Source organism: Thalassophryne amazonica, chromosome 4 (assembly GCF_902500255.1).
Source record: "Thalassophryne amazonica chromosome 4, fThaAma1.1, whole genome shotgun sequence".
NCBI classification, from domain to species: domain Eukaryota; kingdom Metazoa; phylum Chordata; class Actinopteri; order Batrachoidiformes; family Batrachoididae; genus Thalassophryne; species Thalassophryne amazonica.
In genome coordinates this window covers 115,191,261-115,747,428 of record NC_047106.1, presented here as the reverse complement: position 1 = coordinate 115,747,428, position 556,168 = coordinate 115,191,261, and the positions used below count along the sequence as shown (strand labels likewise).

The window sequence follows — 556,168 nt, the reverse complement described above, 5'->3', positions numbered from 1 at the left end:
CCGATGTTGAGCTGCTGACCCTGTCTCTACGGCCGTTTTATCTCCCGAAGGAATTCCCGTGTGTGGTAGTCAGCTGTGTCTACATTCCCCCCAGTGCTAACACCAGGGTAGCAGCGGAACTATTAGCTGAGGATGCTAGCTCTATGATGGCTAGGTACCCTGATGCTCCACTGTTCATTATGGGTGATTTTAACAGCTGTAGACTGGACACTGTTATGCCATCATTACATCAGTACGTGGATATTCCCACGAGAAAGCACAACACTCTGGATTTATGTTACGGGAACATTTCTGATGCGTTTACTGTACAGGCACATCCTCCACTCGGCTTCTCCGACCACAATGTTGTTGTTTTGCTTCCGCATTACAGGACAGTACTAAAACGGGCTAAGCCTTCCACCTACAGCGCCTCCATTTGGTCGGAGGATGCAATTGCACAGCTGCAGGGCTCCATTGCGTGCACGGACTGGGAGATTTTTGAAGGAGATTTGGAGCACAGAGTTTCAGTAATCACAGATTACATTAAATTCTGTATATCATCCACTATACCAATAAGAACATTTAGAAATACCCAAATTCTAATCCTTGGATTACATCTCACATTAAGAGCAGTATGAGAGACAGATTCAAAGCCTTCCAGCGTGGGGATTGGAACACAGTTAATACACTGAACAGACAGGTAAAAATGACATAACTACTGTAAGGCTAAACTCAGATACAAGGACAAGATTGAACAAGAGTTCAGCAGCATGGACACTAGGGAGGCCTACAAGAAAATCAAGGTCCTCTCTGGTCAAACATCTGGTCACAATATAATACCTGACCCTACCATTTCTGCTGATACTCTCAATACATTCTATACATGTTTTGATAGTACTGATAACTCTGCCCTCTGTGAGGTACTTCTTGGTGCCCTGCCCCTGGACATTCCATCCCACCCGCCATTTACGGAGGATGATGTACGTTTGCAGTTAAGTAGATGTAAGGTGGCGAAGGCATCAGGGCCAGAGGTGCTGAAACTATGTGCTATGGAGTTGTCCCCAGTTCTGTACTCCATCTTCTGGGACTCCATCAGATCAGCATACATTCCCACAGTCTGGAAACCTCCACAATCATCCCAGTTCCCAAAAAGCCACGTCCATCCGAGCCAAATCATTACAGGCCAATTGCTCTTACCTCCGTTATCATGAAATGCTTGGAAAAACTTATTCTTCACACCATTCTCCCAGCTGTCAGACCACTGCTGGACCCATACCAGTTTGCTTACAGGGCCAGGCGGGGAACCGAGGATGCTGTGGCATGCCTCCTCCACCCCTTGTTGCAACATCTCGAGTCACCTCGTACCTTTGCATCCATACTATTCATTGATTTTAGCTCGGCATTTAATACAATACAACAGCCCCAAATGATTAAGAAGCTCCAAACTCTCAATCTGTCTCCACTCTTCATTCATTGGATTCACAACTTCCTCAGCAACAAACCACAGTCTGTCAGATTTGGCTCAGACACTTCATCAACCATTATCACCAATACTGGTGCCTCCCAGGGGTGTGTACTCAGCCCTTTCTTGTACACCCTCTACACCAACGAATGCACCAGCCCCTCACCCACAACTACATATTTTACATACTCTGATGACACTGCCATTCTTGCTCTTCTCAAGGACAGTAACTCCATAATCGCCTTCCATCAGTCTGTTACCAATTTCACTAAGTGGTGCTCGGATAACTTCTTGGAGCTTAATGTGGACAAGACTAAGGAGCTACTGATTCATACTCAATCACACACCCCGGACTTGGCCCCCATTAACATTCATAACAAAACAGTTGAGCGTGTCAATCATTTCAAATATCTCAGACTCATATTGGACAATAAGCTCACCTTTGATCAACATGTCATTGACATCCATAAATGTTCCCAGCAAAGACTCCATATCCTTCGTAAGCTCCGTGCCCTCTCTGTCACCCCAAAACTCCTGTTATTGTTATAGTCCAGTATCATTCAACCCATACTTCTGTACTGCTCACCTTGTTACTTCAATATGCTCTCCATCACATTGGGGCAACTGTTTGTTGTGATTTGGCGCTATACAAGAAAAAAGTTGATTGATTGATTGATCACCAACAGAAATAAACTTATTAAGGTCACTCACACAGCATCCAGAATCATCAGCTTGCCCACCACGGACCTCTCACAACTCAACAATAAGGCAGTCATATGCATGGCCCGGACAACCAGCACAGACTGTAATCATCCTCTCCACTGTTACTTCTGCCTACTGCCCTCTGGTTGCAGGTACAGAACTCTGTGGAGTTCTGTACCTGTACCTGAGTGGAAGCGGGCACGCTTTAATAAAAGCTTTGTCCCTTCTGCCATAGCAGTTTTAAACAGTTTATAACATGTCCTGATCACTTGTCATTTGTATGTGTGTTCTGTGTCTATATGTGTTTTTATGTGACAGTTGCTGTGAAAATAAATCTCCCCCTGGGAACAATAAAGGTCTATTTATCTATCCTTATTTTGCCTCTTCCTTTGGCTCACCCCCTGCCCCAGCTTTGATGTATTAGTTGCTTATTTACATCATGTGTTTATTCTCGGTTCTAGTGTTGCTTTGTTACTCGGCTTGCCTCTACTGGTGGTTGGCTCTCACTGCGGTATTGTATCACTTCCTGTTCCGGAGCACAGCGGTGTTTTGCTGTATCTGTTAGCTGTTTAATCTGCGCAGTTAGATTGATCTAGATAACGATTTGTTTCAGCGTGTAATCTTCATGTGCCTTAACTAAAGCACTCCGTCTGCTGAATCACCTCTAAATTATTTACACATTATTCACTTTGTGGTCTTTAGGAATCCGCTAGCTTAGCGCAGCTACTAGCTCTTAGCCGGTTTAGCATGGTGGCTTCTCCTGTCTCTCCCGCACTTTTCTGCTCTGGGTGTGAAATGTTTAGTTATTCCTCGGCCTCCTTTAGCAGTAATGATACTTGTAATAAGTGTAGCTTATTTGTAGCTTTGGAGGCCAGGCTGGGCGAATTGGAGACTCGGCTCCGCACTGTGGAAAATTCTACAGCTAGCCAGGCCCCTGTAGTCGGTGCGGACCAAGGTAGCTTAGCCGCCGTTAGTGCCCTTCCAGCAGATCCCGAGCAGCTGGGAAAGCAGGCCGACTGGGTGACTGTGAGGAGGAAGCGTAGCCCTAAACAGAAGCCCCATGTACACCACCAACCCGTTCACATTTCTAACCGTTTTTCCCCACTCGGCGACACACCCGCCAAGGATCAAACTCTGGTTATTGGCGACTCTGTTTTGAGAAATGTGAAGTTAGCGACACCAGCAACCATAGTCAATTGTCTTCCGGGGGCCAGAGCAGGTGACATTGAAGGAAATTTGAAACTGCTGGCTAAGGCTAAGCGTAAATTTGGTAAGATTGTAATTCACGTCGGCAGTAATGACACCCGGTTACGCCAATCGGAGGTCACTAAAATTAACATTGAATCGGTGTGTAACTTTGCAAAAACAATGTCAGACTCTGTAGTTTTCTCTGGGCCCCTCCCCAATCGGACCGGGAGTGACATGTTTAGCCGCATGTTCTCCCTGAATTGCTGACTGTCTGAGTGGTGTCCAAAAAATGAGGTGGGCTTCATAGATAATTGGCAAAGCTTCTGGGGAAAACCTGGTCTTGTTAGGAGAGACGGTATCCATCCCACTTTGGATGGAGCAGCTCTCATTTCTAGAAATCTGGCCAATTTTCTTAAATCCTCCAAACCGTGACTATCCAGGGTTGGGACCAGGAAGCAGAGTTGTAGTCTTACACACCTCTCTGCAGCTTCTCTACCCTGCCATCCCCTCATTACCCCATCCCCGTAGAGACGGTGCCTGCTCCCAGACCACCAATAACCAGCAAAAATCTATTTAAGCATAAAAATTCAAAAAGAAAAAATAATATAGCACCTTCAACTGCACCACAGACTAAAACAGTTAAATGTGGTCTATTAAACATTAGGTCTCTCTCTTCTAAGTCCCTGTTAGTAAATTATATAATAATTGATCAACATATTGATTTATTCTGCCTTACAGAAACCTGGTTACAGCAGGATGAATATGTTAGTTTAAATGAGTCAACACCCCCGAGTCACACTAACTGCCAGAACGCTCGTAGCACGGGCCGAGGCGGAGGATTAGCAGCAATCTTCCATTCCAGCTTATTAATTAATCCAAAACCCAGACAGAGCTTTAATTCATTTGAAAGCTTGACTCTTAGTCTTGTCCATCCAAATTGGAAGTCGCAAAAAACAGTTTTATTTGTTATTATCTATCGTCCACCTGGTCGTTACTGTGAGTTTCTCTGTGAATTTTCAGACCTTTTGTCTGACTTAGTGCTTAGCTCAGATAAGATAATTATAGTGGGTGATTTTAACATCCACACAGATGCTGAGAATGACAGCCTCAACACTGCATTTAATCTATTATTAGACTCAACTGGCTTTGCTCAAAATGTAAATGAGTCCACCCACCACTTTAATCATATCTTAGATCTTGTTCTGACTTATGGTATGGAAATTGAAGACTTAACAGTATTCCCTGAAAACTCCCTTCTGTCTGATCATTTCTTAATAACATTTACATTTACTCTGATGGACTACCCAGCAGTGGGGAATAAGTTTTCATTACACTAGAAGTCTTTCAGAAAGCGCTGTAACTAGGTTTAAGGATATGATTCCTTCTTTATGTTCTCTAATGCCATATACCAACACAGTGCAGAGTAGCTACCTAAATTCTGTGAGTGAGATAGAGTATCTCATCAATAGTTTTACATCCTTATTGAAGACAACTTTGAAAGCTGTAGCTCCTCTGAAAAAGAGAGCCTTAAATCAGAAGTGCCTGACTCCGTGGTATAACTCACAAACTCGCAGCTTAAAGCAGATAACCTGTAAGTTGGAGAGGAAATGGCGTCTCACTAATTTAGAAGATCTTCACTTAGCCTGGAAAAAGAGTCTGTTGCTCTATAAAAAACCCCTCCGTAAAGCTAGGACATCTTACTACTCATCACTAATTGAAGAAAATAAGAACAACCCGAGGTTTCTTTTCAGCACTGTAGCCAGGCTGACAAAGAGTCAGAGCTCTGAGCCGAGTATTCCTTTAACTTTAACTAGTAATGACTTCATGACTTTCTTTGCTAATAAAATTCTATTAGAGAAAAAATTACTCATAACCATCCCAAAGACATATCGTATCTTTGGCTGCTTTCAGTGATGCCGGTATTTGGTTAGACTCTTTCTCTCTGATTGTTCTGTCTGAGTTATTTTCATTAGTTACTTCCTCCAAACCATCAACATGTCTATTAGACCCCATTCCTACCAGGCTGCTCAAGGAAGCCCTACCATTAATTAATACTTCAATCTTAAATATGATCAATCTGTCTTTATTATTTGGCTATGTACCACAGGCTTTTAAGGTGGCAGTAATTAAACCGTTACTTAAAAAGCCATCACTTGACCCAGCTATCTTAGCTAATTATAGGCCAATCTCCAACCTTCCTTTTCTCTCAGAAATTCTTGAAAGGGTAGTTGTAAAACAGCTAACTGATCATCTGCAGAGGAATGGTCTATTTGAAGAGTTTCAGTCAGGTTTTAGAATCCATCATAATACAGAAACAGCATTAGTGAAGGTTACAAATGATCTTCTTATGGCCTCAGACAGTGGACTTATCTCTGTGCTTGTTCTGTTAGACCTCAGTGCTGCTTTTGATACTGTTGACCATAAAATTTTATAACAGAGATTAGAGCATGCCATAGGTATTAAAGGCACTGCACTGCGGTGGTTTGAATCATATTTATCTAATAGATTACAATTTGTTCATGTAAATGGGGAATCTTCTTCACAGACTAAGGTTAATTATGGAGTTCCACAAGGTTCTGTGATAGGACCAATTTTATTCACTTTATACATGTTTCCCTTAGGCAGTATTATTAGAAAGCATTGCTTAAATTTTCATTGTTACGCAGATGATACCCAGCTTTATCTATCCATGAAGCCAGAGGACACACACCAATTAGCTAAACTGCAGGATTGTCTTACAGACATAAAGACATGGATGACCTCTAATTTCCTGCTTTTAAACTCAGATAAAACTGAAGTTATTGTACTTGGCCCCACAAATCTTAGAAACATGGTGTCTAACCAGATCCTTACTTTGGATGGCATTACCCTGACCTCTAGTAATACTGTGAGAAATCTTGGAGTCATTTTTGATCAGGATATGTCATTCAATGCGCATATTAAACAAATATGTAGGACTGCTTTTTTGCATTTGCGCAATATCTCTAAAATTTGAAAGGTCTTGTCTCAGAGTGATGCTTAAAAACTAATTCATGCATTTATTTCCTCTAGGCTGGACTATTGTAATTCATTATTATCAGGCTGTCCTAAAAGTTCCCTGAAAAGCCTTCAGTTAATTCAAAATGCTGCAGCTAGAGTACTGACAGGGACTAGAAGGAGAGAGCATATCTCACCCATATTGGCCTCTCTTCATTGGCTTCCTGTTAATTCTAGAATAGAATTTAAAATTCTTCTTCTTACTTATAAGGTTTGGAATAATCAGGTTCCATCTTATCTTAGGGACCTCATAGTACCATATCACCCCAATAGAGCGCTTCACTCTCAGACTGTTCCTAGGGTTTGTAAGAGTAGAATGGGAGGCAGAGCCTTCAGCTTTCAGGCTCCTCTCCTCTGGAACCAGCTCCCAATTCAGATCATGGAGACAGACACCCTCTCTACTTTTAAGATTAGGCTTAAAACTTTCCTTTTTGCTAAAGCTTATAGTTAGGGCTGGATCAGGTGACCCTGAACCATCCCTTAGTTATGCTGCTATAGACTTAGACTGCTGGGGGGTTCCCATGATGCACTGAGTGTTTCTGTCTCTTTTTGCTCTGTATGCACCACTCTGCATTTAATCATTAGTGATTGATCTCTGCTCTCTTCCACAGCATGTCTTTTTCCTGGTTCTCTCCCTCAGCCCCAACCAGTCCCAGCAGAAGACTGCCCCTCCCTGAGCCTGGTTCTGCTGGAGGTTTCTTCCTGTTAAAAGGGAGTTTTTCCTTCCCACTGTCGCCAAGTGCTTGCTCACAGGGGGTCGTTTTGACCGTTGGGGTTTTTCCGTAATTATTGTATGGCCTTGCCTTACAACATAAAGCGCCTTGGGGCAGCTGTTTGTTGTGATTTGGCGCTATATAAATAAAGTTGATTTGATTTGATTTTACTTTGTTTTTTTGTGACTTTTCATACTTCTGCCATTGTCAGTTCCATTCTAGTTTGTTGTTTATGTTTGCATTTTTATCACTTGTTTATTTTGCTTTTCTCTTTGGTGTTATCAGTTGTGCTTAATGTCGGGTTTTGTTTTCTATCATCATGTGGGTTCTGTTTTATTCATAGTTTGTTTAACCTCTTTGTTTTCTTTATCAGTGCCAGTTCAGTTTTGCTTCAGTATTTATTTTCCATGTATTCTCTAATCAGTTCTCATGCACTTTTCTTTGTGCTTATTATTCTCTGGTCCAATTTTAGTTCTCATGTTCATGACCAATTCTATGTTCTTATTCATTGTTTATATTTTATTCTGTCTCAGTCTCTATTCATCATTTACTGTTTTCCTCACGCCCCTCTGATTATGTTCTCTCTGCATCTGCCATGTGTCCCTGTCTCTCACTTTGATTCTGTCTGCTATGTGTTTCCATTCACTCGTGCTCTTTGCACCTGCTCATGCATCTTTGTGTCTTACATCACTTCCGTTTGTGCACTCCCTTCCTCACTATCTTGCACAGTGCTTAATCTTTGTCCACTAACCACGCCCCTTCTAGATCTTTCCTCATGTGCACCTCTTTAACACCACCTGTTCCTCATCTCACACCCTGATTAGTCCACCAGCATTTAAGCCCTCACATTCTCACAGTCCCCTGCCAATTATTTGTTGCTCTCTGCACACATTCCAGCCTTTTGTTCACACTCCTGCTTTGTTTAGCTGTGTACCATCTTCTGCTCTGTATTCTTCGACCATGCCTTTTGCCTCATCCCTGACAACTGTGTTTGATCGTGCCTCTGACCCCTGCTGAAGCATGACTGCATTTTTGTCTGATCTTGTTTGTACCTCTGCTCTGCTGCTTGATTGCCTGTACACTGAACCTAAGCCTAGAGTAAAGATGATGATTTCTTATACACCAAAGCTTTGTTTGGGAGTATGCATTGCGGGTCCAGCCACTATGGTTGTTGAGCAGCCGCCCGACCTGACAGTAATAGGAATGGGCTTAGGCTGAGCACAGACAGACAGACAGATGTATGGACGCAAAGTCTTCGCAATACCCGAAGGCCATATTCTGGCCTCAGAAAAACTAAGAAATCACCTGTATATAAGTATTCACAGGCCTTTGCCATAAAGCTCAAAATTGAGCTCAGGTGCACCCTGTTTTCATTGATCATCCTTGAGATGTTTCTACAGCTTATTTGGAATCCACCTGGGGTAAATTCAGTTGATTAGACATGATTTGGAAAGGCCCACACCTGTCTACATATAAGGTGCCACCGATGACAGTTTATGTCAGAGCACAAACCAAGCATGAAGTCAAAGGAATTGTCTCTTGACCTCCAAGACAGGATTGTCTCGAGGCACAAATCTGGGAAAGGATACAGAAACACTTCTGCTGCTTTGAAGGTCCCAATGAGCACAGTGGCCTCCATCATCTTTAAGTGGAAGAGGTTTGGATCCATCAGGACTCCTAGAGCTGGCTGCCCATCTAAGATAAGAGATTGAGGGGAGGAGGGCCTTAATCAGAGGTGAGATTGAACTTTTTGGCTTGAATGCAAGGTGTCATGTTTGGAGGAAACCAGGCACCATCCATACAGTGAAGCATGGTGGTGGCTGCATCATGCTGTGGGGATGTTTTTCAGTGACAGCACCTGGTAGACCAGTCAGGATTGATGGAAAGATGAATGTAGCAATGTACAGAGACATCCTGGATGAAAATCTGCTCCAGAGCACTCTTGACCTCAGACTGGGGCGACTGTTCATCTTTCAGCAGGACAATGACCCTGAGCCAAGATATCAAAGGAGTGGCTTCAGGCCAACAATGTGAACATCCTTGAGTGGTCCAGCCAGAGCCCAGATCTGAATTTGATTGAACATCTCTGGAGAGATATGAAAATGGCTGTGCACTGACACTCCCCATCCAACCCGATGAAGCTTGAGAGGTGCTGCAAAGAGGAATGAGCAAAACTGGCCAAAACTCCTGGCGGCGCAGGTCCGGGGGTGCAGAGTGGTGAAGTGTGGTAGGGCTTGAGGCGTGACACATGGAAAACAGGATGAATCCGCAGTGAAGCTGGCAGCTTCAGCTTCACTGCGGCCGGACTGAAGACTTTCAGGATAGGAAATGGTCCAATAAACCTGTCCTTGAGTTTTTGGGACTCAACCTGAAGAGGGATGTCCTTGGTCGACAGCCAAACCTCCTGACTGGGCTTGTATGCAGGGGCCGGGGAACGCAGAAGGTCTGCATGGGCCTTGGCCCTTGTCCGGGCTTTGAGCAGGGCAGAACGGGTGGTACGCCACACGTGGTACAGCAGATGAGACTTGGCTATTGTGGGCGTACTCGATCCAGGCCAGATGGTGGCTCCAGGCCGTCGGGTGAGCGGAGATCATGCAGCGGAGGGCCTGCTCCAAGTCCTGGTTCGCCCGCTCTGCCTGTCCGTTCGTCTGAGGATGGTACCTGGACGAGAGACTCACGGTGGCCCCCAGTTCCCTGCAGAAACTCCTCCAGACTTGAGAGGAGAACTGAGGACCACGATTAGAGACGATGTCGTTTGGGATCCCATGCAGATGCATGACGTGGTGGACCAGGAGGTCTGCAGTCTCCTGGGCCGTCGGGAGCTTCGGGAGGGCCACGAAGTGGGCCGCCTTGGAGAACCGGTCCACTATCATGAGGATGGTGGTCATGCCCTGGGATGGCGGGAGGCCCGTGATGAAGTCCAGGCCGATGTGGGACCAGGGGCGATGAGGCACCGGTAAAGGCTGGAGGAGACCTTGGGTCTTATGATGGTCCGCCATGAAGCTCAAGTGCAGGTGGTACAGGCCTGGACGTAGTCCTGGACGTCGGCTTCCATAGACGCCCACCAGAAGCGCTGCCGGACCACTGCCACGGTTCTTCGCACCCCCGGGTGGCAGGAGAGCTTGGAACCGTGACAGAAGTCCAAAACCGCAGCTCTGGCCTCTGGTGGGATGTACAATCTGTCCTTCAGGCCGGTCTTCGGGTCCGGGTTCCGTGCCAGGGCCTCCCGGACGGTCTTCTCCACGTCCCAGGTGAGGGTGGCCATGACAGTGGATTCGGGGATGATGGTTTCCATTGGGTCTGACAACTCGGCCTTGGCTTCCTCTTTGTGCACCCGGGACAGGGCGTCGGATCGTTGATTCTTAGTCCCGGGGCGGTATGTGATCTGGAAGTCAAAACGCCCGAAGAACAGTGACCAGCGGGCTTGCCTGGGGTTCAGACGCTTGGCGGTCCAGATGTACTCCAGGTTCCGATGGTCCGTGAAAACCGTGAACGGTACCGTCGCTCCCTCCAACAGGTGTCTCCACTCCTCCAGAGCCTCCTTCACCGCCAGAAGTTCCCGATTGCCGACGTCATAGTTCCTTTCAGCCGGGGTCAACCTGCGGGAAAAATAGGCACAAGGGTGGAGAACCTTATCGGACTCCCTGCTCTGGGACAGCACGGCTCCTATCCCTGAGTCAGAGGCATCCACTTCAACTATAAACTGGTGATTTGGATCAGGCTGCACCAGGACTGGTGCAGTCGAGAACCGGCGTTTCAACTCCCTAAACGCGGCTTCGCACCGATCCGACCAGGTGAAGGGAACTTTAGTGGAGGTCAGGGCTGTCAGGGGGCTAACTACCTGACTGTAGCCCTTAATGAACCTCCTGTAGAAATTTGCAAAGCCGAGGAACTGTTGCAGTTTCCTACGGCTTGTTGGTTGGGGCCAATCTCTCACCGCCGCAACCTTGGCTGGATCAGGGGCGACGGAGTTGGAGGAGATAATAAACCCCAGGAAGGACAAAGAAGTACGGTGGAATTCGCACTTCTCGCCCTTCACAAACAGCCGGTTCTCCAACAACCACTGCAGGACCTGACGTACATGCTGAACATGAGTCTCAGGATCTGGGGAAAAGATGAGTATATCGTCCAGATATATGAAGACAAACCGATGCAGGAAGTCCCGCAAGACGTCATTAACCAATGCTTGGAACGTCGCGCACGCATTGGTGAGGCCGAACGGCATGACCAGGTACTCAAAGTGACCTAACGGGGTGTTAAATGCCGTCTTCCACTCGTCTCCTTCCCGGATCCGAACCAGGTGATAAGCATTCCTAAGATCCAGTTTAGTGAAAATTTGGGCTCCATGCAAGGGCGTGAACACTGAATCCAACAGAGGTAACGGGTATCGGTTGCGAACCGTGATCTCGTTCAGCCCTCTGTAGTCAATGTATGGACGGAGTCCGCCGTCTTTTTTGCCCACAAAAAAGAAACCAGCACCCATCGGGGAGGTGGAGTTCCGGATCAACCCGGCAGCTAACGAGTCCCGGATGTAGGTCTCCATTGATTCGCGTTCCGGACGTGAGAGGTTGTACAGCCTGCTGGACGGGTACTCAGCGCCCGGTATCAAATCAATGGCACAATCGTACGGACGGTGCGGGGGCAGCGTGAGTGCCAGATCTTTGCTGAAGACGTCAGCAAGGTCATGGTACTCCGCTGGCACCGCCGCCAGATTGTGGGGGACTAAAACCTCCTCCTTAGCTGTCACACCGGGTGGAACCAAGGATCCTAAACACTCCCGGTGGCAGGTTTCGCTCCACTGCGTCACAACCCCAGACAGCCAATCAATCCGGGGATTATGTTTTAACACCCATGGAAAAACCAAAATCACTCGGGAGGTAGAAGGTGTTACATAAAACACAATCTCCTCCCTGTGATTTCCAGACACAACCAATGTCACTGGCTGTGTCTGATGTGTGATTAGTGGAAGAAGGGTGCCATCTAGGGCCCGTACCAACAATGGTGACGGTAAGGCCACTAGAGGGAGCCCAACCTCCTTTGCCCATCTGCTATCCAGCAGATTCCCCTCCGACCCCGTGTCCACCAGTGCTGGGGCGTGAAGGGTTAGATCCCCACTCAGGATCGTAACTGGGATGCGTGCAGATCATCAGGGTTTCCCCGCGTGAGTATTATGACCCACCCTTAGCCCAGTCTCTAAGGACGAGTGCTGCTGTTTTGACCGTTTGGGGCAGTTTTTCTGCGTGTGCTCGGTTGAGCTGCAGAGAAAACACTCCCCACGGACCAGCCTCCTTTGTCTCTGATCTGATCTCATTTTGGCCCTGCTCGTTTCCCTAACAACAGCAGCAGGGGGAGCTGTCGTCACGTGGAGTACCCTGGCTGTGGAGCGTGGGGAAGACGGCTCCCTTTCGGACCCGGGAGGAAGAGGGATGGCTTGTGCCTGACCACGCCCTTCGTCTCGCTCCCGTCCTGTTGTGAAAGTGTAGTGACACGGACCCACAACAGGGGGCGGTAATGAACGGACAATGGATTAAGCCAAAAAGTAACAATGTAATGTTGTGAATTGCACAACGGAATACAGACAATTGCAGTTGAGGAGTACAGTCAATCATACCCAAGGTGACGTGTGGGCAGGCTCGAGGATAGAAGACGTCTGTCCAGAGAAGAGCCAGATCCCACACGGCTTCCACCGCCAACGGATCTGAAGAACACCGGAGCCGCCAAGTCCTGGGTCCCAGGTGGCCACCGTCTCCAACTGTCAGACCTGGTACTGCTAGCAGAAACAGAAACAGAAGAAACAGAAAACTTAATGGTGGGTGTGTGGATACACACCCAGTAATCTCTCCGTACTCAGTTCCTCCGGGAGGGAGAACCTCCACCTCCAGAAACCGAATCACCCGTGCAGCTCCTGTCAGTCACTTCCCTGGAAGGAGTGGGAGGCGAAGACGTCGCAACTCACACTATCCGCCAATCCAGCTACAGACTGTATCCACAGGATGAACGGCTGCACACAGAACAATATTTAGTCTTGGAAATTTACAGCAGAGAATGTTACCTGAGTGGTAGCTGATTTCTCGGCGGGGAGGTGGAGTTGCAGTCCGGCTTTTATGGTGATGGTAGAATGAGTGACAGCTGGTGCTGTTGACGAGTGACAGCTGTCACTCTCTGTTGCTTCGACGCCCTCTCGTGCTTGCCCACACTTCAAGCACGGCGCCCTCTGGTGGTGGTGGGCCAGCAGTACCTCCTCTTCAGCGGCCCACACAACATGCACAATAAGGAGACACTTGAAGAAAAATGGGCTGCATGGCCAAGCCCCAGAAGAAAGCCATCACTATGCAAATGCCACAAAATATCCCACTTCAAATACGCCAAACAGCACAGAGTAGAAAGTCATTTGAAGTGATTAGACCAAAATTGAACTTTTTGGCCATATCCATAAATGTTACATTTGGAGAGGAGTCAACAAGGCCTATGATGAAAGGTACACCCTTCCTGCTGTGAAACACGGAGGTAGATTGCTGATGTTTTGGGGATGTGGGACCTACAAAGGCACAGGAAACTTGGTCACAATTGATGGCAGGATGAATGCAGCATGTTATCAGAAAATACTGGAGGAAATTTGGACTCATCAGCCCGGAAGCTGCACATGGAATGTACTTGGACGTTCCAACATGACAACGATCCAAAACACAAGTCCAAGTCCACCTGTCATTGGCTACAGCAGAATAAAGTGAAGGTTCTGGAGTGGCCATCTCAGTCTCCTGACCTCAATATCAGTGAGCCACTCTGGGGAGATCTCAAATGTGCAGCTCATGCAAGAAAGCCCCGGAATTTACAGGAATTGGAGGCTTTTTGCCAAGAAGAATGGACAGCTTTACTGTCAGAAAAAATAAAGAGCCTTGTCCACAACTACCACAAAAGACTCCAAGTTGTCATTAATGTTAAAGTGGGCAATGGTATTAAGAACTGGGGTATGTAAACCTTTGATCAGGGTCATACGGGTAATTTCTGTTGTTATGATTTGAAAAGAGTAAACACAGTTGTTTGACAACAAATGGCTTCACATAACCACTAACCAAGAGTGAAAAAAAAACATTTTGTGTTAGCAATCATAGTCTGAAAAATGGACAAAACTTTGTTATGTGTCGGACGCGGGCGGAGAACCGACCCAGCGTTTGAAGGACCCAGCATAAAATAAGCAGAGCACGGTTCAAAGGATAACAGAATTTAATAAACATAACAGTGAGTGATGATAAACAACTAAACAGTCCGCGGTCTGGTGAGGTGAAAACACGGCGCGCTCTCAGCAGCGCAAACGGTCCGGAGCCACAGCAGTTCGGACCCAGGGACCCCGCCGACACCCCCCAGGTGGCCGCGACAACCGAGTCTGTGAAGAAAGAAAACATGAGGTGAGTCCAACTCCACACAGAGAGACACAACTCAAAGGTGCACGCAATCAGCAAACACTTCCTGGCTTAAATCTATACATCAGCTTCTTACCCTGCAGGCACGGAACAACTCAGTTCAAATCTCCACTGCAACAGAAGCTGATTAGACAATTAGCATAACGTGACAGCTCACTAACACAAGGTGTGAGGGACACCAAATCCATTGTCATTACTTCATAAAAGTCATCAAAACCTAATTACCTCAGGAAGTGTGCTGAAGAGCGTGAGACCTCACCCAATCCTCCTTCACAGACTGTGGCGTCAAACCTGGAGCGGTCTCTGCGTCCGTGATGGTGAGATTGTTCTCCTGACATCGATCTCACACGTCTGCTCACAAGGTCGAGTCTCTGGCAATCACACACTGTGCATTCAAGGTTTAAATGCAGCAATATCTGATTAAGACAAAATACACCACAGCTGTGAGCCCTGATGACCTGCACGTGATAACAAGCCTCAGGTGTTCAGGGTGAGGTCCTGATGCTCAGCCACTCAGTCCTGAATGCATACCACCTGGTGGGAGAAACAGAAAACAAAAACCAAGCCAGCCAAACACCCCAGCCCACAACAGTACCTCACCCTCACGGGAAGCCTCCCGGCGACCACACGGACCTGGACCAGGAAAAACAAAGCCCCCCTCCAGGGACCATGGCTGGAATGGTGGCTGGGAACAAAAAACGCCTCCTGCAGCTTCAGCTCCTTGTGCTGACGATCCAGCTGGGAAAGGCCCATCTCCAGGAGCTGTGCGTTACTGTGCTCTGATGACAGCTCCATCATCAGCTGCTCCACCTGCAACGTTAATCTCTTCATGCAGTCATTGATCATCTCAATGTTGAGCCTCTCCAGCTCTTCCCTCAGCTGGATAACGCACGCTCCCAGCCGCCTCTTCTCTCTTCTCTGTCAACAGGGAACTCCGTGCCGAGACCATCACTCTCATCCTGGAGCCCATCCTTTCCCATCCTGAGCCTGTCTGCAGCAGACTGCTCCGCAGCTGACACTCCAGTGCAGAGACATCCCTTGTTGACTTGAATGGTCTTGCCCTCTGTTTCGTCTAGCAAACCTGTTAGAGTCTCCACCTTTGCATTCATTCCTGTCGAATCTTGCTTTAGTTCACTTTGCATAAGTTTGGCCAGGAGTTCTTAAACCTGTGCACTCAGCCTTCTTCAGACTATGTGTTAAAGTCTGCCTAGTCATAAACAAAAAAAAAACAAACACAAACAACCATACCAACCCCCCCTCCCCAGAGGACCGTTCCATCAAACCCCGGGAAGAGGAGAAAAGAAACACAAATCAAACTTAAGCTTGCAAACAAAAAAAAACGCTAACACCCCCCGGATGACATGTAGGGACCAACACCCCCCAGAGGACATCCCGCCAGCTCCAGGAGTAATAACCACAGCCGAGGTCCCTCTGGGATCCAAAGTCACCCACGGGGACTCCCACCACCTCCCAGAGGACCGTTCCATCAAACCCCAGGAGACGCCCCCCCTCATGACTAACAGACCCAGCCCCGGCCGTCTACGGCTAGATGGACCCACAGTCCTTTCCCCCCCAGAGGACACCACAGTCACACCCTTAGGGCGGAAACTGGGGGAAAAAAAAACAAAAAAAAATACATAAAAACAAAACAACAACCCCAACCCCACCCCCTCAGCGCAGTGGAAACTGGAAGTACATCCAGTGTCACCAACCACGACTATACCCCAAAAGTCAACCGGAGCAGTGGAACAGCGGTAATGGCATACGGCACAAGGCGACGCCACCCCTCTGACTTTTAAACCAGCCACGGGTATAATCCACTGCCCCAAACCTCAGCTACGCCGATGGCGTACGGCTCAAAGGCGCGCTGAAGCCGGAGGTGGAACAGGGAAGTAACAAAAAAAACAATAACGGTGGGAATGCCACCTCCACCTCTCACTCAAAAATTGCAGAGTACTGTAGATTCCTCAGGGGAAAAGAGTGCCTTCAGCGCTCTCACAGCTTTCACTGACGGAGGTACTGGTACTCCTGCAAACACTCACAATATACAAATATTGCAATCACAAAAACGGCTGAGGATATTACCTCCAATGAAGTATGATATCTCGGCAACGAGGTGGAGATGACGTCTGGTCTTTATGGAGTGAGATGATGTTGAGTAGATGACAGCTGTCAAGAGGTAATGAGCGACAGCTGTCACCCCCGGCTGTGTCCATGGCGGCAGCGCCCTCTCGTGCCTGAAGCCCGCACTTCAGGCAGGGCGCCCTCTGGTGGTGGGCCAGCAGTACCTCCTCTTCTGGCGGCCCACACAACAGGACCCCCCCCCTCAACGGGCGCCACCTGGCGCCCGACCAGGTTTGTCGGGGTGTCGGCGGTAGAAGTCGGCCAGGAGGGCCGGATCCAGGATGAAGCTCCTCTTCACCCAGGAGCGTTCTTCGGGTCCATACCCCTCCCAGTCCACCAAGTACTGGAACCCCCGACCCATCCGACGGACGTCCAGGAGCCGGCGCACCGTCCAAGCCGGCCCCCCGTCGATGATCCGAGCAGGAGGGGGCGCCGGTCCGGGAGCACAGAGGGGTGAGGTGTGATGAGGTTTGACACGTGACACGTGGAAAACCGGATGGACCCGCAGTGAAGCCAGGAGTTGGAGCTTCACTTGGATCTTGAAGGGGCCAATGTACCTGTCCTGGAGTTTCGGGGAGTCCACCTGGAGGGGGTTGTCCTTCGTGGAAAGCCACACCTCCTGCCCGGGCCTTCAACAAGGCAGAGCGGGCGGAGCGCCACACCCGACGGCACTTCCGCAGGTGGGCCTGGACCGAGGGCACACCGACCTCTCCCTCCACCACGGGAAACAACGGGGGCTGATACCCCAAACACACCTCAAATGGGGAGAGGCCGGTGGCCGAAGACACCTGGCTGTTATGCGCATACTCGATACAGGCCAGATGTTTACTCCAGGCTGTCGGGTGCGCGGATGTGACGCAGCGGAGGGTCTGTTCCAGTTCCTGGTTGACCCGCTCTGCCTGTCCGTTCGTCTGTGGATGGTACCCGGACGAGAGGCTCACGGTGGCCCCCAGTTCCCTGCAGAAGCTCCTCCAGACGTGTGAGGAGAACTGGGGACCACGATCTGAGACGATGTCGGAGGGTATCCCATGCAGACAGACAACGTGGTGGACCAGGAGGTCTGCTGTCTCCTGGGCTGTTGGGAGCTTCGGGAGGGCCACGAAGTGGGCCGCCTTGGAGAAACGGTCCACTATCGTGAAGATGGTGGTGTTTCCCTGGGACGGCGGGAGGCCCGTGACGAAATCCAGGCCGATGTGGGACCAGGGGCGATGTGGGACCAGGGGCGATGAGGCACCGGCAGCGGCTGGAGGAGTCCTTGGGCCTTTGTGTGTACTGCCTTGCCCCTGGCACAGGTGGTGCAGGCCTGGATATATTGCCATGGTCCTTCGCACCCCTGCAGGAGAGCTTGGAACCGTGACAGAAGTCCAAGACTGCAGCTCTGGCCTCTGGTGGGATGTACAGACGGTTCTTCGGACCTGTTCCTGGGTCCGGGCTCCGTGCCAGGGCCTCCCGGACGGTCTTCTCCACGTCCCAGGTGAGGGTGGCCACGATAGTGGACTCAGGCAGGATGGGCTCCGGTGGATCCGACAGTGCAGTTTTGACCTCCTCTTCGTGTACCCGGGACAAGGCATCCGACCTCTGGTTCTTGGTCCCGGGGCGATAGGTGATCCGGAAGTCAAAACGCCCGAAGAACAGTGACCAGCGAGCTTGCCTGGGGTTCAGCCGCTTGGCGGTCCTGATATACTCCAGGTTCCGATGGTCAGTGAAAACCGTGAATGGCACAGACGCTCCCTCCAACAGGTGTCTCCACTCCTCAAGAGCCTCTTTCACCGCAAGGAGTTCTCGATTGCCGACGTCATAGTTCTGTTCAGCCGGGGTCAACCTGCGTGAAAAGTAGGAACACGGATGAAGAACCTTATCGGTCTCTCCGCTCTGGGACAGCACGGCTCCTATCCCTGAGTCAGAGGCGTCCACTTCAACCATGAACTGGCGGCTAGGGTCGGGCTGCACCAAAACTGGCGCAGTAGAGAACCGTCGTTTCAACTCCTTGAACGCGGCTTCGCACCGATCCGACCAGGTGAAGGGGACTTTTGGAGAGGTCAGGGCTGTCAGGGGGCTAACTACCTGACTGTAGCCCTTAATGAACCTCCTATAGAAATTAGCGAAGCAGAGGAACTGTTGCAGCTTCCTACGGCTTGTTGGTTGGGGCCAATCTCTCACCGCCGCAACCTTGGCCGGATCAGGGGCGACGGAGTTAGAGGAGATGATAAACCCCAAGAAGGACAAAGACGTGCGGTGAAACTCGCACTTCTCGCCCTTCACAAACAGTCGGTTCTCTAACAACCGCTGCAGGACCTGACGTACATGCTGGACATGGGTCTCAGGATCCGGAGAAAAGATGAGAATATCGTCCAGATATACGAAGACGAATCGGTGCAGGAAGTCCCGCAAGACGTCGTTAACCAAGGCTTGGAACGTCGCGGGGGCGTTGGTGAGGCCGAACGGCATGACCAGGTACTCAAAGTGACCTAATGGGGTGTTAAATGCCGTCTTCCATTCGTCTCCCTTCCGGATCCGAACCAGGTGATACGCATTTCTAAAATCCAGCTTAGTAAAGATTTTGGCTCCATGCAGGGGGGTGAACACGGAATCTAACAATGGCAACGGGTATCGGTTGCGAACTGTAATCTCATTCAGCCCCCTGTAATCAATACTTGGACGAAGTCCGCCATCTTTCTTGCCCACAAAAAAGAAACCTGCCCCCATCGGGGAGGTGGAGTTCCGGATCAGCCCTGCAGCTAATGAGTCCCGGATGTAGGTCTCCATTGATTCGCGCTCAGGTCGTGAGAGGTTGTACAGCCTGCTGGACGGGAACTCAGCGCCTGGAACCAAATCAATGGCACAATCGTACGGACGGTGCGGGGGAAGGGTGAGTGCCAGATCCTTACTGAAGACGTCAGCAAGATCGTGGTACTCAACTGGCACTGCCGTCAGATTGGGAGGGACTTTGACCTCCTCCTTAGCCTGTGAACCGAGAGGAACCGAGGATTCTAAACACCCCCAATGGCAGGTTTCGCTCCACTGAACCACCACCCCAGACGGCCAATCAATCCGGGGATTATGCTTCAACATCCATGGGATGCCCAAAATCACGCGGGAGGTAGAAGGAGTTACAAAAAACTCAATCTCCTCCCGGTGGTTTCCAGACACCACCAGAGTTACTGGTTGTGTCTTGTGTGTGAGTAAAGGGAGGAGGGTGCCATCTAGTGCCCGCACCTGCAACGGCGAAGGAAGCGCCACCAGAGGGAGCCCTACCTCCCTTGCCCATCTGCTGTCTAGCAGATTCCCTTCTGACCCCGTGTCCACCAGTGCTCGGGCTTGAAGGGTTAAATCCCCGCTCAGGATTGTGACTGGGAGTAGTGTGGCAATTTGTGTGTGTCTCACTTGAATGTTTTGACCCCCCTTAGCCCAGTCTCTAAGGGCGAGTGTTGTCGTTTTGGCCGTTTGGGGCAGTTTCTCTGTGTGTGCTCAGTTGAGCTGCAGAGAAAACACTCTCCACGGATCAGCCTCCCCATTTTGGCCCTGTGCGTTTCCCTAACAACGTCAGCAGGGGGAGCTGTTGCCCCACAAAGCGCTGCGGCTGTGGAGCGTGGGGAGGGCGGCCCCTTTTCGAACCCGGAAGGGAGAGGGGCGGCGCGTATCCGGTCCACGTCCTTCGCCTCGCTCCCGACGGCGTTCCTCCAACCGATTGTCTAACCATATAACGAGATCGATAAGCCCATCTAAATCCCGCGGTTCCTCCTTAGCTACCAGCTGCTCCTTCAGAACCAACGACAGTCCATTTATGAAGGCGGCGCGGAGCGCAATGTTATTCCAGCCGGACCTCGCAGCCGCGATGCGGAAGTTGACTGCATAAGCGGCTGCACTCTCGCGTCCCTGTCTCATTGACAGCAGCACGGTTGAAGCGGTCTCTCCTCTGTTAGGGTGATCAAACACTGTTCTGAACTCCCCCGCAAACCCAGTGTATGCTGATAACAACCGTGAGTTCTGTTCCCAGAGCGCCGTAGCCCAGGCGCGTGCTTTACCCCGAAGCAGAGCAATCACATAAGCTATTTTACTAGCATCTGACGCGTACATGACGGGACGTTGTGCGAAGACGAGCGAACGCTGCATAAGAAAATCTGCGCACGTCTCCACACAACCTCCGTACGGCTCAGGAGGGCTTATGTATGCTTCAGGGGATGGTGGGAGGGGTTGTTGAACCACCACTGGAACGTTTATATCCTGCACAGGGTCGGCAGGAGGACGAGCTGCAGCAGCGCCCTGAGCGCTCGCCGCCATCTGTGCGGAGAGAGCCTCCACCCTGCGGTGGTGTGCCAGCAGTACCTCCTCTTCTGGCGGCCCACACAACACTGGGTCAAACTATGCTCCAGACAGCCTGCATTTTCAACTCCACCAGACCACAGATAGTGCTTAAAAACCCACAAAACAACAAATTAACCCCTGATAAAAACACCTCCTACTAAAACAAGAAACAGATAATAGACCAATAAAAAAAAACTACCATTGGCCTACATCGTCAAGTGCAAAGAATGGAAAAACGTATTTTCCATCCTTTGAACCTAGACGGTAATGTGACTCTGTTACCAACAGAGGGAGCCAAAGTGCCAAATAAGAAAATCCCTGTGGTAACAGAGTAAAAACCAATACACACTGCTGCAAACGACAGCAGGATGTTGTGTGGGCCGCCAGAAGAGGAGGTACTGCTGGCCCACCACCAGAGGGCGCCCTGCCTGAAGTGCGGGCTTCAGGCACGAGAGGGCGCTGCCACCATGGACACAGCCGGGGGTGACAGCTGTCGCTCATTACCTCTTGACAGCTGTCACCCATCTACTCAACATCATCTCACTCCATAAAGACCAGACGTCATCTCCACCTCGTTGCCGAGATATCATACTTCATAGGAGGTAACACTCTCAGCCTTTTTGTGAGATTTGTAAGTCTGTTATTTTGAGAATTTGCAGGAGAACCGGTCGTTTGTGAGGAGGCTGTGCAAGACGGCGCTCCTTTTCAGCTGAGACCGCTGCAACATATTGAATGAGAGGTGGAGGTGGCATTCCCACCGTAGTTGTTACTGGGTGTACACACACCCACACTTGACTGTCTTTGTTCTTCGCCAGCAGTACCAGATCCGACAGTCGGGGACGGTGATCACCTGGGAATTTGGGACTTGGCGGCTCCAGTATTCACCAGGTTCTGAGGCGGCGGAAATCGTGTGGTTCCGGCTCTTCTCAGGACAGACGTCTTCTATCCTCGAGCCTGCCCACACGTCACCTCTGTGTATTGACTGTTATGATATTTTGTGATTGTCTGTATGTTCATTGTGCACATTCACAACATTAAATTGTTACTTTTTGGCTCATCTATTGACCGTTCATTTGCGCCGCCTGTTGTGGGTCCGTGTCACTACACTTTCCCAACAGGATATCTCGGCCAGCGTCATGGACTCCGAGGGGCGTCACCCGGCTGTTGAACGACCAATGGGAGAGCAGGGAGCGGAAGCGTCTGCAGGAGACGTGATTGGTGAGCTGCAGCACATTCTCACCGCCTTTACGGCTCGGTTGGATCAAATGACTGAGCAAAACATCCTCCTGAACCGCAGGGTGGAGGCTCTCTCCGCACAGATGGCGGCGAGCGCTCAGGGCGCTGCTGCGGCTCGTCCTCCTGCCGACCCTGTGCAGGATATAAATGTTCCAGTGGTGGTTCAACAACCCCTCCCACCATCCCCTGAAGCATACATAAGCCCTCCTGAGCCGTACGGAGGTTGTGTGGAGATGTGCGCGGACTTTCTTATGCAGTGTTCGCTCGTCTTCGCACAACGTCCCGTCATGTACGCGGCAGATGCTAGTAAAATAGCTTATGTGATTGCTCTGCTTCGGGGTAAAGCACGCGCCTGGGCTACGGCGCTCTGGGAACAGAACTCACGGTTGTTATCAGCATACACTGGGATTGTGGGGGAGTTCAGAACAGTGTTTGATCACCCTAACAGAGGAGAGACGCTTCAACTGTGCTGCTGTCAATGAGACAGGGACGCGAGAGCGCAGCCGCTTATGCAGTCAACTTCCGCATCGCGGCTGTGAGGTCCGGCTGGAATAACGTTGCGCTCCGCGCCGCCTTCGTAAACGGACTGTCGTTGGTTCTGAAGGAGCAGCTGGTAGCTAAGGAGGAACTGCGGGATTTAGATGGGCTTATCGATCTCGTTATACGGTTAGACAATCGGTTGGAGGAACGCCGTCGGGAGCTAGGCGAAGGACGTGACCGGATACGCGCCGCCCCTCTCCCTTCCGGGTTCGATAAGGCGCCGCCCTCCCCACGCTCCACAGCCGCAGCGCTTTGTGGGGCAACAGCTCCCCCTGCTGACGTTGTTAGGGAAACGCACAGGGCCAAAATGGGGAGGCTGATCCGTGGAGAGTGTTTTCTCTGCAGCTCAACTGAGCACACACAGAGAAACTGCCCCAAACGGCCAAAACGACAACAACCGCCCTTAGAGACTGGGCTAAGGAGGGGTCAAACCATTCAAGTGAGACACACACAAATTGCCACACGACTCCCAGTCACAATCCTGAGTGGGGATTTAACCCTTCAAGCCCGAGCACTGGTGGACACGGGGTCAGAAGGGAATCTGCTAGACAGCAGATGGGCAAGGGAGGTAGGGCTCCCTCTGGTGGCGCTTCCTTCGCCATTGCAGGTGCGGGCACTAGATGGCACCCTCCTCCCTTTACTCACACACAAGACACAACCAGTAACTCTGGTAGTGTCTGGAAACCATCGGGAGGAGATTGTTTTTTGTAACTCCTTCTACCTCCCTCGTGATTTTGGGCATCCCATGGATGTTGAAGCACAATCTCCGGATTGATTGGCCGTCTGGGGTGGTGGTTCAGTGGAGCGAAACCTGCCATCGGGGGTGTTTAGGATCCTCGGTTCCTCCCGGTTCACAGGCTAAGGAGGAGGTCAAAGTCCCTCCCAATCTGACGGCAGTGCCGGTTGGTACCACGATCTTGCTGACGTCTTCAGCAAGGATCTGGCACTCACCCTTCCCCCGCACCGTCCGTACGATTGTGCCATTGATTTGGTTCCAGGCGCTGAGTTCCCATCCAGCAGGCTGTACAACCTCTCATGACCTGAGCGCGAATCAATGGAGACCTACATCCGGGACTAATTAGCTGCCGGGCTGATCCGGAACTCACCTCCCCGATGGGGGCAGGTTCTTTTTTGTGGGCAAGAAAGATGGCGGACTTCGTCCATGTATGATTACAGGGGGCTGAATGAGATTACGGTTCGCAACCGATACCCGTTGCCATTGTTAGATTCCGTGTTCACCCCCTGCATGGAGCCAAAATCTTTACTAAGCTGGATCTTAGAAATGCGTATCACCTGGTTCGGATCCGGAAGGGAGACGAATGGAAGACGGCATTCAACGCCCCATTAGGTCACTTTGAGTACCTGGTCATGCCGTTCGGACTCACCAACGCCCCCGCGACGTTCCAAGCCTTGGTTAACGACGTCTTGCGGGACTTCCTGCACCGATTCGTCTTCGCATATCTGGACGATATTCTCATCTTTTCTCCGGATCCTGAGACCCATGTCCAGCATGTACGTCAGGTCCTGCAGCGGTTGTTAGAGAACCTGACTGTTTGTGAAGGGCGAGTTTCACCGCGCGTCTTTGTCCTTCCTGGGGTTTATAATCTCCTCCAACTCCGTTCGCCCCTGATCCGGCCAAGGTTGCGGCGGTGAGAGATTGGCCCCAACCAACAAGCCGTAGGAAGCTGCAACAGTTCCTCGGCTTTGCTAATTTCTATAGGAGGTTCATTAAGGGCTACAGTCAGGTAGTTAGCCCCCCTGACAGCCCTGACCTCTCCAAAAGTCCCCTTCACCTGGTCGGATCGGTACGAAGCCGTGTTCAAGGAGTTGAAACGACGGTTCTCTACTGCGCCAGTTTTGGTGCAGCCCGACCCTAGCCGCCAGTTCATGGTTGAAGTGGACGCCCTCTGACTCAGGGATAGGAGCCGTGCTGTCCCAGAGCGGAAGAGACCGATAAGGTTCTTCACCCGTGTGCCTACTTTTCCCGCAGGTTGACCCCGGCTGGAACGGAACTATGACGTCGGCAATCGAGAACTCCTTGCGGTGAAAGAGGCTCTTGAGGAGTGGAGACACCTGTTGGAGGGAGACGTCTGTGCCATTCACGGTTTTCACTGACCATCGGAACTGGAGTATATCAGGCCCGCCAAGCGGCATGAACCCCAGGCAAGCCCGCTGGTCACTGTTCTTCGGGCGTTTTGACTTCCGGATCACCTATCGCCCCGGGACCAAGAACCAGAGAACGGATGCCTTGTCACGGGTACACGAAGACGAAGTCAAAACAGAGCTGTCGGATCCACCGGAGCCCATCATCCCGGAGTCCACTATCATGGCCACCCTCACCTGGGACGTGGAGAAGACCGTCCGGGAGGCCCTGGCACGGAGCCCGGACCCCGGAACCGGTCCGAAGAACCGTCAGTACGTCCCACCAGAGGCCAGAGCTGCAGTCTTGGACTTCTGTCACGGTTCCAAGCTCTCCTGTCATCCAGGGGTGCGAAGGACTGTGGCAGTTGTCCGGCAGCGCTTCTGGTGGGTGTCTATGGAGGCCGACGTCCGGGAATATATCCAGGCCTGCACCACCTGTGCCAGGGGCAAGGCAGAGTACATAAGAAGGCCCAAGGACTCCTCCAGCCGCTGCCGGTGCCTCATCGCCCCTGGTCCCACATCGGCCTGGATTTCGTCACGGGCCTCCCGCCGTCCCAGGGCAACACCACCATCTTCACAATAGTGGACCGATTCTCCAAGGCAGCCCACTTTGTGGCCCTCCCGAAGCTCCCAACAGCCCAGGAGACAGCAGACCTCCTGGTCCACCACATCGTCCGTCTGCATGGGATACCCTCCGACATCGTCTCTGATCGTGGTCCCCAGTTCTCCTCACACATCTGGAGGAGCTTCTGCAGGGAACTGGGGGGCCACCGTGAGCCTCTCGTCCGGGTACCATCCACAGACGAACGGACAGGCAGAGCGGGCCAACCAGGAATTGGAACAGACCCTCCGCTGCGTCACATCCCGCGCACCCGACGGCCTGGAGTAACCATCTGGCCTGGATCGAGTATGCGCATAACAGCCAGGTGTCTTCTGCCACCGGCCTCTCCCCATTTGAGGTGTGTTTGGGGTATCAGCCCCCGTTGTTTCCCGTGGTGGAGGGAGAGGTCGGTGTGCCCTCGTTCCAGGCCCACCTGCGGAAGTGCCGTCGGGTGTGGCGCTCCGCCGTTCTGCCTGTTGAAAGCCCGGACGAGGGCGGAAAACCCATGCAGACCACCGGCGATCCCTGGCCCTGCTTACCGGCCCCGGGCAGGAGGTGTGGCTTTCCACAAAGGACATCCCCCTCCAGGTGGACTCCCCGAAACTCCAGGACAGGTACATTGGCCCCTTCCGGATCCTCAAAGTCCTCAGTCCTGCCGCAGTGAAGCTCCAACTCCCGGCTTCACTGCGGATCCATCCGGTTTTCCACGTGTCCCGCATCAAACCTCACCACACCTCACCCCTCTCTGCTCCCGGACCGGCGCCGCCTCCTGCTCGGATCATCGACGGGGAGCCGGCTTGGACGGTGCGTCGGCTCCTGGACGTCCGTCGGATGGGCCGGGGGTTCCAATACTTGGTGGACGGGAGGGGTCATGGACCCGAAGAACGCTCCTGGGTGAAGAGGAGCTTCATCCTGGATCCGGCCCTCTGGCCGACTTCTACCGCCGACACCCCGACAAACCTGGTCGGGCGCCAGGAGGCGCCCGTTGAGGGGGGGGTCCTGTTGTGTGGACTGCCAGAAGAGGAGGTACTGCTGGCCCACCACCAGAGGGCGCCCTGCCTGAAGTGCGGGCTTCAGGCACGAGAGGGCGCTGCCGCCATGGACACAGCCGGGGGTGACAGCTGTCGCTCATTACCTCTTGACAGCTGTCACCCATCTACTCAACATCATCTCACTCCATGAAGACCAGACGTCATCTCCACCTCGTTGCCGAGATATCATACTTCATAGGAGGTAACACTCTCAGCCTTTTTGTGAGATTTGTAACTCTGTTATTTTTAGAATTTGCAGGAGAACCGGTCGTTTGTGAGGAGGCTGTGCAAGACGGCGCTCCTTTTCAGCTGAGACCGCTGCAACATATTGAATGAGAGGTGGAGGTGGCATTCCCACCGTAGTTGTTACTGGGTGTACACACACCCACACTTGAATGTCTTTGTTCTTCGCCAGCAGTACCAGATCCGACAGTCGGGGACGGTGATCACCTGGAATTCAGGACTTGGCGGGCTCCAGTATTCACCAGGTTCTGGGTCGGCAGAAATCATGTGGTTCCGGCTCTTTCTCAGGACAGACGTCTTCTATCCTCGAGCCTGCCCACACGTCACCTCTGTGTATTGACTGTTATGATATTCTGTGATTGTCTGTATGTTCGTTGTGCACATTCACAACATTAAATTGTTACTTTTTGGCTCATCTATTGACCGTTCATTTGCGCCCCCTGTTGTGGGTCCATGTCACTACACTTTCCCAACACAGGTTATACCAAAAGCTTAACGTGCAAACTAAATACCACCGGGGCTGCTACAACAGGCGTCGGAGCCCACTGCACGGGAGGAGACGGGGCTACAGCCGTAACAGCAGGGTGCGACACGACCCAAGCTGTAAACTCCGCCATGCGCGTACCAACGCGCACAACCCGGGCGGAGCGCACCCGCAACTGATCCCGGATCAGCTCAACATCTGCTGCAGCCCTCCCGGCAAAAATACGTCTCTGCTTCCGCTGGTCCATTGTTAAATGGCCAGAGACTACTGTTATGTGTCGGACGCGGGCGGAGAACCGACCCAGCGTTTGAAGGACCCAGCATAAAATAAGCAGAGCATGGTTCAAAGGATAACAGAATTTAATAAACATAAATACAGTCCGCGGTCTGGTGAGGTGAAAACACGGCGCGCTCTCAGCAGCGCAAACGGTCCGGAGCCACAGCAGTTCGGACCCAGGGACCCCGCCGACACCCCCCAGGTGGCCGCGACAAACCGAGTCTGTGAAGAAAGAAAACATGAGGTGAGTCCAACTCCACACAGAGAGACACAACTCAAAGGTGCACGCAATCAGCAAACACTTCCTGGCCTAAATCTATACATCAGCTTCTTACCCTGCAGGCACGGAACAACTCAGTCAAATCTCCACTGCAGCAGAAGCTGATTAGACAATTAGCATAACGTGACAGCTCACTCAACACAAGGTGTGAGGGACACCAAATCCACTGTCATTACTCATAAAAGTCATCAAAACCTAATTACCTCAGGAAGTGTGCTGAAGAGCGTGTTAGACCTCACCCAATCCTCCTTTCACAGGACTGTGGCGTCAACCTGGAGCGGTCTCTGCGTCCGTGATGGTGAGATGTTCTCCTGACGTCGATCTCACCAGTCTGCTCACAAGGTCGAGTCTCTGGCAATCACCACACTGTGCATTCAAGGTTTAAATGCAGCAATCTCTGATTAAGACAAATACACCACAGCTGTGAGTCCTGATGACCCTGCATGTGATAACAAGCCTCAGGTGTTCAGGGTGAGGTCCTGATGCTCAGCCACTCAGTCCTGAATGCATACCACCTGGTGGGAGAAACAGAAAACAAAAACCAAGCCAGCCAAACACCCCAGCCCACAACAAACTTAATGTCACTTTGATATTTCCTATATGTTTGCAGATTGAATGAACTTATATGATCTTGTTGGCTGTGGTGGAAGCTCATGAATCATTTGTGTAGTGTGTGTGTTTATATACCCGTTTCTTAGAAACACATGTTTCACACTGTGATGTAAACTTTGCAATTAATCTGCAGTTCATATGGGTGCTGAACCGTGAGGGCGGTCCACACAATTCATGGATCCTGCAGGGTCCATTACACCACTGGTTCCCAACCCTAGAGTCCAAGCTCTCCTTGGGGGTGCCAACAACTACACAGGGTGCCTGTGGCTTTGTTTGCTCTGGGGTTATCAAAATTAAAAGTTCATTTTTTAAATAGTCAGTACAACACATTTATTGACAATCAAAACCAATTCAAAAGATATTTTTCTTTGGATGAACCAAAGAGAAAAGTATGTGTGTTGTGGGACACCTTCCTGTCAATTTTTTTCTCAAAAAACAAACAAACAAAAACAAAAAAAAAAGTATGAATCACTTTTTTGGGGAGTGAGGGTTGGGGGAGCAGGCAAGCTGAAGGGCTCAGCTTTTCTTAGGTCCATGTAGGGGGCGCCAAGAAAAATTCTGCATTACACCACTACTGTTTAATTTATTCATTCATTTGTGATCAAAATGCTCAAGCTCAGATACTGGCAGTAACAGCCAGCAATGTTTGCTCAACAACAGTATCTGCTAATTTTCGAAGCATGGGGTGTTGGATTGTCTGCCAGCACCTTATAAATTGTATATTATTAGTTATTACAGCATTTAAACAACAGCACTTTAACAACAATGTTAAATCACTGCATTTGTTTACTTGTGTCCTTATTAGCAACAAACATTCAAATAAATGACACCTACACTGTTGGCACTTTTTGAACCTCTTTCCTGGCACAGTCGTGTTTGTAAGAATTGTGTATCTCTGCCTACAGAGCCGAGAGTGTCAGCTGCTAGGAAATGCAACAGGTAGCATCATTGCTTGGTGAATGAAATTTTAATTATGCAGTCATTATCTTTTCTACATTCCATGTCAATTAGCCTTTCAAACTTACTAGGTTACAAGCAGCAGTCTCAGAGCCATCAGGTGTGGAGGAATCATCCATCAGCCATAAATAAGCCTGTGTGAATGTGTTCTTATTGCAGAATGCAGATTCAAATTCAGACAACTTTATTGATCCCCAAAAGGGCAATTAAGTTCACATTCAATTACCTCAGACAAATATGCAGCAATCAATCCACAATTATTACTAGTTGAACGTAATAATGGCACACATCAGAATTAAAACAACCACACATATACATTTGATTGTTTATGAACGTTTCTATGAAGGCTCTCAGTTGTTCAGGTGGTTTCCATAGTAGAGAAGCTTAAATCTTCTACTGGACTGGGTTGCTTGACACGAGGATGTTACGCTTCTGCTAAATTTCTTGCTCTGGTAGTCTGACTTCTGTCTTGACTCTTGTAGAGAAGAATAATAGAAGCCAGCAAAAGCTGGAGTCATAAACCTAACCAGACCCCTCCTACCGAGAGGCAGACAGCAGGAAAGTGGGACCGGAGTCATTTCTGTGATTAAAAGTCTGACCGTATAGTTTTTTCAAACCATGTTCAGACTGGGTCCTGAACCCTGACATGCACCTGTTAAATCAGACACAAAAGGCTGTGTTTTAACACGTTTCTGCTTTTACTCTTTCATCTCCCATCATAATAGTTTTTTGCAGTGCGCACGCTGATAAATGGATCAGAAAAGTCTGCAACTTTACAACACAAAGTCGGTAAAAGAGGAAAATGTACAGCTTACCTTTGATTTGGAGGTGAAGATTGTAGAGAGAAAAGCTTTTGAGGATCAAATTAGTCCATAATAAAGCATAAACCAGAGACGGAGAACTTTAAAACTGTCACGCACATCATAGCATGACACGTTACAGCTGTGCAGCTGCATAAATCAGGCTTTAAATTAATTAAATAAATCATCATAAATTGTAAACTTATGTACATTTGATAGCTTAACTATTTTTATATTTATTTTGACAGCACCTGTACCTTGATGTGTTGCTGTATGTGGTTAAATGATTTAAAAAATATTGAAAACATTAAAGGTTCCTTCAGTGGTTTAGCACAGTTGGAACCAAAATGGTGACATTCTGTTCTGAGTTGATGCGTCTCTCCAATCAAGGCACTCTAACAGAAACTGAACCACCCCAAGCCAGTCCTGATGGCTTGAGCACACCATGGCTCTAGTGCTCCCTAGAGTCCAGGAGGAATCTTGCACCATGTCCATAGTGTCCCATTGAGGCTTGGAGGATTCATCAGAGACATACCACCTGTCTGTTGTGATTAACTGGCTCCTGATGAGCAAGTGGATTGCTGCAGTCAATAAACACCCTGTTACCTGCAAGGTGTTCATGTAGCAATGACCCGATCTTTCAGTGGACCGCCTTCAGAGGTGGAAGAAGTACTGAAGTTTTGTACTTAAGTAAAAGTAGAAGTACCCTGTGAAATATTTATTCAAGTAAAAGTAGAAGTAGTACACCAAAAATGTACTTAAATAAAAGTACTAAGTACTAACTTTTAAATTTACTTTTGAGTACAAAAGTACAAGATTCAAGTACAAAAGAACAGATTCTACCTTTGCAAAATCACATCTTAATGCTATTTTAAAATATTGGGCTACTCGACCGCACCTGCTGAGCCTGTCAAGTCATAATCTGCACATAGCATTTGACATAACGGCGAAGCATACAGTTACCTTTACCTCAAGATGCTTTTTCAAATTTAATGGCGAATTTTTAAACGCCATCACTTCCTTGATCTTCGGCCTGCATGGAACACACCTAAAGACAACAGAGTTGTCTTTATAATGTTGGAACTGAAATATTTTCTCTAGGTATGGCCACGGACTTGTGTCACCTGTCTTCGAGTCCATTGTTGTTCTTCTGAATTCTGAATATTCATGCAATGCTTTGCATCCTTGGATGCTTTGAGTGAGCGGGTTCAACCAATCAGGTAAGTATCTGATGGGTCAGAACCCGTCAGATACTTACCTGATTGGTTGAAATGTACAGTAGCAATGACAGTAGCAAATATCCACGCAGCACAACAGGAAAACTTTTTAATGCAATATTTTCAGACTAAATGTAACGTGTAACGACGTCAATTCCAGAAATGTAAGGAGTAGAAAGTACAGATAATTGTCACAAAAATGTAACGAAGTAAAAGTATGCATTTTTATTTTTACTTAAGTAAAGTACAAATTCCAGAAAAACTACTTAAGTACAGTAACGAAGTAAAAATACTTCATTACATTCCACCTCTGACCGCCTTAAACTTCCATCTCCAGTTTGACACCTCCTGCAGCACTTCCTAGAACACTGAATAAACATTGGCTAAACTGCCCAGATACAATTTCAATTTATTTTCATTTATATAGTGCCAGATCACAACAGAGTTGCCTCAAGGCACTTCACACAAGTAAGGTCTAATCTTACTAACCCCCAGAGCAGCAGAGGTAAGGAAAAACTCCCTCTGGGGAAGAAACCTCAAGCAGACCAGACTCAAAGGGGTGACCCCCTGCTTGGGTCATGCTACAGACATAAATCAGAGAACAATTCACAAAACAAATATACAAGAAATGCGGTTGGTGCACAGGACAGGAGGGTCTCCAGCACAAATACACACCCAGAAAAAACAGAATCAGGCATCAGAAAGACAAGAAATAAAGTATAATTTGTCAGCATTAAACAACAAGAAAAACAGAGAAATACTAAGGTGATCGCCGGCCACTAGCCCTAAGCTTCACTAAAAGACCCAGGATTTAGGTAAAGTTGAGGCCGCGGCACGCTCCATTTCCTAATAAAATTAATTAAAAGAGTAAAATGCGCAGAACTATACTATGCCAGTATGCTCACCATACGAAAGGGAAAATAAGTGCATTTTAAGTCTGGACTTGAAATTCTCTACAGAATCTGACTTTTATTGACACAGAGAGATCATTCCACAGAACAGGGGCACGACAAGAGAAAGCTCTATGACCCGCAGATTTCTTATTCACCCTAGGGACACAAAGTAGTCCTGCACCCTGAGAATGCAAAGCCCGGGCTGGTACGTAAGGTTTAATTAGGTCAGCTTGGTAGGGAGGTGCCAGTCCGTGAACAATTTTATAGACTAGTAGCAGAAACTTAAAATCTGATCTCAATGGGACAGGAACAAGTGAAGGGATGCCAAAATGGTGTAATGTGGTCGAGGTTTCTGCTTCATGTCAAAAGTCTGGCTGCAGCATTTTGAACTAATTGGAGAGCCCTAATGCTGGACTGCGGTAAACCAGAAAATAGAACATTGCAGTAATACAGTCTAGAAGAGATAATCAGGATCTCAGCATCAGCCATAGACAGGATGGGACGAATCTTCGCTATATTTCGCAGGTAAAAGCAGTCCTCGTAATACGTATTCTAATGTGGAGGTCAAAGGACAATGTAGGATCAAAAATTACCCCAAGGTTCCTCACATTGTCCGTGTGATGTATGACACACGAGCCTAGACAAAGCGTTAACTGGTCAAATTGATGCCGATGTCTCACTGGACCAAGAACCATCATTTCAGTCTTATCAGAGTTTAAAAGTAGGAAGTTTCTAGACATCCAACTTCTCAATGATGCAAGGCAATCTTCTAAGGATTTTATGTGAATGAGATTACCAGCAGTTATCAGCATGTATAACTGAGTATCATCAGCATAGCAGTGAAAGGTAATCCCAAATCGCTGCAATATGTGTCCAAGGGGTGCTATATAAAGGGAGAAAAGCAGGGGGCCTAAGAAAGACCCCTGTGGAACCCCAAATTTCATGTCAGTAAGGTTAGCGGTAGTGTTACTGTACAAAACACAGTGAGAACGACTGGTCAAATATAACATCAACCATGAAAGGGCACTCCCAGTAATCCCAAAATGATTTTCCAGCCTATCAAGTAGAATATGATGATCCACGGTATCAAATGCAGCACAGATCATTCACCACTTTAGTGAGAGCTGTCTCTGTGGAATGATATTTTCTAAAAGCAGACTGCAGTGGCTCAAAGAGATTATTCTCAGTAAAATAGTCCACGAGCTGCCGTGAAACCACTTCTTCCAGAATTTTAGAGCAAAATGATAGATTTGATATTGGCCAATAGTTTTTCAATACATTAGGGTCAAGATTTGGTTTCTTAAGTAATGGTTTAATCACTGCACTGCACTGAAACATTTAGGAACAACAAGGCAATAGTGGTCGAGTCACACCTCAGTCAGTTTCACCGAACAGCCCGACACAGCAGTTGCCTCCTCATCATGAGAATACTAGAGGAAATACAACACAGAGGTCAAAGAGGGATGTCACCTGCCAAGAACTGATTTTTAGATCAGTAAGCATCTTGTGAGGGAGTGTCAGCTACGAACTTTTGGCCATGTGGCGCATTTCTCTGTACATGATCCAGCACGCATGTGCCGGAGTGTTGAGGACCACAGTAGCTTGAGAAGGCCGAGGGGGTGCCCATGTTTCGCCCGGCTGCTTCAGACAGATACTTATTTTAGAGATGTGAGAATGGACCTGTTGTCTGCCTGGATGGTTGCCATCCAGAACCCAAGGTGGTCCCGTGGTGGTGTGGATGCAACAAAGTGCAGCACCAGCACATGCTGCCAAAGTTGACTTGTTAACTTTTCCTGGCAATATGGTACTTCCACCCGTATGTCCACAGCTATGGTTTCCTGATCTGGCTGTTGAATTTTAACACCCAAAAAGCAGCTTAGTGGATAAATTCAGTCCAGAGGATACAACGTCAAGATCCAGCAGAGGGCAGTACTGATGTGTTCTGTTGGTGGCCCTGGCATGTCACTACTGTCGGGAGCAAGTGTAGCAGAGGACCAAGAGACGCACACGTAGTGCCCACCTTTTCAAATGACATGAAAGAGGGGGTGTGGTCTCCATGGAAACCACAACAGCTAAAGCAGCATCAAGCGGTCAACAGATCTCAGGCACTGGTGAGAGACTGATTGGAAACACTGCACTGACCTGACTGGATTGAGGTGTCACCTAAAGATGTTGAAGTGAAGGATGTCTACTCCCAGTCGGGCATCTGCAGGTGCTCCAGATGGCTCAGGACTCAGAGGTGTCAGGCATTTTCAAAACACAAAATTGCTCCATTATCTTCAGAGATACTTTTACAGGCCCAGACCTCTGGAGTGATTTACAAGACATCTCACAGATGTCAGCGTGTATGCACATCACACATGGAGGAATCCGCTCACTGAGTTTCTCTGTAACTCTAACATCTTTCTCATATATTATGTAAAAGCTACCGAGAAATAAACACTTCTAAAACTGAAAACGCTGTTTTTGCAACCAGATAACACCTCTGGAGTGATTTACAAGACATCTCACGGACGTCAGCGTGCACACGCATCACACATGCCCAAGGGTCATTTCCGCTCTTTTTTAAAAGCTCAGTAATTAAAATGTAATTAAAATATTGTTTATGATTGATTGATTGATTGATTGTTTTTTTCTGCAACATCAATACAAAGATACAGAGGTTAATATATCAATGATACACAGATAACACAATAAAGCATAATCACTTATTTCCATTGTGGTCCTTGTGAAATTATCACACGACAAAATAGAAGGGCTTGATTGAAGAGGTACAAATTGTACATAAGACAATAAGATCTTAATAATTAATGTAAATAACAATAAATGCATAATTATATACACTGAACAAAAATGTAAATGCAACACTTTTGTTTTTTAGAGTGGCCTTTTATTGTGGCCAGCCTAAGGCACACCTGTGCAGTAATCATCCTGTCTAATCAGCATCTTGATATGCCACACCTGTGAGGTGAGATGGACCTGGATGGTGAGATGGACCCTGAACCATCCCTTAGTTATGCTGCTATAGACTGAGTGTTTCTTTCTCTTTTTGCTCTGTATGCACCACTCTGCATTTAATCATTAGTGATTGATCTCTGCTCTCTTCCACTGCATGTCTTTTTCCTGATTCTCTCCCCTCAGCCCCAACCAGTCCCAGCAGAAGACTGCCCTCCCTGAGCCTGGTTCTGTTGGAGGTTTCTTCCTGTTAAAAGGGAGTTTTTCCTTCCCACTGTCACCAAGTGCTTGCTCACAGGGGGTCGTTTTGACCGTTGGGGTTTTTCTGTAATTATTGTATGGCTTTTGCATTACAATATAAAGTGCCTTGGGGCAACTGTTTGTTGTGATTTGGTGCTATATAAATAAAATTGATTTGATTTGATTTGATTATCTCCACAAAGGAGAAGTGCTCAAAATACCACAAAAAAAACTTTGATGCATGAACTAAATACAGTACATGCTCCAGACATGTGATCACATCTAATTTAGCTTATGAAATGCCACTGCTAACAGGACTTTGACCTTGAAAATTTTTTCCAAGGTAAAACTTTGTGGAATTGGAAACTAGTGTTGGTGGAAGGTTGCGCTCTACAGGCACGGTGCTCTAGGTTGGTTGAGTAATGATGCATACAAAACATGTTGTAGGTGAAACATAAATTTTAGACACATGATCTTAAACCTTGATCCCAACTTATAGCCAGAAGTGGGATCTCGAGCAGCATGACCTATTTAACATGTTTGGTATTTATGATGTCACAGTGCGAACACACGCTGACTTCCACTGCTTGTAAGGTCTTTGAAGGGCATGATGGTCTGTGATTCGTTCCTCTCTATCCTCATCTCCTCGCAGCGTCTTTGTGAAAATAGTCACGAGAATGAGTCAGCTCACTGCAACTTTCTCTTTGAGTGAGTGCAAACCAAGGCCTGATGATTCAGAGGTAAAATGAAAGAACATAATGTACAGCAGACAGGAGGAGCGAGAGAACACTGAGTTATTTTGGCTTAGATTCAAGAGCGTTAACATTTCCTTCCGTGCCATTTTACGTAAGGCTCAGAACTGTGTGGTTCCTAATCCAAAACGTAACATCAAAGAAGGACTGTGCCGGGGTGTCAACATTATGCAAGTGAAAGATGTCGCGGTGAAAAGCAGCGCCTGTGCTGACAGCCTGACATATTTTTTCCTCTTTGAAATGCACTTTGAGGAGCCATTACTGTGAATACGGTGATGCAGATGGACTTTGTCTGCCCGCGTAAATCAAACTCAGAGCTCACGTAATGTAATATTGGTGTCAGACTGCGCGTGACGGTTGGCACGTACGCACCCCCAAACCTCAGGACTCAGGTGGCTTCAGAGCCTCACAAAAACAAAACAGTCATCCCATTTTCATGCTAATCTGCTCTTAACACATTTATGTTCCATTTACGGCTCCATGGCACAAAACACACACATGCACACACACACACACACCAGAACACCCGATTTAAAAATCAGCACAACTAATGTACCAAAGCTAATCCGTTTACTTGTTTGTTTGTTTTTTTCTTTATTGATGTGAACATCGAATAGGACGCTACACAATGTTCACTTTACATGAAACAAAGCCAATCAAATCCAACGAGACAACAGAATGCAGCAGAGCGCACAACGAAACATTACCGACAATCCACAGACAGCACAGCACGCAGCCTTAAACATAGTGCACGTGCTTCATCACCATAGCGGTCACGTCCTGGAAAATACATTAAGACGGGTTTGACATTAGAAACAGGAAAATGTAAATGACACGACATAGAATTTATTCTCCTGAAAGCACTTCTTGCTCTGAATGTACTAAATTAAAGGAAACATTCTTCATAATTGCCCAAAACCAATCTTCAGTCTTTATGCAGTTAGGTTCATAAGTAATTGGACTGTGATACCCATATTAGCATTTGGTCTCTGTGTTCCATCATAGTGGATTAAAAGAAAAAATAATCAGGATTAAGTTGAAGCTTTTTGAAAACTCTTTTTCTTATCTTAAGGTTTCCAGTCAACTGCATCTTGTAGTAAAGCCCTCTTTATTGTCTCTGCTGAAGCCTTCTCTTGGTTGTTGAACTTGACACAGACATTGCCACTTCTTGCAGGGTGTTCTTGATCTGACCATTTGGACAATTCTGTCATCCACCACAGTTGTCATGTTGACTTCCAGGCATTCTGATGTTCTTGTTCTCACCCATTACTTGTGGGTTTACTTCTATGTTGTACAATACACGCAGTAACACACCAGACCACAGAACAGGTTAACAGCCAAATACATGGGACTGCATACAATTAAGGTTTTATTTAAAAATAAAATCAGTGACAATTTTTTACACCTTTACTCCAGTTTGATGTACAGTTGTGGAAGGAAGTTTACCTACACTCATCATGGGCATTTCATGGTAATTTGGGGCTTTTAATGATGTATTTGAACTGTTTTTTTTGTTGTTGTTGTTTTGCCAGAGGTGATTGCACAACATACACCATTTAATGACTTTAAGAAGCAATAACTGGGTGCACAAGTTTGACTTTATGTTGGATAGTGTCTCATCCAAATGGTCAAAATTATACATACAGGCTGAAATATATACTTGCATTCACTTAAATATTTGAATAAGTAGTGCTGAAGGTTCTGCAATGTCTTTTAATGTGACAAGACCAAGGCCTATCAACTCCTCATTCGTGATCATGACTGACTACACCTACAGCACTCATTTGACTGACCAATACTCAGAAAAATGAGAAATTCCAAGGAACTCAGTGAAGCTCCAAGATAGATAATTGTAGATTTACACAAGTTGGAATAAACTCTTGGGGCCATTTCTAAACAACTATTCCAAGATCATCAGTTCAAACTTTTGAACTGTGAGATCAGATTTTAAGGTTCTGTTACTGACGTATAAAATTATTCACAGACGAGCACCTCCTTACTTAGCTGACCTAATTCAACCCTACGTACTGTCCCGGGCTCTGCGTTCTCTGGGTGCAGAACTACTTTGTGTCCCTAGGGTGAATAAAAAGTCTGCGGGTCACAGAGCGTTCTCTATCGTGCCCCTGTTCTGTGAAATGATCTCCCTGCGCCAATAAAACAGATTCTGTAAAGACTTTCAAGTCCAGACTTAAGACGCATTTATTCTCACTTTTGTATGGCTAGCATACTGGCATAGTATGGAACTATATGCTTCCTACCCTTTTAAATTAATGTTATTAGTAAACTGAGCGGGTCGCAGCCTCAACTTTATCTGAAGTCTGGGTCTATTAGTGAAGCTCGGGGCTAGTGGCTGGTGATCACCTTAGTTTTTCTTCTGCTTCCCTGTTGCTTAATGCTGATAAATTATACCATAAGTGTAGTTTTATGGCCAATTATTTTGTTTTCTTTTTCTCTCTGTCTAAGATGCGGCTGGATCCACGTGCTGGATTGGATGATTCCTGTGGCAGGTACAGGATGGACTCTGCTGTAGGAACAGCTCCAATGAGTGGCTCGATGACGACAACCCCCACCCACCCTACCCCCCACGATGATGGACTGGACGCCTGCATAGACTCTTATCAATTGTTGTTGTGTTCTGTTTGTAAACCTTTTTGCTAGCATGGCCTAAGCAGAGGGTCACCACTTTGTGTCTGGTCTGCTTGAGGTTTCTTCCTCAATATCATCAGGGGGAGTTTTTCCCTTACCACTGTTACCGGTGTGCTTGCTCTAGGGATTGGTAAGGTTAGACCTTACTTGTGTGAAGCACCTTGAGGCAGCTTTGTTGTGACTTGGTGCGATATAAACTAAATAAATTGAATTGAATTCAAACAATTGTGTGTAAGTACAAGTTTTTCAGATGTGTTACCATTTTGTCAGTGTCTGGAAGAAGACCCAAACTGTGAACCTCAGATAAGAAGAAACTGGTTATGATGTTCAGGAACAACTCAGGAACCACCAAGGCTCAAGCCTGCCATGAACTGAAAACTGCTGTAATGGCAGGGTCACTGTGCACAGTGAAGACAGTTTTACATCACCATGGACAGAGAGGGTCCTGATCAAGAAAGAAGCCTCTGCTCCAAAATCGACACCTTCAAGCCAGACTGAAATTTGCACCTGCCCACATGGACAAGCCAAATGCCTTCTGGATAAATGTTTTACAATCAGGCAAGAAAAAAATAAGCTATTTGGCCACAAAGAATGTTTGGGGGAGTAAAGGTGAGGCTTTCAAACCTATAAACACTGTCCCGTGTTGGTGGTAGCCAGACATGGGGCCAAATACAAAAGTATTTGTATTTGAAAATACTTAAATACATTTTTCGGAGTATTTGTGTTTGTATTTTCTGATTTTGAATTCAAAGTATTTGTATTTTTATTTCAAATACATTGCCGTATTTGTATTTGAAATACTCAAAATATAAAGTATTTGTATTTGAAAAAGTACAAAGTATTTGTATTTGGAATTCGAAAATCTAAAGTATTTGTATTTGTATTTAAATACAATGGAAAGTATTTGACCCCATGTCTGGTGGTAGCCAGTGGTGCTGGTGCATTGCACAAAGGGAATGGAATAATGAAGAAAGATGACTACCTCCAAATTCTTCAACATCACCCCAAGTCAACAGTTAGATGGTTGAAACTTGGACACACTTGGGTGTTCCAACAGGATAATGACCCCAAAACACATCAAAATGGTTTGTGGGTTGGATAAAGCAGGCTAACATTAAGCTTCGGAAGTGGCCTTCTCAAAGTCCCAACTTCAACCCTGTTGAAAATTTGTGGATTACGCTAATTGTGCGCACGTGACAGAAAACTGATTCGCCGTGGCGCGCAGTGAAATGTGACGCCGCGTTACAAGTCGTGTCAAAACTTGACAGTTTCTGTGTCACTTCATAATAACGCGTGACAGTTTGGGCTCCAAGAACCATCACAGGAACCACTACGAACGTTTTCACGTTCTATTAAGGATCAATACTCATCAAGACGGATCAGTACGCTCAGTTGCGACCTCCACGACGTGAGACGAAATGAGGGTGGTGTGTGACATTCGTGGAAGATTTTTTGACAGGCAAAAACATGCTCCACGAATATCAAGAATATCACGCACCAACACGCACTATTAAGAAACCTATTCAGATGCGTTAAGTCACATTAAGAATGTCAGGAATGTGTCACGAATGACAGAAAAAATGACATTCATAACGCGTCTTGCTTATGTGTAAACGCACCTTAAAAGCCAGAATTATGCCACAAGCTTGTTGATGGCTACCAAAAGTGTCTGGTTGAGGTGCAGCTTGCTAAAGGACATTTAACCAAATATCATTTGGGGTGTATGTATATATTTGAGCCTGTATGCATAATTTAGTCCCCTGACTCAAAATAAATTCAAGCTTGTGATCCCAATTCTTGTTTTTTTTTTACAGCCATTATTTATGTATGCTATACAATCATTTCACCCTGGCAAAAGAACAGTTCAAAGACATCATTAAAAACCCCAAAATTATAATGACATTCATCTCCATGATGAGTGTGTGTAAACATCAAAGCACAACTGTATAATATCCTCAAAGTAAAGCTCAGTCTTCACTCAGACTATGTCCTGAATTGATCACACTGGTCATGGTGGCACACACACAGAACCACAGTGTTAATTGTGTCAGTGTCCACTTAGTTATGAACCGAACTGCACATGCACAAAAGGTGACAAGGCCTATCCAGTAATCTAGCCACACTTCACATCCAACTAGGATTTTTCTTTTTGTAAAATATGTCCTGCCGCTTTAATGAGACTTCCTATTGACAAAACTCAAACATTGTTGGAACTCATCATCAAGCCTCAACTTAAGACATGAGTGATGGAATGAATTCACACTAAACTGCAGTGAAGCTTTCTGCCCTGATATCTGAAATAATAGTCCTCCTAAAACATGTGTGGATCCTGTTTCATTGTGACTTCTGATCTGTAAAGAAGACCTCCAGTGATGTAAACTGTCTGGTTGGCAGCTCAGAGTGCTGTCGGGCATTAGACTCGAGTCAGGCTTTTGTTCAGGGTGGACATGTGGTCGATGACGCTGAGATCTCTCTGGCTGCAGTGCGTCTGTCTGCTGTGCAGCAGGAAGAGTCGTTTGGCTGCGGCTCTGTATTTACGGGACATGAGATTGTAGACTACCGGGTTGATGGAGGCGTTGAGGTAGCAGAGAACCATGGAGGCCATGTTGAAGTTCTGGCTCAGCATGGCTGTGTCGTAGTCATCCACCTGGGCAAAGATGTTCCTGCCAATGTGGTATGGCAGCCAGCAGACGATGAAGGCCAGCACGACCACCACTGAAAAGACAAACGGAGCAAGAAATGGCATTCATTTAAAAAACTGCTGAAGACTTACATACTAACACCTAATAATACTTTTTCAATGACCCAGACACATCAGTTAATTGGTCTTCAAAAAATTAGAAGATTTATTGTCATTAGAACACATCAACATAAAGGAATGAAATACATGTTACTCATGCCCTACTGCAGAGAAAATACCAAAAAAAAAGCTACAGAGTATTACTGTATCAAGTACAACCCCAATTCCAATGAAGATGGGATGTTGTGTGAAATGTAAATAAAACAGAATACAATGATTTGCAATCCTCTTCAACCTATATTCAATTGAATACACCACAAAGACAAGATATTAATGTTCAAACTAATGAACTTTATTGTTTTTGTGCAAATATTTGCTCATTTTGAAATGGATGCCTTCAACACATTTCAAAAAATTTGGGACAGTGGTATGTTTACCACTGTGTTACATCACCTTTCCTTCTAACAACACTCAATAAGTGTTTGGGAACTGAGGACACTAATTGTAAGTGTCATGATTGGGTATAAAATGAGCATCCCCAAAAGGCTCAGCCATTCACAAGCAAAGATGGGACGAGGATCACCACTTTGTGAACAACTGCGTGAAAAAATAACAGTTTAAGAACAATGTTTCTCAATGGTCAATTGCAAGGAATTTAGGGATTCCATCATCTACAGTCCATAATATAATCAGAAGATGCAGAGAATCTGGAGAATTTTCTACATGTAAGCGGCAAGGCTGAAAACCACCATTGAATGACCGTGACCTTTGATCCCTCAGGTGGCACTGCATTGAAAACCGACACCATTGTGTAAAGGATCTTACCGCGTGGGCTCAGGAACACTTCAGAAAACCATTATCCGTTAACACAGTTTGTTGCTACATCTACAAGTGCAAATTAAAACTCTACCATGCAAAGCAAAAGCCATACATCAACAACATCCAGAAATGCCGCCGCCTTCTCTGAGCCCGAGCTCATTTGAAATGGACAGACGCAAAGTGGAAAAGTGTGCTGTGGTCTGATGAGTCCACATTTCAAATTGTTTTTGGAAATCATGGAAGTCATGTCCTCCGGACAGAAGAGGAAAAAAACCATCCAGATTGTTATCAGCGCAAAGTTCAAAAGCCAGCATCTGTGATGGTATGGGGGTGTATTAGTGCCCATGGCATGGGCAACTTACACATCTGTGATGGCACCATCAATGCTGAAAGGTACATCCATGTTTTGGAGCAACACATGCTGCCATCCAAGCATCTTTTTCAGGAACATCCCTGCTTATTTCGGCAAGACAATGCCAAGCCACATGTTACAACAGTGTGGCTTCATAGTAAAAGTGTGTGAGTACTAGACTGGCCTGCCTGCAGTCCAGACCTGTCACCCGTTGAAAATGTGTGGAGCATTATGAAGCGCAAAATACGACAACAGAGACCCTGGACTGTTGAACAACTGAAGTCGTACATCAAGCAAGAATGGGAAAGAATTCCACCTACAAAGCTTCAACAATTAGTGTCCTCAGTTCCCAAACGCTTATTGAGTGTTGTTGGAAGGAAAGGTAATGTAGCACAGCGGTAAACATACCACTGTCCCAGCTTTTTTGAAACGTGTTGCAGGCATCCATTTCAAAATGAGCAAATATTTGCACAAAACAATAAAGTTTATCAGTTGGAAACATTACATATCTTGTCTTTGTGGTGTATTCAATTGAATATTGGTTGAAGAGGATTTGCAAATCATTGTATTCTGTTTTTATTTACATTCTACACAATGTCCCAACTTCATTGGAATTGGGGTTGTATATATTAGTATTACTGTATCAAGTATTTAAGTACTTAAGAAAGAGGTAGTAGGAAATATACAACAGTCACAAATTGTGTGTGACATTTGTTGTTGCTGTTTATAGATATTTTTGGTTTCTTCTTGCCATATAGATGTGAGTAATATGTTTATGTTTTGCTAAAATGTTTCTATAGGATTGCCATTAAAATTACAAGAAATATAGAATGTTTTAAAACAGGTGCCTAACTGATTGATTTGTAAGGCCCCAGAATGTACAAGAACATGACAGAAACACAGAGAATTTCCTGTAAAAATAGAGTGCCAGGGCCCAAGAATTCTAAAGCATGAATGCTCACCGAATTTTGTGGACGGTAAAAAAATGACATGGATAGTTATTTCAAAGGGGTCGCTGTCATTACTGTTTGGATGAGAGATGGATGTGCAACAAAACTGAGTTCTCTTTTGACCGTGAAGGCATTGGGGCCCCTTAACATAGTGCAAAGTTTGGATGGCGCTTGGACGAAAACGGCGAAATATCACGCCAACGGGCAGGCATGCACTAACCCGGTGCGAGAGTTCGTGCATGCGCCGGTGTCTTTCGGCATGAACACAGCAGTGCCAACTGCGGGACATCACGCCGCTTATTGTGGAGAAAATATAAAAAAACAGCCGGTACCTGTTGGACCACATGCGCCACTTATGTAGGAAAAAAAAAAAACAACATACGACCCACTGGACGTTAACTGGCGCTGTCCAAAAGCCCTGATTACCAGTCAAAGACTTTCCCACTGAGCTACAGAGCTGGTTCTTTGAAAGCTGTGGGAATCTACCTCATATCAGAAAAAAATGAAAGATCACACAATATATAAAAACACTGCATTTATCAAGTGACAATACAAATAGATCCACCTGTTTCTCTGTTAATGACCCATGGTCACAGTCATACAGTCATGAATGACATGAATGAGAAGCAGTTCGCAGTCGTCTCATTCATGTCCACATCTGCTGGTGCATCTCCAACCGGCCGCAACATGTGTGGTCTGGTGGGCAATGCCCGCAGGACAGACCGCTTTATGTGGAACAGAGCTCATGTTGGGTGACGTGACAGTGAGATTGCCTGCTGCGTGTTCTAATCTGACGGCCCGTTTCAACCTGGGAGCAGCCTGTCCATGTGCGCACCATGCGCGCGTTCACTCACTGCAGCACGTCACTACAGTTATATATCTTTTTATTCATGTCCACTTGATAACAGCAAACAAACACACGAGCATCACAGTGGGCAGTTGTTTGTCCATGTCCATCCAAACACAGTATGTGGTATCCAGCTGGAATGTCTAGATCCACAGATCTCCACAGCCGCTTCAGTGGGAAGACACACCTCATGTCATCTCAGGCACACACCAAAGCCACACTCGTGTGGGACTTAGACAAATTCTCTGAGAGTATGAAAAGTGGTTCTCTGCAGTCTGTTATCGGCCAAAAGTGCCGACTAGCCACACGGTGTTAGATGTTCCTGCATGTTACCTGGAATTTGGCCAGCACCTGCCCCAAGAGGGTACACACAGCGCACACTTTGTCTTTCAGGCGCTTGTGTGTGCAGATAGTTATAGCAACTGGTGTATATGTTGGAGGCAGGGACGACATTACAACGGTTTGCAAATGATTACCTGCATCAATGCACACTAACTGGTGCACTTTGTTGGGAAGGTGTAGTGACACGGACCCCACAACAGGGGCATTATGAACGGACAAGTGGATGAGCCAAAAGTAACAATTTAATGTTGTGAATTGCACAATGGAATACAGACAATAACAATAGAGGAGTACAGTCAATCGTTACAAGGTGACGTGTGGGCAGGCTTCGAGGATAAAAGACGTCTGTCCAGAGAAGAGCCGGATCCCACACGGCTTCCACCGCCAGCAGATCTGAAGAACACCGGAGCCGCAAGTCCCAGTCCAGGTGGCCACCGTCTCCAGCTGTCAGACCAGGTACTGCTGGCAGAAACAGAAACAGTTAATGGTGGGTGTGTGAAGACACACCCAATAATCGTCCCTTGATTAGTTCCTCCGGGAGGTAGAACCTCCACCTCCAGAAACAATTTCACCCGTGCAGCTCCTGTTAGTCTCTTCCCTGGATGGAGTGAGAGGCGAAAAGCCGGATGGATCCGCAGTGAAGCTGAAGCTGCCAGCTTCACTGCGGCTGGGCTGAGGACTTTGGTGATGGTGAAGGGTCCAATGAATCTGTCCTTCAGTTTCTGGGATTCCACTTGCAGGGGGATGTCCTTTGTAGATAGCCAAACCACCTGCCCGGGCTGATACGTAGGGGCCGGGGCACGCCGGCGGTCTGCATGGGCCTTAGCCCTCGTCCGGGCTTTGAGCAGGGCAGAGTGGGCGGTACGTCACACCCGACGGCACCTCCTCAACTGGCCTGGACCGAGGGCACCCCGACCTCTCCCTTCACTAGCGGAAACAATGGGGGCTGGTACCCCAAACATACCTCAAACGGGGAGAGGCCGGTGGCAGATGAAACTTGGCTATTATGAGCGTACTCGATTCAGGCCAGATGGTTGCTCCGGGCCGTCGGGTTGCGCGGAGGTCACGCAGCGGAGGGCCTGCTCCAGTTCCTGGTTCATCCGCTCTGCCTGCCCGTTCGTCTGGGGGTGGTACCCAGATGAGAGATTTATGGTGGCCCCCAGTTCCCTGCAGAAACTCCGCCAGACCTGGGAGGAGAACTGAGGACCACGATCTGAGACAATGTCCGATGGAATCCCATGCAGACGCACAACGTGGTGGACCAGGACGTCTGCAGTCTCCTGGGCCGTCGGGAGCTTCGGGAGGGCCACGAAGTGGGCCGCCTTGGAGAACCGGTCCACTATCGTGAGGATGGCAGTCATGTCCTGGGACAGCAGGAGGGCCATGATGATGTCCAAGCCGATGTGAGACCAGGGGCGATGAGGCACGGGCAGAGGCTGGAGGAGGCCTTGGATCTTGTGGTGGTCGGCTTTGCCCCTGGCGCAGGTGGTGCAGGCCTGGACGTACTCCCAGACGTCGGCTTCCAGAGACGCCCACCAGAAGCACTGCCGGACCACTGCCACGGTTCTTCGCACCCCGAGGGGCAGGAGAGCTTGGAACCGTGACAGAAGTCAAGGACTGCAGCCCTGGCCTCTGGTGGGACGTACATCTTGTCCTTCGGTCCAGTCCCCGGGTCCGGGTTCCATGTCAGGGCCTCCCGGACGGTCTTCTCCACGTCCCAGGTGAAGGTGGCCATGACAGTGGACTCGGGGATGATGGTTTCTGTAGGGTCTGACAGCTCGGTCCTGACTTCCTCCTCGTGCACCCGGGACAGTGCGTCAGACCGTTGGTTCTTCGTCCCGGGGCGGTATGTGATCTGAAAGTCAAAACGCCCGAAGAACAGTGACCAGCGGGCTTGCCTGGGGTTCAGACGCTTGGCGGTCCGGATGTACTCCAGGTTCCTATGGTCTATGAAAACCGTGAATGGTACCAAAGCTCACTCCAACAGGTGTCTCCACTCCTCCAGAGCCTCCTTCACCGCAAGAAGTTCCCGATTGCCGACGTCATAGTTCCTTTCAGCCGGGGTCAACCTGCGGGAAAAGTAAGCACATGGGTGGAGAACCTTGTCGGACTCCCCGCTCTGGGATAGCACGACTCCTATCCCTGAGTCACAGGCATCCACTTCAACTATAAACTGGCGTTTTGGATCGGGCTGCACCAGGACTGGCGCAGTCGAGAACCGGCGTTTCAACTCCCTAAACGCGGCTTCGCACTGATCCGACCAGGTGAAGGGGACTTTTGTGGAGGTCAGGGCTGTCAGGGGGCTAACTACCTGACTGTAGCCTTTGATGAACCTCCGGTAAAAATTAGCAAAACCGAGGAACTGCTGTAGTTTCCTACAGTTTGTTGGTTGGGGCCAATCTCTCACCGCCACAACCTTGGCCGGATCAGGGGCGACGGAGTTGGAGGAGATAATAAACCCCAGCAAGGACAAAGAAGTACGGTGGAATTCGCACTTCTCGCCCTTCACAAACAACCGGTGTAACAACCGCTGCAGGACCTGACGTAAATGCTGAACATGAGTCTCAGGATCCGGGGAAAAGATGAGTATATCGTCCACATATACAAAGACAAACTGATGCAGGAAGTCCCGCAAGACATCATTAACCGACGCTTGGAACGTCGCGGGCGCATTGGTGAGGCTGAACAGCATGACCAGGTACTCAAAGTGACCTAACGGGGTGTTAAATGCCGTCTTCCACTCGTCTCCCTCCTGGATCCGAACCAGGTGATAAGCGTTCCTAAGATCCAGTTTAGTGAAAATTTGGGCTCCATGCAAGGGCGTGAACACTGAATCCAACAGAGGTAACGGGTATCGGTTGCGAACCGAGATCTCGTTCAACCCTCTGTAGTCAATGCATGGACGGAGTCCGCCGACTTTTTTGCCCACAAAAAAGAAACCAGTACCCATCGGGGAGGTGGAGTTCCGGATCAACCCGGCAGCTAACGAGTCCCGGATGTAGGTCTCCATTGATTTGCGTTCCGGACGTGAGAGGTTATACAGCCTGCTGGACGGGTACTCAGCGCCCGGTATCAAATCAATGGCACCGCCGTCAGATTGGGGGGGACTTTAACCTCCTCCTTAGCTGTCACACCGGGTGGAACCGAGGATCCTAAACACTCCCGGTGGCAGGTTTCGCTCCACTGCGTCACAACCCCAGACGGCCACCCATGGAAAACCCAAAATCACTCGGGAGGTAGAAGGTGTTACATAAAACACAATCTCCTCCCTGTGATTTCCAGACACAACCATTGTCACTGGCTGTGTCTGATGTGTGATTAGTGGAAGAAGGGTGCCATCTAGTGCCCGTACCGACAATGGTGATGGTAAGGCCACTAGAGGGAGCCCAACCTCCTTTGCCCATCTGCTATCCAGCAGATAACCCTCTGACCCCGTGTCCACCAGTGCTGGGGCGTGAAGGGTTAGATCCCCACTCAGGATCGTAACTGGGATGCGTGCAGATTGTCGGGGTTTCCCCGCGTGAGTATTATGACCCACCCTTAGCCCAGTCTCTAAGGACGAGTGCTGCTGTTTTGACCGTTTGGGGCAGTTTTTCTGCGTGTGCTCGGTTGAGCTGCAGAGAAAACACTCCCCACGGACCGGCCTCCTTTGTCTCTGATCTGATCTCATTTTGGCCCTGCTCGTTTCCCTAACAACGGCAGCAGGGGGAGCTGTCGTCACGTGGAGTACCCTGGCTGTGGAGCGTGGGGAAGACGGCTCCCTTTCGGACCCGGGAGGAAGAGGGACAGCTTGTGCCTGACCACGCCCTTCGTCTCGCTCCCGTTGGTGTTCTGTTAATCGGTTATATAAGGTTGATAAGCCCGTCTAAATCCCGCAGCTCATCCTTCGCCACCAGGTGCTCCTTAAGGACCAGAGACAGTCTGTTTACGAAGGCGGCGTGGAGCGCAACAGCATTCCAGCCGGCTCGCGCTGCCGCGATGCGTAAGTCGACTGCATGCTTAGCTGTGCGCCGACACCCCTGTCTTATCGACAGCAGCACGCTTGAAGCGGTCTCGCCTCTATGAGGGTGGTCGAACACCTGTCTGAACTCCCTCACAAACCCAGTATATGTCATTAGGAGCCATGAATTCTGCTCCCAGAGCGCCGTAGCCCAGGCGCATGCCTCTCCTCGAAGCAGATTTATAACGTAAGCCACCCGGCTAGCGTCTGACGTGTACGTGACAGGACACTGTGAAAAGACGAGCGAAAACTGCATTAAGAAGTCTGCACACGTCTCGACACAACCTCCGTACGGCTCCGGAGGGCTTATGTATGCTTCAGGGGAAGGATGGGGGGTTCGTTGAATGACCACTGGAATGTCTGTGTCTGGCATTCGGTCAGCAGGAGGAGGTGCTGCAGCAGCGCCCTGAGCACGCGGTTCCACCTGGGCGGTGAGAGCCTCCATCCTCCGATTGAGAATAACATTCTGCTCAGTGACTAAGTCCAACCGAGCAGTGAAAGCGGTTAAGATTTGCTGCAGCTCACCTAACACGCCTCCTGCTGACGCCTGTTCACCTCGCTCTTCCATTGGCTGTTCAAGCGATGGTTGACGCCCCTCGGGATCCATGACGCTGGCCAAGAAATCCTGTTGGGAAGGTGTAGTGACACGGACCCACAACAGGGGGCGTTAATGAACAGACAATGGATGAGCCAAAAAGTAACAATTTAATGTTGTGAATTGCACAACGTAATACAGACAATAACAATAGAGGAGTACAGTCAATCGTATACAAGGTGACGTGTGGCCAGGCTCGAGGATAGAAGACGTCTGTCCAGAGAAGAGCCGGATCCCACACGGCTTCCACCGCCAGCGAATCTGAAGAACACCGGAGCCGCCAAGTCCCGAGTCCCAGGTGGCCACCGTCTCCAGCTGTCAGACCAGGTAGTGTTGGCAGAAACAGAAACAGTTAATGGTGGGTGTGTGAAGACACACCCAGTAATCGTCCCTTGATTAGTTCCTCCGGGAAGTAGAACCTCCACCTCCAGAAACAATTTCACCCGTGCAGCTCCTGTTAGTCTCTTCCCTGGATGGAGTGAGAGGCGAAGACCGTCGCACTCCCACTATCCGCCAATCCAGCTTCAGACAGAGCCCGCAGGAACACGGCTGCACACAGAACAATGTTTAGTTACAATATCAATCGCAGAGAAGGTTACCTCGAGTGGTAGCTGATTTCTCGGCGAGGAGGTGGAGTTGTAGTCCGGCCTTTATAGTGATGGTGATGACTGACAGCTGGTGCTGATAAGTGACAGCTGTCACTCCCAGCGGCTCTGACGCCCTCTCGTGCTTGGAGCCCGCACTCCAAGCAGGGCGCCATCTGGTGGTGGTGGGCAAGCAGTACCTCCTCTTCAGCGGCCCACACAACACACTTCATCCAAACTTCGCACTATGTGTGAAGCGGCCTTTAGAAGTGTATTCAAGCCTCCTTGAAGAGGCTCCTACTTATTATGACAAAGAAAGAGTCCTGAGCACTGTATTGTGAGGTATTGTGTGGGAAGTACTTATTCAAGTGTAGAGCTGAAACAACTAATCAAGTTAATCGATTAAAATCAATTATTAAAATAGTTGTCAACTAATTTAGCCATCGAATAGTTGCTAAATAACTTTGTTTTACTGCAAATGTTCGCTTCTTCCATATAATCAACCGTGCTTTGCTTTGAATCTTGAACCAATGAAGGAGTGCTTTATTTCGCTTTATCTTAATTTTTCCCCACTAAAACCCTAAAGAGCATATGTCCATGAGGAATATTTACCTTTTTTGTTAAATTGACCTGTTATGGTCTTCTGAAACAGTTGATAGATGTATTTTATGCTAACGCTGATGCTAACATGTTAGCATGTCTATGGCGTTTCAATGTTAAAGTTAGCATTAAGCTGCTGCATTTCAGCATGTTTGTGCATTTGTTTTCTGTATAATAATTAAGGCTCAGCGTTTGTTGTCGTAAAGAGTCAAATGTATTACAAATTATAATATTTTTAAATTTATTTTTATTTATATATTAATAATAATAGCAACAATAATAATAGTAATAATAACTAATATGCTACAGTACAATTTTAGAGAAAGAGACATGAGTCACATGCGTCGTTGTGAAATGACACATAGTTTACCAATTATACAGAGAATGTTGCACATATAATGAGTCAGGCTACAGTTTTTGATTTAGGTTTATGGTTAACTGTTATGCTAATTGCTCATTTGCAGCAACAAAAATACCTCTTTTTCACCATATACTTATAACATTTATATGTTTCAATGTTGTTTTATGGCAACTCAGCCCTTTGATAAAGCAGTGCCATTTGAAATAATTATTTTTGTTCTTTATTATAAACTGTTTTATTCTTTATTATTTTATATTTCAACAGCCAAGGGACATTTGATGATTTGTTGATTTCAAGTATTTTAAGTTTTCAAATAATGTTCTGTTGTTAAATAAAGTGATGGAAGGAGATGAAAAATTGTTTCCCTGGCACATTTTTAAAAGATTCCCCGCTAATCCGATTAATCGTGTCGAAACCCCATCAGATTCATCGATGATCCAAATAATCGTTTGTTGCAGCCCTATTCAAGTGGACTGAACTCTTAAAGACTGAGCAGATTTTTGAGGGATTGTGAAAGAGCCATTCCTTACTTCAGAAAAAACTAGCAATGGGTGTATTCATCAGAGAAGAAGATGACACTATATGATGGCACATATTGGTGTTGCAGACTGCCAACATTGTTTTGTCTATATACTATATATACTAGCTCGTTGCCCGTGGGATCCACGGGCTCTAGATTGGTAGTGTTTATAAAATAGGTAGCTGACATTTTTCAAAGGTGGTAGTAAAGTTTCTAAAATGATTTGGAATTGCGTCTGAATCCAGAATGTAATAATTATCAACATCAATTGTTCACTGTTGTTACGTAATCCAAAAACATTAGTCCTATCAACATTCCGTCTGGCGGCTTTCATCCTTGACCCAAAATCCAAAAACATACCAAACAGCAAATGTCAGCTCTCCCGGGTTTCTCCGTGTTCGAAGGTACGCACGCACCCATTCATGTACACAGAAGCCACTTCGCTTTTAATATAGAGATGATTTACTGCCCCCTGCTGGAGTCGAGCATGAGTCCAGAATGTAATTATCAATGTCCATTGTTCACTGTTGTTATGAAATACCTGTAATTTTTCCAAAAAATATTAGTCCTATCAACGTTACCTTTGGTGGCATTCATCCTTGACCCAAAATACATAAGCATACTAAACAGCAAATGTCAGCTCTCCACAGTTTCTCTGTGTTCAAAGGTACACACACGCACGCACACATACACGTACACAGAGGCCACTTCGCTTTTAATATATAGATGATTTACCGGCCCCTTCTGGAATGGTGTGTAAGTCCAGAATGTAATTATCAACGTCCACTGTTCACTGCTGTCAGATAATATCACTAATTTCTCCAAAAATATTTGTCCTATCACCTTTCTGTTTTTGTGGCATTCATCCTTGAACCAAAATACATAAGCATAGGGCCCCTTCACACATAGTGCCATTTGCAGTATGTGTGAAGGAGCGAATTGTACATGAAGTACGTGTGAAGCAGGAATCGTATGCAAAACTTTTAAAATTGTAGCTGCCTCCAACGCCTCATACACCTGTTGCTACAACTATTTGCACACAACAGCGGCTGAAAGACAGAGAGTGCGCTGTGAGAGCCCATCGAACCCTCTCGTGGCAGGTGTCACACAACTTCCAGCTGACACACACGACATCTAACACCACTCGCTTGGCACTTAGAAAATGTGTGGCCATTCTCACTGTTAACACGACAACAGTCAGCAGATGATCACTGTCGAGCTGGATGTGAAATTTGTCTAAGTGCCCCATGACTGTGGAGTTGCAGAAAGCCAGATGAGTTGGCATGCTCCCCCTGGCACGCAAACATATCTGGCGTGCCGGGGGGGAGGGCAAACCATCCGGCAAACCATCCGAAACCTCAGGAGGTGGAAGCAGCTCTCCTCCAACACTGTCTATAGTGCGGGTGGGGAGCTGTTGAACCTGACTGGGGATGTTGTTGGGCGGTGGAAGGAATACTTCGATGATCTCCTCAATCCCATTGTCACGTCTTCCGAAGAGGAAGCAGAGACTGGGGACTCAGAGGCGGACTCGTTCATCACCCAGGCCGAAGTCACCGAGGTGGTCAGAAAGCTCCTTGGTGCAAGGCTCCTGGGGTGGACGAAATCGGTCCTGAGTACCTTAAGTCTCTGGATGTTGTGGGACTGTCCTGGTTGACACGTCTCTGCAACATCGCGTGGCGGTCGGGGACAGTACCCCTGGATTGGCAGACCGGGGTGGTGGTCCCTCTGTTTAAGAAGGGGGACCGGAGGGAGTGTTCCAACTACATGGGGATCACACTCCTCAACCTCGCCGGTAAGGTCTATTCCAGGGTGCTGGAGAGGAGAATTCGACCGATAGTCAAACCTCGGATTCAGGAGGAGCAGTGTGGTTTTCGTCCTGGTCGCGGCACACTGGACCAGCTCTACACCCTCCATCGGGTGCTCGAGGGTTCATGGGAGTTCGTCCAACCACGCCACATGTGCTTTGTGGATCTGGAGAAGGTGTTTGACCGTGTCCCTCGAGGCGCCCTGTGGGGGGTGCTCTGGGAGTACAGGGTCCGGGGTCCTTTGCTAAGGGCTATCCGGTCCCTGTACAACCGCAGTAGGAACTTGGTTCGCATTGCCGGTAGTAAGTCAAACCGGTTTCCAGTGCACGTTGGCCTCCGCCAGGGCTGCCCTTTGTCACCGGTTCTGATGATTACCTTTATGGACAGAATTTCTAGGAGCAGCCAGGGTGTAGAGGGGGTCCGGTTTGGAAACCACAGAATCTCATCTCTGCTGTTTGCGGATGATGTGGTCCTGTTGGCTTCGTCAAACCAGGACCTTTAGCGTGCACTGGGGTGATTTGCAGCTGAGTGTGAAGCATCCGGGATGAAGATCAGCACCTCCAAATTCGAGGCCATGGTTCTTGACCGGAAAAAGGTGTCTTGCCCTCTTCAGGTCGGTGGGGTGTCCTTGCCTCAGGTGGAGGAGTTTAAGTATCTCGGGGTCTTGTTCACGAGTGAGGGATGGATGGAGCGTGAGATTGATAGACGGATCGGTGCAGCATCTGCACCGATCCATGACGAATGAGATTGATAGTCGGATCAGTGCAGCATCTGCACTGATCCGTCTATCAATCTCACGCTCCATCCATCCCTCACTCGTGAGATTGACAGACGGATCGGTGCAATCTCCCTCGGTCTGGGATTCCATGCAAGATCTCACTTTGTGGTGTAAGGATGATTCTGAGAAAGCTCAGAACTACACAGGAGGACCTGGTCAATGACCTGAAGAGAGCTGGGACCACAGTCACAAAGATTACATTAGTAACACATGATGCTGTCATGGTTTAAAATCCTGCAGGGCAGCAAGGTCCCCCTGCTCAAGCCAGCACATGTCCAGGCCCGTTTGAAGTTCACCAGTGGCCATCTGGTTGATCCAGAGGAGGCATGGGAGAAGGTCATGTGGTCAGATGAGACCAGAATAGAGCTTTTTGGAATCACCTCCACTTACCATGTTTAGAGGATAAGAACAACCCCAAGAAAACCATCCCAACCGTGAAGCATGGGGGTGGAAACATCATACTCTGCAGGCGCTCTTCTGCAAAGGGGACAAGACGACTGCACCATATTGAAGGGAGGATAGACAGGGTCATGTATTGTGAGATTTTGGCAAACAACCTCCTTCCCTCAGTGAGAGCATTGAGATGGGTCATGGCTGGGTCTTCCAGCATGACAATGACCCCAAACACACAGCCAGGGCAACTAAGGGGGGCTCAGTAAGAAGCATTCCAAGGTCCTGGAGTGTCCTGGACAGTCTCCAGACCTGAACTCAATAGAAAATCTTTGGACGGAGCTGAAACTCCAAACCTGAAAGATCTAGAGAAGATCTGTATGGAGGAGTGGCCAAAATCCCTGCTTGCAGTGTGTGCAAACCTGGTGAAAAACTACAGGAAACGCTTGACCTCTGTAATTGCAAACAAAGGCTACTGTACCAAAATATTAACATTGATTTTCACTGGTGTTCAAGTACACTCAACAAAAATATAAACCCAACCTTTTGGTTTTGCTCCCATTTTGTATGAGATTGAACTCAAACATCTAAAACTTTTTCCACATACACAATATCACCATTTCCCTCAAATATTGTTCACAAAACCAGTCTAAATCTGTGATAGTGAGCACTTCTCCTTTGCTGAGATAATCCATCCCACCTCACAGGTGTGCCATATCAAGATGCTGATTAGACACCATGATTAGTGCACAGGTGTGCCTTAGACTGTCCACAATAAAAGGCCACTCTGAAAGGTGCAGTTTTATCACACAGCACAATGCCACAGAGGTTGCAAGATTGAGGGGAGCGTGCAATTGGCATGCTGACAGCAGGAATGTCAACCAGAGCTGTTACTTGTGTATTGAATGTTCATTTCTCTACCATAAGCCGTCTCCAAAGGCGTTTCAGAGAATTTGGCAGTACATCCAACCAGCCTCACAACCGCAGACCACGTGTAACCACACCAGCCCAGGACCTCCACATCCAGCATGTTCACCTCCAAGATCATCTGAGACCAGCCACTCGGACAGCTGCTGAAACAATCAGTTTGCATAACCAAAGAATTTCTGCACAAACTGTCAGAAACGTCTCAGGGAAGCTCATCTGCATGCTCGTCGTCCTCATCGGGGTCTCGACCTGACTCCAGTTCGTCGTCGTATCCAACTTGAGTGGGCAAATGCTCACATTCGCTGGCGTTTGGCACGTTGGAGAGGTGTTCTTTTCACGGATGAATCCCGGTTCACACTGTTCAGGGCAGATGGCAGACAGCGTGTGTGGCGTCGTGTCAATGTTGTGGATCGAGTGGCCCATGGTGGCGATGGGGTTATGGTATGGGCAGGTGTCTGTTATGGATGAAGAACACAGGTGCATTTTATTGATGGCATTTTGAATGCACAGAGATACCGTGACAAGATCCTGAGGCCCATTGTTGTGCCATACATCCAAGAACATCACCTCATGTTGCAGCAGGATAATGCACGGCCCCATGTTGCAAGGATCTATACACAATTCTTGGAAGCTGAAAATGTCCCAGTTCTTGCATGGCCGGCATACTCACCGGACATGTCACCCATTGAGCATGTTTGGGATGCTCTGGACCGGCGTATACGACAGCGTGTACCAGTTCCTGCCAATATCCAGCAACTTCGGACAGCCATTGAAGAGGAGTGGACCAACATTCCACAGGCCACAATTGACAACCTGATCAACTCTATGCGAAGGAGATGTGTTGCACTGCATGAGGCAAATGGTGGTCACACCAGATACTGACTGATATCCCCCCCAATAAAACAAAACTGCACCTTTCAGAGTGGCCTTTTATTGTGGACAGTCTAAGGCACACCTGTGCACTAATCATGGTGTCTAATCAGCATCTTGATATGGCACACCTGTGAGGTGGGATGGATTATCTCAGCAAAGGAGAAGTGCTCACTATCACATATTTAGACTGGTTTGTGAACATTATTTGAGGGAAATAGTGATATTGTGTATGTGGAAAAAGTTTTAGATCTTTGAGTTCATCTCATACAAAATGGGAGCAAAACCAAAAGTGTTGCATTTATATTTTTGTTGAGTGTACTTATTTGTAGTAGCAACATACAAATAAATTGTTTTAAGTTTTTCATGATTTCTTCACATCTGCGAGGCATTACTTTTGTTGGTTTGGAACCAAGATTTGCTCGTTTACTAGTGTGCTTGGGGTCATTGTCTTGTTGAAACACCCATTTCAAGGGCATGTCCTCTTCAGCATAAGGCAACATGACCTCTTCAAATATTTTGACATATCCAAACTGATCCATGATACCTGGTATGCGATATATAGGCCCAACACCATAGTAGGAGAAATATGCCCATATCATGATGCTTGCACCACCATGCTTCACTGTCTTCACTGTGAACTGTGGCTTGAATTCAGAGTTTAGGGTCGTCTCACAAACTGTCTGCGGCCCTTGGACCCAAAAAGAAATAATTTTACTCTCATCAGTCCACAAAATATTCCTCCATTTCTCTTTAGGCCAGTTGATGTTCTTTGGCAAATTGTAACCTCTTCTGCACATGTCTTTTATTTAACAGAGGGACTTTGCAGGGGATTCTTGCAAATAAATTAGCATCACACAGGCGTCTTCTAACTGTCACAGCACTTACAGGTAACTCCAGACTGTCTTTGATCATCTTGGAGCTGATCAGTGGGTGAGCCTTTGCCATTCTGGTTATTCTTCTATCCATTTTGATGGTTGTTTTCCATTTTCTTCCACGCGTCTCTGGTTTTTTGTCCATTTTAAAGCATTGGAGATCATTGTAGATGAACAGCCTATAATTTTGTGCACTTGCGTATAAGTTTTCCCCTCTCCAGTCAACTTTTTAATCAAACTACGCTGTTCTTCTGAACAATGTCTTGAACGTCCCATTTTCCTCAGGCTTTCAAAGAGAAAAGCATGTTCAACAGGTGCTGGCTTCATCCTTAAATAGGGGACACCTGATTCACACCTGTTTGTTCCACAAAATTGACGAACTCACTGACTGAATGCCACACTACTATTATTGTGAACACCTCCTTTTCTACTTTTTTTTACTAATAGCCCAAATTTCATAGCCTTAAGAGTGTGCATATCATGAATGCTTGGTCTTGTTGGATTTGTGAGAATCTACTGAATCTACTGGTACCTTGTTTCCCATCTAACAATAAGAAATATACTCAAAACCTGGATTAATCTTTTTAGTCACATAGCACTACTATTATTCTGCGCCGCGCTGCGAGCTGTGACGATGCGGCACAAACCACTGCATCAGGACTTTTTTTCCATCAGAATTTTTTCAGAAGCTGTTAGAGTCCAGCTCTCCACAAGTTCTTTTATACTCACTCGACTGGTAAGCACTGAAAGCCGAGATAGACATGTCCCAACTTGTCCTTTAACACTCCGAAACGGAGGTGTTCCTTTGTCTCGCTTCATCGGCGAATCGGTCGTGACGCGCGAAGCCTCCGCGCGGCTTTCCATGACAAAATCTCTTGTTAAAAGTGAAATCTGCCGGAAAATGGCTGATGTCCAGGTCTTGTGATAACCAGAGAAAGAGCACACGATGGTCTCGGATCCACAGAGCCATCAGCTTAGAAATGATGCAGTGGTTTGTGCCACGTTGTCGCAGCTCGCAGCTCGGCGCACCGACCGTCCTTAAAGGGGTCCTTAAACCTGTAGTTAAAGTCCTTATTCTCTGTGAAGCCCGTAAAATTTTCACTGAAAGCCAGATAAATTTTTCAAATGGTTTCTAGGTGCCAGTCTCTAACAGCTTCTGAAAAAATTCTGATGGAAAAAAAGTCCTTTTCATTCCGCCATTTCCAGACAATGAAAATCCGACGAGGGGGCGGGACCACTCCTTCCACAAGGCGTGCTCACAGGCGAATGACGTCACCGACATGCGTGGAAAAACTCACGCATGCGCACGAGGGTTCAAGCATGTCTGACGTAAAAACATATGAATGAAATCCATATAGTTTTTGAAAAAAATAAAAAGGTATGATACTTTATGGACAGACCTCGTATGTTGATAGGCATTTTAGGGATTATAACAAAAAATATAGCCGACTTTAAGCAAACAAATAAATAAATAATAAGCATTTGCTTCATGTTCATTTCAGGACTCTCCTGCATCATGCAGAGAGAAATTTTTAAGATATACTAATTATCAGAGGCTGTGTGTCCTTGGAAGCTGGAAACATTGTCTGATATTAATATTGCAAACTGTACACTGGTGGTGAATAAGTGGTTAGTGCACTTGGTCTCAATGCAGAAGGTTCCTGGTTCAAACCCCACCCTTGCCACATTTGTCCACGTAATGTGGAGTTGCGTCAGGAAGGGCATCCAGTGTAAAACTTGTGCCAAATCAACATGCAGATCCACTTTGGATCTGCATGTCGATTTGGCACAAGATCTGCTGTGGCGACTCATTGAAAACAAGGGAGCAGCTGAAGGAACTTAATGTACATGCAAGACATTACAATTACAGTCAGTAATTGGTGATGATGACAGTTGACGTGTATGTTTGAGCTGAGCAACTCAAACATGGAGAACTATAAAGTTTCTGTGGTAATGGTTTCATATAGGTTGCCTGCAGCAATTTTTTAAAATAGGTTTTATTCCAGTTCAGTGTATGCCAATATATACAGTACACACAATAAACATAAAATAAATGAACTGATACTGCAAACATGTGAAACACATAATGCAAAACACAGAAACACAAAACCCACAGTTCTGACTGGACCATGGTTTTTAAGTCACACAGATTTAAATATATAAATACTACATATGCTTATTATGGGGACCTTACAGCACAGAAAAATACTTTCTTACAGATTCCAAAAACCTTTTAACTGTTAGCATGGCCTAAGCAGTGGGTCACCCCTCTGAGTCTGGTCTGCTTGAGGTTTCTTCCTCAAATCATCAGAGGGAGTTTTTCCTTACCACTGTTGCCTGTGTGCTTGCTCTGGGGGTTGGTAAGGTTCGACGTTACTTGTGTGAAGTGCCTCGATGCAGCTTTGTTATGATTTGGTGCTGCCTAAAATGTAATAAATTGAAATTGAAGTCACGGACTGGTTCATTTGCAGATCAGCAGGTACAAATATAATGCAATGCTAAAATACCCAAGGCCGTATGAGCATAACAATGGGAAAGAGAATGTGACCTTTTGACTTCTTAAAATAGGTCAAGGTCTGTGTCCCTGTGAATTTGAAGACTCTGGCAGTAATAGGACTGGACTTATGCTGAGCACAGACAGATGGACAGACACAAAGTCTTTGCAATACCCGGTGGCCATATTTTGGCAATCGGGTAAAAATGAGAACAAGGTATTCAATGTTTTAAAAAATATTTTTAAATAAAATACTTGCTATATTAAATTGCAATATGAACAATATAAGTGAATTAAAGAAATAGCCTTTGTCAAAATAACGAGAAAGAAAGAAAGAAAGAAAAAGAAATGGAGCAAAACTGATCTAAGTCTACTTATAACTTCAAATTCTTTTTCAAAATTATTAGGATGTCTGCACTGTCTGGTGAGAGGGTAACAATAATCATTTAATTCATAACCTTTTTGGGATAAATACATTAGTCCTACCAAGGACATGCTTGGAAATCATTGGGAATACTCATTATTTTCTGGACCACTGGATTTTCAGACACGTTTTGGACTACAAGCACAGCACTTGGGCATGACTGCACAGGGAAGAGACAATGAACCATTTGTTCTCAACTCCTGAAGTTTTTGAGAGATTCTTTCCGTGTTTAGATCCAGAAGTGCACTGAGCCTGCAGCAAACTGTCTCCATTGGAACATGAAGCTGTTTGTACTACTTCACTGGAGCCTGCATTCCCCCCCCACTTACACCGTGATTGGACGTGAATGGTCAATTATCACTTTAAAAACAACTCAGCATAACACAAAATCACAGAGTTATACAAACATTGTAATTAATCTCAAGTTCATATGCAATGTAGCCTCGGTTACTTTGAAAAGTTACTTTATTAGTTACATTTTTAGTTACTTTACACAGTTACTTCATTAGGAGCTTTATGCAGTTACTTTATTAGGAACTGCTGACAACTTGCAACTAATCAGTAATGTAACTAATAAGATAATTAGTAATCTAACATGGTTACTCTTAAGACTGAGTACTCAGAAAAGTAACTATCAATCAATCAATCAATCAATTTTATTTATATAGCGCCAAATCACAACAAACAGTTGCCCCAAGGCGCTTTATATTGTAAGGCAAGGCCATACAATAATTACGTAAAAACCACAACGGTCAAAACGACCCCCTGTGAGCAAGCACTTGGCGACAGTGGGAAGGAAAAACTCCCTTTTTGTTGTGTGGGCCACTGAAGAGGAGGTACTGCTGGCCCACCACCACAAGATGGCGCCCTGCTTGAAGTGCGGGCTTTAAGCACGAGAGGGCGTCGGCTTTGCTGGAGGTGACAGCTGTCATCAATCAACACAAGCTGTCACCCATCACCACCACTACAAAGACCGGACTGCAACTCCACCTCCTCGTCGAGAAATCAACTACCATTCAGGTAATTTCTCTGCTGCCTGACACTGTGTGTGTTTAACCTGAACTTCTATTTGCAGCCGTTTTCCTGGAGTGTTTCCTTATCTGGAGGATTGGCGTTTGGTGTGACAGCGACGGCTTTGCCTCACACCCCAACTCAGATAAGTGGTTGACCAGGAGCTGCACGAGTGTGTGTGATTGGAGGTGGAGGTTTTCCCTCCTTTACTTAATACAGACTGTGGGATTACTGAGTGTGCGAACTCACACTCATCTTGACTGTCTCTGTTCTCTGCCAGCAGTACTGGGTATAACTGCTGAAGACAGCGGCCACCTGGGGCGCAGGGCTTGGCGGCTCCGGTGTTCTTCAGCTCCGTTGGTGGTGGAAGCTGTGTGGGGATCCAGCTCTTCTCTCTCCAGGCGTCTTCTATCGTCGAGCCTGCCCACACGTCACCTGGTGTATGATTGACAGTCACCATATTGTTATTGTCTGTACGTTGTTGTGCGATTCACAACATTAAATTGTTACTTTTTGGCTTATCCACTGTCCGTTCATTAATGCCCCCTGTTGTGGGTCCGTGTCACGTCACTTTCACAACAGGATTTCTCGGCCAGCGTCATGGATCCCGAGGGGCGTCAACCATCGCTTGAACAGCCAATGGGAGAGCGAGGTGCACAGGCAGGAGGCGTGTTGGGTGAGCTGCAGCACATCTTAACCGCCTTTGCCGCTCGGTTGGACTTAGTTACCGAGCAGAGCAGTGTTCTCAATCGCAGGATAGAGGCTCTCACCGCCCAGGTGGAAGCGCATGCTCAGGGCGCTGCTGCAGCACCTCCTCCTGCTGACCGTGTGCCAGAAACAGACATTCCGCTGGTCATTCAACGACCCCCCCCACCTTCCCCTGAAGCATACATAAGCCCTCCGGAGCCGTACGGAGGCTGTGTGGAGACGTGCGCGGACTTCTTGATGCAGTGCTCGCTCGTCTTTTCACAGCGTCCCGTCATGTACGCGTCAGACGCCAGCCGGGTGGCTTACGTTATAAACTTGCTTCGAGGAGAGGCACGCGCCTGGGCTACGGCGCTTTGGGAGCAGAATTCACAGCTCCTAACGGTTTATACTGAGTTTGTGAGGGAGTTCCGACAGGTGTTCGACCACCCTCATAGAGGCGAGACCGCTTCAAGTGTGCTGCTGTCAAAAAGACAGGGGCGTCGGAGTGCAGCAAAGTATGCAGTCGACTTCCGCATCGCGGCAGCGCGAGCCGGCTGGAATGCTGTTGCGCTCCGCGCCGCCTTTGTAAACGGACTGTCTCTGGTCCTCAAGGAGCACCTGGTGGCGAAGGATGAGCCGCGGGATTTAGATGGGCTTATCGACCTGGTTATACGGTTAGACAACCGATTAACAGAACACCGACGGGAGCGAGACGAAAGGCGTGGTCAGGCACAAGCCGTCCCTCTTCCTCCTGGGTCTGAAAGGGAGCCGACTTCCCCACGCTCCACTGCCAGGGCTCTCCACGTGACAACAGCTCCCCCTGCTGACGTTGCTATGGAAACGAGCAGGGCCAAAAAACAATCAGATCAGAGACAAAGGAGGCTGATCCGTGGAGAGTGTTTTCTCTGCAGCTCTACTGAGCACACACAGAGAGAATGCCCCAAACGATCAAAACAGCAGCACTCGTCCTTAGAGACTGGGCTAAGGGTGGGTCACAATACCCACGCGGGGAGACCCCGTAAATCTGCACGAATCCCAGTCACGATCCTGAGTGAGGATTTAACCCTTCACGCCCCAGCACTGGTGGACACGGGGTCGGAGGGAAATCTGCTGGATAGCAGATGGACAAAGGAGGTTGGGCTCCCTCTAGTGGCCTTACCGTCACCATTGTCGGTGCGGGCACTAGATGGCACCCTTCTTCCACTAATCACACACCAGACTCAGCCAGTGACATTGGTGGTGTCTGGGAATCACAGGGAGGAGATGGTGTTTTATGTAACACCTTCTACCTCCCGAGTGATTTTGGGTTTTCCATGGGTGTTAAAACACAATCCCCGGATTGATTGGCCGTCTGGGGTTGTGGTTCAGTGGAGCGAAACCTGCCACCGGGAGTGTTTAGGATCCTCGGTTCCACCCGGTGTGACAGCTAAGGAGGAGGTTTTAGTCCCCCCCCAATCTGGCGGCGGTGCCAGCCGAGTACCACAACCTTGCTGACGTCTTCAGCAAGGATCTGGCACTCACGCTGCCCCCGCACCGTCCGTACGATTGTGCCATTGATTTGATACCGGGCGCTGAGTACCCGTCCAGCAGGCTGTACAACCTCTCACGTCCGGAATGCGAATCAATGGAGACCTACATCCGGGACTCATTAGCTGCCGGGTTGATCCGGAACTCCACCTCCCCGATGGGTGCTGGTTTCTTTTTTGTGGGCAAGAAGGACGGCGGACTCCATCCATGCATTGATTACAGAGGGCTGAACGAGATCACGGTTCGAAACCGATACCCGTTACCTCTGTTGGATTCAGTGTTCACGCCCCTGCATGGAGCCCAAATTTTCACGAAATTGGATCTTAGGAATGCTTATCACCTGGTTCGGATCCGGGAGGGAGACGAGTGGAAGACGGCATTTAACACCCCGTTAGGTCACTTTGAGTACCTGGTCATGCCGTTCGGCCTCACCAATGCGCCCGCGACATTCCAAGCATTGGTTAATGACGTCTTGCGGGACTTCCTGCATCGGTTTGTCTTCGTATATCTAGACGATATACTCATTTTTTCTCTGGATCCTGAGACCCATGTTAAGCATGTACGTCAGGTCCTACAGCGGTTGTTGGAGAACCGGCTGTTTGTGAAGGGCGAGAAGTGTGAGTTCCACCGCACTTCTTTGTCCTTCTTGGGGTTCATAATCTCCTCCAACTCCGTCGCCCCTGATCCGCCAAGGTTGCGGCGGTGAGAGATTGGCCCCAACCAACGAACCGTAGGAAAACTACAACAGTTCCTCGGTTTTGCAAATTTCTACCGGAGGTTCATCAAGGGCTACAGTCAGGTAGTTAGCCCCCTGACAGCCCTGACCTCCACAAAAGTCCCCTTCACCTGGTCGGATCGGTGCGAAGCCGCGTTTAGGGAGTTGAAACGCCGGTTCTCAACTGCACCAGTTCTGGTGCAGCCCGATCCCAAGCGCCAGTTTGTTGTTGAAGTTGATGCCTCTGACTCAGGGATAGGAGCCGTGCTATCCCAGAGCGGGGAGTCCGACAAGGTTCTCCATCCATGTGCCTACGTTTCCCGCAGGTTGACCCCAGCTGAACGGAACTATGACGTCGGCAATCGGGAACTTCTTGCGGTGAAGGAGGCTCTTGAAGAGTGGAGACACCTGTTGGAGGGAGCATCGGTACCATTTACAGTTTTCACGGACCATCGGAACCTGGAGTACATCCGGACCGCGAAGCGTCTGAACCCCAGGCAAGCCCGCTGGTCGCTGTTCTTCGGGCGTTTGACTTCCGGATCACCTACCGCCCCGGGACAAAGAACCAACGATCTGATGCCCTGTCCTGGGTGCACGAAGAGGAGGTCAAGACCGAGCTGTCAGACCCCCCTGACACCATCATCCCCGAGTCCACTGTCGTGGCCGCCCTTACCTGGGACGTGGAGAAGACCGTCTGGGAGGCCCTGACACGGAGCCCGGACCCGGGGACCGGTCCGAAGAACAAACTGTAAGTCCCACCAGGGTCCTTGACTTCTGTCACGGTTCCAAGCTCTCCTGTCACCCAGGGGTGCGAAGAACCATGGCAGTGGTCCGGCAGCGCTTCTGGTGGGCGTCTATGGAAGCCGACATCCGGGAGTATGTCCAGGCCTGCACCACCTGTGCCAGGGGCAAAGCTGACCATCACAAGGCCCAAGGCCTCCTCCAGCCTCTGCCAGTGCCTCGTCGCCCCTGGTCTCATATCGGTCTGGACTTTGTCACGGGCCTCCCACCGTCCCAGGGAAACACCACCATCCTAATGATAGTGGACCGGTTTTCCAAGGCGGCCCACTTCGTGGCCCTCCCGAAGCTCCCGACGGCCCAGGAGACTGCAGACCTCCTGATCCACCACGTCGTGCGTCTGCATGGGATTCCATCAGACATTGTCTCGGATCGTGGTCCTCAGTTCTCCTCCCAGGTCTGGAGGAGTTTCTGTAGGGAACTGGGGGCCACCGTCAGTCTCTCGTCTGGGTACCACCCCAGACGAACGGGCAGGCAGAGCGGACAAACCAGGAACTGGAGCAGGCCCTCCGTTGCGTGACCTCCGCGCACCCGACGGCCTGGAGTGACCATCTGGCCTGGATCGAGTACGCTCATAACAGCCAAGTCTCGTCTGCCACCGGCCTCTCCCCATTTGAAGTGTGTTTGGGGTACCAGCCCCCATTGTTCCCGGCTAGTGGAGGGAGAGGTCGGGGTGCCCTCGGTCCAGGCCCATCTGAGAAGGTGCCGTCGGGTGTGGCGTACCGCCCGCTCTGCCCTGCTCAAAGCCCGGACGAGGGCCAAGAACCATGCAGACCGCCGGCGTGCCCCGGCCCCTGCGTACCAGCCTGGGCAGGAGGTTTGGCTTTCTACAAAGGACATTCCCCTGCAAGTGGAATCCCAAAAGTTGAAGGACAGATACATCGGACCTTTCCCTATCCTCAAGGTCCTCAGTCCAGCCGCAGTGAAGCTGAAGCTGCCAGCTTCACTGCGGATCCATCCGGTTTTCCATGTGTCCCACATCAAACCTCACCACGTGTCACCCCTCTGTACCCCCGGACCGGCGCCGCCTCCTGCCCGGATCATCGACGGGGAGCCGGCTTGGACCATGCGCCGGCTCCTGGACGTCCGTCGGAAGGGCCGGGGGTTCCAGTATTTGGTGGACTGGGAGGGGTATGGACCCGAAGAACGCTCCTGGGTGAAGAGGAGCTTCATCCTGGACCCGGCCCTCCTGGCCGACTTCTACCGGCGGCACCCGGACAAGCCTGGTCGGGCGCCAGGAGGCGCCCGTTGAGGGGGGGGTCCTGTTGTGTGGGCCGCTGAAGAAGAGGTACTGCTGGCCCACCACCACAAGATGGCGCCCTGCTTGAAGTGCGGGCTTCAAGCACGAGAGGGCGTCGGCTTTGCTGGAGGTGACAGCTGTCATCAATCAACACAAGCTGTCACCCATCACCACCACTACAAAGACCGGACTGCAACTCCACCTCCTCGCCGAGAAATCAACTACCATTCAGGTAATTTCTCTGCTGCCTGACACTGTGTGTGTTTAACCTGAACTTCTATTTGCAGCCGTTTTCCTGGAGTGTTTCCTTATCTGGAGGATTGGCGTTTGGTGTGACAGCAACGGCTTCGCCTCACACCCCAACTCAGATAAGTGGTTGACCAGGAGCTGCACGAGTGTGTGTGATTGGAGGTGGAGGTTTTCCCTCCTTACTTAATACAGACTGTGGGATTACTGAGTGTGCAAACTCACACTCATCTGGACTGTCTCTGTTCTCTGCCAGCAGTACCGGGTCTGACTGCTGAAGACAGCGGCCACCTGGGGCGCAGGGCTTGGCGGCTCCGGTGTTCTTCAGCTCCGTTGGTGGTGGAAGCTGTGTGGGGATCCAGCTCTTCTCTCTCCAGGCGTCTTCTATCGTCGAGCCTGCCCACACGTCACCTGGTGTATGATTGATAGTTCACCATATTGTTATTGTCTGTACGTTGTTGTGCGATTCACAACATTAAATTGTTACTTTTTGGCTTATCCATTGTCCGTTCATTAACGCCCCCTGTTGTGGGTCCGTGTCACGTCACTTTCACAACACTTTTAACAGGAAGAAACCTCCAGCAGAACCAGGCTCAGGGAGGGGCAGTCTTCTGCTGGGACTGGTTGGGGCTGAGGGAGAGAACCAGGAAAAAGACATGCTGTGGAGGGGAGCAGAGATCAATCACTAATGATTAAATGCAGAGTGGTGCATAAAGAGCAAAAAGAGAAAGAAACACTCAGTGCATCATGGGAACCCCCCAGCAGTCTAAGTCTATAGCAGCATAACTAAGGTATGCTTCAGGGTCACCTGATCCAGCCCTAACTATAAGCTTTAGCAAAAAGGAAAGTTAACTAATAGTTACTTTTCTGAGTAACTAATAGTTACTCCACAAAGTAACTTTTTAAAAAAACTAACTTTTTAAACTTTTTTAAAGTAACTTTTTTAAGTTACTGTGGCAACACTGTTCATATGTACGCCAAACCTTGTGGGACAGTCCGTATGGATCATGGACCAACGATGGTCCGTTATATATACCACTACCATGTGCTGATCTCAAACTGACGCCATCATCATGGCGTCAGATAGGTTACCGGGGTTACCAGGGTTACCGTCAGATAGGTTGCAGGGTTACCACAGTCCAGCATTAGGGGTCTTCAGCTGGTTCACAACGCTGCTGCGAGACTTTTGACATGAAGCAGAAGGTTTGAAGATATCACACCCATTTTGGCGTCTTTACACTGGCTCCCTGTGCAGCTGATCTGCTCTGTGTCAGCTTGATCCCGTCAGATCTTAGAAGCTAAGCAGTGCACGATCTGGTTAGTACTTGGATGGAAGACCTCTTCGGAACACCAATGGTTGTGTGTTTCTCCAGGTAAAACTGGAGTTGCATCAGGAAGGGTATCCGGTGTAAAACCTGTGCCAAATGCCAATGCAGCTCTGGCTGTATCCACTGTGGCAACCCTGAACAATACGAGAGCAGCCGAATGAACAACAACAACAACAACAACACTGGCTCCCTGTCTCTGTGAGAGCAGATTTTAAGGTTTTATTATTGACTTATAATGTTGTTCATGGACTGGTGCTGTCTTATCTGGCCGATGTGGTGGAACCCTACGTACTGGCCCAGGCATTGTGGTCGCAGGATACGGGACTTCTCTTTGTTCCCAAGGTGAAGAAGAAGTCAGCAGGTCAAAGAGCTTTTTTTTAATCATGCACCCGCTCTGTGGAACGGTCTTCCTGCGACCGTGAGGCAGTCGGAGTCCATGGACATTAAGTCAAGACTTAAACCTAGTTTTATTCTCTTTCTTATGAATAGTTGTTATTTTTTATCTGTTTTATTCTTTTACTTCTGTTTGTAATTATGTATTTGAATTTTTATAATTTTATTTATTTTAATTTTTTATGTTGAACTGTTCTGTGTGAGGCGCCTTGAGACAGCTTTTGTTGTGACTTGGCGATTCATAAGCTGATTAAATTGAAATAACACAATTCTGAAATACCCTTGGTCGTATGAGCATAAAGATAGGAAACATGATGTGACCTTTTGACCTCTTAAAATAGGTCAAGGTTAGCCATCTCTGAACTTGTCCAAGGACTGTGCCTCAAGAATGTTCCCTGTAAATTTGAAGACTCTGGCAGTAATAGGACTGGACTTATGCTGAGGACGAACGGACGGATGGACGCAAGGCCTTCGCAATACCCAATGGCTATATTTTGGCCTTGGGTAATAAAGTTAAACAAACCAAATCAATAATAGAGCAGGTCGCTAAGTGGGATAACTCTTTGGGGTATGAATATGTAGATCTGGGATCGATTCCCAGTCACACTACTTGTCTGGGTCCTTGGATGAGACTCTTTATCTGCATTGTTCCAGTGCACTCAGCTGTAAATGGGTACTTGTCTTGGCTGGGGATGTGCGTCCTATCAAAGTGGAGCTGTTGACTCTTATCTACTTCATGATACAAAATGAAGGCATTAGCATTGGAACACATAGAACATCTTCTTACAGGTTCAATCAGATAGCGTTACAAGTAAACATCACCGAGTAGTTTTCTTCTAAATCCATCAAGCTTCTACATTCATAAAAATCCCGGCTTCATTGGCTGACAGGCGTCGGCTGTTCGGTCGCGGGGCGTCTCAGCTGACTCACAACGTCTGATCATATTCACTCAGAGGTAGAGAAACATTTCAACTAAATCTAACTGAATAACCATTTTCTGTAAATGATCAGTTACTTGACGTAAGTGTCTCTGATTGAATTATGATTCATCAGGGCTGCATGGATTTGGTTCAATTTCATTTTACTGACAGTCCTGTTGTCTTGGCAACAGTTACGCAACAATTGTCAACAGATGCACTTTTTTACTGCCACTATGTGATGGCTGAAAAAAATACAGCGACATAAAAGTAGTTAATTAAAAATATTATAAATCACACTTAGCTTATTATAGTTTATAGTTAATACTGTTTAAGTGAAACTTTCACTTATGTGTCACTGATGGCACAAGATGATAAGAATTCACAGTTTAAAGTGAATAGGACACACAACATGCAAATACTGAAAAATAAATAAAAATATTACATAGTTTTTAATCCTTCAGCCCCATGCCTGTTTTACCTGTGCAGTGTGTGTCGACCCCCCACCTCCATTACATTTAGACTTTTTTCAAGATTTGATTTGATTTTAATATATTTCTTCTTACTTTTATTGTGCTAATGTTATATTTATGGTCATTTTTGTGTTCTTTTTGCTTCTTTATATTTTCTTTTGTTTTTTATTTATGTATTTTAATTTCTTGTCAGTTACTGTGTTTTAAATTGAAAAGCACCTTTAATGTTTCTCTTGGAAGTACTTGAAATGAATCTGTTCTTAAATATATTTCAATGAATCAATAGTATCAGCAAGGTATCAGCAAGGTTGGATTACTGAACGGACCGACCGGGCCCAGGGGCTCCAGGGCTCGGCAGGTCCCAGAACCCAAGCCTCCACACCATTTTGTTATCCACCCTGATATGTTAATGAGCCCCTGAAACCAAATAACGCTAGTTATGTTATGTGACATACCTTATTAGGGCCCCTCAATCATACAGTTTACCACAGTTTATAATATTCACCCCTGATAGCTGAATGGGGCCCCACAATGGAATAACATGCGGTATGTAAATTTCATTTGTGTCAATAGGGCCCCTCAATGTTACGCTACGGCTGTTTCTCGCTCTGTCCAGCCATAATTGTGAAGGAGAGTGGTTGTTCTCTTTACCTAAATGAGATGGTGAGGACTTTCCAAGCATGTGAGACGCAAATGAAGAAAAATGCTTAAATTTCTGGGGTTAAGAGGGCTGTAGTTGGGGGACCTACATGACATGGTGAAACGCTGAAGAGCTTCGCTCATTCATGTCTGTGACATATATACGTATATTAAAGGAATGGACCTGGTTTGTGATATGAGTGTGTGTATGAATGAAACTTTTAATGCAGCTGATGTCGAACAGTTCCTGTTGTGGTCACACGTTTACATACAGCCATCATGGGTGTAAATGTCATGGTAATTGTGGGCCTTTTTGCCATGGTACAGTGATTATACACAAGGTTGGGTAGGATTACTTTGAAATGTAATCCAAAAGTAATCAGATTACAAGTAATCCAAATGTATGTACATGCATACATGTAATCCACATGTATTCTTTCAAAGTAATCCTACCCAACCTTGATTATACAGCATACATCATTACTACTATAACAACAAGAATATTAGGTACACAAGTTTGAACTTATTTAGGATTTTCTCCAATCCACATCTCTTATCCCCCTTCTCATGTTACCGGTAGGAAAAAAAATGGTTGTAAGTAAATTATGAAAGAAAGAAATTCTAAATTATGATCAATGGGTGTAGGATAATTACAGTAATAATTTCTTTAATGATAACAAATCCCAGTGTAAGAACTGCACGACGGTGCTGTAGTCTGTTCTTCATAAATGGAGCACTCACATCGTGACTAATAAACCAACAGCAGCCACTGTTATGTCTATGATCAATCATTTGTTGCCGCGCGGGAACAGTGATCACTAAGTAACTCCTGATGTGTGTGTGGGTGACACTGCCAAATTAACAATGACAGCAGGAGCATGTAAATTTCCATTAAGGCTGATTTATGGAGGCCTCTGATGACAATCCAATTTGGAATTCAACAAATGTGGACGCAAATGTCTGACAGCATGAGCTCTGTGCAGCATATGCTCCACTAATGAGCAGCATTAATACTGTAATGAATGCATCATGATTAAATATTTGGAAAGTACAAATAGTCACAGTATTCATAAAAAACAAGGTTTTTCTGCACAAGATGCCAGAGCTGAAAATGAAGCTTATCAGGATGAACACAGACACGACATTAGATGCTTTAGACATAGAACACACATCTTAGGTGCATGTCCACTGTGAGAGACATAATCTAAAAAAAAAAATCCGGAAATCACAATGTATGATTTTTTTTTTATAATTTATTTGTATGTTACTGCTGCAAATAAGAATTCTGGCTCTCACAGACCTGTTAATTTTTCTTTAAGAAGCTCTCTTATTCTGCACTCTTTACCTGTATTAATTGCACCTGTTTGAACTTGTTACCTGTATCAAAGACACCTGTTCACACACTCAATCAATCACACTCCAACCTGTCCACCATAGCCCAGACCAAAGAGCTGTCTAAGGACACCGGGGACAAAACTGTAGACCTGCACAAGGCTGGGATGGACTACAGGACAACAGACAAGCAGCTTGGTAGAAGACAACAACTGTTATGATTATTTATTAGAACGTGGAAGAAACAAATCAAAATCAAATCAATTTTATTTATATAGCGCCAAATCACAACAAACAGTTGCCCCAAGGCACTTTATATTGTAAGGCAAAAGCCATACAATAATCACAGAAAAACCCCAAAGGTCAAACGACCCCCTATGAGCAAGCACTTGGCGACAGTGGGAAGGAAAACTCCCTTTTAACAGGAAGGAACCTCCAGCAGAACCAGGCTCAGGGAGGGGCAGTCTTCTGCTGGGACTGGTTGGGGCTGAGGGGAGAGAATCAGGGAAAAGACAGGCTGTGGAAGAGAGCACAGATCAATCACTAATGATTAAATGCAGAGTGGCGCATACAGAGCAAAAAGAGAAAGAAACACTGGGTGCATCATGGGAACCCCCCAGCAGTCTAAGTCTATAGCAGCATAACTAAGGGATGGTTCAGTGTTGGGGAAAGTGTAGTGACACGGACCCACAACAGGGGGCGCAAATGAACGGTCAATAGATAAGCCAAAAGGTAACAATTTAATGTTGTGAATGTGCACAACGACTATACAGACAATCTCAGAATATGATAGCAGTCAATACACAAAGGTGACGTGTGGGCAGGCTCGAGGATAGAAGACGTCTGTCCTGAGAAGAGCCGGAACCACACGATTTCCGCCGCCACCGAACCTGGTGAATACTGGAGCCGCTAAGTCCCGAATTCCCAGGTGATCACCGTCCCCGACTGTCGGATCTGGTACTGCTGGTGAGGAGCACAAACAGTGAGATGTGGGTGTGTGCACACCCAGTAACAAAAACAGTCAGAAGGTGGAAAGTCACCTCCACCTCTAATCACACACTCGTGCAGCTCCTGTTAAACCACTTATCTGGTTTGGGTGTGAAGCGAAGCCGTCGCTCTTCACACCAAATGCCAATCCAGCAGATACGGCACACCACAGAAAAACAGCTGCAAAAGAGTTCAGACTATTATTTAGTTTTAAGTCAGCAGAGAAATTACCTTCACAGGTAGATGATATCTCGGCAATGAGGTGGAGATGACGTTCGGGTTTTATGGAGTAGTATGATGAAGCGTAGATGGGTGACAGCTGTCATGAGATAATGAGTGACAGCTGTCACCCCCGGCTGTGTCCGTGGCGGCAGCGCCCTCTCGTGCCTGAAGCCCGCACTTCAGGCAGGGCGCCCTCTGGTGGTGGGCCAGCAGTAACTCCTCTTCTGGCGGCCCACACAACAGGACCCCCCCCCTCAACGGGCACCTCCTGGCCCGACCAGGTTTATCCGGGTGTCGGCGGTAGAAATCGGCCAGGAGGGCCGGGTCCAGGATGAAGCTCCTCTTCACCCAGGAGCATTCTTCGGGTCCATACCCCTCCCAGTCCACCAAATACTGGAACCCCCGGCCCATTCGACGGACGTCCAGGAGCCGGCGCACTGTCCAAGCCGGCTCCCTGTCAATGATCCGGGCAGGAGGGGGCGCCGGACCGGGAGCACAGAGGGAGCTTCACTGCAGCAGGACTGAGGATTTTGATGATCTTGAATGGTCCAATGAACCTGTCCATCAGTTTGGGGGAGTCCACCTGCAGGGGAATGTCCTTGGTTGATAACCACACCTCCTGCCCGGGCTGGTATGCAGGGGCCGGGGACCGCCGGCGGTCTGCATGGGCCTTAGCCCTCGTCCGGGCCTTTAACAATGCAGAACGGGCGGTGCGCCACACCCGACGGCACCTCCGCAGGTGGGCCTGGACCGAGGGCACACCGGCCTCTCCCTCCACCACGGGAAACAATGGGGGCTGGTACCCCAGACACACCTCAAATGGGGAGAGGCCGGTGGCAGAAGACAGCTGGCTGTTATGTGCATACTCGATCCAGGCCAGATGGTTACTCCAGGTCGTCGGGTGCGCGGATGTCACACAGCGGAGGGTCTGTTCCAACTCTTGGTTGGCCCGTTCTGCCTGTCCGTTTGTCTGTGGGTGGTACCCGGACGAGAGGCTCATGGTGGCCCCCAGTTCTCTGCAGAAACTCCTCCAGACTTGAGAGGAAAACTGGGGACCACGATCCGAGACTACGTCAGTTGGTATCCCATGCAGACGGACAACGTGGTGGACCAGGAGATCTGCTGTCTCCTGGGCCGTTGGGATCTTCGGGAGGGCCACGAAGTGGGCCGCCTTGGAGAATCGGTCCACTATCGTGAGGATGGTGGTGTTGCCCTGGACGGCGGGAGGCCCGTGACGAAATCCAGGCCGATATGGGACCAGGGGCGATGAGGCACAGGAAGCGGCTGGAGAAGTCCTTGGGACCTTTTGTGGTCTGCCTTGCCCCTGGCACAGGTGGTGCAGGCCTGGATATACTCCCGGACGTCGGCCTCCATAGACGCCCACCAGAAGCGCTGCCGGACAACTGCCACAGTCCTTCGCACCCCTGGATGACAGGAGAGCTTGGAACCGTGACAGAAATCCAAGACTGCAGCTCTGGCTTCTGGTGGGACGTACATACGATTCTTCGGACCAGTTCCGGGGTCCGGGCTCCGTGCCAGGGCCTCCCGGACGGTCTTCTCCACGTCCCAGGTGAGGGTGGCCACGATAGTGGACTCCGGAATGATGGGCTCCGGTGGATCCGACAGCACAGTTTTGACTTCGTCTTCGTGTACCCGGGACAAGGAATCCGATCTCTGGTTCTTGGTCCCAGGGCGATAGGTGATCCGGAAGTCAAAACGTCCGAAGAACAGTGACCAGCGAGCTTGCCTGGGGTTCAGCCGCTTGGCGGTCCTGATATACTCCAAGTTCCGATGGTCAGTGAAAACCGTGAACGGCACAGACGCTCCCTCCAACAGGTGTCTCCACTCCTCAAGAGCCTCTTTCACCGCAAGGAGTTCTCGATTGCCGACGTCATAGTTCCGTTCAGCGGGGGTCAACCTGCGAGAAAAGTAGGCACACGGGTGAAGAACCTTATCGGTCTCCCCACTCTGGGATAGCACGGCTCCTATCCCTGAGTCAGACGCGTCCACTTCAACCACAAACTGGCGGCTACGGTCGGGCTACACCAGAACTCGTGCAGACGAGAACCGGCGTTTCAACTCCTTGAACGCGGCTTCGCACCGATCCGACCAGGTGAAGGGGACTTTTGGAGAGGTCAGGGCTGTCAGGGGGCTAACTACCTGACTGTAGCCCTTAATGAACCTCCTGTAGAAATTTGCAAAGCCAAGGAACTGTTGCAGCTTCCTACGGCTTGTTGGTTTTGGCCAATCTCTCACCGCCGCAACCTTGGCCGGATCAGGGGCGACGGAGTTGGAGGAGATGATGAACCCCAGGAAGGACAAAGAGGTGCAGTGAAACTCACACTTCTCACCCTTCACAAACAGCCGGTTCTCCAACAACCGCTGCAGGACCTGACGTACATGCTGGACATGAGTCTCAGGATCCGGGGAAAAGATGAGTATGTCATCCAGATATACGAAGACGAATCGGTGCAGGAAGTCCCGCAAGACGTCATTTACCAAAGGTTGGAACGTCGCGGGGGCGTTGGTGAGGCCGAACGGCATGACCAGGTACTCAAAATGACCTAATGGGGTGTTAAATGCCGTCTTCCATTCGTCTCCCTTCCGGATCCGAACCAGGTGATACGCATTCCTAAGGTCCAGTTTGGTGAAAGTTTGGGCTCCATGCAGGGGCGTGAACACTGAATCCAACAGGGGTAAAGGGTATCGATTGCGAACCGTTATGTCGTTCAGCCCCCTGTAATCAATACATGGACGGAGTCCGCCATCTTTCTTGCCCACAAAAAAGAAACCTGCACCCATCGGGGAGGTGGAATTCCGGATCAGCCCGGCAGCTAATGAGTCCCGGATGTAGGTCTCCATTGATTCGCGCTAAGGACGTGAGAGGTTGTACAGCCTGCTGGGACCAAATCAATGGCACAATCGTACGGACGGTGCGGGGGAAGGGTGAGCGCCAGATCCTTGCTGAAGACGTCAGCAAGGTCGTGGTACTCAACCGGCACCGCCGTCAGATTGGGAGGGACTTTAACTTCCTCATTGGCATTTACACCGGGAGGAATCGAGGATCCTAAACAATTCCGGTGGCAGGTTTCGCTCCACTGAGTCACAACCTCAGACGGCCAATCAATCCGGGGATTGTGTTTAATCATCCATGGGAAGCCCAAAATCACGCGGGAGGTAGAAGGAGTTACAAAAAACTCAATCTCCTCCCGGTGATTCCCAGACACTACCACAAGAAAGCGCCACCAGAGGGAGCCCTACCTCCCTTCTGACCCCGTGTCCACCAGTGCTGGGGCTTGAAGGGTTAAATCCCCGCTCAGGATTTTAACTGGGAGTCGTGTAGACAGATGTGTATGACCCACATGAATGTTTGACCCCCCCTCAGCCCAGTCTCTAAGAGCGGGCGTTTGTGTTTTGACCGTTTGGGGCAGTCTCTCTGCTGATGCTCACTCGAGCCACAGACAAAGCACTCCCCACGGACCAGCCTCCTCTGTCTGAATGTGGCCCTGCTCGTGTCCCTAGCACCGTCAGCAGGGGGAGCTGTAGCCACACGGAGCGCTGTGGCTGTGGAGCGTGGGGAAGACGGCTCCCTTTCGGACCCGGGAGGAAGAGGGACGGCTTGTGCCTGACCACGCCCTTCGCCTCGCTCCCGTCGGCGTTCTTCTAACCGGTTGTCCAACCGTATAACCAAATCGATAAGCTCAGCCAAATCCCGCGGTTCCTCCTTAGCCGCCAGGTGCTCCTTCAGGACTGACGACAGTCTGTTTATGAAGGCGGCGCGGAGCGCAGTCATATTCCAGCCGGACCTCGCAGCCGTGATGCGGAAGTCGACTGCATATTCGGCTGCGCTCCGACGCCCCTGTCTCATTGACAGCAGCACGGTAGACACGGTTTCGCCTCTGTTAGGGTGATCAAAAACGGTCCTGAGCTCCCTCACAAACCCAGTATAAGTGGTAAGGAGCCGTGAACCTTGCTCCCAAAGTGCTGTAGCCCAAGCGCGTGCCTCACCCCGAAGTAAATTAATCACGTAAGCCACCTTGCTGGAGTCAGACGTGTACATCATGGGACGTTGTGCAAAGACGAGCGAACACTGCATAAGAAAGTCCGCGCACGTCTCCACACAACCTCCGTACGGCTCTGGGGGGCTTATGTATGCTTCAGGGGATGGTGGGGGGGGGGGTCGTTGAATGACCAGTGGAATGTCTGTATTCGGCACCGGGTCGGCAGGAGGAGGAGCTGCAGCAGCGCCCTGAGCGCGCGCTTCCACCTGCGTGGTGAGAGCCTCCATCCTGCGATTAAGGATGACGTTTTGCTCGGTCATCAGGTCCATCCGAGCGGTAAAGGCGGTGAGGATATGCTGCAACTCACCAATCACGCCTCCAGCCGACGCCTGTGCACCCTGCTCTTCCATTGGCTGTCCAACAGATGTTTGATGCCCCTCGGGATCCATGACATTGGCCAAGATATCCTGTTGGGGAAAGTGTAGTGACACGGACCCACAACAGGGGGCGCAAATGAACGGTCAATAGATGAGCCAAAAGGTAACAATTTAATGTTGTGAATGTGCACAACGACTATACAGACAATCTCAGAATATGATAGCAGTCAATACACAAAGGTGACGTGTGGCAGGCTCGAGGATAGAAGACGTCTGTCCTGAGAAGATCCGGAACCACACGATTTCTGCCGCCACCGAACCTGGTGAATACTGGAGCAGCCAAGTCCCGAATTCCCAGGTGATCACCGTCCCCGACTGTCGGATCTGGTACTGCTGGTGAGGAGCACAAACAGTGAGATGTGGGTGTGTGCACACCCAGTAACAAAAACAGTCAGAAGGTGGAAAGTCACCTCCACCTGTAATCACACACTTGTGCAGCTCCTGTTAACCACTTATCTGGTTTGGGTGTGAAGCGAAGCTGTCGCTGTTCACACCAAACGCCAATCCAGCAGATAAGGCACACCACAGGAAAACGGCTGCAAAAGAGTTCAGACTATTATTTAGTTTAAGTCAGCAGAGAAATTACCTTCACAGGTAGATGATATCTCGGCAATGAGGTGGAGATGACGCTCGGGTTTTATGGAGTAGTATGATGATCACCCCCGGCTGTGTCCGTGGCGGCAGCGCCCTCTCGTGCCTGTAGCCCGCACTTCAGGCAGGGCGCCCTCTGGTGGTGGGCCAGCAGTACCTCCTCTTCTGGCGGCCCACACAACAGTTCAGGGTCACCAACAAAAAGCACGTCCGTGTTGGAAGTCTCACAGGACAAGTTGTGACATGCCCAACTGTTACACAATTTCTCAGATACTCAACTGAAAAGCCACCGAAAGCCGTCTGAATCTTCCTAATGGTTTCCAACACGGACGTGCTTTTTGTTGTGCGCCATTGCGGCTTCCGTCCCGACGCGCGAATTCCTCCGCACGTCTTTCATTACAAAATCTCCTGTAACAGTGGAATGTGCCGCAAAAGTGCTATGTCCACCTCTTCTTTATTTCTATGGTAGTCAGATGACGGTCCCACATCACCAGAGCGTTCACTTTGGAAATGATCTGGTTGTTTCAGCCTGTCGATGGCCGCTCGGAGCGCGGCGTGCCCTCCGCCGCTGTGGGCCGTCTTTAATCCGGTTGTAATGCTCCTTAATCTGTGTGACGCCCAGAGTATCCTCACCGAAAGCCGTCGGAATCTTCCGAATGGTTTCCACCTGGCTGTCTCTCACAGTTTCTGGAAAAACTTGATTCAGCGCTGCTCCAATCGCTCAGCCCTAACAATGAAAATCCGACAAGGGAGGTGGACCAGTGCTCACTCAAAGCCTACCCACAGGCGAATGACGCAACCGACAGGCGTGAAAAAACTCACGCATGCGCACGAAGGTTCAAGCTTGGACCGCGCCAGGGTTTGACACATCGTGCCTGTGAAGGAGGACGGGTGAGGGACACATGCTGTCAGCACACATCAGAGGTGATTATTGTCTGAATAAGTGTTAACAGTAATTTGGCATTCTGTTACGCAGTATATTTGAACATTGATGAGAATTGTGCAGTTTGCTTCTCACTGCCGTGGCGTACGGACTGATGATCCTCCACCTGTTGTGAGAAGCTGCTCATTTACATAAAGCTTAATTCAGACCTGAATGTGTTGCTGATAGTGTGTGCCTCTGAAGGATATTTGCTGTAGCTCTGTTGACTTACCTCACCTTTTTCCATCCTTCACAGAGTCAGTTTGTCGTGTCCACCTGGGGGGTGTTTGGCGGTGAATCTGAGTCCAGAAGCGCCGAGGCTTCGATCCTTTTGGGCGCTGGAGAGCGCGCCGTCCTTCACTCCGCCAGACAAACCACATATTTATGTTGTACACTAATTATTGCACTGGAGGGGAAATAAAACCGTTTTGTTTGTGGAACCGCTTCTGGTTATTAGCGCTGGGTTCGGTCAGACGTTGGTCCGCTCCTCAACCTGCGTCTGCACATAACACCTTCTTTAAATTTCCTGAGTATAGTGCTTATTTTGGCCTTTTTATTGCATGTTGGCCCTAACTTTCTCACCAGGCTTTGTGAAATTTTGTTTGTTTGTTTTTTTTTTTGAGTAATTCTACAAAGCAAAAGGTAAACACAGGTTGAAACCAGCACTACATCCTCAGTATTAGAGTACCATGTCCAGTCGTGCAGGACATAGATCTCTGCTAGAATCAGGGTCCAGCAGAGATCTGCAAAGTAGATTTAAAAAAAAAAATACTCACCGAGTATCTTGACAGTTTGCTTGTGTGATCTTTCTCGGGCCAAAGCACAGGAGGCCTGCAGGTTGTTCTTCTCATAAGCCTTGCAGGGTCTCTAATCACGCTTTGGGTGGATTAGATTCATCAGGCTGTGATGATGAATCGGACTGAAACAAACAGATAAGACTTTATATTTGATACTCACCAGTATCTTGACAGTTTGCTTGTGTGATCTTTCTCGGGCGAAAGCACAGAGGCCGGGCAGGTCGTTCTTGCTTTTCCACAGCTTGCACCAATGGAACCATAGAGGAAGATGAGCAGAGCATGGGGCAGAAGAAGTAGGTATGGGACACCCACAGCATGATGTGCAGCTGCCCGGAGCTGATGGCGTAGGTGGTGTGCTTGCACTGGCCTGTGTTGTAGTCTGCGTGAGTGTCGTTGTCATACTCTACCCCAACCAGGAAGAGAATGGGTGCTGCAGATGCCAAGGCGAAAATCCAAAGGGCGAGGATGATGTACTGCACCCTGCGCTTGTCACCACCACCTTGCTCCTGAGAGGAAAGCTGATGGCCAGGTAGCGTTCAATGCTGAGGGCCGTGATGTGGAGGATGGTGGCAAGATGTGCAGCACTCAAAGATGTAGTGGTAGAAACGGCACACTACGTCCCCAAACAGCCAGGGCACATACTTCCACAGGCGGTAAAGGTCAAAGGGCAGGCAGAGGAAGATGACCAGGTCAGATATGGCCATGCTGGACAGGTAGAGATTAGTGGTGGTCTTCATGTCCTTGAAGTGCTGGATGATGAGTATCGTCAAGGTGTTACCCACCACAGCTATGATGAAGATGAGGATGCAGATAGCAGTGACTGGGATGAGGGTGGACGTGGGGAACAGGGAGCCCACATAATGGTGGTCGTCATTGTTGTATTGATCTTTGACCTCCGCTCCACTACCATGAAGCTCCACTAGGGGTCTGGTCCACGGCATGCCAACCTAATCACATTAAAATCAAAGGGATAGGATCAGGATATGCAGATTAACAACAACAACAAATGACTGTTCCTCAGCTAAAATGAAATAAAATAATAAGTTTGGGTGTAAAGTCACAAAATCTTATTGATCCATTCAGTCTTGTATCCTTTGCTACAAATTTTATATATATTTATGCGTTTAAACAAAATATGTGTGAATAAAATTTAATGGACAAAATTTGAAAGGAACACAATTGACTATACATAACTTCACTTTTTAAGTGATTGTTGTGGTCTGTCTCCTGTCTGTGATCCTTAGTTGTGGTCTGTCCTTTGTCTCTGTGCTTTTTGTCATTGTGTTCTGTCTGTGTCATCTTGTTAGTATTCTCTATGTTCTGTCCCCATGTTTGTGTCTGTCCTCATCTGGGTCGTCCATGTGATCTGTCTTCAGTCCATGTCTCTATGTTTTTGTCATCATGTGTCAGTACTGTGTTCATGTCCATTAGTGTAGTGTTCCCCTGTTTTGCACTCTTGTTCACTTTTGAGTTCCTTGTTAGTTTTGCGCTGGTGTTTCCTTGGTTTGGTATTTGGTGATTTCAATTTCAATTTATTTCATTTATATAGCACCAAATCACAACAAAGTTGCCTCAAGGGCGCTTCACACAAGTAAGGTCTAACCTTACCAACCCCCAGAGCAAGCACACAGGTGACAGTGGTAAGAAAAAACTCCCTCTGATGATTTGAGGAAGAAACATCAATCAGACCAGACTAAAAGGGGTAACCCTCTGCTTGGGCCATGCTACCGACACAATAGACAATACAGGAATTTGGGGAGATTTTGGAGTCCATGCCGGTGCACAGGACAGAAGGCCTGCAGAAGAAGACACCACACCCATCTCTGGATGGAGCCGCACCTTAAACAGAGAGAAAAACAGAATCAGGCATCAGAAAGACAAGAAATACAGTATAAGTTATCAGCATTTAGCAACAAGAAAAACAGAAGAAACACTAAGGTGATCACCAGCCACTAGCCCTAAGCTTCACTTAGCGCCCCTTGACACAGTGCGAAGATTGGACGAAGTGCACACTTAGCGTTCATGATGTAGGAATCGTGTGCAAACCGTGTAATGTCGTCCCTGCCTCCAACGACTCGTACACCTGTTGCTACAACAATTTGCGCACACAAGCGCCTCAAAGACAAAGTACACTGTGTTAACCCTTAGCACCCTCTCGTGGCAGGTGCCAGCCAAATTCCAGGTGACACACACACAAACATCTACATATACATATAGTGATTATTTTGCGATTCTCTTTTTAGGTTGATTATTGTTATCTGTATGTTTTTGGTTCGACACATCCCGGGTTTCTCCTGAGTTCTTGCTGAATCACGTTGTATGTTGTATGTTCAGCACATGTTCCATCCCGGTCTCCCCTCATTCCCACACCTGCCACTCCTTGTCCTCTTTGTTCCTTTGTGTATTTAAGCCTGCACTATTTCCTCTCGTTCTCCATTTCTTCTCTTGGTTTCGCCCATGATCTCTGTGAGTATTCTGAAAATCTTTGTCTCCTCCTGTTCTTGTACCATGGGATTTTGGATTATCTTTGTCACCTCCTGTGTGCAGCTGTACCTTGTTTGTTAAGTTTAGTTTATGACTTGATACATCCATTTGTGGTGCCACTGTTTTTGGATTATATTGTGTTTGATTGGGAGTCGGGGGCGGACTTAGCCTATTTTTAGTGCTCAAGCACCCCTAAATATATTTTAAGCACCCCTAATATATATATATATATATATATATATATATATATATGCTACTATAGTACTATTTTTTTAAACAACCTATTTCAAGCATTATGCCAAAATATGTATTAGATGAACACAGTAATTTGATCATCTCCCCTTCTTGGGCAAATGGTTCAATCCACGAAGAGCGCCTACATCCATCTCTCTCTCTCTCTGTCTGCAACTGCGTCTGCTCTGGCGTGTGTTTGTGTCGTGTGGTGCTGCTGCGGGTGGTGCTCATTTAGCAGAGGCACTGTCCTGTGAGCGCTGGTGGTAACCTCGCCCAGCCGCGCTGTCAGGTGATTGCCAGGCGACTGTCACATTTGCGAGGTATTTTTTCATAGTTTGTCTCTGAATGTGAAGAGCAAGTGCAACTTTCTGAAAAGTGCTTATTTTACTCACCTAGCTACCAAGGTTGGGTAGGATTACTTTGAAAGAATACATGTGGATTACATGTATGTATATACATACATTTGGATTACTTATAATCTGATTACTTTTGAATTACATTTCAAAGTAATCCTACCCAACCCTGCTAGCTACCTATCACTAAACATAGTATATTGCTCTACAAATTAGTGTGCGCTGTGCGTGGTCAAATGTAAGATTGATTCGGTGTTGTCTTTTTTTCAACTAAATCCTCTTGTCAGCTAATAAATGGTGCTGCCCTTCAATCTGTGTAGCTTCCATTAACAAATCCCTCTCCTACATCAAATACCATGTACACAGATCTGACCTGAAATGCTTAGTGAAGGTCCTTAACTAAGCATTTCAGAATTAAGACAGTAAACTTTACCACAAAGTTTAATGCACAGCATGATAATAAGTGAATAATTTAAATTCCTGATAAAAAGGCTTGTACAAGCGAGTATAAGCGGCTGAGATGTGTTTCCTCCGCAGGGTGGCTGGGCGCTCCCTTAGAGATAGGGTGAGGAGCTTGGTCACTCGGGAGGAGCTCCACGTCGAAAGGACTCAGTTGAGGTGGCTCGGGCATCTTTTCCGGATGCCCCTGGACGCTTCGCTAGAGAGGTGTTCTGGGCACGTCCCATTGGGAGGAGGCCCCAGGGAAGGCCCAGGACATGCGGGAGGGACTACGTCTCTCGGCTGGCTTGGGAACACCTTGGGGTTCCCCCGGAGGAGCTGGGGAGGTGTGTGTGTATCGGGAGGTCTGGGCGGCTTTGCTTGAGCTGCTGCCCCCCAGCGACCCGACTCTGGATAAAGCGAAGAAAATGGATGGATGGATGATGGATAAAAAAAGCATAAATCATAAACTCATTTGTGTTTTATTTGTTGCGGTAGATGGCAAACCAAGCCTGCAGTGCAGTGATGGATATCAAAGCATTTTTTTCAAAAGCAAAAAAGCTTCAGGTGAGGTTTGTGCACTCTATAGACCTTATGTGAGAGTAGATATGGACATTGAGAATACCAAAGGATGGAAAGTGAAGCTAAGGGTAAATTGAATATGTGTATCAGACTGTGGAGGTGTCTTACTTGTGTTACTTGTGTTTTGGTATGAATTCTGACTTTTAAGTCAAACATTTTTTTTTTCTTACTTTGAAGGACTTCATTAGATCTTGTCTGTCCTTTCTATGCTTTGCTGTTAATTCAATAATTCATATTCACACATTTCTTATCCTGAACCCATTTATGTGCAGTATAACATCTGTGTTCTCCATCCAGCCTCATAGTGGAGTGCTGCTGTCGCTGTGCTAAACCAGGTCCTCCTGCACGCGGCACTAAACCTCACTGATCATAACAATTGCAACTACTGTATTTTTATGACTTACAGTGGATGTGCGTGCTGCCAGAAAACCGAGACATTAACCAGTTTGTAGAATAATAAATGATAGCCAAACTAAAACACAATCTAAGTAATGCCTAAACTGTCTAAATGTAATTGAAAAGTGATACCAGGGTGAGTGTTCTGTACTAAGTACTATGACATAATAATGTTAAGATGAAATAAAAAATCTTCAATAACTATAGGCTCATAAGACTAATATAAAAACAAGGATAATATACTTTACTCACCTCTGAATTTCAGACCTGCTCCTAAGTTGCAATTACTATTTGCCCTCACCACATTAGGAGATTAATTATTTGTTATATAAACTGCACCAGAATGCAGGAATTTTATGTATGGGCCGTTATCCATTGCATTTTTTTTTTTTTTTTTTTTTTGTATTTCTGACAATGAATGCAGCTTTTACAAGCAATGTTTTCACTTTGAAATCATGGGAAATTGTATTTCGGGACATCTAGATTTTAAACATTTTAAAAATGTGCAACCACCCCTAAACTGGAAGCCTAAAATCGCCTCTGTTGGGAGTCCTGTTAACCCCTTTTATTTGTTTGACTTGATTCCCTTGGTTTAAGGACATTGAATCACCTTTGTCATCACCGTACCTCCTGTTTTTTGCTGCCTGCATTTTTGGGTTCATTTAGACACTGTAAAACATAACAGTGATGGCTTAACTGGTTTATATAATTAATACATTCATTGTCTATACCTGCTCATTCCAATTTAGAGTCACAGGGCACACGGAGGGCACCCACATAAAAACAGGGAGAACATGCATGCAAACTCCACACAGAAAGGACCAGGTCGGAAGTGAACCCAGGACTCACTGTGCTGACCTGTAAAATTCAGGTTATAACAAATTAATATAATAACAATGATAATAATAACTCAGGCAGCACGGTGGCTGAGTGGTTAGCACTGTTATCTCACAGGAAGAAGGTCATGAGCTCGCTTCACACCTGTGGACTTTCTGTGTGGCGTTTACATGTTCTCCCCATGTTTGCATGGGTTTCCTCCGGGTGCTCCAGTGTTGCTGACTGATCAGTCCGCCATGCCTTCACTGCGCATGCATCATTTCGGCGCATTGGCAGCAATTCACCAATTATCACCTAATTTCTGCTTCAAACTGCCCTCCAGTCATCATCTATCTCAGCAACAAATATGTGAAGTTTTTGAACAACAATCATTTCCACATAAATTCAGCATTATTTCATAATAAAAGACAGGAGAGTGTCACAGCAGCATGTCTGAGTCTGACTCTCTGAGTCTGACTCTCTACACCCAAAGCAATCAATGGGAATAATGTGATTATTAACCATCAGATGACAAAGTAAAACCTCTTAAATCATTCTGAAGTCAGTTTTAAGCAGAAATGAGACAATAATCAGTGAGTCGCTGCTGACGCTCCGAAATGACGTCAGCAGAGCAGCAGCACGTCAGACTCAGACGTGCTGCTGCGGAACTCTGATCACTCTCCCATCTTTTATTATGAAATAATGATGAATTTGTGTGTAAATGATTGTTGTAAAAAAGCTTCAGATACCTGTCGCTGAGAGTGATGATAACTGGAGTGCAGTTTTATGCCCCACCAGAAGCACTGCCGGACCTCTGCCACGGTTCTTCGCACCCCGAGGGGCAGGATCTTGGAACCGTGACGAAGTCAGGACTGCAGCCCTGGCCTCGGTGGTGGGACGTACATCTTGTCCTTCGCGGTCCAGTCCCCCGGGTCCGGGTTCCATGTCAGGGCCTCCCGGACGTCTTCTCCACGTCCCAGGTGAAGGTGGCCATGACAGTGGACTCGGGGATGATTGTTTCGTAGGGTCTGACAGCTCGGTCCTGACTTCCTCCTCGTGCACCCGGACAGTGCGTCAGACCGTTTGGTTCTTCGTCCCGGGCGGTATGTGATCTGAAAGTCAAACGCCCGAAGAACAGTGACCAGCGGGCTTGCCTGGGGTTCAGACGCTTGGCGGTCCGGATGTACTCCAGGTTCCTATGGTCTATGAAAACCGTGAATGGTACCAAATCACTCCAACAGGTGTCTCCACTCCTCCAGAGCCTCCGCACCGCAAGAAGTTCCCGATTGCCGACGTCATAGTTCCTTTCAGCCGGGTCAACCTGCGGAAAAGTAAGCACATGGGTGGAGAACCTTGTCGGACTCCCCGCTCTGGGATAGCACGACTCCTATCCCTTAGTACAGGCATCCACTTCAACTATAAACTGGCGTTTTGGATCGGCTGCACCAGGACTGGCGCAGTCGAGAACCGGCGTTTCAACTCCCTAAACGCGGCTTCGCACTGATCCGACCAGGTGAAGGGGACTTTTGTGGAGGTCAGGGCTGTCAGGGGGCTAACTACTGACTGTAGCCTTGATGAACCTCCGGTAAAAATTAGCAAAACCGAGGAACTGCTGTAGTTTCCTACAGTTTGTTGGTTGGGGCCAATCTCTCACACCGCACAACCTTGGCCGGATCAGGGCGACGGAGTTGAGGAGATAAAAACCCCAGCAAGGACAAAGAAGTCGGTGGAATTCGCACTTCTCGCCCTTCACAAACAACCGGTGTAACAACCGCTGCAGGACCTGACGTAAATGCTGAACATGAGTCTCAGGATCCGGGAAAAGATGAGTATATCGTCCACATATACAAAGACAAACTGATGCAGGAAGTCCCGCACAGACATCATTAACCGACGCTTGGAACGTCCGGGCCATTGGTGAGGCTGAACAGCATGACCAGGTACTCAAAGTGACCTAACGGTGTTTAAATGCCGTCTTCACACTCGTCTCCCTCCTGATCCGAACCAGGTGATAAGCGTTCCTAAGATCCAGTTTAGTGAAATTTGGGCTCCATGCAAGGGCGTGAACATGAATCCAACAGAGGTAACGGGTATCGGTGCGAACCGAGATTCGTCAACCCCTGTAGTCAATGCATGGACGAGTCCGCCGACTTTTTGCCCACAAAAAAGAAACCAGTACCCATCGGGGAGGTGGTTCCGGATCAACCCGGCAGCTAACGAGTCCCGGATGTAGGTCTCCATTGATTTGCGTTCCGGACGTGAGAGGTTATACAGCCTGCTGGACGGGTACTCAGCGCCCGGTATCAAATCAATGGCACCGCCGTCAGATTGGGGGGGACTTTAACCTCCTCCTTAGCTGTCGCACACCGGGTGGAACCGAGGATCCTAAACACTCCCGTGGCAGGTTTCGCTCCACTGCGTCACAAACCCCAGACGGCCACCCATGGAAAACCCAAAATCACTCGGGAGGTAGAAGGTGTTACATAAACACAATCTCCTCCCTGTGATTTCCAGACACAACCATTGTCACTGGCTGTGTCTGATGTGTGATTAGTGGAAGAAGGGTGCCATCTAGTGCCCGTACCGACAATGGTGATGGTAGGCCACTAGAGGGACCCAACCTCCTTTGCCCATCTGCTATCCAGCATATAACCCTCTGACCCCGTGTCCACCAGTGCTGGGCGTGAAGGTTAGATCCCCACTCAGGATCGTAACTGGGATGCGTGCAGATTGTCGGGTTTCCCCGCGTGAGTATTATGACCCCCCTTAGCCCAGTCTAAGGACGAGTGCTGCTGTTTTGACCGTTTGGGCAGTTTTTCTGCGTGTGCTCGGTTGAGCGCAGAGAAACACTCCCCACGGACCGGCCTCCTTTGTCTCTGATCTGATCTCATTTTGGCCCTGCTCGTTTCCCTAACAACGGCAGCAGGGGGAGCTGTCGTCACGTGGAGTACCCTGGCTGTGGAGCGTGGGGAAGACGGCTCCCTTTCGGACCCGGGAGGAAGAGGGACAGCTTGTGCCTGACCACGCCTTCGTCTCGCTCCCGTTGGTGTTCTGTTATCGGTTATATAAGGTTGATAAGCCCGTCTAAATCCCGCAGCTCATCCTTCGCCACCAGTGCTCCTTAAGGACCAGAGACAGTCTGTTTACGAAGGCGGCGTGGAGCGCAACAGCATTCCAGCCGGCTCGCGCTGCCGCGATGCGTAAGTCGACTGCATGCTTAGCTGTGCGCCGACACCCCTGTCTTATCGACAGCAGCACGCTTGAAGCGGTCTCGCCTCTATGAGGGTGGTCGAACACCTTCTGAACTCCCTCACAAACCCAGTATATGTCATAGGAGCCATGAATTCGCTCCCAGAGCGCCGTAGCCCAGGCGCATGCCTCTCCTCGAAGCAGATTTATACGTAAGCCACCCGGCTAGCGTCTGACGTGTACGTGACAGGACACTGTGAAAAGACGAGCGAAAACTGCATTAAGAAGTCTGCACACGTCTCGACACAACCTCCGTACGGCTCCGGAGGGCTTATTATGCTTCAGGGGAAGGATGGGGGGTTCGTTGAATGACCACTGGAATGTCTGTGTCTGGCATTCGGTCAGCAGGAGGAGGTGCTGCAGCAGCGCCCTGAGCACGCGGTTCCACCTGGGCGGTGAGAGCCTCCATCCTCCGATTGAGAATAACATTCTGCTCAGTGACTAAGTCCAACCGAGCAGTGAAAGCGGTTAAGATTTGCTGCAGCTCACCTAACACGCCTCCTGCTGACGCCTGTTCACCTCGCTCTTCCATTGGCTGTTCAAGCGATGGTTGACGCCCCTCGGGATCCATGACGCTGGCCAAGAAATCCTGTTGGGAAGGTGTAGTGACACGGACCCACAACAGGGGGCGTTAATGAACAGACAATGGATGAGCCAAAAAGTAACAATTTAATGTTGTGAATTGCACAACGTAATACAGACAATAACAATAGAGGAGTACAGTCAATCGTATACAAGGTGACGTGTGGCCAGGCTCGAGGATAGAAGACGTCTGTCCAGAGAAGAGCCGGATCCCACACGGCTTCCACCGCCAGCGAATCTGAAGAACACCGGAGCCGCCAAGTCCCGAGTCCCAGGTGGCCACCGTCTCCAGCTGTCAGACCAGGTAGTGTTGGCAGAAACAGAAACAGTTAATGGTGGGTGTGTGAAGACCACCCAGTAATCGTCTTGATTAGTTCCTCCGGGAAGTAGAACCTCCACCTCCAGAAACAATTTCACCCGTGCAGCTCCTGTTAGTCTCGTCCCTGGATGGAGTGAGAGGCGAAGACTGTCGCACTCCCACTATCCGCCAATCCAGCTTCAGACAGAGCCCGCAGGAACACGGCTGCACACAGAACAATGTTTAGTTACAATATCAATCGCAGAGAAGGTTACCTCGAGTGGTAGCTGATTTCTCGGCAAGGAGGTGGAGTTGTAGTCCGGCCTTTATAGTGATGGTGATGACTGACAGCTGGTGCTGATAAGTGACAGCTGTCACTCCCAGCGGCTCTGACGCCCTCTCGTGCTTGGAGCCCGCACTCCAAGCAGGGCGCCATCTGGTGGTGGTGGGCAAGCAGTACCTCCTCTTCAGCGGCCCACACAACACACTTCATCCAACTTCGCACTATGTGTGAAGCGGCCTTTAGAAGTGTATTCAAGCCTCCTTGAAGAGGCTCCTACTTATTATGACAAAGAAAGAGTCCTGAGCACTGTATTGTGAGGTATTGTGTGGGAAGTACTTATTCAAGTGTAGAGCTGAAACAACTAATCAAGTTAATCGATTAAAATCAATTATTAAAATAGTTGTCAACTAATTTAGCCATCGAATAGTTGCTAATAACTTTGTTTTACTGCAAATGTTCGCTTCTTCCATATAATCAACCGTGCTTTGCTTTGAATCTTGAACCAATGAAGGAGTGCTTTATTTCGCTTTATCTTAATTTTTCCCCACTAAAACCCTAAAGAGCATATGTCCATGAGGAATATTTACCTTTTTTGTTAAATTGACCTGTTATGGTCTTCTGAAACAGTTGATAGATGTATTTTATGCTAACGCTGATGCTAACATGTTAGCATGTCTATGGCGTTTTCAATGTTAAAGTTAGCATTAAGCTGCTGGCATTTCAGCATGTTTGTGCATTTGTTTTCTGTATAATAATTAAAGGCTCAGCGTTTGTTGTCGTAAAAGAGTCAAATGTATTACAAATTATAATATTTTTAAATTTATTTTTATTTATATATTAATAATAATAGCAACAATAATAATAGTAATAATAACTAATAATGCTACAGTACAATTTTAGAGAAAGAGACATGAGTCACATGCGTCGTTGTGAAATGACCACATAGTTTACCAATTATACAGAGAATGTTGCACATATAATGAGTCAGGCTACAGTTTTTGATTTAGGTTTATGGTTAACTGGTTATGCTAATTGCTCATTTGCAGCAACAAAAATACCTCTTTTTTCACCATATACTTTATAACATTTATATGTTTCAATGTTGTTTTATGGCAACTCAGCACTTTGATAAAGCAGTGCCATTTGAAATAATTATTTTTGTTCTTTATTATAAACTGTTTTATTCTTTATTATTTTATATTTCAACAGCCAAGGGACATTTGATGATTTGTTGATTTTCAAGTATTTAAGTTTTCAAATAATGTTCTGTTGTTAAATAAAGTGATGGAAGGAGAGAAAAATTGTTTCCCTGGCACATTTTTAAAAAGATTCCCCGCTAATCCGATTAATCGTGTCGAAACCCCATCAGATTCATCGATGATCCAAATAATCATTTGTTGCAGCCCTATTCAAGTGGACTGAACTCTTAAAGACTGAGCAGATTTTTGAGGGATTGTGAAAGAGCCATTCCTTACTTCAGAAAAACTAGCAATGGGTGTATTCATCAGAGAAGAAGATGACACTATATGATGGCACATATTGGTGTTGCAGACTGCCAACATTGTTTTGTCTATATACTATATATACTAGCTCGTTGCCCGTGGGGATCCACGGGCTCTAGATTGGGTAGTGTTTATAAAATAGGTAGCTGACATTTTTCAAAGGTGGTAGTAAAGTTTCTAAAATGATTTGGAATTGCGTCTGAATCCAGAATGTAATAATTATCAACATCAATTGTTCACTGTTGTTACGTAATCCAAAAACATTAGTCCTATCAACATTCCGTCTGGCGGCTTTCATCCTTGACCCAAAATCCAAAAACATACCAAACAGCAATGTCAGCTCTCCCGTGGTTTCTCCGTGTTCGAAGGTACGCACGCACCCATTCATGTACACAGAAGCCACTTCGCTTTTAATATAGAGATGATTTACTGCCCCCTGCTGGAGTCGAGCATGAGTCCAGAATGTAATTATCAATGTCCATTGTTCACTGTTGTTATGAATACCTGTAATTTTTCCAAAAAATTAGTCCTATCAACGTTACCTTTGGTGGCATTCATCCTGACCCAAAATACATAAGCATACTAAACAGCAAATGTCAGCTCTCCACAGTTTCTCTGTGTTCAAAGGTACACACACGCACGCACACATACACGTACACAGAGGCCACTTCGCTTTTAATATATAGATGATTTACCGGCCCCTTCTGGAATGGTGTGTAAGTCCAGAATGTAATTATCAACGTCCACTGTTCACTGCTTTCAGATAATATCACTAATTTCTCCAAAATATTTGTCCTATCACCTTTCTGTTTTTGTGGCATTCATCCTTGAACCAAAATACATAAGCATAGGGCCCCTTCACACATAGTGCCATTTGCAGTATGTGTGAAGGAGCGAATTGTACATGAAGTACGTGTGAAGCAGGAATCGTATGCAAAACTTTTAAAATTGTAGCTGCCTCCAACGCCTCATACACCTGTTGCTACAACTATTTGCACACAACAGCGGCTGAAAGACAGAGAGTGCGCTGTGAGAGCCCATCGAACCCTCTCGTGGCAGGTGTCACACAACTTCCAGCTGACACACACGACATCTAACACCACTCGCTTGGCACTTAGAAAATGTGTGGCCATTCTCACTGTTAACACGACAACAGTCAGCAGATGATCACTGTCGAGCTGGATGTGAAATTTGTCTAAGTGCCCCATGACTGTGGAGTTGCAGAAAGCCAGATGAGTTGGCATGCTCCCCCTGGCACGCAAACATATCTGGCGTGCCGGGGGGGAGGGCAAACCATCCGGCAAACCATCCGAAACCTCAGGAGGTGGAAGCAGCTCTCCTCCAACACTGTCTATAGTGCGGGTGGGGAGCTGTTGAACCTGACTGGGTGTGTTGGGCGGTGGAAGGAATACTTCGATGATCTCCTCAATCCCATTGTCACGTCTTCCGAAGAGGAAGCAGAGACTGGGGACTCAGAGGCGGACTCGTTCATCACCCAGGCCGAAGTCACCGAGGTGGTCAGAAAGCTCCTTGGTGGCAAGGCTCCTGGGGTGGACGAAATCGGTCCTGAGTACCTTAAGTCTCTGGATGTTGTGGGACTGTCCTGGTTGACACGTCTCTGCAACATCGCGTGGCGGTCGGGGACAGTACCCCTGGATTGGCAGACCGGGGTGGTGGTCCCTCTGTTTAAGAAGGGGGACCGGAGGGAGTGTTCCAACTACATGGGGATCACACTCCTCAACCTCGCCGGTAAGGTCTATTCCAGGGTGCTGGAGGAGAATTCGACCGATAGTCAAACCTCGGATTCAGGAGGAGCAGTGTGGTTTTCGTCCTGGTCGCGGCACACTGGACCAGCTCTACACCCTCCATCGGGTGCTCGAGGGTTCATGGGAGTTCGTCCAACCACGCCACATGTGCTTTGTGGATCTGGAGAAGGTGTTTGACCGTGTCCCTCGAGGCGCCCTGTGGGGGGTGCTCTGGGAGTACGGGGTCCGGGGTCCTTTGCTAAGGGCTATCCGGTCCCTGTACAACCGCAGTAGGAACTTGGTTCGCATTGCCGGTAGTAAGTCAAACCGGTTTCCAGTGCACGTTGGCCTCCGCCAGGGCTGCCCTTTGTCACCGGTTCTGATGATTACCTTTATGGACAGAATTTCTAGGAGCAGCCAGGGTGTAGAGGGGGTCCGGTTTGGAAACCACAGAATCTCATCTCTGCTGTTTGCGGATGATGTGGTCCTGTTGGCTTCGTCAAACCAGGACCTTTAGCGTGCACTGGGGTGATTTGCAGCTGAGTGTGAAGCATCCGGGATGAAGATCAGCACCTCCAAATTCGAGGCCATGGTTCTTGACCGGAAAAAGGTGTCTTGCCCTCTTCAGGTCGGTGGGGTGTCCTTGCCTCAGGTGGAGGAGTTTAAGTATCTCGGGGTCTTGTTCACGAGTGAGGGATGGATGGAGCGTGAGATTGATAGACGGATCGTGCAGCATCTGCACCGATCCATGACGAATGAGATTGATAGTCGGATCAGTGCAGCATCTGCACCGATCCGTCTATCAATCTCACGCTCCATCCATCCCTCACTCGTGAGATTGACAGACGGATCGGTGCAATCTCCCTCGGTCTGGGATTCCATGCAAGATCTCACTTTGTGGTGTAAGGATGATTCTGAGAAAGCTCAGAACTACACAGGAGGACCTGGTCAATGACCTGAAGAGAGCTGGGACCACAGTCACAAAGATTACATTAGTAACACATGATGCTGTCATGGTTTAAAATCCTGCAGGGCAGCAAGGTCCCCCTGCTCAAGCCAGCACATGTCCAGGCCCGTTTGAAGTTCACCAGTGGCCATCTGGTTGATCCAGAGGAGGCATGGGAGAAGGTCATGTGGTCAGATGAGACCAGAATAGAGCTTTTTGGAATCACCTCCACTTACCATGTTTAGAGGATAAGAACAACCCCAAGAAAACCATCCCAACCGTGAAGCATGGGGGTGGAAACATCATACTCTGCAGGCGCTCTTCTGCAAAGGGGACAAGACGACTGCACCATATTGAAGGGAGGATAGACAGGGTCATGTATTGTGAGATTTTGGCAAACAACCTCCTTCCCTCAGTGAGAGCATTGAAGATGGGTCATGGCTGGGTCTTCCAGCATGACAATGACCCCAAACACACAGCCAGGGCAACTAAAGGGGGGCTCAGTAAGAAGCATTCCAAGGTCCTGGAGTGTCCTGGACAGTCTCCAGACCTGAACTCAATAGAAAATCTTTGGACGGAGCTGAAACTCCAAACCTGAAAGATCTAGAGAAGATCTGTATGGAGGAGTGGACCAAAATCCCTGCTGCAGTGTGTGCAAACCTGGTGAAAAACTACAGGAAACGCTTGACCTCTGTAATTGCAAACAAAGGCTACTGTACCAAATATTAACATTGATTTTCACTGGTGTTCAAGTACACTCAACAAAAATATAAACCCAACACTTTTGGTTTTGCTCCCATTTTGTATGAGATGAACTCAAACATCTAAAACTTTTTCCACATACACAATATCACCATTTCCCTCAAATATTGTTCACAAACCAGTCTAAATCTGTGATAGTGAGCACTTCTCCTTTGCTGAGATAATCCATCCCACCTCACAGGTGTGCCATATCAAGATGCTGATTAGACACCATGATTAGTGCACAGGTGTGCCTTAGACTGTCCACAATAAAAGGCCACTCTGAAAGGTGCAGTTTTATCACACAGCACAATGCCACAGATGTTGCAAGATTTGAGGGAGCGTGCAATTGGCATGCTGACAGCAGGAATGTCAACCAGAGCTGTTACTTGTGTATTGAATGTTCATTTCTCTACCATAAGCCGTCTCCAAAGGCGTTTCAGAGAATTTGGCAGTACATCCAACCAGCCTCACAACCAGACCACGTGTAACCACACCAGCCCAGGACCTCCACATCCAGCATGTTCACCTCCAAGATCATCTGAGACCAGCCACTCGGACAGCTGCTGAAACAATCAGTTTGCATAACCAAAGAATTTCTGCACAAACTGTCAGAAACGTCTCAGGGAAGCTCATCTGCATGCTCGTCGTCCTCATCGGGGTCTCGACCTGACTCCAGTTTCGTCGTATCCAACTTGAGTGGGCAAATGCTCACATTCGCTGGCGTTTGGCACGTTGGAGAGGTGTTCTTTTCACGGATGAATCCCGGTTCACACTGTTCAGGGCAGATGGCAGACAGCGTGTGTGCGTCGTGTCAATGTTGTGGATCGAGTGGCCCATGGTGGCGATGGGGTTATGGTATGGGCAGGTCTGTTATGGATGAAGAACACAGGTGCATTTTATTGATGGCATTTTGAATGCACAGAGATACCGTGACAAGATCCTGAGGCCCATTGTTGTGCCATACATCCAAGAACATCACCTCATGTTGCAGCAGGATAATGCACGGCCCCATGTTGCAAGGATCTATACACAATTCTTGGAAGCTGAAAATGTCCCAGTTCTTGCATGGCCGGCATACTCACCGGACATGTCACCCATTGAGCATGTTTGGGATGCTCTGGACCGGCGTATACGACAGCGTGTACCAGTTCCTGCCAATATCCAGCAACTTCGGACAGCCATTGAAGAGGAGTGGACCAACATTCCACAGGCCACAATTGACAACTGATCAACTCTATGCGAAGGAGATGTGTTGCACTGCATGAGGCAAATGGTGGTCACACCAGATACTGACTGATATCCCCCCAATAAAACAAAACTGCACCTTTCAGAGTGGCCTTTTATTGTGGACAGTCTAAGGCACACCTGTGCACTAATCATGGTGTCTAATCAGCATCTTGATATGGCACACCTGTGAGGTGGGATGGATTATCTCAGCAAAGGAGAAGTGCTCACTATCACATATTTAGACTGGTTTGTGAACATTATTTGAGGGAAATAGTGATATTGTGTATGTGGAAAAAGTTTTAGATCTTTGAGTTCATCTCATACAAAATGGGAGCAAAACCAAAAGTGTTGCATTTATATTTTGTTGAGTGTACTTTTTGTAGTAGCAACATACAAATAATTGTTTAAGTTTTTCATGATTTCTTCACACATCTGCGAGGCATTACTTTTGTTGGTTTGGAACCAAGATTTTGCTCGTTTACTAGTTGCTTGGGGTCATTGTCTTGTTGAAACACCCTTTCAAGGGCATGTCCTCTTCAGCATAAGGCAACATGACCTCTTCAAATATTTTGACATATCCAAACTGATCCATGATACCTGGTATGCGATATATAGGCCCAACACCATAGTAGGAGAAATATGCCCATATCATGATGCTTGCACCACCATGCTTCACTGTCTTCACTGTGAACTGTGGCTTGAATTCAGAGTTTAGGGTCGTCACAAACTGTCTGCGGCCCTTGGACCCAAAAAGAAATAATTTTACTCTCATCAGTCCACAAAATATTCCTCCATTTCTCTTTAGGCCAGTTGATGTTCTTTGGCAATTGTAACCTCTTCTGCACATGTCTTTATTTAACAGAGGGACTTTGCAGGGGATTCTTGCAAATAAATTAGCATCACACAGGCGTCTTCTAACTGTCACAGCACTTACAGGTAACTCCAGACTGTCTTTGATCATCTTGGAGCTGATCAGTGGGTGAGCCTTTGCCATTCTGGTTATTCTTCTATCCATTTTGATGGTTGTTTTCCATTTTCTTCCACGCGTCTCTGGTTTTTTGTCCATTTAAAGCATTGGAGATCATTAGTAGATGAACAGCCTATAATTTTGTGCACTTGCGATAAGTTTTCCCCTCTCCAGTCAACTTTTAATCAACTACGCTGTTCTTCTGAACATGTCTTGAACGTCCCATTTTCCTCAGGCTTTCAAAGAGAAAAGGCATGTTCAACAGGTGCTGGCTTCATCCTTAAATAGGGGACACCTGATTCACACCTGTTTGTTCCACAAATTGACGAACTCACTGACTTGAATGCCACACTACTATATTGTGAACACCTCCTTTTCTACTTTTTTTTACTAATAGCCCAAATTTCATGCCTTAAGAGTGTGCATATCATGAATGCTTGGTCTTGTTGGATTGTGAGAATCTACTGAATCTACTGGGTACTTTTTTCCCATCTAACAATAAGAATATACTCAAAACCTGGATTAATCTTTAGTCACATAGCACTACTATATTCTGCGCCCGCGCTGGCGAGCTGTGACGATGCGGCACAACCACTCGCATCAGGGACTTTTTTTTTCCATCAGAATTTTTTCAGAAGCTGTTAGAGTCCAGCTCTCCACAAGTTCTTTTATACTCACCTCGACTGGTAAGCACTGAAAGCCGAGATAGACAGTGTCCCAACTTGTCCTTTAACACTCCGAAAACGAGGGTGTTCCTTTGTCTCGCTTCATCGGCGAATCGGTCTAGACGCGCGAAGCCTCCGCGCGGCTTTCCATGACAAAATCTCGTGTTAAAAGTGAAATCTGCCGGAAAATGGCTGATTGTCCAGGTCTTGTGATACCAGAGAAGAGCACACGATGGTCTCGGATCCACAGAGCCATCAGCTTAGAAATGATGCAGGTGGTTTGTGCCACGTTGTCGCAGCTCGCAGCTCGGCGCAGCCGACCGTTCCTAAGGGGTCCTTAAACCTGTAGTTAAAGTCCTTATTCTCTGTGAAGCCCGTAAAATTTTCACTGAAAGCCAGATAAATTTTTCAAATGGTTGCTCTAGGTGCCAGTCTCTAACAGCTTCTGAAAAAATTCTGATGGAAAAAAAGTCCTTTTCATTCCGCCATTTCCAGACATGAAAATCCGACGAGGGGGCGGGACCACTCCTTCCACAAGGCGTGCTCACAGGCGAATGACGTCACCGACATGCGTGGAAAACACTCACGCATGCGCACGAGGGTTCAAGCATGTCTGACGTAAAAACATATGAATGAAATCCATATAGTTTTTGAAAAAAATAAAAAAGTATGATACTTTATGGACAGACCTCGTATGTTGATAGGCATTTTAGGGATTATAAGCAAAAAATATAGCCGACTTAAGCAAACAAATAAATAAAATAAGCATTTGCTTCATGTTCATGTTCAGGACTCTCCTGCATCATGCAGAGAGAAATTTTAAGATATACTAATTATCAGAGGCTGTGTGTCCTTGGAAGCTGGAAACATTGTCTGATAGTAATATTGCAAACTGTACACTGGTGGTGAATAAGTGGTTAGTGCACTTGGTCTCAATGCAGAAGGTTCCTGGTTCAAACCCCACCCTTGCCACATTTGTCCACGTAATGTGGAGTTGCGTCAGGAAGGGCATCCAGTGTAAAACTTGTGCCAAATCAACATGCAGATCCACTTTGGATCTGCATGTCGATTTGGCACAAGATCTGCTGTGGCGACTCATTGAAAACAAGGGAGCAGCTGAAGGAACTTAATGTACATGCAAGACATTACAATTACAGTCAGTAATTGGTGATGATGACAGTTGACGTGTATGTTTGAGCTGAGCAACTCAACATGGAGAACTATAAGTTTCTGTGGTAATGGTTTCATATAGGTTGCCTGCAGCAATTTTTAAAATAGGTTTTATTCCAGTTCAGTGTATGCCAATATATACAGTACACACAATAAACATAAATAAATGAACTGATACTGCAAACATGTGAAACACATAATGCAAAACACAGAAACCACAAAACCCACAGTTCTGACTGGACCATGGTTTTTAAGTTCACACAGATTTAAATATATAAATACTACATATGCTTATTATGGGGACCTTACAGCACAGAAAAATACTTTCGTTACAGATTCCAAAACCTTTTAACTGTTAGCATGGCCTAAGAAGTGGGTCACCCCTCTGAGTCTGGTCTGCTTGAGGTTTCTTCCTCAAATCATCAGAGGGAGTTTTTCCTTACCACGTGTTGCCTGTGTGCTTGCTCTGGGGGTTGGTAGGTTCGACGTTACTTGTGTGAAGTGCCTCGATGCAGCTTTGTTATGATTTGGTGGCTGCCTAAAATGTAATAAATTGAAATTGAAGTCACGGACTGGTTCATTGCAGATCAGCAGGTACACATATAATGCAATGTCTAAAATACCCAAGGCCGTAATGAGCATACAATGGGAAAGAGAATGGACCTTTTGACTTCTTAAAATAGGTCAAGGTCTGTGTCCCTGTGAATTTGAAGACTCTGGCAGTAATAGACTGGACTATGCTGAGCACAGACAGATGGACAGACACAAAGTCTTTGCAATACCCGGTGGCGCATATTTTGGCAAATCGGGTAAAAATGAGAACAAGGTATTTCAATGTTTTAAAAAATATTTTAAATAAAATACTTGCTATATTAAATTGCAATATGAACAATATAAGTGAATTAAAGAAATAGCCTTTGTCAAATAACGAGAAAGAAAGAAAGAAAGAAAAAGAAATGGAGCAAAACTGATCTAAGTCTACTTATAACTTCAATTCTTTTTCAAATTATTAGGATGTCTGCACTGTCCTGGTGAGAGGGTAACAATAACATTAATTCATAACCTTTTTGGGATAAATACATTAGTCCTACCAAGGACATGCTTGGAAATCATTGGGAATACTCAGTTATTTTCTGGACCGACTGGATTTTCAAGACACGTTTTGGACTACAAGCACAGCACTTGGGCAGACTGCACAGGTGGAAGAGACAATGAACCATTTGTTCTCAACTCCTGAAGTTTTGAGAGATTCTTTCCGTGTTTAGATCCAGAAGTGCACTGGAGCCTGCAGCAAACTGTCCTCCATTGGAACATGAAGCTGTTTGTACTACTTCAGCTGGAGCCTGCATTCCCCCCCACTTACACCGTGATTGGACGTGAATGGTCCAATTATCACTTTAAAACAACTCAGCATAACACAAATCCCAGAGTTATACAAACATTTTAATTAATCTCAGTTCATAGTGCAATGTAGCCTCGGGTTACTTTGAAAAGTTACTTTATTAGTTACATTTTAGTTACTTTAACACAGTTAATTCATTAGGGAGGGGGCTTTATGCAGTTACTTTATTAGGGAACTGCTGACAACTTCAACTATCAGTAATGTAACTAATAAGATAATTAGTAATCTAACATGGTTACTCCTTAGACTGAGTACTCAGAAAAGTAACTATCAATCAATCAATCAATCAATTTTATTTATATAGCGCCAAATCACAACAAACAGTTGCCCCAAGGCGCTTTATATTGTAAGGCAAGGCATACAATAATTACGTAAAAACCACAACGGTCAAAACGACCCCCTGTGAGCAAGCACTTGGCGACAGTGGGAAGGAAAAACTCCCTTTTTGTTGTGTGGGCCACTGAAGAGGAGGTACTGCTGGCCCACCACCACAAGATGGCGCCCTGCTTGAAGTGCGGGCTTTAAGCACGAGAGGGCGTCCGGCTTTGCTGGAGGTGACAGCTGTCATCAATCAACACAAGCTGTCACCCATCACCACCACTACAAAGACCGACTGCAACTCCACCTCCTCGTCGAGAAATCAACTACCATTCAGGTAATTTCTCTGCTGCCTGACACTGTGTGTGTTTAACCTGAACTTCTATTTGCAAGCCGTTTTCCTGGAGTGTTTCCTTATCTGGAGGATGGCGTTTGGTGTGACAGCGACGGCTTTGCCTCACACCCCAACTCAGATAAGTGGTTGACCAGGAGCTGCACGAGTGTGTGTGATTGGAGGTGGAGGTTTTCCCTCCTTTACTTAATACAGACTGTGGGATTACTGAGTGTGCGAACTCACACTCATCTTGACTGTCTCTGTTCTCTGCCAGCAGTACTGGGTATAACTGCTGAAGGACAGCGGCCACCTGGGGCGCAGGGCTTGGCGGCTCCGGTGTTCTTCAGCTCCGTTGGTGGTGGAAGCTGTGGGGGATCCAGCTCTTCTCTCTCCAGGCGTCTTCTATCGTCGAGCCTGCCCACACGTCACCTGGTGTATGATTGACAGTCACCATATTGTTATTGTCTGTACGTTGTTGTGCGATTCACAACATTAAATTGTTACTTTTTGGCTTATCCACTGTCCGTTCATTAATGCCCCCTGTTGTGGGTCCGTGTCACGTCACTTTCACAACAGGATTTCTCGGCCAGCGTCATGGATCCCGAGGGGCGTCAACCATCGCTTGAACAGCCAATGGGAGAGCGAGGTGCACAGGCAGGAGGCGTGTTGGGTGAGCTGCAGCACATCTTAACCGCCTTTGCCGCTCGGTTGGACTTAGTTACCGAGCAGAGCAGTGTTCTCAATCGCAGGATAGAGGCTCTCACCGCCCAGGTGGAAGCGCATGCTCAGGGCGCTGCTGCAGCACCTCCTCCTGCTGACCGTGTGCCAGAAACAGACATTCCGCTGGTCATTCAACGACCCCCCCCACCTTCCCCTGAAGCATACATAAGCCCTCCGGAGCCGTACGGAGGCTGTGTGGAGACGTGCGCGGACTTCTTGATGCAGTGCTCGCTCGTCTTTCACAGCGTCCCGTCATGTACGCGTCAGACGCCAGCCGGGTGGCTTACGTTATAAACTTGCTTCGAGGAGAGGCACGCGCCTGGGCTAACGGCGCTTTGGGAGCAGAATTCACAGCTCCTAACGGTTTATACTGAGTTTGTGAGGGAGTTCCGACAGGTGTTCGACCACCCTCATAGAGGCGAGACCCGCTTCAAGTGTGCTGCTGTCAAAAAGACAGGGGCGTCGGAGTGCAGCAAAGTATGCAGTCGACTTCCGCATCGCGGCAGCGCGAGCCGGCTGGAATGCTGTTGCGCTCCGCGCCGCCTTTGTAAACGGACTGTCTCTGGTCCTCAAGGAGCACCTGTGGCGAGGATGAGCCGCGGGATTTAGATGGGCTTATCGACCTGGTTATAACGGTTAGACAACCGATTAACAGAACACCGACGGGAGCGAGACGAAAGGCGTGGTCAGGCACAAGCCGTCCCTCTTCCTCCTGGGTCTGAAAGGGAGCCGACTTCCCACGCTCCACTGCCAGGGCTCTCCACGTGACAACAGCTCCCCCTGCTGACGTTGCTATGGAAACGAGCAGGGCCAAAAAACGATCAGATCAGAGACAAAGGAGGCTGATCCGTGGAGAGTGTTTCTCTGCAGCTCTACTGAGCACACACAGAGAGAATGCCCCAAACGATCAAAACAGCAGCACTCGTCCTTAGAGACTGGGCTAAGGGTGGGTCACAATACCCACGCGGGGAGACCCCATAAATCTGCACGAATCCCAGTCACGATCCTGAGTGAGGATTTAACCCTTCACGCCCCAGCACTGGTGGACACGGGGTCGGAGGGAAATCTGCTGGATAGCAGATGGACAAAGGAGGTTGGGCTCCCTCTAGTGGCCTTACCGTCACCATTGTCGGTGCGGGCACTAGATGGCACCCTTCTTCCACTAATCACACACCAGACTCAGCCAGTGACATTGGTGGGGTCTGGGAATCACAGGGAGGAGATGGTGTTTTATGTAACACCTTCTACCTCCCGAGTGATTTTGGGTTTTCCATGGTGTTAAAACACAATCCCCGATTGATTGGCCGTCTGGGGTTGTGGTTCAGTGGAGCGAAACCTGCCACCGGGAGTGTTTAGGATCCGCGGTTTCCACCCGTGTGACAGCTAAGGAGGAGGTTTTAGTCCCCCCCCAATCTGGCGGCGGTGCCACCGAGTACCACAACCTTGCCTGACGTCTTCAGCAAGGATCTGGCACTCACGCTGCCCCCGCACCGTCCGTACGATTGTGCCATTGATTTGATACCGGGCGCTGAGTACCCGTCCAGCAGGCTGTACAACCTCTCACGTCCGGAATGCGAATCAATGGAGACCTACATCCGGGACTCATTAGCTGCCGGGTTGATCCGGAACTCCACCTCCCCGATGGGTGCTGGTTCTTTTTGTGGGCAAGAAGGACGGCGGACTCATCCATGCATTGATTACAGAGGGCTGAACGAGATCACGGTTCGAAACCGATACCCGTTACCTCTGTTGGATTCAGTGTTCACGCCCGGCATGGAGCCCAAATTTTCACGAAATTGGATCTTAGGATGCTTATCACCTGTTTCGGATCCGGGAGGGAGACGAGTGGAAGACGGCATTTAACACCCCGTTAGGTCACTTTGAGTACCTGGTCATGCCGTTCGGCCTCACCAATGCGCCCGCGACATTCAAGCAGTGGTTAAGTGACGTCTTGCGGGACTTCCTGCATCGGTTTGTCTTCGTATATCTAGACGATATACTCATTTTTTCTCTGGATCCTGAGACCCATGTTAAGCATGGACAGGCATGTCCTAAACGCGGTTGTTGGAGAACCGGCTGTTTGTGAAGGGCGAGAAGTGTGAGGTTCCAACCGCACCTTCCTTTGTCCTTCTTGGGGTTCATAATCTCCTCCAACATCCGTCGCCCCCTGAATACCGGCCAAGGTGGCGGCGGTGAGAGATTGGCCCCAACCAACGAACCGTAGGAAAACTAACAACAGTTCCTCGGTTTTGTCAAATTTCCCGACCCGGAGGTTCAATCAAGGGCTAACAGTCAGGTAGTTAGCCCCCTGACAGCCCTGAACCTCCACAAAAGTCACCCTTTCACCTGGTCGGATCGGTGCGAAGAGCAAAAGAAGACCGCGTTTAGGGAGTTGAAAACGCCGGTTCTCAACTGCACCAGTTCTGGTGCAGGCCCGATCCGCAAGCGCCAGTTTGTTGTTGAAGTTGATGCCGTCTGACTCAGGGATAGAGCCGTGCTATCCCAAGCGGGGAGTCCGACAAGGTTCTCATCCATGTGCCTACGTTTCCCCCGCGGGTTGACCCCAGCTGAACGGAACTATGACGTCGGCAATCGGGAACTTCTTGCGGTGAAGGAGGCTCTTGAAGAGTGGAGACACCTGTTGGAGGGAGCATCGGTACCATTTACAGTTTTCACGGACCATCGGAACCTGGAGTACATCCGGACCGCGAAGCGTCTGAACCCCAGGCAAGCCCGCTGGTCGCTGTTCTTCGGGCGTTTTGACTTCCGGATCACCTACCGCCCCGGGACAAGAACCAACGATCTGATGCCCTGTCCTGGGTGCACGAAGAGGAGGTCAAGACCGAGCTGTCAGACCCCCCTGACACCATCATCCCCGAGTCCACTGTCGTGGCCGCCCTTACCTGGACGGGAGAGACCGTCTGGGAGGCCCTGACACGGCCCGGACCCGGGGACCGGTCCGAAGAACAAACTGTAAGTCCCACCAGGGTCCTTGACTTCTGTCACGGTTCCAAGCTCTCCTGTCACCCAGGGGTGCGAAGAACCATGGCAGTGGTCCGGCAGCGCTTCTGGTGGGCGTCTATGGAACCGACATCCGGGAGTATGTCCAGGCCTGCACCACCTGTGCCAGGGGCAAAGCTGACCATCACAAGGCCCAAGGCCTCCTCCAGCCTCTGCCAGTGCCCTCGTCGCCCCTGGTCTCATATCGGTCTGGACTTTGTCACGGGCCTCCCACCGTCCCAGGGAAACACCACCATCCTATGATAGTGGACCGGTTTTCCAAGGCGGCCCACTTCGTGGCCCTCCCGAAGCTCCCGACGGCCCAGGAGACTGCAGACCTCCTGGTCCACCACGTCGCGCGTCTGCATGGGATTCCATCAGACATTGTCTCGGATCGTGGTCCGCAGTTCTCCTCCCAGGTCTGGAGGAGTTTCTGTAGGGAACTGGGGGCCACCGTCAGTCTCTCTCTGGGTACCACCCCCAGACGAACGGGGCAGGCAGAGCGGACAAACCAGGAACTGGAGCAGGCCCTCCGTTGCGTGACCTCCGCGCACTCCCGACGGCCTGGAGTGACCATCTGGCCTGGATCGAGTACGCTCATAACAGCCAAGTCTCGTCTGCCACCGGCCTCTCCCCATTTGAAGTGTGTTTGGGGTACCAGCCCCCATTGTCCCGCTAGTGGAGGGAGAGGTCGGGTGCCCTCGGTCCAGGCCCATCTGAGAAGGTGCCGTCGGGTGTGGCGTACCGCCCGCTCTGCCCTGCTCAAAGCCCGGACGAGGGCCAAGAACCATGCAGACCGCCGGCGTGACCCCGGCCCCTGCGTACCAGCCTGGGCAGGAGGTTTGGCTTTCTACAAAGGACATTCCCCTGCAAGTGGAATCCCCAAAAGTTGAAGGACAGATACATCGGACCTTTCCCTATCCTCAAGGTCCTCAGTCCAAGCCGCAGTGAAGGCTGAAGCTGCCAGCTTCACTGCGGATCCATCCGGTTTTCCATGTGTCCCACATCAAACCGCACCACGTGTCACCCCCTCTGTACCCCCGGACCGGCGCCGCCTCCTGCCCGGATCATCGACGGGAGCCGGCTTGGACGCGCGCGGCTCCTGGACGTCCGTCGGAAGGGCCGGGGGTTCCAGTATTTGGTGGACTGGGAGGGGTATGGACCCGAAGAACGCTCCTGGGTGAAGAGGCTTCATCCTGGACCCGGCCCTCCTGGCCGACTTCTACCGGCGGCACCCGGACAAGCCTGGTCGGCGCCAGGAGGCGCCCGTTGAGGGGGGGTCCTGTTGTGTGGGCCGCTGAAGAAGAGGTACTGCTGGCCCACCACCACAAGATGGCGCCCTGCTTGAAGTGCGGGCTTCAAGCACGAGAGGGCGTCGGCTTTGCTGGAGGTGACAGCTGTCATCAATCAACACAAGCTGTCACCCATCACCACCACTACAAGACCGGACTGCAACTCCACCTCCTCGCCGAGAAATCAACTACCATTCAGGTAATTTCTCTGCTGCCTGACACTGTGTGTGTTTAACCTGAACTTCTATTTGCAGCCGTTTTCCTGGAGTGTTTCCTTATCTGGAGGATTGGCGTTTGGTGTGACAGCAACGGCTTCGCCTCACACCCCAACTCAGATAAGTGGTTGACCAGGAGCTGCACGAGTGTGTGTGATTGGAGGTGGAGGTTTTCCCTCCTTTACTTAATACAGACTGTGGGATTACTGAGTGTGCAAACTCACACTCATCTGGACTGTCTCTGTTCTCTGCCAGCAGTACCGGGTCTGACTGCTGAAGACAGCGGCCACCTGGGGCGCAGGGCTTGGCGGCTCCGGTGTTCTTCAGCTCCGTTGGTGGTGGAAGCTGTGTGGGGATCCAGCTCTTCTCTCTCCAGGCGTCTCTATCGTCGAGCCTGCCCACACGTCACCTGGTGTATGATTGATAGTTCACCATATTGTTATTGTCTGTACGTTGTTGTGCGATTCACAACATTAAATTGTTACTTTTTGGCTTATCCATTGTCCGTTCATTAACGCCCCCTGTTGTGGTCCGTGTCACGTCACTTTCACAACACTTTTAACAGGAAGAACCTCCAGCAGAACCAGGCTCAGGGAGGGGCAGTCTTCTGCTGGGACTGGTTGGGGCTGAGGGAGAGAACCAGGAAAAAGACATGCTGTGGAGGGGAGCAGAGATCAATCACTAATGATTAAATGCAGAGTGGTGCATAAGAGCAAAAGAGAAAGAAACACTCAGTGCATCATGGGAACCCCCAGCAGTCTAAGTCTATAGCAGCATAACTAAGGTATGCTTCAGGGTCACCTGATCCAGCCCTAACTATAAGCTTTAGCAAAAAGGAAAGTTAACTAATAGTTACTTTTCTGAGTAACTAATAGTTACTCCACAAAGTAACTTTTTAAAAAACTAACTTTTTAAACTTTTTTAAAGTAACTTTTTTAAGTTACTGTGGCAACACTGTTCATATGTACGCCAAACCTTGTGGGACAGTCCGTATGGATCATGGACCAACGATGGTCCGTTATATATACCACTACCATGTGCTGATCTCAAACTGACGCCATCATCATGGCGTCAGATAGGTTACCGGGGTTACCAGGGTTACCGTCAGATAGGTTGCAGGGTTACCACAGTCCAGCATTAGGGGTCTTCAGCTGGTTCACAACGCTGCTGCGAGACTTTTGACATGAAGCAGAAGGTTTGAAGATATCACACCCATTTTGGCGTCTTTACACTGGCTCCCTGTGCAGCTGATCTGCTCTGTGTCAGCTTGATCCCGTCAGATCTTAGAAGCTAAGCAGTGCACGATCTGGTTAGTACTTGGATGGAAGACCTCTTCGGAACACCAATGGTTGTGTGTTTCTCCAGGTAAAACTGGAGTTGCATCAGGAAGGGTATCCGGTGTAAAACCTGTGCCAAATGCCAATGCAGCTCTGGCTGTATCCACTGTGGCAACCCTGAACAATACGAGAGCAGCCGAATGAACAACAACAACAACAACAACACTGGCTCCCTGTCTCTGTGAGAGCAGATTTTAAGGTTTTATTATTGACTTATAATGTTGTTCATGGACTGGTGCTGTCTTATCTGGCCGATGTGGTGGAACCCTACGTACTGGCCCAGGCATTGTGGTCGCAGGATACGGGACTTCTCTGTTCCCAAGGTGAAGAAGAAGTCAGCAGGTCAAAGAGCTTTTTTTAATCATGCACCCGCTCTGTGGAACGGTCTTCCTGCGACCGTGAGGCAGTCGGAGTCCATGGACATTAAGTCAAGACTTAAAACCTAGTTTTATTCTCTTTCTTATGAATAGTTGTTATTTTTTATCTGTTTTATTCTTTTACTTCTGTTTGTAATTATGTATTTGAATTTTTATAATTTTATTTATTTTAATTTTTTATGTTGAACTGTTCTGTGTGAGGCGCCTTGAGACAGCTTTTGTTGTGACTTGGCGATTCATAAGCTGATTAAATTGAAATAACACAATTCTGAAATACCCTTGGTCGTATGAGCATAAAGATAGGAAACATGATGTGACCTTTTGACCTCTTAAAATAGGTCAAGGTTAGCCATCTCTGAACTTGTCCAAGGACTGTGCCTCAAGAATGTTCCCTGTAAATTTGAAGACTCTGGCAGTAATAGGACTGGACTTATGCTGAGGACGAACGGACGGATGGACGCAAGGCCTTCGCAATACCCAATGGCTATATTTTGGCCTTGGGTAATAAAGTTAAACAAACCAAATCATAATAGAGCAGGTCGCTAAGTGGGATAACTCTTTGGGGTATGAATATGTAGATCTGGGATCGATTCCCAGTCACACTACTTGTCTGGGTCCTTGGATGAGACTCTTTATCTGCATTGTTCCAGTGCACTCAGCTGTAAATGGGTACTTGTCTTGGCTGGGGATGTGCGTCCTATCAAAGTGGAGCTGTTGACTCTTATCTACTTCATGATACAAAATGAAGGCATTAGCATTGGAACACATAGAACATCTTCTTACAGGTTCAATCAGATAGCGTTACAAGTAAACATCACCGAGTAGTTTTCTTCTAAATCCATCAAGCTTCTACATTCATAAAAATCCCGGCTTCATTGGCTGACAGGCGTCGGCTGTTCGGTCGCGGGGCGTCTCAGCTGACTCACAACGTCTGATCATATTCACTCAGAGGTAGAGAAACATTTCAACTAAATCTAACTGAATAACCATTTTCTGTAAATGATCAGTTACTTGACGTAAGTGTCTCTGATTGAATTATGATTCATCAGGGCTGCATGGATTTGGTTCAATTTCATTTTACTGACAGTCCTGTTGTCTTGGCAACAGTTACGCAACAATTGTCAACAGATGCACTTTTTTACTGCCACTATGTGATGGCTGAAAAAAATACAGCGACATAAAAGTAGTTAATTAAAAATATTATAAATCACACTTAGCTTATTAGTTTATAGTTAATACTGTTTAAGTGAAACTTTCACTTATGTGTCACTGATGGCACAAGATGATAAGAATTCACAGTTTAAAGTGAATAGGACACAACATGCAAATACTGAAAAATAATAAAAATTACATAGTTTTAATCCTTCAGCCCCATGCCTGTTTTACCTGTGCAGTGTGTGTCGACCCCCCACCTCCATTACATTTAGACTTTTTTCAAGATTTGATTTGATTTTAATATATTTCTTCTTACTTTTTGTGCTAATGTTATATTTATGGTCATTTTTGTGTTCTTTTTGCTTCTTTATATTTTCTTTTGTTTTTTATTTATGTATTTTAATTTCTTGTCAGTTACTGTGTTTTAAATTGAAAGCACCTTTAATGTTTCTCTTGGAAGTACTTGAAATGAATCTGTTCTTAAATATATTTCAATGAATCAATAGTATCAGCAAGGTATCAGCAAGGTTGGATTACTGAACGGACCGACCGGCCCAGGGGCTCCAGGGCTCGGCAGGTCCCAGAACCCAAGCCTCCACACCATTTTGTTATCCACCCTGATATTTAATGAGCCCTGAAACCAAATAACGCTAGTTATGTTATGTGACATACCTTATTAGGGCCCCCTCAATCATACAGTTACCACAGTTTATAATATTCACCCCTGATAGCTGAATGGGGCCCCACAATGGAATAACATGCGGTATGTAATTTCATTTGTGTCAATAGGGCCCCTCAATGTTACGCTACGGCTGTTTCTCGCTCTGTCCAGCCATAATTGTGAAGGAGAGTGGTTGTTCTCTTTACCTAAATGAGATGGTGAGGACTTTCCAAGCATGTGAGACGCAAATGAAGAAAAATGCTTAATTTCTGGGGTTAAGAGGCTGTAGTTGGGGGACCTACATGACATGGTGAAACCTGAAGAGCTTCGCTCATTCATGTCTGTGACATATATACGTATATTAAAGGAATGGACCTGGTTTGTGATATGAGTGTGTGTATGAATGAAACTTTAATGCAGCTGATGTCGAACAGTTCCTGTTGTGGGTCACACGTTTACATACAGCCATCATGGGTGTAAATGTCATGGTAATTGTGGGCCTTTTGGCCATGGTACAGTGATTATACACAAGGTTGGGTAGGATTACTTTGAAATGTAATCCAAAAGTAATCAGATTACAAGTAATCCAAATGTATGTACATGCAATCATGTATCCACATGTATTCTTTCAAAGTAATCCTACCCAACCTTGATTATACAGCATACATCATTACTACTATAACAACAAGAATATTAGGGTACACAAGTTTGAACTTATTTAGGATTTTCTCCAATCCACATCTCTTATCCCCCTTCTCATGTTACCGTAGGAAAAAAAATGGTTGTAAGTAAATTATGAAAGAAAGAATTCTAAATTATGATCAATGGGTGTAGGATAATTACAGTAATAATTTCTTTAATGATAACAAATCCCAGTGTAAGAACTGCACGACGGTGCTGTAGTCTGTTCTTCATAAATGGAGCACTCACATCGTGACTAATAAACCAACAGCAGCCACTGTTATGTCTATGATCAATCATTTGTTGCCGCGCGGGAACAGTGATCACTAAGTAACTCCTGATGTGTGTGTGGGTGACACTGGCCAAATTAACATGACAGCAGGAGCATGTAAATTTCCATTAAGGCTGATTTATGGGAGGCCCTCTGATGACAATCCAATTTGGAATTCAACAAATGTGGACGCAAATGTCTGACAGCATGAGCTCTGTGCAGCATATGCTCCACTAATGAGCACATTAATACTGTAATGAATGCATCATGATAAATATTTGGAAAGTACAAATAGTCACAGTATTCATAAAAAACAAGGTTTGTTCTGCACAAGAGTGCCAGAGCTGAAAATGAAGCTTATCAGGATGAACACAGACACGACATTAGATGCTTTAGGACATAGAACACACATCTTAGGTGCATGTCCACTGTGAGAGACATAATCTAAAAAAAAAAAATTCCGGAAATCACAATGTATGATTTTTTTTTATAATTTATTTGTATGTTACTGCTGCAATAAGAATTCTGGCTCTCACAGACCTGTTAATTTTTCTTAAGAAGCTCTCTTATTCTGCCCTCTTTACCTGTAGTAATTGCAACCTGTTTGAACTTGTTACCTGTATCAAAGACACCTGTTCACACACTCAATCAATCACACTCCAACCTGTCCACCATAGCCCAGACCAAAGAGCTGTCTAAGGACAACCGGGACAAAACTGTAGACCTGCACAAGGCTGGGATGGACTACAGGACAACAGACAAGCAGCTTGGTAGAAGACAACAACTGTTATGATTATTTATTAGAACGTGGAAGAAACAAATCAAAATCAAATCAATTTATTTATAGCGCCAAATCACAACAACAGTTGCCCCAAGGCACTTATATTGGTAAGGCAAAAGCCATACAATAATCACAGAAAAACCCCAAAGGTCAAACGACCCCCTATGAGCAAGCACTTGGCGACAGTGGGAAGGAAAACTCCCTTTTAACAGGAAGGAACCTCCAGCAGAACCAGGCTCAGGGAGGGGCAGTCTTCTGCTGGGACTGGTTGGGGCTGAGGGGAGAGAATCAGGGAAAAGACAGGCTGTGGAAGAGAGCACAGATCAATCACTAATGATTAAATGCAGAGTGGCGCATACAGAGCAAAAAGAGAAAGAAACACTGGTGCATCATGGAACCCCCCAGCAGTCTAAGTCTATAGCAGCATAACTAAGGGATGGTTCAGTGTTGGGGAAAGTGTAGTGACACGGACCCACAACAGGGGGCGCAAATGAACGGTCAATAGATAAGCCAAAAGGTAACAATTTAATGTTGTGAATGTGCACAACGACTATACAGACAATCTCAGAATATGATAGCAGTCATACACAAAGGTGACGTGGGGCAGGCTCGAGGATAGAAGACGTCTGTCCCTGAGAAGAGCCGGAACCACACGATTTCCGCCGCCACCGAACCTGTGAATACTGGAGCCGCTAAGTCCCGAATTCCCAGGTGATCACCGTCCCCGACTGTCGGATCTGGTACTGCTGGTGAGGAGCACAAACAGTGAGATGTGGGTGTGTGCACACCCAGTAACAAAAACAGTCAGAAGGTGGAAAGTCACCTCCACCTCTAATCACACACTCGTGCAGCTCCTGTTAAACCACTTATCTGGTTTGGGTGTGAAAGCGAAGCCGTCGCTCTTCACACCAAATGCCAATCCAGCAGATACGGCACACCACAGAAAAACAGCTGCAAAAGAGTTCAGACATTATTTAGTTTTAAGTCAGCAGAGAAATTACCTTCACAGGTAGATGATAGCTCGGCAATGAGGTGGAGATGACGTTCGGGTTTTATGGAGTAGTATGATGAAGCGTAGATGGGTGACAGCTGTCATGAGATAATGAGTGACAGCTGTCACCCCCCCGGCTGTGTCCGTGGCGGCAGCGCCCTCTCGTGCCTGAAGCCCGCACTTCAGGCAGGGCGCCCTCTGGTGGTGGGCCAGCATAACTCCTCTTCTGGCGGCCCACACAACAGGACCCCCCCCTCACGGGCACCCTCCTGGCCCGACCAGGTTTATCCGGGTGTCGGCCGGTAGAAATCGGCCAGGAGGGCCGGGTCCAGGATGAAGCTCCTCTTCACCCAGGAGCATTCTTCGGGTCCATACCCCTCCCAGTCCACCAAATACTGGAACCCCACGGCCCATTCGACGGACGTCCAGGAGCCGGCGCACTGTCCAAGCCGCTCCCTGTCAATGATCCGGGCAGAGGGGGCGCCGGACCGGGAGCACAGAGGGAGCTTCACTGCAGCAGGACTGAGGATTTTGATGATCTTGAATGGTCCAATGAACCTGTCCATCAGTTTGGGGAGTCCACCTGCAGGGAATGTCCTTGGTTGATAACCACAGACCTCCTGCCCGGGCTGGTATGCAGGGGCCGGGGACCGCCGGCGGTCTGCATGGGCCTTAGCCCTCGTCCGGCCTTTAACATGCAGAACGGGCGGTGCGCCACACCCGACGGCACCTCCGCAGGTGGGCCTGGACCGAGGCACACCGCCTCTCCCTCCACCACGGAAACAATGGGGGCCTGGTACCCCAGACACACCATCAAATGGGGAGAGGCCGGTGGCAGAAGACAGCTGGCTGTTATGTGCATACTCGATCCAGGCCAGATGGTTACTCCAGGTCGTCGGGTGCGCGGATGTCACACAGCGGAGGGTCTGTTCCAACTCTTGGTTGGCCCGTTCTGCCTGTCCGTTTGTCTGTGGGTGGTACCCGGACGAGAGGCTCATGGTGGCCCCCAGTTCTCTGCAGAAACTCCTCCAGACTTGAGAGGAAAACTGGGGACCACGATCCGAGACTACGTCAGTTGGTATCCCATGCAGACGGACAACGTGGTGGACCAGGAGATCTGCTGTCTCCTGGGCCGTTGGGATCTTCGGGAGGGCCACGAAGTGGGCCGCCTTGGAGAATCGGTCCACTATCGTGAGGATGGTGGTGTTGCCCTGGGACGGCGGGAGGCCCGTGACGAAATCCAGGCCGATATGGGACCAGGGGCGATGAGGCACAGGAAGCGGCTGGAGAAGTCCTTGGGACCTTTTGTGGTCTGCCTTGCCCCTGGCACAGGTGGTGCAGGCCTGGATATACTCCCGGACGTCGGCCTCCATAGACGCCCACCAGAAGCGCTGCCGGACAACTGCCACAGTCCTTCGCACCCCTGGATGACAGGAGAGCTTGGAACCGTGACAGAAATCCAAGACTGCAGCTCTGGCTTCTGGTGGGACGTACATACGATTCTTCGGACCAGTTCCGGGGTCCGGGCTCCGTGCCAGGGCCTCCCGGACGGTCTTCTCCACGTCCCAGGTGAGGGTGGCCACGATAGTGGACTCCGGAATGATGGGCTTCCGGTGGATCCGACAGCACAGTTTGACTTCGTCTTCGGTACCCGGGACAAGGAATCCGATCTCTGGTTCTTGGTCCCAGGGCGATAGGTGATCCGGAAGTCAAAACGTCCGAAGAAACAGTGACCAGCGAGCTTGCCTGGGGTTTCAGCCAGCTTGGCGGTCCTGATATACTCCAAGTTCCGATGGTCAGTGAAAACCGTGAACGGCACAGACGCTCCCTCCAACAGGTGTCTCCACTCCTCAAGAGCCTCTTTCACCGCAAGGAGTTCTCGATTGCCGACGTCATAGTTCCGTTCAGCGGGGGTCAACCTGCGAGAAAAGTAGGCACACGGGTGAAGAACCTTATCGGTCTCCCCACTCTGGGATAGCACGGCTCCTATCCCTGAGTCAGACGCGTCCACTTCAACCACAAACTGGGCGGCTACGGTCGGGCTACACCAGAACTCGTGCAGACGAGAACCGGCGTTTCAACTCCTTGAACGCGGCTTCGCACCGATCCGACCAGGTGAAGGGGACTTTTGGAGAGGTCAGGGCTGTCAGGGGGGCTAACTACCTGACTGTAGCCCTTAATGAACCTCCTGTAGAAATTTGCAAAGCCAAGGAACTGTTGCAGCTTCCTACGGCTTGTTGGTTTTGGCCAATCTCTCACCGCCGCAACCTTGGCCGGATCAGGGGCGACGGAGTTGGAGGAGATGATGAACCCCAGGAAGGACAAAGAGGTGCAGTGAAACTCACACTTCTCACCCTTCACAAACAGCCGGTTCTCCAACAACCGCTGCAGGACCTGACGTACATGCTGGACATGAGTCTCAGGATCCGGGAAAAGATGAGTATGTCATCCAGATATACGAAGACGAATCGGTGCAGGAAGTCCCGCAAGACGTCATTTACCAAAGTTGGAACGTCGCGGGGGGCGTTGGTGAGGCCGAACGGCATGACCAGGTACTCAAAATGACCTAATGGGGTGTTAAATGCCGTCTTCCATTCGTCTCCCTTCCGGATCCGAACCAGGTGATACCATTCCTAAGGTCCAGTTTGGTGAAAGTTTGGGCTCCATGCAGGGGCGTGAACACGGAATCCAACAGGGGTAAGGGTATCGATTGCGAACCGTTATGTCGTTCAGCCCCCTGTAATCAATACATGGACGGAGTCCGCCATCTTTCTTGCCCACAAAAAAGAAACCTGCACCCATCGGGGAGGTGGAATTCCGGATCAGCCCGGCAGCTAATGAGTCCGGATGTAGGTCTCCATTGATTCGCGCTAAGGACGTGAGAGGTTGTACAGCCTGCTGGGACCAAATCAATGGCACAATCGTACGGACGGTGCGGGGGAAGGGTGAGCGCCAGATCCTTGCTGAAGACGTCAGCAAGGTCGTGGTACTCAACCGGCACCGCCGTCAGATTGGGAGGGACTTTAACTTCCTCATTGGCATTTACACCGGGAGGAATCGAGGATCCTAAACAATTCCGGTGGCAGGTTTCGCTCCCACTGAGTCACAACCTCAGACGGCCAATCAATCCGGGGATTGTGTTTAATCATCCATGGGAAGCCCAAAATCACGCGGGAGGTAGAAGGAGTTACAAAAAAACTCAATCTCCTCCCGGTGATTCCCAGACACTACCACAAGAAAAGCGCCACCAGAGGGAGCCCTACCTCCCTTCTGACCCCGTGTCCACCAGTGCTGGGGCTTGAAGGGTTAAATCCCCGCTCAGGATTTTAACTGGGAGTCGTGTAGACAGATGTGTATGACCCACATGAATGTTTTGACCCCCCCTCAGCCCAGTCTCTAAGAGCGGGCGTTTGTGTTTTGACCGTTTGGGGCAGTCTCTCTGCTGATGCTCACTCGAGCCACAGACAAAGCACTCCCCACGGACCAGCCTCCTCTGTCTGAATGTGGCCCTGCTCGTGTCCCTAGCACCGTCAGCAGGGGGAGCTGTAGCCACACGGAGCGCTGTGGCTGTGGAGCGTGGGGAAGACGGCTCCCTTTCGGACCCGGGAGGAAGAGGGACGGCTTGTGCCTGACCACGCCCTTCGCCTCGCTCCCGTCGGCGTTCTTCTAAACCGGTTGTCCAACCGTATAACCAAATCGATAAGCTCAGCCAAATCCCGCGGTTCCTCCTTAGCCGCCAGGGTGCTCCTTCAGGACTGACGACAGTCTGTTTATGAAGGCGGCGCGGAGCGCAGTCATATTCCAGCCGGACCTCGCAGCCGTGATGCGGAAGTCGACTGCATATTCGGCTGCGCTCCGACGCCCCTGTCTCATTGACAGCAGCACGGTAGACACGGTTTCGCCTCTGTTAGGGTGATCAAAAACGGTCCTGAGCTCCCTCACAAACCCAGTATAAGTGGTAAGGAGCCGTGAACCTTGCTCCCAAAGTGCTGTAGCCCAAGCGCGTGCCTCACCCCGAAGTAAATTAATCACGTAAGCCACCTTGCTGGAGTCAGACGTGTACATCATGGGACGTTGTGCAAAGACGAGCGAACACTGCATAAGAAAGTCCGCGCACTTCTCCACACAACCTCCGTACGGCTCTGGGGGGCTTATGTATGCTTCAGGGGATGGTGGGGGGGGGGGGTCGTTGAATGACCAGTGGAATGTCTGTATTCGGCACCGGGTCGGCAGGAGGAGGAGCTGCAGCAGCGCCCTGAGCGCGCGCTTCCACCTGCGTGGTGAGAGCCTCCATCCTGCGATTAAGGATGACGTTTTGCTCGGTCATCAGGTCCATTCCGAGCGGTAAAGGCGGTGAGGATATGCTGCAACTCACCAATCACGCCTCCAGCCGACGCCTGTGCACCCTGCTCTTCCATTGGCTGTCCAACAGATGTTGATGCCCCTCGGGATCCATGACATTGGCCAAGATATCCTGTTGGGGAAAGTGTAGTGACACGGACCCACAACAGGGGGCGCAAATGAACGGTCAATAGATGAGCCAAAAGGTAACAATTTAATGTTGTGAATGTGCACAACGACTATACAGACAATCTCAGAATATGATAGCAGTCAATACACAAAGGTGACGTGTGGGCAGGCTCGAGGATAGAAGACGTCTGTCCTGAGAAGATCCGGAACCACACGATTTCTGCCGCCACCGAACCTGGTGAATACTGGAGCAGCCAAGTCCCGAATTCCCAGGTGATCACCGTCCCCGACTGTCGGATCTGGTACTGCTGGTGAGGAGCACAAACAGTGAGATGTGGTGTGTGCACACCCAGTAACAAAAACAGTCAGAAGGTGGAAAGTCACCTCCACCTGTAATCACACACTTGTGCAGCTCCTGTTAAACCACTTATCTGGTTTGGGTGTGAAGCGAAGCTGTCGCTGTTCACACCAAACGCCAATCCAGCAGATAAGGCACACCACAGGAAAACGGCTGCAAAAGAGTTCAGACTATTATTTAGTTTTAAGTCAGCAGAGAAATTACCTTCACAGGTAGATGATATCTCGGCAATGAGGTGGAGATGACGCTCGGGTTTTATGGAGTAGTATGATGATCACCCCCGGCTGTGTCCGTGGCGGCAGCGCCCTCTCGTGCCTGTAGCCCGCACTTCAGGCAGGGCGCCCTCTGGTGGTGGGCCAGCAGTACCTCCTCTTCTGGCGGCCCACACAACAGTTCAGGGTCACCAACAAAAAGCACGTCCGTGTTGGAAGTCTCACAGGACAAGTTGTGACATGCCCAACTGTTACACAATTTCTCAGATACTCAACTGAAAAGCCACCGAAAGCCGTCTGAATCTTCCTAATGGTTTCCAACACGGACGTGCTTTTTGTTGTGCGCCATTGCGGCTCCGTCCCGACGCGCGAATTCCTCCGCACGTCTTTCATTACAAAATCTCCTGTAACAGTGGAATGTGCCGCAAAAGTGCTATGTCCACCTCTTCTTTATTTCTATGGTAGTCAGATGACGGTCCCACATCACCAGAGCGTTCACTTTGGAAATGATCTGGTTGTTTCAGCCTGTCGATGGCCGCTCGGAGCGCGGCGTGCCCTCCGCCGCTGTGGGCCGTCTTAATCCGGTTGTAATGCTCCTTAATCTGTGTGACGCCCAGAGTATCCTCACCGAAAGCCGTCGGAATCTTCCGAATGGTTTCCACCTGGCTGTCTCTCACAGTTTCTGGAAAAACTTGATTCAGCGCTGCTCCAATCGCTCAGCCCTAACAATGAAAATCCGACAAGGGAGGTGGACCAGTGCTCACTCAAAGCCTACCCACAGGCGAATGACGCAACCGACAGGCGTGAAAAAACTCACGCATGCGCACGAAGGTTCAAGCTTGGACCGCGCCAGGGTTTGACACATCGTGCCTGTGAAGGAGGACGGGTGAGGGACACATGCTGTCAGCACACATCAGAGGTGATTATTGTCTGAATAAGTGTTAACAGTAATTTGGCATTCTGTTACGCAGTATATTTGAACATTGATGAGAATTGTGCAGTTTGCTTCTCACTGCCGTGCGTACGGACTGATGATCCTCCACCTGTTGTGAGAAGCTGCTCATTTACATAAAGCTTAAATTCAGACCTGAATGTGTTGCTGATAGTGTGTGCCTCTGAAGGATATTTGCTGTAGCTCTGTTGACTTACCTCACCTTTTTCCATCCTTCACAGAGTCAGTTTGTCGTGTCCACCTGGGGGGTGTTTGGCGGTGAATCTGAGTCCAGAAGCGCCGAGGCTTCGATCCTTTTGGGCGCTGGAGAGCGCGCCGTCCTTCACTCCGCCAGACAAACCACATATTTATGTTGTACACTAATTATTGCACTGGAGGGGAAATAAAACCGTTTTGTTTGTGGAACCGCTTTCTGGTTATTTAGCGCTGGGTTCGGTCAGACGTTGGTCCGCTCCTCAACCTGCGTCTGCACATAACACCTTCTTTAAAATTTCCTGAGTATAGTGCTTATTTTGGCCTTTTTAATTGCATGTTGGCCCTAACTTTCTCACCAGGCTTTGTGAAATTTGTTTGTTTGTTTTTTTTTTTGAGTAATTCTACAAAGCAAAAGGTAAACACAGGTTGAAACCAGCACTACATCCTCAGTATTAGAGTACCATGTCCAGTCGTGCAGGACATAGATCTCTGCTAGAATCAGGGTCCAGCAGAGATCTGCAAAGTAGATTTAAAAAAAAAAATACTCACCGAGTATCTTGACAGTTTGCTTGTGTGATCTTTCTCGGGCCAAAGCACAGAGGCCCTGCAGGTTGTTCTTCTCATAAGCCTTGCAGGGTCTCTAATCACGCTTTGGGTGGATTAGATTTCATCAGGCTGTGATGATGAATCGGACTGAAACAAACAGATAAGACTTTATATTTGATACTCACCAAGTATCTTGACAGTTTGCTTGTGTGATCTTTCTCGGGCGAAAGCACAGAGGCCGGGCAGGTCGTTCTTGCTTTTCCACAGCTTGCACCCAATGGAACCATAGAGGAAGATGAGGCAGAGCATGGGGCAGAAGAAGTAGGTATGGGACACCCACAGCATGATGTGCAGCTGCCCGGAGCTGATGGCGTAGGTGGTGTGCTTGCACTGGCCTGTGTTGTAGTCTGCGTGAGTGTCGTTGTCATACTCTACCCCAACCAGGAAGAGAATGGGTGCTGCAGATGCCAAGGCGAAAATCCAAAGGGCGAGGATGATGTACTGCACCCTGCGCTTGGTCACCACCACCTTGCTCCTGAGAGGAAAGCTGATGGCCAGGTAGCGTTCAATGCTGAGGGCCGTGATGTGGAGGATGGTGGCAGATGTGCAGCACTCAAAGATGTAGTGGTAGAAACGGCACACTACGTCCCCAAACAGCCAGGGCACATACTTCCACAGGCGGTAAAGGTCAAAGGGCAGGCAGAGGAAGATGACCAGGTCAGATATGGCCATGCTGGACAGGTAGAGATTAGTGGTGGTCTTCATGTCCTTGAAGTGCTGGATGATGAGTATCGTCAAGGTGTTACCCACCACAGCTATGATGAAGATGAGGATGCAGATAGCAGTGACTGGGATGAGGGTGGACGTGGGGAACAGGGAGCCCACATAATGGTGGTCGTCATTGTTGTATTGATCTTTGACCTCCGCTCCACTACCATGAAGCTCCACTAGGGGTCTGGTCCACGGCATGCCAACCTAATCACATTAAAAATCAAAGGGATAGGATCAGGATATGCAGATTAACAACAACAACAAATGACTGTTCCTCAGCTAAAATGAAATAAAATAATAAGTTTGGGTGTAAATGTCACAAAATCTTATTGATCCATTCAGTCTTGTATCCTTTGCTACAAATTTTATATATATTTATGCGTTTAAACAAAATATGTGTGAATAAAATTTAAATGGACAAAATTTGAAAGGAACACAATTGACTATACATAACTTCACTTTTTTAAGTGATTGTTGTGGTCTGTCTCCTGTCTGTGATCCTTATTTGTGGTCTGTCCTTTGTCTCTGTGCTTTTTGTCATTGTGTTCTGTCTGTGTCATCTTGTTAGTATTCTCTATGTTCTGTCCCCTGTTTGTGTCTGTCCTCCATCTGGGTCGTCCATGTGATCTGTCTTCAGTCCATGTCTCTATGTTTTTGTCATCATGTGTCAGTACTGTGTTCATGTCCATTAGTGTAGTTGTTCCCCTGTTTTGCACTCTTGTTCACTTTTGAGTTCCTTGTTAGTTTTGCGCTGGTGTTTCCTTGGTTTGGTATTTGGTGATTTCAATTTCAATTTATTTCATTTATATAGCACCAAATCACAACAAAGTTGCCTCAAGGCGCTTCACACAAGTAAGGTCTAACCTTACCAACCCCCAGAGCAAGCACACAGGTGACAGTGGTAAGAAAAAACTCCCTCTGATGATTTGAGGAAGAAACATCAATCAGACCAGACTAAAAGGGGTAACCCTCTGCTTGGGCCATGCTACCGACACAATAGACAATACAGGAAATTTGGGGAGATTTTGGGAGTCCATGCCGGTGCACAGGACAGAAGGCCTGCAGAAGAAGACACCACACCCATCTCTGGATGGAGCCGCACCTTAAACAGAGAGAAAAAACAGAATCAGGCATCAGAAAGACAAGAAATACAGTATAATTTATCAGCATTTAGCAACAAGAAAAACAGAAGAAACACTAAGGTGATCACCAGCCACTAGCCCTAAGCTTCACTTAGCGCCCCTTGACACAGTGCGAAGATTGGACGAAGTGCACACTTAGCGTTCATGATGTAGGAATCGTGTGCAACCGTGTAATGTCGTCCCTGCCTCCAACGACTCGTACACCTGTTGCTACAACAATTTGCGCACACAAGCGCCTCAAAGACAAAGTACACTGTGTTAACCCTTAGCACCCTCTCGTGGCAGGTGCCAGCCAAATTCCAGGTGACACACACACAAACATCTACATATACATATAGTGATTATTTTGCGATTCTCTTTTTAGGTTGATTATTGTTATCTGTATGTTTTTGGTTCGACACATCCCGGGTTTCTCCTGAGTTCTTGCTGAATCACGTTGTATGTTGTATGTTCAGCACATGTTCCATCCCGGTCTCCCCTCATTCCCACACCTGCCACTCCTTGTCCTCTTTGTTCCTTTGTGTATTTAAGCCTGCACTATTTCCTCTCGTTCTCCATTTCTTCTCTTTGGTTTCGCCCATGATCTCTGTGAGTATTCTGAAAATCTTTGTCTCCTCCTGTTCTTGTACCATGGGATTTTGGATTATCTTTGTCACCTCCTGTGTGCAGCTGTACCTTGTTTGTTAAGTTTAGTTTATGAACTTGATACATCCATTTGTGGTGCCACTGTTTTTGGATTATATTGTGTTTGATTGGGAGTCGGGGGCGGACTTAGCCTATTTTTAGTGCTCAAGCACCCCTAAATATATTTTAAGCACCCCTAATATATATATATATATATATATATATATATATATGCTACTATAGTACTATTTTTTAAACAACCTATTTCAAGCATTATGCCAAAATATGTATTAGATGAACACAGTAATTTGATCATCTCCCCTTCTTGGGCAAATGGTTCAATCCACGAAGAGCGCCTACATCCATCTCTCTCTCTCTCTGTCTGCAACTGCGTCTGCTCTGGCGTGTGTTTGTGTCGTGTGGTGCTGCTGCGGGTGGTGCTCATTTAGCAGAGGCACTGTCCTGTGAGCGCTGGTGGTAACCTCGCCCAGCCGCGCTGTCAGGTGATTGCCAGGCGACTGTCACATTTGCGAGGTATTTTTTCATAGTTTGTCTCTGAATGTGAAGAGCAAGTGCAACTTTCTGAAAAGTGCTTATTTTACTCACCTAGCTACCAAGGTTGGGTAGGATTACTTTGAAAGAATACATGTGGATTACATGTATGTATATACATACATTTGGATTACTTATAATCTGATTACTTTTGAATTACATTTCAAAGTAATCCTACCCAACCCTGCTAGCTACCTATCACTAAACATAGTATATTGCTCTACAAATTAGTGTGCGCTGTGCGTGGTCAAATGTAAGATTGATTCGGTGTTGTCTTTTTTTCAACTAAATCCTCTTGTCAGCTAATAAATGGTGCTGCCCTTCAATCTGTGTAGCTTCCATTAACAAATCCCTCTCCTACATCAAATACCATGTACACAGATCTGACCTGAAATGCTTAGTGAAGGTCCTTAACTAAGCATTTCAGAATTAAGACAGTAAACTTTACCACAAAGTTTAATGCACAGCATGATAATAAGTGAATAATTTAAATTCCTGATAAAAAGGCTTGTACAAGCGAGTATAAGCGGCTGAGATGTGTTTCCTCCGCAGGGTGGCTGGGCGCTCCCTTAGAGATAGGGTGAGGAGCTTGGTCACTCGGGAGGAGCTCCACGTCGAAAGGACTCAGTTGAGGTGGCTCGGGCATCTTTTCCGGATGCCCCCTGGACGCTTCGCTAGAGAGGTGTTCTGGGCACGTCCCATTGGGAGGAGGCCCCAGGGAAGGCCCAGGACATGCTGGAGGGACTACGTCTCTCGGCTGGCTTGGGAACACCTTGGGGTTCCCCCGGAGGAGCTGGGGGAGGTGTGTGTGTATCGGGAGGTCTGGGCGGCTTTGCTTGAGCTGCTGCCCCCGCGACCCGACTCTGGATAAAGCGGAAGAAAATGGATGGATGGATGGATGGATAAAAAAGCATAAATCATAAAACTCATTTTGTGTTTTTATTTGTTGGCGGTAAGTGGCAAACCAAGCCTGCAGTGCAGTGATGGATATCAAAGCATTTTTTTCAAAAGCAAAAAAGCTTCAGGTGAGGTTTGTGCACTCTATAGACCTTATGTGAGAGTAGATATGGACATTGAGAATACCAAAGGATGGAAAGTGAAGCTAAGGGTAAATTGAATATGTGTATCAGACTGTGGAGGTGTCTTACTTGTGTTACTTGTGTTTTGGTATGAATTCTGACTTTTAAGTCAAACATTTTTATTTTTCTTACTTTGAAGGACTTCATTAGATCTTGTCTGTCCTTTCTATGCTTTGCTGTTAATTCAAGAAATAATTCATATTCACACATTTCTTATCCTGAACCCATTTATGTGCAGTATAACATCTGTGTTCTCCATCCAGCCTCATAGTGGAGTGCTGCTGTCGCTGTGCTAAACCAGGTCCTCCTGCACGCGGCACTAAACCTCACTGATCATAACAATTGCAACTACTGTATTTTTATGACTTACAACGTGGATGTGCGTGCTGCCAGAAAAACCGAGACATTAACCAGTTTGTAGAATAAATAAATGAATAGCCAAAACTAAAACACAATCTAAGTAATGCCTAAAACTGTCTAAATGTAATTGAAAAGTGATACCAGGGTGAGTGTTCTGTACTAAGTATTATGACATAATAATGTTAAGATGAAATAAAAAATCTTCAATAACTATAGGCTCATAAGACTAATATAAAAACAAGGATAATATACTTTACACAACGTCTGAACATTTCAACCTGCTCCTAAGTTGCAATTACTATTTGCCCTCACCACATTAGGAGATTGAATTATTTGTTATATAAACTGCACCAGAATGCAGGAATTTTATGTATGGGCCGTTATCCATTGCATTTTTTTTTTTTTTTTTTTTTTTGTATCATTCTGACAATGAATGCAGCTTTTACAAGCAATGTTTTCACTTTGAAATCATGGGAAATTGTATTTCGGGACATCTAGATTTTAAACATTTTAAAAAATGTGCAACCACCCCTAAACTGGAAGCCTAAAATCGCCTCTGTTGGGAGTCCTGTTAACCCCTTTTATTTGTTTGACTTGATTCCCTTGGTTTAAGGACATTGAATCACCTTTGTCATCACCGTACCTCCTGTTTTTTGCTGCCTGCATTTTTGGGTTCATTTAGACACTGTAAAACATAACAGTGATGGCTTAACTGGTTTATATAATTAATACATTCATTGTCTATACCTGCTCATTCCAATTTAGAGTCACAGGGGCACACGGAGGGCACCCACATAAAAACAGGGAGAACATGCATGCAAACTCCACACAGAAAGGACCAGGTCGGAAGTGAACCCAGGACTCACTGTGCTGACCTGTAAAATTCAGGTTATAACAAATTAATAATAATAACAATGATAATAATAACTCAGGCAGCACGGTGGCTGAGTGGTTAGCACTGTTATCTCACAGGAAGAAGGTCATGAGCTCGCTTCACACCTGTGGACTTTCTGTGTGGCGTTTACATGTTCTCCCCATGTTTGCATGGGTTTCCTCCGGGTGCTCCAGTGTTGCTGACTGATCAGTCCGCCATGCCTTCACTGCGCATGCATCATTTCGGCGCATTGGCAGCAATTCACCAATTATCACCTAATTTCTGCTTCAAACTGCCCTCCAGTCATCATCTATCTCAGCAACAAATATGTGAAGTTTTTGAACAACAATCATTTCCACATAAATTCAGCATTATTTCATAATAAAAGACAGGAGAGTGTCACAGCAGCATGTCTGAGTCTGACTCTCTGAGTCTGACTCTCTACACCCAAAGCAATCAATGGGAATAATGTGATTATTAACCATCAGATGACAAAGTAAAACCTCTTAAATCATTCTGAAGTCAGTTTTAAGCAGAAATGAGACAATAATCAGTGAGTCGCTGCTGACGCTCCGAAATGACGTCAGCAGAGCAGCAGCACGTCAGACTCAGACGTGCTGCTGCGGAACTCTGATCACTCTCCCATCTTTTATTATGAAATAATGATGAATTTGTGTGTAAATGATTGTTGTAAAAAAGCTTCAGATACCTGTCGCTGAGAGTGATGATAACTGGAGTGCAGTTTTATGCAGAAACGAGGTGATAATCGGTGAACTGCTGGCATACGCAGTGAAGGCAGGGGGGGATCAAGTTTTAGGGTGGACCATTCGGTCGGTGACACCTGCTTCCTCCCACATCCAAAGACAGGCAGGTTAGGTGGATTGGAAACTTTAAATTGTCTGTAGGTGTGTGTGAATGTGTTTGTTTGTCTGTATGTGGCCCTGCGACAGACTGGCATCCTGTCCAGGGTGTACCCCTCCTCTTATCCTCTGACTTTTGGGGAGGTGGGACGAAGTCACCAAGAAGTCACTCTCAAGTCATGAATCGGCAAGTCACAAGTCTCAACTCCAGTCTCAAGTCAGGTCTCAAGTCATAATGACCACCAATTAAATTGTTTGCAAGCTGACTTGAGACTTGCCAATTCATGATTGGAGAATGACTTGACAGTGACTTCGTCCCACCTCTGTCTAGGCTCTAGCACCCACATGACCCTTAATGGGAGTAAGTGGGTATAGAAAATGAATTAATACAATCTCAGTTTCTTTAACTGAACCTGTTTTTCACCTTTTTTTCACTGAATATTACTAATATGAATATTTTTTTCAGAATTTTTGTTCTTTTTTTTTTTTTTTACCAGAATTTCAACAAATTGAGCAACCTGAATATTGCATTTTGAATGCACACAGAAATTGAATTTGTAGTTTTAAATCAAAGATGATTTACATTCACAGGTTTTTACTGATTTTCTTTCACATCATTTCCAAATATTCTGCGGTAACCAATACATAGGTTTTAGTAAAGGAAGTTAAATTAAATAGCGTGATTATTGTTTAATTTAAACATTGTTTATATAACAGCTTAGTGGATCCTTGTCATTTGACTGGCGCTTTGTATGTCATGGATTATTCATTCCATTTACCGTGCAAATTTGGTTCCATATGTTTTGTACCATTGCCAGTGGTGGGCACACTTCCGATAATCCGATAACAGATAATTATCGAAGATAATGTTTTCATTATCGGATATCTTTTTAGATAACTTTAAAAACCATTATTGGACTAATTATCTTCCGATGAATTGTCGTAACTTTTAGACTGATAATGCAGCAAACAAAGCTGAACAGCAAAAAGTATTTTTAAAATCAGTTGAGACCTACCTGTTGAAAGCTTCTTAAGAGATGTATTGTTCTATCCGCTGCAAGCTAGTTTCAGGAGAAACCACTCTACCCCCTGCAGACAAAGGAGAACTGGTGACCAAAAAGAAAAAAAAAATCAGTTCCTTTAACACCATACTGATACCCTGACAATATCACCCAAGTTATCCAGAGGCATACATTTTAAACTTATGGTTCAAATTTTAACCAAACTACTTTTGGACAAATTATTTAAAATTACTGTCATGCCTGAAGTTTTATAAAGTGAAAACATCAGATATATGTTTTAGTTTTAAAGTAATGTGCTAATTTTTAAGGTTTTGTGAGCACATGCTGTGCCCAGCCGTGCATTATGGGTAATCTCAGTACGTTCACGACAGGACAAATGCATTTCAGACACTCTGTTCAGGCTCCATGGACAGCAGCATTAAACTCTAGTGCCTAAAACTCTTGAGAATATATTCTTTGGGTTTATAGACGTTATTGTATTTGCGTTTGTTAAATTCCATGCATCTTAAATGTAGCAGAAACAGATTATCTGGAATTTTGTTTTAGCAAGTTTCAAGGCCTCTACTGCCATCTACTGGCCAGTAGTGTTCATGGCAATATTTGCCGTAAGTACTAAGCATCTGGGCACCAGTAGATGGCAGTGTTCTATTTATTTTGACCCCAGTTATATCAGAAGGTTGTCAAATCAACTTTTTGGCTTTACAAATGCCTTTTCTTTTTTTTTTTTAACAAATTAAGTTTAAAAACAAAACAACAACAAAAAACATTACAAGACAGCTCTGTGGTGTTTGCACAGGCACAGTGTGAGAGGTTGGATGCTTGTAGCTCTTCAGCAGCCAGACAAGAATAATATCAAACAGGTTTGATTTTCACTCTACCACACGATCGGCGATCAGGAGGTGCTCATGAGATGTTGAACGCAGCTTGTTACTCCATGTACACTACACGAAGGAGGACGTGCAATTAACCTGAAACTCGGTCCAAATATTTCTCACACAAATGAAAAATCATCTGAAAAAGTGCCAGAACTCGCACAGTGTAAAGCCAACATTTATGTGTCAAGACAATATTGACAAGACAATACATCATAAAACGTGCGCACAGCACTAATAAGAGCGCACATTCTCTCCACATGCAAAACATTTTGCGATGACACTTCCAGGGCTCCGTAAAAATGCCTGTTTTTACAAATAAAAAATGGAATATTTTACAAAACCACATTTATCTGTAAACATCATCACATGACACACGTCACGTTAACGTGTTGGTTTACATAATGAATGACTGAACCAATCAGTGTTTAGCAGAGGCACATTTACCCAGAATCCTTTGCGATCTGTCTGTTTTTGTTGCAAAACCTCAGAATTAGTGCATTATTCAACATTAAAAGATATATGTTATATTTTAACTTTGTACAAATGACAGAATTGACATTAATGGAGTTATTCTATCAGTATTCACACAAAACCATAAGTCAGGATGCCTTTATTTTTCAAGACCTCTGCCTGACCGGAGCATCGCGATTGGTAGAGAGCTAGGCTTTGTGGCTGCTCTCAGGGTGCTGTAGCTGGGTAGCTTCCAAAAAGGGGGCAGCATGTTCAAAAATAGAAGTGCTGACTCATTATTTGGGTCTTATGTCGCTTTTTATGCTTTCAAAAGCGATCGTGGCGTTAAAACTCAAATTCAGCTTGTTAGCAGTTGCAAACGTATCAGAGACAATACTGGAATTTATTGGTTATCTGTAACTTCCGATACATTTTTGGGTGGTTCATCGGTTTATCTTTATCAAAGATAACTTTTCAGTTGTCTGATTATCTGTTATCAAAGTTAATTTTTTGGTTAAGAGTGTGCATATCATGAATGCTTGGTCTTGTTGGATTTGTGAGAATCTACTGAATCTACTGGTACCTTGTTTCCCATGTAACAATAAGAAATATACTCAAAACCTGGATTAATATTTAGAGTCACATAGCTACTATTATTCTGAACATTACTGTAGGTAAATTCCAGCTGACACAGTTTTCATTTTCATGCCCAGCGCCCCATGTATAACTACCAAACGTATTTATCTGTGCACCCACTGGAGTGAGGTGTGACTAGGTGCAGGGCAGGTGTACTGCAGGTAGCAGCAAGTGACTGAACCATAGAACCAACAGGAATCTGGTCTAAAGTGGGCACAGTGTTTCTGTTATTTATACTCCTGACACAGGCATGTTCACAGCACGCACAGTCACAGCTTAAACTACAGCAAAGTGAATTAACAACAAAACTTTATATAAAATAAAGTAAGAACTCTTGAAAAATACAAATTATTATTGTTATTATTATTATTATTATTGCCTCAAGTGGAGGAGTTTAAGTATCTCGGGGTCTTGTTCACGAGTGAGGGACGGATGGAGCGTGAGATCGATAGACGGATCGGTGCAGCATCTGCAGTGATGCAGTCGCTGTATCGGACCGTCGTGGTGAAGAGAGAGCTGAGTAGGGGGGCAAAGCTCTCGATTTACCGATCGATCTACGTTCCGATCCTCACCTATGGTCATGAGATTTGGCTCATGACCGAAAGAACGAGATCGCGAGTACAAGCGGCCGAGATGAGTTTCCTCCACAGGGTGGCTGGGCGCTCCCTTAGAGATAGGGTGAGGAGCTCGGTCACTTGGGAGGAGCTCAGAGTCGAGCCGCTGCTCCTCCACGTCGAAAGGAGCTGGAGAGGTGTTCCGGGCACGTCCCATCGGGAGGAGGCCCCAGGGAAGACCCAGGACATGCTGGAGGGACTACATCTCTCGGCTGGCTTGGGAACATCTTGGGGTTCCCCTGGAGGAGCTGGGGGAAGTTTGTGTGGATTGGGAGGTCTGGGCGGCTTTACTTGAGCTGCTGCTCCCGCAACCCGACTCCGGATAAAACGGAAGAAAATGGATGGATGGCTGGATGGATTATTATTATTATTATTATTATTATTATTATTATTATTATTATTATTATTATTATAGTCACTTATTTATCTCTTTCAGCTCATATACACTTACATAATTGAAATACAATAAAAAGCAAACCACAGAAAACACAATGATTAAAAACAAGTTAAAAACTGAAATTAAAATTTCTCTACCATAAGTTGTAAACAGTTGTCAACAGTTTAAATTCTACTTTTAAAAGCTTCAGTAGATCCCAAATTGACTGTATGATTATTATTATTAGAATAATTATAATTATAATTATTATTATTGTAACAGACTTTCTGATGTCTTTGCTTTATTTATTTCCTTTATTTACTGTGAAGCTGCACAGGGTTAATGTTGGCACTGTTGTGTTGCCGTAGGCGGAAGGGGAGGAGCGAAGGGCTCCCGCTTTTGGTGTGTGTACGAGAACGTGCAATAAAGAGGAGCCACGTTATGGCGCTCGAACGGTCCACAGTGGTCCCGTCTCCCTCTTTCTTTTAATACTGTCAAGAGCCCACAAAGGAGCCGCTACATTGGTGGCAGCGGTGGCCGCTTGTGCAGGTTGTTGCATGTGTTGGCGTTCGTGCTGAACAGTTATTTTGAGTTTTGACCCTGTTAGCTAGTGCCTCAGTTTAGCTAGCCTGCTAACGAGCTCAGTGCTTCTGCGACATGTGGTTTGGGGACGAGGACCCGTCGAAGCCTTATACGGTGTGGACCACCAGGAGCTCACTTGGTGGTGAAGTTAGAGTGGACCTGCCTGCTCCTTTCGCTGGTGATGGGAGCCAGAGCTTTCACAGCTGGGTGCGGCAGTTGGAGGTAGCCATCGGGGCGACATCTGTCAGCAGAGACTGTAATGATGAATTGGCGCGCATTCTGCCTACTCGCCTCTGCAAGTCGGCCTTTCTGCTGTGGGACAGTTTTCCTGACGCGGTGAAGAGAGATTATTCTGCTGTTAAAGATAAGCTCGGGTCAGCATTTGGGCAGAGACAGCTCTTGGACCGCTTCAGAGACAGCCTTTCTGCTCAAGTGCGTGTTCCGGGGGAGAGCCTGGAGGTATACGCAGCGGACGTGAGCCGCCTGGTAGCGGAAGCATTCCCAGACTACGGCAGCAACGCACGGCGAGAAGAGAAATTTCGGCGTTTCTTAGCCGGCCTGGATCCAGCGTTGAAAGCTAAGTGCCTGGAGCAAGGCGCAACAGACGTTGATGAGGCTCTGACTGTGGCCGAGCGCTGTGAGAATGCCAGGGCGGCACTAGAGAGAGACAGTGGGAGTTCAAGCACAGGTGTTTACCTGGGTCAGAGTGCAACTGTCCAGTCTGTGTCTGTGACGGATGGCCTTCAGAGGGCCGTGGAGAAGTTAAATGAGGACATGTGTGCAATGAGAATGGAAATGAGGGAGTTGTACGGGGAGAATCAGAGACTGAGAGCCAGAGATGCCAACAGGACAGATCGTGGTCCTCGCTCTTCATCTGGGGGGCGCTGTAGCTGTGCCTGTGGGGAGTCCGGATGTCAATCCAGAGGGTCTGACGACAGATGCGTGGGACGCTCTCCCAACCGCCCGCCTCACGATTATCCTCGCGACAGAGTTTTTTCTCCAACAGCCAGGCCATCCTGGGGCAGGAGTCCCAGTCCTGGTTGGAGGTTTCGCAGAGAAGAGGAGCCGAGGAGACGCGGTGTGCGTTTCTTTCCAGAACAAGCATCTGTGAAAGGCGGTCACCAGGGAAACGGACAGTAGCTGGGGTTGAGGCCCGGACGCCAGCCGCTCAGACCGAGGGCCCTGTACGGCATGACATGACTGAGGACGTGACTGAGAGCACCACTACTGTAGACAGTTGTGATCATCCCACATCCTACGTCAGGGGTGTGGTGGAGAGCTGCGAGATCCCTATTTTAGTCGACTCGGGAGCTAATGTCTCATTGATCAGTGCAGATTTTCGAATGTCGGTCCCCGCTTTGAGGAACCGGCCTTTGAAAAAGAACTATGTTAGTTCTCGGGCAGTTAATGGGCAAATGTTGGATACGCTGGGGTTTATTGAAGTGACATTCCGATTGGGTCCGACCTACTGGCAGCATAACTTTTATGTACTGAGGGAGTCGACTCAGAGTGTTCTACTGGGGCTTGATTTTTTGACTAGGAACCGTGCATTGCTGGACCTGGGGCAAGGGGTACTGCAATTAGGGGATGTCGTGGTGCCACTGCTGCGAGGGGGGGAGCTCACCCCCAACTGTTGTAACGTGACAGTGGCGAATGTTGTGACTATACCCCCCTTAAGTGAGGCCCTAGTGCCAGTAACGATTGGTTCTCTTGGTGGCGCTATGTTGCCTACTAAGGATTTTGAAGGGTATCTGGAACCCAATGCCCCAGAGTCGACAGGGCTTGTGGTAGCTCACTCTGTGAATAGTGTGAAAGATGGGGTCACGGTAGCACATGTTCTCAATCCATCTGGGGGAGCTGTGGAAGTGAAGCGGGGGCTGCACCTGGGTCAGTTCCACTCGGTGGAGAGAGATGACCTGGTAACCCTCCCCGATATTGCTAATGTTGGGGGCACCTCATCTCCGCTAATGGGCAGCACCTTCATCTTAGATGAGTCACCCATTACCATGCAGCAGAAGGAGGAGCTCTCAGGGCTCCTTCTGAGGTTTTCAGATGTTTTCAACCTGTCGGACAGGAACACAAGCAAGTGCAGATTGGTATCGCATCACATTAGAACCGGTGACCATCCCCCCATTAAACAGCGGCCCTATCGCACATCTCCCGAGAAAAGGGCTGAGATCGAGCGTCAAGTAGCTAGCCTGCTGGCAGACGGAGTGGTAGAGGAGAGTGGCAGTCCCTGGGCATCCCCGGTGGTGTTAGTGAGGAAGAAAGGGGGACAGTGGAGATTTTGTATCGATTACCGTCGCCTTAATGCGGTGACGATTAAAGATTCACACCCTCTACCACGTGTAGATGACAGCCTTGATTTGTTAGCAGGCTCGGCCTGGTTCAGCACACTTGACTTTTCTAATGGTTACTGGCAGGTTGAGGTAGCTGAGGAGGACCGGGAGAAGACAGCCTTTACAACCGGTAGGGGCCTCTACCAGTGGCGGGCCATGCCGATGGGTTTGTCAAACTCTCCGGCCACCTTCCAGCGGATGATGGAGCTTGTTCTGAGGGGTTTGCCCTGGCACATTTGCATAGTATATCTGGACGATATACTGATTTACAGCCGCTCCTTTGGTGATCATCTCCTCCACATCAAGGAGGTTCTGTCCAGGATACAGGAGGCCGGGCTGAAATTGAATCCAAGCAAATGCCATTTCGCGAGGGATCATGTGTTTTTTTTGGGCCACGTGGTTTCTCGGCAGGGGCTCCAACCGGATCCCCGTAACACGGACAAGGTGAGGGCCTGGCCCACTCCACGTACCTCGGCGGAGGTGAGAGCATTTGTGGGCCTATGTTCGTATTACAGGAGGTTTGTGAAGGACTTCTCAAAACATGCGGCCCCACTGAATTACCTGGTGGGTAAGAATGTGCCTTTTGAATGGACAACTGAGTGTGAGGAGGCCTTTTCCTACTTTAAGCGGGTCCTGACCTCCTCTCCTGTGGTAACACTGCCAAATTTCGCACTCCCCTTTAAAGTCTACACCGATGCCTCCAGTGAGGCAGTGGGTGCGGTGTTGGCACAGGATGAGGGGGGGGTCGAGAGAGTAGTGGCATATGCCAGTCAGTCCCTCACAAAAATGCAGAGGAGGTGGTCCACTTTTGATAGAGAACTGTGGGCAGTCGTGTGGGCCGTGCGTGAGTTCAAACACTATGTGGGGCTTTCCACTTTATCATAACTGACCATCGTCCGCTGTTGGGCATCAGGAACATGGCTATGGACAGTGACCCAACGGGTCGTAGGAGTAGGTGGATTTTAGAGCTGGACCCGTTTAACTGGGTCATGATTCACAAGGCTGGTGTCCAGCACAACAACGCGGATGCACTGTCGCGCCGACCGGCTTCTCCCCCCTGAGGGCACCCAGATGGGCCGGCTGGGGAGCTCGCGGTCGCCTCTGTGGCAGAGTCGGGCTGCTCATCGTCTCTCGGGATGTCCAATGCAGGTCCGGAGGCTGCCTACTCCCTGTTGGGGAGCGACTCTGAGCTCCGGGCCCGGCAACAGGAGGACCCAGATATTAGCACTATAGTGGGGTTGTTGGAACGGAACGCGGCTAAACTGTCTCGTCGGCTAATCAAGGGGTCCTCTGCCAAACTGAGGAAACTTGGAACAGATTTCAGCCGCCTAGCAATGGTAGGTGGACTGCTGTGTCGGACTGTGCGGCCGACAGCATCTGGGGAGGACCAAATTCAGGTGGTGGTCCCCTCATCTATGGTGCCGGAGCTCCTGCGACAATTACATGGGGAGCCTACGGCGGCCCATTTCTCGGCGGAGCGAGTGTGGGAGACGGCCCGACGGTCTTACTATTGGCCCTTCATGTTGAGAGACATCAGACGCTGGTGCGAGCAGTGTGAGGCCTGCCAGACCCGCCGGTGCCCCGTTCCCAGACTGAGAGCACCTATGGGGGGGTCTCAGGCGGCCCGTCCACTACAGAGGGTGGCGGCGGACATTTTGGAGTTACCTTTGACCTCCAGGGGGAACAGATACGTTCTAGTGGTGGAGGATTACTTCTCCAAATTTGTCAATCTGTACGCCCTGCCAAATCAGACAGCGCAGACGGTGGCTCACTGCCTGTTTGAGGATTATGTGTTGGTGCATGGGGTCCCCGAAGTCCTTCACAGTGATCAGGGCCGCCGGTTTGAGCCAGAAGTGATTCAGAGCCTGTGTCAGCGGTTGGGCATGAAGAAAACACGCACCACAGCATACAACCCAAATCTGATGGCATGGTGGAACGTCATAACAGGACTCTGATTGATCAACTGGCTAAAATGCTGCTGTCGCATGGGGGTGAATGGGACTCGTATGTGAAGCAAGTGGCTTTTGCCTACAACACTTCTAAGCATTCCAGTACCCAGTTCACCCCCTACTTTCTCATGCACGGGCGTGAAGCGCGGGTTCCAGCTGACATGCATGTACCATCAGGTATTCGGGACCGCGGGGGTGCGGGGACGCAGGCGGAGTGTGTGTCGTCTATGGCAGAGAGGTTGAAGTCCGCATTTGGCTTGGCTCGGCAGAAACTGTACTACGACGAAAGTGGCTGTCACCGCGCCTATGGTGTGGGTGCACTGGTGTGGCTGAATAATCCCACTGAAAACCGCACCAAGTTGGCGCCACACTGGAAAGGCTCCTATCAGATTGCTCAGGTGTTAGCTTCAGGTGGGGAAGATGCCCTGACATATCGCATTGTTAACCCTCTGGACTCGATGGAACGAGCCCAGGTTGTTCACCATGACAGACTCAAGCCATACACTCTGCCGCTGCCGACGCATACGCCTCCTGCTGCTCCTCTGGCCTGCAGTCCCATCCGGCCAATCGTCAAGGCCCTGGAGGTGGGGGGTCAGTCTCAGGCTGCGAGTGGAGATTACGGACTCTGGGGGGATTTGGGGGCATCGGTGCCCACTCGATCTCGTGGGGGAAGAGAGGTACGACCTCCGGCGCACCTCAAAGACTTTATTAGGTTTTAAGTCCAGTGCAGCACATTTGTTATGATTTTACGGTGATTGGTGGATGCTAATTACATCCAATTATTCAGGAGTCTGTTATACTGTTTTTTTTTTGTTGTTGTTGAGGTTATTGTTTATTATGATGTATGTGCTTTGTTTACAGTGGTACCAGAAACGAGGATGTTTCGTGTTGAGGGGGGGACGTGTGTAACAGACTTTCTGATGTCTTTGCTTTATTTATTTCCTTTATTTACTGTGAAGCTGCGCAGGGTTAATGTTGGCACTGTTGTGTTGCCGTAGGCGGAAGGCGAGGAGCGAAGGGCTCCCGCTTTTGGTGTGTGTCCGAGAACGCGCAATAAAGAGGAGCCACGTTATGGCGCTCGAACGGTCCACAGTGGTCCCGTCTCCCTCTTTCTTTTAATACTGTCAAGAGCCCACAAAGGAGCCGCTACATTATTGTTGTTATTATCAGAACTACAGCAGAGTGGGTCCTGGCTGGTCCTTGGCTGGAAGACACTTGGAAGCATCAGGAGCAGTGAGCATGCGTTTCTGTGTAGAATTGGAGTTGAGGCACGAAGGGCATCCTGTGAAAATTTTGTGACAAATCCCACTGCAAATCTGATCTGCTATGGCAACTGGGGGCAGCCAAAAGCAAAACAATATGGACCCTGAAATAACATTTTTGACAATACAAACCAAGCTGTTCCCCCTCAGCTATTTATGTTGATTTCAATACGCTTTCTCTTCCATGTGCCTTTTTTTAATTTGATGATTTGCATTGAATTTTCCAGCTATTGATACAATCTGTGAAATTTCCATTAATTTTCATACAACATGCAAGCAGAATGAAGTACACTGCAAAAAAGGGGCGTCTAAAACAAGATAAAAGCACTAAATCTGAGGGAAAAGGTACTCAAAACAACCAAAATTATCTGTCCATGCAGCAAGATCATTTCACTTGGCAAAATGTCTTAAATTAAGATTGTTGTGCTTGATTTAAGATTATAGTGTAAAGTTGAACACTTAAAATAATAAATTAACCCTAAAACAAGATAATAACACTTCAAAATCTAAGTTTTTATTTTTTATCTTGGTAAGAACCAAATAATTTGCAGTGCAATTTACAGGTATTTATTTTACAATTGTGGTACTTTCTGAAATGGAAACAAAGGTTTTGTCAAATTAATTCAAACATATCTACAGTACCGTGCAAATGCTTTTAATAAATGAAAAGCTGCTTAATATCTATTATTTATAAATTAATATAAATAAGTTCAATTAGTGACCACTTTTCACATTTATAGAATTTCTTTAGGTAATCAGGTTCTATGTAATCAGATTTTATTAATGATTGATCACCGACAACTGCTTTGTGTTATGTGGTGGGCAGTTTATCTACATTTTAATGTTTCTTTAATGAAATAAAACATTCTTGCATTTGATTTTTGTTGTAACAGTTTTGAATTCTCCAATTAGATTTGTTGTTTTCTGGTTCCTACAACTTTTGCGCAGCACTGAACTTAATCTGATAATGAACCACAATATGTCACAGTCAACAGAAAATGTGCAAAACGTCTATGTTGCAGTAATTCTATAAGTGCATACTGATGTGTGAAATACTTGTTCTGCATCGTCTTGCAGAAGTTATGTAAATTTATTAAATAAAAGTTCCAAGTGTTATTTATCGTTGAATGGAATCAACATATATAGTCGTAAAAATATAACATACTGAAATATAATTTATTAAATGCTTTGCTGAAATGTAAAAAAAGTTCTAAGAAAGAAGATACAACATGCACAAGTAACTGGCACGCCCCTTTAAAAACTCAGAAGAAGCAGACTGTACCTTTGGGTCAGATCCCAGAATATGTGAGGTGTTGTGTGGACGTGGAGTCGGCAGCAGCAGCGGCACAGTCACACAGAGCAGCAGAGCCGATGTTGGGTTTGATGCTGAGTACACGTCCAAGCTGCGGTGAGACGAGAAGGAAGGAGGAGAGGCACGCACCGCCTCCTCCGCTGCAGGAGGATGTCAACCATCCTCTTTGTGATTACATTACGGCACAGCAGCTGCCAGGAACATGGCAAAAGATGGGAGGGAAGAAATCTACATCAAGATCATTTTGAGCTGTTAAGTGATGCAGGCTGACTGAGAATCTGACGTGTTTGCTGAGTTGTGGTGAAGCCGTCACTGACCCCTCAAGTTTGTTCCAGCAAAATCAACGTGAACAAATCCAGAGATTCACATCATGTCTTCACCGTTTGGTCAACGCGCACGTTCAATTGGAACCTGACAAAGGTCAAATTCTACTCTGCATTTATTCAATGACAGCATGAGATTGGTTTAATCCCAGCACTTAATTCCATTTCATATCAAATTTCTGATTGTCAGATAACTGTCCAAGCATGAAAACGGGTTCACGTTTGCCATCAGTATGAGTGGAAATAGACTGTCAATGTGTCAGGGAAATAAGGTGAAGTTATAAATTGTACACAGGTACAACCCCAATTCCAGTGAAGTTGGGATGTTGTGTAAAATGTAAAAAACAGAATACAATGATTTGAAAATCCTCTTCAACCTATATTCAACTGAATACACCACAAAGACAAGATATTTAATGTATAAACTGATAAACTTTATTGTTTTTGTTTAGATATATGCTCATTTGCAAATGTGCAAATATTTGCTCATTTTGAAATGGATGACTGCAACACATTTCAAAAAAGCTGGGACAGTGGTATGTTTACCACTGTGTTACATCATCTTTCCTTCTAACAACACTCAATAAGCGTCAATGGGCAACAGGTCTGGACTGCAGGCAGGCCAGTCTAGTACCCGCACTCTTTTACTATGAAGCCACGCTGTTCTAACACGTGCAGAATGTGGCTTGGCATTGTCTTGCTGAAATAAACAGGGACGTCCCTGAAAAAGACGTTCCTTGGATGCCAGCATGTGTTGCTTCAAAACCTGGAACTTTGCGCTGGTAACAATCTGGATGGTCTTTTTCCTCTTTTGTCTGGAGGACATGACGTCCATGATTTCCAAAAACAATTTGAAATGTGGACTCATCAGACCACAGCACTTTTCCACTTTGCATCTGTCCATTTCAAATGAGCTCGGGCCCAGAGAAGGCGGCGGTGTTTCTGGATTTTGTTGATGTATGACTTTAGCTTTGCATGGTCAAGTTTTAACTTGCACTTGTAGATGTAGTGACGAACTGTGTTAACTGACAATGGTTTTCTGAAGTGTTCCTGAGCCCACGTGGTAAGATCCTTTACACAATGTTGGTTTTTAATGCAGTGCCGCCTGAGGGATCGAAGGTCACGAGCATTCAATGTTGGTTTTCGGCCTTGCCGCTTACGTGTAGCAAGTTCTCTGAATCTTCTTATTATGACTGTAGATGATGGAATCCCTAAATTCCTTGCATTGTTCTTAAACTGTTGGACTATTTTTTCATGCAGTTGTTCACAAAGTGGTGATCCTCGCCACATCTTTGCTTGTGAATGGCTGAGCCTTTTGGGGATGCTCCTTTTATACCCAGTTATGACACTCACCTGTTTCCAATTAGGTGTTCTTTGAGCGTTCATCACCTTTCTCAGTCTTTTGCTGCCCCGTCCCAACTTTTTTGAAACGTGTTGCAAGCATCCATTTCAAAATGAGCAAATATTTGCACAAAAACAGGTTTTTCAGTTTGAACATTAAATATCTTGTCTTTGTGGTATATTCAGTTGAATATAGGTTGAAGAGGATTTTCAAATCATTGTATTATTTTTATTTACATTTTACACAACGTCCCAACTTCATTGGAATTGGGGTTGTATAAAATCTCTGCACTTTTCCTGCTGAGTGTTGCTCCTCCGAGCAGCAGCAGTGGGGTTCGTCATTGTGGATGTACACTGATCTTTGTGACAAAGGTCAAAGTGACATCAGAGTGTATTTGTACGCTGACAGGGAGCCACGGAAGGACACGGCACTCAGATGATCACCGTTTACTCCTGTCAGAGAAACAAAGAGCTATGACAATTACATCCACTTTCAACCTCACATGAAACAGCTTCATAGTGGAGTAGAGCTGAAAAGGATTTTCTTTGAGTGAAAAAAACATTTCTGTCATCATTCATATTCTCTGGAAAATGACCAAAAATCAAAAAGTCTGCCAGGGTATGTAAACGTTTGACAACAACTGTAGATATTAGGCCGTGGAAGACTCAATTAAATTTTCGAGGTGACCCAGATCCAGATTCTGGATCATGTTTCACTTTGTATAGGCTTTGAAGGATTACACAGATTCTCACCAAATTTGCACCACATAAACATAAAATCACTCTGTAAATTTGGTTGGCTTTAAAAGGCTCAACAAAAATTATTTGATTACTTGCTATAGTATGATGAATTAGGTTTATTGATTTTTTGTTTGTTTGTTTTTGGTGCACTGCTGTTTGCATGTTTGTGTTTTTGAAATTTTAGTTCAGGGATTAAGTCATACTTTGTATTAGTTATCATGTATATATGTATAATTTTTATTTTTTGGTTAAAGGGGTAGGCCTTTACAAGCTTTACTGCCTACACCCTTTCAGGCGCATGGGTGCATTGTTGGATTTTTTTTTTTTTTTCTTGTTCATGTTTCTTGTTTTGGATGTGTGTGTGCTGAATAAATTCATTCATTCATTCATTCATCCACAGATACATATTACACCATGGAAGACTCCACTGAATTTTGGAGCTGATTTGGATCCAAATCCGGATTCTGGATCAAGATTTCACTTTACAGGCTTTTAAAGATTACATCAAAACTGCTTCATGGATTCTCACCAAATTTGCACCACAAATAGATATTAGGGCATGGAATAACAGAGGAGTAAAGGTGCCCTGACACTTGCACGACTTTGATCCGCGCACTTCCATGCACATTGACATGGTGATCCACCCGCTGTGTTCCCAGCTGGACGCTGTGCTTTGTTCCACTGGCTGCCATGCGTTGTGCACTGCGTATACAAAATAAGTATTTTGTAGCAGATAAATCATTTTCTGTCCATTAACTGTTGGAAATGCCTCTAATTGCTTCCAGAATCACAGAGGAGCACTCCAGCTGCTGCTTTTCTTGCTTGTGTGTGCTGAACAAGGTGGAGAAAGCATTTGGAGCCGTCTAAAACGGTAATTATTTGTCATGTTTATTTTGTAATGGCTTGAAAAAACAGTTGGATGTTCTTTCCTTCTTGTGTGCAGCTGTAAAAGTATGTTTGTGATAGATTTAACATCTCGTTATAATCATTCAGACGAGCTGCCCACTGATGCGGTGCGCTGATGCAACCACTCACACTGTTCACTTCTTTACTCGACTTGACGAGCTGCACGTAGTGATGGCGAGTAGATAGCGCAACATTCATTAATACTTCACATTTATTGCACGGCATTTATGTGTGAAAGTTTTTTTTTGAACATTTCAAAATTTTCGTAGCGCAATTGCATGCCGGCACCCCCTCATGTTCAGTCTACGAACGAGTTTACACTCGAGTTTACACTCCTGCACGACACAGTGCGTGCATCAAAATCATGCAAGTGTCAGGGGGCCTTAAGAAGAGGGGACTGGGGACTGGGGGGGGGGGGGAGGACAAAGGACAGTGGGAAGTTCACTCATTGTCAGATGAAAGCAAAAGTTAATAGATTTCATGTAAGTGCTTATAAACTCAATAAACTCTTAACTGTTTACAAAAGATCACATGATCATTTGTGTGAACAGCATACTTTAGTACTAAACGCTCGTTAAAGCGGCAACTTAATGATCTTAAACGACCATCTTCAGCTCACAGCCTCACTCAAGCCCCTTTCACACCAGGCCTGCTTCAAGTTGCATATGGTACATATCTGTCATTCTTTTGTTAGGCTGCTTAGTTTAGTTTTGATTTGTTTTTCTGTGTTTTCGCTTGATGGGTTTTTCCTGCTTGGTCTTTGTTGTTCCCTATCTCTCTTGTCTGTTTCTATTGGTGTTAGGTGGTGCACACTGTTTGGGCCACACCCTGTTTCCAGTCTGTAGCTCCTCACCAGGGTGTATATAAGCATCACTCGTTACACTAGTTCCTCACCAGATCATTGTGCCTTATGCCTTCGCTTCCAGCTCTGTTCATGCCTTTTACCTGCTTGTCACGTCGTTTGTGGTTACCTGCCTGTTTTTTTGACCACACCTTATCGCCTGATGTTGATTTGTTTGCTGATGTTGGACTGCCTTTTTGGGTCCCGTACCCTGCTTTATCAACCAGTAAACCATCTTAAACTATAGGGTTGTGAGTTTGAGTCCTGCATTTGTGTCCAGACGTCTCTGTCCACTCAACCCAATAGTATCTAATACTGCAGCAATGTCTGCATCAGTTGCGCACAGCAGGGGGGAGAGCAGACTGCCTGGACACGCAGATAATGATACACTGGAAAAAGTCAGAATACATTATTTCCAGGACTTAATGGACTTTATTACTGATTTCTCTTCTGGTTTATCGTTTGTCCTGTGCAGTATTGCAGGTTTGCGCTCTGATGTGTGTTCTAGGTTTTTCTTTCTTCTTGTGCAGCATTACAGGTGTGCACTCTGCTTTCTCTTCTAGTTATCTTTCTTTTGTGCAGCACTGCAGGTGGGGCACTCTGATTTCTGTTATAGTCATTCTTCCTGTGATCGCGGAGATGCAGCCGGCGATCACGTACACGCTTGCGCGAACTGTCCGTGAGTAGACATGGAGATGTTATACTGGATGTGAACATTTTTGCGATCGGTCTGTGAGCAGGAGTGAATGGACTTTAACACAATCGTGAAAGAACTTGAGGAGGTGAGTGTGGAGGAGCTGCAGCCAGGCTGTAATGAGCATTTTTTTCTTTTAATTCACATGTGCTCTTTGAGCGGTATAGTCACTGCATTGTGTTACGGTATAAAAAGTTCAATCCTGTGTGATTTATAGCTCGGCAACAATGGAGCACAACAGGAATCATAAATTGGCATCAGGTAGCGTGGTATTGCGTGAGTGTGGCATCCAGTCTAAGTACCGTAATGTTGCCTCAACTTGCATGAAAACTTCCTTTCTGCATTCAGTGCTCTATGCCGAAAAGCCACGAAAAAAATATTCATAGTAGGTGTTTGGGTATCATCCGCTTCCTTAACACTACTCTATATAGTGTAGGGTCTTATAACATCCAAATTGCTCAGTATCATTTCCATTGTGTTGTAGCCTCTGGATCTTCAGTTTCTATAGTAAAATTCTTCTATCCATAGTTCCCACATGCGGTACATATAACCTGTCTGATTGGGTTTGCTGTCACAGTAGCATTCCACCAGTTCCATGTCAGCAGCCTTTGTCCTTTTAAGTCTTGTTCCAGTCGCTCATTACATATGCCAAGGACATAATAAAATCATCTGCATTTATTTGTTTGTCTGTTAGCAGGATTATGTCAAAAGTACTGCATGGATTTTGACAAAATTTTCAACACAGATACATATTAGGCCATGAAAGAATCCATTAAGTTTTGGAGGTGATCTGGATTTGGATTCTGGATCAAGTTTCAGTTAATATAGGCTTTGAAGGATTATGTCAAAAGTACTTCATGGATTCTCACCAAATTTTAACCACAGATACATATTGGTCCATGGAAGACTAAATTTTGGAGGTGAACTGCATCTGGATTGGGGGATGTCATAAATCTGATTGCTTGTTTCTCATTAGTATGTCCGCATTCTCCAACAACTGTCATGGACCTTGTTATTCTGAGTGACGTCCGAGCCGGTATAGCCTTAGTTAAATGCCTCTCGCTTATACAACCCCTGGCAATAATTATGGAATCACCGGCCTTGGAGGATGTTCATTCAGTTGTTTAATTTTGTAGAAAAAAAGCAGATCACAGACATGACACAAAACTAAAGTCATTTCAAATGGCAACTTTCTGGCTTTAAGAAACACTATAAGAAATCAAGAAAAAAATTGTGGCAGTCAGTAATGGTTACTTTTTAGACCAAGCAGAGGGAAAAAAAATATGGAATCACTCAATTCTGAGGAATAAATTATGTAATCACCCTGTAAATTTTCATCCCCAAAACTAACACCTGCATCAAATCAGATCTGCTCGTTAGTCTGCATCTAAAAAGGAGTGATCACACCTTGGAGAGCTGTTGCACCAAGTGGACTGACATGAATCATGGCTCTAACACGAGAGATGTCAATTGAAACAAAGGAGAGGATTATCAAACTCTTAAGAGGGTAAATCATCACGCAATGTTGCAAAAGATGTTGGTTGTTCACAGTCAGATGTGTCTAAACTCTGGACCAAATACAAACAACATGGGAAGGTTGTTAAAGGCAAACATACTGGTAGACAAAGGAAGACATCAAAGCGTCAAGACAGAAAACAAAGCAATATGTCTCAAAAATCGAAAATGCACAACAAAACAAATGAGGAACTAATGGGAGGAAAGTGGAGTCAACGTCTGTGACCGAACTGTAAGAAACCACCTAAAGGAAATGGGATTTACATACAGAAAAGCTAAACGAAAGCCATTATTAACACCTAAACAGAAAAAAACAAGGTTACAATGGGCTAAGGAAAAGCAATCGTGGACTGTGGATGACTGGATGAAAGTCATATTCAGTGATGAATCTCAAATCTGCATTGGGCAAGGTGATGATGCTGGAACTTTGTTTGGTGCCGTTCCAATGAGATTTATAAAGATGACTGCCTGAAGAGAACATGTAAATTTCCACAGTCATTGATGATATGGGGCTGCATGTCAGGTAAAGGCACTGGGGAGATGGCTGTCATTACATCATCAATAAATGCACAAGTTTATGTTGATATTTTGGACACTTTTCTTATCCCATCAATTGAAAGGATGTTTGGGGATGATGAAATAATTTTTCAAGATGATAATGCATCTTGCCATAGAGCAAAAACTGTGAAACATTCCTTGCAAAAGACACATAGGGTCAATGTCATGGCCTGCAAATAGTCCGGATCTTAATCCAACTGAAAATCTTTGGTGGAAGTTGAAGAAAATGGTCCATGACAAGGCTCCAACCTGCAAAGCTGATCTGGCAACAGCAATCAGAGAACGTTGGAGCCAGATTGATGAAGAGTACTGTTTGTCACTCATTAAGTCCATGCCTCAGAGACTGCAAGCTGTTATAAAAGCCAGAGGTGGTGCAACAAAATACTAGTGATGTGTTGGAGCGTTCTTTTGTTTTTCATGATTCCATAATTTTTTCCTCAGAATTGAGTGATTCCATATTTTTTTTCCCTCTGCTTGGTCTAAAAAAGTAACCGTTACTGACTGCCACAATTTTTTTTTCATGATTTCTTGTAGTGTTTCCTAAAGCCAGAAAGTTGTCATTTGAAATTAAACAACTGAATGAACATCCTCCGAGGCCGGTGATTCCATAATTTTTGCCAGGGGTTGTATGAGGTAGGCTGAGGTGCAGCATGAGGTGGTCTAGCCTGGGGACCCTTACTGGATGTATGCCCCCCGATCTGTTGTTTAAAGATGGTAATTAAAGTTGGTGTGTAGGATTTAGTGTCATCTTGTGGTAAGGTTGCAAATTACATTTTGCTGTCAGTGGCCAAAATTTTGTTTACCTTCATGTTTCAGCTTCTTTTAATGCAGCAGATGACAGAATACTTACAGAGGAATCGTGCAAATAGTGATAGAAGCACCAAATTCGGCACAAATAGACCTTAGACATTACTCTTTTGAAAAAAACAATTGTCCATTTGCATTTCCAGTAGGCAGCCAGGTAGGGGTCAATTAAAAGATGCCCCAATCATGAAACCTATACCACATTACTTGTCTGATCACAAAGATTCCAAAAAGGTATAGTTTGGAGTATCTGTGACTGAATATTATGGAGCTATGGGATAAAAACAACCCACTTGACCCCTACCTAGCCATAGGAGTGAATCAGTTCTTTCAAGAGCAATGTCTAAGGAGTATTTGTCCCAAATTCATTGCTTTTATCGCCATTTGCAGGATTGTTTCAGTTATCTGATGCACTATTTGGTGATTGGGATTCATGCTTCCTTGCCTTGCTGCTATAAACAATATGTATTGTACCCCCGTTCAAAAGAATTAAGGTTCTCAAGCTTGTTAGCCAGCACTAGCAACTAATAATGTATAAGGGAGCAATCACTAATTCCTATTCTTTTTTGATTATGCACCTTTTTTCTTCTGCTGTATTAACAGAGCAGTGTAAAATAGTGACCTCCATGAGCGGGGCCAGCTCCCATGTAGATATGAAGAATGTACTTACTGTTCAGTGACATACTAAACTAACACATTGGTCCAAGCAAAAATTGAGTTTAACAGAGTTTATATGGAAACATTCACTGACTGACTTTCTCCGTCAAGACTCAGTTTTAACTGAAGACTCTCCAAAGATGAACAAATGGCTACAAACTGTAAGAATTATAAATCATTTATTGTGCATGGATCCTTTGTAGATATCATGGCTATACAGATACACATCTATGATTATACATTTTCCCATAAACATTTTAAAGTGATATGTCTGGTACTATGTATAGTATAACAAATTTTCATTTTGGAATGTACGGTGTATGAGGTAACTGCAAACATTAAAATTAGATAAAAAATGGTCTGGTTTTGTGCATATTTTACTCATTTTTGTAGTATTTTGTTACTCTCCCCAGCCAAAGGCAGTAAGCCCAGGGTGAAGAGACATTAAAATGGCACACGCTGCAATTCACTATCAAAAATAGGAATTTGAATTCTTTCAATGACAAGACGTTCGCCGGAAAGACCAAATCATGAAATTATCTAAGATGTTTTGCAAGATACCTGTATTTCATTTTTCAGGTTGCAGCAGTTAGCTGCCTGAAGCCAAACAACACTAGACCCTACAGCCAGATTACTAGTCACTGTTAGTAATCAGTTACAATACGCAACACAGAGAAAAGGCAAATTTAAATTCACAGGAGGTACGTAACAATTTGTATGTCATTTGCGTTCCATGATTCATGCGTTCTAAGGATGTGTCTCTGGAGAGTATTAACTTACAGTGCATCCAGAAAATATTCATGGCGCTTCCCTTTTTCCACATTTTATGTGTTACAGCCTTATCTCAATTCTACACAATACCCCATAATGACAATGCGAAAAATAATTTTTTGTTTTAGATTTTAAAAAACCCCTAAGAAATCACATGAACAAAAGTATTTACAGCCTTTGCCGTGAAGCTCAAAATTGAGCTCAGATGCATCTTGTTTCCACTGATCATCATTGAGATGTTTTTACAGCTTAACTGTAGTCCACCTGGGGTAAATTCAGTTGATTGGACATGATTTGAAAAGGCACACACCTGTTTACATACAAGGTCCCACAGTTGACAGGACATGTCAGAGAAAAAAACCAAGCATGATATATGAGACAGGATTGTCTCGAGGCACTTATCTGGGGAAGAGTACCGAAATATTTCTTCTGCTTTGAAGGTCCCAATGAGCACAGTGGCCTCCACCATTTGCCAAAGGGCACCCGAAGGACTCTCAGACCATGAGAAACAAAACTTTCTGGTCTGATGAGACAAAGATTGAACTCTTCGGCGTGGGTGTCATGTTTGGAGGAAATCAGCCACCATCCCTACAGTGAAGCATGGTGGTGGCAGCATCATGCTGTGGGGATGTTTTTCAGAGGCAGAAACTGGGAGACTAGTCAGGATTGAGGGAAAAGATGAATGCAGCAATGTACACAGACATCCTGGATGAAAACCTGCTCCAGAGCGCTCTTGACCTCAGACTGGGATGACAGTTTATCTTTCAGCAGGACAATGACCCTAAACACACAGCCAATATATTAAAGGAGTGGCTTCAGGACAACTCTGTGAATGTCTTCGAGAGGCCCAGCCAGAGCCCAGACCTGAATCCAATTGAACATCTCGGAAGAAATGTGAAAATGGCTGTGCACCGACGCTCCCCATCCAACCTGATCGAGCTTGAGAGGTGCTGCAAAGAGGAATGGACAAAACTGTCCAAAGATAGGTGTACCAAGCTTGTGGCATCATATTCAAGAAGGCTTGAGGCTGTATTTGCTGCCAAAGGTGCATCAACAAAGTACTGAGCAACGAGTGTGAATACTTATGTACATGTGATTTCTTTTTTTATTATTATTATTATTTTTAATAAATTTGCGCCAAAAAAAAAAAAAAAAATTTCATGTCATTATGGTATGTTGTGAGTAGAATTTTCTTTTTTGGGGGGAGGGGGAAGAAGAATAAATTTATTCCTTTTTGGTATAAGGCAGTAACGTAACAAAATGTGGAAGAAGTGAAGCGCTGTAAATACTTTCTGGCTGTACTGTATATTACTTCATTATAATAAAAAAATATATACTTCACATGTATGACTTGACAACAGAAATCACAAGTCTTAACTATTTTTAATGATCTCATGATTACGTTTACTGATGTCAAATAAATGTTGCAAAATAAAAGAAAATAAAACACATTTTAGTGTTTGACAACACTAAACTCAAAAGATAAGAGAAATTAAGAAAATTATCCAGAGAACCCCCCCGCACCACCCCAATTAAGGCCTCTGAAACAACTGGTACGTAGCTTTAATGTTTTCTCTTTTTCCTCTCGCTGAGACAATTCAGCTGTTTCAGTGACAACATGTAGTACTACAACTTTTAAAACACCCAAAACACAAGTAGGCTCGCACAATCAGAATGTGGTCTATAAAATGCATCACGAAACCAAGACGCAGTGAGTCAAGGATTTCTGTCACGAAGGTGCAAAATCAATTACCATTGGGGAGGGAGGCAAGAACAAAAAACCATCATACAGGTAAGCATACATTTTTTGTGCTGAAAAACGATATCTCAGAGTAATGCAGCTGCATGATTGTAAAAACAAGCTACAGTATAACTATATGATAGTAAAATAATTAGAATTCATTGTTAGTTTGGTTTTTATTTTCTAATTTTATATTGAGCTTTCTTTTTTTTTCTTCAAACTTACAGGTCCTTGTGTCTAAACTGTACAAAAATATACTAACATTTCTCCAGTCATTTTTGCATCCTTAAACATTCTGAACACCAAAAAGGTTGGAAAGTGCTAAATGAATGTTCTATAATGTGAACATGAATTTCCACCTCACTAGACCCGTTAATCTCCAGGGGGGTTTTAGTCCCTTCATTGTGGGCCTGGAGCCTGCCCTGCTGTGTACCACCTGTGGCACAAACTACGGGCACCATACCCCACCTCACTGTGCAAACACTGGGCCCCACAGGGTCCCAGGATCAACAGCACACAGGCTACAACACACCTACCAAAAACAGGGTCACTACTGGACAAACAAATGTAAATATAAATAATGTCTATTTCTATACATTATATATCTATACATATATATATATATATATATATATATATATATATATATATATATATAATATATATACACTGTAATCAACAAATACACGAATTAAAGCAGACCCTTTTCCACCCGACTACACCACATTAAACCTTTCTGAGTTTCTTTTGCACAGGAATTTGACGTGAACAGGAACAGCAACAATTATCACAGTGGGCACAGTGACAAAGGCGGAACAGGCAGGAAGGTATCACAGGTGCCAAATAAACGTGTCATTTACTTAATTTCATAACATCATTCATCCCACCTGGCCCCATGATCCTAAAGTGATTACTGTGTGGACGACAGAAAACAACAAGAACAAGATGAAGAATAGAAAACAATGAAGAGGAAAGAATAAAGCTATAACCCTGCAGTTGGGTGCTGCAAACTTCTCATTTGATGACAAAGTACTGGATGACAAAAGCAATGAGGATGGCGATGACGGCGAAAATCATCAGGAGGAGGAACGCGCACTGCTCGTCGGTCAGGCTCCGCCTGGCCCGGCTGGACTCTGTTACAGCTCTGGAGCCCGAGGCGGCGGCACTGCTGCTTGTGGCTAGGTCATTCCGCTGGAGGGAGAGGGTCACCTGTCGGGCTGTAGGGACCGCTGAGCTCTGGGGCGTCCTGACACTGCCTGATAGCGCACACCCGGAAACGGTAATCGCTGTTGGGCTGCAGGCTCTGGGCGTGAAAGGAAGTGGCTGAGCCTTTATAGACCTGAGAACGGGAAGGGAAAACATGAGGCATGCTAATTACTGAATACTGAGTCAGGTTAGTTTGGAAAACATGGCTCCAACGTTGACTGAAAGAAATAGAAAGCTTTTTTGCCATGTAGGATCAGGAGCGCATGCCTGCTGCAGAGCACGAAGCCCCAGCAGACATCCACAGTCCAACTCAATACATTCTGTGTACACATGCTCAATAAGCCTCAACATTTTCCACGCTTTTTTGTCATGTTGTCATTTCATTTGAAACATGTGGCCATCTGTCTTTGCAATCTGACACTGTGCGCATGATCTGTTTGGCAAACACAAACATACTCCTCTTAAACCAGTGAAAGTTTGCCTTAAACTGTGAGAATAAAAGGCAACAGTGCACTTTATCTGAGCTTGCACGAGGAAAGAAAAGATCTCACAGGGCCGACATTTGACATAACTCCGAAGACATACAAACAGATCAAGTCCAAAGCAGCTGTCCATTTAAGTCTCTTTGACACTCAAGTCCCATTGCTTCCGGGGGTTTCTTCCACTTGTCTATGAATAACGGAGTTTTGCCATCAATAAAATGCCCAAGTTTGATCATTGTTATGAGGTCCACAATTAGTGACTTCCATAGAGACAAAGAAGAAGGGTCCTCTCTTACCAACTTCACCATAATACTTTTCCTAGCTATCATTAAAAGTGATTGAACCACTCTCTCGTTTTGTTTAAATGAAACAGGGATGTGACCAAGCAAGCACATCATTGGGTTTCCAATTACCTGCTGACCAACAGCTTTACTGATCTTGACACAGACCTCCTTCCAAAACTGTTGGATTTGAACAGATTTGAAGAGATCGAAAAATCTATGAATCCCAGCCATATGCCAATTTGTAAAACTTGTTCCTATAGTTTGTGGAGAAAGATCTGGATTACCCGCTAGTGTGGACAATATTTGAAATGGTTGACTGCATTTGAAAAGTTTTCCAAGTCTATTCTTGGCCCATATAACATAATTTAGTAAGGCATTATTTTTAACTCCGCTTGATACTCCACTCATCTTGATCCCAAGTAAGTTGACAGGTGATGATGGTTTACACAGAACACATTCAATATTAAACCATGGTAAGTCTGAATTTTCATGTATCCACACACTGAGAATCCTAGGTTTTACTGAAAGAATGTAATATTCTATATTGGGTAAGCTCCATCCGCCCTGTTCTTTGGGCAACTGAAGTGTCTCTACTTTGATTTTTGGCACTTTCTTCCTGCCCATATGAAGTCCACCATGGCTTTATTAATGATTTTAATGTCTTCAGAATTTAAAATGATAAAAAGCATATTTATAGGATACAATATTTTGGGTAGGATAACCATTTTTATAAGATTAATTCCGCCCAGAAAAGATATGGGAAGAGCATTCCACCTTGTCATTGTTTCATATGACATTTCCTGAGTCACCTAAAGTCATAATAACTGACGTGTCAAAATTCACTTTGTAGCCCGATATAAGACCGAAATCTCTAATGCATCTAGTCAGGACTGGTAGAGCATTAGAAGGGTCTGTCATTGTCAGAAGTATATTGTCTGCATATAGCAGAATCTTATGTTCTACCTCCCCAAACCTAACGCCATGAATATGTGGATTTTGTCTAACAGCCATCGCTAAAGGCTCGATGGCCAAAGCAAACAGCAACGGCGAAAGGGGGCTACCCTGAGCCGTGCCTCTGCTCAAGTCAAAAGGAGAGGAAAGCAGACCATTAGTTAAGACCGACGCTATTGGGGCTTTATATACCAATTTAATCCAATCGACAAAGTTAGGGCCAAAGCCGAATCTTCTCAGTATTTCAAACATATACTCCCATTCGACTATCAAATTTTCCTATTTTTATTTATTTTTGTATGCACCCCCACTCCTTTTCACATATTGAAATAAGGATGTTTTATGTCAACCAGGCTGTCAAAACACATGTATGAACTGTGTATCTTCCTGCTTTTCCTCACACATTTGCAATCAGTTGAAAGAATCCTAGGAGAGTGCTTTCAGCTTGGTTTCAACCTTATAGACATGAATAACCTGCCTCCATCATAAAGTTATGTCCTCAGAAAATGTATTGTTCCTCTAGCCCAGACATTTGGGGGGGGTGGTGATACACTGTGTATATCACAGTGTATTTCGTGATACACGAAATACACTCCCGCAGACTGCAAACCACATATTTCAAATCCCCAATTGAATTGGGATGCCCGATGCCTGATGTGAGATTAGCATAAGGGAGGGATGAATGTGCTGGCAGGGGTGAGACACCTGGGACACTTCATGGATCAATGACCCCTGCATAATGGCCAATTTAAAACCAGCGGTGACCAATACAGAATTCTGCAATGCTGTACTGAAAACATTACAGCTGCAGATCCATCTGAATACTGATTTGCACCAAAAGAGCGCTGTGATGAATGGCAGGTAGAAAGTGAACATAAATATGAAGCAGGAGAAGTACACAACAACAAAACATTGTACCTGTTTAAACTCTGAATTTCCCATCATGCACTGTAAGGTGTAGATGACTGGATCACCCTTCATGGGCAGCAGAGCTTCCCATGTGACTTCGCATGAGCTGTCGTCCAGTCGCTCCACTTTAGGGGCTGCAGGAACGGACAGAATCAGAGGAAGGGAGCTGGTCACATATGTCGAAAACCAGAACATTTGCCATCAAAAAAGTGATGAACTCATCGGATCCACTTAAGTTTCACTTCCAGCAGGGAGTATTGTGAGCTACTTTGGACACACAGACCGACTGTGTGTACTGGTGTAATAAGTAAGTAAGTAAGTAATTGTGGAAAAAGTGAAGCACTGTGAACGCTTTCCAGATATATGCAGGCAATGTATACCACATCCTTGTTGGGGGCTAAGCCCCCGTTGAGATCTGATCCTTGATCCACCACTGGTTGTAAGTCTGAAATTCTGAGTTACCACTTTAAATTCAGCATGTGCTTTGTCCTCTATGATTTCTACAAAAAATGTAAAGGAGCAACTCACTATATTTACCATGCAATTCCCAAAAAAACTTTACCAGCAATAAGAATGATAACATTAGCAGCTATAAATATTAGTTAATAAGGTTAGATAGGAAAGGATAGTAAAGTTAGTTTAGAAATGGCTGTTCACTTTGGGTCAGGTTAGTTTAGAAGCCGGCATAGTGGCTGTTCAATTTGGGTCAGGTTAGTTTAGAAGCCGGCATAGTGGCTGTTCAATTTGGGTCAGGTTAGTTTAGAAGCCGGCCTAGTGGCTCTTCACTTTGGGTCAGGTTAGTTTAGAAGCCGGCCTAGTGGCTCTTCACTTTGGGTCAGGTTAGTTATGAAGCCGGTATAGTGGCTGTTCAATTTGAGTCAGGTTAGTTTAGAAGCCGGCATAGTGGCTGTTCACTTTGGGTCAGGTTAGTTTTGAAGCCGGTATAGTGGCTGTTCACTTTGGGTCAGGTTAGTTTAGAATCTGGTATAGTGGCTGTTCAATTTGGGTCAGGTTAGTTTGGAAATTGGTATAGTGGCTGCCTGCATGTCAGCATAGAGCAAGTGAAGGTAATAAGAGCCGAGATTAAGAGCTGCCACTGTACCTTTCACAGGAGCTGGAGGAGAGCGAGGGGTGGTGAATGTGTAAACATTGGAGAAGGGCCCTTCGCCCGCTTCATTAAAGGCCTGGATGCGGAAGGTATAAGAGGTAGACTCATTAAGCCTCTGGACTTTGTGTGTGTGGCATGGTCCTTTATACAAGGATATAAATCTGCAAAGACAGGAACATGAAAGAGAAGGGGGAGGGATTAATGAGGAAAAGGGCAAAGATGACAAAAAGCAAATGAGACACACGATTCCTCTGTGAAGAAATAAAGAGTGGAGCAAATCATCACTTCATGTCTCCAAATAAGGCAGTCTCAGGCTCATACGCTTCTTTTCAAATCTCTCATATCCATTTTTAAGTAGTAGGTCACATTCTTACCTGCCGTTCTTGTCCTCCATCTGCAGCTGATACTGGAGGATGTCTGAAGCAAGGGCTTTGGTTGGGCCATCACCCCACTTGAGCCTGAGGGTCTGGTGGCTGAAGGCAGTGCACTCCAGGCGGGGTGGCAGTGGCGGAAGTGGCTTTGTCTTCAGCTTAAAGGTGTGACTAAAAGGACCTGCTCCCAAACTGTTCAGAGCCTGGATCCGGATCCTGAAGAATGAGGAGATTGATATCAACATCAGCACTCTGCATGGACTTAAATGATCTCAATTACTGATGCACCCCCACAAAATACATGGATACAACTTCGAGGCAGCATCAGGGAGTAATTAATGATTAGCTAGGCGAAATCAGAAGCCGCACATATTCCTATAAATTGGAATACTTACGATAATCTTTTGGACACTCTCACTCTTAAGGACACACAGTGGTTTTATGTTTTGAATATGACTGTGCCAATTATCATGGGCAATGACATTTTGTTGAACAGACTTTCATCAGACTGAGAATCTCAAGCTTTTTTTCAACAAATTGGACACGTCTTGACTCATGGTGAGTTCTCAACTTAATAATATTTTTGATGAAACTAGAAAGAGTGAATAAGGTCCTGATCACAATTTGCACAAGTCACAAGATCTTTATGGATAAATGAAAAGAGAACAATTCTGTATAATGCACTGGCTTTGAAGATTTTAAGATTTAAGTCAGTTTTTTCATTTGTCACACTATTATTTAGTTTCATAGTCTTCAAATTAAGGATTTACGATCTTATGCTGCAAAAATGATAAAAAAAATTGTCTTTCGAAAAATAAGAGTGGTTAACATTGAAAATCACCGTGCATATCACTTTTTTTTTTACAGCTAAAATTAAAAAGCGGCTTAAAGTGGATATGACACTTAGAGACAACATAGTCTTATTACATGTAACAAAGGTTATATAATTCGGTCAACCTAAGCGTTTTGGGAAAATGGACGCAGTTCTCCCGTTATATATAACATCTGAATGTCCCGCCACTGAAAAATGTGCACGCCGTCTGAACAGCTTCCGGCTGAGCACCAAGCCGAAAATACGTCACAGACTGTAGACCGTATCGGCTCGCGCGCCTGGCAGCCGTTGTTTACACTTTTTTTTAGCGGCAGAAACTTTGATTAAACACAGCTCTCAGGGACTTGTTTGTCGATATGCCTGACCAGTGTGTAGCAGCATATTGCACAAACACAAGGGCGAAAGGTTTTAGCCTTTTCAAGTCCAGGCAGACTGATCGAAAGCTGGGGTGTTGTGTGATGCACGAAATGTCTGGCTGCTGCTCCCTCCGCTCGCACACACGCATTTGCTCCAGACAGCAGACACTTTCCTGTACCGTCTCCATGTTCTCACTGCTCACAGGAACACATAAAATGTCAACCCCAAAAAATATGTTCACAATAATCTTGCAGCATGAAAACACGGCAGCGTAAACACAGCGGCGGCATGTAAACACGACGGTGGCATGAAAACACAGGGGCGTAAACACAGCGGCGGCATGTAAACACGACGGCGGCATGAAAACACGGCGGCATGTAAACATGGCGGCAGCATGAAAACACGGCGGCGTAAACACAGCGGCGGCATGTAAACACGGCAGCGGCATGAAAACACGGCAGCAGCATGTAAACACGGCAACGACATGAAAACATGGCGGCGTAAACACGGCAGCGGCATGTAAACACAGCAGCAACATGAAAACATGGCGGCGTAAACACGGCAGCGGCATGTAAACACAGCAGCAACATGAAAACACGGCGGCGTAAACACGGCAGCGGCATGTAAACACAGCAGCAACATGAAAACATGGCGGGGTAAACACGGCTGCGGCATGAAAACACGACGGCAGCAACAAGGCGGCGGCATGAAAATACGGCGGCGTAAACACGGCGGCGTCATGAAAACACGACGGCGGAGGGTAAACACGACGGTGGCATGAAAACACGACGGCGGCGTAAATACGGCGGCGGCATGTAAACATGACATAATTTGAGTAATTAGAGTGTTAGAAACAGCAGCAACAAAAATCAAAGCCCCCCTTACCATTCCATATTCTGCAGCCTTTCAAAATCCATCGGAATTGGCACGTCTCTTACCTCTGCTTCGGCTCCGCCATAAACACCGTCGGCATTATTTTTGCTGCCAGAATACTCCTGGTTTGAATGTTCGTCCAAAAGATACGGCTCCAATCTATAGGGTCTAATCACTGCTGCAACATCCTCAGGATCCGAGTCAGAAATAATCCACACTTGAAGAGGAGTCAGAAAAGTTCTTGATCTCGTCACAGTCTGAGGTCCATCTGTTCCTGTTGTCGATCGAACAGACAAAGACGGGACTCTCCAGCCTGTGTCGTCACGGCATCATGTGACCGCTGAAGGCGCACTGAAAGCGCGCTGTCCAATTAACATACTTTTAAGAAGCTGTACAAACTTTATTTTTCAGTGATAATGAGTATAATTACTTTCAACTTACTATAAAATATGTATATTTTGCTACTTATATCAGTTTTCCCTATTTTTTTGAGGTGTCATCTCCTCTTTAAGCGCCAGACATCAGCTGACAAAGAACACATTTAATTAATGACAAAAGGATGGGAGAAAAACAGACAGCTGATTTATTCTTTATTTTTGAGAAAATCAGACTTTTTATTGAACTGGGCAGTCCAACAAATACAATATTTGGTCACGTTTGTGCAAATGCCCACCATCCCTTGAAGCACAACTTTGTGTTGAATGCTCAGGGCACTCAGATGCGTGAATACAGTATAACTTTGAGTCTGTATGTATAATTTTGACCCTGTATGGCTTACTGAAGATCCAAATGAAATTCAAATTTGTACACCCAATTCTAGTTTTTTAAAAAGTCATTAATGCTGTGCAATCATTCCACCCTGGCAAAAGGACCGTTCAAAGACATGATTAAAAGCCCATAATGACCATGACATTCATGCCCATGATATCTGTATGTAAACCTCTGGCCACAACTGCACGACTGTGCTGTACCAAACCACCAAGTGTGCACAGACTTGAGACAGAAAATGACACTGTGTGATATGATGCAATATGGGGAAAAACAGCAACAGCTGCACTGCATAAATTTTGAAAATGCATGAACTGTTGCACTGTGGTCTAATATCACCAAGACACACACATATTTAGATATACCTTAGTATACACTAGTATAGTTCTACTTCAGAACTGGAATATATTATAGAAGACATAGCTTACTGAATTTTCATGCCATGCAATGCAATGGCTCCTTACACATTGCAATGGCTCTGGAGTTTCTCTACAATTCCTATTAAATCATAAAGTAGTAAGTGGTTGGCTGAACTTCACTTAACACTCCTCTTTGATATGAGCACGGACATGCATGTTGCAGCCAGAGATGGCTGCAACGTAAATGCGTAAATAGTTAAAGTCGTTGATAAAACATTCTTGCTGCTATCGTTTCTGTAGGACAATGTTGCTTTTTGTCCCACACATGGACGAGTCACGTTCAGCTCGTCGGATCTTTAGTTGTTGATCTGTTCAGATATCGTCAATGTTTGTGCAAGACATTGGACTTGGGAAGTTGAACGAAGCTGGACGACAATCAAACAGAACACTGACAGTACGGGAATTACGCCAACGATAAGTAATGGTCAAGACAGAAAGCACAAACAGAATACAGATGAATTGGGGTTGTTGTCAGGATTCGTTCACATTTTTCAACAGTTTGAAAATTCTGAGGAAGCGCCAGCTACAGGAACGAAGCTGGACAACGGTTAAACGAAGTTTCCGAAAGTCAAAGTAAGTCCAGATTTCTTGTTTCATTTTGGCTTCGGTGTCCGTCAGTGCCATGTGACCAGGGCTTTAAATCATGCAAAAAGTTGTGGGTTGTTATGCTTGATTCAATTAACATGACATCACCTTACATGACATGACTCATCCTGTGAAGTGACTATTACACATGTACATCCCTATAACAATACTCAAATGAGTATTGTCATAGGGATGTACACCATGAGTAGGCCCTAGTCATATGTTCATGAGTAATAATATATGTTTACTTCTGAGTATATAATTGGGGCACAATTGCTCAATAACACCCATAGGTCATAAACGGTTAAATGTTTTTACAGTAAAGCACACCTAGAAAATGCAGAGGAGGTGGCTCAGTGGGATATGAATTAGATGTTTACTGTATAGACCTGGGTTTGATTCCTGGTCATGCTACCAGTCTGTGTCCTTGGACAAGACACTTCATCTACACTGTCCAAGTCCACCTATCCTGTAACAGAATGGGCACCAGCCTTGACTGGGAAAGTATAAACTGTGATAAACTGGTGTCCCAACCCAAGGAAATAACACACTCATCCGCTTCATGCTACAGAATCCGGGGATAAGCACCTCCACCAATTGGCCTCAGGACCTACACAGGGCTTATTTTCTTAAACTTTACACTCAGGAAAACACACAGTCAGCAGAAGCATTACGTTTCTCACTTCATGCCATCTGCAGCACAGAAACTGAAAGTGGCACAGCTGTTGTGTTGTTGTTTTACAATTCTTAAAAGGGTAGTTGTAAAACAGCTAACTGATCATCTGAAGAGGAATGGTCTATTTGAAGAGTTTCAGTCAGGTTTTAGAATTCATCATAGTACAGAAACAGCATTAGTGAAGGTTACAAATGATCTTATTGCCTCGGACAGTGGACTCATCTCTGTGCTTGTTCTGTTAGACCTCAGTGCTGCTTTTGATACTGTTGACCATAAAATTTTATTACAGAGATCAGAGCATGCCGTAGGTATTAAAGGCACTGCGCTGCGGTGGTTTGAATCATATTTGTCTAATAGATTACAATTTGTTCATGTAAATGGGAATCTTCTTCACAGACTAAAGTTAATTATGGAGTTCCACAAGGTTCTGTGCTAGGACCAATTTATTCACTTTATACATGCTTCCCTTAGGCAGTATTATTAGACGGTATTGCTTAAATTTTCATTGTTACGCAGATGATACCCAGCTTTATCTATCCATGAAGCCAGAGGACACACACCAATTAGCTAAACTGCAGGATTGTCTTACAGACATAAAGACATGGATGACCTCTAATTTCCTGCTTTTAAACTCAGATAAACTGAAGTTATTGTACTTGGCCCCACAAACCTTAGAAACATGGTGTCTAACCAGATCCTTACTCTGGATGGCATTACCCTGACCTCTAGTAATACTGTGAGAAATCTTGGAGTCATTTTTGATCAGGATATGTCATTCAAAGCGCATATTAAACAAATATGTAGGACTGCTTTTTTGCATTTACGCAATATCTCTAAAATGAGAAAGGTCTTGTCTCAGAGTGATGCTGAAAAACTAATTCATGCATTTATTTCCTCTAGGCTGGACTATTGTCATTCATTATTATCAGGTTGTCCTAAAAGTTCCCTAAAAAGCCTTCAGTTAATTCAAAATGCTGCAGCTAGAGTACTAACGGGGACTAGAAGGAGAGAGCATATCTCACCCATATTGGCCTCTCTTCATTGGCTTCCTGTTAATTCTAGAATAGAATTTAAAATTCTTCTTCTTACTTATAAGGTTTTGAATAATCAGCTCCCATCTTATCTTAGGGACCTCGTAGTACCATATCACCCCAATAGAGTGCTTCGCTCTCAGACTGCAGGCTTACTTGTAGTTCCTAGGGTTTGTAAGAGTAGAATGGGAGGCAGAGCCTTCAGCTTTCAGGCTCCTCTCCTGTGGAACCAGCTCCCAATTCAGATCAGGGAGACAGACACCCTCTCTACTTTTAAGATTAGGCTTAAAACTTTCCTTTTGCTAAAGCTTATAGTTAGGGCTGGATCAGGTGACCCTGAACCATCCCTTAGTTATGCTGCTATAGACGTAGACTGCCTGGGGGTTCCCATGATGCACTGTTTCTTTCTCTTTTTGCTCTGTATGCACCACTCTGCATTTAATCATTAGTGATCGATCTCTGCTCCCCTCCACAGCATGTCTTTTTCCTGGTTCTCTCCCTCAGCCCCAACCAGTCCCAGCAGAAGACTGCCCTCCCTGAGCCTGGTTCTGCTGGAGGTTTCTTCCTGTTAAAAGGGGAGTTTTTTCCTTCCCACTGTAGCCAAGTGCTTGCTCACAGGGGGTCGTTTTGACCGTTGGGGTTTTACCTAATTATTGTATGGCCTTGCCTTACATATAAGGCGCCTTGGGCAACTGTTTGTTGTGATTTGGCGCTATATAAAAAAAAATTGATTGATTGATTGTGCATCAGTTTGCCAAGTACCACCATTCCTCCATTTTGGAACTTCAGTAACAGTCGATGTGTCAAATGATTTTCTGATATGCAAAATTCGAAACAGTTGGTATAACTATTAATTTATGAACAATGAAGATCCAACAGTTTTAACCATGGATGTGCCGAAGCAACTAATTGTGCTTTTCATCACGTTTCTATCAACAGATCAGTGACAGCACATCACAGAAACTTAATTTGCTCACTTCGTGAAACTATAAATTCTCATCTGCAAAATGGCTTTTGCCTTCTGACAATCTTTGAGTCACAGCCAATGCTAGAGACTGGAGAATGTCACACGGTCTGTCTCCCCCTCTTGACTGCTGTCAGAATGCTGCCTCTGACTGCAGCTTCTGTTAGCAGCAGATCCTCACTGAAACGCACCAATGAAGACTCAAAAAAAAAAAAAAAAAAAAATGGTTCTGTTGATCTGATATCACTTTTTAAATTTAGTGGTACAGACAAACAAAATTATCATGGAAAGACTTGGTAAAAATCAAGAAAATGCCCTTGGACTCCAGATGGTTAAAGAGCCATCTTGGCATCATCTGAAAGGTTGTGAACTACAACTGCTTTCACTTTTGTTTTGTGAGAGTTCATAACATACTTACCTGTAGCTGGTGTCAGGCTGTAGATGCTGGATGATGTGTTTGGTGACCGGGCCAACAATAACTGGTTGACGTTCTCCGAGGTCAATCAGGTAGGAAGTGATCTCAGAGCCATGGTTGCACGGGGGATCCCAGCAAATACCCAGGCAGGTGGACGGAGAGTAGAGAGGTGATAGCCGGGAAATGTTGTCATCTGTCTCCTCCTCTTCGTCTTCTTGGTATGTGAAAGACTCAAATCTCTGCAGCTCAGCCTCCTTCAGAGTGTAGATGTTGCTGACAGCTGCAGGCACAGAGCAGGGCGTCTGGCACAACACTGCCTCACTGAACGGCCCCATGCCAGCAACATTTGCAGCCTGCAGAGAAAAACACGAACATTCACCGGTGACGTACCCCTCTAATTAGTGCTTCAATAGATATACACATCTGTGGTTATTTATACCCACAAGGTGGCATTGCAATGTAATCCCCTCCTGTATTCAAGGTACAAGCCATTCTTAGTATGCCACATCATCATGCAAAAAAATGTAATAAATACAAATCAGAAGATCCCTTAAGTGACTCAATTTTGACCTGCAAACACGAGAAGATTCTTCGTGTATGAGGGGTGCCAAAATTGTAAACATAGAAGAAATACATGAGAATGAAAACATTCTCTCACCCACCCCAAAAAAAGCTAATTTGCATGGGAGAACAACACGGGTAATGATTTCAGAAGGAAAATTCAATTTAAAATGCCATGAAAGTCTGAAACTGTTCAGAATCCAATTGATATGACATTTTTTGTTATGTTGCAATACATATATGTATTATTTGAATTAGCAATATTTTTTAATGCATACACAAAGTTTTCAATGTTAAGGCCCAGTCACACGGCACTTAACGATGGGCAATGAAGCCCAAACAAAACAATAAATCTGGACTTTCATTGACTTTTGTTGGCATTGTTTAACCTTCGTTCCTGCAGCTGGCGCTTTGTCTGGATATTTAAACTGTCGAAAAATTTGAACGAATGCCGCAGAAAACCTCAATTCGCTTGTATTTCGTTTTGGTGTCATTCTTGACGGTTTTGTTTACTTAGTTGTTGTAACGTTAGCGTTTAGTTTGACTTCGTTCAAACAGCTGAATGTTTTCACACAGTACAAAAGCTGGTTTGTGAGCAATGTTGTGGAGGAGAGATGCAGCTGTTTCCTCCGGGGTGGAGCTGATATGTGGTGTGGGGCTTCTGCCGCTGCGTATGCAGCTGCTGTCACACCGTGGTGCTGGCCGGCCAGGAAGAATTTGTCGGCCTCCTCCGCCAGCGCACGGCAGTCTATGATCATGGTGTTGTTCCAGCACTGCGCGCACCCAAGGAGAGAGATGCTGCACAAAAATTCTGGCTGGAGCTGCAGCATTCTGTCCATGAACTCTGAAGGGCTTGCTGTCCTCCAGCCCGTGCAGTGAGAAGAGCCTGCTGGCCCTTTTGGCATCTGACAGTTCAAAAGTTTTGAGGAAGTGATCCTTGATGGCTGTGAATTTGTTGCAGCAGGAGAGGTTTGCAGGAGTGATCAGCTTTGCGTAATAATATTTTGTGTCGTCTGTGGTGATCTCACAAAGCGAACTGTGCCTTGGTTTGTGCAAACCAGGTGGCAGTTTACAGAAACGTGACTTTGAGCATCAAGTGTGAAAAAGTTCTAGCAGTAGCGGACATTCGCGTGTGAACAGCTTTGATCCACAGAGGTGTGCCATAAAAACATAAAACCCAGTGTGCGCTACAACACATCCAAACACTGAATGCATTCATCCAGAGTGAATCAGCTGGAGAGAAGGTAAAGCGTGCATGATCCATGTACACAGCGCCTGTGAAATATTTGGCGTGTTTGCAGTGTGTATTATTTTTGTGAAGTATTTCACATGTGTGGTTAGTGTGGTGGTGTTTTTGTTTTGTATAAATGAGGCATCTTATGAATGTTGAGCAAGTGCGTCAGTTTATTTATTTATTTATTTATTTTTAAATTGGAGCAGCATGTCATCACTCTGAACCTTTCACAGACAAGAGCCACAAGGTGCTTCACAACATAAAAAGCACAATACACCACACAGTGGCCAAGACATTTAAAAACATAGCATAGCAGCCCAAAACCTAAGCAAAAGCTTGTGTAAAAAAGAAGGTCTTAAGTTGGCTTTTAAGTGTCAACAGAGTCCAGTGAGCGCAGAGAGAGCGGGAGACCATTCCAAAGCCTAGGAGCAACAGCCTGGAAGGATTGCTCTCCTCTGGTTGAAAAACAGGTGCGTAGAACCATCAACAAATTTTGATCCACAAACCTCAACGCCCTGGCAGGGGCATAAGGCTGGATGAGGTCACAGATATAGGAAGGCGCCTGACTATGTAGAGTTCTAAAGGTTAAAACCAAAATTTTAAAATTGATCCTGTAGGACACTGGCAGCCAATGAAGCTCCTTTAAAATTGGGGAAATGTGAGTCCTCCTGTTGGCTTGTGTCAGAATTCTCGCTGCAGAGTTCTGTACCAACTGCAGTCGACGCAACTCCTTGTTTACACATGAAAACAAACTGTTACAATAGTCTAAACGTGTTGACACGAAAAGCATGAGGATTCTGATGATTATGGAGATGATTCCTCTTTTGTTCTGGATGAGGAACCAGAGCAGGTGGATCCACTGACATGTGCACAGATCTCCACAGTGGGTCGGATTGTGCGCTTCTGTTTGCAGCTTCTCCAGGACTCCACCTCAGTGCCGAATCCTGGAACACAGAGCACACACTACTCCAGCAGTGGCTCCAGGCGCTTCGTTTAAAGGGTGGAGATCAACGTTAGCTTCGGTTTTGTTTTGTTCCTCTTTCGTTCCTTTTGTGCTCCTGATTCGCAGGCTATTCGGTGATGGGAAAAGTCAAAAGCTCATTCGGCCACCTTTTCTCGACAATTTGTGACTTTTCCCCTTTGTTCAGGATTCGTATGTCGTGTGACTGGGCCTTTAAATGTATCCTGTTGGTGAGCATTTCTTTTGAAATTAAATGACAGGAAGTTTAACTGTGGCTGTGCAGTTGTTGAGCATCTCTGTACATTTAAAAAAGAACACTGTGGTCCCATGAGTAGAGTTGTTTCATACTGACAGAAAAATATTTTTGTTCTATTTGTCACACAGCAACATCTGTCAGGTCGTGATAACCTGGAAGCACGAGCCCCTGGTGCATCCACCACACTGAGTCCTGACTGGCAACTAGAAGGACACACAGCTGGTCCCTTCCCTACCACCTAAACCTTACCTAGACATCCAATCGCCACAGTCAAGTGATACATAAGTATCCCCTTGGTGTTTTCCAGTTGCTGTGACCTTCAGTGCTGAGGCACCTGCACAGTGGATCATGCTCGGAGAAGTGTGCCACTTGCCCAATCTAATCTCATCTCTTTGGTATTCTCCCACAAGGCAGACAGTATGCCTCATCAGGGACTTCCTGAGTAATTGGTCATCTGACACAAAGTAATTTCAACAGTACCCAAGAACTTTCAGATGCAAACTAGCATAAGATGCATCAAGTGATTGCCTTTGGTCACCAGCTAATGTCCAAGTGTCAGAGCTATACAGGAAGACAGAAGTACCAGGATCAAGAAGTCTTGGACCTTCATTCTCCTGCAGTGATATTGGCATTACCATGCACCTATGTCCAGTGACAATCGGAGCTGCGTCAGTCACAGTCAGTCAGAGCTGCGTGTCGTCAGAGCGAGCTGCAAAAAGTTTGTACCTGAGTTTTCAGAGGTGGTGTTTGTGGTTGCCATCTGCCACGCCGGTGTTTGCCAACCCGGACAGTGGGAATACCACCTCAACCGGCAACTTAGCCCCGCGACTGGACAGCAACAACGTCCGAGGCCCGCCCAACGTGGTGAATTCACTGAGGCCGCGCGCTGCGTCATTAGAGCCGCGCGTCACGAGTGCCGCTTCCCCGAGGCCTCGTGCAGCCACCACGGATCCATCAGCGCGGAAACACCGAGGTCGCGCGGCACCAGCGCAGTGCAGATCCATCCCGGTGACAAACAACGCAGGCTGTTAACATCGGCGATCGACAAGCTGCTCATAAGCCGACCATGGGGCCTAAGAAGGTTCTGACAGCGGAGGAAGGTGACGATATTAAAAAATCTCTGGACTTTCTATCAGAGGAGATTTCTGTTGTGAAGCAGCAACAGAAATCAATCATGGATCTGGTGGAGGAGGTGAAGGCATTACGGCTCCAGAACGCCGAGAAAGACCGGCATCTGGTGCAGCTGGAAAATAGAGTGGCTGAATTGGAGCAGTACACCAGAATTAACGACGTCATCATCACAGGTCTTCACATCAAACCACGGTCCTACGCACGGGCGGTAACAGATGAGAGCGGAGGGGAGCCCAGTGAACAGGAGGTCAGCTCTGTGGAAAAACAGGTTGCTGATTTCCTCCTATCTAAAGGTATAGAAATGGATTTAAATAACATTGAAGCGTGCCACCCTCTGCCCCCGGAGAAATGACGGTGATAAACGAACCGTCATCATGAGATTCATCAACAGAAAACACAAAACAGCACTGTTAAAACAAGGAAGAAAACTGAAAGGGACAAACGTATTCATCAATGAACATCTCACCAAACGGAATGCCGACATCGCCAGGAAAGCACGCTTCTTAAAGAAACAGGGAAAAATCCAGCACACATGGACTTCAAACTGTAAAATATTCATCAAACTGAACGGATCACCAGAACAAGCAAAAGTCATGGCAATAAGGAACATCGAGGAGCTGGACAAATATGAACAATAGGTATGAGGACTCAAACACATCACAGCACCATGATGCAGACTGGAGCAACCCACTCATCCATATCATCTACACCCGGAGACAAGAGAGACATAATGACTAAGGATAATGATCCGTTTATTTCTGCCCAGGAGCTCTGTCTAGATACATTTAATTATAATAACTCTGCTAACCACCCCTTCGAATCTGAAAATGATCCTGATACCTTTTTCAGTGAGAATATTGTGAGACAGTGCAAATATTTTACAGAAGAACAATTCAAAAATTATAAAATCAATGATGAAAATTTTTCAATTATACATTTCAACAGCAGAAGTCTTTCTCGGAATCTGTCCACTATTAATGATTGTTTGAAAACATCCAAAAAACGTTTTTCAGTTATTGCAATTTCAGAAACATGGTTAAATGAGGATAATAAAGATCTGGTATATCTTGATGGTTATGAATTGTTCCTGGTTAATAGGCAGACGAGAAGGGGCGGAGGCGTTGCATTGTTTGTAAGGTCAGATTATAAGTGTAAACTCATTAACAACATGTCATTTATAGTGGACAACATCATGGAATGTGTTACCATAGAAATGACATCTATAAACTCCAAAAACATAGTTGTTAGTTGCATTTACAGAGCTCCTGGGACAAATATTGACACCTTTGAAGACATTATCTTAGGAATGTACAACAAAATCAACAGAAATAAGCATTTATTTGTCTGTGGAGATTTCAATATAGATTTTTTAAACCCTCACAATCATCCACAAATTACCTCATTTATAAACACCTTGTACTGTTTAGGGCTGTTTCCAACCATCATTCATCCTAGCAGAATAACTATGGACTCAACAACTCTCATTGACAATATTTTAACTAACGTTATATCCGGTAATCTTAGTGGGGGACTACTGGTCAGTGATATCAGTGATCACTTGCCAGTTTTCTCAGTCTTTGCATTGGAGGGTTGTTGTATGTATCGAAGCAATATCAAATTCATGAGTAGAAAAGTAACACCTGAAACAATTGATAATTTAAGGGAGGATTTATCAAGTCAGAATTGGTCAGATGTTTTTGTTGATGATGTGACAGGTCATATGATGCTTTCATTTCCATTTTTTCCAGTTTGTATAATAAACACTGTCCATTTGTTGACAAAATATATAGAAATCAATATAGCAACAAACCATGGATAACTAAGGGACTTCAGAGGGCATGTAAAAAGAAAAACGTACTATATAAACAATTCATAAAACTACGAACTAAGGAAGCTGAAAGTAAGTATAAAACATATAAGAATAAGTTAATCAATATCATGAGACTCAGTAAAAAAACACATTATAATGAGTTACTTGTCAAAATAGAAATAACATCAAAACACATGGAACATATTAAATGAAATAGTAAAAAAAGAATAGAGTAACTAGAGATTATCCTTCATTTTTTCAGAGTAACAACTACATCACAATTGATAACGACGAGTCTATTGCTGAACACTTTAATGAATACTTCGTTAATGTGGGTAAAAATCTTGCCAGTAAGATTGACTCATCAACTAATAACTTCTGGGTAAATAATTCAACGTTTAACAAATCTGTTTCAATGTTCATTGGTGGTACTCATGAAAGGGAAATACTTGATCTGGTTCATGGTTCAAAAAGTAAGAAATCGACTGATTTTAATAATTTGGATATGGCTTTATTAAAAAAAGTTATTGATTGTATAGTAAAACCGTTCAATTATATTTGCAATATGTCACTAAGTACTGGTAAATTTCCTTCTCAAATGAAAATAGCCAAAGTAATTCCTCTGTTTAAAACTGGTGACAAACACACATTTTGTAATTATAGACCTATATCACTCCTGCCACAATTTTCCAAAATTTTGGAAAAAATATTTGCTAAAAGATTAAATGATTATTTACTGAAGCATAACATCATTTGTGAAGAACAATATGGATTCAGAAGGTCTCGAACTACATCACATACTTTGATGGACTTTGTGGAAAGTATTGCAACTGCAATTGATAATAAACAATACACAATAGGTGTTTTTTTTTTATTTACAGAAAGCGTTTGACACAATTAACCATGGAATACTATTAAGTAAACTGCAGAAATATGGAATCAGAGGTCTGGCATATGAATGGATAGCTAGTTATTTACAAGGCAGATTTCAGTATGTTCAATTCAATAATACAAATTCTGAACTCAGGGATGTCACATGTGGGGTGCCGCAGGGCTCAGTGCTGGGTCCTTTGTTGTTTATAATCTATATAAATGATATAAGTTGGGTGTCGAGTTCACTGAGATGTGTCCTTTTTGCGGATGATACAACTGTGTTCTGTAGCGGTGAAAATCTTGAACAGCTTCTGGACATAGTGGAGAAAGAACTGGAAAAATTTAAGGTTTGGTTTGACGCTAATAAGTTGTCACTCAACCTTGGGAAAACTAAATGTATTATATTTGGAAATAAACAGGCACCCAAATGTAAAAATTTAACTATAAACAATAAGGAAATTGAGTTAGTAACAGAGAATAAATTTTTAGGTGTTATAATTGATAATAAACTTAGCTGGAAACCACATATAAATTATGTGAAATCCAAATTGTCAAAAACTATAGCCATTTTGTATAAAGCCAAAGACCTACTGCCGCAAGAAGGGTTACTTACATTATATCATTCTCTGATGGTATCATATATGACATATTGTGTTGAGTCATGGGGAAACAAATCAAATACCAATCCAATATTCCTTTTGCAAAAACGAGCCATACGAATCATCTGCAATAAACAATATCGTGAACCAACTCATTCTCTATTTGTGTCTTTAAATTTATTAAAATTCATTGATTTGGTTGATTACATTACAATTCAAACTTTATTTCGAGCGAAAAACCAAGCCTTACCGAGACATGTCCAGAGTCTGTTCCGATTGAGGGAATCCAGATATAGTTTAAGAGGTTGTGCAATTTTTATGAAACCACCAGTAAGAACAAATGTAAAGGGTTTTTGTGTGTCTGTGGTTGGGGTGAGGAAATGGAACAAATGTTCAACAGAGGTTAGAATGAGTAGTACCTTAGTGAGATTTAAGAAACTACTCAAAAAGAACATTATGTCTAAGTATCATAAAGAAGCAAATATAATTTGATTTATATGGAATGTTCAATTTATAAGTGGGACTTTGAATGTGTGGGTATGTATATGCGTATGTAGATATATAGATATGGGTAGGTGTATATGTATATAAGTGACTGTGTATATGTATGTATATATTTATGTTTGTAAAGTATATACGTATGTATATAGGTATATGTGGCACAGCCCAAGCAGAGGGTCACCCCCAAGAGCCTGGTCTGCTTGAGGTTTCTTCCTTATAGGGAGTTTTTCCTCACCACAGTTGCCTAGTGCTTGCTCTGGGGGTTGGTAAGGTTAGTCCTTACTGGTGTAAAGTGCCTTGATTTGACTTTCTTATGATCTGGTACTATATAAATATAATTATAAGTGAATAGTATATTGATGTGTATGTCTGTGTGTCGACATGTTGTAGTGAATTTATATTTATGTAAATATGACTGATTAGAATTGTTGGACTTGTACTAGCAGGGGTGGGCGCTAATAAGCTTTGCTTCAGCCCACACCCTTTCGGACTCACTAGTTTTGTCTGTTTGTTTGTGGAATTGTTCATTTTTTTCTATTTGAATATTTTGTGTGCCGAATTAAAAAACTTTGTCACTTTGTCACATAGCATTACAGTTGCATGTCCCAAGCTAGGGGGTGGGACAAGGGCTAGAGAATGTGCATACATTAATTGTGTCAAAACAATTAGTGGAGTTAAAAGGAATTTGCCTAAATGCGTTATTATGGCATTAACTTTGGCAGCCTCCAATATATTGTTTTCATGGTGTTGCAGTACTCAAGTCCGGTCATGGTCTCAACTTTGTGTCCCCACCTCCAAAGACTCTGCCTTCACTCATCTCGACCACTCCAAAGTGAAAGCATGATAACTTCTATATGTTGCAAAGCAAAGTGGCATCCACCTTCCAGTGTCAGACACTGTCCACTTTCAATCACTCAGATGGAATTTCATGGAAAAAAACTCTTCACATAAAAATATATCATATCTGAGGCAAAAGGTGCTTTATGGCGCATTTCCATAAATCTTTAAAGCTCACCTGCACCCGGCAGAAGTAATTTGTAGCAGGCAGCAGCCCCTTCATCTCATGGCTGAGCCCAGGCCCACTGTAACACACCTGCATACTGCCTTCAGCAGCACCCCACTCTAGACGATATTCTGACACAGGGGCTCCGTTGCAATGAGGGGTCTCAAGAAAAAAAAAAAACAACACACACACACACACACACACACACACACACACACACACACACACACACACACACACACACACACACACACACACACACACACACACACACACACACACACACACACACACACACACACACACACACACACACACACACACACACACACACACACAGAAGGGAGGGAGAGAGAGACAGCAGGAAGAAAACTGTTGAAACTTTAAAATAACACAAGGTTATACTTAATATGTTAAGATTGTTCATCATATATCCAGAATGATACATGTAAATATCTGAGTACATCAGTAACAGAGTGGAAACGGAGTCAGTCTTACCTCCCAGCTCACCACGACACAGCTGGGGGATTTGAAGACTGTGGAAGGAGCCTTGCAAGGCTCTGGAGCCCCAGGACCAGTGGTGACCTCACAATGCTCCGAAAGAGGTCCAAACTGTTGGCACAAAACAAGTACAATGAAATACAACTAAATATATTTCTGATTCAATGAGTTTTAAAGTCATATTACACACAAGTAACCCTTTTGTTGTTACAAACAAATCAGTCATGACATTCCAGCTTACCCCTGCTTTGTTTGCCGCTTTGAGCCGGAAGCTGTAGGTTTTTCCGGGCAGTAAACATCCCACAGTGCAGTCCAGTTCTAGACCTTGGTACACCTCTCTGCTCTCCTCAGAGTGTGGCCCACTCACCTCAATACTATAGCAGGATACCAGACTTCCGCCGTCTACCTGAGGTGGACCTAGGAAATACGTACAGTCAATGTTTATAAGTCAATGCCCTGTAAAGCACATTCTAAGAAAACCTTTATATATGATGATTTACCACCCACATGCAGAAAGTTGCTTTAATTTGAGATATGAGTTTTCTTGATAAATGCATCAACATAAGCTGGAAAACAACCCACACAGACTGGCACTGGAGAGGAATGACTCACCCCAGCGCAGCTGCACCTCCCTGGCTTTGGGTTTACCCACCAGCCGAGGGGGCTGGCAGATTCCTGGCGGCACTGCGGGTGTCTGGACCTGCAGGGTCTCCGACAGCTTGCAGAAAGAATTAACAAAAACACCCACCCCAATTAAGACCCAAAGAAAATAAATTGTCGTCTCAACGCGTTTGTTCGGTGTCACACACACCAATCATCTGCGGATGGTCATTTTCACTATCAGACTGTTTCTGGCTAAAACAAATTCAAATGCTTCATACAGAAAGACAGCACAGAAACACATATTACTTGCAGAACATGAAGACACTTCAATGGATTGTCTGGCAACTAGTGGTGGGGGCATCTTTAAAACTCAATGTCTCTGACAAAACATGTGACTGTTGTGTCACATTGTGCTGTATGGAGAGAGAGGCTCTTGCCACCATGGCTCAAGTTTCTTTACAAGCCCCATGAAGAATAAATGCATGCACAAACAGCTGATGAAGAAATTAATGAAGGGCGCCTCTGAACTGTAGTAATTAAGAAAAACATCCTCTGACACATACAAGGAGGGTTAATCGATTAGCGGGGTTTTTGTCTTGTACTTACACAACAGGAAGCACAGTCTAATCTGCCAACAGAGGAGACTTGCTGAATGACAATTTCCTATTAAAACCCACCATAAGTAGAACGCACATCTAGAATTATTCATGTAAAATTTATCAGATCAACCAAAGGACGGAGGTTTGCAGCTGCCTGCTTCAACGTGTGTCTCACAGAAACCATTTGGTCAGTGTAACTAATACACACGTATGTGAGAAAAGAGCAAGAAAGACTATCAGCAATTATAATATTTTATGTAGCTATAATGTGTAAACTGAATGAGGCAACACAAAACGTCAGCAGGTGTACACAGGGCGTATGCTGGGCTTTGCCGTTTTAAGATGTAGAGTGGCAATTTTACAAGAACGTCACAGAAATGTGTAACTCTTAATTCATGTGCTGGAATACAGGTGCAGTGTACAGATGTGTGCTGGTGCTGAATGACTCACTGGGCTCTGCCCCCCCTCGCTCATGCAGTAAACTCGGGTCTGGTACGAGCAGCCTGGCTTCAAGCCTTCACACACGTGTTCCAGAGCTGGCCCAGAGTATACCAGCTCCCATGACAGACCTAAACACAAATGTCAAAGTTAAAGTATTTTTGCTTTTGGTGCTCAAAATGTCCATTTGTATGGAATTTAAATGTGTGAAAAATTTCCTCCAGCTTTACTTCAGACTTACCACTTAAACCTTCAGAAAGCTCAACAACATACTTTGTGGCTTCTGCACCGCCGCTATCTTTTGGGGGCTCTAAACCACAAAACAAAATAAGTGTCAATCTATAGCAATTACAAGTGTCAAAAATGAATAAAAGGATACCCCATCAACACACATGCTGCACATTGTCATCACTTGTCAGAAATAATTCCAAACAAATGATGACTGTTATTCTAATCATATATTCTATGTTAGTGTTTTGTGAGATCTACAAACTTAAGCACTACATGTTGCTGTGCCATTGGCCTCCTGCTACACCGGACAACCTATACTACCTTTGAGAAGTGAAGGTATCAAACATTCTAAATACCCACCCCAGGCCATCCTGACTGTCTGCAATGTATATGATTTTGAGCCAATGCACCTCTGTGGCATATATGTTCTCTTCTTGATCTTTCTCTCTCTATACATATGTGTATATATACATACATACATACATACATATATATTTGATGGTCGCAACTCTGGATGTATGTTTAGTTTCCATTCATGTATTTAATATGGCAATAAATCTGGATGCATACTGTGACATTTCTTTCATATTGCACTGATAGATAATGACTTGGATTCAAACTATAAAAATGATGAAAGGGAATCAGAATTTTTTAATTTCAATGCTTTTTCAAAATTTTTTTCTTTTTTTTTTTACTGTTTGGAAGGGGGGCAGCACGATGGATTAGTGGTTACCACTGTTGCCTCACAGCAAGAAGGTCATGAGATCGATTTCCACCTGTGGCCTTTGTGTGGAGTTGCATGTTCTGCCCGTGTTTGCATGAATTCTCTCTGGGTGCTCCGACTTCCTCTCACATGCAAAGACATGCAGGTTAGGTGGATTGAAAACTTTGCATTGTCTGTAGGTTAGACCTGTTCAAAATGTGAAATGTTACAAAATCTTTTGGGCCACGTTGTTCTTGTTCCACTAATAAATAAAAGCTCTGTGCCAAATTTGATCGTAATCGGACATCGTTTAGGGGTCCCCCACAAAGCAACAATTTTTCCCAAACAAGAAACGTAGTAATCCAGTAATTCCAGTAATGTTCTCCTCTGGGTGACCAATCAACCACCACTTTTTGCGATTAGAAGCCATCACATGTACCTGTAAATGAAAAATAATGGTATCAGAGTCTTCTCCTGTTAGGGTGATGTTGCCTTTCCAGCGGAGGGAGAGGAAAATGTGTCACTGTGGGGGACCTCTAAATCTTATCTGATTGAGTTCAAATTTGGTGTGCACCTATAAAACCCCAAGTGGAACAAAAACATGTGGCCCGAAGTCTCTCACAACTTTTATTTTTTCACTATATAACAAACAGCCCTACTGTAGATGTGTGTGTGAATGTGTTTGTTAGTCTATATGTGTCCTTGTGACTGACTGGTGTCCTGTCCAGGGTCTACCCCGCCTCACGCCCTATGACTGCTGGGACAGGCTCCAGCCTCCCCCTGACCCTTAATTGGAGTGAGTGGGTATAGAAAAAGGATGGACGGATAGTTTGGAAGGTCCTGTGAATTGTAATCCAGTGCGACTTGTATATGTAAAAATGCTGCCATTTATGGTCACAGGATGGCACCGCCTGCATGTGTGACAAACTGCTCCTGAGCAGAATAAGGTATTGATTCACACTCCAGAAATGAAGACGTAGAAGAAGCAGAAAAAGAAGGTTTAATGCTTTGTAACTGAAAGACCAAACTCTGGAATAAAAAGAGAGAATATAACTTTTATCCTAGTCCACACAACACGTGCTTGGACTATGTGAGACAACACGAAAAGCTCCTTTAACAGTCATGTGTTCAACCTGGGAAATAGTAGAAGCTGAGCTAAACTACGTGCTAAGTCGATTATCGAGTTTCGAGTGTTTAACCTTCTGGGGCCGACGCCGTCGTATACGACGGCTAACACCAAGCTTTACTAAATTATGAATACCTTTTTAATGACATGAGATAGAAACTTACTTTTTTTTGCTGAAAAGTTAACTCCGCTGACTTTCGAGCCAGCCATGAGCCATCTTTGTACTCCTCATAGAAGCTGTGTGATGACGTGCGCAATGTGAGTGTCCAATCGGAATTGGTTCACCGTCACATGGTTTTCCAAAATCCAATCGTAGGGCAGACTTACCTCACGTGAAAAGCCAAAGATCATTTTCAGGAGTGATATGTTACTAGTTGGCCCATTTGAATAGCCTCCTGGGTGCTCCAATGAGTACATACTATTGGGCTACTATTATACACAGCGATCAGTGAAAGCAGACGGAGCAGACGGAGAGCCTCTGATGACAATCTCACGTGCTCAAACAAAGAGTGTGCAACTATGAGGATTGCTCCACTAGTTTGCATGTGAATGTTACTGGATAACTGTGTTGCTTTCTCGGCGTAAAGCACTGTTTACCATGTCAATGGAGCGAGGGGGAGGGCCGCTCCTCAGAGTGTAAGGAGTCAAAGTGGGCCAAAGTGCAGACAGAAATTGCTTTGAGATGAAGACAAACAAAAACACATAGACCATTTTGTATATATTGTTCAAAATGTGCATTTGTGTTTATTGTTTGAACCTTTTTGTTGTACAGTCTTTCACACAAGACCTCAAATTACCTTTATAAAGTGACAAAACAGTTGTTTATTATAGTTTGCTGTGTGTTTTGAATAAATGTATGTGGAAAATTATTTTCCGCCTTTTTCCTTTATTTCTGAATGTAAACCTTTATTACACTTAGAAAACACAACAAAAGCATATATGTTATGAAAGCACAGGTTGTCCTGAAAAAAAGAGACATGAAACTTGATTGTGGGATGCAGGGAGAGCTGTTAACAGCAATAATAAAACATTTATGCCAGGCGAGTGAACTGGCCAAAAAATGCCCTCGGACCCCAGAGGGTTAATTACTTTGTACATTTACCTCAAATATGACTGTCTGATCAGTGGCCTAAATAAGTAGTTTACTTGTGTTCTGTGACTGGTACAAGAACAGTAATTAGCGTATTAGCTTCTGATGGCTAAAGCAGTGTTTGCTTTCAAAATAAATAATGCACAGTTTTCAAATGCTTAAATAAACTGCACATTTACCTCACATATTTGTTCAGATGCCAAAAGAAGCAGTTTATTCATGGTTTGTGCCTCATACAATCACAATTAACTCATTAACTTGTGCTCTCTAACAGTGTTTGCATTATGAATAATTAAATTCATTAAATTCATATAGCTTGTTGCTGCATAAAGTGGTAGCACCACATAAAAAAAATAAATGCAACCTACAGTATACTCTTTTCTGACATGTCTTTTTCACTTCATGGCACACTTTTGGAAAGGTGGGACTTATTCTCAAGAAAATATGACAGTCCCGTACCTACAATAATTCCAATTTAATGGACCGTAATTGTTTTCCTTCAAGTACATCTTCATATAGTGTGCTCTCATTGTTTGAGGTTTCACTGAAATCCACCAACTGTTTTAAGAGAAGGTGCAAGACTCAGACAGGGTGATTCTCCTCCTCACACACACACACTTTTGATTACAGGGGTATACTGAAACATGACCGTCCATTTGTGCAGTCATTTGATCAATATAAACCGAACTTCCAGGTAAGTTTCTGGATTAATCAGGCAATAAAGTGGATTGAAACTGACTAACCTTTGAGAAGTGAAGGTATCAAACATTCTGAATACCTACCCCAGGCCATCCTGAAGCTGTTGGGCAGGATTCTTCCTTTAATGACAGGCCTGCAGGGACTGCTGGGTTTGTCTGGGTTTGTGATGAACTCGACCACTGGGCTCGGGTTACTCTTACCCTCTGTGTTATATGCTGCCACCTGAAGGAAATGGACAAAAGCAGCAGTCACATTTTCCCTGTCAAAAACACTTGCTGATTGCATAGTTAGTGAATGTACATGTATAAAGGTCATTATGTTGCTGATAACGAGCACTGACTGTGCCCACAGAAGGGTAATGAAGGGATCTGAGACAGAGAGAGAGAGAGAGAGAAGAGCACTCCCTGATGCCAATAACCTCAGACAAAAAAAGCATTATCTAAATATTAACTTTACATTTCAACAAAACTGTTTAGACAATAAGAACACTGCAATAAAAAGTGAGGCAATATGACCAAAGTACTTCAGATACATTTGCACTTCAGTGTGGAACAGCTGCAAAAATATGGCAATATCTTAAGATTGTCATTCACAAACCAAACTGCACAGCACCCAGTGGAGCTGAATAACTGAGGGTAAGTGAGCAGGCTCCAACAGCATGTGATGACCATTTCTGTCATCTGGGCATAAAGTGTTTCGTTTAATGCAAGTTTTGTGTTTTGGAAAGCTCGAACATAGATTTTTATGGCCAGGCAGATCACAATCTTATGTAAAGTGAGGCTTACTGGCCAATTACGCAATATGTAAGAAAGGAAGTGATTTCTGTAATGTATGCAAAATGCCAAAAACGAACAATGCACACCGTCACTTCATTAGTCAAGTGTTTTGATGACATGAAAGCCTGGATGGCTTTGCTTTTAAAATTTTAATGATAAAAAATCTGAAGTGATGTATTCTGGTGGCTCCAATGGGACCCCCCTGCTACATCTGGTATCATTGACCTAGTATATGAAGTAAACCATCAGTGGACACAGATTTGAAATTTGACAGTCATATCAGGGCAGTTGTTAAATTGAGCTTTTTCCACTTGAGACAGCTGGCCAAAATAAAGCCAATTCTTTCGAGGCAACATTTTGAGACAGTAATCCACGCTTTTGTTTCTACTTGGCTGGATGACTGTAATGCACTGTATGTGGGGGTTAGTGCGTCTGCCATCGCCCATCTTCATATGGTACAGGACGCTGTTTCACACCTTTAAACCGGCACACATAAATATGAGCACATTTCCCCCATTATAGCCTCACTCCACTGGCTGCCCATACATTTTAGGATTTATTTTAAAATTCTTTTGTGTTTAAATCCCTGAATGCGCTTGCCCCGTACTGCCTCTCTGTGCTAATACACCCTTATAAACCCACCCACTCTCTCAGGTCAGCTGATCAGCTGCTCCTGGTATAACTAGGTGACATGGTTTTCTATATATTAGCAATATTATTATCAAATATGAATGGCTTTACTTTGGTATACTGCCTTTGATCTTGTTTTTTGATTCTGTTCTCTATTTTCCATATATACATATATGCATGTGTGAGAGTTCATGCACCATTATTCTTCTAAAGAATCACTCATTGTCAAAGCAGAAATATACACTGAACTGTTGAAGTAATCATTACAACTGCTCCCATGAGAAAAGTAACATTTGTCCTTTTGCTTAATGAATGTGCAGACTGTTTTGCTAGAGCTACGTTTTTGTCAAGCACAGATTAATATTTCGGCCTTGAGCAAAGAATAACACAGCCTGTACACTAGTTCGAGGCTGGCGCTGTAATGTTTCAATTTGAAGAACAATTATTATCTGTATGAGCAAGACCACAGGGGCCTTCCAGGTGCAAAGTGATACAAATATGAATTGACTGAAGAAACGCAGCTGTGCCTTGTATATTGTTTTGTAATATGTCTGTGTGTAAATAAATTCAGGAGCAGAGTGGGCGGGCCCTTCAGAGCTGACTGATGGACACTGACGAGGGATCATGCTGGCTCTCCCTGATCAGGAAATGAAATTCAGTCTCTAGTATGATCATTCTTTGTGTTAGTTAACTGAGTTGCTTTTTTTACAGATTACAACTCTGACATCTTGGTCCTTCGAAAGCCGGGTGCCAATAGACCGGTTGGTCGGCCCATGATGGAGAACCCCGTTGGAAGACTGTGGCCACGGCCGGGACTAGTTCCCGCAGACCCTTTTCCGGGGTACGGGTCTCCTCCCTAACGGGTCGACGCTTACTGGGGTGAAGGCATACAGACTTCAGCGGTGGTGACGGAGTGTGATCACGGGTGACACTGCTTTTCTTTGTGTGTGGCCGGGACCACCGCGAGGAAAAACCCCGTAATGTCTTTTTTGGTTTGTCTCTTTGCTTAAACACTAAGGTGTGAGGCAAACGCCTGGCTGTAAAGCGCTACATTTTACTCTCTGAGAGAGAAAGTGAAAAGTCAGGTGGCGCAGCGGTTAAAGACCATCTGTTACGGAGCCGTGTGCTCGTGCTGCATTTCCCGTTGTGTCAGACACCTGATGTGACTGTTGGCTCCAGATTGAGCCGGCAGTGGTTACAATTGGCAATTAAAAGAAGCAAGAGACAACTGAAAGACCACTTTCGGGTCCGGAACAGCGCGTAAAAAGTAAAAAACTGTACAGTGTTAGGTCGGTGAAACCTTCGGTGGGCGAGCCGTAAAATTCTGATATAAAAACCGGTTGGAGCAGAAGCGTGATAACAGCGGAGCTAAAACGTAATAACAGCTAAAGCGCAGTGGTGTGAATGTGTGTGTTTTTATGACTGAGGGCATGCGCAACTGAATCGCAGGGGGCCTGTCACCAGTTTTAACCCAGTGGCAGAAACGAAGCCCTGTCTGTGAAGTAGGTTGTAAGCATTCTATACGCACCACACCTGTTTGTGAACCTACGAGTCTGGAAAGAAGCCCTAAGCAAGGTCACCCACCTCTCAGAGGTCGAAGTGGTGACACTTTTCAGACTGATCGGTGACCAAACAGTGAAAAAAGAACAGCCTGTTCGTTTAGATCTCCCTATGAGATAACCCCATGAACAGCTAAAATGGGTAATTGCTGTCCTCACAGTAAACATGACACACAACCACAGTCTAATGATTTCAGGTATATGGTGGAAAAGTGAAGCCTACAAGCAACGTGAGGCTGAGAATAAAGCAAAAAATAAACTGAAGCAGGGACATGATGATAATGATGTGTGAGGAAGAAGTGTATTTTGTATGAAAGGGCAAAGGTCAGCGCCGCAGAGCGGCCAGAGGCAAAGCCCATGGGCGTGAGATAAAGAGGAAATTGACATGTTGGAAGTGTGGGAAGAATGGACACACTGCACGTGAATGTACACACTCGCAAAGATAAGGAGTTCTCCGTTTTCAACATGAATTTTGCTTATGTACATATAAGGTTGCAGTTCTTTCTTTTCTAGAAGATTATAGATATCAATTTTTTTCCTTACTTTTATTCTGCTGTCGCTAAATAGATTGTGTGTAATTATTGAGAATTGTTTTAGATAAAACTGTCAAGGTCACAGTCGCTGGCACATTTTAAAGTGTGGAGTTAAGATACTGAGAAATAAGTGCACATTAATCAATTTTATACGTGTATATGAGTGTGAGTTGGTGTCCAGGGTAAAAGAGAGTATTTTGAGGGAGAATTCTGAAATAGATCTGTTGATGAAATAAAACTTTTCAGCTTGTTAAGATGATAACTCAGACAATAAATACTATCATCTTCCTACTTTCCATATTGAATCATCATGTAACTGGGATGAAGTGGTTAAAATATGGTTGATTTTTCTACACTGGATAAGGTGTAAAAGTTGGTTAGTTTCGCCTACTTAACAGATTTTAGGAAAAGCTGATCAAGATTATATTTCAGTAGAGTGATTAATAATTGGATTTATTGTTGTGTGATATATTTTTGTGTGGTGTTGGTTTGATATTTGTGAGGGTTGATTCTTTTCTGTCTGGGGGAAAGAAGAAAATTCAGATTGACTGCTTCAATTGAACATTGCAGTATTTGGCCAGTCTTGCCTCAGTAATCATGAATGAGCTACTGTGGAACTGACCACTTAGATCAATGAGTTCCAGCGGGTATTCATGAACTTGCTGGAAACAGGCTCATTTAGGCAATGAAGACTTTGGGTTATAAAACATTTCTATGAATCAGTTCCCCAGTATACATATTAAATACTGCTAAAAGATTGAAAAATTGTCGACTGACTGATCCACTAATTATTTTTGATGACATAACAGACAGAAGGGAGCAGTGGTTGTGGTAGATTCTCTGAGGACTATTAAAAAAAAAGTCTATCAGTCCACTGTAATTAATAGTTCCGTTGAGTTCTACGTGTCTACATGTGTGTATAATATGTTGCGTGAAATGTAACAGATCTTCTTTTGGACCTGTGGATGTTTTTTTTTTGGGGGGGGGGGGGGGCAGTTGTGGGATTCTGCTCCTGGTCTGGGGTATTGGAGGAGGAGCGTGTATACACACAGCTGCTGAGGGAAGCTCTAAATGCTCACTTCCCACCTCCTCCTCGTCCTCTCCCTGCCGCTCCACACCCCCACCGCTTGAGAAATTGAGAAACACTGCAGCGATGTTTTGTTGTGCTTTAACACATGAAACACAGGGGTTTTACATGTAATTGCTTACATGTAATTGATACTAGTGTTTTAAAAGTGTTTGTTACTGTTAAATTTAGAGAGATGTTTATTTGATGTAATCAATTCCAGCTTTAATGTTGTTTTGCATTACGTTGCATTGACTTTACCAAATACATTCAGTGTTCTATTTTTTTGAAGCGTGGTTTGTTTTGGAAACAAAGTGTAATTTATCACTCCAGCCGAAGAGCAGAGCAGAAGGTTGTACAGTGTGTGAACAGTAGAACTGGACTGATTATTGTAACATGTTTATAGTGCTCCTGTTAGACGCATTAATGTTGGTGAGGGTGAACTGACAGCAATGTAGAAGCAACAAATAATAATAACTCAATACTTTGATCATCCTGTGTTCCGAATGAAATAATGTGAACTCTCATGAGATGCAACTAACCCCTGCTGCAAATCAAACAAGAAGCTGCAGGCTTTCATAAAGCATTGATGACCAATGAAGTGCTTATTAATTATTAGTTGATGTATGCAGATTAAGTTAGGCCTTAAAGGATAGAGATTGTTGGACAAATTTTCACATGATTATTGTCCATCCTGACCCATAGTTATTCCTGCAAACCAAACATTGTTTAGGTATCTGATTCTGTCATTATTTCTATTTATTATTAGTGTTTAAGCATTGATCAATCCAACAGATCTATTCTGGGATAAACTGCTAAAAGATACTTCAATTCACTTTCAATGAACCTGCATGTTTGATGTTCTGTGCAATCAAAACTGTTTTGACATGACACCTCTTAATGGGTGTTCCCCCACCCCTTGGAACCCCTGCCCAGTATGGAAGGCTGCGAGTCCATGACGGGTAAGATCCCATCTTAAACCCTGGTACAACCTAAGGCAGGCCCAGTCACGATTACTCGACCTTGTCTCTGTGATGCTCTGACTCACTAGGACATGAGGATATGGCACTGGGGTACTGTGGCGGGGTCAAATTTGACCGTATGCCTATATGGTAGGCAGTGTATTGATCTAATTGGAGTATTGGATCATTGACGAATTGATTTGTCATATTAAGATTGGCCTGCACGTAATAATCGATATTAATCAATGTTTATCATTCATCCAATCAATCGATTTTTGCGTCACAATGTCCACCAAACCGCTGACGGTGTGTATGTCTAATCCTCAAACAAACCGGTCCTACCCCGAAGTCTTTTCAAGTGAGCAGCTGTCTTAAGTCATGGACCATGTCCCGTTTCTACGGCTGGGATGGTTGGACTGGTTAATACTCATTTTGTGACGTTTGGATTTCAGGCATATGCAAAACATTACTGCAGAGCATGTTTAATTTATGCAAAGCATAACTCACAGGGGAATGAGTGGCTATAGCCCCGTTTACACAGACGGTAAGAGCTCCTGGAAGCGTCCCGGAAGAGTTTTTGGCCGTCTTAAGGATCAAACGCCGTTGTTAACACCGGTACTAGGGGGCGTGGCTTAGTTCCGGCTTTACCGGGAATCATCAAAAAAGTTATTCAACATGTCGAATAATTCCGGGAGCGCTCCCGGAGAAGTTCCTGGAGTAACGCAGGATTTGCCTGGATAAATCCAGTGGTACACAGGGCATTATCAGCGGCAGCAGAACACCGCCGTAAAGGATAGAACTGGGTATTAACCCCCGTTGCCTGACGTGTGCCGGATGCTACGGCGTCAAAACGCCGCTTTATTTGGCGGATTTAGCGGCGTTTTATGCACGTATTTGCGGCTAGTACGGCGCTCAAAATGCCGGCGAAATGCTCCGCCCCTTTCCACCGTGAAAACAGCCAGAACTACCGCGAACTTCGGTCTACGTACTACCCGCCGACAAAACCGTCTATGTGTAACCTGGGCTTAATACGAGGAAAATTTCCAACACCTCAATACCTGTTCCAAATAATCCATATGGATTTTATTGAATTGAACCAATGTGAAGGGAAAAAAAAATATTGCCTAGGATTGATTGATGCATATAGCAAATGGGTAGAGGTGTTCCCTGTTAAACATGCAGATGCTCTGACAGTTGCAAAGATACTTTGTAGAGACATAATCCCAAGACATGGGATACCTGAAACAATGTACAGTGATAATGGTACACATTTTGTAAATACAATCATCCAACATTTGACAGAACATTTGAAAATAAATGCAAAAACACATTGTGCTTATCATCCTCAAAGTGCAGGTTTAGTGGAAAGAACAAATGGGACAATTAAAAGTAAGCTCAGAAAATGTATGGAGGAAACAGGAAAAAACTGGGTTTATTGTTTGGATTTGGTGAAACTGTACATGCATATAACACCCAACTCAGACTGGCCTTACGCCATTCGAAATTTTGTATGGCAGGCCCTACAGAATACCAGATTTACAGAAAATAGCTGGGCCTGATAGTGAGGATGAGGGATTAGTTGATTATATGAGACGTGTGTTATCCCGTAAGAATGTCATACACGCTAACAAGATACCAGACTCTCCTATTTCTGTGCAGGGCCCTGAGAATCAGATCCAGATTGGCGACTGGGTGCTGATAAAGACTATTAAGAGAAAGAACTGGTCATCTCCGAGGTGGGAAGGTCCATTCCAAGTGCTGCTAATCACAACCATTGCAGTGAAAATCGCAGAGGTCATCTTGGGTGCATTTATCCCACTGCAAAAGACAAAGATACCTGAAAGATCCCGAATTAGACAAGGGAAGCGACGTGTAACAGTGTCGGCTGATGGCCTATAGGCGCAGCAACAGCTGGAAGCGCGTCATAACAGAGACAGAGAGTGACCAGGAGTGAACAAAGACAAAGACCAGAGGTTGAAGCAGATACCAGGGTTCTGAAGCAGATGAGTAACCAGCTGTGACCAAGGAGAGGCCTGTCAACTTGAACCAGGATCAGAAGCAGACGTACTACAAGCTTGAAATACAGCACTGACGTGACCAGACCAGGAGACAGAAGCAGACAAAACTGCATCTTTGAGAACGGGAGATAAGAGAATCCTGTTCTATTCCTGTGCACCTGTGTTTGAAGAAAACGTCAAGAACAGAGCACAGGACAGAGTACATGACACATTATTTTAATTCCACTTGCAGCATGCCTTACACATACTGATGATAGTACAGATTTATGCACTACAGCTGAAGGGAAATAACATAAAAAAAGTTCCAGATTCCCTCAGTCCCTTGCTGAACTGAACTGAGACTGAACTGTCACCTTCAGTCCCTAAGCCCAGACAAACTGCACCTTTTGAACTGTCACCAAAGAAAGAAGACATCTTTAAGATCAGAACTGTAGTTTCTCTCTGTCCCTTGAAAGACAAAAAAAAAGAAAAAAAAAAGAAAAAAGAAAAACACGGACAGAAGGAGAGAAATATCAACAGGTTGTTCAAAACACTGTATTAGCTATGGAGAGCTTTGCTGCCAGAGCAGGATGCAAACTTCGCACCCTGATGATGATTTTGACAATTATTGCTGTGATTGTGGCATTTACTGTGTGGTGGTATAAAAAAAAAAATAATATATGAACCATGTTACAATTCAGACCAGAAGAAAGTGATACCTTTATTCAAATCTGGTGAAAAGCATCTTTTTACTAACCATAGGACAGTGTCTTTCTAGTGTCACAATTTTCAAAGATATTGGAAAAAACTTTACAATAACAGATTGGATAAATTTATCACAACTTGCTTAATGATTGTCCATATGGGTTTAGATGCAATAGAAGAGATTAATAAACATGTGGACCAAAGGAAAATAGTGATAGGATTATTTGCTGACATAATGAAAAGAAAAAAAAAAAAAAAAAAAAAAGGCTTTTGACACAATCAATCACATCTTATTTCAAAAGATGGAGCTTTATGGGATCACAGAAGTGGCTTTGAATTGGATTAAAAGCTATTTACAAAACCGGAAACAGTTTGTTAAACTTGGGGACTGCTGTTCTTCATATCTGGACATCGTTTGTGGAGTTCCTCAGGGTTATGTGTTGGCACCAAAGTTATTCATATTGTACGTATATCAATGATTTATGTAAAGTCTTGGATCTGTTTGGAACAGTCCTCTTTGCAAATGTTACAAACTTATTTTGTACAGGGCATAATTTGCAACAATTACTAGATGATCTGGGATCAGAAATGATAAAGTCGAAGAGATGGTTCGATATGAACAAACTGCCACTAAATTGGTCTAAAAACTAAAATAATGTTATTTGGAAACCATAAAAAACATGGACGAATACAGTTAAACATATAGGGGGTAAATATGGAACCTGTCAAAGAGAACAAGTCGTCAGGTGTGGTCATCGATGACAGAATCAACTGGAAAGCACATATTTAACATAGTCAAAAGAAAGTATCAAAAAGTACGGCAATATTAAGCATGGCAAAGCACATTCTTGATGGTAAATCATTACATACTCTGTATTGCACATTGATTGCACCTTACTTGACTTATGGTGCAAGTATGGGGCAAAAACTACAAAACTACAGTACAACATTATTCAACCTTCAAAAAAGAGCATTAAGAATAATTTATAATGCAGGTTATCAGGATCATACCAATCCACTGTTTATTACATCACAGATTTTAAAAACTCCATGACATGATTTCATTTAAGACTGTTTGATGTATAAAGTAAAAAAAAAAAAAAAAAAAAAGCAAGTACCTCTCAGAATTCAAGGATATTTTATGCAATGAGACGGAATATATAATTTAAGGGGTTTGTATCGTTTTAAAAATTGCAGGCGCAAGGATGACCAGGAAATGCTTCTGTGTCTCTATTTATGGCCAAAAAATTGGAATAAGCTACCTGAGAAACTCCAATGATGTCCAAATAATCAGTTTAAATATTTATACAAATAAATGGTGTTCAACGGATGTGTATCTGATGTAAAACATTGAATTGTGTTGTATGATGAATGTGCTTCCTTTAAATTCTTGCTATTGAATGTTCTGGGGTAACTAGCTTACTAAGTATTGTGATTTGTCCTCTTGCTTGATCAATGGCTCAACGGATGATTTCCACCACAGTTAATGGTTTATTACTGGCCCGTTACTATATTGCGTAATTGCTATTGGATGCTGAATCATGTCACTCCATCCAAATGGGGCAAAATGATGGTTAGGTACACTGTAAGTTTATTGACGGTTCTACAGTGATGATGTTGAGAATGTAGACATTAAATTCGATAAACAGGGGGGAATAATGACAGGGTTTTCTATATATTAGCAATATTATCATCAAATATTAATGTCTTTACTTTGATGTACTGCCATTGATCTTGTTTTTGATTCAGTTCTCTATTTTCCATATATACATATATGCATGTGTGAGAGTTCATGCACCATTCTTCTAAATAATCACTCATTGTCAAAGCAGAAATATACACTGAACTGTTGAAGTAATCATTACAACTGCTCCCATGAGAAAAGTAACATTTGTCCTTTTGCTTAATGAATGCGCAGACTGTTTTGCTAGAGCTATGTTTTTGTCGGCCTTGTATTTCGGCCTTGAGCAAAGAATAACACAGCCTGTACACTAGTTCGAGGCTGGCACTGTAATGTTTCAATTTGAAGAACAATTACTATCTGTCTGAGCAAGACCACAGGATGTCTTCCAGGTGTGAAGTGATACAAATATGAATTGACGGAAGAAACGCAGCTGTGCCTTGTATATTGTTTTGTAATATGTCTGTGTGTAAATAAATTCAGGAGCAGAGTGGGCGGGCCCTTCAGAGCTGACTGACGGACAGTGACGAGGGGTCATGCTGGCTCTCGCTGATCAGGAAATGAAATTCAGTCTCTAGCGTGATCATTAATTTGTGTTAGTTAACTGAGTTGCTTTTTTTTTTTTTTTTTTACAGATTACAACTCTGACACTAGGCATCATTCACACTCCCATCCAGTAGATGGCAGTGCTCTATGCATTTTGACCCATCTATGGAATGGCAGTGTGAATGAGGCCCTGTTATATCACTCGGTTGTTGCTGAATCACAACTTAAATAGAATTTTCAGTTTTGCAAATGCTTTTTTTTAACAAATTAAAAAATGACATATTTTACAAATACACATTTATTTGTAAAACATATTTTTAGCTTTATTATTTTTATTTTACATATAATAAATCAACCAATCAGTGATTGGATGGAGGCTCAGTTTACCCATAATGCATTTCGGCATATGTGTGTGTTAATGTTCAAAACCTCAGAATTAGTGCATTATTTTAAAATTAAAAGATGTGTTATATTTTCACTTTGTACAAATGACAGACTTGACATTAATATAGTTAAACTATCCTGATTAATTTGATTTATAAATCGAAACCAAAAGTCAAACCTGCTTTCCTTTTGAGAACTTCGGCCTCATGGCTGGACCGCTGTATGCTGTGAATGGAAAATGTCTCTTTCTTACAGCTGTGGGCAGAGCGCACAAAGACTGAAGCACTGGCTCGTTGGTTGTATTGGGTTTGTGATCGTCTTTGATTCTAATTAGAAGTGTTGTGGGTGCTTATACTCAAAACTGGCTTGTCAGTAGCTGAGAGTGAACTGGAGACAATATATTGAAAGCTAGTGGTTAGCTGTAGCTTCCCCTAAATTTTTTGGTGGTTTATCGGTTTAGCATTATAAAAGCTAACTTTTCAGTAAGCTGATTAGCGCTTATCGAAGCTAACGTTTTGGTTAGCTGTGCCCACCGCTGCTCTACATGGTCTCATTACTATAAAAGCAAAGGATCAAATATTACCAGGGGTAGAGAAATCCACTGGTCTGAGGTCGTGGACCAGTTATTTTTGGTCTATGTCTCGTACAGGGGCGGGCAATCGTGCCATGAACGGGCGAAGCACTGCAGGTTTTCCTTGCTTCCAATCACCTCAGCAGGTGATTTCATTGACGACCAGGTGTTTTTGTTCAAGGGAGAAGCTCATCAGCAACCCACCTGCTGAGGTGATTTCGAGTTATTTCTGAATGATTGATGTAAATGAAGTCTAAGAACTAGTCAATGGCTATGTTTACATGCCGTTAATATTTGGGATAAGGTCTATATTACGGTTTCTGAATCATTAGGAATAACCCGTTTACATGCTTAAGCAGACAGAGTTACTCCTGTATAAATGGTCATTGGTATAATTTGGAATATCCCCATCTAAACAGAGATGCACGTCTTCCACCGGTGCTTGATTTGGTCTGGCGTTCGTGCAAATCTTGCTTCGTGTAACTTTTCGGCCACCTTCTTGTAAATGTCACTATCTCGGTACTTTCTACCATCAATAAAAGACATTATATTCATGTCTTTCACGGTACTAATGAAGTACTCTGTTTCCTCCTCGCTCCAAAAGTGTGGTGCTGTGCTGCCACGTCTGGATTTCCCCATGCTTGTTTACTTCTGCTTGTGGTGTCCGGTGGGTTGTGTGCGCCACATACAAGTAGTTGCAGTACTCAAAAGACCAAGATTCCTTGCGGATATTCTGGTTAGAAAAGGAGTAACCCAGGGGTCTTATTCGGGTTTTTAAAAACCGGAATATGAGCATATTCGGGTTTATGCGGGTGTTTACATGGCCGTGCGCAACCGGGTTATTGCTAATATTCTGGTTCTGAAAGGGTTATTGGCTGCATGTAAACGTAGTCATTGAGTTGGAAATATTCATGTTTTCATCCCCTGACATTTCTCAAGAAAACTGGCTGTAATAATGATGAATTCATTTTTACATTAGGAATAAACTGCCCTGTCCCAACCTTTTTTTTCTTGGTAAATGCTGCAGGCCTTAAATGTAGGAAAGGATATATATTAACAAATAAAATAAAGCTGACCACACAAAACATGAAATGTGTAGGTTTCATACAGTCTGCAGTAAATAGAAGTCAAAGAAAATGTCAGGATCATTACCCCCCCATCCCCACCACATATTTCATATGATCCCAACCTTTCTGCTTTGGAGATATAAGAAACAAAGCCAAAAGAACAATTAAAAAACATATAGTTGAACTGTATATAGAAAAACACTATAAGCTGTGTTATTATTCATTCATTTTAAAGATCAAATATGTTTTGTGGCTCTTGCAAATTTTATTTGTGGAAGACAGGTCAAAAATGGTTCTTTTGACAGTGGAGGTTGCAGACCCCTGACCCATTCATAAAACTTTCATCATACTAGTTTGATTAGCAATAGGTATAATTGTTGCCCCCCCCCAAAAAAAAATCAGAGATATTATAGAGCTCACGTAGCAAGACAACAGACAAGTGGATTAAGTAAGAGTAAAGGCTGTTTTGGCTGCATAAGACAAGCACAAGGCCAGAAATGACAGGAAAGCAAAGAATGAGGTGCACAGTACATTCACATGAAAGCAGAGGATCATGTAAAAAATAATAAAAAAAAAAAAAGTTGATAACTTTACACACATTCAACACAAAACGGAAACGTTCTATTATGCTATAGATTCACAAATACAATACTGACTGAATACATGATGTGATGATTAATGCTACACCGAGATTCACTGTCCAAGGCTCTGAGCTTCCAAATACCCGGGGCCACTACCTCGGACCAGGAGGTCCAGTAACAACATTGTTGCTATTGGTCCTGTCCAGTAGGCTCATAAAATATTTCTCTAACCCTGATTATTATCACAAGAATAACTCCAAAATCGACAAAATTCTAACTACAGAGCACTCAAATTCTACTTTAAATCATCTTTCTCACAGAACTAACTGATTGTTAATGACAGACTTGGAATCCACCTTAGAATATCATCAGCTTACAATGGATAAAAGATATAACCTATTATTCTTCAGTGCCTTGTAGCAGTCAGACAAGAGAGCAAACATTCAGCAGAGAGAATGTGACAAAGAGTGAAATTAATCAGGGAAAGGTTGCAAGGCAGTGACACAGAGACAGACTCTTACGAACTGCGGCCAAAAAGGCACCAAGCTGCAAACACTGCTTGACTCACTTCTGACTGGGGCCCTGCCTGTACCTAATAGCGGTGTAAAATGTATATGGACTTCATTTCTACAGCATTTTTCCATCTGCTGCAGACACTCAAAGGGTCTTTCATGATCATGCCTCATATTCACACACTCACACTGATGACAAGGTGCTGCCAGCAGAAGCAACTTGGGGAATAAGTATGTTGTGTTTATTTATGCTGTCAGTTGCACACCGCCCTGCTGCCAGAATCCTGCAAACGGATGAGTCATAGGGCTACTGCGGGCCTCAGCACCCTCCCTGTACTACGAAACCTGTCCCCTTTGCACACACTGAAGTCTAAATTAAACCCGTACATCATCATGTCTGCTCTGACTGCACACAACACAGGCTTGCTTACTCGAAACTTGTACTTGGTGCTCCTGTGAAGGTTCCTAACCGTGCAGGAGAGCTCCTCTCCATCGTAACTGGTCTGGAAACCATATCCCTGTGACAGAGAAAAATTAAATAAAACAACTAGGTGAGCACCGACTTACAGGACAGCAGCAGCAGCCAAGAAAACAAGGTGCTTTGTAACAGACATCTGCTATGGGGAATAGTCAACTCTAAAAAAAAAAAAAAAAAAAAACAATGAATGAATGAATAAATAAATCATGTTATTAATGGAAAGTACAGTAACTGCAGGCAGTCTGCTTGAGGCAGTACCAGCAGTAGTGGCACACAGAAAATATTCTGTGTGCCACTACTGAAACATCAAAAAAAATTTACATTTACCCTTTAGTTGATGCAACGAATGCCAACAATCAAATAAGAATGTACATCAATTAGGAAAATTAGGTCGCATAGTGCAGCAGATAAACAATCCTTCAAATGCTACCAAAGTTGGCATAAATACTCCGTAGACATTACTCTTTTGAAAAAAAAACAAAAAAAACAAAAACAAATGGCCACTTGAATTTTCAAGAGGCAACCAGGAAGGAGTCAACTGAAGAATTAAAGAGATAAAAATATAAAAACTTAATTTTAACTTTTGACTCCTGTACAAACTGAAATTAACCTTTGTCACCATTCTTGCCATTTTTACCCCATAACCTCCCCATAAATTCAGTCACATAGTCCAAACTATACCATTTTGTAATCTTTATGATCGGACAAATAACGTGGTGCTTGGTGCGATTTGGTGGTTGCATTAACATTTCCACGATTCTGGAATCTGTTGCACTAGCACCAGAGCATAAGTCACACCTGTCACAAAATGCCTCTTAAAGAAGATAAACCCAAATATAAGTCACACATTTTTCTGCATTATCAGATTGTAATTTGAGATTTTTGTGCACTGTTTGACATCTGCATTGTATGAGGGTAGATTGAGAAGTTTTGAGCATGACCCTGTAAAAGCAGGGCATGATGCTTCATCTTTTGCATTCGGAGAAACCGACATTTCTCGAGAATGCCTTAAGTTTTGACTTACTGGGTGCAATGTTGAGAAATGTTGGTTTCTCAGAATGCAAATGATGGAGAACCACACCATTATTGTAGTGTGCTTTCTGATACTGGCATTTAGTCTTTTATTATTAGAGTTAATTTGCTTAGTGCTTTCATTCCCTGAAAAGTCTGATATAAATAATGATTACAATATAATAATGATGATGATTTGGCTGGGCTTTCAGGAGTGGTTTTAGAAGGATTCTCCTCATACCTCTCTGGCAGAGGTTTTAGTATTAATATATCAGTTTCAGTCTGCATCGAGACAATTTACCTGCGGTACCTTGGACCCAATGCTCTGTTTTATATTTGCTTTCTTTAAGACAGATAATTAGCAGTGTCATTCCTCAAATAAAACAGCACATAGGTCCTTTAGCTTCTTCTGTCCCACCCTATGTGTGGAACCTCGCGTTATTTTTGACTCAGCAGTGTCCTTGGAACATCATTCAAGACACTTAATAGAAAAAAACCTGTTTCTTCAATCTCCACAATATTTCTAAATTGAAACCCAAGGTTGAATTGGAGATGATTATTCACGCTTTTATATCCTTAGTTAGGGAGGTGACCAAGAACCTGATAGTCACTCTGTCAGAGCTCCAACATTCCCCCTGTGGAGAGGAGAACTTTCCAGAAGGACAACCATCTCTGCAGCAATCCACCAATCAGGCCTGTATGGTAGAGTAGCCAGACAGAAGCCACTCCTTTGTAAAAGGCACATGGCAGCCTACCTGGAGTTTGCCAAAAGGTATCCGAAGAACTCTCAGACCATGAGAAACAAAATTCTCTGGTTGAAAGATTGAACTCTTTGGCATGAATGCCAGGCGTCAATTTTTTTTAAATTTTTAATAAATTGGCAAAAATTTCACCAAAAAAAAAAAACAACAACTTTTTTCATTTCATGTCATCAGTTTGGACTGTTGTAAGTAGAATTTTAAGGTGAAAAATGAATTTACTCCATTCTGAAATAAGGCCAAAGTGAAGTGCTGTGAATACTTTCTGAATGCACTGCATATTGGCATTCAGCCTAAAAATACCGGGATATGACGTTTGGTCTGTGTAGCCCAACCCTAGCTATAAGTAACTGAGCAAACTAAATACAAATATGGGCTGTTAATACAAATCAAACAATTCAGAATACAGACAGGAACATTTCCAAGTGGATACAATTTCACATCATATTTTAGAGAAAATCCTTCTCTGTTCTACTCCACTATGAAGCTCTATAAATGGTGATGCAACAGACAAAAATTGCACTTTCCCCAGTTTCTACAATCATAAGCCACAGGTTTAGAGAACTCTGTACTTCAGAAAGATTCACCATACTGTATCATATTGTTTATAGTTCTTAATCACTGATGTAAATAAAGTTCAAGACATATTCAGTGACTTGGAATTGTTCAAGTTTCCATTGCCTGACTTGTCAAAAAAAACAAAAAAAAAAAACACTGGCTGTCCAAGTGACAGATTTATAAGTGATAATGATAACCCTTACATTGTGTTTCACCAATTACTGGCGGCCTCTGAAAATGGAGGGACTACGAGGTCTGTGAGAAAAGTAACGGACCTTTATATTTTTTTCAAAACTATATGAATTTGATTCATATGTTTTTACATCAGCCAAGCTTGAACCTTCGTGCGCATGCTTGAGTTTTTCCACGCCTGTCGGTTGCGTCATTCCCCTGTGGGCAGGCTTTGAGTGAGCACTGCTCCACCCCTCTCGTCGTCGTTTCATTGCGAGGAAATGGCGGAATGATTTGGGCTTTTTTTCCATCAGAATTTTTTCAGAAACTGTTAGAGACAGGCAGCTGGAAACCATTCGAAAAATTTATCTGGCTTTCGGTGAAAATTTTACGGGCTTCACAGAGAATAAGGAGTGTTACTACAGCTTTAAGGACGGCCCACAATGGCGCACGGCGCGCCGCGCTCCGAGCCGCCACCGAAAGGCAGAAACCACCACATCATTTCTAAATGGATGGCTGTGTGGAGCCGGGACCATCGTGTGCTCTTTCTCTGGTTATCACAAGAGCTGGACATCAGCCATTTTCCGGCAGATTTCACTTTTAACAAGAGATTTTGTCATGGAAAGCCGCGCGGAGACTTCGCGCGTCACGACCGATTCGCTGATGAAGCGAGACAAAGGAACACCTCCGTTTTGGAGTGCCAGGGGACAAGTTGGGACATGCCTATCTCAGCTTTCAGTGCTTACCACTCGAGTGAGTATAAGAGAAATTGTGGAGAGCTGGGCATGTCCCAACTTGTCCTCTAACACTCCAAAACGGAGGTGTTCCTTTGTCTCGCTTTATCAGCGAATCGGTCGTGACACGCGAAGCCTCCGCGCGGCTTTCCATGACAAAATCTCTTGTTAAAAGTGAAATCTGCCAGAAAATGGCTGATGTCCAGCTCTTGTGATAACCAGAGAAATTGCACACGACAGTCCCGGCTCCACATAGCCATCCGTTTAGAAATGATGTGGTGGTTTCTGCCTCTTGATGGCGGCTCGGAGCGCGGTGCGCCGTGCGCCATTGTGGGCCGTCCTTAAAGCTGTAGTAACACTCCCTAAAATTTTCACCGAAAGCCAGATAAATTTTTCGAATGGTTTCCAGCTGCCTGTCTCTAACAGTTTCTGAAAAAATTCTGATGGAAAAAAAGTCCAAATCATTCCGCCATTTCCTCGCAATGAAACAACGACGAGAGGGGTGGACCAGTGCTCACTCAAAGCCTGCCCACAGGTGAATGAAGCAAACGACAGGGGTGGAAAAACTCACGCATGCGCACGAAGGTTCAAGCTTGGCTGACGTAAAAACATATGAATCAAATCCATATAGTTTTTGAAAAAAATAAAAAGGTCCGTTACTTTTCTCAAAGACCTCGTAGATATAAAAATGTCTCTAATTCCTAAAAGCATAATGCAATATTTGAGTTAAATCCCTTGAATTAAAGCTGGAAGGCCACACTCATTTGATTTCAAATCCATTTTGGTGGTGTACGGAGGTAAAATTTGAAAAATGGTCACTGTCAAAATACTTTATGTAACTGACTATAGATTAGGTCAGATCTAGGAGCACAAGCCTGTGCTGTGTGTTGCCACATTCACCATCTCATGGAACACCCCGCGTCTAGACTGGAAATCACCAAGGTCATCTATCCTCATCCTGAACATAGGCATTCCATTTGGTGTTGTTATGGATTGATCTCAGGAGACCCAACAACTGACTCAAGTACCATAATTGATGCTCCCTGACAACTGTCAATTTTTAATAAAACTAGAGCAAACAACTTTTGCCTTAGATTTTTTCTGTCGTCATTATGAGTTTTGACTGATCTGAAAAACTATATTTGAGATAGGCCCTTGATTAAAAAGACAAGCGGTTAAGAATGAGGCTGATGTACCAAGCATTCTTCATCCATTTCCAAAACATAGTAGATGTCATCCTCTTTCGGGGAACCAGTGGGCCTCTGCCACTGCAGACACAGCCAGGTCACTCCTGCCTTCACCAGCTCTGGAGGGAGGGGTGTTAATGGCACACTGCATGATGTGAACAGGTCCACCACTTCACTAAACTCACTGGAGGGGAGACAACAGAGGGTGGGGGTAAAAAGACAGGAAAGCATGAAAAACATGCCCAGGCATACAGATGGAGACAGTGAATGGAAATCACACCAACATGAGAAGTGACAATAGAGATGAAGATCAGAACCCAACTTCAGGTTCTTACCTTACACCCATGTCATTTTTGGCTGCAAGGCGGAAGGAGTATCTTGAAGCTGGTGAAAGCTTTGTCACTCTGTACTGCTTCTGAGGTCCATAATAGCACTGTTCGTACATCCCAGTACTTTTTCCCTATGATGAATAAAATCTTTAGTTTTGAAAATATACAAAACCATATTATCAATTGAAGTCAAAACATAAGAATACCTCATCCCATTGCAGAATGTAGTTTTGGATTTTGGAACCGTTGTCACAAGGAGCCTGCAGATATATCACACATTGTAATGAGACTGAATAATACTTTCAGAATATGCACCCTATGCAAGATATACAGTACTATACAAACATTTTAGGCACCACTGAAAGAAACATTCTGATACGGTACAGTTCGATGCTTTTCCCCGCAGTGGACCAACAAAAATCTAATTTCAAATAGAACATAAGAAACTAGAAGGCAGAGGTGGGACGTCACCATCAAGTCACTCAAGTCATGAATCAGCAAGTCCCAAGTCAAGTCATAATGACCACTAACTGCTTGCAAGCTGACTTGAGACTTGACACGAGACTTGCAGATTGATAACTTGACAGTGACTTCGTCCCACCTCTGCTAGAAAGTAACAGAAGCCAAGGAGACACTAAACCCCATTTTGTGGACAAATAATATGACAATTTCATTTACAATGGGACAGTTGTCAAATACTGTGGCAACAAATTTATGACATTGACAGAAAAAAGTTGTATTCTAATATATATATATATATATATACATATACATATACATATACATATATATATACATATACATATATATATATATATATATATATATATATATATATATATATATATACATACACACACACACACACACACACATAATTCCAATGAAGTTGGGACGTTGTGTGAAATGTAAATAAAAACAGAATGCTATGATTTGCAAATCCTCTTCAACCTATATTCAATTGAATACACCACAAAGACAAGATATTTAATGTTCAAACTGATAAACTTTATTGTTTTTTGCAACATGTTTCAAAAAAGCTGGCACAGTGGTATGTTTACCACTGTGTTGCATCACCTTTCCTTCTAACAACACTCAATAAGTGTTTGGGAACTTGAGTGTCATGATTGGGTATACGAGGTCTATTAGAAAAGTATCCGACCTTATTTTTTATAAAAAAAAACATATGGATTTGAATCACGTGTGCTTGTGTGAGCCAACCTTGAACCTTCATGCGCATGCGTGATTTTTTTCACGCCTGTTGGTTGCGTCATTCGCCTGTGAGCAGGCATTGAGTGAGGAGTGGTCCACCCCCTCGGCGGATTTTCATTGTCAGGGAAATGGCTGAGAGATTGCTGATTTGCTTGATCAAATTTTTTTTAGAAACTGTGAGGCACATCCATGTGGACACCATTCGAGAAATTCAGGTGGTTTTTGGTGAAAATTTTATGGGCTTCAAAGACATTAAGGGATGTTACTGTCGCTTTAAGGACGCCCACAGCAGCTGTGGGGCGCGCCGCGCTCCAGCTGCCATCGACAGGCTGAACGACCATTTCGTTTCTAAACGGATCACTCTGTGGATCTGTGACCATCGTGTGCACTTTCTCTGGCTATCACAAGAGCTGGACATCACCCATTTTCCTGCAGATTTCACTTTTAACAAGAGATTTTGTCATGGAAAGCCGAGCGGACTCTTCGCGCGTCATGATGGATTCGCTGCTGGACCTACATAAAACCACCTCCGTTTTGGTCTCACAGGACGGCTTTGAGATAGCGTTCGGACAGCTGTTGGTGGTTTTTCAGTCGAGTGATTATCCAAGAAATTGTGGATGTGCTTGAACATGCCAGAACATGTTCTGTGACGCTTCATCACGGCGTTGCTTTGCGGAATTCCTCCGCACGTCTGTCTCAATTTGCCGAAAAAGTGCTGATGTCCACGTCTTTTCACAATTCCTGTGCTAGTCCAGACGATGCCCCGGATAAAACAAAGCGCCCAGTTTGGAAATGAACGGCACATTCCACTGTTACGAGGAGATTTTGTCATGGAAACAAGCATCCACTCCACAATTCGTCCACAATTGTGGACATCAGCACTTTTTCGGCAAATTGAGACAGACGTGCGGAGGAATTCGCGGCAGTACCGTGATGCGCAAAGCAACGCCGTGATGAAGCGTCACAGAACATGTTCTGGCATGTCCAGGCACATTCACAATTTCTTGGATAATAGACAGCTGTCTGAACGCCATCTCAAAGCCGTCCTGTGAGACCAAAACGGAGGTGGTTTTGTGTCGGTCCAGCAGCGAATCCATCATGGCGCGCGAAGCGTCCGCTCGGCTTTCCACGACAAAATCTCTTGTTAAAAGTGAAATCTGCAGGAAAATGGGTGATGTCCAGCTCTTGTGATAACCAGATAAAGTGCACACGATGGTCACGGATACACAGAGCGATCCGTTTAGAAATTAAATGGTCGTTCAGCCTGTCGATGGCAGCTGGAGCGCGGCGCGCCCCACAGCTGCTGTGGGCGTCCTTAAAGTGACAGTAACATCCCTTAATGTCTTTGAAGCCCATAAAATTTTCACCAAAAACCACCTGAATTTCTCGAATGGTGTCCACATGGATGTGCCTCACAGTTTCTAAAAAAAAAATTTATCAAGCAAAGCAGCAGTCTCTCAGCCATTTCCCTGACAATGAAAATCCGCCGAGGGGGGTGGACCACTCCTCACTCAAAGCCTGCTCACAGGCGAATGACGCAACCGACAGGCATGAAAAAAATCACGCATGCGCATGAAGGTTCAAGGTTGGCTCACGCAAGCACACGTGATTCAAATCCATATGTTTTTTGTTTTTTTTAAAAAAAAGGTCGGATACTTTTCTAATAGACCTCGTAAAAGAAGTATCCCCAAAAGGCTCAGCTGTTCACAACCAAAGATGGGGCGAGGATCACCACTTTGTGAAAACTGCATGAAAAAAATAGTCCAACAGTTTAAGAACAATGTTTCTCAAAGTTCATTTGCAAGGAATTTAGGTATTCCATCATCTACAGTCCATAATATAATCAGAAGATTCAGAGAATCTGGACATCTTTCTACACGTAAGATGTAAGGCCGAAAACCAACATTGAATGCCCGTGACCTTTGATCCCTCAGGTGGCACTGCATTAAAAACCGACATCATTGTGTAAAGGATCTTACTGTGTGGGCTCAGGAACTGTCAGGAAAGATGACTTTAAGCTTGCTTTCAGCTTGTTTTCATCTTGGAATATAGTACGTGCCATGGGATTAATATACATGCTGTTGGATTAAACTGGACAGTGTTTGGTACTTTCCCGGAGTAAGTGAGGTCATACCGGACTTTTCCATTACAAATGGGGAGGCCCACGGAATGAACTCAGTGGTGAAGATGATGGAATATGTCTAAGAATGATTCTAACATGACAAGTATGATCAAATGAAGTATTAATGTGATAAAATTAAGAGTTGATTAGAAAAAGTATGCTACAAATAAGTGAAATGAATGATTATATGAGTTGTTTTTCATAAAGAGTGCAGAGTCAGAGGAAAAGAGGAAGTGATGTTGCAACGAGGCAAGAAAAGCTGATGATAAACAACTGATCAAATGATTAAGATGTGGTAAAATATGAAATGAAAAATAAGGAATGAAAATGTTTGTATATGATCATATGAATTGTTTTTATGTGAAAGAGAGTTGTAATGAAATGATTGAATATGATTGATGTGATTCTAAAGAAATGATTTAAAAGAATGAATTCTCAGAAAAGCTGAAGTGTTAACAGAAAAGAGGAACTTGAGAAATAAGTTACTGGCAAGGGGCCGCAGATGACTTCCAGTAAGCGAAGGAGAAGGGAGGAGGTTTTGAGTCACCACCGTCCCCATGGTAACCAAGATCATCTGAAGACAACAAGAGTCCAGCACATATATAAACTGTGAAACACCAGGAAACGGGATTATTCTTCCAGGGAGCGGTGCTGTTGCCACTTCTCCCCTGCTACGAGGAGATCACAAGACTTGACCATCTTGTGAGCAGCAATTGGAATCGTGGAGTGAGAGGATTGGAGCCATAAGAGATCATTTGAGAGAGTTTTTAACTGCCACTCAGGCCGTCCAGTCACGGAGTAGCAGAGCATTGGAGAATAATCACTGGCCTTAAATCTGAGTGAGGAATGTTCAACGTTTTCTCTCTCAAGAAACATCACAGCATACCAGAATGGATTAGATCAACTTTTGGTTGATTGAAGAAGGAATAAACTCTTATGTGGATTAATTTCCTGAAGGATTACAACATCACACAAGGATCGTGGTCAGCTAACGACTAATAGCTGATGAAAAGGAAATCAAGTTCATCGAGCTGGGGACTTTAACCTCAAAAACCTCCTTCCCTCACTCCTAGAAAAATTGTTAAGAAGTCAATCCAGTCCAGTCAAAGTAAGATCAGACAGTATTATTGAATCAAAAACAAAAATCTCTGCCAATCATTATTCTAATTATACTTGAATTATTGTTGTGAAATTATCATCATATAACCTATTTTGATTATGTTGTCGGCACTTGCAAAACCTGCAATAAATTTCCAAGCATGCAGTTAAAGTGTTAAGGCTCGGACATTGGATTTATTGATGCTTCTTAAGGTGTAAAAGTTAAAGTTTATTGGGTGTATAACATCAAAAAGTGCTCTAAAAGGTTAGTCTGGTTTTTAATGAAAATAACATCCTGGAGACTCGCTGTACGAGTCACTAAATTCAAAATCTAGCAACATTCCAAGAGCCCTGATCCATAAGAGGAGAGCTGCCGTTAACGGGCGTGGCCGGTTCGTATCCTGGTTCCAGAGAAGGCTATTCGACCGGGGTGCGAGATCAGCGTCAGCGGGGTGGACGTCCGGATGGAGGCAGTGAGCGGCTAGATGAATCTCCTCGCCACCAGCTTGAGCAGCCTTTGTGCAGCCCTGCCGGGTAATACCCGTGGAGACACGAAGGTCGGACCCCAGAGACGGAGAGCTAGTTTTGTACACAAATACATTCATCGGAGGGTGAGCGTGTGCCGTGTGTCCAAAAAAGCAGGATCTGACAGAACACTTCAGAAAACCATTGTCAGTTAACATAGTTTGTCGCCACATCTACAAATGCAAGTTAAAACTCAGCAATACAAAGTGAAAGCCATATGTCAACAACATCCAGAAATGCCGCCGCCTTCTCTGGGCCCGAGCTCATTTGAAACGGACAGACGCAAAGTGGAAAGGTGTGCTGTGGTCTGATGAGTCCACATTTCAAAATATTTTTGGAAATCATGGACGTCGTGTCCTCCGGACAAAAGAGGAAAAAGACCATCCAGATTGTTACCAGCGCAAAGTTCAGAAGCCAACATCTGTGATGGTATGGGGGTGTGTTACTGCACATGGCATGGGCAACTTACAAATCTGTGATGGCACCATCAGTGCTGAAAGGTACATCCATGTTTTGGACCAACACATGCTGCCATCCAAGTAACTTATTTTTCAGGGACGTTCCTGCTTATTTCAGCAAGACAATGCCAAGCCACATTCTGCACGTGTTACAACAGTGTGGCTTCGTAGTAAAAGAGTGTGGGTACTAGACTGGCCTGCCTGCAGTCCAGACCTGTCGCCCATTGAAAATGTGTGGCACATTATGAAGCGCAAAATACTTGACTGTTGAACAACTGAAGTCGTACATTAAGCAAGAACGGGAAAGAATTCTACCTACAAAGCTTCAACAGTTAGTGTCTTCAGTTCCCAAACGCTTATTGAGTGTTAGAAGGAAAGGTGATGCAACACAGTGGTAAACATACCACTGTCCCAGCTTTTTTAAAACGTGTTGCAGGCATCCATTTCAAAATGAGCAAATATCTAAACAAAAACAATAAAGTCTATCAGTTTGAACATTAAATATCTTGTCTTTGTGGTGTATTCAATTGAATATAGGTTGAAGAGGATTTGCAAATCATTGTATTCTGTTTTTATTTACATTTCACACAACGTCCCAACTTCAATGGAATTGGGGTTGTAGTTATTGCTCTCAAATACACTATTTACAGTAGAGACCAAGTCACTGACATCAAAACAAAACAGATAAAAGTGAGATTAATCGCAATTTAAAAAAAAAACAAAACACATTATAGGTGCTGTTAAAAAATAATTAAAATTAACATGTTATTTTGACACACAGACTTACTGATCACTATATTATGTATACCTGTTTAATTGCTTGTTAACACAAACAGCTAACCGACCAATCACATAGCAACAACTCAATGCATTTAGGCATTTAGACGTGGTGAAGACAAGTTGATGAAATTCAAACTGAGCATCAGAATTGGGATGAAAGGGAATTTAAGTGATTTTGAATGTGGCATGGTTTCTGGGGCCAGATGTGCTGGTCTGAGTATTTCAGAAAGAATTGATTTTAAGATTTTAATGTTTGTTTTTAAAGCTATTAATTGCCTTGCACCTCCTTACCTGTCTGAAATTTTAACTCTCTGCACTTACAGTAGAATATTACGGGCATCTGGCCAGCTTTACTTCGATGTTCCGAGATCAAAATACAAACTCCGGGGTGATCATGCTTTTGCTGTAGCTGGCCTCAGACTGTGGAACAAGCTACTTCTTGAGTTACGCACTATTCCTGACCTAGCACTTTTTAAATCTAAGTTAAATACTTATTTATTCAAGCTGGCTTTTAACACCTAGTATGTGTGTTTTATTTTTATGAATGTGTTTTTATTGAAAAGCACTTTGGACACCATCTGGCTGCTGTAAAGCGCTTTATAACTAAATGTTGATTGATTGAATGACTGACTGATTGATCTAAAGAGACAGATGATTTCATTAATACCTTGTACAGCTTAAATTTATATCCAAAATTTACTAGGCCTTGAAGAATATCTTCTCAGTCAGCTACTCTCATTGATAATATACTTACAAATGATACTGATACTAAAACAAGAAGTGGTTTATTGTACAATGATATTAGTGACCACTTACCAATTTTTATAGTAACTGATCTAAATTAAAATAAAAAAATGTAATGAGAAAAACATCTGCAATCTGAAAAAGCTATTATTGCCTTAAAAATGATTTACATCTGCAGGAATGGAATTCCATTTATATTGAGAATGACGCTAATTTAGCATATGCCAAATTTGAAAACATATTTCTCGATATATACAACAAAAATTGTCCAATTCTACATTGCAGTGCAAATAATAAATATAAGGCTCACCCATGGATAACAAAAGGGCTGCAAAAGGCATGCAAGATGAGAAATGTTATATAGAGAGTTTATTCAAAGTAAATCAAGAGAGGCAGAGATGAAATATACGCACTATAAAAATAAATTAACAAGTATTATGCAAAACTGTAAAAAAAAAAAAAAAAAATCATACTTTGGAAATATACTACATGATAATAAAATAAAGGAAACATGGAAAATATTGCATAGTATTTTAACAAATAAACCCAAAGCAAAGAACTACCCAACATACTTTACTTATAATATTAAAGATGAATATGACATGAACCAAGTGGTGAACAATTTTAATAAATCTTTTGCTAATGTTGGGCCAAATTTGGCAGCTGACATTCCACACACTACATGGGTGAATCAGCAATTAATTGATAGAAATCCATATACAATGTTTCTTTGCCCAGTTGATGAGAGGGAAATTATTATGGTAGTCAGCACATGTAAAAGCAAAAAGTCAACTGATCATAATGATGTACATATGGCCTTAGTAAAGCAAATAATTACAGAAATTGCTAAACCATTAATTTATATATTTAATAAATCATTTCAAACTGAAATTGTCCGAAATGGTATGAAAGTGGCAAAGGTGATATCTTTATTCAAATCTGGTGACAAACATCTTTTTACTAACTACAGACCTGTGTCTTTATTGTCACAATTTTCTAAGATATTGGAAAAACTTTACAATAACAGATTGAATAAATTTACTTAACAACAACCTGCTTGATGACAGTCAATATGGGTTCAGAGCGAAAAGGTCCACTGCACTGGATTTGTTCGGTGCAATAGAAGAGATCAATAAACGTGGACAAAAGGGAATTAGTTATTGGTTGGTTTATTTATCAAAGAAAGGCTTTCAACACAGTTTATCACAACATATTTCAAAAGATGGAACTTTATGGGATCAGAGGAGTGGCTCTGAATTGGATTAAAGGCCATTTACAAAACCGTAAGCAGGTTGTTGAATTCAGAAACTGTCATTTTAAAATTGCTACTGCAAGGACGACCAGGAAATGTTTCTGTGTCTCCATTTGTTGTCCTAAAAAAATGGAATAACCTACCTGAGAAACTCAAGCGATGTCCAAATATCAACCGGTTCAAATATTTATACAAAGAAATGGTATTCTCCAGATATGTATTAGATGAAAGTGGTTGAGCTGTGTTGTATGAAGGTCTTGTTATACTTGAACCTTTTCTACTGAAATATGTAAGTGGTAACTAGCTTGTATTGGGAGCTGTTTGGGAAATATTTGTTTTCTTTTAATTGTAATTATGAGCTGCTTTTGTTCAGATTTTGTTTAGAAATAAAGCTTTATGAACAGGCACATATGCCTGGTTTGATTCAACTTCATGGATAGGTGTAGGCATTGATAAGCTTTGCTTCTGCCTACACCTTTATGCACCATGTATATTGTTTACTTTTTTCTTACTGTCTTTTTGTTCTTTAACTACTTTCATTATGAGTTTTGTTGTATATGAGTGAAATTTTGTTGCATGGGTGTCTAATAAATTCAATTCAATCTACTGGGATTTTCACGCACAACCATCTCACAAAGAATGGCCCAAGAAGAGCAGATGTCCGTTAGCGGAGTTGTGTGGACAAAAAAAGATGTTAACGTTAGAGGTCAGATGGAGAATGAGCAGAATGGTTGGATGGGTGACTGTGTGATGTTTTCATGTCAGTGTGGACCAACATTTCAGGAATAGTTCCAACACCTTGGTCAATCTATGTCATGATGAATTAAGGCAGTTCTGAAGGCAAAATGGGGTCCAGCCCATTTGCATTTAACAACAAAGATGTCTGGTGGGCAATTCTATGGTAACGGAATTACAACAGCAGCAAAATCTGGACATGTGGCATCTAACCACGACAGATTAGCTCAGATTGTAATTCCGTTACTGTAGAATTGCCCTGGTGTGAAACCAAAGTTGCTGAAAAGGACTTAACAGTGATGGACTGCCCAAACAATAAGAGTGTTTCATGAAAAAGAGTCCAGTGCAAAAATACATATGAAGGTGGAGGCTAATGTCTGACTTTTTTTTATAACTATACTAGTGAAAAACTGTGGCGTAGATGTCACATTCTGATATTTTCTGTTGAAAACTCTGACGCTAATATTAATTAAAGCAGACGGCAGGATTTTTTAATGCTGCACTGCTATCAGGTAACTAAGATACTTAATATTGGCATCCAAATGAAGAATGAGTATTTGGCTATATTTTTGATGACATTATTAACAAAATATTTCTGGCCTGGTGGGGGTTCTCCCTGCATATTAGAGAGACAAATGCAAAGCCACAAGGCCAGCTGTAATGTGTGCCTTCAAGTGGCAATACGTTTGCAGCATATGCAGAGGAAATACAGGCAAGATAAGTTGCAACCATGGTGCCAAAACTGCAGAAACCAATGGCACATTTTCTCTTTCAATGCGGCAGTCGTGCAAGTTGTCTGCTTTTCCCGATTTGTCAGGTATTGCATGTTCAACTGACAGTTGGCGTCTCTGAGCCCTTAACTCAATAAATAAATTTTACATCTTTTTCAGCAAAGTCAGAAATGATTAGTCAATTATAAACATAGCCCACAGAATACTCAGTTGAGCAAGCTAGTTATATCTGTCATTAAAAAAACAAGTTTTTGAAAGCTTAAATTCCATCATTTAGCACTACCAGAAGCCATGTTCATCCAGGTGTATACTCCCTTTATGTGGAGTTCTTCAAGCAAAGTTTTACTGTCTGTGCAAAGTCATAATTGATATGGTTCTGGAAACTCAGTTTTCTTACACTCTCTCACTCCTGGAATCACAAAACTACTGCCAGCAGATGAATAACTTTAATAAAGCCACAGATAATAAAATACCTCACTGAAGTAAATAGCAGCAACAGAAGTAATTTATCAGTTAACTTAAAGATCATTTCTGAATAAAAGCCTGCAGTAAAGGCAACTATTACACTCAACACAACAGACTGCCAAATATATTTATAGTGATTTTTTGAATGCTAAATTTTTTTCTGTCACCAACAGCCATTTTTTAGTTTTGTATTTATCATAGGAAATATAAACAAAGTAAACAGTTCAAATTATTTGCTTTTATTTTCACCCCAAAGCAGTCATATTTGTGGAAATTTAAATTTCCTCCATCTGCTCATTGTTTTTACCTTCCACTGAAGAACAAGTGTGTTCTTGGTCCCGCTGGCCTTTCTGGGAGGATTTGGTGGATCTGGCTCACAGCTTAGAGTGGTGAAGCTCACTGCCTCTGAAGGGCTTCCTTGTAAACAGTTACACATGGCCTGGACCCTGGGGAAAGGAGAACACAGTCATCACAGAATGTTCCTTTAGTACAAATTATGTGCTGTTGGTAACAACAGCAGATGGAAATAGTCCAACCTGACATGATAATCTGTTGCTGGTCGAAGGTCTTCTAAAGTTGCACTTAGTTCTTCCCCACTGTGTGAAAGGAAAAAGACAAACAAATCTTTAGTGCCATTTTAAATAACTGTCTACATGACTGTAACTAGCTGGTGGTGGGACATGTGATAAGTGCTTACCAGTACATGCTTTTGTACTTCCCTTCTTTACCATTAAAAGAAATGGAGACCTCGTAGCTCAGGGACTCTGGTGGGCTGCACTCATCCTCTATACTGCCATTCTCACGCTTTGGCCCTGCTGGTGCACTCCAACTCAACACTGCTCCTCTAGCCTGGATGTCTGACACCTAGATCACATGTCAGTTTAACACATTACTCTATGTAGAGTGTACTTACAGTAGTGGTCAAAATTATTATCACCCCTGATTTTCAAGAATCTAATTCAGCATATCTTCAGAAATAAATGCAAAATAACCAATTCTATGTCCTCAGTACATGGAATAAAATGTCCAAAGTTACTGTACAACAACAAAAAAATATTTCACTTAATGAATTAAAAAAAAAAAAAAGAAAATGTACAGCATGCTGGTCACAAATTCTGGCACCTGTTTAATGATTTTAAATAAGTTCCTCAAACAAAATATAAAACAAATTAAGGTCACCTGTGTTCGACTGTGTCCACATGACCTGACTTAACTAGTGGGTTTGCAGCAGATAAAGAGGCCAAGCATTTCCATTTTATTCTTCATAATGGTGAAAAAAAAAAGTGAGCTGACAGTATCAGAAATCCTATTACCAAAACCAAAACCAAACTAATTCCAAAGGCTTCTAGGGATTACCAAGGATCCCGAAAGCCAGTTACAATAGCTGCAATATTACATTTGAGGCCAAGGTCTTGAATTTTTCCAATGTGACAATGTCTCTGAGCACAAGTACAACATCACAAAATAATGTTTCAAAAGGCAAGCATGAACTGCTTTAAAATGGCAAGCAATGACTGTCCCCGGGGCCCAGTCTTATACGAGGTCTGTTAGAAAAGTATCGGACCTTTTTATTTTTTTCAAAAACCTGATGGATTTGAATCACGTGTGCTTGCATGAGCCAACCTTGAACCTTCGTGCGCATGTGTGAATTTTTTCACGCCTGTCAATAATTATTATATATATATATATATATATATATATATATATATATAATTATTATTATATAATCAATCAGACGAGCTGCACTCTGATGCGGCACTCTCACTGCGCTTGTGCACAGTTTACAACGGTTTATGAGATTGAGACAAGTTTACTCTCGTGCACGGCAGAGTGCGTGCAAGTGCATGGATCAAAGTCATGCAAGTGTCAGGACTCTTTTTGTATAGCCCCTTTCACATTGGCGTATTCGTAGAGCTGCTCACTGCAGCGTATCGTCTACGCTGCAATGAGCAGCTCTCCATCCACCTTACGTGGAGTTTTTTCTCAATATGCAGCAATATGTTGAGGGCTACGCGCATAGGGCGGAAGAAATTAAACATGTTTAATTTTCTTCGGCATACAGCCTTCACGAGAGTACACGCAGCGTCGTGCTACTGTGAGCCCGCCCACGCTTCAACACGGTACTGTACGCCATTTCACACCTCCCACTGGGCTCCATTGTTCTTCTGGAGCTATAAATACTGCAAGATCGCTGCATCACTTTATCATACAGGACTCATTATATGCGGACTGTTCACCATGTCGCAAAGCTGTTGTCATTATATAAACTCTCTCTCTCTCTCTCTCCCTCTCTCTCTCCCTCTCCCTCCCTCCCTCCCTCCCAAGGTTTCATACTGCAACCAATCTAACTGCCTGTAACTGCAAACTCCAAAAGGTTAACAGTAAACCCAAGGGGCTTTTGTCCTCTTGGAAAGACAAGTAAACTTTCTGGAAAAGCTTGTTGAAACAATAGTTGAATTTGTGTTGTCATCAGCTCAAATTGGGTTGTTAACATAGGTACCTATCAGAGTCTATTTTACAGTCACTGGACCCAACAAAATAATCTCAAGTGGATAAGAAGCCAATTCATCAAAAGTCACAGGTCACCAGGTGAACTGGTTTGATTGCTATTCTTGAATTATTTTATCAGCAACTGTGTCCGCTCACAGTGCCAGAACACTGATGTCTTTAATTTATACAAAAATATTCAAGTTTAAAAAGAATGTCTGGATAAATACCTTATTGATGAATGTGAATTGTTGTCAGTGAGCAAAACCACAAAATTCTTCCTCCTCATTTGTTGCCTCATTAAAAATCTTGTCATGCTGCATGATTGATCATGCTAGACAACTGAGAGGGTGCCAAGGATGAAAAATGACTTATCTGCAGATAAGTTTTCTTTGTTGAAGGTTTTTGGTAATTCTTGGTATTTGTGTTCTGCTTGGAGTTGCTAATTTGTTAGTGTTAGCTAAATACATTTCGTTATCTGTACAAACTTCACTGGCTCTGTCATACAGATATATTTCAGGAGACCACAAAAATACATCTCTTATACAAATAGGCGATCTTTCAACAAGCTATCGGATGGGCTGCAGCATGAAACATTACTACGAAAGTCTCCTTAAATAAAATGTTGAGTGTAAAACTGGGCAGTGGCTTCGTGGTTAACACTGCTGCCTCACAACGAGAAGGTCGTTGGTCTCCTCCAGTGTTCGTGTGGGTTACCTCCAGGTGCTCAGGCTTCCTCTCACTTCCAAAGACATGCAACTTAAGTGAACTGGCAACTCGAAATTGACCATAGGTGTGCGTGCGTGTGTGAATATGTTTATCTGCCTATATGTGGACCTGCGAAAGACTGGCATCCTGTCCATGGTGTATCGCAGTTCATGCTAGCCCCACCCCCCACCTCACCCACTGACTCTTGACTGAAGCAAGCGGGTTTAGAAAATGAATGAATGAGTGTAAACCCCCCTCAGCATTCGTTGAAAATGGCATTGGGAGGTCAAGCTGAAACATTCAGGCAATTGAGGTGGAAATCTCATTTGCATTATAATAGCCAAGTGGCCCCAGTGTGCGGGTATACGTGTATATGACTTTGATCACAGAGAAACTGGGAAGAGCTGACATTTTCCATTTAGTATGCGTATGTACTTTGGGTCATGGATGAATGCTACGAAAACAGAAATTTGATAAAACTATTATTTTTTGGAGAAATTAGAGATACTAGTTAAGAACAATGAACAATGGATGTTTTGCTGCAATGCAAAAAGAGTCAGACACACAGGCACACCCATCCACCTCAGACAGTTAATGATGCAGCACAAGACCTTTGCATTCCTGAGTCTTAATGTTGACACAGTCATATAAACGTATGCTACCATTGATAAGTGTGTAAATACCCAAGATTTAACTTATTTGTGCAACTGCTATGACATTTTAAAATCACAGTGACACCATGGCAATTATAACAAGAGTACTCTGAGAGAACCATGTCCCCCGCTGGAAAATCCTGGTTTGGTACAAGTACTTGCTATATTCTGATGATATTTCAAGGTAGGTGATAGTTGATTTCAGAACTGGCAGTGTTTTGCTTTGTTAATCAAGGCCATAACTCTGCAAAACTGTGTCAATCTTGTACAGTATTACAATGTGCATATTATCAACCAACAACAAGGAGTTGTACCATGTTTCATGAAATTGCTCATGAAACTGACAGTCTATAATTGTTAATCAAGGGCCATCACTAGTAAAATGGGCCCAACACGAACATTATGATAATATGTGCATTTCCAAACCGACAACCCCAGTTCCAATGAAGTTGGGATGTTGTGTGAAATGTAAATAAAAACAGAATACAATGATTTGCAAATCCTCTTCAACCTATATTCAATTGAATACACCACAAAGACAAGATATTTAATGTTCAAACTGATAAACGTCATTGTTTCCTGCTCATTTTGAAAAGGATGCCTGCAACACATTTCACAAAAGCTGGGGCAGTGTCAACAAAAGACTGGGAAAGTTGATGAATGCTCAAAGAACACTTGTTTGGAACACTGCACAGGTGAACAGGTTAATTGGAAACAGGTGAGTGTCATGATTGAGTATGAAAGGATCATCCCCAGAAGGCTCAGCCGTTCACAAGCAAAGATGTGGTGAGGATCACCACTTTGTGAACAACTGGATGAAAAAATAGTCAAACAGTTTAAGAACAATGTTTCTCAACGTTCAATTGCAAGGAATTTAGGGATTCCATCATCTACAGTCCATAATATAATCAGAAGATTCAGAGAATCTGGAGAACTTTCTATACATAAGCGGCAAGGCCGAAAACCAATGTCCGTGACCTTCAATCCCTCAGGTGGCACTGCATTAAAAACCGACATCATTGTGTAAAGGATCTTACTGCATGGGCTCAGGAACACTTCAGAAAACCATTGTCAGTTAACACAGTTTGCCGTTACATCTTCAAGTGCAAGTTAAAACTCATTTCAGCAAGAAACAAACTTATTTCAGCAAGACAATGCCAAGCCACATTCTGCACATGTTACAACAGTGTGGCTTCGTAGTAAACGAGTGCGGGTACTAGACTGGCCTGCATGCAGTCCAGACCTGTCGCCCATTGAAAATGTGTGACGCATTATGAAGCGTAAAATACGACAACGGTGACCTCGGTCTGTTGAACAACTGAAGTCGTACAGTAGTGTTCAGAATAATAGTAGTGCAATGTGACTAAAAAGATTAATCCAGGTTTTGAGTATATTTCTTATTGTTACATGGGAAACAAGGTACCAGTAGATTCAGTAGATTCTCACAAATCCAACAAGACCAAGCATTCATGATAGGCACACTCTTAAGGCTATGAAATTGGGCTATTAGTAAAAAAAAAAAGTAGAAAAGGGGGTGTTCACAATAATAGTAGTGTGGCATTCAGTCAGTGAGTTCGTCAATTTTGTGGAACAAACAGGTGTGAATCAGGTGTCCCCTATTTAAGGATGAAACCAACACCTGTTGAACATGCTTTTCTCTTTGAAAGCCTGAGGAAAATGGGACGTCCAAGACATTGTTCAGATGAACAGCGTAGTTTGATTAAAACGTTGATTGAAGAGGGGAAAACTTATACGCAGGTGCAAAAAATTATAGGCTGTTCATCTACAATGATCTCCAATGCTTTAAAATGGACAAAAAACCAGAGACGCGTGGAAGAAAATGGAAAACAAACATCAAAATGGATAGAAGAATAACCAGAATAGCAAAGGTTCACCCACTGATCAGCTCCAGGATGATCAAAGACAGTTTGGAGTTACCTGTAAGTGCTGTGACAGTTAGAAGACACCTGTGTGAAGCTAATTTATTTGCAAGAATCCCCAGCAAAGTCCCTCTGTTAAATAAAAGACATGTGCAGAAGAGGTTACAATTTACCAAAGAACATATCAACTGGCCTAAAGAGAAATGGAGGAATATTTTGTGGACTGATGAGAGTAAAATTGTTCTTTTTGGGTCCAAGGGCCGCAGACAGTTTGTGAGACGACCCCCAAACTCTGAATTCAAGACACAGTTCATAGTGAAGACAGTGAAGCATGGTGGTGCAAGCATCATGATATGGGCATGTTTCTCCTACTATGGTGTTGGGCCTATATATCGCATACCAGGTATCATGGATCAGTTTGGATATGTCAAAATACTTGAAGAGGTCATGTTGCCTTATGCTGAAGAGGACATTCCCTTAAAATGGGTGTTTCAACAAGACAATGACCCCAAGCACACTAGTAACCGAGCAAAATCTTGGTTCCAAACCAACAAAATTAATGCCTCACAGATGTGAAGAAATCATGGAAAACTGTGGTTATACAACTAAATACGAGTTTAGTGATTCACTGGATTGCTAAAAAAAGCAGTTTGAACATAATAGTTTTGAGTTTGTAGCGTCAACAGCAGATGCTACTATTATTGTGAACACCCCCTTTTCTACTTTTTTTTTTTTTTTACTAATAGCCCAATTTCATAACCTTAAGAGTGTGCATATCATGAATGCTTGGTCTTGTTGGATTTTTGCACAAAAACAATAAAATTTATCAGTTTGAACATTAAATATCTTGTCTTTGTGGTGTATTCAATTGAATATAGGTTGAAGAGGATTTGCACATCATTGTATTGTGTTTTTATTTACATTTTACACAACTTCCCAACTTCATTGGAATTGGGGTTGTATAACAAGGACTTGTACCAAGTTTCACGAAATTCCTCCTAAAAATGTGAGGAGCAGATTTCAGAATGCTTATACCCTTTCTGAGAGGGGAGATAGACACACATGGCTACAGCCAGCAGGGGATAAAAAGCATTCAAACAAAAGTCACATGTGTAAAACTAAAGGTGCCCTGACACTTGCACGACTTTCGCACTGAATGAAGTGGAGAAAGCATTTGGAACAGTCTAAAAAGGTAATTGTCATGTTTATGTTTTAATAGCTTGGTAAAACAGTTGCATGTTCTTTCCTTCTTATGTGCAGCTGTAAAAGTATGTTTATTATAGATTTAACATCTTGTTATAATCATTCAGACAAGCTGCGCTGTGATGCGGTGGACTGATGCAATCACATGTAGTGTTTTTTAACTGTTTGCGTAATGTTCACGTGAACTTCACGTAATTAATGCGTGATGGAGATTTTGAATATTTCAAAACTTTCTTTGCGCACTTGCACAAAGCTGCGCACAGTTTACAATGGTTTACAACAAGTTTAAGATGAATTTACTCTCGTGCACGGCAGACTGCATGCAAGTGTGTGGATCAAAGTTGTGCAAGTGTCAGGGGGCCTTAACTAACAATCTCATTGTTTTGTAAAATAAAGTTTTTATATTGAAATTTAAATTGTGGAAAGAGTTCAAATTATAAATAAACAATATATGTGTTGAGTCATTTAATTAGCAGGTATAAAGAAGAACTAAGCAAAACAGTGTATTATGGACTTTAATAAGTGAATACAGACCACTGGTTTACTGATAGTACTCAACAGTGCTTGAAGGGCCACAGCTTCCTCATCCAGCTCTGAAAAGAGAAAGAAAAGTACATAAACACCTCACAAAGTACTTTTATAATTACATTAGCAATACATTTGAACTAGAGCTAAAATGTAGAGTTGTGGTCTATTGTTTGACTCAGATTTTGTCAGAGATACAAGAAAAATAGGACTGATAAATGATACACATTTCCTAACAATTTTACTGTCCTGGAAACTGTGGCAATAAAATCAGGGTGATACGAATCTTAAAACAGGGAGATACAAAAAAAAAAGACATTGAAAATTCCAGGCTTTGTATCACCTCGCTTTTCATCCAATCAGCAGCCCCCATTTCTCTGCACCCACCAATGACATACCCCCATTTTGTGTTACCATGGTGACAAGTGCAGGATCATGATACAGGATCCAGATCATTTCATTCAACCAAGACGTCTGATCAAGGTGAAAGCGTTTTATCCTCCCTAGCAGGGAGAATTTGACAACTTGAGTCTCATACTGAAGTTGTGAGACGTCAGTGAAGAGGAGGACACTCATGGCTTTATAGAGACAAAACATTCCATAATTTACATGATTTACCTGTGCTGTTCGTTCTACATGATTCATTTGTATGATTGTTCATTTCTGTAGTAACGTGATAAATAACATCACGTCTGTTTATGCATCACACCACACACACATATAAAACACATTGCAGTCAATACACCCCAATGTGACTGACAAGAGATGTAATCAATTCATAAATGTTTAATGAAAAAAGAAAATTTACATTTACACTTTGTCTCACAGCATTAAAGTGGCTGACAGCAGCTCTCTGTGGCTCACAGACTGAAGATAACGTACTGAACTTGTACAGAACCGTGACATCTAAACACAAATATGAACCGAACCATGACTTCTGTGTACTGTGACACCCTCAATATACAGTTGTGTTCAAAGTAATAGCAGTGTGTTTAAAAAGTGAGTAAAGCTCAAAATGCTGAAAATAGTTTTTATTTTCATACATGGAAATACATTGGGAACACTGCACATTTACTGTATAAACTGAAAATGCTTCAAGATTTAGCTTTGCGGTGAATCAGTCAACTAATATTTAGTTGTATAATCACCGTTTCTGAGAACTGCTTCACATCTGTGTTGCATGGAGTCGACCAACTTCTGGCACCTGTGAACACGTATGCCAGCCCAGGACAGTTGGCCTACATTCCACCATTTCTCTGCATTTCTTGGTTTTGCCTCAGAAACATTTTTGATGTTACCCTACAGGTTTTCTATTGGATTAAGGTCTTTGGATTGGGCTGGCCACCCCAGCCACCTCTTGTTGGCCTGGAACAAAGATGCTGCTCGCTTGTTGGTGTGTTAGGGGCTGTTGTCTTGTTGAAACACCCATTTCCAGGGCATTTCCTCTTAGGCAAAAAGGCAACATGACCTCTTCAAGTATTTAAACTAATCCATGATCCATGGTATGCGATAAATAGGCCCAACACCATAGTATGAGAACCATTACCATGTCATGATGCTTGCTCCACCATACTTCACAGTGTACTGAAGCTTGAATTCAGTTTTTGGGGGGGGTCGTCTGTTAAACTGTCTGTGGCCACTAGATCCCAAAAGAACAATCTTGCTTTCATCAGTCCACAAAACATTGCGCTATTTCCTTCCTTCCTACCTCTTCAGCACAGGCCATTTTTTCAAGAATAGAACATTGAGGGGCTTCTAGCTTGGATTCACATATGTGTCTTCTAATTGTTACAGTACTCACAAGTAACTTTTGACTTTCTTTGATCACCCTAGAGCTGATCACTGGCTGACTCGATGCCATTCTGGTTATTCTCTGATCCATCTGAAAAATGGTTTTCTATTTTCTTCCACATCTTTCTGGTTTTGGTAGCCATTTGAAACCATTTGAGATCATTTTAGCTGAGTGGTCTATCATTTTCTGCACTTTTTTTAATACGTTTTCACTTGTGCAATCAGCTTGTTAATCAAAGCATGCTGTTCTTTTGAAAAATGTCTCGAACAACCCATTTTACTCAGATTTTCAGAGAGAAATGCACAACAACCAGCATGGACAACATTTGCTGCCTTTGTCCTGAAATAAGGGTCACGTGCAAGTGTGTAATAAGGGTCACAGAAAGAAAAATGCAGACACTGCTATTTTTATGAATAGCCTAATACTCCTTTTTCTTCACTTTCTGGAAAGTAACAACTAATTTGACAATAACATTGGAAGAGAATGTGCAGAGTTCCCAATCAATTTGTGTGTATGGAAATCAAAGCTATTATAAGGAGCTTCACTCACTGCTATTATTTTAAACACAAATGTATTTAAATGCACATGCACGCACACACACACACACACACGTGAGACCTGCAAGGTTGGTTCCACAAAATTGAACCATGCGTTAGCTCAAACCGCAAATTAATTAAATTGACCAAAAATAAAAACCCTTAAAGTCAGCTTACCTTGCCATATTATAATAGTTTTGACCATTTTAAGTGTTATTCCTTCCTGAATGGTGATGATTTCTTCATTTGGAGTGGATTTGGGATCTTTTTCTTCCTCCTCCAGCTACTGTATGTCAGCAATGAGGGCTTTGTCAGTGTGAAAGATTCCTGACAATTCAAAGTTTTTGGATGCGAATCTCAAGACCCTTACTGCCGGTTCAGATTGTGAAAAACGTGTGGCAGGCGCGTGTGTGGCAGGTGCGTGTATAAATTCTAGTCCAATCTGAACGGGCAGTAAGGATCTAGAGAGTTGCATCCAAAAACTTCGAATTGTCAGGAATATTCCACGCAGAATTGTCCACCCTCATCTCTGTCACAACTTGACAGAGTAAAGCCGAATCGTGACTTACGCATTCGCAAGTTAACTAACGGTGCTCACCTGTACACACATACACATACATAGAAACATAAATACTACATATACGTATGTATGTATGTATGTATGTATGAATACAAGCAGGCAGCCCGGAAAGTATTCACAGTGCTTCATTTTTTCCACATTTTATGTTTCCTCAAAAGTCGACCCCATAATGACAATGTGAAAAAAGGTTACTTTTTTGTAATTCATGCATATTTGTTAAAAATGGGAAAAAAAAAAACAACCTAAGAAATCACATGTAAATAAGTATTCACAGCCTTTGCCATGAAACTCAAAGGTGAGTTCAAGTGTATCCTGTTTCCACTGATAATCCTTGAGATGTTTCTACAGCTTAACTGAAGTCCACCTGGGGTAAATTCAGTTGATGGGACATGATTTGGAAAGACACACCTGTCTACATATAAGGTCTCACAGTTGACAGCACACGTCAGAGCACAAACCAAGCATGAAGTCAAAGGATCTGTCTGAAGACCTCCGAGACAGGATTGTCTCAAGGCACAAATCTGGGGAAGGGTACAGAAACATTTCTGCTGCTTTGAAGGTCCCAATGAGCACAGTGGCCTCCATCATCTGAAAATGGAATATGTTCAGATCGACCAGGACTCTTCCTTGAGCTGGCCGCCTGTCTAAACTAAGCAATCTGGGGATAAGGGCCTTAGTCACGGAGGGATAGTTACTCTGTCAGAGCTCCAGCGTTCCTCTGTGGAAAGGAGAACCTTTCAGAAGGACAACCATCTCTGCAGCAATCCACCAATCAGACCTGTATGGTAGAGTGGCCAGACGGAAGCCACTCCTTAGTAAAAGGCACATGGCAGCCCACCTGGACTTTGCCCAAAACAGCACCTGAAGGACTCTCAGACCATGAGAAATAAAATTCTCTGGTCAGATGAGACAAAGACTGAACTCTTTGGTGTGAAGGCCAGGTGTCATGTTTGGAGCAAACCAGACACCATCCCTACAGTGAAGCATGGTGTGGGGATGTTTTTCAGCAGCAGGAACTGGGAGACTAGTCAGGATTGAGGGAAAGAGACATCCTGGATGAAAACCTGCTCTAGAGCACTGTTGACCTCAGACTGGGATGACGGTTCATCTTTCAGCAGGACAATCACCCTAAGCACACAGCCAAGATATCAAAGGAGTAGCTTCAGGACAACTCTGTGAATATCCTTGAGTGGCCCAGCCAGAGCCCAGACCTGAACCCAACTGAACATCTCTGGAGAGATTTGAAAATGGCTGTGCACCAATGCTCCCTATTCAATCTGATGGAGCTTGAGAGGTGCTGCAAAGAGGAGTGAGCAAAACTGCCCAAAGATAGGTGCACCAAGCTTGTGACATCATATTCAAGAAGACTTGAGGCTGTAGTTGTTACCAAAGGTGCATCTAGAAAGTACTGTGCAATTGAGTAGATACTTACGCACGTGATTTCTTTTTTTTTTTTTTTTCAAATAAATTTGCAAAAAAAAAAAAAAAAATATTTCATGTGGTCATTATGGGGTGTTGTGAGTAGAATTTTCAGGGGAATTTTTTTTTTAATTTACTCCATCTGGGAATAAGGCTGTAAAATAAAATGTGGAAAAAGTGAAGTCCACACAAACGTCTCTGCCACACCAGACTTCCTCATACAATATCACAAATCTTCTCTTGGCACCCTGTCATAAACTTTCTCTCAAACAGAAAAGGTAACTCATTTTGGCCTTTACTATACTTCTCAATGAGCACTCTCACCGCAAATACTGCAACTGTAGTGCTCTCAGCATGAAACTATATTGCTGCTCACAAACCTTCACTTATTTTCTAAGACAAGCTTCTGCTACTATTTCACACAACTGTGGCTAATCAACTTTATGCCTCTGTAGTTACTGTAGCTCTGCACATCACCTTTGTACTAAAACGGAGCCAGCACACATCTTGTGTGTCCCTTACGCATTAGAAACTCCCCTGCCACCTCTCCAAAACATTTCCATGCCTCCACTGGATTGCCATCTGCACTGATTCATTGCTGCTCTACAAAGTGTACTTTAACATTTTATTATTCAATCAACTAAGGTGTTGTGTGTGATGCAGCATTTTTCACTTTGCGTATCAGGTTTCGTGTATGAATTTTGGACTGGTAATGCTGGGCCACTGAGCAAGTGTGTTTGGGGGGAGGGGTGCTAAGAATCTGAGGTAAAATTAGACTATTTAGTGAAGGATTTTGGTGAAGGTGTTTTGGTGAACTATTTTCTTTCACCAAAACATCAAATCCAGGCTTGCATCTCAAATGTACCTTCTGGCAAATTGTAGCTTTACTTTCATAATTTTTTTTTTTTTTTTAAGAAAATCCTTCTCTATACCACTTCATCATGAAGCTGTATAACTGAGGATACAAAATGCAAAACATGCACTATACACAATATCTCCAATCACAGCCAGAGCAGCCTATGACTTCTTCTGGGTTGTCTGGGTGTTTTGGTGTCTTTTCTCACTCTTCTCCTTCTTGCACAGCCACTCAGTTTTTGAGAACTATCTAGTCCACACAGGTTTACCATAGAGCGCCATACTGTTTGTATTTCTTCATAATAATTGATGTAAAAAAAAGCCCAAGACATGTTTAATGACTTGGAAATGTTCATGTATCCATCCCGACTTGCCAGAAGAAAACTGGCAATAAAACTGATTATTTACAAGTGTTATACCAAAGAGGCCCATTACTTATGCAACCTATGATCTTGGCTTTTATATTTTTAATTAACTGATATCATGTTGTAGAGATTTGAGTTTAAGGAAGATAATTTTGGAAATTTTTATACCGAGAAGCCAGATTAACTTTTTGTAATTGAAATGGCATAAACAAATTAAAATATGTGAAATACCAAGGGGCCCAGTCATTTTGGAGGTCACGGTATGTACATGTGATTTCTTAGGGTTTTTTTTTTTTTAATAAATTTGGGAAAAAAAATTTAAAAAGCTTTTGGAGGGGAGTATATGTGATGAATATTCATACTGTAATAATGGCACAAGATAAAGTTGCACAGCATGTTGAAATCGTAATGATTAAAATGAAATCATAATGGATGGCACCTCTGCAGTACTGCTGACAATATACTCCTACTGTCTCTGCTTAAGAAAAAAATGAACTCTGTAGCTGAAAAATACCGTAGTACTCAAACCCAGATGAGTATGCAATTACATCGGTCTGACTCATATCATCAGACTACATGTTCACTGGCTGTGACACAGTAGCTCATTTGACAGTACTGAAAAGCTGAATGCAGTAAAGCAACTCTAAGCAAGTGAGAACCACCAACAAGCCTTCATATGTCTAGGTGAAGCATGGGAAGTATGTCAGGAATTATCTGAGAAACTGGAGGAGTTTATCACAGATATACATACAGTTGTATGTTAAAGTTTGGGCACTCCTGATGATTTCCATGATTTTCCTTTATAAATCATTGGTTGTTTGGATCAGCAATTTCAGTTAAATATATCATATAGCAGACAAACACATATTTGACAAGTGAAATGAAGTTTATAGGATTTACAGAAAGTGTGCAATAATTCTTTAAACAAAATTAGGCAGGCGCATAAATTTGGGCACCCCAACAGAAAAAAATACATCAATTTTTAGTAGATCCTCCTTTTGCAGAAATAACAACCTCTAAACGCTTCCTATAGCTTCCAATGAAAGTCTGGATTCTGTATGAAAGGTATTTTTGACCATTCTTCTTTACAAAACATCTCCAGTTCAGTCGGGTTTGTTGGTTTCCGAGCATGGACAGCCTGCTTAAAAATCACACCACAGATTTTCAATAATATTCAGGTCTGGGGACTGAGATGGCCATTCCAGAACGTTGTACTTGTTCCTCTGCATGAATGTCTTAGTAGATTTTGAGCAGTGTTTAGGGTCGTCTTGTTGAAAGATCCAGCCCAGGCGCAACTTCAAATTTGTCACTGATTCTTGAACATTGTTCTCAAGAATCTGCTGATATTGACTGGAATCCATGTAACCCTCAACTTTAACAAGATTCCCAGGCCCTGCACTGGCCACACAGCCACACAGCATGATGGCACCACCTACCAATTTTACTGTAGGTAGCAAATGTTTTTCTTGGAATCCTGTGTTCTTTTTCAGCCATGCATACTGCCCCTTGTTAAGTCCAAATAACTCAATTTTAGTTTCATCAGTCCACAACACCTCATTCCAAAATGAAGCTTACTTGTCCAAATGTGCTTTAGCATACCTCAAGCGACTGTTTGTGGCGTTTACACAGAAAAGGCTTCCTCTGCATTACAGCATCTCCTTGTGCAAAGTGCGCTGTACAGCTGAACGATGCACAGAGACACTATCTGCAACAAGATCATGTTGTAGGTCTTAGGAGCAGGTCTGTGGGTTGACTATGATTGTTCTCACCATCCTTCGCTTCAACGTATCTGAGATTTTTCTTGGCCTGCCTCTTCTGGCTTTAACTAGTCCTGTTCCTGCGGCCTGCCATTTCCTCAATATGTTCCTCACAGTGGAAAACAACAGCTGAAATCTCTGAGATAGCTTTTTGTATCCTTCCCCTAAACCATGACGTTGAACAATCTTTGTTTTCAGATCATTTGAGGTGAATTTAGAGGCACCCGTGTTCCACTCACTAGAAGAGATGCAAAGAGGACAAACATTTGCAAATGGCCACCTTAAATACCCTCTCATGATTGGATTCACCCGAGTAAGGAGGTCAAGGGTCAATGAGCTTACCAAACCAATTTTGTGCTCCAATAATGTGCTAAATGAATTCAAATCAATACATTGACAAGGGTGCCCAAATTTATGCACCTGCCCAATTTTGTTTAAATAATTATTGCACACTTTCTGTAAATACTAGAAACTTCATTTCACTTCTCAAATATTAGCGTGTTCGTCTGCTATATGACATATTTAACTGAAATTTCTGATCCTGACAAACAATGATTTATAAAGGAAAATCAGGAAAATTATCAGGGTGCCTAAAATTTTACATATAACTGTATTCTTCCACCATATAGCATGTCAATGAGCCATGCCACCAGCTGTTTTCTGCAAAAAAGGGAGAGATCCTCAAGTCATTTTACACCCTGCAAAGACAGCATTAAAATGTACATTCTGAGCAAAAAATCAGTTTGGAATCAACACCAGACCTTTGCTCTGCTTATTCTGCTATGTAATAATGAGGGAGCCACATCTGCCACACAAGCCACACCTGACCGTGAAACTATGTGTCAGTCAACTGTTGAATAATTTATGGCCTCTGAAAGTGGAGGGACTGTGTAAAAAAAATGTCTAATTCCTAAGTGTGGCCATTTTGTTAAACCTCTTGAATTAAAGATGTAGTCTACACTACAAGCATGTCTTGATTGGGGTATTGTTGTGTTTTGTGGTAAAAGTATAAAAGTGGTCAATGTCCAAATATTTAGGCACAACAAAAGAAAAACCATAAGAATAATAAGATTTTCTCAAATTGCTATGTTCCAAGATTTAAGAAATTGTCAAATTATTTTTCTCTACACTTAGAAAATTAATGTTAATTCTGTAATTATGCACTGGTGTTGCCAAGTAACAGTTTTAAACTCAAAGATTAATGAGCAGTCGGAGTTCACGTAATCAAGAATAGTGTTGGCTGTGGCACTAATCTCACACTGCCACCAGCTGCTGCACTTAATGAGACAGTATTTGCAGCGATGGACTCCCAGCCTCTGGAGATTGCTGTGTCAGCCCAACACAAAAACCCGATAAACTGCAACCCATCCACCTTCTTACCTCTTGACGCTCCATTTTTCCCTCTGCCTGTCTGCTTGTCAGGGCTGGCCCTCACAATACTGGGCTGTCCCTGTTCCGCCTCCAGCCCTTTACCGCCAACGCCGTTGTGAATGTCCATTGTCGAAGGGCTGCTGCAGGTTTTCTGTGGTGAAGGGGGAGGGCTGTCCTTCACCTGCCCACCAACTCCACCTCCCTGACGCTCTTTAAGTTTTTTCTGCAGGCGCTCATATGTTTTGCTAGTTCTGTCATCTCTCTGAACAAAAGGTGGACGTCCATGTTGGGAATGGGAATCTGCAGAGACTAAAACAAAACCAAAAAATTTAGCTGATGTATACCCAACAACCTTCTGGCAGTCACAATGGAAAAAACAGTTACCAATTAGCAGCTACAAGGCCATCATAAGAAGACAGCACAAATAAAAACAGACATTCAACATGACAGCACAACACAAAGAAGACTATGCAACTCAACTCCTCCAGTGATTCTACAGGTCAGGTATGAGTTTGGCAAAAAAAAAAAAAAAAAAAAAAAAAAAGACAATGTATTTGTAGTCTGACTTCTGTCTTGAGAGTCAAGACAGAAGTCAGACTACCAGAGCAAGAATTTTAGCAGAGGAAGCTTCTGCGACTAGAAGTGGAGCGTCAAGCAACCCAGTCCAGTCGAAGATTCAAGCTTATCTACTATGGAAACCACCTGGACAACTGACAGCCTTCACAGAAACATTTGTCCCAGAGATTTTTTTTCAAAATTGAACATCAAAATTTTGGTTGATTGTGCCATGGCATCACATTAAAATTCAAACAAATGAATATTGTAAAACTAAACCCTAATAGGCTTGGAAAGTTGGGAATGGAAAATCAAGTTATATAGTTAATCAGAAATATATAACTAGCTTACTTTTGATTAAGATGGAAAATATATCTTCTTAAATCTTTTCAACCCACATTTTCTCAGTTTTTAGTAAACCTTAGTAAAATATTGACAGGCAGATTCATTGGTTTAGAATTGACACTCAATTGAGATGGATAGCACCGCCTGGGGAAAGAAGGGTCATGTTTGTGTTTATGTCGTTCTAGTTTTCTTCAGATAAGATTTGTTTTTTACTTCTCCCGTTTTTGGTCAGCTCAGTGTTGAAGCGATATACTTTCACTATGTTAAGCCCTGGTCCCACCAAATAATGAAGGATGACTAACGAGCCACGCAGCACTTTTTTTTTTTTTGCTATGAGAGGGTTTATTCAACTATCGTGGGAGAATCGTGAGTCTGAGTGGCTCTTAGAGGCATTATCTTTGGTTAACGAGGCTCATCTCCAAGCATGGTGCTACTTTCAAGATGTCCAAAATTTAGCAACAACAGCGTGGGGCAGTTTGTGTATTAGTTACTATGATGACTAAGGAGGACTTTAGAGGCATGTGCGTGGAGCTTACGAGGCTGATAAAAGCCCATTATCCCAGCACCTGGCAGCTACGCAGGACCTGAGAGGCTATTTTTGGAGCAGCTGCATGTCTTGCGCACACAATTCCAACTGTTCCGTGCTCCGGATGCTGTATACAAAATATTTATTTTGTAGTGGATCAATCGTTTTCTGGAAAACCTTGGATGCTGAAAACACCGCTAAGACTTTCACCTGGATGCTTTTTTCCTCTCTTTCCTGCTCCATGAGGAAACAAGTGTGGGGGGGCGGAGGGTAGGACCAAAAGTGCATTTGTGCACCAATGTCACGCTACACGGTGGCTGTCAAGTTACATACGTGGCTTAGGGTGACTGATACGAACCATTCGAAGCTCGAATGACCGGTTGGTCGTGGCTCACTAGAGGCTGCTAAGTGGCACATGTGGGGTACAGAGAGGCACAGAGAGGCCGAAACGATTAATCGAGTAACTCATATAATTCAATTAAAAAAATGTTTGAGGCAAGAGTTGCAGAGTTGTAGTCTTACACACCTCTCTGCAGCTTCTCTCCCCCTGCCATCCCCTCATTACCCCATCCCCGTAGAGACGGTGTCTGCTCCCAGACTACCAATAACCAGCAAAAATCTATTTAAGCATAAAAATTCAAAAAGAAAAAATAATATAGCACCTTCAACTGCACCACAGACTAAAACAGTTAAATGTGGTCTATTAAACATTAGGTCTCTCTCTTCTAAGTCCCTGTTGGTAAATGATATAATAATTGATCAACATATTGATTTATTCTGCCTAACAGAAACCTGGTTACAGCAGGATGAATATGTTAGTTTAAATGAGTCAACACCCCCGAGTCACACTAACTGTCAGAATGCTCGTAGCACGGGCCGGGGTGGAGGATTAGCAGCAATCTTCCATTCCAGCTTATTAATTAATCCAAAACCCAGACAGAGCTTTAATTCATTTGAAAGCTTGTCTCTTAGTCTTGTCCATCCAAATTGGAAGTCCCAAAAACCAGTTTTATTTGTTATTATCTATCGTCCACCTGGTCGTTACTGTGAGTTTCTCTGTGAATTTTCAGACCTTTTGTCTGACTTAGTGCTTAGCTCAGATAAGATAATTATAGTGGGCGATTTTAACATCCACACAGATGCTGAGAATGACAGCCTCAACACTGCATTTAATCTATTATTAGACTCTATTGGCTTTGCTCAAAAAGTAAATGAGTCCACCCACCACTTTAATCATATCTTAGATCTTGTTCTGACTTATGGTATGGAAATAGAAGACTTAACAGTATTCCCTGATAACTCCCTTCTGTCTGATCATTTCTTAATAACATTTACATTTACTCTGATGGACTACCCAGCAGTGGGGAATAAGTTTCATTACACTAGAAGTCTTTCAGAAAGCGCTGTAACTAGGTTTAAGGATATGATTCCTTCTTTATGTTCTCTAATGCCATATACCAACACAGTGCAGAGTAGCTACCTAAACTCTGTAAGGGAGATAGAGTATCTCGTCAATAGTTTTACATCCTCATTGAAGACAACTTTGGATGCTGTAGCTCCTCTGAAAAAGAGAGCTTTAAATCAGAAGTGTCTGACTCCGTGGTATAACTCACAAACTCGTAGCTTAAAGCAGATAACCCGTAAGTTGGAGAGGAAATGGCGTCTCACTAATTTAGAAGATCTTCACTTAGCCTGGAAAAAGAGTCTGTTGCTCTATAAAAAAGCCCTTCGTAAAGCTAGGACATCTTTCTACTCATCACTAATTGAAGAAAATAAGAACAACCCCAGGTTTCTTTTCAGCACTGTAGCCAGGCTGACAAAGAGTCAGAGCTCTATTGAGCTGAGTATTCCATTAACTTTAACTAGTAATGACTTCATGACTTTCTTTGCTAACAAAATTTTAACTATTAGAGAAAAAATTACTCATAACCATCCCAAAGACGTATCGTTATCTTTGGCTGCTTTCAGTGATGCCGGTATTTGGTTAGACTCTTTCTCTCCGATTGTTCTGTCTGAGTTATTCTCATTAGTTACTTCATCCAAACCATCAACATGTTTATTAGACCCCATTCCTACCAGGCTGCTCAAGGAAGCCCTACCATTATTTAATGCTTCGATCTTAAATATGATCAATCTATCTTTGTTAGTTGGCTATGTACCACAGGCTTTTAAGGTGGCAGTAATTAAACCATTACTTAAAAAGCCATCACTTGACCCAGCTATCTTAGCTAATTATAGGCCAATCTCCAACCTTCCTTTTCTCTCAAAAATTCTTGAAAGGGTAGTTGTAAAACAGCTAACTGATCATCTGCAGAGGAATGGTCTATTTGAAGAGTTTCAGTCAGGTTTTAGAATTCATCATAGTACAGAAACAGCATTAGTGAAGGTTACAAATGATCTTCTTATGGCCTCGGACAGTGGACTCATCTCTGTGCTTGTTCTGTTAGATCTCAGTGCTGCTTTTGATACTGTTGACCATAAAATTTTATTACAGAGATTAGAGCATGCCATAGGTATTAAAGGCACTGCGCTGCGGTGGTTTGAATCATATTTGTCTAATAGATTACAATTTGTTCATGTAAATGGGGAATCTTCTTCACAGACTAAAGTTAATTATGGAGTTCCACAAGGTTCTGTGCTAGGACCAATTTTATTCACTTTATACATGCTTCCCTTAGGCAGTATTATTAGACGGTATTGCTTAAATTTTCATTGTTACGCAGATGATACCCAGCTTTATCTATCCATGAAGCCAGAGGACACACACCAATTAGCTAAACTGCAGGATTGTCTTACAGACATAAAGACATGGATGACCTCTAATTTCCTGCTTTTAAACTCAGATAAAACTGAAGTTATTGTACTTGGCCCCACAAATCTTAGAAACATGGTGTCTAACCAGATCCTTACTCTGGATGGCATTACCCTGACCTCTAGTAATACTGTGAGAAATCTTGGAGTCATTTTTGATCAGGATATGTCATTCAAAGTGCATATTAAACAAATATGTAGGACTGCTTTTTTGCATTTACGCAATATCTCTAAAATCAGAAAGGTCTTGTCTCAGAGTGATGCTGAAAAACTAATTCATGCATTTATTTCCTCTAGGCTGGACTATTGTAATTCATTATTATCAGGTTGTCCTAAAAGTTCCCTAAAAAGCCTTCAGTTAATTCAAAATGCTGCAGCTAGAGTACTGACGGGGACTAGAAGGAGAGAGCATATCTCACCCATATTGGCCTCTCTTCATTGGCTTCCTGTTAATTCTAGAATAGAATTTAAAATTCTTCTTCTTACTTATAAGGTTTTGAATAATCAGGTCCCATCTTATCTTAGGGACCTCGTAGTACCATATTACCCCAATAGAGCGCTTCGCTCTCAGACTGCAGGCTTACTTGTAGTTCCTAGGGTTTGTAAGAGTAGAATGGGAGGCAGAGCCTTCAGCTTTCAGGCTCCTCTCCTGTGGAACCAGCTCCCAATTCAGATCAGGGAGACAGACACCCTCTCTACTTTTAAGATTAGGCTTAAAACTTTCCTTTTTGCTAAAGCTTATAGTTAGGGCTGGATCAGGTGACCCTGAACCATCCCTTAGTTATGCTGCTATAGACGTAGACTGCTGGGGGGTTCCCATGATGCACTGTTTCTTTTTCTTTTTGCTCTGTATGCACCACTCTGCATTTAATCATTAGTGATCGATCTCTGCTCCCCTCCACAGCATGTCTTTTTCCTGGTTCTCTCCCTCAGCCCCAACCAGTCCCAGCAGAAGACTGCCCCTCCCTGAGCCTGGTTCTGCTGGAGGTTTCTTCCTGTTAAAAGGGAGTTTTTCCTTCCCACTGTAGCCAAGTGCTTGCTCACAGGGGGTCGTTTTGACCGTTGGGGTTTTACATAATTATTGTATGGCCTTGCCTTACAATATAAAGCGCCTTGGGGCAACTGTTTGTTGTGATTTGGCGCTATATAAAAAAAATTGATTGATTGATTGATTGAAATTCTGTGCCAGGCCTGCGTGTGGCACTGTAACATCCCCAGAAAAACAAACAGAAGAAGAATAAAGCATGTGCAGATGCGCATACAGGCCATGTAAGCGCTAATGAAATTAGCACAAAAGCTACCGCTTTCCAATGCGACACAGAGTGAAATAAAGCCTTTTAGGAGAAAAACATTCCACGATGATCATCTGAAATAGCTTACTGCGCATTTAAAGTGAAGCAGTGTGTTTGTCTTTTTTTTTTTTTTTAAAACACTGTTTCGTCCGCTGCCAGCTCTCCACTCTAAACAGTTTCTGAAAGCAGAAGTCCACTCTTTCCTGTGTATTTTGCTCATACTCACACTGAGTGTTTCGCTCTTTAATTTTTTGCTTTTTTGGGCACCAGACAGCACTTCACAAACACGGTAACTTAAATAAAATAATAATAATAATAAAAAAAAATAAATAACTGCAAGGCTCACATGCTAACCTCCAGCTGAAATGCAATCGCTGAATCACAGAGAAAGAGGAATTAAAAAAACTTTTTTTTTTTTTTTTTTTTTTAAACACTGTTTCGTCCGCTGCCGGCTCTCAACTCTAAACAGTTTCTGAAAGCAGAAGTCCACTCTTTCTTGTGTATTTTGCTCATACTCACACTGAGTGTTTCGCTTTTTAATTTTTGCTTTTTTGGGCACCAGACAGCACTTCACAAACACGGTAACTTAAATAAAATAATAATAATAATAATAAAAAAACTGCGAGGCTCACATGCTAACCTCCAGCTGAAATGCAATCGCTGAATCAAAGAGAAAGAGGAATTTAAAAAAAAAAAAAAAAAATCACGCAGGGACCCAGTCCACCAACCTTTAAAAAAAAAAAAAAAAAAAAAAAAAAAAAAAAAAAAAAACCTTAACCTTAACAATGGTTAAATGTTACAAGTTGGGGAAAATAAAAAACAGAAAGCCACATCATTTCCGAATTTCAGCAAAATGTCAAGACTTTGGCCCGAAATTTGTCTGAGCTCATGATACCAGGGAAGATCCAAAACTTGTAAAGATGTGAAAAAATAATGATTACCCAGAAAAACAGAAAGGGATACACTAAGTTTGATAATCTCCGTGATGACGCAGCGACCTTGTGCCATTGCTTAGGGAGAGCCCTGGGCTGTTGATGTTTTAAAACGCAAAAGTACTTTTTATCCGATTACTCAATTAATCGGCAGAATAATTAATGAATGAATTTATTCAGCACACACAGTCCAACACAACAACAAAAACTTACAACAAAGAAAGCAAATAGATTAACAACGCATCTGTGTGCCTGAAAGGGTACAGGCAAAAGCAAAGCTTATTAACGCCTACCCCTTTAACCAAAAATAAAATTATCTTGTCCAAAAGGAGTGTGTGTGTGTGCGTGTAATATTTGAGATTTAATGAACAATGGCTTGGTGTGGTAATGATAACCTGCATTATGAATAGTCCTTAATGCTCTTTTTTGAAGAATGAGTAATGGTTGCAATGTAGTTTTACAATTGTTGTCCCAAACTTCAGCACAGTAAGTCAGGTAGGGTGCAACCTATGAACAATACAAAGTATGTAGTGCTCTGCAATCAAGAACATGCTTTCCTTTATTTATTATTGCAACAGTCTTTGATACCTTCTTTTGAACATGTGGAATATGAGCTTTCCAATTAATTCTTTCATCAATAGACACATAAACACTTATTTTCTTTGATACGTTCTATGTCTACCCCTTGTGTATTTAATTGAATTTGTGTCTTTTTTATAATTTCCAAATAACACTATTTTTTGACAAATTTAATGATAATTTGTTAATATCAAACCATCTCTTTAACTTTATCATTTCAGTTCCTAAATCAGATAACTGTTGCAGATTTTCTCCAAAGCAAAACAGGTTTGTGTCATCTGCAAAGATAACTGCTATAAACAGATCTGAAACTTTACATAACTGGATGTATAAAATAAATAATTTTGGTCCCAACACAGAAACCCGTGGAAGCCCACAAATGATGTCCAGACATGAACAACAGTAGCCCCCGAGTTTAACAAACTGCTTCCGGTTTTGTAAGTAACTTTTAATCCAACTCAGAGTCACCACTCTGATCCCATACAGTTCCATCTTTTGAAATAATATATTGTGATCAAATGTGTCAAAAGCGGGTGCAGAGAGGATTGGGTGGCGGTTGAGGGCGGGTGGCCCGGCGGCCCGGTCCATGCTCACAGCCCCTGGCTGTTGGGACGTGGAATGTCACCTCGCTGGGGGGCAAGGAGCCTGAGCTTGTGCGGGAGGTTGAGAGATACCGACTAGAGATAGTCGGACTCACCTCCACGCACAGCTTGGGCTCTGCTACCCAACTCCTGGAGAGGGGCTGGACTCTTCATTTTTCTGGCGTTGCCCACGGGGAGAGGCGGAGAGCTGGGGTTGCACTGCTTATTGCTCCCCAGCTCAGTCGGCATGTGTTGGAGTTCACTCCGGTGAACGAGAGGGTCGCGTCCCTATGCCTTCGGGTCGGGGACAAGTCTTTCACTGTTGTCTCGGCCTATGGGCTGAGCGACAGTGCAGAGTACCCGACCTTCCTGGAGTCCCTGGGAGGGGTACTAGATAGCGCTCCGACTGGGGACACCATTGTTCTCCTGGGGGATTTCAACACCCACGTGGGTGGCGACAGTGAGACCTGGAGGGGGGTGATCGGAAAGCACGGTCTCCCCGATCTGAACCCGGGTGGTGTTCAGTTGTTGGACGTCTGTGCTAGTCACAGTTTGTCCATCACGAACACCATGTTCGAGCACAAGGGTGTCCATAAGTGTACGTGGCACCAGGACACCCTGAGCCGGAGGTCGATGATCGACTTTGTAGTCATATCTTCTGACCTTCGGCCACGTGTCTCGGACACTCGGGTAAAGAGAGGGGCAGAGCTGTCGACCGATCACCACCTGGTGGTGAGTTGGATCCGCTGGGAGGGGAGGAAGCCAGTCAGACCTGGCAGGCCCAAACGTATCGTGAGGGTCTGCTGGGAACAACTGGCGGAACTCTCTGTCAGGGAGGTCTTCAACTCCCACCTCCGGGAGAGCTTCTCCCAGATCCCGGGGGAGGTTGGAGACATGGAGTTCGAGTGGACCATTTTCTCCACCTCCATTGTTGATGCAGCCGCTCGTAGCTGTGGTCGCAAGGTCTCAGTTGCCTGTTGCGGCGGCAATCCACCAACCCGGTGGTGGACACCGGAAGTAAGGGATGCCGTCAAGCTGAAGAAGGAGTCCTACTTATCTTTGTTGGTAGGTGGGACCCCAGAGGCAGCTGACAGGTACCGGCAGGCCAAGCGTGCGCAGCCCGTGCGGTCGCAGATGCAAAAACTCGGGTCTGGGAGGAGTTCGGGGAGGCTATGGAGGAGGACTATCGGTCGGCCTCGAAGAGATTCTGGCACACCGTCCGACGCCTCGGGAGGCGGAAGCAGCTCTCCACCGTCACTGTTTACGGTGCGGGTGGGGAGCTGTTGACCCTGACTGGGGATGTTGTTGGCCGGTCGTCACGTCTTCCGAAGAGGAAGCAGAGACTGGGGACCCAGATGCGGACACATCCATTACCCAGGCAGAAGTCACCAAGGTGGTTAGAAAGCTCCTCGGTGGCAAGGCTCCTGGGGTGGATGAAATCCGTCCTGAGTACCTTAAGTCTCTGGATGTTGTGGGACTGTCTTGGCTGACACGCCTCTGCAACATAGCGTGGCGATCGGGGACAGTGCCTCTGGTCCCTCTGTTTAAGAAGGGGGACCGGAGGGTGTGTTCCAACTATAGGGGGATCACACTCCTCAGCCTCCCCGGTAAGGTCTATTCCAAAGTACTGGAGAGGAGAATTCGACCGATGGTCGAACCTCGGATTCAGGAGGAGCAGTGTGGTTTTCGTCCTGGTTGCAGCACACTGGACCAGCTCTACATGCTCCATCGGGTGCTCGAGGGTTCATGGGAGTTCGCCCAACCAGTCCACATGTGTTTTGTGGATCTGGAGAAGGCATTCGACTGTGTCCCTCAGGGCACCCTGTGGGTAGTGCTCTGGGAGTACGGGGTCCGGGGTCCTTTGCTAAGAGCTATCCGGTCACTGTACGACCGCAGCAGGAGCTTGGTTCGCATTGCCGGTAGTAAGTCAAACCTGTTTCCAGTGCACGTTGGCCTCCGCCAGGGCTGCCCTTTGTCACGGGTTCTGTTCATTATTTTTATGGACAGAATTCATAGGCGCAGCCAGGGTGTAGAGGGGATCTAGTTTGGGAACCACAGAATCTCGTCTCTGCTGTTTGCGGACGATGTGGTTCTGTTGGCTTCGTCAAATCAGGACCTTCAGCGTGCACTGAGGCGGTTTGCAGCCGAGTGTGAGGCGTCCGGGATGAAAATCAGCACCTCCAAATCTGAGGCCATGGTTCTCGACCGGAAAAAGGTGCTTTGCCCTCTTCAGGTCGGTGGAGTGTCCTTGCCTCAAGTGGAGGAGTTTAAGTATCTCGGGATCTTGTTCACGAGTGAGGGACGGATGGAGCGTGAGATCGATAGACGGATCGGTGCAGCGTCTGCAGTGATGCGGTCGCTGTATCAGACCATCGTGGTGAAGAGAGAGCTGAGTAGGGGGGCAAAGCTCTCGATTTACCGATCGATCTACATTCCGATCCTCACCTATGGTCATGAGATTTGGCTCATGACCGAAAGAACGAGATTGCGGGTACAAGCGGCCGAGATTAGTTTCCTCCGCAGGGTGGCTGGGCGCTCCCTTAGAGATAGGGTGAGGAGCTCGGTCACTCGGGAGGAGCTCGGAGTCAAGCCGCTGCTCCTCCACATCGAAAGGAGTCAGTTGAGGTGGCTCGGGCATCTTTTCTGGATGCCCCCTGGATGCCTCGCTGGAGAGGTGTTCCGGGCACGTCCCATTGGGAGGAGGCCCTGGGGAAGACCCAGGACACGCTGGAAGGATTACATCTCTCGGCTGGCTTGGGAACGCCTTGGGGTTCCCCCGGAGGAGCTGGGGGAGGTGTGTGTGGATCGGGAGGTCTGGGCGGCTTTGCTTGAGCTGCTGCCCCCGCGACCCGACTCCGGATAAAGCGGAAGAAAATGGATGGATGGATGGATGGATGTGTCAAAAGCCTTTCTTAGGTCAATAAATAAACCTAATACAATTTACCTTTGGTCCACATGTTTATTGATCTCTTCTACTGAATAGAGCAATAACAGTGCAGTGGATCTTTTTGCTCTAAAACCATATTGCTTTTCATCAAGCAAGTTGTGTCGTTCTATAAATTAATTCAGTCTGCTGTTGTAAAGTTTTTCCAGTATCTTAGAAAATTGTGACAATACAGACACAGGCCTGTATTTAATAGAAAGATGCTTGCTACAAGATTTGAATAAAGTTATCACTTTTTGCCACTTTCATCCCGTTAGGAACAATTCCAGTTTGAAATGATTTATTAAAAATATGATAATAGTTTTGCGATTTCAGTTATTTTTACTGAGGACATATGTACCTCATTATGAGCCGTTGACTTTTTACTTTTACATGTACTAACTACATTAAAAGGGAGAAACCGAGCTGTGTTGGATTTGAAGAGGATAAGCAGCTGATCAGAGAGCTGCAAATATGGTTACTGGTGGAAAAAATTTTTTGTTTTGTTTTGTTGTTTTTGGGGGGGGGGGGGGGGTTGGTCAAGCATTTCAGTGGACAACTTGGAGTGGATGGGTGAGCATGGACGTGAAGCATCCATATGAGAGCAGATAGCTCAAGGGGAGAGAGGGGTTTGGAGAGCCTCCCTTGTGAAATTTTGAAAAATTAAATGCTTTAAATTGCATTTCGGAGTACTTTGAGATATAAATTTTAGTTTGACAAGGATGCTTTTACACAAGCACCATCAAGACAAAGATTATGTGAGAATCGACATTTTAAAGAAACTGTTACACTGTAATGTACACTTTCACAGACTAAACTGTGCTGAAAATGATCATGCAAAACATTAAATACAGGAACTGAAACTAAAAAAAAGAAAAAACGATATATGTATGTATGTGTAAAGGTAGAAACTATAAAGTTTACAGTGACATTTCTTTCATTTCACACTGAACTGATAATGATTTGGATTCAAACAATGCACCATACAGTATTTACTTGATTAAACGCCCCGGGGCCTGCAATTTCTGTGGAGGGGGGCATTTATTGATGTTTGCGTGCGCATGTTTGCATGCATGCTGTACACAGTACAGCCTTACGGTATGTATGGACGTGTACTGCATGCAAGAGAAGCACTGCAGATATGAAACAAATGTTTTCCTGGATGCAGTAGCTGCTACACAATTACATAAAACTAGCGTGTTGCCCATGGGAATCCACGTTCTCCAGACTGGGCAGTGTTGAGGAAAATAGGTAGCTGACATTTTTCAAGGGCGGCAATAACTTGTGCAACGTTTCTATAATGAGTGGGAATGGCATGTGATTCCAGAATGTTTTTAGAACCGTAGACCTCAACAATTTTTAGAAGACAAACTCATCCCTTGTATTTCCTGTTAATTTGATCATTTAAATGTTAATTTGCTGTCTTGAGATATACTTTATTGATCTCACAGTGGAGAAATTATGTTTACACTCCAGTTACCTCAGACAGCAATTAGTCCACAATTATTACTTGTTTACCGTAATAATGGCACACATCTTGAATTAAAGACAGCACATACACATTTGACATTGTTTATGTGCACTAAGTTTGAAGAAGTCTGTTATCTGAATTGAGGCAAGTGGGTGAAAGCCATGCAGCAACCCTGAGATGCGCCGCCGTCAGCTTGGGGGGAAGAACGTGGACTTCAGCTAAAACTGCACCGCCCTCACCAAAGGGGGTAAGGAGTGACGTTAGCAGGCGCTGGAAAGGGGAGTGTTGCTGGGGGATAGGAGGCAGGTGGGGGGAGGGAATGGAGCATGCCTCAGTCCTGTGAAAAGCAGTTTATTGTCTTTGTGAGTTGAGATAAGAAACAGCCAATGTTCCCCAGGTCGAAAAAAATTCCTCTGGAGGAAAACAGTCGGGCAATTTGACCTTCAGGCTTGATAAGCCTGTAACGTTATGGTTTGAGCAGTGAAAAACACATTTTAACAGTTACACTTGCACAACCAAATCCCAATTATGAATTAAGAATATTCACCGGTCTCTGAAATCCTCAATTTCAACTGCAAGGCACACATCTGCTCCAAGATGTTATCCAATTTGCGTCTGAGTTCAAGAGTCATCGCAGTCTGAGAATGCACTGCCTTGCCAACCTGGTTAATCATGACAGACAAGCGAGGGGACATGGCTCTTGATGCTGCCATCTTGCCAATTTTCCGGTAGATCAGGGCAGCACATAAGCCAAAAAGTACCACACACCACACCACACACACCAGGAACTCCAGGAGTCGCGAACATAGCCCACAGGATACGTTCTATCTGGGCAGGTAGGATCCCCCGGTCTTAATGTATTTATAAACTGTTTAGGTTCTTGTTATCATATACACTATTATTATTTTTACTTCTATTTTGTCATTTGATTTTTAAATGGACCACAATGAAAATAACTGTTTTCACTTTGTTGTGTCATCCATGTATTTTCACGTATGCACAATTATATTATGCACTTACACTGAACTACTAAATTAAATCACGCATTCACACACACTTTTAATATGTAGATGACTTACTGCCCCCTGCTGGATTGGCATGTGAGAACAGAATGTAAATATCAATGTCCAATTTTCATTATTGTTAGCCAATATATGTAGCTTCTCCAAAAATATTAGTCCTATCAATGTTTGGTTTTGGCGCCATTCATCCTTGACCCAAAATACATAAACATACCAAAACGGGAAATGTCAGCTCTCCCCAGTTTGTGCGTGATGAAAATGGCATGTATGCACGCAAGCTTTTTGTCTTTTCTTCATTCTGCTGGAAGCAGGTGCTTTTAATTCAACAAACAGAGACTGTGGCAGAAGACATTAAAAGCACTACACTTTTCACTTATGGTACTGGGAGCATGACACTTAACTCACTCACGGTAACGGCAACATAACACTTAACTGACTAAACCAATTGAACTACAAAAGCACAATAAATCAATAACACAAACAACACTGAAACTAACATGAACTATAATAACATTTAAGTCCCTAAACACAGAACTCTCATGGTGCATTGCAGTACAATGTCCATTGTTTACTGGTTAGCTTTATCGCCAATTTCTCAAAAATATTTGTCCTTTCAACTTTTTGTTTTCGCAGTATTCATCCTTGTCCCAAAATACATAAGCATACCAAACAGCAAATGTCAGCTCTCCCTGATTTCACTCTGATCAAAGCCAAACACACGCAGGCACACATAAACCACCTGGCTATTATAATATAGATGGCTCCATACAAATGCTGCCACTCAACAGCATTCCAAGCTAAAAGTCGTGAAAGAAGCGAAAGAGAAGGGGAATCACCATGCTGCTCAGATTTTATTAGTCGACAAGAAATGCATCTGGGAGTGGTGTAGGAACAAGGACAAGCTTGCAACCCTGGCTAAAACAGCAAAACGGCTGCCTGGTAGGGGGAGGAAATTGTGTTATCAGGATCTTGAAGAGGAGCTGATAAAATGGTTCCAGGAGAGGAGAATGGCAGGCGTAACAGGGAGGGGCCTAATATATAAGGCACTGCGGCTCCATAAGCAACATAGAAAGCAGAACCTCAGAGCCTCGAATGGCTGGTATATGAAGCTTGTGAAACGACATAACATTTCAAGCCAATGATGCACTCATGTTGCTCAGCACCCGAAAGAACTGATGGATAACAAGGTGGACAGATTCCTGAAGTATGAAGTATGTACTCCCCTTGCTGGATGTGGAGAAAAGTAAAGATGATGCCAAGACTTCGGCAGAGGCAGACCATGACAGTCCTGGACAGTAGCCACAAACTGTGAACTTGTACTGTTACACAGCACGCTGCACCGATTAACATTGATCATTTATGTTTTGTTATGGTAATGAGGTGGAACCAGGGCTGTGAAATGAAAATTGTGAAATCCGAGGAAAATTTGCAGGGGGTCTTGGGAGCCGGGGTCTAGGGCCCTGTGGGGCCCCAAAAATAAATTTTTATCTAATGATACTTTTTCAGCATCTCCTGGAAGAATAAATCTCGAAATTAGTGGATATTTAAATGATCCTATATTCAACCTTTTATTTGACCTGTCAGTGATGATGTTGAAATGGAAAATGATGCAGAAGTAGGACCTGGAATGATTTACCTTTTAATTGTAAACCAAATTATGTATTAACTCAGAACAATTAAACTACATGAAATTTATGAAGACTGAAAAGACTGTTACAGCATTTCAAAAGCCACAGCTAAAGCTTGTAGAATATTTGGAAAATCATGGTAAAATATCAATAACATACCTTATAGTAAAAAGTCACTTATATTGTTGTGTAAATTCATGCAGCCTAAATCCATTCAAAGCCACAATGTCTTTTTCACAATGAAAGAAGTGAAGAAAAGTCACATAATCTTGTCTAAAATCCTGTTTGAACATTAGAATGTTTATTTTCCAGGGAGAGAAAAATTCAAGTTTTAAGCCTAATCCTAAAAGTAGAGAGGGTGTCTGTCTCCCTGATCTGAATTGGGAGCTGGTTCCACAGGAGAGGAGCCTGAAAGCTGAAGGCTCTGCCTCCCATTCTACTCTTACAAACCCTAGGAACTACAAGTAAGCCTGCAGTCTGAGAGCGAAGCGCTCTATTGGGGTGATATGGTACTATGAGGTCCCTAAGATAAGATGGGACCTGATTATTCAAAACCTTATAAGTAAGAAGAAGAATTTTAAATTCTATTCTAGAATTAACAGGAAGCCAATGAAGAGAGGCCAATATGGGTGAGATATGCTCTCTCCTTCTAGTCCCCCGTCAGTACTCTAGCTGCAGCATTTTGAATTAACTGAAGGCTTTTCAGGGAACTTTTAGGACAACCTGATAATAATGAATTACAATAGTCCAGCCTAGAGGAAATAAATGCATGAATTAGTTTTTCAGCATCACTCTGAGACAAGACCTTTCTAATTTTAGAGATATTGCGTAAATGCAAAAAAGCAGTCCTACATATTTGTTTAATATGCGCTTTGAATGACATATCCTGATCAAAAATGACTCCAAGATTTCTCACAGTATTACTAGAGGTCAGGGTAATGCCATCCACAGTAAGGATCTGGTTAGACACCATGTTTCTAAGATTTGTGGGGCCAAGTACAATAACTTCAGTTCTATCTGAGTTTAAAAGCAGGAAATTAGAGGTCATCCATGTCTTTATGTCTGTAAGACAATCCTGCAGTTTAGCTAATTGGTGTGTGTCCTCTGGCTTCATGGATAGATAAAGCTGGGTATCATCTGCGTAACAATGAAAATTTAAGCAATACCGTCTAATAATACTGCCTAAGGGAAGCATGTATATAGTGAATAAAATTGGTCCTAGCACAGAACCTTGTGGAACTCCATAATTAACTTTAGTCTGTGAAGAAGATTCCCCACTTACATGAACAAATTGTAATCTATTAGACAAACATGATTCAAACCACCGCAGCGCAGTGCCTTTAATACCTATGGCATGCTCTAATCTCTGTAATAAAATTTTATGGTCAACAGTATCAAAAGCAGCACTGAGGTCTAACAGAACAAGCACAGAGATGAGTCCACTGTCCGAGGCCATAAGAAGATCATTTGTAACCTTCACTAATGCTGTTTCTGTACTATGATGAATTCTAAAACCTGACTGAAACTCTTCAAATAGACCATTCCTCTGCAGATGATCAGTTAGCTGTTTTACAACTACCCTTTCAAGAATTTATGAGAGAAAAGGAAGGTTGGAGATTGGCCTATAATTAGCTAAGATAGCTGGATCAAGTGATGGCTTTTTAAGTAATGGTTTAATTACTGCCACCTTAAAAGCCTGTGGTACATAGCCAACTAACAAAGATAGATTGATCATATTTAAGATCGAAGCATTAAATAATGGTAGGGCTTCCTTGAGCAGCCTGGTAGGAATGGGGTCTAATAAACATGTTGATGGTTTGGATGAAGTAACTAATGAAAATAACTCAGACAGAACAATCGGAGAGAAAGAGTCTAACCAAATACCGGCATCACTGAAAGCAGCCAAAGATAATGATACGTCTTTGGGATGGTTATGAGTAATTTTTTCTCTAATAGTTAAAATTTTGTTAGGAAAGAAAGTCATGAAGTCATTACTAGTTAAAGTTAATGGAATACTCAGCTCAACAGAGCTCTGACTCTTTGTCAGCCTGGCTACAGTGCTGAAAAGAAACCTGGGGTTGTTCTTATTTTCTTCAATTAGTGATGAGTAGAAAGATGTCCTAGCTTTACGGAGGGCTTTTTTATAGAGCAACAGACTCTTTTTCCAGGCTAAGTGAAGATCTTCTAAATTAGTGAGACGCCATTTCCTCTCCAACTTACGGGTTATCTGCTTTAAGCTACGAGTTTGTGAGTTATACCACGGAGTCAGGCACTTCTGATTTAAAGCTCTCTTTTTCAGAGGAGCTACAGCATCCAAAGTTGTCTTCAATGAGGATGTAAAACTATTGACGAGATACTCTATCTCACTTACAGAGTTTAGGTAGCTACTCTGCACTGTGTTGGTATATGGCATTAGAGAACATAAAGAAGGAATCATATCCTTAAACCTAGTTACAGCGCTTTCTGAAAGACTTCTAGTGTAATGAAACTTATTCCCCACTGCTGGGTAGTCCATCAGAGTAAATGTAAATGTTATTAAGAAATGATCACACAGAAGGGAGTTTTCAGGGAATACTGTTAAGTCTTCTATTTCCATACCATAAGTCAGAACAAGATCTAAGATATGATTAAAGTGGTGGGTGGACTCATGTACTTTTTGAGCAAAGCCAATAGAGTCTAATAATAGATTAAATGCAGTGTTGAGGCTGTCATTCTCAGCATCTGTGTGGATGTTAAAATCGTCCACTATAATTATCTTATCTGAGCTAAGAACTAAGTCAGACAAAAGGTCTGAAAATTCACAGAGAAACTCACAGTAACGACCAGGTGGACGATAGATAATAACAAATAAAACTGGTTTTTGGGACTTCCAATTTGGATGGACAAGACTAAGAGTCAAGCTTTCAAATGAATTAAAGCTCTGTCTGGGTTTTTGATTAATTTATGAACTGGAATGGAAGATTGCTGCTAATCCTCCGCCCCGGCCCGTGCTACGAGCATTCTGACAGTTAGTGTGACTCGGGGGTGTTGACTCATTTAAACTAACATATTCATCCTGCTGTAACCAGGTTTCTGTAAGACAGAATAAATCAATATGTTGATCAATTATTATATCATTTACCAACAGGGACTTAGAAGAGAGAGACCTAATGTTTAATATACCACATTTAACTGTTTTAGTCTGTGGTGCAGTTGAAGGTGCTATATTATTTTTTCTTTTTGAATTTTTATGCTTAAATAGATTTTTGCTGGTTATTGGTGGTCTGGGAGCAGACACCGTCTCTACGGGGATGGGGTAATGAGGGGATGGCAGGGGGAGAGAAGCTGCAGAGAGGTGTGTAAGACTACAACTCTGCTTCCTGGTCCCAACCCTGGATAGTCACGGTTTGGAGGATTTAAGAAAATTGGCCAGATTTCTAGAAATGAGAGCTGCTCCATCCAAAGTGGGATGGATGCCGTCTCTCCTAACAAGACCAGGTTTTCCCCAGAAGCTTTGCCAATTATCTATGAAGCCCACCTCATTTTTTGGACACCACTCAGACAGCCAGCAGTTCAAGGAGAACATGCGGCTAAACATGTCACTCCCGGTCCGATTGGGGAGGGGTCCAGAGAAAACTACAGAATCCGACATTGTTTTTGCAAAGTTACACACCGATTCAATGTTAATTTTAGTGACCTCCGATTGGCGTAACCGGGTGTCATTACTGCCGACGTGAATTACAATCTTAGCCTTAGCCAGCAGTTTCAAATTTCCTTCAGTGTCGCCTGCTCTGGCCCCCGGAAGACAATTGACTATGGTTGCTGGTGTCGCTAACTTCACATTTCTCAAAACAGAGTCGCCAATAACCAGAGTTTGATCCTCGGTGGGTGTGTCGTCGAGTGGGGGAAAACGGTTAGAGATGTGAACGGGTTGGCGGTGTACACGGGGCTTCTGTTTAGGGCTACGCTTCCTCCTCACAGTCACCCAGTCGGCCTGCTTTCCTGGCTGCTCGGGATCTGCCAGAGGGGAACTAACGGCGGCTAAGCTACCTTGGTCCACACCGACTACAGGGGCCTGGCTAGCTGTAGAATTTTCCACGGTGCGGAGCCGAGTCTCCAATTCGCCCAGCCTGGCCTCCAAAGCTATGAATAAGCTACACTTATTACAAGTACCGTTACTGCTAAAGGAGGCCGAGGAATAACTAAACATTTCACACCCAGAGCAGAAAAGTGGGGGAGAGACAGGAGAAGCCGCCATGCTAAATTGGCTAAGAGCTAGTAGCTGCGCTAAGCTAGCAGATTCCTAAAAACACGCAAAGTGAATAATGTGTAAATAATTTAGAGGTGATTCAGCAGAAGGAGTGCTTTAGTTAAGGCACGTGACGATTACACTGTGAAACAAATCGTAATCTAGATAACTAGATCAATCTAACTGCGCAGATTAAACAGCTAACAGATACAGAAAAACACCGCTGTGCTCCGGAACAGGAAGTGATACAATACCGCAGTGAGAGCCAACCACCAGTAGAGGCAGTTTGTGGTGTGCATTCTGTTTAGCTGTCTTATTATAAATGTTCTAAAACAAGAAAGAAAACCTTATCAATGCCATGTGAAAAACAAACATATGTTAAAATACACAGCTGCATTTGAACTTTTCTTAAACCATCTCAGGAGTTGTTTATGAAAATACTTTTCCTTCCCACAGGTCAGCTGTTTAGATTTAGTGTCTCTGAAAACTGAGCTGCCAGTGGCTTCATTCTCCCTCTGGAGTTCTCTCACTGGTTCCAGGGATACAAGCAAAAACTGACTGAAATGTTTGTTTTTAATGGCCAAATTACAAGCTGTTCATATCTACCATTTTACAGAAACCCTTTTGCGATGGTGTCCTAGGATCTAAGGTAAAACAATGTCGAGACAGCTAAGAAAACAGCAAATTGTTCTCCTGCTGAACAAGATAATATTTCACTCACTAACCATTGCTGCTCTTTGCTAATGCAGCATCATATTGTAGGAAGACTTTAACCTACAAGTTATTTAAATACTTCAGGATAAACACATTTTAAGGCCTTTCTAGAGCGAAAATCTAGCAGCACTGGCGTGACCTTTACAGGTGCAAGGATTTACATAAGAATGCTGTGTGACACACTCACGCGTCACTGTCGTGGCTGAAATGACACATCTGTGCATGCGGCGTTCAGGATGGATGTGGGCTATTACACTGTTATTATGTGAAAGTCGCTGTGAAATTTGCCCTGACTTTAGGTAGAAAAAGCACTGAAAATAATAACACAAATAAATATTGAATAATAACAAAAAATTTTAAAAACTAAGAAACATGTCAACAACCACTCATCGACTTACAGCATGATGTCCAGGACCTGCATCTCTCAACTTTCATTGATAGGATATCAATGAAAGTTGACAATGACAATGAAAACAAAAATAATAAATCCGGTTCGCCCCGTTCACATCCTCCACACAGATGCAGCTTGCTGTCCCTGCGTGCACGTAGGTTGTTGTTGGCCCGGCATTAGACGTACGTCCACTCCAGTCCTCAGAAAAATAGATAAATAAAAACATAAACTATAATAAATCCGGTAAGCACGGTGACTCCGTGGCCAGACAGGATGCATCCAGTGTGCGTGCACAGCTGGGCTGTGTTCACAACCAGGCCACACAAAAAACTCCAGCACTTAACGTGCATGCACATCCAGGCCATGCATAAACCTTAGTTTCATTGGATGGTGCCGCTCCTTCGTGGCCAGACCTTTGGAAGCGCCCCGACGAAACTTCAATTTAATCCATAATGTAGAGTATCAGATTAAAGCTCATAAACCCAAGACATTACATTACTCTCAACAACAGTAAACAGAAGCAGCTCATCTGTGAAGCTACATATCAATGGTCTACTAAGACCCCCCCCCCTTTTTAATTTTCATCAGATCTGCACTGATCTCATTTGGCAGCCCAGTTGATGGAAATCCATTGTATCAACAGAAAACTTCAGTCCCTGTGGTTCAAATGTATCAATGCGCCCTTTGTTTGGCTATTGGTTCCTCCAGTTTGAAATGCACTTCATCCAGAATCACAGCAGTGACATTTATCGCTTATAAATTTGGATTACAGGTTAATTTCACATTCTAAAATATCCTCTGCATCACAGGACCACAAAGCACTGGAATTCAATTTAATGTTTTCATGAAAACTGCGTCCGTACACCCAGGAATACTGTGCTCAGAATGATGAGCTGCTGTGCTGTCACAAAGCAGACACCTCAAGTACTGAAGTACATACAGTGCATCCAGAAAGTATTCACAGCGCTTCAATTTTTCCACATTTTATGTTAGTCTTTTTTCCCTCAAAATTCTACTCACAACACCCCATAATGACAACATGAAATAAGTTTTTTTTTTAATTAATGTTTGCAAATTTCTTAAAAAGAAAAAAAAAAAAATCACGTGCATAAGCATTCACACCCTTTGCTCAATACTTTGTTGATGCTCCTTTGGCAGCAATTACAGCTTCGGGTCCTTTTGAACATGATGCCAGAAGCTTGTTGCACCTATTATTCGCCAGTTTTGGGTTGAAAATATCAATTCTCATTTTAATTACCACAGACATTTTTAACATTATTTTATTAAGTTATACCCCGGTCACACATAGTCAGAATCATGCAGAGTGGTGTTGGAATTTTGAAGTGGCGCAAAGTGTCGGATTTCAGTTCCAAAACGTTTTGGCAGCCATCTGCGGAAGTTGACACAGTTGGTCAAAATCGGTCGGCGGCCCCGAGTGTGATGCACATGTTCAAAACTCTCCGGGCGCAGTCGAAATGGGACACCTAGCCATGTGTAATCTGAAAACCATCTGACCCCAATTTACATATTCCAATGGCGGCAAAACGGGATCCGAAACAATTTGAGCACATACAAGGGAACCTCAAGATGGATCTGCCACTGCAAAGCCTGCCGGTATGACCTGCATGTGCCACGTATAATAATGTCCACCAAATGTAAATGTAAACTTTCTTTTTTGTTAATTGTTTAGAAATTGGATTTCACCTTCTTATCATTCACACTGGGATGAATTTACTGTGCATCGCATTGTGTTTTGTTTTAAAAGCTCACGCTGTACAGATTTTAAATCACTGTTTACATGTGACTGTTCGGTTAACCTCTCATTCCTGAAATTTTACACTAATTCATACAAAACATCAACTTTTGTCATACGTTGATGGCATTTTCTGTCTAAACTTGAAAGCGGACTGACCTCATATGGGGACAGTGACTCAACACAAATGCATATCAGTACACTTTCGCTTTTAGGTTCATGTTTCTGAAGAAAAAGGGAAATTAACCAATATCATTAATGCTTTCTGGGTTAAATAATCCCGTCACTGGCTTCAACTGGCTTTTCCAAGCATGTGGCCACACCTTCTGCACAGAAGGGGGAGATAGACCTCTTCCTGCACAGATCATGAAACTGGAGGGACACAAAGTCTGTGGACGTGAGATGAAATGTCGGTGACATACAAACAAGTATGCATGTGTCTATAATAATACTGTGCAGTGCCGTACCATGTATTCTGCATGCAGTTCTGCACACCGATCTGTCGCGTGCGTACCGTACAGCTCAATACAAATACATGTATTGTGACACCCGTAGTAGAAGGAGGTCTCACTCTAGTGTGCGATTAGGATTGTTGATTCATGGTTATCTGGCTTTTTTTTATGTTATTTTATCTGTGTTATTCTTCATAGGTGTTATTAAAAAAAAGCTTCCGATTCGGCAGGGCTTCTCTGCAGCCTGGAAGGAAGCCTATCAGCTTGTGGCAGAACAGGGAGAGATGGAAAAATGTGTTGGTTAGGTGGTACTTGATGACAGGTTTAAGAACCACTGCTGTAAATGTTCTTATTAAGCCATTTTTAATTTCTCAACTTGTTAATAAAAGAAAACACAGTTACTGTGATGTCCAACAACACTTTCTTGTGCAGCCTGACAAAAAGGAATATCTGCCCATGTCAAAAGCAAAGTTCTTGCAGGATTTCTAAAGGAAACAGTGGAACAAATAAACATTGATACAAACATTAGCAGATACACTAAAACTAAAAAGTGTGGTGCTTATTTTGTAATTTCAAGGTTTTTGTGGAGAAAAACCAACTGGTCAACATGCTCAGCTTTCAGGACACTTCTCTGTGAGGTAACATCTTATTCCCCCTGAAATAAAGTCCTGACTTATTTTGAGATATTTTGGTTGCATGAACAGAGGTTAATGGTATCTTTGGGGTGGGAACTTGCTCCAGGGTGAGGTGTGAGGGAATTATGCATTTAGCCATTTACTGTTTGGCTAGCTCAATATCAGAAAGGTGACAGACTAAATGTGCCCTCAGATTTGTGACCTCGATACAGTTTGCAAATGGCATGGCTCTTGTTGACATAGTTGGTACCTTCTTTCATGTGAAAGCCAAAACAAGTCTACATCAGCTAATACACAGAACATCAGGTTTCTTATTTTGTTTTAGGTGAGGGTGCTTGTGTTCCTATTAAGCACAGCCATGCATTGTGAGAGCTTTAAATACATCATAAAGTGAACAGTCTATCACAAATCTTCAGCCTAACTAACAGGATCAGTCAAAAGAAGAAAAAAAACCTGTGTGTTTATAAAAATCAATACAGAATGGCAAATAAAAGATATTGCAGTGAATGGATTTTTCTCCCTCTAATCCATAATTAAAACAGGACCCTATAAGTAGAATCAGGATATATACTCAACAAAAATATAAACGCAACACTTTTGGCTTTGCTCCCATTTTGTATGAGATGAACTCAAAGATCTAACACACAGCACAATGCCACAGATGTCGCAAGATTTGAGGGAGCGTGCAATTGGCATGCTGACAGCAGGAATGTCAACCAGAGCTGTTGCTCGTGTATTGAATGTTCATTTCTCTACCATAAGCCGTCTCCAAAGGTGTTTCAGAGAATTTGGCAGTACATCCAACCAGCCTCACAACCGCAGACCACGTGTAACCACACCAGCCCAGGACCTCCACATCCAGCATGTTCACCTCCAAGATCGTCTCAGACCAGCCACTCGGACAGCTGCTGAAACAATCGGTTTGCATAACCAAAGAATCTCTGCACAAACTGTCAGAAACCGTCTCAGGGAAGCTCATCTGCATGCTCGTCGTTCTCATCGGGGTCTCGACCTGACTCCAGTTTGTCGTCGTAACCGACTTGAGTGGGCAGATGTTCACATTCGCTGGCATTTGGCACGTTGGAGAGGTGTTCTCTTCACGGATGAATCCCGGTTCACACTGTCCAGGGCAGATGGCAGACAGCGTGTGTGGCGTCGTGTGGGTGAGTGGTTTTCTGATGTCAATGTTGTGGATCAAGTGGCCCATGATGGCGGTGGGGTTATGGTATGGGCAGGCGTCTGTTATGGATGATGAACACAGGTGCATTTTATTGATGGCATTTTGAATGCACAGAGATACCGTGACGAGATCCTGAGGCCCACTGTTGTGCCATACATCCAAGAACATGACCTCATGTTGCAGCAGGATAATGCACGGCCCCATGTTGCAAGGATCTGTACACAATTCTTGGAAGCTGAAAATGTCCCAGTTCTTGCATGGCTGGCATACTCACCGGACATGTCACCCATTGAGCATGTTTGGGATGCTCTGGACCGGCGTATACGACAGCGTGTACCAGTTCCTGCCAATATCCAGCAACTTCACACAGCCATTGAAGAGGAATGGAACAACATTCCACAGGCCACAATTGACAACCTGATCAACTCTATGCGAAGGAGATGTGTTGCACTGCATGAGGCAAATGGTGGTCACACCAGATACTGACTGGTATCCCCCCCAATACAACAAAACTGCACCTTTCAGAGTGGCCTTTTATTGTGGACAGCCTAAGGCACACCTGTGCACTAATCATGGTGTCTAATCAGCATCTTGATATGGCACACCTGTGAGGTGGGATGGATTATCTCAGCAAAGGAGAAGTGCTCACTATCACAGATTTAGACTGGTTTGTGAACAATATTTGAGGGAAATGGTGATATTGTGTATGTGGAAAAAGTTTTAGATCTTTGAGTTCATCTCATACAAAATGGGAGCAAAACCAAAAGTGTTGCGTTTATATTTTTGTTGAGTGTATATATAAACTGCTCTAACTCATAAGTACACTTTCACTTTAATAAAGTCACTACAAACTTACCCTGCTCTGAGTAGATTTGAGCTGGATGGTACTGGGAGATGTATTGGGAGCTTAGATCACTCACGCCGCCTGCCATGTTTGTGTACAGGTGGGGTAGTGGGGGCATCATGGCGGGATGTGGGATGAAGGCAGGCAGGTGGGCGTGAGGTGGAGGTGGAGGGTGGTGAAGAGGGGAGGGAGCACTAGGGTGGAAATCTGGTTGCTGAGGTAAAACCAGAACCCGTCGCACTCCGTTTTCTTCTATGATCTGAGAGGACACAGACATCAGCACAGAAACCACATAGCAAAGTAGCTCTGACTTTTCAAAGATGCCAGTCTGAAATTGCACTTTAGAAATTGTATGAAAAATACATGCCTGTGAAACGTATCCAGGAGGCACATAGATTGGAGGCACTGAACCATTTGGAGACATCATGGGAACCTGAGCAGGACCTGTGGAAAAGGAACCCACAACATCAAATACCTTCCCGCAGGGCAAACAGCTACCTTACCTGTTGTATATTATTAGCATATGGTCAGACTTGAAAATTAAGGCCAAACAAGCATCAACAGTAAACACTCTGGCAAACAAAATAATGCATTGAAATCAATTCACCACTTTGTTGATACCCTCACAAACAACAACAAAAAAGAGATGGCAATATTTTTCAAATGTGTAAGTGTTAAAAAAAAACGTGTTATGTCTTCTGTGATGCCATCACACAGAGGCTAGTTAGACAGCAGTGCTACAACTAACAATTTTCATAACTGACTAATCCCAATCTCAATTCTCTTTTGTACCCCTTCCTCTTCTCCTTGGCCCTACCCCTATGCCTATGCCTACCCCTTTAAAACAAGGGGTAAGGAGAAGGAGTATGCCTCTAGCCCTATGAATTGAGACACCCCTTCGACTTAGGAGAGAAAAAAAAACTGCCCGTGTCAAACTGCTGTCTTCACTGTTTGTTAACATGGCAACCGAAATGCAGCCTGTTTGCTCTTTATTTTCTTGCCTTTCTGCGTAAATGCAAAGAAATAGAAGAAGTCGCAGATTTTGTCGATGCATCGCAATCATGTCATGTTAATTAATTTACTTAATTTTTTAATTTATAATTAATAGTATTAATTAATTAATTAGTAACTGATTAATGTTAATACTAATAATAATTAATCAACAATAAAAATAATTAATATTGTTTGATTAATCATTGATTGATTAGTAATTAATTAATTAGTAATTAAAATAATTTATAATAATAATTATTAATGTATATAGCGCCAAATCATGACTAATCACCTCAAGGCACTTCACAAACATTTAAAAGTAAAATAAAATGAAATAAGATTAAAACACAATAAAAAAATTTAAAACATAAATAAGTAAAAGAAGTAAAATCATAAAAAGAATAAAAAAGACAATCATAAAATACTAATGATAAAACAGGAAAACAGTTTATTTATTTAAAATAAATAAACACAAAATATATCAGTCTGTGTGCAATGAATGTATACATTATACAAGTTTCACTTTTTGAATGGAATTACTGAAATAAATGATGATTTCATGATATACTAATTATATGATCAGCACCTGTATGTATGTTATGGGCTGCATCTAGTTCTGTTAACCTTATAGTTCTTTTTCAAATTCTCCCTTTTTTTGCAGCCCTATTTCCTTTAGAAATTTCCTTGACAAATAATATCAGTCTATTAGGACGTCAGGTTATGTGTTACACATATACATGTGTGTGTTGTGTGTATATATTTTCCATCTTATTCCCATTGATGAAACTTCTCATTTTCTACCTGAAAGCACCGAACGCGCTTAGGGCTCCTGTTTGTTTACAAAATACACACGTTACAAACCTTGAAACCCAACAGCAGGGATCGATATTATCCAAAGATTTATGAGCATACAAATTAACGTGCTTATCCTTTATCATGATTTTCTCCGTTGTGAGATATAAAAGTGTCTTATCGTAGCGTTCGTGTGTATATGCATTATAATGCCTCAGTGCACGAGCGACGTTACGATATTCCTCAGAACGACAATATACACAACATGCATCCAGCAGCATACACGTTGCTGTCAAAGACAAATGCCTGTAAAGTTTTTGTTCAAGTTATAACTTTCTAAACAGCATAATTTGTAATGAAAGCTGCTTCATTTGTGTGGCTCTTTCGGCGCCATGTTTATTTTTCGGAGACAGCGGTAAGCTCCTCCTACCCCTCCAAACGGAGTGTGCATCCAGATTCACTCCAAACGGAGGGGTTTGTAGCCCTCCGCCTTCCCCTCCACCTCGCTCCAAAAAGAGAATTGAGACACCCCTCCGTCTCTTGTGCCCACGCAAAACGGAAGGGAAGGGGTAAGGCCGGGTTCACACGGCAGAATAATTAGGCCGATATCAGACCCGATCCTCCCCTTCCAACAATCTTAAGGACGCCCCGACAATCGTGATGACGCTAAAGATAATCTTATCATAATTCATAATTAATTTTATTGTGTAAAATATTTGTATACATGATTGCATATAACGACACATCATAACAAATCATAACATTCAATAAAAACAGCTATTAATAATTAAAATCTGGTGGCATTCATTATACTATAATACAGATCATAATTTGCTTTAAAAATATCTGTACTTGAGGATAAGACCACTTCAGGTGGCAAACTATTCCAGATCTTTACTGCTCGGTTACTAAAAAATTCTTTCCTCACATTTAATCTAGATCTATTAACTTCCAAGCACAATTCATGACCTCTAAGGCCAGTATACCTTCTCAATTCAAAAAATACAGTGGGGTCAACATTCTCAAAGCCATGAAAAATTTTGTATATTTCGGTCAAATCACCTCGAGTTCGTCTGTCTTCAAGACTTGTGAGACCAAGATGCAGGAGCCTATCCTCATAAGACAAATTTTTAAATTCTGGAACCAACTTAGTGGCCCTTCTCTGTACTTTCTCTAAAATATTTTTGTCTTTCTGCAAATATGGTGACCATGCCTGCACACAATATTCAAGGTGAGGACAAAAACGTTTTGTATAAAAGAAGAAAGGAGTCTGTCAATAAACAAAAAGGCCCTTTTTATCATCCCAAGAATTCTACTGGCCTTAGCTGCCGAAAGAGCAATGTGGCGGGAAAAGGATAAGTCCTTAGAAATCAACACTCCTAGGTCTCTTTCTTCTGATACTGCTTCTAATTGTTTTTCATTCATAAAATAATCGTCCTTCATTAAACCCAAGTAACCATTCTTCAGACCAAGCCATGAGACTATCTATGTCTGACTGGAGGTCTTCCCCATCAGCTAAAGAAAGGATGGGGTGATACACCCTCGTGTCATCGGCAAAAATTTTACAATTTGACTTTATTGCACATGGCAAATCATTAATAAAAAGCAAAAACAATATCGGCCCTATGACCGATCCCTGGGGGACACCACTGGTGACCTTCATCCAAGAGGACTTCACACCTAGGGATGGGTATTGATAAGGTTTTATCGATATCGATGCCATTATCGATTCTGCTTATCGATCCAATTCCTTATGATTCCCTTATCGATACCTCGTGAATTTTGTACTAAAAGTAGGCTTTACAGGTTTTCTATGTATTTCCTTGAGTCTTAAAGTAAATAAATATGAAATTAGTCACTGTATCCTTGATCTCTGGACATAAATAAAAATAAACAAAATCGTTTTGCTTTGAAGTTATTAATTCAGACTGAATTCTATCATTCTATCTTGACTTGTCAGAGAGCCGCGCAACGTTTGGAGCTGTGTGAACAGAACGGAGGACGATTCTCGTTTCTTTCTCGCAACAAGACAGGAGTCCCAGTTAGTAACTTTAATCCGCACAAAAGTGAATCACAACTCATATTCAGGGATGAAAGTGGTGAAAAACAAAAAAAAGCTGAAACCCAAAATTACCCTCCAACACCACCTGCACGAAAATGTTTGAATTCTAGAAGCTCTGAAATGCAATCTGGGACTATTCCAGACAATAAACTGAAGTGAGTGCTGAATCCATTTAGGTGAGAAAAAAAAAAATACAACTTTCCTTATTCGGATTCATTCCAGTAGTATTCTGCTCTTACTAGGATGCAGCAGTTTTCTAGTTTGGCAGATAGTTCTGGAGGAAATCACTGAAGAAATTAACAAACTGAAAACATGGTTTGACCGAAACAAACTGTCATTAAACTTAAATAAGACAGGGATGAAATGGAGGTGTGAGAGTCACTAGGTGTTCACAGGAAACATTTATTTCTGTATGTATTTATTTATTTATGTTAGTTGCTATTATATATTTTCTGTTGTGTTTCTATTCAGGTTCTTTTTGTCTCTTTCTCTAAAATTGTATATAATAATCATTAGATTATTAATATATAAGCAAAAATAAATTTAAGGAATATTACAATTTGAAAACAAATGCATCCGAACGTGGGAATATTACAATTTGAAAACAAATGCATCCGAACGTGATGACGGCTGCAATTGCTAAATGCTAGCTTTTAACATTGAAAATGTCATAGACATGCTAACGCGTTAGCATCACTCCCGTTTTTAAGTTATAAAATACATCTATCAACTGTTTCAGAAGACCATAACAGGTCGGTTTAACATAGAAAAGGTAAATAATACTCTCAGACATATGCCCTTTAGGGTTTTAGCGGGGGAAAATTAAGTGAAAGAAAGAAAGAAATGAAGCAATCGACCGAAGCATTGCTTCAATCTGCGAACCACGCTTGGATTGGTTCAAGGTTCAAAGCAAAGCCGCGCTGCAGAAAAGTTGATTAAGGACCCGCTGCAGGGTCTGTAATCAATGTAGAGAAATGATCATTTTCCTGACAAACACCCGCCAAAACAACGGCCACTCTGAAGGACCGATAACAGAATCGTTAAGCACAAAGCTTATTGATGTCGGTGGATCGAATCATTTCTTAACGATACCCGAAAGGAACTGGTTCTCGATACCCATCCCTATTAACACCACTCATACAAACTCTCTGTTCCCTGTCACTTAAGAAATTTTCTATCCAATTACAAAGTCTTCCTTCTATACCGTACTTTCGCAGTTTATAGATGAGTCTGGCACTCGGCACAGAGTCAAATGCTTTTTGAAAATCGAGATACAGGGCGTCAAAGGGTAAGCCCTCGTCACAAATTTGCGTCCATTCTTCAAGAGTAACAAGTAAATTAGTGAGACAGGATCTGCTCCTTCGAAAACCATGCTGATCATTCGAGAGCACTTTTTCTATAAAGATTACAAGCTTATCTCGAATGATTTTTTCACATAATTTGCAAACCTGTGATGTCAGACTCACAGGCATGTAATTACCTGTTATGGTCTTTTCACCTTTCTTGAGAATTGGGGTCGCATTGGCCCTCTTCCAAGTGTCAGGAAGTCTACATTGGTCAAAAGATTATCCAAGAATGCAAAATAAGGGTAAATAGATGGCCTCAGCCGACTCTAAGAACTCGAGGATGTATTTCGTCCGGACCCATCGACTTATTAGCATTCATCTGAAGCAACAACTTTTTCACGTCTTCAGGTGAGAAAAATGTAATCTAAAACATGTTGATCAACAATTTGACCATAAAAATTAAAAGGGATCACATACCGTAAATACACTTCATAAAATCATTAAACCAGATCAGGCTTTTATCTTTTTCATTCACAAAGACCGAGTGGAAAAAACAATTTAACTCAACAGCAATTTCTTCATCATTATCAATAAACATGCCATTTTCATTTTTTAATTTTTTGATAGTAAACCTGTTTTTAGTTCTATTATTTACATAAATATAAAAAGCCTTGGGGTTCTTTTTGACCCTTTTACAGAGATTTTTTTTCAAACTCTCTTTTTGCTGCCCTGTTTTTTTTTTTATTGGCAGCATTTCGGGCCTTAACATACTCTTGATCTAGTGTAAGACTTCGTTTCCTGATATCTTTTAAAGGAAAAATATTTCTTTCTGATAGCCCTTTTAACGGAAACATTTAACCAGGGTGGACTGATCTTGCTGCCACTAGTTATTTTTACAAAAGGTACGCATTCCTTAACAGCAATATTAATTTGCTTATGAAAATACTCCCATGCAACATTCACGTCATTTGTAAGTACACAAGCCCAATCGACATTTTTCAATAAATTACAGTTTTTCGTAATCTGCTCGATTATAATCATAGCTAAATAACTCATGAGTACATGAATGATTGACGTTAATATGAAAGTCCCAGGTTAATACGCTGTGATCAGCATTACCAATAGGACATCCAACATTAACGTGCTCTAGTGCAACCGGCGAGGAAGAAATGACAAAGTCTAAACAACTTGGGGAATTAATCCCTCTCTGTCTAGTAGGCTCTAGCACATTCTGAAATAGAAACAAATCACAGATTTTATCAAAGAATTTCTGTGCAAATGAGTTTTCACCTTCATTTACAAGGCTATTCTGCAAGTCTATACTTGGCAGGTTAAAATCACCATTTATCAGCAGCTTACCTTTACAAATTCTACTTGCAATATCAAATTGTACTCATCACTTGCATCTCCTTTTCTATAAACAACACCAAGTAGATTGTCATGGAAACCATCGCTCTTCATCCAAACCCACAAGGTGTCTTTTAAACTTATGTTGTTCAATACATTGCATAATTTAACATGTATATGGTCTCTCACCATTAGTATAACACCACCTCTGACTTCAATTGTACGTAAAAGTTTAAAACCAGGTCTGCTTAAAAGACAATCAGGTATATCACATTTTAACCAAGTTTCTGTTCCAAATATAATATCCGGCTTCTCCTCACTCACACGGAATCTGAACTCATCAATTTTACTCAGAATACTCTCAAAATTAGCAGCCATACATCTAACTGTGTTAGATGTTAGGCTATCACAGTCTGAGCTAATTGCAGCTAAAGCCCCAGCAACCCCTGATTGTAATGTTACAACAGGGACATGATGTGTGGCTGCTTCCTATGCTTGTACATTTGCTTCTTCTCTTCATAAAGTCCGGGTGTTGGTAACAACCCTAAAGTTCTGTATGATGAGGTTCTGTTCTCCATTTTGTTTCCTTTGTTTCAACTCATCACGCGCTGTTCTGTCCTTGTCCCTATGTGACTGGGTAAGGTCAGGGTTCACGAAAACACTCTTGTGCCGGTCAGTTGTTGAGCATCAGAGAGACTTTGCGCTCGCCAGAAACTGTCGCCTTACATCAGCATTGCGAAACCTTACACAGATGGCGGGGTTTGCCGTCATTCCTGATCGCTCCCAAGCGGAAGACACCATTGATATCCTCAGGAGATAATCGGATATCAGCATTTCCCTCCCGAATCAATACCAGCTTAATAGCATCAGCCTCTTTCCTTTCTTGGCAAGTAGTAGCTCTCATCTCCCCCTCACAGTCTTCCCTCTCTTGAACAGGTTCAGGCAGACCATGCACGATGACATTCAATTTCCTTTTCTCAATTTCAGCTTCTTCCTTGAAGAGGTCTTGTACAACCTCCTTCACTACAGCTCTGACGTCTTTGTTACTTTCCAGTACAGATAATCTCTGTTTAATTTCAGATAAGTCACTGGCGAACTGGATTATGCTTTTGTCACATCTTTTACAGAACCATCTGATCACCCCAAGGAGATAGTTGTCTTCTAGGGCTCTGTACTTGGCTCTGTCAATATTGCAACATGGCTTCAAGTGGTACCATGTGAAGCATGCTTCACACTGCATGCTACAAGTATCAGATATTCCTGCCATGTGTGGTGTGTTAAGAGCGCTCTGATCTGCTCGGAAGGGCATCAGGAACGCTCCGATCGCAAATCGGGGATATTCAACATGTTGGATTTTTTTGGCCCGATATCGCTGTGTGTGTTGTGTCCTCCGACCAAAACAAGCACGCATCCTGTTGAATGTGACGTGCAGCCAATCAGAAAGCGAGGTGACGGACGCACGGAGCGGAAAATAAAATCAAAACAGCTGTTCTGACTTACCAGAATGTCCGGTGGTCACGCTGTCTCCACTCCTTTAAAGAACGCCTTTTCTTTTTCTTTTTGTATCGTTTTTTTCCTTCTGTTTTAAATAGTCCACAAAGTAACTCTGTTTACTCTGAAGACACGTCTAATCTCAAGAGATTTTGCGAGATTTCCTGTCTGAGCTGTGAATGTTCGTGCGTGAAATCTGTTCATGTGTGGTGGTGTTGTCCTTACCATGTCGCTGCACACTACACACTGGACGACCAAACCTGTTAGATCCATGATTTTTTTATCTTTACGTGTGTGGGCTCTCAGGTTTTGGAAACCTAAAGATAATTTTAAAATCCTGTCGTGTGAACCAGGCTTAAGGGGAAGGGCCGAGGGGTAGAACTGAGACTCAGCCTAAAAACAATCATTTTCTTAGTTATTTGATTAGATATTAGGTCCATAAGATGTCAGAAAATGGTCTAAACTGTTAATTGATGTTTTTCAGACCCAAAAATAATGCCTTCAAATGCCATTTTATCAACAGATTTGTTGCAAGATAGAAGTAAAGAAATGCAAAATACTGTAAACCAGAAAGTATTCACATTAAAGAAGATGAAATCAAAGAATTTGGATATTTAAAGAAATAAGACTGAAAATGATTAATCAATTATCAATATGGTTGCTGATTAATAGCCGATTAATTGATTCAGCTCCATCAGATAGCAAATTGGTTATACCTGTGGTGCATGTTTACTTGTACAAGGGATTATTTTAAAGCAGCGATTCCCACCCCAAAACCCTATCAATGTGTTGTCAGTCCCGGGTAGAAAAATAAGGGTCGCAAATGTTTCCACCTCTCTGTCCCTGACTGCAGGGTAATTTAATTGCCCCTCCCCAAATGATGCATTTTGAAATCCCATTCTGAGTGAATACATCAAAGTTAAATTCACTGAACAGAACAGTCGGGGCGTTCCCAGCCGCAACAGAGACATGAAATGAAGTTCAGCATGGACACGTGCGGATTCAAAGAAAGCGGGTACTGTATTTTCTTGTGTGGCGAAGCGGATGAGTTATCTTAATCATGAAACAGTTGAGAATTCTGAATGAACATGATAGGTCGGACTTCTGACACCACCCTGGGAATTTTCCAGTTAGAATAACCTCAACTCAAGACAGGTTCGTTTGCAAACCAGAGACAGGGAAAGTGATTCACAATTACACAACTGATTTTATTATTTACAAATTATTTCCTCTAACTAGAAACAAACATTATACCATGTACAATGTATTTCACACAGATCAAATCCATGAGTTCCTCTCAACCCTTAACAGTTCACTCAGATTCAAAGCAGCTCCTCAAGCTCCTCAAGCTGCAGGCAGCTGATCCACTTTCCCCGCAGGAGTACCCCCAGTGTACCACGGACACAGCAGGCAGTCTGACAAACATGGACATAGACAAAGCAGCAAAATAGAGCAGAGCAGCAGCGGCTTCTTCCAGTGATCAGTCACACCGCATCGTCACCCACAGCTGCAGCGCTAAAATTAAACAGCCATAAGTACAACCAAATGGCTGACACAGGAATCCAAAGCCATCGCTCACATACCAGTCAGCACGATGTGGAGCGACACCTCAATGCCACACGACCGCACCTGACAGCAAACAGCGACTGGCATAAAGAATGGCAAACCATCTGCAGCCACTTTCCTATGACTTTCTGTTAGACAAAATACTGAAATAAGGCCCAAACAAGTTCATAAAAACACAGCAGAATAAATATACAAAACAAAAAACAAGAAATAAGGTGCAAGTCAGTGTAGACTTAAGTGCAACAGTGAGTCCTTAGGTGTTATTTAGGAAAGCAATGGCTGTGGGAATAAAATATTTTTTTTTTAGTCTGTTGGTTCTGCATCTCGGCATTACCAGGTGTCTGCCCGAGGGCAGAAACTTAAATTGTGAGTGCAGAGGGTGTGCCGAATCCGCCATAATTTTACTGGCTTTTGACACAACCCTTGTTTTAAAAAGGTCCATGATGTCCGTGCACTGAGTTCCCATAATTTTACCACATTCCTTGACAATATTACAAAGACAGTTGCGATTAAGGTTCAATAAGTTGAGCCAACACAGGAAGGAAAAGGTTAACAGACTCCACAAAGCAACTGTAGAACATCTTCATGAAGACACCATCTACGTTGTAATTCCTAAGTTTTCGCAGAAAGTGCATTCTTTGATGTGCCTTACTGCACACTGCATTAACCTGCAATTCAAAAGATAATTTATTGTTAATTTGGGTGCCCAGATACTTATAATTCTCAACAACATCTATGGACTTCCCATCAATGGACATTTGATTCAGAACAGGTGGTGTTTTCCTGAAATCAATGTGCATTTCTTTAGTTTTGTCCACATTTATATAGAGAAAGGATGAATGGCACCACTCTAAAAAGTCCAGCAAGACCAAGCTATGGTCTGTGGAGACATCACCGTGCAGAAGGGACAGGATAACTGAATCATCTGCATTTTTATGATGTGATGATTATCATGTTGGCTTTGACAGAGATTAGTATAAAGAACAAACAACAAAGGAGATAAAATGCAGCCCTGAGGGACTCCAGTGGACAACAGCGTCGGAGAGTGTTTCATTAACTCTGACTCTCTGCGATCTGTTTGTTAAAAAGTCAATAATTCATAAAATTAGGCCAACATCAATGTTCATGTCTCTTAAAGTAGACCTGCATTAAAATAAATGCAGTCAGATCTTTGGACCAAAAAAATGACATATTTACACATAAGATCCTTCTGAATGTAGTAAAGTAAATCTGCTAGCCCAGATCTGTCATTCAAAGGAGAAATCTTCATTTAAAAATGAGAAATTTACAGCTAAAATTTAGCCCTCCGCAAAACTGTCATCATATCCGGGACGCTGCCGAGACGTCAGGGAGAAGACCCTATCCCAGCATGCATTGCGCGCGCCAACTGTAATTTGTGGATTTACGTCAGTTTGCATCTGCACCTTTTTACTGTCTTATACGGAAGGATCTACTTTTTAAAAACTTCATATTGTCTTGCAGCACGTTTGGTGAGTACACATTTTTTTTATGTTTGCTTGAAAATTATTTTTGGGGACTTTTTCATATGCCCGTTTGATTGAGTGGTGTCGCATTGAAAATCTACTGTCTTTCGCCTCCGGTGTTACCGTCGGGGGGTACGGAGGCGAGACCCGCAAAGAATTCAAGTCATTAAAAAGATATAAACCTCTCTTAGCGGCCACGGAGCTCTGCGGATTTTGCCGCAAGAAAACTGTCCTTGCAGCCACAGGTGTCACCGGGCGCTCCGCATCAAAACAGCGAGCATAGTCTCTGGACTTTTGCCAAGTTGGCTGCACCTCCATTCAGTAGACAGAGCCATGTCTGCAGCTGCACAGCAGACACGAGGGTGTGAGTGGCCCGCGGTGGAATTTAACGAGCGCATGCACTCGGTAAGCGCATCGGAGGCAGTGAGAGAGGCGTCGGGGAAGAACCGCGTCCGCTGTCGATGTCGCCGCTGATCTGAGCATGCAGAGCTGTATCTCGCATTCATTGCTGCTTACTTTTGGATGTTGAAACCAGGATGTGTATAACAGTAACATTACTAACAGATAAAATCAATTTCAATGCGGGATCGGACTGAAGGCGGGAGCGCGTCGTCTTGTCCCCGACGTCATGGAAATGATCCAGATGTACAAACTGTTTTCGCAGAGGGCTAAATTTTAGCTGCAAATTTGTCATTAATAAACGAAGATTTCTCCGCTGAATTACAAATTTGGGCTTATAGATTTACTTTACTGCATTCACAAGGGTCTTATAAATACATATCAGCTATTCCTTTCTGAAATCTAACCACATTTATTTCAATGCAGGTCTACTTTAATCGCTCTGACAATACATGCGGTTGTATGCAGTTAAAAGCGGAGGAGAAATCAATAAACAACATCCGAATAAAGGTATTTGCACCTTCAAGATGCTGCAAAGCCAGATTAAGTAGAGTGGAGATCGCATCATCCACCCTGGATCGAAGCATTTCATTTGAGAAAACCACTGATGGATTAATAGATTCAGCGCCCGAGTCTTGGAGACGGAGAAGAAATTCGCGGGTGTACTGGACGACGCCGCTGTTTGCGCACAGGCCCCAGGACAGGTACACCACACAGGTAAGAATGAGCAAATATCCCAACCAGGCCATTCTGTTGCAAAAATATGCATCGCAGATGATGTGAACAGCTGTCAATTATTGCAGGACAGTCACTTTAGCACCAGTAGGAGCGATCACACCCAAAAGATAGTCCTCATACACACTGCACACTCAAAACGCTGCTGCTGCTTGTCGCCATGACCAGCGCCAACCTCCATCCCTTAATGCTTAATTTTCAAGAATATTCAACATTGGAATTGAAATGTGAAAAATAAATATCCTAAACCAGTGATTCATATTTCAAAAGGGTGCTATGGGCCCCTTAGTGCCTGAACAAATGGGTCATTTTCACCATATAATGGGCCTATGCAAAGTGGAATAAAATATAATACATAATTCAAGATTTGTAATTTTTTTTATTTTGTAAGAGCCACAACTTGAGCCAATTTAAGTTAAAGTTAAATATGATACAAATTTCATTATTTTGTGTTACATTTCCTGTAATTTGATGTTATGCATAGGTCATAATGTGTCGCGATATAACACCTTCAATATTTTATGTTTGATTTTGCGCAAATGACGGCATGTCATAAAAGCTCCCTCTGTACGGCTTGAACATCTTCATAGGTTGCATCACTATTCGGGCAACAATCCCATCCTTGAAATCGTACACAAATTCATATAAAGCGTCAACATTCGAAACAGAGCAACACAGTCTCGTTTGAACCCTGCTGTTATATGGCTGGGGGGGCCTGGCTGCCGGTTTGTTGCTGTCTTTTGGTTTTCCTCCCAGGTGGCGTGCGTTTGGGACTGAGTGGCTGTGTTGCTGAGGCTGTCAGGACCTCACCCTGATCACCTGCGACTTGTCAGGACTCACAGCTGTGGTGCATCTGGATGGATTGGAACATGTTGGCATTTAAGACTGGAGTGCACAGTGTGTATTTGCCAGAGACTCGACCTTGTGACCAGACGGGTGAGATCGTCGTCTCGGGAGCCATCTCATCAGCAGCGGATGCTGAGAACGTCCAGGTTTGATGCACAGTCTGTGAAAGAGGAGGGGGTGAGGTTTCACGCTCGTCAGCACACTTCCTGAGGTACGTTAGATTTTGTGACTAACAGTTATACAGTCAGTAAATGTGGTGTCCCTCACACCTTATTGTATTGAGCTGTTTGTTAGTCATGTATCAGCTTCCACTGCAGTGGAGTTTTGTGAACTGATTGTTCCATGCCTGCAGGTTGGGAAGCTGATCAGTAATCAAGCCAGGAAGTGTTTGCTGTTTGTACACCTTTAAGTGTTCTGTGTGTAGAGTGTGGACTCACATAATGGTTCCTTCTTTCACAGACTCGGTTGTTGCGGCCACCTGGGGGGTGTCGGCGGGGTCCTTGGGTCCGAAACAGCTTCTGGCTCCGGACCGTTAGCGCTGCTGGGAGCGCACCACGCCAGGCCGCACCTTTTTGTTATTATATTATCACTGTTATGTATTAAATTCAGTTAGCCTTTGAACCGTGCTCTGCTTATTTCATACTGGGTCCTTCAAACGCTGGTCGGTTCTCCGAGCTGCGTCCGACACATAACAGTAGTCTCTGGCCAAACATCACGGCCCCAGCGGTAGCAGAGACGATAATGCGCCGGGAAGGCGGCAGCAGACGTTCAGTGGTTATCCGGATCAGTTGCGGGGCTCTCCGCCCGGAAGGTGCGTGTTTGAGAACCCATTACTGGATACTGATTTGTGCTCTCTTGCAGCCGTGTTCCTGTGTTGTGCCTTATCCGTGGGTCGTGGTGGAGTGTGACTGGCGACGGTTTCGCGTCACACTCCGACCGGATAAGAGGTTTAAACGGGAGCTGCAAGAGTGCGTTTGTAATGGGTTCACGCGCACGGCGGAGCTCTGTTAGCACGGGTCGCTGGGCTTCCTGTGTTACAGTCGTAGCCCCGTTTCCCCGGACAAAGGTAACTACTGCGTCTGTTGTTTCAGCTCCGGCATTATTTAGTTGAGCACATTTTGGTTGTGTGTTGCACTCAGCTGCGCACATAAAAGCAGCTCGTTTGTTTTTTCTGTCGCCAAAGGGGTTTTTTTGTTTTTAGCACTCTGGCTCCCCCTTGTGGTGACTGAATCACGTTACCGTCAAGCTCTTGAGTAGGAACAGGTGTGTTCCATTTGGTTGAGCTTGCCGGTATAACTCACTGATTTGTTTTGTGTTAGTTCATTTTGTGTGGGTGTTTGAGTTGGTTTTTGTGTGGGATTTTATTTTTTGTTTTCCACTATTTGTCTGGGGTTGTGACCCTGCAGCCTGTCTGAAAACGAACAAAACAAGACAAAAAAAAAAAAAAAAAAAAAAAAGGGGACCCAAACAACTGTGTGTTGGTCTGTTTGTTTTTCCTTTTGTTTTTTTTTGTTTCACTTCCCCAGGGTTAGATGGAACGGTCCCCTGGGGGGTGATGGGGTGGTACTTGGGTTGTTTTTTCTCTTTTTGTTTTTTGTTATGCCCTCTCTTCTCCTCTGACTCCAGCCGGGTGTGCCGTGGTGTCGGCATTGCTGGAGGGGTGCAGTTGGGTTGTGCTGGGCGTTTCCCAGGTAGCCTCTGCACCCGGGAGGGGAGGGGGGGGGGGTTTGGGGTATCTTTTTGTTTCCCCCCCCCCCAGTTTCCGCCCTCAGGGTTTGACTGTGGTGTCCTCTGGGGGGGAAAGGGCTGTAGGCCCATCTAGCCATGGACGGCCGGGGCTGGCTCCATTGGTCATGAGGGGAGGCGTCTCCTGGGGTTGACGAGTGGTCCTCTGGGAGGCGCTGGTAGTCCCCGTGGGTGACGTTGGATCCCAGAGGGACCTCGGTCGTGGTTATTACTCCTGGAGCTGGCGGGAGGCCCTCTGGGGGGTGTTGGTCCCTACATGTCGTTTGGGGGGGGGGGGGGGGGGGGGTGTTTTAGTATTTTTGTTTGTAGGCTTGGGTTTGGGTTGTTTTTCCTTTCTCCCCTTCCCTGGGGTTTGATGGGACGGTCCCCTGGGGAGGGGGGGGTGTTTTGGTTGTTTGTGTTTTGTTTTATGACTAATTACACGTTTGGATAAAGGCTGACCGCACAGGTGTAGGAACTCCTGGCCACACCTGTGCTAAGAGACTGTCAGAAACAAGGGCAAAGATGCAGCCAGTTCAACCAGTCTGTTGGAGGATGAACGCAGACACGGTTTCCAGCCATGGTCCCTGGAGGGGGGTGTTTCTCCTGGGCCAGGTGTGTGTGGTCGCCGGGAGGCTTCCCGTGAGGGTGGGGTACTGTTATATGGCTGGGGGGGCCTGGCTGCCGGTTTGTTGCTGTCTTTTGGTTTTCCTCCCAGGTGGCGTGCGTTTGGGACTGAGTGGCTGTGTTGCTGAGGCTGTCAGGACCTCACCCTGATCACCTGCGACTCGTCAGGACTCACAGCTGTGGTGCATCTGGATGGATTGGAACATGTTGGCATTTAAGACTGGAGTGCACAGTGTGTATTTGCCAGAGACTCGACCTTGTGACCAGACGGGTGAGATCGTCGTCTCGGGAGCCATCTCATCAGCAGCGGATGCTGAGAACGTCCAGGTTTGATGCACAGTCTGTGAAAGAGGAGGGGGTGAGGTTTCACGCTCGTCAGCACACTTCCTGAGGTACGTTAGATTTTGTGACTAACAGTTATACAGTCAGTAAATGTGGTGTCCCTCACACCTTATTGTATTGAGCTGTTTGTTAGTCATGTATCAGCTTCCACTGCAGTGGAGTTTTGTGAACTGATTGTTCCATGCCTGCAGGTTGGGAAGCTGATCAGTAATCAAGCCAGGAAGTGTTTGCTGTTTGTACACCTTTAAGTGTTCTGTGTGTAGAGTGTGGACTCACATAATGGTTCCTTCTTTCACAGACTCGGTTGTTGCGGCCACCTGGGGGGTGTCGGCGGGGTCCTTTGGTCCGAAACAGCTTCTGGCTCCGGACCGTTAGCGCTGCTGGGAGCGCACCACGCCAGGCCGCACCTTTTTGTTATTATATTATCACTGTTATGTATTAAATTCAGTTAGCCTTTGAACCGTGCTCTGCTTATTTCATACTGGGTCCTTCAAACGCTGGTCGGTTCTCCGAGCTGCGTCCGACACATAACACCTGCGTGATATCACAGGATATGACTACTTACGGGGACCTGCGCTCCGCTGCGCAATATATACACAGAATAACTTCACGCGGATAAATGGTGTACTTTTTGTTTCCGGTTGCAATCACCAAAGCAGTCGAAGTTTTTTTTTTTTTTCGGTTTCCAGTGGAAAAGAGAAGACGAGGCAAGTGGGATACGTCGTGCCAGTAAGTGTTAGTCTACACAGCTAACCAGAGCAGCTCCGTTCTCTCGCCTGCAAAACTGCCTCGACACGTTTGTTCTCCGGTTCATAAACAAACCACAACACGTCCACTTTCCCACCACATCCTCACTTTTTCTTTTGCATGCTAAGTGCATTTTCACTTAGTTTGCGTGTAAATTTGCCCAAAAACCCATTGAAAATGCTGTGGTTTTTTTCCCCCGGAAGTAGAGAAACTCATGTGTGTCATATTTTACCCCTTTAGCGCCCACCCTCAAACGAGACTGCAGTGCCTTATTAGTTTGCCTGCCGAAACTCGCATGCAGCATGAACTGATCTCATACGTGGACAGTGATTCATCACAAATGTGGATCTGTACGCTTTGGCTTTTAGTTTCATATTTTGGAAGAAAAAAAAAAAAAAACGGATCATTTGTTCTTCCAACCTTTCTGGAAGGAGTTTTCTTAGCTTGCTTAGCTTTAACTGGCTGGCTCACTGCTCCAAGAGTGTCCCTGGCACAGAGAGCCAGTCTGACCTCAACCCTGAACAACCCTGCGTCAAATCAACATGAGGAAAGCTCCTGGTCCAGACAGGTTCTCTGGAAGAATCCTTAAAGACTGTGCAGACCAACTAGCAAAAGTCTTCACTGCATCTTTAACCTCTCACTTGAACAGTCTGTGATCCCCACCTGTCTCAATACAGCTACCATCATCCCAATACCCAAGAAAAATACAGTGAGCTGCCTAAATGACTTCCGCCCGGTTGCTCTAACCCCTATTATCATGAAGTGTTTTGAGAAACTCATTATCCCGCATATTAGATCCGTCATGCCTGCTGACCTAGACCAACACCAGTTTGCTTACCGAGTAAACAGGTCAAAAGAAGGTGCTGTGATCACAACTCTCCACACAGCCCTTACTCACCTGGACCATAAGAACACATATGTAAGGATGTTATTTGTGGACTTCAGTTCTGCCTTCAATACAGTTAGTTATACACTTTAAACTGGTTGAAATACTGAGCAACCTGGGCCTGAGCAGCTCACTGTGTGCATGGATCTTGGACTTTCTCAGTAACAGACCTCAACACGTCATGATGGGGGGTTGCACATCCTCCACCCTTGTCCTGAACATGGGAACACCACAGGGATGTGTCCTCAGTCCTCTCCTCTACTCCCTTTTCACTCATGACTGCACCCCCAAGCACACCACTAACACTATCATCAAATTTGCTGACGACACCAATGTTGTAGGGCTCATCACAAATAACAATGAGACAGCCTACAGGGAGGAAGTCTAGCTTCTGGAACAGTGGTGTCGCAATAATAACCTGGATCTCAACATCAGCAAGACCAAGGAACTGATTCTGGTCTTCAGGAGATCTACACGCACAGAACACCATACCATCTGCATTAACGGTGAGGAAGTAGAGAGAGTGCAGAGCTTCAGGTTTCTTGGCGTGCACATCTTAGCTGAGTTCACCTGGGCTGTCGACATCTCCTGCCAGGTGGGGAAGGCCCAACAGAGGCTCTACTTCCTCAGGAAACTGAAACATGCTCACCTCCCCCAACGGCTGCTGATTAATTTCTACCGAGCCAATATAGAGAGCCTTCTGACATACTGCTGCCCAGTGTGGTTTAACAGCTGCACTGCAGAGTACAGAAAGAACCTTCAGCGGGTAGTGAGAGCAGCCAGGAAGATCATCGGAACCACACTACCCCCCTTACATGAGATGTACATCAGCCGCCTCCAGAAGAAGGCCTCTTCCATCGTAGGGGACCTCACTCATCCCGGTCACCTCTTTTTCTCCCCCCCTCACCTCAGGAAAAAGATACTGGTCTATGAAGCGCCACACCAACAGCCTGAAAAACAGCTTTTACCCTCAGGCAGTGAAAGCCATCACCCCATCCCCAATGCCTGTGGCACCCAACAATCCCCATCATCATTATCATCCACCATTCAACCTCCGAGCTCATAAACCATCAGACACCTCCCTATTTCTCTAAAATTCGCACAAGCCAATTTTCAGCTCGCATTCATACTTATATATTGAACGATAAGTTGATATATGAATTATCATGACTGGCTTATTGGGCACTTGGTTTAAAACTGTGGTCCAATAACTGTCATCAGCATCACATATTGCAATGTCTCAAAACCAAGAGACAGGAAAAACCTACAACTAACAAACATAATATGAATAGAAATAGTAACTTCACCAAACTGTTCTTGCAGTGCTCTAGACATGACGGACAGTGGACAATGAAAGTGCCTGGAATAATATTTCATATGATCCATTACCAGAAAAACTGATTATTTGTTATGGATATAAACAAAGAAAAAAATTTCACAATAGGTATCTGCATGCCAGTTAACTTCACTTGTCACTTAAGTGACACGCCTCAAATTCTGAGCTCAAAAGTGCAAACAGCTTTTTAGCCCTGCTCAGTAAACTAAGCCAGCAGACTGATAGGGAGTGAAATGGCTCACTGCCTCAGACACAGGTTGAGTAAGGACAAAAATCGTAATTAAATAAGCGTGGGGGGGAACCAGGCCTTAAAAAAATAGACAGTCACACTGCCTCACATCGATTTCAGATTACAGTATCATTTAAGTGGGTGCTGAAAATATATACTGTTACCTTGGCTTACTTTTACAGCTTAAACCACACAGGAATCAGCTGTGCACATGCCTGAAACATGAGCAAGGCAACTCCACTTAGTTTTTACTGATGTATGGTAACTAACCACAACTGCATTCTATACGTCACTGTTTATGTGGTTAATCTTTAAAATCAGTGTGTACCAAACTGGAATATTTGTAGGCAAAAAGGAAACATGAGGGAGAACAGATGAGGACCCCATAAGACATCCAGGGGAGAGAGAGAGAGGTAGGGTGGAAAACACTGAAGGGGAAAACAAACAAAAAACACACCCACTCTTTTACATCAGACTGACGCACAAGAGCTGACAGATCAGATACAAAAGGCCACCCCCCCCCCCCCCCCCCCCCCCCGAGTCAACTGGAGCATTGGTTGTGCTGACGTGGCCGTGGAGTGCCAAGCTTCCAGCTGAAGCAGCCATGAGAAAAACATCAGGCCGCCACCACAACACGACAGGCTGCTACTGAGCCGAGAATATTCAAGTACAAGACTCCCATTCTGGCACAATAAACAGAAGCTCGGCACACTTTAGGACCACCATCATTTCCAGTCAACTTGGCAAAGCCCATTGTCACCCACCCCCTGAGAATACAGACAGTACGTCTCAGCTAGGAGGAGGTTAGTGGTCATCACGGAGATGTGGACATGTTCAGGGTGAGGGAAATGCTAAACAAGGGAAACGCAGACATAAATAAAAATAAACAAAATGGTGTTTCACTTTGAAGTTATTTATTCCGACTGGATTCTATCGTTTCAACTTGACTCGGCAGAGAGCCGCGCAGCGTTTGGAGCTCTGTGAACAGAACGGAGGACGATTCTCATTTCTTTCTCCCAACAAGACAGGAGTCCCAGTTAGTGACTTTAATCTGCACAAAAGTGACTCATGATTGACATATTCAGGGATGAAAGTGGTGAAAAAAAAAAAAAAAAATCTGAAACCCAAAATTACCGCCCAACACCACCTGCACGAAAATGTTTGAATTCTAGAAGCTGTGAAATGCAATCTGGGACTATTCCAGACAATAAACTGCAGTGAGTGCAGCATCCATTTAGTGAGAAAAAAAAAAAAAAACTTTCCTTATTCAAATTCATTCCAGTAGTATTCTGCTCTTACCAGGATGCAGCAGTTTTCTAGCTTGGCAGATAATTTCTTAAGTGATTTCCTCCAGAACTAACAAACTGAAAATATGGTTTGACCGAAACAAATTGTCATTAAACTTAAATAAGACAGGGATGAAATGGAGGTGTAAGAGTCACTAGGTGTTCACAGGAAACACTTATTTGTTTCTGTATGTATATAATTATTTATGTATGTTCATTGTTGGTTTTATATTTTCTGTTGTGTTTCTATTCAGGTTCTTTTTGTCTCTTTCTCTAAAATTGTATATAATCAGTATATATTGTATATAATAATCATTAGATTATTAATATATAAACAAAAATAAATTAAAAAAATATTACAATTTGAAAACAAACGCACCCGAACGTGATGACAGCTGCAACTGCTTAATGCTAACTTTTAACATTGAAAATGCCACAGACATGCTAATGCGTTAGCATCACTCCTGTTTTAAGTTATAATATACATCTATCAACTGTTTCAGAACACCATAACAGGTCGGTTTAACATAAAAAAGGTAAATAATACTCACAGACGTATGCTCTTTAGGGTTTTAGTTGGGGAAAATTAAGCGAAAGAAAGAAAGAATAAACGAAGCAATAGATCGAAGCACTGCTTCAATCTGCGAACCACTGCTTCAATTGGTTCAAGGTTCAAAGCAAAGCCGCGCTGCAGAAAAGTTGATTACAGACCCACTGCAGGGAATGTAATCGATGTAGATAAATTATTTTCCTGACAAACACCCCCCAAAACAACGGCCACTCTGAAGGACAGATAACAGAATCGTTAAGCAAAAAGCTTATTGATGTTGGTGGATCAAATCATTTCTTAACGATACCCAAAAAGGAACCAGTTCTCGATACCCATCCCTATATACAACACTTCATATAAAAATACCATATTTTCCGGAGTATAACATGCACCAAAGCGCAAGTCAAATGGGTCCAAAAACAAAACATAAGTCGCACTGGAGTATAAGTCGCATTTATCACTTCATTCAAGAAAAAGCAAAATGAATTAAATTTCTGTATTATTCATTTATAAGGCACACGGTGTAAAGAAGCACAGCTAACGAGCTAATTAATGTCACTATAAGGGCACAAAATGCAAATAAACTGCTTCTTGTAGCCACTGAACAGATGATCACTTGAGATAAATGTACCACGCAATGAAATGTTTTAAAACCCGATGTATCATCTATATAGTTTCAACACAAACAGTGCTATAGCCATGGGAAACAAAGAGGTAATTGCTTTGGTACAAGTGTAAACTGCTTCTTTAAGCCACTGAACAGATGATCATATGTGAGATGTACCTACAAAGTAATTAAAATGGAATTTATACAAAAATATAGCTTGCACTGGGATACTAAATAAACAGCTGCAAATTATAAAGACAACAATGCTCGTACGGCCCAGTTACATATTTATATATTTTAGCACATAACTGTGCTCTAACTAATTCTACTTAAGTAAAATTCTAGTGTGTCTATACAATCTCTGGGGTTTGATCGTCTTCCCAAAGCCTCTTTCATACCCTCAATATTTGAGACAAATAGCAGAAACCTTCTTTTCCACAAGATAGTTTTGACATGCCTATTGACACGAGACCAGTCTGAGATAATTTCGATTGACTGTTTTACAAAAGGTAAAAAGTCATTGGAAGCTTTACTGATACAGGAGCTCAGTCTTTAAAAATGTAAAATTAGCTTGAAGGCCTTGTGTCTCACGTCACAAAAATGTGTGTAGTCTGACCTTCAATATTTGGCCAAGGTCATTCATCATTGAACTTGGCCTAGACGTTCAAAGGATGCATCTCTGTTGCAAATGTGGTACACCTGTCTGAAATCTATGAAAAGGTTAGAGTGTACAGTGTTTCAGACTGACTGACAGATGCAAGGACAGACAGCATGTCTATGTACCTCCCTTGGAGCAATGGGACAAAAATTCCCCACCTCCCCATGTCAAACTCAACTGGCCCAAAAAGAGCTCATGACTACCTGAACTAAGAACCTCTTGGGTTGCTTAGGCAGTATGTTTGATCATTCTGATCATAGTTTTACACCTGAAAAAAGCACCAACTTATCAATGAAGTATGAATCAGAACATTTTATCACTGAAGGAAAAAAGGAAACATCTAAAACTAGGACTGCAAGCAGTCATATACAGGCCCTCGTGCCGCGCGACTGCCTACGCAGGTCAGTGCGTCCCCTTGTGACTGGATGTGGGCAGGGGCATACAAGGACTGACCCTTATTACACAGTTCAAGTTTCAAGCAAATCAGACAATGCATGGAGGAGTTATGAGAAGATGATTGTTCATTCACTAGGGGGCACTCAATGCACAAACAGAGGGGCCAGGTGTGTTAAGGAGCTGACCCTCATTACACATGTGAAGTTTCAAGTCAATCAGGTAATGCATGAAGGAGTTATCATGACTTGATGTTCCATGGTGAAGATTAAAAATGGCGGTGCGATAGCAGCCACACCCTTCGACAGAGAAAAGCTTTCAATAACTTTTGATCAGTATCGTCTCTGGATGATCTGAAAGAAATTCGAAGTGCATTGGACAAAATCCGCGGCGTGTGGAAATCACGCCAAAATGACATAAAAATTCAAAATGGCCGACTTTCTGTTTGGAGTAGACCAATGGTGCAAGAGACTTTTTGTATGTCTACGCAAGTCACACAAGTGTACCAATTTTCATCTCCCTACGCCTAAAAAACCCCTATGGGGAGGGGTTTTTGAAAGTTTCAAGGGGGCGCTATTGAGGCATTTTGCCCTGCCCATGGGTGACGCCCCATGAATTGTAATAGGTTGTTGTGCTTGACCTGTGTATCAATTTTCATGATGATATGGCAAAATTAAAGCCGTCAAAAGGAAGAACGTAATTTCATGGCGAAGGGTCAATATTCTGCACACCGCCACACGGACGCCGTTACTCGTAACTTCACAGCGATCATCGCCTACATTCACCAACTTGTTTTGCATGTTTTAGAAGTGGAATGAAGTTGATTGGGTTAACTGTGACATCAGGACCTGTTAAAGTAAAAATAAGACATTTCCTTTTACCACCGGGTGGCGCTATGGTAGAGGTAGGAAGTTAATATATGCAGATGTTCAGGGCGGAGCCTTCATCATGTCCAGTAAGGTTGAAGGATCTTCGATTAAATATGTGGGCGTGACAGCCGTTCGAAGTGAAATGATGTGCTCTGAAACGCTCGCCAAAGTTTGACGAACCCGAGCAGTCATGCCTTTTGACCTACAGAAATTCTTCTGATGACTTTTGATCAGCATGGGGTTATAACAATGTGGACCAAATTTGAAGACGATTGGATGAAATCCCTAGGACGAGTTCGTTCAAATGTAAGTAGTGGAAATGGAAAAAATTACCTCAAAATCAAAACGGCCGACTTCCTGTCGGCATTTCACCATGACGGTAACAGACGTTTTTGTGTGTCCCAGCATGGTAAATGTGTACCGAATTACGTGAGGCTACGACAAAAAACAAACAAACAACAACAACAAAAAAAACCAATGCAGAGGGGTTTTTTTTTTTATTTCTAGGGGCCACTATTTCGCCATATCAAATTTCGGATACGGCCGGATGATTTTGAAAAGTGTGGTGAGTTTTTGAACATGGGAAAAGGTCGAAATTTGGATTTCAAAAGTGAGAATAATGATAATAAATAATAATAATAAACAGCGCAATTACAAGGGTAGGGTACTCGTAGGACTCGGCCCTACTCGGGCCCTAATAAAGGTAACTTGACTCTTACTGTAATGAATACAACTATACCAATAAATTTATGGACTAACATAATCAATGTTAATGAACCAGAAGTATCTGTTGAAAACCCACATTTTAAAGTGTCATGACTTTGACATGAAGCTCCTGTTATTAAACAGATTGGCATGGTATGCTCCCCCTCCCTTCCCCAAAGTGCAATTTGGCACATTCTAGGGCCAATGTTACATGGATATTAATGCTCAAAATGTCCAATATATTATGCTTACTTTTTAATAAATGTGAAGATGCTGAGGCAAATGACATGTCAAATGACATAACATTATGGACCTATGATGTAAGATGATGAATATATTACTTATTTTCACCTTACCCTTGAAATGCAAAGCATACAACACCGCCATGCAACCTGTGCTTATTGTGCATGCCCCCAACCAGAATTATAGCATGCATGACGCCCCTTTAGTGTATAGTTCAACAACAATGTAAATTACAGCCTCCACAATGACATGAAAATAAAAACACCCTTTGTCAAACACATTCAATAAAAAAGGAACACCATAATCCTTATAAAGAGAGGGGTTATTAAATGATTGCTGTGTTATGTTGTGTTAGGATTATCAAAGCATACCTATTAAGTTGCCAAGTGGATTTAAACAGAACTGTACGGATTTAAAATCCCTTTCAGCTTACCTGTTTGAGTGGTTAATTTTCACTATGTTTACAATTTCCAATGAGCTACTGCTTTTTAGAGATGGTCAGCACTGACCACTCACAAACAATGCGTCTAAGTCTCACATTTACACAACCAATAACAACTGCATGTTCTATCAATCGTGTAAGTCGGGTAGGTTTTAGTTTTGAGCTGTTTTGCATTTGTTCCTATATTTTGCCAATGTATCAGGTGTTGTGATTGCCCCTGTAGCTGCACAGGTTAAAGTGAGTGGTTCATGTGTGCAGTGTAAACACAAGAGTGGAAGAAATTAAATGGAGAATCAATTAATTGATTAATTAATTGACCTGATTAAACCAGGTGACTGTATATGTGCTGCTCTCAGTCTTTTCTCCTGGTCAAAGATAATACATCATCTGTTTTGGGTGTTACTGCAGCAGGCAGCAGTCACAATATTTCACTTTTGATGGTAAGTGCTATGAAAATGTTCATCATTCAATACAACAAAGAAAAGATAACGTTCAAAATTTATGGAGGTGCTGACCAGTGACAGCAGTATCAGCCACAAACAAACATACATATGTAAATAAATAAATAAAAGCCACGCTGAGCTCATTGACTGGATTTCTGCTGAAATGTATGGAGGATTATAGGAGGTTAATGCAAATGGTGATCATTTATCCAAAATTCCTTCATTGATCTTTGTCAGTTCCAACGGTGTGTGTGTGTGTGTTCAAACGGAACTATACACTACATAAGCAACAAGCTGATGTCAGACACACACACATTTACAAGCCAATCAATGTCAAGTATGGGGCGACGCAGTCTACATAGATGATGAAATCAGGATGTATGACACGAAAATGTCTTCAGTCTAACTGCCACATTGCAGTGCAAAACTAAACTAATCAGACACACATACATGAACCTTGGTTCACACCTTGTATCACCATTGCACTGCCGTGGAAGGCAAGTGGTTTGGTTAAAATGATCCCAAATGTTTGAGCTTTGTTGTCGGCTATTATTTCAGCAAGACAATGCCAAGCCACATTCTGCATGTGTTATAACAGCGTGGCTTCATAGTAAAAGAGTGCGGGTAATAGACTGGCCTGCCTGCAGTCCAGACCTGTCGCCCAGTGAAAATGTGTGGCACATTATGAAGCACAAAATATGACAATGGAGACCCTGGACTGTTGAACAACTGAAGTCGTATATTTTGTTGCTGTAAAATATCACCAACCAGGGTACGAGGTCTGTTAGAAAAGTATCCGATCTTATTATTTTTTTCAAAAACCATATGGATTTGAATCACGTGTGATTGCGTCAGACAAGCTTGAACCCTCGTGCGCATGCGTGAGATTTTCCACGCTTGTCGGTTGCATCATTCGCCTGTGAGCAGGCTTTAAGTGAGGGGTGGTCCACCCCCTCGGCAGATTTTCATTGTTAGGAAATGGCGGAATGATTTTGGCTTTTTTTTTTCCATCAGAATTTTGTCAGAAACTGTTAGAGACTGGCAGCTGGAAACCATTCGAAAAATTTATCTGGCTTTCGGTGAAAATTTTACGGGCTTCACAGAGAATAAGGACTGTTACTACAGCTTTAAGGATGCTCGGCGCCGCGCTCCGTGCCGCCATCGAGAGCCACAAACCACCGGATCATTTCTAAACGGATGGCTCTATGGAGCCGGGACCGTCGTGTGCACTTTCTCTGGTTATCAGAAGAGCTGGACATCAACCATTTTCCGGAAGATTTCACTTTTAACAAGAGATTTTGTCATGGAAAGCCGAGCGGAGGCTTCACGCTTCACGATGGATTCACTACTGGAGCAAGACAAAACCACCTCCGTTTTGGTCTCACAGGACGGCTTTGAGATGGCGTTCAGACAGCTGTCGGTGGTTTTTCCATCGAGTGATTATCCGAGAAATTGTGGCTGTGCCTGGACATGCCAGAACCGTGAGGCTTCATCACGGCGTTGCTTTGCGCCATGCGGCACCGCCGCGACGCGCGGAATTCCTCCGCACGTCTGTCTCAATGTGCCGAAAAAGTGCTGATGTCCACGTCTTTTCACAATTCCTGTGCTAGTCAGATGATGTCCCGGATAAAACACAGCGTCCAGTTTGGAAATGAACGGCACATTCCACTGTTACAGGAGTTTTTGTCATGGAAAGAGGAGCGGAGCCTTCGCGCGTCGCGGCAGTGCCGCATGGCGCACAGCAACGCCGTGATGAAGCCTCACGGGACATGTTCTGGCATGTCCAGGCACAGCCACAATTTCTCGGATAATCACTCGATGGAAAAACCACCGACAGCTGTCTGAACGCCATCTCAAAGCTGTCCTGTGAGACCAAAACGGTGGTGGTTTTGTCTCGCTTCATCAGCGAATCCATCGTGACGCGCGAAGCCTCCGCTCGGCTTTCCATGACAAAATCTATTGTTAAAAGTGAAATCTGCCGGAAAATGGTTGATGTCCAGCTCTTGTGATAACCAGAGAAAGTGCACACGACGGTCCCAGCTCCACAGAGCCATCCGTTTAGAAATGAACCAGTGGTTTGTGGCTCTCGATGGCGGCACGGAGCGCGGCGCGCCAAGCGTCCTTAAAGCCGTCCTTAAAGCTGTAGTAACAGTCCTTATTCTCTGTAAAGCCCGTAAAATTTTCACCGAAAGCCAGATACATTTTTTGAATGGTTTCCAGCTGCCAGTCTCTAACAGTTTCTGAAAAAATTCTGATGGAAAAAAAGCCCAAATCATTACGCCATTTCCTGACAATGAAAATCCGCCGAGAGGGCTGCACCACTCCTCACTCAAAGCCTGCTACAGGCGAATGACACAACCGACAGGCGTGGAAAAACTCACACATGCGCACGAGGGTTCAAGCTTGTCTGACGCAATCACACGTGATTCAAATCCATCTGGTTTTTGAAAAAAATAAGGTCGGATACTTTTCTAATAGACCTCGTATTTTGAACTTGAGGTAATTGTCACTGCTAATGTTTATCCATGAAGTTTAACATTCACATGCTCATTAATATTTCATCAACTATTTTATTTCCTATCACATTTATTCTCAGAAATAGTAACTTTCAACAGTCACCATTAACATAAAAAATTTGTCAGATGTTGGTAACACCACAAGTAATCCATACACAGAAAGAAATCAAACCATCGATGTCCATAAATGATGTGTAATAATGTGAAACGACATAGGAAAAAAGTATTGAACACCTGAAGGAACAGATGTGCAAAATCGCATTGAAAGCCAAGACACCAGCTGGAATCTATCAGTAATTAGAAAGCAATCTTGCCCCTTGTCAATGCAAAGGGCAGGATTACAACCGCAATTCCAATGAAGTTTGGACGTTGTGTGAAATGTAAATAAAACAGAATACAATGATTTGCAAATCCTCTTCAACCTACATTCAATCTGTACATCACGAAGACAAGATATTTAACGTTCAAACTGATAAACGTTATTGTTTTGTGCAGATATTTACTCATTTTGAAATGGATGCCTACAACACGTTTCAAAAAAGTTGGGACAAAAGACAGGGAAAGTTGATGAATACTCAAAAAAACACCCATTTGGAACATTCCACAGGTGAACAGGTCAATTGGAAACAGGTGAGTGTCATGATTGGGTATAAAAGGAGCATCGCCAAACGGCTCAGTTGTTCACAAGCAAAGATGGGGTGAGAATCACCACTTTCTGAACAACTGTGTGAAAAAAATAGTCCAACAGTTTAAGAACAATGTTTCTCAATATTCAATTGCAAGGAATTTAGGGATTCCATCATCTACAGCCCATAATATAATCAGAAGAGTCACAGAATCTGGAGAACTTTCTACACGTAAGCAGCAAGGACGAAAACAACATTGAATGCCCGTGACCTTCGATTCCTCAGGCTGCACTGCATTAAAAACCGACATCATTGTGTAAAGGCTCTTATCGCGTGGCTCAGGAACACCTCAGAAAATCATTGTCAGTTAACACAGTTCGTCGCTACATCAACAAATGTAAGTCAAAACTCTAACATGCAAAGCGAAAGCCATACATCAACAACATCCAGAAACGCCGTCACCTTCTCTGGGCCTGAGCTCATTTGAAATGGACAGACGCAAAGCGGAAAAGTGTGCTGTGGTCTGATGAGTCCACATTTCAAATCATTTTTGGAAATCATGGACGTCGTGTCCTCCAGACAAAAGAGGAAAAAGACCATCCAGACTGTCACCAGCACAAAGTTCAAAAGCCAGCATCTGTGATGGTATGGGGCTGTGTTAGTGCCCATGGGATGGGCAACTTACACATCTGTGATGGCACCATCAATGCTGAAAGGTACATCCAGGTTTTGGAGCAACACATGCTGTCATCCAAGCAACGTCTTTTTCAGGGACGTCCCTGCTTATTTCAGCAAGACAATGCAAAGTCACATTCTGCATGTGTTACAACAGCGTGGCTTTGTAGTAAAAGAGTGCAGGTACTAGACTGGTCTGCCTGCAGTCCAGACCTGTCACCCATTGAAAATGTGTGGCACATTATGAAGCGCAAAATACGACAACAGAGACCCCGGACTGTTGAACAACTGAGGTCGTACATCAAGCAAGAATGGGAAAGAATTCCACCAACAAAGCTTCAACAATTAGTGTCCTCAGTTCCAAAAAGGTGATGTAACACAGTGTTGCAGGCATCCATTTCAAAATGAGCATATATTTGCACAAAAACAATAAAGTTTATCAGTTTGAACATTAAATATCTCGTCGTTGTGGTGTATTCAATTGCATATAGGTTGAAAAGGATTTGCAAATCGTATTCTGTTTTATTTACATTTTACACAACATCCCAACTTCATTGGATTTGGGGTTGTACAAATCAGTAATGTTATTCATCACAAATACAATCAGATAAGAAGTTATTGCACCGACCATTGCAGAAAGCTTACCTTTAAAAAATATCTTTCACCATCACAACAATCTTTTCTCCCTCCTTCCAGATATCAAATGTGGCAATGGAAGATATGAGTTTCAAGCTCAATCAAGACATACTCTATGCAAAAACTGAATGAACACTATCGGTAAATACATCATCATGTGCCAGTTTGCGTACAAGTTCTTGGAACTGGGTGGTGTAGTTATAAAGTAAGTATAAATATAATATACTAACATGTCTGATGCTTGGGGTTTCTATTATGTGAACCATATATGCGATCGTTTCAGAAAATGTGCAACTCCTTGTTTGCATGGAGGCTTTCGTCTTAATAAGTGATCATTGAAACCAAAAACTTTGTATGTTCTGTATTCACAGTCTAAATGATAGCATTGCCACTGGAGCAAATGTATACATTTGCCTCCGGTCCCCAGAGAAAATTCTAATGAGGACAATATGTCCTTGACGCCTACTCACCAGCTGCAAAATGAACTTAATATGTAAGCTTTGAGGAAAACGAAAAAGGGGGTGAGAAATCTGAACAAGCAAAGAACATTGTGCAAAAGAACAGAATGAGACAGTAAAAAGAAATGAGATAGCTAAGAGTACGCTCACAAAATAATACCTCCCCACCACTCTGCCATAGTATTCGCTAGCATGGATTATATATTGATAGTAGTCGTTGAAATATGTGAATTAACAAACTGTTTGACCTCATAGCATGTAACTGACAATTATGTTGCATCAAACAACAAAAGTCCAATTATATGACAGGAATCACTCTTTCATGCACATCTACACATGGTGTGCTGCCACTTTGTGAAGCTTCATTGAAATAAAGTGGTTTAGGAGGCAATGCACTTACTCTGTATTGTTATTTCTCACATGTAACAGAACTGATTTTAGACATGCACTGTTTCTAAATGATTTTCCATCAAGATGTATTGTTAGTGTGCACCTTTTTAAAAAAAAAGAAAAAAAAAAGGGATTTCCACAGAAAACCTGGGTTGTAAATAAGAGGACATGCATGTGTGTCGAGAGAGAGAGGGAGAGAAAGTAAGGATGAGGGAGATTTATGAGCTGTATCAGGGATCATGAGAGAACAGAATAGGGACACGCTTTTGTGCAAGTAGAAAGAACTTTAACTGTATATGACAATTCATTGCAAGACAAACATTTCAAAATGCACCTACATGGTTTTGCATTTTGTGACTTTCATTCAAATAAGAAGGTATTCAAAATGGTGTTATAAATATGGTCTACTGTTGTTCTTGTGAACCCAATATCATGCACCATCTCTACTTTGAGAGTTTCACATGTTGCACATACCTCAATTTCCCTGAGAGAGTCTTCCCAAGGGATTAATAAAGTTCTATCTAATCTAATCAATCATCCCCTATTTTCTGAAATACAAGTCGCACATGTCCAAAAATGGCTCTAAGAGAAAAAAACCATGCAAGTTCCATGAACTGCATTTACCACTTCATCCAAGAAGAAAAATGATTAATCGCTGCATTACTTATTTATATGGCACACATGGTGTAAGGAGCACAGCTAAGGAGCTAATTAATGTCACTATACAAGGCACACAACTACTTCTTTAAGCATATGTGAGGTGAGCATGCAATGCAATGACACATTTGAAAATTCTTGTAATACAGAGCTGTGCTTGTAGTTTCAAGTCAGTCCAAATAAGGTTGCTTCCAAATAGAATTTAAAAACTAGAGCATCACGCTCAGAGAGCAAACCTCCACCAACACTAGTTTCCAATTCCATAATTTTTTTTTTTTTTTACCTTGTAAAGGTCAAAGTCCTGTTAGAAGTGGCTTTTCATAAGCTAAAATATAATACAAACTAGAAGCACTCAGAGAGTGCAAACCTTCGCCAAGGCCATGGGGTCACTGATGCCATAACATCTACAAGCTGTGGAATCACAGAACCTAAAAATGTCTAACAATGATGTTTACTCAGTAGTAAAAAAAGTTTCATCTGCTGTGACTGGATAGCATGTATCCTTAGCACTTGGCATCACAGTTTATTTCAACTTTCCCAGAAGCTACTGTCATGTGAGCACTGATATTGATATTGCATGTGCTTATAGACAAAAACAAAGAGACAAAATTCAATTTATTATTCAACTAAACTGCAAATATATGAATTTTTTAACATTTATGAAACACTTCTGTAAACAAGGCCATAGGGTCACTGACCCTAAAGAGATTCCCTCCTTGGCACAGTGATCTATTTCTTTGTCTCTTTCTCTAAAACTGTATATAATAATCATTAGATTATTAATATATAAACAAAAATAAATTTTAGAAATATTACAATTTGAAAACAAATGCACCCGAACGTGATGACAGCTGCAACTGCTTAATGCTAACTTTTAACATTGAAAATGCCATAGACATGCTAACACGTTAGCAGCGGGATCCAGATCGGGATCCGGATCACCACTAAAACTGAATCACTTGTTCCTCTTGTCATTTCCAACCACTCCACAAAATTTCATCAAAATCCGTTCAAAACCTTTTGAGTTATCTTGCTGACAGACAGACAAACAAACAAACGCGACCGAAAACATAACCTCCTTGGCGGAGGTAAATATAGATCAAAAGAGCTTTTCAATGTTAAAATCAAATATGTGCTACAACCCCTGGCAAAAATTATGGAATCACCGGCCTTGGAGGATGTTCATTCAGTTGTTTAATTTTGTAGAAAAAAAGCAGATCACAGACATGACACAAAACTAAAGTCATTTCAAATGGCAACTTTTTGGCTTTAAGAAACACTATAAGAAATCAGGAAAAAAAATTGTGGCAGTCAGTAACGGTTACTTTTTAGACCAAGCAGAGGGAAAAAAAATATGGAATCACTCAATTCTGAGGAAAAAAATTATGGAATCATGAAAAACGCTCCAACACATCACTAGTATTTTGTTGCACCACCTCTGGCTTTTATAACAGCTTGCAGTCTCTGAGGCATAGACTTAATGAGTGACAAACAGTACTCTTCATCAATCTGGCTCCAGCTTTCTCTGATTGCAGTTGCCAGATCAACTTTGCAGGTTTGAGCCTTGTCATGGACCATTTTCTTCAACTTCCAAAGATTTTCAATTGGATTAAGATCCGGACTATTTGCAGGCCATGACATTGACCCTATGTGTCTTTTTGCAAGATATGTTTTCACAGTTTTTGCTCTATGGCAAGATGCATTATCATCTTGAAAAATGATTTCATCATCCTCAAACATCCTTTCAATTGATGGGATAAGAAAAGTGTCCAAAACATCAACGTAAACTTGTGCATTTACTGATGATGTAATGACAGCCATCTCCCCAGTGCCTTTACCTGACATGCAGCCCCATATCATCAATGACTGTGGAAATTTACATGTTCTCTTCAGGCAGTCATCTTTATAAATCTCATTGGAACTGCACCAAACAAAAGTTCCAGCATCATCACCTTGCCCAATGCAGATTCGAGATTCATCACTGAATATGACTTTCATCCAGTCATCCACAGTCCACGATTGCTTTTCCTTAGCCCATTGTAACCTTGTTTGTTTCTGTTTAGGTGTTAATGATGGCTTTCGTTTAGCTTTTCTGTATGTAAATCCCATTTTCTTTAGGCGGTTTCTTACAGTTCGGTCACAGACATTGACTCCAATTTCCTCCCATTCGTTCCTCATTTGTTTTGTTGTGCATTTTCGATTTTTGAGACATATTGCTTTAAGTTTTGTCTTGACGCTTTGATGTCTTCCTTGGTCTACCAGTATGTTTGCCTTTAACAACCTTCCCATGTTTGTATTTGGTGCAGAGTTTAGACACAGCTAACTGTGAACAACCAACATCTTTTGCAACATTGCGTGATGATTTACCCTCTTAAGAGTTTGATAATCCTCTCCTTTGTTTCAATTGACATCTCTCGTGTTGAAGCCATGATTCATGTCAGTCCACTTGGTGCAACAGCTCTCCAAGGTGTGATCACTCCTTTTTAGATGCAGACTAACGAGCAGATCTGATTTGATGCAGGTGTTAGTTTTGGGGATGAAAATTTACAGGGTGATTCCATAATTTATTCCTCAAAATTGAGTGAGTCCATATTTTTTCCCCTCTGCTTGGACTAAAAAGTAACCGTTACTGACTGCCACAATGTTTTTTCTTGATTTCTTATAGTGTTTGTTAAAGCCAGAAAGTTGCCATTTGAAATGACTTTAGTTTTGTGTCATGTCTGTGATCTGCTTTTTTTCTACAAAATTAAACAACTGAATGAACATCCTCCGAGGCCGGTGATTCCATAATTTTTGCCAGGGGTTGTAAATCCACAATACGAATCAGATGTGGATCAAACTTAGTTTATTCATTGAGTGTGACGGTTTGCACCTCATTGTCACAATGGGCCTCATGTATCAATGTTGCGCACTTGTGGCGTAAATTTACGGCATAAACTTGAAATACACCTTGAAAGTCGCCGTGACATGTATCAAGCAGTGCGCACCTGCCCATTTCTGGCGTACGCCTGACGTGATCTTGATAAATGCGGCGGGTGGAAACGATCGTAATTATAATAAACACGCCCATAAATATTCAGACTCCGCTTCAGACACACCCTCATTTTACGACATAGAAGCAGGAAAGACGGCAATGAAAAAGAACTCCACCAATCACGACGCATGTCAACAGAGCGTCAAAAGCGGCCGTCGTATCAATTGTTTTGTAGTATATAATCAATAAAGTGTTACAGTGGTCCCTCATTAATCGCTGGAGTTACGTTCTAAAAAATAGCACGTAATACGCGAAACCGCGACGTAGTCAGCGTTAATATTTTACAATTATTAAAGACGTTTCAAAGCTGTAAAACCCCTCACTACACAGTTTATACACTTTCTCAATCAGGCATGAACATTTTCTCACTTTTCTCTCGTGTGTAAACACTCTCAAAGTTCAAACCTTAAATAATACCAAACTGTTTTCAGGCCCAAACATTTGTTTGAGAAATAAAAATAGAACGTTTTCCTATAAATAATTATGATGGCATTTAGAACTAACAAATTCATTTTAACGATCAACGAACGAGGTCGGACACATAAGAAATTATTAATAGTGACTCACCAGTATTTCACAGATCACTCCTCTGCGTCCTGGCACTGCGCCTTTTTCCACTCACACCTGGCTGCAGCAGGTGTGTGTGTCCGTGAGACAAACACAGTTATGAGTAGTTGTTGGCGCTCTTTCTTCTGGGAAACAAGATTCTTATAAACAGATACGCGGAACACAGAACACTGTAAAAAAAGGCATGCAAAATTGGACTAAATACTCCGCGAGACTCCGAGGCCACGACAGGTGAACGGCGTTATAGCGAGGGACCACTGTATTCTCTTTTCACATGTCAATAATTCTTGACGTGGATATTTGCTCACTCAATTAATAAGACACGCCTAATCTGTCAGATTTCTTTATTTTTTAAATGTATGTCTGTATTTATTTTATTGTGACAACCGAATGGAGATGACAAAACCTGATTGCAGCACGGGCAAATTAAGGGAATGACGAAACTACAGTTGTTATTATCAATTCCATTGTCTAAAACGATCACACCACATGAAGTTAAGCTCAGCGCTGCTCTGGCTCCAGGCTCGAAGTCTGGAGAAAAAGGCGAGCAGTGCTTTCTTTGCAGTCAGCGCTGTGACCATGGATCGTGCTCCATAACAATCCCGCAACAGCAGGATTTGTATTGATTATTATGTAGTATAATCAGGAAAGTGTTATTTATGTAACATATGCATTGATTTGTATAATGGCACTGTTTATCATGTTGATCATCTTCATTTTTATGTGGATTCCAGCGCTGGTTCATTTTGGTGTATAATTTACGCCACCTCTCGACCTGGTGTGTATTTTCAGCGCAGCGTACGCCAACGACCACATTGATAAATGCCAAGCAGCGCAGCCATTTGTAGGCGTACACCCCATATACGCTCAAATATCGCCGTAAGCAACGTTGATACATGAGGCCCAATGAGAGTGACTGAGATATAATGCAAAATGTACACCAATGGGGCTTTTCAATTGGAAATTGAAATGTCCACAAAATCCACAATTCTGATCAGATCCAAATCAAGCTTTGTCAGGCGATAGTGAGTGCTACTCTGCACCTCACTTTCAAATATGACAGTGATTGGGGCATATCTGATTAAGATGTAATGTAAAATATACATTACACAGAGTTTCCAATGTTAAATTTAAATTGCCACAAAATCTGTAATCTGGATCAGATCTGGATCAAACTTTGTCAGTCAATAAAGGATATCATCCTACATAAAGCTCTCAAATATGAAAGACATTTCATCTTTTTTGACAGAGGTATGACTTTTTGAAAATTCTTTCAATGTTAAAGAATAGGCAATTTTCCGGTTTTCCATAGTTTTTCCTCATTTTGACCTTTGACCTTGACAAGTGAATTGTTCTTGTTAATGAATCCAGAGTATGAATCCTCTGTTAAAAAAAAAAACTGTCATAACGATGTATGAAAAATTGTGGGTTACAGGCTGTTCACAAACAAACAAACCTCCGCCCAAATTCATTGGTGGAGGTAAAAATATTGTAGTTCAAGCATTATTTGTTTAGGACAAAGAACTTTTTTCCTTTCTTTGTTTTCCTCCTCCTCAACACTTCACCTTTAGTAAGAAAAGAAGAAGATACCCTCTGCTAATATATTAGCCTCAATGCTCGGGACACCTCACTTTCGTGACCAGACGACAGACTGGATTTTATTTGAGACTCCATGCCAAGCATGAAGTCACCTGTTTGGGAATTTTCAGCTTTGTCATTTAATAACAATGGATCATCGCAAAATGTGGATTACATTTGTGGAAGATTTCCTGAAGTGACAGACAGTGGTCAAACTAATAGGACTGTCAGACCTTGACAATTTAGCCAGCGTATACTGACGTATGAAAATATATTGAATATGGTGGTATACGTCTAATAAGTTATGGGTACGTTTTGTATAAGTTAAGAGCACACTGAAGCATGCTGGTATACGTTGTAATATGGCGACTTGCCAGTGTATGGCTCACGTCCCGCATACGTGGGCCATGAGCTGCAAGTTATGGATTGTCGATACATGTTTCTTGTAAGTTACTCAAAATAGTAAGTTAGTCAAAATACATCCATTGATGGACGCACCAACTGAAAGCTTCAGTCCTCATGCGAACAACTCAGACTGTTTCAAATGTTAAAACCATTCCCATATGGAGTAAATATGAAAAGTCTTAAGCTTATGTGTTTGTTTCAGTCAAATTCAACATCACAGCCTGATGAAAACGTATCCACATAAAGTGTCCTGATTTTAGAAAACGGCTGAAAATACTTTAGTTCCTTGTCATGACTGAAGAAACATTTTCAAAATTCATCTGTGTTTTGTGCGTTTCTGAGCCTGAACCAGGACACCGGCGCTTTGTCCCACGAGAAGAAAATGAACTTATTTTAAAAGTTGAAAGAGTAACAACGCCTCATTCATTCACATCAGTGTTTACCACAGACATCAGTCGACTCTTCAGCATTCTGCATGCAATGAAAATAAATCCCATGATCCACCAAGACGAATGCACCTGATAGAGACGCAGAACACAATGCGCTATAAAAAAAAAAGCATGCAAAATTGCCCTAAAAAAAAAATCAGCGAAATTGCGAGGCCGCGAAAGGTGAACCGCATTATAGCGAGGGACCACTGTACTCTCTTTGGCCTCCGTATGGAGGAAAGAAGCCGCGCAATGGCGTAAGCATGCTCGATGACATGCTTGTCAACATCTACGTGCTCCACCTGCCAGACAAAAGGACTCTGCAGGCGGTGGACACGCAACCCAAGCCAGACTCAACAGTTCTGACCCGTACCATACTGTGCCGTACCGACCTGGACCGCTTGGTGGAAATGGGGCTGTCAGCATACGCTGGCTAAAGCATCACGGTGTGTCAGCTGCATAACTTATTTGCTGTGTCAAGCATATTTGCCATATTTTCCATACATCAGCATGCGCTTTGTAAATCAAAGTGTGGCAGGGCCCTAAAAAAGGTGATTGCGGTATAAATCAGCTCACCGTCACATTTATCACTTACTGATTACGTTCTGATTTTCTACTGTGCAGCACCAATGCAGGAACAGACGCCCATTCACTCAGTTATTTGTGTCATTTGATAGGACACTTTGCTGTCTCATACACACAAACATGCAGTTTTCTCTCTATATGGCAGTAAGTGCAAATAAATATCTATTAAGTATATGTATCGTAATAAGCGCGTGAGATATTGGAAAGTCTTATAGTGTGTGTCTGAGATGAAACTGAAATTACCACATTTCGTTGCAACAATTTAACTGCAGTCTACAGCAATGCCACACTCTTCCCTCCTAAAATTTCTCAGCGGATTTGTACTGATCCAATAAATGTTTTAGGTAGAAAGAGAAATCTGCCAAAAGCCAGAAAAATCTTATTCTGATATTAAAATATTTATGTTGTGAAGCACAGACAAGGGATATAACATAATTTCACAGTTATCTGGAAATTCAGTTTGATACTATCAAAACATGTGTTTTGGATGTGTCTGTAGTGCACATCCATAGTCCATCCGTAGTCCACTGACCACATGGATTTCCCCTGACCACAGTGAAGCAGACCTGTTTGCTTGGTTTGACCACTGAAACCATCCTGATGAAACGTATTCCTGAGCCCCTTTGACATTAAAACGAGTAACTGCAGTACAATCAGAAATTAAATTAGGTGTTTCACAGTGATGTGGTCACAGAAGAACAAGTGGGCAGATACTGCACACTAACGAGAATGGTACAGAAAAACTTCAGACATATGGCTAATTTTATTTTTATCAGCTACATCAGGACTCATGCAAGTTAAGGAGTTGGAAGTAATGATTCATAATCTGGTGTATAATTTTTTAAAAGATAGTGCAGATTAGAGTGCAACATGCCCTTTAACATTAACGTGTGGTATTGTGAATGGTGGAGAAGTAAACCCAAACACCAATCCCAGTATGGTATGGTTATGTTTTTGAGGTCTAGATAGTCTTGCAGTTCAGAAGTGTACTAACTGAACCAGGTACAGTGGTCCCCCTCATTAGCAGCCACTCTCACAGAGTGACCACCCCGCATATACAGCCACATTTCTACTGCACCAACTGTTTTTCTATTGATTTCACCTCCCAAGAGCAGCCACCCGTCAAATGCGACCAGCAGCCCACTCAAAATGATAAAAATCCCCTCAACAACGGCCATTCCACGGAAATTCCCAACCGGGTTTTCCCACGGTAGTAACGTCCAAACTCTCCCGCGAATGTGAGCTCGAAATGGCTCTCGTTGGCGAAACTCCCACATCACATAAAAGTTTTAACGTTACAGTAGAAAAAAGGTAAAAAACAAAAGAACAAAGAAAAATAGTAGAGAAGCTTGAATCTTCGACTGGACTGGGTCCAGTCCAGTCGAAGATTCAAGCTTCTCTACTATGGAAACCACCTGGACAACAGAGCCTACAAAGAAACAAAGAAAAATGGCTCACGTTGGCAAAACTCCCATGTTGTGGAAAAGAAAAGCATTAACGTTTGAAGAAAAGGTAAAACTAATTCGTTTGAATGAGAAAGCAGAAGGTTGCTGAAAGTTAGCTGTTGATTTCACTCTTGGTAAAACACAGATCAACAACATTCAGACAAATGCTGAAGATGCACTACAGGAAGAAACTCTTGCATCATGTCCTGATGGTAGTGGATGCAGTTTCCAAGACATAAGAGGTATCAGGCAAGTTCAAGATTTTATGTGCGTAACCGTTTTGTGGACTGATTTTGAATTTCTATCATTTTTGTGCCTTTAAAGGACCCAATTCTTATGCTGTGATGTTCTGGATTGAGACTGAGTGGAAGACAGTTTGTCTCTAACTGTAGTCAGTAAATCTGTGATGTTTCCCCCCATACTTCATGCTTGTAGCAATACAGCATGTTATCGAGTGCTGTACAGAACACATGCTGGATTTTGTCTCCCCCTCAACAAAGGCCACCCCGCTGATGTGACCACATTTAGTCTGCAAGAGAGGTGGCCTTAATAGAGGGGGACCACTGTATACCAATGCATAAGCATGTCATTTTTTTTTTTACATTACCTGTAATGAAATGACAACATTTTTAGTGGCCTTTGTGAGAGAACATGCATCATTCTCAAGCAGAAAATGCCCAATGAAACTTGACAATGCTTTCAGACATGAACCAGTGACTAGATCATCCAGGCTTCCCCTTTACAACAACAACAAAAAAAAAGATGATCTACAGAGCAGTGGAGATCTGACATCAAGAGTATGAGCTGGACAAGGACCTCATGATACATATCCTGACAGACAGAACCAAGATATGACTGTAGTGCGATGATTTTCAAAATGCTACACAATTTTGAGCAAATTTTTAATGAGTTTACAATACAACTTGGGTAAACATGGGTCGTCCAATATTTACATCATGATAATAACTAATGATCCAGGTGGTGGAGCTTTACACAGTGAAGCCCACTGATGAGGAAGTAAATAATTTATTATAAGCACCAGGAGGGCAAGAACAGGCGTGGTCCAGTACACAGTATTTCAATCCTCTCAGCAACAGTGTCCTCCAACAGTAAACACAGCAAATGATTAAAAAAAACAAAGATCAAAACGCGAGACAGTAGTCTTTCAAAAGCCAACCATAGAAAAGAGCACCAGACGACAGCAAAGTTCAGCACACAGAGGCATACCTGACAGGAAACACAATCCAAATGGAGTGATGCAAGCTCGGGGACACAGGAAACGAAGAGGTCAAACACAATCATCCACACTATAAAAGAAACGTGAGAGCTTGAACACAACACAAAACAATCTTGATGTAAATGAATCAGTCTTTTAAAAATGTCAGCCAATTAGCGGTGAAAACGTGGAGGCACAAGGAACGCATGGTGCTAGTACAAAAAGAACAGGTACACAGGATGGGGAGGGAAAAATAAAGAACTGCAGAAGGAATAGTAGCTGGCATGAAGAAGAATAAAGAGACAGCAAAAGACATAAAACATCAGCAAGCAGGTAAGGTGAGGAGAAAACACAAACATGGCATTGCATGCGTGAGCACACACCGTGACAGGAACTTAGTGGCTAAACTGATTCTAAGCCATTTGATTTTAAATTTCCATTCCAATTTATTAGACTGTTATTTGGACTGCACATTGTTAATAAACACACTGAAGTGAAAGATGTTATAAAATTAAGATAAGTGCAAAAATGTTGATCTAATTACTGTATTTTCCGGACTACATAACGCGCTGGAGTATTAGTCGCATCTGCCAAAAAAATGTGTCATGAAGGAATTGAAGGAATGTCCCTTTAATTTCTGAAAATAACAGCAGCTATGGACACAGGAGGAACTGTGGATTATTTAATAAAAGATTTTGACAAAGTTTTTTTTCTTTACTCGGAGAGAAATGCTGAAAACCCTCAGCTGTTGTACAAAGCGCTGCGGCGTCATGGAACATGCAAGTCGCCAACTGGCGATCTCTTTTTTAAAAATGTACGAGTGGAAGAGGACATTATGAGGCCGATAATTGGTCCACCCCTAATCAACACATTCACAAACAATGCACGAATGGGCTGACAGTGTGCAAAATATGAGTACTATAACACTCCACAATGTTTGATCTAGGTGAAAGTGACAACCTTATGCCAAAGGTGAAACAATCTTGTAGACAGTCTGCTTCCTTGTTTGTACTTCTTTTATGCAATTACTATGAAGAAATGCAATTAGTAACCCCACAAGTGATTGGTTTTGTTTTTCCCCATTTAGGACAAGCAACAAAATGGAGTGTCCAGGCCAAGGCAGAGGGTCACCCCTTAGAGTCTGGTCTGCTTGAGGTTTCTTCCTCAATACATCAGAGGGAGTTTTTCCTTACCACTGTCACTTGTGTGCCTGCTGTGGGGGTTGGTAATGAGAATAAGCTTTGCTTCTGCTCACCCCCTTTTGGTCACACGTCACTGTGGAATTGTCTTGTGTATCAGTTTTTTGTTATTGTTTGTGTGCCAAATAAATTCATTCATTCATTCATTCATCAGACCTTTGGGTTAAGGCCCCCTGACACTTGCACAAATTTGATTTGCGCACTTGCACGAGCTGTGCAGGAGAGTAAACACGTCGCAAACCATTGTAAACAATTCTAAACTGTGCGTGGCTTGGTGCAAATGTGCAAAGAAAATTTTGAAATGTTCAAAAATCTCTGTCATGCATTAATTAGGTGAACTTCATGTGAACATTGTGCAAACAATTAAAAACACTGCATGAGTGCGAGTGACTGCACTGGCGCACCACATCACAGCGCAACTCATCTGATTAATTATAACGAGATGTTAAATCTATCAAACATTTTACAGCTACTCATAAGAAGGAATGAACAAGACACATCGTCACGACAAAATGTGCGAAAGTGCAGAGCCAAAATGAGTGCAAGTGTCAAGGCATCTTTAGCCTGCATCCTTTCTCTTGAGCTTGCAAATGAAGGCATACAGACAATCGACATCTTAAAAGAGAACAGAGGCATTCAATTACAGAATGAATAGTGTGCTTTTGGAAGGCTTGAGTGGGAGGTGTTGGTCTAATAGTTAAGCAGTGGACTTGAGCCTAGAGGAGCCTCTGTACAAATCTCTGCCAACTGGAAAAAATCATTAAGGGTTCTTCTTGCAAGGTCCTTAATCCCCCAGTTACTCATGGTGTGTAATTAAATGCCTTGTATGGCAGCACGCCGACATCAGTGTGTGAATGGGTGAAGGTGAGGCATCATTTAAAGCATTTTAAAGTTCTGATTCAGATGCAAAAGCACTATATAAATGCAGTCGATTCACCAATTATTGAATAAGACTGATGTCAGTACCTTGAGGGTCTCAACTGTTGTTGGCAGCTGCTCCAGGATGATGAGGTTTTGGAGACCCGGCAACAAAAACTTGCATGAACCAGCAGAATTCAAGAAATCAGATATTCTAATGCCTCATGGGAGAACAGCACAGCTGGAGAATGTTGGTCTAGTACTTGCTAAATTTTTCACTAAAGACTGCACTAAAGAGTGCTGGTGTTTTTTGGAGGAAGGAAATGGAGGAGCCAGCAGATTATATGGAACCAAACATTCCAGGGTCTCTTGAGAGAACAGCAGTGCCACTGTGACCAAACCAGAGATTGATTGGATGTGTGAATTCATGTTCTCTGGTTCATTGGGTCATTGGCTATGTACAGTATTGTCCTGGCAAAAACAGTATTCTCCTATACAGTGCCGAGCTTTGACATCACATCTTTTTTTTGGTGAAAGAAAATGTATGGGGTTATGAAAAGTCAGCCAGTTTAAAAATCAATAGTGGGGAAGAAAAGGGCAACAAAAAGGTGAGGAAAGGAAGAAAGCGATTGCACTAATTTACATGCAGCACCCTATCTGAAAATGTACACGAATGTTGCTTCAGTTTGCTGCAGCATCTTAAAAGGATGTTCAGGAGCTTTTGTGCATCAAGAAAGTGTCTTGGATGAAATCACAAATAACAAAAACATTTCTTTTTACATGCAGCTGCTTTTTCTTATAAGCCAACTGAAAGCCTGTAATCGACTTCAACGGTTGAGTCTTAAATTATTAAACTCAAAAGAATGGGATCTGATATTAAAACATCATCAGATCCTCCAGAGTCGTGGGGGTAGGAGAAGGATGGTGGTGACGATAGTGGACTAAATCCACTTGTGAGAAAAGGAAAGTAAAACTGTTTAGCCCAAAAAGACTACAGCAGGGAGATACGTCACAGTCAGTGCCTTCAGGGAACTTTATGCACATGCATTGTTCAAACAGTCCATGTTTTACTAAATATTCTATTCAACACTTTTAAAGAAAAGATAAAGATTTATCGCACTCAACGTTTTGGTACTACTCATGTTTACATTAGGTAGGCTTAATGCCTCCAGACTTTAGAGTTTTTGGCCCATTTCCTTGCATGTATGCTCTGAGGAGAGCTGCAACAATTAAATTGACTAATTCATTAGTTGCTCATGGAAATATTTCCTTTCATGCCAAACACCTTCAACAACTATGCTTCCTATGTATACTTTTAGGGATTTTACAATAAGACATCAGGATGAAAAAACACATTTAAAGAGGTAACTTTAAGGGCCCCATCTACCACCCGGTGGAAAGCAGTACACAGCACGTGTCATAGTTAGTTTCTAAACAACCCAGTTGTCATTTGCCCATCCAGTACCCACATTATGTGTACTTCCTTTGATCTGGGTAGACTAGTCTTAAAATTAGGTCTAGACAGATATAGTGCAAGTGCATTGTTAGCATGAGGTAGCATAAACTGATGCACTATAGACAAAAAAAAAACCTAGTCTAAAGGGAGGCACAGTGGTTTTTATGCTATTTATATGACAATATTAAGCTACATATGCAAGTTCTTAATGTGCATTCTGCTTATACATGTGCATTAATTAGTGCTCATATTCCTCCCTTTCACTCAAACTAAAAGGAAGATGAACTGAAACATTCATTCATTAATTTTCCATACTCACTTATTCCAACTAAGGGTCAGTGGGAGCTGAAGCCTATCCCAGCACTCATTGGATCAGAGGCTGGGTACACCATACACAGGACGAAACCTTCACATATAGACACACATTCACCCTCTCACTGACACCTATGGCCAAGTTAAAGTCACCAATTCACCTAACCTGCATGTCTTGGGAAGTGGCAGGAAGCCAGAGCACCAGCAGGAAACCCAAGGGGAAACATGCAAACTCCACACAGAAAAGAGCAGATGGAAAGCATTCCAAGAAACTTGTTGCTGTGAAACAACAGTGCTCACCACTAAGCCACGGTGCTGCTTGAACAGAAAGATTGCTGAAAATAGAAAACTTGAATATCATATATTTAAGCTGGCGTTCTTCTTCACCAGTTTTGCAGGCAGTGATTACCATGACAAGGCCTGCCACAACAAGATGGTCCAGGTACAGTAGTGAGGGTTGTCTGATAGGATACAGAAGACATGACATTAACAGAGATAAAGGGTTCCAAGAGTCCTCGGAAAAAAAATGACCCCGGAACCAGCGATCTCAGAGCCAATACAGTCTTGGAACTAATACAGTCACAGAACAACTACGATCTTGGAACCAGTGAGATCTTGGTAGCACATTCATTAATCCACTATGACCTTGAGATGCTACGGTCCCAGTATATGTGTTTTCATCCTATAAATAGTCCAGAAATTTTGTTTTCCTCTTCCTTAATATTTGTTTAAGGGAAACCATTAATTGTTATTCAAGGGGCAAATAGTCCCGAAATGTTTTACGTTTTTGTCCATTTTTTTATGTTTCTCACGTAATTCTCTTCAAGAATCATATATTGAATTTTATCGACAGCACACCAAAGCTAACTGGAGACTTCGGAATCCACCAGGTCGGGGAAAGGGATAAACGTTCAATTAACAACAGTATCATGAAGGAGCTTTAAAGTGCTCCTCCATCACCAAAGGTCACCGCCAGTACAGAGTCAGCTCTACAAAAGTGGTCATTAAAAAAGGGCTCCAATTTGTAAAAAAAAATAAATAAAATAAAACAAAACAAATAATTAGAAAAGCAGTCATAAAGAAAAATTGCATATTGCACCCTGAAAAATACATAAAGCATAGTTTTGTTTTGTGTGTATAATACTGGATCACTTAATGACAGCAATTCTCCATCATTAAAAAAATTTTCAGCTTGAAATTGTCATTTCTAAGGCCCCTTGACACTTGTACAAATCTTGCGCACTTGCACGAACTCGGCTGTGCAGTAAACACATTGCAAACCATTGTAAACAATTGTAAACTGTGCGTGGCTTTGTGCAAGTGCACAAAGAAAATTTTGAAATGTTCAAAATCTTTGTCGCGCATTAATTACGTGAACTTCATGTCAACATTGCGCAAACAATTAAAAAGCACTGCATGAGTGCGAGTCATTGCGTCAGCGCACTGCATCACAGTGCAGCTCATCTGATCGATTATAATGAGATGTTAAATCTATTACAAACAATTTTACAGATACTCATAAGAAGGAATGAGCATTGGCACAATAAATTGCCGCGCAATTCGTTGTGCCAATGTGACCCGCTTTGTTCCGCCAGATGTTGTGCTTTGTGCTGCTGGATGCTGCGTTTTATATATATATATATATATATATATATATAAAATTCATAACGGATAAATCATTTGTTCTCAGAACGTATCTGATGAAACTACCTCTAATCATTCCCGGAATCATAATGGAAATTTCTACAGCAGCAGCTTTTCTCGTGCACTTCATGACGTGGAGAACGCATTTGGAATCTTCTCAAAGGAAATTATTTATAATATTTAAATGGAAATGGTTTGGTAAACAGTTGCATTGCCATTCCTTCCTTTGAGTATCTGTAAAATTATGTTTAGTATAGATTTAACATTGCATTACAATGATGTGCTGTGCTGACGCATTGACTCGCACTGACAGCATTTTTGAATGGGTTGTGCAATGATCACGTGAAGTTCAAAAAATTACTGCGTGCCAGAGATTCTGAACATTTCCTGCTAAAAACAGTGTTTAAACTTGATATTTTCATTTACACGATCCAAACAAAGAGCTTAACGATTCCCTTATCGCTCCTTCAGAGCTGCCGTTGTTTTTTTAGGGTCTTTGTTGGGAAAATGATCATTTCTCTACCTTAACTGCAGACCCTGCAGCGGGTCTGTAATCAACCCCTTCTGCAGAGCGACTACACTTTGAAGCGTGAACCAATGAGGCAATGGTTCGATCCGCTGGGTCGCTGGACTTTATCTTAATTTTTTCCCGCTAAAACCCTAAAGAGCATATGCCTGTGAGTAATATATACCCTTTTATGTTAAACCAACCTGTTATGGTCTTCTGAAACAGTTGATGTATTTTATAAATAAAACGGGGCCGATGCTAACGCGTTAGCATGTCTATGGCGTTTTTGATGTTAAAGTTAGCATTAGTTGTTGGCATTTCAGCATGTTTGTGTGCATTTGTTTTCTGTATAATAATTAATGGCTCCGCGCTTGTTGTCATAAAAGAGTCAAATGTATTAAAAAGTGTAATTTTTTAAATTTATAAATTATTAATAATAATAATAGCAACAACAACAGAAATAATAGTAATAACTCCTCAGAAGCGGCAAGTGCGCTTCTTAACTCTCCTAAAATAACTCCTAACTCCTAAAATATGTCAATCGCGTCACTTTCGTGCAGATTAAAGTCGCTAAGTGGGATCTTGTCTTGTGGGAGTCAAGAAAAGAGAATCGTCCTCCATTCCATTGGCACAGCTCCAAACGCTGCGTGGCTCTCTGCCGAGACAGAGTCCGGTCGGAATTAATAACTTCAAAATGAATCGCTGCTTTAAATAAAATGACACCTCTTTCCAAACGCTGTAATACAGAAAGTAAACTACAATCGACTAAAACGTTTTTTCTTCCTAAAATGAGACGTCCTGCATTCTTTATGAATTAAACTGATGCTGACGTCAAGCACAGCCAGCTGCAAGAGTTCAGCTCAGAGATGTGGAAAGACATTCATGCCAATAATGTCTGAAAGGAAATGCTTTTGACAAAAACTACCGATTTTGTTTATTTATATTTATATTCAGAGATCAAGAAGCCACCATGTAGAGTTTATTTAGGTCCAGAGTTTAAGGATCCAGTGACAGTTTCATATTTAGTTACTTTAAAACTCAATAAAATGTTGTTGACATAGAAAATCTGTAAAGCCTACTTTTAGTACACATGCAGAATCGATAATGGTATCAATAGGTAAAATCTTATCAATACCCATCCCTAACAACGCTCCATACTCCCGCAGAATCTCACGCATATTGAAATGTATGTTGTGCGTTTGGCCGTTTCCATCACCGATCTTTGGCAATGTTTGTTAGCATCTTTAAATGCGTGGGAAGCTGCAAGAAACAAAGACGAACAAGATGCAAATCTAACAGAACGCTCTGAAATTCGAATTGAAATATGTTGAAACTACATCCACCCAAACCCAGGAAAGAGTTTTGCTAAAGGAATTCGCCAGAAGAGGAAGCTTAGTGATGATGAGTTAAGGGAGAGAGACAGGCTATATGAAAGAAACAAGAGGAAGAGAGGTTTTGTCCCGACCTGGCCACAGAAATGGCCGTGGCTTGGTCATGACCAAGAGAAGAATGAGGTTTTCTGCCAAATTTGCAGGGCCTATCCATCGTATGCTGTAAAGTAAAGTATATGCTTGGTCCTGGGAGACCCTGGCTGTTTTGAAGCTAGTTTAAAAGTCTAACCAGCTTGCCTTTGTGGAAACCCCACGGTGACAACATTAGCAAAGGAGCCAAGCATTTTTTTCCCCCCCAATTTTTAGATCTATAACTCCAATCCAGACAAGGCATACTTTTTAGTTTTGATATGGACCTACATCTGTATTTTACATTTCTGACTGAGTTGGCCAACTCTGAGGGTTGCTAAAAAATGCCCTTTAAATTTTATGGGAGTCACTTTTTTTTTTACACTTGCGAATGCTCTCTGATAAATTACATTTTTTTCTAACTTTATGGTCCATAGACTATTTTATGTTTTTTCTGGATTGGTTTATATTATATAGGCAGTTTTATTTGCGGGATTTCAAGGTGGAATATCATGAACTCTCACTCGCAAAACCATGGGCCAGTGCTCCTACACTGTGGGCCACCTACTTTTAAATTCTACTGGCCCTGTGAGCCAGTGGGGCAAATTAGTTTATATCAAGCCCTGGAACACCCGTGAGTGGCCACAGGGGCGCTGCCAGGGATTTTGGACCCCATGAAAAGAAAGCTTACTGGGCCACTCCTCCTATTACTTTGTCAGCATTATAATTGTATTAGGGGGCTCTATGGGCTCCTTCTCCTTATTCTCCCCTTTTCAGCACCCCTATGTGGCTGCATAATAATGCTGATTTTGCGAATCCGGATGAAATTTTTGAACAGCTCAAAAATTTCACCCCAATTTCAAAACCGGTGCCATAATGATGGCCGTAACTTGTGTCTATACTAAGTTTGTTGAAGACTGACAAAAGATGGATCAAGACGTTACTGTGATGTTTCACAACATGGCCCGATTTGCTGTTCAGGATGAAATGGTGCTCTGTTGATAAGGTGAATTAGGAAGTACTTGCTTGAAATAATTTAATCAAACACTATTTACGTGCATTCTGCTATTATAATGGGGTTTTAAGGGTCCACACAGAAATGCAGCTCAGGGGCCTGTGACCACTTTAATCTGCACCAACCACATCTCACAGATTCCTATCACACAGACTGTGTTAAGGAGGGACAGTCAGTCTGACTGACGAACAGAGGAGCTTACGGACTCTAGAGCACGATAGCGTGTACCGACATCACAGATGTGTCTAAGCTGCAGCATACCGTTTTGTTTTTTGTTTTGTTGTTTTTTGAATCACTGTGGCTATTCAACTTCCCATGTGACTAACAAACTGCCACCATTTAGCCACAGTGACTAACTTTTTGAACCCCAGAGAGAACCCTGCATGTTCCAATGAACATGGCTCTTAAAGGCAATGACAAATGATGCTAATTGGTGTTACACCCAAAACATGTCTATGATTAACAGGAAATACAACCCACTGCAGCCTTTGCCTTACTATGTGCTCAGATTTACACAGTGTGCAAAATCAAAGTGGAGACATGAACACCCCAAAGGCATTTGTGCTATGGCCTTTAGACAAGGTGCTATAAATAGTCATGATAGGGTACGTTATCATCTTGTATCCTTGATGTACAACTGGGTACATACCATGGCTGTGGCCATCATCACCCTGAGTTTCATGAAGGATTCTGCTCGTAAGTGTGACTATTGCATTTGCAATGATATCCCTTGTGGAGTTAAGAGGCTACTCAAGCCCTGAATCCAACATGTCATCATCACTGAGACAGAAAGACAGATGGTCACCAAGCATTCAACCCAATTTCCCCATAAATGGGGCAGCTTAACCTATTGCTGTTTAAGCCCTCAGCTTTTTTGAAAGCATTCCTGTGGTGTTTCATTACACGCAGAAATTGCTGCCATAATCGACTATTCCCATAAAACCTTTTTAAAGTTTCTTTATAAATCCATCCCAATGCAATATGAATTTTCCAGTTTGTTGAGAATCAATTTTGTCTGTAGCTACATTGGCGTGGCAATGAATACATGTTTTCACTTACACAGAAGAAGTCTGTTAAACAGCCACTTCTTCAACACAGCCAGGACACATTTGCATATACAATGCAAGTCCCTTCGTCTGCTCCCTTGTTTTCACTCGGGGTCACCACAGCAGAGCCAAGGTGGATTTGGCACGTTTTATGCTAGATGTCCTTCCTGATGCAACTCCACATCACATGGAGAAATGTGGCAGGGGTGGGGCTTGGACCAGGAACCCTTCACACTGAAACCAAGCACACGAACCACTTGGCCTCCACCCCTGCACTTCTGCATACACAATGCTTAAAAAAAACCGAGGCAATCATATGGCCCAAACCACCTCAAAATGTCATCTGAACAATCAGATCTCAATGTATCCTCGATGTATGTATTCAAAGCTGGACTTATAAATGTGCACTTGTGATTAGATCCCCCAAAACATGTTAAGGTGCCCTGACACTCGCACGACTTTGATCCACGCACATTGTCATGACAATCCCACCCGCTGTGTTCCCTGAGTTCCACTGGCTGCCACGCATTGTGCGCTGGACCCTGCATATATAAAATAATTATTTTGTATTAGAGTAATCATTTTCTGTCCGAGTTAGCTGTTGAAAACGGCTGTAATTGCGTCCGGAATCACAGAGGAGCGCTCCAGTTGCTGCTTTTCTCGCGTGCACACAATGAGCAAGGTGGAAAAAGCATTTGGAAGCATCTAAAAAGGTAATTATTTCTCATGTTTACATTGCCATGGTTTGGTAAAACAGTTATTTCCTTCTTGTGTGCAGCTGTAAAAGTATGATTATGATAGATTTAACATCTTGATATAATGGTTCAGACGAGCTGTACTCTGATGAGGTACGCTGACGCAATCGCTACCTCTGTTCACTTCTTTACTCGACTTGACGAGCTGCAAGTAGTGTTGGCAAGTAGATCACGCAACGTTCACTACCACTTCACGTTTGTTGCAAGACATTTATGTGTGAAAGATTTTTTTGAACATTTCAAAATTCTCTTTGCACAATTGCATGCGCCGGTGTCGCAGACCGAGCGGTCCGCCCCTAAAAATCGGTCCGCCTTTTGCATCTGCGCATGCATCATTTCGGACCACAGCAGCATGACTGAGACGGAGTCTCTTAACCCAAAGAAATCAAATGGAGGAATGGGAATTAACCATCAGATGATAAAGGTAAAACCTCTTACATCATTCTAAAGTCAGTTTTAAACAGAAACGAAGCTGTTTTAAGCAGAAACACAACAAAATTCCGTGATGCTTTGAAATAACCGACGCGCAGTGAACGCATCAGTTAGCAGCTCGTTTACCCACGGCGCTCTGATCGCTTCCACCACCTTTTATGATGAAGTAATGCTGAATTTATGTGGAAATGATTGTTGTACAAAAGCTTCAGATATCTGTTGCTGAGACAGATGACTGGAGTGCAGTTTGAAGAAGAAACTAGGTGTTAATCCATGAACCGCACCATCGGGGGACCGTTCAGTCAGCGACACCGGCATTCAGTCTACACCTGTTAACGACAAGTTTACTGTTTAAAGTCGTGCAAGTGTCAAGGGGCCTTTAGGGTTAACCTTAACAGGTCTCTACATATTAACGTTAAAGGTGAAAGCACACATTTGCACAGCAGAAAACAGGAATACTCTACTGCTTTTACCTCACAAAAAACCAACCAACCACATGTGCATACATGAATGCATGCCCACAATGCACCGATACACAGTGTTCTTTGTCCTTCCTTGCACCAAAAGGGATGAGTCATACGACCATTCACGTCACAGAGATGAGTGCACCCTGTGACAAGCCAGTTAGTAGCAGTCACAATGATCTATGTGGCACCTCTCGTCTTTGTTTCTCCTCCAATGGAGGAACTATGTATGTATGTCAGTTTCAAATGGGAATTCAAAATTTGGAGAGAAGCCCCCGTTAAGCAAGCTGCATGATAGCTTTCTTCTAGGGCAGCATCAATTAACATCAAAGACTGGTGTCATTTAAAACTAGATGCCTGAGGCTTGTTGCCAACATCTACTTTCCTGCTGTTGTTGATGCATGCCACAAGCCATGGTCAAAGGCTACAGCCCAGAAATATTAGCATTATTATAGCAAAGTAACATATACTGGTGTATTCTTAAGGTACCTTGACAATTGCACAAATCTGATCTGCGCACTGGCACGCAATCTGCCATGCTAGAGAGTTAACTCATAGTAAACTCACTGTCAACCACTGTAAACTGTGCACGGCTTCATGCAATTGTGCAAAGAAAATTTCGAAATTTTCGAAATCTCTGGCACACAGTCGAACTTCATGTTAACAATGCACCAACGATTCAAAAACACTGTCAGTGAGAGTCATTGCGTCAGAGCAGCGCAGCTAATCTGAACGATTACGAGATGATAAATCTATCATAAACATAATTTTACAGATGCCTTTAAGAAGAAATGAAAATGCAACTGTTTTACCAAATCATCTATTAAAATATAACTATTACAAATAATACGATTCCAAAAGCATTCTCCACATCATGAAGCGCACGAGAATGTGTGAAAAAGCTGCAACTGTAGAAAATTCCTCTGATTCCGGAAGCGATTAGAGGTGGTTTCATCAGTCAAATTCTGAGAACAAATGATTAATTTGCTACAAAACAATTATTTTATATAATGCAGCATCCAGCGGCACAAAGTGCAGCATCCTGCGGAACACAGCGGATCGCATTGGCATGATGCACTGCAGTGCAGTACGGGGGTTAAATTTGTGCAAGTGTCAAGGCACCTTTAGTAGGGATATCAGAGTGTAGGCAAGTGGTGACCAGCCTGTTCTGTTTAACTCTGCATCCTACTCAAATCAAAATAAAGTAATAAGTAATTACTGATATAGTTATACATAATTCAGTTAAATATATCCCGTACGCAGCACATAAAACTGGTAAAATTAAATTCTCGGGGTTACATAGACTGGTCGATCAGCAGACCAGATTATGGTGCTCTACAATGGTGTTTAAAGGGGAGAATCAACCTTCAACAGCACACCATGAGACATACCCAGACAGTCTTTTCCACAATACATCAAAACATATTTATCTGAAATTTAAAAAAGCAAACCACAAATAAGTCACAAGTCCACAGCAGAGGGCACTGCAGAGTCCAAAAGAGTAGGACTTTAGTCATACACACACTATGCAGTCTGGACCGTGGCCCAGGATTTTATACCTGCAAAGTCAAGTTTCCTTGACGAGTGTGAACAATCTGTGCTCAGGTTTGCCCTGCTGGTGAGACTCTGATCCCACCAGAGCAGGGCTGAGTCAGCGGAGTGATCAAGAAAGAAGGAGATAAAACTGATGAGTCCAGTTTTCTGTGGAGTAAATGCTCACTTGGTGCTGAGTAAAAGGGTCTTTTCTATTTTGCTTTTAAGGTTCATAATTTCCAGATTTCTGAAAGGACTTTCTGTTTTCTGCTAATCCTCACAGTGATGTGTGTGGATGTGTACATTTTTGTTACTGAAAGCATGACATGCAGTGAACACACAAAAATTTGTGTCGGATTTCAGCTGTGTGACACCACAAATTCAGGGCTCTACGCTTAGCACCAGACGTCACTTGCCATGTAGTTAGCATAACATCCACTTGGCACATAGCAAGTAAAAGAGAAAAAAAAGTAAGTCCCTTATTGAGTGTTGTTAGAAGGAAAGGTGATGTAACACGGTGGTAAACATACCACTGTCCCAGCTTTTCAGAAACGTGTTGCAGGCATCCATTTCAAAATGAGCAAATATTTGCACAAAAACAAAAGTTTATCAGTTTGAACATTAAATATCTTGTCTTTGTGGTGTATTCAATTGAATATAGGTTGAAGAGGATTTGCAAATCATTGTATTCTGTTTTTATTTACATTTCACACAATGTAAATTGTGTGGCTTTCTTATCTGTCACTATTTCACTCTCCACTCATTTTGGATTTTACTTTTACACAATACTTTTACTTAAAGTACATTTTATATGAGAAATTTAGTTTTGATACTGAAATACAGTAAATGTCAGATACTTTAAGACTTTAACTCAAGTAATATTTTTAAAGGAGACTAACTTTTTCCAAAGACATTTTATGGTAAGATACTTGTACTTTCACTGAAGTATCACTTTGAGGTACAAGTGTCTCTCTCTCTCTCTCTCTCTCATTTTGGATGTACAGACGGTACGGGGGGGGGGGGGTTAATCATCAGATGTCCTAATTTCTTCAAAAGTGGACTTTTACTCTCTAAGGGGGTTGGGTGGCTGATCCAACCCCTCATCCTGCTGCCTATTTGGTCATAGTCCATGAGCAAGAAAAAACCCACACACGGATAAACTTGTTTACTTATGTGCAAAGCACTATGGTAAGACACTTCCATCATGTCTCATCGAAGAGAAACACACATGGTGCATTTTATATATATACATACATACATACATACATACATACATACACACACAGTGGGGAAAATAAGTATTTGAACACCCTGCGATTTTGCAAGTTCTTCCACTTAGAAATCATGGAGGGGTCTGAAATTTTCATTTTAGGTGCATGTCCACTGTGAGAGACATAATCTTTAAAAATCACCCTCCAAAATTCAGTGGAGTCTTCCATGCCCTAATATCCATCTGTGGTGCAAATTTGGTGAGAATCCGTGAAGTAGTTTTGAAGTAATCCTTCAAAGCCTACATAAAGAGAAATCTTGATCCAGAAACCAGATCACCTCCAAAATGTCATGGAGTTTTCCATGGCATAATGTGCATTTGTGGTAACAATTGAGTAAGAATCCATGAAGTAGTTTTGACATAATCCTTCAAAACCTATACAAAGTGAATCTTGATACAGGATCAAGATCCGAATCTGGATCACCGCCAAAATTTTATGGAGTGAGTGGACACTGTCCAGCTTGGAGAACAAACTTTAAAAACAAGGCTTAAATTCTGCAGACAGCACAGCTCTGTGGTCTTCCAGCAGAAAGTAATTACAGGTGCAGCAAGCGGCAACATTTCTCTGTCTTTCTCTGTTTTGACAAAAAAAAAAAAAAAAGTTCCTTCACGTTGTCATTATGGAATGTTGTGAGTAGAATTTTGAGGGAAAAGATGAAGTTACTCCATTTTGGAATAAGGCTGTAAAATATAACGTGGAAAAAGCGAAGAGCTGTGAATACTTTCCAGATGCACGGTATGATTGGTTTTTCTCACAATCTCCCTTGGAGGGACAGACCATCACAGACAGAACAAATTCATGTGGTTTAAAACTGTTTTAAATCCCAAATACAAAGTCGGGTTTGAAGGTTTTGTTTTTGTTGTGGGTTAAGAAAATGTTTTGGTGCCTATTTTCCTAGGTAAAATTTTAATATTTATGCATGATTTAAAATTTTTGAGAATAAAGTCTTATCAAGTTCACCAAACTGTACAAACAAACTGTGAATGTTTATTTTCTTTGTGACCACCATAACAGTTTATAGCACCATAGTACCACCTTTTTCTGGGATGTTCTGCAACCATCTGTGGCATTTAAATATTCATCTCTATGTATGCAAAACTGACCCAATAGAAATCAATTCAATTCAATTTTATTTATATAGCGCCAAATCACAACAAACAGTTGCCCCAAGGCGCTTTATATTGTAAGGCAAGGCCATACAATAATTACGTAAAAACCCCAACGGTCAAAACGACCCCCTGTGAGCAAGCACTTGGCGACAGTGGGAAGGAAAAACTCCCTTTTAACAGGAAGAAACCTCCAGCAGAACCAGGCTCAGGGAGGGGCAGTCTTCTGCTGGGACTGGTTGGGGCTGAGAGAGAGAACCAGGAAAAAGACATGCTGTGGAGGGGAGCAGAAATCAATCACTAATGATTAAATGCAGAGTGGTGCATACAGAGCAAAAAGAGAAAGAAACAGTGCATCATGGGAACCCCCCAGCAGTCTGTCTATAGCAGCATAACTAAGGGATGGTTCAGGGTCACCTGATCCAGCCCTAACTATAAGCTTTAGCAAAAAGGAAAGTTTTAAGCCTAATCTTAAAAGTAGAGAGGGTGTCTGTCTCCCTGATCCGAATTGGGAGCTGGTTCCACAGGAGAGGAGCCTGAAAGCTGAAGGCTCTGCCTCCCATTCTACTCTTACAAACCCTAGGAACTACAAGTAAGCCTGCAGTCTGAGAGCGAAGTGCTCTATTGGGGTGATATGGTACTATGAGGTCCCTAAGATAAGAAGGGACCTGATTATTCAAAACCTTATAAGTAAGAAGAAGAATTTTAAATTCTATTCTAGAAATAACAGGAAGCCAATGAAGAGAGGCCAATATGGGTGAGATATGCTCTCTCCTTCTAGTCCCTGTCAGTACTCTAGCTGCAGCATTTTGAATTAACTTAAGGCTTTTCAGGGAACTTTTAGGACAACCTGATAATAATGAATTACAATAGTCCAGCCTAGAGGAAATAAATGCATGAATTAGTTTTTCAGCATCACTCTGAGACAAGACCTTTCTAATTTTAGAGATATTGTGTAAATGCAAAAAAGCAGTCTTACATATTTGTTTAATATGCGCTTTGAATGACATATCCTGATCAAAAATGACTCCAAGATTTCTCACAGTATTACTAGAGGTCAGGGTAATGCCATCCAGAGTAAGGATCTGGTTAGACACCATGTTTCTAAGATTTGTGAGGCCAAGTACAATAACTTCAGTTTTATCTGAGTTTAAAAGCAGGAAATTAGAGGTCATCCATGTCCTTATGTCTGTAAGACAATCCTGCAGTTTAGCTAATTGGTGTGTGTCCTCTGGCTTCATGGATAGATAAAGCTGGGTATCATCTGCGTAACAATGAAAATTTAAGCAATGCCGTCTAATAATACTGCCTAAGGGAAGCATGTATAAAGTGAATAAAATTGGTCCTAGCACAGAACCTTGTGGAACTCCATAATTAACCTTAGTCTGTGAAGAAGATTCCCCATTTACATGAACAAATTGTAATCTATTAGATAAATATGATTCAAACCACCGCAGCGCAGTGCCTTTAATACCTATGGCATGCTCTAATCTCTATAATAAAATTTTATGGTCAGCAGTATCAAAAGCAGCACTGAGGTCTAACAGAACAAGCACAGAGATGAGTCCACTGTCTGAGGCCATAAGAAGATCATTTGTAACCTTCACTAATGCCGTTTCTGTACTATGATGAATTCTAAAACCTGACTGAAACTCTTCAAATAGACCATTCCTCTGCAGATGATCAGTTAGCTGTTTTACAACTACCCTTTCAAGAATTTTTGAGAGAAAAGGAAGGTTGGAGATTGGCCTATAATTAGCTAAGATAGCTGGGTCAAGTGATGGCTTTTTAAGTAATGGTTTAATTACTGCCACCTTAAAAGCCTGTGGTACATAGCCAACTAATAAAGATAGATTGATCATATTTAAGATCGAAGCATTAAATAATGGTAGGGCTTCCTTGAGCAGCCTGGTAGGAATGGGGTCTAATAGACATGTTGATGGTTTGGATGAAGTAACTAATGAAAATAACTCAGACAGAACAATCGGAGAGAAAGAGTCTAACCAAATACCGGCATCACTGAAAGCAGCCAAAGATAACGATACGTCTTTGGGATGGTTATGAGTAATTTTTTCTCTAATAGTTAAAATTTTGTTAGCAAAGAAAGTCATGAAGTCATTACTAGTTAAAGTTAAAGGAATACTCGGCTCAATAGAGCTCTGACTCTGTCAGCCTGGCTACAGTGCTGAAAAGAAACCTAGGGTTGTTCTTATTTTCTTCAATTAGTGATGAGTAGTAAGATGTCCTAGCTTTACGGAGGGCTTTTTTATAGAGCAACAGACTCTTTTTCCAGGCTAAGTGAAGATCTTCTAAATTAGTGAGACGCCATTTCCTCTCCAACTTACGGGTTATCTGCTTTAAGCTGCGAGTTTGTGAGTTATACCACGGAGTCAGGCACTTCTGATTTAAAGCTCTCTTTTTCAGAGGAGCTACAGCATCCAAAGTTGTCTTCAATGAGGATGTAAAACTATTGACGAGATACTCTATCTCACTTACAGAGTTTAGGTAGCTACTCTGCACTGTGTTGGTATATGGCATTAGGGAACATAAAGAAGGAAACATATCCTTAAACGTAGTTACAGTGCTTTCTGAAAGACGTCTAGTGTAATGAAACTTATTCCCCACTGCTGGGTAGTCCATCAGAGTAAATGTAAATGTTATTAAGAAATGATCAGACAGAAGGGATTTTTCAGGGAATACTGTTAAGTCTTCAATTTCCATACCATAAGTCAGAACAAGATCTAAGATATGATTAAAGTGGTGGGTGGACTCATTTACATTTTGAGCAAAGCCAATTGAGTCTAATAATAGATTAAATGCAGTGTTGAGGCTGTCATTCTCAGCATCTGTGTGCATGTTAAAATCGCCCACTATAATTATCTTATCTGAGCTAAGCACTAAGTCAGACAAAAGTTCTGAAAATTCACAGAGAAACTCACAGTAATGACCAGGAGGACGATAGATAACAACAAATAAAACTGGTTTTTGGGACTTCCAATTTGGATGGACAAGACTAAGAGTCAAGCTTTCAAATGAATTAAAGCTCTGTCTGGGTTTTTGATTAATTAATAAGCTGGAATGGAAGATTGCTGCTAATCCTCCGCCTCGGCCAGTGCTACGAGCGTTCTGGCAGTTAGTGTGACTCGGGAGTGTTGACTCATTTAAACTAACATATTCATCCTGCTGTAACCAGGTTTCTGTAAGGCAGAATAAATCAATATGTTGATCAATTATTATATCATTTACTAACAGGGACTTAGAAGAGAGAGACCTAATGTTTAATAGACCACATTTAACTGTTTTAGTCTGTGGTGCAGTTGAAGGTGCTATATTATTTTTTCTTTTTGAATTTTTATGCTTAAATAGATTTTTGCTGGTTATTGGTGGTCTGGGAGCAGGCACCGTCTCTACGGGGATGGGGTAATGAGTGGATGCAGGGGGAGAGAAGCTGCAGAGAGGTGTGTAAGACTACAACTCTGTGAATAAATAAATAAATCAGTGAATAAAAAACTAAAATTGTCTATGGTTTTACCATTAAAAAAAACATGGAAATAACGTAGACACTGTAATAGTTAACAAGAAAAGTCTAATGTGCTAGGTGTAGGTGAACGTATGCCCTCAACTGTGTGTGATCATAAATCCAATGGAAAATTTTTCAGTAGTGTGGAGTATGACAGAATTCTGAATTTCAGAATGTAACCTTATGAGACTTTAATATTAGAAAGTGTCAATTCAAACCCAGAACTCCACCATAAAATATTAATATACACAGGCATATTAAAAAAAAATAATAATATTGGGGGGAAATTTGAGTATTTTTTTGTCATGCATTTAAGTAAGTGAAAAATTTATATATACTAGACTCATTACATAAACTAAAATGTTTCAAGCATTTTCTAATTTTTTTTTTATTTTCATTAGTGTGACCTACAGTTCTTTAAAAAAAAAAAAAAAAAAATCATTGAAAATGTGCATCAAAAAATATTACAATATTTAATTTCACATCACTATGCAGCAGAAACACCATGAATCTGTCAGTCTCATTCAGGACACAAAACTGCAATCAGGGGAAAGACTCATGACTTGACAGTTGTCCAGAAGGCACAAGGAAGGTAAGACACAGAAGGTCAGTGATGAAAGGGCTGTCTGTTCACAGAGCACTATATCAAAGTATATTCAGGAAAGTTGACTGAAAGGGAAACATGTGGTAGGAAAAGCTGTACAAGAAACAGGGTGACCACACTCTTGACAAGATTGTCAAGTAAAACTGATTCAAGACCCTCAACTGATGACTGAGTCTGGAGTAAATGCATCAAAAGCCACCACACACAGACTGGTTCAAGGATGGTTGACACTAGCTCATTTCCTGACCATGAGATAACATCAGAACCATTTTGAAGAGAAAAATAACTGTGCCACTGATCAGTGGTAGGTGAAAGAAAATATTGCAGTTTATTTGGAAATTAAGGTCCCGGCTTCTAGAAGAAAAGTGGAGAGAATCCAAGTTGCATGAAGTCCAGTGGGAAGTTTCCAGAGTCAGTGATTTTGAAATTTTGTCCAGAGGAGGGACACCAGTCCCAACAATACAAACAAGATGAGGCCTCCTATCAAAGCAACCTGGACTTCCATAACACCTCAGCAGTGCCATAGGCTGATCACCTCCACGCCAAGCAGCAGTAACTCCTGCAAAGGAGCCCCAACCGCATATCGAGTGCATAAATGAAAACACTTTTCAGAAGGTCATCATTTCTGCATTATAAATCCTTTTTTTGTTTATACAAATCTAATGAAATACTCTAATATAAGCATTTTCTATTTTTTTAAGATGAAATCTGTAATTATCAAAAATTTAAAAATTTCTTGAAATATTTTAGTTAACACGTAATGGGTCTAGAATATATAAAATTTTAACTTCCTGAAGCCCATGACAAAAGAAAAAAAAATTACTAAAATACTGAACATTTTCACGATATTCAATTTTTTTTTTTTATATACGTACTTGTATATAAAGAAACCAGTCATCTTACCTGTGATACACTGAAACTGACCATCTTCTCGTCGAATAGTGAAGGCCTCACCTGGGTTTACCTGCACCAGGATTACCTACAGGGCAACAAAGAAGTTCAGTCATCAGCAACTAAAAATAATGAGCAAATCTCCGATAGCAACAGCAAAAGTATTACAATATATTGGCTAAGGCATGTGTGTCTAGGGTAATCATCCCAACAATATGTACATATAGAGAACACGTAGCAGCTTTTCTTTCTCTGTCACTCAAGAACTCCATTCACAATGCACGAAATAAACAAGATCAGTTGCGTTATAACAAAATAACAAAATACGACATCTGCATCATATCTATATTATAATAGCCAAGTGCCCTCTGTGTGCCTGCATGCGTATAGCTTCGATTATGCAAAAACCGAGCAGAGCTGAAATTTGGCATTTGGTAGGCTAATTGGAGAAATTAGCTATTTAAGCTAACCAGTAAACAATGGATACTGTGCTACAATGCACCATGGGAGATCTAGGTTTTTAGGTTTTAAATGTTATTGTGGCTCATGTTAGTTTAACAGTGTTGTTAGTGTTTTATTGTGAATTGGTTTAGTCAATTTAGTTAAGTGTTATGCTGCTCTTACCATGAGTGAGTTAAGTCATGTTGGTACCATGAGTGAAATGTTAAGTGGTTTTAATGTCTTCAGGCACTGTCTTCTTTTTGTCAAATTAGAAGCACCTGCTTACAGCAGTTGTGTGTGCATCCATTTTAACTTCGATCATGGTGAAACTGGGGACAGCAACTGACATTTGCTGTTTGGTATCTATATTATAATAGCCAAGTAGAATGTGTGTGTGTGTGTGGGCGCGTGCTTAGGTGTGTATGGCTTTGATCACGTAAAAAACGGGGAGAGCTGACATTTGCAGTTTGGTATGCTTATGTATTTTAGGTCAAGGGTGAATGCTGCAAAAACAGAAAGTTGATAGGACAAATATTTTTGGAGAAATTAGCAATTATAGCTAGCAAATAAACAATGGATGTTGTGCTGCAATGCACCATGGGAATTTAGGGTTTTGCGGTTTTAAATGTTGTGGTTTATGTTAGTTTAACAGTGTTGTTAGTGCTATTGATTTTTTGTGTTTTTGAAGTTCAACTGGTTTAGTCACTTTAGTTAAGTGTTATGTTGCTGTTCCCATGACTGACTTAAGTGTCATTTTGGAGCCATAAGTCAAAGGTGTAGTGCTTTAAATGTCTTCCGCCATTGTATCTGTCAAATTAAAAGCACCTATTATAGCAAATTTAAAAACAAAAACAAAAACAAAAAAACACTGTGCATACGTGCGTGCAATATTCAACACACACTAACTGTGGAGGGCTGACATTTGCCACTTCATATGTTTATGTATTTTGGGTCATGGATGAACATTGTTACAATTGCTATTTTTAGAGAAACTACATACATTCTGTTGCGTTTACACATAGGCAAGACGTGTTAAGAATGTCATATTTGCACCATTCTTTGCACATTCCTGACATTCTTAATGTGACTTAATGCATCTGAACAAGTTTCTTAATAGTGCGTAATATTCGTGATTTTCGTGGCGCATGTTTTTGGCTGTCAAAAAATCTTCCACGAATGTCACGCACCGCCCTCATTTCACCTCATGTCATGGAGGTCGCAACTGAGCATATTGATCCCTCTTGGTTAGTGGTGATCCTTAATAGAGCATGACAGCCTTCTTCTCTGACATGCGCACAATTAAACCCTGCTGCACCGCACTCAGTTTCATTGCTACAGTATGCTGAAGGACAGTGACGCCAAGTCAGCTAAAAGTCTCGTTCCAATGCTCCTTCAGCACGCTCCTGCAGGTGTTCCAACTGGTGCATGTGCCTGATGTTTGGAAAAATGAGCGAGACGAGAATCGCGTGGAGCCACACATCTGGCTCTCTCTGTCTCCTCCTCCTCCTCTCTGCGACACTCCATGGCACAGAGACCAACTACGCATGAAGTCACAAAGTTCTTCTGCTGTGGATTTTGAGGAAAAAACTGGAGCGATCTGAATTGTTCAGCAACTGATGGATGAATATAGGGGTGTGTGTGGAGATAATTCACCTCATTCATGTGGCAGAACTTAACGATGCGATGTTACACGCAATTGCATGCAACAATGCGGAACATTATTCTTGACCATGCGTAATGGTTCCTGATAATTCTTCTGCAACACGTGCCATTAATCGTAACGCGTGGTAACAGGTTGCAGCAGTTCCTGAGGATAATCTGACGCCGCTGTCTCAAATCATCACATTCGTGATCAGCGGCCAAGAATGTATAATTCGTGGCATTCGTGACTTGCTGTCATGTGTAAACGCAGCATTGAACAATGAACAACTGGCATTAACATTTTCATTCTGGACATTCTGGACTGGACAGTCAGTCAGGCTGCACAGGAACGTGAGCACAGCAGTGTGACGATTTACCAAGACCCAGACTGACTCCAAATATGACTAAATGAAGTACTTTTAACAGTACATAATCTCTCTCTCCGGCAATTTTTTTTGGGGGGAAGGGGGAGAAAACATACAACGGACTCTGAACTTTAAGATCTGATGTTATGAGCCCTGATGAGGCAGCAGTGCATCCCACTGTACAACTGCAAAAGCGAGTGCAGTTGTTTGCCGTTTAAACAACTGACTTTCAGATGATCAGCATGGACCCTCTTTCTCTTAAAAGGATTTATTTTACTATGTGCGTCGTGTTGGAAAGCTGTAGCTTTTGGTGCTACACTGATTAACTCTTACACAGATTATGCACATGCTCTAGTCTTGTGGGGTTTTTTTTCTGGGGATGCTACAGCGCCACACACAGGCCTGGCATATGTACTACAATGTTAAATGGCACTTCGAGTCACAGAATTTGCCTCGAACATTTTCTGTAATCGAATTATTCAAGTTACTCGACTAATCGTTTCAGCCCTGGACCGGACCATCTGTTTGCAAGATCTTCATGGAAGTGAACAGGTCTTTGACTACAAGCCCAAAACAGTCAGCAGGGAGGGAAGGTGATGGTCTCGAGGTTAAGGCCTTGGCCTTGAGACCAGAATATCCTCGGTTCAAATCCCAGCCTGACTGGAAAATCACTAAGGTGTGTAGTGAGCGCTTTGTGTGGCAGCGCCCTCACATCAGGGTGAATGTGAGCCATTATTTGTAAAGCGCTTTGAGCGTCTGATGCAGATGGAAAAGCACTATATAAATGCAGTCCATTTAGCAGGTTTCTTATTCTGTAAGTTTGTGTGTATATTATAAAATACCACCTCATCTAACTCATCCCAGAAATATTCTCTTTCATCTCATAACCTACCTGTGGTGCACATGCACTGACTAAATTTATCATTACCTCTTCAATTTCCAGTTTAACATTAATCACTCTGTCAGACACTCACTTACCCTCTAACAAGCTCTTAATATACTCTTACTTTAAAATGACTCAAACACCATTTGTCTTCCTATCCTCACCATGATACAGCTTGGACGCACCGCCTATGCTCCTGCTCTTACTTCCCTTCCACTTGGTCTCTTGCACACACAATATATATACTTTTCTTGTCTCCATCATATCAGCCAGCTCTCTCCCTTTACCAGTCATACTACCAACATTCAAAGTCCCGACTCTCACTTCCACCCTTCGAGGTTTACTCTTCTCCCACTGTCTGTGGACACGTTCTTTTCTTCTTCTTCGCCCAGCAGTAGCCCAATTTCCATGGGCACCCTGTTGAGCAATGGTACCGGTGGTAGTTAATGTTAATCGGGGCCTCGACCGATCCAGTATGGAAATTAGATTTGGATTTGCATGTTTATTGTAGCTTGTTTAATGACAGATGCGCTTCCTGATGCAACCCTACTCATTTATCAGGGCTTGGGGCCGGCACTCTTTAAAGGGCATGTCGCACGTTATTTAGCATTTCAGTTAGCAACACAACATCAAAGTATTCATGATCAGAAGTCTATCCACACACATGTGGTAATAATCAATGCTTGCTGATATATTTTATTCCTAATTATTCCTCTCGCTCAGTGAGTCAGCAGGTGCCTTTGTGGAAAATGCCTTACTCTGCATTCCTCGCTGTTTCGCAGTGTATAACTTACATTTTAGCAAAAGCAGAAACATCCCGATGGTTCACAAGCAGAGTGAAACAAAACCTGCTATATCAGATAACGAAGCTTCTGAGCTTTCATTCAAAAGTGATGGCTCAGATTTACATCGGATGTACAGAGAGGAGATAACATACTTCACCTCAAAACTCTTCCCAAAAAAATTTTTGGGAGTCTGTCAGATTTTGGATCCCAACGTGTGCCAACTCTGCTGTCTGTGCTATTTTACCGCCGTAGTGAACATGCACATGAAGCGTCTCAATGGCACTGGTTTTACAGGCTGCCTGAACATGCAGATGTTTTTCTTACATTGGAAAAAGTCAGAATACGTTATTTCCAGGAGATAATGGACTTTCTACCTAACTTGCGAGAATCATGAGAGAAATTTATGAGGAGCTGCCATGTCAGCATGCCAAAAATAACGGAGATGATCGAAGAGAGAGCTGCTTTTCGAAGTGGCTGAGAGAGAACCAGCCTCAAGGGCCAGTGGATTTTTTGCTTTTTGCTTGCTTGCCTCTACTGGTGGTTGGCTCTCACTGCGGTATTGTATCACTTCCTGTTCCGGAGCACAGCGGTGTTTTTCTGTATCTGTTAGCTGTTTAATCTGCGCAGTTAGATTGATCTAGTTATCTAGATTACGATTTGTTTCCCAGTGTAATCTTTACGTGCCTTAACTAAAGCACTCCTTCTGCTGAATCACCTCTAAATTATTTACACATTATTCACTTTGCGTGTTTTTAGGAATCCGCTAGCTTAGCGTAGCTACTAGCTCTTAGCCGATTTAGCATGGCGGCTTCTCCTGTCTCTCCCGCACTTTTCTGCTCTGGGTGTGAAATGTTTAGTTATTCCTCGGCCTCCTTTAGCAGTAATGGTACTTGTAATAAGTGTAGCTTATTCGTAGCTTTGGAGGCCAGGCTGGGCGAATTGGAGACTCGGCTCCGCACCGTGGAAAATTCTACAGCTAGCCAGGCCCCTGTAGTCGGTGCGGACCAAGGTAGCTTAGCCGCCGTTAGTTCCCCCCTGGCAGATCCCGAGCAGCCGGGAAAGCAGGCTGACTGGGTGACTGTGAGGAGGAAGCGTAGCCCTAAACAGAAGCCCCGTGTACACCGCCAACCCGTTCACATCTCTAACCGTTTTTCCCCACTCGACGACACACCCGCCGAGGATCAAACTCTGGTTATTGGCGACTCTGTTTTGAGAAATGTGAAGTTAGCGACACCAGCAACCATAGTCAATTGTCTTCCGGGGGCCAGAGCAGGCGACATTGAAGGAAATTTGAAACTGCTGGTTAAGGCTAAGCGTAAATTTGGTAAGATTGTAATTCACGTCGGCAGTAATGACACCCGGTTACGCCAATCGGAGGTCACTAAAATTAACATTAAATCGGTGTGTAACTTTGCAAAAACAATGTCGGACTCTGTAGTTTTCTCTGGGCCCCTCCCCAATCAGACCGGGAGTGACATGTTTAGCCGCATGTTCTCCTTGAATTGCTGGCTGTCTGAGTGGTGTCCAAAAAATGAGGTGGGCTTCATAGATAATTGGCAAAGCTTCTGGGGAAAACCTGGTCTTGTTAGGAGAGACGGCATCCATCCCACTTTGGATGGAGCAGCTCTCATTTCTAGAAATCTGGCTAATTTTCTTAAATCCTCCAAACCGTGACTATCCAGGGTTGGGACCAGGAAGCAGAGTTGTAGTCTTACACACCTCTCTGCAGCTTCTCTCCCCCTGCCATCCCCTCATTACCCCATCCCCGTAGAGACGGTGCCTGCTCCCAGACTACCAATAACCAGCAAAAATCTATTTAAGCATAAAAATTCAAAAAGAAAAAATAATATAGCACCTTCAACTGCACCACAGACTAAAACAGTTAAATGTGGTCTATTAAACATTAGGTCTCTCTCTTCTAAGTCCCTGTTGGTAAATGATATAATAATTGATCAACATATTGATTTATTCTGCCTAACAGAAACCTGGTTACAGCAGGATGAATATGTTAGTTTAAATGAGTCAACACCCCCGAGTCACACTAACTGTCAGAATGCTCGTAGCACGGGCCGGGGCGGTGGATTAGCAGCAATCTTCCATTCCAGCTTATTAATTAATCAAAAACCCAGACAGAGCTTTAATTCATTTGAAAGCTTGTCTCTTAGTCTTGTCCATCCAAATTGGAAGTCCCAAAAACCAGTTTTATTTGTTATTATCTATCGTCCACCTGGTCGTTACTGTGAGTTTCTCTGTGAATTTTCAGACCTTTTGTCTGACTTAGTGCTTAGCTCAGATAAGATAATTATAGTGGGCGATTTTAACATCCACACAGATGCTGAGAATGACAGCCTCAACACTGCATTTAATCTATTATTAGACTCTATTGGCTTTGCTCAAAAAGTAAATGAGTCCACCCACCACTTTAATCATATCTTAGATCTTGTTCTGACTTATGGTATGGAAATAGAAGACTTAATAGTATTCCCTGAAAACTCCCTTCTGTCTGATCATTTTTTAATAACATTTACATTTACTCTGATGGACTACCCAGCAGTAGGGAATAAGTTTCATTACACTAGAAGTCTTTCAGAAAGCGCTGTAACTAGGTTTAAGGATATGATTCCTTCTTTATGTTCTCTAATGCCATATACCAACACAGTGCAGAGTAGCTACCTAAACTCTGTAAGGGAGATAGAGTATCTCGTCAATAGTTTTACATCCTCATTGAAGACAGCTTTGGATGCTGTAGCTCCTCTGAAAAAGAGAGCTTTAAATCAGAAGTGTCTGACTCCATGGTATAACTCTCAAACTCGTAGCTTAAAGCAGATAACCCGTAAGTTGGAGAGGAAATGGCGTCTCACTAATTTAGAAGATCTTCACTTAGCCTGGAAAAAGAGTCTGTTGCTCTATAAAAAAGCCCTCCGTAAAGCTAGGACATCTTTCTACTCATCACTAATTGAAGAAAATAAGAACAACCCCAGGTTTCTTTTCAGCACTGTAGCCAGGCTGACAAAGAGTCAGAGCTCTATTGAGCTGAGTATTCCATTAACTTTAACTAGTAATGAGTTCATGACTTTCTTTGCTAACAAAATTTTAACTATTAGAGAAAAAATTACTCATAACCATCCCAAAGACGTATCGTTATCTTTGGCTGCTTTCAGTGATGCCGGTATTTAGACTCTTTCTCTCCGATTGTTCTGTCTGAGTTATTTTCATTAGTTACTTCATCCAAACCATCAACATGTTTATTAGACCCCATTCCTACCAGGCTGCTCAAGGAAGCCCTACCATTATTTAATGCTTCGATCTTAAATATGATCAATCTATCTTTGTTAGTTGGCTATGTACCACAGGCTTTTAAGGTGGCAGTAATTAAACCATTACTTAAAAAGCCATCACTTGACCCAGTTATCTTAGCTAATTATAGGCCAATCTCCAACCTTCCTTTTCTCTCAAAAATTCTTGAAAGGGTAGTTGTAAAACAGCTAACTGATCATCTGCAGAGGAATGGTCTATTTGAAGAGTTTCAGTCAGGTTTTAGAATTCATCATAGTACAGAAACAGCATTAGTGAAGGTTACAAATGATCTTCTTATGGCCTCGGACAGTGGACTCATCTCTGTGCTTGTTCTGTTAGACCTCAGTGCTGCTTTTGATACTGTTGACCATAAAATTTTATTACAGAGATTAGAGCATGCCATAGGTATTAAAGGCACTGCGCTGCGGTGGTTTGAATCATATTTGTCTAATAGATTACAATTTGTTCATGTAAATGGGGAATCTTCTTCACAGACTAAAGTTAATTATGGAGTTCCACAAGGTTCTGTGCTAGGACCAATTTTATTCACTTTATATATGCTTCCCTTAGGCAGTATTATTAGACGGTATTGCTTAAATTTTCATTGTTACGCAGATGATACCCAGCTTTATCTATCCATGAAGCCAGACGACACACACCAATTAGCTAAACTGCAGGATTGTTTTACAGACATAAAGACATGGATGACCTCTAATTTCCTGCTTTTAAACTCAGATAAAACTGAAGTTATTGTACTTGGCCCCACAAATCTTAGAAACATGGTGTCTAACCAGATCCTTACTGTGGATGGCATTACCCTGACCTCTAGTAATACTGTGAGAAATCTTGGAGTCATTTTTGATCAGGATATGTCATTCAAAGCGCATATTAAACAAATATGTAGGACTGCTTTTTTGCATTTACGCAATATCTCTAAAATCAGAAAGGTCTTGTCTCAGAGTGATGCTGAAAAACTAATTCATGCATTTATTTCCTCTAGGCTGGACTATTGTAATTCATTATTATCAGGTTGTCCTAAAAGTTCCCTAAAAAGCCTTCAGTTAATTCAAAATGCTGCAGCTAGAGTACTGACGGGGACTAGAAGGAGAGAGCATATCTCACCCATATTGGCCTCTCTTCATTGGCTTCCTGTTAATTCTAGAATAGAATTTAAAATTCTTCTTCTTACTTATAAGGTTTTGAATAATCAGGTCCCATCTTATCTTAGGGACCTCGTAGTACCATATCACCCCAATAGAGCGCTTCGCTCTCAGACTGCAGGCTTACTTGTAGTTCCTAGGGTTTGTAAGAGTAGAATGGGAGGCAGAGCCTTCAGCTTTCAGGCTCCTCTCCTGTGGAACCAGCTCCCAATTCAGATCAGGGAGACAGACACCCTCTCTACTTTTAAGATTAGGCTTAAAACTTTCCTTTTTGCTAAAGCTTATAGTTAGGGCTGGATCAGGTGACCCTGAACCATCCCTTAGTTATGCTGCTATAGACGTAGACTGCTGGGGGGTTCCCATGATGCACTGTTTCTTTCTCTTTTTGCTCTGTATGCACCACTCTGCATTTAATCATTAGTGATCGATCTCTGCTCCCCTCCACAGCATGTCTTTTTCCTGGTTCTCTCCCTCAGCCCCAACCAGTCCCAGCAGAAGACTGCCCCTCCCTGAGCCTGGTTCTGCTGGAGGTTTCTTCCTGTTAAAAGGGAGTTTTTCCTTCCCACTGTAGCCAAGTGCTTGCTCACAGGGTGTCGTTTTGACCGTTGGGGTTTTACATAATTATTGTATGGCCTTGCCTTACAATATAAAGCGCCTTGGGGCAACTGTTTGTTGTGATTTGGCGCTATATAAAAAAAATTGATTGATTGATTGATTGGAACAAGTACTGGCTTTGGAACTTCTGCAGTGGCTTTAATTTTCAGCACCAGAACATAAAAATAGTGACTATCATGCATAAAATGCTTTCACCTTTGGGAAAAACCTAGAATTTGGAGATAAATTAAATTTTCAAAAAAATACTCACTTGTCAGAAAGTTGTTCAGAATGTGCGCTACAAAGCTGGCAGAACACCTGCATGCCAACCAACTTTTCTTCAGCCAGCCAATGCCCATCTCTGCAGCTATGTGTCCACAAGTAATGGGGCAGCACAGTTCACACAGAAAAATGGTGTAATGTTTTGTTTTCGACTGCAATCACCGAAGCAGTCGCAAAAAGTGGGTTTTTTTTCGGTTCCCAGTGGAGAAGGGAAGATGAGGCAAATGGGAGAGGTCGTATCGGTAGGTTTTAGCCAACACACCTTGACAGAGTAGCTGCAGTCTCTCGCCTGCACAACCGCCTCAACATGTTTGAGCTCCGGGTCATAAACAAACCACAACACATGTCCGCTTTCCACCGTATCATCACTTTTTCTTTGTATTTTCACTTTGTTTGCCATATAATTTTCCCAAAAACTCAGAGAAAGTGCCATGTTTCTGATGAGGACATACGAGGGCCATCCCTGGATGTAGGATTGTTGCATTATATGCGTCATATTTTAACCCTTTAGCGCCCGCCCACAAACAAGGTTGCACTGCCTAATAACTTCATGCTGTCTGCTCATACACATCCTCTGTCTCTTCTCAGATAACCGAGCTAAACTTATGAGCTTCTGGTGCTGTTTTTGGTGTGTTCAACCAGGGCTCTGTAGCGAATCTTAAATCCATGATGTCAGCATATCCATGAAAGCACGCCAAGCACTTCCATAAAGAGGAGGATATACACAGAAATAGTGCAGTTTGACAGCATGGCCACCACCATAACAAAGAGTAAAAGCAGTCGATTTTCAACCACCATGACCCATGACTGCATTGGAGGGGAAAAAAAAAAACTGATCTACATTAAACAGGAAAAAAAAAAACATACACCAAATAATGGCTTTCATAACTACACAGATCCTTTAATATGACACAACTAAACAATCACTTATCTTCCTGCATTTAGATAAATCAGGAAGGACTGGAAGGAAAAAAGATTTCCCTGAGGGCAACCACTTGCAGGAAGGTATGAAGGAGCTACAGACTGGTTCATGTCATGACAATGCAGTTCTATCATATTATAAATTGAAAACTATCGGTTTGTTCCCCTACTCCTCTCAGGTCTTTGAAATGATTTCCACAAAATCTGGTACTGTATATGTACGGACTCTCAGGGTCGTTTCTTTTGAGGTGCTTAAAAAAAATAAAGTTTGGGTGCTGCCACCTTGTGTTCAAGTCTCATTTTCTCAATTCTTCACTGCATCTGTTTTGGTTTCTGCTTGCTGTGAACCATGACCCTTTCCAAAAAGTGAATGTGTTGTTTGTTACATATTTAAGAATAAGATCAACTTTATCTTGAAGGAAATTAGTATTTTGCAAGAGTACCCAAACAGTGACAGCAAAGAGTGAACAATGTTTTAGTTGTTTTTTTTAAGACATGTGCACAAGATGTTTGACAATAGTGGACATAACTCTGAGTAACTGAACAATTCTGTTCATTATGTATTCATCCTGCAGTGGGGGGAGGAATTATATAGTCTGGTAGCCATAGGTAGGAAAGACCTCCTGTGGCGTTCTGTGGTGCATCTCGGTGGTTTCAGTCTATGGCTGAAGGTGCACTGATAGGACCTAAGTGTGGCATGCAGGGGGGTGGGACATGCTGTCCCGGATGCTGAGAAGTTTCCTCAGAATCCTCCTCTCTGACACCTCCACCACAGACTCGAGCTCAACCCCCAGGACAGAGCCAGCTCTCCTGCCGAGCTTGTTGAGTCAGTTTGTGCCAGCTGCCTTCAGCCTGCTGCCACAGCACACTACAGTGTAGAAGAGGATGCTGGAGACCACTGAGTGGTAAAACATCTGCAACATATTTCTGCAGACATTGAAAATTCTGAGCCTCCTGAGTAAGTACAGTCAGCTTTGACCTTTCATATACACAGCATCTGTGTTTACAGTCCAGACCAGTTTGTTGTCTATGTAGACACCCAGGTACTTGTAGTAGTCTACAATGCCCACGTCAGTTCCACTGAAGTTAACTGGGTTCAGACGGGTCTTTCGTCTTGTAACGTCCGCCACCAGTTCCTTTGTCTTAGATACGTTGAGCTGCAGGTGGTTGAGTCCACACCACTCCACAAACCTGTCCACCACACTTCTGTACTCAGCCTCTTGGTCACTGCTGATGGAGTCCACAATAGAAGAGTCGCCAGAGGACTTCTACAGATGGCAAGACTGTGAACACAACCTGAAGTCTGAGGTGTAGAGTGTGAACATTAAGGGAGACGGGACAGTCCCCTGTGGTGCCCCTGTCCTGCTCCTGATGGTGTCCGATGTCATGTCCCAAAGCCTCACGTACTGTAGGCTGCCTGTAAGGCAGCCTTCCATTCATGTCACATAGCTTATTACTGAGTAAGTCAGGCCGGATGGTAAAAGAGCTTAATTTATATCGAGCTTTTTTACATCCATTGAAGATGCTAAAGTCACTGTACAGTGATAGCTGATAATCACACACCACCAGCAAGGTTCTGCCAACTGCATCCTGGGAGCAAATTGGGGATTAAAAGCATCTCATTCTTACCTTAGCCACCAAGTTGAGTGTGTCTATAACACTGACAAAAAGAAGGTCGCAGGTGTCCACTAAGGTCATCACACAGTGCACTATAGCCCATGGTGTAATGACATTACTCTTGCAGCCAAGTATATTAAGAGTCTTCCAACAGGCACCATCAACAAAATATAAATATTGCACACATGCCATATAGTAGCAGTACTACAGTAATGGACATACACGGATGAGATGACTAGTGAAAATTCTGTAATGGTTTCTTATTTAATGTAATTTGATATGCAATAAAACTTAAATGTAAATCTAAGATGCACATGTTCATACATTTCCAGTCTTTGTTTTGGAACTTCTGCAGATGACAGCCAACTTTGCATCTTCACATCAGCAGTTTCATTTTTGACATTCATGGCCTCCAAGGTGACTCTTGAGACAAGGCATATGTGACAAATGAACTGTCACTTTGACTGGAAAGATGCCATCAGGACATTTTACACCTTCCTTGTGTACCAACTTATGCTGCTTCAGTCCAGAAGCTGAGGTAAGTTAGCAACATTCACCGTCTTCTGATTGTTTTCATGAACTTCAAGATGGTTCGCATAACCTGCCTTGGACAATGCACATGATCTCTGTCTGTCTCTCTCTCTCTCTCACACACACACACACACACACACACACACACACACACACACACACACACACACACACACACACACACACCAGTATTGCATGTTACCTGGCAAGTCCAGGAGACATCCTTTCCAAAGTCCACGAATGGTGTGCTCATCCTCAAATGTACTGCATCCTTCCATAATGAAATATCTTCATTCTGCACAATTAAGTGTCTGCTTCCTCCCAACATTGTACATTCATGCATAATACCTATATGTTCTCCGTTAGAGTGTTCTTAAAACTTTTCTTAGGCTTGTGTTGCGATGCGACACTTCTGAGTCTTCAACTCCCCATATAAATTTTTAGGGAGCTCCCAATCCTCCATTCTAACAATGTGTCCTGTCCAGAGCGTCTGGGTGAGGATGACCATGGCTTCAGTTATCTTACACTGAGCCCTCTGTAGGACAACCGTGTCTGGGCTTAATGATGCCACTTAATATTAAGAACGTGTCTCAGGCGTTCCTGATGAAAAACATTCCAGCTTTTGGATGTGCCTCCAATGTACTGTCTCAGATGAGTAGAGCAACAATGTCAAGATGCAGGTTTTATACAAACTGACTTTTGTCTGACTAGTAATGGCCCTTTCAGACCAAACTCTGCTTTCCAGTTTGACAAATGTGACACTTGCCATCTGAACACATGAAAAGATCTTGGCATCCAGAGCAAAAAGGTACAGGTTGGTTTCGTACCTTTCACTACTGTTGTTGACTCTCTGTAGGGCTCTCCTAGTGGTGAGGTAAACATCACCTTTGTCTTATTGAGGCTAATCTTCAGACCAAAAACATCACAAGCATCAGAGAAGCAATTCATTATCAGTTGTCAATCATCATCTGTGTGTGCTCCAAAGTCTGCATCATCTCCATACAACAATTCCCAGATCAGACATTTAAAGTTCTTGACTGTGGTGTTAAACCTTCTAAGACTGAATACCTTCCCACTTGTTCTGAATTTCAGGGAGGCACCTGCCTCGCAATTTTTACAGGCATGCTTGATAAGCGAGTTGGGGTGAGAGCATCACCCTGCTGGACTTAATGATCCACTGCGACTCCCCCAGAGCGCGCTGTTGAAACCAAGATGAGCCTTCACGTTTCAATGTGGTTGTTTCACAAGGTGGATGTAGGAGGACAGCCAATCCTGCTCAGAATTTTCCACAATGCATCGCATTCGCTGCGTCAAATGCCTTGGTCAGGTCTACATAAACCCGGTTTAATGGAATTTGCTGCTCAATGCATTTTTTCCTGTAGCTGTCTCACTGAGAAAATCATGTCTACTGTGCTTCTGCCAGACCTCAAACCACTCTGGAATGACTTGAGGGCAGATATTATCATAAGCCTGTTCTACAAGTGCCTTGCAACGACTTTACCCACCACTATGAGAAGTATGATTTTACAATAACTATCACACATAGATGTGGAGCGTTTCCCTTTTAATAGCAACACCAGGATTCCATCAATACAGTCTTGAGGTACAGGGTATACACACACTCAACCCACAATTATGACTAGACAACACACGGAGAAGAAGCCATGCCAAGTGTCAAAGCTTTCACCAAATGACTTCGCTTCAACAAACAAAACCCAGATTAATCCGACGCTTCTTTGTCAATCTTTCATTTTTATATTACCAATAAAAATGCTGCAACATGGCTAGCTGTCCCTTTGACTCCACTATGTGTCCTCATGACTTCATATAAAATGTAGCTTCATGAAGCACTGCTTCATGACAGATTGGGTCCCTGAATACATGCTTTAAACAATGTTTGAAGAAGATAAAACTCATTCATGTCAGATCTGTCCTGACTTTGTTAACCTCCACATATGTATGGAGAGATTCCACTTCACAAGACGCTGCAGGTATGTGTCCTTTATATTAAGTTTTTTAATAGAGGGACAGAGTTAAATTGAAGCCTGTGACGCTCTGCCACATACACAAGAACATGCACTGTTTCAGAAAGAACAACTTACTGAGTGAACTGACAAATGTATTTCTGTAGAATACAGTGTTCCTGGTGACTCTTTGTGCTGTGCTGATAAATCCCGCTAGCTGCATCAACTGGTAGAAGAATTTGAGACATTCTGCCAGCGCACATGCTGATCAAATAAACGTGCGCTTGCACCTGCAATGATTTTTAAAGCCGCAAAAGAAAATGTCACTGAAAAATGAAGGAGATCAACTTATTTGTGTCTGATGAGCCAAACATCATTACAATATTTTTGCCAGAATCTTTACTTCCTGCAAAGCCCAGCGTTGACACCAGCTAACACTGAGGCAGCACAAAATTTTAATGAGGTGGGCACCTCACATTTCTCTATCCAGGAAAACCCTGCAGTCACACAAACACACACTCAGGAGTATACTGTTACCCCATGTTCAGTTACGACAGCCCTCTTACAGAGACTTGAATGTTAAACATAAAGACAATGTTGTCCAAATCACAGATTTTGGGGCATTCAAAGTTCATAACAAAAGATAAATAAATCTAAAATTATTAATTGGAGTGAAAACAAAATTACATTTCTTTATTGAACATTTTAGGTTATGTTAAAGAAATACGGACATTACTTTTTCTCTAAAACTAGTCTTAACTAAAAAATAAAATTAAATTACACATAACTAGGCATTTGTTGTGCTCCTCTGCATGTGAGTGCTTGTTACCTCACTCTTGTAGAAGTCGCTGTCATAGAATCTACACTCCCCTGGTAAAGGGCTTTGGTTATGGTTCTCTCCAAGCACAGAAAGCATTAGCACCTCCATCTCTGACACTGCTCCCATTCATGTGCTCAAGAGGATGAGGAAGGAGTCCTTTGACTGCCCCCCCCCCCACACACACACACACACGTTCATACACACCTACACAGGCAGCGTCAGCAGCTCTTAAATGGAGGAGGAGGGAGACTGATATGGGGGGAGGCGGTGCAGCAACATGGGAGGTCTAACTGAATCAAAGTCGAGGCATTTCAAAGACGAGCACATGTGTTTATTTGCCGGCCACCCCCTCCGACGTGAAGCACGTCTCTTGACATGATTTCTTTTTTCCACAGAACATCTACTGAAGGAGTTACACTTGAAAGCACTGTTATTCACTGCATTTTAAAAACATTTAAAAGGAGACTGTTACAAAAGATCTGACTGTGACTTACTGTTGCCCGCATTGCTTTCTCTCATTCAGGCGTTGCTATTCGTGCAGTCATAGAGAAAGGAAAAGCTGCTCCTGGGTCTAACGGACCCTCTCCCACCTCGCCCAACCCTCATGAGCAATCACACATGCTGCCAACATCTGCTTGGATTGATTGTTTACACCCTCCCCTTCCACCAACTGCTGTGCAAAATTTAGGCAGAAACTGAAAGAGACAAGTGCAGTTGAAGCTACGCAGACCGACGGGCTTCAGTCTCTTGTACGCAGCTTTCACACAAAGTGTGGCGTGAATCTCATGTTTGCTTAGCTGGGTTCAGCCTCATCTGCTCGATAGCAGCACTCTGCAGCAGGCAGCTTGTTCACTCTGGCTCCAGTGCAGCTTCCCTGCAGTCAGTATCCACAGCAACCCCTTTAAATAAGCCACACCGACGTCTGTGCCAAACCTTCAGAGAAGGAACGGAAACCTTATCAGCACTGGCCACTCTCTCAAAAAGGAGAAAGACGAACCAAAAAAAAAATATATATATATATAAATATAAGAATGATACCTCAGTGTGCCCGTATTGTTCTTGCTTCTGTCACTGCCCAAGTGACAGCTCAGTTAGCTCTTGCTGTTGTCCTTAATATGGATAAATTCAATAGCATTCCATCAGGGTGTGATCATAGCTGAGCCGGGAAAGGTATAACAGCGACAATGGCATGACTGAGCTCAACAACCCACGCAGCTTCAGATGCTGACATATACGACTACGCTACAATCCGTGTCCCCCGCCCCCTCACACTCTCTCCAACTCTTGCTTCCATTCACAGAGCAACATGCCATACAGTCTCTCTTAATACTCCAATCGATGTGAGAGATGAGACGGTGGGAGTTCAATTGCAGCGCTCTAGCGCTGGCAGCAATTACAGTCTCGAGTTCGTTTCTGCCTTCAAAGACCACAAAGCAGCACACTGACAGTCAAAACAGAGACACACTATTTGTACGGCCACACAATAAACAGGGCTTTGCCGTTTCTCTAACATCTGTTCTCATTCATTCGGAAAGGATCACTCCTTAAAGCGAGAGCACTGATCATTTGATCTGCATGCGCCAAGATAAATCCTCTGCAACAGTGACACTGGTGTCAAAGGGTTAGGATCCTCCACAAAGATCAAACTCAATAGTTTACCAATATTATATAAGATGAACAGCTGAGAATTGTCAGAGTCCAATTACAACACAAATATCAATTTCTTGGGGGGTACAAACAATATGAACTTTCTAGACAGGACATGCCTCAATAAAGTCATAGATTAAATTAGGCAAATAACTAGGCTGATAGGCTGAATAAAGACTCAAGGAGTAGTCACACCTGGCAATGATTTGCACTGCAATGGGCTGACGTACAAGTAGACACACCTCAGGTGGTTTCTTCAGCCAGCTCTCCTCTTGCATTGTTTGGCACTGAGTACTCCCAAGCAGGGACAACACTCAGCATAAGTAAGCAAAAGTCTTTTTCAAAGAGCTTCTTGGACTCTCAACTGCCTCAAATATGCCTGCACTGAACTATTGATGGCTCAGAAGAGGTATGCCGAAATTTGATATGATTCAGGTTGAATTTTTTTGTATACACCATATTTCATTCTTTATAGTTTCGATTAACGCTTCCATACTCTGCGTGAAAGCTCACTGCTAAATTGTGCAAAGCCTGTACCAAGACGCCTGGAGCAGAGTACAAGTTGGCCAGCAGTCCAGGCAAGTGCCTCATTTTTATTCACTTTAAATAACATTTCTAAAACCTGAACAAGTTCAACCTTTCCCGAGTTTGACACATTGAACTGCATGCTGACCAGTTGCAGCTGGTCACTAGAGGGCACTAGGGTGCTGTTCCCTCAAAATCTTAAGAAAAGAAAAATACTACAACATAATTAATAAATAAGTATGGCTTGCTCAGAGTCAAAGTATGCAAATGTCTATGTCAATATGCATTTAAATGTGTTCCGGCGCTTTATTTCAGTGTTTTCATTTCATTTAGGTTTGTGAAAGTAATACCCACTTCCTGTTTGAGTCACCCATCATATGAAAGTCTATGGAAGTTTGTAGACCTTTCACAATCATGTGACATGAGTTTTAATATACCCATCAAACCTTTCCTCAGGGACCCAGATCTGCACATCCTGGGCCAACTGGCATCGCTTTTCATGTGTTTGTCATGTAATTGACTAAGTAAGCTTAGTAGACTAAAAGCTCATACTGCTTTATGAAACTGAGCCCGGTGATAATCCGTGAACTGTGGCTAACAACACATACGCAGGGAAGGCAGGTCAGACCAATTTTTAGGGGGGACTGTTCGGTCAGTGACACTGGGGCAACTATACAGGGTGTGGTATTTTTTCCCGTTTGTTTTAAGAGCCAATTTTCTTTTTTTTTTCTTTTTTTTTTTAAGGATCAGGCGGCTGTAATTCAAGCTGACTCGGATTTCAACAAAACATGTCTCAGACATGGAACCTACCAAGAAACAAACTTTCCCAAAATTTTTCGACCAAAAACTAAATGGTGACCTTTCCAGTGGTCATCAAAGTTCAAGGCAAAAATAAGCAAAACCTGATATTTCATTAAATTCCCACCTTTGAAGTGGTGTAATATTCAGTGCCATCAAGTTCTCAAGCCACTTTAACTATCAAATGACTTATGGAGGCAAACGCTTGGGGTATCGATGGCGCTGGATGTAGAGGGCGCTCAAAGTCTAGTCATTTTGCAAGATTGGCTGTATTTAAAGGCCCATAACCCTTTGCGCCATCAAAACCCCAACCAGATTTCAATGTCACCAACAAATATAGGCCCTACTCTATCAAATGCAACTGAAAAAACACTGGGGTCTTGATGCAGGGTTCTTGCAGGAATCACCAAGTTAAATTTTAGACCTTTTTTAGACCATTATGAGAAAAATTTTAGACCAACCTCAAGAACCCCCCCCCCAAAAAACACATTTGATTCTCAAAACCATGTCATTTTGTATTGGTTTCAAACATGTCAAATTACACCAAAAGCAGAAAACAAGATTGAGTGATAATACACAACATATACAATACGATAAACAACACTGACCAACAGGAAAAAAGTTAAATTCTCAAAAGGCGCTATACAACCATATATCTCAGCTCCTCTCCTTTTGTGCTAATCTCAGCCTCAAGGGCTTTCACTTCAGCGACTTTGTCTTTGTGTGCTCTTCTCAGAGCATTCGACTTCGAAAGCACCTGAGTCATCTTTGAGCCAGCTCTCTTCTCCGCCTCTTCAGCGAGTGCATTTGCCTCACTGGAAAGACAGGCGGACACACTTTCCAGACTCGTCTTCCTCTTCTTCAGGTCCTCCAAAGCCTGCTCGGCCAGCTTTCTTTTCTGGCCCTGGGTTTTGTTGTCTTTTCTGACACGCTCCTGATCCAGAAAGAGTCGGTATTTTGACCGGGCTGCACCCACAGACGCCTAAAAAGCATTATTTTCAATGAGACGCGTTGCTTTTTAAGGGCCTTTCACACTGAACGCATCAGACGCGTCAGAAGTGTCAAAAATCGGTCTAAAAAGCAACACGTCTCATTGAAAATAATGCTTTTTAACGTGTCAGAAGCGTCGCGTCAAAAGCCGAGCTAAAATGACGCTTCTGACGGGAGCGTGCATTGACGCTTGGCGGCAGGCTGACGCGGTCAAAGTTCAATTCAATCCAACTTTCGACACACTGAGCTGTGACGTACCTTCGCGTTGTCCAATAGGAATGACGCGTCGGGCCAAAACACGGAAGACGAGTGGCAGAAATCACTGATCTCTACAAAATGGATTGGTGGAAACCACTGATCTGTACAAAACATTAACGTGTGACAGGACTGCTCATTTATAGAGCAGTTTTCTGAAGAAAAATCATTGGAAATGTTTTTTTATTGTTTGTTACCTCAAAATTTCTTATTACTGTTAAAAAGAAGTTTAGAACACTTGTAATTAAAATATCTAAATAAATCAATAAATGGTTCTTTAGAAACCTTTCATCTGTAAAGTAAAACCACCTGTTATTTCAGATTAGATCATTTCTTGTTTAACATAAGGAACCTTGGACATTTATTTTTAGACAAATAAAATAACATGGAAACTTGTACATTTTTTAAAGTCTGGTAGATTATTTATATCTCATTTCAGCCAGAAAAAGACACTAAATAAATACAAATATTTATTATAAATGCAACAGGAAATAATTTAACAATGACTGCAGTGTGATTTTAAAGTAGGATTTCTGTGACATAAACATCATGATGAATTTTTTTTTATATATAGTCATTTAAACTTGTAATTTCGTCAAAATATGTAATGGCCTTTAATGTTGTTATCAGGACAGTCATTTCTAAAATATGAATTTGAGCACAATAAGTGGAGAGCTTCTACTTGTGCAAATGTCTTTTGACTTTGATTTGTGGACATTTTTAATGATCCGTTCATTTATTGTTAAAATATAAAATGAAACAGCTTTTTAAAAAAATAATGAAATAGTTGCTGTTCAAAGAGCCTTTTATTTAGAAGCAGGTAATGTTCTGCTGAATTCTCGGGACCAGATGAAGGTCTCTTCTGCAGTTTTGAACTCTGGTGGTGTTGCTGAAAAGCAGAGATGTTTTCTTTCGACTGGACTTCGTGGTGTTCAGCTCATTAATGGAAGTTTGGTTGTCTGCACAGCAAATGTTCCTGATTGGGACAAAAAAAATATTTGTTTAAATATAAAGAAACACTAAACAGTTTATATATAAAAAAGGGAAAAAATGAGAAAAAAAAAAGACAGAAAAAACGCCCGAAAAAATAAGTTATTTAAAGTTGAGCTTTTGTGGTGTCTGAAAAAAGCTGTAGCTTTATTAGGTAAAAATAAAAAAGACCGAACCATTTAGAAATTAAAGTGTTCACTCAGATCAACTGTGCTAAAAGGCTATGCCAACGTTAGCTGATCATTACCTTCACAGCAGTTCAGCAAACGTCACGTTTTATTTTTACATTATTCTCACCTCGATAAAGCTGCAGAAGTAAACTCCGTTGGGCAACTGGGACTTCGCATATATCCAAAAAGTGGGAGATTTCGGACTGAGTGGGTTTGCTCCATCCCCCCGGCTGCCTGACTCGGTCTGCCCAGGAATGATGCCTGAAGGCCGGCTTCTCCGTGCGGGTCGGCCCGCTGTCGCGGTTTGATCGATATCCCACCAAGTCATCAGTCCTCCCTCGGTCGGCGTCACTCCGAAAAGTAGCTGAAAAAAAGCTTCTCCCAGCAGGGTGATGGGAGAATCGTTCTACTGCTGTTTTTTAAAGCTTTTTTTGTGATTCAGGCAACGCAAATTCAAGATGGCGATCGCTGAACTTTTTTCAGGTTGTGAAACAGCCAGAGTATGACGTGGCCGCATTCTCCGCCCCCTTGCTGCTTCCGAAGCGATGTGTCTGACGTCACGACGCGTTGGAAAGTGTTTCATTTTTCTGTTCTACAGACACTTCTCGGAATGGACGGAGCGAATGTAATTTTTTAAGACTTGAGTAAATTAAATTTTAGACCTGCAATGAAAATGTGGGTGTTTTTAAGACATTTAAAGGCCTAAAATTTTAGTTTCTGAATTTAAGACTTTTTAAGACTTTTTTAGACCCCGCAGGAACCCAGTTGATGGCAGTGGCCACCAGGGGATGCAAAAGTACTTGACTTGCTCAATTTTGAGGAAGTTTAGCGCCACCTGGTGGCACCATCAGTGTCCACTGCCCTGTCTACAAATATATGCTTTAATAAAAAACCCCCTCCAACTTTTAGTTTGGCAACTGAGAAATGAGGACGTGTTCAAGCTTCACTCGTACTCATACAGGGTGTCACCTACGCTCTACCTCTTCACCCAATTATGGGACAGCCGGGATGTAGCCGTAGTAAGCAATACCAACATTACAACATCCAGAGCAGCACTTTTTGAGTTTCAAAATGGCTTTTCAGGGCCTTTTCAGAAAACGTGGGTGAATTCGCAGGTTATGACAACATGATCATGTTTGGTCTTGTTTAAATAAAGCTGATTTTCAACAAATACCATTTAGCATCAGTATTCCAAGTAATTCAGACTTGCTAGAAGCATAGTCCTCTAAATAATACTGGTCTAAAATGTGGCCGAGTCTAATAAAACTGCATAAAAACACTGGAAACTTTTTGTTCCATTACTATGTAAGGACGTGAGCAGCTATAATCCACATGAAGGGAAACTATGGATCAATTAGCACACACTGTCATACAGGTGGCCACTGCCGTGTTTTATTACCCATGAGAATGGGCCTGCTCTGTGCGGTCACGGCTCTGACGTTTCTCAGCTACCGGTGACTCAGTTTGGTTTTGCCACTGTTTGTTCATTTTAATTGTTTACTGTGCGCTGAAACAGCATCTGGGAGGACAGGAAACAGGAGAAAGTGACACAGGGAAAATGCCATGAGATTCAGAACCAACTGGGAACTAAAGCACACTCCTGAAGTTAATGGCATATGCTTACGTCTGCAGTGATTCAAGGTGATAACCATCCACTGTTGATAATTCCCCTGAATGTCACAGGACAGACAAGTATGAGTAGAAACAGGAACATGAGCATTTTCACAAGGCACTGATTTTGAAGAAATTACATGGAAACATTTAATCAATGCAGTGCAAAAAGTTCCCGGTTCAAGAAAATCCCTGCCCATTCTCCATGTAGTGTGAAGGTGCATCAGAAAGGGCACCTGGCATAAAAATATGCCAAACAAACATGTAGATCTACCACAGATCTGCTGTGGTAATTCCGAAGCCAAAGGGTCTTACTATTTAATCAATGCAGGCCATCGTTTTGGCTTTGATATTTGTATATAGCACGTAAATATATCCTTGTCATTTGATTGGCAGATTATTTGTCACGTGACGATTATTTGCCATATTGTATGAAGAAATAGTACACTGTATGACTGACACTTCAGTCCCATTTACCAAGCATTTTTGTCGCATCCGTCTCCCTCCAGTGAACGACTGAACTACTTTCACATAAAAATATGTCCATGAGACAAGGAAGCTAAACCCAGTACACCATAAGGTGGTTAGAAGCTTACACAGTGTTCTCAGGGACATCTTTAGCAGCCATACAAGTGCTGTCAGATGAAGAATTGCACAAATTCCTACTGAGTTTTCACTGGATTGAGGAAACCTGCATGCTTCCACACACATTGCGTCAGTCCTCAGCGGGTCTCGCTCTGCTCAGTGGTGTGTCAATGGCTCTGTCAGGTGGAGTCAACTGCTGTGCAGACACATGGCAGTCTCTGCCAAGCTGCTTCGGCTTTCTGCTCTGAGAAGAAAGGCTGTCAAATTTTTAAGTAACATATCAAATGCCACAAATCCATTTAGGCATCATATACAACAAAAATCTAATGTCCATTCACACAATGGACAGACTATTTTCATATGCTGAAAGGAATATTTCAGGGATGCAGGTCCTTTTTCTTATGGGTCAAACAGAGGAAAGACATGCGAGATTTGTATGTAGAGCTACCCGCTCTTTTTCAAATCCCACTCGTGGTAGCTGTCTGTGTCCCAGGGCAAAACTTGTAATCTGCATTGTTTGTCCACCTAACTGTAAATGGGTATCGGCCTTGTTTGGGGAAGTAACCTGTGTCAGGCAGGCGTCCCGTCCAGGAGGAGATGTAGACTTTCATTCGCTTCACGCTACGGAAACCAGGGATAAGCACCAGAACCAAAAGGCCCTAGGGCCTATAAGATTAGCTTCTTCTAAGTGTTTTTCCCCTCTGCAGCGTAGCCAGACCGGATTGCAGGTTGTATTCAAGAATCAACTGTACACCTAATAACCTTAGGTCAGAAGATGCAACATCATGTAACATTTGTCTATTAGGCCAGTTAAAATAGAGTAAAGAAGGACTTTCACACAAGGAAACCGATCAAATGTAGGCTTGAATCTCTCAAACGGCTTCTGACAAACTATAGCTGAAATTCCATGGGGATTTTTTCTGAAAACCCTTTCAAGATATGGGACTTGTGAATGTTCCTATATCCATCCTGACGTTTGTAGAGAAATAACTGTGATTTGTAAATTGTTAAGTTGATATTTTTCAATTTCAATTTATTTTCATTTATATAGCGCCAAATCACAACAGAGTTGCCTAAAGGCGCTAAATATTCACTGATGAATATGTACTGATGAATTCATCTCACCTGCTCAAAGTGCTGTTAATCAGTGAAATCACCTGCTGGAGTCAGTGGCTGCAAGGAAAACTTGCACCCTCTAGGCTCTTTCTGGAACACTTTGGCAACCACTGCTCTAGGAGCTACAGGATGTGGCTGGAAGTGATATTTTGACAATGGATTTGCTTTCTACCATGGACAGCTGATAAATGTGTCATATTAAAGCAGGTGTTCCTCTGTTTTGCAGTATTGCTGATAGAAATGAATAGTAATTACAAGCTAATGGCAATTTTGAAGTCACTGATTTAGGTGATGCTCTTGAGGAACAATGGAAGTAGTGACTGTATGGTCTGTCCCCTTCACTGAGTAGAAAGTGCCATGAACACTGCTGAGTCATGCAATGTCCACCTCCTCACACTAGGTGACAAAATGTGGGTTCACTCCCATCTTCTGAGCCTTTAAAGATGATTCAGCGGCTGACCAATACAAACGCAGAGTGGGATGCATTTTTGTCACACCATGTTAAGCTCCTCAGCAACTTAAACGAGGAGCATGTCCAAGACCGTATGTTCTGTGTCTGACTACAACAATGCCAGCCTCGAGAACAACTGAGTGGGGCGCGAGATCTCACCTCCCAACAGCAAAATTTATCCACACATGGCCACAACCAGATCACACATCTGCCGCACTGCTAACACCTGGATAGGTTTGGCACAGAGTTTTTCGAGCAGCGCCTCAAAACGGCAAGTGTATCCCAGGGTGAAGTCAACACGCTGCTTGGCACAGAGCAGCAAAAGCTTGGAAAGGTCAGTTAAACTCGTATCTGTCAGGGATGAGAATGGGCAAAGAAGAAAAAAAAAAAACTCTGAAAATCAGTGGGGGCCTGGGGCTCACTGTAGGCCCCCAGTAGGGTCCAGGGGCAGCACCCCTGGTGGGGGCCACAGGTTTTGAGCATTTTAGAGGCATTTCGGGGCCACTAAAGAAACCAAATTTCATTAATTTCCATTTTATATTTTTTGTATGTTGGGATATGTAGAAACCTGACTAATAAAATAATCTGTCTATGTAGACCTTCTGTCAGTGATACCTACCTAGTGTTATAGCACATGTACTTAGAATAAATGCCATAGAATTGGACAGATCTCACTGAACATGCCAAAACTGTTCTTTAAGTGTCTTTCCTTAACTTGCAATCAGCTTTGAAATATACTGCAACTTCATGCAAGTATGTGTACATCATTTAGAGATTAAAAGCTATCAAACCAACATTTGTGTCATAAAACAGTGAATTTATTAATATTTACATGTGAAATGTATGCTTACAAATTATTGCCACATAATAAATGACTAAATCACACCATGTGAGTTTGCACTCCAACTACTTATGTTAGTCAGCAGGAAAACTCTACAGGCACATACAGCATAGTATCATTAAAAATCACACATCCTGTGCACCAGCTGTACTGCAGTCTATGAAATTCACCAAAATAAAAAAATAAAATAAAATTAATGCAGGCTGATTTCGGCAAGCAGGCAAAATATATTTTGTCATTTTTGAATGGTTTATCATTAAAGACTAAAAACTGAAGGAAATCAATTATAAGGCCTGAAAGAAGTATTCTCTAGGAAGTCAAGTAAGAGGGAGAAGAGTTAGCTTTTGAAATACTTGAAAGACACTGGACTCATCGAGAGGATTCAGTACTGCTATAACGGATTGATGCTGCAGGTGGCAGTAATGTAACAACAAGGATGCCGGCTGATGTTATACACCACAAAAGGAGGATTAATCTGTTTTGTTTTTCTCCCCAGAGGTCACATTTTCAGAAATTCGTTGTCTAGACTGTCCTCAAATAATGCGAATTTCAGGAAAAATTCTCATCCTTCTTTGAATCAATCAATCAATCAATCAATTCAATCAATTTTATTTATATAGCGCCAAATCACAACAAACAGTTGCCCCAAGGCGCTTTATATTGTAAGGCAAGGCCATACAATAATTACGTAAAAACCCCAACGGTCAAAACGACCCCCTGTGAGCAAACACTTGGCGACAGTGGGAAGGAAAAACTTCCTTTTAACAGGAAGAAACCTCCAGCAGAACCAGGCTCAGGGAGGGGCAATCTTCTGCTGGGACTGGTTGGGGCTGAGGGAGAGAACCAGGAAAAAGACATGCTGTGGAAGAGAGCAGAGATCAATCACTAATGATTAAATGCAGAGTGCTGCATACAGAGCAAAAAGAGACAGAAACACTCAGTGCATCATGAGAACCCCCCAGCAGTCTAAGTCTATATCAGCATAACTAAGGGATGGTTCAGGGTCACCTGATCCAGCCCTAACTATAAGCTTTAGCAAAAAGGAAAGTTTTAAGCCTAATCTTAAAAGTAGAGAGGGTGTCTGTCTCCCTGATCTGAATTGGGAGCTGGTTCCACAGGAGAGGAGCCTGAAAGCTGAAGGCTCTGCCTCCCATTCTACTCTTACAAACCCTAGGAACTACAAGTAAGCCTACAGTCTGAGAGCGAAGTGCTCTATTGGGGTGATATGGTACTATGAGGTCCCTAAGATAAGATGGGACCTGATTATTCAAAACCTTATAAGTAAGAAGAAGAATTTTAAATTCTATTCTAGAATTAACAGGAAGCCAATGAAGAGAGGCCAATATGGGTGAGATATGCTCTCTCTAGTCCCCGTTAGTACTCTAGCTGCAGCATTTTGAATTAACTGAAGGCTTTTCAGGGAACTTTTAGGACAACCTGATAATAATGAATTACAATAGTCCAGCCTAGAGGAAATAAATGCATGAATTAGTTTTTCAGCATCACTCTGAGACAAGACCTTTCTAATTTTAGAGATATTGCGTAAATGCAAAAAAAAGCAGTCCTACATATTTGTTTAATATGCGCTTTGAATGACATATCCTGATCAAAAATGACTCCAAGATTTCTCACAGTATTACTAGAGGTCAGGGTAATGCCATCCACAGTAAGGATCTGGTTAGACACCATGTTTCTAAGATTTGTGGGGCCAAGTACAATAACTTCAGTTTTATCTGAGTTTAAAAGCAGGAAATTAGAGGTCATCCATGTCTTTATGTCTGTAAGACAATCCTGCAGTTTAGCTAATTGGTGTGTGTCCTCTGGCTTCATGGATAGATAAAGCTGGGTATCATCTGCGTAACAATGAAAATTTAAGCAATGCCGTCTAATAATACTGCCTAAGGGAAGCATGTATAAAGTGAATAAAATTGGTCCTAGCACAGAACCTTGTGGAACTCCATAATTAACCTTAGTCTGTGAAGAAGATTCCCCATTTACATGAACAAATTGTAATCTATTAGATAAATATGATTCAAACCACCGCAGCGAGGTGCCTTTAATACCTATGGCATGCTCTAATCTCTGTAATAAAATTTTATGGTCAACAGTATCAAAAGCAGCACTGAGGTCTAACAGAACAAGCACAGAGATGAGTCCACTGTCTGAGGCCATAAGAAGATCATTTGTAACCTTCACTAATGCTGTTTCTGTACTATGATGAATTCTAAAACCTGACTGAAACTCTTCAAATAGACCATTCCTCTGCAGATGATCAGTTAGCTGTTTTACAACTACCCTTTCAAGAATTTTTGAGAGAAAAGGAAGGTTGGAGATTGGCCTATAATTAGCTAAGATAGCTGGGTCAAGTGATGGCTTTTTAAGTAATGGTTTAATTACTGCCACCTTAAAAGCCTGTGGTACATAGCCAACTAATAAAGATAGATTGATCATATTTAAGATCGAAGCATTAAATAATGGTAGGGCTTCCTTGAGCAGCCTGGTAGGAATGGGGTCTAATAGACATGTTGATGGTTTGGATGAAGTAACTAATGAAAATAACTCAGACAGAACAATCGGAGAGAAAGAGTCTAACCAAATACCGGCATCACTGAAAGCAGCCAAAGATAACGATACCTTTTTGGGATGGTTATGAGTAATTTTTTCTCTAATAGTTAAAATTTTATTAGCAAAGAAAGTCATGAAGTCATTACTAGTTAAAGTTAAAGGAATACTCGGCTCAATAGAGCTCTGACTCTGTCAGCCTGGCTACAGTGCTGAAAAGAAACCTGGGGTTGTTCTTATTTTCTTCAATTACTGATGAGTAGTAAGATGTCCTAGCTTTACGGAGGGCTTTTTTATAGAGCAACAGACTCTTTTTCCAGGCTAAGTGAAGATCTTCTAAATTAGTGAGACGCCATTTCCTCTCCAACTTACGGGTTATCTGCTTTAAGCTGCGAGTTATACCACAGAGTCAGGCACTTCTGATTTAAAGCTCTCTTTTTCAGAGGAGCTACAGCATCCAAAGTTGTCTTCAATGAGGATGTAAAATTATTGACGAGATACTCTATCTCACTTACAGAGTTTAGGTAGCTACCCTGCACTGTGTTGGTACAACCCCTGGCAAAAATTATGGAATCACCGGTCTCGGAGGATGTTCATTCTGTTTAATTTTGTAGAAAAAAAAGCAGATCACAGACATGACACAAAACTAAAGTCATTTCAAATGGCAACTTTCTGGCTTTAAGAAACACTATAAGAAATCAAGAAAAAAAGATTGTGGCAGTCAGTAACGGTTACTTTTTTAGACCAAGCAGAGGTAAAATATGGAATCACTCAATTCTGAGGAATAAATTATGGAATCACCCTGTAAATTACCATCCCCAAAACTAACACCTGCATCAAATCACATCTGCTCGTTGACATTAACCCTATGTCATGAAATTGACCCTATGTGTCTTTTTGCAAGGAATGTTTTCACAGTTTTTGCTCTATGGCAAGATGCATTATCTTCTTGAAAAATGATTTCATCATCCTTAAATATCAGAAAAGTGTCCAAAATATCAACGTAAACTTGTGCATTTATTGATGATGTAATAGCCATCTCCCCAGTGCCTTTACCTGACATGCAGCCCCATATCATCAATGACTGTGGAAATTTACATGTTGTCTTCAGGCAGTCATCTTTATAAATCTCATTGGAACGGCACCAAACAAAAGTTCCAGCATCATCACCTTGCCCAATGCAGATTCGAGATTCATCACTGAATATGACTTTCATCCAGTCATCCACAGTCCACGATTGCTTTTCATTAGCCCATTGTAACCTTGTTTTTTTCTGTTTAGGTGTTAATGATGGCTTTCGTTTAGCTTTTCTGTATGTAAATCCCATTTCCTTTAGGCGGTTTCTTACAGTTCGGTCACAGACGTTGACTCCAGTTTCCTCCCATTCGTTCCTCATTTGTTTTGTTGTGCATTTTCGATTTTTGAGACATATTGCTTTAAGTTTTCTGTCTTGACGCTTTGATGTCTTCCTTGGTCTACCAGTATGTTTGCCTTTAACAACCTTCCCATGTTGTTTGTATTTGGTCCAGAGTTTAGACACAGCTGACTGTGAACAACCAACATCTTTTGCAACATTGCGTGATGATTTACCCTCTTTTAAGAGTTTGATAATCCTCTCCTTTGTTTCAACTGACATCTCTCGTGTTGGAGCCATGATTCATGTCAGTCCACTTGGTGCAACAGCTCTCCAAGGTGTGATCACTCCTTTTTAGATGCAGACTAACAAGCAGATCTGATTTGATGCAGGTGTTAGTTTTGGGGATGAAAATTTACAGGGTGATTCCATAATTTATTCCTCAGAATTGAGTGAGTCCATATTTTTTTCCTCTGCTTAGTCTAAAAAAGTAACCGTTACTGACTGCCACAATTTTTTTTCTTGATTTCTTATAGTGTTTCTTAAAGCCAGAAAGTTGCCATTTGAAATGACTTTAGTTTTGTGTCATGTCTGTGATCTGCTTTTTTTCTACAAAATTAAACAACTGAATGAACATCCTCCAAGGCTGGTGATTCCATAATTTTTGCCAGGGGTTGTATATGGCATTAGAGAACATAAAGAAGGAATCATATCCTTAAACCTAGTTACAGCGCTTTCTGAAAGACTTCTAGTGTAATGAAACTTATTCCCCACTGCTGGGTAGTCCATCAGAGTAAATGTAAATTTTATTAAGAAATGATCAGACAAAAGGGAGTTTTCAGGGAATACTGTTAAGTCTTCAATTTCCATACCATAAGTCAGAACAAGATCTAAGATATGATTAAAGTGGTGGGTGGACTCATTTACATTTTGAGCAAAGCCAATTGAGTCTAATAATAGATTAAATGCAGTGTTGAGGCTGTCATTCTCAGCATCTGTATGGATGTTAAAATCGCCCACTATAATTATCTTATCTGAGCTAAGCACTAAGTCAGACAAAAGGTCTGAAAATTCACAGAGAAACTCACAGTAACGACCCAGGTGGACGATAGATAATAACAAATAAAACTGGATTTTGGGACTTCCAATTTGGATGGACAAGACTAAGAGTCAAGCTTTCAAATGAATTAAAGCTCTGTCTGGGTTTTTGATTAATTAATAAGCTGGAATGGAAAATTGCTGCTAATCCTCTGCCTCGGCCAGTGCTACGAGCATTCTGGCAGTTAGTGTGACTCGGGGGTGTTGACTCATTTAAACTAACATATTCATCCTGCTGTAACCAGGTTTCTGTAAGGCAGAATAAATCAATATGTTGATCAATTATTATATCATTTACTAACAGGGACTTAGAAGAGAGAGACCTAATGTTTAATAGACCATATTTAACTGTTTTAGTCTGTGGTGCAGTTGAAGGTGCTACATTATTTTTTCTTTTTGAATTTTTATGCTTAAATAGATTTTTGCTGGTTATTGGTGGTCTGGGAGCAGGCACCGTCTCTACGGGGTTGGGGTAATGAGGGGATGGCAGGGGGAGAGAAGCTGCAGAGAGGTGTGTAAGACTACAATTCTGCTTCCTGGTCCCAACCCTGGATAGTCACGGTTTGGAGGATTTAAGAAAATTGGCCAGATTTCTAGAAATGAGAGCTGCTCCATCCAAAGTGGGATGGATGCCATCTCTCCTAACAAGACCAGGTTTTCCCCAGAAGCTTTGCCAATTATCTATGAAGCCCACCTCATTTTTTGGACACCACTCAGACAGCCAGCAACTCAGGGATTACATGCGGCTAAACATGTCAATCCCGGTCCGATTGGGGAGGGGCCCAGAGAAAACTACAGAGTCCGACATTGTTTTTGCAAAGTTACACACCGATTCAATGTTAATTTTAGTGACCTCCGATTGGCGTAACCGGGTGTCATTACTGCCGATGTGAATTACAATCTTACCGAATTTACGCTTAGCCTTAGCCAGCAGTTTCGAATTTCCTTCAATGTCGCCTGCTCTGGCCCCCGGAAGACAACTGACTATGGTTGCTGGTGTCGCTAACTTCACATTTCTCAAAACAGAGTCGCCAATAACCAGAGTTTGATCCTCGGCGGGTGTGTCGTCGAGTGGAGAAAAATGGTTAGAAATGTGAACAGGTTGGCGGTGTACACTGGGCTTCTGTTTAGAGCTACGCTTCCTCCTCACAGTCACCCAGTCGGCCTGCTTTCCTGGCTGCTCGGGATCTGCCAGAGGGAAACTAACGGCGGCTAAGCTACCTTGGTCCGCACCGACTACAGGGGCCTGGCTAGCTGTAGAATTTTCCACGGTGCGGAGCCGAGTCTCCAATTCGCCCAGCCTGGCCTGGCCTCCAAAGCTACGAATAAGCTACACTTATTACAAGTACCATTACTGCTAAAGGAGGCCAAGGAATAACTAAACATTTCACACCCAGAGCAGAAAAGTGCAGGAGAGAGAGGAGAAGCCGCCATGCTAAACCGGCTAAGAGCTAGTAGCTGCACTAAGCTAGCGGATTCCTAAAAACACACAAAGTGAATAATGTGTAAATAATTTAGAGGTGATTCAGCAGAGGGAGTGCTTTAGTTAAGGCACGTGAAGATGTGACACAAATCATTATCTAGGTAACTAGATCAATCTAACTGTGCAGATTAAACAGCTAACAGATACAGCAAAACACCGCTGTGCTCCGGAACAGGAAGTGATACAATACCGCAGTGAGAGCCAACCACCAGTAGGTTCCCCAACGTTTGAACACGACAAACGTTGGGGAACTCAGCCAGACAGCCTAAACTCAAGGCAAATCATCAAGACTCAAGGACCACACGCTTACAGGGACTTACACTGAGAGCTCTTGACAATTTTGACAACAAACTACCCCTACAAAGAACAATGAAAGTATGCAGCCCGACTGATGTCTAATCTATCGAATTCCGAAATGTGTATTGTATTGTGCAACAATAATTTTATTCATTCCCATTTGCACTCTAACCCTTACATCCACCCTGTGTGTCTTGCTTCTGTACCAAAGGACAAAGCTCAGAGATCATACAAACTCTACCTCACACAATGCAACACATGTACAGTCCTGCCAACTTCTTAATGTCGATTTTATAAATGTGTGCCATCTGCCAGTACAGAGCTCATTAACTTTTTTAGCAGGAGCACTGTGTCCACTAACTAAAAATTTTAGGAGCACGAGTAGAAAATGTAAAGGATGCACCTTTGACCTACAACTACGGCTCTATCATTTCTCAAAACTCAACATGTCGTTGAACCTCTGATGCCTGATGCACATCACTTCCACCACCGAGTATATTTTTACACTGCAGATGTTCTTTCATACAACGCTCTCCTGCCGTTTGTGCTTTAAAACTCCATCAAAATCTCCAATAGATCGGATCATTTTTTCCAAATCAGCAAAAAAAAAAAAGAAAAAAAAAGGCTTCTCCCTTGCTGATCAATGTCTGAATGTCAATATCTCCCATAGCTTCTTGTGTGAGAGGGGTTAAGAAGAAACTGCACAATCAGAAACCCATAAAAGACAGCAATAATCTGTTGGAAAACAAATGCCACTGAATCATTTCTCCAAGAGGCTTATCAAATCTTTGTCCAAAATGTTTCTCCCCATTTGTCGGGGTGCATACACAGGACACAGTAAAACAACATAAAATATGTACAAACAATGGCAAACTTTAAATGTAGGCAAAATATTGAATGAAAATGAAAGAAGTTACAAATTCTCATTCAAAAAATAATAAATTGTGCAGCCACTGCCTAGGTTAATTACTGACAAACACAAAGAATCATCTATGTATTACCAATTTAGTCACAAGCTCAAAGGCAAAACAAGAAAAACTTTGGGGGGCACTGATGGAAGTGGTGTATCACAAACCCAAAGCCATCTCAGCGTCACAATAATTGGTCCAACAGACCGTTAATACCAAGTCTGGAATGGGAGAGACACTAAGATCAAAGAATGACGTCTTCAAATAAAGGTCACAGACAGAGGAGTCAGCCATCACCGTGCATCCTCTTCACTGTCACCATGGTCCTGACTGTCTCTGTCAGGGCCAGACCCCCTTCTAGTGGTTTCTGCACATCAACTCTGCAACTGTAAAGATATTTAGATACATCCTCAGACACACAGACAAAGAAGCAACACCCAATTTATAGGAACACCACAGCAAGCTTTCTTGAAAAGCTAAAAACCAAACATTGAAGACAGATTCCTGTGAGGTGCCATTCCACATGGAACTGGTTGCATTTACAAAAAACAATCTGACCAACAGCAGCAGAGATTCAAGATTTCCAGCAAAGATTTGTCACAAGGAATTTCTGTATTCATCTGTTCCCACAAATTTCAGATGAGCCTCTCCACTGCACTCTGTGCCTGCCATAGACTTGTACACTGCTCTCTACAAGTACTCGAATGACCACACATATTTATTTGTTTCTGCTACACATGGAAGATATTTGGGTTTGACATCAAAAGATGAATACGACAGGGCAGTTCACATTGTCAACTTTTGCTTCCAGGTGTTAACCCTCTGGCGTCCGATGGCATTTTTTGAACAGTTCACTTGCCTGGCATAAATGTTTTATTATTGCTGTTAACAGCTCTCCCTGCATCCCACAATCAAGTTTTATGTCTCTTTTTTCCAGGACAACCTGTATTTTCAGAATATATATGCTATAGTGATGTTTTATGTTTTAAGTGTAATAAAGGTTTACAATCAGAAATAAGGAAAAACTAAAGCGGAAATAATTTTCACACATTTATTCAAAACACACAGTAAACTATAATAAACAACTGTTTTGACACTTTATAAAGGTAATTTGAGGTGTTGTGTGAAAGACTGTACAACAAAAAGGTTCAAACTATAAACACAAATGCACATTTTGAATATATACAAAATGGTCTATACTATGGGTGCCAGGGGAGGGGAAAAAAAAAAAAAAAAAAAAATCGATTCACGTCCGAATCGCAATTCTTATTTATTACGATTCTGAATCGATCCAAAATGTCCAAAAATCAATTTTTAAAAGTCATTTTTTTAATAACATTTTCTTGCTTACTCGCTGTGTGTACTGTTTGTCAGGCAACGGCTTCCACACTATAGCGTCCCCGCGAGGGCAGGGTCCGGCACACTTCAAACATTCGTGAGCTGCAGCGTAGCATGGCAGATGAAGAGCTAATTCAGCCAGCACCGTCTTTGCTGAAGGCAAAATGTTTGGGCGCATTTTGGATTTTATTATTTTGCTGCGTAAGAAGGAGCTTGAGATGACTTATGCAGTGTGCAAAATCTGCAAAATGAAAGTCAAGTACTTCAGAAACAATTCAAATCCGCAAGCCCACATGCAACGCCATCACCCAGAGCTAAAAGTAGCACAGCAGCAGTACCTGCCGACTACTGACCAGCGTGTCGCTAAACTGCCAGCCAACTCTGAATGACCAAAGCAGATAAGTAAATTTACATCTAGAATCACTTGATTAACCTGTAAAGCTGCATTTTCTTAAACATTTTTTAAGTAATATAACTATTTCTCAGAGCTCTTTGAATCGAAAATCGATTCTGAATTGAATCTTCACCCCAAGAATTGGAATCGAATTGAATCGTGAGTTGTACGATTCACATTTTGTTTGTCTTCATCTCAAAGCAATTTCTGTCTGCTATTACACAAAGGTCACATCACAAACTTATACTTCTATGAAGTTGACTGTGTGTGTCTTCTCTCCTTCTCTGAAAGCAGCTTTCACAAGTCGAGGCCCATTTAGGCTCTGAGGAGCGCCCGCCCCCCCCTCGCTCCATTGATATGGTAAACAGAGCTTTACGTAGGAGCGAGAGAGCTTGCCACAGGCTTAAGCCCCTTTCACATTAGCGTATTCGTAGAGCTGCGTATTGCAGCATTGTGTTTCATTTAAATACGCCCGAAATGCGCGCGTACTCAGCCTTTTTCCATGTTCGTTTCATACTTGCGGCTGCGTGTGTTCGCTTTTTTAATGTGTGCACACAGTCGCGTGTACCTTGTCGCTATTTAAACCCAGTTCACTCCTGCCGGCTGTGCAGAACACATCACTGCACTTGGAAAACAGTGGAATCCATCATGAGAATTTTACAGTTGCATTACTGACACGATCAGGGCATCTTATGAGCGCACCAACATGCATCGAGTGCGCTTTTATTATAAAGTCACAGTTCCCTGTTCTGAGCCCACAGGTGCTGTGGGCTGTGTGATCATGTTCTCAGCTGATTCCTCTGGATGCAGTACTCAGTTTTTGGTTGTGTACAGGAGTGCCGTATTGCACAGACTTGCATGGAGTAACACTGTGCTGCGCAGACCTGCTTAAAACTGTGTCCAGCGCTCTACGCCGAAGAAAATGAAACATACGCCAATGTGAAAGGGGCTTTATCCAATAACATTCACAGGCAAACTAGTGGAGCAATCGTGATACTCGCACACTCTTTGTTTGAGCACATGAGATTGTGTGAGAGGCTCTCCGTCTGCTCACTTTCACTGATCGCTGTGCGTAATGGCGCATTGGAGCCAGCAGCCAGGGGGCTATTCAAACGGGCCAACTAGTAACACATCACTCCTAAAAACAATCTTTGGTGTATCACGTGAGGTAAATCTGCCCTACGATTGGATTTTGGAAAACCATGTGACAGTGAACCAATTCCGATTGGACACTCACATTGCGCATGTCATCACACAGCTGGTGGATGGCTGGGTCAAAAGTCCGCGGAGTTAACTTTTCAGCCAAAAAAAAAAAAAAAAAAAAGAGTATGTTTTTATCATATCATTAAAAAGTTATTTATAATTTAGTAAAACTTGGTCTCAGCCGTCGTAAACAACTGCGTCAGCCGCTGAGGGTTAACCTCCAAAACGTGAATCAGCTGCAAATCATGAATTATCCACAAACCGTTAATTGCAAAACGTGAATACTGAAAAGATATTTTGTCAGTATTCATGTTTGGCAATTAATAGTTTGCAGATAATTCATAATTTGCAGCTGATACACATTTTGGGGATTAACACCAGGTCTTGACAGAGATATGTTAAAGTAAACAACGTAACATAGCACTTTATGTATCACATGACAAATTTTTTTAGGTGTGCAGAAGTCTTGGTACATGTGACTAGCAGGTATTTTACGCGACCCAGGTGCTTCCCATCAGACTGTTTAAAGAGGGAGTTTTTTTTTTTTTAAGAATGGGGTGGTATGTGATCATCTCAGATTTTCCTGTTTTTTGTTTTGATGGAAGGTCTATGGGTAGATAGAAAAATCCTAATATTCCAAGTCCCTAAACCAAATGGGCTTTTGCTAGGGCCTCCAGAAGGGCCAATTTCCTGATTAACAACTCTTTTCTGACTATTATAATGCAGTAAGTTTACATAGGTAGTAAGTTTACAAATGAGTATTTGAATAGTTGTTTCTGTTTAACAAGACTTTTTTTGGCAAGCGTGTGTGTGTGTGTGTTGAATAAATTCATTCATTCAATTCATTCATAAAGTGGGTCACACATGTAACAAGTCTGTTTCGTCACCCATATTGTTCTAATGGCAATTATTTCCATCCTGATAATTATTGTACAATAATGGTCAGAAAAGTATTTGCAAGATATGTGCATCGCATGGAGAATTTTTTTACTCTTCCCATCACAGATTGACACCAATGAAAATGAAGCTGGGCAGTCATTGGCGTATTGAGATATTTCAACTTCAAAACCTAATTTTTTATGAAGTCCAACTTGGGCCTTTAAGAAAATTACCCCTTTAGAGGCCCAGTAAAAAAAAAACAAAAAAAAAACAATGGTTTAGGGACTTGGAATTCTAAGACTTTTCTATCCACCCATAAACCTTCCACCAAAAAATAAAAAAAAATATCAGGCAAATCTGAGGGGGTCTTATATCACTCTCTAATACTAATCTGTCTGAATCATAAAAAATAAAATCAGCTCATAAATATTTAACGCCCCTGATTGTCTGCTCACAAATTTAGCCTTAGTTTTCACCCATGCAGCCTGTAGGTATTCTTTAAAAGGAAAAAACAATATGTAGACCAGAGAGTTATTTATAAGAAAAAAGCAAAATGAACTAGTGGTGTACTAAACAGACACAGCTCATATCCACATTAACATGGCTCAGGCTAAAGCTGCTGATGACAGCTGAAAACCATGTGCAAAGCACACTGGCACATCTTCAGAAAGACCTCCGTCAACACTACAGCAGATCAATTTAATTTCCACTCTTAAGTGGCACACAGAAGTCATAATGTACATCACTGCCATCATGTGGTGAAGAGTGGACAATGCCTCAAATGTACACGTGGATACAGTCTTGATCTCCATAATGCAATTTTTTTATTACATGTAATGGACCTGACTGCAGCTAAATGTGTCATTTTTTAATATTCAGCTGTATTGCTGCTCACAAGGTATCGACTTCAGGGTTCTAGTCATCTTAATAGGATGGTTAAATGCAGAGGACAAATTTCAATTATGTATGCATATGTTCATGACAATAAAGGTTCTATACTGTTATATTAAAAGGGGCAGGGTAGAGCAAAAAATTGAGGACACATCATGCTGGGATTGTGATTCTGTTTCTGTTAAATAAATAAATAAATAAGTAAATAAATACAAAATGTGAGTAGACAAACAAAATGAAGCACTAGTGTTTATTGATCCTGCTATCTCTGGCAGTATGTTCATGTCAAACCATTTTAGTATCATACTGTTTACACAAAAATTCACCATGAACATACATGAAAGAGACTAGTGAGGGAACCCACAAGATGGACAACTCTGAAGACATTATTATACAAATAATGAATGTTTATGAGTTCAATGGAACGAATATTTCATTCAGTGAACAATGTGAATGTAATGTGGTAATTTTTGTCCCTTTGAAAGAATGAAAAAAACAATTTGTTTTATATAATGGCCAAACTAGATCATTGTCACTTGATATTTTATTAATTTATAAACAGAAAAGGGACTTACATTTTGGCGCTTTGACGTCAACAGTCCAACACAAACTTTAAATAGGAATAATGGCCAAACTAGATCATTGTCACTTGATATTTTATTAATTTATAAACAGAAAAGGGACTTACATTTTGGCGCTTTGACGTCAACAGTCCAATACAAACTTTAAATAGGAATAATAACCAAACTAGAACATTGTCACTTGATATTTTATTAATTTATAAACACAAAAGGGACTTACATTTTGGCGCTTTGACAACAGTCCAACACAAACTTTAAATAGGAGTCCAAAATTGTTGTCAACTTGCAAAAAACAATTCTCATGATGTAGTCTGTGACGCAGTGCACTGAGTTTGTGTACAGACTGCCGTCTGTTTTCCTCACTCCAGCAAAAAATAAAAATCACACCAGAAATTTGTACAGATTTTCATTCTAACTTCATTCTAAAGGACCTGTCACACCATGATGATTTAGCCAGAGTATGCCAACTGTATTACAAAACGCTGCCATAAGTCTAATTAAGTGAAGGGTAAGATTTTTATGAGTTAAGAGGACGTTGAAGCAAGCTGACGTTCGCTGATATACGAGGGCTGTCAATAAAGTAACGGTCCTTTTTATTTTTTTCAAAAACTATATGGATTTCATTCATATGTTTTTACATCAGACATGCTTGAACCCTCGTGCACATGCGTGAGTTTTTCCACGCCTGTCGGTGACGTCATTCGCCTGTGAGCACTCCTTGTGGGAGGAGTCGTCCAGCCCCTCGTCGGAATTCCTTTGTCTGAGAAGTTGCTGAGAGACTGGCGCGTTGTTTGATCAAAATTTTTTCTAAACCTGTGAGACATCGAAGTGGACACGGTTCGAAAAATTAAGCTGGTTTTCAGTGAAAATTTTAACAGCTGATGAGAGATTTTGAGGTGATTCTGTCGCTTTAAGGACTTCCCACGGTGCGAGACGTCGCTCAGCGCTCTCAGCCGCTGTCGTCAGCCTGTTCAAGCTGAAAACCTCCACATTTCAGGCTCTATTGATCCAGGACGTCGTGAGAGAACAGAGAAGTTTCAGAAGAAGTCGGTTTCAGCATGTTATCCGGATATTCCACTGTTAAAGGAGATTTTTTTAATGAAAGACGTGCGGACGGATCCGCGCGTCGGGACGCAGCCGAAAAACACCTCCGTGTTGATAACCATTTGTAAAATCCAGGCGGCTTTTGATGGCTTTCAGTGGAGTGAGTATATGAGAAATTGTTTAACAGGCAGGACATGTTCCAACTTGTCCTTAAGGCTTTCAACAGAGGTGTTTTTCCTGTGGCGGAGCGTCGCGGCGGCTGCGTCCCGACGCGCGGACCCGTCCGCACGTCTTTCATTAAAAAAATCTCCTTTAACAGTGGAATATCCGGATAAAATGCTGAAACCGACTTCTTCTGAAACTTCTCTGTTCTCTCACGACGTCCTGGATCAATAGAGCCTGAAATGTGGAGGTTTTCAGCTTGAACAGGCTGACGACGGCGGCTGAGAGCGCTGAGCGACGTCTCGCACCGTGGGAAGTCCTTAAAGCGACAGTATCACCTCAAAATCTCTCATCAGCCGTTAAAATTTTCACTGAAAACCAGCTTAATTTTCGAACCGTGTCCACTTCGATGTGTCTCACAGGCTTAGAAAAAATTTTGATCAAACAAAGCGCCAGTCTCTCAGCAACTTCTCAGACAAAGGAATTCCGACGAGGGGCTGGACGACTCCTCCGACAAGGAGTGCTCACAGGCGAATGACGTCACCGACAGGCGTGGAAAAACTCACGCATGCGCACGAGGGTTCAAGCATGTCTGACGTAAAAACATATGAATGAAATCCATATAGTTTTTGAAAAAAATAAAAAGGACCGTTACTTTATTGACAGCCCTCGTGCGTCCTCATACACTTGTCGCCACAACCATTCACGCACACAAGTGGCCAAAAGACAACGAATGCCCTCATTTGTTCCCCCTCTCGGCAGGTATCGACCAAATTCCAGTTGCCACACACGAACATCAAACACCGCTTGCTGGACACTTAGAAAAGGCAGGGTATTCGTGCTCCTGGTACAATAGTAGCGAGCAGGCAACCACCACCCCCCCCCCCACACACACACACACACACACACACACGCTGTGTGGAGTGTGTCGTCATTGTCCTTCCCCTTGTGTCGCACTCCCCCCCAACACAAATGGCTTGTGGAGGGTGTCACACCCCCCCCCCCACCACCAACACACACACCCACACACCATGAATCCAACATTGTCAGCTGTGGTTGGGGGACCCGGAGTCTGGTCGCTGTCCAGCACAGTGCACTGCTCAAACAGCTGACCGCTGTGTACTGCAACTCAGAAAACACGCAGTGCACGTGGCGGGCACTCACGCCCTCATGAGAACCGGCCAGCATCTGAGTGCGTCGCAGTGTGAAGCCGGCCTGGCCGGCTGATGTCACTTCCGCCATGTAAACTGTAGTTTACATGACAGACAGAAAGAGTGGAAATTAAAGAAAATAAATAGGGGTGAAGGCGTGAACTCATTCTTATGTGATCGCTTTGCTCTTACGCTTTGCTCCCGCATAGGTGTGCCCGCTGCATAAGGATTCAATTAAAATTGATCACGTTGATCGCTGACAGTAAGGATTCAAAGAGTCACATCCGAAAACTTAAATAGTCGGGAATCTTCTGCACTGACAAACTCCACATCACTGAATTGCAGCAGCTGGAGAAGAAAAAAGATCCCGAACCCACTCCAGATGATGAACGTTTATTAATGTTATTCATAAATGCAACAGCGAACTGTCTCTCTGCCTGCCGCCTCGCTCCTCTGCAGTCTTTTATACTAGCGCATAGGGCCTTCTGCTGGTGATAACCATTCACTATGCCCTTACCACTTTCAGAGACCACACAATCATGCTTCAAATGGTCGAAACTAAGCTGATTTTAATTTTTTTTTGGTTGAACTTATTAACTTGCATTTCAGATAACTCGTGGTCCGATTTTGTAGACCCTAACTTGCGCAAGTTAATGGGGCTCACCTGCATACACCTTAGGTTGTTTCTCCTACGAGAAAGGGAACTGTGAAAGGAAGAGCATGCAGTGTAAAACGTATATGCAGATCGAGTATGGACCTACAATAATGAACCACAGCAAATTTTGCTAAAGCACCTGGAGGTATTTATTTAAAATAAATACTGCAGACGCTAATGGTAGACATTGTACTGCTGTCCTTGCGTTCACAAGGTCTTTACTGCACAGTCGCCATTGCTTTAATGTTAAAATGGCTTAATTGGGAGTATAATTCAGAAAAGTATGTTGTCAATATTAGCTTTACAAATTTTTAAGTACTGCTGTCTGGAGTAGGGAAACTGAAAACAGTTCAAAGTGACAAATGTGTGCTGGATATGCAAACTGCATAGCACTTGGCAAGTCTGTAAAAGAAAAAAACAACCTTGGCGGCATACATAACATCAAACTCAAAATGGCCAGCAATATGATTATTTTATAATGACAAATTTGCCACTCAGCTACATCTTGTGACAGGGCTGAAGAGACAGTCAATGAGTCATGTAATGAGATGAAATGCAACTCAACTCTGAATGGAAAATGTAAAAAAGGGTACCAGAAGTGCTATGTAAATAGAGAATCAAGATGATCCTTAAATGCAACGTTTATAAGGCCGCAGTAAAACCAGCAATGATATATGGGCCTGAAACATGGGCAGTGAAGGGAGTGCAGGAGTTGAAGTTGGCTATAATGAGGATGTTGAGACAGCTGCATATAGTCACCAAGCTGTACAAAATAAGAAAAAGAAATACAACAGGAGAAGCAATATCTAAAAAAAAATTAAATGAAAATAAATGTTGGCAGTGGTGGGTTGAACATGTGACGAAAACAAATATCAATGACTGATGAGAATACACAAAAATATAGTGAAAGAAATAAAGGCCAAGGTGTAAGTGGACCAATACAAAGAATAAAAATTTGAAAGGAAAAGGGTTAAGTGGGGAGGAGTTACAGGATAAGACTAAGGACAAGGTTGATTAGACGTACTGACCTCTCAAAGAAATGGAAAGTGAAAAGACATTCTTTGCTATAATATTACACACTATAATGAAGTAAAGTACAACAATTAAATGATAAAATTCTCATTAAAGATTGCAAGTTATGAGTTCCTCCTGCGGCCAGGCTGATCAACCCTTACAGCACATAATTAACACTACAAAAACTGCTGGGAAAAAAAAAAAAAAATTATATACATACATATACACATATACATATACATACATATACACATATACATATACATACATATACACATATACATATACATACATATACACATATACATATATACATACATACATACATATACATACATACATACATATACATACATACATACATACATATACATACATACATACATACATATACATACATACATATACATACATACATATACATACATACATATACATACATACATATACATATACACACATACATATACACACATACATATACACACATACATATATATACATACATATATATACATACATACATATACATACATACATATATACACATACATATATACATACATACATATATATACATATATACATACATACATATATATACATATATACATACATACATATATATACATACATACATACATATATACATACATACATACATACATACATACATACATACATAACATACATACATACTAATACATACATACATACATCTATACATACATACATACATATATATATACATACATACATACATACATATATATATACATACATACATACATACATACATATATACATACATATATACATACATACATACATACATACATACATACATACATACATACATACATATATATATACATACATACATACATACATACATATATACATCATATATACATACATACATACATACATACATACATCATATATACATACATACAATATATACATATATACATACATACATATATACATACATACATATATACATACATACATATATATATACATACACACATATTATGGCTATATGCAAAAAAAAAAAAAAAAAGAAAATCTACTAATTAACTTCCTGAATGTATTAAAATTTTAAGGCAGTCATATTCTAACTTTTTCAACATTACTAAGCAGTCAATTTTTCATCCGAGGGTAAAAAGCTGCCAATTCATGGTCAAGGATGAAACATCCAGCACAGTCTTGACAGACAAATGGCAAATCATAGAGACAAAGGGAACAGGATCTGACTGTACCTGCTGAGGGCCCTCACCATTGACCATGGGTGGGGGTGGTGGTGAAGCCAGGATTGGGAGCTCAGGGCTGAGAAGCTGGCCGGACTCCAGAGGCGGGGTGTGGTCTGCCATATCACCCTCATTCACACCACTGCAGATACACTCCTGCACCACAAACAGTATGACACATTAAAGCAAATATTTGATTAATTCAGGAGTCAATTAACAAAAACTGTTTATTTTTTATAACTACCTGACTCACATATTATGGGGTAGGGTGAGTAGGGGGAACAAATCTGTGCTATTTTCCATTATGTTTCTGTTTCCACTTTGAAAATGCCAGCAAACTTTTTGTATCGTACTTAGTGCACTTGGTTTCAGTGTGGAAGGTTCGCGGTTCAAACCACACCCCCACCACATCTCTGTATGTAATGTGGAGTTGCGTCAGGAAGGGCATCCGGCGTAAAACGTGTGCCAATCCAACATGCAGAGCCACCGCGACCCCAAGTGCAAACAAGGGAGAAGCCAAAGCGATGTACATATTTTCTGGTCGAGATTATACATTTTAAAAGCTGTGAAAAATGTCAGCTACCTATTTTATAAACACTACCTGATCTAGAGCCTGTGGCTCTCCACGGGCAACATGATAGTCATTTTTATTCAAAATAAAGACCTACACAGGTTGCGGAAACAAAATAAAAAATAGTAACAGGTTAATTGATAATGGAGGAAAGAGTTCCCTGTGGCCCTAATTATATGCTATGAAAATGAGAAAACTCAACATTTCATTTTCAAAACCAGTTTTTTACAGAAATGTCATTAAGAAATATCAACAAGCCTGGCTTATTACATCATTTTCACACTATAATCTGTCAGGTTAGCAGCACGCAATTTTTCATATTTTTCCGGGTGGTGATGGTGGCCCTAACAACACAGGACCTGCAGGAAGCACCGCGTCAGAGGAAAGGTCAAACAACTTTAAAGAAGTCGCAGTCTGGTTCACACCACAGTTTAAACGTCACCGTTAGGTACAAGTTCGGTTTTTGAAAATTCTTCAAATCTTTGTACAGTATCTGTAATCTGTGAGCAGGAGGGATCTGCCATCAGGCACTCAAACATTTACAAACTGGATTACATTTCTTGTCATTCACTTTGATGAATTTACTGTGCAGTGCATTAAGTGTTTTGCTTTTTTTAATGTTGTGCAACGTGTCAAGCGAGACTGCCTTCAATATTTTTTTCCCATTTTAAGTTTACTTGATTTTTGCGCAAATGATGGCATCTCATAAATCTCCACTCTGTACCGATTTGGAATCATTGTACACAGTGTCTATTTGGCAGCCATCTCATCCATGAAACTTTACACAGGCATTGTCTATCTTAACTTGAATGATTGAACAGACACGAGGGGACAGTGATTCAACACAAATGCGGATCAGTACACTTTTACTTTTAGGTTCATATTTCAGAAGAAAAGGTAAATTAACCAATTCCATTTATGCTTCCAAAGTGTCTGGGTGGAATAACGCGGTCGCTTGCTTCAACTGGCAAGAGGAACACAGTCTGGATAGGACACACTGACAAACCCTGTTTGATGTCCCTCATCCTTGTCCCTCAGTGCTTTCTCTGCTTACCCCAACAATTACTTAAGAAACAACAGAATCAAGGTTAGCCTCTTAGCTTTCAGTTTGTTTGGTAACTTGAGGATGCAGGCATGTTCAGACTTAATCTGTCCCGCCCTGGTCACGTCAGGTCTTGCACTCCGCCTCTTTACCCACTTATGGGCTGAGTGTAACGTAGGCAAACCAAGCACACCCAACAACAGTTGGCAGTGCTTATTCATTATTCCACTAAAAAAATAAATAATACTCCTGCTTTTCCAGGGATGCTGTCTGTTACAATAAAAATTTTAGTGCAGTCTACATTCAGCAATCCAACAGCAAAATAAATGAAAATCTAAAACTGAAGTCACTTTTAGGAGTAGTAAAAGTGTAACCTCAAATCTTGCAGTGCAACAAAACATCTTACAGCAAAATATGTGGCGTTATACAACCCCTGGCAATAATTATGGAATCACCAGCCTCGGAGGATGTTCATTCAGTTGTTTAATTTTGTAGAAAAAAAGCAGATCACAGACATGACACAAAACTAAAGTCATTTCAAATGGCAACTTTCTGGCTTTAAGAAACACTATAAGAAATCAGGAAAAAAAAAATTGTGGCAGTCAGTAATGGTTACTTTTTTAGACCAAGCAGAGGGAAAAAAATATGGACTCACTCAATTCTGAGGAATAAATTATGGAATCACCCTGTAAATTTTCATCCCCAAAACTAACACCTGCATCAAATCAGATCTGCTCATTAGTCTGCATCTAAAAAGGAGTGAACACACCTTTGAGAGCTGTTGCACCAAGTGGACTGACATGAATCATGGCTCCAACACGAGAGATGTCAATTGAAACAAAGGAGAGGATTATCAAACTCTTAAAAGAGGGTAAATCATCACGCAATGTTGCAAAAGATGTTGGTTGTTCAAGATTTTCAATTGGATTAAGATCCAAACTATTTGCAGGTCATGACATTGACCCTATGTGAATTTTTGCAAGGAATGTTTTCATAGTTTTTGCTCTATGGCAAGATGCATTATCATCTTGAAAAATGATATCATCCCCAAACATCCTTTCAATTGATGGGATAAGAAAAGTGTCCAAAATATCAACGTAAACTTGTGCATTTATTGATGATGTAATGACAGCCATCTCCCCAGTGCCTTTACCTGACATGCAGCCCCATATCATCAATGACTGTGGAAATTTACATGTTCTCTTCAGGCAGTCATCTTTATAAATCTCATTGGAACGGCACCAAACAAAAGTTCCAGCATCATCACCTTGCCCAATGCAGATTTGAGATTCATCACTGAATATGACTTTCATGCAGTCATCCACAGTCCACGATTGCTTTTCTTTAGCCCATTGTAACCTTGTTTTTTTCTGTTTAGATGTTAATGATGACTTTCGTTTAGCTTTTCTGTATGTAAATCCCATTTCCTTTAGGCAGTTTCTTAAGGGGCTTTCACATTGGCGTATTCGTACAGCTGCTCATTACAGCGTATCGTCTACGCTGTAATGAGCAGCTCTCCGCCCACTTCACGTGGAGTTTTTTTCTCCATACGTAGTAGTATGTTGAGGTCTACGCGCGTAGGACGGAAGAAATTAAACCTGTTTAATTTTCTTCGGCGTACAGCACAGCATGGATCCTCCACGGGAGTCCACGCAGCGCCGTGCTACTGTCCGCTATCGTGAGCCCGCCCACGCTGCAATACAGACTGTGCGCAACTTCACATCTGCCTGTTGTTCTTCTGGAGCTATAAATACTGCGAGATCGTTGCTTCACTATATTGGACGAGGACTGTTTCAGTGTCACATTATTTCATAAAATCTCTCTCTCTCTCTCTCTCTCTCTCTCTCTCTCTCTCTCTCTCTCTCTCTCTCTCTCACAGAGAGAGAGGGAGAGCGAGCATGCACGCGCAAGAGAGCACTGTTATAAGGAGACTCAGATTCCTCTAAATAAAATCTCTCTTGCTCAGAGAGAGACAGATTTTAAATAGTCACAGCTTTGATTATAGAGAGAGAGAAAGAGAGAGAGAGGTTTTATTCAGATGAGTGAGTCTCCTTAAGGCTCATAAAGGCGCTCTCTCGTGCGCTCGCGCTCTCCCTCTCATAAACGCCACTCGCTGCATGTCGGTGCGCTCATCAAACACCCTGATCGATCAGTCTGATCAAAGTAGAAAAGAGCTGTGACTCTAAAATAAACTCGCACTCGCTGCATAAAAAAAATAAATAATAATGTTAAATGACTCTGTTAAGCCGCACCACACCATGCAGTAGAGAACAGGGCGCACTTCCACTGTGTGCACACATGAACACACACACACACTCAGTGTCGCATCATTTCATAAAACTGCTCTCTCTCTCACACACACACACACACTCAGTGTCGCATCATTTCATAAAACTGCTCTCTCTCACACACACACACACACTCAGTGTCGCATCATTTCATAAAACTGCTCTCTCTCACACACACACACACACTCAGTGTCGCATCATTTCATAAAACTGCTCTCTCTCTCACACACACACACACACTCAGTGTCGCATCATTTCATAAAACTGCTCTCTCTCTCACACACACACACACACTCAGTGTCGCATCATTTCATAAAACTGCTCTCTCTCTCACACACACACACACTCAGTGTCGCATCATTTCATAAAACTGCTCTCTCTCTCACACACACACACACTCAGTGTCGCATCATTTCATAAAACTGCTCTCTCTCTCACACACACACACACACACTCAGTGTCGCATCATTTCATAAAACTGCTCTCTCTCTCACACACACACACTCAGTGTCGCATCATTTCATAAAACTGCTCTCTCTCACACACACACACACACACTCAGTGTCGCATCATTTCATAAAACTGCTCTCTCTCTCACACACACACACACACACACACACTCAGTGTCGCATCATTTCATAAAACTGCTCTCTCTCTCACACACACACACACACACACTCAGTGTCGCATCATTTCATAAAACTGCTCTCTCTCTCACACACACACACACACACACACACTCAGTGTCGCATCATTTCATAAAACTGCTCTCTCTCTCACACACACACACACTCAGTGTCGCATCATTTCATAAAACTGCTCTCTCTCACACACACACACACACACACACTCAGTGTCGCATCATTTCATAAAACTGCTCTCTCTCTCACACACACACACACACACACACTCAGTGTCGCATCATTTCATAAAACTGCTCTCTCTCTCACACACACACACACACACACACTCAGTGTCGCATCATTTCATAAAACTGCTCTCTCTCACACACACACACACACACACACACTCAGTGTCGCATCATTTCATAAAACTGCTCTCTCTCACACACACACACACACACACACTCAGTGTCGCATCATTTCATAAAACTGCTCTCTCTCTCACACACACACACACACTCAGTGTCGCATCATTTCATAAAACTGCTCTCTCTCTCACACACACACACCTCAGTGTCGCATCATTTCATAAAACTGCTCTCTCTCTCACACACACACACTCAGTGTCGCATCATTTCATAAAACTGCTCTCTCTCACACACACACACTCAGTGTCGCATCATTTCATAAAACTGCTCTCTCTCTCACACACACACACTCAGTGTCGCATCATTTCATAAAACTGCTCTCTCACACACACACACTCAGTGTCGCATCATTTCATAAAACTGCTCTCTCACACACACACACTCAGTGTCGCATCATTTCATAAAACTGCTCTCTCTCTCACACACACACAGAGACATATCTATCTATCTATCTATCTATATATATATATATATATATATATATATATATATATATATATATATCGGTTTTATTTTATTTTAGCAGTCTGATAGAGGAGAGAGACCGCTCACATGAACACACGTGAAAACACTCATGATAAAATCCCACTGATTTTCAAGCGCAGCTGTCTGAGAACTGAAAAAGGGGAAGTGGCTTTTTTTGCGGCAAACGATACACGTGCTGTGCACACATAAACACGCAGCTATACGAACGGAATGAACACTCGAGGTACGCGCGCACTCCGGGCATATTAAAATAGCCACACACGCCGCAATACGCAGCTCTACTAACGGAATGCACAACGGAAAAAACCGAGCACGCACGTATTTGGGGCATATTTCAGTGACTCACAACTCCGCAATGAGCAGCTGTACGAATACGCCACTGTGAAAGCCTCTTTACAGTTCGGTCACAGACGTTGACTCCAGTTTCCTCCCATTCGTTCCTCATTTGTTTTGTTGTGCATTTTCAATTTTTGAGACATATTGCTTTAAGTTTCCTGTCTTGATGCTTTGATGTCTTCCTTGGTCTACCAGTATATTTGCCTTTAACAACCTTCCCATGTTGTTTGTATTTGGTCCAGAGTTTAGACACAGCTGACTGTGAACAACCAACATCTTTTGCAACATTGCGTGATGATTTACCCTCTTTTAAGAGTTTGATAATCCTCTCCTTTGTTTCAATTGACATCTCTCGTGTTGGAGCCATGATTCATGTCAGTCCACTTGGTGCAACAGCTCTCCAAGGTGTGATCACTCCTTTTTAGATGCAGACTAATGAGCAGATCTGATTTGATGCAGGTGTTAGTTTTGGGAATGAAAATTTACAGGGTGATTCCATAATTTATTCCTCAGAATTGAGTGAGTCCATATTTTTTTCCCTCTGCTTGGTCTAAAAAGTAACCATTACTGACTGCCACAATTTTTTTTCCTGATTTCTTATAGTGTTTCTTAAAGCCAGAAAGTTGCCATTTGAAATGACTTTAGTTTTGTGTCATGTCTGTGATCTGCTTTTTTCTACAAAATTAAAGAACTGAATGAACATCCTCCGAGGCCGGTGATTCCATAATTTTTGCCAGGGGTTGTATATGCGGTGTATATTGTAGCTTTAATCTGTATCGGGTAAACTTGCGTCACCTACCCATGGTGGGCACAGCGAACCGCTAATCCACTAACTGAAAAGTTAACTTTTATAACGGTAAACCAATAAACCGCAAAAAATAAATAAATAAAAAAATAAATAAATAAATTAGCAGAAGGTTCAAAGTTACTTTATTTGTACCAAAAGGTAAATTTGTTTTGGCAGTGAGTCACACCATTCATAACAATCACGTAACACATAAAAACCGATAATACCCTAAATATAATTAAAAATATAAAAATACAATAAAAATATAAAAATACAATATAAAAAAATATAAGAATACAATACCAATAAAGCAGTGCAAGTACAGGCCAATAGCATGGCGCCAGAACAAAAGTCACAGAGCGTGTGCCATCTCAAAGCAAAAAAGCGGATAAATTAATTAAATATACAATCAAGGTCGTCTGTTAAGTACACTAATAGCAGCAGGAATAAAAGTGCTCTTACAGTGCTTAGTTCTACAAAAAGGAACTTTATACCTCCGTCCTGAAGGGAGCAGTTCAAACTGATCAAAAAGAGGATGTGAGGCGTCCTTTAGAACTGCCTCAACCAATCTCTGGACCTGCCTCATGTACAGAGAGGTTGGATACAGCTGAGTCTCTCCACCAATGATTTTGCTCGCCCATTTTACAATCTGATTCAGACTGTTTTTATTTTTAACTGACAAATTTCCAAACCATGACACCAAACAAAAAGATAAAACAGATTCGATATAACAACGATAAAACATTGTTAACAAAGATTTGTCAATGTGAAAGGATGCCAGTTTTCTAAGACAGAACAAGCGCTGGTGACCTTTTTTACACACCACTTCACAATTTGACTCAAAAGTGAGTTTGTCATCAATAACAGTACCCAGATATTTATAGGTGCTCACAATTTCTACGGCCTGACCTTTTAGGAGAGTTACTCCATGTTTGTGGGAGCCCTTCCTAAAGTCAATGACCATGTCTTTAGTCTTCAATACATTCATCTGTAGAAAAGACTTCTCGCACCAATCCAAGAAATCATCAACCACAGGGCCGTGGCCAACCTCACTGTCCTGAAGCAAACTGACAATAACAGTGTCATCTGCATACTTAAGAATAGTCCTCCCCTCCCTCCAACTTCTGCAGAGATCAGTGTATAAAATATACAAAAGTGGAGAGATAGCACTACCTTGTGGTGTCCCAATGGAGGACTGGGTCTGCTCAGACAAGACCCCATTCACTCTCACTTTTTGTGTCCTGTTAGTGAGGAAGCTCAGAATCCAGCCCACAAGATTACAACTTAGATTAAAATGATCTAAAAGTCTTGAGGCTAAAATGTGCGGCTGAATTGTGTTAAAAGCAGACGAAAAGTCAACAAATAAAAGTCTGACATGCGCACCTTTCCCTTCAAGGTGACTAAAAAGCAAATTCATTAAAGTGACTGTGGCATCCTCAACCCCTCTATTTGGCCTATAGGCAAATTGCATAGGGTCCAATTTGGCACCAACTTGATTAATAATTTCTGTTCTCACCAGTTTCTCAAAGGTTTTCATGACAATGGACGTCAAAGCTATAGGCCTAAAGTCATTTAGAACCTTTGGAGTACAATTTTTGGTGGCAGGGACAACAACAGCGTCTTTCCACACATTTGGCACAGTTTGCATTTCCAGAGACATATTGAAAATATTTGCTTGCTTGCCTCTACTGGTGGTTGGCTCTCACTGCGGTATTGTATCACTTCCTGTTCCGGAGCACAGCGGTGTTTTTCTGTATCTGTTAGCTGTTTAATCTGCGCAGTTAGATTGATCTAGTTATCTAGATTACGATTTGTTTCCCAGTGTAATCTTTACGTGCCTTAACTAAAGCACTCATTCTGCTGAATCACCTCTAAATTATTTACACATTATTCACTTTGCGTGTTTTTAGGAATCCGCTAGCTTAGCGTAGCTACTAGCTCTTAGCCGATTTAGCATGGCGGCTTCTCCTGTCTCTCCCGCACTTTTCTGCTCTGGGTGTGAAATGTTTAGTTATTCCTCGGCCTCCTTTAGCAGTAATGGTACTTGTAATAAGTGTAGCTTATTCGTAGCTTTGGAGGCCAGGCTGGGCGAATTGGAGACTCGGCTCCGCACCGTGGAAATTCTACAGCTAGCCAGGCCCCTGTAGTCGGTGCGGACCAAGGTAGCTTAGCCGCCGTTAGTTCCCCTCTGGCAGATCCCGAGCAGCCGGGAAAGCAGGCTGACTGGGTGACTGTGAGGAGGAAGCGTAGCCCTAAACAGAAGCCCCGTGTACACCGCCAACCCGTTCACATTTCTAACCGTTTTTCCCCACTCGACGACACACCCGCCGAGGATCAAACTCTGGTTATTGGCGACTCTGTTTTGAGAAATGTGAAGTTAGCGACACCAGCAACCATAGTCAATTGTCTTCCGGGGGCCAGAGCAGGCGACATTGAAGGAAATTTGAAACTGCTGGTTAAGGCTAAGCGTAAATTTGGTAAGATTGTAATTCACGTCGGCAGTAATGACACCCGGTTACGCCAATCGGAGGTCACTAAAATTAACATTAAATCGGTGTGTAACTTTGCAAAAACAATGTCGGACTCTGTAGTTTTCTCTGGGCCCCTCCCCAATCAGACCGGGAGTGACATGTTTAGCCGCATGTTCTCCTTGAATTGCTGGCTGTCTGAGTGGTGTCCAAAAAATGAGGTGGGCTTCATAGATAATTGGCAAAGCTTCTGGGGAAAACCTGGTCTTGTTAGGAGAGACGGCATCCATCCCACTTTGGATGGAGCAGCTCTCATTTCTAGAAATCTGGCTAATTTTCTTAAATCCTCCAAACCGTGACTATCCAGGGTTGGGACCAGGAAGCAGAGTTGTAGTCTTACACACCTCTCTGCAGCTTCTCTCCCCCTGCCATCCCCTCATTACCCCATCCCCGTAGAGACGGTGCCTGCTCCCAGACTACCAATAACCAGCAAAAATCTATTTAAGCATAAAAATTCAAAAAGAAAAAATAATATAGCACCTTCTACTGCACCACAGACTAAAACAGTTAAATGTGGTCTATTAAACATTAGGTCTCTCTCTTCTAAGTCCCTGTTGGTAAATGATATAATAATTGATCAACATATTGATTTATTCTGCCTAACAGAAACCTGGTTACAGCAGGATGAATATGTTAGTTTAAATGAGTCAACACCCCCGAGTCACACTAACTGTCAGAATGCTCGTAGCACGGGCCGGGGCGGTGGATTAGCAGCAATCTTCCATTCCAGCTTATTAATTAATCAAAAACCCAGACAGAGCTTTAATTCATTTGAAAGCTTGTCTCTTAGTCTTGTCCATCCAAATTGGAAGTCCCAAAAACCAGTTTTATTTGTTATTATCTATCGTCCACCTGGTCGTTACTGTGAGTTTCTCTGTGAATTTTCAGACCTTTTGTCTGACTTAGTGCTTAGCTCAGATAAGATAATTATAGTGGGCGATTTTAACATCCACACAGATGCTGAGAATGACAGCCTCAACACTGCATTTAATCTATTATTAGACTCTATTGGCTTTGCTCAAAAAGTAAATGAGTCCACCCACCACTTTAATCATATCTTAGATCTTGTTCTGACTTATGGTATAGAAATAGAAGACTTAACAGTATTCCCTGAAAACTCCCTTCTGTCTGATCATTTTTTAATAACATTTACATTTACTCTGATGGACTACCCAGCAGTAGGGAATAAGTTTCATTACACTAGAAGTCTTTCAGAAAGCGCTGTAACTAGGTTTAAGGATATGATTCCTTCTTTATGTTCTCTAATGCCATATAACAACACAGTGCAGAGTAGCTACCTAAACTCTGTAAGGGAGATAGAGTATCTCGTCAATAGTTTTACATCCTCATTGAAGACAACTTTGGATGCTGTAGCTCCTCTGAAAAAGAGAGCTTTAAATCAGAAGTGTTTGACTCCATGGTATAACTCTCAAACTCGTAGCTTAAAGCAGATAACCCGTAAGTTGGAGAGGAAATGGCGTCTCACTAATTTAGAAGATCTTCACTTAGCCTGGAAAAAGAGTCTGTTGCTCTATAAAAAAAGCCCTCCGTAAAGCTAGGACATCTTTCTACTCATCACTAATTGAAGAAAATAAGAACAACCCCAGGTTTCTTTTCAGCACTGTAGCCAGGCTGACAAAGAGTCAGAGCTCTATTGAGCTGAGTATTCCATTATCTTTAACTAGTAATGAGTTCATGACTTTCTTTGCTAACAAAATTTTAACTATTAGAGAAAAAATTACTCATAACCATCCCAAAGACGTATCGTTATCTTTGGCTGCTTCAGTGATGCCGGTATTTGGTTAGACTCTTTCTCTCCGATTGTTCTGTCTGAGTTATTTTCATTAGTTACTTCATCCAAACCATCAACATGTTTATTAGACCCCATTCCTACCAGGCTGCTCAAGGAAGCCCTACCATTATTTAATGCTTCGATCTTAAATATGATCAATCTATCTTTGTTAGTTGGCTATGTACCACAGGCTTTTAAGGTGGCAGTAATTAAACCATTACTTAAAAAGCCATCACTTGACCCAGCTATCTTAGCTAATTATAGGCCAATCTCCAACCTTCCTTTTCTCTCAAAAATTCTTGAAAGGGTAGTTGTAAAACAGCTAACTGATCATCTGCAGAGGAATGGTCTATTTGAAGAGTTTCAGTCAGGTTTTAGAATTCATCATAGTACAGAAACAGCATTAGTGAAGGTTACAAATGATCTTCTTATGGCCTCGGACAGTGGACTCATCTCTGTGCTTGTTCTGTTAGACCTCAGTGCTGCTTTTGATACTGTTGACCATAAAATTTTATTACAGAGATTAGAGCATGCCATAGGTATTAAAGGCACTGCGCTGCGGTGGTTTGAATCATATTTGTCTAATAGATTACAATTTGTTCATGTAAATGGGGAATCTTCTTCACAGACTAAAGTTAATTATGGAGTTCCACAAGGTTCTGTGCTAGGACCAATTTTATTCACTTTATATATGCTTCCCTTAGGCAGTATTATTAGACGGTATTGCTTAAATTTTCATTGTTACGCAGATGATACCCAGCTTTATCTATCCATGAAGCCAGAGGACACACACCAATTAGCTAAACTGCAGGATTGTCTTACAGACATAAAGACATGGTTGACCTCTAATTTCCTGCTTTTAAACTCAGATAAAACTGAAGTTATTGTTCTTGGCCCCACAAATCTTAGAAACATGGTGTCTAACCAGATCCTTACTCTGGATGGCATTACCCTGACCTCTAGTAATACTGTGAGAAATCTTGGAGTCATTTTTGATCAGGATATGTCATTCAAAGCGCATATTAAACAAATATGTAGGACTGCTTTTTTGCATTTACGCAATATCTCTAAAATCAGAAAGGTCTTGTCTCAGAGTGATGCTGAAAAACTAATTCATGCATTTATTTCCTCTAGGCTGGACTATTGTAATTCATTATTATCAGGTTGTCCTAAAAGTTCCCTAAAAAGCCTTCAGTTAATTCAAAATGCTGCAGCTAGAGTGCTGACGGGGACTAGAAGGAGAGAGCATATCTCACCCATATTGGCCTCTCTTCATTGGCTTCCTGTTAATTCTAGAATAGAATTTAAAATTCTTCTTCTTACTTATAAGGTTTTGAATAATCAGGTCCCATCTTATCTTAGGGACCTCGTAGTACCATATCACCCCAATAGAGCGCTTCGCTCTCAGACTGCAGGCTTACTTGTAGTTCCTAGGGTTTGGAAGAGTAGAATGGGAGGCAGAGCCTTCAGCTTTCAGGCTCCTCTCCTGTGGAACCAGCTCCCAATTCAGATCAGGGAGACAGACACCCTCTCTACTTTTAAGATTAGGCTTAAAACTTTCCTTTTTGCTAAAGCTTATAGTTAGGGCTGGATCAGGTGACCCTGAACCATCCCTTAGTTATGCTGCTATAGACGTAGACTGCTGGGGGGTTCCCATGATGCACTGTTTCTTTCTCTTTTTGCTCTGTATGCACCACTCTGCATTTAATCATTAGTGATCGATCTCTGCTCCCCTCCACAGCATGTCTTTTTCCTGGTTCTCTCCCTCAGCCCCAACCAGTCCCAGCAGAAGACTGCCCCTCCCTGAGCCTGGTTCTGCTGGAGGTTTCTTCCTGTTAAAAGGGAGTTTTTCCTTCCCACTGTAGCCAAGTGCTTGCTCACAGGGGGTCGTTTTGACCGTTGGGGTTTTACATCATTATTGTATGGCCTTGCCTTACAATATAAAGCGCCTTGGGGCAACTGTTTGTTGTGATTTGGCGCTATATAAAAAAAAAATTGATTGAAATTGATTGAAAATAAATTGGAAAATAGGACTCAGCTCTTTAGCACAGTTTTTTAAGAGGCGACTGCAAACATTATCAGGGCCCTGACATTTTGATTTGAGGGCACAAAAAGATTTTTCTACCTCTTTTGAGAAATAAAAAAGTGCTGACTGTCTTTCACTTTATGCTTTATTTCCTTAATCTCTGAACTGTGATCTGAGATATCAAACCTTGTGTAAAAAGTATTCAGAGCATTAGCAAATTCAACATCTGTCTGATAGTTCTTCAGCAAGGTGATGGATCTGGACTTGGGCTCCTGAAGCCCAGCTATCGTTTTCATACACGACCAAGCAGATCCAAAATTTTTATTTGCCATCTTTTCCTCTATTTTCCCTGCATAATTTCTCTTAGCCTTTTCCAGCACTATTTTCACTTCTTTAGTAGCATTGCATAATTCCGTAACTGACCCCGATCTGTGAGCCTCTCTCTTAGATTGTAAACTGATTCTCACAGACTTTGTAACCCAGGGTTTGTTGTTAGGATATATTTTCACTTTTTTAGTAGGAATCAACATATCCCTACAATACACCACATAAGAGCAGATCACATCCGCCAGTTCATCCAGGTTATCGCCACATGCCTCTATAAATATGTCCCAGTCCGTACATTCATAGCACTCCTGAAGGCAAAGCACTGCATCACTGTTCCAGTCCTTAAATTCTCTTGTGGAGTCCTTCACCCTCTTAAGCAGAGACTTATAATAGGGCAGCAAATGCACAAAATAGTGATCCCCAAAACCAAGAGGAGGCAAGGACACAGACTTATAAGCCTCCTTAACAGACCCGTAACAGAGATCAATAGTTTTATCCCGCCTGGTAGGGCAGGTAACATACTGATACATATTGGGGAGAGTCTTATCCAAGGACACATGATTGAAGTCGCCAAGTAAGAAGATTGGAGTGTCAGGTGAGTGAGACATCAATTTCTGCACCACATCAAAGATGGCAGAACAGGCAGAGTTGGCATTAGCTCTCGGATGTATGTAAACCACAGTGATGAAAAGCTGTGGGAATTCACGGGGCAGATAATAGGGGCGAAGTGACACTGTAAGAAGTTCTATGTCTGGCGTGCAAACACGCTCTCTAACAGTTACAGACTTAGGGTTACAGTATCGCTCATTGACGTACAAACACACGCCGCCCCCCTGAGATTTCCCCGTCACCTCTACATCTCGGTCCAACCGGAAAGGAGCTCCAAAGCCGTCAATCATCAGGTCATCATTCCTGTCCCGATCCGTAAGCCACGTCTCAGTCAGTGCTATGATGCCACAGTTGCTGTAATCCTTTAAATAACGAACACTGCTCTGTAATTCGTTCAGTTTGTTCCGTATGGACTGCGAATTACCTAAAATAATAGGAGGCAGCGGAACACGGCCAAGCCCTCATTTCTTCAGGCGCAGACGCACACCTCCTCTTTTTCCTCACTTTCGTTTCCCACCTTTACTTCCCACCACATCAGGTTTTACGGAGCCCGAACGTAGTACCATCCAGGAGGTGTGCTCCGCAATCTCAGATACTCCAAAACGCACTCCAAAGTTAAGCTGGAGCAATTCATTACGGCTGTACTGCAGTCGGTAATAACCGACTTTACCTCGCAGTACAGCAAAGACCAGACAAAACAAGAGAGTCCAAATACTTAAACGTTTAAGGACCATTTTAGCTGCACATTGCACTGCGCACCATATAAACCCTTAAAACAATAAAATAAAACTATAAAAACACCAAACATTAAAAGCAATACAAACTTTCACCCACTGCCGAGTCGCAGCGTACACGTGCGCCACCGGAACCGGAATCAATCGCCAGGCAATTTTCCCAGTGTGAAAACACTGGGAAGAGAGAAAGAGAGTAGGTGTCTCTGACTGGGGGGGTGTTGAACAAAGCGTAAAGCCCCGTTTACACATAGACGGTAAACTCTCCCGGAAGCATCCCGGCAGAGATTTTGCCCCCTCCGGGCCGTTTTAGGAATCAAACGCCGTAGTTAACACCGGCGCACGGGGGCGTGGTTTGGTTCCGGCTTCACCGGGAATCGTCGAAAAAATTATTCTACATGTCGAATAATTCCGGGAGCGCTCCCGGAGAAGTGGCCTGACGACGGAGACAACGCAAACAATGGCGTTTGATACGTTTTAATCACCGTGTCATCCCGCCCCTTCCTGTAGTGCCGCAGTTTACACCGCCGTAATTGGCGGCCGGCGTTGTATCCCTAACCAACGGCGTGTAAAACGCCGATAGAGCCCATATCAGCGTCCTCAAAGGTGTTTTAACCAGCGACAGAGGCAGACAAAACGGCGGCGCTAGTGGACAGTACGCTGTTCTAAACGCCACCTCCCGTTAACGGCATTCCAAACGGCCGATAGGCGGCGGTCAATATAAAAATGCTAGCGCGCTGCATGCAGGCCTATCACTCGCGGCCAGCTCGATATTTTTGCAGAGAAGCTCCAGTATGCCTCCTAAAATAAAATTGGCAGCGGCAAGGACTTACCAAGAGGTCTGGTTCAGAAGCAGAGGGTAGCCCTGTGGTGGGGACGAGCAACACGTTGAGGAGGGGAAAAAGGAGAGGAAAAAAAAAGGCTGAGAGATGATCTCCCTCCCCCTGCAATGACAGCTGCTTCAGGCTATTATACTCTGGGGGCAGTGCCTATATGCAAAAGTTCCTGGAGGAACGCAGGATTTGCCTGGATAAATCCAGCGGTACACAGGGCATTATCGGCGGCAGTAGAACACCGCCGTTCTCACGCATGTCTTAACCTGCGATTGTAAAGGATAGAACTGGGTATTAACCCCCATTGCCTGACGTGTGCCAGATGCTACAGCGTCAAAACTCCGCTTTATTCGGCAGATTTAGCGCCGTTTTAGCCGCATATTTGCGGCTGGTATGGCGCTCAAAACGCCGGCGAAATGCTCTGCCCCTTTCCACCGCGAAAACAGCCGGAACTACCGCGAACTTCGGTCTACGTACTACCCGCTGACAAAACCGTCTATGTGTAACCTGGGCTTAAAAGGTGTTTGTTTTTTTGTGTGCGGCTGTTTTAGCTGCTAGCAGCAGCCATGCTAACTGGCCACGTCAAAGTCAGAGGACAGAAAGTTTGAAAGAAAAGCAAATGTTTGCAGAACGAGACAGATTAAAGTTGATGCAGATGCGTTACTTTGTTTAATGAGTTACTGAGTCTTAGCTGAATTACTGGATAACCATAACTTGCAGAGTAATATGTTGTTCAATCTCTGCTTAAGATATTCCCACTTTAGAAGGGCATGAGTGAAGGGTTTTTAATTTATCTCTCCTTTAGGTGCTTGCTCATCAGAGTCCATGCTCTGACTGACTACAAACAGCCATATTGCAACACATTACGTAAATCAACGTATTTACTTAATCAATTACGTCAACACATTGCCCCAGCCCTAATCACATACTGTGTTTGCATCTGTAAAAACTAGGCCATCCCAATAAATGTTTTCAGTCAATTCTCTTACAGGACAATTCTCATACAGGAGATAATTGGTGCTCTTTGGTTAAATTATAAAATAAAATGAAGAAAAAAAAAAAACTCTTAGATCAACAACTGGATGATACTCTTCAAAAATGTGTTTCTCATGACATCAGTGGACAAGATGTTTAAGGAAAACGGCTCTTATTCATTTCCTAAAGACTTAATCATGAAAGCAAAAACAACAGAAATATAAATCAAGTGCAAATATTACTTGGATCAAATCAAGTTTGCTGAGTGCGATGTGCAGACACCTTCACTGATTTAGGCTTTTCAAGAGCAGCTGTACTTTTCATATTCTTCTTTTTCCTTGTTGTGGCTCGTTTACAGGTCGTAAAACAAGTTCACTATCTAGCTGTTTTTAACAGCAACATGTTTCTGACTTGCGTTTTTTTTTTTTTTTTCTTTCTTCTTTAAACAACATATGTCTATTCCAACCCAAACCACTTTTACTACAGGGGTTGAACCCCATTTAGTAACAACATCTTCTGAGGTACTTTGCGAGGCTGGAGGTGTCTGCATGTTGCCTCAGTTCTGCACTTGTTTTTTTAAAACCTCAGTCATACTAAGTGCCAAGCTAACCTGTGTAACTGTAAAGCTCAGTGAAGTGTGACTGTGAATCTCCGTGCTGCAATGTTGTCAGATTTAGTTGACAATTTCCCATGTAAAGGCTGTTCAAAAACAGCATTCAGCCAGAAAATAAATTTCAAAGCTGCCCAATATGACAACATTGCAGTGCTACAACCAACGGCTTAAATACTTTGTAAAATCTGATTGCACGTCGTTAAAACAACAATCATGTTACTGTAAAGCAGGGGTGACCAACACGTCAAAAAAGACTGACCAGTCGTGTGCAAAGGTAGGGTAGTTCGGACAGATTGCATGGCATTAAAACTGGCCTGTAGCTAGGGGGGAGGTCAGGGTTTAACTGAACGTCCACTTCACCTACTTTTAGTATTTAATGCTCCGAGCTGTTCATCCACTGTTTTGTGCCCCAACTCCAAGTTGGAGAGGGGGAAAAAAAGCACAGTGACAAAACAACACATCCAGTGAGCTTAAAGACTTTTTTATACTTTTCTTTCAAACTATGAGTGTCCTTGCTGTGGATAAACTACTGCAAAAACAGATAAAGACATGTTAACAACAAATACTAACGTTGCTGCCCACCCCCCACCAAAAAAAAAAAAATGTGCCTAAAGTCTATCTCTGAGTACTGAATGATATAAAAAGCACTGATAAAACCTTACCTGTCAATCAGGTCATGTTTTTTACAAAAATACATGTTACCCATTCTTCTCCTCAGATGGCAAACCAGGGGCGAATCCAGATGGAAAGAGGGTGCAGCCTACTTTTGAAGACATTTTTTCATACTACTACTACCACTAATAATAATAATTTTAAAAGCTAAAAATGTTTAAGTCAGTATTATTCTGAGACTAAGTTTTACTACAGTTCTGCACTAAGTTGAATTGATGAGCCAATATATGTTTAGAGTTTGTAACGCAGGTACATTAATTCAAAAGTAGTGTATAGCACGATTTTATTTTAAATGTTCTGCCATATGAATGAATGCATGGGCAGCGCCAGAGCTCCCCCTGGATTTGTCATCGCACCCCCACAGCATCCGCAAGAAAAAATTAATTTATTATTTTAATTTCATCCTATGTTTTTAAGGCCTTGTCTACACTGAAACTGAACTTCTCCTACCCAATCTTTTTCTCTGTCATTTTCAAAAAGTATTCCATTCAAGAAATGTCTCTGTTCTCAAAGATCCAGTGAAACCATGTGAAAATGCTGTAGTACAAATGCCAGGCCTGTATGCAGCGCTGCAACGCTTCTACAAAAAATGGGGAAGATGATGTGGAGCTAACAACGCTAAACAACAGCTAAAAATTTAGAAGCTGGCTCACGGATTAAATAAAGTCTTTTAATCTGACCTGTTCTCAGGATTCATCATCACAGATGAAAACCGTTCTCCACGACACCCTTGTTTTGAAAGATGATGTCTGGAAATGCATTACAGGCACTGACATTAAGCTTTTTAGTGTACCTGTCCACAGGACAAGTAACCCTGGCGGTTTACGTGTCCTATAGGAAAAGCTGGTTGTCCGGACAAGCGAGCGCCACAGGCGCAAGCCGCGTGAAGCATGCCGAAGGCACGCGATACATACGCCAATGGCGCTTGTCACCTAGGGGTGTCTGGAGGCATCCTACTATGGAAGTACTGAAATTACACTTTTTCATAAATTGCTTCTCTCCTGTGTGGGTGGTAAAACTGAATTTCCCAAAAATTAATTTTATTACATATTGCATGCATAGCCTCTAGCCTTTTAATCTGTTAACCAAGACATAGCTCAATGTTTCTCTCCTGCGACTGTTCATAATTGGGGAAAAATTTAAATAATTGGTAAATGCCAATATGCATCTCCTTCTCTCCTGTGTGTTTTCTCAATTCATCACTGTTCGATGCATGATCATTTGCCAGTATGTTTTTTGATAAAGCAAATCAAATTCTTTTATTTCAACATTTAAAAATGACTTCCGCAATTGAAGGAAAATCCCGACAGACATGGCAGTATATTGTGTTGTCCTCTTCCTTGTGCCCCAGCCACGGATAATCCTGTGTCCAGCTACTCACAAACTTCCTCTCTCTTCCTTTCTCTTCAGACCTCTTCTTTGAAGGCTCGACACTTGCAGGGGTGGATACTTTGCATTTGACTGGCGCTTTCCTTTTTCGAGCCTGTTGCTTCGTTTATACTTACTTTCTTTCGCTTAATTTTCCCCCTCTAAAACCCTAAAGAGTATACGTCTGTGAGTATTATTTACCTTTTCTATGTTAAACTGACCTGTTATGGTCTTCTGAAACAGTTGATAGATGTACTTTATAACTTACAAACGGGAGCAATGCTAACGCGTTAGCATGTCTATGGCATTTTCAATGTTAAAAGTTAGCATTACGCATTTGCAGCTGTCATCACGTTCGGTTGCATTTGTTTTCAAATTGTAATATTTTTTAAATTTATTTTTGTTTATATATTAATTTATTATTATTTTGGGCATGATCCAAATATGTACTTGATCGGTATCGGCCGATCAAAATTTCAGTGATCGGCCTAAAAAAAATCCTGATCGGTGCACCTCTAGTTTTTCTGTTTTTCTGCAAAAAGAGGATCAACTCGGCAGCTGGTCTGCTCTGTGTCAGTCTGATCCCATCAGATCTCAGAAGCTAAGCAGAGCAGGATCTGGTTAGTACTTGGATGGGAGACCTCTTTGGAACACCAGCGGCTATGTGTGTTTCTGCAGGTAAAACTGGAGTTGCGCCAGGAAGGGCATCCGGCGTAAAACTTGTACCAATTACCAATGCGGTTCTGGCTGGATCCGCTGTGGCGACCCCAAACAGAACCGGGAGCAGCCGAATGACCAATTTTTCTGTTGGGGTGCCCAAATTTATGCACCTGCCTAATTCTATTAAAAAAAAAATTATTGCACACTTTTTGTAAATCCTAGAAACTTGAATGAATGATTGAGTTTTATTCAGCACGCACATAAACAAAATACCAACATAACAAATCAAAAAAATAAAAAAATACAACTACTAAACGATTTCCCAATTGGGTGCGGCTGAAAGGGCATGGGCTGAAGCAAAAGCTTATAAATGCCCACCCCATACACCAGTTACTATACACATTAAAATACACTCAAAACAAGGTAACAATCAGAAAATAACGTAACTGAACAGAACAATCAATAATATGATGTGCAAATAAACAAAAAAGAACCACAAAAATAATTAGCCTAACATACTATAGTAAGAAATTGCATTGTCTTTATAGAGCCTTTTATCACCCACCAATGTACCACAGGATTTAATGCTATCAGAACAATTATTCCAAATTCTAACACCTCTTACAGAAACACAATGACTTAACAGTAGTTCCGAATCTTTCTTCTTTCAAATATCAATGTTCCTCACAAATGATAACTGTACTCCCACATTTTAAGCAACTCCTGAATGTGTGGAGGCAAAAAGATTATTTTTTAACTCTGATTCTCTGATCAACTTCATTTCACTTCTCGAATGTCACTGTTTCTCTGCTATAGGATATATTTAACTGAAACTGCTGATCCAAACAACCAATGATTTATAAAGGAAAATCATGGATATCATCAAGGGTGCCCAAACTTTTGCATACAACTGTGTGTGTATATATATATATATATATATATATATATACTCAACAAAAATATAAACGCAACACTTTTGGTTTTGCTCCCATTTTGTATGAGATGAACTCAAAGATCTAAAACTTTTTCCACATACACAATATCACCATTTCCCTCAAATATTGTTCACAAACCAGTCTAAGTCTGTGATAGTGAGCACTTCTCCTTTGCTGAGATAATCCATCCCACCTCACAGGTGTGCCATATCAAGATACTGATTAGACACCATGATTAGTGCACAGGTGTGCCTTAGACTGCCCACAATAAAAGGCCACTCTGAAAGGTGCAGTTTTGTTTTATTTGGGGGGGGATACCAGTCAGTATCTGGTGTGACCACCATTTGCCTCATGCAGTGCAACACATCTCCTTTGCATCATCTGTGAAGAGAACACCTCTCCAACGTGCCAAACGCCAGCGAATGTGAGCATTTGCCCACTCAAGTCGGTTACGACGACGAACTGGAGTCAGGTCGAGACCCCGATGAGGACGACGAGTATGCAGATGAGCTTCCCTGAGACGGTTTCTGACAGTTTGTGCAAAAATTCTTTGGTTATGCAAACCGATTGTTCCAGCAGCTGTCCGAGTGGCTGGTCTCAGACGATCTTGGAGGTGAACATGCTGGATGTGGAGGTCCTGGGCTGGTGTGGTTACACGTGGTCTGCGGTTGTGAGGCTGGTTGGATGTACTGCCAAATTCTCTGAAACGACTTTGGAGACGGCTTATGGTAGAGACATGAACATTCAATACACGAGCAACAGCTCTGATTGACATTCCTGCTGTCAGCATGCCAATTGCACGCTCCCTCAAATCTTGCGACATCTGTGGCATTGTGCTGTGTGATAAAACTGCATTCGTATTAATCACCACATTACACAAAAACAACCCAAAATACATATTCATTCTCTTAAAGAAGGTAGAACACTGCAATAGAAAGAGAACACGTGTCCTTGAAGCTGATTACAATCTAGCTCATGTGCCACTAAACCTCACAGTGATCTGGCTTATCTGTTGGCTTTAGCCCCTCCCCTTCTTAAGATGAAACAAAGATTGTAGAACAGGGTGATCAATGAACTAGAAGGAGCAGACTTTAGATAAAAGAAGGCATCTACTCTTCACATTTGGCCAGTAAATAAAATAATACAGTGACTCTGGAGATTCTTAAATATCAAATTAAACCATGTTCAAATTCACACTTATGTGCCAACACTGCAGTGGTTCTAAGGTGCCACAAATGGGCCAACTGTTCACATTTTGAAGAAAGCATGTAACGTCTCTCACTCAGTCTTTGGGTTATAATTAACAATTTAAGGGGTGGACACCAGTGAAATATGCAAATTCAGTAGGCATGGCATGTGATTTTCAAAATGGCCACCAAAAGAAACTGAACGTAAATACATACAGATGATAAATGCACTTTATTTGCAAAGCACATAGCTTGAACTTGTAAAAATCAACATTTTACAGTAAGTGCTAATGATGTCTAAATAACATGGATCCCAGTAACAGTAAAAACTGAACACATTTTATATAATGTGGCCAATATACATATCATATACAATGGCATCAATAATGAAAATTGAAAATGAAAACATTTTCTGTCTAGTTTGTATCCTATGCACTCATCATAAAAGAAGTAACAAAAAAGGTTTTACTGTAAGTAATATGTTGGAATAGAATAGGCTCAGCATCAGTGCGATGACAAACATAACTAATTAGGATATCATGTAGGGCTGTGCAATTAACCGAATTTCGATCGCGATATCGATATTTGTATCAAACGATCTCCAAACTCGTATAATCGAGTGAAACGATTTAAGGGCCTTTCATCAGGCCAATCCGTCAACGTGTCCCAACACGCATGACGTCAGATGCGTCGCTTCGGAAGTGGCAAGGGGGCGGGATTGCTATGTCACATTCTGGCTGTTTCCACAACCTGAAAAAAGTTCAGCGATCACCTTCTTGAATTTGCGTCGCCTGAACCACAAAAAGCTTTAAAAAACAGCAGAACGATTCTCCCATCACCCTGCTGGGAGAAGCTTTTTTTCCCAGCTACTTTTCGGAGTGACGCCGACCGAGGGAGGACTGACGACTTGGTGGGATATCGATCGAACCGCGACAGCGAGCCAATCCGCATGGAGAAGCCGGCCTTCAGGCATCATTCCTGTGCAGAGCGAGGCAGGAAGCCGGGGTGATGGAGCAAACCCACTCAGTCCAAAATCTCCCACTTTTTGGATATATGCGAAGTCCCAGTTTGTCCAACGGAGTTTAGTTCTACAGCTTTATCAAGGTGAGAATAATGTAAAAATAAAACGTGACGTTTACTGAACTGATGTGAAGGATTAATGATCGGTTAACATTAGCTTAGCCTTTTAGCACATTTGATCTGAGTGAACGCTTTCATTTGTAAAATGGTTCAGTCTTTTTTATTTTTACCAAATAAAGCTACAGCTTTTTTCAGACACCACAAAAGCTTAACTTTAAATAACTTATTTTTTCGGGCGTTTTTTTTTCCATTGTTTTTCCACGTTTTTTTTTCCTTTTTATATATAAACTGTTTAGTGTTTCTTTATATTTAAAGAAATATTTTTATTTGTCCTAATCAGGAACATTTGTTGCGCAGACAACCAAACTTCCATTGATGAGCTGAACACCATGTCCAGTTGAAAGAAAACATCTCTGCTCTTCAAAATAGGACAAAAGTGTCTTCAGCAACACCACCAGAGTTCAAAGCTGCAGAAGAGACCTTCATCTGGTCCCGAGAATTCAGCATAACATCACCTGCTTCTAACTCTTATAGCTATTATAATAGCCAAGTGTGCGTGTGTATGGTTTCAATCATGCAAAAACCAGGGAGAGCTGACATTTGCTGTTTGGTATGCTTATGAACTTTGGGTCAAGGATGAATGCTGTAAAAACGGAAAGTTGATAGGAAAAATATTTTTGGAGAAATAAGCGATTTTATCTAACCAATAAACAATGGATGCTGTGCTGCAATGCACCCGTCTCTGCAGACAGAAGAGCTTGCTGCCCCTTTCAGCGTCTGACAGTTCAAAAGTTTTGAGGAAGTGATCCTTGATCACTGCATATTGCACAACTTTGATCTGTGCACTTGCACGCATGTCATCAAGACGATCCCACCCGCTGTGTTCCCAGCTGGATGCCATGCTTTGTTCCACCTGCAGCCACGCACTATGTGCTGGAAGCTGCATCTATAAAATAATTATTTTGTGGCAGATTAATCATTTTCTCTGAGGGTTGTCTGTTGAAAACAGCTCTAATCTTCCTGAATCACAGAGGAGCACACCAGCCGGAGCCGTTCGCGCTTGAGAAAGCATTTGGAGCAGTCTAAAAAGGTAATTATTTGTCATGTTTACATTGTCATGGCTTGGTGAAACAGTTGCATGTTCTTTCCTTGATGTGTGCAGTTGTAAAAGTATGTTTATGAGAGGTTTAACATAACATTATAAGTAGTTAGAGAAGCATGACTTTAAGCCATCAAAGAGAGTCTCTCTCTCTCTCTCTCTCTCTCTCTCATATATTTCGGTTGTACAGACAGCGATTAGAGCTTTGAGAAATATTTGGCATTTTCGGTTGTACAGACAGCGATTAGAGCTTTGAGAAATATTTGGCATGTTTGCAGTGCGTATTATTTTGGTGGTGTATTCAGCGTGTGTGGTTAGCTTGGTGGTGTTTTTTTTTTTTGTAAAAATGAGGCGTCTTCTGAATGTTGAGCAAGCGCTTCAGTTTTTTTTTGTTTTTTTTTGTATTTGGAGCAAGACTGAGCGCGCAGCGTGTCATCAGAGTCTCAACCAGACAGTGAGGATACTGATGATGAAGGAGATGAACCCTCTTTTGTTCTGGACGAGGAACCAGAGCAGGTGGTGGATCCACCGAAGTGCGCACAGATCTCCACAGTGGGTTTGATCACACACTTCAGTTTGCAGCTGAGCTCTGTACCAGTGCCGAGTCCTAGAATGCACAGATGCAGACACAGACTGCTCCAGCGCTCCAGACGCATTTTGTTTAAAGCGTTGAGATCAACGTTAGCTTTGGTTTTGTTTCATTCCTCTTTCATCCCTTTTGCGATGTTGATTCACAGGTTATTCAGTGATAAATCTCATTCATCCACCTTTTCTCAACGAATTGTGATATAAAAAAAATTTTTTTTACTTTTCCCCTTCGTTTCGGAATCGTCGTATGCTATGTGACTGGGCTGCAGGAGAAAGGAAATAAAGGACAAAAGAGACATAAGTCCTGCTCACAGGCTGCTACCAGATACAGGACATGTTCACATCTTCAGTCAAACTCCAGACATCTCCACGTCACTACATATTCAGTCCCTGACTGGTCATCACGGCGCAACGAGACGAAAAAGTTCAGATTTTTGAACTTGGGGAGGAGGACAACGCGATGTGACGCGATGCAATATCGCGCCACTAACGCGCAAAACGCTCAAAATCGCTTCACTCGCATCCATCGCGTTGAACGCAGCTTTAGAGTTTCTTTCCTCCTTTGACCGCAAGATGCACGCGTGCGATAACGAACCGTCTGTGAGCAAATGTGGAGATGTCTGGAGTTCTACTTGATGTTGACATGTCCTATCTCTAGCAATCAGTCTGTGAGCAGGACCTATGTTCTTTTTTGTACACAGTGATGAGAGTTTGAGGGGAGAACAAGGAACTAATGCCTGGAGCCAGACAGATTTTTTTTTTTTTCTTCTTCTTTCTTTTCTTTACTGGTCACGTGTGACCAATCAGTCTGTGAGCAGGACTTATGTCCTTTTTTTTTTTTTTTTTGTCTTTTTTTTTTTTTTTTTACTGTGATAAGAGAGTTTGAGCAGAGAACAAGAAACTAATTGCCTGCACCCAGACAATTTTTTTTCTTTTCTTTTTTTTTTTTTTTAAGTTCACACGTGCACGCATGAACGGTCCATGAGTGTCCAGGAGATGTCCGAACTTTTTACTGGATGAGGACATCTCCTGTCTCTGGCAATCAGTCTGTGAGCAGAACTTATGGATTTTATTTAAACACTTTTGTGAGAGTATTCTCACAAAAGTGTTTAAAAGTGTTTGCTCCTGCTCCTTTGTGAAAAGGAGCAGCAAGGAGGAGCAGCTGCTGCAATCAGCATTTTTTTTTCCCCTGTGTTTTTTCAGCATGTAGTTGTGTCCTGCATTGTGTACACGGTATAAAAACAATCCTACGTGATTTATACTGCAGGAACAATGGAACACAGCAGGAATCATAAATTGTGTCGGGTAACGTTGTCTCGTGAGTGTGTGGCTTCCAGTCACGCCGAGTACCGTCCTGTTTCTCTGACTTGCACTGAAACCACTTAATTCTGCGTCGAACACAGGACGCAAAAAAAATTAAACATGTTTAATTTTCATTTGCGCCCCTCGCGCTGTTGTGGCGCCGAGCTGCATCAGCGCGACACTAGGTGGCATCCACGTGGCGGCGTCATAACGACGCACAACACAACTGGGAGCAGCCCGGGTGTGAAAGGGGCTTAAGAACGCATGGTGTATATATGTCTGACCATGTTGGATGAATGTCACTCTATTTCTTAAAATAACCGTCTCTTTGTATCTCAATGTCAATCAAGACTTAACAAATGTACACTTTAAACCTATGTAAGAGCAGTGGTGGGCACAGATAACCAAAAAATGAACTTCGATAACAGATAATAAGATAACTGAAAAGTTATCTTTGATAAAGATAAACCGATAAACCACCCAAAAATGTATCGGAAGTTATAGATAATGGATAACCGATAAATTCCGGTGTTGTCTCTGGGACATTTACAGTTACTAAGAAGCTGAAATTGATTTTTAACATGATCGCTTTTGAAAGACCCAAAGAATGAGCAAGAATGTTTAACTATGTTGCCCCCTGTAGCAACACAGACAAATCCTGAGCACACCCACAAAATCAGCTCTCTACTGATCATAATCATCATTTTTCTTTCAACATTCTGCCCCTGCTGGAAGCTCTTGTTCATTACAGTGCTCCCAGCACAGAGGCACCCCGAGAGCAGCCATAAGGCCAGCTCTATATCAATTACAACGCTCCGGTCAGGCTGTGAGCTTGAAAAATAAAGTCATACTAACTTATGGTTTTGTGAAAATACTGATAGAATAACTCCATTAATGTCAATTCTGTCATTTGTACAAAGTTAAAATATAACAAATCTTTTAATGTTGAATTAGGCACTAATTCTGAGGTTTTGTAACAAACAGACCGCAAAGCATTCTGGGTAAAAGTGCCTCTACTAAACACTGATTAGTTCAGTCATTCATTATGTAAACCAACACGTTAATGTGACGTGTGTTGGTTTAAAGATAAATGTGCTTTTGTAAAATATTCCATTTTTATTTGTAAAAACAGGCATTTTTACGGAGCCCTGGAAGTGTCATCACAATTGCATGTTTTAAAACTTTTATGATGTTGTAAAACGTGCACTCAATATTAGTAAGTAAGTAAATTTATTTATATAGTGCCTTTCACAGACATAAGTCACAAAGCACTTCACAGGTTAAAATGCAATAATAAATAATAAAAACATAGATAAACCAAAGGACAAGGTTAACAATTGGTCAGTTCTGAAAAGCCTTATCGTGACACATAAATTTTGGCTTTACACTGTGCATGTTTTGGCCATTTTTCAGATGATTTTTCATTCGTGCGAGAATTTTTTGGACCGAGTTTCAGGTTAATCTCGCGTCCTGCATCGTGTAGTGGAATAACAAGCTTTAACATCTCACGACCACCTCCTGCTTCTGAAGAGCTACAAGCATCCAACCACAGAGCTGTCTTGTAATTTTTTTTTGTTGTTGTTTTGTTTTTAAACTTAATTTGTAAAAAAAAAAAAAAAAAAAAAAAGCCATCTGAAAAGCCAAAAAGTTGATTTGACCACCATCTGATATAACCGGGTTAAAATAAATAGAACACTGCCATCTACTGGTACCCAGACGTTTAATACTGCCATGAACACTACTGGCCAGTAGATGGCAGTAGCGGCCTTGAAAACGTGTCAAACAAAATTCCAGATAATCCATGTCTGCTACATTTAAGATGCGTGGAATTTAACAACCGCAAATACAAACGTCTATAAACCCAGAGAATATATTCACGAGAGTTTTATGCACTAGAGTTTATTGCTGTTATCCGTGGAGCCTGAACAGAGTGTCTGAAATGCATTTGTCCTGTCGTGAATGTCTGAGATTACCTTATGATACCCATAATGCATTGCTGTCTGGCACAGCATGTGCTCACAAAACCTTAAAAATTAGCACATTACTTTAAAACAAAAACATATATCTGATATTTTTACTTTATAAACTTCAGACATGACAGTAATTTTAAATAACTTGTCTAAAATGAGTAGGTTAAAATTTGAACTATAAGTTAAAAATGTATGCCTCTGGATGACGGTGATATTGCGCGATTATATCAGTATGGTGTTAAAGGAAATTACTTGTTTTTGTTCACCAGTTCTTTGTTTACAGAGGCTAGAGTGTTTTCTGTTTGCAGAGGGTAGAACTACATATCTATTAGGAAACTTTTAACAGGTAGGTCTCAACTGCTTTAATAATTTTAAAAATGTTTTTCACTGTTCAGCTTAGTTTAGTACGTTATCGGTCTAAAAGTTATCGGATGGCAATTCATCGGAAGATAATTAGTCCGATGATGGTTTTTAAATTTATCTAAGAAGATAATCCGATAATGAAAACATTATCTTTGATAATTATCTGTTATCGGATTATAAGAAGTGTGCCCACCACTGTGTAAGAGTAAGTACACCTCTTTGTACATCCCACCTTCAAACACAGCCTCATCTGTCCATCCATGAAAACTCTGCTTAAGCTCCCAATTTTCTACAGGAATACAAACATGTATGGCAAATAAGTATTTGTTGCGCTGTTGATTTTACAGGTTTTAACACTTACAAAGAATGGAGAAGTCTGAAATTTTTATGGTAGGTACACTTCAATTGTGAGAGACAGAATCTTTAAAAAAAAAAAAACTGAAAATCACATTGTGTGATTTTTAAATAATTAATTTGTATTTTGTTGCATGAAAAATGTATTTGATCTCCTACCAATCAGCATGAATTCATCCAAAAATTCTGAATCATCCAGAAACATCTACACTATCCCTCCCAAAAACAGTCAAATCAAAATGGACTTTTATACTGTCGTCTAAATATTCGGGGTCCACAAGCAGACCGTGAGTAAAGCCGAATCACAACTTAAGACTGGTTCACATGGCAGGATCTTAAAATTATCTTTAGGTTTCCAAAACCTGAGACACAACACACGTGAAGATACAAAAAAAAAAAAAAAAGTCATGGATCTAACAGGTTTGGTCGTACAGCGTGTGGTGTTCAGCCACACGGTAAGGACACCACCACCACACATGAACAGATTTCACACACGGACATTCACAGCTCAGACAGGAAATCTCGCAGAATTTCTCGAGATTAAACGTGACTTCAGAGTAAACAAACGGAGGTACTTTGTGGACTATTTAAAAAAGCGGGAAAGAACAACACAAAAAGAAAAGGTGTTCTTTATGCTGCATTTACACATAACGATGACAAGTCACGAAGTACACATTCTTGGCCGCTGATCACAAATGTGATGATTCGAGGCAGAGGCGTCAGGTGTCCTCAGGAACTGTTGCAAGCTGTTACCACACGTTACGATTAATGGCACGTGTTGCTGGAGAATTATCAGGAACCATTACGCACAGTCAAGAATAATGTTCCGCGTTGTTGTGCGCTATTGCGCGTAACAGTGCATCAAGTTCTGTCATGTTGTGAATGAGGTGAATTGTCTCCACACATACATCCATATTCATCCAACCGAATTCAGATCACCCCAGTTTTTCAGAAGAACTTTGTGACTGCATGCGTAGTTGGGCTCTGTGCCATGGAGTGGCGCAGAGAGGAGGAGGAGACAGACAGAGCCAGATGTGTGGCTTCATCATGCGGCTCTCGTCTCGCACGTTTTCCCAAACATCAGGCATATGCAGCAGGTGGAACACCTGCAGGAGTGCGCTGAAGAGCACTGAAATGAGACTTTTAGCCGACTTGGTGTCAGCAATCAAACTGAAATCGGTGCTGCAGGGTTAATTGTGCGCGCACTTCTTCCTCCACCTGACTGGAGGAGGTGCAGAGGTGTCTGGCTGCACGTGAGTCTCCTCTGGCTCAGACTCGTTCTCCTGCTCATCGGTTACAACAGCAGGTGGAACACCTGCAGGAGCGTCCTGAGGAGCTTCAGCAGGAACTGTGGAACGACACTTGGCTGACTTCGCGTCACTGTTCCTCTTCGGCATACTGCGTCAAACTGAACACCCGAGTTAAATTATGCGCACATGACAGAAAACTGATTTGTCGTGGCGTGCAGTGAAATGTGATGCCGCGTTACAAGTCATGTCAAAACTTGACAGTTTCCGTGTCACTTCGTAATAACGCGTGACAGTTTGGGCTCCAAGAACCATCACAGGAACCACTACGAACATTGTCACGTTCTATTAAGGATCATTAGTTATCAAGACAGATCAATACGCTCAGTTGCAACCTCCACGACGTGAGGCGAAATGAGGGTGGTGTATGACATTCGTGGAAGATTTTTTGACAGGCAAAAACATGCTCCACGAATATCAAGAATATCACGCAACAACACGCACTATTAAGAAACCTATTCAGATGCGTTAAGTCACGTTAAGAATGTCAGGAATGTGTCACGAATGACAGAAAAATGACATTCGTAACACATCTTACTTATGTGTAAACGCACCTTTAAAGGAGTGGAGACAGCACGACCACCGGACTTTCTGGTAAGTCAGAACAGCTGTTTTGATTTTATTTTCCGCTCCGTGCGTCCGTCACCTCGCTTTCTGATTGGCTGCACGTCACATTCAGCAGGCTGTGAGCTCGCTTGTGGTCGGAGGACACGACACACGCTGCGATATCGGGCCAAAAAAATCCAACATGTTGAATATCCCCGATATGCGATCGGAGCGCTCCTGATGGCCTTCCGAGCAGATCAGAATGCTCTTAACACACCACACACGAAAGGAACATTTTATAAGATTACCTTTAGCGTCATCACGATTGTCGGGACATCCTTAAGACTGTCGGAAGGGGAAGATTGGGTCCGATATTGGCCCAATTATCCTGCCGTGTGAACCTGGCCTTACACGTGTGGGTTAACGGGGCTCACCTGTGTATATATATATATATATATATATATATATATATATATATATATATATATATATATATATATATATATTGCGATGGAGGAAGGACACAATTTCCCCATTTTGGCAATGCAACTGTGCGTCTTTTATTATTTCTCATGTCCTTTCTACATCTTCATTGCTCGTTATAGTGGTTCATATATGTAGTGAGTGTGCTCTTACAAAAATCAGACCTGCAACACATCTTTGTTGTATGTTCAGGAACACATGGGTAATTATAGGAAAAAGCTTTATGTGTACAGAACAGAAACCAGACAATTGTTTGGCACCCTCACAGGGGTCCTGTCGGCAGACAGCGATTTCCACATCCCACAGGGAACTGAGGATAAGTCATCAATATGCACAGCTTGGCTTGTTAACACATGTACGGCAGGGAGCAACCTGTAACCCCAAGTGGCGACGGCTTGTTATTTGCATAGCTGGCATAAAAGAGACCTTTGTATGCATAAATACATATTGCACGCCTCGGTGTGTTAACACATGCAGGACATGGGACACATCGTCTGTGCTCCACACATCTGGGCATGTTAACAGATCAGAGAACAGACAGAGGGCCACTCTGTTATGGTGAATTTTGTCCAAAATGTAAAGAATCTCACTTCATCCACCAAAACCAGAGTATACCATAACAAAAACAATAAATGTTATGGAAGAAGCGAATAATCCAGCCACAGCGACTTGGCACCGGAGGGTTGGAGGCACTGTAGCATAAAGAAGCCATAGACTTCCGTTGTGGGGGCCCGTGTTGAGTCGGGGGTGCACTCGTGGAGTAGGATGTGTACGCTCCGTGGGTCTGTCCAGATCGAGATGGGCTGGCACAAGGCGGGCTGCTGAAGTGTGCTTAGCTTTGCCGCCTGTGTCGATGACAAAGTTTTTGTCCCCCTTTTCAATACGTGAAACAGGTCGTCATAGAGAGGCTGCAGCGGTCCTCACTGACTGCAGGGCTGAGGCAGTGCACCCCACTGCTGTTTGTTAAGCTGGTCAGCAGAAAGGCTTTCATAGACCAATGAAAGCCTGTGGCGCAGGCGAATGAAACCTCGGGAGTCAGGGGAGGTTTGGAGTGGCGGTGGATCTTGGGAGTACTGAAAGTTGCCACTGGGGGGCCGTCTAGTCACAAACGTCCATGTTGAGCCCACTGCATCCATGCGGCGAGGATGAAAACACGTGGCTGTCCTGTACAGACATTGTGGAGCCGCCTGTCGCATCTATGCAGTAAGGATAAGGAGTCGTGGCTGTCCTGTTAAGACATCGCGGAGCAGCCCGTCTTGTTCATGTGGTGAGGATGAAGAGACGTGGCTGTCATGTGAAGACATTGGGGAGTAGTCCGTCGCGTCCATGCAGTGAGGACAAAGAGACGCAGCTCTCCTGGAAACATTACAGAGCAGCCTGGTACAGCTGTGGCTATTTTAGTCGAAGCAATCTTGTCTCTCCGCAGTAAGCGAGTACCGATCCAACCCAGGATCCTGCTGTTGTGATCCACTGTTTGCATAGCAAACTCTATAGTACAAGACACCACTCACCCACTTCAATTCATTATTCCACTTCCATCAGGGTGCAGATACGAAGCATTAAGTTTAGGAGGGCTCGCCTCAGGAGGAGCCTGATCCCCGCAGTTATAGCGGCCCTTAACAGCACGCCCCACTGACCAGTTTGTCTGCCATTGTATTGCTGCTTGTTATTGTTGTTATTAGTGCTATTGTAGATGTTCGTGCTGTCTATCTTGTGCTCTGCTACTGTGATATTGTTGCTGTCTGTCTTATGTACAATGTATTGCACAGTTGGTGAAGACAAATTTCACTACGGGGACCAATGAATCTCTGTCTCTGTCTCTCTCTATATATATATACATACACACACAGTGAGGAAAATAAGTATTTGAACACCCATCTTAGGTGCATGTCAAAAAAAAAAAAAAATCCGGAAATCACAACGTATGATTTTTTTTTATTTATTTATTTGCATGTTACTGCTGCAATTAAGTATTTCAACACCTGCCAATCAGCAGAAATTCTGGCCCTCAAAGACCCGTTACTCTGCCTCTAAAAAGTCCACCTCCACTCCACTTATTATTCCAAATCAGAAGCACCTATCTGAGGTCGTTAGCTGCATAAACACACCTGTCCACCCCACACAATCAGTAAGACTCCAACTACTAACATGGCTAAGACCAAAGAGCTGTCCAAAGACACCAGAGACAAAATTGTAGACCTCCACAAGGCTGGAAAGGGCTACGGGGCAATTGCCAAGCAGCTTGGTGAAAAAAGATCAACTGTTGGAGCAATTATTAGAAAATGGAAGAAGCTAAACATGACTGTCAATCTCCCTCGGACTGGGGCTCCATGCAAGATCCCACCTCGTGGCATATAAATGATCCTAAGAAAGGTGAGGAATCAGCCCAGAACTGCACAGGAGGAGCTGGTCAATGACCTGAGGAGAGCTGGCACCACTGTTTCCAAGGTTATTGTGGGTAATACACTAAGACGTCATGGGTTAAAATCATGCATGGCATGAAAGGTTCCCCTACTTAAATCAGCACACGTCCAGGCCCGTCTTAAGTTTTCCCATGACCATTTGGATGATCCAGAGGAGTCATGGGAAAAACTTATGCGGTCAGATGAGACCAAAATAGAACTTTTTGGTCTTAATTCCACTCGCCATGTTTGGAGGAAGAAGAATGCTGAGTACCATCCCAAAAACACTGTCCCTACTGTGAAGCATGGGGGTGGAAGCATCATGCTTTGGGGTGTTTTTCTGCATATGGGACAGGACGACTGCACTGTATTAAGGAGAGGATGACCGAGGCCATGTATTGCGAGATTTTGGGGAACAACCTCCTTCCCTCAGTTAGAGCACTGAAGATGGGTCGGGGATGGATCTTCCAACATGACAATGACCCTTAGCACACAGCCAGGATAACCAAGGAGTGGCTCCATAAGAAGCATATCAAGGTTCTGGAGTGGCCTAGCCAGTCTCCAGACCTAAACCCAATAGAAAATCTGTGGAGGGAGCTCAAACTCTGTGTTTCTCAGCGACAGCCCAGTAACCTGGCTGATCTAGAGAAGATCTGTGTGGAGGAATGGGTCAAAAGCCCTGCTGCAGTGTGTGCAAACCTGGTGAAAAACTCAAAATCGCAGCACAGGGTGTTCAAATACTTATTTTCCTCACTATATATATATATATATATATATATATATATATAAACGCCAACACTTTTGCTTATGCTCCCATTTTGTATGAGATGAACTCAAAGATCTAAAACTTTTTCCACATACACAATATCACCATTTCCCTCAAATATTGTTCACAAACCAGTCTAAATCTGTGATAGTGAGCACTTCTCCTTTGCTGAGATAATCCATCCCACCTCACAAGTGTGCCATAACAAGATGCTGATTAGACACCATGATTAGTGCACAGGTGTGCCTTAGACTGTCCACAATAAAAGGCCACTCTGAAAGGTGCAGTTTTGTTTTATTGGGGGGGATACCAGTCAGTATCTGGTGTGACTACCATCTGCCTCATGCAGTGCAACACATCTCCTTCACATAGAGTTGATCAGGTTGTCAATTGTGGCCTGTGGAATGTTGGTCCACTCTTCAATGGCTGTGCGAAGTTGCTGGATATTGGCAAGAACTGGTACACGCTGTCGTATACGCCGGTCCAGAGCATCCCAAACATGCTCAATGGGTGACATGTCCAGTGAGTATGCCGGCCATGCAAGAACTGGGACATTTTCAGCTTCCAAGAATTGTGTACAGATCCTTGCAACATGGGGCCGTGCATTATCCTGCTGCAACATGAGGTGATGTTCTTGGATGTATGGCACAACAATGGGCCTCAGGATCTCGTCACGGTATCTCTGTGCATTCAAAATGCCATCAATAAAATGCACCTGTGTTCTTCGTCCATAACAGACGCCTGCCCATACCATAACCCCACCGCCACCATGGGCCACTCGATCCACAACATTGACATCAGAAAACCGCTCATCCACACGACGCCACACACACTGTCTGCCATCTGCCCTGGACAGTGTGAACCGGGATTCGTCCGTGAAAAGAACACCTCTCCAACGTGCCAAACGCCAGCGAAGGTGAGCATTTGCCCACTCAAGTCGGTTACGATGACGAACTGGAGTCAGGTCGAGACCCTGATGAGGACGACGAGCATGCAGATGAGCTTCCCTGAGACGGTTTCTGACAGTTTGTGCAGAAATTCTTTGGTTATGCAAACTGATTGTTTCAGCAGCTGTCCGAGTGGCTGGTCTCAGATGATCTTGGAGGTAAACATGCTGGATGTGGAGGTCCTGGGCTGGTGTGGTTACACGTGGTCTGCGGTTGTGAGGCTGGTTGGATGTACTGCCAAATTCTCTGAAACGCCTTTGGAGACGGCTTATGGTAGAGAAATGAACATTCAATACACGAGCAACAGCTCTGGTTGACATTCCTGCTGTCAGCATGCCAACTGCACGCTCCCTCAAATCTTGCGACATCTGTGGCATTGTGCTGTGTGATAAAACTGCACCTTTCAGAGTGGCCTTTTATTGTGGACAGTCTAAGGCACACCTGTGCACTAATCATGGTGTCTAATCACCTGTGAGGTGGGATGGATTATCTCAGCAAAGGAGAAGTGCTCACTATCACAGATTTATACTGGTTTGTGAACAATATTTGAGGGAAATGGTGATATCGTGTATGTGGAAAAAGTTTTAGATCTTTGAGTTCATCTCATACAAAATGGGAGCAAAACCAAAAGTGTTGCGTTTATATTTTTGTTGTGTGTATACATACATATATATATATATATACATATATATATATATATATATATATATATATATATATATATATATATATATATATATATATATATATATATATATATATATATATATATATATATATATATATATATATATATATATATATATATATATATATATATATATATATATATATATATATATATACATACACACACACATACATACACACACACATTGCACTAGGATACCAAATAAACAAGTGCAAATTATAAAGAAGACAATGCTCATATGACCGAGGGTATTTTAGCATTGTGTTGTATTTTAAACTGCAATTATGTCCATACATTCAAAGTAAAAATCAGTCTGAGTGGAGGGGCTGCAGCTGCATTTCCTAGTAGTGAGCACAGTCATCAATAGGGCACATTTGTCTTGCTGTTTGATAGCGCAAACATAGGAAACCCATAAAGATTTAAAGAGGGACCACCTTAAAAATAATTCTTATATTATCTGATAAAACATACTAAAAATGTGCATTTCCACCCTTCTTATGAGTTTTTCGTTTCTGATAATTAATAAATTGATAAAGAAAAAAACTATAAAGAACGCCTCTGATTGGTCGGATATTCTATGGCATAAGCGTGTGATTGACCAAGCTCCCACCTTAATGCGTCCATATTTAATTATATGTGCAACAGAGGGAGAGTGTCCATAAAACAGACTGACAAAAGTTTCACAAAGTTTAGGTGCGATCAGCGTGATGTCACATACAGCCTCTGTGTTTGGGTGGATTTGACTGGCTGCTTGTCTAAAAAGAGTCTGACACTCACTTATAGATGCTGCCACTAATGTGCCTGTAGCACACAATTCCTCACTTGTCACGCTATGAATGCATTCAAAAGCAAAAAACTCACTGAAAGATCCGCTTCCAACATTGACTACAGTAAGTGCATAAAAACACGGCTGAGCCCAGGGGTACGCAATATATACGATATAACCATTTCATGGTATAAATTTGGCCGACTGTAGAGATTAAGGCTCCACCAACCAATCATGGTAATGCTTGTTGATGACATCATCATGTCTTCTTCAGTGACTCTGAACAACTGGAAAAGGCTGCAGACAGTGCTTTGGTCACAGGCTCCATCTCCACTTTGGCAGATTAAAACTTCCCCTTGGAAGAGTGTAAAATTACAAGTTATTTTACCCCTCTGGAGTCGCCTGACTGAATTTGAGCATGTAGAAGTCACATGACCGAATTAAGCAATTGTCCCATTAAATTCACCAGACTCAGTCTCTGTTTCAATGCGTTTTAAAAGTCCACGCTTCTAGCTTTATACAACTATACTATAACCTGAATTATTATTAAAAGTTTCCTCAATATTTTTTGTGAATTTTATGGTCATATTTGGTGCGCGTATTTGCAGAAAGCTGCAGTAAACAGTCTCACATTTCCTCATTCAACTGTGCTGACATCTCCGTCTTGGAGCAGGAGAGCAGAGAAAAAAAAAATACACCTTCCGCTCTGTCATTGGTGGAACCCCATGACATAAGCCAATCAAGACCATCAACTCACATGGTGGTGTCTGAGGTCTTTCTGAACATAACGCCACCAAAAGCAGACAAGCGAACACTGCCTCACGCTGGACAGAAGCAGGAATGGCAAAATGAGATCATTGCAATGCAAAAAAATGCATGTCTAAGAAGCAGAGAATCAGGTGCTCAATATTATATCAGATTTTGTTTTTTGTTCTTTTTTAATTCATGTATTTGTTTAGTTTAATAAATTTAGCTTTGCAAAGGGACTATATGACCCATTCAGAAACACTTCCATTATAACTTTTACAATTAAATTTATATTATGATATATATACACCATTAACGTGAAGGGATTCAATTTATATCGTGATATGAATTTTAAAGTCATATCGCCCAGCCCTAGCTGAGCCACAGCCAAAGTCTTAATATTACCTATGCCGTTTCAGTTGGACCCGTCATGACAGCCTGATGAAAACTCATCCACATAACGTGTCCTGATTGCGGACAATGACGTCTGAAAATAGTTCCTTGTCGTGGCTGAAGATATAGCATTTTAAAAGAAGTCCTTCTGTGTTGTCAGCCCTAACCAGAGAATGCCGGCATTTATGTTCAACAACAAGAAATTTAAGTAATTTTAAAAGTTGAAGAGTCACAGCTGTGCTCTCACCAAGAGAGTATAACAGAGGATGTACTTTCAACCTGCCAAAAACAATGATGGTAAACTTCTACACTGCCATCACTGAGTCCAAACTTTTTGTTGCCCTCCCCATGGCAGACCACTGAGGTCCATCAGGACTAAAAGCTCAAGACACAAAAACACAGCTGGACTTATAAATAATGCCAAAGACCCCATTTACCCTGCCTCTCCCCCACTCCCACAAAGTAGACTGATCATCCCTGCACTGTCCATTTGCATGCCTGCACAACCTCATTCCACCATATCTATTTGACAGTAAACTTAGCTTTGTCCATTTGTCTGTTTGACTCCTTTACTTCTTACAGAAGTATTTTTTCTCTCCTTTACTTTTTATTGCTGTTTATTCACCAATGACGCCAGATCAAATTCCATGTATATGGTTCATTCCATGTCAATTCAAGGAGGGCCTCAAGCACTTTGTCTCACATTTTCTTCAAATTTTAATCAAATATTCAAAGACTATTCAGAACAACAAATCTGACGTTCGAGGCCTGTATGCCAAAACTATGGAAAATATTACATTGACTACTGCGAGCATCCAGGAGCCAAGAAATGGAAAGGCTTCTTTGAGTGTAATGGCATGCTTCAGTGTCTCAAACATGGATGCTCGCAACAGTCAATGCAATATTTTCCATAGTTTGATCATACATAAACTTCACAGTTTAGTGTCAATGTCTGTTGTTTGACTATAGTCCAAGTCTGGGTGTCCATGACAACTGCCACAGAAAATTTCAGGCCTCTAAGTCCATTATTTGCTGAGATATTCTACCTTTAACATGGCTCCAGAAATGACAGCCATAATTTTTGCCTAAAAAAAACGGCAGACTCCATGCACACTAAATTGGCCATATCTCAGAAACTACTTGGCATACAGGCATCAAACTTCAGATTTGTTGTTCTGAGTAGTCTGGGAATATTTGGTTAAAATTTAAAGAAGATCTGAGACAAAGTTGAATTGACATGTAGAGCTGAAACAACTAATCGAGTTAATCGATTAAAACAGCTGTCAACTAATTTAGTCATCGATTAATTGCTAAATAACTCTGTTTTACCACAAATGTTTCATTTCTTCCATATAATCAAACATTTCTGCAGCACGGCATTGCTTTGAATCATGAACCAAAGCAGTGCTTCGATCTGCTGCTTCGTTGGTTCTTTGTTTTATTTCGCTTTATCTTCATTTTTCCCCCGCTAAAACCCTAAAGAGCATGTGTGTCTGTGAGTAATATTTACCTTTTTATGTTAAACTGACCTGTTACGGTCTTCTAAAACAGTTGACAGATGTATTTTATAACTTAAAAACGGGGCCGATGCTAACGCATTAGCATGTCTATGGCGTTTTCAATGTTAAAGTTAGCATGAAGCTGTTGGCATCTCAGCACATTTGTGTGCATGTGTTTTCTGTATAATGATTAATAGGTCAGCGTTTGTCGTAAAGAGTTAAATGTATTACAAATTGTAATATTTTTAATTTATATAAATAATAGCAACAACAATAACTAAAAAATAAAAAAAATAAAATGCAGTTAACTGCACATTTGTGTCTTTTCATGAAAATATCTTATTAAAGATCACATATTACACTTTAGTCGTGCCTTTAAAATACTTTCGTGGACTCTTGCTGTTGTCAGTGGCTGAGATAGATCCTGTAAGCATCTAAAATTGCTCATAATCGGGTGAAACCTGATGGAAATCTCTTTGTGGTGTGTCGGTAATGTATGTATGTGCAAAATAAAACAAAACCCTACTCCAGGTGAGCTTTTGGCAAGAATATAACATCATAACTTTGTTACAAGCTCAAACGATGTGTGATATAAAGGCCTTTTAATAATAACTCAAACAAATAATGGCAAAACTCACATGTAAGAAAAAATAAACGATTAATTGAAAGAAGAACTGACCAATTCATCAATTACTAAAATAACACTATGTAACAAATTTTTATTTTTTTTTTGTTCCTGGGTACAGTGTGTTTTCCTAACCTGTTATGTCTTAAATAAATAGAAAATAGCTGTTATTCCACAGAAACGTTGCTTCTGTGATCAGGACATTGACATTTTGAAATTTGTCTGTTTTCAAGAATATTCTCGATTTGCCTCTAGTGGCGATTAATTTTGTAGCGAGTGCGTTTTCTGCAATTACTATTAACAGAAAATGCTAATTTTTAAAATAACTGTAAATATTAGTTTTACTTACCACTTAGGATGATACTATTATACCAAAAATTCACAAGAGGTACTTTTGAAGAACTGCCAGCCATCCGTATTCGATCTGAAGAACTGCCAGCCAACCGTATCCGATCTGAACTCTTGGGTTTTGTGATCCTAACACCCCTAGTTAAATAACGGTTTCAACACAGGCCTTTTAATTTTTGCTTTGTTAGACTGCTGTTATACACACCTTGACAACAGTTTACCAACCACCATGAAAGTTAGAAGACGATAACAGCACTAATGTCATGCTAACTTAACAATGCTAACTACCACAGTATAGTTAACTACTGTTAAAATTCTAAAGATAAAAACATTTGGACAAGATAACTGTAGCAATACTATAATTAGGGATGCACCGATACCACGTTTTCCCCAGACTGAGTACAAGTACTAACATTTGGGTACTCGTCGATATGAATACTTAATGATACATTACAATTTTATGATGACTTTGTAACTGCTACCAATATCATTAGCTTTGTTTTTATTTACAAACATTTCACTTAAATCACATAACTTCACTTTTTGACTACAACAAATTGTGCTTTAACATTAACCATGTGTTTCTTAACAAACATGACACTGCCAAACATCTCACTTAAATATAATCTGTGGACTTCAGCAATACAAAATATACCACACCAGGAACAGAACTGAAACTGTCCATCACTAACTTTTAGGGCTGAAACAATTAGTCGAGTAACTCAATTCAATTCAATTTTATTAATTTTTATAGCACCATCTCACGACAGAGTGGCCTCAAGGCACTTCACACAACACAATTCATAGCAGCACAAAGTGAATTAAAATTGAAAAGGGCACAGTACAAAAGGTAAAACATAGTAAAATAAAAATAAATTACAAAGCAAAGATAAAAACATAATACAACCCCAATTCCAATGAAGTTGGGATGTTGTGTAAAATGTAAATAAAAACAGAATACAATGATTTGCAAATCCTCTTCAACCTACATTCAATGGAATACACCACAAAGACAAGATATTTAATGTTCAAAATTGATAAACTTTGTTTTTTGCAAATATTTGCTCATTTTGAAATGGATGCCTGCAACACGTTTCAAAAAAGCTGGAACAGTGGTATGTTTACCACTGTGTTACAGCACCTTTCCTTCTAACAACACTCAATAAGCATTTGGGAACTGAGGACACTAACTGCTGAAGCTTTGTAGGTGGAATTCTTTCCCATTCTTGCTTGATGTACGACTTGAGTTGTTCAACAGTCCGGGGTCTCTGTTGTCGTATTTTGCACTTCATGATGCGCCACACATTTTCAATGGGCGACAGGTCTGGACTGCAGGCAGGCCAGTCTAGTACCCGCACTCTTTTACTGCGAAGCCACGCTGTTGTAACATGTGCAGAATGTGGCTTGGCATTGTCTTGCTGAAATAAGCAGGGACAATCCTGAAAAAGATTTTGCTTGGATGGCAGCATGCGTTGCTCCAAAACCTGGATGTACCTTTCAGCACTGATGGTGCCATCACAGATGTGTAAGTTGCCCATTCCATGGGCACTAACACACACCCCCATACCATCACAGATGCTGGCTTTTGAACTTAGTGCTGGTAACAATCTGGATGTTCTTTTTTCTCTTTTGTCCGGAAGACACAACGTCCATGATTTCCAAAAACAATTTGAAATGTGGACTTATCAGACCACAGCACAATTTTCCACTTTGCGTCTGTCCATTTCAAATGAGCTCGGGCCCAGAGAAGGCGGCAGGTTTTCTGGATGTTGTTGATGTATGGCTTTCACTTTGCATGGTAGAGGAAAAGACATGTTATGAAGAAAAAAAAAAAAAACCTGTGTGAAACAGCGGACGATTCTCTTTTCTTGCTGCAACAGACAAGAATCCCCATTTAGCAACTTTAATCTGCAGCAATGTGAGTCACGACTGACATCTTTAAATGGCTTTGATGGAGGTTGATGAATATATTGTGGAACCGCTGTTTATGAATCATAACCAGCGGGTCCACAATTAACAGAGAAATGATGAGCAGACACGAAAACTATAAATAATATAAACACGTGTGAATTTGCCAATTTCATTAGCGGGCCAAATAAACACCATAAAAATAAATATTTTACCAAAAATTATTTTCTTATGTCAATGCATTCCCATATAGATACCAAAAACATTTTTTGATCAATTGGATTCCCTCATGTCACATTTTATAAGAAACAGAAAAAACCCAAGAAATACAAAAAAGACAAAAAAAAAAAATCTTACAAAGACCAACTTGTCAAGGTGGAATGGGATTACCATATTTCAGACATTATTACTGGTCATGTAATATCCGCTCAATGTCATTTTGTGTTTCTAATCAAGAGACTGAATGGAGCAAAATGGAAAATGAGTGTCATTACCCTTCCTCTGTAAAAGCATTACTTTATTCATCTACTCCAATTCCAAACCATAATTTTGAGAATCTAGTGGTCTCTCACTCTGTCAAAATTTAGACCCAGATATGGAAATATTTTAGATGGGAAAAGCACGTCAGCTGTCAATCCTTTAAGAAATAATTACTCTTTTCTTCTGTCAGTTTCAAATACATCATTTTATGTGTGGAGTCATAAAGGGATTAAATGTATTAATGATTTATTTATTGAAAAGGTTTTCCTCACATTTCAACAATTACAAAACAAAGTCAAGTTAGGAAGCAAAGGCTTCTTTAAGTTCCTTCAGATATGGAGCTGTGTTACGAGCCAATTCCCATCCTTCCCCCACCAGTCCCCCAGCTCTGCTAGGTAGGAGATGTTTCAGTCTGATCCATTTAAAAAAGGACAAATAGCAAGGATCCACAACGTGTTATCACAGGAGGACTCAACGCCTACATTAGACCATCTGAAAAGGAACCGGCAAGAGGATCTGGGAGTAAACATCACAGACAATCAATGGATAAAAGCTCAGAGTTACATCCATTCCACTTCTGCTTGTTTAGACATGGACTTTTACAATTCAAGATTTTACACAGATTACATTTGTCCAAACTGAGACTATCAAAGATGTTTCCTTCAGCGAATACCTCTTGTGACAAATGTGCACAGCAACCAGCCTCACTGGCACATATGTTTTGGAACTGTCCCCACATCACAACATACTGGAATGATTTATTTCAGACCCTTTCATAAATCCTGACAAAAACCCAACTTAAACCAGACCCATTCTGGGCTCTATTTGGCGTGAGACCAGTGACAGAGCACGACTCAAAAACTCAGGATAATAATAAAAAATAAAAAAAAACACACACACACACACACACTCACTCGGCTACAGTTTATTGATTATTTTAACACATCTATATAACTACTTTTGTTTTTAGAATGGAAATGATTGAAGTGTAACGTCTTCTGTTTATTCTGTTTTATCTTTGTTTGAATGTATTATAAATGAAAAAATACTAAGCAAGAGAATCTTTATAAAAAAAATTAAAAAAAACTACATATTCATAAGTGCTCAATTTGATCTCTGGGGAAATCCCCGGCACCATCTCTCACTGTTCATCATTGGTTTTTCTCATGTCTGCTTGAAACAGAGGTGACATCAAGTAATACTCAAATTAGGGTTACAACAAATACACCGTGCCCTCTACGTCATCTGTAATCAACCAAATTTTAATTATATTAAATCTAGACTTTAAAATTTTATTTCATCATTTTAAAAAAAATTATACAGGGTGAGCACAAAACACTCCATGATTTCCAATAGATATAGAATGTAACTTTATTGAAATATTCTTACACATTGGTGGCTACAATTGCATGATCTCTTATGGTTTCAAGTAGTATTGGCACCCCGCCCATTACTCGGCAAATACTGATGTGATAATCTGGCTCAGTCCGGACTCTCTGCAACATATCGGGCATGTAGAGCATGACACGGGAGTGGATTTTCACTCCCGTCCCATCCCGCTCCCAGAAAAAAAATCCCATACTGTCCCAATCCTGGACTGGAGTAAAAAAATAAATCCCATCCCGTCCCACTCCTGTAAAGATGACTCCCAATCCCAACCCACTCCCACTCAAAATCAGTCCCACTCCCGTATGTCTTGCGCCGTGATGATCAATCAGGGACTGAATATGTAGTGACGTGGAGATGTCTGGAGTTTGACTGAAGATGTGAACATGTCCTGTCTCTGGTAGCAGCCTGTGAGCAGGACTTATGTCTCTTTTGTCCTTTATTTCACAATAATGACAGAGTTTTTGGAGCGAGCAGCAGCACCACTGCAGCAGGAGCGGAGTTTCTGTTTCTTTTTATGTTACATGCGCGCGTAAGCGAATGGAGATTATTTTACTTATTAACTACACAGAAATAAATACACAATAAAACAAATGGTGACTGGTTTCTAAACACAATTATGACAGAGTTTTTTGGTGGAAGAGCGAGCTGCAGCAAGCAGCGGAGTTTCTTTTTTTTTTATTATTATTGTTTACATGTGCGTGCGTGAACGGGACAGTTGGTCCTCAAGCTGGGTCCTGCAGAGGCGGAAGGACCACTAAAAGCAGCCAGCATCCAGACGCAGCTCCTGCAGCAAATAATGATACTCTCTGTATTGGGAGCTTTTCACAACAACTCGCCCCGTGTGATCAACGTCCGTCATGATAACTTGACTGACAACCGGAGCCAGCGAGCGGAATGGAAGCTCCTCCTATTTGATGACGCACCAGGGCGAATTTTAGGCCCCCGCGAATTTGTAGCGTCTGATCGCGCCCGGTGTGAACGCGGCATTAAATAGATGAAAATCATCATCTATTTTTGCCATTCCCGCTCCTGCCCGCTCATTTTTATTCCAGTCCCATCCCAATCACGGGATTGATAAAATTTTGACTCCCATCCCGTGGGAATCCCGCAGGAATCACGTGACCCACGGGAATTCCCGAAAAATGTCATCCTCTATTGGCATGATTGAATGTACTGCTGCAATGATGCGGGTGAGAAAAGACTTCTGAGTTAATGCATCTGCGGTCACCATATTTATAAACATATTCCAATACGTTTTGATATCATAGCCACTTGAAATGAGGGGGCGTTTTTGTGCTCACTTGTATCTTTTCTTCTAGTATTATTAATATCTAAAACAACCACCGGTGTTTGATTCTTTTTTTTTTTCTTTTTTTTTATGCTTTTCCAGGTCCATACAGTCCATGGATATACATAACATACTCCTCATTTAGTCATCTGCAATTGTATCACTCTACACTTCATAAGCAGTACAAAAACAAGTAGGGACCCATTAGGCCAGTGATTTTCAACCTTTTTTGAGCCGCGGCACCCTTTTTATATTTACAAAATCCTGCGGCACACCACTAACCAAAATAATATTATAATGCTATTACCTCTGGTTTTGCGCAAAACCCAAATATCATTATTATTATTATTATTAATAGAAAATCGATACAGAAAACGCAGCATTTCGAAAATCCTCAAGCATTTTGTGCTCTGATCTCAAGTAGGGCTGTCACGATTAGGAATTTCTGGAGACAATTAATTGTCAGACAAATAATTGCGACTGACGAATATATTGTCTTTTTTTTTTCTTTTTTCCCCTTCTTTATATTCTACTATTGTAGTATAATTACACAACTCTGGAAGAACGTTTGGCTTCTGTGAGTGGAGAAACTGGGAATGGTGCAACATTTTTATTTTTATCTTCATTTTACATACAGTCCCAATTTTTTCTGAATTGTGGTTGTTTCTGTTGCATTTCTGAAATTGTTTCTCCTTATCAGTCACGTTTTGTGCTTAAACACTGCATTAAGCTCAAGATTGAACATTTAAATACCTTTGGAAAATAACAGCTGTTAAAGTTCAGAGTTCTCACCTGCTTTTTGTGATCTGTGCATCTGAACATTGTTGGGTTTTTTTTGTGGCTCAGTTCATTCATATATTCTCATTTTTTAAATATGTTTTTAAAGATATTTGACCATTTATTTCATCTCATGATCTCATAAATTCAGCATACGACGCGCACATGGTGTGAACAGGACGGTAACGGCAGAATCACACCTTTAGAGAAAGTTCAGAGAGAAGTAAAGGCAGCTTCATGTTTCCGTTTTGTTAACGTTCACTCGGGTTAAAATCCTCTCTCTGCTCCGCGCTCGCTGCGCACTGAACCTGCATTCAGGAATCTCCCTCACCCACCCCCTCCCTCGCAGTCTGCAGCCTGTTAACTCCGCGCGCGCGCACACACAGGCACACACACCGACAGCTCCCCATTTTAGACGGCTTTTGAAGAAGACGGCACTGTTTTAATCGGCCGTCAGCCTCCTTGTTATTGTCCCGTCTTAAGACGAGAGCGAGGCTGCAGCACGTTTGACATCAGATTCTGAGTCGTTTTATGCTTTGTGGATAAAATAAATAATTCACAGTAATCGCGAATATGAAAAATACCCACGGCACCCCGGTTGAGAATCACTGCATTAGGCATTCAAATATCTAATAATATTTACCTATAACCATTTTAGACATCGTAAAAATATTTATAAACAAACAGATGTGTAAAATATTGGGGTAAACCACAATGACACATAAAGCCCTCTACAGGGAGAATGGAAAATAAAAACAGAAAAAGGACCCAAAGAGCCACTTTTAAACAAATGGTGGTCATATTGGCGTGACATACATTATCCATCTTTCCAAAAAAGGTTCTTGTTGCAGTCTAAAAGCAAAGGTAATCCTCTCCATCTTGAACATATCATAGGTTATGTCGATCCATTTTTCTACAGTAGGTATTTCAGGTTTTAACCAATAGCTTTCCTGCTAGCAGCACTTAGGATCCGAAATACGTATTTGACATTAGAGGAAGCATTTTCTGTTGTAATGGCCCCGAACCAGTGTTTGATTCATGTCATCCAATCAATATCAGTGTGTTCTAGTTTTACTAAGACAGTGCTGCATTAAATGGAACTGAGAAGAGGCACACACAAAAAAATGTTTGTATGCTTCATTTTAGAAAAAAATTTAAACACTAAGAAGCAGTTTGGATTGAAGGCCATTTTCTCTTAATACAGAGCTGTTAAACTTTCAAGCATATACACTAGACTGAGTTTACTGTGCTTGCTTTCAACCCTGTGTAACTGTGATGTTTAAAATAACAAAAATATGATGGTGAAATCCCTAGTTTATACTACCCACCTCTACCTCAAAGCTTTTTCAATATCAGAGTAAATTGTGTTCAAATTCACAATTGTGTGAGAACAACACGCTGACAACTACCTTTTTCCCTGTGTAGTTTATGAGTTGTCAGTCTATAAACTGTCAGTAAAGTCGACAGCCCTTCGGCTGCTCCCTTGTTTTCACTCGGAGGCACCACAGCAAATCCAAGGTGGATCTGCATTTTGATTTGGCACAAGTTTTACGCTGGATGCCCTTCCTGACGCAACTCCACATTACATGGAGAAATGTGGCAGAGGTGGAGGGTAGGGTTTGAACCGGGAACATTCCACACAGAAACCAAGTGCACCAACCACTTGTCCACCAGCCCTGTTAGTTTATAAATTGTCATTTATGTTTTTTTTTAAAAAAAAAAGGCCCATTTTCCAGAGAAAAAGGTGATATGGTCAAATGCCTTGTTTTGCCCAACCACAGCCAAAAAAAAAAAAAAAAAAAAAAAAATAGCAACTAGCATAATTGATACATTAGAACCAAGGAGTTATTTTTACTTTTCTACTTTAAAAAATTAATGTAACCATAATTCTTCTCTCGACTGAATCACTTTAACCCTAAATTACAAACAAATCACCTTTATGTCGACCATTTCCTGTTGATTTTCTATACTGAAACTGTGGTAACAGCTGCTGTTTGCCTGTGGCTAAGAGAGCAGCTGTTTCTCAGTTACAGTTTTGGTCAAATGGGAAAAACACCCAAAGTGGGTAGAAGTATCACACCAATGCTCTATTTATTTAACCCTCAAGTTTAATTCCTCAATCACATATGAAAGAAAGACAAAACTATGCATGAGGGGAAACTACAATTAAAATGCAAAAAAAAAAAAAAAAAGGTCTCAAGTTAAGTGGTATGTTACAACATTTCACTTCAGGCTTTAAACTGCAAATCAAAGAAGCGATAAGCTCGCATACCTTAATTAAATGAGAGTTTGTAAGGTCTGGGGAGATGTTTTTGCGGCCACCTGCTTCGCACTTTAACAGCTGGCTATCCGGAACACATTTGTTGACATTAGCAGTCAGTCCGCCCCTCACCGTTAGCCAGTTAGTTGACAACTATCTATCGCAGATCATATTAACCTTATCGTTGCCAGATCCGTCAACCATGAATAGTAACTAATTCATCTGACAATAAATCCTTTATATCATCTTAACTTGGAGTACATTACTCGCTAGCCTACTGTTTATGTACCAATGCTAGCAGGTATTATCTGTCAGCAAAGTGTTTAGCTACAGGTGCTAAGACATTCCACAGATGTCAACTTTTTTTTTAATTAACAAACCTTGCACCCAAACGGGAGAGTTTATTTGAAAGACATAAGCCTTTCTTTCAGCAGTACTCTGAGAGCTCTTACCAGCTAACGTTGCAGACTGGACGGCGCAGCAGCGGCAGTCTTCTCCCTCACAGTGTCGCTTCACACGGTTCCACAAACTTAAACCAGCTCCGCTTACCAGCTGCTTTCAGCGTGGCCTGACGACGAATACTTTCTAACTTCTCAGATTAACACAAAAGAAGGCAAAAATGTCACATGCTAGCTTTAGCTATGCCTAATGCTACCTAGCTAATAGCGAGATAAAGATGTGCTTTTGTCGAGCTGCGAAAACGGATCGCTCGCATTAACTGCGGTTAAAAATAATGAACGAAAAAAACCTTCTAACCAGACAAAAGCAGCCAGCAAGCTGAAGTGACGCTGCTACGTGTCGACAAAGTTAGCCCAAATGACAATTTTTATCGAGATAACTTTCCATCCAACCCTGCTGTAAGCAGAAGGGGCTGGAATGTCGCCATCGCTTACAGGGCACCGTGCGCATGCGCATAACGGCAAACAATGACGAGTTCCAAATTACTGTCAAGATGCCACTGGTTTAAACCGGTACAACTATTATAACGAGTCCCGAATGTACCTACATTTTAATGTTCGTGCATAACGTCTTTTTTTCCTTCTTCTTCTTCTTCTCATCATCCCACAGGAGCATGCGCCCATCTATCCACCGGCGGAGTGGCTTCAAAAGTGTTAGAGGGGTCTGTAGTATTTTTAATTTAACCAGGTTAGTCCCAAGATCGAGACTTCTTTTGCAAGGGAGACCTTGACATTTATAAAGTTTCCAATTCACTTAACCTGCACGTCTTTAAATGTGGGAGGAAACCAGAAAACCCACACAAACTCCACACAGAATGGCCACAGGTGGGAATTGAACCTATGACCTTCTTGCTGAGAGGCAACAGTGCTAACCACTAAGCCACCATGCTTCCCATCTTTGGTCTGGTACATCAATATTAATAATAGTTGTTATTAGGTATTAGCAATATGCGTAAATCCCTGAGTTGGCTGGAACAGTGGTTCACATCAGGTCTGGGGTTCTGTTCCATCAGGCCCCCATTCCTTTCTGTTACAAAGTGGCTATCCGTACGGAACTGTCTATTCGTACCTAGTGTTGCCTAGTGTTATGGGTGGGTTTTCAAATAAGTTTAGGGTTTCTCCACTGGTATGTTGATGACTTCATGGTATGACCTGTTGTTCTAGCACACCTGGTAGGGCATCAAGCCACTTTATTGATTATGTCTTTGTTTATACGTCAACCATTTTCCCCAGTTTTTTATAAAAAGTTCTTCCTTCATTACCTAAGGCCAAAATATGGCTATTGGGTATTGCAAAGGCCTTGCGTCTGTCCGTCCATCTGATTTTGCTCAGTCTAAGTCCAGTCCTATTACTGCCAGGGTCTTCAAATTCATAGGGAACATTCTTGGGACACAGACCTTGGACAAGTTCAAAGATGGCTAACCTTGACCTATTTTAAGAGGTCAAATGTCACATTCTGTTTCCTGTTGTTATGCTCATATGGACGACAGCATGAATCATGGAAATTCTCTTCTTTTTCGGGGGGGAGGGGTTCTGTGAAGGACACGGTGGCAGCCAATCAGAGTCGAGAGGCACCGTGACGTCACTGGCTGGTCTCTCTCTGGTTGCTAATCCAACATGTCGGAATCCGCTCCGAAATGTTTCTGTGTAAATATAACATGTTTCATATATTATGTAAAAACTAGCGAGAAATAAACACTTCTAAATCTAAAAATGCTGTTTTTTTATCCCGATAACACCTCTGGGGTGATTTACAAGACATCTTGCAGATGTCAGCACGCACGCGCATCACACGGCATCAAGTTAACTTCCAGTCTTTTCAAAAGCTCATGTACGTGCACACGCACACTGTCCTGCAGACACTGTTAAAATGTAAATAAAATATTGTTTATGATTGATTGATTGATTGATTTTAATCTGCAACATCAATATAAACATACAGAGGTGAATGTATCAATGACACACAGATAACCCAATAAAGCATAAATACTTATTTCTATTGTGGTTCTTGTGAAATTATCACATGAGAAAATAGAGGGGCTTGACTGAAGATGTACAAATTGTAAATAAGATAATAGCATCTTAATAATTAATGTAAATAACATTATGCTCATACAGCCAAGGGTATTTTAGCATTGTGTTATATTTTTTTAGCTTGTATGTAACATGCTCCATCACAAGTATGTCCTCTATGATTAGCAACAATTGTTTGTGACTCAGAGCATCAGTCTTAAACCAGTTCTTAGTAATGGCCTTCTTTCCAGCCTCCAGAAGAATCTTGACCTGATATTTGTCTCCTGCATGCGTAGTTCATTCCAGATTCCCAAGGTACAAAACAAGACAAAATTTAGGAATTACATATCACAATATGTCACAGAGAGCTCAGTGAATGTTTTGTTTTTCTTTTGATCTGTTACTTTTTTCTCATTCATTGTTTTTTTTTTGTTTTGTTTTGTTTTGTATATTTATTCTCATGCTGGGGGTTTTCTGCTTGGGTCTATCTGTCTCTATCTGTCTTGTCTGTCTCTTGGTTCTTGGTGGTGGGTGTTTCCCTCTTTCTGGCTATGACTTTGTTCTGGTGCTTTCCATGCACACCTGTTCCTGATTTGCAGATCATCGCCTGGGGTTATATAAGCTCACTGGGTGCTTGAATCCCTCGCTGGATTGATGTGCCTTGTGCCTCTTTCCAGCTCTGTTCCTTGCATTCCATAATCCTGCCTGCCTCATTGTGTTTTATGATCTTCTGCCTGTTTGATCAAACACACCTGAGCATGATGATTTTTTTTTTTTTTTTTTTCTGACTGCCTACTAGTGTACCGACCTCTGCTATCCACTCAAGTAAAGGCTTTTTACAACCAGAGCTGTCTGTTCGAGCTGTGCATTTGTGTCCAAGAGTTTTTGACCAACCAGCCTGATATATTATAAAACCCAAGTGGCCGCTGTGTGCATATACAACCCCTGGCAATAATTATGGAATCACCGGCCTCGGAGGATGTTCATTCAGTTGTTTAATTTTGTAGAAAAAAAGCAGATCACAGACATGACACAAAACTAAAGTCACTTCAAATGGCAGCTTTCTGGCTTTAAGAAACACTATAAGAAATCAGGAAAAAAATTTGTGGCAGTCAGTAACGGTTACTTTTTTAGACCAAGCAGAGGGAAAAAAATATGGAATCACTCAATTCTGAGGAGTAAGTTATGGAATCACCCTGTAAATGTTTATCTCCAAAACTAACACCTGCATCAAATCAGATCTGCTCGTTAGTCTGCATCTAAAAAGGAGTGATCACACCTTGGAGCGCTGTTGCACCAAGTGGACTCACATAAATCATGGCTCCAACACAAGAGATGTCAATTGAAACAAAGGAGAGGATTATCAAACTCTTAAAAGAGGGTAAATCATCACGCAACGCTGTGTCTAAACTCTGGACCAAATACAAACAACATGGGAAGGTTGTTAAAGGCAAACATACTGGTAGACCAAGGAAGACATCAAAGCGTCAAGACAGAAAACTTAAAGTAATATGTCTCAAAAATCGAAAATGCACAACAAAACAAATGAGGAACGAATGGGAGGAAACTGGAGTCAACGTCTGTGACCGAACTGTAAGAAACTGCCTAAAGGAAATGGGATTTACATACAGAAAAGCTAAATTAAAGCCATCATTAACACCTAAACAGAAAAAACAAGGTTACAATGGGCTAAAGAAAAGCAATCATGGACTGTGGATGACTGGATGAAAGTCATATTCAGTGATGAATCTCGAATCTGCATTGGACAAGGTGATGATGCTGGAACTTTTGTTTGGTGCCGTTCCAATGAGATTTATAAATATGACTGCCTGAAGAGAACATGTAAATTTCCACAGTCATTGATGATGTGGGGCTGCATGTCAGGTAAAGGCACTGGGGAGATGGCTGTCATTACATCATCAATAAATGCACAAGTTTACGTTGATATTTTGGACACTTTTCTTATCCCATCAATTGAAAGGATGTTTGGGGATGATGAAATCATTTTTCAAGATGATAATGCATCTTGCCATAGAGCAAAAACTGTGAAAACATTCCTTGCAAAAAGACACATAGGGTCAATGTCATGGCCTGCAAATAGTCCAGATCTCAATCCAATTGAAAATCTTTGGTGGAAGTTGAAGAAAATGGTCCATGACAAGGCTCCAACCTGCAAAGCTGATCTGGCAACAGCAATCAGAGAAAGTTGGAGCCAGATTGATGAAGAGTACTGTTTGTCACTCATTAAGTCCATGCCTCAGAGACTGCAAGCTGTTATAAAAGCCAGAGGTGGTGCAACAAAATACTAGTGATGTGTTGGAGCGTTCTTTTGTTTTTCATGATTCCATCATTTTTTCCTCAGAATTGAGTGATTCCATATTTTTTCCCTCTGCTTGGTCTAAAAAAATAACCGTTACTGACTGCCACAATTTTTTTCCTGATTTCTTATAGTGTTTCTTAAAGCCAGAAAGTTGCCATTTGAAATTACTTGAGTTTCGTGTCATGTCTGTGATTTGCTTTTTTTCTACAAAATTAAACAACTGAATGAACATCCTCCGAGGCCGGTGATTCCATAATTTTTGCCAGGGGTTGTAATCCAAAAGGTGAATAAACCATCTGACCAATGAGGTGCTGGGATGTGAGTACAAAAAGAGTCCAAATAAATATACAGGATGGAGTGCACACATGTAACACGAATGATAAACAAAACTAAACACTGATGAACAAACAGTGGGGGACCATAAACCCGAGATAATTACAACACAGCAACAGGTGAGACCAAACGATAATGTTATGTTTCGGACGCGGTCGGAGCACCGACCCAGCGTTTGAAAGGACCCAGCATAAAATAAGCAGAACACGGTTCAAAAGATAACAGAATTTAATAAACATAACAGTGTGTGCAGTGCTAAACAACTAAAAAGTCCGCGGCCTGGTGAGGTGGAAACACGACGCGTTCTCAACAGCGCAAACGGTCCGGAGCCACAGCAGTTCGGACCCAGGGACCCCGCCGACACCCCCCAGGTGGCCGCGACAAACCAAGTCTGTGAAGAAAGAAAACATGAGGTGAGTCCAACTCCACACAGAGAGACACAACTCAAAGGTGCACGCAATCAGCAAACACTTCCTGTCTTAAATCTATACATCAGCTTCTTACCCTGCAGGCACAGAACAACTCAGTTCAAATCTCCACTGCAGCAGAAGCTGATTAGACAATTAGCATAACGTGACAGCTCACTAACACAAGGTGTGAGGGACACCAAATCCACTGTCATTACTTCATAAATGTCACCAAAAACCGAATTACCTCAGGAAGTGTGCTGAAGAGCGTGAGACCTCACCCAATCCTCCTTCACAGACTGTGGCGTCAAACCTGGAGCGGTCTCTGCGTCCGTTATGGTGAGATTGTTCTCCTGACGTTGATCTCACACGTCTGCTCACAAGGTCAAGTCTCTGGCAATCACACACTGTGCATTCAAGGTTTAAATGCAGCAATCTCTGATCAAGACAAAATACACCACAGCTGTGAGTCCTGATGACCTGCATGTGAAAACAAGCCTCAGGTGTTCAGGGTGAAGTCCTAATGCTCAGCCACTCAGTCCTGAATGCATACCACCTGGTGGGAGAAACAGAAAACAAAACCCAAGCCAGCCAAACACCCCAGCCCACAACAGTACCCCACCCTCACGGGAAGCCTCCCGGCGACCACACGGACCTGGGCCAGAAAAAACAAAGCCCCCCTCCAGGGACCATGGCTGGAATGTTGGCTGGGAACAAAAAACACCTCCTGCAGCTTCAGTTTCGGCTCCTTGTGCTGACGATCCAGCTGGGAAAGGCCCGTCTCCAGGAGCTGTGCGTTACTGTGCTCTGACGACAGCTCCATCATCAGCTGCTCCACCTGCAATGTTAATTTCTTCATGCAGTCATTGATCATCTCAATGTTGAGCCTCTCCAGCTCTTCCCTCAGCTGGATAACGCACGCTTCCAGCCGCCTCTTCTCTGTCAACAGGGAACTCCGTGCCGAGACCATCACTCTCATCCTGGAGCTCATCCTTTCCCATCCTGAGCCTGTCTGCAGCAGACTGCTCCGCAGCTGACACTCCAGTGCAGAGACATCCTTTGTTGACTTTAATGGTCTTGCCCTCTGTTTCATTTAGCAAATCTGTTAGAGTCTCCACCTTTGTGTTCATTCCTGTCGACTCTTGCTTTAGTTGTTCACTTTGCATAATTTTGGCCAGGAGTTCTTGAACCTGTGCACTCAGCCTTCTTCCGACTGTGTGTTAAAGTCTGCTTAGTCATAAAACAAAAAAAAGAAAAAAAAGACAAACACAAACAACCATACCAACCCCCCCTCCCCAGAGGACCGTCCCATCAAACCCCGGGAAGAGGAGAAAAGATAAAACACAACCCAAACTTAAGCTTGCAAAAAAAAAAAAAAAAAAAAACTCTAACCCCCCCCCCCCCCCCCCCCCCCCCCCCCGGACGACATGTAGGGACCAACACCCCCCAGAGGACATCCCGCCAGCTCCAGGAGTAGTAACCACAGCCGAGGTCCGTCTGGGATACAAAGTCACCCACGGGGGCTCCCAGCGCATCCCAGAGGACCGTTCCATCAAACCCCAGGAGACACCCCCCCCATGACTAACAGACCCAGCCCTGGCCGTCTACGGCTAGATGGACCCACAGTCCTTTCCCCCCCAGAGGACACCACAGTCACACCCTGACGGCGGAAACTGGGGAAAAAAAAAACATACAAACAAAACAACAACCCCAACCCCACCCCCTCAGCGCAGTGGAAACTGGAAGTACGTCCAGGGTCACCAACCACGACTATACCCCAAAAGTCAACCGGGAGGAGTGGAACAGCGGTAATGGCATACGGCACAAGACGGCGCCACCCCTCCGACTTTTAAACCAGCCACCAGTTGCGGGTATATTCCACTGCCCCTAACCTCAGCTATGCCGATGGCATACGGCTCAAAGGCGCGCTGAAGCCGGAGGTGGAACAGGGAATCAACAAAAAAAAACAACACCCCGAACCCCCCCCCCCCCTCCCGGATGCAGCGGTCACCTGGGAAACGCCCAGCACAACCAAACTGCACCACCCCAGCAACGCCGACAACCTACGGCTCACACGGCTGGGGCCAGAGGAGAAGACAGGGAAGTAAAAAAAAAAAAAATACCCCAAACCCCCCCCCCTCCCGGGTGCAGAGGTTACCCGGGAAACGCCCAGCATAACCAAACTGCACCACTCCAGCAACGCCGACAACGTACGGCTCACACGGCTGGAGCCAGAGGAGAAGAGAGAGAACAACAAAAAAAAAACAAAAAAAAAACAACCCAATTACCCCCCCATCACCCCCCAGAGGACCGTCCCATCAAACCCTGGGAGGTGAAACCAAAAGAAATAAAAAGAAAGACCAACAGACAAACATAAAGTCACGTGGGTCCAACTACGCTCCAGACAGCCTGCATTTTCAACTCCACCAGACCACAGACAGTGCTTTAAAACCCACAAAAACAACAAATTAGCCCCTGATAAAAACACCTCATACTAAAACAAGAAACAGATAATAGACCAATAAAAAAAAACTAACATTGGCCTACGTCGTCAAGTGCAAAGAATGGAAAAACATTGTGTTTTCCATCCTTTGAACCTGAACAGTAATGTGACTCTGTCACCAACAGAGGGAGCCAAAGTGCCAAATAAGAAAATCCCCGTGGTAACAGAGTAAAAACCAATACACACTGCTGTAAATAACAGCAGGTTATAACAAACAGCTTAAAGTGCAAACTAAATACCACCGGGGCTGCTACAACAGGCGTCGGAGCCAGCTGCATGGGAGGAGACGGGGCTACAGCCGTAACAGCGGGGTGCGACACGACCCAAGCTGTAAACTCCGCCATGCGCGCACCAACGCGCACAACCCAGGCGGAGAGCACCCGCAACTGATCCCGGATCAACTCCAACATCTGCTGCAGCCTTCCCGGCAAAAATACCGTCTCTGCTTCCGCTGGGCCATTGTTAAATGGCCAGAGACTACTGTTATGTTTCGGACGCGGTCGGAGCACCGACCCAGCGTTTGAAAGGACCCAGCATAAAATAAGCAGAGCACGGTTCAAAAGATAACAGAATTTAATAAACATAACAGTGTGTGCAGTGCTAAACAACTAAAAAGTCCGCGGCCTGGTGAGGTGGAAACACGGCGCGCTCTCAACAGCGCAAACGGTCTGGAGCCACAGCAGTTCGGACCCAGGGACCCCGCCGACACCCCCCAGGTGGCCGCGACAAACCAAGTCTGTGAAGAAAGAAAACATGAGGTGAGTCCAACTCCACACAGAGAGACACAACTCAAAGGTGCACGCAATCAGCAAACACTTCCTGGCTTAAATCTATACATCAGCTTCTTACCCTGCAGGCACAGAACAACTCAGTTCAAATCTCCACTGCAGCAGAAGCTGATTAGACAATTAGCATAACGTGACAGCTCACTAACACAAGGTGTGAGGGACACCAAATCCACTGTCATTACTTCATAAATGTCACCAAAAACCGAATTACCTCAGGAAGTGTGTTGAAGAGCGTGAGACCTCACCCAATCCTCCTTCACAGACTGTGGCGTCAAACCTGGAGCGGTCTCCTGACGTCGATCTCACACGTCTGCTCACAAGGTCGAGTCTCTGGCAATCACACACTGTGCATTCAAGGTTTAAATGCAGCAATCTCTGATCAAGACAAAATACACCACAGCTGTGAGTCCTGATGACCTGCATGTGAAAACAAGCCTCAGGTGTTCAGGGTGAGGTCCTAATGTTCAGCCACTCAGTCCTGAATGCATACCACCTGGTGGGAGAAACAGAAAACAAAACCCAAGCCAGCCAAACACCCCAGCCCACAACAGATAACACAGAACAAAACATTAAGCAATCGGCAACCAGACAGAGGAAAGGTGCGGCTTAAAATACACAAACTAATAAACAAACACACAGCAGGTGTGAGGGGCAGAGACACGCACGTGACGAATAAAACAAATGAAGGTGACTGATAACTAAACAGAGAGCAAGGAGTGATAAAAAACAAAACCTAACGATAACCAAACACAATCAAGACAGTGAAACATCACAAAACCAAAATACACATCCAAAAACATGAGACCAAAAACAAGAAAAACTAACACCAAGAACTAAGAAGACATATGGAGGCAAACACTGAACAAACAACATAAACTGCACAATAACCAAAAACTAAATCAAGGAACACATGCAGACAATAAACATGGAACTCAAAAGTGAACAGAGTACAACATGAAAAACCAAAGAACACATAATGACACTTAATGAGCAACACACAGACGAGATACACTTGAGACAGGGGACACATAAGGACAAAGACACAGCAGAGGACAAACCACAAGAGGGACCCACACAAATGACAGACATGGGAGGACACACACTGAATACAAAAAGGGGTGCGGGCAGCAGACAATAACCACATATGTGTATAAACTGAAAAGATACAGAGGACTGAATACAAACCCATAAACAAAAGGCATGCCAATGAGTAAACCCACCTTAAACAGTTGTAAACTGTGCGTAAGTGCGCAGCTGCGTGCCAATTCGCAAAGAAAACTTTGAAATGTTCAAAACTTGTTGCATGCATTAATTTTGTGAACTAGTCGTGAACATTGCACAACCTAGTCGAAAACACTGCGTCACTGTGTGTCATTGCACACAGCACATATGAACTTGAAATTGAGATTATAATGAGATGTTACATCTATGTTAAACATAACATTGCAAATACATTATCTGACTCATATAGGTAAGTCCCTTCGGCTGCTCCCTTGTTTGCACTTGGGGTCACCACAGCAAATCCAAGGTGGATCTGCATGTTGAATTGGCACAGGTTTTACGCCGGATGCCCTTCCTGACGCAACTCCACATTACATGGAGAAATGTGGCAGGGGTGGGATTTGAACCTGGAGCCTTCTGAACTGAAACCAAGCACATTAACCACTTGGCCACCACCCCTTCCTATTATCTGACTCATATGAAGGAATGAAAATGCAGCTATTTTATCAATGCATTACAATATAAATATTATAAATAATTACCTTTGAGACAAAATTCCAAATGCGTTCTCCACCACATGACGTGCACGAGACAACCTGCAGCTGTAGATAATTTATCTGTGATTCTGGGAACGATGAAAGAATGGCTTCATCAGCCAAGTTCTGAGAGCAAGCGCATCATTGGCTACAAAATGATTATTTTATACAGCGTGGCCTCAAGCAGGACAAAGCAGGAAGCATTACATGGCAGTGTGGAGATCAAATTTATGCAAGTGACATGCCCTGACATGCCCGGCTCTTGCACCATTCGGAAGATTCAGACAGCTTTCGGTGGCTTTTCAGTCGTGTGACTATCCAAGAAATTGTGGACGAGGTGGACATGCCACAACATGTCCTGTGAGGCTTCATCACGGAGGCGCTGTTGCTGCGCCATCAGCTTCGTGCTGATGAATTTTGTCACCACTCTTTTCATAGCAAAATCTTCTTTCACAGTGGAATGTGCCAAAAAAGTGCTGATGTCCACCTCTTCCGCAATTTCTCGGATAATCACATGATGGTCCCACATCACCACAGCGTTCACTTTGGAAATGATCCGGTCATTTCAGCGTGTTGATGCCGATCGGAGCGCGGCACGCTCTCCACCGTTGTGCGAACGTCTTTAAACCGGTTGCACCTGTTGGGAAAGTGTAGTGACACGGACCCACAACAGGGGGCGTAAATGATCGGACAATGAAAGAGTCGAATATGAACACTTTACTGTTGTGAAAGAGCACAACAAAAACACAGAGGATTACAGAATTTGAGCAAACAGTCAATCCACAAAGGTGACGTGTGGGCAGGCTCGAGGATAGAAGACGTCTGTCCTGAGAAGAACCGGAACCACACGATTTCCTCCGCCACCGAACCTGGAGAATACTGGAGCCGCCAAGTTCCGAGTCCCCAGGTGGCCACCGTCTCCGAGTGTCGGATCTGGTACTGCTGGCGAGGAGCAAAAACAGTCAGATGTGGGTGGGTGCACACCCAGTAACAACAATGGTGGGAATTCCACCTCCACCTCCAATACACACTCGTGCAGCTCCTGTCTAACCATTTATCTGGTTGGGGTGTGAAGCGAAGCTGTCGCTGATCACACCAAATGCCAATCTCTCAGATAAAGAACACCACAGGAAAGCAGCTGCAAAAAGAGTTCAGACTAAGACACAGTTTAGTGTTAAGGCTGAGAATATTACCTTCACAGGTAGATGATATCTCGGCAACGAGGTGGAGATGACGTCCGGTTTTTATGGAGTGGAATGATGAAGTGTAGATGAATGACAGCTGTCATGAGATAATGAGTGACAGCTGTCACCCCCGGCTGTGTCCGTGGCAGCAGCACCCTCTCGTGCCTGAAGCCCGCACTTCAGGCAGGGCGCCCTCTGGTGGTGGGCCAGCAGTACCTCCTCTTCTGGCGACCCACACAACAGTACCGCTCCTTAATGTGTGTGATGCCCAGAGGATCGTCACCGAAAGCCGTCTGAATAATCCGAATGGTTTCCGCCTGGCTGTGGCTCAGTTTCTGGCAAAATTTGATGAAGTCGTGCTGCTCCAGTTGTTCCGTCATTTCCTTGCAAAGAAAAAATGACGAGAGACTACACCCATCCTCACACAAAGGCTGCTTACAAGCAAATGACGCAACCGACAGGCGTGAAAAAAATCACGCATGTGCACGAAGGTTCAAGGTTGGCTCATGCAAGCACACGTGATTCAAATCAATCAGGTTTTTGAAAAAAATAAAAAGGTCTGATAGTTTTCTAACAGACCTCATATGTACCTGTCAATCAGTTAGTGCTTTCAACTTCCTGCTCACAGACTGTGCAGACCAGGGATTGAGCCAGAGGGAAAACAGATGGGATGGAACACCTACCCCCACCCCCCACCCCAAACATCCTTCTAATAATGGTTCACTTTGAAGCCATTTTTTGCATATACTACTACAACTACTACTATTACTACAACTATTATTATCATTAATAATAAGAAGAATTCTGCACTAAGTGAAATTGATGAAATTGGTATAAAAATGTGCTAATTTAAAGCTACACAGCCATTCAAATTTCACTAAACTGACATAATTTAGTTTATAATAAAATCCAAGCATTATAATGTTGGTTTATTTTTGAAATGTGTTTCAAAATGACAACTCATTTTAATCAAGAGAGCATATTTTCCTGGGCAATTCCATGACAAATATTTTATTTGCCTTCTTATGCTGTCTGCAGGAGTAAGTGCATTAGTGTGCGCATCCTTGAGCTTTTGAAATGACCAGAAGTTAGCTTTGACCTTGGATGATGCACGCACATGTAGCGTGCACACTGCCATTCATAAGATGTCTTGTAAATAACTTCAGAAGTGTTACCTGGTTACAAAAACAGTGTTTTTAGATTTAGAAGTGTTTGTTGAGAAGCATTTTATATTTGCAGAAATAAGCTGTTTTGGAGCATTTTCCACCATCTTGGATTTTTGCTCAAGCAAACAGCTACAGGGGGATTTTCACATTTCCGGGTTTCTTATGCAGAAGTAAAAGTAAACTGTGCATCCGAACTTCAGGTCAGTTGTCAACAATGGCAGAAGAATGTTTTATTCATATATATACATATATATATATTTTTAAAATGTGCAGACAATTGTTACTGAAATTATATAAATTAATTCATTTCACTCCTAACCACAGCACAGCTCAGCAAAGAAGATGCTCTGAAAACCCGAGCAATCACCCGACTTCAAATCCTAGTGGAAGGAGCCATTCGCAGAGTGAAGGAGTATCGCATCTCGGAACACACTCTTCCTCCGGACCTTGTCTGGGAACACGCTCTTCCTCTGACCTTGTCTGGGAACACGCTCTTCCTCTGACCTTGTCTGGGAACACACTCTTCCTCTGACCTTGTCTGGGAAAGTCAACCAGCTGTGGATCAACTGCTGTGTGATGACCGACTTCCAGGGAAGACTTGATTTGAAAGGCTATATTCCTGCTGAATAAAACATCATTTTTTTTTGTCTTCATTCAAATATTACAGTGTGAATTCAACCCTAGAATCAAACCTCCATCCTTTTCATAACAACTCTGCCCATACACTCAACAAAAATATAAACGCAACACTTTTGGTTTTACTCCGATTTTGTATGAGATGAACTCAAAGATCTAAAACTTTTTCCACATACACAATATCACCATTTCCCTCAAATATTGTTCACAAACCAGTCTAAATCTGTGATAGTGAGCACTTCTCCTTTGCTGGGATAATCCATCCCACCTCACAGGTGTGCCATATCAAGATGCTGATTAGACACCATGATTAGTGGTGATCATCCTCATCGGGGGTCTCAACCTGACTCCAGTTCTTCGTTGTAACCGACTTGAGTGGGCAAATGCTCACATTCGCTGGCGTTTGGCACGTTGGAGAGGTGTTCTCTTCATGGATGAATCCCGGTTCACACTGTTCAGGGCAGATGGCAGACAGCATGTGTGGCGTCATGTGGGTGAGCGGTTTTCTGATGTCAGTGTTGTGGATCGAGTGGCCCATGGTGGCGGTGGGGTTATGGTATGGGCAGGCATCTGTTATGGATGAAGAACACAGGTGCGTTTTATTGATGGCATTTTGAATGCACAGAGATACAGTGATGAGATCATGAGGCCCATTGTTGTGCCATACATCCAAGAACATCACCTCATGTTGCAGCAGGATAATGCACGGCCCCATGTTGCAAGGATCTGTGTTGGGAAGGTGTCGTAGCACGGACCCACAACAGGGGGCGCAAATGAACGGACAATGAGTAAGCCAAAAGGTAACAATTTAATGTTGTGATAATACACAACGAAATGTGTCGTAATTTTCACAGTCAATAAACACCAGGTGACGTGTGGGCAGGCTCGAAGATAGAAGACGCCCGACGAGAGAGAAGCCGCGTCCCACACGGCCTCCACCACCAACGGTCTGAAGAACACCGGAGCCGCCAAGTCCTGAGTCCCCAGGTGGCCTCTGTCTTCGGCTGTCGACCCTGGTACTGCTGGCAGAAAACAGAAAGATGATGTGTGAGTGTGAGTCCGCACACTCAGTAATTTACAGTCCAAACACAGTTGGGAGGGAGCACCTCCACCTCCAAATCACACACACTCGTGCAGCTCCTGGTCAACCACTTATCTGTGATGGGGTGTGAGGCGAAGCCGTCGCTGTCACACCAAACGCCAATCCTCCAGATAAGGCAACACTCCAGGAAAACGGCTGCAATAGAGGTTCAAGTTATTACACACACACAGTGTTAGTCAGCAGAGAAATTACCTTGGTACTGGTAGTCGATTTCTCGGCGGGGAGGTGGAGTTGCAGTCCGGCTTTTATGGTAGTGATGATAACGAGTGACAGCTGGTGCAGAGGATGAGTGACAGCTGTCACTTCTTCTGGGTCTGGCGCCCTCTCGTGCTTGGAGCCCGCACTCCAAGCAGGGCGCCCTCTGGTGGTGGTGGGCCAGCAGTACCTCCTCTTCAGCGGCCCACACAACAGGACCCCCCCCTCAACGGGCGCCTCCTGGCGTCCGACCAGGCTTGTCCGGATGTCTTGTGTAGAATTCGGCCAGGAGGGCCGGGTCCAGGATGAAGCTCCTCTTCACCCAGGAGCGTTCTTCAGGTCCATACCCCTCCCAGTCCACCAGATATTGGAAACCCCGGCCCTTACGACGGACGTCCAGGAGCCTGCGGACTGTCCAGGCAGGCTCCCCGTCAATGAGCCGGGCAGGAGGCGGCGTAGGTCCCGGAGTACAGAGGGGCGAGGTGTGGTGTGGTTTGAGACGGGAAACATGAAAGACAGGGTGAATCCGCAGTGAAGCCGGGAGTTGAAGCTTCACTGCGGCCGGGTTGATGATCTTGAGGATACGAAAGGGTCCGATGAATCTGTCCTTTAGTTTTGGGGAGTCGACACACAAAGGGATGTCCTTGGTCGAGAGCCGGGCTGGTATGTTGGGGCCGGGGAACGTCGGCGGTCCGCATGGGTCTTGGCCCTCGTCCGGGCTTTTAACAGGGCAGAGCGGGCGGTCCGCCACACCCGGCGGCACCTCCTGAGGTGGGCCTGGACCGAGGGCACACCGACCTCTCCCTCCACCAGCGGGAACAATGGGGGCTGGAACCCCAAACATGCCTCAAAAGGGGAGAGGCCGGTAGCAGACGAGACTTGGCTGTTATGGGCATACTTGATCCAGGCCAGATGGTGACTCCAGGCCGCCGGGTGCGTGGAGGTGACGCAGCGAAGGGCCTGTTCCAACTCCTGGTTAGCCCGCTCTGCCTGGCCGTTGGTCTGGGGGTGGTACCCGGACGAGAGACTCACGGTGGCCCCCAGCTCCTTACAGAAACTCTTCCACACCTGCGAAGAGAACTGGGGACCACGATCTGATACAATGTCCGATGGTATCCCATGCAGCCGCATGACGTGGTGGACCAGAAGGTCTGCCGTCTCCTGGGCTGTCGGGAGCTTCGGGAGGGCCACGAAGTGGGCCGCCTTGGAGAACCGGTCCACTATCGTGAGAATAACGGTGTTGCCCTGGGACGGCGGGAGGCCCGTGATGAAGTCCAGGCCGATGTGAGACCAGGGGCGATGAGGCACCGGCAGGGGCTGGAGGAGTCCCGTCGTCCTCCGATGGTCTGCCTTGCCCCTGGCGCAGATGGTACAGGCCTGGACGTAGTCCCGGACGTCGGTTTCCAGGGACGCCCACCAGAAGCGCTGCTGGACTACTGCCACGGTCCTACGCACTCCGGGATGACAGGAGAGCTTGGATCCGTGACAGAAGTCCAATACGGCAGCTCTTGCCTCTGGTGGGACGTACAGTCTGTTCTTGGGGCCAGTCCCCGGGTCCGGGCTCCTTGTCAGGGCCTCCCGGACGGTCTTCTCCACGTCCCAGGTGAGGGTGGCCACGACAGTGGACTCGGGGATGATGGTCTCGGTGGGGTTCGACAGCCCCGCTTTGGCTTCTTCTTCGTGTACCCGGGACAATGCATCTGGTTTTTGGTTCTTGGTCCCGGGGCGATATGTGATCTGGAAGTCAAAGCGCCCGAAGAACAGAGACCAGCGGGCTTGCCTGGGGTTCAGCCGCTTGGCGGTCCGGATGTACTCCAGGTTCCGATGGTCAGTGAAAACCGTGAAGGGCAACGATGCCCCCTCCAGCAGGTGTCTCCACTCTTCAAGAGCCTCCTTCACCGCAAGAAGTTCCCGATTGCCGACGTCATAGTTCCGTTCAGCTGGGGTCAACCTGCGGGAATAAAAGGCACAAGGATGGAGGACTTTATCAGCCTCCACGCTCTGGGACAGCACGGCTCCTATCCCTGAGTCAGAGGCGTCCACCTCTACTATGTACTGGCGATCAGGATCAGGCTGCACCAGAACTGGTGCAGTCGAGAACCGGCGTTTCAACTCCTGGAACGCGGCTTCGCACCGATCCGACCAGGCGAAGGGGACCTTGGTGGAGGTCAGGGCAGTCAGGGGGCTAACTACCTGACTGTAACCTTTAATGAACCTCCTGTAGAAATTTGCAAAGCCTAGGAACTGCTGTAGTTTCCTGCGGCTTGTTGGTTGGGGCCAATCTCTCACCGCCGCAACCTTAGCCGGATCAGGGGCGACGGAGTTGGAGGAGATGATGAACCCCAGGAAGGACAAAGAAGTGCGGTGGAACTCGCACTTCTCGCCCTTCACAAACAGCCGGTTCTCCAACAACCGCTGTAGGACCTGACGTACATGCTGGACATGGGTCTCAGGGTCCGGGGAAAAGATGAGTATATCGTCCAGATATACGAAGACGAACCGATGCAGGAAGTCCCGCAAGACGTCATTTACCAAAGCTTGGAACGTCGCGGGGGCGTTAGTGAGGCCGAACGGCATGACCAGGTACTCAAAATGACCTAACGGGGTGTTGAATGCCGTCTTCCATTCGTCTCCCTTCCGGATCCGAACCAGGTGGTACGCGTTTCTAAGATCCAATTTTGTGAAAATTTGGGCTCCATGCAGGGGCGTGAACACTGAATCTAACAGAGGTAACGGGTATCGGTTGCGAACCGTGATCTCGTTCAGCCCTCTGCAATCAATGCATGGATGGAGTCCGCCGTCTTTCTTGCCCACAAAAAAGAAACCAGCACCCATCGGGGAGGTGGAGTTCCGGATCAGCCCGGCAGCTAAGGAGTCCCGGATGTAGGTCTCCATTGATTCGCGTTCCGGACGTGAGAGGTTGTACAGCCTGCTGGACAGGTACTCAGCGCCCGGGACCAAATCGATGGCACAATCATACGGTCAGTGCGGGGGAAGAGTGAGTGCCAGATCTTTGCTGAAAACGTCAGCAAGATCGTGGTACTCCTTTGGCACCGCCGATAGATTGGGGGGAACTTTGACCTCCTCATTAGCCGTAGTGCCGGGAGGAACCGAGGATCCTAAGCACTCCCGGTGGCAGGTTTCGCTCCACTGCGTCACAACCCCAGATGGCCAATCAATCCGGGGATTGTGCTTCACCATCCATGGAAAGCCCAAAATCACTCGGGAGGTAGAAGGTGTTACATGGAACACTATCTCCTCCCTGTGATTCCCAGACACAACCAAAGTCACTGGTTGTGTCTGATGTGTGATTAATGGAAGCAGGGTGCCATCTAGTGCTCGCACCTGCAATGGTGCCGGCAGAGCCACCAGAGGGAGCCCTACTTCCTTTACCCATCTGCTGTCCAGCAGATTCCCTTCAGACCCTGTGTCTATCAGTGCTGGGGCATGAAGGGTTAAATCCCCACAAAGGATTGTTACTGGGAGTCGTGCAGATTTGCGGGGTTTTCCCGCATGCGTGTTATGACCCACCCTTAGCCCAGTTTCTAAGGACGGGCGTTGTAGTTTGACCGTTTTAGGGCAGTCCCTCTGCATGTGCTCGCAAGAGCCGCAGACGAAACACTCCCCGCGGGCCAGCCTCCTTTGTCTGATGTTTGATTTTAATTTGGCCCTGCTCGTGTCCCTAGCCTCCTCAGCAGGGGGAGCTGTAGCCACACGGAGCTCTCTGGCAGTGAAGCGTGGGGACGACGTCATCTTATCGGAACCGGAAGGGGGAGGGACGACTCGTGCCCGGTCATGCCTCCCGGCCTGCTCCCGACGATGCTCATTTAAACGGTTGTCTAAACGTATAACCAAATCGATCAGCCCGTCCAATTCCCGCGGTTCCTCCTTGGCCAGTAGGTGCTCCTTAAGGACCGGGGACAGTCCATTTACAAAGGCGGCGCGGAGCGCAACGTTATTCCAGCCGGACCTCGCTGCCGCGATGCGGAAGCCGACTGCATACTCGGCTGCGCTACGACGCCCCTGTCTCATCGACAGCAGCACGTTCGAAGCGGTCTCGCCTCTGTTGGGATGATCAAACACTTGTTTGAATTCCCGTACAAACCCAGTATAAGACGTTAGGAGCCGTGAATTCTGCTCCCAAAGCGCCGTAGCCCATGCGCGTGCCTCTCCTCGAAGCAGATTAATAACATAAGCTACCCGGCTAGCATCTGATGCGTACATGACGGGGCGCTGTGAAAAGACGAGCGAACACTGCATGAGGAAGTCCGCGCACGTCTCGACACAGCCCCCGTACGGTTCCGGAGGGCTTATGTATGCTTCAGGGGACGGTGGGGGGGTTCGTTGAACGACCAGTGGAACGTCTAATACAGGCCCAGGACCAGCCAGAGGAGTGGCTGCAGCAGCGCCCTGATCGCGCGCTTCCACCCTGGCGGTGAGAGCCTCCACCCTCCGATTAAGGAGGACACTCTGCTCGGTCACTAATTCTAACCGGGCCTTGAAGGCGGTTAAGATCTGCTGCAGCTCACTCAACCCGCCTCCCGCTGACGCCTGCGCTCCTGGCTCTTCCATTGGCCGTTCAAGCTGAAGTTGACGCCCCTCGGAGTCCATGACGGTGGCCGAGAAATCCTGTTGGGAAGGTGTCGTAGCACGGACCCACAACAGGGGGCGCAAATGAACGGACAATGAGTAAGCCAAAAGGTAACAATTTAATGTTGTGATAATACACAACGAAATGTGTCGTAATTTTCACAGTCAATAAACACCAGGTGACGTGTGGGCAGGCTCGAAGATAGAAGACGCCCGACGAGAGAGAAGCCGCGTCCCACACGGCCTCCACCACCAACGGTCTGAAGAACACCGGAGCCGCCAAGTCCTGAGTCCCCAGGTGGCCTCTGTCTTCGGCTGTCGACCCTGGTACTGCTGGCAGAAAACAGAAAGATGATGTGTGAGTGTGAGTCCGCACACTCAGTAATTTACAGTCCAAACACAGTTGGGAGGGAGCACCTCCACCTCCAAATCACACACACTCGTGCAGCTCCTGGTCAACCACTTATCTGTGATGGGGTGTGAGGCGAAGCCGTCGCTGTCACACCAAACGCCAATCCTCCAGATAAGGCAACACTCCAGGAAAACGGCTGCAATAGAGGTTCAAGTTATTACACACACACAGTGTTAGTCAGCAGAGAAATTACCTTGGTACTGGTAGTCGATTTCTCGGCGGGGAGGTGGAGTTGCAGTCCGGCTTTTATGGTAGTGATGATAACGAGTGACAGCTGGTGCAGAGGATGAGTGACAGCTGTCACTTCTTCTGGGTCTGGCGCACTCTCGTGCTTGGAGCCCGCACTCCAAGCAGGGCGCCCTCTGGTGGTGGTGGGCCAGCAGTACCTCCTCTTCAGCGGCCCACACAACAGATCTGTACACAATTCTTGGAAGCTGAAAATGTCCCAGTTCTTGCATGGCCGGCATACTCACCGGACATGTCACCCATTGAGCATATTTGGGATGCTCTGGACCGGCGTATACGACAGCGTGTACCAGTTCCTGCCAATATCCAGCAACTTCGCACAGCTATTGAAGAGGAGTGGACCAACATTCCAACAACAATTGACAACCTGATCAACTGTATGCGAAGGAGATGTGTTGCACTGCATGAGGCAAATGGTGGTCACACCAGATACTGACTGGTATCCCCCCCCCAATGAAACAAAACTGCACCTTTCAGAGTGGCCTTTTATTGTGGACAGTCTAAGGCACACCTGTGCACTAATCATGGTGTCTAATCAGCATCTTGATATGGCACACCTGTGAGGTGGGATGGATTATCTCAGCAAAGAAGAAGTGCTCACTATCACAGATTTAGACTGGTTTGTGTACAATATTTGAGGGAAATGGTGATATTGTGTATGTGGAAAAAGTTTTAGATCTTTGAGTTCATCTCATACAAAATGGGAGCAAAACCAAAAGTGTTGAGTGTAGATCACACAGCTGTAGTGTAAATTCAATTCAATTTAATTTATTTCCTTTATATAGCGCCAAATCACAACAGAGTTGCCTCAAGGCACTTCACACAGGTAAGGTCTAACCTTACCAACCCCCAGAGCAACAGTGGTAAGGAAAAACTCCCTCTGAGGAAGAAACCTCAAGCAGACCAGACTCAAAGGGGTGACCCTCTGCTTGGGCCATGCTACAAACATAAATTACAGAAATAATTCACAGAACAATTCACAGACGAATATACAAGAATTGCTGTTGGTGCACAGGACAGGAGGGTCGCCAACACAAACACAACTCCCATCTCTGGATGGAGCTGCACCTTAAACAGAGAAAAAACAGAATCAGGCATCAGAAAGACAAAAAATACTGTATAATTTGCCAGCATTAATCAACAAGAAAAACAGAAGAAATACTAAGGTGATCGCCGGCCACTAGCCCTAAGCTTCACTAAAAGACCCAGAATTTAGGTGAAGTTGAGGCCGCGGCCCGCTCCAATTACTAATAACGTGAATTAAAAGAGTAAAAAGCGTAAAACAAAACTGCACCAGTATGCTAGCCATATGAAAGGGAAAATAAGTGCGTCTTAAGTCTGGACTTGAAAGTCTCCACAGAATCTGAATGTTTTATTGATGCAGGGAGATCATTCCACAGAACAGGGGCATGATACGTACGTAAGGTTTAATTAGGTCAGCTAGGTAGGAGGGTGCCAGTCCATGAATAATTTTATAGGTTAGTAGCAGAACCTTAAAATCTGATCTCACTGGGACAGGAAGCCAGTGAAGGGATGCCAAAATGGGTGTAATGTGGTCGAACTTCCTGCTTCATGTCAAAAGTCTGGCTGCAGCATTTTGAACCAATTGGAGACCCCTAATGCTAGACTGCGGTAAACCAGACAAATAGAACATTGCAGTAGTCCAATAGATAAATGCATGGATCAGGGTCTCAGCATCAGCCATAGACAGGATGGGATGAATCTTCGCTATATTTCGCAGGTGAAAGAAAGCAGTCCTAGTAATATTTCTAATGTGGAGGCCAAAGGACAACGAAGGATCAAAAATTACCCCAAGGTTCCTCACTTTGTCAGTGTGATGTATGACACACGAGCTGAGGCTGAGCGTTAACTGGTCAAATTGATGCCGATGTCTCACTGGACCAAGAACCATCATTTCAGGGTGTAGTGGCTGGATTAAGGCATGCCGGGATATGTTTAACCTGATGTCTTCTATTTTCTTCCCAAAGTAATCCAGGAAATCTTGTGCTGTAAAAGGAGAGCGAACTACAGGTGGTTGTCCATGCAAAAGTGTTGCCACCATGTCGAATAAGAACTTTGAGTTATGCTTGTTTTTGTTGATGAAATCAGAGTAGTAAGTCCGCTTTGTAGCCAATAATGCATGCTTATAGTCTAAGATAGCATCACGCCACGCTAGGTGAAATACTTCTAATTTTGAACAACGCCATTTCCGTTCTAGACCTCTTGCTTTATGCTTGAGGTCATGGAGATAATCATTGAACCAAAGTGACTGTCATTTGGGGGAGCGCGGTTTTAACACAGGTGGTGCAATCATGTCGAGTGTAGTTTTGAGCACTGAGTTTAAACTATCCACAAGTCTGTCTACTGACTGGGTATTTGTCAAATGTGAAGCTAAGACATCAAGCAGTCTAGCTTCGAGTTCAGTCTTAGTTGAGGAGTTGATGCATCGCCGTAAAGATATATAAGGTTGTTGTTCCACTAAACACGGCAGCGAAACTGTAAACTTAATAAGTGAGTGATCAGACACCACTGATGTAAGAGGCATGATGTCAATATTCGTGACAGCAATACCACGTGCGAGAACCAGATCCAGGGTATTTCCACTAATGTGCTTCGAATCCCGAATGCATTGTCGAAATCCTAATGCAGCCACAATTTCCATAAATGATTTGCAGAGGGGATCAGAAGGCTTATTTATATGAATATTAAAGTCACCAATGATCAGAATGTTATCTACACTAGTTGACAAGTTAGAGATGAACGCACCAAATTCATCTAAGAATTCAGAATATGGGCCAGGAGGCCTATATACAGTGACAAAGTAATATGACTGATTTTTATTCTTCTGACCTTGGCAATGTGTAATATCCTGAGCAGAGCGGAGAATCAGATGCTCAAATGAGTGATATTTGTAACCCCCAACAGCTAATAAGCTAAACCTAGATTTAGAAATAAGAGCAACACCTCTGCCACCTGCCTTGCCTCTGATAGCCTTTACACCATGTTTTTTGACCTGTGTGTTGTGTGGGCCGCCAGAAGAGGAGGTACTGCTGGCCCACCACCAGAGGGTGCCCTGCCTGAAGTGCGGGCTTCAGGCACGAGAGGGCGCTGCCGCCACGGACACAGCCGGGAGTGACAGCTGTTACTCATTACTTCCTGACAGCTGTCACTCATTCTTCATCACCTCACTCCATAAAACCCAGACGTCATCTCCACCTCATCGCCGAGATATCGTACTTCATTGAAGGTAATATCCTCAGCCGTTTTGTGTTACAATATATCTTTATATTGTGAGTGTTTGCAGGAGTACCGGTTCCTCTATCTGTGGAAGCTGAGTGAGTGCAGGACGGCACTCTTTTCCCCTGAGGAATCACTGCGGTACTCATCACATATTGAGTGAGAGGTGGAGGCGGCATTCCCACCGTTGTTGTTACTGGGTGTACACACACCCACACTTGACTGTCTTTGTTCTCGCCAGCAGTACCAGATCCGACAGTCGGAGACGGTGATCACCTGGGAATTCGGGACTTGGCGGCTCCAGTATTCACCAGGTTCGGTGGTGGCAGAAATCGTGTGGTTCCGGCCCTTCTCAGGACAGACGTCTTCTATCCTCGAGCCTGCCCACACGTCACCTTTGTAATTTGACTGTAATCATGTTCTGAGATTGTCTGTATATTCGTTGTGCACATTTCACAACATTAAATTGTTACTTTTTGGCTCATCTATTGACCGTTCATTTGCGCCCCCCTGTTGTGGGTCAGTGTCACTACACTTTCACAACAGGATATCTCGGCCAGCGTCATGGACTCCGAGGGGCGTCACCCGGCTGTTGAACGACCAATGGGAGAGCAGGGAGCACAGGCGTCTGCAGGAGGCGTGATTGGTGAGCTGCAGCACATTCTCACCGCCTTTATGACTCGGTTGGATCAAATGACTGAGCAAAACATCCTCCTGAACCGCAGGGTGGAGGCTCTCTCCGAGCAGATGGCGGCGAGCGCTCAGGGCACTGCTGCAGCTCGTCCTCCTGTCGACCCTGTGCAGGATATGAACGTTCCAGTGGTGGTTCAACAACCCCTCCCACCATCCCCTGAAGCATACATAAGCCCTCCTGAGCCGTACGAAGGTTGTGTGGAGACGTGCGCGGACTTTCTTATGCAGTGTTCGCTCGTCTTCGCACAACGTCCCGTCATGTACGCGTCAGATGCTAGTAAAATAGCTTATGTGATTGCTCTGCTTTGGGGTAAAGCACGCGCCTGGGCTACGGCGCTCTGGGAACAGAACTCACGGTTGTTATCAGCATACACTGGGTTTGTGGGGGAGTTCAGAACAGTGTTTGATCACCCTAACAGAGGAGAGACCACTTCAACTGTGCTGCTGTCAATGAGACAGGGACGCGAGAGCGCAGCCACTTATGCAGTCAACTTCCGCATCGCGGCTGCGAGGTCCGGCTGGAATAACGTTGCGCTCCACGCCGCCTTCATAAACGGACTGTCGTTGGTTCTGAAGGAGCAGCTGGTAGCTAAGGAGGAACTGCGGGATTTAGATGGGCTTATCGATCTCGTTATACGGTTAGACAATCGGTTGGAGGAACGCCGTCGGGAGCGAGGCGAAGGACGTGACCGGATACGCGCCGCCCCTCTCCCTTCTGGGTTCGAAAAGGGGCCGCCCTCCCCACGCTCCACAGCCGCAGCGCTTTGTGGGGCAACAGCTCCCCCTGCTGATGTTGTTAGGGAAACGCACAGGGCCAAAATGAGGAGGTTGATCCGTGGAGAGTGTTTTCTCTGCAGCTCAACTGAGCACACACAGAGAAACTGCCCCAAACGGCCAAAACGACAACACTCGCCCTTAGAGACTGGGCTAAGGGGGGGTCAAAACATTCAAGTGAGACACACACAGATTGCCACACGACTCCCAGTCACAATCCTGAGCGGGGATTTAACCCTTCAAGCCCCAGCACTGGTGGACACGGGGTCAGAAGGGAATCTGCTAGACAGCAGATGGGCAAGGGAGGTAGGGCTCCCTCTGGTGGCGCTTCCTTCGCCATTGCAGGTGCGGGCACTAGATGGCACCCTCCTCCCTTTACTCACACACAAGACACAACCAGTAACTGGTGGTGTCTGGAAACCATCGGGAGGAGATTGAGTTTTTTGTAACTCCTTCTACCTCCCTCGTGATTTTGGGCATCCCATGGATGTTGAAGCACAATCCCCGGATTGATAGGCCGTCTGGGGTGGTGGTTCAGTGGAGCGAAACCTGCCATGGGGTGTGTTTAGGATCCTCGGTTCCTCCCGGTTTACAGGCTAAGGAGGAGGTCAAAGTCCCTCCCAATCTGACGGCAGTGCCGGTTGAGTACCACGATCTTGCTGACGTCTTCAGCAAGGATCTGGCACTCACCCTTCCCCCGCACCGTCCGTACGATTGTGCCATTGATTTGGTTCCAGGCGCTGAGTTCCCGTCCAGCAGGCTGTACAACCTCTCACGACCTGAGCGCGAATCAATGGAGACCTACATCCGGGACTCATTAGCTGCCGGGCTGATCCGGAACTCCACCTCCCCGATGTGGGCAGGTTTCTTCTTTGTGGGCAAGAAAGATGGCGGACTCCGTCCATACATTGATTACAGGGGGCTGAATGAGATTACGGTTCGCAATCGATACCCGTTGCCATTGTTGGATTCCGTGTTCACCCCCCTGCATGGAGCCAAAATCTTTAATAAGCTGGATCTTAGAAATGCGTATCACCTGGTTCGGATCCGGAAGGGAGACGAATGGAAGACGGCATTTAACACCCCGTTAGGTCACTTTGAGTACCTGGTCATGCCGTTCGGCCTCACCAACGCCCCCGCGACGTTCCAAGCCTTGGTTAACGACGTCTTGCGGGACTTCCTGCACTGATTCGTCTTCGTATATCTGGACGATATTCTCATCTTTTCTCCGGATCCTGAGACCCGTGTCCAGCATGTACGTCAGGTCCTGCAGCGGTTGTTAGAGAACCGACTGTTTGTGAAGGGCGAGAAGTGCGAGTTTCACTGCACGTCTTTGTCCTTCCTGGGGTTTATCATCTCCTCTAACTCCGTCGCCCCTGATCCGGCCAAGGTTGCGGCGGTGAGAGATTGGCCCCAACCAACAAGCCGTAGGAAGCTGCAACAGTTCCTCGGCTTCGCTAATTTCTATAGGAGGTTCATTAAGGGCTACAGTCAGGTAGTTAGCCCCCTGACAGCCCTGACCTCTCCAAAAGTCCCCTTCACCTGGTCGGATCGGTGCGAAGCCGCGTTCAAGGAGTTGAAACGATGGTTCTCTACTGCACCAGTTTTGGTGCAGCCCGACCCTAGCCGCCAGTTCATGGTTGAAGTGGACGCCTCTGACTCAGGGATAGGAGCTGTGTTGTCCCAGAGCGGAGACAGCGATAAGGTTCTTCACCCGTGTGCCTATTTTTCACGCAGGTTGACCCCGGCTGAACGGAACTATGACGTCGGCAATCGAGAACTCCTTGCGGTGAAAGAGGCTCTTGAGGAGTGGAGACACCTGTTGGAGGGAGCGTCTGTGCCGTTCACGGTTTTCACTGACCATCGGAACCTGGAGTATATCAGGACCGCCAAGCGGCTGAACCCCAGGCAAGCCCGCTGGTCACTGTTCTTCGGGCGTTTTGACTTCCGGATCACCTATCGCCCCGGGACCAAGAACCAGAGGTCGGATGTCTTGTCCCGGGTACACGAAGAGGAGGTCAAAACTGCACTGTCGGATCCACCGGAGCCCATCCTGCCGGAGTCCACTATCGTGGCCACCCTCACCTGGGACGTGGAGAAGACCGTCCGGGAGGCCCTGGCACGGAGCCCGGACCCAGGAACAGGTCCGAAGAACCGTTTATATGTCCCACCAGAGGCCAGAGCTGCAGTCTTGGACTTCTGTCACGGTTCCAAGCTCTCCTGTCATCCAGGGGTGCGAAGGACCGTGGCAGTTGTCCGGCAGCGCTTCTGGTGGGCGTCTATGGAGGCCGACGTCCGGGAGTATATCCAGGCCTGCACCACCTGTGCCAGGGGCAAGGCAGACCATAAAAGGTCCCAAGGACTTCTCCAGCCATTACCGGTGCCTCATCGCCCCTGGTCCCACATCGGCCTGGATTTCGTCACGGGCCTCCCGCCGTCCCAGGGCAACACCACCATCTTCACGATAGTGGACCGATTCTCCAAGGTGGCCCATTTCGTGGCCCTCCCGAAGCTCCCAACAGCCCAGGAGACAGCAGACCTCCTGGTCCACCACGTCGTCCGTCTGCATGGGATACCCACCGACATCGTCTCTGACCGTGGTCCCCAGTTCTCCTCACACGTCTGGAGGAGCTTCTGCAGGGAACTGGGGGCCACCGTGAGCCTCTTGTCCGGGTACCATCCACAGACGAACGGACAGGCAGAGCGGGCCAACCAGGAACTGGAACAGACCCTCCGCTGCGTAACATCCGCGCACCCGACGGCCTGGAGTAACCATCTGGCCTGGATCGAGTATGCGCATAACAGCCAGGTGTCTTCTGCCACCGGCCTCTCCCCATTTGAGGTGTGTTTGGGGTACCAGCCCCCATTATTTCCCGTGGTGGAGGGAGAGGTCGGTGTGCCCTCGGTCCGGGCCCATCTTCGGAGGTGCCGTCGGGTGTGGTGCACCGCCCGTTCTGCCTTGTTAAAAGCCCGGACAAGGGCCAAGACCCATGCAGACCGCCGGCGGTCCCCGGCCCCTGCATACCAGCCCGGGCAGGAGATGTGGTTGTCAACGAAGGACATCCCCCTGCAAGTACAGTCTCCAAAATTGATGGACAGGTTCATCGGCCCCTTCCGTATCCTCAAAGTCCTCAGCCCTGCCGCGGTGAAGCTCCAGCTCCCAGCTTCAGTGCGGATCCACCCGGTCTTCCATGTTTCCAGGATCAAACCTCACCACACCTCACCCCTCTGTGCTCCCGGTCCGGCGCCGCCTCCTGCCCGGATCATTGACGGGGAGCCGGCTTGGACAGTGCGCCGGCTCCTGGACGTCCGTCGAATGGGCCGGGGGTTCCAATATCTGGTGGACTGGGAAGGGTATGGACCCGAAGAACGCTCCTGGGTGAAGAGGAGCTTCATCCTGGATCCGGCCCTCCTGGCCGACTTCTACCGCCGACACCCCGACAAACCTGGTCGGGCGCCAGGAGGCGCCCATTGAGGGGGGGGTCCTGTTGTGTGGGCCGCCAGAAGAGGAGGTACTGCTGGCCCACCACCAGAGGGCGCCCTGCCTGAAGTGCGGGCTTCAGGCACGAGAGGGCGCTGCCGCCACGGACACAGCCAGGAGTGACAGCTGTTACTCATTACTTCCTGACAGCTGTCACTCATTCTTCATCACCTCACTCCATAAAACCCAGACGTCATCTCCACCTCATCGCCGAGATATCGTACTTCATTGAAGGTAATATCCTCAGCCGTTTTGTGTTACAATATATCTGTATATTGTGAGTGTTTGCAGGAGTACCGGTTCCTCTATCTGTGGAAGCTGAGTGAGTGCAGGACGGCACTCTTTTCCCTTGAGGAATCACTGCGGTACTCATCACATATTGAGTGAGAGGTGGAGGTGGCATTCCCACCGTTGTTGTTACTGAGTGTACACACACCCACACTTGACTGTCTTTGTTCTCGCCAGCAGTACCAGATCCGACAGTCGGAGACAGTGATCACCTGGGAATTCGGGATTTGGCGGCTCCAGTATTCACCAGGTTCGGTGGTGGCAGAAATCGTGTGGTTCCGGCCCTTCTCAGGACAGACGTCTTCTATCCTCGAGCCTGCCCACACGTCACCTTTGTAATTTGACTGTAATCATGTTCTGAGATTGTCTGTATATTCGTTGTGCACATTTCACAACATTAAATTGTTACTTTTTGGCTCATCTATTGACCGTTCATTTGCGCCCCCTGTTGTGGGTCCGTGTCACTACACTTTCACAACACTGTGCCTGTTATTGAACTACATCTCAGCCTCTCGCCATTCTGATACCTTTGCTTTGCTGCTGGATTCCCTGTGTACCGACCTCCCGCCTGTTTCTCTTATTAAACCTTTTGAACTCTGTCAGTCGTGTGAGATTGCATTTGTGTCCACCCAGTTTGTGCCACATCTGATAAACATGAAAAGAATTGCACAAAGAACTATAAAAACTGAAAAGGGAACAACCAGTAAATGCTAAGATTAAATAAGAATGGAACTTCACAAGTGGATAAAGTAAATAACAGATAATTCAACATATGATAAGAACAAAACAACCAAGAAATAAAACTAATGATTACACAATGAAGACACAGACTGGCAGGACAAAACTTGAGCAGGGCTGAAAAAAGGCTAGAGTATGAAAAGTAATAAAGATGACTAAAAGGCAAAACAAACTATAGGCTAAACAGTGAATACTTGAAGAAACAAAACCCGGGACTACTGAATGACATAAATGACTGAACCGAAAATAAATGATAAACAGATAACAAAATCAGGGACTAAAGTACACAGAGAAGGGATGATCAAAACCAAACTCGGATGAAAATTAACAAGTGACAAAAATAAAACAATTATTAAATCAAGATTGAGCCAGACAGCAGAAAAGGAAAAAGGGACAAATGATGACTGAAACATAAACAGGGCCGAAACCTGACAGTCATTCGGAAAACTGCTCACTTCAATGTTTTATTTGTTAAATCAGTGTGAACAATAAGTGACAATATACAACAATTTACATTATTATACACCAATTAACACTTTAATAGTATCATCACCTGTGTATGTTTGATAGAGTGTTGATTTGCAAACACTCCTGGCTGATGGCTTTGGTCTCCTCACAGCCACGTCCTGAACTGGCTCTGGATGAATCCCCTGGGAATGATATTAACAAGCAGCCATGAGTGGAATAGTGTCCTGCTTCATTGTAAGAAGTCATCATCATCAAGTTTGGAAAAAATCTAATAGCCCAAAGTCTATTTTTATTTGTTTTATAAACCAGTTATTGATTAATTTGCTGTTTTTTAACCTTCCTGTCAATGATGTTGGATACTGATAAAAAACAAACCAACCAGTAATTATTGCATTAAACACAGAGATGTACATGTACTGTAGAAACACTGGATTATATATGGATTGTTTATTCAGGTAAACAGGACAGTCTTAACTCACTACTAATTACCGCTAACTGTTGCTAACATTGGCTAACGTAGTTCATTACAGAACAGGCTAACCACAGGCTACAAAATAAGTCAGCTCATTCTTATTTTTAAAAAGCGAATACACTGTTTAGTTAGGTTTAACATTACCCTCGACAGCATACATTATAATGTCAACAGTGTTTATATTTGCGTTGATGCTAAGCTGGCTAGCTACTAACCTTCATATCTGTAGATGAAGCGCTCAAAAATAAACTGTATCCTTAGTCCAGTTTGGAGTGGGCTGTGGGAGAGTGTCTCTGTTAATCGGTACACATCTTGACAGGTCACTCTTGAAAGATCTAAAAGAGATTCTGTAAAAAGAGTAAACTTTCTGCGGAGCTTAGGTTTGCCGTTGCACTGGAAGTCGCAATGCACAGTAAACTTTGTTAGCGGAAGTTAGCCTGTGCGTGAAAATCCCCCATATAACATTGCCTTGCTTTTCTGCACTCTGATTGGCTGTCACTGTCTGCTTCCCAGTGTCCATTGTGCAAGTCAGGGGAAGCCTCCATGTGATCTATGAAGCCACTGTCATAGACGGTATGGATCACTACTATAAGTAGATCAAGGTCATCTGTTCTTTTGAAATTTCTCCTGTCAGGGGAACAATTTATTAATTTTTTTCTTGACAATGTGAATTTTGATCATATTGGCAATGTCATATTCTGATTCCACTGTTTAAAAGTTGGCAATATGGTGACTTACTGGTTTGCACTGTTGCCTCACAGCACGAAAGTCATGGGATCACTTCCCACCTATGACCTATTTGTGTGGATTTTGTATGTTTTTCCCATGTTTTCATAGGTTCTTTCCAGGCGCTCTGGCTTCTACCCACATCCAAATGACAGTAGGTGAACTGGAAACTTTAAATTGTCTGTAAGTGTGTGTGTGGGTGTGAATGTGTTTGTTTATTTATAAGTGGCCTTATGACAGACTGGCATCCTGCTTACTAAGCAGGTATAGAAAATGGATGGATGTTTAAAGCTAATAAATAAAATTAAAGTGGTGCCACAGAAAATTATTTTTATGACTTGAATTTTAAAAAAAGGATCTTGAAAGGCAGTATATCTTTGTACAGTAATATCTTTTCTTTTTTCAAAACAATGTCTAAGCTCAGGCATGTCACGTTTTTTGTTTGCAAGTTAAACATGCGTGTGGCCTCTAGGTGTGACTGTGGAGAGATGTTCCAAATGTTTCAGAAGATCAAATCTTTTCCTGAATCTATAGATCTATTTGAGTCTCTTAAATATTCTATTTTTGCCATCACTAAGTACAGGCAAAGTTCAGGAACGGATGTTAATGCAGAATACAGAGAATGCTGGATGGCTATGTGATACAGCACAAAACCATCTGGTTGCAGCCAACTGCCAGAGAAGGCTTTTTAAACTGAGGCCTCACTGCAGGGGATAAGCTGCAGGTCTACAGGGAGGTAGGCTTTAACTGTTTTGTTTTGTTTTTCCAGCTACTTCTAAAATTGTTTTGCCATACATCACATTAAGATCTATAAGTTCATTGAGTTGTGCAACAACCATTCTCCACTACATGAATTCTCCCTTCAGTATTGCAAAAACTGTCATATAAATGATAATTTATTTGTGTGACTGATGCCTTTGTAGTTGTGCTGCCTGGAACATAACACAAAGGCGTATTTCAATCACTGAAAAGAAGAACAACCTTGTATTCTCTAAAACTGCAGCAAACCATAGGTGAATTAATCTGTTTTAGTCTTTTAAAATAAATTAGTAATTTTATAAATATTAAAAAGTCACGCATTTTATTCATGTGTGTTAATAAAAACTGGATTTTTTGCAGGCTGATTCAGGCAGATATCAGTGAAAACAAACATTCTCTTTCATCCAGGAAGATTAAAAGCCAGTTCAGCACATTTTTTTCGATTAATATACTGTGGTTAATGGTGTCATTGCTATTTTTATATGAAAATTCCCGAGTACATTTTTTATATGCTGTTTGTGATTTTCTTGATGAGTTCAAGCAATGCAAGTGTCGTGGAGCTGTTGTTTTTGAGAACATACCAACAATCTTAACAAATTGTGTTTATCAATGAAATTATTGAGTCTAGCAGTGAAGAGTTTTTTTCAAAAATCTTGGAGGATGGCAAAAGTACAGAAACAGGCCTGTAATTTAAAAAAAAAAGAAAGATTTGAAATATAAATTGCATACGAGGTCTCTTAGATAATAAACCGACCCTTTTATTATTTTTTTTAACTATATGGATTTGAATGACATGCGATTACACCAATCATGCTTGAACCCTCGTGCGCATGCGTGAGTTTTTTCACGCGTGTCGGTGACGTCATTTCCCTGTGGGCAGGCCTTGAGTGAGATGTGGTCCCGCCCTCTCGGCTGAATTCCTTTGTTTCACACGCTGCTCGAGACGGCGCCCGTTGCTTTATCAAAAATTTTTCTGGACCTGTGAGGAATATCTGAGTGGACACTATTCGAGAAATTAAGCTGGTTTTCTGTGAAAAGTTTAACAGCTGATGAGAGATTATGGGGTGTTTCTGTCGGTGTAAGGACTTCCCACGGAGCGGGACGTCGCGCAGCGCTTCCAGGCGCTGTCGTTGGCCTGTTTCGAGCTGAAAACATCCTAATTTAAGGCTTAATTCACCCAGGACATCGTGAGAGAACAGAGAAGATTCAGAAGAGGCCGGCATGAGGAATTTATGCGGACATTCCACTGTTTAAGGACATTTTTTCAAATGAAAGACATACGCGCAAATTCGCCGAGTCGTTTCCGTGACGACTCGGCAAATCTGTGTGCGCCGCGACAGGAAAAACACCTCCGTGTTGAAAACCATTTGTAGAATTCAGGCGGCTTTTATTGGCTTTCAACAAGTGAGTAACTGAGAAACTGTTTAACAGCTTGGGCATGTTCCAACTTGCCCGTTAAGATTTCCAACGGAGGTGTTTTTCCTGTCGCGACCCCCCGCGGTCGGGTCCAGCCCGACATGCGACTCTGCCCGCACATTCTTTCATTACAAAATGTCCGTTAACAATGGAATGTCCGAATAAACTCCTCATGCCGACTTCTTCTGAAAGTTCTCTGTTCTCTGACGACTTACTGCGTCAACAGAGCCTGAAATGTGGAAGTTTTCAACTTGAAACGGCGAGACGCTGCCGCCTCGAAGCACAGATCGCCGTCAGGCGCCGTGGACCGTCCTTAAAGCGACACTACCAGACCAAAATCTCTCATCAGCCGTTAAAATTTTTACCGAAAACCAGCTGAATTTATTGAATGGTGTCCACTCAGTTGTGCCTTACAGTTTTTATCAAACAAACAGTTTTACAATTTTTATCAAACAAAGCAACAGTCTCTGAGCCATTCCTAAACAATGAAAAAAATCGACGAGCGGGTGGACGACTCCTCACTCAAAGACTGCCCACAGGCGAATGACGTAACCGACAGGCGTGAAAAAACTCTCGCATGCCCACGAGGGTTCAAGCATGTCTGATGTAATCACACGTGATTCAAATCCATATGGTTTTTGAAAAAAATAATAAGGTCGGATACTTTTCTAATAGACCTCGTATGTAACACAAATCTAAAACAAGCCTTTTCCATTCTTATTGCTGTATGGCCTCTAGATTTTTAAAGATTTAAATCCAAAAAAGAATTATCCTTGGCACCACGTAATTTCAAAATTCTCTGGTCTGATGAGACAAACATTGAACTCTTTGGTGTGAATGCCAGGCATCATGTTTGGAGGAAACCAGGCACCATCCCTACAGTGAAACATGGTGGTGGCAGCATCCAGAGCGCCCTTGACCTGAGACTGGAATGACAGTTCATCTTTCAGCAGGACAATCTTGGCACACAACCAAGATATCAAAGGAGTGGTTTTCAGGACAACTCTGTGAATGTTCTTGAGAGGCCCAGCCAGAGCCCAGACCTGAATCCAACTGAACATCTCTGGAGAGATCTGAAAATGGTTGTGCACCGACGCTCCCCATCCAACCTGGTGTAGCTTGAGAGGTGCTGCAAAGAGAATGGGCAAAAGTGCCCAAAGATAGGTGTGGCAAGCCTGCGGCATCATATTCAAGAAGACTTGAGGCTGTAATTGCTGCCAGAGGTGCATCAACAAACTATTGAGCAAAGACTGTGAATACTTATGTACATGTGATTTTTTTAGTTTTTTATTTTTAATAAATTTTCAAACATGAAATGAAAAAAGCTTTTCATATTGTCATTATGGGGTGTTGTGAGTATAATTTTGAGGTGGAAAAATTATTTACAATCAAAACTGATTGTGGGCTGGATAAAGCAGGCTAACATTTAGTTTCTGGAATGGCCTTTCCAAAGCCCCGACCTCAACTCTCTTGAAAATTTGTGGACTGCACTTAAAAGCTGGGTCTGTGCTGGGAAACCAAACAATTTAAATGAACTCTACCAATTCTGCCAAAATGAGTGGTCAAATATTCAGCCAGAATTATGCCAGAAGCATGTTAATTGAGGCTTTTCAGGTTTCAAATCCCGCAAAACCTCAGAGATGTCACCGCTGTGCGAGAGGCACATTGAGAACTAACATTGAGAACTGCATTGAGACACTCTGATCACGCTGCACTTTAACCGCTGCATACGGACAACAGCATTAACATCGCAACATACAACTATTTTTATATTGTGCCTAAAACTCTCGTGAACATATTCTCTGGGTTTATAGACGTTGTTATTGTGTTTGTTTTATGTAAACATGGGAGAATCACAGGCTGTCTCTCCATTATTTTCAGTGGGAGCTGCTGTGAGATACGCTCGCTTCCTGTCGTTCTGGGAGAAAGTGAAGTTTGCTCCTTAACGTCTTGATTATTGTTCTTTACAACACTGTTTGCCCTCTTTGTTCCAGACTAATATATATAATATGTCTGAAATTCGGTTTGCGCTTATTAAATTCCACGTAGATTAAACGTAGCTGTTATAACAATTATAACGTTGTTATAATTGTTTTAGCAAGTATACAGGATATCATGCATGCAGTCTCTTATTAACATGATGAAAAGCATAATAAATTATATTTTGTAGTATAATATTAATTTACAATTGTCATCATGTGGATTCTTTATGTTGTTTTGACTGCAGCGACTCTCTGGCGCGCAAGGGATTATGGGATACGTGAAAACCCCGAATGGCAACCAAAAGCATCTGGTCGAAGTGTAGCTTGCGAAAGGACATTTAACCAAATACTAGTGGGGGTGTATGTATATCTTTGAGCCTGTAGGTATAATTTTGACCCTGTTGTGTTAGCGAAAACTCCAAATAAATTCAAATTTGTGCTCCAATTCTTTGTTTTTGAAGTAATTAATGATGTATGCTTTACAGTCATTTCACCTTGGCAAAATAATAATTCTAAGAAATAATTCAAAGTCCAGCTTTATCATGACATTCATGTCCATGATGAGTGTATATAAATCTTCCAGCCACAACTGTATGTAATTCTGTTATAACCCACTAGAGGCGAATACAGAGAAACATTGTCGCGTCAGCTCCGATTTTCATGAACGCATCATTCGACAACCGGAAGTATGTTCCAGTCGGGTTCAGTGTTTTTTTTGTTTATTTTTTTTGTCGGTGCAGCTCACTGATGTCTATGGGGCTAAGCTAAGCTAGCTACAACAAGCTGATGTAAAGTGAGTTAACATTTATCTAACAGTGGCGATGAATCCGTCGCCAACTTAATCTGGCAAGTGCTTTGTCTGCGAATTTACTAGTATGCAAAAAACAACTTCGCTGTGGAAGTAGCAGCTGGAATAAGGTAATGTCACCAGCGAGTTTTGTTGTCGGCTTGTAAATTAACGTTTAACACGCTGGGTACCACAGTTATTGTTTAAACGTACTTACTGATAAACCTTATTAGTGTTTCCCCAGCATTTCTGGCATACTGTTGATGGCTGTAATTTTGGAGAACATTAAAGTAGCCATTGTGCAGAATGGTTTTATATTTGCTTTTCAGTTTGCATGTGTCTGGAATTTCAAAAGTAATTCTCTAAGGTTCCACAATTCCTTGATGTGTGTGTAGAAAGTCTTTTGCTGTAAGCAGACAAAATTTAATTTATTTTCAATTTATTTACATTTATATAGCACCAAATCACAACAGAGTTGCCTCAAAGCGCTTCACACAGGTAAGGTCTATCCTTACCAACCCCCAGAGCAACAGTGGTAAGGAAAAACTCCCTCTGAGGAAGAAACCTCAAGCAGACCAGACTCAAAGGGGTAACCCTCTGCTTGGGCCATGCTACAAACATAAATTACAGAACAATTCACGGACAAATATACAAGAAATGCTATTGGCGCACAGGACAGGAGGATCGCCAACACGAATACAACTCCCATCTCTGGATGGAGCTGCAACTTAAACAGAGAGAAAAAACAGAATCAGGCATCAGAAAGACAAAAATACGGTATAATTTACCAGCATTAAACAACAAGAAAAACGGAGAAATACTAAGGTGATCGCCGGCCACTAGCCTTAAAGTTCACTAATTTAGTTTCTACCAAAATCCAAACATTCAAATGTAGGTTTACTTTTGTAACATGTTGCAATGTTACAGCTCATTTTAAGAGAACATATTTATCTGGGTGGAATTCCATAGCGAATATTTTCTTTTCTTTCTTAAGCCCCTTTTACCCCGGTGTGTGTGTCATAGACCGAATGGTCCCTTCTAAAAATTGGTCCACCATACCTTCACTGCGCATGCGTCATTTCGGAGCGTCAGCAGCGATTCACTCATTATCACCTCGTTTCTGTTTAAAAACTGCACTCCAGTCATCATCTATCTCAGTGACAGATATCTGAAACTTTTGTAAAACAATCATTTCCACATAAATTCAGCATTATTTCATAATAAAAGATGGGGGACTGATCAGAGCGCCATAGCAGCACATCTGAGACTGACGTGCTGCTGTTCCTACATCATTTCAGATCGTCAGCAGCGATTCACTGATTATCACCTCATTTCTGCTTAAAACGGCCTTGTTTCTGCTTAAAACTGACTTTAGAATGATTTAAGAGGTTTTACTTTGTCATCTGATAGTTAATAATCACATTCAGTCAGTCTCAGACATGCTGCTGTGGTCCGAAATGACTCATGCGCAGTGATGGCAGGGCAGACCAATGGACGATTTTCAAGTTGCGATAGAGCAGCGCCTACACGCATGCGTGATGACATCACAACTCAGTCCGGTTAGGAAGACGTAGTTTTATTCAATAAGAACTGTCAAGAAACTTTCTCGTCGCTGTTTGGAGTTGTGTGGAGGTAGGAATAGCCTTTTGAATGCTTGAATAACGATGTCAGTTGCACAAATAAATCAAGTAATAGTGAAGACATGTTCATTGCGCCCAGAATGTTGCCATTTTGGTCATTGAACTTTCCTAGCAACGAATGTAAAGCCCTGGTCACATGGCACTAATGAAGGACACTGAAGCCAAAACGAAACAAGAAATCTTGACTTGTGTTGACTTTTGAAGACATCGTTTCACCTACGTCTAGCTTCGATCAGTTAGCCGCTTCGTGAGGCATCACAACATCTGATCGGTCAGCCGTTCCATGAGGCATCATAACATCTGATGAGTTAGCCGCTCCGTGAGACGCCATAACATCCAATCGGTTAGTCGCTCCGTGAGGCGTCATAACAAGCTGTTGTTTCTAATGATGCCAAACACGTGAGTGAGAGGCTCACTAACCAGAAGTCTTGGGTTCAGGATGGCGGTGCAACTTGAAAATTGTCCATTCTTAGAGGGGACTGTTCAGTAGGAGACACCAGGTCTACGTAGAGTTGTGTTGTGCTGCGTATTGAGTACGCCTGAAAAAAATGTTGCTACACCCAGATTTGGCATAGTCCCTTGTGTATGTTATACATAGGCTGACATACGATGGCATATGATTTGCATACCTAAGTTTGCTTCTTGGGTATGGTTGCTTACTGTATGCTTACTGCCACGTATGTAGACCTTGCCACGATGTCAACCTAGTTTTCTGCCTCTCAATCCACTTCTGCTTGTCCAGCGGGATAAAGTCCGGCAGCTATAATGGAGTCCAGCAGGATGAATAACAGGTAGCGTGGTATTACATAGGCGTGGTCTACAGTAGCATAGTGTTGCATAAAAACTATGTACTTTCTGCATCCAGTGCGCTACGCTGAAATGGATGCAAAAAGTTAAACATGTTTAATTGTTTGGTGCATGTGCGCTGAGTACTCTGCATAACTACACAGTCATGGCTGAATCTATGGAGAATACTGCGACGTTTAAGATTGTCAGGATGCTCCTCTGCTTTAAGGAGCGTTTAGTGCTAAAGTCTGCTGTTTGCACAGTAAGCAGTTTCTACAAGTTGTAAACAGTTCCATGAAAACTATTAAATTCTGTTTTAATGTGAAAAAGAGTGAACATCTCTCCTCCCCTGTCTCACGCTTCCCCCTTGGCTTTAAAGAAATGCAGACTCTCCTGATTTCTCCTCCAAGAAAAATGGATCTTTTTAGAAACACAAATCTGTAAAATAAATCGTTAATTTCTGAATGTAATGGCAAATACGGACACAGAATGAGCTCTGGATTATTTAAAGAAGGATTTTTATGTTGTTTCTTTCTCAGACTCTGAACTAAAAGTTGGTTTAGTCCTGCAGCAGGCGAGAGATACTGCTTCAGCTGTGTACTGCAACTCGTGCCAGATACCACTATGGATCTGGACCAGAGCCACTGTGGCAACTCAGACCAATGTAGGGGTAGTTGAAGGGGGGAAAAAAGTTCAAGTAAAAAGACACGATCTGAAATGTAAGATTTGGGTCTTTTCCCTGTTTTGTATGACAGATAAATGTAAATATAAATGTACTATATGAGACATCATTGAACTTGTAGCAGTTATTTTGACTGAAAAGTATTAAAAATGACTACTTTGTAGATCAGATAATTAGTTAATTCACCCCTCTACCCTGTAAAAAAAATAACAATAATGAAAAAAAACATCATCTTTGGAAATGATTGCATCAAAAAAAAAATTTTTTTTAATCAGACTTTTTTTTTAATAAGTTACTCGGGGTGAGTAATGTACATTTCGGTTTGTGTTTTCTTGTCATTATACAGCTGACTAGCATGTTGGACGTGGGAAAGTGGCCGGTCTTTGCACTCCTTCCTCCAGAGGAACTAAGGCGTATCCGGCAGGCTTGTGTGTTTGGCAGCGCTGCAAATGAAGCTCTTTTTGTCACCGTTAATGATGAGGTAACACTAACTACTCCATGCAAGTGGCTTTAACCTTCTTTTCTCTTGCTTTCTGTTGCAGGAGTGTAGTTCAAGGCACAAGGATAAGCAGGCTATCTTTAGCTGTGCAGTCTTAATACCTGTTCAACCTCCTCTCTTATCCTGTGCACTGGAGTGCTGTGCGCTTATTTATTCCATCATTGTTCATTGTTTCTTCATTTAGTTAAAGCGACTCTGTTACAGTAAACTACAATCAAATGTGCTGGTTGATTTTTGCTTAAGAGTAGAGCATTGAACACTTGTATTTCATTAGTAAATTCATGTGGTTCTGAAATCTCACCAGAGATTAGATGTGACAGTTAAAAAACAAATAATGCAGTAGTCTCAACTAACCTTGGCTGTAAGCAAAATGTTATTGTGGTTTTGCGTGATCGGGTCGCAGGGGCAACAGCTCCAGCAGGGGACCCCAGACTTCTCTTTCCCGTGCCACATTGACCACCTCTGACTGGGGGATCCCGAGGCGTTCCCAGGCCAGTGTGGAGATATAATCTCTACACCTAGTCCTGGGTCTTCCTCAGGGTCTCCTCCCAGATGGACGTGCCTAGATCACCTCCCCAGGGAGGTGCCCAGGGGGCATCCTTACCAGATGCCTGAACCACCTCAGCTGGCTCCTTTCAACGCGAAGGAGCAGCGGTTCTACTCCGAGCTCCCCACGGATGACCGAGCTTTTCACCCTATCTCTAAGGGAGACACCAGCCACCCTCCTAAGGAAGCCCATTTTGGCACAGCTAATCTAAGTCAAATAATATGAGTGCCACTGACCTGTGGTCCAGAATCTGGGGTATGTGAAAATTGTAAACAATTTTATGATCAAAATACTTATGGCTACAAAATAGCCAGTAGGGCTTGACTGCCCCCCAAAATCCCAATTTCCCAAAACTCATAAACCAACTGTGCCACAAGATCTTGTGATATTAAAGCACGACGATATTTCTTGTGGATGTATAAATGTGTCTCGCGGAGATGAACAGTCTTTGTTTTTTTGCTGTTGCAAGAGAGATATTTATGTGTGCATCAGGGAGGGTGAAAGCAGGAGCTACAACAAAAAAGAAAGGGATGATTTTGAGCTTGCGAAAAAGTATATTGAAAGCAGTACATTTGTACATACATTTATACAGTATGTTATACATTACATTTGTACTGTATAATGTACTGTATCTATGCGTTGGAACAACCACCCCCTTTTTAATAAAAGTTGTTTAAAAGCTCAACCTAAATTAAATACTTTTTTTTTCCAAATTGTTTTTTTATTGATTTTAAACAAGTTTTAATTTGTACAAACATGAACATTTGAACATAACACAAATTGCAATCATTCACACACACTCACACATCCCTGGCAAATTTACACAAAGAGGACCCCAGAAACAAAATACAGTTGGTAAAAGGCTTACAGATGTACTTAAAGCGTATCAACCTATAGTGTTCAATTAAATAACAAAATAAACATAAATAATAATAAAATAACTAAACAGTAAACATCAAATATAGTAAATAGGTTTCACAACTCTATTTATCTGATTCTATAATATTTATATAAGGTTTCCAAAAAGAATAAAAGTCCTGCTGACGTCCTTTGACAATATACGTTAATTTCTCCAATCCAACACACTCTGAAAGTTCCTTTGTCCATAATTTTAAAGAGGGAGCATCCACGTTCTTCCAACATAAAGCAATAGCTCTTCTGGCGTGTAAAAGTCCAAAGTCCAGTAGTTCAATCTGTTTCTTTGTTTGTTTGAAACCCTCCGGATATATTCCCAATGTACAAAGTTTAGCACAAAGAGGGATTTTCACATTAAATGCTTGTGACAAACAGTTGACAACTTCAATCCAGAATTTCTGGATTTTTGAACATTCCCATAAACAATGAATAAGATAATAATCATTCAAACACTTAGTGCATGTATCAGGGATATTACTAGACATATGATGAAGTTTGGCAGGGGTTATGTAGACTCTTGTAAGCCATTTATATTGCACTAAATTTAGTCGTGTGTTTATTGTCTGTTTTTGAGCTTTTAAACATGCCTCACTCCATTCCAACTCCTTTATTTCGTCTTGTATGTCATATTTCCAGGCATTCAGTTTCTCTATTGAAGATTCCCTAGAGTTAGACATTAATAATTTGTAATAGCTGGACAATAGTCCTTTCTGTGGTTTAAATGCAATTTCCTCTATCAGTGAAAGAGGAGGAAGTTTCATAATAATTTTAACTCTAGATGATACGTAACTTTTAACCTGTAAATATTTAAAGAAATGTTTCGAGGAAACCTGGTATTTTTCACATAATTCGGTAAATGTGAGCAATTCACCCCCAGTATATAGGTCTTTTATTGTCCTGATTTTATTGTCCTGTCCGTTAGTGTTCCATAGTCTGAACCCTCCATCTTTTGCTCCAGGGGTAAACTGGTCATTTCCCCAAATTGGTGTAAACTGGGAGATTGGCGGGGAGTCTGTTACATGTTTATGAGCTGTGTGCCACACTGATACTGTATTTTTAAGGAAGGGATTTTTTGTATGTTTTCGAAGAGTTTTAACATCTGAAGAATATAGATAACTAGACAATGGTAGATTGGGAACAGACTCTTGCTCAATTGTCACCCAGGCTGGAGGTGGAGTTACGCAGAAATATTGTGCAGCTGAAGCTAGCTGGGCAGCCATGTAATACCATCTAAGATTGGGGAGTTGGAGGCCTCCTCTTTCATAGGGCAGGTAGAGGAGTTTAAAACGAAGTCTTGCTTTCCTATTGTTCCAAACAAATCAAGTTGTCAAAAAAAGAATGTGGTAATGGCAGGGGAATGTCTGAAAGTAGTACAGGAATTTAGGTAAGATTGTCATTTTTAAAATATTAATTCATCCTATCATAGATATTGGTAAATTTGACCATCTTTTCAATGCACCCGATACGTCATCCACCAGGGCGTTATAATTTGCGGGGACTAATTTTTTAAAATCTGGTGAAATTTTAATACCTAGGTACGTGAATCCTTCCTGTACTATTGTGAACTGAGTATTCACAATAGGTTTTCTCCTCTCCTCCTCATTAAGAAACATAATTACTGACTTTGTATTATTTATTTTATATCCAGAAAAAAGCCCAAAGTCTTCAATTACACTCATCAGATTAGGGATAGAGTTTTTGAGGTTTGTCAGAAAAAATATGTTGTCTGCAAATAATGAAATAAGGTGATTGCTCTCGCCAATGCTAACACCTGCTATTCCTGTATTTTGTCGTGCAGCCATCGCCAGAGGTTCTATAGCTAGTATAAACAGCAACGGCAAGAGCGGACAGCCCTGTCTGGTTGAGCGTTGCAGGTTGAAGGGTTTCAAAACGTTATTGTTAGTTAAGATTTGTGCAGTTGGATTCGTATACAGTAATCTTATCCATTGAATAAATGTTGGGCTTAGGCCATATCTTGAAAGCAGGCTTAAGAGATACTTCCATTCTATTCTATCGAATGCTTAACAAGCATCCACTGCTAACATTGCTGTATCTTAGTATTGTGTTTCGCATGTATTATATTTAAAACTCGTCTAATATTGTGATAGCCCTGTCTATTTTTAATAAAACCTTGCTGATCATCTATAACCAATTTTGGTACGTATTTGTCCAATCTTTTAGCGAGAATCTTACACAGTATTTTCGTATCACACCCCATCAGACTAATCCCTCTATACGATGAGCACTCTGCTGGGGGTTTGTTTGGTTTTAAAATAAGGGTTATTGTGGCTAATCTTAGTGAGTCTGGGAGAATGCCGCACTCAAATGATTCATTAAACATATTAAGGAGAGGCTGTACTAGCTTGTCTTTAAATGCTTTGTAAAACTCTATTGGGAACCCGTCGGGCCCAGGTGCTTTGCCACTATTCATCTCTCCTTTGCTTCTAGTATGTCAGTTATAGTCAATGGGCTATCGAGAGCTATTTTATCTTCTTCGGATAGTATTTGAAATTGCAATTTGTTTAAAAATGTGTCTTGAGCTTCATCATTATCACTACATTCTGACTTATATAATAGCTCGTAAAATGCCCTGAATCTTTCATTGATCTCTACTGGATCATAAGTCAACTCGTCTGAAGTGGATTTTATGCTAAAGATTGTTCTCTCTGCTGTATTTTTTTAACCCTCCAAGCCAGCAGTTTACCCGCTTTTTCTCCCTGATCATAATATGCTTGTTTGGTCCACATTAAGCTCTTTGCCACTTTATCAGATGTCAATTCATCATATTTAGCTCTCATGACATTTAACTTGTTAAGATCACTCGGGTCACTATTATTGTAAAATTTATTCTCTAGGGCTTTGATGCTTTTCTAATGATTGAATTTCTTGGTTATGTTTTTTTTTTTTTTTTTGGGTAGCAGTGTAACTTATGATCTCTCCCCTTATGTAAGCTTTATAGGCTTCCCACCTAATACTCCCTGTGGTTTCTTCATTATTTAGTTCAAAATATTTATCTGTGGAGTTTTCTACAAAATGAACAAAAGTTGGATCTTTCAACAAATGCTTGAAATCTCCACCTTGGAAGATTTCCATTGTTTCCCAGTTTTATTTTCATAGAGACTGCTGCATGATCACTTATCACAATACTATTATAACAGCAATCTTTAACTTGAGGTTCCAATTCAGTAGATATTAGGAAGTAATCAATGCGCAAATGATTTTTATAGGAGCTTGAATAACATGAATATTGTCTGTTGGGATTCCTAACCCTCCAGATATCAGCTATTCTCAGATCATGCATATATTCTTGAAGTATTTTCTAGTTTTTATGTGTATTGTCAACTTGGGTAGATCTGTCCAAATATGGGTCCAAAGTACAATTAATATCCCCTCCTATAATATATAGGCCTTCTAGGGCAGAGACAGTTAAAAACAATCTCTCAAAGAAGGACGGGCAGTCCTCATTTGGTCCATATATATTTATAAGATTTATTTTTTGTTTAAAAATATTACCCTGAATGATAATGTATCTCCCTCCTGGATCTTTTATAAGTTTTAGAGTTTGAAAAGATATTGATTTATGAATTAAAATTACAACACCCCTAGCATGACTGGTATAGGAGGCATGAAATACTTGTCCTGGCCATCGTCTAGTCAATGTTTGTATATCGGATGCAATCAGATGTGATTCTTGTATGAAGACAATCTTAGATTTTAGACACTTAATCCTGTTTAGTATCTTCTTTACGTTAAGAAATTTTCTCATTCCCCTGACTTTCCAACTTAAGATACTTGCATTCAAACTACTTCCCTCTTTTATCCATACGATTCCATTATACCATCTAAATAGGACTGGTATAAATAAAAATAATAATAAAATATGTGATTTAAAATTACCAAGGAGATGCAAGTATACACATTCTTTCACACACTCACACACACTAAAACTTAATGTAAAACACAACCTTAACCTGAACAATTTCCCATTGAACCCCTGCATTCCCTCCTGTGGAGTGCAAACCCTCCCCCCTTAGAACTAAATAGTTATAGGGATGTTGATCCTCAACTTGAGGAGCAACTGGTCAGTAAGACCTCACTAACACCAAAACCAAACCTTCAACCACCGTGTAGTTTAGAAATTATGTTTGATTAACCCTTACAAATATAACAAATATATATACTTTTTTTTGACAAAAACTGCAAACATCAGCACAAAATTATTAAACCATCATTTTTGATGCTATACAACTTAGTAGTACCACAAAATATAGGTATTCACCTGTTGTTGAGTAGAAGTGTAGCTGTTCCACATCCTCTTTTTTTTTTTTTTTTTTTTTCCTTCCCCTCAGTCTGTGCTGGGCTGTACAGTCTGTGGACGTGTTTATTTGTCTTTGTCCCCCTCCGTCGCTGGTGGAAGAGTCTTGTAAAACAGTTCAGCCTCTTGTGGTGTAGAGAAAAGGTGCATCTTGCCGCCGTGCAGGATCCTGAGTTTACAGGGATTATATTGAAATCCGCGGAAGGCGTTGATATCAATAAAGCGCTTTATTACCGGGTGGAAGCTTCGCCGAGTACGGAGCGTCTCCGCGGAAAAATCTTGTGCAACACTTATCTTGAGTCCTTCATGTGTAATGTCCTTTTTCCTTATTTCCCGATAGACAAACTCCTTGTCCTGAAGACTTAGGAACCGGACCAGCACTGCTCTGTTTTGATTTGGTTTTCCCGAGGCTAGTGTACGGTGAACCCGCTCCAGGGTAAATGACTTTTGAGGGGATAACCCCAACCACTTGGGAAACATGTCGGTCATGAACTCGATAAGAGACTGTGTCCCTTCTGCCCCCTCTCGTATGCCAAATACACGTATGTTTTTTCTCCTGCCCCTGTTCTCCAGGTCGTCTGCTTTTATCTCTAGCAGGGCGATTCGTTTAGCAGCTGCTTCCAAAGCTTTTTCGGCAGCTTCCATAGCCCCTTCTGTGTCTGTGATGCGGGCCTCGGCCTTTTCAATGCGGGCTGTATTATTCGTCACGTCTTGTTTTATCTCAGTCACTTTATTCTCCAGCGACGTTAAAGAATCTGCCACCCCAGTCAGTTTTGTGCCGATATTATCCAATTTACCTCCAAAGTCTGACCGAAATGACCTGAGCTCCTCCATTACATCCTCAATGCTGCCCATGCTAGCTGCGCTGTCTGTGCTAGCACCCGTGCTAGTCGAGGGGCACGAAGTAGTTATTTTGAGGTTGTTTTACGTCCACGAGTGAAGATTTCACACTCTTTCACAGCGGTGTTCTTTGACATAGCAGTTTTTTGTCGTTTCTCTAAAGCTGTTGGTAATTTGTTAGGGTTATTTGTTGAAAACTAACACACGGTGTCGGAGCTTCTCTTCTAAGCCGCCATCCTGGTCATGTGACCCCCGGAACTCCTTAAATACATTTTTTATTAAAGTTGATTAAATGCACAATCTACAATAAATTCATTTTGTGACTCCAGTACATTGTAAAAAGCAAAAAATGAGTTTTCACAATGTTTTTGCTCGTCGCTGCCACATCTTGCCTGTAATGACATCATCAGCGTGCACTGGTAGTAGCCTGTCGATACTCGACCCGAGCCTGATGGCTCAGACAAACATTTCAAAATGATACTCTGGTTCGAGTCAGGGTCGGTCATGTTAGCACAGCTGATCTTACAGAGGTTTTCAGCCGCTCATAATGAACGACATTAATAATGTAATTTAAAATACTTTTTTTAGTGGTGGATCATTAATGGGATTTATTTTCATCGATAGGAGAGTGTTGAAGAGAAGACGGATGGATCTGGTGAATGCGATTAATAAAATGAGCAATGTGACGCTAATAAAATACAGTGCATCTAGAAAGTATCCACTTTTCCACATTTTAGGTTACAGCCTTATTCCAAAATGGAGTAAATTCATTTTTTCCCCCTCAAAATGCTACTCACAACTCCCTGTAATGACAGCATGATATTTTTTTTTTTTTGCAAATTTATTAAAAATATAACTCTAATGCCGCGTTCACACCGGCGCGACCAGACGCCACAAATTCGCGTCGGTCGCATGGCGACAGACACACCACCATCACCCGGTGTGTCGCTCTGCTTTCATTGCGAAAATTCGCCCCAGTGCGTCATCAAATAGGAGGAGCTTCCATTCACTGGCTCCGGTTGTCAGTCAAGTTAACATGACGGACCTTGATCACACGGAGTCAGTTGTTGTGTAAAGCTGACAAACGTCATGAGACGTACCCAATTCAGGGAGTATCATTATTTGCTGCAGGAGCTGCGTTTGGATGACGGCCGCTTTCAGTGGTCCTTCCGCCTCTGCAGGACCCAGTTTGAGGACCTCCTCTCCCATTCACACGCGCACATGTAAACAATTAAAAAAAAAAAAAAAAAAAAAAAACCTCTGCTGCTTGCTGTGGGGCTGGTCCTCGCTCTTCCCCAAAAAAATTCTGTCATAATTGTGTTGATAAACCAGTCACCATTTGCTTTATTATACATCTGTGTAGTTAATAAATAAAATAATCTTCACAGATGATCAGCTCACGCGCGCACGTAAAGAAAAAAAAAAGAAGAACTCCGCTGCCTGCTGTGGGGCTGCTCCTCGCTCTTCCCCAAAAAACTCTGTCATAATTGTGTTGATAAACCAGTCACCATTTGCTTTATTATACATCTGTGTAGTTAATAAATAAAATAATCTTCACGGACGATTCGCTTGGTCGCGCACGTAAAAAAAAAGAACTCCGCTGCTTGTTGCGGGACTGCTCCTCACTCTTCCCTAAAAAACTCTGTTATAATTGTTTAGAAACCAGTCACCATTTGCTTTATTATACATCTGTGTAGTTAATAAATAAAATAGTGTTCGGACGATTCGCTCGCGCGCGCATGTGGGGAGGAAAATAACTCCGCTCCCCCTGCTGTGGGGATGCAGCTCGCTCTTCCCCCAAACTCTGTCATAAAGGACAAAAGGAACATAAGTCCTGCTCACAGGCTGGCCACCAGAGACAGGACATGTTCACATCCAACTCAGTCACACTCCAGACATCTCCACGTCACTACATATCCAGTCCCTGATTGGTTATCGTGGCGTGACAAGACGAAAAAGTTTAGATTTTTCAACTTGGGGAGGAGTGCAACGCGACACGATGCGATGCAATATTGCGCCACAAATGCGCCAATCGCTCAAAATCGCTTCACTCGCGTCGCTTCATTCGCGTCCATCACATCACGCTGTGTGGCTTGGTGCCACAACGCCTCCTTCCATAGGGATTACATGACAACCTGTCGCTGCTGTCGCGCCGGGTGTGAATGCGACATAAGAAATCACATGTACATAAGTATTCACACCTTTTGCTCAATACTTTGTTGATGCACCTTTGGCAACAATTACAACCTCAAGTATTCTTGAATATGATGCCACAAGCTTGGCGCACTTATCTTTGGACAGTTTTGCCCATTCCTCTTTGCAGCACCGCTCAAGCTCCAGCTGGTTGGATAGGGAGTGTCGGTACACAGCCATTTTCAGATCTCTGGAGAGATCTGAAAATGGCTCCTGATATTGGATATCTCCAGATATTAGATTCAGGTCTAGGCTCTGGCTGGACCACTGAAGGACATTCACAGAGTTGTCCTGAAGCCACTCCTTTGATTTCACTGATGAACACAAGTTAAGATTGCCAATATGGACTCAGAACCAACAGCTCAACTTCACTTGGACTAATTCAACTAATCAAGGAAATTACAAATAGCATAGAAAAGAAAGTGTAATCATTGGGAATATTCATAGATTTAAAAATAGTGTAATATATCAATTATATTAATTAATATAGTATATTAATCAAGAAAACTGTACTGAACTGGCTTTCCAGACATTCCAGACATTTCCAGACATTCATAGAGTTGTCTTGAAGCCACTGCTTTGATATCTTGGCTGTGTGCTTAGGGTGATTGTCCTGCTGAAAGATGAGCCACTGACCCAGTCTGATGTCAAGAGCACTCTGGAGCAGGTTTTCATCCACGATGTCTCTGTACACTGCTGCATTCATCTTCCCCACAATCCTGGCTAGTCTTCCAGTTCCTGCCACTGAAAACCATCCCCACAGCATGATGCTGCCACCACCATTCTTCACTATAGATATGGTGCCTGGTTTCGTCCAAACATGATGCCTGGCATTCACACCAAAGAGTTCAATCTTTGTCTCATCAGACCAAAAAATTTTGTTTCTCATGGTCTGAGAGTCCTTTAGGTGCCTTTTGGCAAACTCCATTTGGGCTGCCATGTGCGTTTTACTAAGGAGTGGCTTCCATCTGGCCACTCTACCATACAGGCCTGATTGATGGATTGATGCAGAGATGGTTTTTCTTCTAGAAGGTTCTCCTCTCTCCACAGAGGAATGCTAGGGCTCTGATAGAGTGACCATCGGGTTCTTGGTCACTTCCCTGATTAAGGTCCTTTTTCCCCCGGTGCGTGGCCAGCTCTAGGAAGAGTCCTGGTGGATCCAATGTTCTTCTATATACGAATGATGGAGACCCCTGTGCTCATTGGGACCTACAAAGGAAGAGAAATGTTTCTGTACCCTTCCCCATATTTGTGCCTTGGTACAATCCTGTCTCGGAGGTCTACAGACAATTCCTTTGACTTCACATGTACTGTCAACTGTGGGACCATATATGTAGACAGGTGTGTGGCTTTCCAAATTATGTCTAATCAACTGAATTTACCCCAGGTGGACTCCAGTTAAGCTGAAACACCCACTGAAACATTTTAAGGATGATCAGTGGAAACAGGATGCACCTGAGCTCAGTTTTAAGCTTCATGGCAAAGGCGGCAAAGGCTGTGAATACTTGTGTATATGTGATTTCTTTGTTGTTTTTTTTTCTTCATAAATTTGCAAAAAAAAAAAAAAAAACTAACTTTTTTCACATTGTCATTATGTGGGGTATTGTGTGTAGAAGTTTGAGGGGAAAAATGAATTTCATACATTTTGGAATAAGATTAAAAAGAACTTTATTAATCCCAAAGGAAATTGTTTATAATAATAATAAGGCTTTAACATAACAAAATTTGAAAAAGTGAAGCGCTGTGATTACTTTCTGTATGCACTGTATTTGAGGAAAGGACTTTCAGCTTTTAAAATTGATATTTTTCTTCTTCTTGGTGGTGGGACAAAGTGGAGGCTTGCTGTGGCTCAGGTTGAGATACGCACCCAGAGCACCATATTATAACACAGAGAGACTTCTTTAAAGACACTGCATTTTTCATGCAGTTTTCATGATAACGAATTAAAGTATTTCCAGACATCATCTTTTAAAACAAGGGCATCTTATGTCGATAACAGTTTTCGTGAGGCTTTGTTGATGAATCCAGCTGAAAGGATGCAACAGGCCAGATTAAAAGCCTCTGCTCTCTGTGCAGGGGTAGCCGAGGGGTCTGCCGCACATCATGCAAATGATTGTTTTTATAAATTTAAGAAAAAATAAAAATGAAGTATCCAACAGCTTACCTTCTGTTTGCAGGGAATTTATTTAGGATGGATATAACGGAGACATTAACAATGTCTGATTCAGACAGAAACATTAAAATGTCTGTCTGGTTCAGTCACTACTCTGTTAAATGCGTGTTGGGTTCGGACGGTAAAATGAGGCCCAAGCCGCATTCTAACTGATAGCAGCTGCATGATAATTATGTCAATTTACAGTACCATAATTGTGCACAAGGCAGAACATTTCTGACACCATTTGACACTAAACTTGTGGGTTAGTTGTTATTCATTTTGTGTTTGTGAATGTGTTGGGTATGAAATGAGTTTAAACCTATCTGTAAAAGTTCTGTATTGTATTGGTGTTTCGTTCACAGGGCACTGGCATATTCGGAGCCAGAGAACACTGCTTTTTGAAAATGGGTCCCATAGTGCATCAATGTCTTTTTCTGTGTACAACAAATGTACAACGTTTGTGAAATGAGGATGTCATAGCCCCAACTCTCTAACCACAGCCTTAACCCCGGCTGCGAGATGTCACGTAGCAACAGCAGGCGGACTACAGACTTACGATGGTACGACAGAAGCTACTGAGCTTCAGGGGCTACTACAGCAGATTCTGTTCCTCTTCTACTGCAAGAAGCAGCAAACAGTAATGTCTTGCACTTAAGTCAATTTATATTCCAGTGCACCTCGAAACAGGAGTGAGACTTTGTCAATAGTCTACACCAAGGTCTCAGCTTTTGCTCTTGCTTTAGCATTTGTGTTCCCCATCAAGCTTTATGCACATGTTTTTTTATGGGAGTGTTACATATATATATATATATATATATATATATATATATATATATACTATTACAGTGGGGAAAATAAGTATTTGACCCCCTGTCAGTTTTGCAGGTTTTCCCACCTGCAAAGAATGGAAAGGTCTGTAATTTTTATCGTAGGTACACTTCAACTGTGAGAGACAGAATCTAAAAAAAGAATCCAGAAAATCACATTGTATGATTTTTAAATAATGAATTTGCATTTTATTGCATAAAATAAGTATTTGACCCCCTACCAACCAGCAAGATTTCTGGCTCTCACAGACCTGTTAATTTTTCTTTAAGAAGCCCTCTTATTCTGCACTCTTTACCTGTATTAATTGCACCTGTTTGAACTTGTTACCTGTATAAAAAACACCTGTTCACACACTCTAATTTGTCCACCATAGCCAAGACCAAAGAACTGTCTAAGGACACCAGGGACAAAACTGTAGACCTGCACAAGGCTGGGATGGACTACAGGACAACAGACAAGCAGCTTGGTAGAAGACAACAACTGTGATGATCATTTATTAGAAAGTGGAAGAAACACAAGATGATTGACTGTCAGTCTCCCTCAGTCTGGGATTCCATGCAAGATCTCACTTTGTGGGGTAAGGATGATTCTGAGAAAGCTCAGAACTACACAGGAGGACCTGGTCAATGACCTGAAGAGAGCTGGGACCACAGTCACAAAGATTACATTAGTAACACATGATGCTGTCATGGTTTAAAATCCTGCAGGGCAGCAAGGTCCCCCCTGCTCAAGCCAGCACATGTTCAGGCCTGTTTGAAATTCACCAGTGACCATCTGGATGATCCAGAGGAGGCATGGGAGAAGGTCATGTGGTCAGATGAGACCAAAATAGAGCTTTTTGGAATCAACTCCACTTACCATGTTTAGAGGATGAGAACAACCCCAAGAAAACCATCCCAACCGTGAAGCATGGGGGTGGAAACATCATACTCTGGGGGTGCTCTTCTGCAAAGGGGATAGGACGACTGCACCGTATTGAAGGGAGGATGGATGGGGTCATGTATTGCGAGATTTTGGCAGACAACCTCCTTCCCTCAGTAAGAGCATTGAAGATGGGTCATGGCTGGGTCTTCCAGCATGACAGTGACCCCAAACACACAGCCAGGGCAACTAAGGAGGGGCTCCGTAAGAAGCATTTCAAGGTCCTGGAGTGGCCTGGCTAGTCTCCAAACCTGAAAGATTTTGAGAAGATCTGTATGGAGGAGTGGACCAAAATCCCTGCTGCAGTGTGTGAAAACTTGGTCAAGAACTACAGGGAACATCTGACCTCTGTAATGGCAGAAAAATGTTTCTGTACCAATTGTTAAGCTCTGTTTTTCTAGGGGGTCAAATACTTATTTTATGCAATAAAATGCAAATTAATTATTTAAAAAAATCATACAGTGTGATTTACTGGGGCACCCCTGATAATTTTCATGATTTTCCTTTATAAATCATTGGTTGTCTGGATCAGAAACTTCAGTTAAATATATCATATAGCAGACGAACACACTGATATTTGAGAAGTGAAATGAAGTTTCTAGTTTTTACAGAAAGTGTGCAATAATTCTTTAAACAAAATTGGGCAGGTGCATAAATTTGGAATTTTATTGATTTGAATACATTTAGCACTAATTATTGGAACACAAAATTGGTTTGGTAAGCTCATTGACCCTTGACCTCCTTACACAGGTGAATCCAATCATGAGAAAGGATATTTAAGGTGGCCATTTGCAAATGTTTCCCCTCTTTGCATCTCTTCAAGATTCAAGATTAAGACAACTTTATTGATCCCTAAAAGGGCAATTCATCTTCACACCCAGTTACCTAAAAAAAAAATACAGCAATTAATCCACAATATTATTAGTTGAACGTAATAATGTCACACAGAATTAAAACAACCGCACATATACATTTGATTTGTTTATGTATGCTAAGCTTTGAAACAGTCCGGGTGGGGTGGGGGGGTGCGTCATGTGTGCAGATGAGTTCATACCAGTCTCTGTCCATGTATGTGTAGAGTCTGGAGTGGCCTTGACGACCACAGACTGAAGGGGACGGCATATGAAAAGGAGCCAGATGCTTCATCAAGGCTGTTGAAATCCTTCTGGAGGAATACAAATGGGGCATGTTAACATTCGGTAGCTGATAAGGCTGCCATGTTTGGGTTAGGCAGAGAAGCACAAAGTTCCAATGCGGTCTCTGTTTAACCGTCCAGATCCAATTGTGAATATTTAACTCCAACATCAATTCCTTTGCAAGGCAAACATTTGCTTTGAGATGATTTCCAATTTGCGTTTAAGTTAAAAAGTTAACGCATTCTGGGATTGTACCACCTTACCCACCTCATTAATCATGACGGACAGGTCTGGGGTTGTGGCTTTGGTAGCAGCCATCTTGCCAATCTTCTGGTAGGGCACCGCTGAATCCAGCAGCAAAAGCCATCCTGCCATAAAAGCAAAATCTTAGATAAGTTGAAACGAAGGATGGTGAGAACAGTCATAGCCCATAGACCTGCTCCAAAGAAGCTAACACAACATGATCTTACTGCAGATAGTGTCTCTGTGCATCTTTTCAACTATACAGCACACTTTGCACAAAGAGATGTTGTATGATGCTGTAATGCAGAGGAAGCCTTATCTGCATACACGCCACAAACAGTCACTTGAGATATGCTAAAGCACATTTGGACAAGCCAGCTTCATTTTGGAATAAGGTGCTGTGGACTGATGAAACTAAAATTGAGTTATTTGGACATAACAAGGGCTGTATGCATGTCTGAAAAACGAACACAGCATTGTAAGAAAAACACTTTGGAGGTTGTTCCATCATGCTGTGGGGCATGATTTTAAATAATTGATTTGCATTTTATTGCATTAAATAATTAATAATTAACCTTTGTTTGCAATTACATATGTCAGACATTTCCTGTAGTTCTTGACCAAGTTTGCACACTGCAGCAGGGATTTTGGTCCACCCCTCCATACAGATCTTCTCAAGATCTTTCAGATTTTGAGTTTCAGTTCCTTTCAAAGATTTTCTATTGAGTTCAGGTCTGGAGACTGGCTAGGCTACTCCAGGACCTTGAAATGCTTCTTACAAAGCCACTCCTTAGTTGCCCTGGCTGTGTGTTTCAGGTCATTGTCATGCTGGTAGACCCAACCACTACCCATCTTCAATGCTCTTACTGAGGGAAGGAGGTTGTTTGTCAAAATCTCACGGTACATGACCCCATCCATCCTCCCTTCAATACGGTGCAGTCGTCCTGTCCTCTTTGCAGATAAGCCAAAAACGATGTTTCATGCTTCACGGTTGTGAAGGTGTTCTTGGGGTTGTTCTCATCCTCCAAACACAGCGAGTGGAATTGATACCGAAAAGCTCTGTTTTGGTCTCATCTGACCACATGACCTTCTCCCATGCCTCCTCTGGATTATCCACTGGCGAATTTGAAACGGGCCTGGACATGTGCTGGCTTGAGCAGGGGGACTTTGTGTGCCCTGCTGGATTTTAACCATGACAACGTAGTGTGTTACTAATGTAATCTTTGTGACTGTGGTCCCTGCTCTCTTCAGGTCACTGACCAGGCTCCTCTGTGTAGTCCCGGGCTTTCTCAGAATCATCCTTACCCCACGAGTTGAGATCTAGTGTAGGGCCCTTCTCACCAAGCTGCTTGCCTGTTGTCCTGTAGCCCATCCCAGCCTTGTGAAGGTCTACAATTTTGTTCGTGATGTCCTTAGACAGCTCCTTGGTCTTGCCCATGGTGGATAGGTTGGAGTGTGATTGATTGAATGTGTGAACAGGTGTCTTTTATACAGGTAATGAGTTCAAACAGCTGCAATTAATGCAGGTAAAGAGTAGAGTGCAGAATAGGAGGGCTTCTTAAAGAAAAATTAACAGGTCTGTGAGAGCCAGAATTCTTGTTGATTGGTAGATGATCAAATACTTATTTTGTGCAATAAAATGTAAATTAATTATTTAAAAATCATACAATGTGATTTTCTGAAAAAAAAATTTTTTTAAGATTCTGTCTCTCACAGTTGAAGTGTACATACGATAAAAATTACAGACCTCTCCATTGTATGTGGGAAAACTTGCAAAATCGACAGTGAATCAAATACTTATTTGCCTCAGTGTGTGTGTATGTGTGTGTATATATACACCGTGTATGTGTGTGTATATACACCGTATATATATATATATATATATATATATATATATATATATATATATATACGGTGTATATACACACACACACTACAGAGTCTTCAGTTATTTTCAGTGGTTTTGTGTGTATGCAGATATTTCTTGAAATGGTGCCATGTTTTTACGGGACACTTTTTGAGAATGACAAAGAAAAAGTTCATATAGAGAAAGTACAGTTTCCATTTGGACAAGGCAGAAGAAGCATAGGAAGTGGTGAGAGGAAGATGATCTGTTTAATGCCCCACCACCACCACTCCACATAAGTTTTTTTTTTTTTTTTTTTTCCTTTCTGGTCACGATTTTATATAGGTCGAATATAAATTTTACATCTCTGATTTCTGTATTATTTCACATGAAGTTGTTCCTTTTTTATAACTGAGGTTTAATTATTGTTTATAATATGTTAGTATTCATACCATTTCAGCAGTACATTTATTTTTTTATTTGTTTTTACAGGTGTTTGCTCTAGGCACCAACTGCAGCGGCTGTTTAGGGCTTGGAGACCTTCAAAGCACTATTGAGCCACGCAGGATTGATGTGTTGTGTGGAAAGAAGATTGTGTCCTTAAGCTATGGAACAGGTCCACATGTGGTTGTTGCTACAGCAGGTAATTTAGTTCTGATAACTTTGTTTGCATATGCCCCAGGGACTCTTCGGGGCCAGTAGAATTTCTTCATAAGTAACATGCTACATGTCAGAGTGGCATATTTGGTTTTTGCTATTCTTGTCCGTGTGTTGCATCATTATTGCACAATATGACCCCTTTAATAATTATCTTATTGGCTCCCAAACAATTTTATTTTTAAATCTGTCCATGGAACATTAAAATCTGGTTGAAAAGCATCCTGAATCAAACATTTTTTAAATGTTTTAAACCTGTCTGAGCTCTCAGAAGCTCTTAATTAGCGATCCTTAAAGCCAAATGTGTTGATAAATGAACAAAGTTCCACATTTGGGATAGAACAGTGTCAGTTATTAAAGTAAGATAACTTTGCTGTGAGATGTATGTAACACGTACTTTACACATTAACAAAGCTGTTTTAACCACATAAATTAACCCATACACTGTGGCTAGGCTGACAGCATGATTTTCTTGCTGCTATTTTAAAAAATTTAATAATTTTCATCTGCTGTTGTTTAAACTGTGCAAAAAAGTGTCCAGAGGCGCAGACACCTAACCCGGGTATCGTTCTCAAAAATGCTCTCTACAGACCAAGTCAGTAGCATCTAAACAAAATAGAGCAAAGTGCGATAAATCACGATTTAAAAAAATGAACACGTTATTGGCATTGTAATTATTTTATGTAAATTGGCGTGTCATTTTGACAGCCATAATAATATAAATAAGATATATGATGATAGTAATACAACCCCAATTCCAGTGAAGTTGGGACATTGTGTAAAATGTAAATAAAAACAGAATACACTGACTACGTTTACATGCAGCCAATAACCCTTTCATAACCCTTTCATAACCGGAATATTAGCAATAACCCGGTTGCGCACGGCCATGTAAACACCCGCAAAAACCCGAATATGCTCATATTCCGGTTTTTAAAAACCCGAATATGACCCCTGGGTTACTCCTTTTTTAACCCCAATATCAGGTCATATACGAGGTCTGTCCATAAAGTATCGTACCGTTTTTTTTTTTTTTAAACTATATGGATTTGATTCATATGTTTTCACGTCAGACAAGCTTGAACCCTTGTGCGCATGCGTGAGTTTTTCCATGCCTGTCGGTGACGTCATTCGCCTGTGGGCACACCTTGTGGAAGGAGTGGTCCCGCCCCGTAGTCGGATTTTCATTGTCTGGAAATGGCGGAATGATTTGGGGGTTTTTTTCCATCAGAATTTTTTCAGAAGCTGTTAGAGACTGTCACCTGGAAACTATTCGAAAAATTTATCTGGCTTTCGGTGAAAATTTTACGGGCTTCACAGAGAATAAGGTCAGTTAGTACAGCTTTAAGGACCCCTTTAAGGACGCTCAGCGCGCCGCGCTCCGAGCTGCGACGACACAGCACAAGCCACCGGACCATTTCTGAGCTGATGGCTCTGTGGATACGAGACCGTTGTGTGCTCTTTCTCTGGTTATCACAAGAGCTGGACATCAGCCATTTTCCGGCAGATTTCACTTTAAAAAAGAGATTTTGTCATGGAAAGCTGCGCGGAGGCTTCGCGCGTCACGACCGATTCGCTTTGGAACCGAGACAAAGGAACACCTCCATTTCGGCATGTCAGAGGACAAGTTTGGACATGGCCAGCTCTCCACAATTTCACTGATACTTACTGGCCTGGTAAGCATTGAAAGCCGAGATAGACATGTCCAAACTTGTCCTCTGACACGCCGAAACGGAGGTGTTCCTTTGTCTCACTTCTAAAGCGAATCGGTCGTGATGCGCGAAGCCTCCGCGCGGCTTTCCATGACAAAAGCAAATGACGTCTTGAACCGTTGACTAATCTTTGTGCAAATGTAACTTATTGCTGGTTTAATTCCACATGGACACTGTTTAGCTAAGACCCTATCTGGCAAAAACTGCTAGTGCACTTACTGCCAAATTGCCTTTTCTGCGGTATGTACCTTTACATTAATTTTTCCAGTTGCAACGCCTTAAATATTGCTTTGTTGTTTAACTCAGAAATGATTATTTATTACTAAAATGTGCTACGAGGGGCTCCATTTTTTGGATTCTGAGAAACCAACATTTCTCGAGAATGTGTGACATTTTGACTCGGTGCAATGCTGAGAAATGTTGGTTTCTCAGAATGCAAAAGTTGGATAACCACACCCTGTGTTTTCTGGCTCAAAACGTCTCAGTCGCCCCTCCTATGATACCCAGAAAATTTTCTTGGGTCCTGTAATACTCTAATAATGTAATACTATAATACTCTGTAAAAATAACATGCTGTGTTTTCCTCATTTGATGTGGTCAGTGGGTGAGGTGAACTTCAGGCACAGAGGGAGAACAGTACAACATTAAGATGTGCTTTTATTTTCTTGAACGCAAAAGTCATGGGTATGTAAATGTTATTTTAAAAAAGGCATTTACAAACTAAGGTAAGAAAACACAGCTGTGGCATATTGATGGAGAGTGTGGGCGATCGGTGCCAGATATAACTAGAATTGCTCGGAGAGTGATAAAAGCACCAAACTTTGCATAAATGTCCTTCATAGTGTACCTAACAATATCAAGGGTGGAACCAAAGAAAAATGTAATTATCTTAGCAATGGTTGCTAGGCAAGGATTTCACCATAGTGACAACTATATACACTCATAAATTTTACTCAGAAGAAATGCGTTTACCTCAAACACTATTTTAAGCCGATCACAACATTCTCTGATATATGTAAGGTTACTATAAAATGCATATAGATGCATTGGACAACCTGCATTTACTACAAGATAATTAAGGTAGTTCTTTTTAAATCCTGTAAGTACCTGGTACACTAGAGTTTTGTATATTTCTATACTCTTATTCCAAAAATATTTTGTGGTAAAATATCTATAAGTCTAATAGTTGAAAATAATATACAGGTCATCAGTGGTGGGCACAGATAACCAAAAAATTAACTTCGATAACAGATAATAAGATAACTGAAAAGTTAATCTTTGATAAAGATAAACCGATAAACCACCCAATAATGTATCGGAAATTACAGATAATCGATAATCGATAAATTCCGGTGTTGTCTATGGGACATTTGCAGTTACTAAAGAGCTGAAATTGATTTTTAACACGATTGCTTTTGAAAGCATCAAAAGCAGTAAAAGACCTAAAAAATAAGCAAGAATGTTTGACCATGCTGCCCCCTGCAGGAAATAGCACAGACAAATCCTGAGAGCACCCACGAAATCAACTTTTTACTAATCATAATCATTTTTCTTTCAACATTCTGCCCCTGCTGGAAGCTCTTGTTTACAACAACGCTCCCACCACAGAGGCACATCGAGAGCAGCCGTAAGGCCAGCTCCTTATCAATTTCAACACTCCGGTCAGGCGGAGGTCTTGAAAAATAAAGTCATACTAACTTATGTTTTTTTGAAAATACTGATAGTATAACTCCATTAATGTCAGTTCTGTCATTTGTACAAAGTTAAAATATAACATATATCTTTTAATGTTGAATAAGGCACTAATTCTGAGGTTTTGTAACAAAAACAGACCGCATTTATTTATATAGTGCCTTTCACAGACATAAGGCCATGTACACACGTTGTCGGGTATTTGTAAAACCGAATATCTTACCCTTTCAGTTTGGGGAAAAAACTTCATCCACACTACGTCGTTTAAAAAAAAAATCCATCCACATCGAACCGTATAAATGTGTTGTAATTAGTCTGCCAAACCTTTGGGTGGCGGTACTGATTAAAATTCTATCCAATCAGGAGCCTTATTCTCTTGTCGTCACTTCTACAAAAACTAAAAACATGGCGCCAACCTCGTTCGTGTAGACCGATAAGGAGTCGGAATTACTTCTAACCGTAGTTTTAGAATACAAAGTTAACAAATATATGCACACAAAAAGCGCCTGGACAATGGACAATACCAACACTTTGAGAGCAGCCATGTACCCAGACGTTTAATACTGCCGTGAACACTCCTGGCCAGTAGATGGCAGTAGCTGCCTTGAAAAAATGTCAAACAAAATTCCAGATAATCCGTGTCTGCTACATTTAAGATGCGTGGAATTTAACAAACGCAAATCCACTAACATCTATAAACCCAGAGAATATATTCACGAGAGTTTTAGGCACTAGAGTTTAATGCTGTTATCTGTGGACCCTGAACAGAGTGTCTGAAATGCATTTGTCCTGTCGTGAACGTCTGAGATTACCTTATGCTACCCATAATGCATTGCTGCCTGGCACAGCATGTGCTCACAAAACCTTAAAAATTAGCACATTACTTTAAAACGAAAACATATATCTGATATTTTCACTTTATGAACTTCAGACATGACAATAATTTTAAATAACTTGTCTAAAATGAGTGGTTAAAATTTGAACCATAAGTTAAACATGTATGCCTCTGGATGACTTGGTGACATTGTGATTATGTTAGTATGGTGTTAAAGGAAATGACTTTTTTTTTGGTCACCAGTTCTCTTTGGCTTACAGACAGTAGAGTGGTTTCTGTTTGCAGAGGGTAGCACAACATGCCTATTACGAAACTTTTAACAGGTAGGTCTCAACAGCTTTAAAAAATGTTTTTCACTGTTCAACTTAGTTTAGTACGTTATCGGTCTAAAAGTTATCGGACGGTAATTCATCGGAAGATAATTAGTCCGATGATGGTTTTTAAATTTATCTAAAAAGACAATCCGATAATGAAAACATTATCTTCAATAATTATCTGTTATCGAATTATTGGAAGTGTGCCCCCCACTGCAGGTCATACACAAATCCAAAAAAAAAAAAAAAAAAAAATAGAAAAAGAAGACAAAAACAGTATTTGTAGGTTATACATCCTGGAGGCCATAACTTTATTAATATTATACTTATATAGTGTGTACAATAATATCGTAGCATTTATTACAAATTATCTAGTGCTGTATAATAATATACAACTGTAAATAGTTAATAAACAAACAAGAAGAACATTTAAACCATCCTTCAGTATTTACATGTATACAGTGATCACTACATATCTTGGTCACATTGAAGTTTAAGGACTTACACTTCTCGCAATCTCCCTTGCAAGTACAATAAACTGTGCAGGTCAGACTTGCCCTTGAACATTTACAGTCTATACACCTGGTTCTGCATCTGCACTGTAGCAGCTCAGGGCAAGATGCGCTGGCCTGAGGGAGAGTTGTCCACAAGTGCGACCACTGTTCAGGCGATGTCCACCCCCCACTCAGCAGGGGAGGGTAACTGGCGATTTGGCACAGTTGCATTACCCCAGTAGTGGCCACCTTGCAGTATTGCCCTCCAGATCTGTTGATGAAGGGCAGCTTTGGATGGAGGGAGGCCTGACATTTGACGCCCCTTGTGTGTGAAGAGAAGCTTACTGACTTGATTGATGGATGTACAGGTAGATGTCCTGTCATATAGGAGTATTACAAAATACTCCATGGAATCCGACACTCAGTTGCGCAAGATCTGCTAGCCTGAACACCTTTACACCATCTCTGCATTCTTGGATGTAGGATATTAGTTCTGCTAGAGCTATTCCTTTACATGTTTGTTCATTACAACTATTGAAGTGATCTTTGTCTTGTGTGGTAATTTTGCGGGCCTTATTGTACAATTTTGCAAGGCATCTAGCATGATATTTAGCTTCTAAAGCTATCAGATCTCCCATGCTCAAAAAAGCCATCAGCTTTTCATCTTGAAGTTCATGTGCTAATCTGCGCACATGGACATCTAACTCAAATGTGCATGCTTCATGTAGCTTTTCATTCGTTTCAGGTTTTGAATACAGGAAACATATGCGGCTTTCATTGTTTTGAGACATCGTTGCATCTCCATCTGCACTGCTGGCACACCTGCGGGTGAAAATGCGTTTGGTAGTCCCTTCCTCGCTGGCAAAACATTTTCTCTTTCTTTCTTTGGCATGGTTAAGTTTAGTTTTATTGCAGGACTTATGCCATTTTGCATTCTGTTTCAGAAAGGTCACTTCAATGCCATTTCCATGGTCTAAGCAAGAGATGTCTATTTTCATGGGCAAGGAATCAAGGCCATGAAACTGTATTAAGTTCTCGGCCAATGTTTTGTATCCAGCTGGTGCTGGATTGATCAGTGGCTCTTTGGTATCTAATTTACAAAGATTACATTTTGCCCAGTGAATTTCTTGACCAGGTTTAGTTACTGCATTTTCCATTGTTGATAGTTAGTACACCACCACCAGTATCTATACTACAATGCATGCAGGACCTGAAAAAAACAAATAAATGGTTTGAGCGATTAGTTCAGAAGTCACTTGGTGGTTATTTTTCACTAAATACTAAATATTGCTATTAAATTTGATTATATCTCTAATATTTAATGTACTAAACAGCAAAGGGCAATATATTTTATCAATAAAAATTATTATTCATAAGATATATTATGTCAGTATCATTCTTATCTTCTGGTTACTATGCAAAATTGACTGCCTAGCAACCGTTGCTAAGAAAATAACATTTTTTAATGGCTCCACCCCTGATATGGTTTAGTATCCTGAAATGAACAAATGTGCAAAGTTTTGGTGCTTTTATCACCACCCGAGCGACTTCCGCACCGATCGCCCACACTAACATGTTGTTCATGAAAATTAAGTAAGGTATGTCTTCTTTAATATATTCCAATTGTAAGGTATAACTTTACTAGTTTATAGTAAGGTATATCTAAATATCTAAAAAAGGCAGAATAGAATAGAAGAGTAGAATTGAGTAGAGTAGAGCCACTTAGGTGCCTGGTCTTGAGAAGTAGGGATGGTATTCATGCACTGGTAACACATGAGTTTGTCAGAACTCTTGACAACATTTTTCTGAAACTGTTTTGTGGGTCTTCGGTTTCATAAGTAACCACAAAGTACCACTGAAACTTAACTGGTACTGGTACCAGTATCATTTAAGTTTCATATTCATTTCTCCTTCACTCTTCAGTTTCTGTTTTTTCCTCTGCAACATTTATTGGTTGTATGAACAGAGATGTAAGCATCAGTGATACTGAACTTGCAGCTCTTCTAGATAATTAAAAGTTTTCCTAAATATCAGCTGTCCCTTGTGGTGATGACTGCTTGTTAACTGTTAATAAAATATTAACTACAAAATCTGAATATCTACTCGCTGCTCTGTGCAGATGGAGAAGTGTTTGCCTGGGGCCACAATGGCTACAGCCAACTTGGCAATGGGACCACCAACCATGGACTGACCCCTGCTCTGGTGTCCACCAATCTTCTTAGCAAGAGAGTCACTGAGGTAGCTTGTGGTTCCCATCACACCATAGCTCTCACAACTGATGGAGAGGTGGGTTGTCCATTGATGGGCTCTTTCTTTGGTTCCTGTTTTCTTGACAGGACGTATTTTCAATAACTGTGACCGTTTTCTCTCTGTTTAGGTGTTTGCATGGGGTTACAATAATTCAGGTCAAGTAGGTTCTGGGTCTACTGCCAACCAGCCCACACCACGCCGCGTCAGCAGCTGTTTGCAGAACAAAGTGGTGATTAACATCGCCTGTGGTCAACTCTGCTCCATGGCTGTACTGGACAACGGGGAGGTAATCGGTTACACTGCCCAGCAGTCGGCAAATCTTGGCTCCCCACAGGCAAAGCATAGTGCTTGCATGACAGAATTCTACCAGACTTAGTGTTGTGGTACATTCCTGACTTCACCTCATGAAGTCTTGAATGACCTCAACTCCACTCAGGCATTCTTCTCAAAGTGGCAGTGGGTTATCCCCTTTTTTCTTCTTTCAGACATAAGTTTATCTTTAAAAAAAACATCAACAACAGGCCTTATTATGTATAATGTGTAAATCCTTCAGTTGTTTTTTTTTTTTTAAATGTTTTTTAAAAACCAAATTCAACTTACGGTTAAATGCGTTGGTCAAAATTTAAGTGAGATCTGGGCACCATATTGTTCAATTATTTTTCTTCTTTTTTAAAAGTTAGTAAACGTTTATTGCTTTGTATGAAAACATATCATACCTAGTAATGTCAACATTATCTGTTTGCTTCATAATTTACTGATTGTCAGTCATAAACAGCCATTGAGGGGAAACAGCGTTGATGTATTTTGCACCACCGTCCATAGTGACACACATTACTCATTCACCACAGAGCCTCCTGATGTCTTTGGGAAATGATTTGTCTGTCTGCTATTTGTTCATTAAAACTCTAACTAGCTATTGACCTAAGGTGAAGGCTGGTTATCTTTGGTACTTGGTATCTCAAGATGAAACTTGGGTTCTGTGGGAATTCCTGTGTATGAACGAACAGTTAATTTGGTAAATGCAGAAGAGGTGTGCTGTTTGCATCTTAAGGGAATGTCAGCTATGACATTAAGGCTATGTGGCATGTTTTCCTGCACATGATCTAGTGTGCTGTTGCCACAGAAGACCTCACCAACTGGAAAAGGCCAAAAAGGTGCCCATGTATTACCTGTCTGTGGCAGATAGATGGGTACTTTTAGAAGGTGGAATTGGATCAGTTGTCTGCCTGGGTGGTTATTAACAAGAACTGAGGGTGGTTCCGTTTTGTGGTTGATGCAGTAATGCATGGCACCAGTAGCTCTCTGTCCAAAATACTTGTAACGGTCATCAGATCTGGAAATACAGTAAAACCCGCCTAAACCGTCATCCTATGAATTGGATATTCACAGTCACTGGACAAAAGCAAAGTCCCAATGCATTTGAATGGTTTTCCATGTAATAAACACCACATATAACAGAGTTTCGCTCACATTGGACAAAACATCCCGCTCCATCATAATGTATTCCATTAAAAACCCCTTCGATATACTGGACAGAGCAGTCTGGACGTGCCCAGTAACAGAGGTATGAAATGAAGTTCAGCACTGACACTCACCAGTTTGAGGAAAGTGGGTACAGTGTTTCCTTGATTAAAAGCCTGGGCGTTTATTTATTTATTTTTTTCAAACTGTGCTCAGAGAAGGGATCTAAATGAGGCAGGGTGTAATTCAAGGCCGGTGATTATTAACAAAATCCTGCTTGCTGCCTGCACTGTAATATGGTGTTATGTTTCAGACATATCCCTGAGTGTGACGAACCAAAGACAGCCGCTTTAGATCAGAGCCCTTTGCCTGGCTGCGAAGCCTCTCCTGAGGCTGATGTGCACCTGCTAAATGATGGACACCGAAAAGGGCTGTGATTTTTCACTTTTCCTGTTTCAGTCCTTCTCCCGTCATATTTTAAAAGTTTTTGTAGTGCGCCCACCGATTACATTTCAATCATGGATCAAATACGGAGTCGGAAAAAGACGCTGAAATGACCCGCAATTCATGGAGAGAAATTGTGCATACCATACCGTTGGTTTGGAGGTTGATGATCATATAAAGGAAGTGCAACTAATTGAGGGACAAATTAATCCAGAAAAAGCCAATGTTCCTGCTATAAATTGCATAAAGATGTGACTGAGACCTTTAAAAGGGTCGCGCGCACGTCATCATTGCATGGCCACACAGTTGTAGAAACATAAACCATGCTTTAGGATTTTATGGTACCACTTTTCCGTGTCCTTAAAAAAAGAGTGACTCAACCAAATGTAATCTTTTTAATGCATATAATAACTGGCACTTATTAAAGGCAGGCGTTTATTTTTTTCAGATGAAGTTTTGACCTGGCCAATAAATGAGACAGGTCCCAATTCAAGGTCATACGTTTAATCAAGGAAATACGCAAGCCTAATTGGAGCTGGGAATTCTCACTGTTTGGCGCCGATTGTAATTAATCTGTTACATACATAGAACAGATTTTGTCTGTTTTATACGTATAACGGATTTTGACCAATTTTGATTATAACCGACAAAATTCGCTGGTCCACCTGAATCCATTATATGTGAGGTTTACTGTATATGTAGCTAGGGCTGGGACTGGGTGATATGACTTAAAATTTATATCACGATAGAAATTTAATCCCTTCACGGTAATGGTATATATGTAAGGATTAAACAACGAGAAGCCGTGCATTATATGGTTTGAATGCACGACCCGGAGACTAAAAAAAACATGTAATGCACGGCTTCGAGTTGTTTAATCCACTTATACAACCCCTGGCAAAAATTATGGAATCACCGGCCTCGGAGGATGTTCATTCAGTTGTTTCATTTTGTAGAAAAAAAGCAGATCACAGACATGACACAAAACTAAAGTCATTTCAAATGGCAACTTTCTGGCTTTAAGAAACACTATAAGAAATCAAGAAAAAAAGATTGTGGCAGTCAGTAACGGTTACTTTTTTAGACCAAGCAGAGGAAAAAAATATGGAATCACTCAATTCTGAGGAAAAAAATTATGGAATCACCCTGTAAATTTTCATCCCCCAAATTAACACCTGCATCAAATCAGATCTGCTCATTGACATTGACCCTATGCCATGACATTGGCCCTATGTGTCTTTTTGCAAGGAATGTTTTTGCAGTTTTTGCTCTATGGCAAGATGCATTATCATCTTGAAAAATGATTTCATCATCCCCAAACATCCTTTCAATTGTCCAAAATATCAACATAAACTTGTGCATTTATTGATGATGTAATGACAGCCATCTCCCCAGTGCCTTTACCTGACATGCAGCCCCATATCATCAATGACTGTGGAAATTTACATGTTCTCTTCAGGCAGTCATCTTTATAAATCTCATTGGAAAGGCACCAAACAAAAGTTCCAGCATCATCACCTTGCCCAATGCAGATTCGAGATTCATCACTGAATATGACTTTCATCCAGTCATCCACAGTCCACAATTGCTTTTCCTTAGCCCATTGTAACCTTGTTTTTTTCTGTTTAGGTGTTAATGATGCCTTTCGTTTAGCTTTTCTGTATGTAAATCCCATTTCCTTTAGGCGGTTTCTTACAGTTCGGTCACAGACGTTGACTCCAGTTTCCTCCATTCGTTCCTCATTTGTTTTGTTGTACATTTTTCGATTTTTGAGACATATTGCTTTAAGTTTTCTGTCTTGACGCTTTGATGTCTTCCTTGGTCTACCAGTATGTTTGCCTTTAACAACCTTCCCATGTTGTTTGTATTTGGTCCAGAGTTTAGACACAGCTGACTGTGAACAACCAACATCTTTTGCAACATTGCGTGATGATTTACTCTCTTTTAAGAGTTTGATAATCCTCTCCTTTGTTTCAATTGACATCTCTCGTGTTGGAGCCATGATTCATGTCAGTCCACTTGGTGCAACAGCTCTCCAAGGTGTGTTCACTCCTTTTTAGATGCAGACTAACGAGCAGATCTGATATGATGCAGGTGTTAGTTTTGGGGATGAAAATTTACAGGGTGATTCCATAATTGTTTCCTCAGAATTGAGTGATTCCATATTTTTTTCCTCTGCTTGGTCTAAAAAAGTAACCGTTACTGACTGCCACAATCTTTTTTTCTTGATTTCTTACAGTGTTTCTTAAAGCCAGAAAGTTGCCATTTGAAATGACTTTAGTTTTGTGTCATGTCTGTGATCTGCTTTTTTTCTACAAAATTAAACAACTGAATGAACATCCTCCGAGGCCGGTGATTCCATAATTTTTGCCAGGGGTTGTACACACAGTGAGCTAACACACAAATATTTATTTAAGTTAACAGAACTTGATACAAATGTGTAAGTATTTGGGACTATTTTATGCCAGTCTCAAGATGTTTTGCCTCCGATGCATTTACCGAGTCTGCGGGCTCGGTAGACGCCGCAGTGGGCCACTCACACCGCCCCCCTCTCTGCTGTGTGGAGCTGTGGCCAACTCCGGCAACAGGTCCAGAGACTACGCTCACTGTTTTGATGCGGTGCGCTCCGGCAGCCCACAAGGATAGAACTGTTCTCTTCTTCTTTCCCGCCTTCGGTCTTGTCCAGTTGGTCCGATGTTAAATCTTTATGCCATTGCTTTTGCTGTTCTTCTCATTTGCTCGCCTTCTCTTTCCATTCCTCAAACATTTTATTTTGGCCAAAAATATTAAAAGTCACTTGGAATTCCATGTTTTATCGCGTTTCTGTCATTCACCTGTCAAAACACAGCTGATCTGCGCCAACTGATTTGCGTGTTGCTATGGTAACGACTAGAGCGGAGTGATTATAACAGTGACTTAACATGCCAAACTATGTGTGCGTGTACACAAAAGTAATGCACGCCAGTTAGACATGGAATTCTCACTGACCATGGTATAACACTATATAAACTTAAGTGTAAAAGTTATAATGGAAGTGTTTCTGAATGGGGCATATAGTCCATTTACAAAGCTAAATTAAAACAAACAAACAAACAAATAAATAAAAACAACAAAAAACAGCTATAATTCATTTTGAGCACCCAATTCTCAGACTTGTTAGACATGTGTTTTTGTGCATTGGAATAATCTTATTTTGCCATTCCTGCTTCTGTCCAACAGGAGGCACTATTAGTTTGTCTGCTTTGGTGGCATTTTGTCCAGAAAGACCTCAAAGATGCCGCCACATGGATTCATGATCCTGATTGGCTTATGTCGTGGAGTTCAGTTAATGATAGTGTGGAAGGCTTGTTTTTTCTCTCTCTCTCTCTCTCTCTCTGCTCTCTGCTCTCTTGGGTGAGACGGCAATGTCAGCACAGTTGAATGAGGAAATGTGAGACTGTTTACTGCAGCTTTCTGCAAATACGTGCACCAAATATGACCATAAAATTCACAAAAAATTGCAGAAATTATTAATCATAATTCAGGTTATAGTAGGCCTATTAACATAATTTTAAAACTTGCATAAACCTTGAAGTGTACACATTTAAAATGCATTGAAACAGAGATTGAGTCTGGTGAGTTTAATGGGACAATTGCTTAATTCAGTCATGTGACTCCAGAGGGTTAAAATAACTTATAATTTTACACGCGTACAAAGAGAAGTTTTAATCTGCTGAGGTGGAGATGTAGCCTGTGACCAAAGCACTGACTGTAGCCTTTTCCAGTCGTTCAGAGTCACTGAGGAAGATACAGTGACGTCATCAACAAGCATTACCGCAATTGGTTGGTGGAGCCTAAATCTCTACCGTTGGCCAAATTTATACAGTGAAACAGTTATATTGTATATATCGCCCATCCCTATATGTAGCTCATGTCCAGTTTGTGAACAGTTAACATAAGTGGCCTTCAGTTTTTATTAACATTTATTTATTCAGTGTTTAAGATTATTTGTCAAAACCACTGTGCCACACAGTTTGAGAAAAAAGTAAAAGCTAACTTCTGGATCTGTCCCTGTCTGTGTTTCATCACCAAAATTTAAGCTTTCTGACTCATTACCAGTGGCTCAAATGAGTGTCTGACTTGGGCTGTTTGGATACATTATTTTCTGAGATCTCATTTTTGTTGGATCTCTGTGGATCTTGTGAGAACGGTTACATCCAACACAGATCAGTACACACACAACACTGTGAGTTCAGTAGCAGAACATCTTTTAAGATTAAACAAGTTCACTTGCTTTTCAGTAAACCTCTGCAGTGATAATCTCATAACTGTATGACTGAGAATCTTCAACAGGCCATTGGGCATTAGATTTGGCTCACCTCTCTTTGTCATAATGCGTTCACTTTTAGCAATCAGTATTGACGTACACTGGGTTTTGCAGTTAAAAAAATAATAATTTGCAAGTCATCCTTGCAAAAATAGTCTTCTTTGTGAGGTAATATGCAGTGAATCAGCAGTGCTGTTGCTGCAGATAATACAAAACTGTTTGAATTTTTACGTGAAATTTTCCTTCGTTATGCACAGTAATTTCACTGGGTGTGTGTGTGTGTGTGTGTGTGTGTATATATATCATTTATTGGGTAAATGTCAAACATGTTATCTAAATTAACACAATGTCTCTAACCCTCATATTTCCTCTGTAGATTTATGGTTGGGGCTATAATTGTAATGGACAGCTTGGTTTGGGCAACAATGGAAATCAGCAGACTCCATGCAGGATCGCTGCCCTCCTGGGTATCAACATTGTGCAGGTAAGAGCTAGGTAAGAAATTATTAATTTCTTTTAAAGGGCTCTGTATTTCAGTTAATAATAAATGCCCTATAAACTTACAGGTTGCCTGTGGATACGCACATACATTGGCATTGACAGATGAAGGGTTTGTTTACGCCTGGGGGGCCAACTCATATGGGCAGCTGGGAACAGGCAACAAGAGTAACCAAGCTGTTCCCACCCTTATAACCACAGACAAGGAGAGGTTAGTAGCTCACCTATGTCCTTGATTAACCAAAGAGCTGACTTAATAATAAGTTCAAGTCATTAATAAGTTCATCACTGAAGAACCCTCACACAAATTTGACATTAATACTTTGTTTGTGTTGCTAGAATGGCAGAGGTGGCTGCATGTCACACCAGCCATACGTCTGCTGCCAAAACCCAGAGCGGACAAGTACTGATGTGGGGTCAGTGTCGAGGTCAAGCCGTCTCTAGCCCATACCTCACCCATTTCAGCAGTATAGATGACGTATTTGCCTGCTTTGCCACACCAGCTGTCACATGGCACCTCCTCTCAGTGGGTAAGAATGTGAGGTTCAAGGCTTAATGAGCGAATACAATGTAAAATGTCCACTGGTTAACACAACCAGTTAACTGTGATGTCTTCTTGTCAGAATGATTTTATAGTGAGTTTGAGTGATAGAAAAGTGTTTAAAAGGTGTTGTGACTCACCAAAACTGTGGGAACTGTTTACAGCTGCGCAGAAATAATTAATGAACCACCTGCATGTTGTCCCTCACTTTATCAACAGTCCTCCTCTGTGGCCTCTCTTCTCCTCCTGCCTGGTGGATCCATCCTCAGCCTCTTTCTCTCCATATACCCTGGGCCCCTCCTCTGTACAAATCTGAAACATCTCAGTATCACCTCTCTGAGTTTATCTCTAAACCGCCTGACCTGTGCTGTCCCTCTATGTTCATTCTTAATCCTGTCCATCCTCCTCGCTCCCAAAGAAAATTGCAACATCTTCATCTTTTTTTTTTTAGCACCACGGACTCTAAGCTGTGTAAACTTTTCCTATCACTCTTGCATGTAACCTTCTGTCACACACAGAAGCACACACCTCCAAAATACAGGTGCGTTAAAAAAAAATTGAATATTGTGCAAAAACTTCAATATTTTTTTTGTCAGGTGTTTGGCAGCGAAAATTTAACATTCTACTTTCTTTTTTTTTATGACTTGAACTTTATTTAAATATTAAGAATAAAACATACAAAAAATACCATGTCGCACCTTAAGCCAGTTGTGTATGCAAACAATGAACACATGGACAAAATAAAGCAAATCAAAACTTAAAACAAAAAGCTAAAAAAAGATGCCAACTCTACACATTTACCAGGTTATAGCAGACATAACCAATAAAGATCAACTCCTGAGCTGGAAACATCATTGACCTGTGTAGAAGAAATATAGGGCCCATTTATCATTATAATCATCTACTCTATTCAACAGTCTGTACAATAACCATTCAAATACTGCCAATTGTCCAAGTGAGGTGTGCCACTGGGGGAAAGTAGGTGTCGATGGGGCCTTTGACTCTCTTACCAAAAGTTTTCTCTTTCTTTGTACCCACTGTGCAAGAGAAGAGGGCAAATAAGTCAAAACTGAAGGATCTCCTAGTACATAAAGCCTGTTAGTAAAGGAAATGCCCTGACCAACAACTTTCTCCACAATAGTGTGAACCAAAGACCAGTATAACTGAACTTTAGGACATTCCCGGAGCATATGCAATAGTGTGCCACTATCATGCTGGCACTTCCAACAGGCGTCCTCGTCCACTATTCCCACTTCATGCAACCTAGAAGGTGTCCAGTTTATGCAGTTTAGGATTTTAAATTGAACCAATCTAGATCGTAATTCCCGTGATAATTTTTTCATATTCTTAAGAATTCTACACCATGCCTCTTCTGTAAAACAGAGATTTAAATCAATTTCCCAAAATCTTTTAAGGGACAGTATATTAAGATCTGTGGATAACAATAACATTTTATAATAGACCGAGGCCTCATGTCATGTCCACAAACCTTTTTAATGTCTTTCAGAGAGTCACAGCACAAAGGGGGACTTTGTGGGTGAGCCACATATATTTCCCGTAATTGCAAATATTTCCAAAATCCTGCCGGGGTAAATTAAAATCCTGTGCGAGTTTTTCCAGAAGATTTCAATACATCGTTGTCATATAAATCCGTCAACACTTTTATACCTTTCTGAAACCAGGACTTCAAAAAAAAGGCGACTTAGCTATGCGGAAATACCAGCAGACTGATTGAAGTGTGGCTCAAATTTAAAAAATTTAAAAAATTTTGGACATTATGGTTATGAAGGCCGAGATTAATTGATAGACTATAGAGCGGTGTAAAGGGTAAACAAGCTAAGCTCTCAAGGTAGAACCAAGGGGATGCTTTCTGAGGGGGTAAAAACCAATGTGCCAAGTGCCTGTGGGAAAAGGCATAATGATAATGGAGAAAATTAGGCATCTCAAGTCCACCTCTATCCATTGGTCTCTGTAGTTTTCTCATATTAAGTCTAGGTTTCTTATTGCTCCAAATAAATAAATTACAAAGTTGATCCAATTGTTTAAAATAGTTCAAGAGAACATGGACAGGTAGAACTGTACAGACCATTTTTTTTATATTACCTTCCCCCACATAGAAAGATAAAGCTGAGACCAGCTGTCCACATCAGCTCTCATCCCTCTTAGTAGAGGTTCAAAATTTATTTTTATCAAGTCTGACAACTGTGGTGGGTAGACGATTCCAAGATACTTAATACCCTTCTGCAGCCAAGAGAACATGCCAGTTGGAGAAAGGGTCTTAGGGCAGTAGCAGGTTAGGGAAAGGCCCTCTGACTTGGTGCAATTTACTTTATAGCTAGATATATCTGAAAACGTGTTAATTATTGTGAACAGAGAGGAAAAGGAATGCTCTGGGTCCGATACAAAAAGAAGAATGTCGTCGGCATACAACATATGTTTATGACAGTTGCCCCATATGCTTACACCTGGAAATGTGGGCTCTATACGTATGGCAACTGCCAATGGTTTGAGGGCCAGGGTGAAAAGAAGAGGGGAAAGGGGAATATATAAGCCTAATCCAGTCGATAAAACTTTTGCTAAAGCCAAAGCATTCCAGAGTTGTGAGTAAGTATCGCCATTCAACTCTGCCAAATGCCTTTTCAGCATCCAAGATAACGGCCACAGGAGACTGACTACCCTGAACTGCCCACATGATGTCAATCAGCCTCCTAATGTTATCCGCCGAAGAGTGCGAACATATAAATCCAACCTGATCCACATGGATGAGAGAGGTTATCACTCGATCTAATCGATTGGCCAGATCTTTAGATAAAATTTTACTGTCATAAGAGGTCAAACTTATTGGTTGGTAACTTACAATCAGAGGCATCTTTATCTTTTTTCAAAATGAGTGTAATAATGGCCTCCAACAGAGAAGGTGGAAGCATTCCCTTTTGATAGGATTCGTTGTAGGTGTTCATGAGTAAAGGTGCCAGTTCTTCAGGAAATTATTTATAGAAGTCGGCTGTAAAGCCATCTAGACCTGGAGCCTTACTTGAAGGAAGATGCTTAATAACCCCAATTATCTCCTCAGTAGTAATGGGTGAGTCCAGATACTCAAGATGATCAGCTGTGACTTTGAGAAGATTTAGGGGTAACATAAAATTTCTTACATCATTCTGAAGCATTTAACTCCGGACTGTACAGGTCCTTGTAGAAGTTACTGAATGTTGTATTAATTTTCTTAGGCTCGTAAAGGAGATGTCCATTACCATATTTAATGGCCGAGATAGTGGGCATGGCTTCCCTCTGTTTGATTTATCTTGCCAGGAGCCTACCTGCCTTATCACCTTCTTCAAAATACTTCTGTCTCGCGCGAAATAAAAAAAATTCTGCTTTTTGTGACAGTATTGCATTAAATTCATATTTCACTTTGGTCAATTTGTTCAAGTTTGATAAACAGGAGTCCCTTTTAAAACTAGATTCAGTAACTTCAGTCTGTTGTTGAACATCCTGGAGCCTGGCGAGGCTCTCTGTCTTTTTAAAGGAAGCATGTTGAATAATGTGCCCTCTTAAAAAGGCCTTTAATTCCTCCCATGCCACTCCAGCTGAAGGGGGAGTGGGCACATTGATTTCTATATACAGGTTAATTTGGGACCTAAGAGACTCTTTGAAAGTTTCATCTAATAGAAGGCTGAAGTTTAGTCTCCACCTAGGGGTCTTAATGATTGCATTATAAGCAAACGTGGAGGTAGACAGGGCTATGGTCTGAGAGAATTATGCTGCCAGTAGTACTAGATGCAACAGCCGACATCAGTGATTGGGACACCAGGAAAAAATCTATTCACGAGAAGGAATGATGGGGTGAAGGGAAAAAGTATAATCCCTCCCAGAGAGATTTTGCAACCGCCAAACATCTATAAGAGCACACGCCTCGGACATCCTTTTAAGAGCAGTGTGGGCCCTAGAAACGCGTAGCATTCTAGAGCTTCTGTCTAGTAGTGGATCCATAACCTCATTAAAGTCGCCCCCCAAGATAACTGGGTAATCCCCCATATTAATTTTTTTTTTTTCTCGTCTAAAAAAGTTGTCAATTGTCAATATTCAGAGCATATACATTAGCTAAAATTATAGTATTCCCTTGAATCTCACACAGCATCAGCAATTAGAAATTGACATTAGAAATATTACTACTGCTCTCTTCCACCTGCAAAATATAGCGAAGATTTGTCCCATCCTGTCTATGGCTGATGCCGAGACCCTGATCCATGCATTTATCTCTTCTAGATTGGACTACTGCAATGTTCTATTTTCTGGTTTTCCGCAGTCTAGCATTAGGGGTCTCCAATTGGTTCAAAATGCTGCAGCCAGACTTTTGACATGAAGCAGAAAGTTTGACCACATTACACCCATTTTGGCATCCCTTCACTGGCTTTCTGTCCCAGTGAGATCAGATTTTAAGGTTCTGCTACTAACCTATAAAATTATTCATGGACTGGCAGCTCCCTACCTAGCTGACCTAATTAAACCTTACGTACCGGCCCGGGCTTTACGTTCTCAGGGTGCAGGACTACTTTGTGTCCCTAAGGTGAATAAGAAGTCTGTGGGTCACAGAGCTTTCTCTTATCATGCCCCTGTTCTGTGGAATGATCTCCCTGTGTCAATAAAACAGTCAGATTCTGTGGAGACTTTCAATTCTAGACTTAAGACGCACTTATTTTCCCTTTCATATGGCTAGCATACTGGTACAGTTTTGTTTTACGCTTTTACTCTATTCATTCATTTATTAGTAATTGGAGTGGGCCGCGGCCTCAACTTTACCTAAATTCTGGGTCTTTTAGTGAAGTTTAGGGCTAGTGGCCGGCGATCACCTTAGTATTTCTCTGTTTTCTTGTTGTTTAATGCTGGCAAATTATACAGTTTTTTTTTTTTTGTCTTTCTGATGCCTGATTCTGTTTTTTTTCTCTCTGTTTAAGGTGCAGCTCCATCCAGAGATAGGAGTTGTGTTTGTGTTGGCGATCCTCCTGTCCTGTGCGCCAATAGCATTTCTTGTATATTCGTCCGTGAATTGTTCTGTAATTTATGCTTGTAGCATGGCCCAAGAGGGTCACCCCTTTGAGTCTGGTCTGCTTGAGGTTTCTTCCTCAGAGGGAGTTTTTCCTTACCACTGTTGCTCTGGGGGTTGGTAAGGTTAAATAAAAATAAATTGAAATTGAAAATTGGACAAAGATGATATTGCACTTTTTAGATTTTATGAAGGACAATACCTTCCTTTTCTTAACAACATTGTTAAGGCCCTTGAGGTTCCAGCTCATAAAGCTCAAGTTGTTATTACTAAGAGGTAATGCACAAGATACATATAAAACAGAATGCACAGTGCCTACATAACTAGTTAGTGTTTTTGGCATCAAGAAAAAACAAAAGAATATGAACACGCATGACAAACTTGTCAGAACAAAACCCAAATAGCGTCCAAAAAAAAGACACTAATCCCTCCCTCACCAAGGTTTGTGATCATACACTTGACTCGAGCTGCCTTTTAAAGTAGACCTGCATTGAAATAAATGTGGTCAGATCTCAGAAAGAAATAGCTGATATGTATTTATAAGACCCTTATGAATGCAGTAAAGTAAATCTGTAAGCCCAAATTTGTAATTCAGCGGAGAAATCTTCATTTAAAAATGACAAATTTGCAGCTAAAATTTGTCCCTCGGCGAAAACTGTTTGTACATCCAGGACATTACAGTGACGTCCGGCAGAAGACGGAGCGCTCCCGCCTTCAGTCCGATCCCACATTGAAATTGATTTTATCTGTTAGTAATGTTACTGTTATACACATTCTGGTTTCAGAATCCAAAAGTAAGCTGCAATGAATGTGAGATACAGCTCTGCATGCTCAGATCAGCGGCGACATTGACAGCGGGCAACGTTCTTCCCCAACGCCTCGCTCTCTGCCTCTGATGCGCTTACTGAGTTTGCGTGCTCGATAAACACCGAAGTGGGCCACTCACATCGCCCCCGTGTCTGCTGTGCAACCGGCACCACGTCCCTGTCTACTGAATGGAGGTGCAGCCAACTTGGCAAATGTCCAGAGACTACACTCGCTGTTTTGATGCGGAGCGGCCGGTGACACCTGTTGCTGCAAGGACAGACTTTCCACAGCGCTGCACGTCTCGGTAATCGGAGCCGCAGAGCTCCGTGGCCGCTGAGAGAGGTTTATATCTTTTTAATGACTTGGATTCTTTGCGGGTTCCGCCTCCGTACCCCGCGACGGTAACACCGGAGGCGAAAGACTGTAGATTTTCAATGCGACACCACTCAATCAAATGGGCGTATGGAAAAAATCCCCCAAAATAATTTTCAAGCACAAATAAAAGAAATGTGTACTCACCAAACGTGCCGCAAGACAATATGAACTTTTAAAAAAGTAGATCCTTCCGTATAAGACAAGAAAAAGGTGCAAATGCAAACTGACGTAATTCCACAAATTACAGTTGGTGCGCGCAATGCATGCTGGGATAGGGTCTTTTCCCTGACGTCTCGGCAGCGTCCCTGATGTGATGACAGTTTTGCGGAGGGCTAAATTTTAGCTGTAAATTTGTCATTTTTAAATGAAGATTTCTCCATTGAATGACAGATCTGGGCTTGCAGATTTACTTTACTACATTCAGAAGGATTTTATGTGTAAATATAAGTAATTTTTTGGTCCAAACCATCATCATACAAACCAGATATTCCGTATCACTGGACAAAAAAACTCCCAATGTTTTTGTATTGTTTTCCATGTAATAACATGTATGTAACAGATTTTAATGGATTTTTCGCTCACATCGGATAAAATATCCCGTCCGATCACAATGTATTTCCGTTAAAACCCCTCGCATGTGGGACTGGAGTCATTTCCGTGATTAAAAACCCGACCAATTCACACTGTGCTCAGACTCGGACCCGCAGCCTGATGTGCACTTGTTAAATCAGACAGCAAAAGGCTGTGATTTGACACTTTTCTGGTTTTACTCTTTACTCATATTTTAATAGTTGTTGCAGTGCGCATGCTGATTACAAATGGATCACAAAAGTCTGCAACTTTACAACACGGAGTATGAAAAAGAAGAAATGCTGAGCTCCTTCTACCAGCTTCCCAATGTACTCACTGTTAAAACTTTGCGTGCCAGCATTTCAGGGTCAAGTCTTACCTCACGTCATGGCGTGTGCAAATAAAATGATTTTTCTTATTCACTGCACTTTGTCTTTTGTGATGTGTTCATTGTGCATGCTTGTATTGCAATGCAGATGAAAATGTGATTAACTGGGAAGCACTGTTCCACATCCCACGAATATGGCTGATTGCACTGTTGAAGGCCAGATAGTTAGAATAAGATAATTTTGGTATTTTTATGTTAAGAAATAGAAGTGTCATTTAAATGTAAGCAGTTTGGGTTCATTCCTTTCTTCTTGTAAAAATGACATTTGTTTCTTTGTGTTAGATGGAGATGACTACCTGACTGTTGCCCAGTCTTTGAAGAAGGAATTTGACAGTCCAGAGATTTCAGACCTGAAGTTCTTGGTTGAAGGGAAATGCATCCATGTTCACAAAGCCCTGCTTAAAATCAGGTACAGAAAATCAGGACCCAGAATGTGTACAGCAGTAAAAATATGTAGTGATGCTTGACTGTCATTATTGCTAATTCAAAGGTAGTTTAAGAAAAACATTTTCTGCAGATTCTGCAGATCGTTACAAGTATATTTATGATAATAACATAATTTAATTGTAACATATATAGTTGAAATGGCGTTTTCTGTGTTGACTCTCCTGAGACAGCAAGAGTCATGAAGGTCTCCCAGTGTGGGTAGAGGGCACCCAATGATCTTCTTTGCCACACGTTACTTACTGATACTTGGATGTTCATCTGACACAGTTTCATCTTACCAGCGTAAATCAAATACAGTGCTGCTGTTAGTCTGTACATACAACACATTAGATTAGATTTAGGATACAGTAAGTGGCTTATTGTGGTATGTACAGGAATAACTAATTTCCAGCCTGCTAGCTGATATTTCTCAAAATGACTGTTTTTTGTGAATAATATTGTCAAGAGATGTTTATCGTCTGAATTCACAAAGTAGATGAATTGGTTACTATGAAACAGAATCTCTTTCATAAAGACAAAAATGTGTGCGTGTGTGTGTGGTACTGTAATAAGGTTTGACACACTCAGATCTTTGATAACATTTTAGAATTTGATTTTAGTTTCTTCATCAAGGGTTAACAGGAGATTAAGTTAGAGTTAAAATAGTCAAATTTTGACCTAACAGCAAACAGCTGCTGCAGTTGTAGCAGTACAAAGTGCAGCAGTACAAGTGCTTTTGTGGGCCTTCTTTAAAAGCCGGGTTGGTGGCCTGCCTGAGGTCGTTGGACATGTGCAGGCCTGGGTATTTAAAAGTGGACACCATCTCCACAGCTGCTCCTCCAGTGAAGAGGGGACGGGGTGTGGCCCCTCTTTCTGTAGTCCACAACCAGTTTTTTTGTTTGTAAAAACTGATGTTTATGCACAGTTTTCACAGAATGTGGATGATTACAGTTTACGTGTTTAATGCCTGTAAATATTTAGATTAGATTACAAGTTTATTGATCCCTTGGGAAGACTCCCTCAGTGTACCATGGCTTACATAAAAATGTATAACCATCACAGGGTGGTAGCTGTAGGCAGCTAGGGGTCAGTGAAGAATTACACAGAGGTCAAATGTAAAAATGCTTCAGTCATGTTGAAAACTATATCACATTATTTGTCTGATCATAACGATTCCAAAAAGTTGTAGTTTTGACTATCTGTGATGGAATGTTCTGGAGTTATGGGGTAAAAACAGTGACAAAAATATGGTGACAAAGGTCAGTTTCAGATTGTGCAGGGGTCAAAAGATAAAGTTCTTCCAAAATTACGCAAATATTGTTTGGGTTGATGGGGTTCTAATAAGGAATAGTTTGCACCTTCTGTCATGCGTAGTCATCATGTTACAGGGTAACATATACTAGAGCCTGACCGATATGGCTAAATCTGCCCTATGATTGGATTTTGGAAAACCATGTGACGGAGAACCAATTCAAATTGGACACTCACATTGCGCACATCTTCTGTGAGGAGTACCAAGATGGCCGATGGTGGATCGAAAATCCGTGGAGTTAACTATTCAGCAAAAAAAAAGAGTAAGTTTCTATCTCGTATCAAGAAGTTATTTACAATTTAGTAAAGCTTGGTCCCAGACGTCGTATACAACGGCGTTGGCCCCAGAGGTTTAATGGCGAATGGCAGTAATTCCCAGAACCCTTCCGGACGACCAGTGAATCTGAATGTTTCAACCTCTTAGCAGTAAACCAAAGTTTTTCATTCTAGATATAAGGTCTACACAACGTGGGCTTAATAAAAAGAATGACCGACGCAATGAAGCACATTTGACACATTACTACATAAACTGAGTTAATCAAACTGAGTTGAACTGAAATGGGAGAAATGTGGGGTGAATGTAATCGCAAAGTTATTACAAACAACATCCTTATAAACTTACCTGTATGCTTTTGTCAGCCGATCAGTGCAGTGTGACGGCGAACTACGGGGGCTTGTGATGAGCACATTTAAGCAGGGGTGTAAGCAGCTCTCAGTTGAATGGAGTCATAGCTCCATCTACTGGACAAACAGTGCAAGGACATTTTACATTGCCGACACAAACATTATTTCAGTAACTGTTCTGTTTATGACAAATTATCGGCGTTCTGTCGGCAAAATTTTGGCCGATAGTGAGTACTTTGAAAAGGGCTTATATCGGCCGATAATATTGGCCGGCCGATATATCGGTTGGGCTCTAACATATACCACCTGTCATTGAATTCAATGCATGTCGACCTTGTTTGACCTTTTACTTTGGAGACCAAACATTCAACACCGTCAAAACTATTACATTTATTAATCCTTTTATTTCAAGCAATAATTTGCATCATATATGTATTAGGGATGGGAAAAAAAAGTCAGCCGCTTCACTGACCCGCGGCTGTAAAACGCCAGCTCAGCGTGCAGCCTAGGAGGAGAAGCCGAACAGAGATTCTGTCTGCTGAAAAGGAAAAAGTCTCCATTAAAATCCTGCACATGAGCGTCGCTGACATTTATTTCACACTTGAAAGGCTTTGTGTTTCCCAAAAGATCGAAGTTTGCACAGCACAAAAACACACACAGAGAGAGAGCGAGAGAGAGAGTTCTGTCTTTTCTCTTTAAGTCTGTCAAAATAAGGCTATAAACGTCTATAAAAAATAAAAGTACTTAATTCTTTCACCAAAACATCAAATCTAGGCTTTCATCTTAGACACACCTTCTGGAAAATTGTAGCTCAACTTTCAGGTCTCCTTTCAAGAAAATCCTCATATAAAATCAACAGTAATAATACTATTAAAGCAAACACAGCTCTGGTATCGGATCAGAAAAGTATTGGTATCGGCAGATACCCAAATTCAGGTATCAGGATCGGATCAGAAGTGAAAAATTATGGATTGGTGCATCCCTAATATGTGTGTGTGTATATGTATACACACACATATGTATATGTGTATATATATGTATATGAATATATATATATATATATATATATATATATATATATATATATATATATATATATATATATATATATATATATATATATATATATATATATTAGGGGTGCGGGATATATACAATATAACCATTTCATGGTATAAATTTGGTCGATGGTAGAGATTTAGACTCCACCAACCAAGTGCATTTTAAAAGTGCACACTTCTAACTTTATATGAGTTTTAAAATGGTGTTAATAGGCCTACTATAACCGGAATTATGATTAAGCTATCGGAGCTGCGTCAGTCACAGTCAGTCAGAGCTGCGTGTCGTCAGAGCGAGCTGCAAAAAGTTTGTACCTGAGTTTTCAGAGGTGGTGTTTGTAGTTGCCATCTGCCACGCCAGTGTTTGCCAACCCGGACAGTGGGAATACCACCTCAACCGGCAACTTAGCCCCGCGACTGGACAGCAACAACGTCCGAGGCCCGCCCAACGTGGTGAATTCACTGAGGCCGCGCGTCACGAGTGCCGCTTCCCCGAGGCCTCGTGCAGCCACCGCGGATCCATCAGCGCGGAAACACCGAGGCCGCGCGGCACCAGCGCAGTGCAGATCCATCCCGGTGACAAACAACGCAGGCTGTTAACATCGGCGATCGACAAGCTGCTCATAAGCCGACCATGGGGCCTAAGAAGGTTCTGACAGCGGAGGAAGGTGACGATATTAAAAAATCTCTGGACTTTCTATCAGAGGAGATTTCTGTTGTGAAGCAGCAACAGAAATCAATCATGGATCTGGTGGAGGAGGTGAAGGCATTACGGCTCCAGAACGCAGAGAAAGACCGGCATCTGGTGCAGCTGGAAAATAGAGTGGCTGAATTGGAGCAGTACACCAGAATTAACGACATCATCATCACAGGTCTTCACATCAAACCACGGTCCTACGCACGGGCGGTAACAGATGAGAGCGGAGGGGAGCCCAGTGAACAGGAGGTCAGCTCTGTGGAAAAACAGGTTGCTGATTTCCTCCTATCTAAAGGTATAGAAATGGATTTAAATAACATTGAAGCGTGCCACCCTCTGCCCTGGAGAAATGACGGTGATAAACGAACCGTCATCATGAGATTCATCAACAGAAAACACAAAACAGCACTGTTAAGGAAGAAAACTGAAATGGACAAACGTATTCATCAATGAACATCTCACCAAACGGAATGCCGACATCGCCAGGAAAGCACGCTTCTTAAAGAAACAGGGAAAAATCCAGCACACATGGACTTCAAACTGTAAAATATTCATCAAACTGAACGGATCACCAGAACAAGCAAAAGTCATGGCAATAAGGAACATCGAGGAGCTGGACAAATATGAACAATAGGTATGAGGACTCAAACACATCACAGCACCATGATGCAGACTGGAGCAACCCACTCATCCACATCATCTACACCCGGAGACAAGAGAGACATAATGACTAAGGATAATGATCCGTTTATTTCTGCCCAGGAGCTCTGTCTAGATACATTTAATTATAATAACTCTGCTAACCACCCCTTCGAATCTGAAAATGATCCTGATACCTTTTTCAGTGAGAATATTGTGAGACAGTGCAAATATTTTACAGAAGAACAATTCAAAAATTATAAAATCAATGATGAAAATTTTTCAATTATACATTTCAACAGCAGAAGTCTTTCTCGTAATCTGTCCACTATTAATGATTGTTTGAAAACATCCAAAAAACGTTTTTCAGTTATTGCAATTTCAGAAACATGGTTAAATGAGGATAATAAAGATCTGGTATATCTTGATGGTTATGAATTGTTCCTGGTTAATAGGCAGACGAGAAGGGGCGGAGGCATTGCATTGTTTGTAAGGTCAGATTATAACTGTAAACTCATTAACAACATGTCATTTACAGTGGACAACATCATGGAATGTGTTACCATAGAAATGACATCTATAAACTCCAAAAACATAGTTGTTAGTTGCATTTACAGAGCTCCTGGGACAAATATTGACACCTTTGAAGACATTATCTTAGGAATGTACAACAAAATCAACAGAAATAAGCATTTATTTGTCTGTGGAGATTTCAATATAGATTTTTTAAACCGTCACAATCATCCACAAATTACCTCATTTATAAACACCTTGTACTGTTTAGGACTGTTTCCAACCATCATTCATCCTGGCAGAATAACTATGGACTCAACAACTCTCATTGACAATATTTTAACTAACGTTATATCCGGTAATCTTAGTGGGGGACTACTGGTCAGTGATATCAGTGATCACTTGCCAGTTTTCTCAGTCTTTGAATTGGAGGGTTGTTGTAAGTATCGAAGCAATATCAAATTCATGAGTAGAAAAGTAACACCTGAAACAATTGATAATTTAAGGGAGGATTTATCAAGTCAGAATTGGTCAGATGTTTTTGTTGATGATGTTGACAGGTCATATGATGCTTTCATTTCCATTTTTTCCAGTTTGTATAATAAACACTGTCCATTTGTTGACAAAATATATAGAAATCAATATAACAACAAACCATGGATAACTAAGGGACTTCAGAGGGCATGTAAAAAGAAAAACGTACTATATAAACAATTCATAAAACTACGAACTAAGGAAGCTGAAAGTATAAAACATATAAGAATAAGTTAATCAATATCATGAGACTCTAAAAAAACATTATAATGAGTTACTTGTCAAAAATAGAAATAACATCAAAAACACATGGAACATATTAAATGAAATAGTAAAAAAGAATAGAGTAACTAGAGATTATCCTTCATTTTTTCAGAGTAACAACTACATCACGATTGATAACGACGAGTCTATTGCTGAACACTTTAATGAATACTTCGTTAATGTGGGTAAAAATCTTGCCAGTAAGATTGACTCATCAACTAATAACTTCTGGGTAAATAATTCAACGTTTAACAAATCTGTTTCAATGTTCATTGGTGGTACTCATGAAAGGGAAATACTTGATCTGGTTCATGGTTCAAAAAGTAAGAAATCGACTGATTTTAATAATTTGGATATGGCTTTATTAAAAAAAGTTATTGATTGTATAGTAAAACCGTTCAATTATATTTGCAATATGTCACTAAGTACTGGTAAATTTCCTTCTCAAATGAAAATAGCCAAAGTAATTCCTCTGTTTAAAACTGGTGACAAACACACATTTTCTAATTATAGACCTATATCACTCCTGCCACAATTTTCCAAAATTTTGGAAAAAAATATTTGCTAAAAGATTAAATGATTATTTACTGAAGCATAACATCATTTGTCAAGAACAATATGGATTCAGAAGGTCTCGAACTACATCACATGCTTTGATGGACTTTGTGGAAAGTATAGTAACTGCAATTGATAATAAACAATACACAATAGGTGTTTTTTTTGATTTACAGAAAGCGTTTGACACAATTAACCATGGAATACTATTAAGTAAACTGCAGAAATATGGAATCAGAGGTCTGGCATATGAATGGATAGCTAGTTATTTACAAGGCAGATTTCAGTATGTTCAATTCAATAATACAAATTCTGAACTCAGGGATGTCACATGTGGGGTGCCGCAGGGCTCAGTGCTGGGTCCTTTGTTGTTTATAATCTATATAAATGATATAAGTTGGGTGTCGAGTTCACTGAGATGTGTCCTTTTTGCGGATGATACAACTGTGTTCTGTAGCGGTGAAAATCTTGAACAGCTTCTGGACATAGTGGAGAAAGAACTGGAAAAATTTAAGGTTTGGTTTGACGCTAATAAGTTGTTACTCAACCTTGGGAAAACTAAATGTATTATATTTGGAAATAAATAGGCACCCAAATGTAAAAATTTAACTATAAACAATAAGGAAATTGAGTTAGTAACAGAGAATAAATTTTTAGGTGTTATAATTGATAATAAACTTAGCTGGAAACCACATATAAATTATGTGAAATCAAAACTGTCAAAAACTATAGCCATTTTGTATAAAGCCAAAGACCTACTGCCGCAAGAAGGGTTACTTACTTTATATCATTCTCTGATGGTACCATATATGACATATTATGTTGAGTCATGGGGAAATACTTACAAATCAAATACCAATCCAATATTCCTTTTGCAAAAACGAGCCATACGAATCATCTGCAATAAACAATATCGTGAACCAACTCATTCTCTATTTGTGTCTTTAAATTTATTAAAATTCATTGATTTGGTCGATTACATTACAATTCAAACTTTATTTCGAGCGAAAAACCAAGCCTTACCGAGACATGTCCAGAGTCTGTTCCGATTGAGGGAATCCAGATATAGTTTAAGAGGTTGTGCAATTTTTATGAAACCACCAGTAAGAACAAATGTAAAGGGTTTTTGTGTGTCTGTGGTTGGGGTGAAGAAATGGAACAAATGTTCAACAGAGGTTAGAATGAGTAGTACCTTAGTGAGATTTAAGAAACTACTCAAAAAGAACATTATGTCTATGTATCATAAAGAAGCAAATATAATTTGATTTATATGGAATGTTCAATTTATAAGTGGGACTTATTGTATATTTGAATGTGTGGGTATGTATATGCGTATGTAGATATATAGATATGGGTAGGTGTATATGTATATGTATATAAGTGACTGTGTATATGTATGTATATATTTATGTTTGTAAAGTATATACGTATGTATATAGGTATATGTGGCACAGCCCAAGCAGAGGGTCACCCCCAAGAGCCTGGTCTGCTTGAGGTTTCTTCCCTATAGGGAGTTTTTCCTCACCACAGTTGCCTAGTGCTTGCTCTGGGGGTTGGTAAGGTTAGTCCTTACTGGCGTAAAGTGCCTTGATTCAACTTTCTTGTGATCTGGTACTATATAAATATAATTATAAGTGAATAGTATATTGATATGTATGTCTGTGTGTCGACATGTAGTAGTGAATTTATATTTATGTAAATACGACTGATTAGAATTGTTGGACTTGTACTAGCAGGGGTGGGCGCTAATAAGCTTTGCTTCAGCCCACACCCTTTCGGACTCACTAGTTTTGTCTGTGTTTGTTTGTGGAATTGTTCATTTTTTTCTATTTGAATATTTTGTGTGCCGAATTAAAAAAACTTTGTCACTTTTGAAACTTTGTCACTTTTAATAATTTCTGCAATGATTTTTGTGAATTTTATGGTCATATTTGGTGCGTGTTTTACAGAAAGCTGCAGTAAACAGTCTCACATTTTCTCATTCAACTGCACTGACAGCTCCATCTGGGGGCAGGAGAGCAGGGGGGAGAAAAAAAAAACATGCCTTCCGCTCTGTCATTGGTGGAACCCCACAACTTAAGCCAATCAGGACCATCAACCCACGTGCGGCGTCTCTGAGGTCTTTCTGGACAAAACTTCACCAAAAGCAGACAAACTAACACTGCCTCCTGCTGGACAGAAGCAGGAATGGCAAAATGAGATTATTCCTTCTTCTTCTTCTTTGTCTTTCGGCTGTTCCCGTTAGGGGTCACCACAGCAGATCAATTGTTTCCATTTCACCCTGTCCTCTGTATCTTCCTCTGTCACACCAGCCACCTGCATGTCCTCCCTCAGCACATCCATAAACCTCCTGTTTGGCCTCCCTCTTCTCCTCCTGCCTGGTGGCTACATCCTCAGCATCCTTCTCCCTCTATACCCTGGGTACCTCCTCTGCACATGTCCAAACCATCTCAATCTCGCCTCTCTGACTTTGTCCCCAAACCGTCCCACCTGAGCTGTCCCTCTGATATGTTCATTCCTAATCTTGTCCATTCTTGTCACTCCAAAGAGAATCTCAACATCTTCAGCTCTGCCACCTCCAGCTCTGCCTCCTGTCTTTTTGTTAGTGCCACCGTCTCTAAGCCGTACAACATAGCTGGTCTCACTACTGTCTTGTAAACTTTCCCCTTCACTCTTGCTGATATTCTTCGGTCACAAATCACTCCTGCCACCTTTCTCCACCCACTCCACCCTGCCTACACTCTCTTCTTCACCTCTCTACCACACTCTCCATTACTTTGAACAGTTGACCCCATATATTTAAACTCATCTACGTTCACCACTTCTACTCCTTGTAACTGCACTATTCCACTGGGCTCCCTCCCATTCACACACGTACTCAGTCTTGCTTCTACTGACTTTCATTCCCCTTCTCTCCAAAACTCTCCAGACTAGACTCAACTTGCTCTCTACTCTCACTACAGATCACAATGTCATCTGCAAACATCATAGTCCATGGGGACTCCTGTCAGATCTCATCTGTCAACCTGTCCATCACCACTGCAAACAAGAAAGGACTCAGAGCTGATCCTTGGTGTAATTCCACCTCCACCTTGAATGAGTCTGTCATTCCAACTGCGCATCTCACCACTGTCACACTATTCTTGTACATGTCCTGCACTACCCTAACATACTTCTCTGCCATTCCAGACTTCCTCATAAGTCCACAAACACACAATGTAACTCTTTCTGGCCTTCTCTGTACTTCTCCAACAGTATTCTCAGAGCAAACATTGCATCTGTAGTGCTCTTTCTCAGCATGAAACCATATTGCTGCTCACAGATCTTCATCTGTTTTCTAAGTCAAACTTCTACTACTCTTTCCCATAACTTCATGCTGTGGCTGATCAACTTTATGTCTCTGTAGTTACTGCAGCTCTGCACATCACCCTTTTTCTTGAAAATAGGAACCAGCACACTTCGTCCACTCCTCAGGCATCCTCTCACTTTCCAAGATTTTATTAAACAATCTGGTTAGAAACTCTACTGCCATCTCTCCTAGACATTTCCATGCCTCCACCGGAATGTCATCTGGACCAACTGCCTTTCCACTCTTCATCCTCTTCATAGCAGCCCTCACTTCTTCCTTACTAATTTCTTGTACTTCCTGATTTACTCTCACCACATCATCCAGCCTTTATCTTGCTCATTTTCTTCATTCATCAGCTCTTCAAAATATTCCCTCCACCTTCTCAGCACACACTCCTCACTTGTCAGCACATTACCATGTGCATCCTTTTTGCAAAATCAACTACCATCTGTCCTTCCCCATTCCTATCCTTGATACCATATCTACCCATTACTTCCTCATCACCTCTGTTCCCTTCACCAACATGCCCATTGAAGTCCACTCCTATCACCACTCTTTCGTGCTTGGGCACACTCTCCACCACCTCATCTGACACACTCCAGAAATCTTCTTTCTCCTTCATCTCACAACCTACCTGTGGGGCATATGCACTGATGATATTCATCATCACCCTTCAATTTCCAACTTGTTACTCATCACCCTGTTAGACACTCGCTTAACCTCCAACACACGTTTAACATACTCTTCCTTTAAAGTGACCCCAACACCATTTCTCTTCCTGTCCTCACCATGGTACAGCAACTTGTACCCACCGCCAACGCTCCTGCTCTTACATCCCTTCCACTTGGTCTCTTGCACACACAATGTGTCTACCTTTCTTCTCTCCATCAGATCAGCCAGCTCTCTCCCTTTACCAGTCATACTACCAACATTCAAAGTCCCCACTCTCATTTCCACCCTTCTGGTTTTCTTCTTCTCCCGCTGTTTGTGGAAATGTTCTCCTCCTCTTCTTCGTCGTCTTCGCCCAGCAAAATTAGATTATTCCAATGCACAAAAATACATGTGTAACAAGTCAGAGAATCAGGTGCTCAAAATTAATTATATTTGTTTTTGTTTTTTATTTTTTGCTTGTTTATTTTAATCAATTCAGCTTTGCAAAGGGGCTATATGACCCATTAAGAAAAACTTCATTATAACTTTTGCACTTAAATTTATATAGTGACATGAATTTTAAGTCATATCGCCCAGCCCTAATATATATATATATATATATATATATATATATATATATATATATATATAGCTTTCTTTTTGAAAATAACTATCAAAGTGAACTTGTGTGTGTATAGTGTTCTGCGTCTCCATTTTTAAACTTCATGGATTAGACGGCGTGTTATAGTCTTTCCTGTTAATGTCAGAAGGAAGGAGAAACAGGCCTATTGTTTTTCCTTTTTCTTTTTATAACCTCGCTCTGTCTACATTTCAGCCCCCATGATCCTTTGATCTGTCAAGAGGAAGGAGCCAGACTGTCTGTAATAGAAACCTTGGGCCAAACAGTCACACCAATATGCAGCAATGCATAACCTTGTTTTGGCCTGATCACATGCAAAATGGTATGGTAATGAATTTGTCTGAGATCTTCAGTCAGTAATTTCCACAGCCCAGACAGTTGTAGTGACCAGGCAAGAAGTAGGGTCAGAGAAAGTCGTTTATAGACGTATACGTCTGGTCTTAAAGGTCTAATAAAAATGGGCAAGGAAATCTTATCAATCCCAAAATGAACATCCCAGCGGTGAAAGGGCACAAGGTTTTGTGTTACATGGTCCCCTCACCTAGAGGATGATGAAGCCCTGGAAATGACCATTCTGATGTAATATCAAATGCTAGCATCCCAAAGACTGCTTTCCTGACAAAATTCCTGTAACAAATAATCGTGATCTTTTTCATTAAAATAACAGGCTTCAGTACATTAAACTGTTTGATTGAATAAATGATTGATCTTGATGTTCGTAGTTAGTGCATAGGTTTAAGTTGTCCATATTTAAGGATCATCAAGTAAAACCCCTGGCAAAAATTATGGAATCACCACACATGGAGGATATTCATTCAGTTGTTACTTCATAGCAAATAAACATCTTACATATACAACCCCAATTCTAATGAAGTTGGGACATTGTGTGAAATGTAAATAAAACAGAATACAATGATTTGCAAATCCTCTTCAACCTATATTCAATTGAATACACCACAAAGACAAGATATTTAATGTTCAAACTGATAGACTTTTTTTGTTTTTGTGCAAATATTTACCCATTTTGAAATGGATGCCTGCAACACATTTTAAAAAAGCTGGGACAGGGGCAGCAAAAGACTGGGGAAGTTGGTGAATGCTAAAAAGACACCTGTTTGGAACATTCCACAGGTGAATAGGTTAATTGGAAACAGGTGAGTGTCATGATTGGGTATAAAAGGAGCATCCCCAAAAGACTCAGCCGTTCACAAGCAAAGATGGGGTGAGGATCACCACTTTGTGAACAACTGTGTGAAAAAATAGTCCAACATTTTAAGAACAATGTTTCTCAACTTTAAATTGCAAGGAGTTTAGTGATTCCATCATCTACAGTCCATAACACAATCAGAAGATTCTGAGAATCTGGAGAACTTTATACATGTAAGCGGCACGTTTTTATTTGCATTTTACACAACATCCCAACTTCTTTGGAATGGGATTGTATGACACAAAATATTTTTTGTTCAATAGCTTTGTGAAACATGTACGTACCTCAAACAAAGTTTAATGAACTTAATGAATGGCATAAAAGCATCAAATCATCACAAAAATTAACTTAATGATAGTCATTACTTTGTTACTCGCACTTGGGTTTTTGACTTCATGAATCCTTTGAGTAATTCAGCTTCACTACTGACAATATTTTCCATCAAGCTGGTTACAGGTTTTTGTTTCTTTGTTTGTTTGTTTGTTTTTTAAAAGGAGTTGACAGATTAGATTTGGAGGACAGAACCTTGTCATGGACCAGTTTTATTTGTGGAACTGTAAAGTATTGGCCTTTGACTTTTTTCATGATATGTCCTTTTGTTTGCTGTTCCCTCTGCTTTGCTTTTTTTAATCAGTGAACAGATTTGCAGTTTCAGTGCCAGCTCTTTCATTTAAGCACAATTTAAGTTGGTGTCATCTTTGAGAAAACCTATGCTCTCTCAATGCGTTGATTTATTTTCATAATGTCTAGACATCTTTTTCTTCATACATCCCCTGGCAAACATTATGGAATTGCTGCACAAAAGCCCTATTTAGTCAGGAAGTGGAGTAAAGTCATTTTATCACAAGGCGTCTGTCATATTTGTGGTCAACTTGCATGTCAGGAAAAGAAATGTAAATGACAGAGATGTACGTGGCTACTCTATGAATAAGCTTGACACACTGCCAGCATACTTTAAAAAAATAAGAAAGAAAATTACCAGGATTCTGGTATTTTTAATTTTCATGTTCGCTCCCCTGATGCAACAGATCCATCTTGATTGTCACTCTCTGTTGTTTCTTAAGTTATGTGTGTACATGTGCCGAAGCAGCACACATGGTATGAACACCTCTTATATCAGCACAAAAAAAATGTTTCCCCTCCCACTTACTTTTTATATAATGTGTTGCTTTGATATTTTTATATATATATATATATATATATATATATATATATATATATATATATATATATATATATATATATAGTGGCTTGAAAAAGTATTCAGTCCCTTGGTATTTCAGAAATTTTAATTTCATGGCATTTCAAATATAAAAAGTAAATCAGGCTTCTCAATATTAAATTTTTCTTTCTTCGACTCAAAACTGAAAGTAAATCTCTAAATGTGATATAAATTAATTAAAAATATAAAAGCCAAGATGATGGCTTCCATCAGTAATCAGCTCCTTTGGTATAATACCTCTAAATAATCAGTTTAATTGCCAGTTTTCTTCGGACAAGTCAGGGGATGGATACATGAACATTTCCAAGTCACTGAATATGTCTTAAACTCAGTTGTGAAGAAATACAAACAGTATGGCACTCCATGGTAAAGCTCTGTGGAGTAGACAGTTGTCAAAAACTGAGTGACTGTGCAAGAAGGAGAGCGTGAGGAAAGCCACCAAGACACCCAGACAACCCAGAAGAAGTTACAGGCTTCTGTAGCTGTGATTGGAGAAATTGTGCATAGTGCATGTTTTGCATTTTGTATCCCCAGTTATACAGCATCATGATGAAGTGGTACAGAGGAGGGTTTTCTTTGACCAGAACATCTAATCTACAACCCCTGGCAAAAATTATGGAATCACCGGCCTCGGAGGATGTTCATTCAGTTGTTTAATTTTGTAGAAAAAAAGCAGATCACAGACATGACACAAAACTAAAGTCATTTCAAATGGCAACTTTCTGGCTTTAAGAAACACTATAAGAAATCAAGAAAAAAAGATTGTGGCAGTCAGTAACGGTTACTTTTTTAGACCAAGCAGAGGAAAAAAATATGGAATCACTCAATTCTGAGGAAAAAATTATGGAATCACCCTGTAAATTTTCATCCCCAAAACTAACACCTGCATCATATCAGATCTGCTCGTTAGTCTGCATCTAAAAAGGAGTGAACACACCTTGGAGCTGTTGGACCAAGTGGACTGACATGAATCATGGCTCAACACGAGAGATGTCAGTTGAAACAAAGGAGAGGATTATCAAACTCTTAAAAGAGAGTAAATCATCACGCACTGTTGCAAAAGATGTTGGTTGTTCACAGTCAGCTGTGTCTAAACTCTGGACCAAATACAAACAACATGGGAAGGTTGTTAAAGGCAAACATACTGGTAGACCAAGGAAGACATCAAAGCGTCAAGACAGAAAACTTAAAGCAATATGTCTCAAAATTCGAAAAATGTACAACAAAACAAATGAGGAACGAATGGAGGAAACTGGAGTCAACGTCTGTGACCGAACTGTAAGAAACCGCCTAAAGGAAATGGGATTTACATACAGAAAAGCTAAACGAAAGGCATCATTAACACCTAAACAGAAAAAAACAAGGTTACAATGGGCTAAGGAAAAGCAATTGTGGACTGTGGATGACTGGATGAAAGTCATATTCAGTGATGAATCTCGAATCTGCATTGGGCAAGGTGATGATGCTGGAACTTTTGTTTGGTGCCTTTCCAATGAGATTTATAAAGATGACTGCCTGAAGAGAACATGTAAATTTCCACAGTCATTGATGATATGGGGCTGCATGTCAGGTAAAGGCACTGGGGAGATGGCTGTCATTACATCATCAATAAATGCACGAGTTTATGTTGATATTTTGGACAATTGAAAGGATGTTTGGGGATGATGAAATCATTTTTCAAGATGATAATGCATCTTGCCATAGAGCAAAAACTGCAAAAACATTCCTTGCAAAAAGACACATAGGGTCAATGTCATGGCATAGGGTCAATGTCAATGAGCAGATCTGATTTGATGCAGGTGTTAATTTGGGGGATGAAAATTTACAGGGTGATTCCATAATTTTTTCCTCAGAATTGAGTGATTCCATATTTTTTTTCCTCTGCTTGGTCTAAAAAAGTAACCGGTACTGACTGCCACAATCTTTTTTTCTTGATTTCTTATAGTGTTTCTTAAAGCCAGAAAGTTGCCATTTGAAATGACTTTAGTTTTGTGTCATGTCTGTGATCTGCTTTTTTTTCTACAAAATGAAACAACTGAATGAACATCCTCTGAGGCCGGTGATTCCATAATCTTTGCCAGGGGTTGTAGGCTTGCATCTCAGATGTACCTTCTGACAAATTGTAGCTGAACTTTCAGGTCTTCTTTTTAATAAAATCCTCTGTATTTCTTCATAATTGATGTAAATAAAGTTCAAGAAATATTCAGTGACTTAGAAATGTTCATGTATCGTGTTTGTATCATTCTGACCCTGTATGGATGATCAGAAATAAATTCAATTGCACCCATTTCGTGTTTTTTTTTTTTTTTTTTTAAGTTAAAGTTCATAATGTGTGCTGTACATTCCACCCTGACAAAGAAATCATTAAAAGCCAAAAAAATTACCATGACATTCATGACCATGATGAGTATGTCAATGTAAGACCACAACTTAAAAATCCTGCAGGTTGTATTAATAAATACTCATTTGTGGTTTTAAGTGTTTCTCATACAAAATCTATACCAGCTTGAGGTCCTTTAAGTCACATGATTAATCAGGCTCTTTGCTTCCTGTGCAGGTGTGAGCATTTCCGTGCACTGCTGAATGAAACTGATGAAGAGTCCATAGAAATCCACCAGTTTTCGTACCAGGTGTACAGAGCCTTTCTGGAGTACCTGTACACAGACACCATTAACCTGCCACCAGAGGAGGCTATTGGTAAGCATTACCAGGGACACATCTCTCTGTCTCTCTCTCTTACTCCCTCGCTCTGTCAATTGTGCACTTGTATTGCCAAAGCAGTCATTGCAGTAAATAGAATAAGAAACCTTTTCTCAAGTCACTTCAGTCTTTGAAAAACACTTCCATGAAATGTAATAAAAATCCAGGCGCACAAAATGAATACAAAAACGGACCTGATTTGCAGAGCTGTTTTTTTTTTCCTTTCCTTCTTTGCTCGGTGATTTTTGTGTGTGTGTGTGTGTGTAATATTAGCTATAGTAATTCTTTTTATTAAGTTATTGTAAGTATTTACTTGATTTAAAACAGTAGAACGTCTATCTGTATGCAAGTGTTGTTTCTTTGGCTACAGATTACAGTGTTTTTCTGGAGTGTAAGTATCTACACACCATAGACTGAATATAGAAATAATAAAGACAACAGTTTTAACCATGTATATGAACTTCATGCATTTTCTTTAATTTTGATCTTAAATCCAATCATGGCGTTGAATTCCCCATGAAAACCTATAAAACACATTACGTGTATATTCAGGTTTTTACCTTGTTTAGTCAAAAATATGAGTGCTTAATTAAATTTTGGAATTGCAGCTTCTTATTTTCTATTTAAAATTTTGGTTTAATTTCTTTGCATTATGTTGAATCACATCGTATTGCACCAAATCGCATTGTTCACATTGTGAGGAATTGAAGTGCTGTCAAATACATATCAAATCACAACGAATCAGGAACAGGGGTGAATCGTATCACATCATATTGTCAGTATCATCATGTATCGCTATATGTATCTTATCACTGGTAGTGTATCGAGATGCGTATCAAATCGTTGTCATTGATGAGATTCACATGCCTAGTGTGTGCGTCTTTGAAGGGTTCTATCATTAAACAGTGCCTGCTGAGTTTGTATTTTGTGAGTATGTTTCTCAAAACAGGTTTAGATAGTCTGTAATGTGTACTGTTTGTACAGGGCCAGATACTGCAGCATTGTATCTTACTTTGCATTTTGTTTGTTTGCCAGACATCATAATAATGGTCTTTTAGGTTTGAGGAAAATTGTTTAAATTGAATATGTTCCGAAATTTGGATCTGATCTTGTGCCTCTAAAGTGTTAGTGGAACAGGATGGCTGAAGACCAGGGCCCGTATCCTCGATGCATCTCAAAGTCCCCTCAAAGAGCTCCTAACATAGCCTAAAATATCCTGGCAAGGACTCCCAGACCAAGAGACAACCAAGAGGTCTCTGAGCAGATCTGAGCAAGGAGGGGACAGAAACTCCTATCTTTGTGAGGAGGCGGAGTTGATCTCATTCCTAGGTATGACACTTAGTCCTCTAAGAGCTGTGAATGGTTGTCATGGAAAGGGGAGGAAAACTAACTAAAACAAATGTGCTCCTAGTTATGAATGGACAGTGAAATCAACCGATCATATAACCTGAACTGCATTAAGATGTGTAATTGTGAAAATAATTTGTCATGATGATGAAACTCAGCAAAATTAAATGAATTGTTACACAACTTGAAAATGTTCACTTCACTCACATGCTGAATATATACAGTTGTATGCAAAAGGTTGTGCACCCCTGATAATTTTCATGATTTTCCTTTATAAATCTTTGGTTGTCTGGATCAGAAATTTCAGTTAAATATATCATTTAGCAGACAAACACTGATATTTGCTAAGTGAAATGAAGTTTCTAGTATTTGCAGAAAGTGTGCAATAATTATTTAAACAAAATTGGACAGGTGCATAAATTAGGGCAACCATGTTATTTTATTGATTTGAATACATTTAGCACTAACTATTGGAACACAAAATTGGTTTGTTAAGCTCATTGACCCTTGACCTCCTTACACAGGTGAATCCAATCATGAGAAAAGGTATTTAATGTGGCCATTTGCAAATGTTTATCCTCTTTGCATCTCTTGGAACCTCTAAACACCTCTCAAATGACCTGAAAACAAAGATTGTTCAGCATCATGGTTTAGGGGAAGAGACAAAAAGCTACCTTCAGCTGTCAGTTTCTACTGTGAGGAACATAGTAAGGAAATGGAAGACCACAGGCACAGGACTAGTTAAGGCCCAAAGTGGCAGGCCAAGAAAAATATCAGATAAGCTGAAGCTAAGGATGGTGAGAACAGTCAACCCACAGACCTGCTCCAAACACCTACAACATGATCTTGCTGCAGATATTGTCTCTGTGCATCGTTCAACTATACAGCATACTTTGCACAAGGAGATGTTGTATGATGCTGTAATACAGAGGAAGCCTTTTCTGCATACAGCTCACAAACAGAGTCGCTTGAGGTATGCTAAAGCACATTTGGACAAGCCAGCTTCATTTTGGAATAAGGTGCTGTGGACTGATGAAACTAAAATTCAGTTATTTGGACATAACACAGGGCGGTATGCATGGCTAAAAAAGAACACAGCATTCCAAGAAAAACTCTTGCTACCTACAGTAAAATTTGGAGGTGGTTCCATCATGCTGTGGGGCTGTGTGGCCAGTGCAGGTACCGGGAATCTTGTTAAAGTTGAGGGTCACATGGATTCGAGTCAATATCAGCAGATTCTTGAGAATATTCATGAAACAGTGGCAAAGTTGAAGTTGCGCCGGGGCTGGATCTTTCAACAAGACAATGACCCTAAACACTGCTCAAAATCTACTAAGGCATTCATGCAGAGGAACAAGTACAACATTCTGGAACGCCATCTCAGTCCCCAGATCTGAATATTATTGAAAATCTGTGGTGTGATTTTAAGCGGGCTGTCCATGCTCGGAAACCAACAATCCTGAGATGTTTTGTAAAGAAGAATGGTCCAAAATACCTTCAACCAAACTATAGGAAGCGTTTAAAGGCTGTTATTTCTGCAAAAGGAGGATATACTAAATATTGATGTATTTTTTTCTGTTGGGGGTGCTGATCCAAGCAACCAGTGTTTGGATCAGCAAAGGAAAATCATGGAAATCATTTGACTGCCAAAACGTTTACATACAACTGTGTATATTAAAAGTGTGAAGCCTCAGTCCAACCGAATAATAAGCCATGAATAATGAGCCACGTATGGGTGTGTCAGCGATTATTTGAAGAATGATCCACGTTTTAAGCCGTCACGTATCCACTATTACTATGTATCTCGCAGTGTGCCCCTAGTGAGCCACGGCTGACCTGTTATTTGAGCCCCGTCCAGCCCTCAAATGGCTCATGTTGTCGCATTTGATCCTTGTCAAGCCACATATGATCCATGTAGCACCATGATAATGCGATGTTGGTGCACATTTAGGCATGGGTTTGAGCCAAACCTCCAGCCCTCCCACAGTTGGTCCCTTTAAAGTGTTGGTTTTCAATTCACAGCATCCATTCAAGATGTCACATTTTTTTAAACACAGTCCAAAAAAGACACTGCACTGCGTGAGTGTGCGCTGCCGCAACTGTGGATCACTTCCACAAAAAAAGACACCACAATGAGGTGGCTGCTTTAATTATATACACCCGCTGCCACAACTGTGGATCACTTCCAAAAAAAAAAAGTATTTCTTTATTTCTTCCACGGCTTACAGTCACCGTGATACAACTTTCAACTTTGTGTTATGTCTGCAAAATCGCTCTTTCACGTGCTCTTGTTCTGTCTTCCTGGACAGCTCTGCGCTCCTTCTCGCAGCTTTACTGGCATTATTTCTTACGTGGCTTTAAACACACAGCCGCTTTAAACACACAGCCACTTTGACACTATGATTCAACTTTTAACTTTGTGTTTGTCCATTATTGACTGCAAAATCACTCTTTTGTGAGCTGGCGTTGTGCCTCAATGCTCGTTTTGCGCACAAGTCATTCCATCAGTGCGCACACAGAGCGGCACTCAATCTCATCCATTAACAAGATATTAAGTCTATCAGAGACATACTTTTACAGCTAGGAATGAACATGTAACTGTTTTACCAAGCTATAAAAACTTTAAAAATAGTTACCTTTAAGTTATTCCAAAATACTTGCCTCATGGAGCAGGAAAGAGAGGATAAAAGCGTCCAGATGAAACAGTCTTCTGTGATTCCAGAAGCGATTAGAGGTGTTTTCTAAATCCAGGGTTTGCCAGAAAATGATTAATCCGCTACAGAATAATTATTTTATATACGGCGTCCGGTGCTCAGATCAGGTGGAATTATTTGCGTGATTGTGTGTGGGCTGAGCTGCTCCAAAAATAGCCTCTCAGGTCCCATGTAGCTGCCAGGCGCTTGGATAATGGGCTTTTAGCAGCCTCGTCTGCACCACAAACATGCCTCTATAATCCTCGTTAGTCATAGTAGTAACTCATACACAAACTGCCCCACGCTGTTGGAGCTAAATTTTGAACATCTTGAAATTAGCAGCACGCTCAGAGATGATCCTCATTAACCGAAGATACTGCCTCTAAGAGTCTCTCAGAGCCACCATTCTCCCACAATAGTTGAATAAGTCCTCTTGTAGCAATAAAACATGCTGTGTGGCTCATTATTTATCCTTCATTATTTGGTGGTACCAGGGCTTTAGGCTTCTTAAAAGTCCTCCTCCCTCCTTTTACCATTTTGGCACCTTAGGAGCTCTTAAGAATTCAAGGAATTGTAATGGGGCTTTCACACCAGAAGCATCAGCTGCAGGAGAAACGTCGCAGATCGGTCTAAAAAGCATTATCTTCCATGAGACGCTTCGCGTTTCTGATGTGACGCCAAGCCCTTTTATGAATTTCACTCAGAACGGGATATTGACCTTCCTGCATGCATTGTTTGTTGTGTGCTGATGGTCTTTTAGTTAGTTTTTTTTTTTTTGCACACAACTCCAAATGCAGGATCTTGACGGGATGTTTTTCATATTTATCTGTTATATGGACATTTGCCCGGACCTTTAGTACCATCAAGCGCAACTGATTCCATAACTGATTTACATATTTTCAGCCAAATTCTGAGGGGAATTTTGAAAGGAATTTGCCTTTTTTTGGCAAGTGGAGCCCTACATGCCATGTCCTTTAGTTCATTCACTGTCAATGTTGAATGTTCCTTCATAATTGATTGTCAGGCCTAAGTAGGTATTATTGATTGCTTTGGTTTATTCAAACATGTAAATAATAAAAATATTTATCTAACTCATAGAAACAAGTGCACTTCCGGGGGGTTATAGTATTATTATATCATAATATTATAGGGGTTATCTGGTACATGTTCGATTTCATTTATTCCTGATATAAATATGTACTGACTTCTCTGGTATCTGGATTGTTTTTTTTGTTTGTTTGTTTGTTTGTTTTTTGAAAGAAGAGCAGTATTGCCCTTCATGCTACCAGAACCCTGATATTTGCATCAAGGCTTCATAACCCATATACAAACAAAGGCCTACTTTACCAGGGGCCGCCTGAACAAACCCAGAGATGTCCCACTGTGCCATCATTCCTATTTATTGTATAAAGGAATATTTAAAATGATTGTAAATTACTATGTTAAAAGATGCCGGGATTGGTCAAAATAGCAAGTTCCGTGGGCCTCAGTAGAATTCAAGATTTCAGGACTGAATAGTCAATTTTAACAGAGGTTCAGACACTCGCTCACTGACTCCATTGAGCCTGTGCTTTAGTCGTGCCCTGCTAATTTCAGGGAATTTATATTTTAGTTTTATGTTTTAGTGCTAGGGTCCACGTCTGGCAAAACATTTGAATAAGACGGTCTAATTAAATTAGGAGTCTTTCCTCCGTTGATGAAAAATGCATGTGGTGATGTGCATGTAGCAGGAATTTCACCTTGCTGACGTGCAGAGTGAAGTCAGGGAGGCAGTGCTGATTGAAGTTGCCCATGTTGTGTTTATCAGGACTGTTGGACTTGGCTACATTCTACAGAGAGACTAGGCTGAAGAGGCTTTGCCAGGAAACCATTAAGAGAGGCATCGCTGAAGAGACGGCCATCACTCTGCTCTCTGCTGCTGTCAAATACGAGGCACGGGTACGATTATATATCCCTGGATACACAGCCTCATAATGTCTTGATACAGGCCTTCTTGTTACCTCACAATTTCGAACGTCAGGTTTACGCACCTTGAATGACCAGATGACCCTTTGCATTTTTTTTTAGGATCTGGAGGACTTCTGCTTCAAGTTTTGTGTTAATCACTTAACAGCTGTCACACAGACTCAGGCCTTTGTAGACATGGACCACGGCCTGCTGAAGAACTTTATTAGTAAAGCCAGCCGCTACGGGGCCTTTAAAAACTGACTGAAGTCCCTCACGGGGATGGCTTCAATGTGACCATGTGCACTGAGGTTTCAGCAGCGCATGCCAGAATGTGGAATTGTGGCTTGTGAAGGGCCAACAGATTTTGTTGTTGTTGTTGAAGCCCTTCACTTGAGCAGATAATTTCACTGATTAGTTCTTCCCCTTGACCGAAACATGCCGGGTTGCAGTAAAAACCTACAGCCTGTTTCCTTTCACAACACGTTCCTGCCCTACACTGAACTAAACAGGAGGTTCACTTCTTCAGTACCTTGTCATTTAGAGTGTAGACACCAGATGCAAAAAGCCAAATTATGTTTCCAGTTCTTTCCAGTGTGCAAGAGTCATCTGGTGCGTGACCCAATTTTTTTATCCGACTTTATTGCATGGCGTATGCAGAAGCCGCTGGGAAGATCTGCAAAGGGCTGGAAGGTTGATTTTACTTTAAGATTATGTCCCCATTCAAGAAGGTCACAGTGGGAATTATTCTGGAAATGTGTGTTTTGTCTCACAAACTTGCAGTCAGGTCAGACTGATCTTCAGTATAAACCCTGTCTTATACAGTGCTTACACTCCAAGGAGTCAGGCTTCAGCCTAAAGCTGTCTGCGAACAATGGTGATTTGGGCTTCTTTTCCACTAAAACTTTCTGTAAGCATGATGATCCTGCATTTAGTTTAATTTATTCTCTCTTGTGTGGTCCTGCCCATAGTGTGCATGGTGTGCAAGCATTCTTTGAATGTCTTATGGTATGCATCACTGCAGATAGTGGAGCACATTGGTCAGGGGTCCCTGAAGAGCTGGATGCAGCTGTACTGTTTTGGGCACCAGCTTCATCTAATCACCACCAAGTTATGACGTGAAACTGACATTTGAGTAGACCTGAATTAGATGATGATTTGAGCCACTACTCTGTGGGCGCGTGCACGCAGCAGGTTTAATGTGTCATGAAAAGCACTTTGGTGTCACACACACACGGACTTTTGCAAAGAGGGACCAGTGAGAAAGCTGATTTATTACTTTGTTCTTTTTTCTGTCTCTGAAGAACTGACAGTACATTTGGCTATTGTTGGGTGAATGTATACTTGAAAATGCTGTATGAAATATAGTCGACTGCATTATGGGGATTTGATCTTGGATGTAAGCAGTGGTGGGCACAGCTAAGCAAAATGTTAACTTCGATAACAGTTAATCCGCTAACTGAAAAGTTACCTTTTATGAAGCTAAACTGATAAACCCCTAAAACATTTAGCGGAAGTTACAAATAAAAGCTAAACCGATAACTTTCAGTATTGATTTCAGTACACTAGCAGCTACTGACACAACAATGAGCCAGTGCTTCTGTGTCAGATTAGCAGCAAAAAGAGACCTGGTGACCGAGGAGAAGGAGGAATACAGACAATTTCTCTTTACACAATAGATTCGATGGCATATCATGCAAGTCATCAACAGGCAGACAGTTTTAACTTATGGTTAAAATTTTAACCAAACTAATTCCAGACAAGTTAATTAAATTACCGTCACATCTGGCGTTTTATAAAGTGAAAATATCAGCTATATGTTTGAAAATAATGCACTCATTTAGAAGGTCTTAATGTTTGGGAAACACATGCTGCAGTGCATTATGGACAAAGTTTCATGGCAGAAGAAATGCATTGACACACTCTGATCAGGGTGCACCTCAACCGCTGCACACAGACAACAGCATTAAACTCTTGTATATTGTGCCTAAAACTCTGGTGAATATATTTTCTGGGTTTATAGACATTGTTATTGTTTGTTTTATGTAAACATGCCAGAAGCTCGGGTTGTTTCTCCATTCTGGGGAGAAAGTCAAGTTTGCTCTTTAATGTCCTGCTTATTGTCCTTTGTTCTCTTTGTTCCAGAGTAATATATATAAGATGACATAGACACAGACTATTTGGAGCATTTGTTTTAGCAAGTTTTCAGGGTCTCTACTGCCATCTACTGGCCAGTTGCTGCGGTCTAAACAGCACAGAGAATCCACATGACAACAATTGTAAATGAACATTATACAGCCAAAATGTACATTTTATGCTTTTCATCACATTAATAAGAGGCTGCAGCAACTCTCTGGTGTGCAAGGATTATGGGATATCTCAATAGGGTGAATATTGCCATGAACACTGTCATCTACTGGCCAGTAGATGGCAGTAGAGACCCTGAAAACTTGCTAAAACAAATATTCAAAATAATCTGGCTTCTGGCATGTTTACATAAAACAAACACAATAACAACATCTATAAACCCAGAGAATATATTCATGAGAGTTTTAGGCACAATACAAAGAGTTTAATGCTGCTGTCTGTGCACCCTGATCAGAGTGTCTCAATGCATTTTTCCTGTCGTGAAACTTAACCCATAATGCACTGCAACATGTGTGTCCCAAACACTAAAACCTTCAAAATTAGAGCATTACTTTAAAACTAAAACATATAGCTGATATTTTCACTTTATAAAACGCCAGACGTGATGTTAATTTAAATAACTTGTCTGGAATTAGTTTGGTTAAAATTTTAACAATAAGTTAAAACTATATGCCTGTTGATGACTTGCATGATATGCTGGCGAGTCAGTATGGTGTAAAGAGAAATGATCTTTTTTTGCTCTCTCTCTTCCTTTCTCTAATGTAACCAGCTCTCCTCTGAGGATAGAGCTGTCTGTCTGTTGAAAAACATTTCAGGTAGGTACTAAAGTCTTTTGATTTCAGACTTGACAAATATTTTTAACTGTTAAGCTTTTTTCACTATGTTTGCAAAAATGTGATAGCGGTCTAAAAATTATTGGACCTAAATTTATCGGAAGCTAATTGGTTGCTGATGGTTTTCAAAGTTATCTGAAAAGATAATCTGATATTGAAAACATTAGCTTCGATAAATAGCGGTTAGCGTATTAGCAGAACTGTGCCCACCACTGGATGTAAGTAATATTTAATGTCATTGCCCATATGAGTAATGTTAAAACAAAAACAAAGACGGACATGTACTTTGGTATACTGCATGTGGATCTGTAGCAAGAGGTACCAGCAGTACTCAGAGATGAGAACAGACCATTTACATTGTGCTACTTTTCTTTAAAGCATTAGGTGGAGATGCCGTTTCTAAGGAATCTGTCTGAGCTAGACTGGAATAGCTGTTACTAAAATAGGCTGACATAAGAAGATGTTTAAAACTGATTAATATTTATGGAAGCTACTGATTTATTTACATCAGAAAAACAAGTCTATATTTTTATTTAGGATCAATTTGTAACCATTTTTCATTATTAAGTTAAACTCTTGAATTATTTATCAGTTTAGGTCAAACAGTTGTAAAAAAAAAATACAGCTCATACAGTTTGGGACACTTAACTCACCTTCATCTGACAAGTAATGAAAGGATCAGTTTATTTATATATATATATTAGAGCTGGGCAATGATAAAAAAAATTGTAATCGCGATTAAATCGCATAATTTCCATGATTCATCGCATTATATGCAAAATCCAAAAATGAATTCAAAAGTAGTGTGTAGCACAATTTTATTTTAAATCTTCTGCCATATGAACGAAAGTGCCGTAACGTTTGTTCTGCAACACTTAACAGCATTTTGTTTATGCAGTTGCAGTTAACAAGGGTTCTCAGCAGGATTTTTTTCCTCAGCATAATGGGATGGAAAAATCACCTTAAAAGCTAGGGGTTTGGGGATGCTTAGGTCCTCAAACCCCCCCCCACCCCCTCTAATCTTTTGCATTATGGGCTTATAAAGGGCCTTCTTTGTTCATCTAAATAAATATACCAAAATTTGAAGTCCAGACAGAAGAAGAGAACATCTGTGTTTCAAAATGTGAGTAAAGTGTTTCCAAAAATGCTACCAATTTGAGGTTGAAGCTGCAGAGAAGACCTTCATCTGATTAAATGTGCTGAGAGTTCAGCTCACCTGTCGTCTCTGCAAACTCACACCTGCTGCTAGGCTTATAAATAAAAAAAAGGCTCTTTAAACAGTAACTATTTTATTATTTGAAAAAAGTTTTTCCTTATTTTAACATTAAATGAATGAATCATTAAACATGTGTTGGGAAGGTGTCGTAACACGGACCCACAACAGGGGGCGCAAATGAACGGACAATGAGTAAGCCAAAAGGTAACAATTTAATGTTGTGATATTACACAACGAAACGTGTCTTAATCTTCACAGTCAATAAACACCAGGTGACGTGTGGGCAGGCTCGAAGATAGAAGACGCCCGACGAGAGAGAAGCCGCGTCCCACACGGCCTCCACCACCAACGGCCTGAAGAACACCGGAGCCGCCAAGTCCCGAGTCCCCAGGTGGCCTCTGTCTTCGGCTGTCGACCCTGGTACTGCTGGCAGAAAACAGAAAGATGATGTGTGAGTGTGAGTCCGCACACTCAGTAATTAACAGTCCAAACACAGTTGGGAGGAAGCACCTCCACCTCCAACCTAGGAACACACTAGCAGCTCCTGTAACCACTTATCTGGATGGAGTGAGAGGCGAAGACGTCGCTTCTCTCACTGACCGCCAACCCAGTTGAAAGGGCACCACAGGACAACGGCTGCAAACAGATCAGACGTAAGTCACAGTTTAAATTCAGCAGAGAAATTACCTTAGTACTGGTAGTCGATTTCTCGGCGGGGAGGTGGAGTTGCAGTCCGACTTATATGGTGGTGTAGATGAGTGACAGCTGGAGTAATGAGTGACAGCTGTCACTTCCTCTGGGTCTGGCGCCCTCTCGTGCTTGGAGCCCGCACTCCAAGCAGGGCGCCCTCTGGTGGTAGTGGGCCAGCAGTACCTCCTCTTCAGCGGCCCACACAACAACATGTCCATGAAGTCAAAGTTCATCCAAAAAGACATTTCCACAGGTAGAAGACGCCGCACCCCTATTTTGCATAATTTTAAAACATTCACAACCACTAGAATCGTGAAATTCATATTTTAGTAATTACTCTGTCCTGATTACAGCATTAAAAGCAGTCACATAGTCAGTGAGTGCATGATTTAATGTTGAAATGACTCAATTAAAAATTATTTAAATGAGGAGAAATCTTAATGAACAAATACACTGCAGTCATTGATACACCATCTCCCTGTTGTGTTGATAATAAATATTTATATTTATTTATGGTGTATTTTTCCTGGTTGAAATGGAGATATGAATTAATGAATCTACCAGACTTAAAAATGTACACATTACTTTTAATGCTATTTTGTCTAAAAATAAATGTCCAAGGGTCATTATCATGTTAAATAAGAAATCATCTCACCTGCAACAACAACAGATGAGTTATGGTTTTAATATATATATATATATACACACACAGTGAGGAAAACAAGTATTTGAACACCCTGCGATTTTGCAAGTTCTCCCCCTTAGAAATCATGGAGGGGTCTAAAATTTTCATCTTAGGTGCATGGCCACTGTGAGAGACATAATCTAAAAAAAAACAAACTCCGGAAATCACAATGTATGAATTTTTAAATAATTTATTTGTATCTTACTGCTGTAAATAAGTATTTGAACCCCTACCAACCAGCAAGAATTCTGGCTCACACAGACCTGTTAATTTTTCTTTAAGAAGCCCTCTTATTCTGCACTCTTTACCTGTACTAATTGCACCTGTTTGAACTTGTTACCTGTATAAAAGACACCTGTTCACACACTCAATCAATCACACTCCAACCTGTCCACCATAGCCAAGACCAAAGAGCTGTCTAAGGACACCAGGGACAAAACTGTAGACATGCACAAGGCTGGGATGGACTACAGGACAACAGGCAAGCGGCTTGGTAGAAGACAACAACTGTTATGATTATTTATTAGAAAGTGGATGAAACACAAGGTGACTGACTGACCATCTGGATGATCCAGAGGAGGCATGGAGAAGGTCATGTGGTCAGGTAAGACCAGAATAGAGCTTTTTGGAATCAACTCCACTTACCATGTTTAGAGGATGAGAACAACCCCAAGAAAACCATCCCAACCGTGAAGCATGGGTGTGGAAACATACTCTGGGGCTGCTCTTCTGCAAAGGGGACAGGACGACTGCACCGTATTGAAGGGAGGATGGATGGGGTCATGTAACACACAGCCAGGGCAACTAAGGAGGGTCTACATAAGAAGCATTTCAAGGTCCTGGAGTGGCCTGGCCAGTCTCCAGACCTGAACTCAATAGAAAATCTTTGGAGGGAGTTGAAACTCCAAACCTGAAAGATTTGGAAAAGATCTGTATGGAGGAGTGGACCAAAATCCCTGCTGCAGTGTGTGCAAACCTGGTGAGAAACTACAGGAAATGTTTGACCTCAGTAATTGCAAACAAAGGCTACTGTACCAAATATTAACATTAATTTTCACAGGTGTTCAAATACTTATTTGCAGCAGTAACATACAAATAAATTATTAAAAAAATCATACATTGTGATTTCCAGATTTTTTTTTTTTTTTTTTTTTTTTGATTACGTCTCTCACAGTGGACATGCACCTAAGATGAAAATTTCAGACCCCTCCATGATTTCTAAGTGGGAGACCTTACAAAACCGCAGGGTGCTCAAATACTTATTTTCCTCACTGTATATATATATATATATATATATATATATATATATATATATATATATATAAAACAGTCCTAGTCAAAATAAAACATTGTGAGCAGTCACACCTCTGAGTTCTGTACACTCGTTGCATTGATGCTTAGCTTGTGAATTTGAAAATATATTTTAGAAAGTTAATCAATGAGCGTCAATGGGGTAAGTGAACTCTCAAAATAAGGACCAAATAATGCTGACATTCATCTGCGCATTAGTAATACAAAGGTCTGAATACATATGACCCATTTGGTGTATTTTCTTGCAATGTGCTGTTTCTATCAACCTCGCATTGGTCTTAGAAGTTGGTGCTGGTCAGTGTGATTATGGTGAGATTGTGGCAGATACTAAGCACTTCCTATTTTAACTTAGTATTTGATGACGCTATTGAAATATAGCCCCAAATGTTCCCTGTAGAGTGAGTAAGATAACGCTAGGACAATCCCCATTGATGTCATTGGGGAAATCCCAACAATAAAAACAAACATCACTGCCTTTGGTGACAACTTGTGTGAGGTAGAATACTAAAAAGTGTCAATTTTATGACAAACACTATGTGGTGTGGTAATATCCAGGCAAAATGGAAAGTATGTACTTTTCTAGATGTTTGTCACTTGCAGAAAAATAGACAACTGTTAGAGAGAATGTCAGAATTTGGTGGGTCTTACTTCATCTGTCCTTTTCCGGCCTCTTTCTACTGAGGTTCATTTGGAACCTGTCTGGTATCGTTTGGGTTTTGGGCTCAGTGTGATATAAGTGCTCAGCGGTTGTAGGAACAGGCTTCAAAGTATATATATATATGATAAGGATATCACCACCAACAAATGTGATTGTGAAATGCACAAACGTGTTAATCACCACACAGTTTTTAGGTTCGGAAAGAACAAGATTTTGAGTCCATTTTGCTCTCTGATTTATGTTTAAGCAGTTTATGGAAAATGGGATTTTTGTCATAGGTGAGTTACAAGTGCTCAGATTTGATTGCGAACAATGGTTTAATATGACTAAGGTTGTAAAATAGTAAACTTGTCCTTTCAGGAATTTGGCATCAGCTTTTATGTTTTGTGTTTAATAGTTTAGGGGAATGTTAGATTGTAGCTTATTATCCCAGACAAAAAACAAAAACAAAGGCAGAGGATGAAATAATATAAAATAACACCAAACACTTTGAAAATAATTCAGAAATATCCCTATAGTATCTGTTAAATGTGTATTCTGTTTGCATATCCCCAAATGATGTATCTGTACCCATTAGTAAAACAATAGCTGTCTTCATCCCATAATGTTAAATGTTTTAGATTTCTATGTAAATGCAGTGAGATGAGGTATTTTCTGTCTATCTATCTGTATCTCTCTCTACAAACACACATTCGATGGAAAAGCTGCTACGTATTTAATGTTTACAACCAGCTGACAAATTAAAGGAACATCTAACATAAAGTACTTATTAAGATTTTGGGCCTCTATGTGGCGCAAAAATATGGTCTACTGCGGTGATGGATCACTGATTTTCTCAAAGATATCCCCAAATTTGGTGTATTGATCATGGTGGTGCAGAGTACTGACACTTCCACAGCCGTTCAGGTGGTGGCTAAAAACCGCATGTGAATAATTTTTTCTTATCAAACCGATCAATGACCCCTCGTGTCTGATGGGGGACTTGGTTGTTTCTCCACTCATTTATTTATGTCTGTCCATTAATTTGTACACAAGTGAATATTTACAAGCAAAATGTGTGATTTCTTTTTTGGGGATGCTTTTTACTGTCAGTTTTATTATTGTCACCTTTGTGTGGTTGGGGGGGGGGGGGGGGGTGCAGAGGTCTCAGTGCTCATTTTTTTTCACTGACTGCAACCACAATTTCACTACACAGTAGTAACCGCAAACGTGTGCTGATCATGCGTGTGCGACCACAACTTTAACATCCAGGACTGCGATCCTGACTGCAAATAATTATTGCATTCAACATGTCATCATGTTAATTTGCCATGAAAAGATGAAAGAAATTTCTATATTTTTAAATGTATTCGTAACTCATCCAACTACAGTAGACGGGGAGGTGAAGTTGCACAGCAAATGCAGCTGATTTTAAAGTGTTCAGTTGCATTATCGGTATGTTTACAACAGTTGCATTATAAAGAAAGAAATGTGATTTGTGGATAGTTGTTGTTTCTTGGTTTATTATTATTTTTTATCCCCATGTTCTCTGGAGTGTTGAAATGTTTTTTCCAACTGACTGGGCGAATATGTAGTATGTCTCACAGGACCACAAAGTCTTTAAATGTAGCATCCAGTTAATTCCACATTAGAAATCCTCCATTTGGACTGTTACTAAAGAGTTTAACATGATGGGTGAAACATTTTTAACAATAAATATTATAAATGTTTGGTGTGTTTTCATTTTAATGATTTCTTTAACATGGGCAGTGGGTATCTAGTGTGTTCTTAGTCAACACTGCTGTCTTCTAATTTGGACATGACCCAGAAATTAAGGGCTTCAGGAAGCAAAACCACTTCAACTGATTCAGCATGAATAAACAGCTACTCTGATTTCCAGGTGCCTTTTTGTTTTTAAGACATGTCAGGGTAGGTACATGAAGGAACATTTCCATGTCATTGAGTACATCTTGGAATTAATGTACCTCAATTATTTAGACCATTGTTTGAGGTGGGTTCTGGAATTGCCCAGGTGACAAATCTGTCCAAGGTGTTATGTGTCTGGAGAACCGACCAGCGTTTGAAGGACCCAGTATAAAATAAGCAGAGCACGGTACAAAGGATAACAGAGTTTAATAAGCATAACAGTGATGTGAAAAAATACAAACAAATAAGTGCGCGGTCTGGCGTGGCGGATTTGCAGTGCGCTCCCAGCAGCACAAAACGGTCCGGAGCCAGAACCAGTTCGGACCCAAGGACCCCGCCGACACCCCCCAGGTGGCCGCGACAAACCGAGTCTGTGAAAGAAGAAATCATCATGTGAGTCCACACTCTACACACAGAGGGACCGCTCAAAGGTGTACAAACAGCAAACACTTCCTGGCTTAATTACTAATCAGCTTCCCACTCTGCAGGCATGGAACACCCTGTTCACAAAACTCCACTGCAGTGGAAGCTGATTAAACGACTACATACAGCTCAATATAATAAGGTGTGAGGGACACCACATTTACTGACTGTATAAATGTTAGTCACAAAATCTAACGTACCTCAGGAAGTGTGCTGACGAGCGTGAGACCTCACCCCCTCCTCTTTCACAGACCATGCATCAAACCTGGACGTTCTCTGCATCCACTGATGATGAGATGGCTCTCGAGACGACGATCTCACCCGTCTGGTCACAAGGTTGAGTCTCTGGCAAATACACACTGTGTACTCCAGACTTAAATGCCACCATGTTCCAATCCATGTAGATGCACCACAGCTGTGAGTCCTGACGAGCCGCAGGTGATCAGGGTGAGGTCCTGATAACTCAGCCACACAGCCACTCAGTCCTAAATGCGCACCACCTGGAAGGAAAAACAAAAGACAGGACAGAAACAAAAGGCAGCCAGGCTCCCCCAGCCACACAACACAAGGTCTATCCTTGAGGTCATGTCTCTATGTAGATCCGCCCGCCGTCTTGCTGATTTCTACCAACCTTGGTGTGTCAATGAATGGTATCCCTGAAATTGGCATTTGCTATTAATGTAATAATAATGAAATAAAAAAAACCTTTTGAAAAGTGTCAAGTAATTTGATATTCAACCCAATTTGGTCCAAATCTGGCACACATGCCAGGCAAGGTTTAAGGTCTCTTTGAGTGAAGTCCAGTATCAAATGTCTGATTGCTGAAGAAGTTAATGCCTTCATACACAAGGGTACTTTTACCCAAGAACATGATTTTAGTTTATATAATATGTGGTCTTAAAAGCTTACATGTAAGTACGGTATGTAAACTTTTCTTAGTGAATTGAAAATAAGAGAATAAAATATATTTTAATCTTATATATTTCCATGATTTGTGTGGGGAACCGAAAGGAGTGAAAATACAAAATAAGTGCTATTTCAAGTTACAAATGTTCCATAAACTTTCCCCCTAGCTTTCACCATCAAAATTTTATTTTATCTCATCTTCAAGCCTCTCTTGAGGCAAATAAATAATGAACCTGTTTATAAAACCTGGGCGGATTTCCAAAAAGTCATAAAACTGCACAACATGGCACAGAAGTGGCAGTTAAACTGCACATGGCACAAAACAGGAGGAAATGCTCACAGCTGCTACTGATAACTGGCACAATACCACATACACCATGCAGTGTAGCTGTTCCACACTAACAAAATGGTTTAAACTATGTCCAAAATGTTACGGTGCATCTGAAAGTATTCACAGCGCTTCACTTTTTACACCTTTTATGTTACAGCCTTATTCCAAAATTGATGAAATTCACTTGTTTCTTCTATTCTACACACAATACTCCATAATGACAATGTGAAAAAAAGTTTTTTGAGAGTTCTGAAAATTTATTAAAAAAATAAATAAAATAAATCACTCGTACGTAAGTATTCACAGCCTTTGCCATGAAGCTCAAAATTGAGCTCAGGTGCATCCTGTTTTCACTGATCATCCTTGAGATGTTTCTACAGCTGAATTGGAGTCGACCTGGGGTAAACTGAGTTGACTAGACATGATCTGGGAAGACACACACCTGTCTACATACAAGGTCCCACAGTTGACAGTGTATGTCAGAGGACAAACCAAGCATGAAGTCAAAGGAATTGTCTTGAGGCACAAATCTGGGGAAGGGTACAGAAACATTTTGGCTGCTTTGAAGGTCCCAATGAGCACAGTGGCCTCCATCATCTGTAAATGAAAGACATTCAAATCCATCAGGACTCTTCCTAGACCTGGCTGACCATCTAAACTGAGCGATCGAGGGAGAGGGGCCAAGGTCAGGGAAGTGACCAAGAACCCGATGGTCACTCTGTCAGAGCTCCAGCATTCCTCTGTGGAGAGAGAGGAACCTTCCAGAAGAACAACCATCTCTGCAGCAATCCACCAATCAGGCCTGTATGGTAGAGTGGCTAGACGGAAGCCACTACTTAGTAAAAGACACATGGCAGCCCACCTTTAGTTTGCCAAAAGGCACCTGAAGGACTCTCTGCCCATGAGAAACAAAATTCTCTGGTCTGATGACACAAAGATTGAGCTCTGGACCATGAACGTGCATGAGAGTGTGCTTTAGAACGTGTAGTATATGATTTATCAACAGCTGATACCTAATGATGTGTGCACAGCTGGCGTGTCCATGTTTGATAAATACAGATTATTTTGTACTTACACTAAATTTTGTTCATACGACAGCTTTTACAACCGTCTCTGTACACAGTTTGATAAATGAGGGCTCTGGTTACTGACATTAGCTTGAGACAATAATCACATTAACAAGAGCAATCACAGATTTCTGATGTTTGCCAATCCAGATCCGGTTCACCTCCAAAATTTAATAGAGTCTTCCATGGCCTAATATCTATCTGTGATGCAAATTTGGTGAGAATCTGTGAAGTAGTTTTGAAGTAAGCCTTCAAATCCTATATAAAGTGAAATCTTGATCCAGAATCCAGATCCAGATCTAGATCACCTCAAAAATTCAGTGGAGTTTTCCATGCCCTAATATTTATCTGTGGTGAAAATTTGGAGAGAATCCGTGAAATAGTTTTGATGTAATCCTTCAAAGCCTGTATAAAGTGCGGGTCAGAACTCCACCTGACCTGGTAGTGTATCGGTCTTGCGAGCGAGAAGCATGGTGTTTGAATCCCACTAGAAGCAACTTATATCTCTCATAAACAAAATGGTGTTAAGATAGGGAAGCTGACCAGTAGTCACAGGCAGGGGTGCCAAAAAGGGGAGAATAAGGAGAAGGATTCTAGGGGCCCATGGTTGACAGGAACCCAGAGAGGCCCCTAATGCATTTATAATACTGACAAAAAAAATATGGAGGGTGGTGCAGTAAGATTTCTTTTCATGTGGCCCAAAATCCCTGGTGGTGGCCCTGGTCACAGGTGAAGGTTTGTAATGCTTGACCTCAGGATGAGGTCAAAAATGGTGTATTGATATGTAGCATGGAGAAATCTCAATTTAGGATGTTCCTGCTGTGATGGCTGTGGGGGAGCCCCCCACCCCTCTTTGGCTAATTTGGTAGGGAATTGGTCTAATGAGGACAACAGTATTTGAATCCCACCAGAATCCACAGATATGTATTACTCAGTTCAGGTTCAGGCCAGTGCTGGTTGCAAAAGATGTGTGCAGAGATATATGAAGACATTGTGTCTGTACAATTAAGAGCTTTCTCAAATATGGGTGCAAAATCAGTTTGAGCTGATCTTGAAAGCAGACTGAGCCACAGCGATACCTTTCCTTGTGATTCAAGAAGATTCAAGTATAGATAATGGTCAAGATTCAACACAAGTACTTCAACTGAAAGGTAATGACGCAGTGAAGGAAGAGGATCCTCATCCAAGCTCAACCTCAGAAACAATCAACCCAGAGAACCAGGAGTCACAGCAGGTGATGGTCCACCTGAGTGTAGGGCCTTCTCTCATTTCGTTGCTGCAGATTTTTTTTTCATCATCCAGATCCACCACACCAAGTACTGAGCTGCTCTGCAAAGCCAAATCCAGAAAGTAAAGTTGGCTTTGGGGGATTGCTTGTGTTATTTCTACCTGGTTCTTTTAATGTAAAATTCTGCCCCTTACCAAAAACCAAACCATTGTATTCCTCATTTTGAGTTTATTCAAGGTCACGTTAGAAACCAGGCCTGGGACCCTCACAGACAGTGTCCATCTTGTGAAAGGCCCCTAAAATGAGTCATACAACACTTTTTATACCTTGTGGGTGTTAACATGGGTGTGGTTTAGTCTCACATTTCTATTGTTACTGGCTCTCACCAACAGGGGAGCTCTCCCTGTGTCTGAAACTTGGACAGATGATAGACTAAAACTTAACATATTTCTCAGAACTTCCAAACAAATAACACAAATACTTAATAGCTAACATAAAACAAAGAATTAGCACAGATATTATCTAACAACTCCTCCTCTTGACATGAATCTATCATGTCAACAATAAAGACCATTTTGACATAATTCAATTCCCATGTATGATCCGATATTCCAATCAAATCAATTTCTGCCAAACATATAGGCACATAGGCAACCATCAACTGACCCCATCCTGATGCTCCTTCACAGTGCCCATGTAATAAGTCAGGGTCTCTCTGAGACATCAACGTAATCGTGACGGTGCCTGTTAGGTCGTCCCGGGTTTTGAGGTGGGATCGTACCCGTCATAAGCCATCCCACCTTCCATACGCTCCTGACACAACATGCCATCAAGGCAGGGGCAGCAAGGTGTGAGAGGGAACTACAATTCAAGGTGTCACGTTCAAATTGTCATTAACCTTTAAATTTTCTAAGACCATTGAATGTGAATTGAATTATCTCCTCATCAGTTCCCAAAGATTAATCTGTTAGATAATCCTGCACTCAACCAACAACAAATGATTACTGTATTCCCATATCAAATGAAATATGGAAAAGATACAAAGGTTAAAGACAATAACAATGAAAATAGGGAGCTCACTCCTAGTGTTCATTATAAAATTATCCACACATCCATAATAAAACACAAATATTCCGGATATCAACGTTGATGGAGTGGTCATCTGTTGGGAAAGTGTAGGAACACGGACCCACAACAGGGGGCGCAAATGAACGGACAATGGAGGTAGCCAAATAACAACACTTTACTGTTGTGACAAAAAGCACAACAAACACAACAGATTACAACAATAGACAAGACGTCAATTCACACAATGTGTCGCGTGGGCAGGCTCGAAGATAAGAGACGTCTGTCCAAAGCAGAACCGGAACCACACGATTTCCTCCGCCACCGAACCCCGGGAATACTGGAGCCGCCAAGTCCCGAACTCCCAGGTGGCCACTGCCTCCGCGTGTCGGATCTGGTACTGCTGGCGAGGAACAAAAACAGTTAAAGGTGGGTGCGTGTGCACCCAGCAACCCGTATGGCGGGAAAACCACCTCCTCCTCTCGTCGGAAGAATGTCTGCTATTTCACGCACAAAAATAACAAGGTGTAAATGTTGACAAAAGACAACACAGTCGGCTGAGAACAGTACCTTCAAGGTAGAGCGATATCTCGGCAAAGAGGTGGAGATGTCGTCCTGCTGATATACCACTGCTGATCAGATGATTGGTGACAGCTGTCATAGGTGATAAGTGACAGCTGTCACCCCGGCTGCTCCTGTGAGGCGGCAGCGCCCTCTGGTGCCTGGAGCCCACACTCCAGACAGGGCGCCCTCTGGTGGTGATGGGCCAGCAGTACCTCCTCTTCAGCGGCCCACACAACAGTCATCAGTTGCTCTTAACATTTTCTTTTGTCAGTTGCAACATGTTATTATATAGCAAAAAATAAAAGTCTGTCTCTCCATGTATGGACAAATCAAATTATAGGCACTGCAATACCTATATCAATAGCACAAATGATGCATACAGGACTTCATTACCCGATTATATGCAGCAAGGATTCATCACCGCTCAGTGTATCATACAAAAATCTAGTCACCATGTCAGTGAATCAAAATTGAAAAATTAATTGATTAAAAAAAAAGAAACACAGAAGACATCTCCAAAAAGAACTGTGGCCTATACGAGGTCTGTGAGAAAAGTATCTGACCTATTTATTTTATGCAAAAAATATATGGATTTGATTCATATGTTTTTACATCAGCCAAGCTTGAACCTTCGTGCACATGCGTGAGTTTTTTCACGCCTGTCGGTTGCGTCATTCGCCTGTGGGCAGGCTTTGAGTGAGCACTGGTCCACCCCTCTCATTGTTTTTTCATTGCGAGGAAATGGCAGAATGATTTGGACTTTGTTCCATCAGAATTTTTTCAGAAACTGTTAGAGACAGGCAGCTGGAAACCATTCGGAAAATTCACATGGCTTTCGGTGAAAATTTTTTTGGGCTTCACAGAGATTACGGAGTGTTACTACCGCTTTAAGGATGGCCCACAATGGCGCACGGCGCGCCGCGCTCCGAGCCGCAATCGACAGGCAGAAACTACCATTTCATTTCTAAACGGATGGCTGTGTCGATCCGGGACCGTCGTGTGCAATTTCTCTGGTTATCACAAGAGCTGGACAAAACACATGTGGACTGGTTGGGCGAACTCCCATGAACCCTCAAGCACCCGATGGAGCGTGTAGAGCTGGTCCAGTGTGCCGTGACCAGGACGAAAACCACACTGCTCCTCCTGAATCCGAGGTTCGACCATCGGTCGAATTCTCCTCTCCAATACTCTGGAATAGACCTTACCGGGGAGGCTGAGGAGTGTGAGCCCCCTATAGTTGGAACACACTCTCCGGTCCCCCTTCTTAAACAGAGGGACCACCACCCCGGTCTGTCAATCCAGAGGCACTGTCCCCGATCGCCACGCAATGTTGCAGAGGCGTGTCAGCCAAGACAGTCCCACAACATCCAGAGAGGTGGGAGTTGAAGACCTCGCTGACAGAGGGTTCCGCCAGTCGTTCCCAGCAGACCCTCACGATACATTTGGGCCTGCCAGGTCTGACCGGCTTCCTCCCCTCCCAGCAGATCCAACTCACCACCAGGTGGTGATCGGTCGACAGCTCTGCCCCTCTCTTCACCCGAGTGTCCGAGACATGTGGCCGAAGGTCAGATGATACGACTACAAAGTCGATCATCGACCTCCGGCTCAGGGTGTCCTGGTGCCACGTGCACTTATGGACACCCTTGTGCTCGAACATGGTGTTTGTGATGGACAAACTGTGACTAGCACAGAAGTCCAACAACTGAACACCACTCGGGTTCAGATCGGGGAGGCCGTGCTTCCCGATCACCCCCCTCCAGGTCTCACTGTCACCGCCCACGTGGGCGTTGAAATCCCCCAGGAGAACTATGGACTCCCCAGTCGGAGCGCTATCTAGTACCCCTCCCAGGGACTCCAATAAGGTCAGGTACTCTGCACGTGCCGAGCAGCATACGGGCCGCTTGGTGGTATAATCCCCCTGAAATTCCATCCACTATTTTGGTGTCCCAAGATAACTTCCAAACAAATAACACAAATACTTAATAGCTAACACAAAACAAAGAATTAGCACAGATATTATCTAACACTTGATTAAAAGTACATAAATGATGAGGTCAGCAGCTGCCGTTGGTTTCAGTTGTCTTTTGTCAGTTTTGACACAAATGAGGCCACGTCTTTTTCTAACTCGACATAATTGCTGATTATATACTATTAATGTGAAGAAGAATTTGAAGAAATACATAACGTATGTGTATGAGGTTGCCTGTTGTTCCATGAGCAGTGGTCTCTCACTGCAGTTTCCCTGTTCTACCACGAGATGCTGTGTGTATGCACAGTCAGCTGTACATATATTTACAAATATTTCTAAGTACAATTGTGTACATTTGTGTAGAAATGTTTGCACACAAGGTTTTAGCACAAATCTGTGTGTACAAGCTGTTGATAAATGAGGCCTTTGGAGTTATGTTAATGTGCTGTGATGAATATTGTGGAATCAAAAATACATTTAACTTTGTCAGTATTGATGAAATTGATGGAGGTTTGCTGTGCACATTGAATTAAATGTCAGGGAAATAGCGCAACAGATAAGCAAAAAATTGTTCATATTTATAGTAAGACGAGCACCAAATTTGATAAGGACACCTTTGGGGTTAATGTTTTTGAAAAGCTCATCAGCCACTCAAAAATTCAAAATGCCTACCATTTTTCCAAGGTGGTCACCATTTAACGTGTAGAAATACCCATTTTCCACATATTTTGTACATTCAAAGAGTTCATTATCATCGAGATAATCCACAAGCTGCTGTGAAACCAAGAATTTTTTCAGTGAACTTGAATCAAAGTTAGGTTTCTTAAGAACAGGTTTGATCGCTACAGATTTAACTTTTGTAGGAACTGAACCCTATGTTAGTGAGAGGATAATAATATTCATTATAGTGGGCTCATGTGTCACCCACAGGTCCTCAAACTGTTTAGTTGGTATCAGGTCAAATGCTCGCTTTTGGAGCCATTCTCCAGCTTCCCACTTCCAGAGGTATTCAGGTTAGGTGAACTGAAAGCTTTAAATTGACCGTAGGTGAGAGTGTGAGTGTGTTTGTCTATCTACAGTAGTGTTCAGAATAATAGTAGTGCTATGTGACTAAAAAGATTAATCCATGTTTTGAGTATATTTGTTATTGTTACATGGGAAACAGTGTACCAGTAGATTCTCACAAATCTAACAAGACCAAGCATTCATGATATGCACACTCTTAAGGCTATGAAATTGGGCTATTAGTAAAAAAGTAGAAAAGGGGGTGTTCACAATAATAGTAGTGTGGCATTCAGTCAGTGAGTTCGTCAATTTTGTGGAACAAACAGGTGTGATTTAAGGATGAAGCCAGCACCTGTTGAACATGCTTTTCTCTTTGAAAGCCTGAGGAAAATGGGATGTTCATGACATTGTTCAGAAGAACAGCGTAGTTTGATTAAAAAGTTAATTGGAGAGGGGAAAACTTTTACGCAGGTGCAAAAATTATAGGCTGTTGATCTATGATCTCCAATGCTTTAAAATGGACCAAAAAAACAGAGACGTGTGGAAGAAAATGGAAAACAACCATCAAAATGGATAGAAGAATAACCAGAATGGTAAAGGCTCACCCATTGATCAGCTCCAGGATAATCAAAGACAGTCTGGAGTTACCTGTAAGTGCTGTGACAGTTAGAAGATGCCTGTGTAAAGCTAATTTATTTGCAAAAATCCCCTGCAAAGTCCCTCTGTTAAATAAAAGACATGTGCAGAAGAGGTTACAATTTGCCAAAGAACACATCAGCTGGCCTAAAGAGAAATGGAGGAATATTTTGTGGACTGATGAGAGTAAAATTGTTCTTTTTGGAGAGGAAATGGTGTCTCACTAATTTAGAAAGTCTTCACTTAGCCTGGAAAAAGAGTCTGTTGCTCTATAAAAAAGCCCTCCATAAAGCTAGGACATCTTACTACTCATCACTAATTAAAGAAAATAAGAACAACCCCAGGTTTCTTTTCAGCACTGTAGCCAGGCTGACATAGAGTCAGCGCTCTATTGAGCCGAGTATTCCTTTAACTTTAACTAGTAATGACTTCATGACTTTCTTTGCTAATAAAATTTTAACTATTAGAGAAAAAATTACTCATAACCATCCCAAAGACGTATCATTCTCTTTGGCTGCTTTCAGTGATGTCGGTATTTGGTTAGACTCTTTCTCTCCGATTGTTCTGTCTGAGTTATTTTCATTAGTTACTTCCTCCAAACCATCAACATGTCTATTAGACCCCATTCCTACCAGGCTGCTCAAGGAAGCCCTACCATTAATTAATGTTTTGATCTTAAATATGATCAATCTATCTTTATTAGTTGGCTATGTACCACAGGCTTTTAAGGTGGCAGTAATTAAACCATTACTTAAAAAGCCATCACTTGACCCAGCTATCTTAGCTAATTATAGGCCAATCTCCAACCTTCCTTTTCTCTCAAAACTTCTTGAAAGGGTAGTTGTAAAACAGCTAACTGATCATCTGCAGAGGAATGGTCTATTTGAAGAGTTTCAGTCAGGTTTTAGAATTCATCATAGTACAGAAACAGCATTAGTGAAGGTTACAAATGATCTTCTTATGGCCTCAGACAGTGGACTCATCTCTCTGCTTGTTCTGTTAGACCTCAGTGCTGCTTTTGATACTGTTGACCATAAATTTTATTACAGAGATTAGAGCATGCCATAGGTATTAAAGGCACTGCGCTGCGGTGGTTTGAATCATATTTATCTAATAGATTACAATTTGTTCATGTAAATCTTCACAGACTAAGGTTAATTATGGAGTTCCACAAGGTTCTGTGCTAGGACCAATTTTATTCACTTTATACATGTTTCCCTTAGGCAGTATTATTAGACGGCATTGCTTAAATTTTCATTGTTACGCAGATGATACCCAGCTTTATCTATCCATGAAGCCAGAGGACACACACCAATTAGCTAAACTGCAGGATTGTCTTACAGACATAAAGACAAGGATGACCTCTAATTTCCTGCTTTTAAACTCAGATAAAACTGAAGTTATTGTACTTGGCCCCACAAATCTTAGAAACATGGTGTCTAACCAGATCCTTACTCTGGATGGCATTACCCTGACCTCTAGTAATACTGTGAGAAATCTTGGAGTCATTTGTGATCAGGATATGTCATTCAATGCGCATATTAAACAAATATGTAGGACTGCTTTTTGCATTTGCGCAGTATCTGTAAATTAGAAAGGTCTTGTCTCAGAGTGATGCTGAAAAACTAATTCATGCATTTATTTCCTCTAGGCTGGACTATTGGAATTCATTATTATCAGGTTGTCCTAAAAGTTCCCTGAAAAGCCTTCAGTTAATTCAAAATGCTGCAGCTAGAGTACTGACAGGGACTAGAAGGAGAGAGCATATCTCACCCATATTGGCCTCTCTTCATTGGCTTCCTGTTAATTCTAGAATAGAATTTAAAATTCTTCTTCTTACTTGTAAGGTTTTGAATAATCAGGTCCCATCTTATCTTAGGGACCTCATAGTACCATATCACCCCAATAGAGCGCTTCGCTCTCAGACTGCAGGTTTACTTGTAGTTCCTAGGGTTTGTAAGAGTAGAATGGGAGGCAGAGCCTTCGGCTTTCAGGCTCCTCTCCTGTGGAACCAGCTCCCAATTCAGATCAGGGAGACAGACACCCTCTCTACTTTTAAGATTAGGCTTAAAACTTTCCTTTTTGCTAAAGCTTATAGTTAGGGCTGGATCAGGTGACCCTGAACCATCCTTAGTTATGCTGCTATAGACTTAGACTGCTGGGGGGGTTCCCATGATGCACTGAGTGTTTGTTTCTCTTTTTGCTCTGTATGCACCACTCTGTATTTAATCATTAGTGATTGATCTCTGCTCCCCTCCACAGCATGTCTTTTTCCTGGTTCTCTCCCTCAGCCCCAACCAGTCCCAGCAGAAGACTGCCCCTCCCTGATCCTGGTTCTGCTGGAGGTTTCTTCCTGTTAAAAGGGAGTTTTTCCTTCCCACTGTCGCCAAGTGCTTGCTCACAGGGGGTCGTTTTGACCGTTGGGGTTTTTCCGTAATTATTGTATGGCCTTGCCTTGCAATATGAAGCGCCTTGGGGCAGCTGTTTGTTGTGATTTGGCGCTATATAAATAAAATTGATTTGATTTGATTTTTGGGTCCAAGGGCCGCAGACGGTTTGTGAGACCACCCCCAAACTCTGAATTCAAGCCACAGTTCACAATGAAGACAGTGAAGCATGGTGTTGCAAGCATCATGATATGGGCATATTTCTCCTACTATGGTGTTGGGCCTATATATCACATACCAGGTATCATGGATCAGTTTGGATATGTCAAAATACTTGAAGAGGTCATGCTGCCTTATGCTGAAGAGGACATGCCCTTGAAATGGGTGTTTCAACAAGACAATGACCCCAAGCACACTAGTAAACGAGCAAAATCTTGGTTCCAAACCAACAAAATTAATGCCTCGCAGATGTGAACAAATCATGAAAAACTGTGGTTGTACAACTAAATACTAGTTTAGTGATTCACAGGATTGTTTAAAAAAGCAGTTTGAACATAATAGTTTTGAGTTTGTAGCGTCAACAGCAGATTCTACTATTATTGTGAACACCCCCTTTTCTACTTTTTTTTTTTTTTTACTAATAGCCCAGTTTCATATCTATTATATATCTATTCAATCTACTGAATCTACTGGTATCTTGTTTCCCATGTAACAATAAGAAATATACTCAAAACCTGGATTAATCTTTTTAGTCACATAGCCCTACTATTATTCTGAACACTACTGTATATGTGGTCCTGTGATAGACTGGCATCCTGTCCAGGGTGTACCCTGCCTCCCGTCCTATGATTGCTGGGATAGGGTCCAGCCGCCCAACGAGGACTTTTAATTGGGGCAAATGGTTAAAGAAAATGAAGAAATGAGGCCAGACAAGAAATTGTAATTTTTCTTCTCATAGATATGCCTCTATTGGGACCACTGCCACTCTTGGTGGCAGCCTGAGTGAGACAGAGAACCAGAGGTTCACATGAACTTGAGCTAAACCCAGATTTGTAATGTTAAAGCAACACCTCCACCTTATACTTCAACCAGGTTTCACATAAGCCAGTCATATCTAAATGATGTTCCAAAATTAGGTCATTAGGTAATTAGGTCAGGTCGAAGGCTAACCGGCATCATCAAGTTACAGTGGCCCCAGAAAGATGGCCAGTTATTAATCAATCTAAAACTTTGCCAGCCACCTGTTTAGAGATGTAAGGCTGCTGTAAACATGGTCATTTCCCCAGGAGAGGAGAGTACGTATTTGTTGATGTCCTCTCCATGTCCATCTTTGTAACCTCAGATTGTCGCATCCTAACATTGGCACTGACACGAATAACACCGTTACTGCATTTAATACCCTGTTCCTGTCTGTTCTTATGGGATGGCAGCACCCTAAGATGAGAAACAATGTCAGACGCTCCTGCCCTGAGTAAACATTTAACACCAGCTGCCATCTCTTGTCTAACTTTGTGGGTGATGCTGTCTCCGTTTATATTCAGTTTGTTTCAAAACCTTTAAACAATATTTTCAACATTGGTTTAGAGTATGCATAAAAAGGAACACTTCAAGGACTGTGCTGCCACCTCCTGAACACTGGCACCTGCTGGACACTTCAGAAATGTGCATCATACCAAATTATGAGTTTCATATTTAAAGGCTACAGTCTGTGCAGAGTCTACACATGCATGAGCAGATAACACTGTTAACCCTAGAGTCATAAAATTGGTGACTTGAACCTGACTTGATTCTACACCTCTAATATTGTTTCGTCTGTCCTTCTACTACACGTGAACCTTTTAAAACCTTCAGTCATGGCCTTGGGGGTGCCAGACAGTTTCCTGGCATTGTGAGAAATTTAACAATCAAGGGATTTCAACCACATGCTTTTGTTTAGTGGCCACGTAATTGCATGTGAAGAGCTTGTTTTTATGTTCTGGATGGAAGTATTTTATGAGCATCAGACAATAGTACAGTTTTATTTTTTTGTTGCTGCATTTTGCTTCAGCCTTGATGGTGTTTATTTTGTGGTGTACTGACAGCAACCCAGAGACACTGGCCATAAAACACCCGGTGGTTTCTTTATTCTCTGCATGTTTTTCCTTTGTGAGTTTGGCTGTTTTTGGCGACTGTGTGAAGTCAAAAAGTGCCTTTGAAATGATGTCCCCAAGCTTGAGCACGCATATTTGTTTGACTGGAATCCAATCCAAAATATCCAGTAAAAATAAAGTGGAGGTCGAGGGTTTTGCCTTGGTATGATTATTCAGCTGTGGCCTACAAAGAATAGATTTAGCAGAAACATCCTATTGTTTCAGTGTCACATTAAAAATGAAAAAAGTACTTTATAGACGGGGCAACAGATGCTATATAATAATTGTCCAGAAGTGCAATGCAGAAAGTTCTTAAAAAGCAACTTATGAACAAATGCATTCCCTTTAAGTAACTGTTCATTTATGATGTGGGGAGCAGCTATGAATGTAATTGTTCCTCACAGTTTTATGCATCGCAGTTTCAAGGTCACGCTAAGGTTCAAATCACGGTATGTTTCTTTCAGGTCATACTGGTGTAGTACAAAACCTTTACACAAAATTAAAAAGACTAGCCCTGTATCCAGGTAATGCCTGGGAATGAGATTTCGTGGACATCTACTTTTGCAGAAGGACTCAAGGATCAATACTTGGGAGGGCACTGAATAACATGCCATGGTACCAGAATAATCTGTCCAAGCATGACGATTTGCATAGCTGAACAGTGAGATTTCCTCTCCAAATTTAGTATTATACACCCCATAATGACAACATGGATCCAAACTTCTTCCGTTTATAGATGATGGAGGCCGCTGTGCTCATTGGGACCTTCAAACCAGCAGAAATGTTTCTGTACTCCTCCCCAGATTTGTGCCTCGAGACAATCCTGTCTCAGAGGTCTACAAACAATTCCTTTTACTTCATGCTTGGTTTGTCCTCTGACATGCACTGTCAACTGTGGGACCTTATATGTAGACAGGTGTGTGTCTTTCCAAATCATGTCCAATCAACTGAATTTACCCCAGGTGGACTCCAATTAAGCTGTAGAAACATTTCAAGTGTAGCAAGATGAAGTCCGGATTGAAAAAGATGTTCCCGCTAGCTTGGCTAATGGGGAATTCCCCTTTGGCTGACCTGGTAGAGTTCTGGTGTTTAGTGTGAGCAGTCCGGGGTTCAATCCCACCGCCGTCCCGGCCACAAAGGTTCTTGTTGTGAAAGTGTAGGAACACGGATCCACAACAGGGGGCGCAAATGAACGGACAATGGAGTAAGTCAAATAACAAAGCTTTACTGTTGTGAAACTCGCACAACAAACACAACAGATAACAATTTCGGGAACAACCCGAATTCCAATGGTGTCGTGTGGGCAGGCTCGAAGGTAGGAGACGTCTGTCCAAGTCAAACCGGAACCACTCGATTTCCACCGCCACCGAACCCCGGGAATACTGGAGCCGCCAAGTCCCGAACTCCCAGGTGACCACTGCCTCCGCTTGTCGGATCTGGTACTGCTGGCGAGGAACAAAAACAGTCAGAGGTGGGTGCGCTGCACCCAGCAACACGGACGGTGGTAACACCACCTCCCCCTCTCGTCAAGTAAACACTGAAGTGCAGGAGTGTGAGTACTTATCCAACACTGTCTCCTGCTGCTCTTCTCTCTCTCTGTATAAAGGCAAAAAGTATTCAAGGTTGATATAGTCGGCTGGATACGTTACCTCCTCGGTAGAAACGATATCTCGGCAATGAGGTGGAGATGCCGTCCTGCTGATATACCCCTCTGGTGATTGCTGTCAGCTGTCTCAGGTGATGGGTGACAGCTGTCACCCTGGCTGCTCCTGTGAGGCGGCAGCGCCCTCTGGTGCCTGGAGCCCGCACTCCAGGCAGGGCGCCCTCTGGTGGTGGTGGGCCAGCAGTACCTCCTCTTCAGCGGCCCACACAACAGGACCCCCCCCCTCAACGGGCGCCTCCTGGCGCTCGACCGGGCTTGTCCGGGTGGCGGCGGTAGAAGTCGGCCAGGAGGGCCGGGTCCAGGATGAAGCTCCTCTTCACCCAGGAGCGTTCTTCGGGACCGTACCCCTCCCAGTCCACCAGATATTGAAAGCCCCGGCCCATCCGTCGGACATCCAAAAGCCGGCGCACAGTCCAAGCCGGCTCGCCATCGATGATCCGGGCAGGAGGTGGTGCCGGACCGGGTGTACATAGGGGCGAGGTGTGATGGGGCTTGATCTTCGACACGTGGAACACTGGATGGATCCGCAGTGAGGCCGGAAGCTGAAGCCTCACTGCGGCGGGATTGATGACCTTGAGGATCTTGAAAGGACCTATGTATCTATCTTGCAATTTCGGGGAGGCCACTTGTAGTGGGATGTCCTTGGTGGACAACCACACTTCCTGCCCGGGACGATACGTAGGGGCCGGGGTTCGCCGACGGTCTGCATGGGCCTTTGTCCTCATCCGGGCCTTCAGCAAAGCAGAGCGGGCGGCACGCCACACCCGACGGCACTTCCGTAGGTGGGCCTGGACCGAGGGCACACCGACCTCTCCCTCAACCACCGGAAACAACGGGGGCTGATACCCCAAACACACCTCAAAGGGGGAGAGGCCGGTGGCTGACGACACTTGGCTGTTGTGGGCGTACTCGATCCAGGCCAGATGGGTACTCCAGGCCGCCGGGTGCACGGCTGTCACGCAGCGCAGGGTCTGCTCCATCTCTTGATTGGCCCGCTCTGCTTGCCCGTTGGTTTGGGGGTGGTATCCGGACGAGAGACTGACCGTGGCCCCCAGTTCTCGGCAGAAGCTCCTCCAGACATGCGAGGAGAACTGGGGACCGCGATCGGAGACGATGTCTGATGGAATCCCATGCAGCCGGACGACGTGGTGGACCAGGAGGTCTGCCGTCTCCTGGGCTGTTGGGAGCTTCGGGAGGGCCACGAAGTGGGCCGCCTTGGAGAATCGGTCCACTATCGTGAGGATGACGGTGTTTCCCTGGGCCGGCGGGAGGCCCGTGACAAAATCCAGGCCGATGTGGGACCAGGGGCGATGAGGCACGGGCAGCGGCTGTAGCAGTCCCGGAGCCTTGCGATGGTCAGCCTTGCCCCTGGCGCAGGTGGTACAGGCCTGGATATAATCCCGGACGTCGGCCTCCAGGGACGCCCACCAGAAGCGCTGCCGGACAACTGCCACGGTTCTTCGCACCCCTGGATGACAGGAGAGCTTAGAGCCGTGACAGAAGTCCAGGACTGCAGCCCTGGCTTCTGGTGGGACGTAAAGTCTGTTCTTCGGTCCAGTCCCGGGGTCCGGGCTTCGTGCCAGGGCCTCCCGGACGGTTCTCTCTACGTCCCAGGTGAGGGTGGCCACGATAGTGGACTCCGGGATGATGGGTTCCGGTGGATCCGACAACTCCATTTTGACTTCGTCTTCGTGTACCCGGGACAAGGCATCCGATCTCTGGTTCTTGGTCCCGGGCCGGTAGGTGATGCGGAAGTCAAAACGGCCCAAGAACAGTGACCAGCGGGCTTGCCTGGGATTCAGCCGCTTGGCGGTCCTGATATACTCCAGGTTCCGGTGGTCAGTGAAAACCGTGAATGGCACAGACGTTCCCTCCAACAGATGTCTCCACTCTTCAAGAGCCTCTTTCACCGCAAGGAGCTCTCGATTGCCGACGTCATAGTTCCGTTCGGCCGGGGTCAACCTGCGGGAAAAATAGGCACACGGATGAAGGACCTTATCGGTCTTCCCGCTCTGGGACAGCACAGCTCCTATCCCTGAGTCCGAGGCGTCCACTTCAACCACTAACTGGCGACTAGGATCGGGGTGCACCAGAACGGGTGCAGACGAGAAGCGCCGTTTCAACTCCTTCAACGCGGCATCGCAACGATCCGACCAGGTGAAGGGGACTTTTGGTGAGGTCAGGGCTGTCAGGGGGCTAACTACCTGACTGTAGCCCTTAATGAACCTCCTGTAGAAATTAGCAAAGCCGAGGAACTGTTGCAGCTTCCTACGGCTTGTGGGTTGGGGCCAGTCTCTCACCGCCGCAACCTTGGCCGGATCAGGAGCGACGGAGTTGGGGGAGATGATGAACCCCAGGAAGGACAAAGAGGTGCGGTGAAACTCACACTTCTCGCCCTTAACAAACAGCCGGTTCTCCAATAACCGCTGCAGGACCTGACGTACATGTCGAACATGGGTCTCAGGATCCGGAGAAAAGATGAGTATGTCGTCAAGATATACGAAGACGAATCGGTGCAGGAAGTCCCGCAAGACATCATTAACCAATGCTTGGAACGTCGCGGGAGCGTTTGTAAGACCGAACGGCATGACCAGGTACTCAAAATGACCTAACGGGGTGTTAAATGCCGTCTTCCACTCGTCTCCCTTCCGGATCCGAACCAGGTGATACGCATTCCTAAGATCAAGCTTGGTGAATATCTTAGCTCCATGCAGGGGCGTGAACACCGAATCCAACAAGGGTAAGGGGTATCGGTTACGAACCGTGATTTCGTTCAGCCCCCTGTAATCGATGCATGGACGTAATCCGCCATCCTTTTTCCCCACAAAAAAGAAACCCGCACCCATCGGGGAGGTGGAATTCCGGATCAACCCGGCAGCCAAAGAGTCCCGGATGTAGGTCTCCATTGATTCGCGTTCAGGTCGTGAGAGGTTGTACAGCCTACTGGACGGGAACTCAACACCTGGAACCAAATCAATGGCACAATCATATGGGCGGTGCGGGGGAAGGGTGAGCGCCAGATCCTTGCTAAAACACCTCCGCAAGGTCATGGTACTGCACCGGAACCGTCCCTAGATTGGGCGGGGCTCTGACCTCCTCCCTGGCCTGGGAACCGGGAGGAACCGAGGAACCTAAACATACCCGATGGCAGGTCTCGCTCCACTGAACCACTACCCCGGACGGCCAATCGATCCGGGGATTGTGTTTCAACATCCAAGGGAACCCTAAAATCACACGGGAGGTGGCCGGAGTCACAAAAAACTCGATCTCCTCCCGGTGATTCCCCGACACCACCAGAGTTACTGGTGGTGTCTTGTGAGTGATTGGAGGGAGTAGGGAGCCATCTAGCGCCTGTACCTGCACAGGCGAGGTAAGCGCCACCAGAGGGAACCCTATCTCCCTGGCCCATTTGCTGTCTAGCAAATTCCCTTCTGAGCCCGTGTCCACCAGTGCTGGGGCCTTCAGGGTTAAATCCTCATACAGGATGGTAACTGGGAGTCGTGTGGCGATGTGGGTGTGTCCCACGTGAATGTCTCGGCCCACCCCTAGCCCAGTTTCTAGGGGCGGGCGTTGGTGTTTAACCGCTCAGGGCAGTCTCTTAATTGATGCTCAATCGAGCCACAAACAAAACACGCCCCGTGGGCCAGCCTCCTTTGTGTAACCGGTGCCCTAAATGTTGCCCTACTCGTGTCCATAGCTTCGTCAGCAGGGGGGGCTGTAACCGCACGGAGCGCAGGGGCCGTGGAGCGTGGGGAGGGCGGAACGCGGTCGGAACCGGAAGGGAGAGGGACGACGCGTGCCCGGCCACGCCCTTCGTCTCGTTCCCGACGGCGCTCTCCTAACCGATTGTCTAATCGTATGACAAGATCGATGAGCCCATCTAAATCCCGCGGTTCGTCCTTAGCCACCAGGTGCTCCTTGAGGACCAACGACAGTCCGTTTACAAAGGCGGCGCGGAGGGCAGTGCTATTCCAGCCGGACCTCGCAGCCGCGATGCGGAAGTCGACTGCATAGGCAGCTGCGCTCCGGCGCCCCTGTCTCATTGACAGCAGCACGGCTGAAGCGGTCTATTAGGGTGATCGAACACTGTTCTGAACTCCCTCACAAACCCATCATATGTCTGAAGGAGCCGTGAATTTTGCTCCCAGAGCGCTGTAGCCGAAGCACGTGCCTCACCACGAAGCAGATTTATCACATAAGCTACTTTGCTAGCGTCGGTCGCGTACATGACGGGACGCTGTGCGAAGACGAGCGAACACTGCATAAGGAAATCCGCGCACGTCTCCACACAGCCTCCGTACGGCTCTGGAGGGCTTATGTATGCTTCAGGGGAAGGTGGGAGGGGTCGTTGAACGACCAGTGGAACGTCACTGTTACGCACAGGGTCGACGGGAGGGAGAGCCGCAGCGGCGCCCGGAGGGCGCGCTTCCACCTGCGCGGCGAGAGCCTCCACCCTGCGGTTCAGGAGGACGTTCTGCTCGGTCATCAAATCCAACCGAGTCGTGAAAGCGGTGAGGATCCGCTGCAACTCACCGATCACCCCTCCTGCGGACGCCTGTGCGCCCTGTTCTTCCATTGGCCGTTCAACAGCCGGTTGACGCCCCTCGGGATCCATGACGCTGGCCGAGATATCCTGTTGTGAAAGTGTAGGAACACGGACCCACAACAGCGGGCGCAAATGAACGGACAATGGAGTAAGTCAAATAACAAAGCTTTACTGTTGTGAAACTCGCACAACAAACACAACAGATAACAATTTCGGGAACAAGCCAAATTCCAATGGTGTCGTGTGGGCAGGCTCGAAGGTAGGAGACGTCTGTCCAAGTCGAACCGGAACCACTCGATTTCCACCGCCACCGAACCCCGGGAATACTGGAGCCGCCAAGTCCCGAACTCCCAGGTGACCACTGCCTCCGCTTGTCGGATCTGGTACTGCTGGCGAGGAACAAAAACAGTCAGAGGTGGGTGCGCTGCACCCAGCAACACGAACGGTGGTAACACCACCTCCCCCTCTCGTCAAGTAAACACTGAAGTGCAGGAGTGTGAGTACTTATCCAACACTGTCTCCTGCTGCTCTTCTCTCTCTCTGTATAAAGGCAAAAAGTATTCAAGGTTGATATAGTCGGCTGGATACGTTACCTCCTTGGTAGAAACGATATCTCGGCAATGAGGTGGAGATGCCGTCCTGCTGATATACCCCTCTGGTGATTGCTGTCAGCTGTCTCAGGTGATGGGTGACAGCTGTCACCCTGGCTGCTCCTGTGAGGCGGCAGCGCCCTCTGGTGCCTGGAGCCCGCACTCCAGGCAGGGCGCCCTCTGGTGGTGGTGGGCCAGCAGTACCTCCTCTTCAGCGGCCCACACAACAGTTCTACAGTCACAACTGGTGTTGTCGGCAGGATGTGGGTAGTCACAGAACATGCTTAAAATGCACCTGTGACTTCGGGATGGAGTCAAAAATCGTGGGGAGATATACTCAACAAAAATATAAATGCAACACTTTTGGTTTTGCTCCCATTTTGTATGAGATGAACTCAAAGATCTAAAACTTTTTCCACATACACGATATCACCATTTCCCTCAAATATTGTTCACAAACCAGTCTAAATCTGTGATAGTGAGCACTTCTTTCATTTCATTCAGTGCCCTCCCATTAAAAGTCTTTCATTAAAAAAATCTCCTTTAACAGTGGAATATCCGGATAAAATGCTGAACCCGACTTTTTCTGAAACTTCTCTGTTCTCTCACGAAGTCCTGGATCAATAGAGCCTGAAATGTGGAGGTTTTCAGCTTGAAACAGGCTGACGACGGCACCTGAGAGCGCTGCGCAACGTCCCACTGCGTGGGAAGTCCTTAAAACGACAGTATCACCTCAAAATCTCTCATCAGCCATTAAAATTTTCACCGAAAACCAGCTTAATTTTTCGAACCGTGTCCACTTCGATGTGCCTCACAGGTTTAGAAAAAATTTTGATCAAACAAAGCACCAGTCTCTCAGCAACTTCTCAGACAAAGGAATTCTGACGAGGGGCTGGACGACTCCTCCCACAAGGAGTGCTCACAGGCGAATGACGTCACCGACAGGCGTGGAAAAACTCATGCATGCGCACGAGGGTTCAAGCATGTCTGACGTAAAAACATATGAATGAAATCCATATAGTTTTTGAAAAAACCTATACTTTATTGACAGACCTCGTATGTGTTCTCTGTGTTTCCAATCACTTTCTCAATTTCTAAGATATGTTTTGATGCAACTACCTTTTGGTGAATTGATAGAACAGTCTGTTTGATCTGTCTCTTTGTTTTAACAAACTAGTTTGAACTCGTTTTTCTAACCAAGCTAGATAACCAGGTATCTAACCAGCATAGCTTGGCTGTAGTTCAACTTTCTCCAGTGTAAAATAGTTGGTTGCCTGCAAAGCTATGCTTTTAAAGTAGCTTCCCCAGTACTGAATAGATACTTTATAGTATTCACTCATTGCGATGCCCATCAAGAATCTGAAAGTACTTTCTGAGTTTTTATTGTTTTTATTTTTTATAAACTTCACATTCCTGCCTGCTTGGTTACTTGACTGACAACAAAGGCCCCAATGTTTTTGCAGGCTGCCAAGTAGAGACTTGGTGCTACAGGGAAAACCTCAATGCCACTTTGCCCGTACTGAGAGAGCTGTGGGCACGGATGGACCAGGCCAGCTGAACATAAAAACCTCTCTGTTCTGTGTTTCATTAGAAATGTTGCTTCAAGAGTAAAACACTGTTTTACTTTTTCAGATCTGCTGCCCACATAGGCTGTCAAAAACAGCTCAAAGGTTGTTCAGTTTTCTGGCACTTTTCATCTGTCCTGCAGAGGCAGTCGCCCAGTGCCTGTGCAGGCAACTCAACTTTTTCTAAAGGATAAATCAAACCAAAATCCATCAGACTTTTGGCACTGACAGAGTTCGAACTTTAGTCTTAACCTTTAGTCATAACTTAAGAAATTACATTTTTTTTAATATGTAACATACATCCTTGTGGAGTTCTTGCGTACAGTAGGTTTGGAGATTTAGCCCCCTGGTGGCCAAAATTAGAGTTAAAATGCACCCAACACCTTCTTCTTTTGGCTGCTCCCATTAGGGGTTCTCACAGCAGGTCAGCTGTTTCCATCTCTCCCTGTCCTCTGTATCTTCCTCTGTCAAACCATCCACCTGCATGTCCTCCCTCAGCACATCCATAAGCCTCCTCTTTGGCCTCCCTCTTCTCCTGCCTGGCAGCTTCATCCTCAACATCCTTCTCCCTTTATAACCTGGGTCCTTCCTCTGCACATGTCCAAACCATCTCAATCTCGCCTCTCTGACTTTGTCTTTGACTGTCCAAACTGAGCTGTCCCTCTGATGTGAAACTTTCCATTTCACTCTTGCAGATATTCTTCTGTCACAAATTACTCCTGCCACTTTCTCCACCCACTCCACCCTGCCTTCACTCTCTATTACTTTGAATCATTAACCCCAAGTATTCAAACTCGTCTAACTTCACCACCTCTACTCCTTGTAACTGCACTATTCCCCTAGGCTCCTTCACATTCACAAACATACTCAAACTTGAGCCGACTGACTTTCATTCCCCTTCTCTCCAGAGCATATCTCCACTTCACCTGCTCTGTACTCTCACTACAGAACACAACTGTCATCTCCAAACATCATCAGTGTAATCAAGAAAGGACTCAGAGCCAGTCCTTGATGTCAGTACCGTTGTTCTGCACATGCTCATCACGCACTGTGTGTAGGGCACCAAAGTGCCTGGGGGGCACCAAAAAAACCAAGCTCCTGGATCGGCATAATCACAGAAGTGCATCTGTCTCTGTTCTCTCCTGTGAATGAAACAGAGAAACAGCAGAGGTTTTGTCTTTTTAAATCTGAACTCGATCTGTGAGTGTGATTTCGGGTAAACATGTTTTCCAGTGCACCTGTTTAACTTTTATTCTTCACAAAGTAGTGATCTTTGCGCCTCTTTTACCTCAGACTTATTTCCCTCTCTTTTTTTGCACAAACCGAAGAGATTTTTGTTTTTTTTCCAAGCTTTAAGGTAAATTGTTTAAACATTCAGTGTTTAAAAAAATAAATAAAAAGGTTAGATTTAATTTTTCCCCCTTCAAACATTTTGGAGGTGATGTCATCACACACTGTGTTTTGGCTGGTATTATGTCGGGAGGGCGCACGGAGAACTACAGCAGTCAGGCGATAACCAGAGGCTGTGGGTCGCGGGAAAGTCTGGAAAATCAGGTGCAAAGTCACAGCTGTTCTCATCATCCTCCCCCCATCCCTCCCTTCCACCCTCGCCTTTAAGTGATGTGCGGTCAGGGGAGGCAGGGGAGACTGTGCCTCACCTGCCATCATGGAAAGAAAAAAATGTAAAATGAAAAAAAAAATTGTTATATTTATCCAGTGATTTGTACTATAAAGTTATTTTCCTTTTAATTTCACCAGTTTTAGATTATTTTTTATTCAAAATTGCTGAATTTTCACATTTACGTTCAAATACTGAGAAGAGATGTGCAGTGAGGCAGCAGCCAGCTGTGCGTCATCATGGATTGCGTAATCACTGGGCTCACTGCTGGCATGCTGTGCACTGAGACTGTTAATGTCTCTCTGTATGTTGTATTTAAAATTGTCAAACACTTTGGCTGTATGAACTTAAATTCCATAGTTTAGCTGATGTATATAATGCACAGTTTTTTTTTGTTTGTTTTTTTTTGTCAGCAGCTGTATATATGTGTGTGTAATGTGTTTCGTGTGCTGAGTGATCATAAAACGGCTGCAAAAAGGCACCAAGTGAGGCACGCAGTTCTCCTGCCTCATGGTAGGGGGCACTAGTGATCCCAGGGATTCTTCTTGCAGCAACTCCTCAGCTGAAGAATAAGTGACAGCAAACTACAAGAGCAGCCGTTCATTTATTTTTTTCCTCTCTCCTGGCCTTTAGTTTCAGAATGGAGGATTACATATCCAAACTGAAACAATTTTCTAAACTGGACTTTCAATCGAAGCAGGAGGTAATTTAAAGGACGACCAATGCCGGAGCTAAAAGGTTTGCTTCAGACAACACAAGAGCTGCTGCTGTTTTTTGTATTTCTCGTAGCACTTCCTGTGGCATCTTTATGTGCCGGAGCACATGCTGGTGTTTTATTTGCCTGCTGAGGCAGATGCCAGTGTTTTCAGTTCATTTATTTATTTCAGACGTGTACATTTAAAAGCATAAGCAGACCAGAGATAAAAAAAAAAAAAATACAAGTATTAAAAAATGCTTTCAAAATCATTTGTTCATAACAAGTGAATGAGAGCAGATGATGGTGTTTTCAGTTGATTTATTTATTTCAGACGTGTACATTTAAAAGCATAAGAAGACCAGAGATGAAAAATAATAATTTTTTTTTTATTTCAGACGTGTACATGTAAAAGTATAAGCAGACCAGAGATAAAAAAAAATAAAAATACAAAATGATTTCAAAATTGTTCGTCATAACAAGTAAATGACAAGCAGATGTCGGTGTTTTCAGTTGATTTATTTATTTCAGTCATGTACATTTAAAAGCATAAGCAGACCAGAGATAAAAAAATAATAAAAATACAAGTATTAAAAAATGCTTTCAAAATCATTCGTCACAAGTGAATGACGAGCAGATGATGGTGTTTCAGTTGATTTATTTATTTCAGACGTGTACATGTAAAAGCATAAGCAGACCAGAGATGAAAAAATGAAAATACAAGTATTAAAAAATGCTGGCACCTGTATGCATCGCGGCAGCTGCTGCTGTTTTTTGTATTTGTCGTAGCACTTCCTGTGGCATTTCCGGTGGCATCTCTGTGCTGGCGTTTTATTTTATTTATTTATTTCAGACGTGTACATTTAAAAGCATAAGCAGACCAGAGATGAAAAAAATAAAAACAGAAAATGCTTTCAAAATAATTTGTCATACAAGTGAATGACGAGCTGATGTCGGTGTTTTCAGTTGATTTATTTATTTCAGACGTGTACAAACCTACCATCCCTGGTTCTCAAGACCAGGCACCTAAATGGCTCTAATCTACTCTTTTCTACTCTCCTATTTTACTCTTCCTTTTTAGATATTTAGATATACCTTAGTATACTAGCATAGTTCCATCTTAGAATTGGAATATAATATATAAGATATACCTTACTGAATTTTCTTGTAAAATCATAAGCAGACCAGAGATTTAAAAAATAAAAATGCAAGTATTAAAAAAATGCTGGCATCTGTATGTGTCATGGCCACTGCTGCTGTTTTTTGTATTTCTCGCAGCACTTCCTGTGGCACTTCCGGTGACATCTTCGTGTAGATGCTGGTGTTTTCTGTTTTATTTATTCATTTAATTATTTATGTCAGATGAGTACATGAATACATAAATACATTAACACATCATAGATGAAAAAATAAAAATACAAGTTTTAAAAAATCTTCAAACTCGTTCATTCATTAAGTTCCAGCAATTAGGATAAGTAAAACCTAGTTCTAACCAGCAATACAACACTGTAAAAAAAAAAAAGTCTGTCTAACATGGAAATCCTGTAAAATGAAGACATAAAAAACTGTAAAAAGAAAAACAATAGTGCTGAATTGACAGCAATAATTGCGCAGATTTTATCTTTAAAACAGGCAGTTAACAGCTTTCAGTATTTCTTGCAGCACTTCCAGTGGCATCTTTATATATATATATATATATATATATATATATATATATATATATATATATATATATATATATATACACTGTGGGGAAAATAAGTATTTGACCTCTGTCAGTTTTGCAGGTTTTTCCACCTACAAAGAATGGAGAGGTCTGTAATTTTTATTGTAGGTGCACTTCAACTGTGAGAGACAGAATCTAAAAAAAAATCCAGAAAATCACATTGTATGATTTTTAAATAATTCATTTGCATTTTATTGCATAAAATAAGTATTTGACCCCCTACCAACCAGCAAGGACTGCTTGCACTGCTTCGATCTGCAAATCACTGCTTCGATTGGTTCAAGGTTCAAAGCAAAGCCGCGCTGCAGAAATGGTTGATTTATATGGAAGAAACAAAACATTTGCGGTAAAACAAAGTTATTTAACAACTAATTGATGACTAAATTAGTTGACAACTATTTTAATAATCGATTAAATCGATTAGTTGTTTCAGCTCTACTAAACACCTCCTCTTTCTGTCAGATCCCGTTTGGGACACGTGTGTGTGTGTGTGTGTGTGTGTGTGTGTGTGTGTGTGTGTGTGTGTGTGTGTGTGTGTGTGTGTGTGTGTGTGTGTGTGTGTGTGTGTGTGTGTGTGTGTGGGTGGGTGGGGGGGGGGAGCGTGCCGCCTGTGCGCCTGGACTAAGCCATTGTACAACTGTGCAGGGGTGGAAGGGCCCTCAGAGATCTTTCAGTATTATTGTTAGAGCAGAATTATGTTTCGCAACATTTATACATGTATTCTAATTATATTCTTTTACAAGATGAATTGTATGGACATTAATGACATGCAACACAAAAATGTATTTAATGCCAGTTTTTTGTGGGCTCCCCCATGCTCTGGGCCCTGGGTACATAGTACCCTTTACACCCCCCCCAGTCCGACGCCCCTGGCAACGAAAAAGAAAATAAATTGACAATGCATCCGTGTACCTGAAAGGGTATAGGCAGAAGCAAAGCTTTTTAATGCCTACCCCTTTAACTAAAAACGAAATTATCTAGTCCGAATGGAGTGGGGGGAAATAAAAAAAAAAACTATTCCCACTCCCATTTTCAACCACTTCAATCTCTTCAACTTAAAGGACACAATCTGAATGACACCGAACAAATTTATGTTTATAATTTGGCAACACACAGTACTCAACCTTCTTCAGCAGATAATGTACATATCTTGAAAACATCATGTCTTTATATTGATTTTTAAACTGATTGATATTTGGACATTGTTTGAGTTCATCCGTCAGGTGTGTCATGTGTCATTTTAATGTAAGTAGTTTGGGTTTATTCCATTCTACTTTTAAAAACTGCATTTGTTTCTGTATGTTAGATGGAGATGACTGACTATCTGACTGTTGTTCAGTCTCAGAAGAAGGAATTTTGACTGTTGCATCATGAGTGACAGCTTCATGGCTGAGTGGCAACTAGAACGACTTTCTTAAATTGGAAACAAAATTCCAAACTGAAACTGACCTTTGTCAGCATTCTTTCTTAGCAGCATTATGTCAGCATTCGTTTTTACCCCATAACTCCATAACATTCAATCTCATCTTTATCATCAGACAAATAATGTCTGATGATAAAGTTTTCAATATGATTGTAGCATCTTTTAATTTTGACCCTGTGTAATTGGTCAATTGACCCCTACCTGGCTGCCTATTGAAAATTCAAGTGGCCCATCAGTTTTTTTCAAAAGAGTAATACCTAAGGAGTATTTGTGCCAAATTTGGTGCGTCTATCACCGTTTGATTGATTGTTTCAGTTATCTGCTGCACGTTATAGTCAGTGGGGTTTGACGCTGTGGCTTTTTCTTCTCATGATTCCTTGTTATAGAACACTTGTCTGCTGTGATTAGAGTCAGTATCTGATGATTGGCTTTAAGCCAGATGATAACATTTTGTGCAAAATGGACAAAATTGCACAAAAATGCCTTATCTCACAAAAATGGTTGTTGCTTAAACTTTCATACAATACTGTATAAGCAACTTAAAAAAAACAAAAACAAAACAACACTGGAGTTGACAAAACAGTAGGAGGAGTTGAAGGGAGGCAGTGGGAGGAGTTACTACATCTGCTGTCTCTTCCCCTCAAAGTACAAAAAGCAGCTGGTGTCCCGACGAGATGATCTAACCGTCGAGAGGATCTCCATCGCGCAAGTGCACATTTGCACACATGCGCAGTTCTCTCTACCCCAGACTTAAACACCTCCCCCGTTGGGTTAATCTACCTCTTTGCCGCAAAACCCGTCAATATCTGTGCTCGTGCTGAAGGAAAATCCTGATTGGCTAACTGACTGTCTTCACGCTCTGTGATTGGCCAGTCACTCACAGCACCCACCCCTCCCTACACAGACACGTCTCTGCAGACTCTCTCACACACACAGACAGGATCTCTTTCTCTGTGCTTGGCTTGATTCTACCTCACGTTGCTGTCTCAGTACTCCTTAGGTTTTCTTCAATTTGCCTCTATTTTGGTTTGTATGGTATTTAAAGTTACTTGGTGAACTTGTTTCATAACGTACATGGTGCATTTGACAAGACACAGCTGAAAACGGCTCGTGTTGTGTTTTGTTTTTAACCGTTTGTTTGCTCTTAGTTTAGCTGGTGATATAAAGTCAGTTGGAAAACTTTGCTTGTACTGATCGTGGTGCTTTTGAGAAGAATACAGTGAACAAGGCTGACATATTATTTCCCTGTTTGCCATCCCTGGATGTTTGCATGAATCACCAAGTTCACACAGATCATTAAAAAAATAAACAGTCTTAGAACAGCCTCTCTCTCTCCCTCTCACTCAGTCATGCACACAGACACACATGCACAGATATGATCATAAAATAAAAAATAATAATAATAATAATAAAAAAGTTGTACATTGAATGTCAATTCTGAGGCTGTTCTGTTATTCATTCATACACTTAAGAATATTCATGTTCTGAGTTGATTAAAAAAAAAACTTGTTCTGTAAATAATTCCTTTACTATTGTGATCAAAAACATTGACACTCAATTCACAGGCTGTTCTGTAAATATTCATTCATTTACTTAAGAATATTAATGTTCTGAGTTCATAAAAACTAGTTCTCTTACTTTTGTGATCAAAATCATTGATTTGAATCTCAAATTTGAGGGTGTTGTAGTTTTCAAATAAACAATAAATATAGCAACTTCTGATCAATCCATATCAATTTCAGGCTTAAAATAATGTACTGATTTAAGCCCCGCCCATTTCTGGTTAAACCACGCACACTTGGGGTTAGGCCCTGCCCACTCTGAGTACAGATATAGATACAGATAATTTAGATGGTTGAACAGATACAGATAGTGGTATACTCGCTCATCCCTACTTTATACCAAAATTAGAGCACCTTTAACTTTTGACCTCTGTAAACTGAAATTGACCTTTGTCAATATTCTTGCTCTTTTTACCCCATAACTCTTCAGCTGTATTCCTGGCTGCCTTTTGAAAATTCAAGTGGCCCATCAGTTTTTTCAAAAGAGAAATGTCTAAAGCTGCCTTTACACATAACGACGACAAGTCACGAATGCCACGAAGTACACATTCTTGGCCGCTGATCACGAATGTGATGATTCGGGGCAGAGGCGTCAGGTGTCCTCAGGAACTGCTGCAACCTGTTACCACACGTTACGATTAATGGCACATGTTGCTGGAGAATTATCAGGAACCATTACGCACGGTCAAGAATAGTGTTCCGCGTTGTTGCGTGCTGTTGCGCGCTATTGCGCGTAACAGCGCATCGTTAAGTTCTGTCACGTTGTGAACAAGGTGAATTCTCTCCACACACACATCCATATTCATCCAACCAAATTCAGATCACTCCAGTTTTTCAGAAGAACTTTGTGACTGCATGCGTAGTTGGGCTCTGTGCCATGGAGTGGCGCAGAGAGGAGGAGGAGGAGACGGACAGAGCCAGATGTGTGGCTTCATGCGGCTCTCGTCTCGCACGTTTTCCGAAACATCAGGCACATGCAGCAGGTGGAACACCCTCAGGAGCGCGCTGAGGAGCAATGAAATGAGACTTTTAGCCGACTTGGTGTCAGCAATCAAACTGAATGCGGTGCAGCAGGGTTTAATTGTGCACACGCTTCTTCCTCCTCCGGACCAGAGGAGGTGCAGAAATGTCTGGCTGCACGTGAGTCTCCTCTGGCTCCTCTGGCTCAGACTCGTTCTCCCGCTCATCGGTTACAACAGCAGGTGGAACACCTGCAGGAGCATCCTGAGGAGCTTCAGCAGGAACTGTGGAACGACACTTGGCTGACTTCACGTCACTGTTCCTCTTCGGCATACTGCATCAAACTGAACGCTGTGGAGCCGAGTTTAACTGTGTGCATGTGACAAAAAACTGATTTGTCGTGGCGCGCAGTGAAATGTGACCACGTTACAAGTCGTGTCAAAACTTGACAGTTTCCGTGTCACTTCGTAGTAACGCGTGACAGTTTGGGCTCCAAGAACCATCACAGGAACCACTACGAACGTTGTCATGTTCTATTAAGGATCATTAGTTATCAAGACGGATCAACACGCTCAGTTGCGACCTCCACGACGTGAGGCGAAATGAGGGTGGTGTGTGACATTCGTGGAAGATTTTTTGACAGGCAAAAACATGCTCCACGAATATCAAGAATATCACGCACCAACACGCACTATTAAGAAACCTATTCAGATGCGTTAAGTCACATTAAGAATGTCAGGAATGTGCCACGAATGACAGAAAAATGACATTCAGAACGCGTCTTGGTTATGTGTAAACACACCTTTAGGAGTATTTGTACCGAATTTGGTGCTTCTGTCACTCTTTGCACAGTTGTTTCAGTTATCTGCTGTACTATGTGGTCAGTGGGGTTTGATGCTGTAGGGCGTTTTCTTATCATGATTCCTTGTTATAGAACACTTAGCCTGCTGTGATTAGACTCAGATGATAACATTTTGTGCAAAATGGGCAAAATTGCACAAAAATACTTTATCTCACGAAAGTGGTTGTTGCTTAAACCTTCATACAATACTGTATAAGCAACTTAAAAAAACTAACTAAAAAACACTGGAGTAGACAAAACAGTAGGAGGAGTTGAAGGGAGGCAGTGGGAGGAGTTACTACATCTGCTGTTTCTTCCCCTCAAAGTACAGAAAGTAGCCGGCACAAAGGAGCAGCATGAGATGTGTGCTGAGGAAAACCTCAAGCTGTCAGAGACAGAAACTGAGGAAACACCATCTGTAAGACAGAGAGTGAGCGGGTGAGTGAGAGAGAGAGAGAGAGACAGAGAGAGACAGAGAGAGAGATGGGCAGGAAACAGACACTGGATACACACAGAGAGGAAGCATTCACATTGCTACTCACACGCAAACTTAGTTCCCTCGCAAACAAACCAGGTGGTTTGTGCACAAGACCTCCTGAGATGTGAAAACTGCTGCTTTGGAATCTCTAAAGGGCACAATTACAGGACTTTTGCCTGGAGGACAGCTGTCTGTGTGTGGACTCAGGAGCGTTCAGTGGATGGGGACCTGATTAATTTGTCTACGTGAAGCTCAGCCTGTAACTGGCGGCGTGCAGCCTGGTGGAGAGAGCTGGGGGAGGGGAAGATGCACCAGCCCATCTGAAGTACTCCCTGAAATAGACTCGGCACAGGGACGCGTGGTGTCAGGGTGGTATCCTGTCCAACGTGGAAGAATGGTGTTGGGGTGAAACCCTGGTCTTCCTATTTCAACACTCTTCACCTTCCATTCACGTGCAGGCTGACACTTTGATTAATAACTGTTGCCTAGCAGCATTCTTTCCCAGAAGGATGTCCAACACAATGCTCTTGGCGGACAATTTTACCCTACAATGGGGAGGAAATATTTCCACACTTCTGGGAATCGTCTCCACTTCAGGCAGCTCTAACTGCACCAAGAATGATGCATTCAAATACCCGCTGTACAGCACCATCTTCAGCATCGTGTTTGTGGTGGGCCTGATGACGAACGCCGTGGCTATTTACATACTGACCTGTAGTCTGAAGCTGCGGAATGAGACCACGACCTACATGATGAACCTGGTGGCGTCCGACCTGCTGTTTGTGTTCATGCTGCCTCTGAGGGTCTTCTACTTCATCAACATCAACTGGCCTTTTGGAGATGTTCTCTGCAAGCTCTCTGTTGCCTTGTTCTACACCAACATGTATGGCAGCATCTTGTTTCTCACCTGCATTAGCGTGGATCGCTTTTTGGCCATTGTGCACCCTTTTCGCTCAAGGACGCTGAGGACCAAGCGCAACGCAAAGATAGTATGTTTTGCTGTGTGGGTGGTGGTGCTCTCAGGGAGTATCCCCACGGGATTTCTGCTGGAAACCACCTCGCCTGAGAACAACAGCAGCAATACCAAGCTATGCTTCGAGAACTTCTCCTCCAAACAGTGGAAATCTCACCTGTCTAAGGTGGTGATCTTCATAGAGACGGTGGGTTTCGTCATCCCCCTGCTGCTTAACGTATGCTGCTCCATCATGGTGCTGCACACGCTGCGCCACCCACAAACCATCAGTCATGGGGGTAAGCTCAACAAAAAAAAAATCCTGCGCATGATAATTGTGCACCTCTCCATTTTCTGCTTTTGCTTCATTCCCTACAACGTGAACTTGATTTTCTACACTCTGGTCCGCACAAAAGTCTTGAAAGGTTGCTTTGCGGAGTCGGTGGTCCGAATGATCTACCCGATCGCCCTCTGCATCGCCGTGTCCAACTGCTGCTTTGACCCCTTTGTGTATTATTTCACCTCAGAGACCATCCAGAACTCAATCAAGAAGAAGTCACAGCTCAGCCGTTCGTATGATGCCAAGTTCTCCGAGGCGCTGCAATCAGACAGCAGCTCGGACCTGCAGTGTAGCCTGAGGAACCTCAAAGCCAAAGTGTTCCACATGGATTCGTCTGTGTGACAGTCCTACACATAGCGTCAAGCTTATAAAATCCATCTTTCTACTGACAAATCACCCTCAGGGGACAGTGAAAATGTATTATGTTTGGAAAGCGCTTTATGACACACTTACTAAAGAAGTATTTTAGGATCTCAGGGCAAATCAGCTGCTTTGCTCTGTTACTGCTGTATGACCACTTTGTTGATGTGCATTTTTGCTGCGTGCTTTCTGTTGTTATGCCATCATTGTATTCAGTGTAGTGACACTGATGGTAACCTGGGATGGAATGTGATTTCTGTGCCTCTATATGTGTGCAGTGTTTAATAAGATTATGAGAACTGAGTCATGAGAGTACTTTTTGTAGTTGTTGTTGTTGTGGAGGTGCCATTTTGGTATCAGTTCAACTTTTTTCTTCTTCTTCTTTATTTTTTTTTTTGCCATTACACACACAGAGTGTATTTTAGATGCGGCAGCAAAGTTCTGGACTATATAAAACAAATTTCACCTGCAACATACTGTGAGTTAAATGAAAGCATTGTCATATTTTTTGTAACACTTGTAAATTAAATGTGTATATCTTATGAGCTAGAGTGTGTTATTGTGTGCCTTTCATGACGCTAACACTCATACAGCGTAGTCACTGAGAGTCTTACAAAGAGACTGTGAAGTTTTGAGGGAAATTCTTTGGTTTTTCAGATATGACTAGATTTAGGCCTTTGAGACAAACTGCTACTGTGTGGGCTGTTAGATGGTGTTGGGGGGTAGATGTGTGGGCGGTTAGATGGTGTTGGGGGGTAGATGGCATTGGGGGGTAGATATGTGGGCAGTTAGATGGTGTTGGGGGGTAGATATGTGGGGGGTTAAGCCCCGTTTACACATAGACGGTAAGAGCTCCTGGAAGCATCCCGGAAGAGTTTTTGGCCGTCTTAAGGATCACACGCCGTTGTTAACGCCGGCACTAGGGGGCGTGGCTTAGTTCCGGCTTTACCGGGAATCGTTGAAAAAAATTATTCAACATGTCGAATAATTCCGGGAGCGCTCCCGGAGAATTCGCGTGATGACGGAGACAACGCGAACAACGGCGTTTGATACTTTTTAATCGCCGTTTCATCCTGCCCCTTCCTGCAGTGCCGCAGTTTACACCGCCGTAATTGGTGGCCGGCGTTGTATCCCTAATCAAGGGCGTGTAAAACGGCGATAGAGCCCAAATCGGCATCCTCAAGGGCGTTTTAACCGGCGACAGAGGCAGACGAAACGGCGGCGCTAGCGGACAGTACGCCGTTCTAAACGTCACCTCCCGGTTAATGGCGTTCCAAACGCCCGATAGGCGGCGGTCAATATAAAAACGCTAGCGCACTGCATGCAGGCCTCTCACTCGCGGCCAGCTCCAGATATTTTTGTAGAGATGCTCCAGTATGCCTCCTAAAAGAAAATTGGCAGCGGCAAGGACTTACCAAGAGGTCTGGTTCAGAAGCAGAGGGTAGCCCTGTGGTGGAGACGGAGCAACACGTTGAGGAGGAGAAAAAGGAAGGAGAAGAAAAGGCTGAGTATGATCTCCCTCCCCCTGCAGTGACAGAGGCATGTATTCCTGCTGCTTCAGCCTATTATACTCTGGGGCGGTGCCTATATGCAAACGTTCTTGGAGTAACGCAGGATTTGCCTGGATAAATCCAGCGGTACACAGGGCATTATCGGCGGCAGCAGAACACCGGCGTTCTCACGCGCGTCTTAACCTGCGATTGTAAAGGATAGAACTGGGTATTAACCCCCGTTGCCTGATGTGTGCCGGATGGTACGGCGTCAAAACAACGCTTTATTCGGCGGATTTAGCGGCGGATTTGCGGCTAGTACGGCAGTCAAAACGCCGCCGAAATGCTCCGCCCCTTTCCACCGCGAAAACAGCCAGACCTACCGTGAACTTCGGTCTACGTACTACCCGCCGACAAAACCATCTATGTGTAAACGGGGCTTTAGATGGTGTTGGGGGTTAGATGGCGTTGGGGGGTAGATGTGTGGGGGGTTAGATGGTGTGGGGGTAAATGGTGTTGGGGTAGGTTGGTTGAAGTGGCGTGGGGTCTAGTTAACTCCAAATTGTTTAACAAAGCATTACATTTATATATATTTTTTTGTTAAAACCCTGCACAACTTTACACATATGAAGAAGTGCAGAGTGCAAACATGACTGTTGAAGATAACCATAAGTAAATAATATTTTGAGTTCATGAGAACATCATGAGGACAGCACTGTGGCTTTGTGGTTAATTATGGGATCCAATTCCACCTGGGGTATTTGTGGAGTTTGCATGTTCTCCTCGTGTTTGTGTGGTTTCCCGCCGGGTGCTCTGGCTTTCTTCCACATCCAAAGACACGCAGGTTAGGTGGACTGGAAACTTTTAAATTCTGCGTGTGTGTGAATGTGTTTGTCTGTCTATTTGTGGCCCTGCGACAGAGTGATGTACCCCACCTTGCGCCCTGTGACTGCTGGGATAGGCTTCAGCCCCCCATGACCTGATGTGGGATAAGCGTTTGAAGATGAGTGTGAGAACAACAGGTGGGTGAATTATTTATGCTTTGGGCCAGTTTTCTAGTCGCATGGCGTGAGTGTGAGTGAATAACAGGAAGTATGTGACTCCCGGGATAGGCTCCAGCCCTCAGTAACCCCTTACTGGGATCAACAGGTTCAGAAATTGGAGGGATGGATGTGGTGTCTGGAGGTCAGGTGGCAGCACTTTATCGCACTGTAACTCTGTGTCTCAGGTCATGTGAGGGAGCGACAGGCGGCAGAAACTAAGATCTGGCAGTTATTAAAGCAAACAAAGCTCACACAGAAAGAGCTCTTGCCATCTTCCTCTTTGAAACTGTCACTCCACCTCAAATATATGTCGCGGTTCTGTAACCATGTTAATGAGTCAGGCTGTATGTTGTGTATTCAGGCCTTATCTGCCTACAGTGTTTGTGGTTTGTGGCTGGCTAAAGGTTACTGTAAACACAGAGTTACAAGGTGATTTAACTCTGACAGAATGACGCAGCCCAGCATGAAAATGAAAACTGCTCATCAGGAATCACAAAATACACTGTTGTTCTATTGGTAGCATCATCACAATTAAGAAAAAAAAAAAAAAAAATCAGTTTCTTCCTCTACATCTTTATCTCACATTAGTGTGGTTAGACAGCAGTTTCACAGTTGTTGTTTTTTTTTATTCTACCCCTACTTGTGATAATGTCTTCTCATTGGCTGAGAAGATATCACATGACATGATACAGAGTGACTGTTGCCCTGTCAGGAGGGCAACAGTTCTTAAATTTCCCGCACTGTAGCCCTGCATATCAACCAATCAGGATGCAGCATTATCCTAGCGCGTGTCAAAGTAGAACAAGCACGACCGGTTGCAACCAGTTTGACGCTGCTTCTTTCTGTGAGTGAGTTGTTTGTAAACACACGTCGATATTTATCATTCAGGTAATCCAAGGTTTCAACTGATGACAGACGATGATTTAAACAATCTGCTGGAAGAAAAGGATTCCAAAAACACAAAGAAAATTGTGAAAGCAGCAAAGAAGGCCTTCGATGACTACTGCAGTGCCAGAAATATTAATTTAGCAGCTGCTGATGACCTCACCAGTCTCCTTGCTGAAACATTGAAACGATTCTACGCAGAAGTTCGCCAGGTAGGCTTATTAATATGTGGTGAATACAGGTGACAGTTATTCTATAGGCGTAAACAACTATGAAAATTAAATTACATACATTAAATAGTAAATTTTCTGTGTTTTCAGGTGAATGGACAACTGTATTCGAAGAAATCTCTTGTCGTTGCGTTACGGTCTGCAAAAATATATGCAAGTCGCCTATGATGTGGACATTATACATGACAGTAATTTTAAAGAAGCCAGTGACATTTTTAAAGCTGTTGTTGTAAAACTGAAAAATGAGGGTAAAGCAGTCATGAAACACAAAGCAGCGATTCCAAAAGATGAGATGCATAAACTGTACACATCAGCATGTCTGTCACCCGATACACCTGCAACTCTGCAAAACCGAGTGTTTATTGACATCATGATCTTCTTTGGTAACAGAGGAAGAGAACATTTACGAGAAATGCAGAAGGATGACTTCACGATTACAGCAGATGAAAATGGAGAAAAGTGTTCAGATGAAAGACAAAAAGACTAAAAACCACACTGGATCTCTGCAAGATGATGGAGAAAGTACTGGTGGGAGGATGTATGCGACCGGCACGCCCCTGTGTCCAGTCAGCTCAGTGCAGAAGTATATGAAACGTTTCAATCCAGAGTGTCCTGATTTTTGGCAGCGCCCAAAGAGGGCATCTAAGGCAACTGATGCTGTCTGGTATGAGAATGCACCATTGGGGAAATACACTCTTGGTGAAAAAATGAAATAGCTGTCAAAAGAGGCCGGTTTGCACATGACCTACACCAATCACTGTCTCCGGGCTACCACTATAACAACACTGGATCGGCAAGGATTTGAATCAAGACATATAATCGGTGTCACTGGTCACAAACAGGAATCAAGCCTGAAACATTATTGCCAAGTTGGAAGTGAAAAAAGAAAACAGATGAGTGATGCTCTGAGCACACTAGCATCGTCCAGCACTGTTACACACTCACCTGGACTACAAGACCTAGTACAAGGTGTGCCGTCCAGCTATAAACCTATGTCGCCAGTGACACAGGTGGGACAGGTACTCTCCTCCAAGATCATATTAAAGATTGTGTGATCAATATTGTTGTTAAGGACTAATGTGTTTTCAAGACTTTAATCCAAGCATGGAGCTAAAGGTTCTAGTTCCATATCAGTTCCAAAATAAGAAATAGACTTTAATCAATGTTCACAGTTAAAATAAGAGTATATTTGTTAAGTTTATGGTATAAATGTGTTCTGGCCTAATGAAATAAAACTACAAAACTATGTTTTTTTATTGAACCAATAATTTTTATTATAAAGGTGCCCTATAAAAGCCCAGTCTGTAATTTTTTAGTCTACTAGAGAATCAACGGGGTAGAATAAAACAAATGTTGACTGGTGATGAGGGCAACAGTCATTTTGTCACCCAAGGGAGGTTGCTGTTGCTGTAATTTATTTTGGAACTACACCATAAACAGAAAGCTGGACAGAGACAGTTTAGCTTGCACATACATTCCAATACAAGAGTGTCGTCGATGTTTAATTCAACCCATTTCCAGTTCCACTTGTCCCTACAACTTACGTCGAAAACGTTTACATCCGATTTCTCTGAACGGTCCACTCTCTCGTGGATGCCATCCTTCATATAATGCTTATCATCAAAATTCCACACACATTTAGGGAAGAGAAGCTAAGATTTTTTTTCTCTCGATCGCATGTGCTGCAACTGTTGTGCACATCATGAAATGCGATTCCTTTTAGTTGCAGCACCATATTTATTTAAGACACACTGTCATTGGATAAAGGCTATGACTTCCATCAACCCTAGCCAACTGCTTGTGGCCTTACATGTTGCTGAGATGCACAGATTTCTTCCAGGGACATGTCATATCGTATCAAAACAGTGACAAATTGGAAGCTATTTTGAGGGCCCCTTCACACATAACACGACTTAAGCCAACTAGCGCACAAAGGAGGAATTGCATGCCATTCTTGAAAAATTGTAGCTGCCTCTAACGCCTCGTACAGGTGTCGCTACAACTATTCATGCAACAAGTGGCTGAAAGACAGAGTGTGCCCTGTGAGAGCCCATTTGATCCCTCTCGTGGCAGGTGTCGGCCAAGTTCCAGGTCTCACACACGAACATCCAACACCGCTCACCTGACACTTAGAAAATGTGTAGCCATTCACACTGTTAGCATGAAAAGAGTCAGCAGACGATCACTTTCGAACTGGATGTGAAATTTGTCTAAGTGCCCCACGAGTGTGGCGTTGCAAAAAAGCAACACACATGTGGTGCATGTGTCTCCCACGTGTGCTCGTGTGTCGTGGCTCCCCGCTTCCCCCTCAAAACACATGTGCCGTATGTTTGTTCCCCCCCACACACTTGCATAAAATGCTGATATGTATGTACAGATATAAATACATTCAGGGTGGACAGCCACGTCAGAGTGCACACAGCACGGAGAGCTGCATCACAGCTGCTGACCAGAGACAAATAACGGCTCAGTGCACAGGATGTGTCACATTACAAACACAGAGACCACAGCTAGGTATATTAATAAGTACTACACCACCTACATACACAATTACATAACAAATTACTAAAAATAATGATCACATACAGTAACAGAGAGTGACACATTAGTGTGTGCGCTGAACTGACAGAGGGCGTGGCCGCCGATAGCAGCAACTGTTGAGATCTCTGGTTGTGGACGTCCCAGCTGGAGAACACGTACCGTGTTTGGATGGACATGAAGTCCACTGTCCACTGTGACACGCATGTGTCTACTTACCTGTCCTCACGTGGACATACATAAAAACATATATCACTGTTGCGACAGGCTGCAGTGAATGAACGCACAGCGGTCACATTGACAGGCTGCCCCAGGTAAAATGGACAGTCAGATCATAACGCGGCTGGCGATCTGAATGTCACGTCACCCACGTGAGCTCTGTTGTACATGACATGGTGTCTGTCCTGCAGTGTGCCGTCAACAGGACAGGCGTGTTGTGACGGACGCGCGTGGGGCCGGCTGGACATGCCGGGCCAGCAGATGTGGACATAAGAGGGAACTGCTTCATTCATGTTATTTTGTGACTGTACGTCTGTGACCATGGGTCATCTACAGAGGAACAAACGGTTCACACTTGAATCGTCCACTCGATAGGACAGATTCAATAAAATGCAGTGTTTTTTTATGGTGTGTGGTTTTGTGTTTTTAAATACAACTATCTCCTTGTTGATATCAGAGATTTTACGCACCTTTTATAGGACAGCGAAGGTAAAGTTAAAACACAGTGGTAAAGTTTCTGGCGGTCAATCACAGCTTTTGTGAATTGCAGGTTCGAATCCCGCGGGTGACGTATTTTTTTTTTACACAGCAGTTGCGTAATGTGGTTCCACACACTCCAGCTGCTCACACTGTGTTCCCACTGCAACGATTTTGTGCACGCTCGTGCACATGCACAAAACTGCAACAGCGGGACCACGTGTCTCTCCGGCTCAATGTTTTCATGCAGGCTATTTCGCCGTGAGTCGCCCTGATTCCTACTTTTTTGTGCTATGTGTAAAGGAGCCCTGAGCTTTCCTCTTTCAGTCTTAACAGCTTTTAAATTGCTTCTGATGTGGAAAATGGATTTTAAAAATCGGAAAATTTTGTCCTTTGATGGAAGTACTGGAATTCCGATAAAAGATAAACTTTATTGATCTCACAGAGGAGAAACTCACGTTACGTCAGCTCTTAAAACACACAAGATGGGTGCAAGTAGAAGAAAATGTTCATCAAACAGCATGTGCAAGGATAAGCAATAATAATAATACTTGTGACAGTACAAGACATAAGAAAATTAGGTTGAAATGGAATATGTATGTATATATGTACACACACATACATGCATACATACATATATATATATATATATATATATATATATATATATATATATATATATGTATGTATGTATTATACAAATAATGGATGGTAAGGAGTCCAACATAGAGAAATATTGGATGAAGAAAAGTTATATTGGACAAGGCACAGCCGAGTCCAATATAACGTGCTATCCATCAATTGTTATCTTCTCCACCCCCCTCCCAAATTAAGCAAACAACAAAGAGTCAAGTAAATTAGATCAATTAATTTTGTTGTGAACAGCATATGATTGATTCTGATGCGATGAATGCTTCTAAAACATCAGTAGCGTGCTTGTCTACCTTTTTAGTGTTTTTGGCATCCTTGGAGTTCAATATTTCCACCAGTTCCTCCTCTGTGAAGTCAGCAAACATCGCTGGCAAATGATTTTCTGCTGTTGTTGACATGTTTGTTCCCATTTTTTCAACCAGCGTCTGTCAGCTAGTTCCTAACCTTCGTATGCCGTGCTCTGATTGGCTAGCTGTTGCCAGTAAGCTCTAACGCTATTGGTCAGTGGCGACCGATCCAATATAACTTTTGGTCCTAGCCTTTTTGGATCCTTTTGGATCCAACATAACTTTCTGATGCCAAGCATGCCAAAATATAGGTAAATGATGGACAGAAAGGCTAATCTGTGATTGGCTATTGCAATCTGAGTGGAGAATATATATATATATATATATATATATATATATATATATATATATATATATATGAATGAATGATTGGGATTGAAAAAGAGATGGGAGCATCTTATTTACAATATGTGAAATGGAGTTTAGGTGTGGTAAGGTGACATTAGTGCAGGGATTTGTAAAAGAGTTGTTATTGCACATGATTTGTGGACATATTAATATTGCACGTGATTGTGGACATATTATTGCATGTGGTTATTTCACAGTGTTATTGTACAGTCTGACAGTGGCAGGGAGGAACGATCTGCGGTATCGTTCCTTCTTGCACTGAGGGTGCCTCAGTCTGTCACTGAACGAGCTGCTCAGCTCCACTACAGCCCGGAGGGTGAGAGGAGTTGTTCATGATGGATTTGAACTTGGTTAACACCCTCCTCTCAGCCACCTCCTCCAGAGACTCCAGAGGACAGCCCAAGACAGAGCTGGACTTCCTGACCAGCTTGTTCAGTCTCTTTCTATCCTGCTCTGTGCTGCCCGTGGCCCAACAGACGACAGCATAGAGGAGAGCAGAGGCTATAACAGAGTCGTAGAAGGTCTTAAGCAGAGACCTGCTCACTCCAAAGGATCTCAGTCTCCTCAGGAAGTGGAGGCGACTCTGGCCTTTTTTGTACAGGGCGTCTGTGTTGTGAGTCCAGTCCAGTTTGCTGTTGAGGTGAACACCCAGGTATTTGAAACTGTCCACAGTCTTTATGTTCTCCCCCTGGATGTTCACCGGTGGGTGAGGTGGTGGTTTCCTCCTTAAGTCGATCACCATCTCCTTCATCTTACTGGTGTTGAGACACAAGTGGTTGCGCTCACACCAGTCCACGAAGTCTGTGATGACCGACCGGTACTCCAGCTCATTCCCCTCAGACACGCAACCCACAATGGCGGAGTCATCAGAGAACCTCTGGAGATGGCAGCTGTCTGTGTTGTAGGTGAAGTCCGAGGTGTAGAGGGTGAAGAGGAAAGGTGAGATGACGGTACCCTGGGGGGCCCCGGTGCTGCACCTTACCACCTCAGACTGACAGCCGCGCAGCCGCATGTACTGCAGGCGGTCACTGAGGTAGCCGATGGTCCAGGCAGCGAGGTGTCTATCCACACCTGCATCCTCCAGCTTCCCCCGCAGCAGTGCTGTTCTGATGGTGTTGAAAGCACTGGAGAAATCAAAGAACATGACTCTCACAGCGCTCCCGCCGGTCTCCAGGTGGGTGAGCACTCGCTGCAGTAGGTAGATGAAAGCGTCATCTACCCTGATGTTGGGCTGTCACAATTATTACAATATTCGTCAATCGCGATTATTTTTCATATTCGCGATTTTATTTTATCCACAAAGCATAAAACGACTCAGAATGTGACGTCATTGTGCTGCAGCCTCGCTCTCGTCTTAAGGCGGGACAATAACAAGGAGGCTGACGGCCGATTAAAACAGTGCTGTCTTCTTCAAAAGCCGTCTAAAATGCGGAGCTGTCGGTGTGTGTGTCTGTGTGTGTGCGCGCGCGCGGAGTTAACAGGCTGTAGACTGCGAGGGAGGGGGTGGGTGAGGGAGATTCCTGAATGCAGGCGCGGCACGTTCAGTGTGCAGAGAGCGCGGAGCAGAGAGACGATTTTAACCCGAGTGAACATGTTAACAAAACGAAAACGTGAAGCTGCCTTTACTTCTCTCTGAACTTTCTCTCCCGGTGTGATTCTGCCATTACCGTCCTGTTCACACCATGTGCGTGTCGTATACTGAATTTATGAGATCATGAGATGAAATAAACGGTCAAATATCTTTAAAAACATATTTAAAAAATGAGAATATATGAATGAACTGAGCCACAAAAAAAAACAAAAAAAAACAAACAAAAAAAACCCTGACATGGAGAAGCTGTGGTGATGTTCAGATGCACAGATCACAAAAAGCAGGTGAGAACTCTGAACTTTAACAGCTGTTACTTTCCAAAGGTATTTATTTGTTCAATATGGGCTTAAGCACAAAACGTGACTGATGAGGAGAAACAATTTCAGAAATGCAACAGAAACAACCACAATTCAGAAAAAGTTGGGACTGTATGTAAAATGAAGATAAAAATAAAAATGTTGCACCATTCCCAGTTTCTTCACTCACAGAAGCCAAACGTTCTTCCAGAGTTGTGTAATTATACTACAATAGTAGAATATAAAGAAGGGAAAAAAAAGAAAAAAAAATAGACAATATATTCGTCAATCGCAATTATTTGTCTGACAATTAATCGTCTCCAGAAATTCCTAATCGTGACAGCCCTACCTGTAGGTGAACTGCAGTGGGTCCAGGATGTCGCTCACCACGTTGCGGAGGTGAGACAGGACGAGCCGTTCCATGGTCTTCATGAGGTGGGAGGTCAGGGCAACTGGTCTGTAGTGGGCTGGTTCCTTGGCGTGCGGTGTTTTGGGAACCGGGACCACACAGGAGGTCTTCCACAGGGTGGGGACCACCCCCAGGCTGAGGCTCATGTTGAAGATGTGGCGGAGGACCTCGCAGAGCTCTTCTGCACAGGTCCTCAGCAGCCTCAGGGAGATCCCATCAGGTCCTGCTGCTTTCCTCTGCTTCAGCCACAGAAGCTGGCCTGGAAAGTCTGGAAAGTCTGATGCCTGGATACAACAGGTGTATCCTTCATGGGCCAAACAATTTGATGAGTCACTGGGCAATTTAAAAAAGAAAAATGGACTCTTTTAGGCTCTGTATGTACAATTGTAAATAAGTAATATTTGTGGCTAAGTACTGAAAAATGATGAACTAAGGGTTACACCCCTATGCCTAATTGGCATGTGCAGCTGTGAAAGTTGCCTGGTGACAGGAGGCTGTGGTTGGGAAAAGTAATGATGCACTAGAATGGTTTGTTCCAGCCTCTGCTGTGTCTAATCCTGAAGAAATTGGTAGCAAACAGCTTTTAGAAGGGTGCAGACCCTGAACTGCGACACAGCCATTGCAACACTTTAACAACCAGGGACCCAAGGTGACAACTTGGCCTGGTGGTGTGTTGTATTGAAAATGGGTGACAGTGACATGAAGACTTGCAGAACCGTTTTTTTGTTGTTGTTGTGAAAAACAGATGTAAAAAACAAAAAATGAAACATCTTCCAAAAGAATTTGAATATCATGCCATCACGAATGAGCGTTTATACAAGTAGATTTACTGTGTACAATGTCGAAACATTTTGTTTTCCATCAAGAACAAATAAACGTAAATAAAAGGAAAAATAAGCGGAAATGTAAAATAAATAAATAAAAAATGGCCATCTGAAGAGGAGCCAGCTCCTTGTGGATCTCCGTTAGTGAGTGTGATTGCTTTGGTTGCAGTGAATGTCGAGGACTGTGTTTGTGTGAGAACACTGTGTGTGTATAGTCTATGTTCAAGCTGTACGTGCATCAGGCTTCCAAGTCCTCACATGAGCCCAGCGGGTCACTCTGCAGTCACAGCAGCTATGTATCTAATCAGCCTGACCTCTCCTTCCCAGCAGGCTGCAAAAACGCTGCCACTGCACAACCTGTCCTCACGTACATTCCTTCTGTTTTGTGTTGTACACATCACAGAGGAAGCCGTGCAGTTTGTACTCCCACTGGCCGGGTTCTTTGGTACCAGGGAGTCACTTACTATAATTTTGGAAATGCATTATTTACATATTCTGGCTGACTGTGTTCCAGAAAACCACAAAAGCAGTGGTGCTGCAGCTGAACAGTAAATATGTGTTTACAACTGTGTGTTTCCTGATGAATAATGCAGAGAAAAACTGCACAAGGATCAATATTTAGTGATAATCACATGACTGGAAAACATGATGGCTCATGATATTTTTAACAAAAATATGGTGTTTGTACCATCAACCATTCCACTGTAATGCTAGTATTGTGTTTGCTTTTGGTTTTCAGTTTTGCTGAAAATAGTTTGTTTCTTTTATTTGATTGTGTTCATTATACTGGAAATGTTTTTTTTTATTCTGTTTGTGCATATGTGTGTGTGTGTGTGTGTGTGTGTGTGTGTGTGGCAAAGTTTCTATAATGAGTTGGAATGATGTGTCAGTCCAGAATTTTTTGAGAACCTTAGACCTCAACAATTTTTAGAAGAGGAACTGAACCCTTTTATTGTCTGTTAATTATGTAATTTTTAAATGTTATTTTAGTGTCTTAATGTATTTATAAATTGTTTAGGTTCCTGTTATCATATACACACTATTATCATCATCATCATCAGTATTATTATTATTATTATTACTGCTACTACTTCTATTTTGAATTTGATTTTTAAATTGATCCCAATGGAAATGACTGTTTTCACTACCTTGTGTCATTCATGTCATTTATTTAACATATTTACAATTATATTATGCATTTACATTTAAGTTACTATATAAAATCATGCACACACGCACTCACACTTTTATTATAAAGATGATTTACCACCCCCTGCTGGAACGGTGTGCTAGTCCAGAATGTAATTAGCAATGTTAGCTAATATCCGCGGTGTCTTTAAAAATATTAGTCCTATTAACATTCCGTTTTAGCACTATTCATTCTTGACCCATAATACATAAGTATACCAAATGGCAAATGTCAGCTGCCCCCAGTCACACGCACGCAGAGCTTTTTTTTTTTTCCTGAATTCTGCTGCAAGCAGGTGCTTTTAATTTTTACACGAGCACAAACAGAGACAGTGGTGAAAGACATCAAAAGCAATACCCTTTTCACTCATGGTAACGACAGCATTGAACTAAACTGACTAAACCTGAATGACAAAAACACAAATCAGTAATACCAACAACACTGTTAAACTAACATGAACCACAATAGCAACATTCAAAACCCCAAAATCCCACGGTGCATTGTAGCACAATGTCCATTGTTTACTGGTTAGGGCCCCTTCACACAGAGATTGAAGCTGACTAGCGCACGAATGAGGAATTGCATGCCATTTGTGAAAAATCTGAGTCGCCTCTAACGCCTCGTACACCTGTCACTACAGTCATTTACAGACTGCAGTGGTCGAAAGACAAGAGAGTGACCTGCGAGTGCTCATTCAATGCCTCTTTCTGCAGGTGTCAGCCAAATTCCAGGTGTCACACTCACACACCACTCACAGAGCACTTAGGAAATGTTGTGCCATTTGCACAGTCAGCAAAAAACAGAGAGCAGGCGACCAGTTTTGAGCTTTTATTTTTATTTACATTTTAATGGCCTGGCAAAACAGTTACACCATCTGTCCTCCTACAGAGTGACATGGTGTGTATGTTATAATATGTGTATTACAGCTGTGACGCCCTGATCAACTGTGCTCTGGCGCACCATGCTGAGCCTCTGAAACACATTGATGTGCTGTGGGGCTCCAGCGTGACTTGGTGCTTCTGCATGTGGTGTTACAGCTATGATGATCATGATATGTCATATTCATTATCTAACCTTTGAGAGGGAATGACAATGTATCTGTAATGTAAGGTTTATTATGAATATGACACCCCCTTCAGATGTGGTGTGCTGTTCCGCAGATATGCGACGCGTTGACTCGCAGTGACACACGGTGATTTCGGTGAGACCAATGTTCACGTCTAGTGCACATAATGATTGCGTGCCACAGACTGTGCACACTGAACAAGATGCACATGGGTGCTGTCTGGCTCATCCAGTGCGCATTCAGGACGTGCCGGCAGGATTTGACATGCCTGACCATGGCGAATTACCCTTGAATGCGATCAGACTGTTTTGAATGCTGTTTTGATGCCATCAGAACATTTAGTACACAGTCAGACTGCAATCAGACTGCACTTCCATCACCGTTCAAGCTTTTTCCACCTCAAATACACCTCAGGCGTTGGGTGAATGTGCTGGCTGTGTGAAGTTGCCCACAGGAATATGCCCTAGAGTTTGGAGTGCACTCAGATAGCTGTACGAGGTTTTCGAATGTGCCTTGATCACTGCAAAAACTGACCTTCTCAAAATAAGACATAATCTGAAATCTAGCCAGATTGTCTTGTATTAAGCAAAAAAATCTGACAATGGGGTAAGAAAAATTTACTTGGTTGGAATTTTCAAAAATAGCAACATGTCTAGGCACTGAATAATCAAAATGTGCCTTAAAACTAGACAGAATTCTTATTTTAAGATTAGCCTCTATCTTTATAAGGACAACATTCAAAACCCCAAAATCCCACGGTGCATTGTAGCACAATGTCCATTGTTTACTGGTTAGGGCCCATTCACACAGAGATTGAAGCTGACTAGCGCACGAAGGAGGAATTGCATGCCATTTGTGAAAAATCTGAGTCGCCTCTAACGCCTCGTACACCTGTCACTACAGTCATTTACAGACTGCAGTGGTCAAAAGACAGAGAGTGCCCTGCGAGTGCTCATTCAATGCCTCTCTCTGCAGGTGTCAGCCAAATTCCAGGTGTCACACTCACACACCACTCACAGAGCACTTAGGAAATGTGGTGGCATTTGCACAGTCAGCAAAAAACAGAGAGCAGGCGACCAGTTTGGAGCTTTTATTTTTATTTGCATTTTAATGGCCTGGCAAAACAGTTACACCATCAGTCCTCCTACAGAGAGACATAGTGTGTATGTTATAATATGTGTATTACAGCTGTGATGCCCTGATCAACTGTGCTCTGGAGCACCATGCTGAGCCTCTGAAACACATTGATGTGACATTTGTCCCTCTACAAGTCTTGGCAGGGAACGAGATCTCTGCAGAAGATGAAATCAGTCATCTTCACTGCATAAGTTAAGAATGAAGTGATAGTTATTGCCCACATGCAGCCAATGCCCATTAAGATCATCACAATTTCTGCACCATTTTTACGATTCTACGATTATGCAAGAAGCACATTCCACATTAGTGGAAATTGCATAAGCGCCAAGTCTGTTAAAGGTTTGCCACCCTCCAGGGGATGATTACTTGTGTGCTCACAAACTGTATGACGCTTCCTTCGGTGGAAAAGATAAGGCAGTAAAAGCAGACACTGTGTTAAGTAATCATTGTCAGGATGTGGTCTGATAAAAATAAAGGAGGATCTTGCTTGTGTAAGCACAAAGACTCACGCTTTCCAAAATCAGAGGCAGCACTGAAGTAATATCGAGCCGTGGAATCGGCTACACCGCTGCCCAGACCGCTCACGTGATCCTCCTTAAATCCCCATCTCCCTCAGGCTATAAACAGGTCTTATCAATCCGTGGAGGAGTTACTTGACCACACTAGCTTGTGCTTGTGTAACATGTTTGGAATAGAGCATAGAGCAGACGATGCTGATAAAGCACTCCCTGCATCATGGCTCATTGTTTTGTTTATGAAATCGGGTATGCGGGGCACAAAGCCTCCATCATGATAGGAACAGGAACACCCACATTAGTCTCATTACAGGACGGACGCAGGCTACAGACAGGAAATTAAATTGCGAAATGTAAACCACTTTTACGAAGGTGCTCGTAAATACAGTGAAGGCGAGAACTCGGTATGAGCATGAATAGAGTTACTCAAGCCTCTGTAGGACATATTGTACAAGGTTACATTATCTGTGTAGCAATTTGATAACCATTAATCCAATAACTGAAAAGTTATCTTTTATGACGCTAAACTGATAAGCTGCTAAAAAATATATCTTTATTACAGATAACCAATAACTTTTAGTATTGATTGGACGCGGCCACATCAGATTACACTGTCGGCTTCTGATAAACCAGTTTCACTTTCACTTTTTGCTGCTGGGTAAATTCAAGGATCACAAACACATAAGAATGCATGAAAAATGAATGATTAAAAAAATAAAACCCCAAACACTGTCATCTTTCAAAAGCAAAACACAGTATTAGAAGTCACAGTTTATCTTGGTATTATATACACTGTCATTTACGAACTAAAAAGCTGCTGCTTTTTTCACACGCTTTCAACCCTGCGGCTTAAACAACCGAAACACATCCATTAATGCTTTGATTGGCAGAGTAAAAGACACGTAGTAAATATAAATTCGTACCTGTTAGTTTCAGTGGGATTCATCTGAATAAAGCGTCCTTTTTCTTTTCAATCCAAAACAGTATCTAAACGTAAAAGTCCCTGTGTAAACACAGCTGCGCCGTGAGAGCTCCTCTCCCCCACCGAGTCTTGCCGATTAAATTACAGCCACAAAGAAGTAAAATAAAATAATGTTACAATTAGTCTGTTTTGTTTTTGTGTCGAGCGAACTCTCTCACTGTAACGTCCAAAGTGAACCTGAACTACACTACCCACAATGCTCCCTGCGTCGACCGGACAGTCACGTATTGTACTTAATGATGATGTCATCAGCAAGTGACAGGCAGCTAGTCTGCTACAAACACACAACCATGGAAATAGAGACCTAGAATGGACGTCACACGACTAGCAGTGTGCCGCACGGCGGCCATTACTAAGGGTGGAGAGAGACCTTGAGCCAGTTAAGGCACCTGTTAAACAAAAGTGAAATGAAGGGAAAAAAGGCAGCCAGTGCTTCACCATCAACTGCACCAACTACAAAAACAAATTCTCTAATACTAAAATGAACTGTACAAGAGCCTTAATGTAATTATGTAAAATAAATGTCTATTTTAAAGTAGTTATGTCGCTATTTAATATTGATATACAGAGACTATAACTTAACGCCATAAGTTCTTTTCATTAAGCTGCATTCACATGCATACAGATATGGAAACAAAAATGTTTAAATATATATATATATATATATACATATATATACATATACATATATATATATATACATATATATATATATATATATACGTATATATATATATATATATGTATATGTATGTATATGTCATTAAATTAATAAAAAAAAAAGGTCAAATGTTGAACACTTCTTGATTTGACAATAAACAAGATCTTGTGGGATCTCGCAGGAGGTTGAGACTGAAACAGGAAGTGCTAAATTTTGAGTCCACAGTGAAACAGGAAATGTCAAATGTTGAACACTTCCTGACATGGGTGTAGCTGGGTTGCACTGTACTTCCTTGACATCTGATTGGATACCCCAGATGCCACCCGCATCATTGACATGTCACGGCATCACGTCTGGTTGAAAAGAGCCATTTTGAAATCGGTGACACATATTGACTGCTAGGTCGCTCCTGTACAGTAGTTGATGCTGTGTTCTACAAAAAAAAGTTCTAATCCACCTTACTAGAAGAAGAAAATGTTTGAGT

General features: G+C 42.9%; 4 protein-coding genes and 1 pseudogene across 6 annotated transcripts; 2 read left to right on the top strand and 3 right to left on the bottom strand.

Annotated features, from left to right (window-relative positions):
* Positions 1-40,707: 40,707 nt before the first annotated feature.
* LOC117509262 lies at positions 40,708-80,314 on the bottom strand (annotated as a pseudogene).
* Positions 80,315-118,488: 38,174 nt separating this feature from the next.
* On the bottom strand, positions 118,489-136,285 carry LOC117509018 (growth hormone secretagogue receptor type 1-like). The gene is made up of 2 exons (XM_034168836.1): positions 135,970-136,285; positions 118,489-119,295 (listed from the first exon to the last, which is right to left on the bottom strand). Exon 2 carries the CDS (start codon positions 119,287-119,289, stop codon positions 118,489-118,491), a length of 801 nt encoding a protein of 266 aa, XP_034024727.1. The 5' UTR covers positions 119,290-119,295; positions 135,970-136,285.
* A 10,447-nt stretch (positions 136,286-146,732) lies between these two features.
* fndc3a (fibronectin type III domain containing 3A) lies at positions 146,733-396,957 on the bottom strand. The gene is given in 27 exon segments (XM_034168451.1): positions 146,733-148,097; positions 148,099-148,230; positions 150,733-150,857; positions 151,826-151,992; positions 152,206-152,418; positions 159,126-159,475; positions 168,064-168,213; positions 168,550-168,663; positions 168,794-168,969; positions 169,165-169,270; positions 170,205-170,323; positions 170,434-170,502; positions 174,125-174,263; positions 188,043-188,129; positions 192,518-192,692; positions 192,844-192,968; positions 193,044-193,097; positions 203,267-203,405; positions 203,496-203,555; positions 203,657-203,823; positions 210,425-210,483; positions 219,100-219,399; positions 243,965-244,211; positions 244,320-244,396; positions 304,344-304,419; positions 347,891-348,034; positions 396,526-396,957. Coding segments are annotated over 26 exon segments (3,729 nt in total). The 5' UTR covers positions 348,002-348,034; positions 396,526-396,957; the 3' UTR covers positions 146,733-147,905.
* A 34,933-nt stretch (positions 396,958-431,890) lies between these two features.
* Positions 431,891-497,741, top strand: rcbtb2 (regulator of chromosome condensation (RCC1) and BTB (POZ) domain containing protein 2). 3 transcript variants are annotated; one of them, XM_034168450.1, is made up of 13 exons: positions 431,892-432,135; positions 435,459-435,593; positions 452,043-452,193; positions 459,374-459,540; positions 459,632-459,790; positions 466,092-466,199; positions 466,282-466,424; positions 466,553-466,743; positions 474,221-474,347; positions 490,186-490,325; positions 496,176-496,306; positions 496,436-496,610; positions 496,772-497,739. In XM_034168450.1, the coding sequence occupies exons 2-12, from the start codon at positions 435,468-435,470 to the stop codon at positions 496,574-496,576; spliced, it is 1,584 nt and encodes a 527-aa protein (XP_034024341.1). In that variant the 5' UTR covers positions 431,892-432,135; positions 435,459-435,467; the 3' UTR covers positions 496,577-496,610; positions 496,772-497,739. The 3 variants fall into 3 exon arrangements, 2 of the variants coding, with proteins under 2 accessions (XP_034024341.1, XP_034024340.1); XM_034168449.1 differs by having other exon boundaries at positions 496,436-497,741; XR_004560157.1 differs by lacking the exons at positions 474,221-474,347; positions 496,436-496,610; positions 496,772-497,739 and having other exon boundaries at positions 431,891-432,135.
* A 39,239-nt stretch (positions 497,742-536,980) lies between these two features.
* Positions 536,981-539,328, top strand: lpar6a (lysophosphatidic acid receptor 6a). The gene has a single exon (XM_034168448.1). The coding sequence runs from the start codon at positions 537,644-537,646 to the stop codon at positions 538,766-538,768; it is 1,125 nt and encodes a 374-aa protein (XP_034024339.1). The 5' UTR covers positions 536,981-537,643; the 3' UTR covers positions 538,769-539,328.
* Positions 539,329-556,168: the final 16,840 nt, after the last annotated feature.

Coding starts and splice junctions, on each gene's coding strand:
- LOC117509018 (XM_034168836.1), bottom strand. CDS start 119,289: ATGCCGTGGACCAGACCCCTAGTGGAGCTTCATGGTAGTGGAGCGGAG.
- rcbtb2 (XM_034168449.1), top strand. CDS start 435,468: ATGTTGGACGTGGGAAAGTGGCCGGTCTTTGCACTCCTTCCTCCAGAG. Junction 459,541..459,631: donor CTCTCACAACTGATGGAGAG/GTGGGTTGTCCA, acceptor CTCTCTGTTTAG/GTGTTTGCATGGGGTTACAA. Junction 490,326..496,175: donor GCCACCAGAGGAGGCTATTG/GTAAGCATTACC, acceptor TGTGTTTATCAG/GACTGTTGGACTTGGCTACA.
- lpar6a (XM_034168448.1), top strand. CDS start 537,644: ATGTCCAACACAATGCTCTTGGCGGACAATTTTACCCTACAATGGGGA.